Source organism: Haliotis rufescens, unplaced genomic scaffold, assembly GCF_023055435.1.
Source record: "Haliotis rufescens isolate VD_foot unplaced genomic scaffold, xgHalRufe1.0.p SCAF_7, whole genome shotgun sequence".
Taxonomy (NCBI): Eukaryota; Metazoa; Mollusca; class Gastropoda; order Lepetellida; family Haliotidae; genus Haliotis; species Haliotis rufescens.
Genome location: NW_025964361.1, coordinates 49067746 through 49496015, shown reverse-complemented (window position 1 = coordinate 49496015; position 428270 = coordinate 49067746). Strand labels below are relative to the sequence as shown.

Here is a 428270-nt window from a genome sequence, read left to right as displayed (position 1 = left end):
ATGAGTGCACAGCAATTTCTTTCATAAATATTCAAGACAGTCAGTATTTATGAAGTCATTCACACAAATGTACATTTCAGTTTCAGATCTATTTACAAGACCAGAAAAGAAATATATTTTATTACATATTCCAAATAATAATTTACAAAACATCCCTTTAAACTTTTCTTTATATGCATTAGGACTGTGTTGCCGAATCAGTAACAAAATGCCATGTTTTATACATGTTCAAATCACAAGATCGAGAACTGTTTTCAATAAACTTAATTCATGTATGACGTTACTGTATTGGTGCAAGATATTTATTTCCAGAGAATAAACAGGTAAATAGATTGTATTCATTCAGCAGGTAGTTTTGGGGTTGTTTTTTGTTGGGTTTTTTAACGCCGCACTCAGCAATATTCCAGCTATATGACGGCGGTCTGTAAATAATCAAGTCTGGACCAGTCCAGTGATTGATAACATGAGCCTTGATCGACGTAATTAGGATACAATGACAAGCATCAACCAAGTCAGCGAGCCTGACCACCCGATCCTGTTAGTCGCATCTTGATACGCATACACACAGACACACATACCTGCATGCATGCAGTATACGCATACACACACAGACACACATACCTGCATGCATGCAATACGCATACTCACACACACATACCTGCATGCATACAATACGCATACTCACACACACATACCTGCATGCATGCAATACGCATACTCACACACACATACCTGCATGCATGCAATACGCATACTCACACACACATACCTGCATGCATGCAATACGCATACTCACACACACATACCTGCATGCATGCAATACGCATACTCACACACACATACCTGCATGCATGCAATACGCATACTCACACACACATACCTGCATGCATACAATACGCATACTCACACACACATACCTGCATGCATGCAATACGCATACTCACACACATACCTGCATGCATGCAATACCCATACTCAGACACACATACCTGCATGCATGCAATACGCATACTCACACACACATACCTGCATGCATACAATACCCATACTCAGACACACATACCTGCATGCATGCAATATGCATACTCAGACACACATACCTGCATGCATGCAATACGCATACACAGACACACATACCTGCATGCATACAATACGCATACTCACACACACATACCTGCATGCATACAATACGCATACTCAGACACACATACCTGCATGCATGCAATACCCATACTCAGACACACATACCTGCATGCATACAATACGCATACTCAGACACACATACCTGCATGCATGCAATACCCATACTCAGACACACATACCTGCATGCATACAATACGCATACACAGACACACATACCTGCATGCATACAATACGCATACTCACACACACATACCTGCATGCATACAATACGCATACTCAGACACACATACCTGCATGCATGCAATACGCATACTCAGACACACATACCTGCATGCATGCAATACCCATACTCAGACACACATACCTGCATGCATGCAATATGCATACTCAGACACATACAAACCCACATACCTGCATGCATGCAATACCCATACTCAGACACACATACCTGCATGCATGCAATACACATGCAATACATACAATACACATACTTACACACACACATACAATACACATACTTACACACACATACAATACACATACTTACACTCACATACAATACACATACTTACACACACATACAATACACATACTTACAATACACATACTTACACACACATACAATACACATACTTACACACACATACAATACACATACTTACACACACATACAATACACATACACACACATACAATACACATACTTACACACACACACACAATACACATACTTACACACACACATACAATACACATACTTACACACACACACAATACACATACTTACACACACATACAATACACATACTTACACACACACATACAATACACATACTTACACACACATACAATACACATACTTACACTCACATACAATACACATACTTACGCACACATACAATACACATACTTACACACACATACAATACACATACTTACACACACATACAATACACATACTTACACACACATACAATACAGATACTTACACACACATACAATACACATACTTACACACACATACAATACACATACTCCCACACACACATACAATACACATACTTACACACACATACAATACACATACTTACACACACATACAATACACATACTTACACACACATACAATACACATACACACACATACAATACACATACTTACACACACACACAATACACATACTTACACACACACATACAATACACATACTTACACACACACACAATACACATACTTACACACACATACAATACACATACTTACACACACACATACAATACACATACTTACACACACATACAATACACATACTTACACACACATACAATACACATACTTACACACACACATACAATACACATACTTACACACACATACAATACACATACTTACACACACATACAATACACATACTTACACACACATACAATACACATACTTACACACACATACAATACACATACTTACACACACATACAATACACATACTTACACACACATACAATACACATACTCCCACACACACATACAATACACATACTTACACACACATACAATACACATACTTACACACACATACAATACACATACTTACACACACACACAATACACATACTTACACACACATACAATACACATACTTACACTCACATACAATACACATACTTACACACACATACAATACACATACTTACACACACACATACAATACACATACTTACACACACATACAATACACATACTTACACACACACATACAATACACATACACACACATACAATACACATACTTACACACACATACAATACACATACTTACACACACACATACAATACACATACTTACACACACATACAATACACATACTTACACACACACAATACACATACTAACACACACACATACAATACACATACTTACACACACATACAATACACATACTTACACACACACATACAATACACATACTTACACACACATACAATACACATACTTACACACACACACAATACACATACTTACACACACATACAATACACATACTTACACACACATACAATACACATACTTACACACACACATACAATACACATACTTACACACACATACAATACACATACTTACACACACATACAATACACATACTTACACACACACACAATACACATACACACACATACAATACACATACTTACACACACATACAATACACATACTTACACACACATACAATACACATACTTACACACACATACAATACACATACTTACACACACATACAATACACATACTTACACACACATACAATACACATACTTACACTCACATACAATACACATACTTACACACACATACAATACACATACTTACACACACATACAATACACATACTTACACACACATACAATACACATACTTACACACACACACAATACACATACTTACACACACATACTTACACACACACACAATACACATACTTACACACACATACAATACACATACTTACACACACATACAATACACATACTTACACACACACATACAATACACATACTTACACACACACACACAATACACATACTTACACACACATACAATACACATACTTACACACACATACAATACACATACTTACACACACATACAATACACATACTTACACACACATACAATACACATACTTACACACACATACAATACACATACTTACACACACACATACAATACACATACTTACACACACATACAATACACATACTTACACACACATACAATACACATACTTACACACACATACAATACACATACTTACACACACATACAATACACATACTTACACACACATACAATACACATACTTACACACACATACAATAAACATACACACACATACAATACACATACTTACACACACACACACAATACACATACTTACACACACATACAATACACATACTTACACACACATACAATACACATACTTACACACACATACAATACACATACTTACACACACATACAATACACATACTTACACACACATACAATACACATACTTACACACACACATACAATACACATACTTACACACACACATACAATACACATACTTACACACACATACAATACACATACTTACACACACATACAATACACATACTTACACACACACATACAATACACATACTTACACACACATACAATACACATACTTACACACACACATACAATACACATACTTACACACACATACAATACACATACTTACACACACATACAATACACATACTTACACATACACATACAATACACATACTTACACACACATACAATAGACATACTTACACTCACATACAATACACATACTTACACACACACATACAATACACATACTTACACACACATACAATACACATACTTACACACACACATACAATACACATACTTACACACACATACAATACACATACTTACACACACATACAATACACATACTTACACACAATACACATACTTACACACACATACAATACACATACTTACACACACATACAATACACATACTTACACACACATACAATACACATACTTACACACACATACAATACACATACTTACACACATACAATACACATACTTACACACACACATACAATACACATACTTACACACACATACAATACACATACTTACACACATACAATACACATACTTACACACACACACAATACACATACTTACACACACATACAATACACATACTCCCACACACACACATATAATACGGGAACTAGTCATACAAGTCATTTATTGATAAGATAAAGATTAATACAATAACGAATAGTTCGTCACTGTACAGTAATATGGGATATAAGTTACAAGTGATTTCCTGGCATTTGATTGGCTCCCAAGCACTGAGTTTGTTTGCGTTTCTATTTCCATGAGCTTAAAACAATTAGGGCATGTCCATTATAAGAATTGACTTCAATATTTTATTGCAGATAAAGTGTGTACTACATTTGAAAATACCCCCATAAAATAAATATTTTTGAATTCTAAGTCAGTTCTTAAATAATCTATGTTCCACTAAAATAATACAGAAAGCTATCACGTTAATGGAAAGTTGAGTGTTTGATGTTGTTGTGCTTGCTTGAGTGAGTGAGTGAGTTTGATTTTACGCCGCTTTTAGCAATATTCCAGCAATATCACGGCGGGGGACACCAGAAATGGGCTTCACACATTGTACCCATGTCGGGATTCGAACCCGGGTCTTTGGCGTGACGAGCGAACGCTTTAACCACTAGGCTACCCGACCGCCCTGTCCTTGCTTGAAAATGTAAAGAGGCAAATGTACCATACTACTATGGTTCAATGTTGTCCCACTTGTTTGTAATGCTTTTGCGAATAAAAGGTTATCTATTGATCTATTCTAAGGTATTATGTTTTTTATTAAATGCCTGCATGGCTAATACCTAAAACCACAAGTGACGCAGAATATCAAAGTAATGCTCTTGGGTTTAAAACTTGGATGCTTTTTCATGGAACTCGTCGAACTACATGCGTAGCTGATACATATGCCACAGAGACGGCATTTGGTCTTTTTCTTTGTGTCGTCAAGGTCAAAATACGCCCAAACATTTGAACGTTTGTCCGCTTTGTCGTCCATTTTGAAGTGACTTACGAGTTATCTCCCCTGAGCGGGTACTCGCGTCCTGAAAATTGGACTCGAGTCCTAGGCTACCCGACCCGTTATCAGGTACTCGAGTACCCGTCGAAACCCTATATTCTGAGATGTGTCGTAAATCACGCAGGGCGACAGAGTCGTAAGAAAGGTTAACGTAAATAAAGATACTGTCTGGTCCAGATTCGATTTTTCTCAGACCGCCATCATATAGCCGGAATGTTGCTAGTGCGGCCACAACAAACAAACAAACAAAATCATTTAATGAATATTCACATCTGACCGCACTTTGAAAAGAATGTCTCCGTCATACGGCTGTCACTCAGCTACAGTGTTGTATATAATTTCATTTAGAATCATTCTGGTGTCCACCGCCGTGATATTGCTGGAATATTGCTAAAAGCGGCGTAAAACCATACTCACTCACTCATTTAGAATCTGGTGCTTCTCACTGAATGAAATTTTCACGAGCTCAATCTGCGAAGCCCTGATGCCAAATAAGGTACAAACAAGTAAAACCAGAGACCATATAATAATCTATTATATGGTCTCTGGTAAAACTTAATTCTTTTGTCTGTGGCTAGTTAGGGGGTCCCTCATGGTTCATGGTCTTGGGTGTGGGCTCAGCACATGCGTGATGTTGGCCTGGTTCTTGTGAGCTACAAATGTTAATTCTTACTTAATCACAAAGTTATCATCAAAATTATCAGGTCCCTGCTTTTCAGCGGGAATCTGTTCAGCCCTTCTGCCTCTGCTTTTCAGGAGGATTTTGCTGCTGGCAACAAAGTTGCCCATTGCTGCTGCTGCCATTGCTTGCTGCTGCTGCTACTGCTTGCTAAGTCATTATAATAATAGCTTCTAAGGGCAGCCAAATGTTTGCGCAAGGAATACGTTTGACTATGTTTACTATATTTTTTCTCTAACATATTGATATAATGTACGTAAATATATATGCAGATAAATACATTTTGGAAATTTAATTTCCCAAAATGTATTTATCTGCATATATATTTATGTACATGCTATCAATATCTAAGAGAAAAATAATAATAGTAAAACATAGTCTAACGTATTTAAATTGTGAACGTTTTTTGGATGCACAAAACGAGAGGAAGTAGGTTGTGACGTTTCTCAGTAGAGTCAGTCCTGAAAGGTTGTACCGACTCTTATTAAAGAAATATACGACTCGTGGTCGTTGTTTATCGTACAATAAAACGCTGCAGCCCCTCGTGGTTTATTCTCCCTGCAGTGTTTTATTGCACGATAAACAACGACCGCGAGTCTTTTATTTCTTATATGAGGACCCGTGAACATCCGGGGTAGAATAGGTCTTCAGCGACCCAAGCTTGCCATAAAAGGCGACTATGCTTGTGGTAAGAGGCGACTAATGGGATAGGGTGGTCAGGCTCGCCGACTTGGTTGATGCATGTCATCGTATCCCAATTGTGTTGATCGATGCACATGATGTCAATCACTGGGTTGTCTGGTGCAGACTAGATTATTTACAGACCGCCGTCACATAGCTGGATTATTGCTGAGTGCGGCGTTAAACAACAAGCGTTAAATGTACAAATATAAAAAAAAATTACCCACAATTTAATAATGATGACTCCCTGAATAGAATTCTAACCTCGGAAATGTCGGACACGTCCATTTTACGAACAGATGGGTTACGTTTCGTATATTCCCCCTTGTTCTCACAATCCTCACGTCGATTACCTGTACCTTTTCTCCTAATCCCGAGTGTCATATATCGCCCACTTTTGAATTCGTTCGGCCACTGCGTTTATCTGCGTAGCCCAGCTTATCCTATGGGGAACAACTTACTAGAACAATGTTTTATTGTGAAATGAACTACGCTTCGTTCTTCATTGTCCTTTGTGATTTACCTCGTAGCTATCTTATAATAGGAAAAGAAAAGAAAAAAGAAGATGTTTTGGTATCTATTTTAAAGCCTTTCCTACGTGTCGTATAAAGCAGGTTCCATGGCTTGTTGGTTGGTTTGTTGTTTAACGCCGCACGCAGCAATATTCCAGCTATATAACGGCGGTCTGTAAATAATCGAGTCTGGACCAGACAATCCAGTGATTGATATCATGAGCATCAATCCACGCAATTGGGATCGATGACATGTATCAACCAAGTCGGCGAGCCTGACCACCCGATCCCGTTAGTCGCCTTTTACGACAAGCATCCATGGCTTGTACTGGATAGAGGTGTGTCTGTTATGTTTAGTACAGGGACTAGTTAGTGAGTTGTGTTAAAAGCTACTTTGAACAGTTACATCGCGGCATGTCAGCTTTATGTGTAGGGTAATGCACGACTCTGAGATTATGTTTGAGGGTGTAAGACCCGAGAGAAGAAGGGAAATGAAGTGTACGACCAAGGGAATTAAATCAATAAAAAATAAAATTAATTTTCATTTAAAACTCTCATATACCCCACGATATGAGATATGTTTTACAGTATCCACCATCTTAAGATGTGTTAATCGTCAGTAATCATGTATCCCATACCAGGTCAGGAGATAAAAAGTTGCATGTCATAGTCATCCAAAGTTTTGATTGAACTGAACCAGCACATCCACCCATGCTTCCGTATGTACAATCGCTGGCCTATTATTCCAATGGTTCTCAACATGTACCTGCTGTATGTACAGCCCGACAAGGAGGGCCATAAACGCTGGAAGCACAATGTCCCCCAGTACAAGCTGTGGACCCACCAAGTCTCGGGCCATCTTGCTGTCAGGTCAAAACTTGTGGTTCGGGTGGCAACAGATAAATGCAAGGTTGATCGACTTCAAACCTTCGGATCAATATGTGGGTCAGTTGGGACAAGTCAATGCTGGTGCATAATGACTAGAAAAGATTTCCTGACAATACTGTAGTCACAGAGGAGTATGCTGTACATTTTCTGGTCAGTGAGTAAGTGCATACATCGTGCTGCAGTCAGCACTATTCCTGCCATATCACAGTGACCATGTGTTGTACTGGCACACCAGTGCTTGAACACTGATCCACATGTCTTGGTTCTTGCAAGTATTGGGTGTTCCAGACCTCAACATCACAATACTGTACTAGTCCCTGACCTCAACATCACAATACTGTACTGGTCCCTAACCTTAACATCACAATACTGTACTAGTCCCTGACCTCACCATCACAATACTGTACTAGTCTCTGACCTCAACATCACAATACTGTACTAGTCCCTGACCTCAACGTCACAATATTGTACTAGTCCCTGACCTCAACATCACAATATTGTACTAGTCCCTGACCTCAACATCACAATACTGTACTAGTCCCTAACCTTAACATCACAATACTGTACTAGTCCCTGACCTCACCATCACAATACTGTACTAGTCCCAGACCTCAACATCACAATACTGTACTAGTCCCTGACCTCAACGTCACAATATTGTACTAGTCCCTGACCTCAACGTCACAATATTGTACTAGTCCCTGACCTCACCATCACAATACTGTACTAGTCTCTGACCTCAACATCACAATATTGTACTAGTCCCTGACCTCACCATCACAATACTGTACTAGTCCCTGACCTCAACGTCACAATACTGTACTAGTCTCTGACCTCACCATCATAATACTGTACTAGTCCCTGACCTCAACATCACGATACTGTACTAGTCCCTGACCTCAACATCACGATACTGTACTAGTCCCTGACCTCAACATCACAATACTTTACTAGTCCCTGACCTCAACATCACAATACTGTACTAGTCTCTGACCTTAACATCACAATATTGTACTCATCCCTGACCTTAACATCACAATACTGTACTCATCCCTGACCTCAACGTCACAATATTGTACTAGTCCCTGACCTTAAAATCAGAATACTGTACTCATCCCTGACCTCAACGTCACAATATTGTACTAGTCCCTGACCTCAACATCACAATACTGTACTAGTCCCTTACCTCAACATCACAGACTGCCCAGACTGCCTCCATGGTCTCATGGTAGAGTGTCTGCTTGGGCAGCGGGACAATGGGGATATACAATTGTGATTATCATCAAATAAATAATGACAATTAAGTGATTCAAGACATATACATGCCATGGCTGCAGGACAGTTAACCTTTGTTTATTCAGACAAAGGTTGGCCCAAATTAGTTGCTATGACACCATGAACAAATGACATAAGTATGTGTCATTTACATTTCTATTTATTATAAAATCATGTAAAATTAATTATTACACATTAAGACATATATCCTTTTGATACACTACCAACCAACCAACCAACCAACCAGTGCCTTTGCTTCACTGCTCCTTGGCCTGGATGAACACAGTTAATATTACCAGTAGTATATTACTCCCTGCAGAAACACAGGCTGGTATAACACATGCATACACAAGACCACTGACAGGCCTCCTTGTTATTTGCCACAATATAAAAACCCTGATTCAGACATATTTGTAAAAAATAGTCACCCAGTGTAAACTGCTTCTAAGCAAACTGGTTTGAAACAAACCAAAAGCGTAATTTCACTTCGTTTAGAAACTGTCCCAAAGTGCTAAATTAATTCTATGCTATCTAAAAATAAAATGTTTGTTCATGATATGTAGAGTGACATCCTGATAATGTGGACTCTCATGTTACAGAGATTAACAAATTACCAAACAAAGGAATAACTTGTACTGATAAAGTCTACTTAAGATTGGATAGGGATATTCTGTGAGTACAGAGGTAGAAAACGGACTTTGTTTGGAGATGTTAACGGTACAAATTGGGAATTGGACTCACGCATGTTAAGCTATATTTCAAGTACCGTATTTGACGTAATAAGCGCCCCGCTCTAATGCGCGCCCACGGCGATATTTGTTGATATATTGGCCAGTGAACAATCCCAATTAGCACCCCTTCCGATTGATCAATGTACACAAGACTGATTTATTTGTGTATAATACGCACTCGTGTGTTATATGCACCCTTAATTATGGGCAATTAAATTCGGGAAAAATATATCTGTCGTATATAAACATTTCAGGCTAAAAACATTACTATTCTAATAAGAGCCCCCTATTTCTAATTTTGAGAGCGCCCTGGGCGCTTATTACGTCGAATACGGTAATAATAAACAAAAGTAACTATGGGAACATGCGTGCCTAGGTTTAGAAGATTTCCGCAATATAGTAAACCGTATTGCATAGTATAAACAGCAGGTGTTTGTGTTCAGACCCTGAGAGAGTGAGTATGGTTTTACGCCGCTTTAAGCAATATCCCAGCAATATCACGGTTCGGACACAAGAAATGAGCTTCACAGAATGGTTGAGACACTGAATGGGAAGAAGTCAAAATTTGTGACATGCAGGCTTCACTTCTGTTCCCACACGATGACAAAATGAATCGTTCACTCACATGCGTGAGTCTGAACAATACTAATCTCCTGATGGTGATACTGTGCTAGCTCAAACTCTTACAAAAGTCAGGAGAAAACATCATATATAAGTGTTTACTTTTGTTTATTCTTAAAAAGTTCAGGTCAGCCCGAATCGCATCTTATTTGTAAGACATCAAAACAACCTCTCCAAACAACAGTCCCATTTATCTTCCGCCTGGACACGCAGAATATCCCTTTCCAATTTGTGTAGTATATTTCCAACAGTAATTGTCCAAAAGGGGGCATTCCAGACAAGCTCCATCTTACTGAGGCAAGATTGTCCCAAAGGGGGCATTCCAGACAGGCTCCATCTTACTGAGGCAAGATTGTCCCACAGGGGGCATTCCAGACAGGCTCCATCTTACTGAGGCAAGATTGTCCTAAAGAGAGCATTCCAGACAGGCTCCATCTTACCGAGGCAAGATTGTCCCAAAGGGGCATTCCAGACAGGCTCCATCATACCGAGGCAAGATTGTCCCAAGAGAGCATTCCAGACAGGCTCCATCTTACCGAGGCAAGATTGTCCCAAAGAGAGCATTCCAGACAGGCTCCATCTTACCGAGGCAAGATTGTCCCAAAGAAAGCATTCCAGACAGGCTCCATCTTACCGAGGCAAGATTGTCCCAAAGAGGGTCTGGATAAACAGCGTTTCACGGTCCATGATGGCGAGGCTGGTGTATACTGTGTTACCAGAGCTTTACATGAAGAACCCACTGATAGGATTTTTACAGAGAAACTATGTTAGTCAAGCCTCGTTAGTCTGGAAACCCTTGAACAATACTCTCAGAAATGTATACTTACAGTCATAGGACATTTCTCCAACACAATTGTTCTTTAATCCAGACATTTGTTAATCCGGACAATTTCACTGGTAACAAATGTATCCGGATTAACGAGGTTTCGCTATACATCCTATGTATCACTTCAGCATCAACAGTATAACTGACATAATCAACAAGTTATTAAAACATTAACAAATGAATGGATAAAACATATTTCTCAGAACACAGTCCAACAAACTGATGTCAAACATGCCTCTTCCCGAGACAAGGGCGTTAACCGACTATAAAAGTCCAGTTTCCATCCTTGCCGAACAAGGCTGGAATTACGGAGTCATATTTTGGCTGCACTAACGAGTCTATGCACAGTCAAATCAAAATCACGTAAGGAAATCGACATCGGGTTCGAAACTGCTGTGCAGATTTCAGTCGGTTGCAGGATTTGCAAAGCATGTGTACCGACAACTAAGCGTCAACAGATATTTTCAAAATCTTTTTATGTTTTTAATCAAGGTGCTCATGTGATTTGATGCACTTATAGATGTTATTATCGATCAGATCACCTTCACAGGGCGACGCCATAATAATTCAATCAAATGCAAGTGATATCAGAGGTGGAATCTAATTGGTCAATAGGAAGGATATAGAAGGGACATAACTCATAATAGCCACGCTACGATTGAGCCCAGAAAATCCAGCCTGGTTTGGCAAGAGTGGGAACTTGCCTTTTACAGTCAGTTAACTCCCTTACCTCAGGAAGATGAGAAACAGGTGACGAAATAATGTGGTACTTTGTGGTGTATCGAAGATGGGAGCTGGCCTCAAGGCACCGTTTTATCAGCTGTGCTTCTCTGCACAATGGAAACATGAAGATGCTAGTGAATACAAGCCAGTATGGAGTGCCATATCCCACTGTACAAACTTAAGCACGAGGAGTTCCTGATTGGTTGCATAGATCATGAGTAGCTTAGAAATATCCTGCAGGGAAATCTGCCCCAATGTAAAAAGAGTGAATTGGGTTTAACGCCGCTTTTAACAGTATTTCAGTTATATCACGGCATATCAGCTTAATGTGGGAGGAAAGCCTGATGTGATGCAGGTACCAGACATTTGCCACAAACCTAGAAACATAATTGGGGCAAAGCGGGATTCAAACCTACAATCATAGGTTTCTTGTGTGTCCAAGGGATGCAACTCTGCACAGCGAATTGCAGCGCCTTAGATGCCTGGGCCACCCGTGGCCCCCAAATGTAAAAAGAAGTAATATTGGGTCAGCATTGTAATGTAAATGTTGTATGACATGTTTGAAATCAACAAGACACAAATTAGCATGTTGATTTTTTTATCGGGGAGAATGTGCAGGCTTGTATGGTACTATCAGTTCCTGTAAGGATGCAGGAGCCAAACAATGCATTGCCTTGTTACCAGAGTCAGTAGTATAAATTGAACTCTTTGAAATGAGTGGTAGTCCACCCAAGTTCCATCCTTGAAGTAAAAGTGAGTGAGTGAGTGAGTGAGAGGGAGAGATTGGTTTCATGCCGCTTTTAGCAATATTCCAGCAATATCACGGCGGGGGACACCAGAAATGGGCTTCACACATTGTACCCATGTCGGAAATCGAACCAAGGTTTTCGGCGTGACGTGCGAACGTTTTAACCCCTAGGCTACCCGACCGCCCCCCTCGAAGTTAGAGTGTCCACTAGCCTATGTAAGGTCCAGTTGTGAAAACTAGACTTTGATATAGGCTAGATGCCCATCTTTATATCAAGAAAGCCTCTGTAGTCAGGTTTTAGGCAAGTCTACTTGCTGAAGACATGCAGGAAAACTATTTTGTTCTGAAACCACTGGTTTAAAAGAAGCGGTGGACCAGCTAGATATGATTAATGGTGTCTACCTGTCATATCACAATTGGTGTATGGTGACTATGTATTCAAATGTTTCCTGAATATGTTTGAGATGAAACAGAAATTAAAATGTAGTTTATCTAAAGTATAATAATAATATATATATATATTAATCTGTTAATCATTAGCTTGACATAAGGCTTAAAAAATTAAAGAATTGGTTCTCAGGCAATGACTTTTTAAAATATAGTGCGGGTGGGCGGTGTCTTTTTGTTGTTGCTTGTTCAAACAAGTATGTAACCAAATAAACAGTTGTGTACCATCAACCTGGGAAAGGGCCTCCCTACATAAACAAGCATACAAACTCCTATTGCCGCCATGACCATAACACGAGAAGTGCAGTAGAGCAGTGTGAATGTAAGGGGAAGTAACTGTGTTCTATATTGGTTCGCATTGTTTTTAAGTACTAGGAATTTTATATATTTTTTAAAACTTGAAATAAAAACAAAACATGTGGCAAACTTTATGATGATGCGGGCGGTGCCTGAGAACCAAGCCTATTGTTTTTTTAGCCTAACAATGAGCGCTGGTCTAGTTGATTGGCAACACCTTGCTGATGTAGGAGTGGATGATGCTGGCCAGGTCAATCCCAGTGTAGTGCCGGAGGCCAACCGTGATGAGTCCAGCCATACCAGTGACCAGCATAATCTGGAGACACTTCACACCGAGTAGGAACTCTGGGATTCTGGGAAAACAAACATGGAGTTCGACAAGGTATGAACCAGACTTCAACCAGTAAAGGCAAATTCAGTAAATTGTTGTCAATGTGAAATGTGAAGTTTGAATGAATACCTATGTTCAGATTTTAAGCTGTTTGATGGGTGAAACATATTTTGTTTGTTTGTTGTTTAACGCGGCACACAGCAATAGTCCAGCTATATGACTGCGGTCTGTTAACAATCAAGTCTGGACCAGACAATCCAGTGATTGACATCATGAGTATCGATCCATGTATTTGGGATACGATGACATGCATCAACCAAGTCAGCGAGTCTGACCACCCGATCCCCTTAGTCGCCTTCTACGATAAGCATAGTCGCCTTTTACGGCAAGCATGGGTTGCTGAAGACCTATTCTACCCCCGATCTTCACGGGTCGAAACATATCTAGTTGATCAGACAAAAAGAATAGTAAACGAGCATGTGTATGACACACAAGCGAGTGTAATGATTTCTATATTACGAATTATTTCTTAATCTTTTTGAGCTATGCAATACACTGTGCAATACACTGATCACGACTGCTGTCTTAGAAAACCACAATTGTAGAATGGCATCAACTATCTTCAGCCATGACGTTGTATCTAGTGTCACATCAAACAATACACTGGTGCACGTGAAGTGATAATTGCACTAGTGCACATACGATTTACTTCAATCCCTATGGTGAATAAAATCGATCATGTCAATTATCGTATTCGACGTAATAAGCGCCCACAGCGATATTTGCTAATATATTGGCTAGTGAACAATTCCAATTAGCACCCTTCCGATTGATCAATGTATACAGGATTTACTTATTCGTGTATAATACGCACTCGTGTGTTATATGAACCCTTAATTACGGGCAATTAAATTTTGGAAAAATATATCTGTCGTGTATAATACGCACATACTTTTCTTTTCAATCATTTCAGGCTGTCAGCATAAACCTAGAAATGTACGATCTCTCAACTCTTTCATCAAAATTATATTTCAATTTCTAATTTTGAGAGCGCCCTGGGCGCTTATTACGTCGAATACGGTAACCCTTTTTCTCAACCCCACCCCACCTGACATGCCTCTCCTGAACACTCTAACAGTAACCATTGAGGTTCTTCTGTCTTGAGTACATGTCATCTTCCCGAGGCAAGTTAGTTAACTAGCTATGAAAGTCCAGTTTCTACCCCTGCCAAACTAGGCTGCAATTAAGGAGTTATATTTTGGCTGGATAAACAAGTCTATGCATAGTCAAATCAAAATCACGTAACGACATCACGTTCGTAAACAACATGGATTTCAACGTACTGATTTCTGTCAATATGTACCGTAAACTGGCGTCATCAGATATTTTTCAAATCTTTTCATGTTTTTAATCAAGGTGCTCATGTGATTTGATGTTCTTTGCGAAGGAAGACCTGTTTCGATCAGATCGTCTTGACTGTTTGAATCAAATGCAAAAATGATATGAGTGGTGGATTCCAATTTGTTAATAAGAGGGGCATAGAAGGGACATAACTCATAATAGCCACTGGCAGCACAACAATCGAGGACAGAAATTCAAGCCTTGTTTAGCAAAGGTAGAAACTGGACTTTTAGAGTCAGTTATCTCCCTTGCCTCGGAAGGATGAGGTTATTGCACTTATATAGTGATGTGCATGTATGTGTGTGTGTTTGTGTGGCTGCTTGTACTAGTCCGGATTGATGCCGTTTATAGTGCTAGCTTACTCAGATACCATGCCGCAGTTTAACATGAATACCCCACTCAGACACAATATACTGACTGTGGATACAGGCTAGTGGATGCTCTTGCCTTGGGAAGATGACCACTGTCACGTAGCTGGAATATTGCTAAGTACATGCATACCACCCTACCTGACTTACCTCCCCTCAACACTCTGACAGTAGGCATTGAAGTACCTCCGTCTCAAGTACATGTATACCACCCCACCTGACTTACCTCCCCTCAACACTCTGACAGTAGGCATTGAAGTACCTCGGTCTCAAGTACAAGTATACCACCCCACCTGACTTACCTCCCCTCAACACCTTGACAGTAGGCATTGAAGTACCTCCGTCTCGAGTATATGTATACCACCCCACCTGACTTACCTCCCCTCAACACTCTGACAGTAGGCATTGAAGTACCTCCGTCTCGAGTACATGCATACCACCCCACCTGACTTACCTCCCCTCAACACTCTGACAGTAGGCGTTGAAGTACCTCTGTCTCGAGTACACGCATACCACCCCACCCGACTTACCTCCCCTCAACACTCTGACAGTAGGCGTTGAAGAACCTCCATCTCAAGTACATGTATACCACCCCACCTGACTTACCTCCCCTCAACACTCTGACAGTAGGCGTTGAAGTACCTCTGTCTCGAGTACACGCATACCACCCCACCCGACTTACCTCCCCTCAACACTCTGACAGTAGGCTTTGAAGAACCTCCATCTCAAGTACATGTATACCAACCCACCCGACTTACCTCCCCATAACACTCTGTCATTAGGCATTGAAGTACCTCCGTCTCGAGTATATGTATACCACCCCACCTGACTTACCTCCCCTCAACACACTGACAGTAGGCATTGAAGTACCTCCGTCTCAAGTACATGCATACCACCCCACCTGACTTACCTCCCCTCAACACTCTGACAGTAGGCATTGAAGTACCTCCGTCTCAAGTACATGCATACCACCCCCACCTGACTTACCTCCCCTCAACACTCTGACAGTAGGCATTGAAGTACCTCCGTCTCGAGTATATGTATACCCCCCACCTGACTTACCTCCCCTCAACACTCTGACAGTAGGCGTTGAAGTACCTCCGTCTTGAGTATATGTATACCAGCCCCACTCCTGCAGTGACACCTGGTGAGGAAAAATGGTTTCTGTTACTGGAATATACAGGAATGTAAGTCTTAAAACACACATTCATGGCCTGAGTAAGTGACGAGAAACTACATGATGGTCTAACCTTTACAGTTGATGCCGATGATTGAACATCCTGACCGTAGTTTCGGAAATTACATGATTCAGAAGTAGTGAGTGAGTTGGTTTTTAACGCCGCTTTTAAGAGTATTCCAGTTATATCGTGGTGTGTCAGCTTAATGTGGGAGGAAAGCCCGAAGTGATTCAGGTCTCAGACGTTTACCACTTTGGTGAAACCCAAGAGCACGGGTATGGTGCTGACAAACCTAGAAACATATTTGGGTCGAACCGGGATTCGAACCCACAATCATAGGTTCTTGGTGTGCCCAAGGGACGCAACTCTGCACAGCGAATCGCGGCGCCTTAGACGACTGGGCCACCCGTGCCCCCTGATTCAGAAGTAAGTAGTAGTGGGACGATACTCCGATGTATCCTGATATTATACTTCTCTAAACAAGTATCGATCACAATTGCACACTTAGTAAAAAGTATAGATTCTGACCTTAAATGTATTTTTTAATAAATGTTACACCAAACACTAATTACGAGTGAAAATGAGTCGTGAAAAAGAAAATATTTTCATACATTGCATCATACTTGGCCCTGCAAGCTGTGTGCCGGGTATTAGCCCATCTTGTCTGTGAGAAAGATGGCTTACACTCCACAGATAGGAGCACATTTAAGTAATGTGATACGTATCGGACTGTGTGCAAAGTATTGTGATACACATCGGATCACACTGTTGGTGTATCGTCCCAGCCCAAGAAATTAGACCAACCTTGCCCTCAAAATCACTCATTTCCACCATCCTTGATTGTGCAGGATAATGAATCTCTATCCTATCCTGTCATGAGAATCTCACGAGAGTTATCGTCGGATCATAGGTTTTCGGACATCATACGTTTTTGGACTTCATGTTTATCGCGTTTTCTTGTGCTATAACAAGGGGTGTGGCATCACACAGATATTGTAAATGTAGCGGCCATAAAATTTCCGAGTCCCGCAATGGGATTCGAACCACAGACCTTCTGACCGAGGTCGGACACCTTGTCTACATGACCAAAGAGGTTAACCCCATCAGCAGGCTGACAAGGTAAGTATGTCATCTGTAGGATGACTCCACGCCCTGCTACATACTCCCCCGTCAACAGAAGGCACGTCCCGGGCCGCATAGTAGGGTACTGAGGCTTATTTTGCTCAAATTTAATATGAACGTGCTCAACCCCACGTTGGGCGCCAATGTAGCGGCCATAAAATTTCCGAGTCTCGCAATGGGATTCGAACCACGGACCTTCTGACCGAGGTCGGACGCCTTGTCCACATGACCAAAGAGGTTAACACCATCAGCAGGCTGACAAGGTAAGGATGTCATCTGTAGGATGACTCCACACCCTGCTACATAAATACTCAGATGATTGCCCAATTTTGAGATAAAGTTTTCTTTTATACATGAGGGAGATGTTTTACAGAAAATTAGAAATCTTTCTTCAGCATCTGAAAACCCATGATCCCAGAATCATTGCATAGGTTAGTTATTTTAGTTTCTGACATACAATAGCAAATGGATCCAGGATATTTGTCATCATGGAACGCAGGTGAGGTGAGGTGAAATGGGGTTTAACGTCGCATCCAAGATTATTGCACTTACATAGCAACGTGCATGTATGTGTGTGTGTGTCTGTTTGTATTAGTCCAGACTGATGCCGATTTATAGTGCTAGCCCACTGAGATTTTATGTCTTTTGGTAGGACGAGCCTGGGGATGGAACCCTGAAGCTTCCTCTCTCTGGGCGAATGCTCTACCACTAGACCTCAGAGGCAGTTAGTGGAATGGAGATATAACACCTTGGATAATCATGGACTCCTATCCACAGAACTGTTACCTCTGCAGGACTTGCAGCAGCCACACTTTACTTCCTTTAGTCCATGTATCACAACACTTTGCTCTCTAAAAAGTCGGGGAAAAGAGTTGGACTTTCAGGATCGTCACCTGGTGAGTCTGAGCGAGTTCTGTATTTCAGTCATGGTGCAATCTCATTCAAATCAGATCTTAGAAGATCTGAGGACATTCCGTTACGAGTTACGTCAGAACAACTTATCATCCAACCAACCAGAGCGTCACTTACCAGATCAGGAAAGTGACGTTAGAATGTGTTTTCAAATCATGCAACCTCGAAAAGGTAAACATGTGGTATTCCAAACGACAGTTACAGCCTGTACAACTGATTCCACCAAAATCATCGACAATCTCTCGCTTACATGGGATAAACATTTGAACAGAAGAGACGAGATATTTTGTCGAGAACTTTGTCAACATATTTTTCAAGCGGAGTCTGGAATGGAAGTTGCCAGTTTGAAACTAGTGGTGTATAGCTTGAGACAGCTGCTTTCTACTTGACTAAAGTCGACTGCTGGTTTTTGTCATTTCTTTGGTCAATGAAAGTACGAGAAAGGTCATTCTGACGTAATCTGATATGGGATGTCCTTAGATCTTTGTTTAGTGAGTTTAACGCCGCTTTTAACAGTATTCCAGTCATATCACGGCATGTCAGCTTAATATGGGAGGAAATCTCCAAGTGATGCATGTTTTAGACGTTTACCACTTCGGTGAGACCCACGAGCACGGGTATGGTGCTGACAAACCTAGAAACATAAACGGGGCGAACCCACAATCATAGGTTTCTGACGTGCCCTAGGGACGCAACTCTGCACAGCGAATTGTGGCGCCTTAGACGACTGGGCCACCCATGCCCCACTTTGTTTAGTGGTAACGAGAACTAAGATATGATCTGAATGAATGTGACAGCTTGTGAGGAAAGCCTAAAGTGATGCAGGTTTAAGAGGTGTTTCTACTTTGGTGAAACCCTTGAGTACGGGTACTGTGCTGACAATCCGAGAATCACATTCAAGGGACGCAACTCTTGAAGGTGAATTGTGTTGCCTTTGACAGATGGGGTGCCAATTCCACCAGATGGGCAATCTAGTGACTGTACAGATACTGACCTGGATGGAAGAAGATGGAGGAGGTCCACAGACAGGCCATGAAGATAGGGTGGAACTCCAGTGTGTTCATTCTGGGGAGGAAATATTAGCATTATACACTAGCTGGGAAGTATTACAATCAGCATTATACACAAGCTGGGCAGTATTACAATCAGCATTATACACTAGCTGGGCAGTATTACAATCAGCATTATCCACTAGCTGGGTAGTATTACAATCAGCATTATACACTAGCTGGGCAGTATTACAATCAGCATTATACACTAGCTGGGTAGTATTTCAATCAGCATTATACACTAGTTAGGCAGTATTACAATCAGCACAATACACTAGCTGGGTAGTATTACAATCAGCATTATACACTAGCTGGGCAGTATTATAATCAGCATTATACACTAGTTAGGCAGTATTACAATCAGCACAATACACTAGCTGGGTAGTATTACAATCAGCATTATACACTAGCTGGGTAGTATTACAATCAGCATTATACACTATTTAGGCAGTATTACAATCAGCACAATACACTAGCTGGGTAGTATTACAATCAGCATTATACACTAGCTGGGTAGTATTACAATCAGCATTATACACTATTTAGGCAGTATTACAATCAGCACAATACACTAGCTGGGTAGTATTACAATCAGCATTATACACTAGCTGGGTAGTATTACAATCAGCATTATACACTATTTAGGCAGTATTACAATCAGCACAATACACTAGCTGGGTAGTATTACAATCAGCATTATACACTAGCTGGGTAGTATTACAATCAGCATTATACACTAGTTAGGCAGTATTACAATCAGCACAATACACTAGCTGGGTAGTATTACAATCAGCATTATACACTAGTTGGGCAGTATTGTAATCAGCATTATACACTAGTTAGGCAGTATTACAATCAGCACAATACACTAGCTGGGTAGTATTACAATCAGCATTATACACTAGCTGGGTAGTATTACAATCAGCATTATACACTATTTAGGCAGTATTACAATCAGCACAATACACTAGCTGGGTAGTATTACAATCAGCATTATACACTAGCTGGGTAGTATTACAATCAGCATTATACACTATTTAGGCAGTATTACAATCAGCACAATACACTAGCTGGGTAGTATTACAATCAGCATTATACACTAGCTGGGTAGTATTACAATCAGCATTATACACTAGTTAGGCAGTATTACAATCAGCACAATACACTAGCTGGGTAGTATTACAATCAGCATTATACACTAGTTGGGCAGTATTGTAATCAGCATTATACACTAGTTAGGCAGTATTACAATCAGCACAATACACTAGCTGGGTAGTATTACAATCAGCATTATACACTAGCTGGGCAGTATTATAATCAGCATTATACACTAGCTGGGAAGTGTTACCTTTAGCATTATACACTAGCTGGGTAGTATTACAATCAGCATTATACACTAGCTGGGTAGTATTACAATCAGCATTATACACTAGCTGGGCAGTATTACAATCAGCATTATACACTAGCTGGGCAGTATTACAGTCAGCATTATACACTAGCTGGGTAGTATTACAATCAGCATTATACACTAGCTGGGCAGTATTACAATCAGCATTATACACTAGCTGGGTAGTATTACAATCAGCATTATACACTAGCTGGGCAGTATTACAATCAGCATTATACACTAGCTGGGCAGTATTACAATCAGCATTATACACTAGCTGGGTAGTATTACAATCAGCATTATACACTAGCTGGGTAGTATTACAGTCAGCATTATACACTAGCTGGGTAGTATTACAATCAGCATTATACACTAGCTGGGCAGTATTACAGTCAGCATTATACACTAGCTGGGTAGTATTACCCTAGCTGGGTTGTATTACAATCAGCATTATACACTAGCTTGGTAGTATTACAATCAGCATTATACACTAGTTAGGCAGTATTACAATCAGCACAATACACTAGCTGGGTAGTATTTCAATCAGCATTATACACTAGCTGGGCAGTATTACAATCAGCATTATACACTAGCTGGGTAGTATTACAATCAGCATTAAACACTAGTTAGGCAGTATTACAATCAGCATTATACACTAGCTGGGCAGTATTACAATCAGCATTATACACTATTTAGGCAGTATTACAATCAGCACAATACACTAGCTGGGTAGTATTACAATCAGCATTATACACTAGCTGGGTAGTTTTACAATCAGCATTATACACTAGCTGGGTAGTATTACAATCAGCATTATACACTAGTTAGGCAGTATTACAATCAGCACAATATACTAGCTGGGTAGTATGACAATCAGCACAATATACTAGCTGGGTAGTATTACAATCAGCATTATACACTAGCTGGGCAGTATTACAATCAGCATTATTCACTAGCTGGGTAGTATTACAATCAGCACAATACACTAGCTGGGTAGTATTAAAATCAGCATTATACACTAGCTGGGCAGTATTACAATCAGCATTATACACTAGCTGGGTAGTATTACAATCAGCACAATACACTAGCTGGGTAGTATTAAAATCAGCATTATACCTTAGCTTGGCAGTATAACAATCAGCATTATACACTAGCTGGGTAGTATTACAGTCAGCATTATACACTAGCTGGGTAGTATTACCCTAGCTGGGTAGTATTACAATCAGCATTATACACTAGCTGGGCAGTATTACAGTCAGCATTATACACTAGCTGGGTAGTATTACCCTAGCTGGGTAGTATTACAATCAGCATTATACACTAGCTGGGTAGTATTACAATCAGCATTATACACTAGTTAGGCAGTATTACAATCAGCACAATACACTAGCTGGGTAGTATTTCAATCAGCATTATACACTAGCTGGGCAGTATTACAATCAGCATTATACACTAGCTGGGTAGTATTACAATCAGCATTATACACTAGTTAAGCAGTATTACAATCAGCACAATACACTAGCTGGGTAGTATTACAATCAGCATTATACACTAGCTGGGCAGTATTACAGTCAGCATTATACACTAGCTGGGTAGTATTACCCTAGCTGGGTAGTATAACATTCAGCATTATACACTAGCTGGGTAGTATTACAATCAGCATTATACACTAGTTAGGCAGTATTACAATCAGCACAATACACTAGCTGGGTAGTATTTCAATCAGCATTATACACTAGCTGGGCAGTATTACAATCAGCATTATACACTAGCTGGGTAGTATTACAATCAGCATTATACACTATTTAGGCAGTATTACAATCAGCACAATACACTAGCTGGGTAGTATTACAATCAGCATTATACACTAGCTGGGTAGTTTTACAATCAGCATTATACACTGGCTGGGTAGTATTACAATCAGCATTATACACTAGTTAGGCAGTATTACAATCAGCACAATATACTAGCTGGGCAGTATGACAATCAGCATTAAACACTAGTTAGGCAGTATTACATTCAGCATTATACACTAGCTGGGTAGTATTACAATCAGCATTAAACACAAGCTGGGCAGTATTACAATCAGCATTATACACTAGCTGGGTAGTATTACAATCAGCATTATACACTAGCTGGGCAGTATTACAATCAGCACAATACACTAGCTGGGTAGTATTACAATCAGCACAATACACTAGCTGGGTAGTATTACAATCAGCATTATACACTAGCTGGGTAGTATTACAATCAGCATTATACACTAGCTTGGTAGTATTACAATCAGCATTATTCACTAGCTGGGTAGTATTACAATCAGCACAATACACTAGCTGGGTAGTATTACAATCAGCATTATACACTAGCTGGGCAGTATTACAATCAGCATTATACACTAGCTGGGTAGTATTACAATCAGCATTATTCACTAGCTGGGTAGTATTACAATCAGCACAATACACTAGCTGGGTAGTATTAAAATCAGCGTTATACACTAGCTGGGCAGTATTACAATCAGCATTATACACTAGCTGGGTAGTATTACAATCAGCATTATACACTAGCTGTGTAGTATTAGAATCAGCATTATACACTATAGTCTGGAAGGTAATTTAAGGTACCGACGTTTACTACAATATCTGAAAAACTATTGGACCCACTCCAGTCAAAGTTTGAATGAGATTATTAAACAGTCATACATTAACATAACTGGATATTACCTTTAAAGACAATCGGTACATTAATAAAAAATCTGTCTATTTAGCTATCACTATATTTCATCAACAACCAGACCTATTCGTCACGAGTGGAACGAGCATTCATTGAAACAGCCATCTGCAGTTGAACAGTTGAACCAATAACCTCAACTTGAAAGGGTGCATGGGAATCATGCACGCACGAATACGGTATTAGCATTGGACGTCTCAACGTGCGTGATTCCCGTGACCCTTTGTATTATTGGTACACAATTTAAAAAAGAATGCTTTGGGTAATTATATAGTGTTGTGATATTATTGGGGGTTTAAATTTTTCATACATATTTGAATGCAAGAGAGTCAAAAGTAATTGGGTAATTGTGATATATTTTGTGTATTTTAAGTTGGTTGGTTGGTTGGTTTGTTGTTTAACGCCGCACTCAGCAATATTCCAGCTATATGACGGCGGTCTGTAAATAATCAAGCCTGGACCAGACAATCCAGTGATTAATATCATGAGCATCGATCCACGCAATTGGGATCAATGACATGCATCAACCAAGTCAGTGAGCCTGACCACCCAATCCCGTTAGTCGCATCTTCACGGGTCATGTATTTTAAGCAAATATGCAATACAGTATACTACGTTTATAAAGAACATGCTTATAACGAACTGACTGATATTACAAACTTATTTTTTAGTCCCAGCTATTTGTTGTATATATGATGTATATATGCTTATAACAAACTATGGTTATTACGAACTAAAATTAGAGGTCCCTTTGAGTTCGTTATAACCGTAGTTTACCGTGTATCTGGAACTCTGAATATCTATATGAAAGATCAGGACCTTTGTATCCCCATCCTCCATTATTCAATGGATCCTTTAGGGCTGGGAGGGGTAACTCAAGTTGGTCCTGAGTAGGACCCGGGTACCCACAGGACTACCCGGACCAGTGGTTAGTCATGTGATATATTGTTTAATGACAAAATTATCTAGGACTCTATGGTTACACTACAAGTCACTAATGTTTGCATTTCTTTCTCACTATGCACCCATTCCTTCTGATTTTTCATATTGTTAAATAAAGACATAACTTAATTCAACTTCAGTGTATGTATGCTTAGATAACTGTCATAGCAACTGATTTACGACTACCATTGTCTGAAGTACATTTGATCGCAAAGGCTAATTACCCTGTAGCCATGACAAGTATATGTCTCCATAACTTAATTGTCACTAATCCCCGTTGTTAATCCTCACCAACATTTCATTGTATTTTGACTGTCAGTCAGCCTGGACTACTATATCACTTCCCTTTAACTACTGCTTTTTCTAGTATGGCATTTATTGCCTTAATTGATCATCCCATGAACTGTGTTGGTTAATCACGCCCACATGTCCAATGTCCAAAGCAACGTCATTGTCTCTTTGTCTGTCCATTGTTGTTCATTACTTTATATGTGTTACCATTACACTTTTACTTGGGTGTTAGTCAGGCTTGGTATTCTGAGTGCTGGTGTAGGGACGACCTCGAGCAGGATGTGCCGCTCGTAGGAAACGCCCTGAGGTGAGCTGGAGCTCACCTCATATGCCTGAGCTGGAAGGTCCGCTCATCGCTGTGTTTGTGTTGTCAGAGCAGGTATTCCGCTCATTGTGCAATTGTTGTTTATTGTTGACATGTTGTGCATAAAGCGTTCGACAGTGATGTCGATTTTGTCCTTTATTCCCCCAGAGCTAATTCCCCGTCAAAATACGCGTTGACATAATACATGTATCTAAAACATGGCCAGGGCTATGCTAAAAATGTTCAATTAGACATTTTAAGACATCTACTGAGACCTACAGTGGGTACTTGGGTAGAGTCAAGTAATAGGGGGGTGGATACCCAGGTAGTAAATTTAAACTCGTCCCAGCCTTAGGATCCATGTCTCCATTCTGTTGTTATAAATTTCCTGGGCCCTGTCGCTACCACAGCTTCCTGACATCCCCACCTCCATCCCTGGCATCATGTTCTTAGTGCACACCATCTCTCGCTCATGACAGTAATCTGATGGGACAGCTACTTTCAGCATTGTGTTATTGAATTGTGGCAAATGGGTCCTGGGAACTTATCATAAAGAATGGAAATATAATACCCCTGATAATCAAGGATGATTCTTCCTTAAATCCACATGCGGATAGAAAAATGCCATCAACAATAATCATTATTTGTATACAACCTTCTGGTTATAGGATGTGTGTATTTACCACAGTGAGTGAGTGAGTGAGTGAGTGAGTGAGTGAGTGAGTGAGTGAGTTGGGCTTAAAGCTGCTTTTAACAGTATTCCAGTTATATCACGGCATGTCAGCTTGATCAAGGAGGAAAGCCCGAAGTGAGGCAGGCCTTAGACGTTTACCACTTCGGTGAAACCCACGAGCACGGGTATGGTGCTGACAAACCCAAACATCATCAGGGCGAACCGGGATTCGAACCCACAATCATAAGTTTCTGGTGTGGCCAAGGGACGCAACTATGCACAGCGAATTGCGGCACCTTAGACAACTGGGCTATCCATGCCCCTATTTACCACAGGAATGTAGAGAGTGTATGCCAAAAGTACACATGTGTTTTCTAAGGGTAAACAAATGGATGCATTTGATGTGACTCTGAAATTAAGAACTTTCTCAATGATCAAATGTTTAGAGGCAAAAATGTTGTACTCACTGCGCTCGAAATGCTCTTTCGAAGGCAGGCTCCCCTGATGTTGCAGGGTAGGGTACCTTGTGCTTCTTCCTCTGAACACCCACATTGACAGCAAATTTTGCTACATTTGTGAAGGAAAAAACATGTTACATACAAAGCCTGGGTGATTCTTACAAACTATTTGTTCTGTGACAATGATGTGTTCATGAATATCTTGTCCCCCATTGATAGTGAACAAAAGCTGTTTTTTAGCCAGTATCAGATATGTTTGAGATATGTCACCCCCACAAACTTTTGAATTGAGTGAGTTAAGATTTAACGTCACATCGACAGTATTTCAGCCATATCGTGATCAAACTTTTGAAGCATACTAAACATTTTTATCATCCCAAACTGGCTCCCACAGGAGATATGGCTTGGGTGAGATCAATGGGTATCTACATTGTAGATATTGCTGCATTAAAATAGTATCATATTGCTTTGCAGACAATTGTGACATCATTGGTTACCATGACGTCACAATCAAATTACATCACTAATGGCTCTGCTACTGAAGCTGTCAGTAGTACTTTTTACACTTAAGACACTGCTTATTACTGTCTACAAACTGAAAAACTGGAAGAATGTTGGATGATAAATAAAATCTCACCCTTGTGTCTTTTGATATCAAATATATCAACACTCGTTGATAAAAGTGGAAAAACTTTTATTATCTCGTGTTGATACATTTGATATCAAGAGACACAAAGGGGCGATTCTCTGTATACATTCGGACATGTCAGTAGATATATACAAAATACATATACACAAACTTGTAGGGCGATATATTTGCAACAAAATAACATGATAGATGAACGTGAATTACCAAATCACAAAATTCACCCTTCCTTTTCAAAAAAGCCATATCTGTAATCGACCTTGACCGTAGGTGCTTTCGTCTTGGCATGGTAAACCAGTGGTCGACTTCATGAGCAATGGTTCATGCCAATAGCTTGAACACACCTGAGTTTTGGATACTCTGCACATTTTCTGACTAGGCATTAATCATTTATTAAATATTTTATAAAGATTCACTCTCTAATTACAACTGTGGAACTTTAAATTAGTTCAGTTAATAATTACAATGAATTTATTGCATGTTAATGAGTGAGTGAGTGAGTTTGATTTTACGCCACTTTTAGCAATATTCCAGCAATATCACGGCGGGGGACACCAGAAATGGGCTTCACACATTGTACCCATGTTGGGAATCGAACTCGGGTTTTCAGCGTGACGAGCGAACGCTTTAACCACCAGGCTACCCAACCGCCCCTTATTGCATGTTAAAGTAAAGTTGGCTAAGTTTCGGCAAAGTGGCTGTTCCAGTTAACACACTACCTCTTCACAACCTTGTGGTAAGGTTGTAGATTGGTGACTTTGTGATATAACACTGTCACAATGTTATTATTATGTCTATGTGTAACATTAATAACGTAATAACAATGTTGCATATTGATGTGAAAACATTGTGTTTGTGATATCACACAACATTTAAGTAACAATGATTCTGGAGTGTTGTTGCGACCTCATGCAGTTTGGTTCGCGATAGTCATAGGAATAGGAGACTTTCATCAACATCAACTTTATTTTCTTAGAAAAACAGATCATTACGATCAAATATATTTGGCATTAGGATTTTCATCCCTTGAATATAATGAATAATATACCTGAACGCAATTGCCCCCCTCCATAACAACGTTTTACGTTACGGTGAAAAATATTAAACTTATTACATCTTATAATTTTAATTTGATATTTCAAATACAGTTTATTAACTGCCATTGCTTTTCTTCCATAGCATTACATCATAGCTGTTTGGTTGAATGGTTGGTTTGTTGTTTAACGCCGCACTCAGCAATATTCCAACTATATGACGGCGGTCTGTAAATAATCAAATCTGGACCAGACAATCCAGTGATTGATATCATGAGCATCAATCCACGCAATTGGGATACGATGACAAGCATCAACCTAGTCAGCGAGCCTGACCACCTGATTCCGTTAGTCGCCTCTTACGACAAGCATGTGTTGTTAAAGACCAAGTGTAAGCCGGATCTTCAAGGAGGTTGTACACCATGAGGCGAGTCTGACCACCCGATCCTGTTACGACAAGCATCGAAGCTGTTTACAGATAGTGACACCAGCAATTACAGCCAAACATTTTTGCAGGCGTGAGTAAGACTGTTACTGGTCGAAAGGGAATCTATTTTGTTTAGGTCATAATATAACTCGCATCACTCCTCACACGTCGCATGTGTGATGTACGACAGAGATTGATAGTTTCCAGAAACTAAACAACTCACACAAATTGCCCCAGGCATGGGTCTTCTATGTGTGTTCATGCGCACTGTGCTGTAAACGCAAGAGGGGCGGTCGGGTAGCCCAGTGGTTAAAGCGTTCGCTTGTCACACCAAAGACCCGGGTTCGATTCCCGACATGGTTACAGTGTGTGAAACCCATTTCTGGTGTCCCCCACCGTGATATTGCTGAAATATTGCTAAAAGCGGCGTTAAAGCATACTCACTTACTCGTAAACGTGAGAATTCCTGTATGTATGTGTGCTATCATATCCCGCCTCCATGGACAACTTGTAAACATGAACCACGAGTAACAATTAAGATGTAGGTACAATTAGAAGAGTCTTATTACATAGTAATTTGAAATTTTCATACCTTGAGTTCGCATTCAGGCAACATTGCTTGCTTAAAACAGTGACATGTCCCTTATTTAACTTATTCCTGCTTTTGGAACTGTTTCCATCGTCAAAACCCATATTGGGAATCTTAAAGCTTGCTTAGTATCTTCAGGAATATATCTTGTTACGGTGACCACAGCTGTTGAACCCTGATATTGACCCAGATGAATTGATGCCTTCAAGATTGTTCTAAAGTAGCATGTAATGTTACACACTGTGATTAATTTTCCTTAAATGTCTCTATTTCAGAAGAATGTTGTTTTCTAAATAAGCAATATTTTGAGAGAAGGTGTATATGCATTGTTTATAAAACAAATTTTGGCAGTAGAAATATAACAATACCGTATTATTGAATTATTCATTTCAGGCTTTGAGTCCAGCGAGTCAACACAATAAAGTACTAGTATCCGGTGATAGATATCTGGAGGAGCTTTCTGTTGACAGTAATACACTGGTTACAATGTGCGTCCTGTCAAAGGACGCGGAAGCCATAATCATTCAATCAACAAATGTGCTTCCTGTCACACTTCACTTAAATAGGACGAGGAAGTGAAAAGCCTTATTCACTCACAAAACAAAATGGCCAATATTTATCAGACACTAAAAAAGTACATTGTACCATTTGTTTACAAGCAAGAAAATTATTTTCTCCTGGAATTTAATTAGGTGCTTTTGACTGACAAAGACACCCGGTCCATGTTAAGTTTTGAAAACTTATATTGTGAGAAACCAAGACATGGAAATTTCGGTTTGTTTTTCTTTATTAAATATGAGAAATTCAGATTGTTCCATCAACATAACTTGTACCAATACATATGTTTTATCTTGGCTTGATTTCCAATTGAAGTTGATTCCTATTCATCTTTTGTTATTTTATCTGTAATCATATCTGATCTAGACATTTTCAAACTATTCAGGATAAATGTATTAGTAGCTTCCTTTTGATATACAATTACCTATCATCATACAGGATTAGGTCAGGATGTTCAAGAAGTTGGTGTTTGTATCAATTCTTATATTTCTTCAATTTCATGCATTATTTATATTTATCAATTTTAAGTTTCCTTTTAACTTATTTTAAACAGTTCACACATTATTACTTTTGTTGTGCACGGTGCAATCTCAATCGGTAATAATCGGTTAAATAAGTGATGTTTGAAGAACAAGTAAAGTATCATCTGTCATTGTACACACTGAATAGAGTTATCACCCCTTCTGAATATTTATTTTGACACACAAGTTATTTTGTGAACTAATTTCATTTACATCGTAATATGTTTAGATGAAAATCATAGCACAAAAAGTTTTTTTTGTCAACTGGACTCAAAACGACAGTGCGTTGTGCAGCAAACACCACTATGAAACGTGAAATAAACATGATCAACGACCTCGAGTTCGCCAAGCCATGCATTCACTGAGCAAATTTGCAACAGTACTCTGTTGTGTTTCATGATATGCGGTTCATTTACGATACAAAACTTCTGTCATTGAATGTACTGTCACATTGTACCTATATGCCGACGAGGTTATGATAAAACAATCTATTTCTGAAATAAGTATCTCGAAATGCACCTTTCAATTCACTTCCGGGATCCTGACAGCAAAATGCTAATTCCAGTGTATTACAGGCATATTTTAGTTGGACCTCAGGATTAAATGTGAAATATTTTCTGTATTAGATACAGAGGATACCATAGGTACGTCATATGCTTCTGGAAATGCACCATAAGAAGTGGTATTTCTCTAACCCTCGTCTTACGTTAATGTTATGTGAAAAATATATTATGATGAAGAAATATCAAGTGGGTCCATGGCATTTCATTGGTTAACTGAGCATATAACTTTTCACTTCTGTTTCCATCAACCGAAAAATAATAAGACCACGCCCGTTACTGGACTACTTGTGTTGCAAAAGTGCCGGACTGTACGTCACGGATTCAATCTCATTAAAATCAGACCTTAGTTCTTGCTACCGCTAAACAAAGATCTGAGGACATCCCATTAGGGGCCAGGTCAGAATGACCTTTCATCCCACCAATCAGAGCGTCGCTTAGCAGATCATGAAAGTGACAGCCGGAATGTGATTTCTAATGATGCAGCCTCGAAAACGTTAAAACGGGGTATTCTGAACGATAGTTACGGGCTTAACAACTGAATCTTTTCAATCTAGACCATGTATTAGCCATTCTAGAACGTTCTTTTGTTCAGGTTTCAAATTTTTAAGCGAGAATTTGTCAAAATATCTTTCGATGCGTAGTCGCCAATTTGAAATTAGTGCCGTAAAGCACGAGAAAGCTGCCTTCTGATTGGCTAATGTTGACTTCTTGTTAGTAATTCCATTGGTCGGTCAGAGTTTGCGAAAGGTCAATTTGACACGACCCGTAATGGGATGTCCTCAGATCTTTGTTTAGCGGCAGCGAGAACTAAGATCTGATTTTAATGAGATTGGTCACAGATTTCGTATTGCTGTCTCTAGATTTCTGTGTGTAATAGATAATCAGTGTGTGACGTCAATTGTTGACATTTATTTATAAGAATTGACTTAAATATGCTTTTTGCATTAACACAGGTTTTGCTGTTGTTTGTTGTTTAACGCCACACTCAGCAATATTCTAGCTATATGACGGCGGTCTGTAAAATGATCGAGTCTGGACCAGATCATGAGCATCGATCCACGCAATTGGGATCAATGACATGTATAAACCAAGTCAGCGAGCCTGACCACCCGATCCTGTTAGTCGCCCTTTACGACAAGCATAGTCGCCTTTTAAGTTTCAAGTACTGTACAAGTTTGGGAAATTCCCATGATTATGAATACAGTATATTTATGTGTAAGGTGAAATGTTATACTTGTCGTACAAGTAGACTGTTTACGTTATTTTATAGTGCAGAGATCATCTACAGGAACAAATAAAGACTCCAAAGACATTCAATATTCAATGAATTAAATTTATGAATTTTAATTCCTGTTTTATTTTCATTTGCCAGAAAACCCTATGTCAAACCTTATTTGTTTCAGAGGCAGATGCAGGAACATATCAGTTATCCATTTATTACAATTTAGGGGAATCAGGGTGGTGTAAAAGTGACTTACATACATGATTTGCACATTCTTTAGAAAACATCAAACGCATAATCAACCACACGAGTATTACCAAGAACACCTCTAATCGATCCAAACTACTTTAGCATCAAATGTGGTTGAAGTCACTCCAAGGAAATATGGTATGGGTGATGAATAATATCGTCTTGCCAGAATATATATATATTGCAACAACGTTCAGCCTTGGTTGTATTGTCGCCCATATGTATGCGAGAGAAACGTTGTCGCAACGTTTTGGATAAACGTTGTAACAACGTAAGAAACGGACGTTGTGACAACGTCTTGATTTGGTTGTATTTCGGGTTACGCACACCGTTGTAGCACCCAATCTGGGAGCCTACAGATTTACGTTGTGACAACGTACAGTCACAACGTTGTAGCAACGAAAACCCAACGTTTGCTGGGGTCCTACAAAGTTTGGTTCAAGCCATTCAACATATATTGTCTTGTAAGCTGACTCAATCTATTCAAGTATATCAATGAAGCAGTTAGTGATTACTGTAATTACACTATCATTTACAACTGGAACACGATTCTGGAGTATATTCTCCCTTATCGCATAGCATGGACTTGTGTCTGCCCGAGTGATATTTGAAACGTGCCAGCAACACGGTCGCATCCATTGATGTCCCGAGCAAAATCCAGCAGAAGACGAGTCGTGTACATCGATATAAGTAAAATTACATTGCGTGACAACTTACCCAGCTGCATTCCCGAGATAAGGGTGACCACTCCAGGCCATAACAGATTCTCGACACGAAGAAAAGACCCGGTAACCTCGCTCATCTTGACTCTTGCCTTCCTGTTCTGATATACCCTTTGCAAAATGTTCACCGAGGTCGGGGGGCAAAGTTCACATGTGCGCGTTGTCAGCTCAGATACAGTGATCTGTCCACACAAGCACGCACGCACGCACACACACACACACACACACACACACACACACACACACACATATATATTCTCATGAAATCAGAATGATGAAAATTATTTGTTTTAATTTTAGAGGAGAGAGTGGATGAGTTGGCATTCGTGACCAACTCGTGTTATTGCGGGACAAGCCAGGTTACGGAAAGGGGCGAGTGGTGACGAATGGATGAGTTGGGTTTAACGCCGCTTTTAACAGCATTCCAGTTATATCACAGCGTGTATGCTTAATGTAAGAGAAAAATGATGCAGGTCCCAGACGTTTACCAATTCGGTGAAACCCACGAGCAATGGTATGGAGCTGACAAACCTAGAAACATTATCGGGGCGAACCGGGATTCGAACCCACAATCATAGGTTTCTGGCATGTCCAAGGGAAGCAACTCTGCACAGCCAATCGCGGTGCCTTAGACGGCTGGGCCACCCGTGCCCCCTTTAGATGAGAGAAGTGTATTATGTAAGATTTCATAGGCTATATGTTAGTCAAATTAAGCCACTGCTTCTGTTTTTGCGGTTCAAAACACATTTGTGACGTCATTCTATTGTTTGAGCAATCCATTATTTTTCAGAGTACATACAGGTCGAGTTAAATTTGAAGTTAATGGTGCGCGGTAACTGAGACCTGAGAACTGAGAACAGATACCATAGATCGAGGATATTATAGAATTAGCTGGTTTATTTGTCAAATATGTAGCTCGTGTTCCATATTAAAGTGGGGGCACGGGTGCCCAGTCGTCTAAGGCGCCGCGACTCGCTGTGCAGAGTTGCGTCCCTTGGGCACGCCAGAAACCTATGATTGTGGGTTCGAATCCCGGTTCGCCCCAATTATGTTTCTAGGTTTGTCAGCACCATACCCGTGCTCGTTGGTTTCACCGAAGTGGTAAACGTCTGAGACCTGCATCACTTCGGGCTTTTCTCCCACATTAAGCTGACACGCCGCGATATAACTGGAATACTGTTAAAAGCGGCGTTAAACCCAACTCACTCACTCACAATATTAAAGTGAAAATGGATATACTTATTATAAAACGGCCCTTAAGATCTCATGCAAAGTGCGGTTCACTGTAACTTATAATACCCAATCTCATTAAAATCAGATCAACTAAGATCACTGTTGAATCCCGTCCAGGATTCGAACCCACACTGCCAGAGAGAGGCACCTAATCGCCAGCAGACGAAGTCAGCGATCTAACCCACTCAGCGACCAAGGCTTCCACAAAAAATGAAATTCCGACAACTGGTATCCTACATCACATATTTTGTGTACCCCTCTGACAAGTGCAAAATTGACACGGCTCCCATGGGCGAAAGCTATGAACATTTCCCATTTCTGGCGTCCCCCGCCGTGATATGGCTGGAATATTGCTAATAGTGGCGTAAAACCATCTCATCCACTCACTCACACACAGCCAGGCAAAAGTACTGTTATGTTCACGTCACACATCTGATAATCGTTTCGTAAAATAGGTCGGGCGCCCGCACATGTATGTACCTACATCATGTCCCAGATTCTCCACATATACAGTTATACTCTAGAATGATGAAATATTATGGAACAGATTATCATTAAAAACGAAAACTTAAGTCTCAACAACACGTTTATTCTTTAATGCAACACGCATCTGATGCAACACATGCTGTAGGATTGTAGATCTATCTGTGCAGCATACGTCATGGACTGACGCAGCAACCGCATATGGCTGTTTCTGTGGAAAACGTCTTCGACTGATGCCACACATGCAGTCGGACTAACCATGAAACGCTATGGACTAATACACTCAATCAAAGATGTCTGTAACCTAGGCAACACGCCATGGACTAATTCAGTCAGTGCTGATGTCTGTAACCTAGGCAACATGCAATGATCTAATGCAGTCAATGTAAAGTTGTCTGTAACTTAGGCAACGCACCATGGACTAATTCAGTCAATCCAAAATGTCTGTAATCAGGCAACACGTTATGGACTAATGCAGTCAATGCTAGATGTCTGTAACTTAGGCAACACGCCATTGACTAATGCAGTCAATACAAGATGTCCGTAACCTAGGCAACATGCAATGGACTAATGCAGTCAATGGAAGATGTCTGTAACCTAGGCAACACGTCACGGACAAATGCAGTCAATGCTAGATGTATGTAACCTAGGCAACACGTCTTGGACTAATGCCGGCAATGCTAGATGCCTGTACCCTAGGCAACACGTCTTGGAATAATGCCGTCAATCCAAGATGCCTGTACCCTAGGCAACACGTCTTGGACTAATGCCGTCAATGCTAGATGTCTATGACAAAGATGAGCATTTCAAGTTCCTGCGGAAATCATCATAAAGGCTCAATACTCGCGATGGGAGTAGTTTCACATTTAGTTCCTTCAGTAGCTGCTTAGCTTCCTCTAGGGATGGTTTTCTGGGCCACTGCATTAAGGTGAGGTACACAACCAATTCCCGCTGCTTGACCCGCCACATGGTCGTGTAGTTCCCGGCATACGCTGCCTGAACAACATCCTTGGTTACGCCATGGTCTCTTAGAAAACCTGTTACCGCCTTCACGGAAGGAACAGGGCCGTATGGCCTGAGAGGAAACTCCTCACAGAATTTTGCCCGAAGTCCAGTGATGGAAGGAACGGGCAACCCTTCACTTGTCTTGTCTTCAACCTGTCTGTTCCCTATCATCCGGCCCCGCTTTGGCGGTGGTGGGGACGGTTCTGACTCATCATCTCCATCACTGCTAACATCAATTTTAAGATTCAAGATAGCGCTGTCATTGCTGTAACCATCAACACAATCTGTACGAACAGAGTGTCCTGCATTTTCCTCAGCATCTTCTGAATTCGCCAGATCTGGACTAAACATCTCTGGAGAATCTCTGTGGTCTGGAGAAGATATTTTTCGAAAGCAATCCTTGCTTTCTATCGAGTCTGATGTCATTGGTTTCTCGTCATCTACTGAATCTTCGGGTCGACCGAACGGCCATGAAATATGATCCTCAGAATCTGTTAAATCTGTTGGCAAAGAAAATAGCTCAGGGATCTGCTCTTCAGGCCCAATGTATTTGATCAGTGGAGAAGATGCTTCTGTCTTTTCCTCCTCTCCACCCGGTGACATACACGGTGTAGATGTCTTTTGAAAGTAATGTTCATCAGAATCGGATGTATTTGTTGGTTGACCAGTCCCCGAAGTCTTGTCTGTCCGTAGAGGATGTGTATATAGATTTTGGCTTTCCTCCATGTCATCTGATGAGTCTGTTGATATAGTAAACAGTTCTGGATCCTTTTTCACAACACCGACATACTTGATCAATGGAGAAGACAGGTCTTGCGTCTCACCCTCGTCATCTGATAACAACATCGGCAAAAATGACTCCTGGAAATCTTCCTCCATGTTGGGTGATTTTTCAGGTTTGTCAGAATTTCCAAGAATCAGGTCTGACCTCAAGGGAGATGACAATGGGGTCTGTTCATCGCCTGATGAATCTGTTGGCTGGGCTGATTGCCGTGGAGATGTTGATGACTCGGAAATCTCTTTCTCCTCATCCACAGAGACAGTAGGCGTACACACCTTCCGCAGTAGACATGTCTTAAAGGGTAGAGAGACAGGTGCTGAGAATGAATAGAGGTTATTGCTTTTCTTCAGACTTGCTGCAGTGATCTGGTCAAGGATGAATCGGATTTTCAGGACGTCTTTCTCCGTTCCTAGGGACTTAAACTTCTCACAGTGGTCGATGTAGGTTGAAATCAGATTGAAATCAGGGTGTCTGTAGACCTCATTTGTCATAATAGATTTCAAAGCATTTCGTGCATTGACGGCGGTGTACCCTAGACGCTCACCATCTCTTGCCAGGCAACGGACAATGCCGAAGAAAGCCTGAAAACGACTGCATTCCTTCAAAGGATTCGCCAGTGGTTGCCCATTCGGCAATCTGAAGAATGATGACATCTGGGGGTTGCTGTCCTCTTGCAACGTCCCCCTGATATATTTTCGGTAATCTTTGAATAGGTTATACTCTTCGAGGTCTAAACACAGAATCGATGAGGTTTCATACACGACGATGATGTATCTGTCGCCAACATTTCTAGCTCCTTCGAAATCTGACAATTTCATAGCCACAGGTACACATGGCCGATGAAATAAGCCAAGCTGAATGATCCCACAAGCAATGTATCTCATGACCAGGCGTCGTTCAAGGATTGACAGACCCAAAGTGCTTTCACTCCAAATACTAAGGTCAACATCTTTTGCAGTTTGGATGATACGGTGAACTTCCTGCTTCACCTCAGAGGAAGTGTACCCTTGACGTACAACAGACAGATCCCCTTTGTCCTCCGTGGAATCAAGAACAGTCTTCCTGCGACCATTTCTTACATCTTGTATCACCTTATTTATGGACGCACGAAAATACCTCAGATCTCTTGCTACTTGCATGCCCTCAGATAAAGTTTCCAAAAAATCCATGAATAATTTTAAAGATCCTAAATACCTTCTAACTACATCTAAAGAAATACCCGCATCAAATAGCTCTTGTATGTAAGTTGCAGAGTCGTTCCTGTGCTTTAGCACCTTTAGCGTAAACTTACTTGGCCATACTTCGCCAAAAGCTTTCTTCTGCATATAGAAGAAGTATCGCGAAACACGAGCAACAACCCTGACTGCATGCCGTGCACTGTGTTTCTTAAACTGGCACAAGTAGGACTTAAATGACTGCATGACAGGTTCATTATATGGGAAAGCCTTATACAGGAAACTACGTTTCAGTTTCTTTCGAAGATTGATGTCAGCATCGTCATCTTCCGGCCCATTGATGACCAGGTCCTCTGCGTGAGACAATGGGGATTCCTCGTCCATTATGGTTTCACTTGGCGGATTATTTGAGCTTGGTCCTCTGTTTGAAGGACCTTGGTTAAAACATCTTGATGTTGTTGACTTCTCTGCTGAATGGTCTTCACATTGGTTGGAACTCCTCTTTGTTGCTCTTGTTCCTCCACGTTCTTCATCAGGCTTACTGCCTCTTGTTCTTGTTGACTGTTCTAAATGATGTTCTTCAGGAGGGATGGGACTTGTACTGTCTCGAGGAGTAACGTGATTTAGATTAGTGTCTGATGTAATTTGTTCTTCTTCTGATCGTGATTCTATGGCTTCAGGGGAACCTTTTGAGGTTGTGGTTACAGTTTCCTTTGAAATGTGGTGGCCAAAATGCTTCAGCAACGCAACAACTTTCGGCAACGCATCCAGTTCGAATCCAACTTCTGTAGCGGCCTCTACCACGGTGTTTTCTGTGATCATACGACAGTTTTTGAAATGAACGATTTCCTGTCTGGCAGACAAATGCATATTTGTTATATTCGCCTCCGATGAAGTCGGGTGGCAGAACTTGAGATGAGTCTTCATATGATATGGTTTGCTGCATTTTGGACACACAGGCCAATTCCAATCAGATTCAGGATTCATTTCTGAAACAAATTGAATTGATATAAAAACTTATGCGACCTACCAGGAGAAAAGGGACCTTATGGGTGCAAGAATAAAATTGTGCTATGGCGCCATAAAGACGTTTGACGTCAACTTCCTTTGAACTTTGATGATCGATATGTGCGATGTGATGTATTTCTGTATTAAGTATGAATTGAAGAGCTTTTAAATTGTATTTTGTGTTCCGAAAATGTTGTTATATTAAAATATAAAGAAAAGTCAAAATGTGATTTTCCACCCTTAGGGTCCCTTATCTCATGGCTGGTCACATATGTCTACAATCTAAATTGTATTATATTCTGTGAAACGGAATTGTCAACCAACGCCTGTCGTTCCGGGATAAGCCGAATCGTGTAGGTTTACTGAAGAGGGGGAAAGGTGACGAATGGGGAGCACGGGTGTACTGAGATGCGTGCCTAAGGAATGACAGGAACCTCTGGTCGTTGGTTCAAATCCCAGACTCGCTCTTATCATGTTTGTGGGTTCATCAGGAACCATGCGGTGCTTGTGGGTTTCACCAACGTGGGAACGTCACTTCCGGCTTTCCCCGAGCATCAAGATGACACGCCGTTATATAAATGAAATAGTGTTCAAATCGGCGTTAAACCCAAACTCACTGTTATATTTCAGAAATAGTGTCAATAGTGACAAACAATTGTCTGGGTTTCCCTTGACCCTGATCATGGGGGCGATCGGGTAGCCTAGTGGTTAAAGCGTTCGCTCGTCACGCCAAAGACCCGGGTTCGATTCCCGACATGGGTACATTGTGGTGTCCCCCGCTGTGATATTGCTGGAATATTGCTAAAAGCGGCGTAAACCCATACTCACTCACTCTCATGTTCATGATTTGGTTTGTTAGCACCATCTCCATGATGTAACATGTCTACGACGAGTACTGATGTTCACCTTTTTTCTAAAATGACCCTGTCACACTGTGGTATGACTCAAGTATTGTCACAGGCAACGCCAAACCTCCACCGGACCGGAAACTGAAGTCAATACTTGATACGTTAAAGGCCTCATCACCAAATAAGTCAAGTGCTGTCAACGAGTTCAGAGGTCGCGTGATAATGGGAATGGATGCCTAATAAGGCTGGAGATTACGAAAGCCTAATAGTGCCACTTTGGTACCATAATTTTTATTTTTAAATCGAAATTTCTCGTTATTTCAATTATTTTCTCGTTATTTCGAGTTTATTTCAAAATCCTGAAATTTCGAGTTTTTTCTCGTTATTTCAAATATTTTCTCGTTAATTCCATAAACTCGAAATTTCGATCTTTTTCTCGTTATTTCGATTATGATCTCTATTTTTCAATTATTTTCTCGAAATTTCGAGTTATTGAAACAAACGTGAACTGACAAGAAAACAGTCAAGTAAATATTGAAATAAAGGGTTAAAAAAAAATAATCGAGTTTTTAAAATAAATTTCGAGATAACGAGACAAAATTCGACATTTCAAGTTTTTGAAATAAACTCGCAGTAGCGAGGTCATAATTGAAAAAGAAAGAGAAATTTTCTATTTGAAAAAATAAAATTATGGTACCAAAATGGCATCATCAGGTTTTCGTAGGAGCTAGCCCAAGCAAGTACATGTATTAACAGATGTTGACTTGAATTTTGGAAATGGATATTTTAACAGACCAATATTATGCAGGACCTTTGGCAACTAATGACACTACAAACAGATAATTATTTTTTTATATATACAAGGCTTATGTTAACAAAGATCAAGTTTGATTATGAGCCAAATCAATCAATGATAACGAGTTATGAGGACATGTGAATATTATATCAATTGGTCCCACAAAGGTTCAATAGAATTAGGTGATGATATATTGAATAAGCTCAATCAAATTTTCTTTTTGACAGGTCAAGTTGATTCAAAGCCTACATTAAAAATGCAAGGTCAAATTGTAATGAACTGTGACATGTCTGAGTAAACATTTATTGAAATTCAACCATATTTTTTTCGAATCCCTCGAATTCCATAGCCAGTGAAATCGGTCACTATGTAACGTGGGTCACGTGACGGTGACTGACATTGGTCTCAAGTTGGCTGGCACCATCTAACTAGAAGGTGGGGTGAAATTGGGTTTAACTTGGCGTTCAAGATGATAGCACTTATATATATAGTGTGTGTAAGTGTGTGTGTGTGTGTGTGCGTGTGCGTGTGCGTGTGCGTGCGTGCGTGCGTGCGTTCGTGCGTGTATGTCGATTTTATAGTGCTAGCCCACTAAGATACAATGCCGCAGTTTAACATGAATACTGCACTCAGACACAGTATACTGACTCCTCTTAATGCCGAGCGCCAGGCAGGGTAACAACAAGTCTCGTCTTTTAACGTCTTTTTGTATGACGCGGCTGGTGGTCGAACCCCAGACCTTCTGCTCTCTGGGCAGACGCTCTACCACTAGACCACGGTAGCGATCTCAAATAAATTGAAGTGAAGACGGGATGTGTTTTTTAAGCAGGTTGACCAACTACACCTACAACCTAACCATGTTATTTACCCGATGTAGATGAAACAGCGAGGTTTCGGATCCCATATTCACCATGATTACGATCCTACGCCTGTAGGGGCGGTAGGGTAGCCTAGTGGTTAAAGCGTTCGCTCGTCACGCCGAAGACCCGGGTTCGATTCCCGACATGGGTACAATGTGTGAAGCCCATTTCTGGTGTCCCCCGCCGTGATATTGCTGGAATATTGCTAAAAGCGGCGTAAAACCATACTCACTCACTCCTAGGCCTGTAAACGCCGTATCCCTGCTCGGGGCTGCATAACAACGTGGTGAACGTCTTCGACACGACACGCACTGGTGCATGACACCGAAGAGTTATCCTGATGTTGTTGGAGAGCGAATGTTGTTTTTATCACTGCTTCAAGACATGCCAAAAGTGACGTAATAATCGGTATTTCTCTTCCAAATTACTGTTAATCTTCAACTGGTGATAAAATTAAACAGAAATGTGCCCTTAACTTATACTACTCAAAATAAGTTAATGAAGATCCGATTTTGTTATGAAGATGCTCCAAACTGTGCCAGGGCTGGGCGGTTCAACCAGTAACTATATACGCTTATCATACCTACATGTTAGAATGATGAGATCTGATTGGTCCACGTGATCTTGATAAACTACTGTGAAACCCGCCTTGGGGGGGTAATAAATTTATACCCCGCCACGAGCAATACAAGCTGCACGTTGATTACTGAGAGGCAGAATTAATCCCTTATACCCCGCTTCAAAGCAAAAAGCCGCACGCTTTTTCCGCGTCAGTGGAAGTCACGTGACACAGCACAAATTGAACAGCTGTTTTTCTATCAATTTTAAAGTTGTGTTGATACTTTTACAATGTCACATTAAAACATGTTGATGAGATAAATTCGTTGTAGCAGGATCAACTCCGGCTCGTGGTACAAAACCTTATCGGTCCATGACAGATTAACTATAGTTATATGAAATAGCATCGGGTGTTCTTTAACTTCTTTTTAGTAGTATATGTAACAAACCCAATACTAGCAGGCAAAATGTGAGTGAGTAAGTATGCTTTTGCCGCTTTTCACGCAATATCACGGCGGGGGACACCAGAAATGGCCTTTACACACTCTTAATGCCGAGCGCCAGGCAGGGTAACAACAAGTCTCGTCTTTTAACGTCTTTTGGTATGACCTTCTGCTCTCTGGGCAGACGCTCTACCACTAGACCACGGTAGCGGTCTCAAATAAATTGAAGTGAAGACGGGATGTGTTTTTTAAGCAGGCTGACCCACTACACCTACAACCTAACCATGTTATTTGCCCGATGTGGATGAATAAACAGCGAGGTTTCGAATCCCATATTCACCACGATTACGATCCTACGCCTGTAGGGGCGGTAGGGTAGCCTAGTGGTTAAAGCGTTCGCTCGTCACGCCGAAGACCCGGGTTCGATTCCCGACATGGGTACAACGTGTGAAGCCCATTTCTGGTGTCCCCCGCCGTGATATTGCTGGAATATTGCTAAAAGCGGCGTAAAACCATACTCACTCACTCCTAGTCCTGTAAACGCCATAGCCCTGCTCGGGGCTGCATAACAACGTGGTGAATGTCTTCGACACGACACGCACTGGTGCATGAGGCACCGAAGAGTTATACTGATTTTGTTGGAGAGTGAATGCTGTTTTTATCACTACTTCAAGACATGCCAAAAGTGACGTAATAATCGGAATTTCTCTTTCAAATTACTTTTAATCTTCAACTGGTGATAAATTTAAACAGGAATGTCCCCTTAACGTATACTACTCAAAATAAGTTAATGAAGATCCGATTTTGTTATGAAGATGCTCCAATCTGTGCTAGGGCTGGGCGGTTCAACCAGTAACTATACGCTTATCATACCTACATGTTAGAATGATGAGATCTGATTGGTCCACGTAATCTTGATAAAATACTGAGAAACTCGCCTTGGAGGGTAATAAATTTCTCAGCGGGGGAAGAAATCTCATACCCCGCCACGAGTAATACAGGCTGCACGTGGATTACTGAGAGGCAGAATAAATCCCTTATACCCCGCTTCAAAGCAAAAAGCCGCACGCTTTTTCTGAATCAACAGCTGTGTTCTATCAATTTTAAAGTTGTGTTAATACTTTTACTTTTATCTCACATTGAAACATGTTGATGAGATAAATTCGTTGTAGCAGGATCAACTCCGGCTCGTGGTATAAAACCTAATCGGTCCATGGCAGATTAACTATGATATAGCCCACATAAAGATTAGGCTTAAAATATTTTAAAAGGGATATTTGAGTTTAGAATTTTCCTTTGAATCTACAAAGCGTGTAACACAGTGTGCTGCATATGTTGAATATTCTAGGAGTTAGTGACCTCGGAAATATTTATATCCCAGACAGGAAACGAATCGGAATCAACTCAGATAATATTGTGAAGTGTTTCCGCAGCCACAACTTACAGGCATATACTGCTAGAGTTGTATTGGGCTCAAATTCACATACTCACTCCGAGTGTAGATTTAGAGCTTCCGGCCAGAGTATCGAAGGTTTATTTGTTTGCTTGTTTGTTGTTTAACGCCACACTCAGCAATATTCCAGCTATTTGACGGCGGTCTGTAAATTGCCATGTCTGGACCAGACAATCCAGTGATTGACATCATGGGCATCGATCCACGCAATTCGGATACGATGACATGCATTAACCAAGTCAGCGATCCTGACCACCCGATCCCATTAGTTGTCTCAAACGACAACTCAAGCGTAGTCGCACACAAGCATGGGTTGCTGAATACTTATTCTACCCCGGATCTTCACGGATATATAAAAAGCACCAGTTACCATTTGGTTGTTGCCAGGGGTACAGAACACGTTATGTGAATGATATTGATATGTTCGGGTTTCAACAACCGTGAAGATCCGGGGTAGAATAGGTCTTCAGCAACCATGCTTGCCCTAAAAGACGACTATGCTTGTCGTAAGAGGGATCGGGTGGTCAGGCTCGCTGACTTGGTTAATGCATGTCATCGTATCCCAATTGCGTGGGTTGCTGCTCATGATGTCTATCACTAAATTGTCTGGTCCAAACTCGATTATTTACAGACCGCCGTCTGGAATAGCTGGAATATTGATGGCTGGGGCGTTAAACAACAAACAAACAAATAACAGACGGACGAAGACCCATGACATAAGTGATTGAATGTAGTTTAACGCCGCAGTCAGGAATTTCCCAGCTATACCTGGGCAGTATAAATAACCATGCCTAGACTATTCAAATCAGTGGCTGATATCATGAGTAAAGATCCACGGCGCCTTGATGAGATGACACACAATCGTTCAGGTCACACTTTTCAACGACCCGAGTCTAACTATAGCGGCTGTTATGTAAGACAACTGGTCCGCATTCCCCGTGCTCCGCGTCGATGGCGGGTCATGTACAACAATGACAAAGCACTACCACCGATTGCAGGGGCGAGCGTCAGCCACACACAGAATACACGATCCGTGCCTACACTGCAAGTCGAAACAAAAATTGGAGAGACGAAACAAACGTTACCTTAAATACGTTATTTCCCAGAAAAGTTGCCAACAAACTGGGTGGGTGTAAATTAAGATCTCCCTTTACGGCAGCGGTTGGTCACGCGCTCTTCACCCGCGCGTCCTTAACACCCACTGCGTCACGTCGAACTCTGTGGAGTTGTTTTATTCACCTCAATCAGCGTCGCCAATCAACTTCGTTTGTCATTGAGCTTTGCGTTTCAACGTCCAACACTCACTACGCAATACATTAATATTTAGTGTGTTTTGTTTGATTTTCTTTCCAAAGGATGTGGGGAGGGGTTGTGGGGAGGGGAGGGGAGGGGTTGAGGGGTGGGGGTAGGTGTTTGAAGGATGTACCTGACAGAGCTATGTACCACGATCGCTGTTCGCTACATTGTTGCATAATGACAGCTCCGGTCAGCGTGGGAACTCTCGACACTATTTGACAAACAGCATGTCGTAATCACGTTTTTTCTGGGTTAGAATACTTTATATTTACAAAAAATTGAATGGAATTATTTGACTGATCGTGTTTAGTGAGCGCATGAGTAAGTTTAGCTTAGCGCCGCTTTTAACAATATTCCAGGTACATCAGGTCGTGTCAGCTCATTGTGGGCGGGGAGTGAGTGAGTGGGTTGGGTTTAGCGCCGCTTTTAACAGTATTCCAGTTATATCACGGCGTGTCAGCTCATTGTGGGCGGGGAGTGAGTGAGTGGGTTGGGTTTAGCGCCGCTTTTAACAGTATTCCAGTTATATCACGGCGTGTCAGCTCATTGTGGGCGGAAAGCCTGAAGTGATGCAGGTCAAAGACGTTTGCCACATTGGTGAAACCCACGAGCACGTTTATGGGGCTGACAGATCTAGAAACATAATTTTGGCAAGCGAGGATTCGAACCCACGATTACAGATTTCTGATGGCCTTTGGCGACTGTGCCCCCTCTGCCCCTCAAAGTTATAGGACCCGTGAAGATTCCGGGGTAGAATAGGTCTTCAGCAACCCAAAATGTATATGCTTGTTGTAAAAGGCGACCAACGGATCGGGTGGTCAGGCCCGCTGACTTGGCTGATGCATGCCTTCGATCCCAATTGCGTGGGTTGATGCTCATGATATTAATCACTGGATTGTCTGTTCCAGACTCGATTATTTACAGATATTTCCATATAGCTGGAATATTGCTGTGTGCGGCGTTAAACAACAAACCAGCCAACTCAAAGTTATAGAAATGATATCTCTCTGGTTACAGTTGTACCAGTTGTATGTGCTATTTTCATACCTGTTTGTTTTTTGTTGTGGATAAAGTTGTAAAATATGACGTTTCTTGAAAAAGTCTTTGTTTGACACTTGTGGCAACACACACCTTCTCTCGTGCTTAAATTTTTAATAATAAGATATTGAGAAACATTACCCGTCTGTATGCTGTGAAGAACGGTAGTGAATAGGTCTTCAGCAACTCGTGCTTGACGTAAAAGGCGACTATGTTTGTGGTAGGAGGCGACTAACGGGATCGGGTGGTCAGGCTCCCTGACTTTCTTGATGCTTGTCATCCTATCCCAAATGCATGGATCGATACTCATGATATTAATCATGGGACTGTCTGGTCCAGACGTATTTGCATACAGCCCTCATATTGCTGGTATATTGCGGAGTTCCGCGTCAAACAACAGACAAATAAAACATGACTCTAGTTGGTAATTTAACATGAAAGTTCTCAGCACTTTCGATCTCCTGACGTCACCAACAGTTTGAAAACATTCATGTGGGCTGTATTACCACTGCCTCTTGCTAGCTTGGAATGAACAGTCTGTCCTGAGGTAGTACTTTCTGTTTGTTGTTTAAGCAGCACTCGGCAATATTCCAGCTATATGACAATGGTATGTAAATAATCGAGTCTGGACCAGACAATCTAGTGATTGACATCATAAGCATCGATCCATGCAGTTGGGATATGATGACATGCATCAACCAAGTCAGCGAGCCTGAATTATATTTACACCAAACACTTGCTACATGAATACAGACCAAATGTGTATCACTTGGCCCAAGGACCTTCATTAGTATTTTGTTTGTTGTTTAACAGGGTACAGCAATATTCCAGCTATATGACAGCGGTATGTAAATAATGGAGTCTGGACCAGACAATCTAGTGATTGATATCATGAGCATCAATCCATGCAATTGGGATACGATGACATGCATCAACCAAGTCAGTGAGCCTGATCAGGGTTACAAGCATAGTCGCCTTTTACAGCAAGTATGGGTTGCTGAAGATCTATTGTAACTCAGATCTGCACAGGTCCCTTCATTGATAAGATAGGTGGGATTTGGAATCATGGGTTTAAATTCTGATTTTATTAACAGGGTGGTTGGGGGTGCTGTGAGATTCAGGGGGAGGTCATGAAAAGTTGACTCAGCAAGCAGGTGCTGGTGGGTTTCACCTCAGTGGTAACGTCAAAGACCAGCAACACTGGGCGCTCCTCCCACAAGTAGGTGACACACTGTGATATACATGTAACCAACCTGTGATATACATGTAACCAACCTGTGATATACATGTAACCAACCTGTGATATACATGTAACCAACCTGTGATATACATGTTACCAGCTCTTCACCAAGAAAGTCTGTGTGTATCAGTTGGGGCTCCAGTGTGGACCTGCACCTGTATACCAGTGTACACAAGCTCCTGGAGTGAGTGAGTGAGTGAGTGAGTGAGTGAGTGAGTTGGGTTTAACACCGCTTTTAACAATATTCCAGTTATATCACGGCGTGTCAGCTTGATGTGGGAGGAAAGCCCGAAGTGATGCAGGTCTCAGACGTTTACCACTTCGGTGAAACCCACGATCACGGGTATGGGGCTGACAAACCTAGAAACATAATCAGGGCGTACCGGGATTCGAACCCACAATCATAGGTTTCTGGCGTGCCCAGGGGACGCAACTCTGCACAGCGAATCGCGGCGCCTTACACGACTGGGCCACCCGTGCCCCCTCACAAGCTTCTTGAACCCACAGGACTCCAACTCAGACTGGTTAAAACCAACTTAACAGACTGCTGTGTATTCTGCCATTGACCACCTCGGCCTCTGCCGGCGGGACTGCTCAGGACAAGCAACACCAACTCAACGGACCCCTGCACCATGAAGATTTGGGGAAGAATAGGTCTTCAGCAACCCATGCTAGCCGTAAAAGGCGCCTAAGACAACTTACGGGATTCCATGGTAAGGCTCACTGACTTGGTTGTTGCTCATGATGTCAGTCACTGGATTGTCTGGTCCAGACTCGATTATTTACAGACCGCTGTCATATAGCTGAATATTGCTGAGTATGGCGTTAAACAAAAAACCCAAAACAACGGACCACTGTGTGTTCTGCCAGGGACCACCCCTGCCCCTATCGGTGAGGCTGCTCTAGCACCACCATCCCATTTTGCTTCCCGCTGATGTTTCTGTGAGGAGTCATACTGCCGACTCGTGCTACGGTGCGTCACTTCCGGTGCCACTGACAAATTTTTGTGGCAGCAATATTGGGCACACAAGCCTTCAAGGAGGTCTGAATCAAATCTCTCTTGAATATCTGTCCTAAAAATGTCTAATAATAATAATAATAATGACAATTAGAAAATATCATATCAAGTTTATTGACTCAAGAGTTTTCCCCATATCACAGATGTCGTCAACAACGTCAGAACATTAACAGTAGTGTGTCTACGAGTTTCACAGGGTGCAGTCACGACATCACCATTCACACTCATTCTCATATCACATCCTAATACTGTACTGATATATATTTTAAGTCTGTGCCATCAACCTCAATAAATTGTGCAGAAATCTGGCGAAAACACTGCTTCCTTTTTCCAAATTTATTAAAATCTTTAAGAAGATTTCTGATGATTTCCATGAGTTTTTTCAACAAATTGTCTCAGAAAGTAAAGTACCAATGTTCTAAAGGAACAGGGCGGTCGGGTAGCCCAGTGGTTAAAGCGTTCGCTCGTCACGCCGAAGACCCGGGTTCGATTCCCAACATGGGTACAATGTGTCGTGATATTGCTGAAATATTACTAACAGCAGCGTGAAATCAAACTCACTCACTCACTCACCCACTCACTCTAAAGGAAAAACAAAGAACCCCAGTGAACCCTCCTCGCTCATGGTTACTAATTCAGCAAACCAGCCTAGGACAGTAAGTTCACAATGAATACATGAACTCCAGGATAATGGGAGGAACAGAAAAAATTATATTAAAAAATGTGCTTACTGTCTAACCTTTCTCATCTCATTTTGGTCACACCCCACTCACTCACTCACAACATTCTTACAATCGTCAGTTCAAGGAAAACAATCTAAAAACAAAATTATAACTAACTGTGGCCTTATATATAATATATTCATCTATGGACAAAATGTTTTGTCTGAAATCAGGGGAGTCTACAGTAGCTAGGACTGAAATGAGTCCTCAGCAGATGACATATCCCCCGGTCTGGTGCAATTGAGACATAAAGTTGGCTACTTATACCCAACTTTTGGTTCACTGCTGTTGGATACCTTCAGTTCAGTGAGGAAAAATATAATTCTGTTCAGTATTTTTCAAAATCCCAAATCATCAAAAGACACCAGTTCATCACTAGACTGATCTGTATACCAAGTTTCTTCTTGAAATATTCAACAGTTTTAGAGTTCTGCTCCGGAAACGAGCACCACCCCCATTTCTAAGTCCAACTTGTCGTCATGCCAAAAAATTAGATAAAACAATGAATAAATCCCAAATCCTCAAAAGGCACCAGTTCCCCACTAGACTGATCTATATAGCAAGGTTCAACAAGAAATATTTAAAGGTTTTGGACTTCTCCTCCTTAAACAAGAAAACTGTTTTCATCATAAAAAAATCATGAAAACAAAACAAATGAAAAGAATAAATCCAAAATCATCAAAAGGCAGTAATTCCCCACAAGAATAATCAATATAGAAAGTTTCAACAAGAAATATTTTACGGTGTTCGAGTTCTGCTCCTGAAAGGGTAAATGGACGGTTGACGGACAAGCGGACATGATCGCTATATCCAGGGGGGGATAATCAGGGGAGTGTAGGACTGAAATACAAGCATGTGCAGGTTGCACTTTATTGCTGTTTCCCAGAGCATACATCAAGTACTCGTCATCGCAATCTCAATCACAACAAACAAACAGTAACACAACAAGGGACGGAATGTTTTCATATTCTGCTGCATATACACAATGATAAACTGCTGTTGTATACATGTCAATGTAGTGGCACTGCCACCATCTTCCCGAGGCAAGGGAGGTAACTGACTATAAAAGTCCAGTTTCCACCCTTGCCAAACATTTTGGCTGGACTAATGAGTCTATGCATAGTCCAATCAAAATTGAGTGACGAAATCAGTTTCGTAAACTGCCGTGCAGATTTCAGTTGATTGCAAGATTTGCAGAGCATGTGTACTGTCAATTGGGCGTTGACAGATATTTTGCAAATCATTTCATGTTTTTAATCACATTGCTCAAGTAATTCGAAGCACTTCGTGGGGTAAGACCTGTTTTATTAAAATATAACTCTTGATTATCGATCAGATCGTCTTGACTGGGCACCGCCATTTTGTATGAAGCAAATGCAAGTAGGGGTAGCCCAGTGGTTAAAGCGTTCGCTCGTCTCACTGAAGACCCAGGTTCAATTCCCCACATGGGCACAATGTGTAAAGCCCATTTCTGGTGTCCCCCACCATGATATTGCTGGACTATTGCTAAAAGCAGCATAATACCATACTCAATCACTTTAAATCTTGTATCACAGCCTAGTGACAAATCTATCATATTTTGACAAAGTATTATTACAGTCCTAAAAGCACTCAAAATACAAAAAACGCCGGCACAGATTTTGCGAAACAACTTGAGTTTGTAAGCCCAATATTAGTTAAATATTTGTTATTTTTGTTGAAAACATGTAACAAATGATTTAGTTGTTTTAAATATGTCAACATGATAAGTATACTCCAAATGAGAGAGTGCACCCACCCCATTCTGGATCCACATGCACAGTACAGATATTGCCTCACGATACAAGCATTGAATGCACTCGCACAATCCATCCAAGATGCTTATCTTCCAGGGTGCATTGTACAGAGCAATCTTAGCGCTAAGGTGATCGTAACTCATACTTTAATATAGACTTACGACAGTGGTAGTGCTAAGGTTGATTCGTACAACAGCACCCATGGCTGTAGATACCAGTACATAATGAACAAATAAATGATACAAAACTAGCGAAAATGCATATTGAGATTTTGGGCTTGATGATGAGAATCCCACAATGCCGAGAAGTCTGATCTGTCTTCCACTTCTAACATTTCTGAATCCAGTTTGTCTTCAGTGAGATGCCAGTCACATGTTCCTGCAGAGCTCATCAGGAATCAGGCAGAATTTTCAAAGAACTGCACGAGGCCTTCAAGGTCGTAAGTGTCAAGTACTTCCAGTAGGGCTGGGACCTTGCCCTTCACATTCTGACCTTTAAACTTAAACTTGTCAATGTACAAGTCTGTGATCATTCCTGGGAAATATACAAATGTATCGTCAGATCAAATATAACATAAGATCAAATATATCATCACCTCAAAAATACATCATCACCTCAAATATATCCCCACCTCAAATATATCATCACCTCAAATATATCCCCACCTCAAATATATATTGTCACCTCAAATATATCACCACCTCAAATATATATCATCACCTCAAATATATCACCACCTCAAATATATATCATCACCTCAAATATATCCCCACCTCAAATATATCCAAACCTCAAATATATCCAAACCTCAAATATATATTGTCACTTCAAATATATCACCACCTCAAATATATATCATCACCTCAAATATATCACCACCTCAAATATATATTGTCACCTCAAATATATATCATCACCTCAAATATATATCATCACCTCAAATATATCATCACTTCAAATATACACCACCTCAAATATATTTCATCACCTCATATATATATCATCACCTCAAATTTATATCATCACCTCAAATATACCATCACTTCAACTATATATCACCTCAAATATATATCACCACCTCAAATATATATCACCACCTCAAATATATCTCACCACCTCACATATATATCACCATCTCAAATATATCACCACCTCAAATATATATTGTCACTTCAAATATATCACCACCTCAAATATATATCATCACCTCAAATATATCACCACCTCAAATATATATTGTCACCTCAAATATATCACCACCTAAAATATATATCATCAACTCAAATATATATCACCACCTCAAATATATCTCACCACCTCAAATATATATCACCATCTCAAATATATCACCACCTCAAATATATATCATTACCTCAAATATATCACCACCTCAAATATATATTGTCACCTCAAATATATCACCACCTCCAATATATATCATTACCTCAAATATATCACCACCTCAAATATATATCATCACCTCAAATATATATCACCACCTCAAATATATCTCACCACCTCAAATATATATCACCATCTCAAATATATCACCACCTCAAATATATATCATCACCTCAAATATATCACCACCTCAAATATATATTGTCACCTCAAATATATCACCACCTCAAATATATATCATCACCTCAAATATATCACCACCTCAAATATATATCATCACCTCAAATATATCCCCACCTCAAATATATCCCCACCTCAAATATATATTGTCACCTCAAATATGTCACCTCAAATATATCACCACCTCAAATATATATCATTACCTCAAATATATCACCACCTCAAACACCATCACCAGAAATATAGCACCACAGCGTGAAACCTACCGTACAACCTCTCCAGGTGACAGGGCTGTTTCTTGTACTCTGTCTGCAACTGGTCTGCCTCCTTCAGTATCTGCTGATACTCGGCTGACAGGAAACTTGTGTCGCTCTCGTGGACAGCCAGTTCCTACAATGGTGAATACAGGACATTTATTCTTCCTGCCACTGGTTTGGGATCCACACATGGAATAAAAGGGGAGTTGAGAGTTGGGGGCAGTTGATAGTAGTGGTAGTTGATAGAGTTGCACACTACTGAGTCACGAAAACACCCCAAAAAGTGGGGGATCTCCCTTTGTACCCTGAATTACCTACCTTGAGTGCATCAACGAGTTGAACTTTCTTTGCCAGCAGGAGTTGATGTTCCAGTCTGGGATGTATGAGGGACAAGGTGTGGGGAATGGACTCATCACTCACGTCTGAAACACGAGATATACAGTGTACGCCTCTCTTGTCTGATTGACTACCTATGATGGGATATACACACCGTATGTAATGTCTAGCCTGATTGACTACCTATGATGGAATATACACACTGTATGTAATCTCTAGCCTAATTGGCTACCCATGCAGGGAGATACACACCGTATGTAATGTCTAGCCTGATTGACTACCTATGATGGGATATACACACCGTATGTAATCCCTAGCCTAATTGGCTACCTGTGCTGGGAGATATGCACTCTATATAATGTCTAGCCTGATTGAATACCCATGCAGGGAGATACACACCGTATGTAATGTCTAGCCTGATTGACTACCTATGATGGGATATACACACCGTATGTAATCTCTAGCCTAATTGGCTACCTGTGCTGGGAGATATGCACTCTATATAATGTCTAGCCTGATTGACTACCCATGCAGGGAGATACACACCGTATGTAATGTCTAGCCTGATTGACTACCCATGCAGGGAGATACACACCGTATGTAATGTCTAGCCTGATTGACTACCCATGCAGGGAGATACACACCGTATGTAATGTCTAGCCTGATTGACTACCTATGATGGAATATACACACTGTATGTAATCTCTAGCCTAATTGGCTACCCATGCAGGGAGATACACACCGTATGTAATGTCTAGCCTGATTGACTACCTATGATGGGATATACACACCGTATGTAATCTCTAGCCTAATTGGCTACCTGTGCTGGGAGATATGCACTCTATATAATGTCTAGCCTGATTGACTACCCATGCAGGGAGATACACACCGTATGTAATGTCTAGCCTGATTGACTACCTATGATGGGATATACACACCGTATGTAATCTCTAGCCTAATTGGCTACCTGTGCTGGGAGATATGCACTCTATATAATGTCTAGCCTGATTGAATACCTATGCTGTGAGGTACACACCGTATGTAATGTCTAGCCTGACTGACTACTATGCCAGGAGATACACACCATATGTAATGTCTAGCCTGACTGACTACCTATGCCAGGAGATACGCACCATATGTAATGTCTAGCCTGATTGACTACTATGCCAGGAGATACGCACCATATGTAATGTCTAGCCTGATTGACTACTATGCCAGGAGATACGCACCATATGTAATGTCTAGCCTGATCTTCTTCTTGGTGGCTTCTTTAGACAGCACATCCTTCAGTATGGAGATGGTGGAGATGTTGTCCGACCTGAATACGGCCTCCCCCTTCCTGCAGACATCAACACATTCAAAGTAGACACAATTTATTGATAACAACTTCTTTAATTACTGTAAAGGTGACGTTTCGGTTTAGATCCTTTTCCATAGTCAAGCATATAGTATACTAGCCACATAAAGAAACTGCACGGAGAAAAAATAGATATAAGGGCACACCGTCCATATATGAAATATAGGTTTGAACACAGCAATTATTGGAGACATTCAAACGCTCATGCACGTGCCATGCGATATGACGTCATTGATGGGGGCCTATGGACATGCAATGTGTTACTGCACGTGCATCCTGTGCAGCTGTACACAGCATGTGCAACTCAAAATTCGCTGTCACTTTGGAAAGCATGATCTGTGGTCATTCAAAAATTCAAAACTTCTCAGGCGCAGACACAAGCAAATCACAAGCAAATCATGCCAAAATTGACAGCTGCACAGCGTCATGAAGCCATTGGAATGATTCAAGCGGGAATGAGGCAACAACAGGTGGCAACACATTTCCAATGCCATTGTAACAGGATGTCAGCATTGGTGAGGCGTTATCAGAACACAAATGACGTTGCCGACCACCCACGTTCAGGACGTCCCCGAGTAACGACGCCAAGACAGGACAAATGGATTCGAGTTACACATCTCCGACACAGGTTCCAAACGGCAGTAACGACGTCCCAGACAATTCCTGGTTGCGCCGTATCCATCCCAACACTGTCAGGAATCGTTTACGTCAGTACAGGATTCGACCACGACGCCCTGCCATACGTCCCATCCTGACACACCGTCATCGAGTCAACCGTCTAAGATGGTGTCGAAATCATGTTCGCCAACCTCGAATATGGTGGAGAAATGTCTTTACAGATGAATCGAGGTTCAACATTTCCCACAGTGACGGGCGCCAACGTGTCTACCGGCGTTTGGGAGAACGTTATGCACGCAACTGTATTGTGGAGAGGAATCGTTTTGGAGGTGGCTCTGTGATGATTTGGGGTGGGATAACAGCACGGCACCGAACCCCTTTGGTGGTTGTTCAGGGCAATCTCACCGGTGTTGGCTACAGAGATCAGATTCTGAGGCCTGTGGTCATTCCTTTCCTGCAACGTCATGGCCCGGGATTGACATTTCAACAGGACAATGCTCGTCCTCACACGGCTAGGGTCGCAATGGATTTCCTTCACTATAACAATGTCATGTTACTGCCATGGCCTGCAATTTCTCCAGATCTCTCCCCAATAGAGCATGTGTGGGATGAAATGGAGCGCCGTCTGCGGCGTCTTCCACATCCTCCAGATAACGTCCGTGACTTGGCACAGGATTTGAGGAGGATATTGCAGGCCATTCCCCAGGCCTTCCATGCCCATTTAGTGGACTCCATGCATCGCCGATGCACTGCTGTGATTCACGCACAGGGTGGTCATACCCGTTATTGACTTTGTGACTTTGTCGTTTGACTCCCTACTCCATTTTGATCTTCTGACGTCATCGTAACAGATGTTGTTCAGGTCCCGTTGACATTTTCTTATGGTCCGATCATTCAGCTGCTACAGCGTCTGCATCATTTTGTACTTGCTGTGTTGTATTTCAATCCAGAATATATTTTCTCCGTGCACAGTTTCTTTATGTGGCTAGTATATAATATATGATAGCTACATGACAAAGAGCAATGAAGAATGAAGCATGGTTTATTTCATGATAAAACATTGTTCGCAATGTGATGACATAATATATTTGATGAGGGATGTGTCCAGTTAGTTGTTCCCCATAGATGTAGCTGGGGTACGCAGATAAACGCAGAGGTTGAACGATCGCATACGACAATCGATATTAGGAGAAAAGGGACAGATAATCGATGTGAGAATTGTGAGAATATGCAGGAAATACCAAACTTAACCTGCCTGTTCGTAAAATGAGCTTGTCCGACATTTCCAAGGTCAGATTCTATTCAGGGAGTCATCATTAATAAAATTTAGGCAACTTTTTTTAAAGCTTGCACACTTTATCAACATCCTTAAAGAGGCTGTACATAATGATGATATCTCAAATAAAAAACAAACGACTGCACCCCTCATGGTTTATTCTCCCTGCAGTGTTTTATTGTACGATTAACAACGACCACTTGTCATTTATTTCTTAAGTATACCAACCTGTACGAGCACTCCAGCTGGGTGCTGAGGAAGGTGGAGACGAAGTGGAAGGTGACGCTGTCGCCAGCAGGGGTGCGGTCGGGAAGTTCGGGCAGACAGAAGCACACCCAGGAGTGTATCTCGGCTAGACTGAACTGTCCCGTCAAGGTCAGGCTGTTGTGTGGCCTGTAACATAACACTGGCAATCACAATACTCCAGACAAACAATCTCACCCAGATGTATGCATCAGACATCAAAATATATTTGAGTGAGGGAGTGAGTTGGGTTATCCCCTAAAGTATGTTATATATCTTGTGATACTCCCCCATTAAGTCCCTATTTTCATGACCTTCTATGAAAGCAGTTCACATTGGAAAGAACACCTTTGCTGTTAATATACAGCCATAAAATAACCCCACTTTTCCCTGACATTTACAAATTGTACCGGTCCATGTTTTACACAGATGCCCCTCTGAACCTGTCATATCCTGAGATTACCTTCCTCCTGTTCTTACTTTGTACCTTAACTAGAGACACAGTTAGATAAAACAACATAGATACTTTAAGTATGTTCAGGTTTAGTGCAAGGAACAGTATTTCAGTTAGATCGTAGCCAGTTTTACATGGAAGGAGGACGTCTCAAATTGATGGAAGTCAGAAATGTTTACCACTTTAGTGTTTGTTTGTTTGTTGTTTACGCTGCACCCAGCAATATTCCAGCTGTATATACAGTCTGTATATAATTGACTCTGGGCCAGAAATCCAGTGAATGAAATCATGAGCATCGATCTACGAAATTGATACAATGACATGCATCAACCAAGTCAACGAGTCTGACCAGCTGATTCCATTAGTCACCTTTTCCACCACTTTAGTGTAACCAAAAATAATGGGACAGTTTCAAAAACTATCCTAGGTCTAATGTTGTTGAACTCAACATTTTCCTCATCACTGACTATTCATCAATAATTTGCCTTTCATTTCCTCCTCAATCTCTACCCTCAAGACAAAAAAAAAATACTCCCGGGAAGATCCTGGTAGAGAATAGATCTTCAGTAACCTATGCTTGTTGTAAGAGGCGAGTAACTGGATCAGGTGGTCAGGCTCGCTGACTTGGTTGATGCATGTCATCGTATCCCAATTGCATGGATCGATGCTCATGATATTAATCACTGGATTGCCTGGTCCAGACTCGATTATTTACAGACCGCCGTCACATAGCTGGAATATTGCTGAGAGCAGCATTAAACAACAAACAAACAAACAAACAAACAAGGTGTCTTCTGTACATCAACCATAGGTACACTCACCGACTGGTGTCAAACACGTGTGTTCGCTGATGCAGGGAGAGGGGTTTGATGGGATACTGCTTCACCTGGCACGTCTTGGGCTGGATGCGGGGTGTGATGTACGCCTGCAGTGTCCCATGCTGACCTTCAATTGACCTGACCTTCAACTCCAGACGGGTCGTGTTGGCTTGGCATCTGTACGTTGCCAACAGAAAGTTACCTTCCTGGAAGAAAAAAGGAAAAAGTTAACAGTGGAAGATCCAGTTTGAATTTTTTTATGGCTTGCTTTTTGCATACTATAAAAGAGAAATCATTATTATTGTCTGTAGATTAGACATTAACAATGGCGGCAGTTCCATGTTCTTTCTTACACGTTGCAAGGAAACTACGTCCAAATATCCATGTAGGTAAATTTCAAGAAACAGTTACCTGATAGTGTCATACAGTTGTGAACGAGTGAGGAAGCTATTTCGATCACGATTCATGTGCAGCATTACAGTGAGTGAGTATGGTTTTATGCCTCTTTTAGCAAAATTCCAGCAATATCACAGCGGGGAACACCAGCAATGGGCTTCACACATTGTACCCATGTCAGGAATCGAACCAGGGTCTTCGGCGTGATGAGCGAACGCTTTAACCACTAAGCTACTCGACCGCCCCTGCAGCATTAGAGGAGTAATGGTCTTTTCAAGTACATTATTAAAGTGAGTTCAATGCCACTTTCAACAGTATTCCAGGTACACATGCATCACACTGGACACCTTTCTGCCATGTTTGTATGATGATACTAACAACCATGCTTGCATTTGTATGGTTTAATGATTAAACCTTGAAATTTAGTATCAAAGCATAAGCGTCCATAATTGGACCTCAACATCAAAATAGTACTCAAAAATAGAAGTTCCATAATGGCCTGCGACAACCTCATCATCAACACCTGTCGGAGCCATATTTCTGCGAACATGTTATTTTTTGGATCTACTTTGGTAATTAAACATCTCATAGGGTCCTTGCACACCTAAGGGATGCAACTCTGCAAATCAACACGACAGTGTCCTCGATAACTGTGCTCCCTGTGCCCCTATAATCACAGGAAGCAGGGGGGGGGGGGAGAGTGCAGGGAACTGTGGGGGGACTGACCTCTGGATTACAGGCACTGTAGCTGACCACAGCAGAATTCTTCTCAACGTCCAGGAGGTCAATCGGTACATCACTCTGTCAACATTAACACACATTAGGCAAGGCCATTGTTTTTTCTTATAATACAGAGTGTGAGAAAAATTGTTATCATACAGTTGTTATATAACTAAACTTGAATAAATCAAGGCAATTAAAAAATAATGGTCTGGCTCATGGAGAAATAAAAAAAAATAAGAAAAGTGAAAGATTATACATTATACTTGACCCTTGATGTTAAGCAGAAGTTTGATGCCCTAATCATTGCTAACACTAAATGTACAAATATTCAAATAACTGTTGAATACATTTAATACTTGACATTTACGCTTAGGAACTTAATTTGACACTAGTACGGAAGTTGAAAACAACAATGATGTCTGCATGATGAGACATCCCAAAAACAATGAAGGCCCTCCACCTGCAGCAGCACGTTGTCGATGGGCATCTGTAGTTCCAAGCTGAGGGAGTAGCTAGCATCCTCGCAATTAAGGACAAACTTGTCGTTGATGCTGAAGATGGGGACAGCTGACACAGCATCCTTGGAGAAGGCCGTCTGCTGGTACTTCTCTCTCTCATCCAGAACCTTCTGCTGCAGGTTGTCCACCTCATTCCTGGATAAGAGACATCCAGCAGTGCAGGTGTGTGATACAAGATACAACAGTGCAGGTGTGTGATACAGAGCTACAACAGTGCAGGTGTGTGATACAGACATCCAGCAGTGCAGGTGTGTGATACAAGATACAACAGTGCAGGTGTGTGATACAAGATACAACAATGCAGGTGTGTGATACAGACATCCAACAGTGCAGGTGTGTGATACAGACATCCAGCAGCGCAGGTGTGTGATACGAGATACAACAATGCAGGTGTGTGATACAGACATCCAGCAGTGCAGGTGTGTGATACGAGATACAACAGTGCAGGTGTGTGATACAGAGATACAACAATGCAGGTGTGTGATACAGACATCCAACAGTGCAGGTGTGTGATACGAGATACAACAGTACAGGTGTGTGATACAGAGATACAACAGTACAGGTGTGTGATACAGAGATACAACAGTACAGGTGTGTGATACAGATACAACAGTGCAGGTGTGTGATACAGAGATACAACAGTGCAGGTGTGTGATACGAGATACAACAGTACAGGTGTGTGATACGAGATACAACAGTGCAGGTGTGTGATACGTGATACAACAGTGCAGGTGTGTGATACAGAGATACAACAGTGCAGGTGTGTGATACAGAGATACAACACTACCGTCGTGTGATACAGATATACAACAGTACAGGTGTGTGATACAGAGATACAACAGTGCAGGTGTGTGATACAGAGATACAACAGTACAGGTGTGTGATACGTGATACAACAGTACAGGTGTGTGATACAGAGATACAACAGTGCAGGTGTGTGATACAGAGATACAACAGTACAGGTGTGTGATACAGAGATACAACAGTGCAGGTGTGTGATACAGAGATACAACAGTACAGGTGTGTGATACAGAAATACAACAGTACAGGTGTGTGATACAGAGATACAACAGTACAGGTGTGTGATAACGTGATACAACAGTGCAGGTGTGTGATACAGAGATACAACAGTGCAGATGTGTGATACAGAGATACAACAGTGCAGGTGTGTGATACAGACATCCAACAGTGCAGGTGTGTGATACAGAGATACAATAGTGCAGGTGTGTGATATGAGATACAACAGTGCAGGTGTGTGATATGAGATACAACAGTGCAGGTGTGTGATACAGAGATACAATAGTGAAGGTGTGTGATACAGAGATACAACAGTACAGGTGTGTGATATGAGATACAACAGTGCAGGTGTGTGATACAGATATACAACAGTACAGGTGTGTAATACAGAGATACAACAGTACAGGTGTGTGATACAAAGATACAATAGTGCAGGTGTGTGATATGAGATACAACAATGCAGGTGTGTGATACAGATATACAACAGTACAGGTGTGTAATACAGAGATACAACAGTGCAGGTGTGTGATACAAAGATACAATAGTGCAGGTGTGTGATATGAGATACAACAGTGCAGATGTGTGATACAGAGATACAACAGTGCAGGTGTGTGATACAGACATCCAACAGTGCAGGTGTGTGATACAGAGATACAATAGTGCAGGTGTGTGATATGAGATACAACAGTGCAGGTGTGTGATATGAGATACAACAGTGCAGGTGTGTGATACAGAGATACAATAGTGAAGGTGTGTGATACAGAGATACAACAGTACAGGTGTGTGATATGAGATACAACAGTGCAGGTGTGTGATACAGATATACAACAGTACAGGTGTGTAATACAGAGATACAACAGTACAGGTGTGTGATACAAAGATACAATAGTGCAGGTGTGTGATATGAGATACAACAATGCAGGTGTGTGATACAGATATACAACAGTACAGGTGTGTAATACAGAGATACAACAGTGCAGGTGTGTGATACAAAGATACAATAGTGCAGGTGTGTGATATGAGATACAACAGTGCAGGTGTGTGATATGAGATACAACAGTGCAGGTGTGTGATACAAATATACAACAGTGCAGGTGTGTAATACAGATATACAACAGTGCAGGTGTTTGATATGAGATACAACAGTGCAGGTGTGTGATACAAATATACAACAGTACAGGTGTGTAATACACAGATACAACAGTGCAGGTGTGTGATACAAAGACATACAAAAGATATCACTCCTATAATGTGGTCATTCAGTTATTGAAGTTTTCTCACATCAAAAATTCATGCAAGCAACATCATGAAAATCTAGTGCTGATAAAAGTATTCTGTATTCAAATCATTTGATGTTCTGAAATCTTTGATTCTTTCAAATGAACTGCCATGAACAAATCTTAATTCTGCTGTATTGCTACACATCATATCAATGTTTCAGATACCCAATAGATAGTTCCTGACTGACTGACTGACTGACTGACTGACGATGGAGAATGTCATAAGCCTCTCTGGACCTTTGGTCCCGGGGAGCTAATAATACCATGAAATTAACAAGGAAATGGGCGTGTAAAGTGTGAGTGGGTCTATATCTGGTGCAAATTACAGGTCAAGCAACGCAAAACATGGTGCAAACATCATTCAGTACATAAAGTATTGGTGTGTAGGATGTAAGGGAAGGGTACACATCTGTCTCAGGGTTCATACAGACCTTTGGAGCACTTTTAAGCACTTTTCAAAGAAAAACAAGGACGCTTTTCTCGGGTAAAAACACCTAAATCCTAAAGATTTAATCCCAACAATGACTGACAGTTTTTCTGGTAATGACTGTTTTGTCTGTGTGACTTTAGTGCACTTTCCCCCATTGTACCAAAATTAGGTTCCTTCCTGCAGCAGTAACACAATGCCTTGTTTTTGTCGTTTGGTTCGCACTCCCATTGGGACTTTTAAACCCAAGCGCGATAAAAAAGCACACTTCCTCATGTTTTAACCACAATTTGACTGGTTCCCGGATCTTCCACTTGGTCTGTGGCAGGACAGGAACCAGTCTAGAATTTCAAGTGCCGCTCATAACATTAATTAAACAATATTCAGTAATACAATACGCAAAGGAATTAACCAATAATAGACAGAAGAGTCTTTCATTTTATGTTGCAAGTAATAGGAAATAAACAATGCAATAAAACTAAGACTGATTATAATTTTCAGTAGCAATTTTATTTTAGCTTGACCGCCTTTTTTATATTCCAGCATTTTTCAAGAACTGTAATGGTAAAAGGGCAGAATCAAACACTTTTATTGGACATGGTAAAATTCAAGCACTTTTCAAATCTGTGCGAACCCTTGTCTTTGTTACATTAGAAAAAGTTGAGTATGGAGACATGAAAATAAACTGTAAGAACACCTGAAACAGAAACACTAGCTCAAGAAACATGCTAGAGATTATTTAGAGGTGTTATTAAATGTAATATATTGTTAGAAACACACGGTTGTGACTGAGGGGAGTGTTTCTGCCCACGCTGGCAGTCAGCTGGTTAGATATAACAGCAAACAGAACCCTGACAGAAAGGCTGCTGAAGCAGAGAGATCAGTAAGCTGGGTTAGAAGATGCTACACACAGGTGGGTGAAGTTAGTCAGGGGAGACTACTCTAACGGCACTCTGTGCTCAAGGAGCGGACATACTTGAGGTGGGAGAGTTTGGTGACCGCGGCCTCCCCGATGACCACCTCTCGGGCACCCATCTCTCGTAGCAGGGGTTCAGAGGTCAAACCGAACACCCAACCTGCACATGCAATATGCTGGCGTTATAACTGTGGACAAGTGTATACACATAAGCGCACTGGAGTAATAAGCACCATTCCCATGCATGTAATGACTGTCAGACTGAAGTCTAGCAATGCAATTATCGCAACAAGTTTTATTCACAGAAATTCTGATACAAATATTTCTTTTTTCGTATGATTAGTGATTGTTTGAATAAAACAAATCAGAACAAAAAGAAAAGACTTTGTGGCAACAAAAAAACAAGACTAATCTTCAATCTGACAATCTGCCATTCAGACATGTAACCCATGTGACTTGTAAGTTTGGGTGGGGTAGTTACAAGTTACACAACTGATAATGGATGATACATACTGCTCGGGAGCTACTTGGTACATTGTCAACCGGGATATGTTGGTGTACGAGGCAGGCATCTAAAGGGTCCATTTTATTATATACAGTCAAGTCCCGTTAATCCGACATTGTGGGTTGCATATAATTATGTTGGGTTAACGAGTATGTCGGATAAACGAAATTAACGAATAGTAGTATCAACAATCGTGATCGAAAATCGGACACCTACACGATAGTTAACGATAAAAACATGGAATAAAAAAATAAAAATACAATATTCATATTGTTATGTTACATTGTTGGCGGAATATGTTTTCTAATCATGCAACCTCTAAAGCTCAACACAAAACAACTGTTATGGACTGTATGACTTATTCAAAATACTTTAAAAAGCATAGTCTCGAATGGAAGTCGCAAGTTTGAAACTGGTACCGCAAGTGTATTCCTTCGCTTCCAACAGTGGTAATGTAGCTTCCAAGAATTCTTTATTAAAGTGGATTTTGTATATAATCATATCCAAATGTATGTGACCTCAGATATTTCTTATTTTTTTGGTTTATATTTTTAAGATTTTGCAAACTCATAACTAACAAAGTTGCAATTACAAAGGGTGGTGAAACGTCCCTGTGTGTTAGGTAGGAGAATTACGTTTCAAGGTTTTACATGTGTAATTTTCTGGTAGACAACAACAACAAAAAGTATATAATAAATATGATATTCCATGTGTCTTGTGAAATATCTCCTTTCCCCCTCGTGATGGGGTAAAGAAGACATACATGATATTCACTCGACACATGAAATATCCTCTACATCTTCTAAAAGTGCACTTATACGATGAAGACAGTCGATACAAAATGAGCATCAGATTCTATGAGGACATAAGTGTGGTTAAGATTATGTATGAGCCACCAGTGAATGTCAGATAGTAAAGCAGTACACAGCTAGTTTCACAACTTATTTCTGGGACAGTGTTTCACAAAAACAGTGATTTTAATGAGCTAGGCATGAGCTACGGGTTTGTCATTAATATCCATTTGGGCCATTCGATCCACAGATCAGTCCCCACTTACTGACAAGCATGGAGCTGATACACTGTGGTACATGGTGAAGCACAGTGACTAGGGCGTATCCTCATTTGAGAAACACAATACACATTTATAACGAACACACTTTTAACGAATTGACAAACGTAACGAATTGACAGATATAATGAGCCGTTTTTGAGGTCCTGGGTATTTGCTGTATAGTCTATCATATAAAATTGATGGATTTAACGAACACTCTTATAACGAAATAACCGATATAGTGAACTCACAATGTGGTCCCGAGTGTACTCTGTTAGTCTGTCTCACAGACCCTGATACAAATGTATATCAAATCTAGCCCATGCAAGTCTATAATGTTTGGCAAGTCTAGATTACTGCAGTATCTGAACAACTGTTTTTTTCTGTACGATATGTTCATTTCAGAGACTAGATGTTAGTCTAGTACTCTGTCACGTTTATGTTTATAAGAAACTGTTAACCTCTGAGCTGAACAAACAAACTAAAATTAGTGGTCAATTTGAGTTCATTATAACCGTAGTTTACTGTACTTTTGATAACTCACATCATATCACAAATGAGGTTGGTCGCTTTCTGATCCACCCTGCGATTTTCAATGTCTTATTCCTGCATGTCACCTCATACCCGACACTGGGAGACTTCTCCACTAAACATCTCATGCCTATCTCTGTGTACATCATCTATTTTTCCAACAGTGTAAGTGGAACAAAAAAACAATATCCAAATGTTGAGGAAAATTGAAAAGTGACAAAACATTTTGAACCACATCTCATATCTGACATATTGGGACTCCATCAATACGCAAGCTGAACATCTGTTCATATTTCTAAAATCATGCAGTTCCCTTGGTGACAGAAATCATGCCATCAACAATTACCATAATGTCTGTAACGAAAGCATGCAGTTAGGACAGGTACATAAGCAACGAACATCCACGGCTCCAAGTTCATAACAGCGTTACCTCAGAGACACAATTTTGTCCCTTCCTTCCGAAGTAAATGTCATCATATCTTTTCCCGTTTCTTTGTGACATGGAGCCGATGTGAGGGAAAACAGCCAGCCTGTAACCATGGTAACGGTTTCTCTAGCGTTTATGAATTGAATAGGAACATAGTTTATTTCGCCTACCCCATGTACACAGTGACAATACATCATACATTTCAGCAAAACCACACTAGACAAACACTAATCATATGTCTGCGTGAAAGTAGTATTCCAGATATATATGTTATATGTTTGCCTCACAGCAGTATCTCATGGCCAAAAGTTGAAAAAAAATATAAACCAACAAAATAAAAATCATAGGGGAATAGATGGATACAGGATAACAGAAATAACAAAACATGAATCTTAAATCCAAAATAATGGGATTCTGCAGCATCCTGTGTTTGTATTGGATGAAGCACCAGTAAAATACTTGCCAGCATACGTGGAGCAGACAATCTCATCATATCCTGGTGTTGTCACCACACCCCCTTGTACCGACGTGACGCTCTCACTGCAAGTCTGAAATATTCCAACACATACTCCACAATCTTCTTGAGTTTTGGTAATGTTGAAATACTACACAATCTTCTAGAGGTTTGTTAATACTGAAATATGTCCCTGAAGATCCGGGTTAGAATATGTCTTCAGCAACCCATGCTTGTCGTAAGCGGGGACTAGCGGGATCGGGTGGTCACGCTCGCTGACGTGGTTGATGCATGTCATTGTATCCCAATTATGTGGATCGATGCTCATGATATCAATCACTGGATTGTCTGGTCCAGACCCGATTATTTGCAGACCGCCGTCATATAGCTGGAATATTGCTGTGTGCAGTGTTAAACAACAAGCAAACAAACAAACAAATAATACTGAAATATTTATGAAAACATAATAATACAACATTTGAGTGTAAAACTTTCATTGAAATGACATCTTAAAATGTTATTATCAAATTGTTCAAGTCAGTCCACTGGTTAATAGAACTGGACCTGTTGGTCAGGTAGTTGAACTTTCAATGAGAATAAAAGTGCAGCCTGCAGTTTAAGGTTCTTGACTGTGAGTCGGGCGAGGTGAGGTGATACCTCAAGATTATTGCACTTACATAGCAACATGCATGAGTGCGTGGCTGCTTGTACTGGTCTGGACTAACACCAGTTTTATAGTGCTGATCCACTGGGACACCATGCCACAGTTTAACATGAATATACGGCCAGGAATTGAACCACCATCCTTCGCTCTCTGGGCGGATGACTGACAACTACGAGATGCTGACAGTGAGACAGTGATGAACGTGACTGACAACTACAAGATGCTGACAGTGAGACAGTGATGAACGTGACTGACAACTACAAGATGCTGACAGTGAGACAGTGATGAACGTGACTGACAACTACAAGATGCTGACAGTGAGACAGTGATGAACGTGACTGACAACTACAAGATGCTGGCAGTGAGACAGTGATGAATGTGACTGACAACTACAAGATGCTGGCAGTGAGACAGTGATGAACGTGACTGACAACTACCAGATGCTGACAGTGAGACAGTGATGAATGTGACTGACAACTACAAGATGCTGACAGTGAGACAGTGATGAACATGACTGACAACTACAAGATGCTGGCAGTGAGACAGCGATGAACGTGACTGACAACTACCAGATGCTGACAGTGAGACAGTGATGAATGTGACTGACAACTACAAGATGCTGACAGTGAGACAGTGATGAACATGACTGACAACTACAAGATGCTGGCAGTGAGACAGCGATGAACGTGACTGACAACTACAAGATGCTGACAGTGAGACAGTGATGAACGTGACTGACAACTACAAGATGCTGACAGTGAGACAGTGATGAACGTGACTGACAACTACAAGATGCTGGCAGTGAGACAGTGATGAATGTGACTGACAACTACAAGATGCTGGCAGTGAGACAGTGATGAACGTGACTGACAACTACCAGATGCTGACAGTGAGACAGTGATGAATGTGACTGACAACTACCAGATGCTGCCAGTGAGACAGTGATGAATGTGACTGACAACTACAAGATGCTGACAGTGAGACAGTGATGAATGTGACTGACAACTACGAGATGCTGACAGTGAGACATTGATGAACGTGACTGACAACTACAAGATGCTGACAGTGAGACAGTGATGAACGTGACTGACAACTACAAGATGCTGGCAGTGAGACAGCGATGAACGTGACTGACAACTACAAGATGCTGACAGTGAGACAGTGATGAACGTGACTGACAACTACAAGATGCTGACAGTGAGACAGTGATGAACGTGACTGACAACTACAAGATGCTGGCAGTGAGACAGTGATGAACGTGACTGACAACTACAAGATGCTGGCAGTGAGACAGTGATGAACGTGACTGACAACTACAAGATGCTGACAGTGAGACATTGATGAATGTGACTGACAACTATAAGATGCTGGCAGTGAGACATTGATGAACGTGACTGACAACTACCAGATGCTGACAGTGAGACAGTGATGAATGTGACTGACAACTACAAGATGCTGACAGTGAGACAGTGATGAATGTGACTGACAACTACCAGATGCTGACAGTGAGACATTGATGAACGTGACTGACAACTACGAGATGCTGACAGTGAGACAGTGATGAACGTGACTGACAACTACAAGATGCTTGCAGTGAGACAGTGATGAACGTGACTGACAACTACAAGATGCTGACAGTGAGACAGTGATGAACGTGACTGACAACTACCAGATGCTGACAGTGAGACAGTGATGAACGTGACTGACAACTACGAGATGCTGACAGTGAGACAATGATGAATGTGACTGACAACTACGAGATGCTGACAGTGAGACAGTGATGAACGTGACTGACAACTACGAGATGCTGACAGTGAGACAGTGATGAACGTGACTGACAACTACAAGATGCTTGCAGTGAGACAGTGATGAATGTGACTGACAACTACCAGATGCTGACAGTGAGACAGTGATGAACGTGACTGACAACTACCAGATGCTGACAGTGAGACAGTGATGAACGTGACTGACAACTACGAGATGCTGACAGTGAGACAATGATGAATGTGACTGACAACTACGAGATGCTGACAGTGAGACAGTGATGAACGTGACTGACAACTACGAGATGCTGACAGTGAGACAGTGATGAACGTGACTGACAACTACGAGATGCTGGCAGTGAGACAATGACGAACGTGACTGACAACTACGAGATGTCTGTGGCTTACATGGCTGTATCTCCAGATGGGTTCCTCAGCCTCGTCGAAGCTGTACACCTCCACGAGACCGTCGTCCCTCCCCACCAGGAGGTCCAGCACGCCATCGGCTGTGATGTCATAGTTGGCCAGACTCAACACACCTGCAAATACAAACAGTAACTTACAACACATCATATCCAGGACACAACCTCAACATTGTGTCGACACAAAGCATCCACAACACAACACAAGTAGCAGTATCATCAGGACACTATGCAAAATTAATTCAAGTTTGAGTTCCACAACTGGCAGCCATACAACAACCAGCTGCATCAGGCAAACAAATAGTTCCTCAAAATGAGATGTCATGATGTCGGCTCAAATTTGCTATGCCATGTCTACAGTAAAATCTAGTTGGGTTTAACAAATAGACTTATATAATATCATCATTAGATGAGAAATATCTGGTATGAACTACCTCAGTAATGGCCGACATGATGGGAGGAGATTACTGAAGTTGTCAATGAAGCAGTGGCGATTAGGTGATAGTCATCATTGATAAACTGGTCCATCATTCAAATGTGGAATGTTCAACAATGTTGCTGACTGTCACTGTCAGCCAAGGTTTGGCGATCATATGACCAACCTCTCGTCCAACGGAAATGACATATATCATGTAAACTTCATGTTAAAAAAGATATGTTTTGTTAACACTCTGTGAAAGAGAACTGTTAATGTGGTGACCTACCTCCATTCTTCTTCTCATTGGGAAGCTCCCATCTGTGGGTTGGGGCCAGTCTGTAACAGGGGACACACTCAGATTACAACAACACACTAAGATTACAACACAACACTCAGATTACAACATGCTCAGATTACAACACAACACTCAGATTACAACATGCTCAGATTACAACACAACACTCAGATTACAACACAACACTTAGATTATTACACAGTTAGATTACAACAACACCCTCAGATTAAAACACAACACTTAAATTATTACACAGTTAGATTACAACAACACCCTCAGATTACAACAGCCTATTTAAGATTACAACACACAGAGTACAACACATTTAAATCACCATTACAAACAGATTACAACACAGTTAGATTTCAACCACAGCAGTTACAATATGACTCACTAAGATTACAACACACTTAGATCCCTCCCATCTCTCATACAAGACAAGGTAGAGGGATGCAGAAGACTACTCACGTGCCGATCTGTACGAGCCCCACTCTCCCATCTGACGTACCGAACAGGATCTCATTACCCTCATCACCTGGGACAAAATATCATTGAAGATCAGGAAACAAAAGAGGTGGGTGTATAGTATAATGCTATATTACCACAGTATCAGTAAATCTCGTATTCCATTGTCGACTGTTTACTTATGCAAATCTAAGCCAGATATTTCATTGCTTGATTGAATACAGGACTCATTGTATGTCACAGCGACTCGGAGGTATACACGTTAACTTTTTTATGATTTTTCATGAATGTTTTGAAGTGGAATTACCTCTACCTTAATTTGAACATAAGAAGAGAACCCTTTTGTTTTGACGAAGTCTCTTGACCTAACCTAGGTGGTATACATACTGATTATGCATAATCCCAAACAGGAAGTGATGTCAAGCACATATTCCACACGTATCGTACCACAAAATTAGCCATACGATAGAGTTGCCCGCCCTTGAGTCGTAATGACACATACCTTGTTGACCAAACTCAGTAAAAAAAATCAGCATATCTCAATCCTAATTGATTACCGTCAAAGTTGTTGCCATGGAAACTCAAAAAATATTTTTGTAAAAAATCACAAATTATCAAAAGGCAGCATTTTACCACTAGACTTATCTATGTGCCAAGTTTGGTGAAGAAATATGGTCGGTTTTTCAAGATCTGCTCCAGGAACAACATCTTGCATGGAAGGATGGACTGAACACATCGTGGGGATAACAATTGGTGTTTGAAAAACTGAACTGGCTGGGACTGGCAAATCGGCAGGCCATAGCCCCCCTTTAACCATTCATTGCTTTTAACCATTTGCTCTCCAGTTTTATATCTGTGGTCTGAACAACATATTTTTGATAATGACAATGGTCTGTCCTTGTAGTAAGGGACAGTGGGAGACGCTAGATTCCACCCACCGGCATCGTTCCCGTACAGCTCCAGCACGACCGGCGGACCTGGCACCTCCACCTCATACAGCAACTCCGAATGCTGCGGACAGACATCATTACACAGAGTGAGACATCATTCCTACTTTAGCTAAGACCATGTGTCATGTGAGATCATGCGACACCTGAGACTGTGACACCCGAGACTGTGACACCCGAGACTAACAGATGGGACATATGGCAGAATGCGACATAATATCTGTTTGTTTGTTTATTGTTTAACGCCGCACTCAGCAATGTTCCAGCTATGTGACGGCGGTCTGTAAATAATTGACTCTGGACCAGACAATCCAGTGTGTGACATCATGAGTATTGATATACGCAAATGGGATACGATGACATGGATCAACTAAGTCAGCGAGTCTGACCACCCAATCCTGTTAGTCGCCTTTTACGACAGGCATAGTCGCCTTTTATGGAAAACATGGGTTTCTGAAGGCATAACCCTGATCTTCACGGGTTCATTTCGACATGAAAGATGAGACGTCACTCAGGAAACTGAAACTAGGAGACCTTTAGACAGTCTCACTGTTGCGTCCATGTCACAATTCAGACTGAAACAGTAGATCGAACCATGTGTGACAGCTGAGTGAGTGATGTGACATCATACAGGTACCAGATAAATCATTGCTAAGACAGTATAGAAATACATGTACATCTAACTTGAGCTGAAAAAACCCAACTGTTTTCAAATTGATTTAATTCAATTTGGAGTTAAATAATGTAATAATAATGTGCATATTTATTATGCAACAAAACCATACACTACAGCTTGCTCAAAGTGCTTCAATATTACCCTGACCAAAGGATCAGTCAGTGAGTGAGTGAGTTGGGTTTAACACCGCTTTTAACAGTATTGCAGTTATATCAAAGCGTGTCAGCTTAATGTGGCAGGAAAGCCCGAAGTGAAGCAGGTTCCAGACGTTTACCACTTCGGTGAAATCCACGAGCACGGGCATGGTGCTGACAAACCTAGAAACATAATTGGGGCGAACCGGGATTCAAACCCACAATCATAGGTTTCTGGCGTGCCCAAGGCATGCAACTCTGCACAGTGAATCGCTGCGCCTCAGACGACTGGGCATCCCGTGCCTCCCCAAAGGGTCAGTGTGCATTCAATTTTCCTTCTCAGCTCCCTGGGAAGTACTGTAGTCTTGAAATTGCTGTTCGCATGAATGAAACTTCGCATTTATGTCTCCAAAATGTTTATCAACAATAAGACAGCCTCACTGCACACTTTAGATAGTGGAAATACCAACTTGAATATAAACACAAGTCGCATTGATACTGAGTTGCATTTTTGGCAAGGGGTCAGCAGTCGTAATAATTTGGAAACGCATTAATTTCAAGATTTACAGTATATAACCCAAGCTGTCTGTGAGGTGTTAGAAGGTTAACAGTCATCTCACCCTACTAGGTACCCATGTACTGCTGGGAGAACGGAGGCATATTTCAAACAAATTCACATGCCTAAGATGACACAGTGTGTGTGACATGTGCTAAGTGTGGTGCAGGACAGAAGCACAAGAAACTTCAGGAGTCAAGCTGCCTAACTCGGTCACCCATCCAGCCACTCTCGGCAAACAATGTTGCCTTGTGACCTGTGCACTGGACACAGGACCATGTCAAACTGCTGAATCCACCACTTGTTTGTTCCCCTACCTGCAGTGATCGAAGCACGCGGTCCTGACAGGCGAGGATGGGGATTACATCAGGTATCTTGTCCAAGGGCAGGTTGATGACATCATTGATCTTATCTCCGCACAGGAAGTGGTTGATGTCCTTACAGTCGCGGTAGTGGTTGTAGATGAAGTTTCCGCATGTGAACAGATCAGAGCCTTCAACATACCTACAATGCAACATGTCACATTGTTACCATGGTTACAGTATCTGCTGTGCTGCAGAAATCTACCAATACAAAAAAATAATGTTACAACACATTTTGCTAATAATCGGGTCTGGATGAGACAATCCAGTGACTGACATCATGAGCATCGATCCACGAAGTTGGGATACGATGACATGCGTCATCGAGCCTGACCACCCAATCCAGTAAGTCATCTCTTACAACAAGGATGGGTTGCTGAAGACCAAGCATAGTTGACTTTTGTGGCAAATGTTGCTGAAGACCTATTCTACCCCGGATCACGGTTTAACATGAATACACCTTGGACACAGGAAACTGATTCTGAGCCAGTCAGTCCTGGTTTTCGCCTCTTAATGCCAAGTGCCAGGCAGGGTAACAACAAATACATTCTTTTAAGGTCATTTGGTACACTGTGCAGTTGGGGATGAAACCACCAAAGCTTTATCCACTAGACCACAGAGGCAGTGGATTCTGCACCATTGAGTGAGTTGGGTTTTACATCACTTTTCGCAAAGTAGTTCAGCAATATCTCGGCGGGGGACACCAGCAATGGGCTTCACACATTGCGCCAATGTGGGGAATCGAACCCGGGTCATCAGCGTGACAAGCAAACACTTTAACCACTAGGCTACCCAACTGCCCCAGATCCTGCATTTATACATCTGTGAACATAATTGTCTTGCCAGTAGGGCTTGCGACACCACCTTCCATCAACGAAGGGTACTTTAGGGACATGATATTTGAAAACTGATGCTGACAGATTGTATTTTTTCAACTGTGTAAAAAGTTACTACCTGAAAGTAAAAAATAACATTGTTTTATTAGAAAGCAGAAAGATATGCTTCATGCAGGAGTGAGTGAGTGAGTTCGGTTTAATGCCGCTTTTAACAATATTTCAGTTATATCACGACGGGTCAGCTAATGTGGGAGGATAGCCTGAAGTGATGGAGGTCTGAGACGTGTACCACTTTGATAAAACCTACGAGGATGGGTATGGTGCTGACAAACCTAGAAACAAAATCGGGGTGAACTGGGATTCGAACCCACTATCATAGGTTTCTGGTGTGCCCAAGGGACACAACTCTGCACAGCGAATTGCTGCGCCTTAGACGACTGGGCCAACTGTGGCCCCGCTTCATGCAGGAAGCACCTGTACCTGGTTTCCGTCTGAGATATATACATTTAACAAAATACACTTAACAAGATTCAATGCTGAATGCCACAACAACAGAACATCTTACATGGACTGTATTGGTTCGGACATGTTTGTGTCAAAGGTCAGGAAGTTTTTGCCCTTCTTTGTGTAACCTCTGACCTCCGGCCCTGATGCCACAAATATCCTCTCCTTAGCCCCGCCCACTGGCCCTGCAACTTCCAGGCGGATGATCTTCGGTCCCGGCAGAGTGGCAAATACTTGCTGAAAAACAAAGAACCACACGTTCATCTTTGATGGAAAACACTGTCATTAACTCCCTGGTACATGTAGAAGGGAGAGAACAGTTTGATATTAATGTTGCTTTGAATGTGCTGAACAGGTAAGGTGAGGTGGCATGGGGATCAATGTCGCGGTCAAGACTACTGCACCTACATATTTCAACATGAAGGCATGTGTGTGTGGCGGCTTGTACTAGTCTAGACTATGCTACTTTTAAAGTGCCACAGTTTAACTCGAATGCCGGATAGAAACTCTTGCAGAATCTTTTTACTAATTTTTGACTGCACAAACACGTTCCACGTTAGCGATGTGGCATAGGGTGTCAGGTTACCGAGCCGCCATTTGAGTGACTATGGTGATGCGTGGGGTGTTTGGGCGAAATGGTTTTGGAAGCTGGAAACTTTGTTTTAGGATGTTTCCACATGAGGATCAAAAGAAGAAGGAAGAAATGCATAGAGTGAGATAGGATAATTTTAAAAACTTTCTGTTATATCCTGACCTACCAGCTGGACGTGGGGGAGAAGCTGCCGGTCAGAGATGTTCAACACAACAAACAACGGATGATCATTGGGACCGATCAGGGATTCAAACCCATGATCAGTAGGTTTGGGCACTTCTAAGGGACACAACTCTGCACAGCAAAATGCAGTACCATAAACCACAGGATCAGCAAAATCCCTCCATGGATTGGTAAAGTTTTCTGAGTTTCAAAATAGGAGTCTCTCTATCACTATAAGTAATGTCAAGACCATGTATACATGGATCCAGAAGGAGTGCATGGATGTGCGCCTACATAAAACCAAGTCATTTTTAATTAAATTTAACAAGACAAACTGCACTGCAGATAAGTTGCATTCATGTAGCACTTGTGATCACAAAATCGACCCTCCGATTATAAAATAGCCCTATCTGTGCTAGAGTGAGTGAGTATGGTTTTATGCCACTTTAAGAAATTTTCAAGCAATATCAGGGTGGCAGACACCCAGAAATGGGTTCCACATATGATACCCATGTGGGGAATAGAACCCGGGTCTTGGTCGTGACCAGCAAATGCTTATCGGTAACCACAAGGCTAACCCACTGCCCCTAATCGGTGCTAGATGACCCATAACTTTCATAAAATTACATCCATAATACATAATACATGTCATACAGCAGTTTTGTTGATTCATAACTATCAATACATTTGATGGATAGGTTTTCTTATTTCAGGCAATACAGAAAACAGAGAACTCACACAATATATCTTGAAATTGGAATTTAATTTAATTTAATTTAACTTTACGTTGTATAATTTGCTAGCTATCATCACTTACCTGAACTTCTCCCTTTTTCATACCGAAACACTGCAGGACCCCTTGATGGTCTGCCACAGCTATCTAAACACAGAACATGGCACACAATGAAGGATCAGGCAGAGACAGCAGGCCCCTGTTACCGCAAAGGGGTCTTAGTACTATGATCATTATAGCGCTAATATTGTTTTGAGAAATGGGGCCCTGAAATACTTTACATCAGAGATCTGGAGAAAAAAATTAACAAAAAACTTCCTAAAACAGAAAACTGAGGCAATTCTGAGATTGACCCCACAATTAGTGGATCCTGGATCAACAAAGGGACACAACTCAACACAACAAGTTGTCATACCTTAGGCCATCTGGGCCCCTCATCAAATATGTTTGTTTGTCGTTCAAAGCAATATTCCAGCTACACGGCGGCGGTCTGGAAATAATCGAATCAGGACCAAACAGTCCAGTGATTGACATTATGAGCATTAATATACGCAATTGGGATATGATGACAAGCATCAACCAATCCAGCGAGTCTGACCACCCGAATGAGTTAGTCACCTCTTACGCCAAGCATGGGTTGCTGACGACCAAGTCTGACTCAGATCTTCACAGGGGTCATCCCCTGTGATTTGCTTATCAAATATCATACCCTTTGTGTTTTTCCTGAAGCAGGGAGAAGCCTCATTGTCTTGGGAGACGTGATCCCCACCTGAAATAAGTACAAATACAGACCATATACATGATGCCTATTACATTGGAGACGGTTTAATGAGTACAATTTCATCAAAAACAGATTTGAGCAAATGTAAAGATTTCATTGAGGCAGGGACCATAACATAAATATGAAGGCCCTCTAGCCGATGCGTGAAACCATCAGTGCTACGGCTTGTACTGTGCGGCCTATCCAGAAGCGGGCAAATACACATTCACTGCAGTGATCATTGTCTCCTTATAATTCATGAAAAGGTTATATTTCAAAATACATATTTATGCTCATTTACTTCTTAACATTGTCCACATTACACCTGAGATTTATTAGTGTACTCAAGCATTCATTGTCATTGTATTCGATGACTGTAGTCACACTTAGTTTTTGTCCGAGTGAGCAAAATGGCGCACATCTAAAATGAGCAGAAGTGCAGATTGTGATTTTCAATAATAGAAATTAATTCTCAATGAAAGTCCTTGGTTACCAAGATGTATAAAAAGGAGACATGTTAAAAATTTGTTTCGTGCCATTAACAAATTCAGGGCGGTCGCATATATTTTTATTTTGACTAATAAAATGCAACTGAAATACTTACACGACACTTAATTTTTGTATTTTTATTCCTATTGTCAATCCTGAAATAATTATGTTTCCATTCATCACGATTTCACCTTTTGCTTGGAACCAAAATTATTTAGGTATGATCGGTATTCGTGTTCATATTATTTTGGGCGCAAACCCATATTTCATCATATATTTATAGTTAAATTACCATATAGTAGACGACATAACTATTGACTTTGTTTTAGTTAGGCCTCTATCACAGAGCGTGCTGAAGAAAACTGTACATATTTTCACGATGATTATATTTGTTACCTTCTGTAGATTTTTTCTTTATTAATGATGACTATCGTTTAAATTCTTTATTTCTTTATACTGTATATGTAATACTATAAGCATGATAAGTATTCTTCCTCAATATAAATTATGAGCTAAATGACATTGTATGTTTAGACACAGTGACATCATAATATAAAAATATAAATTTGTTACATGAAATAAAGTTTAAAGTTCGTATTTGATGAGGAATAACTAGAAAACCATGGCGAAACTGAGCTCAATTCAGACAAAAAACTACAAACGTTAATACAGGCTACGATATTTGTATCTGGTACCATGCATGTTGATGCTGAACTGTTCAAACTAACGGGTAATATTAAATAACAAATGTAAAATTACAATTGTCTTCTTTGCTTTAGAATTTAAGAGTAGCCGCCTTTTGAAAAAAAGAATGTCTCGCTCCGGCAAATGGCTTTATCACAACTAGCTCCAAAGTGGCATTAACTCATAACACTGGATCTCTGTCTCATCAAACATTTGTTTAACAACGCTCATAGTCTACTGTGAAATTTTAATTCATTGGCACAATTAGCATTATAAAAAACTAGCAAATTTACATGAAATAAAGACAAGATCTGTAGATTAATAGCGTCATTTTTCTTGCTGCCAGTAAACACAAGTACCCATGCATATTTGCAAGTAATCTAGTCTGAAATAATTGTATGATACGAAAATAATTTGGAGATATACTTTGTTCACATTGGGAATATGGTGAACTGTTACAACTGTCTTGATTGCGTCTGGATGAGTTTTATTTACACTTCCTGATTTCCTGTGCAATTAACTGGATCATATTTTTCTGTGGCGTTCACAGTGGATTTTGTTATTTGTATATTAATAATAGTTATGCAATTGCAACATAAAATAAGATATATTTACTGATTTAAAAAAAAAAAAAATTAATTATATGCTACTTTTTATATCGAATTGGTTGTGCATTTTCTTCACACGCCCGCCAAAACCTACATTCATAGACAGCCATCGCATTTTCTTTTCCTATCTTTTTCTTTGTTTGAAACTTTTGGGGAGATTTTACCGATGACATGGTAGCGGAAACATCACTATCATTTTTAGTCTATCATACAGTCCCTGAAACAAATGTATCCAAAACAGCCCCTGCAAGTCAATAATATTTGGCAAATCTATATTACTGCCCGTCTGAAAATGAAGAATGTCTATTGGCCCCTTTTTATTATATTTCTATGTTCATTTCAGAGACTAGATATTAGACTGTGTCATTCTCTTCAGACCAAGAGTCATCCAGAACCCACCCCTGGTCGTAGTCTGCGAATTCTCTCCAAGTAAAATATCGAGGCACAAAATGGAATCGTCTCAGTGAATGAAGTCGTTGAAGGATATGTAAATTTAAATAAATGTCCTGAGCTTATAAGTACATGTACATTTCAGAAGACATACATGTTCAGTGAATAATTCACAGCCAACTGACATCTGCTTATGAGAGATAAGACAAAGACCATTGTCATCTGCTAAGAACCATCCTTTTATTGGATTGTCACTTGTCATAGTCAGAGAAATCTTGGCTTAGGTAATTAACTCTAGCCCCGCATATTATGCAATATGATATTGTTTATGTGGTAACCAGAATGTCAGTTGAGAATGTCTGAGCATTTATTGCGCATCTGCAGCAGTACTGGGAGGTAACAGCAGGGTGTCGGAGTGTATAAGTTACATGCCAGACTGTAGTGCTGATGGTTAATGATAAACGGTAGGGGAGGGGCATCCCTTTTGTTATGGTCTCTGATTGAAGGTATATGATCAGATCTGCATTTTGCTTTTGCAAATATATATATATTTTAATGCTCTGGAAGTTAAATATTTCTTCTGAATACTCAAAACATTTACGATTTTTTAGTAAAACTACAGACAACCTTGAGCATATTTAGTAAGACACTAAACACATTGGGCCACACACATTGATGTTTTCATTGATTAAAAAAACCCATGTAAGCTTTTAAAATCTTTTAATGCATTATATGACAGCTCTCAAATATATATGTTTTATTTGTTTCCAGTCACCATAGCCAGTGACAATAATGAATGACCCCACCTAGAACAAGTTAACGACAAATACTGGTAAAGGCAGGCCTCTGTCGTGTACGTTTTGTGAACGAAAATAGGACACTTAGAAGGATATTGACATAAATCGCTTCACTTTAATATAAACGTGTTTGAAAATTTTCATATATAGTTACCTGCTGATAGTCTACACGTGTAAGATTTAATTCCATCATTTTGAATGTTCTCTTTGTGTAACAGACGTGAGATAACTTCAAGAAATCGTCACCGGTCTCACTTTGTTGATCTTCCCGACCGAAAATGTACGATAGCCCCGCACTGAAGAAATTATCCAAATTCATTAGACTGAATCCTTGCAACTTAAAATTATAATCCAAAATGTATTTAAAATTACTTATAATGACTGTTGACAAATATATGTATTTTTAGAAGAAAAAGGGATAGCATGCAGAATTTACACTATTTCGCAGATGTGCGGTCCTCTCTTGCGCCGTTGTGAGTGAGGGCAGCAAAATTTGTGCCTGTGCTTGCCGCGGGAAATACGAAGATTTCACAGTTCTGAGACAAGGGGTAATAATCATTCATAAAGGAACTTCGCTTTTTCGACATAATTTTTAATAACAAAAATTTTATATGTTCACAAATTAATATGTTTGCACCTTTGTCTAGTCAGTGAGTGAGTATAGTTTTATGCTGTTTTTAGTTATTCAAGCAATATCACGGCGGGGGGACACCTTAAATCGGCTTCACATATTGTACCCATGTTGGGAATCGAACCTGGATATTCAGCATGACGAGTGAACGCTTTAACCAGTAGGCTACACCACCGCCCCAATCATAATTTGTAAAATTTCACTGTAAAAAAACACAAGCACACTCTCAGCATTGGTAGCAACTTATTTGGTTTTCCTAAAATATCTGTTCACATGCAATAATGCAGAGGCATCACAAAGAGCCTGAATGTTTTCCTGTTATGCATTGTAGGGAACACAAATAATGACACACAACTGAAGGGACATATGGGCAACCATAATTCGTGGCTACACAAACACGATTAAGTTTTTGTAAAGATTGATGACATCATGAGCATCGGTCTAAGTGATTGAGATATAATGATGATGACTAACGAGTCTGAGAACTTATGACAAGCATAGGTTATTGGTGACCTATATTCTTACCCGGAATCCCGGCAGGTAGATTCTATTATCCAAAAAGAAAGAGTAAACCTCATAAGATACATGGCTATTAAATTGATATTTTGCCCATGTCACCTGTATCTCTGAAATGGACTAGTGTCTAACATGTTCCATGCATTGCAGCTATTATTTTTAAGAAATAATTACGGCATATTGGCAAAATATCTCTCCCGAAGCTACCTAGGCCATCCCAGTTCAACTCTGACATTGCAGACTAGATGACGTGGAGTTTAACATTTGTGACTGTCTGTTTGATTCCAAATTCCATTATTTCCTGCCAAATCTACAGGTAACATAAACACAGCATATTTATCTCTTCATTATGGTAATCCTTTTCCAATAATCTATGTAACGTTAACATTCATTTTAATTATTGTCTGAAGTGTAATAAAATCACTGCATGTTGCCCAAGTAACAGTTCAAATGGCATTATTTGCCAATCAGTGGTGGATTAGCTTTCCCTCAAGATAAAGATGTGGTTACTTTGCATGAACCATCTCTGATAGAACTAAACCTATTTACCTGCCCTGCCCTTGTGATTACTTTGCACGCTCACCCCACCCTTGTCATTGTGCCATAATCTCTCATATTTATGATGATACAGCATATATATATATATATATACCGGTATTATATATCTCTGATATCACACAACTAAAAGACATCAAACACCCATGATCTGTCATAGCTTTGGATGCTTTGGACGCCGAATGACTTTTCTTTAGTTTTTTAGATCTGCACTTTTCTATTAAAAAAAATATCTTATCTAAAAGAAAGGACTTTAATTGAGGAAAAGACAACATGTTTTCTTAAAATAATGAATAAAAAGGTAATGAACTTCAAATTCTGTTTTTAGTTAATTTCCATTGAAATATCTAGAACACTTTTTAGTGATTTTCAATCAAAGCTGACAAGAAACATGGAAGGTGAAACTGTAACTCATTATAAGTCCAGTTGAATAGTCTCACTCTGAAACACTGTTAGCTCACCTGGTTTAGGTCTGTATCAGCTCACCTGGTCTGGTATTGTTTTTCAGCATCTTCCTGATACTACTGTGATAATGAAACTGAGTCTGTATATACATGTTTCCAAAATGACGCCTAGTCACCTACATTGTTAAATGGACTCAAATCCAATTTCCAATATGGCTGCCACAGAAGCCATATTGGATAATCTATTTTTGATAATAAGATACTTGTGCAGATTGTCAGGTGAGTTACCTTGGTAGTATGGGTTCTCACTACTCAAAAGAAGTTAAAGAACACTCATTTTTTTCTTATGACTAAGGCGGTCGGGTAGCCTAGTGGTTAGAGCGTTCACTTGTCATGCCGAGAACCGGGTTCGATTCCCGACATGGGTACAATGTGTGAAGCCCATTTCTGGTTTCCCCCGCCATGATATTGCTGGAATATTGCTAAAAACGGTGCAAAACCAAACTTACTCTTATGACTACAGTTAATCTGTCATGGCACAATAGATTAACTATGGTAATATGAAAGAATTGGGTGTTCTTTAACTTCTATTGAGTAGCGGTAGTATATATAGGAACTAAGCTACAACATGAGATTAAATCTGGTAACTGATTTAGAATACCATTTTCAGCTATTTTGAAAATGTAGTATTGAGGTTTTTTTTCTGGTAGTATAAAGTTTCATAAGTATGCTGTCAGGGTTATTTTAGCCATAGGTTTGAATGTTCACGAAGATTGATATTTACTCTTTGACTATGCATTACTGTTTTAACATTTTTAAAAAGTCTTTTATGTATGTTATGTATTAACTATCTGGGTCATACTCATTCAAGGTGGGCACGGGTGGCCCAGTCGTCTAAGGCGCCGCGATTCGCTGTGCAGAGTTGCATCCCTTGGGCACGCCAGAAACCTATGATTGGGGGTTCGAATCCCGGTTCGCCCCGATTATGTTCTAGGTTTGTCAGCACCATACCCGTGCTTGTGGGTTTCACCGAAGTTATAAACATCTGAGACCTGCATCACTTTTGGCTTTCCTCCCACACTAAGCTGACACGCCGTGATATAACTGGAATACTGTTAAAAGTGGCGTTAAACCCAACTCACTCACTCACTCACTCATACTCATTCAAGCTGGATCATGAAGTGTTTGTGTTTGTCAACTAAAGCAATTTCTTTTGGTAATAAGACATTTACCTTGTTATATACAGTAAACTACATTTATAACAAACACACTTATAATAAACAGACAGATATAACAAACTATCTCTTGGTCCTGTCCATTTGTTGTATATATGTTGTACATATGAACAACGGTGATAACAAATTAAAGTTAGTGATCCCTTCAAGTTTGTTATAACCGTAGTTTACTGAACTTGCATTGTTAGACCCGTGAAGATCCGGGGTAGAATAGGTCTTCAGCAACGCATGCTTGTTGTAAGAAGCGACTAATGATCAGGTGGTCAGGCTCACAGACTTGGTTGATGCATGTCATCGTATCCCAATTGCGTGGATCAATGCTCATGATATCAATTCACCAGATTGTCTGGTCCAGACTCCATTATTTACAGACCACCGTCACATAGGAGGCATATTGCTGAGTGCGGAGTTAAACAAACAAACAAACAAACAACCTTCCATTGTTACCTTTGTTTTCAGGCCAGCCTGCATGTATAATGAACAATCTTTTTGTATCGATAAAACCTGAGGATTTTTTTTTTCAAGTTATTTCTGGAACAATTCTTTTGTACCAAAACTAATGTGGTCCCCTAAGTCATTATTGGTGGTATTTAGCATCAGTTGTGCATGTGTGGCTCAAGTCTTCATAATTTCACTGGACTGTGAACTGTCAGCATGCATGTGTCTGGAACTGAATGTGAATGTGTCAATGATATTATTTGTTTTCTGCCTAAATCTTTTGCGATTTGCTTGGTGACCTTCCTGACCCTTTGATTTGGACTAAAATGACGGATTTAACGAGAACGTATTAACAATACGAAATATATTCAGTTTCACTCCACATGGAATAAGAAACCTGCCATCAGATAAGACTAATTAGACCCTGCTTGGCTCGGAGTCAGTATGCCGTGTGTAAGTGGGGTGTGCATTAAGGCTGGGACGAGTCTAAAATTACTACCCGGGTACCCGACCCATATTACCCGTCCCTATCCGGGTACCTACTGTAGGTCTCAAGAGTTCGGAACAAAATGTCTGACTGGGAATTGTTTTACCGCAGCCCTGACAAAAACTATTTCGATACATATATGTAGTTGAAGTTGACAGAAGCTTTATCATTACTGAAACACATACAGTCAAAATGAATGCGTGCATCGTCAGAAAGAAATGCGACATTAGCTACTTGTAGTGTAACTACTGAGCTATAGTGAGTTTTGTCATTAAACAGTATATCACGTGACTAATCATGGGTCCAGGTAGTACTTTGGGTACCCGGGTCCTACTCAGGACCCACCCGACCCAAGTACCCAAAAGGGCATGCATAAACATATTAATGAGTGCCTGGGGTCCATTAGACAAAAATACATTTCCGTCACTGTAATGAAACAGGTGAGCTACATGCTCTAGCTTTGTCCTCTATTTGTCTTTTGCTGTTTGATCCTTTTTCTCCAGTGGCTACCATAGTAACATAGCAGCTCTAACATGCACAATATTCAGTATTGACATTATTGATAAAAATAAAATTCATGAAAGTAGTAACGTTGAGAAATCTACTGTCCACTTTCAGAACGCTACTTATCTATGCTACTCAAAAATCATTACTGTCATTAACTCTGGAAATTACATATTTGATGTCTCTCCGAACACGATAGACGTAATTTTCCATCACACTCCAGACACATTACCATTTCGTACTGAACAATACACAAACATATCATTGTCCTCGCCATCGGAGGTCTTAATGCTGCACTTCATAACGAGGCAAGACCTGCCGCTGCTTTGATCGCTGAAGACACCAATTAACTTTATAAGCTGTGACGAATAATGGCTGGCCACCTAGCTCCAGTAAAACCTTCACATTCTCCTAAAGAATGAATGGCCACTCAGTTAGCTATGAAGGGCTTTGGGTGAAGGGACGTCCAGTCATGGGCTGTAGGGTGCTCAAGTGTTAAATCACTGCTTCTTTTTATGAGTTGTCTGCTCTTGTGTACTCCCATATAGCTCTGTATATACAGGGTTTTACCGCTGGCAAAATATTGCATCCTGTAATCGGGAATGGACGCAAATAGTTTACACTGAGATCATGGGGATGCAAATAGTTTACACTGAGATCATGGGGATGCAAATAATTTACACTGAGGTCATGGGGATGCAAATAATTTACACTGAGGTCATGGGGGATGCAAAAAATTTACACTGAAATCATGGGGATGCAAACAGTATTGTTATTTGAATCATTAGAACTAATCAAAACTGAGGATTGAATACGATATGTAACTGACATTTCTATTTTGGTAAGAAATATTCAAAGTTCAAAGCATTAATGGTTGAATCTTTATTGTAACATTGAAATCGCCATCTATAATAGAAGCATGTGCATGTGCAAGGATAGACAGGTGTAAAATTCTTGGAAATTAAGAGACATATGTCACCAGCCCTGGACCCCCATGTTCATTCCTTGGACCTGCTACTCTGGACAAGACAGACAGACTACCGTATTCGACATAATAAGCGCCCAGGGCGCTATCAAAATTAGAAATAGGGGGCTCTTTTTGGAATATTATTGGTGAAAAACAACAGAGTTGAAAGATCGTAAATTTCGTGGTTTATGCTGACAGCCTGAAATGTTTATATACGACTGATATATTTTTCCAGAATTTAATTTCCCATAATTAAGAATGCATATAACACACGTATTATACAAGAATATATAAGTCTTGTGTACATCGCGTGATCAATCGAAAGGGGGGCTAATAGCGATTGTTCACTAGCCAATATATTAACAAATATCGCCGTGGGCGCTTATTAGAGCGGGGCGCTTATTACGTCGAATACGGTAAGTTAAGTGCCAGGCCCCAAGAATCAATATTTCACAAAATTTCATTCAATGTTGTTTACATTAGTTTCGGCTAAATTGTGTGTGAAATGATCTGCAGATCTGCAGATCGTCTAACTGATCACAATTTACAGCAACCACAATTTGATTACCGCTATTGATGACTTGAAACAAACTTTCCCCAATGCTTCTTGGAACAACACTTCAGTTATTGAGCAAGAAGGATCCAATGATCCTAGATTTATAACCCCAAATTGCTGCGATTATGATCCTTGGTTTGTCAACATGTCGGTGCCTGTTGGTTTCATCGGAGGAGTCTATGACCTAAAACCTACAACGCTTTCCAACCACATTAAGCTGTTTTTGCTTGGAACTGAAATAGGCTCAAAGCAGTGTAGCGGCCATAAAATTTCCGAGTCCTGTGATGGGATTCGAACCTCGGACCTTCTGAACCGAGGTCGGATGCCGTTGTCCACATGACCAAAGAGGTTAACCCCATCAGCAGGCTGACAAGGTAAGGATGTCAACTGTAGGATGACTCCATGCCCTGCTACACAGCATAAGACCTAGTCTGCAATACGGACCTTGAAACAAATATATACAATACAGCCATGCAAGTCTATAATATTTAGCAAGTCTAGATTACTACCGTATCAGGAAAATGTAGTTTCTTGGCTCCTTTTTATTATATTTCATTACTATCATTTAACAACTGTTTTTATCTGTAAAATTGGTGAGGTGAAATGGGGTTTAGCGTTGCGTCCAAGATTATTGCACTTATATAGCGATGTGCATGCACATGTGTTTGTGTGTGTGGCTGCTTGTACTAGTTCGGACTGATGCCGATTTATAGTGCTAGCTCACTGAGATACCATGCCACAGTTTAACATGAATACCCCACTCAGACACAGTATACTGACCAGTCCTTGCTTTAGCCCCTTTTAACATCTTTTGGTATGACATGGCCGGGGATCGAACCTCGGACCTTCCTCTCTCCGTGCGGACGCTCTACCACCAGACCATGGAGGCGGCCATCTGTAAAATATGTTCAATTAAGAGACTAGATGTTAGTCTACGTCAGACCAAACTCTTTCACAGAACTCAAGCCCCTTGTTGCTGCTCTTAAACATCTGGCATTGGATAGCCTTGTGTTAGTTGCCAGGTTAGCTAAAGAGCTGAGCTTGAGATCTGTATTTGTGTATTTCAGTATCATGCTAATAACAGAAATCACCTTTATCTAGAAATGAAAAATATATTTTCCATCTTTATTGTACATTACGAGAGAGACCCTATGTTTAATTCCGTTTACTTACTTTCATCGTCGAAAAGAACCAACAGAAAAATCTGTTTCCATGGTGATACATGTTAAATTGCCCTGGAGACATTTTAGAAATATGTGATGTATTACCACAATTTGCAGTTCTGATAAAGGCAAAAAGACCTAAAATTGTAGCCTTGTTAAAGCCGAATGCAGAGACAAAATTGATCAGCTCTCATTGCTGTCGTTATGTTTCAAATCTTCAGGGAAATGGTCAATTTCTGCCTTCCTTGCGGTTTTTAGGTATCATTTGTATTTTTTTTCATGGCAGCACAGGTTCCAATACACTGTTTCAAGGTTTTAGAGTAATTTGGATGAAAACCTAAGCTGTGACCAGAGAGAGCGTCACCATGTTGCCACTGTTTCAACATGAAGAGGATCATATTTTTTTCTGTCGATGGAAATGTTGAGTATGATGAAAGTGTGATTTGTTCCTCGGGGATGGACTACTACACTGCCATCAGAATGTTCCACCATGTAGAGTCGGGGCAGGGGGGACTATAAAAAACAAATGCGTTACTACTATTGTACGAAATATTTGAGACATTAAGAGCTGAAGGTATTGGAATTGTATGAAGAAAGAAACAGTTTGCTTGCCCCTGTGCGACCAGTCCATAAAAATACTATGCCCAAATAATTATATGACCCCCTAAATTCCAAATTTCTTTTCCCCTAAATTCCAAATTACTTTTTCACTGATGAGATTGAAATTTTGACGAGGGACATGAAATTTAACAACCGAAGTGTCTGACTTTAGGTTGGGTTTTTTTGAGTGAGTGAGTTAATATATAACGTCACATCGGCAATATTTCAGCCATATTGTGAAGATTCTTTTTTTTTTTACTAATAGATACATGTTTTTCAACAATTTCTCAATAGTGAACATGGCTGGCATTAGTGTATTGGATCATTTGTCTATGAAGAAAGGATGTAATTTACCTACCTACATAGTAACATAGTTCTGGGATATGATACAGTGATCTCAATAATCATAAGACTGTGTGAGTGAGTGAGTGATATTGCAGCTATTCAAGACTTGGAATCTTGTTTTATGGAGAGTGAAGGATTGAGGTTTTTGGGGTGAGTGAATGAGTATTGTTTTACGCTGCTTTTAGCAATATTCCAGCAATATCACGAAACACCAGAAATTGGCTTCACACATTGTACCCATGTGGGGAATCGAACCTGGGCCTTTGGCGCGACGACCGAACTCGTTAACCACTAGGCTACCCCACCGCCCCTAGTGGTATGATGAGACTTGTAATGGGGTGTAGAAGTACACAGTAGACAGCAGTTCTGTATGCAACACTTAGCCTTCATTTTGAACTAGTTTGAGAACAATGAGTGAGAAAGAGTGCCATCCAGGCAGCCATGCTGCTTTTGTTGTTCGTCCATTAATCAGCCATTTTTGTATGGCTCATTATGAAACTGTATATGCAGTAAATATCTGGTACATAGAATAACATGGTGTTTTTTTGCATATTTTGTGTCCGTCTTTCTACATGTTCTATGGTCTTTCATAATGAAATATTCTTGCTTTATTGTGTCCAAACTTTTGTTATTAATGTTTTCATATTCTCATTCTTCCAAATATTCCGGTGGGCTACAAAGCCTATGGACCTGGGCCCACTTGCACAAAGCGATCTTAGCACTAAGATGATTGTAACTCCTATACTTTAACATAGGCTTACAATAGTCGTAGCGCTAAGATCGCTTTGTGCAAGTGGGCCCAGGACTCATCCATCTGTCCGTCCATTACGTTTCATTTCCAGATCATTACTTATAAACTGTTTTAAAATTTCTTGGTAAAACTTTGTATATAAACTTTGTAAATGAAAACTGAAAGAACTTGTTTAAATTTCATCATGTCTATTTAACCATCACTCATTCCTGCAACAGTTTGTAAAAAGTAATCTGTAGCTGGGTAATTTTGTGTAAAAATAAATTGGTTCAGTAAAGATTTGAGTAAGAATTGAATTTGCAAGCACATGACGTCTATCATGTTTGAAACGTTGTAAATTTGTGCTGCCAAAAAAGCAAATTTATTGATTTTCAAAGATAAGATGTCTGCGATACCTATGAGCAGTTGTGTATTATGCGAATGATTTTTTTTTAATTTTTAAAAGTTTTAAATCAAATTATATATTAAAAATTAAAACTAAGAAGATGTATTCTTTCAGTGCTGTCTAAATGCCAATACAGGAATTTTTTTTGGATATGATATCACTAACCTTTTTTTTTGCTACCATGGCAACAAGTCAGATTTATGTTCAAATGAGTAATGTTAATGAAGGTCAGGTTCTTTTCTGGGGCATTACTCACAAACCATTCAATAATTCTTTGTGAACATTCCAGGCATGTGCTGAACTGGTGCCTTTTGATATTTAGCAAGTTTTGAATATGTTATTTTTTCATTTCCCTAGCAACAAGTTTAAATGAGGGTATGGTTTGTTTCTTGTGCTAAAGTCATAAACCTTTCAATATGTCTCTATGAAACCTTCCAGATTTATCAAGCCTGTTAGGCCTTAGATTCAAATGTAGGCAAGTTGTTGAAGCATGTGATTTCCCACTTAAACCAGTCTTGATGTCCCCTGCAGTGACCTCACCCACCCACCCACCCACCCACCCATAAACTTAACTCATAAACCTTTCAATGTGTCTCTATGAAACCTTCCAGATTTGTCAAGCCTGTTAGCCCTCAGATTCAAATGAGCATTAGGGTGGTGATGGAGGCTAGTTGTTAAAGCATGTTTCCAAAGTGTGATACATTGTATGAACATCATGCATCATAGGGGGGCACGGGTGGCAACGTGTTTCGCTGTGCAGAGTTGTGTCCCTTGGGCACGCCAGAAACCTATGATTGTGGGTTCAAATCCCGGTTCGCCCCGATTAGGTTTCTAGCTTTGTCAGCACCATACCCATGCTCGTGGGTTTCATTGAAGTGGTAAACGTCTGAGACCTGCATCACTATGGGCTTTCCTTCCACATTAAGCTGATATATTTGGAATACTCTTAAAAGTGGCGTTAAACCCAACTCTCTCTCTCTCTCTCTCTCTCTCTTTCTGTCTCTCTCTGTCTCTCACTCTCTCTCTCTCATGCATCATAAATAAAACATCACTTCAGGAATTGTTCACTTTTATTTTTAGTCATGGAATTTCCTAATTTAGATTTTCGAAAATATTATGCTAATTATGTGATATTACAATCAACGATTTCCAAATGGAAAGTTCTCTTTATTGAAACATTCCATTACTAGCATACTTGATTGGAGGGTATGGTAAGCATGTTGAGACCAGAGGGAATACTATGGTGTAGTGGAGTCATGGCCAGCAGATTCTGCCAGGTTTATCAAGTACCCGTGAAGATCCGGGGTAAAAAAGGCCTTTAGCAACCCATGCTTGCCGTAAAAGGCGAATATGCTTGTTCTAGGAGGCGACTAATGATCTAGGAGGGATCGGATGGTCAGACTCGCTGACTTGGTTGATGCATGTCATCGTATCCCAATTGCGTGGATCGATGCTCATGTTATCAATCACTGGATTGTCTGGTCCAGACTCGATCATTTACAGACCGCAGTCATATAGCTGGAAAATTGTTTAGTGTAGCGTTAAACAACCAACCAACCATTTCATGGTTACTAGTGACCCTCAAACTGTCAGTATGTGAGGGTGTGTGCTAATGCGTACATATGCCGGTTTTAAGAGCTAGCCCTGCTAGATACCATGCCTCAATTTAACATGAATAACCTATCACACACAGTTTACTGACGCCGAGCCAACCAGTCCTTGTTTTATCCTTTAATGCCAATCACCAGGCTAGGTAATAACTAGCACCATCGTTTATCTTCTTTTGGTGAATCCCAGTTTTGAATGGTGCCAACTTAAACATGTACATAAAGTTAGCTTTATTGTTTTATAGACACTTCAAAAGGGCTTATTCTTACGATGACGCCCTCACCCCAATGAACTCGGACCACTTCTTTCTTTTTTCCGGCCACAAGTCTGTAAAACATGAATCTTAATGAGTCTGGCCAATAATATTTCATTTGGAATGAATGAGAAGGTTTGGGGAACCTGTGGCGTTATTCAGTCTTGTACGAATATTCCTTCTGAAAACAGTATGTGCCCTACTCTTTCTGCTCTACCCATAAAGATTTGGGTTGGAATAGGTCTTCACCAACCCATGTTTGCCCTAAAAAGTGACTATATGCGACCAATGGGATCAGGTGGTCAGGCTTGTTGAATTGTTTGAGGCATGTCATCGTATCACAATTGCGTGGATTGATGCTCATGATAACGATCAGTCGATTATTTACAGACCGTGGACATGGAGCTGGAATATTGTTGAGTGAGGCGTTAAACAACAAACATAACACACAAAAACTTTCTGTTGTGGAGGGAAATCAAGCTTGTCTAATCTGCCTGGCAAACTCATTGTTAGGCTACCCCCAATTCATTTAATTACAAAAATGGTTTCAGCTCAATTTACCTACAAATGTTTACCACCTCTCCTCCTCAGCCAACTCGGAATGAGCCTCCCTCTGACCATGAATGAAACAGAAACGTTTTCATCTGATCGTGGCCTAATCTGCTCTGTTGTCTCTAAAGCAGCAGCAGCGCCCATCTTCATCCTGTCTGATACCATCGTGAAGTGTAATCCAGGCGGTGGCCGCATGTCTCGGAGCAGGTAAGTCAGTCCGGCTGCACCATTCATCACAGGTTTCATTATTCCCACCTGACAGCCTGATTTGGTGGCCGCGTGGATCAGCCATTGATTGCCTAACTCCCTGACTCTCTGCCATCCTTCCTGGGCGGAGTGTGGTCACCAGACTCGACCAGCCGATGCTCATCACAACTGATGCCTCTTTAGGCAGCTGACGGAAATGGAAACGAAAAAGATTTATACTTGACTAGTGTTTGTTCTGTGGCTAATGTTGCAGGTTTCAATTGGTTTAGATAAATTCTAATTTGTTTACAATGTCAACCAAACTAAATTGTGTTGTAATTCAAATGTTGTAGTATTGGATGACTTTTATCTGATTGCAGTGATCCATTGCCCAAGGCATTTGTGTTGTGTGTGTTTGAGACAGACTAGTTAAAGTATCTTGAAACAGATGGAAGCTATGATCTATAAACATTTGATGTGAGGTGAGGTGAGGTGAGGTGAGGTTAAATGGGGTTTAACATCATGTTCAAGATTGTTCCACTTATATAGCAATGTGCATGCACGTGTGTGTCTGTGTCTGTGTCTGTGTCTGTGTCTGTGTGTAAGACTAAAATTTAGTCCCAGAAATAAAGTCTATATTAATTACCTAAATCAAATCTTATTAAAGACTATATATCTACAAAATTTAAAATGCTTAATGTCAGGCTAGAGTAGAAGCAATCTAGACTTGCCCAGTAATTCTAGACTTTAGCATGTTTAGGTGGATTCCTATCTTAATTTGTTCACTGGGATCTCAGACTCGGTGTGTCTGTGTGCGTGTGCGTGTGTGTGTGTGTTTGTGCTTGTGTGTGTGCTTGTTCTAGTCCGGACTGATGCTGATTTTATAGTGCTAGCCCACTGAGATGCCATAGCGCAGTTTAACATGAATACCCCACTCAGACACAGTATCCTTACTCCCAGCCAACGACCCCTTATTTGTTCACCTTAATGCCAAGCACCAGGCATGGTACCAACAAGTACCATCTTTTAACATCTTTTGGTATGACACGCCCAGGGATTGAACCACCAACCTTCCACTCATATCCTTGGCCCATTTCTAAATACCCAATTCTCAACTCCACCCAAGGTCATCCTAAACTTGAGTTGTCTTAATATGTAGTATATTTATCATGTTTTTATCCAACGAAAGTATTGATTCAAACCTCTATCATGTGTCTATGGTATGTACTTGAGAAACAAACACATTGTAGAAAATGTCTAAAGCATTCTGACCAAGACCAATTTATGGTCAAGGTGTCAAAGTTGGTTATAATAATTTGTATCTTGGAACATCAACCAAGGGCAATAACTCTTCAGAAACTTCCTCCCCTAAACTTTTAGCTATCATTCATACAACTGATTAAGTTCCTGAATTCTGTGTATTACCTGATGGGTTGGGTCCCCTTACTTCAAAGACATTTTAGGGACTGACTATTTGGTTTTGGGGGTGGGAGAGAAACTTGGATTTTATCCCCCCCAAAATTTTTGTCCCACATTTTTATTATTCTTCAGAATTTTGTGAAAAAAGAAATTGTCTGCCACAAAAAAATACATTGTTGCAAAATGCTTTATTTTAATTTTTAAAATTTAAGCTCATAGTATTTATAAAAGAACTATCTAATTTTGTAGATGTACCAGAAAAAATATCTTGTCTCCATATAAAGTCCCTAGCCCCGTTCCTAGAATGTCAAATGGTCGGTCCCTTAGATGTGATTGTTCATCATGGTGTATTGATTACGGTGGAGTTTCCCTCTAAGTGGGAAGGATGGGCTGGGGCTGCTGGGACAGGCTGGACACACCTGGCAACAGGCCACTAATGGATGAGGAGGAACACTGAGACATAGGCCCTCATGTCAGATCAGTAAAACAGCAGGTGCTCACTGCTCATAAAGACAAAAAAGATTTCATTTTTTGTGTGTTTTAGAATCAAACAGGAAGCCCTTCTATTAAGAAGACAGATTTGGCAAAAAACACTACAGATTGTTTACACAGTTACTTTACAAACTAGAAAGAGAATATTTTCAAGAAGATAAATATTTGCGGCATAAAGAATTACATGTAAGGTTTTCAGTGAATATGGCTTATGGTTATTTTAGAAACCCCACAAGAAATGATAATACCATTTGTATTGAATATTCATGGCAGCTTTAGCTTTTTTCACCACTACTGGACTCAGCTGACATCTCAATGTACAATTCACACAAAATAGTATTTATGAACTAATTTTTTGCTGAAACATGAATATAGGACAATGTTCATGTGAATTTTGGCTTGATTTGAAACATTCTAACTGACACACATAGCTTTAACTGTTGTACATGTAGGATAAAACAATGTTTTTCATTTAGAGAGGCTCTTTTTTATTAAGATTGGTGCTTAATATATCATTTTGTATACCCAAACAGTTACATGCTTGTGGCAGGTGAGCTACAAGTATCAGTTTGGGTTGAAGAATTCAGTTCAAATTATGCCCAAAAGGATGGAAACAAATACGACTGTATCAATTTTGGTGTGTTTTATTATTATTAAACGATTTATTATTCTTCAACCATATATTATTTTTCAACAATTTATTATTATTATTCAACCTTTTATTATTATTCAACCATTTATTTTTTCTTCTCAGAGGAGGAACACTGAGACATAGGCCCTCATGTCAGATCAGTAAAACAGCAGGTGCTCACTGCTCATAAAGACAAAAAAGATTTCATTTTTTGTGTGTTTTAGAATCAAACAGGAAGCCCTTCTATTAAGAAGACAGATTTGGCAAAAAACACTACAGATTGTTTACACAGTTACTTTACAAACTAGAAAGAGAATATTTTCAAGAAGATAAATATTTGCGGCATAAAGAATTACATGTAAGGTTTTCAGTGAATATGGCTTATGGTTATTTTAGAAACCCCACAAGAAATGATAATACCATTTGTATTGAATATTCATGGCAGCTTTAGCTTTTTTCACCACTACTGGACTCAGCTGACATCTCAATGTACAATTCACACAAAATAGTATTTATGAACTAATTTTTTGCTGAAACATGAATATAGGACAATGTTCATGTGAATTTTGGCTTGATTTGAAACATTCTAACTGACACACATAGCTTTAACTGTTGTACATGTAGGATAAAACAATGTTTTTCATTTAGAGAGGCTCTTTTTTATTAAGATTGGTGCTTAATATATCATTTTGTATACCCAAACAGTTACATGCTTGTGGCAGGTGAGCTACAAGTATCAGTTTGGGTTGAAGAATTCAGTTCAAATTATGCCCAAAAGGATGGAAACAAATACGACTGTATCAATTTTGGTGTGTTTTATTATTATTAAACCATTTATTATTATTCAACCATATATTATTTTTCAACAATTTATTATTATTATTCAACCTTTTATTATTATTCAACCATTTATTTTTCTTCAACCATCTATTAAAGAATGTCTTCTGTCAAGTGCCAGTCTCTTTAGTTTCACATAAAAGAATTTTAAATTGTTTCTTAGCTGCGACACCATTGCCTGCCACAGCACTGACACTGACTCCAACACTGACAGGACCAAATGAAGATGTTAACTTTGTAGAAAGAGAAAACTTCAGTTGAAAGCTGCATCCTGCTGGCATCAATATCTGGCCCTTTGATACAGCAATGCATCACTTTCCACAGTGTAATGGTTACGACAGCAGCATCTCTTTCATGTTGGTCGTTGGCCATCATGTCCAGTTCCTGGGCCTTGTGATGAGGAGCCAGACTGAGGAGGTTCAAGATGGGCACCGTGTCCACTTACAGCCAAATGTTTGTATTGCAGGTTGGCAGCATTCCTTTCTTGTTCCACTAACCATTTCCTACTTTGTGTTGGGTCATCCCTGGGATTGGTGTTGATGGCTGGCTGACAAAGTGTAGTATTGTTATTGCATTGGTTACTAAAGTGTAGAAACATTATTGTGTTTGTCAGTTAAAATATATGATTTGTTTGTTGTTGTTTAATGCTGCATTCAGAAATATTCAAGCTATAGTATTGCGGTCTGTAAATAATCAAGTCTGGACCAGACAATCCAGTGACTGACATGTGCATCGACCCACACAATTGGGATATGATGACATGCATCAACCAAGTCAGTGAGCCTGACCGGCCGATCCCGTTAGTCACCTTTTACAGCAAGCATAGGTTGCTGAAGACCTATTCTACCCCGGATCTTCACAGGTCTAAAATATATGAAGTACAGACACAGGCTGTAGCTCACCTGGCTTGTGTAGAAGAAGAAATAATTTTATGGTGATTAAAACTTATTAGTTTGATAAAGACCCTTCTAATTATATATATCTCCAGAAACACACTTGATTTATCCATTCATTGTAGACCCCATTTAACAAAAGGCAAGACGTTTGCCAGGTGAGCTTTAATTCCAAGTAAGTGACCTGAAACCGCTATGTGCATTCAACTTTTCAAGAATATTCATTAACTTGCTGAAACTTTGAAACGATTTTTTTTCATCTGAGATCTCTAGAGAGATAAATTATGGATTTCCCAAATTAGTCATCTGAGCTGCTGTTATGTTTTTGTCTTAAAACTGTCAAAATTTGGAATTTTAATGCCTTCTTAAAAACAAATTCCTTGAACATGAAAGCAATAAATTGATTTTATTTTTATATCTGTGTTACTATCGATAGATGTATCAGGAGGTTGACAGCTGCTGTACATGATTGTAATTATGATTATAAGTTGTAAATCTGAAGTTTGATTGATGTTTGTTCAAAATCAGTGTATTGTGTTACCTCCTTTTAACTTGTATCAGAGGGTTTCATCCTTTGGGTGAGTGGGTGAATATGGTTTTATGCCACTTTTAGCAATATTCCAACAATATTACGGCAGGGGACACCAGCAATGAGCTTCACATATTTTACCCAATTGGGGAATCAAACACAGGCCTTCTGTGTGTCGAGCAAATGCTTTATCCACTAAACTACCCCACCGCCCTTTATCCTTTGACTGGCATACCAAAATAAGCACCCTCTCCTACTAACCACACCAAGTATACCCCTATTTGGGGTTAAGTGTCTTTTCAGATTTGAGTATTGAGTTAGATTTTGGGGGCATGAAATACTCAATTAAACGCACATATATTATTGATCAACTTTGTAAATTACAACAGTTATCAGGCATCTTCTGAAACAATGAATCTACATGAACTCTCTCAGTGATGAGGCAGACAAGACATGACTCTGGAATGTTATGACGTCACTCTGGAATGTTATGACATCACTCTGGAATTTCTATGATGTCACTCTGGAATTTCTATGATGTCACTCTGGAATTTCTATGACATCACTCTGGAATGTTATGACGTCACTCTGGAATGTTATGACGTCACTCTGGAATGTTATGACATCACTCTGGAATTTCTATGATGTCACTCTGGAATTTCTATGATGTCACTCTGGAATTTCTATGACATCACTCTGGAATGTTATGACGTCACTCTGGAATGTTATGACGTCACTCTGGAATGTTATGACATCACTCTGGAATTTCTATGATGTCACTCTGGAATTTCTATGACATCACTCTGGAATGTTATGACATCACTCTGGAATGTTATGACGTCACTCCTCTGGAATGTTATGACGTCACTCTGGAAATTCTATGATGTCACTCTGGAATGCTATAATGTCAGTCTGGAATGCTATAATGTCAATTTGGAATGCTATGACATCCTCTGGAATGTTATGATGTCACCCTAAAATGCTATGACATCACTCTGGAATGTTATAATGTCACTCTGGAATGATATGACATCACTCTCGGATGCTATAACGTCACCTGGAATGCTATGACGTCACTCTGGAATTCTATGACGTCACTCTTGGATGTTATGATGTCAAATGCTTCTGTGATAACAGAACTCACCTGGTTAGCAGAATGTGGTAAAAACCCATCTAAAACAAAGTTATTCTGATAAATATTGAACTAACTGAATCTTTTATTAACTTGGTATCCATTTTACAAAGCCGAATGACACGTTTTTCAAATTTAGGATTGATTGAGTTCCAACCTTTTTCCATGTATCCCTTGTTAACATGTCTTTCAACCAATCAACTTGCAGCACACACTCCTATTTGTTTGAAAATATCTATGATCAGCTGGGTCCAGCCCCTCACATGTTCCAGGAAAAAAGGTCAGAAAAAAGCCAGCTCCCAATGTTTATCGACCCTTAAAGATCCGGGGTAGAATAGGTCTTTAGTTAACCATGCTTGCCGTAAGAGGCGACTATGCTTGTTGTAAGAGGTGACTAACGGGATTGGGTGGTCAGGCTCACTGACTTGGTTGATGTCATCGATCCCAATTGCGTGGATCAATGCTCATGATGTCAATCACTGGATTTTCTGGTCCAGACTCGATTATTTATAGACCGCAGTCATATAGCTGGAATAATGCTGTGTGCAGCGTTAAACAACAAACAAACAACAAATCATATATACACAGTTATGTTTCTACACTTTAGTAACCAATGCAATAACGTGCGGCGTAAAAAAACCAACCAACCAACCAACCCAATGTTTATCATACAGACAAACTATAATAACAACTAGGTGGTTCATGATCCTGACAATGTCTACGCTGGCCCTTTGTGTGTCATCACACCCTGATGGCATGGATAGTTGCTCACAATATCGATCACAGGATTGTCTGATTCAGACACGATTATTTGAAGGCCACTGTCATATCGTTGGAATACTTATAAGTGTGGCGTTAAACAACAAACAAACAACAAATCATATATTTTAACTGACACAGTAATGTTTCTACACTTTAGTAACCAATGCAATAACGTGTGGCGTAAAACAACCAACCAACCAACCCAATGTTTATCATACAGACAAACTAAAATAACTACTAGGTGGTTCATGATCCTGGCAATGTCTACGCTGGCCCTTTGTGTGTCATCACAAACTGATGGCATGGATAGTTGCTCACAATATCGATCACAGGATTGTCTGATTCAGACACGATTATTTGAAGGCCACCGTTATATCGTTGGAATACTTATAAGTGTGGCGTTAAACAACAAACAAACAACATACCTGACATTAGAATCAGTGTGTTCATGTTATAAACCACTGGCTTGTCTTGCTGAGATTTGATCATTAGCAGGCTGTGGTTTACCTAGAATATTGCATATGTAAATATAGTTGGAATTGGACTATTTCTGAAGAATAGTGTAGTTATATCCAAGTACTATGTCCAAATGTATGTCCTAGGTCAAACACACGTGTGTGAAGCCAATTTCTGGGGTCCCCTGCCATGATATTGATTGAGTATTGCTAAAAGCAGCATAAAACTTCACCTTGGGTGGTCAGACTCGCTGACTTGGTTGATGCATGTCATCTTATCCCGATTGCGTAGATCAATGCTTATGATGTCAATCACTCCATAGTCTGGTCCAGACTCGATTATTTACAGACCACCATCATATAGCTGGAATATTACTGAGTGCAGGGTTAAACAAACAAACTCACTCACTCACTCACTCACTCACTCACTCACTCACTCACTCACTCACTCACTCACTCAGGGGATCCTGGATTCAAATCCTAGATTCAGTGATCATGCATCTGTTCCCACTGTGGGGCTAGGTAGCCTTGTCGTGACTGAAACAAAGCATCATTGAAACCCAACTCACAACTGGGAGTTAAGTGGAGCATTTCAGGAGCTGTTGGTGATACAAGACAGAGGTTAAAATGCCTAATATATAACTCAGACATGGGGGAAAAACCCTCGCTTGACATATAATTGAAATTAATTCCAGTAGTATTCTTTGTTCAGCATGAATATATGGAGAAGCTGCTCTCCACACATCAAGTAACTCCCTCCATGTACTGAAACTTGTGTCCAGCGGAATGGAAGCAAGGGCTTGCTATTGATTGAGGGCTCCCACTGGGAGAAAATATTTGTGAAAACTGCTTCCTCGGATTTATGTTAGGTGGTGACCATTTCAGTTGCCAGATCTTATTTCCAGTTGCAACTGATGTGGTTGCGGAAGTCTGTGAAACACCCCTCGTTGCGTTGCATCCTCGACAAACTTCGAAGCAACCAACTTGTTCGGCAAATGGGACGCAAACCAGTTTTTGAAATATTGTTGCAGTCTGGACCCATTCTCATTGAAATCCAATCTTAGTTCTTGCTACCGACCTTTCATCTGACCAATCAGGGCGTCACTTTCCAGATCAGGGCATAGATTTTTGAAACGATCTTAGCCCTGAAATTATCGTAAAGTAATCATTGGGAAATCATAGACTGTCGGAGCCTATTTTCAAAACTATTGTAAGATATTAAGAATGTCGTAAATCTAAGATAGCTCCATATCTATCGTAAGTTCATCTTATCTTCATCCAAGATGATGGCATACGTAAGATAGTTTCGAAAATGTATCTTATCTTAAACTTAAGATATCTTATCTTTGAACGTAAGTTGTTAAGATTAATCTTAGCTAAGATCGTTTCGAAAAACTAGAACCAGGAAAGTTACGGTCGAATGTGTCGGAATCATGCAACCTTGAAAAGTTTACGTACTGGATACATGTATTCGGAATCACAATTACGGGCTGTACGATTTAATCTGTCAAAAACATTGTCTATCTGTTGCTTCATGGGATAAACATTTGAAAGGAAGAGATTTTGCATTGCTCCTGACGTACTGCCATACAATCTAGGCCAACTGTTGATAGTCCAGTATGTTTTTTTTTTAAATTTTGAATCAACAACTTTGCCAAAATATTTTTCAAAGCATAGTCGCTAGTTTGAAACTAGTGCTATACAGCTTGGGAGAGCTGCTTTTTGATTGGCTAACTTCTTGTTTGTCATTTCATTGGTCGTTCAAAGTTCGAAGGTCATTGTGACGTGCCCCGTAATGGGATGTCCTCAATAGTTCACCCCCTAATGAACAATAATATATCAAGGCTTTCTTACAATTTGTAATTGATCAAGTTATAATCCTGCCATAGACAAAGCTTTCCACATCCACGTGTCAAGGATCTCAATCCTCGTTTTCTGTCATGAGTAAGTTTTAACCTTTACAAACGAAAATGTTCATCACAGGCAAGACAGTTCTCACTTGAGTTATGTTTAGTTTGTAGACAGACCCCACTCTTCAGTCCACAGTCTTATTTCCATTAACTGATTCTGTTTTTCCTCTTTTTCTCATCAATAAGTATTTTCTCCTCATTTGCCAAATGTCTGATCACAGTCGAGGATTGTTAACTTGGCCAGGTCCTGAACAATGCTGGCTAATCTGTATGCCTGTGGGTCTCCCCCCAATCTGGGCAGGGCAGCGGGGGTTGTCTGCTTCCAGGTCTCCAGGAGACAAGTAGAAGGGTGAAGACTCGTAGGTCAATCTAGTGGAAGGGGGATCCTGGGAATGTCTGGCCGGTCACAGTGGTACACTGGAACTTCTCAATAGCCTGTCAAGGATGATTTGCCATTCTGTGGAACCAATATTTTTAATGTGTATGGATTTAACTTTGTGTGATTCCGTGGCTGGGTTTGTGAATGTATGACAGCTTGTGTTATGATACAGCCTCGCTGGTCGGTATTTATGAGTTAGTTTTTTAGCCAGGGGATTACCATGTTATTTCCCTAGCACATTGCCACCAATATTCCATACAACTGGCTGTTGTTCCACCAGGACCTGGAATGGGCCATAAAAATATACTTTCATGACAACAGACAAAAAAATCGATAGAAATCAATTTCTCCCAGACATATAAGAGGAGAATACAAAGAGTCCATTTTAAATTCCCAGTTTTATGAAAGACATATTTACCGACTCCCATCGTCTTGTAATGAAATGTAGCAGTGGGTTGATGCTGGAAGCTGCTCCGGCAAACTCATCTGCCAGTGTCACCTAAACCTCTGCTGGTAAATGTCTATCATAAACATTTAATTTGAGATGAATCGGTTTTATCACAGATTATGAAACTTCCTTTGAAGGGTACAGATTCCTTTTAACATAGATTGGTGTTATGCTTTGGACAAAATCTATATTTCTTTGATATTGCACTGGCTGAAAAAAAACTGATAACATACCATATTTGTTCAATATTTCTCAGTGTGTGTGTGCAGTACCCAGTATCTGTTCCTTCAAACTAGGTTACCCTTTGAATACAGTCTGAAGTTTTCTCATTTCCCTTTACAAACTATTTTCCTGTGTTATAATTGCAATAACATCCCCCATTTCTCCACGTGAGATGTGTAGGATGTCAGACTCCTTCTATGCCCGCCTGTGACCATCCGTGCTGGACTAATGAATGACAGTGAAACAGAAAGTTGGTGTCCCTCTATGACCTGCACTATTGTCCTGGAGTATTGTCCCTCAGAGACCTGCACTATTGTCCTGGAGTATTGTCCCTCTGTGTCCTGCACTATTGTCCTGGAGTATTGTCCCTCTGTGGCCTGCACTAATGACCTGGAGTATTGTCCCTCTGTGGCCTGCACTATTGTCCTGGAGTATTGTCCTTCTATGACCTGCACTATTGTCCTGGAGTATTGTCCCTCTGTGGCCTGCACTATTGTCCTGGAGTATTGTCCCTCTGTGGCTTGCACTAATGTCCTTGAGTATTGTCCCTCTGTGGCCTGCACTATTGTCCTGGAGTATTGTCCCTCTGTGGCCTGCACTATTGTCCTGGAGTATTGTCCCTCTGTGGCCTGCACTATTGTCCTGGAGTATTGTCCCTCTGTGGCCTGCACTATTGTCCTGGAGTATTGTCCCTCTGTGGCCTGCACTAATGTCCTGGAGTATTGTCCCTCTGTGGCCTGCACTATTGTCCTGGAGTATTGTCACTCTGTGGCCTGTACTATTGTCCTGGAGTATTGTCCCTCTGTGGCCTGCACTATTGTCCTGGAGTATTGTCCCTCTGTGGCCTGCACTATTGTCCTAGAGTATTGTCCCTCTGTGGCCTGCACTAATGTCCTGGAGTATTGTCCCTCTGTGGCCTGCACTATTGTCCTGGAGTATTGTCACTCTGTGGCCTGCACTATTGTCCTGGAGTATTGTCCCTTTGTGGCCTGCACTATTGTCCTGGAGTATTGTCCCTCTTTGACCTGCACTTTTGTCCTGGAGTATTGTCCCTCTGTGGCCTGCACTATTGTCCTGGAGTATTGTCCCTCTGTGGCCTGCACTAATGTCCTTGAGTATTGTCCCTCTGGCCTGCACTGTTGTCCTGGAGTATTGTCCCTCTGTGGCCTGCACTATTGTCCTGGAGTATTGTCCCTCTATGACCTGCACTATTGTCCTGGAGTATCGTCCCTCTATGACCTGCACTATTGTCCTGGAGTATTGTCCCTCTATGACCTGCACTATTGTCCTGGAGTATTGTCCCTCTATGACCTGCACTATTGTCCTGGAGTATTGTACCTCTGTGGCCTGCACTATTGTCCTGGAGTATTGTACCTCTGTGGCCTGCACTATTGTCCTGGAGTATTGTCCCTCTATGACCTGCACTATTGTCCTGGAGTATTGTCCCTCTGTGGCCTGCACTATTGTCCTGGCGTATTGTCCCTCTGTGGCCTGCACTATTGTCCTGGAGTATTGTCCCTCTATGACCTGCACTATTGTCCTGGCCCCACTTGCACAAAGCGATCTTAGCGCTTAGATGATCTTAACTCCTATACTTTAACATAGACTTACAATAGTCTTAGCGCTAAGATCGTTTTGTGCAAGTGGGTCCTGGAGTATTGTCCCTCTATGACCTGAACTATTGTCCTGGAGTATTGTCCCTCTGTGGCCTGCACTATTGTCCTGGAGTATTGTCCCTCTGTGGCCTGCACTATTGTCCTGGAGTATTGTCCCTCTATGACCTGCACTATTGTCCTGGAGTATTGTCCCTCTGTGGCCTGCACTATTGTCCTGGAGTATTGTCCCTCTGTGGCCTGCACTATTGTCCTGGAGTATTGTCACTCTGTGGCCTGCACTATTGTCCTGGAGTATTGTCCCTTTGTGGCCTGCACTATTGTCCTGGAGTATTGTCCCTCTTTGACCTGCACTTTTGTCCTGGAGTATTGTCCCTCTATGGCCTGCACTATTGTCCTAGAGTATTGTCCCTCTGTGGCCTGCACTAATGTCCTGGAGTATTGTCCCTCTGTGGCCTGCACTATTGTCCTGGAGTATTGTCACTCTGTGGCCTGCACTATTGTCCTGGAGTATTGTCCCTTTGTGGCCTGCACTATTGTCCTGGAGTATTGTCCCTCTTTGACCTGCACTTTTGTCCTGGAGTATTGTCCCTCTGTGGCCTGCACTATTGTCCTGGAGTATTGTCCCTCTGTGGCCTGCACTAATGTCCTTGAGTATTGTCCCTCTGTGGCCTGCACTGTTGTCCTGGAGTATTGTCCCTCTGTGGCCTGCACTATTGTCCTGGAGTATTGTCCCTCTATGACCTGCACTATTGTCCTGGAGTATCGTCCCTCTATGACCTGCACTATTGTCCTGGAGTATTGTCCCTCTATGACCTGCACTATTGTCCTGGAGTATTGTCCCTCTATGACCTGCACTATTGTCCTGGAGTATTGTACCTCTGTGGCCTGCACTATTGTCCTGGAGTATTGTCCCTCTGTGGCCTGCACTATTGTCCTGGAGTATTGTCACTCTGTGGCCTGCACTATTGTCCTGGAGTATTGTCCCTTTGTGGCCTGCACTATTGTCCTGGAGTATTGTCCCTCTTTGACCTGCACTTTTGTCCTGGAGTATTGTCCCTCTATGGCCTGCACTATTGTCCTAGAGTATTGTCCCTCTGTGGCCTGCACTAATGTCCTGGAGTATTGTCCCTCTGTGGCCTGCACTATTGTCCTGGAGTATTGTCACTCTGTGGCCTGCACTATTGTCCTGGAGTATTGTCCCTCTGTGGCCTGCACTATTGTCCTGGAGTATTGTCCCTCTATGACCTGCACTATTGTCCTGGAGTATTGTCCCTCTGTGGCCTGCACTATTGTCCTGGCGTATTGTCCCTCTGTGGCCTGCACTATTGTCCTGGAGTATTGTCCCTCTATGACCTGCACTATTGTCCTGGCCCCACTTGCACAAAGCGATCTTAGCGCTTAGATGATCTTAACTCCTATACTTTAACATAGACTTACAATAGTCTTAGCGCTAAGATCGTTTTGTGCAAGTGGGTCCTGGAGTATTGTCCCTCTATGACCTGAACTATTGTCCTGGAGTATTGTCCCTCTGTGGCCTGCACTATTGTCCTGGAGTATTGTCCCTCTGTGGCCTGCACTATTGTCCTGGAGTATTGTCCCTCTATGACCTGCACTATTGTCCTGGAGTATTGTCCCTCTGTGGCCTGCACTATTGTCCTGGAGTATTGTCCCTCTGTGGCCTGCACTATTGTCCTGGAGTATTGTCACTCTGCGGCCTGCACTATTGTCCTGGAGTATTGTCCCTTTGTGGCCTGCACTATTGTCCTGGAGTATTGTCCCTCTTTGACCTGCACTTTTGTCCTGGAGTATTGTCCCTCTATGGCCTGCACTATTGTCCTAGAGTATTGTCCCTCTGTGGCCTGCACTAATGTCCTGGAGTATTGTCCCTCTGTGGCCTGCACTATTGTCCTGGAGTATTGTCACTCTGTGGCCTGCACTATTGTCCTGGAGTATTGTCCCTTTGTGGCCTGCACTATTGTCCTGGAGTATTGTCCCTCTTTGACCTGCACTTTTGTCCTGGAGTATTGTCCCTCTGTGGCCTGCACTATTGTCCTGGAGTATTGTCCCTCTGTGGCCTGCACTAATGTCCTTGAGTATTGTCCCTCTGGCCTGCACTGTTGTCCTGGAGTATTGTCCCTCTGTGGCCTGCACTATTGTCCTGGAGTATTGTCCCTCTATGACCTGCACTATTGTCCTGGAGTATCGTCCCTCTATGACCTGCACTATTGTCCTGGAGTATTGTCCCTCTATGACCTGCACTATTGTCCTGGAGTATTGTCCCTCTATGACCTGCACTATTGTCCTGGAGTATTGTACCTCTGTGGCCTGCACTATTGTCCTGGAGTATTGTCCCTCTGTGGCCTGCACTATTGTCCTGGAGTATTGTCACTCTGTGGCCTGCACTATTGTCCTGGAGTATTGTCCCTTTGTGGCCTGCACTATTGTCCTGGAGTATTGTCCCTCTTTGACCTGCACTTTTGTCCTGGAGTATTGTCCCTCTATGGCCTGCACTATTGTCCTAGAGTATTGTCCCTCTGTGGCCTGCACTAATGTCCTGGAGTATTGTCCCTCTGTGGCCTGCACTATTGTCCTGGAGTATTGTCACTCTGTGGCCTGCACTATTGTCCTGGAGTATTGTCCCTTTGTGGCCTGCACTATTGTCCTGGAGTATTGTCCCTCTTTGACCTGCACTTTTGTCCTGGAGTATTGTCCCTCTGTGGCCTGCACTATTGTCCTGGAGTATTGTCCCTCTGTGGCCTGCACTAATGTCCTTGAGTATTGTCCCTCTGGCCTGCACTGTTGTCCTGGAGTATTGTCCCTCTGTGGCCTGCACTATTGTCCTGGAGTATTGTCCCTCTATGACCTGCACTATTGTCCTGGAGTATCGTCCCTCTATGACCTGCACTATTGTCCTGGAGTATTGTCCCTCTATGACCTGCACTATTGTCCTGGAGTATTGTCCCTCTATGACCTGCACTATTGTCCTGGAGTATTGTACCTCTGTGACCTGCACTATTGTCCTGGAGTATTGTACCTCTGTGGCCTGCACTATTGTCCTGGAGTATTGTCCCTCTATGACCTGCACTATTGTCCTGGAGTATTGTCCCTCTGTGGCCTGCACTATTGTCCTGGCGTATTGTCCCTCTGTGGCCTGCACTATTGTCCTGGCCCCACTTGCACAAAGCGATCATAGCGCTTAGATGATCTTAACTCCTATACTTTAACATAGACTTACAATAGTCTTAGCGCTAAGATCGTTTTGTGCAAGTGGGTCCTGGAGTATTGTCCCTCTATGACCTGAACTATTGTCCTGGAGTATTGTCCCTCTATGGCCTGCACTATTGTCCTGGAGTATTGTCCCTCTGTGGCCTGCACTATTGTCCTGGAGTATTGTCCCTCTATGACCTGCACTATTGTCCTGGAGTATTGTCCCTCTGTGGCCTGCACTATTGTTCTGGAGTATTGTCCCTCTGTGGCCTGCACTATTGTCCTGGAGTATTGTCCCTCTGTGTCCTGCACTATTGTCCTGGAGTATTGTCCCTATGTGGCCTGCACTATTGTCCTGGAGTATTGTCCCTCTGTGACCTGCACTATTGTCCTGGAGTATTGTCCCTCTGTGGCCTGCACTATTGTCCTGGAGTATTGTCCCTCTGTGGCCTGCACTATTGTCCTGGAGTATTGTCCCTCTGTGGCCTGCACTATTGTCCTGGAATATTCTCCCTCTGTGGCCTGCACTATTGTCCTGGAGTATTGTCCCTCTGTGGCCTGCACTATTGTCCTGGAGTATTGTCCCTCTGTGGCCTGCACTATTGTCCTGGAGTATTGTCCCTCTGTGGCCTGCACTATTGTCCTGGAGTATTGTCCCTCTGTGGCCTGCACTATTGTCCTGGAGTATTGTCCCTCTGTGACCTGCACTATTGTCCTGGAGTATTGTCCCTCTGTGGCCTGCACTATTGTCCTGGAGTATTGTCCCTCTGTGACCTGCACTATTGTCCTGGAGTATTGTCCCTCTGTGGCCTGCACTATTGTTCTGGAGTATTGTCCCTCTGTGGCCTGCACTATTGTCCTGGAGTATTGTCCCTCTGTGGCCTGCACTATTGTCCTGGAGTATTGTCCCTCTGTGTCCTGCACTATTGTCCTGGAGTATTGTCCCTCTGTGGCCTGCACTATTGTCCTGGAGTATTGTCCCTCTGTGACCTGCACTATTGTCCTGGAGTATTGTCCCTCTGTGGCCTGCACTATTGTCCTGGAGTATTGTCCCTCTGTGGCCTGCACTATTGTCCTGGAGTATTGTCCCTCTGTGGCCTGCACTATTGTCCTGGAATATTCTCCCTCTGTGGCCTGCACTATTGTCCTGGAGTATTGTCCCTCTGTGGCCTGCACTATTGTCCTAGAGTATTGTCCCTCTGTGGCCTGCACTATTGTCCTGGAGTATTGTCCCTCTGTGGCCTGCACTATTGTCCTGGAGTATTGTCCCTCTGTGGCCTGCACTATTGTCCTGGAGTATTGTCCCTCTGTGACCTGCACTATTGTCCTGGAGTATTGTCCCTCTGTGGCCTGCACTATTGTTCTGGAGTATTGTCCCTCTGTGGCCTGCACTATTGTCCTGGAGTATTGTCCCTCTGTGGCCTGCACTATTGTCCTGGAGTATTGTCCCTCTGTGTCCTGCACTATTGTCCTGGAGTATTGTCCCTCTGTGGCCTGCACTATTGTCCTGGAGTATTGTCCCTCTGTGACCTGCACTATTGTCCTGGAGTATTGTCCCTCTGTGGCCTGCACTATTGTCCTGGAGTATTGTCCCTCTGTGGCCTGCACTATTGTCCTGGAGTATTGTCCCTCTGTGGCCTGCACTATTGTCCTGGAATATTCTCCCTCTGTGGCCTGCACTATTGTCCTGGAGTATTGTCCCTCTGTGGCCTGCACTATTGTCCTAGAGTATTGTCCCTCTGTGGCCTGCACTATTGTCCTGGAGTATTGTCCCTCTGTGGCCTGCACTATTGTCCTGGAGTATTGTCCCTCTGTGGCCTGCACTATTGTCCTGGCGTATTGTCCCTCTGTGGCCTGCACTATTGTCCTGGAGTATTGTCCCTCTATGACCTGCACTATTGTCCTGGCCCCACTTGCACAAAGCGATCTTAGCGCTTAGATGATCTTAACTCCTATACTTTAACATAGACTTACAATAGTCTTAGCGCTAAGATCGTTTTGTGCAAGTGGGTCCTGGAGTATTGTCCCTCTGTGGCCTATATTGAGATCCGTAAGGTCTTTGATAGGCATTTAGAAGTTGGAAGAACCTGAACACAGCATACTTCTTTTTATTGATAACAGATAAAAAAATTAATGTACTGATCATATTATCAATTACTTGTCTCTTTTTTTAAAATTTGCTGATACCTCTGGCTGTTTTTCTTTCCCTTGGTCTTGATATTACAATTAGATAGCTCTACCCTTTCAGATCTTCTAGACATAGAGGAACCATTGGATTAGTTATTCCTACTGGATATTGTCTTACATTTGTGTCAGACAGTTTGGCTAATCCTTTTTTTCACTGTACTTCAGAATCTTCAATTTCCTCAGATAACTGTCTTTTAAACCTGTCATGCCTAGTATCATGTTACTTGAAATGGCTCTTAGCTCCAGATACTGTGAAACCTGTTTAATCTGGACGGTATCTGGTTTTAACAGGTCTAACTGCAGTAAAGGTTGAAGCCGACATTTTACGCACAACAACAGAAATATTTTACATCAGAAACCTCTTATGTGCCTTAAACTTTATGCGCTGATACAAGTTTTATGTCAAGACATTAAAAATCAAAAGCAGCATTAATGACACTTGATGGATCTAAGGAAGGGAAGAAATTGTCACATTTATAGATTTGAGTTGCTGATAAAAAGTTTTGGTATGCTTAGGTTTGTTAGATGGTTAATCTGGAAAAACATCATGATAAAAAAACAAACAGGATATTTGTTTTCCAATTATGAAACCAACATATTTAGATAAGTACGACAAAAAGCCTGTATGAAAATACTCTGATGCTAATAACATGAACATATTGAGATATGTTTTTATCATGTTTTCAAAAGCAACTAAGATTGTTGGTAAAATTTGTTGGAGATACAAAATATTGTTTAATGCTAAATAGTAATGGTATGTCTGGGAATTATTCTTTCAAATACCAGACCAGGGTTGATGTGAGTGATTGGTCATGATATGGTGGGGTAGTGTAGTGGTTAAATCATTAGCTTGTCATGTCAAAGATCTGGGTTTCATCACAAACATGGTACAATGTGTAAAGCCCAACTGGTGTACCCTGCTTTAATATTGCTGGAATACATGTATTACTAAAAAAGGTGTAAAACCCAACTCACTCACTCACTCACAATGTGATTGCTAGCATCCACTGTCTTCATATTGCTAGAATATTTCTAAAAACAGTGAAAAACCCAACTCACTCATAATGTGGTTGTTAGAATCCACTGCCTTCATATTGCTGGAATATTTCTGAAAACAGTGGAAAACCAAGATCACTCACTCACTCACTCATGTGGTTGCTAGCATCCACTTCCCTTATATTGCTAGAATATTTCTGAAAAAAATAGTGAAAAACCCAGCTTGCTCACTCACTCACTCATAATGTGGTTGCTATAGCATCCTTCATATTGCTGGAATATTTCTGAAAAAATAGTGAAAAACCCCGCTCGCTCGCTCACTCACTCACGCTCACTCACTCACTCACACTCACTCACTCACTCACTCACTCACTCACTCACTCACTCACTCACTCACTCACTCACTCACACTCACTCACTCACTCACTCACTCACTCACTCACTCACTCACTCACACACTTAATGTGGTGCCTAATTATCTCACTTGGATGTCCGTAATGAATCATTGCAGTGATCTCTACAACAGCTGTATTAGTGTTTTGATCAATAAATATCAGGAATAAGTTGTCTGACAACAACGTGATGTATCAACAGCAAGCCACAGCCTCCCCACCATCTATCCATGTTCCATCAATGTCGTGTTCCCAACATTTGCCGCTGTTGGAAAGACTCGCACCAACTCGCAAGGTGGCAGCAAAAATGCTAAATTCCTGACTTAACGAGACGTGCATATTTACTGGAAGTGTGTTTCTTCACAGAGCAAGGCGACGGTGCTGAGCAGCACAATAGAGCATCATTACAGTACTCATCGTCTGTGTCGACTTGCGCTTCCACGCCGTTTGTTAGAAGACGGGTGCTCTCTTGTGACACGTTAGTTGATTCGACTTTATCTGATGATCAAACATTGCCGGCTTCTTCCATTACAGCAGCCTTCTTCAATGGAGATGAAATTGTCACAACAATACAACTGATGATGAGCATGCCTGAACAATGTGGTCGGTGAACTTTGTGACAATCATCTGGCCATCACAGGTAGGGAGGATATATTGACCTGGATCATTAAAAAGTGTAACAGATTTGGTTTTGAAGAGACCGGCTCTCTAAGCTGTGTTACTGTTTGGGCAGAATTTCTTTCATGTGGGTCAATTACACATTTGGATATTTTTCTGGTACTTTTCATCCTTTGTTTGTTACTTGACTTAATCTTTCTTAAACATCAAAAGGTAATCAGTATAATTGTTTTCTTGAGAACAAGGAACTGTTAACTTTTGTCAGTCTTCCTTCTAATTATTGAAGAAAGTAGTGAAGTATTTCTATCCTAATGTTAATTCTGTCTTACTAAAAGACCTAGTAAGAAGTCTTCTATTTCCTGCAAGGAGAGGCTGGTTTATAATAGATTGTATATCCTTCTGCCACCACAGCTGTATGGGTGATTGTGGAATAACATGAAAGGGTTCTGTAATCGTGAGCCCGCTGGTCAGACTGGCCAGGCAGTTAACTCTGCAGCTTGTAGGGCTTCCTGTCCACAGTCCTTGACGGGCTGCTTCAGAAGAAACCCAGTGCTGTAGCCAGCTTGGGGGGGGGGGGGGATTTTTTTAGAGAAAACATTTTTCCTTGTGAAAGTTAACTTGAATAAAAAGTGAATCATCTTATTTGCCCCCCCTGTCCAAAAAAATTAACTACGGCCTTGAAACCACTCTCATACTCAAGTTACTTCTGTAGAAAACAAGGCTCTACTGAAATTTTGTGGCAAAATATTTTGTTAACTTTTTCAGAAACCTGCATTTCCTTGTTTTTTATTTCTTGTGATTAACTTTGTGTTCCATGATTAAGATAGTTTTATCTCATGCGGCAGGTGCATTTGGTTCAGAAATTGTGATCAGTGCCATGAGTGAAATCATTTTTTTCTATTTGGTAAGGGCGTACAGTTGTCTCAGTCACAATGATCTGCAGAGTTGCATCACTTAGGCATGTCAGAATCCTATGATATTGGGTTTTAAGTCCCATATCCAGCCTTATTTCGACCTGTGAAGATCCGGGGTAGAATAGGTCTTCAGCAACCCATGCTTGCCGTAAAAGGTGACTATGCTTGTCGTAAGAGGCGACTAACGGGATCGGGTGGTCAGACTCGCTGACTTGTTTAATGCATGTTTTTGTATCTCAATTGAGTGGATCGATGTTCATGATGTCAATCACTGGATTGTCTGGTCCAGACTCGATTGTTTACAGATCGCCGTTCTATAGCTGGAATATTGCTGAGTGCGGCGTTAAACAACAAACAAACAAACAAATGATTCTGATTCATGGTTTGTGAGCACCATCTGCTTGTGGGTTTCACCAAAGTGGTAAATGTTTAATACTTGTACCATTTGGGGCTTTTATCCCAACATAACCCTGAAATTGTATAACTGAAATATTGTTCAAAACGGTGTTAAACCCAACTCCCTATCTTACTATTCAGTACAAAACACTGATGTGTATAATTGTACAAAAACTCTCAGTACAACAAGGTTGGACATAGTGAAAGACTGGATGAATAAAACCTAATTCTTATTACCAGCAAGATGTAATTAACATAATAATGTGCATTTGGGATATATCAGACTCAGAAGCCCCAGGTTTATCTAAGATTGACAGTCGTTCGTTGGAATCAGGCATCCATTGTCACATATAATTTCCATTTTTGTCACTTTAACAACCATTAAGTTCACAGCCTGCTTGTATTTGTTGTATTATTATATTCTAAATGAATACATAATATATGTTACACCATGATTCCTTCAATCAGGGACGGCCTCTGTGGTCTGGTGGAGGGTTCCATCCCTATCCACGTGTTACCAAGAGACGTTAAAAGATGGTACTTGTTGTTACCCTGCCTGGTGCTCAGCATTAAAAGGCTAAAGCAAGGACTGGCTGGCTCGGGGTCAGTATACTGTGTCTGAGCGGGGTATTCATGCAAAACTGTGGCATGGTATCTCAGTGGGCTATCACTATAAATTGGCATCATTCTGGACTAGTACAAGCAGCCCCCCCCCCTAACACACACACACTTGAATCACCTTACAACCGCCTCCTAGTGCTCAGCATTAAGGGGCTAATACAACAAGGAAGGACTGGTCAGCTCAGAGTCAGTATACTGTATCTGTGTGGGGTATTCATGTTAATCTGCGGCATGATGACTCAGTGTATCGTCCCACCACTAGCAAATAGTGGAGATTTCTTATAATTTTTTAAATGAGTTTTGTCACTTATATCATGTCAAGTATTGGATGTAGGTGGCTAAGCGATGGACATTGAGTAGTCCTGTACTGATACAACATCTCTTCAGGCCACACACGGAACAAAACCCAGATGGTTTCACTGTAGAATCTAGCATAAAGTGTTGACAACAAATTTAAACTGGGAACTTCCATGGTATGTGTACCCTGTACCCTTGCAGTCAGGATATCTATGGCATCGGTTTTGGGATGTGAGGTGACAGAAATGTTTTGGTCAGAAATGATAAAATGTCTGTCTGAAAGCATCTTCCCGAGGGTATTAACTGACTATAACAGTCCAGTTTCAAACCTTGCCGAAGTGTGGCTTGAATTTCCAGGCTCAATCATAGCGCCACTAGTTGCTATTATAAGTTATGTCCCTTTGAGTCCCTCCTACTGACCAATCAGATTCCTCCTCTCATATCACTTGCGATTGCTTCAAACAAAATGGCGGCCTCAAAGACGATGTGATTGATAATCAAGATCTATATTGTAATAAAGTGGGCCTTACCTCATGAAGTGCATCAAATAACTTGAGCACCTTGATTAAGAACATGAAAAGATTTGCAAAATATCTGTCATGGCCCAGTTGGCAGTATACATGCTTTGCAAATCCTTCAGTCGTCCGAAATCAGCATTTTGAAATCCATATGGTTGATGAACTGGATGTCTAGTTTGGTACACAATTTTGATTGGACTATGCATAAACTTGTCGGTAGAGCCAAAATATAACTCTGGAATTCCAGCCAAGTTTGGCAAGGGTGAGAACTGGACCTTTTTTAGCCAGTTAACGCCCTTGCCTTGGGAAGATGTCTGAAGGCTGTGACCATATTCATAACTTAAACCTTTCTGTTGATATTGTTACGTTTGGTGTAAAGACAAATATAACAACTGATGCTGTTTTTTATCTTTTTATTATTTTAGCAAAAACGAAATTCTAAATGCAAATTTAAAATGCTACATTGTATATACATGTTAGTTAAACAGAAATATCTTATTGAAAAGGAAATAAAGTTACTGAAACATTGTACAAATACATTTCAAATCATTTGAATATTATGTCATTGAAACATGCATAAATGCATGTGAGTAATAATAAAGTGGTATTATGTTTAGATAACAAGCTTTAAGCTGTATGGCTCACCTAAGAGTGAATGTGTATGGATATAAATGAACGTTGGTATGTTTCAAACTGCTTGATGAAAGCTGTGTAGTGTGAATAGACAGCAAATGGGGACTATTTTGGTATTAAAACATCCACTTGTCCCAATTCCTGTTCAGTGCTATATGGAAAGACCAATACCACAGGGATTTTTTTGGGACAAGATTTGTGTGATTTCCTCGGAAATTCACAGTTCTCTTCTTCAAGCATTTTCTATGAGAGGAAATGTTGCTGAAGTATTAATAACATACCTCAGGGTACATATACTAGCCATGAATGAAAGGTGCTGCTAACCACAATGGCAAACTACTATTTAGGAGCCACATGACTTGTATCACTGCCCATGCATATTTACTATGTCATCTCAATATATGAATATATCCCATTAGGTTTATGCAGAAACTTCTCCCACAGTCTTTATCAGTCAGATGTATGCCTGGTCTTTGCAGTGACTATGTATGAAGAAAATGTAAATGTAACTTGTGGAATATGAATGTTTAGTATAAAAAAAGTATATAAATCCACACACCCAACAATGTACACTCTCACCAACCCACACATCCAACAATCCACACACCCAACTATCCACACACCCAACTATCCACACATTCAACTATCCACACATTCAACAATTCACACACCCAACTATCCACACATTCAACAATCCACACATCCAACTATCCACACACCCAACTATCCACACATCGAACAATCCACACACCCAACTATCCACACATTCAACAATACACACACCCAACTATCCACACACCCAACTATCCACACATCGAACAATTCACACACCCAACTATCGACACATTCAACAATTCCAACACCCAACTATCCACACATTCAACAATTCCAACACCCAACTATCCACACATTCAACAATTCCCACACCCAACTATCCACACATTCAAAAATTCACAAACCCAACTATCCACACATTCAACAATTCCCACACCCAACTATCCACACATTCAACAACTCCCACACCCAACTATCCACACATTCAACAATCCACACACCCAACTACCACACATTCAACAATTCCCACACCCAACTATCCACGCATTCAACAATTCCCACACCCAACTATCCACACATTCAACAATCCACACACCCAACTATCCACACATTCAACAAGTCACACACCCAACTATCCACACATTCAACAATTCATGCACCCAACTATCCACACATTCAACAATTCACGCACCCAACTATCCACACATTCAACAATCCACACACCCAACTATCCACACATCCAACAATCCACACAATCAACAAGTCACACACCCAACTATCCACACTTTCAACAATTCCCACACCCAACTATCCACACATTCAACAATTAATACACCCAACTATCAACACATTCAACAATTCACGCACCCAACTATCCACATATTCAACAATCCACACACCCAACTATCCACATATTCAACAATCCACACACCCAACTATCCACACAATCAACAATTCACGGACTTCTTCGTGGTTAGTGGTAGAGCGTCCGCCCGGAGAACGGAAGGTCCGGCCGCGTCATACCAAAAGATGTTTAAAGATGGTACTTGTTGTTACCCTGTCTGGCGCTCGGCATTAAGGGGCTAAAACAAGGACTGGTCAGCTCGGAGTCAGTATACTGTGTCTGAGTGGGATATTCATGTTAAACAGGGGCATGGTATCTCAGTGAGCTAGCACTATAAATCAGTGTCAGTTCGGACTAGTACAAGCAGCCACACACACACACACACATACATGCACTTCGCTATATAAGTGCAATAATCTTGGACGTGACGTTAAACCCCATTTTACCTCACCTCACAATTCACAAACCCAACAATTAACACACCCAACAATTTAGGCACCCATCTATGCACACATTCAACTATCCACACATTCAACAATTCACGCATCCATCTGTCCATACATTCAACTATTCACGCACCCATCTATTCACACATTCAACAATTCACGCACCCATCTATCCACACACCCAACTATCCACACATTCAACTATCCACACATTACAAGTCACACGCAACTATCCACACATTACAAGTCACACACCCATCTATCCACACACCCAACAATCCACACACCCAATAATCCACACACCCAACTATCCACACATTCAACAATTCACACACTCAACTATCCACACATTCAACTATTCACAAACCCAACTATCTCCACATTCAACCATCCACACATTCAACAATTCACACACACAACTATCTACACATTCAACAAGTCACACAACCAACTATCCACACATTCAACAATTCACAAACCCAACAATTCATGCACCCAACTATCTACACATTCAACAATTCACACCCAACTATCCATACATTCAACAAGTCACACACCCAACTATCCACACATTCAACAAGTCATACAACCAACTGTCTACACGTTCATCAAGACTGTTCATACAAGCAAAACCTAATTGAGTATATGACCCTCCTTGAAGACTAATTAGTGTTCTACACCCTTACTCTCATTAATGTTGGGATCACAATTACCCTTTACCTTCAAAGAGGCCTATGAGGAGATGACGAGACGACCTAATATAGCTCATCTGGTTACTGAACACCTGAGCTGCCAATTGTCGTGCTCCGTGTCTGGGATCTCTTCTCTTGTCTTTGGTCTCGGAAACAACAGAAACAATAAAACTGACATTCAGTATGGTTCGTGCCACAAACATTCTCTTCCAGCTTAATTTTGATTTGAATGCCATCATGGCCGTCACTGCAGCCATTTTGAAAATCCCATTTGGGGCTGTAAGTCCACAGACCATAGAATGCATTTCCTGGCTCTGATTTTATTATACAAGCCTTCATGACAAAGCTGGAATATTGCTGACAAAAGCACACACAAAGAAATTCACAAAGGACACCAGTCCAGCACAATTCCTACAGGACATATGACTGAGTTAGTTCCACTTTGAAGGTGGCATGACCCAATGATCAGGAGCCATAATGGCAGATCAAGTTTCTCAGCTTTGATATAAATCAAGTTAACCCAAATGTCCAGCTCCCTTGTGTCATGTAATGGCCTGTGTAAGTCCAGGCTGCAGTGGTACGATGACAACCGGTGTGGACGTGTGATGCACAGATTTCCCTGTCCTGATCTCACCTCCATCGCATCCATCATGCTCTCTGCTCTGACATTGCAGTAATGGATTTTGCATTTTTGCGATCTATGAGATAGATTCTAGATAATACCACATGCATCATAATTTGAGAAGACGACAAGAAAATGTACCGGTAAAATGTCACCTGACCAGGTTTAGTTTATGTTGTGGCTGGTAATGTCTCTCTTACATGCAAACACAAGCAGACAATTCTTTCCTCCAACAGAACATAATATGTTTTTCTGAAACTGTTCTTGACATTTTTATAATTCCAAATATGTATGAAATATTAGATTGACAGATGCTTAAAACAAGTAATTACCCTTACTGAAAGCTGGTTTCTTACGTTATACCTGCTGTCAAAGTCTGATGAGTCGATTTATCAAACTTTGGTGAAAATAGGTCCCCCGTCCTCCATGCTGGTTGTAAGTACCGGGTCCTCCATGCTGGTCGTAAGTCCCCTGGCCCCCATGCTGGTCGTAAGTGCCCAGTACTCCATGCTGGCTGAGAGTCTCCAGTACTCCAACCTGGTCGTAAGTCCCCAGTACTTCATGATGGTCGTAAGTCCCCAGTAATCCATGCTGGTTGTAAGTCTCCCATCCTCCATGCTCGTGATAAGTCCCCCGTCCTCCATGCTGGTTGTAAGCCCCCAGTACTAAATGCTGGTCGTAAGTTCCCTTGCCCCCATGCTGGTCGTAAGTGCCTTGTACTCCATGCTGGCTGAAAGTCCCCCAGTCCTCCATGCTGGTCGTAAAACCCCCGTTCTCCATGCTAATCGTAAGTCCCCAGTACTTCATACTGGTCGTAAGTCCCCTGTACTCCATGCTTGTCGTAAGTCCCCTGTACTCCATGCTGGTTGTAAGTCACCCGTCCTCCATGTTGGTCGTAAACCCCCGTTCTCCATGCTGATCGTAAGTCCCCTGTACTCCATGCTGATTGTAAGTCCCCTGTACTCCATGCTGTTTGTAAGTCCCCCATCCTCCATGCTGGTCGTAAGCCCCCCGTCCTCTATGCTGGATGTAAGTCCCCAGTACTCCATGCTGGTCATAATCCCCTGTCCTCCATGCTGGTCGTAAGCCCCCGTCCTCTATGCTGGATGTAAGTCCCCAGTACTTCATGCTTGTCGTAAGTCCCCAGTAATCCATGCTGGTCGTAGGTCCCCAGTACTCCATGCTCTTCATAAGTCCCCAGTACTTCATGCTGGTCGTAAGTCCCCCGTCCTCCATGCTGGTCGTAAGTCCCCTGTCCTCCATGCTGGTCGTAAGCCCCTAGTTCTCTATGGTGGTTGTAATTAAAAATCCCCAGTTCTCCATGCTGGATGTAAGTCCCCAGTAATCCATGCTGGTCGTAGGTCCCCAGTACTCCATGCTCTTCATAAGTCCCCAGTACTTCATGCTGGTCGTAAGTCCCCTGTCCTCCATGCTGGTCGTAAGCCCCTAGTTCTCTATGCTGGTTGTAATTAAAAAACCCACAGTTCTCCATGCTGGTTGTAAGTCCCCCATCCTCCATGCTGGTCGTAAACCCCTGTTCTCCATGCTGGTCGTAAGTCCCCCGTTTTCCATGCTGGTTGTAAGTCCCCAGTCCTCCATGCTGGTCGTAAGTCATCCGTACTCCAACCTGGTCGTAAGTCCCTAGTTCTCCATGCTGCTTATAAGTCCCCAGAACTCAATGCTGGTGTTAAGTCCTGAGTCCTCCATACTGGTCGTAAGTCCCCCGTCCTCCATACTGGTCGTAATTCCCCAGTCCTCCATGCTGGTCGTAAGTCCCGAGTCCTCAATGATGGTCATAAATCCCCAGTCCTCCATGCTGGTCATAAATCCCCCATCCTCCATGCTGGTCGTAAGCCCCCAGTCCTCCATGCTGGTCATAAATCCCCCATCCTCCATGCTGGTCGTAAGTCCCCAGTCCTCCATGCTGGTCGTATGGAGCAAACACTTGTTACTTTATTATTTCTTTACATGTTTGTCTTGAGAACAAACTTACGAGTATTGAGTGGTGACTGTATGTGACCTGTCATCTTGTGTGTCCTTGTGCATTATTGGTAACATCACCTCTTATGTAGTCACCCACTGGGGAGCAAGGTACAGACTTGTCATCTGCAGAACATCCGGATATTGCTGTAAAAATTGCTGACAGACAGTCATGATATAGCTGGAAAATTGCTGACAGTCATGATATAGTTGGAATATTACTGACAGACCATCATGATATACCGGTAGATTGAATTTTACTGACAGACCATCGTGATATAGCTGGAATATTACAGACAGACCATCATGATATAGCTGGAATATCACTGACAGACCATCATGATATAGCTGGAATATCACTGACAGACCATCCTGATATAGCATCGTGATATAACTGGAATATATCTCACAGACCATCATGATATAGCTGGAATATTACAGACAGGCCATCGTGATATAGCTGGAATATCACTGACAGACCATCATGATATAGCTGGATTATTGCTGACAGACCATCATGATATAGCTGGATTATTGCTGACAGACCATCATGATATAACTGGAATATTAGTGACAGACCATCGTGATATAACTGGAATATTACTGACAGACCATTGTGATATAACTGGAATATTACTGACAGACCATCGTGATATAACTGGAATATTACTTACAGACCATTGTGATATAGATGGAACATTACTGACAGACCATGGTGATATAACTGGAATATTACTTACAGACCATTGTGATATAGATGGAACATTACTGACAGACCATCGTGATATAACTTGAATATTAACTGACTACAGGGTAATACAAGATTCACTCCCTCAATCACTTCAAGCTTGCCTTCAAGAGAGCCAGCACAAGCATTCACCATGTTCACAGACCTGTGCAGTGAAAATAATCACATGATGAGAAAGATATTAATCTGCAATTTTCAACACACTGGTAACTTTGGAGCAACAATGCATCTGGGTGGTTATGCCAGGTGCGCCGCCCCATGTGTTGTGTTTGTCAGTGTTGCAGCAGCCACACAACACCCAACCCTCACAAGCCAGCCCTCACCATATCTACCATGCAAGGCAAATATGTAGCTGGAAACAATGTCATCTTTGCCAGACCAGATATAAAAAACTAGATATGATGACTGTGCTTCTGATGAACCAATGCCTTCAATTTGCCTAAACACTGTGTTCTTGTATCACTGCATATTCTAAATCTCTCCTATCATTTTGTAATAAACAGCATTTTCTTCATAAATTGTCAGTTCTTAGGATGTTATTTTTAATTAACAATTCTTACGATTCCTCTACCTCTATTACATCATTGACAGAATCCTGTATTTTGGCAGCAATCACACAATAACTAAAATTTAAGATTTTCCACAGAAGTCCTCCGCACTGTCAACTACAAATGATTAGTTGTTCCTCTAATAGCACATACGTCTCTCCTGTGTGCAAAGCGGGAAAAACGACATTTCTTTCTCGTGTGTGCTAGAGGACACATCTATTAGGATTAGTCTCCAACTGCTTGCTCCGTCACTACTTGTTTCAGAATTTTCTCCTTTATAATATACTGTATTGGATATATATAGAAGTCATTTACTCTTAATTATTTCATCTGGTCATTTCGCATAAGTATTACTGATTGAGTGTGTGCATGCACGTCTCCCCTGGTGTCGACGGCCTCCCCCCACCCACCCGTCCTCTTTTATGTCATTTTATGTTTGACCCGTGAAGATCCGGTGGAGAATAGGTCTTCAGTGGCCAAAGCTCAAAGCTCACAGCTCTTCATTTCCGTCTAAGTGCCTATGTGATGCTCCTCAGGACGCTGGTTTCAACGAACCACCACGGAAGAAGCTTTGTCCCTTCGGGAAAGGATTCCTTTCAAACTAACAGATCCCAATGGCCAACGGATTCTTTTCGCCAACCAGAGTACAAACACCAAGGTTCTGGTAGAAGAGAATTCAAATCTGCCGGCCGTTGGGACGACAGATTGTGACTCTACCCCTTATCATTACCGCTACAAACCCTACAGATTACGATCCTCATCTCCCTTCCTTCAACATCAAGCCAACTCTGGATCCAGTTGGAGGACATTCATCGTTTTTCGCCAACAATTGGAAACTGATCATGTCCGACCACTGGATCCTGGACGTGGTTACTCACTTGTGCCAGCTGCATTTCCGACGTCATCCGGCTCTTGTATCCCGGCCTATAGGCTGCCAATTCCAGCGAGAAGATCCCAAATTAGACGCAGCCAACCTCGCCATCAAAACACAATTGGACAAGCATGCCATTCGGAGATTTCAAGATACTAATGACATCAGCATATTTTTTATCTCGGATGTCTCTATTTCGAAGCTTGACGTCACTCCACAACAGAGTGGTCTCAAGTTGCCAATTGGGGTCGCACAACTTGTTTACTAGTTTTTGCTTACATGATGTACAACCGAATTTAGGGCGTATTTATTGACTTGGTCACTAGTCACAGCCCAAACTATAATACTGCAATAGTTTTCCCTCCTCCTATGGATAAAGAGGTAGGGGAGAATCCAACACTGGCAGCATCAGAAGATAAGTAGACCTTTTGCTCATCTTTAACTATTCAGTGTAGGACAGACCAAGACCACATTTCATATCACATTGTACCTCAAGCTTGTTATCAAGATGTTCAAATAGGATTACTGTCAACTATACAGGGAATGTACTAGAGGCAGAACCCGCCTTTTCCCTCTGGTATATTCTTGCGATGATGTAAGAGTGGTAGAGGATTCATAAGAATTATCAAACAATAGTTATCATTGTTAATAAGTCTAAGAATACTAACCTCTTACCTCAGATCTACTCCCTCCCACCTTCCCAATGATCTGTCTCTAGTAGATTGATGTTTGGAAAAGAACTGACATTTTTCCTGCCTCGCACTCATGATAGCTGTATGTGCTCTTTGGGGAACAACTAATTATGTGTAGTTGACAGTGAAGAGAACATTTGTTGAAAATCTGAAATTTTGGTTATAGTGTGATTGCAGCCAATATACAGGATTTACGGCAATGATGTAATAGTGGTAGTACTATTATTTGATATCTACACAAATTGGCCTAAAAAGAAAAACGTAATACATTGGTTCTGGCTTGCTCTGGCGTGGATTATGATCAAAGAAATTCTCTTGTACTTTACCGGTACATGTGTAGATACATTTATTTGGCTGAACATTGATCTCCTAAAACGACAGCCTGTGCAAAAATGAAACCTGCTGACACAGCACGATCTCAAAGGTCATGTATCCATGGAAATGGTTTTATATATTTCTGTCGTCCTGGAAAGCTGAAGTGCTCCAGTGTGAGAGGTTATACAGATTCGATGGATGAGTTAATCATAATGAAAAACAGCTGCTGAATAAAATAAATCATTTTGTAGGAATTGTCTGGCTACAGGCTAGAGATATGATGCATGATATTTGTCCATTTTTCCATTTTCAATTTACGTGTGTTAATTTGCAAGGCCTCATACATAAATGTATGCCATAACTGTTGTGACTTCATGAGAAAAATATTGAATTGTTTGAAAGAGCAGGGAAACTGTGAGATATGTGATTCCTTTCTGTGAATATGTTGATCCTGCTGTGGAGCACCCTGCGAGGTTGTCGGTGGCCTGCCACAATCTGTATTCATATTGTATACTTTATTGACTCTATTCCATTGTTGTAAATATGAGATAAACCATCTGTGTTTTGAAATTTGATATCCCTTATTTTATTTGGAACCAAGTGCTTTAGCAATGGTATTTCCATCAGCAATGGTAATTTCAACAGCAGTAGTAATTTTAACAGCAATAGTAATTTCAACAGCAAGAGTAATTTCAACAGCAATGGTAATTTCAACAGCAATAGTAATTTCAACAGCAATAGTAATTTCAACAGCAATAGTAATTTCAACAGCAATAGTATGACATCAGCTCATTTTGACGTAACTCGAAAAGTGTACTTTATCGCAGGATAAGGTACAGCACCTTTGATCTTTTAGCGTACATCTTAGAATCAACTTTATGAACTCTATTCCGTTGTTTTAATTAACTTTATCTATCAACAAGATCAACTCTATTCTGTTGTTTTAGTTAACTTTATCAACTCTATTCCGTTGTTTTAATTAACTTTATCAACTCTATTCTGTTGTATTTATTAGCTTTATCAACTCTATTCTGTTGTATTTATTAGCTTTATCAACTCTATTCTGTTGTATTTATTAGCTTTATCAACTCTATTCCGTTGTTTTAATTAACTTTATCAACTCTATTCTGTTGTATTTATTAACTTTATCAACTCTATTCTGTTGTATTTATTAGCTATATCAACTCTATTCTGTTGTTTTAATTAGCTTTATCAACTCTACTCCGTTGCTTTAATTAACTTTATCAACTCTATTCCGTTATTTTAATCAACTTTATCAACTCTATTCCGTTGTTTTAATCAACTTTATCAACTCTATTCTGTTGTTTTAGTTAACTTTATCAACTCTACTCCGTTGCTTTAATTAGCTTTATCAACTCTATTCTGTTGTATTTATTAGCTTTATCAACTCTATTCTGTTGTTTTAATTAGCTTTATCAACTCTATTCCATAGTTTTTATTAGCTTTATCAACTCTACTCCGTTGCTTTAATTAACTTTATCAACTCTATTCTGTTGTATTTATTAGCTTTATCAACTCTATTCTGTTGTATTTATTAGCTTTATCAACTCTATTCTGTTGTATTTATTAGCTTTATTAACTCTATTCTGTTGTATTTATTAGCTTTATCAACTCTATTCTGTTGTATTTATTAGCTTTATCAACTCTACTCCCTTCCTTTAATTAACTTTATCAACTCTATTCCGTTGTTTTAATTAACTTTATCAACTCTATTCTGTTGTATTTATTAGCTTTATCAACTCTATTCTGTTGTATTTATTAGCTTTATCAACTCTATTCTGTTGTATTTATTAGCTTTATCAACTCTACTCCGTTGCTTTAATTAACTTTATCAACTCTATTCCGTTATTTTAATCAACTTTATCAAATCTATGTAGATTAATCTGTGTACGTCAAATTATGTGCAATAACATAATTTATTGTTCACCTATAATCCTTGACCTTAAATCTTGTTAAACTGCATTTTTGACATTTCAAAAACCACTGGATTTACAAAGTTGACTGTTTGAAGATAGCATCCCAACATTAATGTCCATGTGTGTGCACGTTGTTACAGCAGGTATCGGTCTGTTGTATCTTCCCGTGGCAAGGGAGTTCAATGACTATAAAAGTCAAGCTTCCACCCTTGCCAGACTAAGCTGGAATTATGGAGTTAGGTTTTGGCTTTACTAACGCGTCCATGCATAGTCCAATCAGAATTGCGGTACGAAATTGACATCCGGTTCATAAACTGCCATCCAAATTACAGTCGGTTGCAGGATTTGCAAAGCATGTGTACTGCCAAGTTGGCGCCAACAGATATTTTCCAAATCTTTTCATGTTTTTAATCAAGGTCCTCATGGAATTTGATGCACTTTGCAAAGTAAGACCCGTTTTATAACAGTATAGATCTTGATTATCGATCAGATCTTTTTGACTGTGCGCTGCCATTTAGTTTGAAGCAAATGCAAGTGATATGAAAGGTGGAATCTGATTGGTCAATAGGAGGGACATAACTCTTAATAGCCACTGGTGATGTTATGATCGAGCCCAGGAATTCCAGCCCAGTTTAGTGAGCTTCAGGGAACCAGACTCTTATCATGACTTATTACACGGCTGAACACGTCACTCATTGCAACTCAAATTTCAGCAAGAAATAAAAGAAACCAAAAGTTACAATGTTTGACTGAAAATATTGCCATCAATATTGAGTCAATGGATCAGTGTGCTCTTGATTTTTATCCTCAGCCTGATCGGGAGCATACATCCAATGCTGCCTTTGAGGTGAAAGAAGCTGGAACCGTAAGTGTTGTCAGGTTTAGTGTGTGGCACTAGGCCACAGCAAACCTGTCAACTCTCACGCATTTATCACCTATGTCACGCTCACACGAAAGGTTGAGAAATTCTCACGCATTCATATAAAATGTAGATAAAAATATTTTGAAACGCTTTTCTCTTTCGATTTATTGCGATTGCAACCAACATGGCGAGAAAAATCATTCAAAACCAGTTTTCACCCCCCTGCGCCCCCCACCAGGGCTTAGCCTTGGACCCAGCGGGGCTTGCAGCACCTGCACCCTGGCTTCTCACTCATTTAGACATCCAGGGGTTGACAGCTATGTAACTATCATCGGAATACCCCTGTTTTCGCCCCCCTGTGCCCCCCACCAGGGCTTAGCCCTGGACCCAGCGGGGCTTGCACCCCCTGCACCCTGGCTTCTCACTCATTTAGACATCCAGGGGTTGACAGCTATGCCACAGACACTTGGTTGTAGGAGCAGAACATGGTTACCCTTTTCACAAACACCTGGGCCCACTTGCACAAAACGAACTTAGCACTAAGATTATCGTAAGTCTATCTTAATGTTTGGGAGATAAGATCATCTTAGCGCTAAGATCGCTTTGTGCAAGTGGGCCCTGGTGTCATCACCGATCTTCAATGATTCGTTCATACAATTTTCACCACTATTTTGCCCTGTATGCCATGCACTGGAATCTGTTTCGGCAGATAATTGAGACTGATTATTCTCTCTCATTGACGTTTTTTATTTGAATAACTTTGATTATAAACTGTCATCTGGTATTTTCTTGACAATATTCTGGATACTTTGAACATGACCTTTTATCAGCCCTCATCATTTTGAAATATTAAACTGAGAAGCAAAAGAAACTAATGTTTTTATCAGATGTAGAATTTTCAATTGAAAATATCTTAAGTTGTCAATATTATGTCCATAAAATCAGTTGTACTGGCACTTTGTCATCTCTCAAAGAATACTTCTACATGGTTGTATTTAAAAAAATATAATTTGATATAAAATTTTCAAACATTCACATAATATACAACAGCTGATGGGTATCTTAGACATTTCATCTTTGAAAATCAATAAATGTGCTTCTTCGGCACAAATTTACAACATTTCAAACATAATTGGGGCCATGTTGTTGGTTATTATCGTCACAGATTACTTTTTACAAACTGTTGCAGAATGAGTTATAATTAAATAGACATCAAATTTAACAACAGTTTTAGTTTTCAATTACATGACACACAAACTTGGTATACTTTCTTTTGCCCTTCAGTTTAATTCAGTATTATTCTTATTCTTATTATTATATTAGTTTTCTTTATCAAACTATAAAGATCAGCTGCAAAGTCATCAAAATGATTCAGTATGCTATATTTGTTTCCTTCATTCTGCTCTTGATATATTGTTTGATAGGCATTACTTAGAAGTTGACAGATGACAAAAGTGGACACAATTTTATGGATTACAACTTCTTTAGTACTGTAAAAAGCGACGTTTCGGTATAGATCCTTATACCATTGTCAAGCAAGACTGAATGAGGGACTTAGTACAGAATATATATAGTAGGTGGAGGATTAACAGTAACAACAATTACATACTTGCGCGCGGTATACCGTTGTCAAGCAAGACTGAACTCCACCTACTTTATATATTCTGTACTAAGTCCCTCATTCAGTCTTGCTTGACAATGGTATAAGGATCTATACCGAAACGTCGCTTTTTACAGTACTAAAGAAGTTGTAATCCATAAAATTGTGCCCACCTTTGCTCTTGATATAGTCGGAATCGTACAATCAACCCTGCTTTATGAAGAGATTTCTATTGGATATGGAAATGGTTTTGTCGCTTTATTTACATGCGACAAATAAATTGTTACCCCAGTAACCTCTCAGAGAATTTGTTTCCAAAATGGCTGACATCTCTCTGATTGTCTGTGCGTTATCTTCAAGTTTCAAATTTGATTCTGGATTTCAGCCACTAAAAGGAAATTAGATAGTTTTCAGAAACCTCAATGGATATTTATTTGTAAAAGGAAATTCATTAAGACATTTTTTAAGGAAATCGTATAAATCATCTAGATCTATTTTTGTCTTATTTTTATTGTTAATCTTTGATCTAGTGTAAAGCACTAAAAATAACTTGAAATGATGTTATTTTGTCAAAGGAAATGACTTGACACAAGGTGCAACCAAGTGAATTAGCCAGGTTGCACCAACAAGGTATTGACTGCACCATTTATCATGAATTTAAATACTTTTTGTAGTTCTTTTGAATTTTAAATAAACAGTCTTTAAACTTTGTAAACAATGAGGTGCAGACTTTTGCAAGCTTTTGATGTAATGGTTATATTTCTAGTAATGTACTTTCAACAGTTTCATACAATGGTTATATTTCTAAAAATATTCTTTCAACAGTTTCATATAATGGTTACAATTGCTAGGTATGTACTAGCAACAGTTTCATATATTGGATATATTGCTAGGTGTGTACTTTCAACAGTTTCATATAACGGTTATATTTCTAGGTATGTACTAGCAACAGTTTCATATGACGGTTATATTTCTAGGAATGTACTTTCAACAGTTTCATATGACGGTTATATTTCTAGGTATGTCCTTGCAACAGTTTCATACAATGGCTATATTTCTAAAAATATTCTTTCAACAGTTTCATATAGTGGTTATTTTTTCTAGGTATCTACTTGCAACAGTTTCATATAAAGGTTATATTTCTGGGTATGTACTTGCAACAGTTTCATATAAAGGTTATATTTCTGGGTATGTACTTTCAACAGTTTCATATAACGGTTATATTTCTAGGCATGTACTTGCAACAGTTTTATATAACGGTTATATTTCTAGGTATGTACTTTCAACAGTTTTATATAACGGTTATATTTCTAGGTATGTACATGTACTTGCAACAGTTTTATATGACGGTTATATTTCTGGGTATGTACTTTCAACAGTTTTATATAACGGTTATATTTCTAAGTATGTACTTTCAACAGTTTTATATAACGGATATATTTCTGGGTATGTACTTTCAACAGTTTTATATAACGGTTATATTTCTGGGTATGTACTTTCAACAGTTTTATATGACGGTTATATTTCTGGGTATGTACTTTCAACAGTTTTATGTAATGGTTATATTTCTGGGTATGCACTTTCAACAGTTTCATATAACGGTTATACTTTCAACAGTTTTATATAACGGTTATATTTCTAAGTATGTACTTTCAACAGTTTCATATAAGGGTTATATGTCTAAGTATGTACTTTCAACAGTTTCATATAAAAGTTGTATTTGGTTTACTATATTTTAACCAGGCATTATGTGCTTTCATCAAACACAATCAAGACACTACCGGTAATCCAATAAATATTTTTGTTCAAATAAATGAAAACAGTTATAGTTAAATCAACTCTTGATTGACGCATCGATGGGTTAGGAAGGGTTAATGTCAACCTTATAATGAGGACATTTGCTATTTTCTTTGTTCCTTGTGTGGTTGTGCCCGACTCCCAAGGGTTAATTGGTCTGTGGAGAAAAATGATTCATCCGTTAACCAGAGGAGGGCTGCATGAGATGTGTTTTGTGTGATGTCATTGTGTTGGACATCAGGATCAATGATGTCCGAGGCCTCACTGGGATATACGGACATGGAATAACAAGGTGATATAACTGTCCATATGACACGATGATGGACGGAGGTGTCTTACAGTGTTTGTTTGCATTTGTGTCACGTTTAGCAAGTCATTGTATTGATCAGTGTTTGAACAGATTAATATTTTCATGAATGCGACTTTGAAACTGTAAATGTGTTATGATATTGGTAGGAGTTTTGAAACGGTAACTAAGAGACTGGGGTTATATGTATTTTATAACATCATACAGGCATTGGTTGCTGCCAACTGTATTAAGGTACTGTCTGATCTCTTCCTGTATCGGCCACATGTCACTGTGTGAGAGGAATGTGTGGTGCACCTGAATATTAACAAAGGCCTGCTTGACACTGCATGGCCAGGTGATAATCAGTTTTGTCCAGGTAAGAATGTTGCTGGTGGGCCAGGTGAGAGCCTAAGTTCTTTGTTCAGAGAGATTTAGTCGAGATTATATTCGTGTTGATGATGATACTTGGATTGAATGTAATTATATTGATTGCGATTATATTTATTTCGAGGAGTCTTTGCAGACATTTCTGTAGTTAGTCTCACTTGAGAGGGGGCGGTCGGGTAGCCTAGTGGTTGAAGCGAAGACCCGGGTTCGATTCCCGACATGGGCACAATGTGTGAAGCCCATTTCTGGTGTCCCCCGCCGTGATATTGCTGGAATGTTGCTAAAAGCTGCGTAAAACCATACTCACTCACTCACTTGAGAGATATTAATATAGACCAGAAAAAATATTATTATTTTGTTATGCATATTTTTAGAGAATTGGCTTAAAACATATGCTGTCTCACAACAACCTCAACATGTATTATATCTTCACCTTTTTAGCCAAAACCTGGTGTCATCATGCTGGAAAGTAATGCATAAATACATGGTCGTTATATAGATATTGTACAGTTAACTCTGAGATTTCCTTGACTATGGAAATGTATCATCACTGCTGGAAAGTAATGCATAATTACATGGTCGTTATATAGATATTGTACAGTTGACTCTGAGATTTCTTTGACTATGGAAATGTATCATCACTGCTGGAAAGTAATGCATAAATACATGGTCGTTATATAGATATTGTCCAGTTGACTCTGAGATTTCTTTGACTATGGAAATGTATCATCACTGCTGGAAAGTAATGCATCAATACATGGTCGTTATATAGATATTGTACAGTTGACTCTGAGATTTCTTTGACTATGGAAATGTATCATCACTGCTGGAAAGTAATGCATAAATACATGGTCGTTATATAGATATTGTACAGTTGACTCTGAGATTTCTTTGACTATGGAATGTATCATCACTGCTGGAAAGTAATGCATAAATACATGGTCGTTATATAGATATTGTACAGTTGACTCTGAGATTTCTTTGACTATGGAAATGTATCATCACTGCTGGAAAGTAATGCATAAATACATGGTCGTTATATAGATATTGTACAGTTGACTCTGAGATTTCTTTGACTATGGAATGTATCATCACTGCTGGAAAGTAATGCATCAATACATGGTCGTTATATAGATATTGTACAGTTGACTCTGAGATTTCTTTGACTATGGAAATGTATCATCACTGCTGGAAAGTAATGCATAAATACATGGTCGTTATATAGATATTGTCCAGTTGACTCTGAGATTTCTTTGACTATGGAATGTATCATCACTGCTGGAAAGTAATGCATAAATACATGGTCGTTATATAGATATTGTACAGTTGACTCTGAGATTTCTTTGACTATGGAAATGTATCATCACTGCTGGAAAGTAATGCATAAATACATGGTCGTTATATAGATATTGTCCAGTTGACTCTGAGATTTCTTTGACTATGGAATGTATCATCACTGCTGGAAAGTAATGCATAAATACATGGTCGTTATATAGATATTGTCCAGTTGACTCTGAGATTTCTTTGACTATGGAAATGGTTTTGTTTTCATGGTGCAAATGATCATTTCTTTTGCTAATTATCAATTAGACAGCATTTATATATGGGGACATGAAGTAAATTGACTTTTGGTTTACTGTGCCTCACCACAATGGGGTCAACATAAGACTGATGTATGGGAGAACTCTACTCTGTGCAAACCATCAACCATCGACAGAACAGGGCCCCGTTCCTCGAAGCGATTATAACGCTACGATTGTCGTAAGTCTGTGTTAAAGTGCGGGAGTTACAATCGTCTTAGCACTGCGGTCACTTTGTGGAGTGGGGCCCAGATTTGTTATGTTCCCCCACTAAACAGAATTCCATGCCTGCCAAAAATCAGAACTTATTCAGAACAATGATATATGTTTGATATATTGATGTAGCTACCCCTCTATCAGTAAGCCTTTGGAAATCACAACAAAATAGTTTTTGATAAAACTTTTGGTTCTCATTGACAGAATAGTTTGATAAAAAATTTTTTTAAATCAATGTTAGGTTTTTGTGTTCAGTTTGTATTAAATCATTTATGTTATTCATATTAATTTTGTGTGTGAAATTGAGTTAAGGTTAACGTATGTGGTATTAACGATATACTGGCATACACTGATTTGAAATGCTAATAAACATGTATCACGATACATTTGGAGTGAGTGAATGAGTATGGTTTTACGCCGCTTTTAGCATTATTCCAGCAATATCACGGCGGGGGACACCAGAAATGGACTTTACACATTGTACCCATGTCGGGAATCGAACCCGGGTCTTCGGCTAACGAGCAACCTCTTTAACCACTAGGCTACCCGACCGCCCCTATACATTTGGAAAGTACATGTACTGGTAAATTGTGTTTTTCAAAATCATGCAATTTTTATCTTGTTGGCAAAGTTTACATAAGTGACAAGTTGAAAGGAAATTATGAAATTCAGAAGTTAGCAACTTGATTCCTGTGTTTGAAAGAGCTAAAGTATTACAACCAGCTTCCTGTATATAAGGGAGGTAAGTGGTTAAAGCGTTAGCTCGTCTCACCGAAGACCTGGGTTTGATTCCTGATATGGGTACAATGTGTGAAGCCCATTTCTGGTGTTCCCCACCTTGATATTGATGTGATATTACTAAAAGCGGCATAAAACCATACTCACTCACTCACTTCTTTATATAATGTGTCTTTTGCGCATGAGTTGTAGCAACAACCTTAAAATTGGAAGACGAAGTTGTCACAAGTATCCAATGTATGGGTCCATACTTATTCATTACAAATTACAGATGATAGCACGCATGCCATATATTGTGGACGTATCGCAATACATGAATCAGAGTTACAAAAAATTGGAATACGAAAGTCAGGCCAATACCCAACACAAGTTAGGGTGAGTTTTGACCATCACAGAGTAAACCAAAGAAATGAAAAAGTACGACCTCCAGTGATGACCTCAACATAAGAAAAAAGACCTCTAGAGATTTACATCTTCAGGTTTAGACATATGAAAATGAGATGCAGTAGTTTATCATGTATTTCCATACCCCGTGCCAATACGTGTGCCAATTTTCTGTTCCCTGCGTCAATGAGCATGCCAATTTTCTGTACCCCACACCATTAAGCATGCCAATTTTCTGTACCCCACGCCAACGAGCATGCCAATTTTTGGTACCCTGCACTAATGAGCATGCCAATTTTCTGTACCCCACGCCACTGAACATGCCAATATTCTGCACCCCGCTCCAATAAGCATGCCAATATTCTGCAGCCCGCGCCAATAAGCATGCCAATTTTCTGCACCCCGCGCCAATAAGCATGCCAATTTTCTGTACCCCACACCAATAAGCATGCCAATTTTCTGTACCCCACGCCAATAAGCATGCCAATTTTCTGCACCCCACACCAATAAGCATGCCAATTTTCTGTACCCCACGCCAATAAGCATGCCAATTTTCTGCACCCCACGCCAATGAGCATGCCAATTTTCTTACCCCGCACCAATGGGCATGCCAGTTTTCTTACCCCACACCAATGGGCATGCCAATTTTCTGCATCCCGCCCTAATCATCATGCCAATTTTCTGCACCCAGCGCCAATAAACATGCCAATTTTCTTACCCCACACCAATGGGCATGCCAATTTTCTGCACCCCGCGCTAATAAGCACCACCTTACAAACTTCTAGACCAATCTGTATGTAAGCTTTATTAGCGCCAGGCTTTAATAACAAAAATGTCACATGAAAGTCTGTATGTTCTAACAGCTTTATGCATAAAATGCAGCAGTGTAGAAGTGGCATATAATTGCCTAGTTACTATTATAGAAAAAAACAGTTAGTTTCATTGACATTTAAGCTAAGTGTGTTCTCTTCCGCTCGATCTCTGACAACAAATTTAAGTTGTGGATGGTTGCATGGCATGAGTGCTGTGCGGCATCAGCCAATAACCAAATTCTAACTTTTTTCTGCAAATTGTGTAAATGGCAGGTGCTTCCGGATGGGGAGGACATACTTACCCTTATTTCTTTAGCACCAGGACCCACTTGCACAAAGTGATCTTAGTGCTAAGACTATTGTAATCCTATGTTAAAGTATGGGAGTTAAGATCATCTTAGCACTAAGATCCCTTTGTGCAAGTAGGCCCTGGTGTCATCACTGAATTCAGTGATCCATCCTTTTAAATCTTGCTGCCATTTTGTCTTTTACGCCCAATGGAATCTGTTTTAGGCAGATAATTGACACTGCCTTTTCTCTGGCGTTAGCATTTTATATTTAATATGCACAGATTATATGATGAATAGAGTACCAGTATGTCAAAATCATATACATTTTAAACTTCTGAATGAAACTAATCCCTACTTTATGGCGATATTTCATTCATATGTAATCCTTCCCTCTTTACTTACAAGACATTTTGACAGGAATCTTTCAGGTCAATACATGTAAAGAGGATCTACTATAGCGAAGTGTGGGAGATGTGCCTAGCGTAATCCCACCAACACATGCCAGCCACCTTATAGCCATAGGATGTGGCCTTTTACATGTATATAATATACATCTTATATCATCCCCAGGGAGGGTGTATTGCCTCGTATCAGCCATTAAACTGTAGGTTATATATCATGTAGGAGACATATAGCAAGGGAATAGACTTTGTATTCAAGGTAAACAAGTCATCACCTACTTACATACATTGTTTGGTAAGATGTGAAAAATATAGGTCAATTATATACCACACAATGTTTTAGTTTAAGCTGATCTGTAACATTAATGTTGCAATATTGCTGAAGTATTTGGTCTTAAAGCGTCATGTTGGCTTCTACTTTTCGTTATAGTCCAGTTCCTTATGTACTTTTGTTGAAAAAAATTGGAGATTAGCAAAACTATACATATTCTGAAAGCTTTCAATGTACAGATGAAGAAAACCAATGTTTCCAAATTTTCCCATCATTCATTTGGCGGCCATCTTGGATTTCAAGATGGCGGCCATTTTTGCCCATAGTTGTCAAGTCTAAGGCTTCTGAGGTGTTTATTTTGTCATTTAATTGTTTATATGTGATATTATTCCTACTCATATGTAATTTAGACATGCTTAAGGTAATGATTTCACATTCTTAACAAAAAAACTACCTCAACTTTTCTAATATCTTAGTTGGATTTTGCAATATTATTAGTAGTGTGGATAGAATCCTATACGTTACAACTGTCTATCACAAAGTAAAATTGTTAAAGAATATATTGTACCTTAATTATCATATGACCCCTTAAAAACTGTCATTTATCCAATAATTACCTATGGTTATAGGTTTCTCCAGCAACTCAGCAACATAAGAGCCATCTGTATCAATGCCTTGGCATTTAAATTTTCAAAATGTCACATAGAATTGTCATAGTCACATTAGACCAAAATAGGTCCCTTGAAGTCTTGAATAATAAAGTCACAATTCTTGATATGTGTCTTGATATCATATTCACAGAGAGTCATCAAACATGTCATTGCTGTCATCACCATCATTAGTTGACATATTTGTGTCATCGTCACACTGAGGTGCAGAGGCAGAGTTCTGTACATGACAAGTTGTTTGATCGACATGTATATCTTTGGGTCAAACAGTCTTTCCTACACTGACACCTCACCATCTCAATAATAGCCTTGGGGGCTGGGAGAACATCCATTGTTGTTGGTTGGATCCGGTTATCTTTATCCTTATGGAATCCATGTTGAAGTGGATCTAATTGGATCTGATGGGCGATATTGGCTTGACCCCACACATAAGCTTGAATATGAACCCTCAGAATGTGCTGCTTTAGAGCACCCAGTGTTGGTGGTAGCTTGTCACTCTCTGCCATATGTTTGCAGAAGAGATACCATCTGAGCTCTGGAATATCTGTCACAGAGAGGCCTTTTGGACAGTAAACACTGCATACAAATCTGGCCAATGTTGAAATTATTTGGTCACAGAGTTCATCACTTGTAGTCAGCACAAGGAAAGCATTAACAATATCATCATCCGTTTTCAAGTATTTCTGAAACCATGTTGCCTTTCCTACTCGGGAAAATCTGCCTGTATTGTCAGCTCCTGTGAAGGCATGGAAGGCTGGCAAAGCTGATGATTTCTTCACACCTAGGGCTGTCCAAAGAGGCTTTATTGGAAGAACATTTGAGGCCATTGAGAGTGTGGTGTTTTCCAGGAGACTGCTGTAATTTGCAATGGTCAAAACAAGGACATCAGTGTCAGGAGAGAAGATTGTCAACTGCGAGTTCCTTGGATTGCGCTGTGAAGCTGAAATAGCAAGATATATCTTGAGTGTGTCAGCTTCTTCATGATTGTTAGCTTCAAACTCCAAGTCTCTGTTGCTCCTGGTACAGCCGGATGCAGATGCAATAAAGGTTTGAGACGAATCAGCATTATACTCCAGTGTCTTTTCTTCCAGGTAGTCTGTCAGATCAGCTTTTGTTTGGTCATGAGACAGAAAACGATTTAACATGATGTGCTTGATTCTGGTGTCATCTCTAATTTGGTACTGAATGGGATCTCTTCCTTGGCGTCTCTTTTCTCTTGTTGCAGATTTGAGTGAATCTTGCTTGTATGTGTCAATAGCAAGTATGACCTCATCAAACCCTCTTGCCAGGTTCATCACTCTGTCATTGAAGCACTGACTGAGATCTTCAACTGTTTCCACTGTATTTGGTAACTTTGTCATCTTCTGAAGTACAACCATCCCATCTAATACAGCAATTTTTCTTGGGATGTTGTTGAAGGTTTGATTTTGTTCTGTGTCACTGTCATCAACTGTGTTCTCTGGCTGACTTGCTTCATAGTTCATTGCTTCTTCATTTACAAACTTTGTAAGACTGCTGATCAACTTGGACTTGTCAGTGCATGGTAACAGCAATCCACTTGGTGAAAACAGTGACCTTGGAGTCAGTGTGAACTCAAAGTTACCAATTGCCTGTTTCAAGTCAATGTCTCTACTTGATCTGGCAAGAACCATCAGCCTTCCATACAAATCTTTTGTTTCTCTGAGATCCACATTCTTATCTCGGAGACGAACTGTTTGCTTTTGGCATCCTGACATGTACATCTTGTTGTTTTCCCTCTTCACTGGTGCCCAAAGACTCACTGGCCCGTTGATTCGTTGAGACACGTACTCTTCATAGAGCTTCTTTCCTGTTTCATCAATGTGTAGGATCTGAGACACAAACTCTTCAGGGACATAGGCATGCGTCATTAAGTTAAAGATCTTGTCACCTTCAAAAGCAAATGGATTACCATGATCCAGAACAGCAGATTTGATCTTGTCAACTGCAGTGTGATCCCAACAAATGACTCCTGGTGAAAGGTCATGATGTTCTTCCATATCTTTTGCCTCTCAATGAAACTTTTGTACTCACTAGCAAGACGAGAGAGTTCTGGAGAGGCCAAAAAGAAACGCTGCCTGGCATTGGAATTGTTTGAGATACCAATCAAGTCTGAGTGTACTTTCATCAATCTGTTCAGATGTTCACATGCATGATCAGCTCCTATGGATGTAAATGGAATGTCATTCTTTGTAACTGATATGTTTCCAGCTTCAAACTCCTTCCAAGTCTCGGGGAAGTTGATCTTCAGGGCATGCATGTCAGCATATATCGGGGCCACAGTCGTTTGTACTTGAGTCGGTCCATAGCAAAGAATAATCCGCTCAGTTCTTCTCCAGCCTCAAGATGAAGCTTCAGATCTGCATTGCGAGAAGTTGCTATGAAGAACAGAATTGTCTCAACTCGTAGATAGTTCATCAGTGATTTGAACATAGCATTCTTTGATTTCTCAGTCTCCCATTTCAGAAATGATTCCATGACTTCTTCATTCTGAATTTGACCAATCAGATTAGAATGTTCATCTTTGACAATTTCAGTCTTTGATGATTTATCAGTCTTCCTGCATGCTCTTTCAATTTCAGCTGCTGTTTCCACACAAACTTCTTGAAGTTGAGGATATTCCTTGAAGAGCTCTTGCAATGCTAATTCATAGAGTGCCATGTAGGTATACATATGAGCCCGCAGACAACGTTTGTAATGCGTACATGTAAGAACCTGTCTTGTTGTTGTGGGGCCAAAGACATCAGCTTCCATCCATGCATCATCAATGCCAGAGTTTTCTATGGACGTGCCTAAAGCTCTCAGCGCAGCCATGACAACATGCAGTTCTCCCAGTCGTGGCACAATGTTTTCTTTCAGTTCAGGCTTAGCATCTAGGAGTTGGATTACCTTCTCATAAAGGGCCATGTCAAATGTGATGACTGTAGGATGTTCATTTCCAACTGCTAGTTCTTTCAACTTCTTAGCTTGCAATATGACAGTGAGCAGGGTAGACCATTCATGTGCTACTTCTGGTAGGAGTGGTAGGGCACCAACTCTAGTTGTTGATTGTCTCTCTGACAACAAAGACATGTAGCCAGCCCATCCAGGAATCATGCTAGCTTCTTTCTCATCATCTGTTCTGGCTATCATGGAAGCAACAACCCAGCCAAAGTGTGTCAAGTGATAGGACTTTCCAATACCTGCTTTGTTGGTTATAAATTCTTTGTCTTTTGAATGTGGATGGTTTCTTGGATTTGGTTTTTCACAGTGAAGCATATTGGTATGGTAGGGAGCCACAGAGAGACTGTTTGCTTCAGTGATCTCAAGGGGTGGTGATATTTGCTGTCCAGTTGCTCCAGTGCTCTGATATACAGCAGTAATAGTCCCATGTGTGGTGCCTTTGCCATCATGAGTGTCCTCATTAAAGTCTGTGTTGTCAACAGCAAAAAAGACAAAGGAACCTTTCCTCAGAAATGGTGGAACATATAACCCTTGGAACTGTCTGGTGTTCTTCACAACTGCATTGGCCAGAGCTGTTTCCAACATTAGAGAACGTCTGTATGGAATGCAATAGTTGTGTGCACTGAGTAGATCCATGATCGTCTTGTTTCTTGTGTCATAGTGGACTGTAAGGCCTAATCCTATTATTTGAGGATTTTCTCTTCCATTGTGAGATCTGAATGTTTCACATTCTCTTTTCTGTGTATATTTAACTTGTCTTCTTGACTTGAAACCGTACATTATGTTCTGGCATACAGTCAGTACTGTTCTGTCAACAACGCTGGCTTTTGCTTCATTCTGAAGGTTTTCAACAGTTCCCACCATCATCCAGCGTATCAGAGTGTACAGCTCGATTGGGACGTCATTAATGTTACTTGTAACAGATAGGGGATTGTTGATTTTGTCATCTCTGTCAAAGGCTTCTATACTCTTTCGTACAAGCTGTGCTGACTTGTATATAACCTTCATGTTGTCCATGCCCTGGTCGTTTTCAATTGCAGCATGCACCATCTCTTTCTCGCAGGCTTCAGGGGAGTAGAGAACAGCCGGTTTTCTTCGGTCTTTTTGCAGAACAGATCTGACGGATGGTAATTCTGTAAGTATCCTAACTTTCAGCCACTGCCTTGAATAAGTAGGTACATGGTCAGACAAGCAGTCTATACCTCCCAGCATGTTGATATATGTTACTTCAATATCTCCCATTGACAGATAGGCCTTGTTGTCTGTCTGTCTACATACCAGATTAATAAGTTCGGTTAAACAGGCACTTTGATGTCCAGATTCAGATCGCTTGTTTTCTTTGTGGGCTTCCTGGCGCAAAACATGAAATACATTTGTAGTCCAGCAGTTTTTGTGGTATCTTACATCAATGGAATGGGCATCACTTGGAGAGATTGATGAATAAAGTCTGGTCTTTAAGGCAGGATTGTTTGAAATTTCAACGGCATATCTTAAATCTTCCCCAGCATTTAAGGTCCTGACATTAAAAAGTGGCTGTCTGTCCTCTTCCTGGCAAAAGAAGCACAAGTCCTTGACCAATGGCATTGTAGACGACCGTGTAAATGGTGCGGATGTTTCCTCATGGAGATCTGTTCCTTTCCTTTTACGGCCTCTATTTTTTGAAGGTGTGGAATCATCAAGTATTCCTTTCTGTGTCCTGTCTCGTGCTCGCTGTATTTGATCGCTGTTGGTAGCATTGGAGTAGCAAGTCCGATGCCAGGCAGCACTGTGAGATGATAAAGTCTCTCTGTCACAGCCTTCAAGTCTTCGCCATATACCAGTATATTCACCATCATGGACATTCGCTCGTTCAAACAAAACATGGAGTAAGCGGTCGTAAGAATACAATCTTGGTTGCGATACTAGTATGGATGATCCATGATGGGCATTCTTTTGGCACAGAATACAAAGATTCCAATCTGTAGTGACTGATGTTGATATCTTCTGATTCACTTGCCAAAGCTGTGGTGATGATATCATCATTTAGGTTGAAATTTTCCTGAAACAAACAATACTGATCATAAAGTAAAAATAGAAGAAAATAGAAATAGTATTTTTTGTTTGTTTTTATAATCAAACATACTTTATTAAAAATATATGTCCAGAAATATTTTTAAAAAGTGTTTGTGCTCTTTAGTAAAAAAATTCATTTCAAGTCTTCATACTAGAATTTGCTATTATTCATAGTTGTTAGGAAAACATTACTAAAAATGTTTCATGTATGCTACAATATCTTATGGGTTTTATTTTGCAAGTGAAATTACCAAAATATTTAACGTATCATCTGAGGTCTGCAAGCAAAAGTATTGCGGTAATTAGTTGTCTGGACACAACAATATGTGACATGCACAGAGCATTGCAGTGGGGCCCTTTTAAGGATGTATTGAAAATTGTTTTTAATGCACGCATATAAAATTATTACATGTACGTTTAAAAGATAGGCATGCTACGTAAAAGTAAATAGATTATCTATGAAAAATTTAAGAAACAAGAATAATTGCAATATTTTACAAAAATAATTATACTGAATCCCTAAACGGGCCCCAAGGTATCAGACAGCATATAACTTTTATGTAGCATAACTTGAGCTAAATAGGATAATTTACACTAAAATTGAAATTTCCTGAAACTGAATATACGCTAGGAAGCATTTCTAGTTAAGTTTAACATGTAGCAAATGGTTGCAATATACTTTTAATGAAACAGATCAAGCCTATGTTGTCAGTCATGTTATTATGAAGAAATCATTGCCATTCAATTTCTCAATAATTATCAATGAACCAACATAGATAGCACGCGTCATAATATTCTAAAATATTCACTCACCTATTTAGATGAATTTCAGCGGGTCTTGGTTGATGATAAGCCTTCCTTGATGATGGAAAAACTCTTCTTGTCAGAGTGGTCGCAGCCATGTTGACTTGAAAGGTCAATGTCACAAGGGGAGATAACTCATTTTCATAATATTTACCCACAACTGGTCATTATTGCTGTCATTTACACTGGCCTCAAGTGGTCAAGTTTGAGCGTCATTTATTCGCAAACTATGGACCCCAAAAATTGGAAACATTGGTTTTTATGTTGAGTAGGCTCTATAGTATGTAAAAATATATACAGATGCAAATCTCCAAATTTTTTGAACGAAAAATTAAAAACGAACACAATACAATGGACTATTAGGCAGCCTCTCTAATAAGGGAATTTGTCACTCTGAACACTTATGTTTTAGGTCAAAGTTTTTTTCAAGGACATACCTTCTTGTATCTATTTATGTGTAGTGTACATTTGGTAAGTTTTGGAGTGACCTTCTTTTTGAGGTCAAGGTCACTGTGAAGGTTGTTCATAAAGTTGTCCATCTTTGAATATCTTGACTATTTTTAAGTCTGTTGCATGCCTTTTTGATACAAGATTTTACTGTAAGCTGCATGAAACTCTTTAGCTTGTTACTTAAAGTACCCTTATCCATGTCAAAGGTCAAGGTCACATTCAAGGCTATGATTACATAAATACAGCCAGTAAGACCAAATTTATTCAGGGTATTGAAGTTGGACAAGTAAAACATTTCCTTAAACACAGAGTCTGTATTTTAGGTGACTCTATAAAGGTTAAGTTGAACAGTGAACACAGTGAACACTGTGACTATATACAACATCCTTTTCATACATTTCTTCAGGGGCATACATTGGGTACTAGTGATGTCATGTGAAGTTTGGATTCATGAAAACAGGTATAAGCCTCTTTTCTAATCTTAAGCCTCTTCAATTGTGAAGGCCATGGGTGGTCTAAGTTGCAATGATTTGCTGCATGAGGTTGCATCCTTTAGCCTTGCCAGGATCCAATGAATGTGGGTTTGAAACAGATTAGGCCCAGTGCCCTCCATAAAGTGATCGTAGTGCTGCGGCTGTCGTAACTCCCATACTTTAACATGATAGTCATAATGCTAAGAGCATTTCATGAAACTGGGCTCCCGTTCTACAAAATGATGTTAGTCTTACGACTTACATAACACTCATACTTATGCATAAACTTATGATGGTTGTAGCACTAAGGCTGCACTGAGGAACAGGCCCCAGGCTGAGATGGAGCACTAATTAGTTCTTTTGTTGCAGGTGGACATTGTACACAAGTCTCCAGCCACAGAGTCACCTATCAGGTAGGACCAGTTGACTGTGTTGTATTATGTGATTGTATTCGTGAAACAAAAGTTATTATATGGCTGACATATTGCTGAAATGATGTAAAATAATAACTCATTCACTCATGCAACAAGGTTGCTAAACGTACATAAATGCTAATGATAAGTGTAAAGTTATAGCACACTCAACCTCAAAACATATTTTCATGAATTTACATGCATTTCTATATACCGTATTTGACGTAATAAGCACCCCAATCTAATAAGCGATATTGGCTTGTGAACAATCCCAATTAGCACGCACCCCTTCCGATTGATCAATGTACACAAGACTTATTTATTCATCTATAATACGCAGTCATGTGTTTATATCTGTCGTATATAAACATTTCAGGCTGTCAGCATAAACTACGAAATGTACAATCTTTCAACTCCGTTTTATTCACCAAAATAATATTCTAATAAGAGCCCCCTATTTCAAATTTTGAGAGCACCCTGGGCACTTATTACGTCAAATACGGTATCTGTATATCTGTAATAGCCAGGAAAATGGTTGACCCCAATAGTGACCTCCTACATAGCACAATATTTTAAAAGAAATTTAGTTTTACTTTTGCAAAGTATTTCATTCCTAGAACCACAGAGTTTGCGTGTGTGTTCTGTTTGACCCATGTGCTGGTTCACTTTCATTACGATCTCTACAATTAAGTATTAATGGGCAATTTAAATCAGCACTGTCTATATGGTGTCATCCCGATTGGTCGAGAAAATAGTAAAGAATAAGAAAATAGATGTCGACCGATCAGCACTGAATATTCCGACCCGTGAAGATTCCGGGGTAGAATAGGTCTTCAGCAACCCATGCTTGCCGTAAAAGGCGACTATGCTTGTCGTAAAAGGCGACAAATGGGATCGGGTGCTCAGGCTCGCTGACTTGGTTGATACATGTCATTGATCCCAATTGCGTGGATCGATGCTCATGATGTCAATCACTGGATTGTCTGGTCCAGTCTCGATTATTTTACAGTCCGCCGTCATATGGCTGGAATATTGCTGAGTGCGGCGTTAAACAACAAACAAACAAACAAACAAACAAACACTGAATATTCCAGCACATTTGATGGATCAGTACCCAGAGATTAACAATCTCAAAATAGAGCAGTTCACTATTTATCAAGAAGGGGTGTCGAGATCAAAGAGATTGTGTTTGGATGTCAGCACTGCTTTATTCACCATGGTTGCATTCCAACGTCGGATTACTCATATCCAGCAGAGATGTTCATCCTTCTTCTTGGTTACTGTGTGTTTAAAACCTCCATGGCTAGTATACCTGGCATGTCAGGAACATGGAAGAAACACAACTGCTACCTCCGCATTATCCATTGTGCATAATGCTGAAACAAAACCGCATTTTTATATACCCAGTAAATACAACAGCTTGGTACATAAAACTACTTGTCCATACGTCCCGTGAAGATTCCAGGTTAGAATTGGTCTTCAGCAACCCATGCTTGTCACAAGAGGCCACTAAAGGGATCAGGTGGTCAGGTTTGCTGACTTGGTTGATGCATGTCATTGTATACCAATTGCGTAGATCGATGCTCATGATGTCAATCACTGGATTGTCTGGTCCAGATTTGATTACTTACAGACCGCCATCATATACCTGAAATATTGCTTAGTTCCGTGTTAAACAACAAACAAAGTTGTCTATTCTCACTTGTTCTAATTAAATCATCAGATGTTCAATCTGCAGGAAACTGCTTCTCATGTTATATGAAAACAATTAATGACAGTACTCAACTTTAAAAACATACCTAAAAAAGATGTGAAGATGACCCAAGCTAATATGTTAACACTTCAGGAAATGGATTCTAAACATAAATGAAGACAATAATTGCCTTATTCCCCTTTAAAAACATACTTATACCCATGCTCACATAATCGAACAGGCAAGTTCGCCAATCTTCAATTTTATTAATGTCGCGTGCACAACTTAGGTTTTTTGCTGAAGGGGAATTCCTGACTTATTAATAAAAAGATATAAGAATATGAAGTGATATGTGTTAAAATAATTGTTGAAATTTTTTATTAATATATTTGGTGTACATAGCTGATGGTTTTTTTGTAGTAGAAGATATAGAGTGTACAAGAAAAGACATTATTAAAGACTTACAATAAACTATGTTTATAATAAACATGCTTACAACGAACTGTTTTTTTGGTCCCGGCCTTTTGTTGGATATTTTATCAATTAAAATTGATGGATTTTATGAACACGAAATGTTATAACGAAATAATGGATATAGCGAACTCACTTTGTGGTCCAGTGTGTACTCTGTCAGCGACAGTGTTCATGTTTATCTGTTTATCTCTGAGCTGCTCACTTGTCACTAATCAGCCTATCAAAACATTTGCGGCTACTTGCGGCTGTTCAAAGCGTCAATAAACAATTGAAGGCAAGTGATTAACTGGATAAAAGACTGACACTTGTCCACAATTTACACCCTCAATTAAAAATAGTAAAATAGTGATTTGGCTATAGCCTTTGAAGTGAATATATTCTGTCTATTAAATGTGATGACTTGAGAGAGGAAATGTAACTAGGTCCAAGATATCTGACAGACAAAATGCTTACAGCAAACTATGTTATGTCCCTTCTATGTCCTTCCTATTGACCAATCAGATTCCACCTCTCATATCACTTGCATTTGCTTCAAACAAAATGGCAGTGCCCAATGATCAAGATCTATGTTGTAATAAAACGGGTCTTACATCACGAAGTGCATCAAATCATGTGAGCACCTTGATTAAAAACATGAAAAGATTTGGAAACTGTCAGCGCCCAGTTGACAGTACACATCCTTTGCAAATCATGCAGTCGACCGAAAACTGCACGTTGAAATCCATGTTGTTTATGAACTGGATGTCAATTTCGTTATGCGATTTTGATTGGACTATGCATAGACTTGTTAGTCCAGCCAAAATATCACTCCATAATTCCAAGCCTAGTTGGGCAAGGGTTGTAAACTTTTACAGTCAGTTAACTCCCTTGCCTCAAGAAGATGTCTGTACATGTGCATTGGGTTCCCAATCACCACCCATTCACTGTTGTCTTACATCCCAACAAAATACATAAGTAGATCTCAAGAACGACCATGCCTTGCCAGCTAAACCGATTAGACTGATTAGGAAGGAAAGCTCAAGCATTTTTCAACCGATTAGATCAACTTTATTCTATGTATTCGACCGACCAGCATGAAACCTATATTGTAGTGTGTCAAACATCTTCACAGATTTACTATCACTCCCTGACCTTTCAGCTGCTCATGGTAGATAAATGTTTTGTGTTTCCAGATTTGCAGGTTTTATTGAATATTTAATGTAAAGAAATTTTAAATGTTACAGTGTTAAGATTTCCGGGCATTGAATACTAATACAAACCCTGCAAATTCGAAATCACGTAATATTTGTTGACTTTGTGAAATACGAATGTTATCAATCATTTTCTAGAATGCGGTGACGTCATGATAAAATGGCTGCCATCCTATGATTCCGTGATAACTTGACCCGTCTGATTAGCAGAATGTGGAAGAAGTCCACGAAATCCAAGTTGTTGTGATGAATATTGATCAAACTTTATATTTAATGAACATGGTAACCATTTTGCCAAACCAAATGGAAGGTTCTTCAAATTTGGGATTGAGAAAAAAGAGATACTTATCAAGAAAAGTATTCATGTGCCGTGAATAGTCCCAGAGATTTCGAGCTTCGATTCCCATTTAATCACATTTTTCCACCAATCAGATTGCAGCATACACTTCCATTCGTTTTCAATCCAGAATAAAGTATATATAAGTAGAGAGAGAGAGAGGAAAAACTTATGCACTTGGATGAACGCCGAAAAGTTACAAAAGTATGTTGCATCTAAAGAAACCACTTTAGGAGATTGATGTTGCTTTGGGATTTTTATCTAATGCATACGAAGCCTGCCAATATGGACCTCTCTTGAATATGTTCCAATATGCGGTGCCTCCTGTCTATTGAAAAGCATGTGAAGAACTTCCTACATCTGGCTTTTCTGAACTGATCACGACGACTCATAATAGTGTTGAAATATATTAGAATCATAAAAATGTTGATGCATAAAGTGTGCCATTTTTAAGTATGACAACTTGCAAAATACATGTCTTTATGTCCATGTTTTGTTTTCAAGCCTACAGTATCATACATTTTCTTGTCACATTTTTTTTCTGTTTGAAGGGCAAGATAAGCACCAATGTTCAAGTTTAGCTGGAATAACTGGTTCACTTTCCCAGATGCGTGACATTGATCTATCCCTGGTACACCGTGTCCATTGTCAGAAGTTATCTGAGAGGCTTACATAGCTGTCAGGCTAAAAGCATTGTGTTAGACTAATGGACATATTTCAAAATGTAATATTGTTTTTCAGCGATAAGCTATTTTATCACAAAGATGTCTCCTAGTGGAGAGGTAGACACAAATATTTGTTGACAGCTATAGGCATTGAAATTTCACAGTAACAGATAGTATTTTAGGGCACTGAAATTTCACAGTAACAGATAGTATTTCAGGGCACTGCCACAGTAACAGATAGTGTTGGGGGCACTGCCACAGTAACAGATAGTGTTGGGGGCACTGCCACAGTAACAGATAGTGTTGGGGCACTATTGCAGTAACAGATAGTGTTGGGGGCACATCACAGTAACAGATAGTGTTGGGGCACATCACAGTAACAGATAGTGTTGGGGCACTGCAACAGTAACAGATAGTGTTTGGGGCACTGTCACAGTAACAGATAGTGTTGGGTGCACTTCACAGTAACAGATAGTGTTGGGGGCACTGCCACAGTAACAGATAGTGGGGCACAGTAACAGATAGTGTTGGGGGCACATCACAGTAACAGATAGTATTTCAGGGCACTGCCACAGTAACAGATAGTGGGGCACAGTAACAGATAGTGGGGCACAGTAACAGATAGTGGGGCACAGTAACAGATAGTGTTGGGGGCACTGCCACAGTAACAGATAGTGGGGCACAGTAACAGATAGTGGGGCACAGTAACAGATAGTGTTGGGGGCACATCACAGTAACAGATAGTATTTCAGGGCACTGCCACAGTAACAGATAGTCGGGCACAGTAACAGATAGTGTTGGGGGCTCTGCCACAGTAACAGACAGTGAGGGTAGGAGATGGTGGGCAACACAGCTGTGACATTGTCGCTCAGCTTGTCAGCTTGTCTACCAGCTCCTGAAGGGGGGAGTCAGCACTCAGCATGGATGGCATCACTAAGGGATACTGGGTACTCTGTCACACACTCACTCCCTCACTCCATCACTCAGAGCTGTCCATGTTGATGTGACTTAGCACCAGACAGTGACAGTCTAGAAGGGCCCAGGCCCTGTCACTTCACTTGTCTGGCAGCTCTTCACAGTTAACAGCCCAGTCTGGTAACGAGGAACAGGTTTTGAGGAACCCATAGAAAATAGAACCATTACATTTATCTGTCAATTATCAAATGTCAGTGGTCTAGAAAGCAGTCCATTTCATATATACAGCAGGCTTTATTTCATTGAGTGAGTGGGTGTGTGAGGGGGAAGTGAGAGAGAGTTAGTGAGGGGGAAGTGAGAGAGTGGTTGAGCGGGGAGTGAGAGTGAGTGGATAGTGAGTGAGGGGAAGTGAGATTGAGATAGGGAAGTGGGTGAGTGGATAGTGAGTTAGGGGAAGTGAGAGAGTGGGTGAGGGGATAGTGAGTTAGGGGAAGTGAGAGAGTGAGTTAGGGGAAGTGAGAGAGTGGGTGAGGGGATAGTGAGTTAGGGGAAGTGAGAGGGTGGGTGAGGGGAAAGTGAGTTAGGGGAAGTGAGAGAGTGCATAGTGAGTGAGGGGAAGTGAGAGAGTGGGTGAGGGGAAGTGAGAGGATAGTGAGTTAGAGGAAGTGAGAGAGTGAGTGATGGGGGAGTGAGTGAGTGGGTAGTGAGTTAAGGGAAGTGAGTAAGGGGAAGTGAGAGAGTGAGTGAGTGGATAGTGATGAAGGGGAAGTGAGTGAGTGGATAGTGAGTGAGGGGAAGTGAGTGAGTGGATAGCGAGTTAAGGGAAGTGAGTGGATAGTGAGTGAGGGGAAGTGAGAGAGTGGGTGAGTGGATAGTGAGTTAAGGGAAGTGAGTTGATAGTGAGTAAGGGGAAGTGAGAGAGTGAGTAAGGGGAAGTGAGAGAGTGAGTGAGGGGTAGTGAGAGGATAGTGAGTTAGGGGAAGTGAGAGAGTGAGTGATGGGGAAGTGAGAGAGTGAGTGAGTGGATAGTCAGGGGAAGTGAGTGGATAGTGAGTGAGGGGATAGTGAGTGAGTGAGTGGATAGTGAGTGAGGGGAAGTGAGAGAGTGAGTGGATAGTGAGTGAGGGGAAGTGAGAGAGTGGGTGAGGAGGGAATGAGTGAGTGGATAGTGAGTTTGGGGAAGTGAGAGAGTGAGTGGATAGTGAGTGAGGGGAAGTGAGTTAGTGAGTGAGGGGGAAGTGAGATAGTGCGTGAGGGGAAAGTGAGTGAGTGGATAGTATGTGAGTAAATGGATAGTGAGTGAGTTAAGGGGAAGTGAGAGAACTTAATGTGGGAGTAAAGCCCGAAGTAATGCAGGCCTTAGACGTTTACCACTTCGGTGAAACCCTGAACATGGGTATGGTGCTGACAAACCTAGAAACATAATTGAGGAGAACCGGGTTTCGAACCCACAATCATAGGTTTCTGGCGTGCCGAGGGGACGTAATTCTGCACAGCGAATCATGACGCCTTAGTCGACTGGGCCACCCGTGCCCCAAAAGAGTTAATGAGTGAGGGGGAAGTGAGTGAAAGAATTAGTGAGTGAGTGAGGGGAAGTGAGTGGATAGTGAGTTAGGGGAGGTGAGAGAGTGAGTGAGGGGGAAGTGAGTGAAAGAATTAGTGAGTGAGTGAGGGGAAGTCATTGAGAGAGTTAGTGAGTGAACAAGTGTGGGGTCGAGTGAGTGAGTGAGTGACGTCTTATCTACCTGTCCAGATACCTATTGGAAAACCTATTGCCTACCTCCCACGACGTTTCCTGGAATATAATATGGAGCATGTGCCTCATTGAAGACATTCAACTGTGGCAAATTCTGGACATTCGTGCGTGCGCTGATCAGTATAAGAGGGCCTGTTATTTGTTCAACCTGTTGCTGGGTGTAATTGTAACCTCATCCTGTGCGAATTGTAACCTCATCCTGTGTGTTTCAATAGAATTTGTTAATTCTTCATTCACAAGTTAATTTTGTACGAACCGATTTCTGGGTTAACCTTTGTATTTCGACTTGTGAATCAACACATAACACTTTCAAAGAATTAATAAAAGTTCTGATAAAGTTTTCAAATGTCCAAATTATGTACATGCAGCTTTAGAAATTGGCACTAGTCCTGTAGTCGTTGCTAAACTGCCCAATAGCAAAAGGTATCATAAGGACTAGTAGAAATTTGCCATTTTTAGGCATTTCGCTATATGTTATCGTTATAAGGACTAGTAGACTTAAACTGTTAGTTTCTACCGTTGACATGCCATGCTTTACCGTGCGTCATAACCGAGTTAGCGCTATATTGAAGAGCGCAATACACTGCGGGAACACTGTAGCCATTAAACTGGTTTTAATTCGTTATAACACTCACAAATCCTCTCTGATGAAGTAATCGGGAGCGTGTAATCTTAAAAAACTTTGTTTTGCTGCAATTGTTTGGAAATGTGAAGCTACAGCATGCCTGCTTCTTGTTGGGTACAAATTAACAGTTTGGCACGTTGAGTCTGAAATGTGACATTTGCATGACTCAAACAATGTAAGCTGCAGGACTAAATCGTGTTGTTGAAGCCACAGAAAGACCCATACACTGGTGTTAACAGGAAAAAGTTGACTAAATCTTTGACATATTGAATGTTGGCATGCAATGTGTTCATTATCAAATTAGTCCGACTTCTCATGTTCCACGGCAGGAGGGAATGATTTATGGTTTTACAAAACAGTTTTCAAATCGTTCTGTCATGACTTGATACAATTTAAAAAACCATTAAAGCCTTTGGAGCATTCATTTGTATGTTGCCAAGAACAAGATTTTGAAAATCCAATGGAGGATGAAAACATTTTCAACTCATGCATGTCATAAGGTTAAATGAGCAGGTGTTTGCAAAAACAGCATTTCAAAACAATTTCTCTAAATTTGTCTATATCATTTGGAGTACATACAACTTGAGCAAACCAACAGGAAGTGAGTTTGTTGAGGCTGAGCAATTCTAAGTCCCTGACCTTGACATTGTCTCAGAACGCAGTTATCAACATTTTTGATTAAAAGAAAAAATTAACATTCGATTGTTAAATAGCACTTTGGAGTCTTTGGGAATTACCTTGTGTAATACTGGAGGCAGATGCTCCTGCCAGAATTGTGCTCCTGTAGCTGCTTGTGACAACATCATCACCCATTTGCATTTAGATTGGGGATGGAACATTTCTGACTCCTGTAATAGTTAGTCTAAATTTACCAATCCCTCTGTCAGCGGAGACGTAGGTTTCTGTGGTGTGTACCCTCCCCAACAGGCATTGTGTTTTGTGGCCGACGCTGCAGCCGGCAGCATCTCTGTGACCTTTAGACCTTGTCTGAAGCAGGGGATAATGTTGTGGTGTAACCTTGTCCATCAAATTACCCAGACGGAGGATGTCGTATGAAACTATTTCTTGAGCAACATAGGATATGTGCTTCGATCACATTACTTAGGTGCAAGGTTTACAGAGAAGAGTCCCCAGTGGGTTTACATAGAGGAATTTGTTCATGCAGTGAGTGACTGAGGTTGATGCTGCTTGTAGCGTTATTATAGCTTTTCAGTGAAAAGAACATCAAGATTACTCATGTGATAAAATGTGACACTTTCACAGTTTAATCACAATACCTCTCACTACTAGTGCAACAATATAGAAGGCCACGATACGATATGTATCTTGATACACTGGTCACCATACAATATGTGTCATGGTACGGCAGAATAACACAAAGGCCCAAAACTGGAATACTCATGTATCTCAAATGAGTGAAAAATGATGACAGACTGTTTCTTCCTTGTTAGCTGTTCCAAGTCCATCACCAAATGATTGCAAACAACTGATTTACAGAATCAGCCTTTCAAACTCACATTTGTTCAAATGAAGATGGGGTTAAGAAAATTAGAAATAAGGATTTTTGGGTCATCATGTATCCCGATACATGTCCATATGTATCGTGTATCACATTAAAGGCCATGTATCACGATGTGTCAGTGTATCATTTCACCTTTATCCAACGGCACTTTTCACAGATCTGTGTGCGCTTAACTGACAGCGTCAGACTTATGATGTTTTGTAGGAATTTAGTCATTCAGAAATTATCAAGCACAGGTACCTAGATACATCTGCTCAAATGTCTGTTGCATGCTGTCTGTGTCAGGATAGCCCAGATGTGTGGAGGGTGCACCCACCTGGTGCTACCAACTTCTACCTGTTGTTAGACACCTTTACCTGCAGCTAGAGCTGAAGAGGTCTTTGTTGTATGCGGAAATACATAAACCTACCCCAGGTAGATTTTTATATACAGAAATCTACCCGGTCCGAGTTCAGTCACCAGAAATATACCCTTCCCCTTGGTGCCAACACCGGGGGAAAATCCATTCCAATTAGTACCAAACCAGTTTGCCATTCCACATTTTCCCAGTTCGGGAATATCGATTCCTCCTGTTTTTAACAGCATTCCCGCTTTGATTGATAATATATTGGAAGTCTTCCTTGTCTACTGAATCAGGCTTTACTTACTTTTGGTTCATATGTCCTTGAACTCGGTGAAGCTGCCTCATATGACAAGGACCCTTCAGCACAATGAGATGATTGCAGAGTGCATCAACCATCAGGTCATGTTTATAGATGGTTATAGCATACAGGGATTGTGAGCACCAGTATACATTTGCACACAGTGTCATCTAACAGGTAGCTTCAGCCTCCGGTCCTTGGTGTAAAAACCTGGTGCCTGACCTAATGCCCCATTACAACAGATGGTGTGCAGGGATTCAAACCTCATCTCATCTGGAGGCAGATATTTCTACATGTTAAAACTTCAAAATGTCCATAGAGGAATATGTTGCTTGGGGGTCAGGAGGAATATGTTGCTTGGGAGTCAGGTGGAATATGTTGCTTGGGGGTCAGGAGGAATATGTTGCTTGGGAGTCAGGTGGAATATGTTGCTTTGGGTCAAGAGGAATATGTTGCTTGGGGGTCAGGAGGAATATGTTGCTTGGGGGTCAGGAGGAAGATGTTGCTTGGGAGTCAGGAAGAATATGTTGCTTGGGAGTCAGGAGGAATATGTTGCTTGGGGGTCAGGAGGAATATGTTGCTTGGGGGTCAGGAGGAAGATGTTGCTTGGGGGTCAGGAGGATTATGTTGCTTGGGGTCAGGAGGAATATGTTGCTTGGGAATCAGGAGGAATATGTTGCTTGGGAGTCAGGAGGAATATGTTGCTTGGGAATCAGGAGGAATATGTTGCTTGGAAGTCAGGAGGAATATGTTGCTAGGGGGTCAGGAGGAATTTTGTAGCTTGGGAGTCAGGAGGAATATGTTGCTTGGGGGGCAGGAGGAATATGTTGCTTGGGAGTCAGGAGGAATATGTTGCTTGGGGGTCAGGAGGTATATGCTGCTTGGGAGTCAGGAGGATTATGTTGCTTGGGGGTTAGGAGGAATATGTTGCTTGGGGGTTAGGAGGAATATGTTGCTTTGGGTCAGGAGGAATATGTTGCTTGGGAGTCAGGAGGAATATGTTGCTTGGGAGTCAGGAGGAATATGTTGCTAGAGGGTCAGGAGGAATATGTTGCTTGGGGGTCAGGAGGAATATGTTGCTTGGGAGTCAGGAGGAATATGTTGCTTGGGGGTCAGGAGGAATATGTTGCTTGGGGGTCAGGAGGAATATGTTGCTTGGGGGTCAGGAGGAATATGTTGCTTGGGGGTCAGGAGGAATATGTTGCTTGGGGGTCTGGAAGGATCGGTTGGCAGACAGTCAGGAAGAATCATCTGGTAGAGGTCAGGAAAAATCAGTTGGTAGAGGTGAGGAAGAATCGGTTGGTAGAGGTCAGGAATAATAAGTTGCTAGGGGGTCAGGAAGAAGAATCAGTTGGTAGAGTGTTTGGAAGAAGAAGCAGTTGGTAGAGGGTTGGGAAGAATCTGTTAGTAGAGTGTTGGGAAGAATAAGTTGGTAGAGGATCAAGAAGAATCAGTTGGTAGAGGTTGGGAAGAATCAGTTGGTAGTGGGTCAGGAAGAAGAATCAGTTGGTAGAGTGTTGGGAAGAAGAAGTTGTTAGAGGATCAAGAAGAATCAGTTCGTAGAGATTGGGAAGAAGCAGTTGGTAGAGGATCGAAAAGAATCAGTTGGTAGAGGTTGGGAAGAATCAACTGGTATAGTTCATGAAGAATCATTAATGCTTTAGTGGCGGTGGCGAGCTTTGTGGCTTATTGTACCTGATGCCATAGTTTGCTACGTGCGCTGTTTACACTAGTTTGCCTGGTCCAGACTGGATTATTTACAGGCTCCTGTGATTTAACTGTAGCACTGTAGCTCAGGAAGCAGACTCAGGACGTGATCCACACATTCTAGAGCCCCTGCACATGCATACTATACACTATTTAGATATAAGTATGTTTGGCATTATTCTTGCAGTTCGACTGTTTCTGGACCCTCACTTTTTACAAGAAATGTAAAAATCATTTGCCAGGATGAAAATCACACAAACATGCTCTTAATATATCAACCTATCCCTCCCTGAAATTGTGCCTTTTTTTTCACGACTGTCCCTATAAACCTGTCATTGTTCAAGCCATTCTCAATTATTCTAGCTGCCCCTCCTCCATGGCCCCTTGATAAATGGCAGGCACCTTAATGAGATTTCTTGCCGATGGTAAAATTACAGATGTGCCAATTCAGCCCTATTTATTTGCTGACAGAAGTCCTGCTGGAGTTGAAACTGCTTATACCACGATGAGACTGATCTGGAGGGAGGGAATATGGTGCTTAGTAAGGTCACAAGATGCAGATCTTGTTATGTTGTTAAAAACGCTTTTTGAAATTCAAATGGTCTAAATTTCCCAAATGGATACAAGCAGAAGCTGCTTCCCAGCACACGCCACAGAGGATCCATCGTACCAAAGTAACAGAGGAGCTACTGTTTGAGATTCAAACCAAACCTGATGTTGACGCTGACAAATGAATTTACTGCCGGTGATAAAAAGAACATGAAAAAAGACAAGTCCAATTCTCCCAGAATATTATGTGCATTTTATCACAGAAAATAATGTTCAGCCCGTGGAATATGATCAGTATGTCCAGGATATCAGTTTACATGTCAAGGATGAACAAAGAAAGCCATTATACAAACAACCACAATGAAAATTGAAATGTTAGCGTATAAAATGTTAGCGCAAGGGATCAGTTACTTGGACTCCTGATTTTCATTTTTGACAGGTTTGAATGAGATTGTTTGATGTGTAATCTCTCCAAGAACTCCTCGTCTCCCAAAAAACCACCATCTTGAATAATGCAATAATGAGGGAATAGCCGAACCTGTTGCGGACCTATAGCGAGGGGCTAGGTGTGTGATTACACTGTGTGTGCACTCGGCCTCCCAGTCGTTTACGATATTGACGAGAAATGATCGATTCTGTTTAAAGAAGAAGAGAGTTTGATTCTCTTTATTGGAATAAGAAACGCAGTTAATCTTACTTCCAGAAAAAACAACAACATTTGAACATTTAAAGTTGGGAAGAGTTTTAGGGAGCCTTGCTGTGTCAACTGCTGGCAACATCACACACCATGCTCATGTGGTGTTCTCATGACTATAAACTGGGGAACAACAGAAACTATATCTCTCAGTTGTTTTTATTGTATTGTTTTTTAATGTGGTGTTCTCATGACTAAAAACTAGGCAGCAATAGGAACTATATCTCTCAGTTGATTTTAACATGTGGTTTTATCACATGGTGTTTTCATGAATATAAACTGTGGAGCAATAGGAACTATATCTCTCAGTTGGTTTTATCATATGGTTTTATCATATGGTGTTCTCATGGATATAAACTGTGGAACAATAGAAACTATATCTCTCAGTTGGTTTTATCATATGGTTTTATCACATGGTGTTCTCATGGATATAAACTGTGGAACAATAGAAACTATATCTCTCAGCTGGTTTTATCATATGGTTTAATCACATGGTGTTCTCATGAATATAAACTGTGGAGCAATAGAAACTATATCTCTCAGTTGGTTTTATCATATGGTTTTAGCACATGGTGTTTTCATGGATATAAACTGTGGAGCAATAGGAACTATATCTCCCAGTTGGTTTTATCATATGGTTTTATCACATGGTGTTCTCATGAATATAAACTGGGCAGCAATAGAAACTATATCTCTCAGTTGGTTTTATCATATGGTTTTATCACATGGTGTTCTCATGAATATAAACTGTGGAGCAATAGGAACTATTTCTCTCAGTTGGTTTTATCATATGGTTTTATCACATGTTGTTTTCATGAATATTAACTGTGGAGCAATAGAAGCTATATCTCTCAGTTGGTTTTATCACATGGAGTTTTCATGAACATAAACTGTGGAGCAATAGGAACTATATCTCTCAGTTGGTTTTATCATATGGTTTTATCACATGGTGTTTTCATGGATATAAACTGTGGAGCAATAGGAACTATATCTCTCAGTTGGTTTTATCATATGGTTTTATCATGGTGTTTTCATGAATATAAACTGTGGAGCAATAGAAACTATTTCTCTCAGTTGGTTTTATCATATGGTTTTATCACATGTTGTTTTCATGAATATTAACTGGGGAGCAATAGAAGCTATATCTCTCAGTTGGTTTTATCATATGGTGTTTTCGTGAATATAAACTGTGGAGCAATAGGAACTATATCTCTCAGTTGGTTTTATCATATGGTTTTATTACATGGTGTTCTCATGAATATTCACTGGGCAGCAATAGGAACTATATCTCTCAGTTGGTTTTGATCATATGGTTTAATCACATGGTGTTCTCATGAATATAAACTGTGGAGCAATAGAAACTATATCTCTCAGTTGGTTTTGATCATATGGTTTTATCACATTGTGTTCTCATGAATATAAACTGTGGAGCAATAGGAACTATATCTCTCAGTTGATTTTAACATGTGGTTTTATCACATGGTGTTTTCATGAACATAAACTGTGGAGCAATAGGAACTATATCTCTCAGTTGGTTTTATCATATGGTTTTATCACATGGTGTTCTCATGAATATAAACTGGGCAGCAATAGGAACTATATCTCACAGTTGATTTTATCATATGGTTTTATCATATGGTGTTCTCATGAATATAAACTCTCTCAGTTGGTTTTATCATATGTTTGAATTCAATTGAAAATATCTAAAGATAGTCTTGATACTGTTTGAGAATGCCTTTTGATTTAAGGTTAGCTTAAAAAAACCTCTTGAATAAAACATTTTACATGTAGCTGTTTAAATACGCACCCATATGTCAGTTCATTTGTATTATGTTCATTGACTTTGTGAGTGAGTGAGTGAGTGAGTGAGTGAGAGTGAAGACAAAATATTAATGCCTATTGAAAAGCAGTGTGCACTGTAAATAAATTGCACATGAACACCGGGTTTTACATTTAATGATCCAGGTGCAAAAAACATATTGAAGTCAGTTCTTATAAATAAGTTAGGCAAGAAAAATAACTTCACAGACTGCTTATCTAATCATTTCTACAATAAAACTATGGACAACAATACGAAGCCAGGGATATCGATGAACACAATATACAACACAAGCCCCGCCCACTCTATGAGTAACCAAACAAGAAACACTCATCCGTGAGTGGGTGTGGCTTAATTATCCCTCTCCACGAAGTGGAAGGGGGATATAGGAATGGGTGCTGTCCGTCCGTCCGTCACATTTCGTTTCCGGAGCAGATCTTGAAAACCGTACCATATTTCTTCACCAAACTTGGCACATAGATAGATCTAGTGGTGAACTAGTGCCTTTTGATAGTTTGGGATTTGTAAAAAAAATATTTTTCAAGGTTCCATGGCAACGACTTTGATTTAGACTGAAAATGGTTGTAGTCCTCGTTTCCGGAGCAGATCTTGAAAAACGTACTATATTTCTTTACAAAAAGGCCCAGTGAACATAATGCACAGGAGCTTATGCATTGCACACACCCGGCATGTCATACTGGCGGGGGATGTGAGTATTTCATGCTTGTTTGTTTTAGGTTTATGAAAACAAATGCATAAAAAAAATTACTTGGGTAGCATTTCAAATGCCATGGAATCAATTTATATATTTGTATATTCATTTCAATATAACTCTAGCTACAACAACATAGCTGCTGTGCAAATCCAGTGAGCAAAGCTTGTATCCACAACGGAACACAGAATATTGTTTTACAATGAAGACAGCCTAACGAGATGGTGTGTTGTAGATTAAGACAAAAAGCATCATGCACTGATTGATTTCAACGTAGAGTATCAGTTCCTACAACTTTCATACGGCTGTTGTGAATCTCCACTGTTTCCACTGGTATTTCTACTGTACTAGTCGCGATATCAGTTTCGAATCATGTAGACAAAAAGATTGATATATATATATATATTCTATACGAATGCCTCTCCCCAGATCTAAAGAGATTATGCTGTCTGGACGTTTAAGACATTAGATCTATGTGTGTACGAAAGGTTAAATAAATTTATCACACAAGATGTCTGAGCTCTTAAAGAACCCTACCTTTGTTATATACACACTGGTGTCCCCAGACTTCCAAATAAAATCGGCGATGGTTCTATGACCGTATCTCGTCATGTGATGTCTGACTGAGAAAGAGCTGCCGGAGCCTCCTTGTGAATTTATGTCTGCTAGGTCAGGTATTTGTTATTCTGTTCGCAGATAACTTCCTTATCAATGGTTTCAAAGTTATCAGACGCCATTTTCATTTTTACTCAATTTCCATAGTTTGCGGGTTTGTCCCTCCGAGATGTTTCTTTGGATAATTCATAGGTTAATGCAACCACCTCCAGAAACAACATGGCCTTTAATGCTTTAATGCAACCACCTCCAGAAACAACAAGTCCTTTAATGCAACCACCTCCAGAAACAACATGGCCTTTAATGCAACCACCTCCAGAAACAACATGGCCTTTAATGCAACCACCTCCAGAAACAACATGGCCTTTAATGCAACCACCTCCAGAAACAACATGGCCTTTAATGCAACCACCTCCAGAAACAACATGGCCTTTAATGCAACCACCTCCAGAAACAACATGGCCTACACTTGATAGCAGGTTGCTATATATGTTCCAGACATAAGGATTTTACCAAGCTTTGGTCGAATACCACTTCACAGTGGCTACGTTATGACTTTTATATCAAAGAAAGTTATTGCCATCTATCTCTGACGGTTAATCTTACTTAATCAAACAGGTATGTGATAACTGTTATTTTGCTGCCAGGTACATGGAGGAACAATATTTACAGCGTTAGAAATTGGCACTAGTCCTATAGTCCATGCCAAACTGCCCAATAGTTAAGGTATCCCAAGGACTAGTAGAAATTGGCCATTATTTAGGGTTTTGCTATATGTTATCATCATAGGGACCAATGGACTAAAACAGTTAGTTTCTAACCCTGATTTATCAGTTGTGCTGATGTTAGCTTGCCCTGTGCTACAGCACTATGGCTGACAGGTGTGTGGTGTGCTGTAACGGTAATCACATTGTCGGCAGTGTGCTTGTTGTGGAGACCGGGGGCATCACCGTGCAGAATAGTGTCATTATCTTGTTTAAGATCCACATTTCATCGATCAACTTCTTTAGGTTCCCCCCTAATAGATGTAATCAGTGTTATTTGCGAACTTATGTCATTCAACTCTTTTCTCTTAATCAGCGGTATTATTATAGATAAGTGGCCGCCAGCTTGTTGGTGATGAAATCTTTGTCTTGTTTGACAGGTTTAATAAATCATGTCTCCTTGGTGAACCCATTGACAAGAATGTAGTTTAAGTCTTCATTATTTAGAACTGTTTTTAGCCAAATTAGCATGTCTCCTGTTAATTTCATCAGCAAATTCATATTACCTGTTTCCATAGTTACATGAAGCTGTGACAACTCCATGTGAGAATAAACCGTTGCGACCTTTACAGCTTTGGTGAAATTCTCGAGCATTGGGACCTGTGAAGATCTAGGGTAGAGTAAGTCTTCAGCAACCCTTGCTTGTCATAAGAGGCGACAATGCTTGTCGTAAGAGGCAACTAACGGGATCGGGTGGTCAGGCTCTCTGACTTGGATGATGCATGTCATCGTATCCCAATTGCATGGATCGATGCTCATGATGTCTGGTCCAGACTTGATTACTTACAGAAAGCCGTCAAATAGCTGGAATTTTGCTGAGTGCGGTGTTAAACAACAAAGAAACAAACTCGAGCATTGGATGACTTACCGAGGATCATAATCAGAATGAATGTTGTATTTTAATCCACAGTGAGCAGCTTCTGTGACCAGTGGGACATTCCAGAACAGTCAGAATGTTGACGTCTGCTCATTTCATGACTCATTGACTCAGGCTTCCATCTTTGAGCACAAACAGGCATAATAATAAAATGTTGATATAACTGGTTGGCTCGTCGCATTTCGCAGTACAGAGTTGCATCCCTTGGGCATGCAAGAAACCTTTTATTATGGGTTCGAATCCTGGTTCACCACAATTATGTCTCTAGGTTTGTCAGGACCATACCCGTGCTCATGGGTTTCACCGAGGTCCTGCAACACTTTCAGCTTTCATCCCACATTAAGCTGACATGCCATGATGTAACTAGAATATTGTTCAAGACAGTATTAAACCCAACTCACTCACTCACTCACTCACTCACTCTGAAAGTGCAGTTAACAAGGTCCCCAGAAATACCTGAGAAATTCAGAATTATTAGGATGTATTCCTAAACCAAAGTACGTACAAGTCATACACACAATCTGACTTAGTTGTTGCAGTTATCCTCTAATAGTGAGTGAGTGAGGTTTTAAGCCGCTTTAAGCAATATTCCAGCAATATCATGCCGCGGGACACTAGAAATGGGCTTCACACATTGCACCCATTTTGGAAATCGAACCCGGGTCTTCGGCGAGCAAACGCTTTAACCACGAGGCTACCCGACTGCACATTTGTCAAAAGGGGATGAGTTTACACAAGCATTGACACATGAGCCAGCAAGTTTGTTCATGGCAAAGGGAGGCAACCCTGAACAGCAAATTGCAACAGTTTCGACGACTGTACCCGGGGTAATGACTCAACCAGACTCAGACTCCTTGTGTCTTCCCAGGGGCGGTTGGGTAGCCTAGTGGTTTAAGCGTTTGCTCGTCACGCCGAAGACCCGGGTTCGATACCCGACATGGGTACAATGTGTGAAGCCCATTTCTGGTGTCCCCCGCCGTGATATTGCTGGAATATTGCTAAAAGCGGTGCTAAACCATACTCACTCATACTCACTTGTGTCTTCCCTGACAACATCATTGCATCTTTTTGCTAAACATTTCTGTACAACAACAACAACAACAAATTAAAATATATTTTTTAGGTAAGCAGTATACAATCATTTTAGTTTAGAACATGATACAGTCTTCAATCGTGTTTTTGTTCCTTACAAAGTAATATTAGTTCGGCCTTGGAATTTCCATTTTGGTTAAATCAATTTTAAACCCTGCCAATATTAAAAGATGTAGAAGGCAAATTGGAGTTACCCAGGTCAGGGGGCAAAGAACACCGAAAATAATAACTCTTAATGAAAGCAATAACACAAGAATTCAGGATATTGGATATAAAAGACCTGGTAATGAGGTTATACTCGCATAAAACAACAGCATGGAATCGAAGGTTCGTACAAAACTAATCTACCCCACAAATCTATGTATACGCCGACGTTGATGGTGGCTAAGATGAAACAAACAAGAAATAGAAATAGCGATGTATTTGATACGGGGATCATAGTTGTGTGGATCTTACATTGGCAGTGTTTTGGAGACTTACATTGGCAGTGTTTTGGAGACTTACATTGGTAGTGTTTTGGAGACTTACGTTGGCAGTGTTTTGGAGACTTACGTTGGCAGTGTTTTGGAGACTTACGTTGGCAGTGTTTTGGAGACTTACATTGGCAGTGTTTTGGAGACTTACGTTGGCAGTGTTTTGGAGACTTATGTTGGCAGTGTTTTGGAGACTTACGTTGGCAGTGTTTTGGAGACTTACCTTGGCAGTGTTTGGGATCTTACATTGGCAGTGTTTTGGAGACTTACGTTGGCAGTGTTTTGGAGACTTACGTTGGCAGTGTTTTGGAGACTGTTTCCAGCCTAGTAATGTTTTGATGACATTTTTATTGTTTTATAAAATCCAATGTTAAAGTGTATACAGTCTTTTGCCCAGCAGTTTAAGTCAAATGATGTGTTGAAAAAAGCACATTTCAGTTGAACATAGAGAGGGTTCAGTGGTAGAAACTGGCAAATTTCTACTACATGTACCTTAACTATTGGGAGGTTTGGCAAGGACTACAAGACTAGTGCCAATTTCTGGGTATTCTATACCTTAATATTAATAAATGTATTATGGGGCAGCTTTAATTGTAAAATTGGAAAATAAAATGCTATGTTAGTCTTATCCCAACTGCTCCCCCTCCCCCTGCAACAACCCCCCCACCCCCCCACCCCCCCCACCCCCCCCCCGTCACCCCCGCACATTATGAGGCTGTAATTGGCTCTATCACACAATAATATAACAGCGAGATGTTCGTGATAACAGCATATACATATAATTGCGATTGATCAGAGCTGAAATTCCCACAAATCTCCCATGGGGCTCTACAGCTATGCCATGACAATACTCACAATTTAATAAGCCTGGTCCTGGTGATTTAACAAAAGCAGACAGAATTACATTGCCAGATTATGTTCTAAATTGTCTGTCGTAGAATAAATGCCGAGGGTGTATCTAAACATAGCTGAGAGTCTTTGGTTTCGACATCGCTCATGTTTATGACAGACGCACGTTGAGGACCGCTCCTCAGGAGACACCTTATTTTCTACTCACTTATGGAAGTGAAATTACAAATGTCACATGTTTGTGACGTTCAAATAATATAATACTAGAAATAATTCCTATGAAATGTTAAGGGATTTGGGTTTTAGCAGATATTAAGATATTGCGGCATGTTGTAATGTAAGATGTCTGTTTATTCTTGTTTTCCTGTTCATATTGATTTTGTTTAATAAAATAGCATGTCTTGCACAACACTGATTGATTCTTTTAAAATTCAGGGCACGTGCTGTTGACCTAGACGTAAATATTGACGGGTTTAAAATACTTTAATGGCTGTGCTTTAGGTAAGGAGGACGCAGCGATACAAGGTTTACGATATTTTTATGGTCAATATTATTTTCTGTTTTGGAATTAAATGAATATGGTTTTATGCTGCTCTTTGGAATAATCCAGAGTTATCATTGGGAGCCACCAAGAATGGGCTTCACACTTTGACCTCCTTGGGGACTGAACCCTGGTGTTTCTTATACAAGCAAACACTTGTACCACTGGGCTTCCGTGCAACTTATTCTATTCTTCCTATTTTACCTACACCTTCTAGTTTTGAAAGAATTTTCTTTTTATGACTATGAAGTCTGTTTAGTTTAATGCAAACCTGCTTTTCAACCTCATTCATTTCCGAGCACCACTAATTGTGTACACAGATACCCAAGCCCCATCAGCATAAAAACATGACATCAGGAAAGCGTTTATAATTTTTTGCAGATATTATGATATTATTTAAGTATACAGTACTGAGAACTAAATATTCATGTATTACCACTTAGCTGTATTTTAGTATTACCGTATTCGACATAATAAGCACCCAGGGCACTCTCAAAATTAGAAATAGGGGCTCTTATTAGAATATTATTTTGGTGAAAAACAACAGAGTTGAAAGATCATAAATTTCGTGGTTTATGCTGACAGCCTGAAATGTTTATATACGCCAGATTTATTTTTCCAGAATTTAATTGCCCATAATTAAGGGTGCATATAACAAACGTATTATGCACAAATAAATAGTCTTGTGTACATTTATCAATCGGAAGGGGTGCTAATCGGGATTGTTCACTAGCCAGTATATTAGCCAATATCGCCATGGGCGCTTATTAGAGCGGGGCGCTTATTACGTCGAATACGGTAATCAGCACCATTCTTTGATGTGGTAGCGTCTGTGCTTCTGAGAAGTAGGTCTCGGCACTATCATGGCAGATCTGCCTGTGTGACATATAAAGCGTTAGAACCATAAATGCACTTTCCGCTCGCGTGTACTTTATTCATCACAAAATATGTTGTTATCTCTCACAAGGATGTAATTGCCTCAAATACAGTTAACAATATTAAATTCTGCCCGAACAAAACATAGCATGCTATTTTCTGTGGCTACCATGTAATTTTCAATCTGTTGGCAGATGATAGACAAATTACTATGTTGGCTGTTCTAGGATTATTCTGTAAAACTTTGCAAAGATTTTTCTCGGTAACCATGGCAACATAAAGGAATATATGTAAGTACTTCCCTAAAGCTGCAGTTTAGTGGCTCCTTGAGGGGGGGATTCTATGAAGATTGTTGTGATTTTCTGCAGTAACACCATGATTCGTAGTTTGTGAGATGCTGCCATTGTTTTTTGCCAAAAGCTAAAACAAGAAAATTGGCAATCGCTAACTTAAACTAAGCCCCTCAGCAGGATAACAACCTTCCGCGAGTAAAACTACAATGGAATTACAGCTAAAAAGTGGGGAGTTTGCGATAGGTTTTGTTTTTTGTGATTGTGTTCCCTGGCCATCCCTCACCACCAGTACAACAGCGGCCCCTAAAATAACACTGCATTGATTGGAAATAAAGAAGTGTAGTTTGTGTCGGGTTTGAAGCTAATTAAGAGGGTTGGGGAAAAAAGGCTGCAACATTTGACATGAGAGGAGACTGCCATCACAGGCAGCTTTGATCTCCAAGTTTCAATATCTCAGGAGAATCCTGCTCAGTACACATGGCAGGAGACATATTCTTTGAAATTAAATTGGTTTAGGTACTCAATAAGAGTCATTATAAAGTTTCCAAGTGCAGGCGTACCTTTGATAACAGTTAACAGTGACATGTGGCAAGTTCTGTTGGAGATTTATTGGTATATTTATTTGTCCACATTAAATGTTGTTTCAGATGTCATGAACTTGTGGCTAATATGGTTGATGTTGCTGGTAATATCTGTCTCAGATATTAGGGATTTATTGATCATATCATCATAGGATGCTAAATGTTGTACATAAGTGTCTCTCTCCCACTGTCCCTCCCACTCTCCCCCTCCCACACTGACCCGCACACACTGACACTCCCACTCTCTCTCTCCCACACTGTCCCTCCCACTCTCTCCCTCCCACACTGTCCCGCCCACACTGTCCCTCCCACTCTCTCCCTCCCACACTGTCCCACCAACACTGTCCCTCCCACTCTCTCTCTCCCACACTGTCCCTCCCACATTGTCCCGCCTACACTGTCCCTCCCACACTGTCCCTCCCACTCTCTCCCTCCCACACTTTCCCTCCCACACTGTCCGTCCCACACTGTCCCTGCCACACTGTCCCTCCCACACTGTCCCTCCCACACTGTCCTGCCCACACTGTCCCTCCCACACTGTCCCGCCCACACTGTCCCTGCCACACTGTTGCCACACTGTTGCCACACTGCCCCTCCCACACTGTTGCCACACTGTTGCCACGATGCCCCTCCCACACTCTCCCTCCCACACTGTCCCTCCCACACTCTCCCTCCCACACTGTCCCTTTCACACTGCCCCTCCCACACTGTCCCTCCCACACTGTCCTTCCCACACTGCCCCTCCCACTCTCTCCCTCCCACACTGTCCCTCCCACACTGTCCCTCCCACTCTCTCCCTCCCCCACTCTCCCTCCCACACTGTCCCTCCCACACTGTCCCTCCCACACTGTCCCTCCCACTCTCTCCCGCCCACACTGTCCCGCCCACACTATCCCTCCCACTCTCTCCCTCCCACACTGTCCCTGCCACACTGCCCCTCCCACACTGTCCCTCCCACACTGCCCCTCCCACACTGCCCCTCCCACACTGTTCCTCCCACACTGCCCCTCCCATACTGTCACAGTTCAAAGTCTTCGAGCCAGACACATTGATCCTGTCAGTTATGAACAGATAACAGTGAAGCCAGACACTTTGAGTCTGTCAGTTATGAACAGATTACAGTGAAGCCGGACACTTCGAGTCTGTCAGTTATGAACAGATAACAGTGAAGCCAGACACTTCGAGCCTGTCAGTTATGAACAGATTACAGTGAAGCCAGACACTTCGAGCCTGTCAGTTATGAACAGATTACAGTGAAGCCAGACACTTCGAGCCTGTCAGTTATGAAGAGATTACAGTGAAGCCAGACACTTCGAGTCTGTCAGTTATGAACAGATTACAGTGAAGCCAGACACTTTGAGTCTGTCAGTTATGAACAGATTGTATTGAAGCCAGACACTTAGAGTCTGTCAGTTATGAACAGATTACAGTGAAGCCAGACACTTCGAGCCTGTCAGTTATGAACAGATTGCAGTGAAGCCAGACACTTCGAGTCTGTCAGTTATGAACAGATTACAGTGAAGCCGGACACTTTGAGTCTGTCAGTTATGAACAGATTACAGTGAAGCCGGACACTTCGAGTCTGTCAGTTATGAACAGATTACAGTGAAGCCAGACACTTCGAGCCTGTCAGTTATGAACAGATTACAGTGAAGCCAGACACTTCGAGCCTGTCAGTTATGAACAGATTGCAGCGAAGCCAGACACTTCGAGCCTGTCAGTTATGAACAGATTACAGTGAAGCCAGACACTTTGAGTCTGTCAGTTATGAACAGATTACAGTGAAGCCAGAAACTTCGAGTCTGTCAGTTATGAACAGATTGTATTGAAGCCAGACACTTCGAGTCTGTCAGTTATGAACAGATTACACTGAAGCCAGACACTTCGAGTCTGTCAGTTATGAACAGATTGCAGTGAAGCCAGACACTTCGAGTCTGTCAGTTATGAACAGATTACAGTTAAGCCGGACACTTCGAGTCTGTCAGTTATGAACAGATTACAGTGAAGCCAGACACTTCGAGTCTGTCAGTTATGAACAGATAACAGTTAAGCCAGACACTTTGAGTCTGTCAGTTATGAACAGATTACAGTGAAGCCAGACACTTAGAGTCTGTCAGTTATGAACAGATTACAGTGAAGCCAGACACTTCGAGTCTGTCAGTTATGAACAGATTACAGTGAAGCCAGACACTTCGAGCCTGTCAGTTATGAACAGATTGTATTGAAGCCAGACACTTCGAGTCTGTCAGTTATGAACAGATTACAGCGAAGCCAGACACTTCGAGTCTGTCAGTTATGAACAGATTACAGTGAAGCCAGACACTTTGAGTCTGTCAGTTATGAACAGATTACAGTGAAGCCAGACACTTCGAGTCTGTCAGTTATGAACAGATTACAGTGAAGCCAGACACTTCGAGCCTGTCAGTTATGAACAGATTGTATTGAAGCCAGACACTTAGAGTCTGTCAGTTATGAACAGATTACAGTGAAGCCAGACACTTCGAGTCTGTCAGTTATGAACAGATTGTATTGAAGCCAGACACTTAGAGTCTGTCAGTTATGAACAGATTACAGTGAAGCCAGACACTTTGAGTCTGTCAGTTATGAACAGATTGTATTGAAGCCAGACACTTCGAGTATGTCAGTTATGAACAGATTACAGTGAAGCCAGACACTTCGAGTCTGTCAGTTATGAACAGATTACACTGAAGCCAGACACTTCGAGTCTGTCAGTTATACTGCAGACCTTAGTCTATCTCTGTGTCCTGAATTTCATTTATATCACTGTTGTTTTTGCCTTTAGATAATTCTGGGTCCTTTGAGTGAAAAGGTGAAAACATTCAAACAGAAGTATCAGTTGCCAAGTGTTGTAGTGTGTTGTAAGTGCGTAGATGTGCGATGAGGTCAGACATGGTATCGAGTGTGTGTGGTGTGTAATTAGATCTGTGTGCTGCTATCACATGTCCAGCTTGCCCTGGGGAATAGCAGACTCCTCCATCCCTGCCACAGGGAATTCTACACTCTCACGGTAAGTTGTTCTTGTACATTTAATTTCTACATGTATTTGGAAGAACTTAAGGCCTTTCTAAATAGTTACCTTGAAATATCCAAAGTGTTAGCGGTGATATGTAGGAGATGTATTGACTACAGAGAAAAGGACATGTCACCTGACTTGCAGAGAGATCCAGTTCATGGTTAGGTTGTATTTACAGTTTTGGATTGTCACCTCAGAGAGCCTTCCTGACTGGTCATCTTCACGGGTGAGTGAGTGAGTGAGGTTTTACGCCGCTTTTAGCAATATTCCAGCAATATCACGGCGGGGACACCAGAAATGGGCTTAACACATTGTACCTTTGTCGGAAATTGAACCCGGGTCTTCGGTGTGACGAGCTGACGCTTTAACCCGACCGCCCCATCTTCGAGGGACTGCTATGTTCCATGTCTGTGGTCCATCGAGTTACTCTTGTGTAACAAGCACTTACTGTAATACCCTAGCTCCAAGTGAAGCAAGTCTAGACTTGCCACAAATTCTCATCTCTCCTTTTCAAGTTAAATGTAGTTGCTTGTGTAGCAGGGCGTGGAGTCATCCCACAGATGACATCCTTACCTTGTCAGCTTGCTGACCGGGTTAACCTCTTTGGTCATGTGGACAAGGCGTCCGACCTCTGATCAGAAGGTCCGTGGTTCGCATCCCATCAAGGGACTCGGAAATTCTGTGGCTGCTACACTTGTTTCTATCAAAATTAAATATTTACACTAGTCTACATTTCTAGGAGAGGTTAGTGTTGCCTTATGGTCTTGTAAAGCTGAGCTGAGAGGACAGTACTGAATGTCTGGACAAGTGGGAAAAGTCGCAGACGTCCATTAAAAGAATTATATGTATTTATTATAATAATCGTAAGTGCATATATATTGTGCCGTATCCATCCCCTGAAGCATGCTTATAGTACTGACAATCGTTACCCTGTCAACAGACATTAGGCACTCAAATGACATTCTCCGCTCCCAGGGGAGTTAACAACGTAAGTCTGTTAGTCTCTAAATGGTTCTGAATTCACATTCAATCTCATCCAACAGGGTAAAGAGATACTGGATTGAAGTATTAAGTTGTTTCACTGCCTGTTTAGAATGATACTGTATAGAGTTTTGTCTGCAAATAGACATTTGATGATTGTGTTCATGACTTGAGTCTGGATGTATTCTGTGGAAGAAGGTTCGGTCAGAGAGGAAGGAAGCTAGGCACATAAAGACAAGGATTATCTTCCACAAACTTATTTCATTCGTGCAACTGTCACTTTACTTCGAAAATTTTACTTCCTTGATAACGGAGAATTGTGGGATAGACTGTTCAACGTGAAACAAGTGTACAAAGTGGGCTGATTGATTCTACCGGAAATTACGCAGAAATCAATTGGAATTTGTCTGAATGGGGCACTTCGGATTTCAAATTCACTTTCAAGTACACCCTTTAAAATTGTTTGTAGGTCCAAAGTCATTACTTGATCCTGCTCCGTCAAGCTTCAAGTCAAGCCATCCACATGTAGTTTCGTTTAGAAGATAAAAAAATAAAATTAGATTGAGCACAAAAAACCTTCTCCTAGATGTGTTCAATCCTCAAATGTGGTCTATGGTACCCGGTGAGATGTTTTTATCAAATAACCTTGGTCTTTTTTCTCAAGTGTACATGTCGGATTAGTTCAGCTGCAATTGATTCTTTGATATAACTACAAAAATACCATCTTCATCTCGACGCTTCTTTCATCCTCACGATTATGTGTTTTTCATAAAGGAATGTTTAAGTCATAATTATTTATAAATTGATTTAGAATTATTGGCCTCTGACATGTATTGCTCTGACAGCCTTCCTTTGAATTTGGCCAGCTCACAAGCACACCATAGAAATACAGTTCTCTTAATTTGCCACAGGTCGACCTTCTAACGTGATGAAACATATATTTGCCTCCAATATCACATGGCATTTCCCCATTCCATCATCAATTTGTGCAGTGCGTTTATTCTGCATTAGTTCAGTCTTCAAATAGAAAATTAGGAAGTTATAAATGATGAAGTATGTCTCAAGAATAAAAGTAGCATATTTCTGACTGAGTCTCCATCCCAATGTCTGGCGGGGGACGTTAATGTCAACAATATTACCCAAACAGAGTCCCGTCCCCAGACTTCAAAGCCAGATACAAATATGGAAAACTGCAAATCTTAATATTTCAAACTAGTCCTGGAACTGTGGGATCTTCTGCGTCATGGAAACGGTGCGACTTCAGCTTCGCTGCCTGAAGATACAGAGAAAGATCACCATGATGAAATTTGTCTGCTGCGCTAACTGACTAAAGCTAGTTGCACAAAATGGATTTTGGCTAGGATGATGACATTTTGGTGATAAACATTTTGGTTAATCTATTTTGTGAAATATATGAGTTAGCCGTCAGACGGGAGGAGAGTGGATTACTGGTGTCGTTGACAACGTGAAGTTCAGGATGTACCAGGCACAATTTCTGGTTGCCATGGAAACTGCTATTGTTGGATTCTGTAATCACTCACAGTTTGGAATTTACTAAGACTCATATGTGTGTCATATATGTAACCTTTCTGTGGTGTATTTTATGACCATATTTGGCAAGGTTAGCACAGGTGTTCCAGAACGTGTTCCGGCCAAGGCCCACAGTGAGTGTAGAAACACTGAATCAAGATGTCCCTTCACGAAGGAGGGAAGCACAGGTGTTCCAGAACGTGTTCCGGCCAAGGCCCACAGTGAGTGTAGGAACACTGAATCAAGATGTCCCTTCACGAAGGAGAGAAACACAGGTGTTCCAGAACATGTTCCAGCCAAGGCCCACAGTGAGTGTAGGAACAAAGAATCAAGATGTCCCTTCACGAAGGAGAGAAACACAGGTGTTCCAGAAAGTGTTCCGGCCAAGGCCCACAGTGAGTGTAGGAACAATGAATCAAGATGTCCCTTCACGAAGGAGAGAAACACAGGTGTTCCAGAACGTGTTCTGGCCAAGGCCCACAGTGAGTGTAGGAACAATGAATCAAGATGTCTCTTCACGAAGGAGAGAAACACAGTAACCTAATCATTAAGTATGATTAGGAAAACTGATCCCAAGGTTCTTGTCAAATATAATTACTAAAAATACCACAGCAACATCATGAAGCCAGTAATCTGATCATAAAGGATGATTAGGAAAACCGATCCTCAGGTTCTTGTCAAATATAATTACTAAAAATACCATAGCAACATCATGAAGTCAGTAATGTAATATTTATCATGCCCAAGCAAACTGGTGGTCGATAGTGGGAGCATGATTCCATCACACTTACACAGTCAGCCATGTTAAAGTTTTGTCATATCTATATCTGGGCAGTCTGCAATATATTTGAGTTTGGACCAGGCAAACCGACGGTTGATATTATGAACATGATTCTGTCACACTTACACAGTCAGCCATGTCATATCTATATCTGGGCAGTCTGCAATATATCTGAGTTTGGACCAGGCAAACCGATGGTTGATATTATGAGCATGATTCTGTCACACTTACACAGTCAGCCATGTCATATCTATGTCTGGGCAGTCTGCAGTATATTTGAGTTTGGACCAGGCAAACCGATGGTTGATATTATGAGCATGATTCTGTCACACTTACACAGTCAGCCATGTCATATCTATATCTGGGCAGTCTGCAATATATCTGAGTTTGGACCAGGCAAACCGGTGATTGATATTATGAGCATGATTTGATTCATCTATACGCAATAGATGCAGGGGAAGAGGGTGACATTTTTGTCAGTATCAGTAGGGACACCAATCAATATTCTGTCCCACTGAGCCAGCCCATGCTATTCAGTATCCCAGGCAAACGCTGACCCACTTAGCTACTGTCCCACATCTAAGAGAAAGTTTTCTTTAAACATCCATCAGACTTCTCTGTCTGTATCCATCAGACATTGTGTCCATCTGATCCCCTTTAGTGGCTTTGTCTAGCTTGAGAAAACTATCAGTCCATGCTCAGTTTAAGGTACTTTTATTTGATAAATGAGTTAATGAGTTTAATGTTTGTTTGTTGTTTAACCCCACGCTCAGCAATATTCCAGCTATATGACAGTTGTCCGTAAATAATCGAGCATGGACCAGACAATCCAGTGATTGACATCATGAGCATCGATCCACGCAATTGGCACACGAAGTCACTCATCAACCAAGTCAGCGACCCTGACCACCAAATCCTGTTAGTTGCCTCTTACAACAAGCATAGTAGCCTTTTATAGCAGGTATGGGTTGCTGAAGACCAATCGTCACCGGTGTAGTTTAATATGTTAGCATACTTGAAGGGTTAAGGTACAGTGATAATGGTCCTATGTATTGAGCATATGAGTCTTATCTCCTCTCATGATCTTTGTCTTTTTATTGGCATGAAGATGTGCCCCATAAGCTTTCAGAAGATTTCTTTTTCTATATAAAATTTAAAGAAATTAAAAATTTCAAAATTGAAAGCTCCTTTTGAATTTTATGTACAAATTATGTTGAAATGATTATTTTCATAGACACATAATGGTGAAATGGTTATTTCATAGATACAATGGTGAGATGGTTATTTCATAGATACAATGGTGAAATGGTTATTTCATAGACACACATAATGCTGAAATGGTTATTTTCATTCCCAATTGGAGATTACAGCAATTTGAAAGGGAATGTGTGACATTCTTTACATCCAAGTATGTGTTGAAACGGCCTTCAGTTATCCTGGGCAAGCTCATCGTTAAATTGTGCACACAAAGCTGACCAATCAGTCCTGGTCAAGGTGTCTGTTGTGCACACAAGGCTGACCAATCAGTCCTGGTCAAGGTTTGTCATGCACACAAGGCTGACCAATCAGTCCTGGTCAAGGTGTCTGTTGTGCACACAAAGCTGACCAATCAGTCCTGGTCAAGGTTTGTCGGTAACACAAGGCTGACCAATCAGTCCTGGTCAAGGTTTGTCGGTAACACAAGGCTTACCAATCAGTCCTCAGGTCAGGGTGTCTTGTGCACACAAGGCTGACCAATCAGTCCTGGTCAAGGTGTCTGTCGTGCACACAAGGCTGACCATTCAGCCCTGGTCAGGGTGTCTGTTGTGCACACAAGGCTGACCAATCAGTCCTGGTCAAGGTGTCTGTTGTGCACACAAGGCTGACCATTCAGTCCTGGTCAAGGTGTCTGTTGTGCACACAAGGCTGACCATTCAGTCCTGGTCAAGGTGTCTGTTGTGCACACAAGGCTGACCAATCAGTCCTTGTCAGGGTGTCTGTTGTGCACACACGGCTGACCAATCAGTCCTGGTCAGGGTGTCTTGTGTACACAAGGCTGACCATTCAGTCCTGGTCAGGGTGTCTGTCGTGTACACAAGGCTGACCATTCAGTCCTGGTCAGGGTGTCTGTTGTGCACACAAGGCTGACCATTCAGTCCTGGTCAGGGTGTCTGTCGTATACACAAGGCTGACCATTCAGTCCTGGTCAGGGTGTCTGTGGTGCACACAAGGCTGACCAATCAGTCCTTGTCAGGGTGTCTTGTGTACACAAGGCTGACCAATCAGTCCTTGTCAGGGTGTCTTGTGTACACAAGGCTGACCAATCAGCCCTGGTCAGGGTGTCTGTTGTGCACACAAGGCTGACCAATCAGTCCTGGTCAGGGTGTCTGTTGTGCACACAAAGCTGACCAATCAGTCCTGGTCAAGGTGTCTGTTGTGCACACAAGGCTGACCAATCAGTCCTGGGCCCACTTGCACAAAGCGATCTTAGCGCTAAGATGATCGTAACTCCCATACTTTAACATAGGCTTACAATAGTCTTAGCGCTAAGATCGTTTTGTGCAAGTGGGCCCTGGTCAGTGTGTCTGTTGTGCACACAAGGCTGACCAATCAGTCCTTGTCAGGGTGTCTTGTGCACACAAGTCTGACCAATCAGTCCTCAGGTCAGGGTGTCTGTCGTGCACACAAGGCTGACCAATCAGTCCTTGTCAGGGTGTCTTGTGTACACAAGGCTGACCAATCAGTCCTTGTCAGGGTGTCTTGTGTACACAAGGCTGACCAATCAGCCCTGGTCAGGGTGTCTGTTGTGCACACAAGGCTGACCAATCAGCCCTGGTCAGGGTGTCTGTCGTGCACACAAGGCTGACCAATCAGCCCTGGTCAAGGTGTCTGTTGTGCACACAAGGCTGACCAATCAGTCCTTGTCAGGGTGTCTTGTGTACACAAGGCTGACCAATCAGTCCTTGTCAGGGTGTCTTGTGTACACAAGGCTGACCAATCAGCCCTGGTCAGGGTGTCTGTTGTGCACACAAGGCTGACAAATCAGTCCTGGTCAGGGTGTCCAATCAGAAATATAATCAATACATTTCACAAATAAAAAAATCATCACAGTAACATTTGATTTTGAATATTATTGAAGTTTGTTTTATACCAAAGATAAAAATGAACAACCAACCTTTAAAATGTTCCAAATTGTTTCATTCTGTATAATGATAACGGCTACAAAATAATACATTTACGATGTAAGTAATTAATCTTTTGAACAAGACCAGGGAACAGAGAAACTGAAGAGAAATGCTACATTGCCTTTTTGCCTTTTTGATTAACCAGCAGTCAAACTAGTAGTTTTTGCTGCCTTCAACTCGGCATAGAAAATCTATTCAAACATTGAAAACATTCAGATCTTAATTGACTTTGTAGAAAGAAAAGACAATATTTTTGCAACATGTAATTAACATTAGAAAAAACTCCAATGCACTTGATATGTACTTAAAGAATTTCAGTTTAGCAAAATGGGATCATCATGTATGTCGAGTCAGTGTAGGTGTCTCCCAGCATGGCTACAAAGACATTCTGTCGTATCCTGGCAGTTTACTCTCTGATTTCATGTGTTTACTGTTGACCTGTCCCCCGCCCATCCGTCAAAGTCCACAAATATCGAGCATACCCTGGACTTTTGGCATTGTGGGTAGCAAGGCTGTGACCTTTACATAATGGAATCGGCATGCTGGGATCATCTGCAGTACACCTCGCATTGACGTCAACATTGAAATTGTGTTTCGCCTGTTAAAATAATGAATAAAAGCTTAAAAATATTTGAATTAGTTGTAGATTTTTATAAAAAAATATTTTGTTTGAATGCAAGGAAAAAGTATTTAGACAGATTTAAAAAAATGGTCTGTGTAATTGAATTAACAGAAAGCAGTGTATGTCATGGCTTTCCATGTAGATGTAAATAGGGTATTTACAGCAGCGTTTACAGGCTTTAAGTCTGTGCTGGGGTTAGTGGTGTGTGTGTGAGATATGTTTTGTTTGCAAGGCGATGAGTGTTTGCTGAGAGAGCATCATTTCTTTGACATACGAGTGGCGCACAGTCCCCCACTGTTCCCCATCAGTTCCCCATGACCTGTGTGTTTGGTGAGAATTTCGGACATAGTTACAAAAGCATCAGAGTGTCTAATTTTAAGATAACAGTTTGAACTATTTAAAACCTTCCAAACATGGCCGTAGCTTGTCGTGACTCGAACTGGTGTAGCTTGGTGATGGAGAACTGGCATGTTTGTACCTAGTTAAGCCCTCAGCATCTATCCATTATTCAGTCAAAGTGAGAATTTTAAGCAGCAGCCTCCATGCTTATCCTATTGTAGACTTCATGTTGGGGAGGTCTCGATGTGCAACATCAGCAAATAACTGAAAAGTACCGTTTAGTGTCAAGCCCGCTGCCAACGTCTGTCTGTGAACGACACGAGTTCGTGGACAAAGGATGATCAGTTTTGACTTGTAAAAAAATGAAGGATTTTCAGAAACTGTTTAAAGAAAGGCATTTTAAAATATAACTCAATGGTTGAGGCTTTGAATATTTTTAGAAAAGAGGTTCATGAAGTTAGGTTTACACAAAAAAATGACTTGCATGGAATAACCGCATTGATGAATCGTGGTTTAAGGGTGTGAGTGAGTTGGGTTTAACGCTGCTTTTAACAGTATTCCAGTCATATCACCGCGTGTGGGAGGAAAGCCCAAAGTGATGCAGGTCTCAGATGTTTACCACTTCGGTGAAACCCACGAGCACGGGTATGGTGCTGACCAACCTAGAAACATAATCGGGGCGAAACGGGATTCGAACCCACAATCATAGGTTTCTGGCGTGCCTAAGGGACGCAACTCTGCACAGCGAGTCACTGCGCCTTAGACAACTGGGCCACCCGTGCCCCCTTGTGGTTTTAGGGTGTTTGTGGGGTAGAATGTTGTATATGAGTGGGCATTTATGTATTTTAAGTGTTTGGTGTTGCAGATTAATGAATTGATCTTTGCATAAGAACTTTATGAAAAACAATGCCCTTGGAAAGGCGGAAATAGAGAATCTCACCCTTGTGTCTTTTCATATCAAATATATCAACACAAGTTGAAAAAGTGGAAAATCTCTGAGGTTTGCTGAGGCAATAACCATCTATATGATATTGAAAACTCTCAACACTACTGGGCTTATTCAATGACATTGCATGTAGAGATGATAGATCACTTCTTCCCAAGGCTAGGGTGTTAACTGACTATAAAAGCCCAGTTTCCATCCTTGCCAAACTAGGCTGGAATTATGGAGTTATAGTTTGGTTGGGCTAACGAGTCTCTGCATAGTCCAATTGAACTCGCGTAACAAAATCATGCCACCAACATAGAGTTAAAAGATATTTTTTCAAATCTTTTCATGTTTTTAATGAAGGTTCTCACGTGAAGTGATGCACTTTGCGGAGTAAGACCCATTTTATCACAATATGAATTTTGATTATTGATCGTCTTGACGGCACCACCATTTTGTTCGAAGCAAATGCAAGTGATATGAGAGGTGGAATCTAAATTGGTCAGTAGGAGTAAGTGAGTATGGTTTTAAGCCGCTTTTAGCAATATTCCAGCAATATCATGCCGGAAGACACCAGAAATGGTCAATAGGAGGGACATACTTACTCGTAATAGCCACTGATGGCGCTATGATCGAGCCAAGAAATTCTAGCCTGGTTTGGCAAGGATGGAAACTGGACTTTCACCGTCAGTTAAGTCCCTTGCTTCAGGAAGATGGATAGATCCCTGACAGGAGCTTATGCAGAGTCGATGACACCAGCAGCCCTGTTGCTAGGCTGACGTCATAGGGCATTGTTACATCAGTGTATCTTGCAACAAGAATTCACAAATTTCACCATTGGATATGTGACGTGTTTGTAAACTTTGTGGTGCTGAATTCTAAAGGTAGGCTGTTATTTAGTATTAAATTTATACTATTAATGTGTAGATGTCTGCCTATTTACACACGACAGTGAAATATTGTATTCAAACGCTTGACCTAGTTTATGATGGAAATTACCATAGTTCGATCAAATGAGGTTTAAGAGTTATAAACGGCAAGTAATAAATAAAAACTAAACTTGCTCACATTTAATACCAATTTTATGAAAGTTGTTAATGGGTTGAGTATCTGACAAGCGAAACCAGACACCATAACTTTTCACTTGTTGTATAAAATTGGTATTACACTGGAGCGTGTTTAGTGTGCTATATTTTCGGGATAAAATCGAGAAATGTGCCTGAAAGTGGAGATACCACACAAGACCTAGGAGTCCTCTTAAAGCAACTGACCGCCTCTGTGGTCTAGTGGTAGAGCGTCCGCCCGGAGAGCGGAAGGTCCAGGGTTCGATCCCCGGCCACATCATACAAAAAGATGTTAAAAGATTGTACTTGTTGTTACCCTTTCTGGCGCTCAGCATTAAGGGGCTAAAACAAGGACTGGTCGGCTCGGAGTCAGTATACTGTGTCTGAGTGGGGTATTCATGTTAAACTGCGGCATGGTATCTCAGTGAGCTAGCACTATAATGCGGCATCAGTCCGGACTAGTACAAGCAGCCACACATACATGCACGTCGCTATATAAGTGCAATAATCTTGGACGCGACGTTAAACCCAATTTCACCTCACCTCACCTCACATCCTAAAGCAACTGTGTGTTATGAGTTGACTGATGGGGAATAGCATCACCTGCTTCAGCTGACATGTGGTTATACCTCGGAGCCATCATCAGCTTCTAGGTGGAAATTAATCCTGAAGAACCAAATTTTATAAGCCAAGAGCTCTTCATGGCACTCTCGTCAGATTGTGTGAGGAGTGAAGGAATCAAGTATTTTCAATGGCAGTGCTTACAGTGTCCTGAACAAGTACCTCTGTCTTGTTGTTTGACCTTGTCACTGTGCAGGCAACTCTAACATGGATTCTCTATACACATGTATAGAGGGAGACTTTTGGCAATTGACTGACCCACTGTAATGAAGACTTGCTCAGATGTAGACTTCATATTGGTAATCTCTTATCAATAGTTGGCGGAATGTTTTGTCTGAAATTGTAAACTGAACAATATGACCTCCCAGGTATTGTAGACTGATCCTTCGTGTGGATTTCCACTTTTTGCATGTTTACTTCCTTGTTCTATCGACAGGAGGCAAGATATGTTTTTGTTTGTTTGTTATTTTAATGCTGCACTCAGCAATATTCCAGCTATATGACAGTGGTCTGTAAATAATAGAATCTCGACCAGACAATCCAGTGTTTGACATGAGCATCGATCCATGCCGTTTGGATACGGATGACATGCATCAACCAAGTCAGCAAGCTTGACCACCCAATCCTGTTATTCGCCTCTTACGGCAAGCATGGGTGATTGAAGACCAATTCTAACCCAAATCTTCACGAGTCAGCAAGATATATAAATGTAGTGATATTTAATTTAAAGTTAATATAGCTGAAAGAATCCCTTTGATAAAATTCTTTTACAAAATTTAAAAAAAGAAGATATAAGTTACAAACTTATTTCAGTCTAAGCGAGCGTTTTCATTTCTTCATTCTTTTACTGTTGAGGCTTTTCCATAAATCAAGAGCACTATTTTAATAGTTGAAGGATTTTGTTTTTTACAGCTTTATGAAAAAAACAGTATTTTCAACCCTCATTTACTCGCCTTCTCACTTACCTTGTTCCTAACCCCCATTTTCATCACCCGCCATGCCACTCTCTTCCCCCCTTCCTACACTCTTCTGGAAACCCTCCGTACCTCCTCACTACCCCACTTGTCACCCCCATCCCTCCCCCTTCACAACACCCTCCGTACCTCCTCACACTACCCAACTTTTCACCCCCATCCCTCCCCCTTCACAACACCCTCCGTACCTCCTCACACTACCCCACTTTTCACCTCCCATTCCACCCCTCCCACATCCCCTATTGTTATAACACCCTCTCTACCCTGTGACACTACCCCACTTTTCACCTCCCATCACCACCACCCCTCCCCCATCCCCTATTGTGAACACCCTCTCTACCCTGTGACACTACCCCACTTTTCACCTCCCATCATCACCACCCCTCCCCCATCCCCTATTGTGAACACCCTCTGTACCCTGTGACACTACCCCACTTTTCACCTCCCATCCCACCCCTCCCACATCCCCTATTGTTATAACACCCTCTCTACCCTGTGACACTACCCCACTTTTCACCTCCCATCCCACCCCACCCCTCTTCCTTCCCCCATCCCCTATTGTGAACACTCTCCGTACCTTCTCCCTACCCCACTTTTCACCTCACATGCCGACCATCCTTCCTACTCACCATAAATAACTGGTCTTGGTGTACTGGAATAAGGTCAAAGAGATGTAAAGATCTATGTAAAGATATTTAATGCCATAGCTATAATGATAACTAAGTACTTCAAGTTTCACAAATTCTATAAAATTACAATTGTATCTTAAGTTAAAGCCAGAGGCTCACTATATTTTCCTTTTAACAACAATCTGTTTTTCATCAAACCCGTCAAAGGCAGAATGCTATACTGACCTTTCTCCTGAAGCCATAAAATATTTGAATTGTAAAGAAAATATTTCACATTGTCTGACTATAAGAATTGTTTATATAACGATTGAAGCGACCCTTGAGAGACATGTCCATGCAAGGCAGTATTCCGTCCTGTGTTACAGAGCTGAGTGAGGCAAACGGTCGTACATGTAAATATGCATTGTGTAGTAGGAGGATTATTGATAAACTTGATGTTGGGATTACTTTAGATAATCCCAGGCTGGGATATAGAAGAAGTGAGGAGACAGACACAAACCCCCCTCCCCCAGCATTCACCCCCCACCCCCTGCCTGGGTGCCCACATCCCTGTGGTGACATAATTACTCTTAGTCGGTGATAACGTCTGTGATAAAGGGGACTTAGTTGATGTAAGTTTGCAAGCTGATGCTTGAGAGTGGAGGAATTAAGAGATACGTCTACGATCATATCAGCACATATCATCGGAATATCCCCAGGGACGGAGTTATCTGGTGAGTCCGCCAGCACTTTGTGCCTCGCGCTGTGTTGGCGATGTGTTTGCTGGAGGAGGAGGTGTAGTCACAGAAGTCTGTACTTCTCCATGTAACATTTGTGTGGTCCGACACAGCAGGATTTTCTCCTTATTGAAGATTCCTGAAGAAATCAGCTTAGTTTGGATATCCGTGGTTTGATTGAGTGAGGATGCTGAGCTTGTGGCAGAGTGAAGGTGAGACTCATCCCCATTGTTGTGTCATCGCTTTTATTAATCCTCCGTGTTACACAGAACATCAACTGTATTGTCCTTGGAGCGGCCCGAGTGATATTACTTAATGAAATGCTGCCAGGGCTTGGAGTTGGATAGAAATGTCCTTTTGTCGTTTTCCAATAAAACCTGTTTGGTTGCTGAGTAATCAAGTGTTTCTTTGGGATGTGGTAGTTTGATGAGGAATTCCTTAAAGTTTTTAAGTAGCGTGTTTTCAGTTACAATTTTTAAGGTTATTTCCAGTGTTTCCAAACAATAGAGGAAGTTATTGTTCCATCTCAGAAATGGTTACTACATCTTTATCATTAGGCCCATGTTAAAATAAGGATTTTTTAAAATGTTTTTCTTTTCTTATAGAGAAAATCTAGAAGACCTTAAAATGTAGAGTTTAAAAATAACTTCCTCAAACCTGATATGTTGGTGCCAACTGTCTTGTTGAGTCAAGAAGACAGTTGGCACCAAAATATCAGGTTTGAGGAAGTAATATTTTTGTTGATATTCTTGGGCAGTACGCTAAGATATAGCAGACAAGATGCAAAAGAGCCATGAGGTATGTTTGTTAAAAAATGTTCTTGCAGTAATGGTTATAGAAAAAGTATTCAACAAACATAAACTGTGGGGCAAACGAAAGTATTTACCCCTGTTTAATGTTGGCTGGAATGAAACAAACAGGAAACGGTTATTCAATGGTGATGTATTTGATACGGGTGTCTTTGTTGTGTTTTGGACCATTGCAGTGTTTTCATCCTAATGTTTTGATAAGGTTTGTAATTAATTGGTCACATCCAATTTTCAAATGTATGCTTTCTTTTGCCTGGCAATATATGTGAGTGAGTGAGTGAGTGAGTATGGTTTTACGCCGCTTTTAGCAATATTCCAGCAATATCACGGCGGGGGACACCAGAAATGGGCCAATATATGTGACCAACTATGAGATAAGGGACCTTATGTGTGACAAAAACACATTTTGACTTCTTATTTTATTTTAAAACTACAGGATCTTAGGACCACAAAAATATAACTGATAATCTTCAAGTCATATTTATAACAGAAACACATGGCACCAAACACTTGGATTCATTTTCTGCAAAATCCCATTTTCAGACTTATGACCGTTTATGTAATAATTGCGGATTTTAGATATAATGTCTGATTAATTGAAAGTAGACATGTATGCTGAAATGCTTTGAAATAATGATTTTATTACATTACTACATTACATAAGGGACATAGAGTGTGTTTTTCAAAATGTTGATATTTCACTTACTGTTATCGTAACCCTTTGCAAATTAACACAACTTGTCTTACAAATATGTCATAAATCATGTATAGAGAAGATATTGAATTGCTGAAAAGCGAAGCGAAAATGTCAAAAACTAAAATGAAAATGTCAAAAACAAAAACGAAAAGGTCAAATACTAAAATGAATATGTCAAAAACAAAAACGAAAATGTCAAAAACAAAAGCGAAAATGTCAAAAACGAAAATGAAAATACAGAAAACTATTTCCACCGCGGTGATAATATTCCCAAATTTTCTAAACAAATATACCAAGATGAATTGGACCACAATGTATTAACTATTAGATTATCATCCAAATTGTTGAACTGTGAGGCAGGTGTCTTGTTTTATATATTTTATCATAATGTTCCGTGAACATTAATCTGCTGTGATTCATATGAAGCTTGAATGGTTGATAAAACTGTATATAGTGTGTTTTCTTCCTGTAGTATTTGGGAACAAGACATAAATTTATAGAAGCTGGGGTGTTTGATAGCGAGGTGAGTGGGGATGAACGCCTAATAAATAATTTCTTATGGCATAATGAAGAATTCAAAACATGAGAAACTAGAATACAAGACGCATTAAAATTGGCAAATAAGGGATTTTTTTTAATTTTTTCAGTTTTGGAAAATTGCACATGTTTATAATCACTGGTTTGTCTGGTCCCGTCTGTTATTAACAGGCTGCTGTCATATTGCTTGTATATATCTGATTGCCGTGTTAAACAATCAGTCAGTCAGTGCATTTAAGCAGCTGTTAGCTTATTGGTTGTTTAGTTTCCTCCATAAAACAAGAAGAACAATTATCATCTGGCCTGAGCTGTAATTCTTACACCTACCAACCAACTCAAATCAAACCCTGAAAGCTATTTAAATGTAACCACAAGTTGTTTAGGCAATATAAGATGTGTTGAGGTTACCAAACCTTGAAAGTAAATTACACGAATGCCTGGAAGTTATTAAATTGTTGAATATCCATCTCAGAGTATTTCAGATTTTATGGCATATAAATATCAATAGACAAGTATTATTGATTTTGTCTGAATACAATTCATGTGCTGTATTGCCCAATGCGAACTGGTGATATTGAACCTATACAATCAAATACCAAATGTTAGAACTATTTGTACAGAACTGAAGTCTCAATTCATCAAAGTATTCATGTCATAGTAATATGGGTTTGGTAATGAATATTTGTATGACCAGCATGTATTAGGAACCGTATTCGACATAATAAGCGCCCAGGGCGCTCTCAAAATTAGAAATAGGGGACTCTTATTAGAATATTATTTGGTAAAAAAAAACAGTTGAAAGATTAATTTCGTGGTTTATGCTGACAGCCTGAAATGTTTATATACGAGAGATATATTTTTCCAGAATTTAATTGCCCATAATTAAGGGTGCATATAACACACGAGTGCATATTATACGCGAATAAATAAATATTGTGTACATTGATCAATCGGAAAGGGTGCTAATTGAGATTGTTCACGAGCCAATATATTAACGAATATCGCTGTGGGCGCTTATTAGAGCGGTGTGCTTATTATGTCGAGTACGGTATAAGATGACATATGACTGTGAAATTGAAATTCTGAGTACATTTGATAGGTCTGCAATGCTGCCTAATATGGATCTTCCTGATCTTGTCGAGCGTACGTGAAGTTCACGGCTTGTTACTTTTAACTGCGATAAATTAAGTTATAGCTAATTGTGACAGTTTCTTTCATGATCCTGGTGTCAATTGTATCATTAGGTCATGTTCTGATACAAAACAAATTATTGCCAATGCATGTATAAAAATACATGATATATTGTGGGAAAATGAATTGTAAAATGCTCTTTTCTGGCTCCATGTACAAGAATTCTGACACAATATGCTTTGGTTTACGCACTCATTATTCCCATTGTTGTCACAGGTGACATGTTTTCATGTGTCAAATTGTTTACATGACCTTTGACATTTGAAACATTACATAAAGAATAAACGACTGGTGGTTGTTATTTATTGTACAATAAAACCCTGCAGGGAGAAGAAACAAGGAATTAGTGGATGACGAACAACTACTACGAGTTGTTAATTCTTATATGAGACATCAACATTACTCACAGTCTCTTTTAGGATGTTAATAAACTTGACAAGCTTTAAAAATTATTTACCCATATTGAAATAATGATGACTCCTTGAACACAATCTGACTTCAATCCACAAAGTCAGAGAAGTCCATTTTATGAACAGGGGGGTTAAGTTTGGTATTTCCCTGCATATTCACACAATTCTCATGTTTATTATCTGTACCTTTTTGTATTTTGTACCGATTGTTATATCTCTCATATGGCCATAGCGTTTATCTACGTTGCCCAGATGCATCTATTGGGAACAACTCACTAGACATGTCCTTCTCGAAAATAACATCGTCGACTTTATGACATCTTAAAGTTGCAAGCGAAGGTTCGAGTTTCTAGAATGACGTCATGAGAGAACAAATTGTTTTAGCATGAAATAAACCACACTTTGTTCTTATTGTTCATTCCGATTTATCACATAGCTATGTTATATATGGTTTTATAAACTGTTCAGTAGATGCACTGAACATAAGTCCTCATTTCTTCTTCCGGTTTGAAGTTAGTAAAGTAGATGTAACATTGATTATTTAGCTTTACACTTTTTTACTGTCTAGGGCATCTAAAGAGAGTGGTTTTTTTTATGTTTTGGATAGATTTCTTTAGCAAAAGTAGGTAAATGCCGATAAGTATATTTTGAAGAGCAAATAATACCTTTGGTCTGGTGGAAGTCATGTATTCAGAAAGTCATAATAATGTCTACATGAGTGCCGCCTCTGCCCTCCTCTCCCTCGGGGCCGGAAGGGCTGTTGACTCAGACACTGTGACTAGCGGTCCCTTTGGTACAGCGTCCTCCCACAATGCTGAGGGACACTTATGGATGGATGAAGAGGGAATCCATGTGTTAGTTTCATTACCTCCTATTCCTTCTACCTTGTTCCCTCTTCACCTATAGATGTCTCAGTCATGTCTTACTAGGGAACACATCTAGACTACATGAATGAGTGAGTTGGGTTTTAACTCCGCTTTGAACAGTATTCCAGTTATATCACGTGTGTCAGCTTAATGTGGGAGGAAAGTGATAAGTTGAAACCCATTAGCATGGGTATGGTGCTGACAAACCTAGAATCATAATCCGGGTGAACCAGGATTTGAACTCACAATCATAGGTTTCTGGTGCCGCAAAGGGACACAACTCTGCAGAGTGAATTGCTATGCCTTAGATGCTCCCCAGTTTTAATACAGAAGTGCTGGGGTAGTCTAGTTGTCAAAGCGTTCATTTATCATTACCAAAGGTCCGGGTTCGACTTTCCACATGAGTACAATGTGTGAAGCCCATTCCTGGTGTTTAATCACAATTGCTGGTCTATGGCTAAAAGCAGTGGAAATTATTATTTTACTCACTCACTTATTATAGAAGTCTTGTACTGCAGGTGTTGTACTATAATCGCTATTTCCAACTTGTCGCACAATGTGTCCATATATATTAGCTACTTTCACACATGGCGTTCTATAGATTTATGAACAGACTCTTTCATGAGAATTAAATATTATTTTTTGGAATTTATTCGAACATTCGAACATTCAGCCTTTTTATCATCATAATATGTGGAGGCATGGGGGTAGCCTTCTACTTAAAGCATTCGCTTATCACGCTGAAGACCTTTGTTCAGTTCCCCACATGGGTACAATGTGTGAAGCCCATTTCTGGTGTGCCCTGCTGTGATATTGCCAAAAGCAGTGTAAAACCATACTTATTTACTCACTCATAATATGTGTCTTGCCATGTAATGCCATTTTCACGATAAATATTGTAATAATTACTAGAGATAATAATACTAAGTTCATTTCAAATGTAGCAATTTTTTGTAAACAATGTAAAATTTCATGTTCCAATGTGAATAAGAAATAAGGCTAAACCCTTCGACGCCCCAATGAACATGCTTATCTGAGGTTATCTCCCTTTTATCTCTTGTTTCTGATAAACTCCAAGTCTCCTTTGGCATCTTAATTGGCTGTGTATAACATTGTGTTACATCACAATGGGAACATGGAATGTCTCACTTATGGGGAGGGGGTTGGGGATACTAGCAGTTCCTAGTGACCATGTCATCCCAGCTTCCCCCCCACCCCACCCACATTCCCCACCCAACACACCCCCACCACCTGCGTTGGGCTTGAATGGGTTCAAGCTGTCTACATTAATGAGTAGACTGGCAGTGGCCACTTTCTTGCAGGCTGCCATTGGACGACAGCAAACATGACATCATTGGTCCTTGATATCCAATTAAAACAAATGGTAGAACATGGCGTTTGCGAGAGTAAATTTCATTGGGCAGCAATGCTTTTTATAATTTTAATGGACCAGTACAATCTTTCAATGTAGGCATGACCTGTTGTTCGTAATTTGGACTCAGGGCAAGCGTAAATATGACCAGATATGGTACAGATTTGCACCTCAATAGCACTGACTAAAAACGCAAAGCTTGCTGTGCGAACCAATGGTCTGTCTGGCCTGTCAGCTATAGTGTTACCATGCTGCAGTTTAACATGGATACCCCTCTCGGACACAGTATACTGACTGCCAGACCATGGAGGCGATACACTCTGCAATAATCAAACCAAGTAGTGACCCAGGCAAGGTTTAAAGGTATCTATGATGATGGGTGTATGTCATAAAGAACCTTAATTATTTTGTATGAAGGATTTAGAATGGGAGTAAAGGAGAAGACGAGGTGGGGTAGAGGTTGTTTCTTCATGGATGGTCTTGGTTCAAATCCCACAGGTAACATGTGTGACTCCCATTCTTGGTTTTCCTACCGTAATATGGCTGGTGGAATTATTTAAGTAGAGTAAAACCCAACTCACTTACTCACTCTTACCAATGAATTCAACATGGTCAGACGACCCGTGAAGGTCCAGGGTTGAATTGGTCTTCAGCAACCCATTCTTGCCGTAAAAGGGGCGGTCAGGGTAGCCTAGTGGTTAAAGAGTTCGCTCGTCACGCCGAAGACCCGGGTTCGATTCCCGACATGGGTACAATGTGTGAGGCCCATTTCTGGTGTCCCCCGCCGTGATATTGCTGGAATATTGCTAAAAGCGGCGTAAAATCAAACTCACTCGCTCGCTCACTCACTCTTGCCGTAAAAGGCGACTATGCTTGTGGTGCCTAACGCGATCGGGTGGTCAGGCTTGGTAACTTGATTGATGCATGTCATTGTATCCTAATTATGTGGATCGATGCTCACGATGTCAATGACTGGATTGTCTTGTCCAGACTTGATTATTTACAGAACGTTGTCATATAGCTGGAATATTGCTGAGTCAAGCTGACAGCTGGTTCCATACACCGCTCCTAGTGATGTGACCAGACATTGAATAACAAGCTGACAGCTGGTTCCATACACCGCTCCTAGTGATGTGACCAGACATTGAATAACAAGCTGACAGCTGGTTCCATACACCGCTCCTAGTGATGTGACCAGGCATTGAATAACAAGCTGACAGCTGGTTCCATACACCGCTCCTAGTGATGTGACCAGAGATTGAATAACAAGCTGACAGCTGGTTTCATACACCACTCCTAGTGATGTGACCAGACATTGAATAACAAGCTGACAGCTGGTTCCATACACCGCTCCTAGTGATGTGACCAGACATTGAATAACAAGCTGACAGCTGGTTCCATACATCGCTCCTAGTGATGTGACCAGACATTGAATAACAAGCTGACAGCTGGTTCCATACACCGCTCCTAGTGATGTGACCAGGCATTGAATAACAAGCTGACAGCTGGTTCCATACACCGTTCCTAGTGATGTGACCAGACATTGAATAACAAGCTGACAGCTGGTTCCATACACCGCTCCTAGTGATGTGACCAGAGATTGAATAACAAGCTGACAGCTGGTTTCATACACCACTCCTAGTGATGTGACCAGACATTGAATAACAAGCTGACAGCTGGTTCCATACACCGCTCCTAGTGATGTGACCAGACATTGAATAACAAGCTGACAGCTGGTTCCATACATCGCTCCTAGTGATGTGACCAGACATTGAATAACAAGCTGACAGCTGGTTCCATACACCGCTCCTAGTGATGTGACCAGACATTGAATAACAAGCTGACAGCTGGTTCCATACACCGTTCCTAGTGATGTGACCAGACATTGAATAACAAGCTGACAGCTGGTTCCATACACCGCTCCTAGTGATGTGACCAGGCATTGAATAACAAGCTGACAGCTGGTTTCATACACTGCTCCTAGTGATGTGACCAGACATTGAATAACAAGCTGACAGCTGGTTCCATACACCGGTCCTAGTGATGTGACCAGACATTGAATAACAAGCTGACAGCTGGTTCCATACACCGCTCCTAGTGATGTGACCAGACATTGAATAACAAGCTGACAGCTGGTTCCATACACCGCTCCTAGTGATGTGACCAGACATTAAATAACAAGCTGACAGCTGGTTCCATACACCGCTGCTAGTGATGTGACCAGACATTGAATAACAAGCTGACAGCTGGTTCTAAACACGGCTCCTAGTGATGTGACCAGGCATTGAATAACAAGCTGAGAGCTGGTTCCATACACCGCTCCTAGTGATGTGACCAGACATTGAATAACAAGCTGACAGCTGGTTCCATACACCGCTCCTAGTGATGTGACCAGACATTGAATAACAAGCTGAGAGCTGGTTCCATACACCGCTCCTAGTGATGTGACCAGACATTGAATAACAAGCTGACAGCTGGTTCCATACACCGCTCCTAGTAACGTGACCAGACATGAAATAACAGTCTGACCGCTGTGATATGACCAGACATGGAATAACAGGCTGACCGCTGAGCCTAGTGATGTGACCAGACAAAGACGTATATACGTCTTTGGACCAGACATGGCTCACAGCAGTGTCATAACGTCTTTAGCAACAGACCTACTCACACATCCTGATAAAGATTGTGTCTACTTTGTTTAACATAGGTTACAGTGTTAGCCAATTAGTAATTAAGATAAGCCATATCCCTAATGTTAGCCACATGTCTGGCGGTGTTCATGCATGCCTAGTTCTAGGGGAGGACAGCTTGCAGTGACTCTGGTATTATCTGTATCTCCCTTGGAGGGACAGCGATGTGGGTGTATCAGCCATGGAGAAGGACTGCCCCCTATCACCCCCTAATGTCTTGTATAGCCTGGAGCTGTCAACATACTCCTGGGAATTATCTAACACTGGAAACTAAGTGCCCATGTTATGTTATATGGATAAGAACATTTATTATACCCCCGACCTTTAAGGTCGTCCGTCCGTCCGGAAACTTTGTCCTATCGATTTCTCTTAAACTATTTAGTGGATTCATCTCAAACTTAGTACATATAAGCTGTGTCATATGGAGGGGTGCAGTCAAAAGAAAAAAAAAATGTTTTTATTAATTTTCCATTTTTTTATGAATTTTTCAAACTCTAACCTTATATTGTGGTACTCTTTTTTACAATAACAGGGTAAATGTATAAAAGTTTAACAATCAGGGGTATTTGTAGGCTCGATCTGGTTCCATTTTTACTCATTTATATTAGTACTGTGAAAATAGCTTGCATGACTAAAGCAGAGTTGACACTGAAAAGGTTGAAGTTGGGGGTATTAGTAAGCTCTGCTTACTTTTTCACTTTTTCAGTTATTTCACTGAAACTTGGTATTTCCAGGTGAGCTACAGGGCCACGCTTGGCACTATTTTTTAGCTATTTGATTTGAAACTACTGACACGCTAGGCGGGTCGGGGGTATAAGTGAGCCACGCTCACTTTTGCCCTTGTTTTCCCAAACTTGGGAATGGGGATTGACAGTGTTTACTCATATGACATTACAAGAACACTTGCATTCAGAGTGGTGTGTCTTACAGAGAAGTGAGTTCAGTGTCACATGACACGAAAGTTCAGAGTGACTAAGAACAACATGCACTACTTGACTCTGACAGTTTATACATACAACCAGAGACCATTTTCCAGTATATGGTCTCTGATACAACACAAGACCCCTGAAGATCCGGCTAGGAATAGATCTTCCGCAACCAATGCTTGCCTTAAAAAGCGACTGTGCTTGTCGTATGAGGCGACTAACGGGATCCATGTTCTATGTGTAAAGGGTTTCTATATCCTATGTGTTAAAGGTTTCTATATTCTATGTGTAAAGGGTTCCTATATTCTATGTGTAAAGGATTTCAATATTCTATATGTAAAGGATTTCAATATTCTATGTGTAAAGGGTTTCTATATTCTATGTGTAAAGGGTTTCTATATTCTATGTGCAAAGGGCTTCTATATTCTATGTGTAAAGGGTTTCTATATATTATGTGCAAAGGGTTTCTATATTCTATGTGTAAAGGGTTTCTATATTCTATGCGTAAAGGGTTTCAATATTCTATGTGTTAAAGGTTCCTATATTCTATATGTAAAGGGTTCCTATTTTACATGATATAAGGTATATATTCAGCACGCTGACCATGAGTAAAGGTGATTGTGGTGTGTGGGAACACTGATAGAGACTGAGGAGCTTTATCCCCATCTTCTTGTGCCTGTGACAAAGGCCATGCCCTACTACACATAGCCCACATACTTCCATGTGATAACAGCTAAGCTCCAAGGAAGGGGCGGTGGTGTATGGTGTGTTTACTTCTCCAAGACTTACATCTTGTGGGTCATGGCAGTAATTCTTTGATATACCATGCGACGCCATGCTACAAGACAATATATCAGCCAGGTAGGACATCTCTGTATTCCAAGCTATCAAAACTGATTGATGTTTCTTGTACAAGCCTTTTTGTTATGATGTAAATGTGTTTTTTGGTATACACTATTTGCATGTAAAATGATCATTCGCCTCAGGGCTTGGGAGGGGGATAAAAGAATGCTGGAATCTGTTGTTGGAGAATATGTATTGGTTTCGTTAATGAACCTTAATTGTGTCTAAAAGTGTCTAATCATTTGTTCTTCAGCTATTTCTAGGAGGTGAATTCTTGGATATCAATTATTTAGTATTGTTTGTTTGTTTGTTGTTTACCACCCGATCCCGTTAGTCGCCTCTTACGACAAGCATAGTTGCCTTTTTCAGCAAGCATGGGTTGCTGAAGACCTATTCTACTAGAAATTACTTCTTTCAGAACAAAAGATTTCATTGGATTTAATTTTTCAAATATTAATAATATTTGTCTTTGATGATTATCTTCGGCAATTTGCATCCTAGAGATCATGAAATATTGGACAAGAATATTAGCAGGGTCATACAAAAATAAGCCACAATTGTGGAGTGTCAACTTTTTGTAGCACCTAGAACTCTGCCCCCATCTGATACCACTTGACAGGTCATTAATATATATCTGTCTGATTATTTCACACAACACATTCTTCTTTTTTGTCACTGACAGTGTGGACTTTTGATGAGGGATATCTATATTTGGATGATTACTTTGCTGGTTAGATTATTAAAAATTGGCACATTTATGAGAGATCCTTCGATATAAGAAGCAGCTGTAACAATGTTTCATCATTAGCATTACATGTTACATTCAGACGGTGTGTATTGTGTTGAGATGTGGGATACGAGCAATATTACCCTGGGCTTCCATGATTGAGGAAACACTAGCGCCAAGGAGTTGCAGCTTTACGGAAGTGGGCAAACAAGCATTGGCACTTAAGTTGTTCAATACACTTAAGGTTGTAGAAAATAGCCCGTCTGAATGTAAGCCATGTAAATATGATCCCTGTAGTTATTTCAGTGGACTTAAGTGGACGTCTAGAAAAGATAGACTTATTATTGTTTTCGTCTGTGTATGATAAGTACAATTTGAAAGGTATTTCGGGAATATTTCCTGGAAATTTGGTTGCGATATGAGTTGTTTAGCAGCTTATGTCAATCTGTTGTGAAAATTTGTTTTGAATTTTGAATATATTACTGTAACAAGTCACACAGGCTGCTTTGGGAAAACATTGTAATGGTTTCTATTGGGTCACAGAGTTGATAAACTGTTAGATTTCCAGTTTCATTTGGAACTGTAGATATATGTTGAATCTGTGAGTAATCACTTTTATAAAATGTATCATTTTGCAATCGGATATGAATCCAGGATTTTGAAACAGGTTGGATACTAGCCAGGTCTCAAAGTTACCAAAAGCACATGATAGAGGTTGTCACTCAGATTGTCTGAAGAAAGAGTGGGTGAGGGGAGACAACCTTGTAGCCTCCCCCTCTGGATGCCCCAGTTGCATTGATTGAACAATATCTTATATTGATGTAGCTGCTATCAAATTTCCGAGTCTCATGATAGGATTTGAACCAGGGTCATTCTGATCCAAGGTCAGACACCTTTGCGAAAGAGGCCAAAGACCAAAGAGGTTAACCCCAGTAGCAAGCTGACAAGGAAAGAATTTCATCTGGTGGATTACTCCACGCCCTGCTACATTGATATGAAGATACATGTCCCTCATATTTTGTCAATCCATGAACCTAAATAAGTCCTGCATTAGAGATTGTAAACTAGAAACAGGACTTGCCTCCTTGCCAGTCTAAACTTGGCCACCAGGTTACTTTTGAGGATGTATGGTAAATGTAGATATGTATCACTGAACTGTTCAATCAATTCCATCCCAATGGTTAGATGATTATGATGATGGTGATATCATGATGGTGGTGATGATGTCATGACGGTGATGATGATGTCATGATAGTGATGATTATGATGATGTAATGATGGTGATGATGATATCATGATGGCGATGATTATGATGATGGTGATGAAGTGATGATTATGATGATGGCATAATGGTGATGATGTCAGGATGGTGATGAAGTGATGATTATATCATGATGGTGATGAAGTGATGATTATGATATCATGATGGTGATGATTATGGTGATGAAGTGACGATGTCATGATGGTGATGATTATTATGATTTGATGTTGATGAGGATTATGATGTCATGATGGTGATGATCATGATATCATGATGGTGATGATGTCATGGTGGTGATGATTATGGTTATGTCATGATGGTGATGATTATGATGGTGATTATTATGATGATTGTGATGAAGTGATGATGTCATGATGGTGATGATTATGATGTGATGAAGTGATGATGTCATGATGGTGATGAAGTGATAATTATGATGATGTCATCATGATGATGATGATGATAGTGATGATGACTCAAACCTTTTGGGCACATGCTGACTGATAACAAAGTTTAGATCTTGACCACTTCGAAGGCAGGGTTCATGAGTGACTTGTTCACAGACCCAAGTTCCGACTGAAACTGGCCTGGCTATCCTGCTGTGGGGGTGTGGGGATGTAAATGACGTAAATTATGCCGACATGCTCTCTCATGCAGGAGATCCATATTTCTGATCACATCCATTCAATCAGCAGCATGGGTCTCCCCATAGCAGGTATGTTCTTTCATCTCCTCAAAATACTGAATATTCATGCATGAAATATTACACTGCATAAATCTGAGGTTTTTTTTAAAGTGACAAAACTGTTCTTGAAGCAAAAATAATTGAATGGCATTGTGTGAGAGGCAATTTATTTAATAGCTGCTCATTCCAGCATACCTAGATCAATACAGTATTTTCTTAATGTACACCTTGTACATACAGAACAAGCTTATCATAACACCACCTTCAACAGGAGCACTGAAGTGAAGGACCTAATTCATTACCTTTTGAAGACACTTGATAAATGCTAGTTTCTTCCATCATTATGTTGACAGAAAAGATGTTTCAGTGATTCATTATAATCAGTTATTGAACAGAAAATAATTACCCATTGCCTTTTTCAGTAATTGATTATAACTGACCCAAATAAATTTTGAAGAAAATCTATTCAATATCAAATGGTTTTTTTTAGTGTTTAGTGTTTTTATTAGATCTGTTCAAGATCAGATGACAATTTCATCATTAATTTGAAGCCAATCTGGCATTTTTATTTAAGAAAAAAGATTGATAAATTTCAAATTATGATGAAAATTGGAACTTTGACTTGCAATTTCCAGAAACACAAAAAGTAGTTTTATGTGATTATGTGTGATGAGTGATTAAGACCAATGATTTATGATGAAATCTCAACCATTTTCCCACATCAATTAACATGCAGATTGCATAAATGGAGATATTTGTGACTCTTTATTATTGAATGAAAGTTTGAATAAAATTAATAAAATAGATAAGGTAGGTCACAAACAGTTCAGATATACAATTAAACACTTTTTATTACCGATGGTGTAACGACACGATTAACTTGTGTAATTCAACACAGACTTGTGGATAATTCCTGTGACAGATCATGACGAGTTTTAGGTGGGGTGCTATAGGTTACACACAACCAAATGTTTTCCCATAGACTTCTATAGTAACGTTATGATTTTTTTTAAAATAACTAAGCATTCAACAGCTATTACCTGTACGTGTGTGCACAGTTTGGCCTTAGAACAGCAATAAAAAAAATAAAAATGACTAGCTTAGCCAGCTCCTTTTCCGAGTACCGGAAGCTAAACACACCACCCCCAGTTTCGCACCAAATGTCACCTACTTGAAAATAGCTGTGGTCACATTCAGCATAAGTCATCATGTTGAAAAAGACAGTACTAAATATAGAAAAACATGGTCAGTTTTAATAACTGGATGGATGTACATTTGAAAGACATAAAAATCTTACAGAATATCCTCCAATCACAGCCTGCAGATATCTCTCGATCTGCACTGAAGGCTCCCTACGAAAACCGCACTCTCCAAACTGGTACTGATTTGGTGTAGTAGAACCTATAGTGAACGTAACAACTTGTAATGTGTGTGAAAAGTAGTACTAAAATACACTATTTGAAGGGGGCATAAATGGCCTATATGCAAATGTCCGATTGGGATTTTAAACTTTCCTGACCCCTGGTTGGGGGTCCTGCTTAACTACCGTACATAACATTTTGATACAGATTTCAAGGACTAAGTTAATACCTTCTCTTATCTAGGAGATTGACTTATCTACAGTCAGGTACAGTAGTACTGTGGGTGCTGGAATTGAGACCACTAAGATAATTCCTCAATAGGTAGGCGATAGGGCTGGGACAGTTAACTCGGGTACTCGGTCCCAGTGGGTACTGAGTAGGACTCGGGTACCCACAAGACTACCCAGACCCGTCGTGAGTCACGTGATATATTGTTCCATGACAAAAAATCACTATAACGACATGGTCACACAGGTCACTAATGTTCGCATTTCTTCATGACTATGAATGCATTCCTTCTGACTTATATATGTTTGAATAAAGACAAAACTTCAGTTGACTTAAGTGTATATGCATGACCAGATCGTTTTATACATGTATCTAAATACATTTTGCTCAAGCTACTGTCAAACTATTCCTGATCAGACATTTTGTACCTATCTTTTGAAAACAACAGCGGGTACCCAGGGGTGTTAGGGTCGGGTAATAGGGATGTGGGTACCCGGGTTCATAATCTTGACTTGTCCCAGCCCTAGCAGGCGATTTACTGTGGGTGTCATCTGATGACAGGGGTTGATGCTCGCGCTATCGACCACAGTGTTCCCTCTTCCAGGGTAGATTATGGTGGACAAACGTGTGGTATAGTTGTGCTTGGGTGTGAAACCTCATTTACTTCATCTCAAGGGCCTCTGAGAACATCTTCCCAATGGTGAGAGAGTAGACTTGCACAAGTCTCTTAGGCAATAATTATTAGTTTTAATCATAAGTTCTAGATTATGTAAATAATATAAGCAAGTTGTCCCTATAAGAGACTGGAGTCTCGACCGCATGTTTAGACTTGCCTATTAGGAGGATAGAATTTCTACACATCCATGGATTTTTCTTTCAGTACAGCCTTGGAGCAAGGCTAGTGAGAGAGTAACTAATGTCTGAAACATATGGCTGGGATATTGCTGCTGTTTTAATCTTAATTTTGATTTTCATTAATTTTAATCTGCTTTTGAGAGAGTGAGATTATCTGTGGTGGATTGCATCCTTTATCCACTTTCTACTTTACATCTAGACAAACAGATGTTCCAGGCAAGCGATGCTTTTATTGCTGTCACCTGCTAAGTCCGGATGCCCCCAGTTTCTACGTCCCGGTGACCCAGTTGCTCTGGTGTTGCTCATCCAAATGCCCACTGTGCCTCAGTGTCTTGTCTTTCTTGTAGGAATAATTGTTGGAGCCTCAAAGCTTAGATCATGTCTTAGCGGGCAAGTGAACTCAACATACATGTACCAACTTTGGGATGCTCAATCCTTAGATCATCGTAAGTCTAACTGTGGGATGCTCAATGCTTACCGTATATGACCGCGTATAAGCCGAATTTTGAGGACCAGAAAAGAGATTCTGTAGAAAGGGGTCGGCTTATCCACGGGATACACTTTCATGATAGTATTTTTCAGATCGTGATCTGTCAGAAACATCGGCTGAATGACGGTCCGATAGATTACAACTTCCCGAAAGTTTGGAAGTTGCCACGACTAGAGCCATTATTCTTATAAATTATCAATAAAGTTATTATTATACACCAATGTTGTCATTATTAAAAAAATGTTATGCATGTTACTCCTTCCGATAATAAGTTTTCAATTGAATGTTCAAAGTTTATCGTTCTTCGTAAACTCCACAATCTTTACATGTAACAATATATGTAATTCACAGCTATAATATATAATCCCCAGATAAAATCGCCAATAGCTATTACGTACGTTTTGCAAAGTTCATAAATTGATAGTGAACAAGTGTCTACCTTTATTGAAAGAGGCAAATAAACAACTGTATCGGCGAGTTATTCCGTTCGCCATTTGCAAAAACATGTGATCAGCTGTTACCTGTGACGTCACGAACGGTGACCACTGTGATTGCTTCCTGTTGTTTAAAGCAACACGGTACACAAGGAAATGAGCATTGATAATAACGGGCCGATTGGTATTGTCATGTTGTTTACACAAACATTTTCAAGTTGTGGGTGCTTAGCGATCGTGTTGGGAGTAGGGGCTTAATTCCTTTGTTTTCGAGAGATTAGTTTAATAAACTGGAGAAGCCTGTGAGTAAGTGATGGTCATTCAATGTGTTCGTAGTATGATAGTTTATTTAATTCAATTGGATTAACATACAATAGTGGTGTAAAGGGGGTTATAAAAGTTGGTATATTTTTGCAGACTGACATTTTTATCATGAGTTTTAAACAAAAACGCCATGCTTACGATGCTGAATTCAAACTGCGAGTCTTCGCTCCAGCTGATATATTTTCTCACTGGTTCATAATTCTATATACACCGATTCACAAAATGGCGCTTGGTTGTTGATGGCAACATAGAACGATCATTATGAGATTAAAAAAAACCACGAGAAACAGCTTCCCACATTATGAAAGTGGATGACTGGTTTGTTAAATCTTTTTTAGAAATAATAATGACTTTTTCAATATAATTACAACGTTTTTCATCTTATATTTTTGAATATTTGCGAGTACCGGCACATGTCTTGCAGTCCGACTTCGCAGCGTTTTTTGTCTTTCAATTCCTGATTCGGCTTATCTGCGGGTCATATCATTTTCTTTCGTATTTCAATGGTCAAATTAACACCTCGGCTTATCTATGGGGTCGGCTTATCCGCGGTCATATACGGTAGATCATCGTAAGTCTAACTGTGGGATGCTCAATGCTTAGATCATCGTAAGTCTAACTGTGGAATGCTCAATGCTTAGATCATCGTAAGTCTAACTGTGGAATGCTCAGAGCTCAGATCATCATAAATCTAACTGTGGGATGCTCAGCTTAGATCATCATAAGTCTAATTGTGGAATGCTCAGAGCTTAGATTATTGTAAGTCTTAACTGTGGGATGCTAAGGGCTTAGATCATCGTAAGTCTAACTGTGGGGTGCTCAGGGTTTAGATCATCGTAAGTCTAACTGTGGGGTGCTCAGGGTTTAGATCATTGTAAGTCTAACTGTAGGATGCTCAGGGCTAAGATCATTGTAAGTCTAACTGTGGAATGCTCAGGGTTTAGATCATCGTAAGTCTAACTGTAGGATGCTCAGGGTTTAGATCATCGTAAGTCACACTGTAGGATGCTCAGGGCTTAGATCATTGTAAGTCAAACTGTGGGAACCACCAACGGCCTTGTATTCATGAAACATAACCCGGCAAGCAAGTCTTCAGCCTGGTGTTGCTGATTGGCTGCTACAGAGTGTGACTTTTTCCCCATAAAGTGAGATTCCCAACATTTGAACAGTTTGTGCTGGCTCAGGCTGTCAGAGTTGTCACACTGCCTTCAACTTACTATGTGTGTTTAGTTTCTTGTACAACAAATAGAATAAAATAGACTTGTATTTCTTACAAGTACTGTCATTTTTTAAAAATATTTGTATAATGTAAAATATCTTCTCTATAAACGTGCACTTGAGACGACCAGTTTAAATCTATAGAGACGTTTGTGTGAATGATTTATTTTGAGAATATTCCTGAGACAAAACAAATGACACGGAAATGTTTGGATTTTCAATCTCTTCCAGGCTGTCCTTTCAATTATCTCCGGAGCAGCCATTGTGAGAAGCTGGAAATTAGTTTGTTGTGTCCATGCCTGTTTTTATGTCACCTGATCAGGCAAGCAGATTTTATGTCAAGGGAAAAAGTACAGGCTTTTGTCATCCCACGGTCTTCAGCATTTATTCGTCGCAAGCAGACATTTTTTCATCCTCTATGGCTTCTCTGGGACCAATAAATAGAAGCTGTACTGGATAAAACCACCAGTATTTGATTTCATTCCTGACGACTTTGACCTGACCTTCTGTATAAGGGACATTTTGCATATGCCTATGTTTTGCAAAGGACTCTTAAGTACCGGTACTGTATTCACCATATTAAAAACACCCCAACCAATTTCTAGACCAATCTGTAAGTAATCTTTATGAGCGATCTACAAAGACCAATTTACATGACCAATCTAATTTTTATTGTGTATATTACAGATTATTTTCAGAAAACAATCATAGAAAAGGCCCAGTAACCATTATCAAAAACTGCTCAATCTCTGAATATATGTTAAACTTGCTTATGGTTTTAAGTTTTATTTAAAAATATTAAATATACATATAGATTTGGACTTACCATGATATTTTTAATACACCACTTTAATTTTTATTTTCCATATTATACATGTGGAAATATACCGATACCATTCTATGTTTCGTGGTTTATTGTTGATTTTGTGACTATATACAGTCTAGGCCATGCAGGCCATAGGGTTAATGATGTTATTTGTCGTTTTATCAAAGAAATAGGTTTTTTTAGTTTGTAATTTCCCTTTCCTTACTTGCAGGGTAAATGTCTTTCATCTTATCATGTAATAGTGGACAGATTGGACTACAAAGTAGTTTTTATTAAAAGGAAACCAAAAAGGCTTTCAAATATCAAAGTTGAGTTTTATTCTTTATATAATTGGAAATACAAATTGGCGATATAAAATCATAAATAACTCTTTGGAAATATTCCAGATTTGAAACTTAAAAACAAATCATCTTTTTGACCAAGGATATCAATGCTTTGTGGAGGTTATATTAAAGGAGAGTGGCTAACAACATTAATATCGAGGTTATCACGCAAGTGTGTTTCAGGATGATACCCTATTAGGAATAAACATTGTATTTAGCAAACGTAAATGTCATTATTTAAACTCTGTCCTTGAAAAACCTATTTCCATCTCAAACGGTTCCTAAATATTGCACGTTTTCCTGCAATGTGTGCGTTAATATATATTCATCACAAAGTCAGTGATTTGTCTGTCGGACAATGACAGCAGTCAATATAGTTCAAACTGAAACCTGTTTCTTAGGCAGTGGCATAACTACAGGTAAGCAAAATAACAATTTCCGACACTTATTATCTCTGCTTGCCTTTCACAGCAATCCATTGGTCCGCCCACAAGAGTAATTGCCCTTTATCCAAGGGAAGCTACTCTAGTCTATGAAAAGTCATGTTTGTTTAGAATCGACCAGTCATAATGTTACGAAATGCAGAGTGGGATGTACAGACAGTGACAAAATGAAACAAGGTAACAATTCGGACATATAACAGCCAAACCCAGCTGTATTTAATTGAGGAAAAGGCCCCAAGCCACAGAGGTCTACAAGCACAGATATGTAGTGTAGTAACCACTAAGCTATAGTTAGTTTTTGTAATTAAACAATATATCACGTGACTAACCTGACCCGAGTACCTGAGTTACCCATCCCAGCCCTAGTAGAAAAAATGTTTTGGTTCTTTACTTGAGTGAGTGAGGTTTTACGCCGCTTTTAGCAATATTCCAGCAATATCACGGCGGGTGACACCAGAAATGGGCTTCACACATTGTACCAATGTAAGGAATCGAAACCCGGGTCTTCGGTGTGACGATCAAATGCTTTCACCACTAGGCTACCCAACCGCCCCTCTTTACTTGAGCTTCTAGAACACCAAGAGCATATTGTGTGGGGTAGACGATGGTCACTCTGATGACCTTGACGACCTTGATGACCTTGGCGACCTTGATGACCTGCGACATATGTCACACAAACATGTTTGGGACTTAAGTCAGACAGGCAGTCGAAGGATGAGTCAGGATCTCTTCAGGAACAGAAAATTAGATTGTCACCCTCATACCAACAGACTAACTGCTGGTGAAAATTGAGGATAAACACTGATAGATTGGCTTTCAAGTGATGCTCAACTGAAGCTATGAGATGAAGAAGATTGTCATTGGGTAATGATAGCACTGGTTGCCATGGTGTTAGATATCAGTGACTTGAGCCACCCTGTACAGAGTCCATCATAGACTTGGCATTTCCCTGTTGGTTGCTTTGGGCTAAATATTTAGATAAGGACTTTGTAAGGATATGTTGAGAGGGTTGTGTCCATCTGACAGACAGTCTCACTGTGTCAGCTTAACCTTTTCCATCAAGTCTGTATGTGTCCTGAATGGGAAGTAGAAACTAGTTTGATGAACTTGTTGGACTGTCCTGAGTTGATCTTCAGGAGCAATGAGTTGATCTTAAGGAGCGCTGGTTTGACATGCTTGTTCGACTGTCCTGCAGCAATATCGGATGCAGGGCTCTATCATCAGTGATGGATAAGATGAATAAACCTAACCTTAACATGGTCGCTATATAAGTTTACTATTAGATTTGATACTATTATTTTATCACTGTATTCATGTGCGGTTTCTTTAGTTACTTCAGTGAGTGAAAATATGTTGATTATTTTAAGAATGTCATTGTTTGATAAAGCGAGTGCTAACCTTGAGTGTTAAAAAATTCAGTATTTTAATTTTTATTACAAAAAAATAGCAAACTATTTTTTTAAACTTCTGTGTATGTAAAATGTTGAAGGATGTGATTCCTATGAAGTATGGGTGTCGAGGAAGAAGGGATTATTCCTAGAGATTTTTCTCGTCTGTATAGGTCTCCTCTTGGACAATATTACTGATGTGAAAACATAATACTTAATCTACTTTGGCTTTACATAGTATCATAGTACACAGACGTTATATTATCTATTTCTATCAAATGATTCATATTTGCACAAATAAATAAGAAATGAGCCTGTGTATAGAAAATATTATCTTGAAGTGGACAATAACGTGTAACCCCAGTGGAGGCGATGTCATTAGTGACCCAGTCTTAATGTGCAGCCATATATACGTTCATGTGGATATGACATTTACAAACCCTGATACTTGCTCATATAGGTAATAAATTAAGTTAACGCATGAGGCTAGGGCCACTTGCACAAAGGATCTAAGTGCTAAGATGATCCTAACTCCCATGCTTTAACATAGGGTTACAATAGTCGTAGTGCTAAGATCGCTTTGTGCAAGTGGGCCCTGGTTGAGGATAGTTTTGTCAGGTCATTTTGTCATCGAGCAGACTGTCTATTAGGCGATGAACCCTGGCAATATGCATCCATGGGGTTATGTCGAGGATGGTTGAAGTCAGCCAGGGTTCCAAGGATGTCTGGGGAGGGTGATTGAACTGTTATTGCCCTTATTCTGGGCCCATGCGGTTATCCCATGGTTTCATGGGTCCCAATGTTTTAGATGAGGTTAACAGGCCATCAAATAATCAATGGCCTCCGTGGGGCTAGGTTTTATGTTTGTGTTGTGTTATTATGCCATGTAGCTGGGTAGATAATCAGGATATCGCATGACTTCAGGGGGACCATGCATACCGGTAGGTGATATAATGGATTAATGCCGAACAGAAACAGTCATTTGTAGTAGTTGTATAGTTTAGGTGATTGGTCAGTCTGAGATGTGGATGATATCACATTGTACAAGCGGGGCCATGGTACATGTTTACAAGATTTTATCTTCAGTAGCCTGCCACCTGTTGTATCACATGGTACAAGTGGTGCCATGGTACATGTTGACAAAGTTGTATCTTCAGTAGCTTGCCACCTGTTGTATCACATGGTACAAGTGGTGCCAAGGTATATGTTGACAAGGTTGTATATTCAGTAGCCTGCCACCTGTTGTATCACATGGTACAAGTGGTGCCAAGGTATATGTTGACAAAGTTGTATCTTCAGTAGCCTGCCACCTGTTGTATCACATGGTACAAGTGGTGCCATGGTACATGTTGACAAGGTTGTATATTCAGTAGCCTGCCACCTGTTGTATCACATGGTACAAGTGGTGCCATGGTACATGTTGACAAGATTGTATCTTCAGTAGCCTGCCACCTGTTGTATCACATGGTACAAGTGGTGCCATGGTACATGTTGACAAGATTGTATATTCAGTAGCCTGCCACCTGTTGTATCACATGGTACAAGTGATGCCAAGGTATATGTTGACAAAGTTGTATCTTCAGTAGCCTGCCACCTGTTGTATCACATGGTACAAGTGGTGCCATGGTATATGTTTTATAACATAGTCTGAATGGAAGTCGCCTGTTTGAAACCAGTCCCTCTTTCTGGTTTGCTAATGTCGACTTTTTGTTAGTTTAGTTCACGTTGATGTGACCTTTAGTAGGATGTCCTCAGATCTTTGTGAGAATTCAGATCTGAGTGTAATAAGGTTGTTCTTACACTGGCTGTTTCCATGATGGAAGGTTGTTGTTCTGACACTGGCTGTTTCCATGTTGGAAGGTTGTTGTTCTTACACTGGCTGTTTCCATGTAGGAAGGTTGTTGTTCTGACACTGGCTGTTTCCATGTAGGAAGGTTGTTGTTCTGACACTGGCTGTTTCCATGTTGGAAGGTTGTTGTTCTGACACTGGCTGTTTCCATGTAGGAAGGTTGTTGTTCTGACACTGGCTGTTTCCATGTAGGAAGGTTGTTGTTCTGACACTGGCTGTTTCCATGTTGGAAGGTTGTTGTTCTTACACTGGCTGTTTCCATGTAGGAAGGTTGTTGTTCTGACACTGGCTGTTTCCATGTAGGAAGGTTGTTGTTCTGACACTGGCTGTTTCCATGTTGGAAGGTTGTTGTTCTGACACTGGCTGTTTCCATGTAGGAAGGTTGTTGTTCTGACACTGGCTGTTTCCATGTTGGAAGGTTGTTGTTCTTACACTGGCTGTTTCCATGTAGGAAGGTTGTTGTTCTGACACTGGCTGTTTCCATGATGGAAGGTTGTTGTTCTTACACTGGCTGTTTCCATGTTGGAAGGTTGTTGTTCTGACGCTGGCTGTTTCCATGTAGGAAGGTTGTTGTTCTGACACTGGCTGTTTCCATGTAGGAAGGTTGTTGTTCTGACACTGGCTGTTTCCATGTAGGAAGGTTGTTGTTCTGACACTGGCTGTTTCCATGTAGGAAGGTTGTTGTTCTGACACTGGCTGTTTCCATTTTGGAAGGTTGTTGTTCTGACACTGGCTGTTTCCATGTTGGAAGGTTGTTGTTCTTACACTGGCTGTTTCCATGTTGGAAGGTTGTTGTTCTGACACTGGCTGTTTCCATGTAGGAAGGTTGTTGTTCTTACACTGGCTGTTTCCATGTAGGAAGGTTGTTGTTCTGACACTGGCTGTTTCCATGTAGGAAGGTTGTTGTTCTGACACTGGCTGTTTCCATGTAGGAAGGTTGTTGTTCTGACACTGGCTGTTTCCATGTAGGAAGGTTGTTGTTCTTACGCTGGCTGTTTCCATGTAGGAAGGTTGTTGTTCTGACACTGGCTGTTTCCATGTTGGAAGGTTGTTGTTCTTACACTGGCTGTTTCCATGTCGGAAGGTTGTTGTTCTGACACTGGCTGTTTCCATGTTGGAAGGTTGTTGTTCTGACACTGGCTGTTTCCATGTCGGAAGGTTGTTGTTCTGACACTGGCTGTTTCCATGTTGGAAGGTTGTTGTTCTGACACTGGCTGTTTCCATGTCGGAAGGTTGTTGTTCTGACACTGGCTGTTTCCATGTTGGAAGGTTGTTGTTCTGACACTGGCTGTTTCCATGATGGAAGGTTGTTGTTCTGACACTGGCTGTTTCCATGATGGAAGGTTGTTGTTCTGACACTGGCTGTTTCCATGTAGGAAGGTTGTTGTTCTGACACTGGCTGTTTCCATGTAGGAAGGTTGTTGTTCTGACACTGGCTGTTTCCATGTAGGAAGGTTGTTGTTCTGACACTGGCTGTTTCCATGTAGGAAGGTTGTTGTTCTGACACTGGTTGTTTCCATGATGGAAGGTTGTTGTTCTGACACTGGCTGTTTCCATGTTGGAAGGTTGTTGTTCTTACGCTGGCTGTTTCCATGTAGGAAGGTTGTTGTTCTGACACTGGCTGTTTCCATGTTGGAAGGTTGTTGTTCTGACACTGGTGTTTCCATGTAGGAAGGTTGTTGTTCTGACACTGGCTGTTTCCATGTAGGAAGGTTGTTGTTCTGACACTGGCTGTTTCCATGTAGGAATGTTGTTGTTCTGACACTGGCTGTTTCCATGTAGGAAGGTTGTTGTTCTGACACTGGCTGTTTCCATGTTGGAAGGTTGTTGTTCTGACACTGGCTGTTTCCATGTAGGAAGGTTGTTGTTCTGACACTGGCTGTTTCCATGTTGGAAGGTTGTTGTTCTGACACTGGCTGTTTCCATGTAGGAAGGTTGTTGTTCTGACACTGGCTGTTTCCATGTTGGAAGGTTGTTGTTCTGACACTGGCTGTTTCCATGTAGGAAGGTTGTTGTTCTGACACTGGCTGTTTCCATGTAGGAAGGTTGTTGTTCTGACACTGGCTGTTTCCATGTAAGAGGTTGTTGTTCTGACACTGGCTGTTTCCATGTAGGAAGGTTGTTGTTCTTACTGAGGTGTTTCCATGTAGGAAGTTTGTTGTTCTGACACTGGCTGTTTCCATGTAGGAAGGTTGTTGTTCTTACCGAGGTGTTTCCATGTTGGAAGGTTGTTGTTCTGACACTGGCTGTTTCCATGTAGGAAGGTTGTTGTTCTTACCGAGGTGTTTCCATGTTGGAAGGTTGTTGTTCTGACACTGGCTGTTTCCATGTTGGAAGGTTGTTGTTCTTACCGAGGTGTTTCCATGTAGGAAGGTTGTTGTTCTGACACTTGGTGTTTCCATGTAGGTAGGTTGTTGTTCTGACACTGGCTGTTTCCATGTAGGAAGGTTGTTGTTCTTACCGAGGTGTTTCCATGTAGGAAGTTTGTTGTTCTGACACTGCATGGCTGTTTCCATGTAGGAAGGTTGTTGTTCTTATACTGGCCCATTTCCAAGCTTAAAGTCCTGCCAAAACACATTACACTTTTTCCGTATATCATCCCGAAAAAGATGAAAGTACAAGACTTGAATCCACAACTTCAATCATCGCACACTGAAGTTATCTGTGTATGTAAAAAGTAAGGATACCTTTCTGGCATGATTAATGGATGTCTGAAAAAGTCAGAATCCTCTTATTATCTAAGATACTTAAACATGTAGCCTTGTCTTCAAAGCTGTCTCATCCTTCAAGGTGGCACTTGACATTTGAAAACAGGGGGCTGTGACCTTGATGAAGGTTGACATGCAACCTTGCTGGTCACTGATTACTTCTTGTGGTACAAGCAGGATTACAAGCACCAAGTCAAACTGAGATGGGGAGATAGAGTTCCCAAACATGTTGTCATTCAATGTAATTTGTGCCAGACACCCAACATTTGTGCAGCTAACGGCTATACTCAGACACTCACCTTCTGGCAGTTTAATCACAACGAGAATGCTCCAACAAAAGAAATGCTTCGTTCAAGTAAAGCACTGCTCTGTGGGTAATGGCTCATCACCGCTTTATGGAGAGTTAAGGCTGGATGCTTGGTCTGTACTTAGCGAAAGGTCAATATGACAGTGCATGGCATCATGGGAGATGCTTGATAGAACTGCATCGACATTTGTCATAATTGCTGCTGCAGAAGAAAAGTTTAAAATCCATTCGGATTATGTCAAAAGATGATGTCACAAAAAAAGCAGGGGGTGTCCCCCAAATACTACTCTTTCAACAAGTTTTTAATGATCTGCCAAGAACAAGACATTATGTACTCAAAGGCAAAGTTTTTGTACCAAGAAACGGAGCGAATCTGCTGTGGATGGAATAATGTCACTTGGACAGAAGGATGTCTGAAGGTTAAGAGCATCAGTCCATGTGAACAGCACTCCAGACCTATGCTACTGATTGAGTCATGCCATGTAAGGGGTTCAGAGGCAAGTTCACACAGTCATTGATGCAGGCCTGACACCTTCACCTCATTCAGGTCGCTCAGCATTGAAGAAAGGCATTGAGAATGACATTCAATATCTGAGGAAAGATTATACCTGCCTTGTTTTGAGGGGATTTGGAGTGAGTGAGGGAGTATGGTTTTATGCCGCTTCTAGCAATGTCAGGGGACACCAGTAATGGGCTTCACACATTGTACCCATGTCGGGAATCGAACCCGGGTCTTCGGCATGAGGAGCGAACGCTTTAACCACTAGGCTACCCAGACGCTCCGAGGGTATTTGGAAGATATCATTATTGTCCTTCCATTTCATCCCAGACATGTTCGATTGGTGACAGATCTAGTGGTCTTGCAGACACATTGAAATTGGTCTTTGTCAGATACTGCTGCACAACTTCAGCGACATGCGGTCCACTGCAAGTATTGTCTGCACCACTGGAGAAGTCCTGACATCAGGCAGATGCATCGTGGGTAGCCAACTGGAACCTGTGTCGAAAGATGTCAGATGTTGAAGATGGTTTGAATCAATTGTCTTGGCGAGGGGTTGTCACAGATGGGTGGTCACTACGGGAACAATCTCCGATGTTGTTGTTCTGTTGATGACGTTGCCATTAGTGCCAGTGTTCCTGTGGATGTTGAGCTTGCTATCTGTCATTTTCTGAAATCACCAGCGATTTAGGATTGGATATCTGGCCTTTATGGAGAACTTTTGATGCAGTTTCTCCCAAATGTTTGTGATTATGCAATACAGGCGACTTTTGTTTGGCTGCTTATTCTTCAAGCTTTTCCCTAGTTAAAGTCCAAAACTTTAGGTTTGTTACAGAAAATAATCTGTGTCACAATAATCTTTTGGGGGGGTATATGTACCAGAATGCTGAAAGACTGATGGTTGTTCTGCACAAGTCATGATTCTACATTTGTTGGATGCCTCATTTGATGGATGTGTCTTTGAGTGAGTGAGTGAGTGAGTGAGTATGGTTTAACGCCACTTTTAGCAATATTCCAGCATTATCACAGCGGGGGACACCAGAAATGGGCTTTACACATTGTACCCATGTTGGGAATCGAACATGGGTCTTTGGCAAGACGAGCGAATGCTTTAACCACGAGGCTACCCGACCGCCCCAATGTGTCTTTGAAGTGGACAATGTGGCAGTTATCCCATGCAAACACTGCATGGCTAAAGTCATATCTGGATAACAGAAATATATTTCTTTGTTGATGTGAAATTCTGTAGACATGCTGTTACGAGTACATTATCCTAAAATCTGGGATTTTCACTGGCAACATTATTTTGTTGTTATTATTCAAATTCCTATCCTGTTAATAAAGAGAGCATTTTTAATTTTTAACAAAAGAACAAAATTTCATTTAAACTTGTGTACAAGTTAAAAAACACCTGAATTTTAGTGTCATGGCAACATATAAACTATAGACATGAAAAAATTAGTTGTTCTTTGACTTCTTTCATGTAGTATATAAATCACAAGCTAATGTATTTGTTTCATAATTATCAGTTCCGAAATCATATTAATCTGTTTATTCGGTACTTGGATGAATATATTTTTTTAATATGGGCTGCTCGTATCACACGTACCAGCTTCATCTGCCTCTGTTATATCAGAGTGGACACTTCGAACCCTGCAAGCCATGTGTTGGTTTACAAGTAGGTAATGTTATGCCCCCCACTGGACAAGCTATAGACTACAAGCAATCCGAGACACTTTACCAGAACAATGTTATGTTATTCTAAGAACAAAATGACCTTTGCATGGAGAGCTTGGGGATAGTGTCACCACAAGATAGAAGCCATCTTGTTGAGGTTCTCATCAGTTTAACATTGTGTGGTGCTAGACTGAATTACCACTGTGTTGATAGCACAATAGCTGTGTAATAACTAGCTTCCTCAGACAAATTGCTGGTCAATACAAGTCAATGGTCAGTAGATGGGATTGCCTCTGCCTTCCAGTGTAGAGAGGGGCACAGGTGGCCCAGTTGTCTTAGGCACCACACACCTAAGATTGTGGGTTCAAATCCCGGTTCTCCCCAGTTGTGTTTCTCTTTTTGTCTGCACCATAACCATGCTCGATGGTTTCACCAAAGTGGTGAACGTCTGAGACCTGCATCACTTCAGGATTTCCTTCCACATTAAGCTGACATGCTGTGATATGACTGGAATACTGTTCAAATTGACATTGAATCCAACTCTCTCACTCACTCCAATATGGAGTTGACCAATCAGAGAGAGTGATAGTCAGGATAGTGGAGTAGGTGATTGAATTGCGATTTACACTTCTTTCAGCAAAGTTGCAATCACATCACAGTCATGTCATAACCATATCACAGTAGCAACTGTATTCCAACATAAGTAGAGGTGATAAGCCAGCTGTATTCCAACATAAGCAGAGGTGATAAGCCAGCTGTATACCAACATAAGCAGAGGTGATAAGCCATCTGTTTGCCAACATAAGCAAAGGTGATAAGCCAGCTGTATACCAACATAAGCAGAGGTGATGAGCCAGCTGTTTGCCAACATAAGCAGATGTGATAAGCCATCTGTTTGCCAACATAAGCAAAGGTGATAAGCCAGCTGTATACCAACATAAGCAGAGGTGATGAGCCAGCTGTTTGCCAACATAAGCAGATGTGATAAGCCAGCTGTTTGCCAACATAAGTAGAGGTGATATGCTAACTGTATACCAACATAAGAAGAGGTGATAAGTGATAAGCCAACATAAGCCATTGTGATAAGCCAATAGCATGCCAACATAAGCCAAGGTGATATGCCAACTGTATACCAACATAAGCGGAGGTGATAAGCTAACATAAACAGAGGTGATAAGCCAGTAGTATGTCAGCATAAGCCAAGGTGATAATCCAGGTGTATACCAACATATGCAAAGGTGATAAGCCAGCTGTATGCCAACATAAGCAGAGGTAATAAGCCAGCTGTTCACCAACATAAGCAGAGGTGATAAGCCAGCTGTTCACCAACAGAAGCAGAGGCGATAAGCCAGCTGTTCACCAACATAAGCAGAGGTGATAAGCCGACTGTTTGCCAACATAAGCAGAGGTGATAAGCCAGCTATACCAAAATAAGCAGAGGTGATTACCAGCAGTCCTTGTGTTATTAGCTCTCTGTATCTAGCTAGAACTAAAGTGTTCCAAAGGGCCAACGACCCATGAAGATCCGGGGTAGAATAGGTCTTCACCAACCCTTACTTGCCATAAAAGGTGACTATGCTTGTTGTAAGAGGCGACTAAAAGGATTGGGTGATCAGGCTTGCTGACTTGGTTGATGCATGTCATTGATCCCAATTGCGTCAATTGATACTCATGATATCAATCACTGGATTGTCTGGTCCAGACTTGATTATTTACAGAATAATATAGCTGGAATATTGCTGAGTGCGCATTAAACAACAAACAAACAATCAATGGACCAACAGACAAGTTCCCACCTGCTGTCTGTGGTCAGCTGTCATAGACACAAGTAGGTGACAAGCGGGACAAATAAACACATTGTTGTTTACTCTGGGGGGAATTATGCCTGTTATTCCACAGTTTTTCTCACTGCCAACACCAGATTACTACCACAGTGGACATTGTAGAGGCTGCATTCTGGAGCTGAACTCGAGCTTTAGGTGAAACCGCTGAGTGACAGTAGAGCACACTCATGTGGGAAGAAAACCCTAATTGGGGCCAAACAAATACTGCCCTCCTTGTTGTACAGATCTGGGAGGAGGGCACACTGCCTGTAGGTTTAAGATTCCCTAATTGTAAAATTCACTGGTATTTGAGACATGCAGAAGTTGTCTTTCCTTCGAGGGCGGAGTCGGGTCACATGTTGAGGCGTACTCTGTTTATTAATTAAAGGGTTAATCTTCACCTCAAGGAGTGTAAAGGAGAAAGAAGTGAAAATGCTCACGTTAAAAATATCCTACCTCTTTAAAGAACACTGACGGAAAAAACATGCCATCATGGATAAAAAAGTTGTTATCCATAAAGTTGCGTGTCTTCCTGGTCTACATATTTTTTAGCTTCTTTTCCAACGTTGAACTATGACAAGGGACGTAGCTGGGAGATATAACTTTGTAAAAATGGCAAGGGAATTGGCCAATTGGGACAAAATCATTGTTTTGTCTAAATATTTGATTAATTAAACGTTTTCACTTTGTTGGTCCTGGTATTGTTGTAATGAATCCCTGATCATTTTCATACATATGTATATACTCATGGTAGGAAATATGGGAAAAGAGAAGCATTTTAAACATGACAACAAATACTTTGACAGTAGTTGGATAAACTTTCAAATAAATGAGTTTCATTTTGTTTTCCCTTTGGGCATTTCAGGGCAGAGTAGGTCCCTTGTTCCTTGTTTATTGTGAGAAACATCTCACGACAATCAGCTTGTCCTGCTGTGTGAGCTGTCTGATTGTCTGTCATCGAACTGTGATGCAATGGCAATGGATTGTTTACTCATGGGGTCAATGTCCTGATTGGTTTTCTTCTAGAACAGGTGAAAAGAATTGCTAACAGTGGCATGAAACAACACTCGCCCACTCGCTTACTCTTTCATTCACTCACTCACTCACTCACTCACTCACCCATCCAAACTCACTCACTCACTCACCCATCCAAACTCACTCATTTGTCTACCTATCTACCTAGACATCCACCCCCTCACTCACTCACTCACTCACCCACCCAAACTCACTCATTCACCTACCAACCTACCTACTCACTCACTCACTCACTCACCCATCCAAACTCACTCATACACCAACCTACCGACACTCACTCACTCAAGATGATAGAACTAGATCTAGAACATGTTGGACAAGTAAACAAAAGATGTGATTGCTGGTGTTCACTACTGGACACTTGGATGCAGCAAGATGTCAGACAACTGGAGTTTGCTGGGAATATTCAGTTGCTGCAAGAACCTGAGTGTTAGACACTTGTTAGTCAGAGGTCAAATGTCAGTGAACCATGGTCAAGGAGTGTGTTTGATGTCTTCATGCTCGACAGAAGTTTTGTGTCATCACACCTTGGACAACAAACAGAGCAGCGGGATGTTGTGTATCACAGCCTTGTGAAGCCCCTTACAAGTCAATATTGCTGTGTGATAATCAAGCATTTGTTCATGAAGATGGAAGATGAAAAGGGCTCTGTCCTTCCTGCATAAACATGTCTTAGACAGATAGTTATCTCCCTTGCTTGTGTCCTGTCAGGATTCCCAGCAGAGTAGATCTGCAATACCTCATTAGCCAACTAACAAAGATCCCTTGAGATCTTCTTAACTGAATGTCGCCCCGATGTCATGAACTCCTGCTCATGCTATCCATGAGTGAGTATAGTTTTACACCACTTACAGCACTATTCAGCAGGGGACACCAGAAATGGGCTTCACAGATTGTGCCCATGTGGAGAATCAAACCTGGACCTTTGGTTTGAAGAGTGAATGCTTTAACCACACAGCTACCCCACCGCCCTTAAACCATAGAAATAAATCAACTTTGACATTGCAGTGTAGCTACTTTAAACCTAATAAAATCAATGCTTTAATTAATTGGAATTGTTGAAAAATTGGTATGAAATATCAGCCCTTGTGATTGGGCATTAGTGCTTGTTTGTCTGTGGTGTGTTGCTACATCTGTCATTACAACCTGATCCCTTCAGTAACTAACACATTTGTGAACCTGTGGCATGAAGGGATGTCCTCACTGCACCCTGTATGATGGCTGTGAGGTGAGGTGAGGTGAAATTGGGTTTTACATCGCGTCCAAGATTATTGCACTTATATAGCGACGTGCATGCATGTGTGTGTTTGTGGCTGCTTGTACTAGTCCGGACTGATGCCGATTTATAGTGCTAGCCCACTGAGATACCATGCCGCAGATTAACATGAATACCCCACTCAGACACAGTATACTGGCCCCGAGCCTACCAGTCCTTGTTTTAGCCCCTTAATGTCGAGCGCCAGACAGGGTAACAAGTACCAACGTCTGTAGGTATGACGCGGCCGGGGATCGAACCCGGACCTTCCGCTCTCCGGGCGGATGCTCTACCACTAGACCACAGAGATGATGGCTGTGTATCAAGTGCATTGCATGGGTTAGTTACATGATCAGACACACTACCCGTGAAGATCCGGGGTCGAATAGGTCTTCAGCAACCCATGCTTGCCTTAAAAACAACTATGCTTGTCGTAAGCGGCGACTTACAGGATCTGGTGGGGTCAGACTCACTGACTTGGTTGATGCATGTCATTGTATCCCAATTGCGTTGATCGATGCTCATGACATCAATCACTAGATTGTCTGGTCCCGACTTGATAATTACAGACGGCTGTCATATAGCTGGAATATTGCTGAGTGTGGCATTAAACAACAAACAAACAAACAAATCTTATATGACACACACTTCTTCACTACAAACTGTCCATCCCATGGCCAAGTCTTGACAATCTTACTTCTAACTTGTTAAAAAAGGAACTTTGGAATGTTTGTGTAAATGGTAGTATATAACCAGGCCTTCAGCATCAGTTCCCAGTCCCTGTTGCCATGATTGAGCCATTTAGACTCCGTTCTGGTTTAAGACAGGCAGCCTCCACACTGGCACAACACCTTGTCTTTAGTCCAGGAATGTAATGCTATTTACGGATACATTGGAAGTGAGCAGGGTCACGATGGGTGGAGGTGAGGGGGCAATTGAACATCAGAATCCCTGCATCGGGCTAATCAATACATGTTGATGTACATGTACCAGCAGTATCTGACCACTGCCTGGCAGTCTTCCTACCCTCACTCCCCTCTCCTTTTCCTACTCCCCCTCCAATTGGTTTCTGAAAATGTCCCTGTATGACTACTTCATTATTGTTGTCAATGTGTAGGCCCTGTACCCGTGAAGATTCCGGGATAGAATAGGTCTTCAGCAACCCATGCTTGCCGTGAAAGGTGACTATGCTTGTCGTAAAAGGCGACTAACGGGATCGAGTGGTCTGGCTCGCTGTATTGGTTGATGCATGTCATCGATCCCAATTGCGTGGATCGATGATCATGATATTAATCACTGGATTGTCTGGTCCAGACTCGATTATTTACAGACCGCCGTCATATAGCTGGAATATTGCTGAGTGCGGTGTTAAACAAGAAACCAAACCAAAAAAACCCCAGCTTCAACCGTCAGTGCGCTGTAGACCCTATACCCAATGAGGTGAGGTGAGGTGAGGTGAAATGGGGTTTAACATCACGTCCAAGATTATTGCACTTATATAGCGACGTGCATGTACATGTGTGTGTTTGTGTGGCTGCTTGTACTAGTCCTGACTGATGCCGATTTATAGTGCTAGCTCACTGAGATACCATGCCGCAGTTTAACATGAATACCCCACTCAGACACAGTATACTGACTCCGAGCCGACCAGTCCTTGTTTTAGCCCCTTAATGCCGAGCGCCAGACAGGGTCACAACAAGTACCATCTTTTAACGTCTTTTGGTATGACGCGGCTGGGGTCCGAACCCCGGACCTTCCGCTCTCCGGGCGGACGCTCTACCACTAGACCACGGAGGCGGCCCTATACCCAATGACATCTGTAACGATCCTCCTTCCCCTTTTTCTGTACAGTTACCTGTCTCCCTCCCCTCCCCACTGACGTCAGTAACAGCCCTCCCCCCTTTCTGTTCAGCTACCTGTCTCCCTCCCCTCCCCACTGACGTCTGTAACAACCCTCCCCCCCCCTCTGTATAGTTACCTGTCTCCCTCCCCACTGACGTCTGTAACAACCCTCCCCCCTCTCTGTACAGCTACCTGTCTCCCTCCCCACTGACGTCTGTTACAACCCTCCCCCCTGTCTGTACAGCTACCTGTCTCCCTCCCCCCCCCAACTGACGTCTGTAACAGCCCTCCCCCCTGTCTGTACAGCTAACTGTCTCCCTCCCCACTGACGTCTGTAACAACTCTCCCCCTCTCTGTATAGCTACCTGTCTCCCTCCCCACTGACGTCTGTAACAGCCCTCCCCCCTGTCTGTACAGCTACCTGTCTCCCTCCCCACTGACGTCTGTAACAACCCTCCCCCCTCTCTGTAAAGTTACCTGTCTCCCTCCCCATTGACTTCTGTAACAGCCATCCCCCTCTCTGTAAAGTTACCTGTCTCCCTCCCCACTGACGTCTGTAACAGCCCTCCCCCTCTCTGTACAGCTACCTGTCTCCCTCCCCTCTCCCCACTGACGTCAGTTACAACCCTCTCCCCTCTCTGTAAAGTTACCTGTCTCCCTCCCCACTGACGTCTGTAACAGCCCTCCCCCCTCTCTGTAAAGTTACCTGTCTCCCTCCCCACTGACGTCTGTAACAGCCCTCCCCCCTCTCTGTAAAGTTACCTGTCTCCCTCCCCACTGACTTCTGTAACAGCCCTCCCCCTCTCTGTACAGCTACCTGTCTCCCTCCCCTCTCCCCACTGACGTCAGTTACAACCCTCTCCCCTCTCTGTACAGTTACCTGTCTCCCTCCCCACTGACTTCTGTAACAGCCCTCCCCCCTCTCTGTACAGTTACCTGTCTCCCTCCCCACTGACGTCTGTAACAGCCCTCCCCCCTCTCTGTAAAGTGACCTGTCTCCCTCCCCACTGACTTCTGTAACAGCCCTCCCCCTCTCTGTACAGCTACCTGTCTCCCTCCCCTCTCCCCACTGACGTCAGTTACAACCCTCTCCCCTCTCTGTAAAGTTACCTGTCTCCCTCCCCACTGACGTCTGTAACAGCCCTCCCCCCTCTCTGTACAGTTACCTGTCTTCATCACCTCCCCTCTGACGTCTGTAACAACCCTCCCCCCTTTCTGTACAGTTACCTGTCTCCCTCCCCTCCCCACTGACTTCTGTAACAGCCCTCCCCCTCTCTGTAAAGTTACCTGTCTCCCTCCCCACTGACTTCTGTAACAACCCTCCCCCTTCTCTGTACAGTTACCTGTCTTCATCACCTCCCCTCTGACGTCTGTAACAGCCCTCCCCCTCTCTGTAAAGTTACCTGTCTCCCTCCCCACTGACTTCTGTAACAGCCCTCCCCCCTCTCTGTACAGTTACCTGTCTCCCTCCCCACTGACGTCTGTAACAACCCTCCCCCCTCTCTGTAAAGTTACCTGTCTCCCTCCCCACTGACTTCTGTAACAGCCCTCCCCCTCTCTGTAAAGTTACCTGTCTCCCTCCCCACTGACGTCTGTAACAACCCTCCCCCCTCTCTGTACAGTTACCTGTCTCCCTCCCCACTGACTTCTGTAACAGCCCTCCCCCCTCTCTGTACAGTTACCTGTCTTCATCACCTCCCCACTGACTTCTGTAACAGCCCTCCCCCCTCTCTGTACAGTTACCTGTCTTCATCACCTCCCCACTGACTTCTGTAACAGCCCTCCCCCTCTCTGTAAAGTTACCTGTCTCCCTCCCCACTGACGTCTGTAACAACCCTCCCCCCTCTCTGTACAGTTACCTGTCTCCCTCCCCACTGACTTCTGTAACAGCCCTCCCCCCTCTCTGTACAGCTACCTGTCTCCCTCCCCACTGACGTCTGTAACAGCCCTCCCCCCTCTCTGTACAGTTACCTGTCTCCCTCCCCACTGACGTCTGTAACAGCCCTCCCCCCTCTCTGTACAGTTACCTGTCTCCCTCCCCACTGACGTCTGTAACAGCCCTCCCCCCTCTCTGTACAGTTACCTGTCTCCCTCCCCACTGACGTCTGTAACAGCCCTCCCCCCTCTCTGTACAGTTACCTGTCTTCATCACCTCCCCACTGACGTCTGTAACAGCCCTCCCCCCTCTCTGTAAAGTTACCTGTCTCCCTCCCCACTGACTTCTGTAACAGCCCTCCCCCTCTCTGTACAGCTACCTGTCTCCCTCCCCTCTCCCCACTGACGTCAGTTACAACCCTCTCCCCTCTCTGTAAAGTTACCTGTCTCCCTCCCCACTGACGTCTGTAACAGCCCTCCCCCCTCTCTGTAAAGTTACCTGTCTCCCTCCCCACTGACGTCTGTAACAGCCCTCCCCCCTCTCTGTAAAGTTACCTGTCTCCCTCCCCACTGACTTCTGTAACAGCCCTCCCCCTCTCTGTACAGCTACCTGTCTCCCTCCCCTCTCCCCACTGACGTCAGTTACAACCCTCTCCCCTCTCTGTACAGTTACCTGTCTCCCTCCCCACTGACTTCTGTAACAGCCCTCCCCCCTCTCTGTACAGTTACCTGTCTCCCTCCCCACTGACGTCTGTAACAGCCCTCCCCCCTCTCTGTAAAGTTACCTGTCTCCCTCCCCACTGACTTCTGTAACAGCCCTCCCCCTCTCTGTACAGCTACCTGTCTCCCTCCCCTCTCCCCACTGACGTCAGTTACAACCCTCTCCCCTCTCTGTAAAGTTACCTGTCTCCCTCCCCACTGACGTCTGTAACAGCCCTCCCCCCTCTCTGTACAGTTACCTGTCTTCATCACCTCCCCTCTGACGTCTGTAACAACCCTCCCCCCTTTCTGTACAGTTACCTGTCTCCCTCCCCTCCCCACTGACTTCTGTAACAGCCCTCCCCCTCTCTGTAAAGTTACCTGTCTCCCTCCCCACTGACTTCTGTAACAACCCTCCCCCCTCTCTGTACAGTTACCTGTCTTCATCACCTCCCCTCTGACGTCTGTAACAGCCCTCCCCCTCTCTGTAAAGTTACCTGTCTCCCTCCCCACTGACTTCTGTAACAGCCCTCCCCCCTCTCTGTACAGTTACCTGTCTCCCTCCCCACTGACGTCTGTAACAACCCTCCCCCCTCTCTGTAAAGTTACCTGTCTCCCTCCCCACTGACGTCTGTAACAACCCTCCCCCCTCTCTGTACAGTTACCTGTCTCCCTCCCCACTGACTTCTGTAACAGCCCTCCCCCCTCTCTGTACAGTTACCTGTCTTCATCACCTCCCCACTGACTTCTGTAACAGCCCTCCCCCCTCTCTGTACAGTTACCTGTCTTCATCACCTCCCCACTAACTTCTGTAACAGCCCTCCCCCTCTCTGTAAAGTTACCTGTCTCCCTCCCCACTGACTTCTGTAACAGCCCTCCCCCCTCTCTGTACAGTTACCTGTCTCCCTCCCCACTGACGTCTGTAACAGCCCTCCCCCTCTCTGTACAGTTACCTGTCTCCCTCCCCACTGACTTCTGTAACAACCCTCCCCCCTCTCTGTACAGTTACCTGTCTCCCTCCCCACTGACTTCTGTAACAACCCTCCCCCCTCTCTGTACAGTTACCTGTCTCCCTCCCCTCTGACTTCTGTAACAGCCCTCCCCCCTCTCTGTACAGTTACCTGTCTCCCTCCCCTCTGACGTCTGTAACAGCCCTCCCCCCTCTCTGTAAAGTTACCTGTCTCCCTCCCCACTGACGTCTGTAACAGCCCTCCCCCCTCTATGTACAGTTACCTGTCTCCCTCCCCACTGACTTCTGTAACAACCCTCCCCCCTCTCTGTACAGTTATCTCTCTTCATCACCACTTACGTCTGTAACAACCCTCTCCCCTTTCTGTACAGCTACCTAATCCCCCACCTCTCCCCACTGACGTCTGTAACGACTCTCCCTCCTTCCTTGTTCACCCCTGTGACTTTGTCCCACAGTATTGACGTTTGCCGTTCCACCATTGGTCTCTAACTATTTGTCGTCTGCTCTCACAGCATCCATAGAATCACGATGTTTGTTTTTCTCAGTCTTTAGCTACTTCTTTCGCAGGACTGCAAATAGCAGCTGAACAGTGTCAGAGAGCCAATATCTCAACTCTGTGGCCAGTGGATGTACCCACACTCCAACACTCAGTCTTCACGGGGTGGTCACAAACTGGTTTTTACACTTGGGCTGTGTTTTGCTTCCAGGTAATTAACTGTGGACGTGAACCTGACGGGGCCATCAGCAAAGGTTGAAGTTGCTCGGAACAGCGTGGTAGTAGAGGCGGGAAGGATACCGTGTGTGGATGTGAAGGAGGGTGCTGCCGCTGCCGCTGAGTGACAGTCGCGCTGCTACTGTAGGGGTCGTCAGGAACGTGGATAGCATCGCTGACAGACAGTTGTGGACAACAGTAGACCAATAGACAGGATTAGACATGGCGGTCCACACGGGAATTGTGTGTCTGTGGCTGTTGACAGGTAACCTTGGAATACTTGTTTCTTTACAACTAAACATTCACTTCATGATTTATTTTTTATATTTGTCTCCTTGTTTTAAGGATATTTTCATGAATATTTTCAATATTTCGTGTTAAATTTATATATTTAACTTTGAATTTTTTTTACATGTTCTGATGTATATTTTCTCTTGGAAACAAAATATATATTTTTCTTTTCTTGTATCAAATTTGTTTCTTCCTATTTCATGTTTCATTTGAACAATAATTTCACGCATGCTGCAAGACGTCCTGAAACAATTCTTTTGAAAGTATTGGTGATGAAAGTGAGAGTTAATCATTTGAATTACACATTAAAAAGACAACGGTGCTCTGATTTTAGATTGGGCGATGTATGTACATGTGACTTCTTTTTATTCAAATTCTATGTTCTGTTTACTTGTCCTTTACGCAAGTTCTAAATCACCGTCAGGACTCCGACAAATGGAAACATCTGTCTCTGCCTCCCAGCTTCATTGTTCATAACTAAACACAGAAAAATTATTTTTGGGGGAAAAAAGGTGGAAACTATTCGGTGTCTCTGACAACAAGCTATTTTAGGTTCAAGTGGTTTTTTCCTGCTTTGAGTTGTTTTGATATAACATAAAAGAAAGAAACACAATCTAAGATAATATTTACCACAAGAGGAATTACAAGCATTGTTAAACACTGGCTTGTATAGGAAATCACTGCTGATGTTTGCTACACCTCCATTTTGTCACCTTCTGTGACATTTACTCACAAACTCCGTGGTCATAATGGACCATTGTTGGGCGGAGGAGGTCCCCTATACAATCGAACATCGCTACAATTTCCTGTTTGACGACGTTATGCATACCTACAACGTTGTGCTTTCTTGACACGGACATTGTTAGTTTTATGTTGTAATAATTTGAAATGTGATACAGTGAATGTCAGGATTATGACTCCAAACATTGATCGTGTGTTGTAAATATTTCTCTGAAATTCTAGATTATTTTTTACAGATTTTCATCATTTTTTTAATGTACTCTAGGCAATAGAAATTTGAGGTATTTCAGTATGGATCATGTGAAATGTAGATTATTGTTTGAACAATTTTATACAACATTTTAATTATATGTTATTTTTAAACCTTATCCATGAGTACTGGATATTAGCTATTTAAAAATAACAGTAAAGTTATTGCTCTTGACAGATGGTAAAATTGCTCTAAATATCACGGGACCGTGGGGTAGGCTCATAGTAAAAGCATTCACTCAGATGGGTTCTATTCCCCAACATAGGTACATTCTGGTGTCTTGCAGTAATATTGCTGGAATATTGCTGAAAGCAATGTGAAAAAAAGGCTGGGCGAGTCTAAAATTTACTACCCGGGTACCTGACCCCCTATACTCTTACCTTAACTGGGAACCCGCTGTATGTCTTAAGATTTTGGTACAAATTGTCCTTTTGGAAACTGTTAACTGTTTTACCGATGAAGGAATAAGCATATCCTCCGAAACATTGTGTTCCTCATTAAAAAAAAGTTGACATCCTTAAATTTTCTTCCTTATGTGTATCACTTCTAAATGCCATTCAAAGACCTGTTTTACTGAAGCCCTGCAAAAAAACATTCAGTTAGATGTATAAAACGATCTCATCATGCATACACTGAAGTTGACTGAAGCTTTATCTTTACTCAAACATAAAAGTCAAAGGGAATGCATTCATAGTAAGAAAGAAATGCAAACATAAGTCACTCATAGTGTAGGGGCGGTTGAGTGGTTAGAGCGTTCGATCGTCACGCCGAAGACCCGGGTTCGATTGCCGACAGGGGTACAATGTGTGAAGCCCATCTCTGGTGTCCCCGGCCGTATTCCTGTGGGTCCCCGGGTCCTACTTATGACCCACCCTACCCGAGTTACCCGTCCCAGCCCATATGTAAAATCATACTACCTCCATCACAAGATTGAGTTTCCTGAAGGAAATCATTGTACATTTTCCTTCATTTTGTATTAAATAGGATAAGTACAAATATATATGTACATATGTTTTTGAAAACATACCCTGTTGTATGCAGTGGAGATGCATTTTTGTGTATTTAAGAAATAAACGACTCGTGGGAGTTGTTTATCATACAATAAAACACTGCAGGGAGAATAAACCATGAGGGGCCATGTCAATATTACGTACAGCCTCTTTGAGGATGTTAATAAAAAGTACAGCTTATAAAATATTTACCCATATATAAATAATGATGACTCCCGGAACAGAATCCGACCGCGGCAATGTCGGACAAGTCCATTTTATGCACAGGTGGGTATTTCCTGCATATTCTCACAATCCTCACGTCAATTACGTGTACCTTTTCTCCCAATACCGATTGTCATGTCTGCCCAGCTAAAATGTCAGACACGCATGTATGTACAGTGACAATGAGACACTATTACTGAGACATGACTGGTATTGCTAGTGATTATCTAATAATGAACATCACACGGAATGATACATGAGTAGTTGTCTGCTAGATAGTCTTGATATGTAAGTAGTTGTTGGCCAGATAGTCTTGATATGAGAGTAGTTTTTGGCCAGATAGCCTTGATATATAAGTAGTTGTTGGCCAAATGGTCTTGATATGTAAGTAGTTGTTAGTGAGATAGTCTTGATATGTAAGTAGTTGTTGGCAAGATAGTCTTTTTATGTAAGTAGTTGTCTGCAAGATAGTCTTGATATGCAAGTAGATTTTAGCCAGATAGTCTTGATATGTAAGTAGTTGTTGGCCAGATAGTCTTGATATGTAAGTAGTTGTTGGCCTGGTAGTCTTGATAGAGAGAATAAACCATGAGTGTCAAAGCCCTGAGTGGTTTATTCTCCTTGCAGTGTTTTATTGTACGATAAACAATGAACACAAGTCATTTATTTCTTATATGAGATATCAACATTATGTACAGCCTCTTTTAGGATGATGATAAAATACCGATTGTCATATCTCTCCTGCCTTTTGGATTTGATTGTTCGACCATCGCCTTTATCTGCGCTACCTAGCTACATCTATGGGGAAAAACTCACTAGACACTCCCGTCTTACATAGTTGAACCTTTGTGCAGGTTTCTCAAACATTTAGGTATTGGTGATCACCTTTTTAAGCTTATTGTAGGTCATGGTCAAGGATATGTCTTATTAAAAGTCTAAGTCCTCCAGTAATCTGTGCTTGTTAAAAGAGGCAACTTGATGGCTAAGGTGATCAGGCACGGCATCTTGGTTCATTGTGTGTCATTGTACCCCAACGGTGTGGAACGTTCATCGCAGTCACTGGTTTGTCTGGTCCAGACTTGATTATTTACAAGCCAGTGTCATATAGCTGGAATACTTTAAGCAATGGATCACTGGTTTATCTGGTCCAGACTTGATTATTTACAAGCCAGTGCCATATAGCTGGGATACTGTACACAATGGATCATTGCTGACAATGTCAATCACTGGTTTGTCTGGTCCAGACTTGATTATTTACAAGCCAGTGTCATATAGCTGGAATACTGTATGCAATGGATCATTGCTCACAATGTCAATCACTGGTTTGTCTGGTCCAGACTTGATTATTAACAGGCTGATGTAAAAACACTAGAATATTGCTGTGTAAGGGGTTTAGGAACAAACAAGTTCTACAATGTAATGGCCACCCACTGTCCTTGTGGACTGCTGGAGGTCTCTGTTACGTAAAAGAGGATGACAGATGCTTAGTCTGACATCTGCCAGACACTGTGGGCGTTTCCAGTGTTGACTGTAGTTTTACACAACAACAAGACCAGTTGATACAGACCAGACATCTGTATGTAGTTGGGTTTATGACTTTCTAGTGTGTTTGTGACAATGTCTGATATATGTTATATCAGAATACTCAGAGGATGATATGTGTCAGCCATGTTATATCAGAATACTCAGAGGATGATATGTGTCAACCATGTTATATCAGAATACTCAGAGGATGATATGTGTCAACCATGTTATATCAGAATACTCAGAGGATGATGTATGTCAGCCATGTTATATCAGAATACTCAGAGGATGATATGTGTCAACCATGTTATATCAGAATACTCAGAGGATGATATGTGTCAACCATGTTATATCAGAATACTCAGAGGATGATGTATGTCAGCCATGTTATATCAGAATACTCAGAGGATGATATGTGTCAACCATGTTATATCAGAATACTCAGAGGATGATATGTGTCAACCATGTTATATCAGAATACTCAGAGGATGATATGTGTCAACCATGTTATATCAGAATACTCAGAGGATGATGTATGTCAGCCATACGTTATATCAGAATACTCAGAGGATGATATGTGTCAACCATGTTATATCAGAATACTCAGAGGATGATATGTGTCAACCATGTTATATCAGAGTATTCAGAAGATGATGTATGTCAGCCATGTTATATCAGAATACTCAGAGGATGATGTATGTCAGCCATGTTATATCAGAATACTCAGAGGATGATATGTGTCAACCATGTTATATCAGAATACTCAGAAGATGATATATGTCAGCCATACGTTATATCAGAATACTCAGAGGATGATATGTGTCAACCATGTTATATCAGAATACTCAGAGGATGATATATGTCAGCCTTACGTTATATCAGAATACTCAGAGGATGATATATGTCAGCCTTACGTTATATCAGAATACTCAGAGGATGTTATATGTCAACCATGACAAATCCAACTCAAATCTAGAATGATTTGAAAAGTCTACATTGCCTCCAGAATCCAACATTGTTCTGGGCTCAATTTGGATTTTACTTTTTATTTAGTAGATATATATATTTTCAAATGAGAAAATGCTATTACTGGGATTAAATGTTAGTCTAAGAGAACTTGAACAAAGAACATTCTGCGTTGACTGAATTTGCAACATATTGGGAAACAGAATCAAGTATTTGAAATGTCTGTGTGATATAACCCCATTCCAAAGTACCGACACTCCAGCTTTTAAACTGGAAATTGTTTCCTTAAAGGGAATCTGTAAGATATATATTAGCACTATATTGAATACATCTCTATTTTGAGGAATATTAAAATAACTATGCCATAAATAAATAGATTCTTTACCAAACAAGTATAAGGATGTTGGATTGAAATTGAAACATCATTGGGAAGCAGTCATGCCACTTGTAACCATGCACACTACTAGAGTATGATTAAATAAAATTTCCGATATGACATGACACAGTCAGATTCTGGGTCAGACCCATTAAGATCTGGGGTAGAATTTGTCTTCAGCAACCTATGCTTACTGTAAAAGGCGACTATGCTTGTCGTTAGAGGTGACTAACAGGATCGGGTGGTCACGCTTGCTGATTTGGTTAATGCATGTCATCGTATCCCAATTGTGTAGTGCGATGCTCATGATATCAATCACTGGATTGTCTGGTCCAGACTCGATTATTTACAGACTGCTGTCATACAGCTAGAATATTGCTAAGTGCAATAACAAACAAACAACAAAACAAAAACCTTCCAGGTCAACAGTGATTCCTTAATATTTAATATGCAGTGACAGAATTTCCTTACTTAAATGTGTCCCCCAAACCAACTCTACCCAACACCACCCAACTTGGAGCTGTGACATACCAACACAGTGACATGGTGCCTACCTCTGTCTACCCAACACCACCCAACTTGGAGCTGTGACATGGTGCCTACCTCTGTCTACCCAACACCACCCAACTTGGAGCTGTGACATACCAACACAGTGACATGGTGCCTACCTCTGTCTACCCAACACCACCCAACTTGGAGCTGTGACATACCAACACGGTGACAAGGTGCCTACCTCTGTCTACCCAACACCACCCAACTTGGAGCTGTGACATACCAACACAGTGACAAGGTGCCTACCTCTGTCTACCCAACACCACCCAACTTGGAGCTGTGACATACCAACACAGTGACATGGTGCCTACCTCTGTCTACCCAACACCACCCAACTTGGAGCTGTGACATACCAACACAGTGACATGGTGCCTACCTCTGTCTACCCAACACCACCCAACTTGGAGCTGTGACATGGTGCCTACCTCTGTCTACCCAACACCACCCAACTTGGAGCTTTGACATACCAACACGGTGACATGGTGCCTACCTCTGTCTACCCAACACCACCCAACTTGGAGCTGTGACATACCAACACGGTGACATGGTGCCTACCTCTGTCTACCCAACACCACCCAACTTGGAGCTTTGACATACCAACACGGTGACATGGTGCCTACCTCTGTCTACCCAACACCACCCAACTTGGAGCTGTGACATACCAACACGGTGACATGGTGCCTACCTCTGTCTACCCAACACCACCCAACTTGGAGCTGTGACATGGTGCCTACCTCTGTCTACCCAACACCACCCAACTTGGAGCTGTGACATACCAACACAGTGACATGGTGCCTACCTCTGTCTACCCAACACCACCCAACTTGGAGCTGTGACATGGTGCCTACCTCTGTCTACCCAACACCACCCAACTTGGAGCTGTGACATACCAACACAGTGACATGGTGCCTACCTCTGTCCACCCAACACCACCCAACTTGGAGCTGTGACATACCAACACAGTGACATGGTGCCTACCTCTGTCTACCCAACACCACCCAACTTGGAACTGTGACATGGTGCCTACCTCTGTCTACCCAACACCACCCAACTTGGAGCTGTGACATACCAACACAGTGACAAGGTGCCTACCTCTGTCTACCCAACACCACCCAACTTGGAGCTGTGACATACCAACACAGTGACATGGTGCCTACCTCTGTCTACCCAACACCACCCAACTTGGAGCTGTGACATGGTGCCTACCTCTGTCTACCCAACACCACCCAACTTGGAGCTGTGACATACCAACACAGTGACATGGTGCCTACCTCTGTCTACCCAACACCACCCAACTTGGAGCTGTGACATGGTGCGTACCTCTGTCTACCCAACACCACCCAACTTGGAGCTGTGACATACCAACACGGTGACATGGTGCCTACCTCTGTCTACCCAACACCACCCAACTTGGAGCTGTGACATACCAACACGGTGACAAGGTGCCTACCTCTGTCTACCCAACACCACCCAACTTGGAGCTGTGACATACCAACACAGTGACATGGTGCCTACCTCTGTCTACCCAACACCACCCAACTTGGAGCTGTGACATACCAACACAATGACATGGTGCCTACCTCTGTCTACCCAACACCACCCAACTTGGAGCTGTGACATGGTGCCTACCTCTGTCTACCCAACACCACCCAACTTGGAGCTGTGACATGGTGCCTACCTCTGTCTACCCAACACCACCCAACTTGGAGCTGTGACATGGTGCCTACCTCTGTCTACCCAACACCACCCAACTTGAAGCTGTGACATACCAACACAGTGACATGGTGCCTACCTCTGTCTACCCAACACCACCCAACTTGAAGCTGTGACATACCAACACAGTGACATGGTGCCTACCTCTGTCTACCCAACACCACCCAACTTGGAGCTGTGACATGGTGCCTACCTCTGTCTACCCAACACCACCCAACTTGAAGCTGTGACATACCAACACAGTGACATGGTGCCTACCTCTGTCTACCCAACACCACCCAACTTGGAGCTGTGACATACCAACACGGTGACATGGTGCCTACCTCTGTCTACCCAACACCACCCAACTTGGAGCTGTGACATACCAACACAGTGACATGGTGCCTACCTCTATCTACCCAACACCACCCAACTTGGAGCTGTGAGAAACCAACACGTCGACATGGTGCCTACCTCTGTCTACCCAACACCACCCAACTTGGAGCTGTGACATACCAACACAGTGACATGGTGCCTACCTCTGTCTACCCAACACCACCCAACTTGGAGCTGTGACATACCAACACGGTGACATGGTGCCTACCTCTGTCTACCCAACACCACCCAACTTGGAGCTGTGACATACCAACACGATGACATGGTGCCTACCTCTGTCTACCCAACACCACCCAACTTGGAGCTGTGACATGGTGCCTACCTCTGTCTACCCAACACCACCCAACTTGGAGCTGTGACATACCAACACAGTGACATGGTGCCTACCTCTATCTACCCAACACCACCCAACTTGGAGCTGTGACATACCAACACGGTGACATGGTGCCTACCTCTGTCTACCCAACACCACCCAACTTGGAGCTGTGACATACCAACACAGTGACATGGTGCCTACCTCTGTCTACCCAACACCACCCAACTTGGAGCTGTGACATACCAACACAATGACATGGTGCCTACCTCTGTCTACCCAACACCACCCAACATGGAGCTGTGACATACCAACACAGTGACATGGTGCCTTCCTCTGTCTACCCAACACCACCCAACTTGGAGCTGTGACATACCAACACGGTGACATGGTGCCTACCTCTGTCTACCCAACACCACCCAACTTGGAGCTGTGACATACCAACACAGTGACATGGTGCCTACCTCTGTCTACCCAAAACCACCCAACTTGGAGCTGTGACATACCAACACAGTGACATGGTGCCTACCTCTGTCTACCCAACACCACCCAACTTGGAGCTGTGACATACCAACACAGTGACATGGTGCCTACCTCTGTCTACCCAACACCACCCAACTTGGAGCTGTGACATACCAACACAGTGACATGGTGCCTACCTCTGTCTACCCAACACCACCCATCTTGGAGCTGTGACATACCAACACAGTGACATGGTGCCTACCTCTGTCTATTGCATTGTTACTTTGTACCAGTTAAAGATGTTTGCTCGGGGGAGATTTGGATAGCATGGATATTGTTTGTGCCAACATGGCGCTATCCTTATGTTTGTATTGTCAGATTAGGGCAATATCTAGTGTGGACTTAATCAAAACTACAAACATCACAGACAGATAGTCTCTTCGCTTCGCCATAATGAATGACCAATCAATTACTTCAGTCTACTGCTCAGTGCAACTGAAAATTATTATTTTTCTTTGGCTTTAAAGAAAGATGAAACACTTAGAGATTTTGTAGAGTAATATATGGATTTTGATAATGGTAATTTGGATATCTTTATTCTTAATTGGACAAAGTTTCATCTGTGTCGTGCTGGTGCATGTTGCATACATAGTTAGGTGTATTGGTATCTGAGTGTTGAAACTGCTGATTGCTGGTATCAGTGCTTGGTTGGGTGTATTGGTTTCTGAGTGTTGAAACTGCTGATTGCTGGTATCAGTGCTTGGTTGGGTGTATTGGTTTCTGAGTGTTGAAACTGCTGATTGCTGGTATCAGTGCTTGGTTGGGTGTATTGGTTTCTGAGTGTTCAAACTGCTGATTGCTGGTATCAGTGCTTGGTTGGGTGTATTGGTTTCTGAGTGTTCAAACTGCTCCTACATAGGCATGTTAATCCTAATCTTTTAAAAGTCTTTCTATTTAAAAAAGGCGGACTCATTTGAATTAAACTGCCAGGCAAAAGAAAGTATACACCCATGTTTGATGGTGGCTAAATATTTGATGGTGATGTATTTGCAATGTTTGGGTGATTGTTTTCAGCCAAATATAATGTTTTGATAATGTTTGTAAACAAAATTCCAAATCAAATTTTCAAATGTATATACTTACTCTTGCCTGGCAGTTTATTATCTGCAGAATTTATGCAGTTTCTGTATTAATGTTTAATTAATAATATGAATAATTTGTCTTGCCAGATATATTTTGGCGGACTGCAGTCTGACCTCCATTTTGTTTTGTCTCTAGGTAGACATGTGTATTGGTCACCACCATAGACAAAACAGTGTTTAATGAAGTCGTAGGATGTGTTGGCTCTTACTAAACATAGGGGGGGGGCACGGGTGGCCCAGTCGTCTACTGCGCCGCAATTCGCTGTGCAGAGTTCCGTCCCTTAGGCACGCCAGAAACCTTTGATTGTGGGTTCGAATCCCGGTTCGCCCCGATTATGTTTCTAGGTTTGTCAGCACCATACCCATGCTCGTGGTTTTCACTGAAGTGGTAAACGTCTGAGACCTGCATCACTTCAGGCTTTCCTCCCACATTAAGCTGATACGCCGCGATATAACTGGAATACTGTTAAAAGCGGCGTTAAACCCAACTCACTCACTCACTCACTCACTCACTCACTCACTCACTCACTCACTCACTCACTCACTCACTCACTCACTCACTCACTCAACACAGGGAGGACCACAATAAACACAGTGTCTGATCTTAACCTGACCGGCGTATACAGGTGTGTTAAGCAATCAAGTGTTGATAAATTAAGGAATATAGAACTGTTTATTCCTATGTGTAACAATTTTCATGGAGTGTAAATAAAAGAATTGAGTTCTGAGTGGTTAGTAACATGAACAAAGGTTCTGACAGCTTATTACTGAAATTCAGAGATTGTCACTTTTTTATTGTTTCTGTTTTTAAAACAAATACTTCAAGAGTTTAAAAGGAATATTTTTAACACTATTAATGAGGTTCTACTACTACTACTACTACTTTTACTACTACTACCACTACTACTACTACTACTAGAAGATTGATAGTAAATATTAAGAAAAAAATTGAATTGTGTTGTGTTTACCGAGGATGTACTTTACATTTTTTAACAACAAATGAAATATACATTTCTTTCTGTTCATATTCCCACAATACAATTCCCTCTTGTAACATGGTTAAGCGAAATCAGAAATTGGACATTATTGTTTGTAAAATGACACATGTTGCTGGTGCATGTGATGAGAGGATACAAACACTGAACTGGCTACTGATGACGCTTGGGGAAGAGTGAGTGAGTATGGTTTTACACCGCTTTTAGCAATATTCCAGCAATATCACGGCGGGGACCAGAAATAGGCTTCACACATTGTACCCATGTCGGGAATCGAACCCAGGTCTTCGGCGTGACGAGCGAACGCTTTAACCACTAGGCTACCCGACCGCCCTGGGGAAGAGTAAGTTCTTGAGAAGTTTATTGCATGTTGTGTTGTTCCGTCAGCAGGTAGCATGTAATCTTCTATAAATAGTCTTTTATGAAAATCCCAATTTTACGATTAACACTTTTAAGATTATTCTCTATCAATTGTCAAAACTGAACATTATCCCCAGTTAGGGTCCTTGGCCTTTTCACATCTGCTTTGTGGGTTGACGCAAGTGTAACGGACACGCTGTGATATAACTGAAATGCTGTTCAAGGCAGTGTTAACCGTAAACTTACTCACTCAGGCAGGAAGATATTTCATCCGTTGCTTCCCGTGTGCTGGTCTGTCCTCAAGACCACAGCCCCAAAATACACTTATATATCTAAAAAGCATGGGTAGGTTCAAATACAAATACAAATAAATGTGTGTCACTCAATATGTATTGTTATTTAGCATAGAGTTGTCTTTGTTTGTCAGTGTACTGGAAAAGTATATAATTCTTGCGAATCCTCTACCTCTATTACATCTTTGCCATAAATCCTGTATTTTGGCTTCAGTCACTCTAACTAAAATTTTCAAATTTTCAACAGACGTCCCCTTCACTGTCAATCACACACAATTAGTTGTTCCCAATATAGCACTATAGCAATCCAAGCTATCTTGGTCAGTATACTGGAAAAATATATACTAATATTGTGTAAAGAGTGGGATATTTATTAGTTCATCTTTGTAGTACTACATATAATGCATTTGATCAAATCGTAGTCAGATAGTGTAGCATGTTAATAGTTTCTTTTGTTATAACTGATAAATTATTATTATGATTATTGTTGTTGGATCTTTATGTTATTCTTTCATCAAAGACGGAGTGGTCAGAAAAGTTAAACACATTTAAACTATTTTTAGTTTGTTTTCTTTTTGAGATTATGTCTTTTGGCTTGAGGTCAGGTGAATCTGTAGACCTAAACATGTTGCCAAAAGATGTTAACATACCTGACCCTTGAGCATGAGTGAGTGAGTGAGTGAGTGGGTGGGTGGGTGGGTTGAGTGAGTGATATTTGTTGATACCATGCCTGCCTTTCGGCCTCAAGGAGATTAAACAAAGACTGGTCGTCTATACTATGTCTGAGTGGGGTATCCCTGTTAAACTGTGGCTTGTTATCTTAGTGGGATAGCTCTAGAAAACTGGCTTTAGGCCCGACCATCCGATTTCATTAAGTCATGACAAGTTATAGAGTGCTGGGAATATTCTAACCCCGGTTTGATATGCTCATGATGTCAATCACTGGATTGTCTGGTCCAGACACAATTATTTACAGACCACCGTCACATAGCTGAAATATTGCTGAGTGCGGCATTAAACAACAAACAAACCTTGCCAAAGACTAAAATTGCCACAAAAAATTGCACAGAAAATGTAACCTCACACCAAAACACGCTATTAAAGAAAGTAGCACATTAGATCAGCAACAATATTGATAATTTAAAACAGTGCTAACATGAAGAAAGAATAATTAAGTCTAAGTAAATGAGGCTGTAAAGATCTTAAAAGTAATAAATAACGTTAAGGATTTCTTTGTCGTATTGATTTGCAAGTGTGGACAGTACGTGTTCACGGTGCCATGACATTTAGGAAGGCAGAACTTCTCCAAGACTGTGATGCCTCCTGGAATATGTTAATGCCCTTAGGAGATCTCTCTTTGATTGTGAATTTGAAAACACACTTTCAGAATTGTGTCTTCAAACAGTTTTAAACATTTATCAATATTACTTGTGACATCAATAGCATTTTTAAGAAGATAATGGATATCTCCCATTTCACATACTTCGTGCAGGGTGCTACTTGAACAAAACTTTTATTACATGCAAATGAATACAAGACTTTAGATGATGCCCGGAATTGGGTGTAATTATTCCAGTGCTTTTAGCTTTCATAAAAAAGACTTTCATGCTGGGAGCTGATATTCTAATTAAAACATTTTATTAGAGACTTTGGTTCCCAGAAAGTTTGTCATCAGATGTTAGTAGGGAAAATACGGAGTGAGTGTGACATTATCCTGTTTTGTTAGAGATTGTAGTGAGCTGTGATGTGATGTTTGTTTTTATAAAGTTGTGAGGAAGGTAGTTTATTGTGCAGCTTGCATGCGTCCAATCAATATGTGAGGGGAGACACTATATTAAGATGGCCGTTTTAGGAAGCGATTAATGAGCCTGTTCTGTTTTGATGTTTGCATCGATTGATAAATGTTGACAAATGAAATCAATATAACTGATATTTGACAGCTGGAAAAAGAACATTTATTTTGCATGAGGCAACATCTAGGAAAGCGGTTTGAATAAGGTGCAATGTATGGGTTGCTGGACCAATATGTTGGCGTAACAGCCATTACTGAACCTTCAAGATTTCAATATTTAATCTTTTCCTCGTACACCAGTTGATTTGATTGTAGCAGGATTTATATTGCAATTTGTGCCAAATTTGAAGGAATAAACATCTCATCTGTCACCTGGTAAAAAGTCATAGATTTAAAATTGATTACAACTGCTTTTACCGAGCTGTCATTGGATTCTTCTCAATTTCTATTCAATGAGCGCTTTCAGCGATTTTATGTCTCTACATCGCCTCCAAACACACGAGCGATGGTACTTGCTTCTCTCGTGGGTGACGAGAGTCAAGGGGGAAGCAAACACAATGGATGCTGCTGTGGGGTTTGAAGATTGAGGATCAATTGAATCACCTTCCCTGAAGCTGTGTGTATCCTCATTGTCACTCTTCCCCATCAGTTGTCACTCTTCCCCATCGTGCTGTGAGTTTCTCAGTTCAGAGACTTTAAGAAGGCTGCAGCCGAAGAAGTCGTCCAGTCAAACTGATACAGGATTAATTCAATTAAAATAAAGTGTAATGTATTGTGGGCCTTTAGGAGATGTTGAGCATGCTCAGTATATGTCAGCTGTCACTGAATTAAAGATGTCAAATTGAAGTGAAGCCGACATATTGTCTGGGCCTTGTGATATTGGACAAATTTGAAGACATAATTCTATTTCAAATTAGCCAGGGGACTGAATTCATCTTGTAAATATTGACACTTACAAAATAAGCTTCACAAATTATTCAGCTTGTGGTGAGTCTGGTCATCGTGAGAGTCTGGATGGAGAATACAGAACATATCTTTATTTGATGAAGTAGTTTAACCAGCTGTAGACACTGATCTTCCCAATTTGGGGGAGGCAACGGGGAAGACAGATCTGTGTTGGAAAGTTTATGGAAGAAGCAATCTCATTTAACACTCATTGGTTAGCTTAAGGCTATGTGGCATTTTCAACAACTGTTTAGTAAAACAGAATATAAGACTCACTGTAAGTAAGTACTTTTAATGTTATTCTTAGGGACTGGGTGGCGCTTTACAAAGTGATCTTAGCACTGAGGTGATCGTAACTCCCAAACCTTAACATAGACTTACGACAGTCGTAGCACTAAGGTTTCGTTTGTACAACAGCACCCTGGTCATTTAATATAGGGGTGGGGAGGTGGGGTTTGATTTATAGAGGTTGGGAGAGCTGGTCACAGCAAAATGTGTCAATCACAGCAAAATGTGTTGGTCACAACAAAATGTGTCAATCACAGCAAAATGTTGCTCTTCCAAATGAGGAGTCTTTCAACAATAGTCCATGCTGGGCATAGCTGGAATATTGCTGAGTGCGGCATTAAACAACAAACAAACCTTGCCAAAGACTAAAATTGCCACAAAAAATTGCACAGAAAATGTAACCTCTTTAGATAGAAACAACACCAAAAACGTTCTTAAAGAAAGTAGCACATAAGATCAGCAACAATATTGATAATTGAAAACACTGATGACATGCAGAAAGAATAATTGAGTCTAAGTAAATGAGGCTGTAAAGATCTTAAAAGTAATAAATAACGTTAAGGATTTCTTTGCCGTATTGATTTGCAAGTGTGGACAGTACGTGCCCCTTATGCCCCTTGCAATATGACGTCATTGGTGCCAATTGATAAACATTATGACGTCATCATGCTTTGTTAGAGCCGCTTCACGTGGTGTAGGTACAGGTGTGTGATTCTAGCGTCTCAGATGCCAGCCAGCATAGTGTTATGCTGAGTCACCACTGCGCCGGAGTGTGTCGTAGGCCATGTTGTTTTACCGAAAACTTGTACTTGATATCTTTTGCGTTCAGAATAGACAGGGACCCAGTTGAATTGGCACCAATTACGTCATAATCTAAGGGAGATAACTCAGGCCTGTTTAGCTCGAAAAACGAAGGCCTCATAACGGCATATCATTTTCACACTATTGTGAGCTTCCTACTTTCACTGTGAAAAAAATGAGTGTATATTTTCAAACACAGATACTAATTAATTCTAAAATTGCGTTTTGTTTAGAAAAAGAAAGAAAGTAATTTTTGCATGTACACTTCCCCTTTAAGGCTATGTGGCATTTTTCAACAACTGTTTAGTAAAACAGAAAATAAGACTCACTGTAAGTAAGTACTTTTTATGTTATTCTTAGGGACTGGGTGGCGCTTTACAAAGTGATCTTAGCACTGAGGTGATCGTAACTCCCAAACCTTAACATAGACTTACGACAGTCGTAGCACTAAGGTTTCGTTTGTACAACAGCACCCTGGTCATTTAATATAGGGGTGGGGAGGTGGGGTGGGATTTATAGAGGATGGGAGAGCTGGTCACAGCAAAATGTGTCAATCACAGAAAAATGTGTTGGTCACAACAGAATGTGTCAATCACAGCAAAATGTTGCTCTTCCAAATGAGGAGTCTTTCAACAATAGTCCATGCTGGGCACAGCTGGAATATTGCTGAGTGCGGCATTAAACAACAAACAAACCTTGCCAAAGACTAAAATTGCCACAAAAAAATTGCACAGAAAATGTAACCTCTTTAGGTTGTTTATTTTAATTTTAGATAGAAACAACACCAAAAACGTTCTTAAAGAAAGTAGCACATTAGATCAGCAACAATATTGATAATTGAAAACACTGATGACATGCAGAAAGAATAATTGAGTCTAAGTAAATGAGGCTGTAAAGATCTTAAAAGTAATAAATAACGTTAAGGATTTCTTTGCCGTATTGATTTGCTAGTGTGGACAGTACGTGTTCACGGTGCCATGACATTTAGGAAGGCAGAACTTCTCCAAGACTGTGATGCCTCGTGGAATATGTTAATGCCCTTAGGAGATCTCTCTTTGATTGTGAATTTGAAAACACACTTTCAGAATTGTGTCTTCAAACAGTTTTAAACATTTATCAATACTACTTGTGACATCAATAGCATTTTTAAGAAGATAATGGATATCTCCCATTTCATATACTTCGTGCAGGGTGCTACTTGAACAAAACTTTTATTACATGCAAATGAATACAAGACTTTAGATGATGCCCGGAATTGGGTGTAATTATTCCAGTGCTTTTAGCTTTCATAAAAAAGACTTTCATGCTGGGAGCTGATATTCTAATTAAAATGTTTTATTAGAGACTTTGGATCCCAGAAAGTTTGTCATCAGATGTTAGTAGGGAAAATGCGGAGTGAGTGTGTTATTATCCTGTTTTGTTAGAGATTGTAGTGAGCTGTGATGTGATGTTTGTTTTTATAAAGTTGTGAGGAAGGTAGTTTATTGTGCAGCTTGCATGCGTCCAATCAATACGTGAGGGGAGACACTATATTAAGATGGCCGTTTTAGGAAGCAATTAATGAGCCTGTTCTGGTTTGATGTCTGCATCGATTGATAAATGTTGACAAATGAAATCAATATTACTGATATTTGACAGCTGGAAAAAGAACATTTATTTTGCATGAGGCAACATCCAGGAAAGCGGTTTGAATAAGGTGCAATGTATGGGTTGCTGGACCAATATGTTGGCGTAACAGCCATTACTGAACCTTCAAGATTTCAATATTTAATCTTTTCCTCGTACACCAGTTGATTTGATTGTAGCAGGATTTATATTGCAATTTGTGCCAAATTTGAAGGAATAAACATCTCATCTGTCACCTGGTAAAAAGTCATAGATTTAAAATTGATTACAACTGCTTTTACCGAGCTGTCATTGGATTCTTCTCAATTTCTATATAATGAGCGATTTCAGCGATTCTATGTCTCCACATCGCCTCCAAACACACGAGCGATGGTACTTGCTTCTCTCGTGGGTGACGAGAGTCAAGGGGGAAGCAAACACAATGGATGCTGCTGTGGGGTTTGAATATTAAGGATCAATTGAATCACCTTCCCTGAAGCTGTGTGTATCCTCATTGTGTGGCGCTGTACAAAGTGATCTTAGCACTGAGGTGAGCGTAACTCCCAAACCTAGACTTACAACCGTCGTAGCGCTAAGGTTTTGTTTGTACAACAGCACCCTGGTCATTTATTATAGGGGCGGGGAGGTGGGGTGAGATTTATAGAGGATGGGAGAGCTGGTCACAGCAAAATGTGTCAATAACAGCAAACTGTGTTGGTCACAACAAGCTGTGTCAATCACAGCAAAATGTGTCAATCACAGCAAAACAAGTCAGTCACAGCAAATTGTTGGACACAGCAAAATGTGTCAATCACAGCAAAATGTGTCAATCACAGCAAAATGTGTCAATCACAGCAAAACATGTCAGTCACAGCAAATTGTTGGACACAGCAAAATGTGACAATCACAGCAAAATGTGTCAGTCACAGCAAATTGTGTCGATCACAGCAAAATGTGTCAATCACAGTAAAATGTTGGACACAGCAAAATGTGTTGGTCACAACAAAATGAGTCAATCACAGCAAAATGTGTCAATCACAGCAAAATGTGTCAATCACAGTAAAACATGTCAGTCACAGCAAATTGTGTCGATCACAGCAAAATGTGTCAATCACAGCAAAATGTTGGATACAGCAAAATGTGTCAATCACAGCAAAATGAGTCAATCACAGGAAAATGTGTCAATCACAGCAAAATGTGTTGGTCACAACAAAATGTTGGATGCAACGAAATGTGTCAATCACAGCAAAATGTTGGATACAGCAAAATGTGTCAATCACAGCAAAATGTGTCAATCACAGCAAAATATGTTGGTCACAGCAAAATGTTGCTCTTCCAAATGAGGAGTCTTTCAACAATAGTCCATGCTGGGCATACATTGTTTCCATCGAATCTGCCCATTCCTGGTGTTGTGAAATTGCTGGAATATTGCTAAAAGTGGTGTAAAATCATACTCACTCACTCACCCCATCGAAACCCACACTTCATATTTAGGTTACAGAGATTCTCACTCCGAAGGGCCAGTTCATATTAGTTACTCCTGTTGGGATTCCGGGTCAGATCATTTCCCCAGTAACCTATGCTGGTCATAGCAGGTGAGGTGAGGTGAGGTGAGGTGAAATGGAGTTTAACGTCGCGTCCAAGATTATTGCACTTATATAGTGGCGTGCATGTACGTGTGTGTGTTTGTGTGGCTGTTTGTACTAGTCCGGACTGATGCCAATTTATAGTGCTAGCTCACTGAGATACCATGCCGCAGTTTAACATAAATACCCCACTCAGACACAGTATACTGACTCCAAGCCGACCAGTCCTTGTTTTAGCCCCTTAATGCCGAGCGCCAGACAGGGTGACAACAAGTACCATCTTTTAACATCTTTTGGTATGATGCGGTCAGGGATCGAACCCCGGACCTTCCACTCTCCGGGCAGACGCTCTACCACTAGACCACGGAGGCGGTCAAGAGCAGGTGACAAAATGGATCGGGGGACAGACTCAGTGACTTGGTTGATGTCATATTACCCCAATGGCATGGACCGTTGATAAGAATATCAATCACTTGATTGTCTGGGCCAGACTCAATTATTAACAGGCTACTGTCTATAGCTGAGTGCACCGTTAAACAGCAAAGTTATTTCTTTATTTATTTTCTGCAAGCTCTAGCTGAAACGCTTTGAAGTACAAATCAATCCTATGGTGTAAAAACTCCTGTGGAAGTGTAGAGCTAACCCGGGCTGGTGATAACGTCTTGCTGTGCAGAGTAATGTGAGCAGAGGTTAAAAACTGATCATCCTAACCCTTTTTCACAATTGTTAAGTGTCTACTGGGACATGATTTCTGTAACTCTGTCAATACCTACAGCCCGCTGGTGACTCTAACACACACAAGGTGCAGCTATCCATTTATCCTCTGTTTGAGAGTGTGTTGGAGTGATTTGTTCATTTGTCTGTTTAGTGTTTTGTTTGACTCATCAGCAGCCGACAGGCCTTTTGTCATCCCCACACTTTAGTCAGGGGATTAGACTATAAATATAATCTTAAACATTGAGATTCATTGTACGTAAGATACATAATTTTTTTTAAAAAAATTCGTATTATTTGCTACACTCTTTCGTGTTTCAAGAAGGAAAATGAATTAAAAATCAACTCGGGCCGATACTACTCAACATTTGCTAAGGACCACACATTTGGCTTAAAGAACTATTTTGCTTCTTAGCAGATGTGTAGTATATATTGTTCCCATGTGATATACATTGGGTGTTATGGGAATCAAATTGTCACTTTCATCACCATGTTTCTTTTCAATGAGTTTGTAACAGCTTTTCCGAGAGACAAATACAAACGTCTCCAAAAGTCACATTTGTGTCAGCATGTTTCCCTTTTGAAAAAGCTTGGTAAAGAAAACAGTAAAGATCTTGCAAATACTGTTAACTGATTATGTTGTTTGCTTTCTGTGCGCAGTTTGCGGAGCCAATGAGCAAATACTGTCAGCATCGGTAAACGTTAACACCTCACGGACAACTCTGGAGAACACCAGCCTAACAAATCAAGCCAGCAGATCCTTTAATCCACAACTAGTAGCCAGCACATCAGCCCTGCCTGCGTCTCAAACATCCGGCCCTCCGGAGAGGAGCGCGCTCACCTCTTCTCTGACCCCACGGGATTATGGGATACCAGTATCAGACTCTGTGACCTCAGATTACACGTATACACAACAAAATATACTTCCTAGTCATGACTCATTATCAATATTTTCATCATCCGTGCAAAGGACGGAAATGTCACAGATGATCCAGGATTCAAGTCATGTGAGTGTTTTTCCAGTTACATCATTCGTTGATGGTGTTGCATCATCAACGCCACTGCTTCAGGATACATCAACAATTGTGTCACAGTCTTCTCCTTCCCATCATATCAGTGACAAGGTCACTCAGACCAGACCTTTCTCAACAGAAGAACATCTCGTGCTAAGTTCTTTCACTGAACAGATGGTAACCACTGTGCAGCCAGAACGTTTTAATCATGTTGTATCTAGCTCTCAGTTAATCTCTTCTTCAAATCCTCTGAATGTTACACCAAACATGACACCGTTAATAACGCCAATGTCGACCGAATCTGTGTTCCAGAGTTTACAATCCTCCTTCCAACCGAGTATGGTTGCAGTGATACCGTCTGCTACACCTGAGCAGACGACAGTTTTGTCTCAAATACAGCAAGCCGTACTCAGTACACAAGAACTGTCCACAGTGACTGGGGACATGTCGTCAGGCTGGGGTAGGTTTCTGGATCGTGAATCAGTCACCCAGATACAGGCTTCCAGTCAAACAGACACTGTCTCCAGTCAGCCCATCCCCTTGCTCTCTCCAACCAGTTCTGTGATACCAGCATCTAGTTCCGAGGTTGTGACACCACCTGTGTACCTATCCACCCAAACAGAGGTTCAGGGTCCGGATGCTTCTTCAAACATTGTGCGGGCTTCAGAGACAGAAGCAGGAAGTCAGATGCCGGTGATGACAACCGAGTCGTCTGCTGTTACTGGTGCTTCATCCAGAACACAGACGTCCCAGATTGTACAGGAATCGGCGTCTGTCTTTACTGATCCAACCACAGAGTCTGTGTCAGTGTCAGAGTCTGTGTCAACATCAGTGGCTGTGTCTGGAGTTTTGTCTGTTGAACCATCTGCTACAAGTCAACCAGGCCTGTTCACTTCAGTCACTTCACAGTCACAAGAATACACGAGTGACCTTCAAGTCTCTAGTAGTTCAAGCACAGTAGGGGAGACAACTGAGAGACCAACTGTCAGCACATCAGGGGAGATAAGTCCTGAATCTGTTGCTCCGTCTTCAACAACTGTACCCTGGTCTCAGCAAACAACATCAACATTTGTCATGCCTTCCCAAATTGTTTCCTCGACGTCTAGCGCACCGATGTACTCCAGTTCCATCATTCCCTCTGCGATGCCGGCCACTACCACCATAAAAACAACAACCCCAACTTCTAATCTCAAGGACTGCTACTTTGAACTGACATTTGATGTTGACTGCTTCTTAATCCTCAACAATTCCTTAGTGATGGCCGAGTTCGTGGGCTCCCTGGAGAACGTGCTTGTGATTAACCTCAATGTGACAAAGAAACAGATTAAACTGTATGATCCACAGTGTGGCTCAGTGATAATTCATGTGGGTCTCATGCAGGTGCCCCACCTGGCTCTCCGCAACAAGCTTTTCGCTCAGTTCCGACAACGCCAGTTTGAAGTTCCGATCATGATCAACAACCAATGGCTGAAATTACCAGGGTTGAAGGTCACTGAAATTGACCCCCCTGCCTCCACATTCAGCCCAATTGACCCGCCCGATACTGGTTTGGACAAGGTCGACCTCATCGTGATCATCGTGGCTTGTTGTATCTGTGGGATTCTCATCACTATCGGTGTCATCCTGTGTGGCAAGGAGTGCTGGAAAAGGAAGTACGCCCAATCCTTTGACCTTCTTGAGGTGCCCCATGTGAACCTAAAGCTCGAGGACTTCACCCTCACACGAATCCCACGCCCAAAGGCTGTATATAACGAAGAGGCGGTCACAATGCAGGGCTATGTTGATAACAGCTCGCAGAGGATTGTCAAAAACTGTGGACACCAAGTTACGAATGGCAATGGCGTCCATTCGAAAGATATTCATGTGAGGATGAAGCAGAACAGGGATGGTTTAGTTGTAGGTGTTACAGGCTACACTGCTCAGACAAACGGCGTGTCGGACAAAGCCGCCAAGCGGAACAGTTCTGTGTGCAATGAAGCCTCTCATCAAGGCGATCCAGCGACGGAGAACCTGTTGAAAAACACGGACCGAAATACCGCCATGGGCGCCACCAATCCCATATTTGTAGATGATGAGAATCTCACAGGAGACCAGACACAGAAAGAATAAATACAAACATATTTTTACTATCATTTTCAGAAATGATCTGAGATTTCAACCAGGGTTATAATCAGTGATTTGTGAACATATTGTGAACAAATATGCATGTAATTTGCTGGCAAATTTATTTTGTATGTCATTGTTTACATGATTATATATGTCTGTATGTGGCACTGTATGTAAGTGATTACAGTTGCTATAAATATGCTTCATTCCTTCTGGAGAGGCAAATATGACATTTGCTTCTCAACCACTATTATTATTATAATTATTATTATTATAAAGCACATGTACATATTTTTCACAATGAACATAAAATAACAGGGATATATCTTGCATTTCCAACTAAGCACCCAAGGCAGGCAGATTGAGGAGAAATGTTTAATAGTCCTTGTTTTCTAAATTCAGAAGTATTTTAACATTGAATTCAATGCAATAATCAAACGTAACCATGGCAACTAAATATTGAAATACTTTGCTGATTTTTTTATATATCAGTGAAATACATGGAGTCTTTTTGAAGTTCAACCATTTATCTTAACCTTGATTTGGAAATGTTAAATTCTAACATTTATTTTGCTTGGATCACTGGGGCTGACTATCCACCTCCGATACTGGCTAGATAAATCCCTGAACAGTTTTGAATAGCAACATGTGTATTGCGTGCAGTGTAATGTGTTCACTTCAGGAATATTTGAACATTGATGATCCTACTCATAGACATGTAGATATTGTTAGATAACTTTTCTCTACAACACGAGTCTGCTTGTTTACTTGTCAACTAGTCAAGGGCCGTTGAAAGGGCTAGTCGTTACTCCCACACTTAAGTAAGTTTACATGTATAAGTTACATACAGTCAAACACTGTTGTGTCAAACTTTGATGTGTCAAACTAACAGTTGTCTCGAAGTACAAGCTTGGTCCCTGCATATTCCATCTTTATTCATCATTTTCGGTTTTATTGAACCACAGATAACTCAAAGTATTTACATCGGTCCCTTCAACTTCGACACAACGGTGTTTGCCTGTAGATGGGGAGGATTGTGGACTGTTTTTAACTCATAATTTATACCCCTGCATCGTCAAACTGATTAAGGAATCTGTGAATGTTATGCTACTCTGGATTTTGTGTAATATTTTCCTTTCACATATGTTTATATCTATTATTCACAACAGGAAGGGAAGAAGCTATAAATTGTTACCATATTCGACGTAATAAGCACCCAGGGTGCTCTCAAAATTAGAAATAGGGGGCTCTTATTAGAATATTATTTTGGTGAAAAAGAAACATAGTTGAAAGATAAATTTCGTGGTTTATGCTGACAGCCTAAAATGTTTATGTACGACAGATATATTTTTCCAGAATTTAATGGCCCATAAATAAGGGTGCATATAACACACATGTGCGTATTATACCGAATAAATAAGTCTTGTGTACATTGATCAATCGGAAGGGATGCAAATTGGGCTTGTTCACGAGCCAATATATCAGCAAATATCGCCATTGGCGCTTATTAGAGCGGGGCGCTTATTATGTCGGATACGGTATTTACTTTTACTTATGAATATTTTACATCAGTTAAACTGTCAGGCAAAGAAAGTATTCACCTATGATTGATAGTGGCTAAAATGAAACAAACAAGAAATGGTTATTTGATGGTGATGTATTTGATACGGGTATCCTAGTTGTGTTCTAAACTTTGAGTTTTCCAGTGTCCCGGGGACTGTTTTGACTCGGTAATGTTTCTATAATGTTTTTAAGTTTTTGGTCAAATCCAGTTTTCACGGTCACTTTCTTTTGCCTGTTTAGTTTATGTGATGTTGAATTTAGCCACTACTGTAAATGCTTATGTGGAGGCCAGGCCTTCTTTGTTGTAACCTATACTTCCTGGCATCTGGCATTTCGTGTCATATCGGCTACATCAACAAACAGGAACATATCAGGGGTTTTTTTTGTTTCTTACCACCAGACCAATTAGAATAATTTATTAAAGGTTCTGTACAATATAATTTTCACCATAGATCCAAACAAAGATTAACCAGTACTGCAATATAATTTTCTTACTGTTATCAATATGTTGGTCTTCTTGTGCCTGAATCTTGAAGTCTTATTATTTTAAAGGATGCAGTCAGGTAAATTGCAAGTCAATTGTAAATCATGTATGATTGTTCAATTTTCTTATCGCAACAAGCAAACTCTGTGTGACAGACCTTTAACAGCATACCTCACACTGTCCTTTCTGGTTGTGTTCTTCTACATTCCACATCAGGGTCAGCACAGGACTTTATGTCGCCACACAATACAGACTGAAGGTCATAGGACCTATACTCACCACACAATACACTTTGGAGGTTACAAGTCAGCACAGGACCTATACTCACCACACAACACACATTGGAGGTCACAAGTGAGCACAGGACCTATACTCACCACACAATACACACTGGAGGTCACAAGTCAGAACAGGACCTATACTCACCATGCAATACACCTTGGAGGTCACAAGTCAGCACAGGACCTATACTCACCACACAGTGAACATTGGAGGTCACAAGTCAGCACAGGACCTATACTCACCATGCAATACACCTTGGAGGTCACAAGTCAGCACAGGACCTATACTCACCACACAATACACAATGGAGGTCACAAGTCAGCACAGGACCTATACTCACCACACAATGAACATTGGAGGTCACAAGTCAGCACAGGACCTATACTCACCACACAATGAACATTGGATGTCACAAGTCAGCACAGGACCTATACTCACCACACAATGAACATTGGAGGTCACAAGTCAGCAGAGGACCTATACTCACCACACAATGAACATTGGAGGTCACAAGTCAGCACAGGACCTATACTCACCATACAATGAACATTGGAGGTCACAAGTCAACACAGGACCCATACTCACCACACAGTACACATTGGAGGACCTACACTCAGCACACCCAGAGAGCGGAAGGTCCGGGGTTCGATCAATTGGCAACAGTCCGGACTAGGACACATACACACACACACTCACACTCACACTCACTCACTCACTCATGTTTATATGATTAATACACAGTTGCATACTCGCTAGGTACTTCTAAAAACCTACTAAGACTTCATAAATGTTGATTATTAGAAAGATTAAATATGATTAATTATGATGGTTAAAAAATTTGCCTTGGGAATAAGGTGGTGTGGTAAGTAACAGCTTACAAATAGAATGCACAGCAACTGCTTCCCTTTTTCAGTTGAATTAGATCATTAAGATTTTAAAAATACCTATCTTAGAAAAAATAATGATATTCTTGGTAAAGACCAGTATACATCCTTAAGTCTAGTGATGTTGATTGTGTCACAAGGTACACTTGCTGACCCCCATAATGCTTCAGCTGTACAACTAACAACTGACACTCAATTACCTCACACTCATCTCCAGATATAGTGATCTCCTGGACCACACACACACACATACATGTTTATCATACACGTTCATCATACACGTTCATCATACACGTAAACACTGACATGATTACCACTCCCGGGGATCAGAGTTGGGTTCATTAACAACTGATGCTTGATATATTGGACTTGGAGATGATATGATCATGGTTTCCAGGCTAGAATCTAGGTGTCTATGCTTGCCTCCAGGTTTCCAGGCTAGACTCCAGGTTTCCATGCTAGACTCCAGGTTTCCAGGCTAGACTCCAGGTTTCCAGGCTAGACTCCAGATTTCCAGGCTAGACTCCAGGTTTCTAGGGTAGACTCCAGGTTTCCAGGATAGTTTCCAGGTTTCAAGGCTAGATTCCAGGTTTCCAGGCTAGATTCCAGGTTTCCAGGATAGACTCCAGGTTTCCAGGCTAGACTCCAGGTTTCCAGGCTAGACTCCAGGTTTCCAGGCTAGACTCCAGGTTTCTATGCTAGACTCCAGGTTTCTAGGGTAGACTCCAGGTTTCCAGGATAGTTTCCAGGTTTCAAGGCTAGATTCCAGGTTTCCAGGCTAGATTCCAGGTTTCCAGGCTAGACTCCAGGTTTGTTATGCTAGACTCCAGGTTTGTTATGCTAGACTCCAGGTTTCCAGGCTAGACTCCAGGTTTCCAGGCTAGGCTCCAGATTTCCAGGCTAGACTCCAGATTTCCAGGCTAGACTCCAGGTTTCCAGGCTAGGCTCCAGGTTTCCAGGCTAGGCTCCAGGTTTCTAGGCTAGACTCCAGATTTCCAGGCTAGACTCCAGGTTTCCAGGCTAGACTCCAGATTTCCAGGCTAGACTCCAGGTTTCCAGGCTAGACTCCAGATTTCCAGGCTAGACTCCAGATTTCCAGGCTAGACTCCAGGTTTCCAGGCTAGACTCCAGGTTTCCAGGCTAGACTCCAGGTTTCCAGGCTAGACTCCAGGTTTCCAGGCTAGGCTCCAGGTTTCCAGGCTAGACTCCAGGTTTCCAGGCTAGGCTCCAGGTTTCCAGGCTAGACTCCAGGTTTCCAGGCTAGACTCCAGATTTCCAGGCTAGACTCCAGGTTTCCAGGCTAGACTCCAGATTTCCAGGCTAGACTCCAGGTTTCCAGGCTAGACTCCAGATTTCCAGGCTAGACTCCAGATTTCCAGGCTAGGCTCCAGGTTTCCAGGCTAGACTCCAGATTTCCAGGCTAGACTCCAGGTTTCCAGGCTAGACTCCAGGTTTCCAGGCTAGACTCCAGATTTCCAGGCTAGGCTCCAGGTTTCCAGGCTAGGCTCCAGATTTCCAGGCTAGACTCCAGATTTCCAGGCTAGACTCCAGGTTTCCAGGCTAGGCTCCAGATTTCCAGGCTAGACTCCAGATTTCCAGGCTAGACTCCAGATTTCCAGGCTAGACTCCAGGTTTCCAGGCTAGGCTCCAGATTTCCAGGCTAGACTCCAGGTTTCCAGGCTAGACTCCAGATTTCCAGGCTAGACTCCAGATTTCCAGGCTAGACTCCAGGTTTCCAGGCTAGGCTCCAGATTTCCAGGCTAGACCAGTGTTTTTATGCTAGGCTCCAGGTGTCCAGGCTCGGAGACTCTTAAAACAGTCAGGATTTCTTTGAGGATCAGAACTCATCATTTAAGGACTGTGATATCAAAGTGTTCGAAATGCTTTGTTCAAGAGCAGTGTGATGATGGTCCTGGCTGTAACTCATACATCAAAACTATCAATCCTGGATTTGTGACAACACAACAAAAACAAGATGACCAATCAGAAGTCTTGTAGCAAAGAAACTGGTTGAAGATTGACAGTCAAATTCTGACTGGTAAGATTGTGTCACAAGATTTCAAGATAATAGGTCATTTCATTCCAAATGGTTTGTGACAGAGCCAAGTTCGTTTGCGATATCAAGGGCCGTGACAGATAAGGAATGAATGTCTGGTGAACTCTGTATTTTTTAATTATGATATGCACTGTAATCTAGTCACTGCTGCCAGCAGATGTGTTATAATTGATATTCTATATATGTATGTGGTAGATAGTTATTAGTAGTCCTTATATTTTGTACATAATTATATTGTCACATTATTATTCCAATTTTGTCACAAACCATGAGTAGCTCTTTGTAGAGAAAAGTATACTACTCAAAAGAAGTTAAGGATCACCCGATTATTTCATATTACTGCAGGTATTCTCTCATTTCAGGGCAGATTAACAATAGTAATATGACAGAATCGATGATCCTTAACTTCTTTTGAGGAGTATACTAGACCTACTATTAATTAGGGCTGGGACAATACACCAACTGTGCGATCCGATACGTATCACAATACTTGCATGTGCTCTTATCTGTGGGGGGCACGGGTGGCCCAGTCGTCTAAGGCGCCGCGATTCGCTGTGCAGAGTTGCGTCCCCTGGACACGCCAGAAACCTATGATTGTGGGTTCGAATCCCGGTTCACCCCGATTATGTTTCTAGGTTTGTCAGCACCATACCCGTGCTCGTGGGTTTCACCGAAGTGGTAAACGTCCGAGACCTGCATCACTTCGGGCTTTCCTCCCACATTAAGCTGACATGCCGTGATATAACTGGAATAATGTTAAAAGCGGTGTTAAACCCAACTCACTCACTCACTCACTCTTATCTGTGGTGTGTAAGCCATCTTTTTCATAGACAGGATAGTCAAATACCTGACGATTTACAGCTGGCAGTGTCAAATATGATACCACGGATGAAAATAATTACTTTTTCACTACTAATTTGTGTTTGGTGTAACAGCCAGTAAAGTAAACATTTAAGGTACGAATCAATGCTTGTATCGGGAAGTAAAATATCGCGATCCACCGATGCATTGGTGTATTGTGCCACCACTACAATTAATATGATTATTTTAGTTTAGTTCACATCACATAAAAAAATATTCATTACAAAGACACACAACTCTACATATCATCAAATAATGCGAACATCCATTCAATGTGTCCCCTCGCTCAAGCCAGGTGCTCCGGTCTGTCATCACGGCTATTCCGGTAACTGTATGTTTTTCTACCTGAGACAAGGTATGGTTAGGTTCCAACCAACCAATTGTTCTACATTTATTAAATGAGGAAAACTTTTTTTAAAACAGTTATGTTATGTAAACACAAACATGTCAAAATGTTTGATTTCAGCACATTTGGGAAGTGTTTTTCTTATCAAAGTAGACACAATTTATGGATAACAACTACTTTAAATACTCGCTTGACAGTATAAGGATCTATACCGAAACGTCGCCATTACAGTTAAAGAAGTTGTTCTCCATAAATTGTGTCTGCATTGTCATCTGTCAAATTTGTATGTCATGCCTATCAAACAAGGTTTTTCCCATGATTTGGAACTAATTTGATTTCCAACTGATTTTCTCATCTCATTAGCTCAAGAGTCCCTTTATTCCAGGGGAGCTAATCAGGCTCTTATAGTACAATGACGATCATTGTGCAAATTTCATCTTGTCACAGATTTGCTAATAGTTTAAGGGTCAGAATTGGTTGATTTTGTTCCTAGTTGAAGTACAGTTCATTAATATGTGCTGTATCATCATCCACTTGTACAGTGTACTTGAAGCTACAGGAAACAGCAATAGCCCTACTACTGTGCAGTCAAGATGACAGATCCAAGCCTGGATTCTAATTATCCTTTAAATAGGTTTTATCCCCAGCTGAGATGGTTGCCAACGATGACTGCATATCACTGCTTGTCTTTCGTACAGCTGAGTGTCTCTCCGTCTCCCTCCTGTCTCTTGTCATATGACATAACAAGATTAGAGCCACTTAATAACATCACGACCAAAATACCAGGAACATTCTACCTCTCCAAGGAAAGTAATGAGTTCCACGTTTTGAAAAGACTGACTGCACAGTACTGCTTGTCTGAGATGTGAGGAACATAAAAATATGAAAATTAGTTTTAAATGGGAAGACATTATCTTAAAAACATCTTTTGAAATAGTTTGACATGGTTTTAACTCATTTCATTTCATAAATCTAACTAGGAAAAGGGTGGTATCATTTGTTGTTAGACTGTAAATAGTTTTTATTATGAGATAAACTGAGATCAAGAATGCCAGTATGGCACTGCTGGTATATACAATGGATGGTTTCCATGACAATATCGATGATAAAATAAAGTAATTTGTTACTTTTTTAGAATCTGTTTTGTTCAAACAAGGAACTAGAAATGTTCAGAAAAACATCAAAGAATAAAACTTTGATTGTTAGGTTTTATGATAAGGGCCATTTTGGCCTACTGGAGCTGCCTAACTTTTGAAATGTGGAAAACCTACAGAGGAAACTAACGGGATCGGGTGTTCAGGCTCGCTGACTTGGTTGATGCATGTCATCAATCCCAATTGCTTGGATCAATGCTTATGATATTAATCACTGGATTGTCTGGTCCAGACTCGTTTATTTACAGACCATAGCTGGAATATTGCTGAGTGTGGCGTTAAACAATAAACCAACTATCAGATGCACTCACATCAGTGTGAATCGACTTCGCTGCATCAGTAATTGCATGTTTGGGACTTCTAACTACAAGTGCCTAGGTAAGACTAAAAAATGTGTCAAAAATGCTGTTTTAGATATTTCAAGAACCATTTTTCTTCAGTTTCAAAGTTTTTTAGCTAAGGTGATTTTCTTAAGGAGATGTAGCTAACATTGTTACAAACGGGTCATTAAACATCCATCTTGGGTCACAGACTTGCTGTACTCTGATTGTCCTTTGAAGTTTGAAACTTCTGCCTTTTTCACTCATTGTAGCCACACTTTTGTGTTTGATCATATCGGAAGTTGGAAACCTGCAAGTGTAAGAAAGAATAAGAACTACTGGTAACTATCAGCATTTGAACTTGTCTGACAATTTTCAGCAAATTCAAAATTTGGCAAATCCGTTAAAAAACAAACCCTCTTCCTTCATCTTTCTGTAGATTTTTTCACAATGTACATATATATTTATTTTTATTTTTTTGGGGGGTGGTAGGAAATTGTCTCATCTGGTGTCTATGTAATCTTTACAAGAGGAAGTAGGTAGTGAACTGAAAATGTTTTGCAGCTCGAGTTTTATGTCAGTTGAGTGATTTATATTAAGAGAGATGGCCAGTAGACCTGGTGAGAGAGAGCACCTGCTGCATCTTGGGGATGGGCTGCATCTTTGGGTTGGGTTGAATTGAAGGAACAACCTGGTGATCATGTCCACAAAACTGACCATCAAATTCAAATCCCAAATTGTCATTCCTGTTACCTTCCAATTAACATGTGTTTTAGCAATTATATTATTCAAGATCGGCCAACATGAGTAAGCTCAATCATATCTCACAGGAAATGCATTGCTGAGTGTGCTATGTAAATTGTCAGGTCACAGCCTCATCAAGTTCTTAATAATAATAAGGCATTTCCAAAGCACAAAATTTCACATCATAAGGGACATGCTCAATGACAGGTAGTCATGTGTCAAAGTACAAATAATTCCTACTGCGATGGGGGCCACGGGTGACCTAGTTGTCTAAGGCGCTGCGATATAACTGGAATACTGTTAAAAGTGGCTTTAAACCCAACTCACTCACCTACTACGATGCTGTTTCTGATGCTTGCTTATAGTGTTTAATTTACAGCAGCATCTCTTTGGATTCCAGCCTGTGCCAAATGTCTCTTTGAGCCCAAACTTGTCTTTCATGATTACAAGAAGCAGATTCTATGGTCTATGTAACCATGGTGACTTGACCAACAGAACTGCATCAGGCGTCAAGCAGGTGGTTACAGGCATAGACTAAAAGGACACTTGAAATTTATGTTTTAACAAGGCCAAACAAAACAAAACAAAAGTATGTTTAAAAACATCCTAGAAAGAAGTAACTAACTAAACGTGTGTTTTCCAATCATGCTGTACAATGTACCAAACTTTACCTGTAGCATATGATGCTGAAGCTCGTACTTTCTTTACAGAAGGTTTTGTCTGATTCTTATCTCTCTTATCAACCAGTGGAAATATATTATATTTTTATGTGATATTTTATTCAGTCGGACTGTTAAAAAGTGATTGTAATCCATGGTACATGTGTATTGTTTTGTATTCATGATGTGTACTTAATACATTTGCACAATTTTGTCATTTGTATGTTTTGTGTTGCTGCTCCATACATTACCAGGATATATAAACAGGCCATTTTGTGATCAGGTGGAACCTTGATGTACACAACTGTACACTGTCTGGGTTGAACTGTACAGTGTTTTGCCTGAGGCACCACACAGGTGTGTGTGTAGAACCTTGATGTACACAACTGTACACTGTCTGGGTTGAACTGTACAGTGTTCTACCTGAGGCACCACACAGGTGTGTGTGTAGAACCTTGATGTACACAACTGTACACTGTCTGGGTTGAACTGTACAGTGTTCTACCCGAGGCACCATACAGGTGTGTGTGTAGAACCTTGATGTACACAACTGTACACTGTCTGGGTTGAACTGTACAGTGTTCTACCTGAGGCACCATACAGGTGTGTGTGTAGAACCTTGATGTACACAACTGTACACTGTCTGGGTTGAACTGTACAGTGTTCTACCTGAGGCACCACACAGGTGTGTGTGTAGTACATTGATACACATCCTGCTTGAGTGGTAGTTTCATGCCAAGCATTGTCATACTGTGCCATCCACCATCAGAAGCTCTGAATGGCCAGTTGAGGCTGTTGTTTGTTCATGTCTGAGATGCAAGCACCTGCGTTGACATTGATCCCGATGACCATGTTTGACTGATATTAAAAAAATTTACAGGCAGCCTTTTAGTAAAACAATGCATCATTTGAAATGTGATTCATCTGTAGTCGTTCTTTTTCTCCCAATCTCATTAAAATCAGATCTTAGTTCCCATACAATCTAGACCATCTAAAAGCTATTCCGGAATGTTCTTTTGTTCAGGTTTCAAATTTTAATCAAGAATTTGTCTAAATATGTTTCTAAGCGTAGTCGCCAATTTGAAATTAGTGCCGTAAAGCACAAGAAAGCTTCCTCCTGATTGGCTAATGTCGACTTTTTGTCAGTCATTCCATTGGTCAGTTAAGGTTTGCGCAAGGTTGGTCTGACATGACCCGTAATGGGATATCATCAGATCTTTGTTCAGCGGTAGTGAGAACTAAGATCTGATTGTAATGAGATTGTTTTTCTCCCATATGGTAATGGGTGTCTTTTTTTAATCCACCAGGTACCCATTTCTTCATCTCCCTGTGCAGGGTGGTCGGGAAGCCTAGTGGTTAAAGCGGTAGCTTGTCACGCCGAAGACCCGGGTTCGATTCCCGACATGGGTACAATGTGTGAAGCCCATTTCTGGTGTCCCCCGCCGTGATATTGCTGGAATATTGCTAAAAGCGGCGTAAAACCATACTCACTCACTCACTCATCTCCTTGTGCCCTTTTGTCATCATACATAAATGCATTGTACACCTGGTCACCATGTTGCACATTGCATGCTTGTATCATATACATTGGGGAATGAGTCGATCTAACTCGGAATGTTCAAATTGCAGTGCCATCCGGCGTTCTTTGTTTGTAATGTTGTCCTTTAGCGGATGGTGTCCTTGTGTGACACTGACGTTCTTTAGAACACATTGTTTTTAGTTTCATATGGCGTCTTTTCTCTGCGATCATTGTGACATGTCAGGGTTGTTTGTTGATGTTTATGTTGTTTATGTGTTTATATTAACCTTTAAGTAACATTTAATACTTTATTCAGAACATTCGACTTGCTGCATGCTGTTGACCTTTATTTCCTTTGATGTATTTTTGGACTGAATGGCCGCCAAAAAAAGTGTTATTATGGTAATGCTTCTTCTGAGAATTGTAACCCAACTGCTTCCATAGGTGTGCATAGGGTTAGGAATTGTAAGAATTTGTAAATGTTTTGTTAAAATATTTTGCATTTATGTCAGGTGTTGCTGTGGGATCACCATGGCGATGTGGTGGGTTTTGTACAGAGCATTCTATAAGTGAAACACTGCATTCCATATCTTGTGTTCAATCTCTACCTGATGTGGTAGATGCCCACATTGTTGTCATGGTAACACTCTACCTGAAATGGTAGAGAGAAGTCAATTCTGTTACATGTGAAAAGATCTGAATAAACATTATATTTGACCACTTTGTGTTGTATCATCTCACTTGTCTGTACACAGGGACTTAACGCATGCCCTTCATCTGTCAGACATTATTTCTCTCCCATATGGTACTGGGTGCCTTTTTCTTTATTGCACCAAATACCCATTGCCTCATCCTTCCAGGTATCCATTTCTTCATCCTACCAGGTACTTATTTCCTCATCCCACCAGGTATCCATTTCCTCATCCTACCAGGTACTTATTTCCTCATCCAACCAGGTACCCATTTCCTCATCCAACCAGGTATCCATTTCCTCATCCAACCAGGTACCCATTTCCTCATCCAACCAGGTACCCATTTCCTCATCCAACCAGGTATCCATTTCCTCATCCTACCAGGTACTTATTTCCTCATCCAACCAGGTACCCATTTCCTCATCCAACCAGGTACCCATTTCCTCATCCAACCAGGTTCCCATTTCCTCATCCAACCAGGTTCCCATTTCCTCATCCTACCGGGTACCCATTGCCTCATCCTACCAGGTACCCATTTCCTAATCCTACAAAATACCCATTTTCTCATCCTACCAGATACCCATTTCCTTATTCTACTGGGTACCCATTTCCTCATCCTACCAGGTACCCATTTCCTCATCCTACCAGGTACCCATTTCCTCATCCAACCAGGTACCCATTTCCTCATCCAACCAGGTACCCATTTCCTCATCCTACCAGGTACTTATTTCCTCATCCCACCAGGTACCCATTTCCTCATCCTTCCAGGTATCCATTTCCTCATCCAACCAGGTACCCATTTCCTCATCCTACCAGGTACCCATTTCCTCATCCTACCAGGTACTTATTTCCTCATCCCACCAGGTACCCATTTCCTAATCCTACAAAATACCCATTTTCTCATCCTACCAGATACCCATTTCCTTATTCTACTGGGTACCCATTTCCTCATCCTACCAGGTACCCATTTCCTCATCCTACCAGGTACCCATTTCCTTATTCTACCAGATACCCATTTCCTCATCCTACCAGGTACCCATTTCTCATCCAACCAGGTACCCATTTCCTCATCCTACCAGGTACTTATTTCCTCATCCAACCAGGTATCCATTTCCTCATCCAACCCGGTACCCATTTCCTCATCCTACCAGGTACCCATTTCCTCATCCAACCAGGTTCCCATTTCCTCATCCAACCAGGTACCCATTTCCTCATCCTACCAGGTACTTATTTCCTCATCCCACCAGGTACCCATTTCCTCATCCAACCAGGTATCCATTTCCTCATCCTTCCAGGTACCCATTTCCTCATCCTTCCAGGTATCCATTTCCTCATCCAACCAGGTACCCATTTCCTTATTCTACCAGGTACCCATTTCCTTATTCTACCAGGTACCCATTTCCTCATCCAACCAGGTATCCATTTCCTCATCCTTCCAGGTACCCATTTCCTCATCCTTCCAGGTACCCATTTCCTCATCCTACCAGGTACCCATTTCCTCATCCTTCCAGGTATCCATTTCCTCATCCTACCAGGTACCCATTTCCTCATCAGAGGTGACTAACGGGATCGGGTGGTCAGGCTCGCTGACTTGGTTGATGCATGTCATCGTATCCCAATTGCGTGGATCGATGCTCATGTCAATCACTGGATTGTCTGGTCCAGACTCGATTATTTACAGACCGCAGTCACGTAGCTGGATCAGTTCTGCAACACACCAGACAGTCCTAGTTAACACAGGGTCCCCAAAAGACTGTACACATGCACCAAAAGGCAACTCCCTCAGCTCACAGGAATAGTAGTAAATACAAATATTGAGGCCTCGTAGGATACGTGGGTCAAATTTTTTTTTTTTTTTTTTTTTTCAAAGCTACGTATGCCTGTGGTCTACTGTACCTACATCACATGTGCATCTGTCTGGCCTCGGTGGAATAAGTGCAATAACGTTGAACGCGGCGCAAACCCATTTCACCTCACTTGTCACGGGGGAACAACAGGCCTGTGTAGCGTCATGTTCCGATGCGTACCAAGGTTTCAAAAGACCACACGTCTCACACTGCTGTACATTTCTAACGGCTAAGGGGCGGTCGGGTAGTCTAGTTGTTAAAGCGTTAGCTCGTCACGCCGAAGACCCGGGTTCGATTCCCGACATGGGTACAATGTGTGAAGCCCATTTCTGGGTTCCCCGGCTGTCATATTGCTGGAATATTGCTAAAAGCGGCGTAAAACCATACTCACTCACTCACACACTTTAACGGCTAATGATTGTTTGTTGTTTTTTGTTTGTTGGTTGGTTGGTTAACGCCTCACTCAGCAATATTCCAGCTCTACGACAGCGGTCTGTAAGTAATCGAATCTGGACCAGACAATCCAGTGATTGACATGAGCATCAATCTTCGGGATATGGTGACATGCATCAAAACCATGTTGGCGAGCCTGCCTACCGATCTCGTTAGTCGCCTGTTACAAGCGTGTAAAGAACACACTAGGCAGAATTTTAATTTGAAATTGTGAATTCTTTTAAATTAAAATTATATCAAAAATATAAATGCCATTCAGCTGTTCAACTGAAATTGTAAAAATATGTTAAAGCACATAATTAGCCAATAGAAAACAATTGAAATCTACAAAGGAAAGGGAGTACGTTTGAGTCTATATATATATATGTATGTGTGTTTGTGTATTTTGTATGTGTGTGTGTGCATGTTTATGATATACAGGGGAGGGGAAATTAAAGGAACTTTGATTAAATTTGATCATGTCTATTTAACCATCACTCATTCCTGCAACAGTTTTTGTAAAACAGTCTGTTGTTGGGTAATTTTGTTTAAAAAATATATTGGCTCAACAAAGACTGGGTAAGGAATAAATTTGTTAGGACCATGTTTGATATGTAAATTTGCCTAAAAAGCAAATTTATTGATTTTTCAAATATAAGATGTATAAAATGCCCATCAGCAGTTGTAAATTTAAGAGATTATTATTTTATTTTATTTTTAAAAGTTTTTTTAAATCAAATCTTTGAGGGATTACTAAGTGCCATTATAGTTCTTTAAAAAAGAAATATATACGAGCGGCCAGGTAAAGAGAAAACAAGAAACCAACGAAGTGTCACCATCATATCACAATAATTAAAGCGCCAGAACCCTTTCCATATCCAATAGAAATATCTCTGCATAAAGCAGAGTCGATTGTACGATTCTGACTATATCGTGAGCATGTGTGTATGAATCACTATCAAATAGTGATGATACCAGGTCGGGCGGTTGGGTAACCGAGTGGTTAAAGCGTTCGCTCGTCATGCCGAAGACCCGGGTTCGATTCCCGACTTGGGTACAATGTGTGAACTCCATTTCCGATGTCCCCCGCCGTGATATTGCTCGGATATTGCTAAAAGCGGCGTAAAACCATACTCACTCACTGATACCAGGTGTTCGCGAAAAGGTGTGCGTATCCTGCCCTATCGGTGGCAACCGTCACACATGCAAAGGCAAGTCAGTTGTTCACCTGAAAACACGGGGAACATATGGAAAAAAGTTAAAATAGGGAATTGCAACGGACATCATTTTTGTTACTGATTCGTCAAATTTGGAAATGTCCTCCACATGTCAACCTTAAACCCCTGGATGCCAGAGGGACATATATGTCCCTCCTCTGCAACCCTCACTTTGAAGTCGAATAAAATACATCACCCACACAAATACACTTCACAGTTTTGAATAAGGTGGGAAATTCCCTGTTCTGTGATATCATCCACTTTTCCGATCTTAGGAAAATGTGCGGCAGAAAAACCCCTCGTCATCCAGAGGGTTAAAACATTTTGAAAGATTTACTGAGGCCTTGAATGTTGTAAAACATGATAAAACAACTTCCCGTGTGACGCTCTTTGAAATCTTGGCAGAGAATGCATGCTCGATTGTATCTCAAAAGTTGTGACATGTAAACACCAAAGGCTGGAGTTGCTGGACTATAGCTCGACACGAACGGACATTTGACTGTGGAAAGTCATGCCTTTTGTCATACACAGAATGTGGTATATTTTACGGACGCTTCTATAAGTCCATTAAGCACGTCTGTCTACAAATGTCCGCATCCATGGACGCGTAAATGTCTCTCTCTACACACACAGACGTTATTAGTTCCTTTAAAGGCAGTCTGACACCAACCCCCACCCCCACCCACACCCCCACCCACCCCCACCCCCAATCTACAGCAGTTGAAATGGGTATCATATTTTGGACCTTCTTCCCTTGATATTTGATTGTGATATGTGTATTTGGAGTTTTAGTCAGCCTAAAGGTGAGTGGCGCGTACATGTACAAAGTTATGGAATACTAGAAGGACATTGTCGCGTTGTCGCATTGTCGCCCTTACAAAAACAAGCAAAAAGTGTCAAAATTAAACAAAACGCGTCAAATCGATAACGCGACATTTTGGCGATTTGTCGCATTGTCGCGCTTTCAATAACGGGACATTTTTCAAGGTCAAGATATGTTGTGTTGTCGCATTTTCGCCATTTGGTCAAATAAAAAATCTTATTCAAAGTACGACAATGCGACACTCCGACAACGGTACACTCCGATAAATGGCCATAATGTCGCGTTGTCGCATTGTCGCCCTTTGATTAATTTTGACACTTTAGAGATGCGACAATGTCCCTTCTAGCATTCCATACAAAATAGATGCGATATCAGGGACTTTTCGACTGCCTGGGGCCCGTTCTGTAAAAGCCATTCTTAGCGCTACGACTGTCGTGAGACAAGGTAAAATATTGGAGATACGATGTCACAGCGGATGTGACAGAGAACATACACGGCACATTCGTTCACGTACTGCACGTTCTCATAACAATAATATGATGACGTCATCACCTTATTATGACGTCATCACCTTATTAAGACGTCATCAACACCTGTCGAATTCAAGTAATGGCCGATACAGATGAACGGCACACGAACACTTCATCACAGGATATGACCGACACCTAGGGTTGGAACTAGAACATGTTGGCCACAATCTTCATGTGAACAGATAATGCCACACTTTTTAATCATCCTATTGGGCTTCAGTTTGATCACAGCGCAAACACGTGAGTATCTTTCAGATAACTTCCATGACACCTGGAAAAGCCCAATGTTGTGCCAATCCACATATTTTTCTTTATAAACAATCATAGAAATAACACATCTTCCAAATATTTCTCATGCTCGATTCTTGAATCATATGCAACGATACTGTAAGAAGCAAAAATTCCACTCAACCAATATTTATAAGAATTTTGAAGAGGGTACCCGTCAGTGTATTTCTGTTTATGAGTTGTGAAGGCGGTACCCGTCAGTGTATATCTGTTTAAAAGGGTTATGAAGGGGGTACCCGTCATTGTATATCTGTCTGTGAGTTGAGGGTCGGCCCCAGTGTAGACGAGTTATGAAGGGGGTACCCGTCAGTGTATGTCTGTTTATAAGAGTTGGGAAGGCGGTACCCGTCATTGTATATCCTCTCTGTGATTTGAGGGGCGGACCCAGTCAGTGTAGACGAGTTATGAAGGGGGTACCCGTCAGTGTATGTCTGTTTATAAGAGTTGGGAAGGCGGTACCCGTCATTGTATATCTGTCTGTGATTTGAGGGGCGGCCCCAGTCAGTGTAGACGAGTTATGAAGGGGGTACCCGTCAGTGTATGTCTGTTTATAAGAGTTGGGAAGGCGGTACCCGTCTTTGTATATCCTCTCTGTGATTTGAGGGGCGGACCCAGTCAGTGTAGACGAGTTATGAAGGGGGTACCCGTCAGTTTATAAGCATGCGCTAATGATGACCTCACGTCTGACAGGAGGGTTGGTCCAGTGTTTTAACTGCACAACGACAGAAGACGTGGGATGTAAAGACCCCTTCGACACCGAGGGGCGGATGTCCTACACGTGTCGCCAGGGACAGGCGTGCTTCAAGGTTACCACAGGAGCTCAAGGTTAGATCAAAATATAAACAACTAACTAAATTGCAATATTGTTTTCTATGGCATCTGATTGGCTAACCAAGTAATTTCTTTTCACTATCCTACCCTACCATTTGTGACAGTAGAATGGTTAACGTTCATCGAGAAAATAACGTGGAAAATTATTTTCATTTGCGTAGTTATCCTTTGTTTACATTGGTTGTACGGGCTCCACGTGCTGTCATCGAAGCCCAACGTAGAGCAAGCGGTACGGTCAATTTGATGTATACAGATATATTGTTATGCACCTCACTGTCGCAGTTGCAGTTGCAGTTGCAGTTGCCTTAAAGCACACCGAAAGGCTTGCATATGACCAGTCTGTTCTAATCTCAGAATAAGCGTGTTTGTTTACAGCAAAAAAGAGAGAAAAGTCCGGTCACGTTATATGCAAATTAGCCTGTGTCAGTGTTGTTTGGGCCGAGACATCACTGCGTCGCAGTGTGATTTCTTTTGCGATCATGTTTCCAGAATATTAAGCCACGCCCACTACCGGACTACTGTTTTCTGATTGCCTGATATGAGCTGGGCTAGTGTTGCAATAGTGAGTGAGTGAGTGAGTATGGTTTTACGCCGCTTATGGCAATGTTCCAGCAATATCACGGCGGGGGACACCAGAAATGGGCTTCACACATTGTACCCATGTCGGGAATCGAACCCGGGTCTTCGGCGTGACGAGCGAACGCTTTAACCTCTAGGCTACCCGACCGCCCCTAGTGTTGCAATATTGCGCTGAATGGTTGAACGAACAGTTTGTCTAGTTATTAGTGCTAACTCATTTATTTATAACAATTTACTTCACTATTTTTGAAGTTTTTTGACGTAATGACCGATGCACACACTCAAATCCGCTACAGTCATTTCTAAACGGACTGCAATGTGAGACAGTGATTTGATCAATGATGAGACGTGGTGTCAGCATGATGTGACATTGGCCGGAGTCAATTACCACTTTGGTTAAAACGACGGCCGGACGCGTGGTGCTGACGTACTAAAGATCATTATCGGAGCGAATGTGGGATTCGAACACGCCATCAGCAGATCCCTGCGAGCCTAAGGGGACGCAATTTTGCTCAGATCATTGTGTCGCCTTTGAGAGAATGAGTCAAATTTAAATTTTCAAGGACCCGTGTCAATATTTAGTGAGTAAGTGAACGCAATTTTATTTGCATACCATGGCGTGTTAGATTAATGTGGAGGCTACACAGCTCACCTACATCCGTTTTCCCACGAGCACAGGTATGGTGCTGTCAAACCAAAAATCATTATCGTTGCGAATCTTGAATTCGAACCAACGACCACAGAATTCTGGCTTACCCAACCTACCATAGTGCTATAAGCGTATATTTCGGCGCATTTGATGACAGGGCCACCCACGTCCCTTGTAGGGTCAGTGAAGCAAATCATAGACTTACATTTCGTTTCGTTTCTTGTTGTTTGACGCCGCACTCAGCAATATTCCAGCTTTATGACGGCGGTCCATAAATAATCGAGTCGGGACCAGACAATCCAGTGATTGACATCATGAGCATCAATCTGTGCATTTGGGATACGATGACATGCATCAACCAAGTGCATCTAACCCGCATTCATCACGGGACCACCTTGATATCTTAAACTGAAATTCATTATATTTGTTGTTTTCGTGTAGTGACCAGAGGTTGCATGGCCCACTCCGTGGGGCGCAATCCCGCCAGGCAGCTGAGCGAGGAGGGGGCCACCTGCTACACCGACATCATCAGCCCTACATTCCAGGAGAGGACTATCTGCACGTGCGGTGACGACCTCTGCAACACCGCTGTAAACGTAGTCTTCCCTAACGCAGCTGCAGCTGTAGCCGTTGTAACTTCGCTGGTCGTCCCACTTGTCATCCTCTAACAGTTCATCTGCAGTGTGTACTGGGACGCAGTGACGGCAGTGTCTGACTGTGTGGGTGGCCATCTTCTACAACATCACCTACAGTGTGTCCTGGGGCAGCAGTGACGGCAGTAGTGATGGCAGTGTCTGACTGTGTGTGTGGCCATCTTCCACAACATCACCTACAGTGTGTCCTGGGGCAGCAGTGACGGCAGTGTCCGACTGTGTGTGTGGCCATCTTCTACAACATCACCTACAGTGTGTCCTGGGGAAGCAGTGACGGCAGTGTCTGTCTGTGTAGGTGGCCATCTTCTACAACATCACCTACAGTGTGTCCTGGGGCAGCAATGACGGCAGTGTCTGTCTGTGCGGGTGGCCATCTTCTACAACATCCCCTACAGTGTGTCCTGGGGCAGCAGTGACGGCAGTGTCTGACTGTTTGGGTGGCCATCTTCTACAACATCACCTACAGTGTGTCCTGGGGAAGCAGTGACGTCAGTGTCTGTCTGTGTAGGTGGCCATCTTCTACAACATCCTCTACAGTGAGTCCTGGGGCAGCAGTGACGGCAGTGTCTGACTGTGTGGGTGGCCATCTTCTACAACATCCCCTACAGTGTGTCCTGGGGCAGCAGTGACGGCAGTGTCTGACTGTTTGGGTGGCCATCTTCTACAACATCCCCTACAGTGTGTCCTGGGGAAGCAATGACGGCAGTGTCTGTCTGTGTAGGTGGCCATCTTCTACAACATCACCAACAGTGTGTCCTGGGGCAACAATGACGGCAGTGTGTCTGTGTAGGTGGCCATCTTCTACAACATCACCTACAGTGTGTCCTGGGGCAGCAATGACGGCAGTGTCTGACTGTTTGGGTGGCCATCTTCTACAACATCACCTACAGTGTGTCCTGGGGCAGCAATGACGACAGTGTCTGACTGTTTGGGTGGCCATCTTCTACAACATCCCCTACAGTGTGTCCTGGGGCAGCAATGACGACAGTGTCTGACTGTGTGGGTGGCCATCTTCTACAACATCACCTACAGTGTGACCTGGGGCAGCAGTGACGGCAGTGTCCGACTGTGTGGGTGGCCATCTTCTACAACATCCCCTACAGTGTGTCCTGGGGAAGAAGTGACGGCAGTGTCTGTCTGTGTAGGTGGCCATCTTCTACAACATCACCAACAGTGTGTCCTGGGGCAACAATGACGGCAGTGTGTCTGTGTAGGTGGCCATCTTCTACAACATCACCTACAGTGTGTCCTGGGGCAGCAATGACGGCAGTTTCTGACTGTTTGGGTGGCCATCTTCTACAACATCACCTACAGTGTGTCCTGGGGCAGCAATGACGACAGTGTCTGACTGTTTGGGTGGCCATCTTCTACAACATCCCCTACAGTGTGTCCTGGGGCAGCAATGACGACAGTGTCTGACTGTGTGGGTGGCCATCTTCTACAACATCACCTACAGTGTGACCTGGGGCAGCAGTGACGGCAGTGTCCGACTGTGTGGGTGGCCATCTTCTACAACATCCCCTACAGTGTGTCCTGGGGAAGAAGTGACGGCAGTGTCTGTCTGTGTAGGTGGCCATCTTCTACAACATCACCTACAGTGTGTCGTGGGGCAGCAGTGACGGCAGTGTCCGACTGTGTGTGTGGCCATCTTCTACAACATCCCCTACAGTGTGTCCTGGGGAAGCAGTGACGTCAGTGTCTGTCTGTGTAGGTGGCCATCTTCTACAACATCCTCTACAGTGAGTCCTGGGGCAGCAGTGACGGCAGTGTCTGACTGTGTGGGTGGCCATCTTCTACAACATCCCCTACAGTGTGTCCTGGGGAAGCAATGACGGCAGTGTCTGTCTGTGTAGGTGGCCATCTTCTACAACATCACCAACAGTGTGTCCTGGGGCAACAATGACGGCAGTGTGTCTGTGTAGGTGGCCATCTTCTACAACATCACCTACAGTGTGTCCTGGGGCAGCAATGACGGCAGTGTCTGACTGTTTGGGTGGCCATCTTCTACAACATCCCCTACAGTGTGTCCTGGGGCAGCAATGGCGACAGTGTCTGACTGTGTGGGTGGCCATCTTCTACATCATCTACAGTGTGTCCTGGGGCAGCAATGACGACAGTGTCTGACTGTGTGGGTGGCCATCTTCTACAACATCACCTACAGAGTGTCCTGGGGCAGCAGTGATGGCAGTGTCTGACTGTGTGGGTGGCCATCTTCTACAACATCACCTACAGTGTGTCCTGGGGCAGCAGTGATGGCAGTGTCTGACTGTGTGGGTGGCCATCTTCTACAACATCACCTACAGTGTGTCCTGGGGCAGCAGTGATGGCAGTGTATGACTGTGTGGGTGGCCATCTTCTACAACATCACCTACAGTGTGTCCTGGGGCAGCAGTGATGGCAGTGTCTGACTGTGTGTGTGGCCATCTTCTACAACATCGCCTACAGAGTGTCCTGGGGCAGCAATGACGACAGTGTCTGACTGTGTGGGTGGCCATCTTCTACAACATCACCTACAGAGTGTCCTGGGGCAGCAGTGATGGCAGTGTCTGACTGTGTGGGTGGCCATCTTCTACAACATCACCTACAATGTGTCGTGGGGCAGCAGTGACGGCAGTGTCTGTCTGTGTAGGTGGCCATCTTCTACAACATCCCCTACAGTGTGTCCTGGGGAAGCAGTGACGTCAGTGTCTGTCTGTGTAGGTGGCCATCTTCTACAACATCGCCTACAGAGTGTCCTGGGGCAGCAATGACGACAGTGTCTGACTGTGTGGGTGGCCATCTTCTACAACATCACCTACAGAGTGTCCTGGGGCAGCAGTGATGGCAGTGTCTGACTGTGTGGGTGTCCATCTTCTACAACATCACCTACAGTGTGTCCTGGGGCAGCAGTGATGGCAGTGTCTGACTGTGTGGGTGTCCATCTTCTACAACATCACCTACAGTGTGTCCTGGGGCAGCAATGACGGCAGTGTCTGACTGTGTGGGTGGCCATCTTCTACAACATCACCTACAGAGTGTCCTGGGGCAGCAGTGATGGCAGTGTCTGACTGTGTGGGTGGCCATCTTCTACAACATCACCTACAATGTGTCGTGGGGCAGCAGTGACGGCAGTGTCCGACTGTGTGTGTGGCCATCTTCTACAACATCCCCTACAGTGTGTCCTGGGGAAGCAGTGACGTCAGTGTCTGTCTGTGTAGGTGGCCATCTTCTACAACATCCTCTACAGTGAGTCCTGGGGCAGCAGTGACTGCAGTGTCTGACTGTGTGGGTGGCCATCTTCTACAACATCCCCTACAGTGTGTCCTGGGGCAGCAATGACGGCAGTGTCTGTCTGTGTAGGTGGCCATCTTCTACAACATCACCAACAGTGTGTCCTGGGGCAACAATGACGGCAGTGTCTGTTTGTGTAGGTGGCCATCTTCTACAACATCCCCTACAGTGTGTCCTGGGGCAGCAATGGCGACAGTGTCTGACTGTGTGGGTGGGCCATCTTCTACATCACCTACAGTGTGTCCTGGGGAAGCAGTGACGGCAGTGTCTGTCTGTGTAGGTGGCCATCTTCTACAACATCATCTACAGTGTGTCCTGGGGCAGCAATGACGACAGTTTCTGACTGTGTGGGTGGCCATCTTCTACAACATCACCTACAGAGTGTCCTGGGGCAGCAGTGATGGCAGTGTCTGACTGTGTGGGTGGCCATCTTCTACAACATCACCTACAGTGTGTCGTGGGGCAGCAGTGACGGCAGTGTCCGACTGTGTGGGTGGCCATCTTCTACAACATCCCCTACAGTGTGTCCTGGGGAAGCAGTGACGGCAGTGTCTGTCTGTGTAGGTGGCCATCTTCTACAACATCACCTACAGTGTGTCCTGGGGCAGCAGTGACGGCAGTGTCTGACTGTGTGGGTGGCCATCTTCTACATCACCTACAGTGTGTCCTGGGGCAGCAGTGACGGCAGTGTCTGATTGTGTGGGTGGCCATCTCATACAACATCTTTGTGTCCTGGTGCAGAAGTAACGGCAGTGTCTGACTGTGTAGGTGGCCGTCTTCTGACTGTGCAGGTGGCCGTCTTCTACAACATCACCTACAGTGTGTCCTGATGCAGCAGTGACGGCAGTGTCTGACTGTGTGGGTGGCTATTGTCTTCATGAGAGTTCTTGCAGTGAGGCAATGCTAGCTAATCATCTTGACTGAACAATTAACTGTGCATGACTTGTGTAACGTTACCTTGTCTTACCTTATGAGGTAACATTACTTAAATCTTTTTCTCCTCAATATTACCCTGTACATAGGTATCATATGTAATTTATATAACTGAAAATGTTTTTTAAACATTGTTTCTCATTTCTGTATTATTTTTATCCGAATGCCAACAGCCAGGTTTTGTGTCTGGCTGCATTTTGTATGCCCAAGTTCCTAGGACACCATTCATTCAGGAACAAGTCGTCTTGACAGAGTAGGAAATCACGTGAAGTCCAAGCGCCTTGAGGGTTTTTGACAAAATTTGTCAGTGTGTGAAGCCCCTATTAAAGTTTTTCATTACAAACAGTAGCACAGTGGCCTGGTCACCTTGGTTTCAATCTTAACCTGGAACTTTGAAGATTCACTTTGAAGATTCACGGGTAATGGAGTGCTATCTGGTACACAAATCATTGGTGCTCAGTGGGGCTGGAAGAGTAACTCGGGTACTCGGGTTTGGTGGGTACAGTAATACCCGGACCCGGACCCGGACCCTTGGTTAGCCATATGGGTTAACTCTATGGTTACAGTTCAAGTCACTAATGTTCACACTTCTTTCTGACTATGCACCCATTCCTTCTTTTATATTTTTGAAATAAAGATAAAACTTCAGTCAACTTCAGTGTATGCATGACCAGATCGTTTCATATGTGTTTCTAAATACATTTTGTCCAGGGCTATGGTAAATCTATGCCCAATCGGACACTTTGTACCTATCTCTTGAGATCTACAGCGGGCACCCAGGTTGGGTTGGGTAATAGGGAGGTGGGTACCTGGGTTGTAAATCTAGGGCTGACTCGTCTCAGTATACAAACAAAATACACTGAACAAAAACTCAATAAAAATCAATATATATTTAAAATAATATAAAATTGCATATTATAAGTGCTCAGTGATATTTCACCATATTTTGATATAAGAGAATTGCAATACATGTTATTCATGTACAGTTGGCAGAGATCTATCAACATACAACTTATGTTGGGAATTGAACCTTGGTTCATTGCAGGTCAGGTGGACGCACTAACCACTGGGCTAGCTGGAGTGTACATTTGAACAATTCTACAGAAAACAATGGTTTTGTTGGTAAACAATACATTTGTAAACAAACTGTCTATTTGTAACTGGTCCACTCATTACACAAACACACACTATAAAAAGTATCCTGCACAATATTATCAATGCAAAACATTATCTACATAACATTGAGACTCGTGAAGATGCGGGGTTAATAGGTCTTCTGCAAAGCATGCTTGCCATAAGAGGCGACTATGCTTGTGGTAAGAGGCGACTAACGGGATCGGGTGGTCAGGCTCACTGACTTGGTTGATGGATGTCATGATATCCCAATTGCGTGAATCGATGATCATGATGTCAATTACTGAATTGTCTGGTCCAGACTTGATTATTTACAGACCGCTGTCTTATAGCTTGAATATTGCTGAGTGAGGGGTTAAACAACAAACAAACAAACATAGCATTGGTAGAAGACAAACTGTGATTGTGTTCACAAGATCCATATAATACCAACACACCCTGTAAAACAGTTACTCTCACATCAGGTGTAGATAGGTTGTGAGACAAAGATTTTGGCAAATGTTTCACAAAACACATGGAATGAGTATCATTGGGGCAAATGTGTCACAAAACACATGGAATGAGTATCATTGGGGCAAATGTGTCACAAAACACATGGAATGAGTATCATTGAGGCAAATGTGTCACAAAACACATGGAATAAGTATCGTTGGGGCAAATGTTTCACAACACACATGGAATAAGTATCATTGGGGCAAATGTGTCACAAAACACATGGAATAAGTATCATTGGTGCAAATGTGTCACAAAACACATGGAATAAGTATCATTGGGGCAAATGTGTCACAAAACACATGGAATAAGTATCATTGGGGCAAATGTGTCACAAAACACATGAAATGAGTATCATTGGGGCAAATGTGTCACAATACACATGGAATAAGTTTCATTAGGGCTCTTTTCCAGCTACCTGCTATCCTTGCTCAATGTCCTTGAGATTCAAGGTCACATGGGAAAATTCAGATTATTGATATCTAACTGCATCCTGTCCTTGAGTGAAATGAATGTTGGCATTAGTTGGAAATCTGTACACATTGGTTTTCAACAGAGTGAGTGAGTGAGTTGGGTTTTACGCCGCTTTTAACAGTATTCCAGTTATATCACGGCGTGTCAGCTTAATGTGGGAGGAAAGCCCGAAGTGATGCAGGTCTCAGACCTTTACCACTTCGGTGAAACCCACGAGCACGGGTATGGTGCTCACAAACCTAGGAACATAATCGGGGCGAACCGGGATTCGAACCCACAATCATAGGTTTCTGGTGTGCCCAAGGGACACAACTCTGCACAGCAAATCGCGGCGCCTTAGACGACTGGGCCACCCGTGCCCCCGGTTTTCAACAGAGATACAACATAAGATTTTGTTTTATATCAATACCATACTCACCATTTGTTTCAAAATCATAGCAAGCCAAGACATTTAAAAAGTACTGAGCATGTTTCTGATGTGAGAGTGAAAAGGTCAGGGTTGCTTCTGCTGAATAAAGAAACGAAAATCCTCTTCACAGCGGTATCTAACCTGTATCACTTCAGGCTTTCCTCAAACATCAAGCCATGATATCACTAAAATACTGCTCACATTGGCATTAAACCAAATTCACCCACTCACTCACACAGATCCTCGGATGAGAAACCATCATTGAGCTAAACTCCACCCAATAATACCTTACAATGTCATTCATTCACTGTAACCTTGAAGATGTCAAACCAGTCTGCCCTGACCAGGTTGAACATCGACCTGTGTCTGAAGTACAGTTGCATATTGGCCGTCTGGTCATCGTCAACGATGTTTCTGGCCATCCACTCCCTCATCAACCTGGAGTGGAGAGCATGGTACTGGGACAACACCTTAATGCCACCTCCGAACACTCCACCCACCAGGATGTTAACATTCTTCTTATGAAGGTCCTTGACCTTGGCCCAGTTTTCAATGTCACCCCGGACTAAGAAAGACAGTTTGTTGGGAACCCGAGTCAGTCGGTCGGGCTTCCAGATGGCGTCTGGCGGAAAGATGCCCTCTCCACCATGTCCATACCCACCGTCCATCCAAAAAAAGTAAGTACTGTTGAAAGGGTTCAATCTGACGGCTTCATTTACAAGATGTATTTTGGACAGTTGCAAAATATCGTAATCAGGGTTGGTGGCCTCAACATGGTCTCCCTGGGCCAGCAGCTCATTTCCTTGTTGGTACTCCTCGCTGTCCATAATCTGCTGCATTTTGGACTTGTACTTGTAGTACGGGAACTGCGACAGTTGGATTGGGCGGATCTTGGTGAACCCTCCTCGTCCTCTTCTCATCCATTCTACAAATGGCCGCCCCTTCTCCTCGATGTAGACCACCATGTTGACATCCAGCCTCAGGACCTGGGACATGTATATCAGGTACTTGTTGTAACTGCGACTCTGCTTTGACCATGATCCTCTACCAATATCAAGCATCCCCGTTACCACGGTGAAGTTGTATGCTCCTACAAAATACAGAATGGTTGAGTGGGTGGATGTTTGTTTTTAGGCCACAGTCTTCAATATTCTAGATATATCACCATCATCAAGTCCTAAAGTCCTAAAGACCGTCTCAGTAGTCATGGTAGAGCGTCCGCCCGGAGAGCAGAAGGTCCGGGGTTCGATCCCCAGCCGCGTCATACCAAAAGACGTTAAAAGATGGTACTTGTTGTTAACCTGTCTGGCGCTTGGCATTAAGGGGCTAAAACAAGGACTGGTCGGCTCGGAGTCAGTATACTGTGTCTGAGTGGGGTATTCATGTTAAACTGCGGCATGGTATCTCAGTGTGCTAGCACTATAAATCGGCATCAGTCTGGACTAGTACAAGCAGCCACACACACACATACACTATATAACTATATCGCTATATAAGTGCAATAATCTTGGACGCGACGTTAAACCCCATTTCACCTCACCTCACCTAAAGTCATAAACCAAAATGGCTTGGGCAAATCAGTGCCTGAACGAAACTGTTCATAGTGTGAGAGTAAGAGAACACATGATCAGCCAAGTCTCACATTGCAACCATAAACATGATAAAACATGTCTTATTGTCTTTGAAAATTCAAAGAAAATGAATAGAAACGGACAGTCGCTCATGTCACTTCAAAAACGTTTCAAATAGAGGAAATAAATGCTTTCCAAAAAAGGGATGGGACAAAAGACATTCATTATATTATTATAAAATATCTTTTGCAAACATTGGTCTGCTTGCTGGCTGCAGGCTTCAACTAGATGCTTGGCCTTCAGTTACAAAGGGTTGGTGCATTGCTTTGCCTGGTCAGGAAAATAGTACTATCCCATGCTTTACTAGTACCAGAGGTGAGGTGAAATGGGGTTTAACGTCACGTCCAAGATTATTGCTGTTCTATAGCGATGTGCATGTACGTGTGTGTGTTTGTGTGTCTGCTTGTACTAGTCCGGACTGCTGCCGATTTATAGTGCTAGCTCACTGAGATACCATGCCGCAGTTTAACATGAATACCCCACTCAGACACAGTATACTTACTTCGAGTCGACCAGTCCTTGTTTTAGCCCCTTAATGCCAAGCACCAGACAGGGTAACAACAAGTACAATCTTTTGATGTCTTTTGGTAGGAGGCGATCGGGGATTGAACCCCGGACCTTCCGCTCTACCACAAGACAACGGAGGCGGTCCTAATAGTACCAGAAAACACATATCTTAACAATATATAAGTATTCACCAAATATTTCTGTAAAGAATTAATGGCACTGTCCCAAATATTTTACGACATCAAAGACGTGTCTGCAAAAACCTGAATCCCCAATACCATCTGATGTATCACTGTGAGGCTCACAGCTCACCCCTGAGTCCCCAATACCATCTAATGTTTCACTGTGAGGCTCACAGCTCCCCCCTGAGTCCCCAATACCATCTAATGTTTCACTGTGAGGCTCACAGCTCACCCCTGAATCCCCAATACCATCTAATGTTTCACTGTGAGGCTCACTGCTCACTCCTGAATCCCCAATACTACTTAACACAAATCTGTATTGAGAAAAGGGTGCAATATGAAGTTCAATTACTGACAAAAATATCGAAATATATATTATGCAAAGGACACCAGTATTTTGAGTTTACAGCTGAATCCCATATTATTTTTACCACACTGCTGAGTCCCGAATACACTTTAAACACTCTGCGGGGCGGTCAGGTAGCCTAGTGGTTACAGCGTTTGCTTGTCACGCCAAAGACCCAGGTTCGATTCCCAACATGGGTACAATGTGTGAGGCCCATTTCTGGTGTCCCCGCCGTGATATTGCTGGAATATTGCTTAAAAATGGCGTAAAAACAATACTCATTCACTCATTTAAACACTCTACACTTTCTGAATGGTTAGGTATTAACAGCAACTTTTAGGCACATTAACCATTGGTGGTCTGCAGTGGTCTGCATGTAGTGTTTGTGATTTTTGAGGTAGGCTTTGTGGGAAGGAACACTACCCCAACCCACCCACCCGCCTGCCCACCCGGCACTGAAATTACAAATGACCCCAGTGGAACCCCACCCCTCCCTGTCCCCAAGCCATCTTTTTAAATCCTTAAAGGGGGAAAATTGGTTTGGCCAAATCCGTCCTAATTAATAAACGATGACTCAATAATATGCTAAAGTACTCACGGAATTTGAAAAAACCCTGTTTTTCTCAATTTAAAAGTCGACACAAAGTGTCACGTTGCTGTAAATACGAAATAACAAAACAACTCAAAAAGTACTAGTCTGGATTTGCTAGTTTGATCTCAGTGAACAATACAAAATGTACTTTACAGGAGGCATTTACTATAGGCATTATGCACCTGTTCTCACCTGTCGTCAAGGTGTCATAGGTCATGGACATTCACCATGATCTACTTACACCTGGTTATGCCCTGTTTCACAATAGTCTGTTTTATTCACATTTTTACACACTTTTACTTGTAAAAAGGCATAAAAACCTTTGATACGATGTATTTGTGCCAAGGCCCAATTAGTACTAATTGAGTTGTTTGAATATTTACATATTTTGTATATTAACTGCATTTATTTAAGATCTGAGGTCGAAAAAACAGGTTTTTTTCATTTCCGTGAGTACTTTAGTCGGGTATGCGTACATATAAGTAGTTAAGTACATTACCTCTCTTTTCTCCAAATCCTTCCCAGTGGGTTATCGTGTAGCTGAGCCGGACGTCGTCAGGTGTCCATTTACGTGACACGACCAGGAGATAGAGACCCACAAGGCACACACTGCATATTGCCACAGCTATCACCAACATCCGCGGGTTGACAGTCGGGTGGATTATCCCTAATCGCTGCTTTATCCATCTCTGATATATCTATGGATACAAAAATATTGATAACACTGACATGTTTGGCATTTAGATCACAACAACAATCCATTTCACACCGTTGATTACAGGTGTACCGTTACCATGTAGCCTACCTGACGGATGAAGAGGGGTCATCATCAACATCAACCAGTATATTATAATATAGCGATCTGTGTGTATTCTTGTGATTCAACTCATTATTATCTCCCAAATTAATACACACACTGTACCTTTTGAAGATTCATATATCAATTTAATGTCTTTTTGCATAGATGATGACAGCACCGTTGTTTCTATGAGCAAGATCGTGCATCAATGAATGGGTACGAGGCCAGAACGGCCACCGTATGAAAATGGCAGGGTGTGTTTAAAAAACCGGCCAGGGCTAGGGAACGCTGCCATACGAGAAATGTAATAATCAAATTTATTATCCAAAATACTGTTATATTGATTGTGAATGAGTGAGTAAAATGTCGCTTTGAACAATATTTCAGTTAATCAGGTAGCCTTTAGGTAAAACGGGTGTCATGTGGTCTGAGGCGCCGCAATTACAGTCCGTTTGACTCCAAATGAGAACGATGAATTGCAAAATAACTCGAAATCCAGAAAAGTGTATGAAACATCAATACGGTACTTGAACATGAATACCCTGTACCCAACAAAATCTGAATTTTGTTTAATTTAAGACCCATGACGGATGAAGTTCTTTAAGAAACTGTTATGTAATTTTGTATAGAAATGTGTACATGACACGTAGGGGGACAAACCGTGGAAGGAACAGCGCAAGCACGGTCTGCACGTGCTACACAGTGACCGTGTTCATTCAATGACAAGATGCGCTACTCAGCAGATGTTAAACAGTTGATGTTGAATGTGTATGATTTCTTTAGAAGTGAAGCAGAAAGAGCAAAGGTTTTTTATGCAATTAATAAATTCTTGAAACGAGCTTCAAAAGCTCTTGGTATGTCCCCTCAGAAACTTAAAAATGTTGTTAGTCGACGAGATACAAATAGTCAGGCCAAGGAGGTAGGGAACATGTCAAAACATCGCAAGGTTGATAAATTATACAGTTTTCAGAGGGATCAAGTCAGACGTGCAATTGTTAAAATGCACTCAGAAAATAAGTACCTGTCCCTAAGTATTTTGAAGAAACACCTTGAAACTGACCATGATTTACGTGTTACAAAGTACAAACTATGCCAGCTGTTTCATACATTTGGTTACAAATACAAAAAGATAACTGGGGAAAATAGGGCTGTGTTGTGTGAAAGGGTCTGACATTGTTCGTCTCCGAAATCATTACCTTCGTACCATCAAGCAGAAACGTGAAGAAGGATATGAGTCCGTCTTCTTAGATGATACATGGGTAAATGCATCACACACAGCCAGCAGTCAGTGGGTACCCAGTGGTGACTGTAAGGAGTCTGGTAGAAAGTTACCAATGGGAAAGGGTGAAAGACTCATAGTTCTCCATGCTGGTTCTGCTAGTCAGGGTTTTCTCCCAGACTGTGACCTCGTCTTTAGAGCCAAGGCCAAAGACAACAGGGACTACCACACAGAAATGAACGGCAATGTATTTCTGGAGTAGGTGAAAGAAAATTAGTCCCTGCTTTGCCTACCAAGTCTCTCATTGTCATTGACAATGCACCGTATCATCGTGTGCAGGATCCATAAAGCAAGACTCCAACCTCTAATAACCGTAAAGTAGACATGGCTACTTGGCTGCAACGGAGGAACATTACCTTTCCTTCTCGAGCGACGAAACCACAGCTCTATGAAATCATCAAAACTATGAAACCTGACCCCGTGTATAAAGTTGACAGTTACATCAAGGGTCAGGGTCACGCTGTCTTACGACTGCCACCTTATCACTGCGACCTGAATCCAATCGAGTTGGTATGGGGCATCGTCAAGGGTGACGTTGGACGATCGAACACAACGTTCAAATTACGAGTTGCGTCCCTTAGGCGTACCACGATCCTATGATCGTAAGTTCGAATCCCAGATAAGTCCTGATCATTATCCTTGGTTCGCCAACACACCTGTCTGTGTAAAGGAGCTCACCAAAATGGTAAACGTCTAAGACCTGCAATACTTCGGGATTTCCTCCCATGCTAAACCTGATTGTGAGTGATATACTTGCTCAAGGAGGCTTAACAACTGACTCACTTTTGTCTGATTTCTGGTCCAGACTCGATTATTTACAGATTGCCGTCATATAACTGAATATTGCCGAGTGGGGCGTTAAACAACAAACACACGTATGTCCATAAACGCTCTCATCGTCGAGGCATGAAAAAATAAACTATTCTCATTGTAACTTACACTACCCAGTGGTCGAAGGCGCCGAAATTCGCTGTGCCAGGTTACGTCCCTTAGTCTTGTCAGGATCCGCTGGTCGTGGATTCGAATCCTAGAATGACTCCCATTTTGATCCTTGGTGTGACAACATCATACCCATCTCGTTGTTTTCACCAAGTGGTTAATGTCTACAGTCCGCATCACATTGGAGCTGTATTCATAAACCTTCTAAGAAAGATTTAAACATTTTCCAATTTAAGCATTCTTAGCTAATACAAGGTCCTAAAAATGAATTCATAAACGCAATAAAAGCAACTTTTATCTCACAAATAAGATTGATTGTGATACGACACTAAGACTGCCTTCTAACCGAACCCAGGAGTGTTCCTTATATTTTCAGTCTTACAGATTTAGAAGAATCAAATGAGGTAATAGTGAGTGAGTATAGTCTTATGCCAATTTTAGCGACATTCCAGAGGGGAAACAAGAAATGGGCTTCACACATTTTACCCATGTGGGAAATCGAACCCGGGTCTTCGGCGTGACGAGTGAACGCTTTAACTACGAGGCTACCCCTCCGCCCAATAAGGTAATACAATATTTATTATTACCAATAGGGTTAGAAATAAGTTCATAAAAATCGGATGTGCACAAGAGCAAATATCACTTGACGGGCACCAGTATATTGTTTACGTCATCCGGTCGGCATTGTTAACGTCATTCGAATTCATTGTGACGTAAGGTCGGATTGACGTCACACTAGAGAAGAAGTCATAACTAAAGATTGTTGACGTCATTCGACAATGTGAATTTTTTTAAGACGACGGTCTTGATCAGTGATTTTTTTAAAGCGGAGCTCAAAAGGATTAAGAAAAAATTGGTAATAAAGAAATTATTATATTATTTGTGTCATACTGATTTTACGAAACTCGTGTAAGAATTCATGTACAGCAAACTACGGTTATAACAAACTCGAAGGGACCACTAATTTTAGTTCGTAATAACCGTAGTTCGTTATAGGCATATATACAGCATTTATACAAGAAATGGTCGGGACTAAAAAATAAGTTCGTTATATCGGTCTGTTCGTTATAAGCGCGTTCGTTATAAACGTAGGTTACTGTATTACCCTCGCTATCGCTCGGGAAATACAAGAATTCTGACACTCGTATGACACAAATCGTATAATAACCTCTACGTGTTGCCTTATTCATAGATTTGGTTTGTCCCCTTCAACTAAAACTTTGCAGTCCCTTTCAACCTCTAACCCATACGGCTGTTTTTGTCAAATGCGCGCCGGCCGTTTTCTACCATTGCTGTTTTCTCCGCATACCAACGCTTGCCGCAGAGGCTGGTTCATCAATAAAAGAACACGATCAAAACATACTCAAGTCAGCTTGGATACGAGGGTACCTGTGGCGGCTTCTATTGATCCCCTATAAAATTAATCCCGTCTTTGAAAGGCATTTAGAAGTGATACACACGAGGAAGAGAATTTATGGAGGTCAACTTCTTTATTATATGTGGAACACAACGTTTCGGAGTTTACCCTTATATGCTTCTCCTTCATCAGGTGAATGAATGCTATGAGGCCGAGAGCATATATATGTACATGTAAGAACAACAAACGTAAGAACCTAAAAAAAGGTGGAAACTTAACAAGGGAAGCCAATAGACCATTGGCGCTGATAGGTGATTAATAATAGACAATGGAAGCCACACTTTACAGTAATTAGCGCTGATCGTTATGGACACCTGGGTAGTTACTCATCAAGCGCCAATTACAAAATAACCCTTGCAGAATTCCTGCCGATTCCAAATAAACCGCGGAATTATTCAACCTTTGCCTTCCGAATATGCTAACATGACGTGTAAGTAGTTTAAAATTACTACCTATCCCGCCTGTCACAGGCGTCCTATGAATATTCATGAGTCTAGTGTTATGCTAATAGACATGCATGACGTCACAATGAGAACGGAGTCATTATGCATGATTAGGAATGTGAAGAATGCGGCCTTTGTTGAAAGGTCTTAGCCTCCTAAGGAATGCCAGCTATTTGGAATGTAGTCGGGTAGATTCCTTCATATGTATACTGTTTGTTTGTTGTTTAACACCGCACTCAGCAATATTCCAGCTATATGACGGCGGTCTGTAAAGAATCGAGTCTGGACCAGACAACCCAGTGACTGACATCATGAGCATCGATCCACGCAATTGGGATACGTTGACATGCATCAACAAGGTCAGCGAGCCTGACCACGCGATCCCGTTAGTCGCCTTTTACGACAAGCATAGTCGCCTTTTACGGCAAGCATGGGTTGCTGAAGACCTATTCTACCCCGGATCTTCACGGGTCTTCAGATGTATACTAGGATGATCATCAGCAAATGAAATGTCATCGTTTCGTGAAGAAATGTGGAATTCTTTAGGAATGGCATTGAAGCTATTTGGAATGTAGTCGGGGTAGATAGATACCTTCAGACACACACTGAAGTCATCAGCAAATGGAATGTCACCCTTTCATGAAGAAATGTTGAATTCTTAGGAATGACACTGAAGCTATTGGAATGTAGACGGGGTAGATACCTACAGATACATAGAAGAAATATCGTCATCAAATGGAATGTCACCCTATCGTGAAAGAATGAAACAGTCCTCGATCTCTTGATCTTGGCAGTTGCCCCCCTGTAGAATACAGTTTTATTTGAATCATTAAAATACAAGTTGGGGACAAGTGATACTTGTACAAATATTTGCCCCCCAAAAAGTTAACTACGGCCTTGATAACACTAAGCTTATGAATATTCATAGGGGGGCTGTGGCTGGCGGGAGAGGTATTAAAATCCTACTACTCGTGTACAATAACATTGGAAGAAAATGTGAAAAAATTAGTTTTAAGCCAACCTGTCTTCATAGTAATTTACTATTCACATGTATATTTCCATCTCACGAGAACCATGTATTTATTAACTTCCTATTTGCTCTCGCGATTTTCAGCAATTTCATAGTGGGTCTTCTTATGTCATGTATATGGAGTGAGTGAGTGAGTTTGGTTTTACGCCGCTTTTAGCAATATTCCAGCAATATCACGGCGGGGGACACCAGAAATGAGCTTCACACATTGTACCCATGTCGGGAATCGAACCCGGGTCTTCAGCGTGACGAGCGAACGCTTTTACCACTAGGCTACCCGACCGCCCCTCATGTATATGGAAACATTTGCATGCATGGGTATTGTAGACACACATAAAGGAAGAGCAAATTGTATAAATACATGTTATTTTGGTCATGAGTGAGTGAGTGAGTGATTGAGTGACTTAGTGATTTGGGTTTAACGCCGCTTTTAACAGTATTCCCGTTATATCGCAGCGTGTCAGCTTAATGAGGGAGGAAAGCCCGAAGTGATGCAGGTCTCAGACGTTTAACACGATTTGTCCCCTGAGCTACAAACGTCTGTTTCCTCGTCCCCGAAGGGCTAGTAATATCTCCATGGAGATAGTAAAATATCAAATGAACTTTCAACACTGTTGCTACCCATGGTAATTACACTAACGCTTACCGATGCACATTTCCAGAGTATACATGTGGATACATATGTAATTTAGTGCCATATAAACAAATCTACCTTATTTCACCTCAAGAGAGACATCACATAGTTAAACATCCCCATTTTTATGTTTGTTTGTTGTTTAACGTCGCGCTCAGCAGTATTACAGCTATGTGACGGCGGTCCTTAAATAATCGAGTCTTGACCATGATTGACATCATGAACATCGATCCGCGCAAACGGGATATGATGACATTGCATCAACCTTGTCAGAGAGCCTGACCACCCGATACCGTTAGTCGCCTCTTACGACAAGCATCGTCGCCTTTTACGGCAAGCATGAAGACCTATTCTCTACCCAGAACTCCTCACATTTGCAACTGCACTATCGTCTCGTACATGGGCGGCTTTAAACAACAAACACACACAAATATACATTTACAGAGCTCTATTTCTCCACAGCAAGTTAGGAAAGCCCTGATTTTATCATTGGCCATTCAACAGTACGGGACAAAAAGGCTACACTTGGTGTCTGAAAAAGAAAATGTTTATGCATTACCGAAATAGATTGAGTTTGAAACACGGCCAAAACACCAACCGACCACGAATCGTGGTGTTTTGGAAGTCCCGAGTTTCATACAAATTATAATTTCTTGTTTATAACGTATAAGCCAATATACTCACGTTGGAAAAGGATACTCATTTATTTACTGGCTTCTAAAGCATTTAAGTGATGAGCGTTATAGTCAAACGTTTATGTGCAAACCCATTTGAGACAGCCATCTTTTCAACCGTCGACACTGTATTTATATTTTATGTATGCTTCATTCGATAGCTACGGGTCATTTCAACGCGTTCATCGACGAAAAGACACGCTTTTCACGTTTCGGGTGAGGTGAAATAAGGTTTAACCTGTGTCAAAGAGTATTGCACTTATATATCGAGGTGCATGCACGTTTGTGTGTGGCTGCTTGTACAAGTCCGGACTAGTTTGGTTGTTCCTTTAGGCCAGTCAGAATATTCCCGCTATAACACTTCGACCTGTAATGTTCGAATCTCGACCAGACACACCAGTGGCTGAAGACAATTTGCGTCATCCCACGCCATCGGGTACAATGACATAAATCAGTCAAGCTACCGAGATTGTAAATCCTCCATCCAATTTAGTTATTTCTTATGACTTGCAATCCATATGTTTAACACCACACTCGGCAATTTTCCAACCATTGGACTCCGGCCTGACGATCTGATCAGACAATGATCTTGCATAAGCATAGGTTGCTGGGGATCTACTCTCCAACTCAGAGATATTGCGCTAGGCCGTTCCTAAGCTGGTCGGAACTCTTCAGAGGATGATTGTTGAAGCGCTGATAAAATCCCAGTTAGGCAAACACCATAGAAAATCCTTGACAGGATAGGCATCCATCATTCATCTAGGCTTGTATTTAGCCAACAACATTTTCTGTATCATCTAACCCCACCAGCCATTCAGTGGATCAGGGCATGCACATGCAGTGGTTTGCCGGCTGGCTTATGTTTGATTACAACAGCCTTGATGTACCGGTGAGGTGAGGTGAAATCGGGTTTAACGTCACGTCCAAGAGTATTGCATTTATATAGCGACATGCATGCACGTGTGTGGCTGCTTGTACTAGTCCGGACTGATGCCGATTTATAGTGCTAGCCCATTGAGATATCATGCCACAGTTTAACATGAATACCCCACTCAGACACAGTATACTGACTAGTCCTTGTTTTAGCCCCTTCATGATGAGTGCCAGATAGGGTAAAAACAAGTACCATCTTTTAACGTCTTTTGGTATGACGCGGCCGGGGATTGAACCGCGGACCTTCTGCTCTCCGGGCAGACGATCTACCACAAGACCACGGAGGTGGCCTGATATACTGTTGAAATATTGTGGACTGATGCATGAAACAAGATTCAATAATCAATTCCCTGCCCAAAGCTTTGACCAGCTACTGGGTCAACAAATCTAGAATTATTCACTTCAGTGGTAGAATTAAAAAACAAAAATCATCATTTTTTATGCACATATTTATTTCATGTATCAAAATTAGACATAAAATCTTCTTCCCTCATCATATCCTGGAGGTCGACATCGGAGTCTGACTCGGCCGCCTCCATCAGCTCCTCCTCGCTCCCATCCTGATCATCCTTCACATGTTTCCGCTTGTTCCGCGACATCGCCACGATGAAGTCAAGGTGGTACTTGTTGTGATCACATCTGCAATTCAAATGTAAGGTGATAACATGCGTTCTCTAAATATGAGGCTTAATTATTATTAAACCTGTCCCTTTCTGAATGATGGGTATGGGTAGCACAGTAGTCTTTGTTGCTACAGTGTTGTACTGGGTGTGGGTTTGAACTCCAAATTTGTCCTGACGATGCAAAACTATATGCCTGTGTGAGTACGTGGGTGAGTGGGTGTGTGTGGCTGGTTGAGTGCATCTTCCCGAGGCAAGAGCGTTAACTGACTTTAAAAGTCCAGTTTCCACCCTTGCCGAACTAGGATGGAATTCCTGGGCTCGATCGTAGCGCCACCAGTGGCTATTACGAGTTATGTCCTTTCTATGCCTCTCCTTTTGACCAATCAGATTCAACCTCTCGTATCACTTGCATTTGCTTCAAACAAAACGGTGGCGCCCAGTCAAGACGATCTGATTGATAATCAAGATCTATATTGTGATAAAACGAGTCTTACATCGCGAAGTGCATCAAATCACATGAGCACCTTGATTAAAAGCATGAACAAATTTAGAAAATATCTGTTGACGAGTTAGCGGTGCACATGCTTTGCAAATCCTGCAGTCGACCGAAATCTGCATGACTCTTTACGAACCGGATTTCGATTTCAGTGCGCGATTTTGGTTGGACTATGCATAGACTCGTTAGTCCAGCCAAAATCTAACTCCATAATACCAGCCTAGTTCGGCAAGGGTGGAGACTGGACTTTTATAGTCAGTTAACTCTCTTGCCTTGGGAAGATGGGTTGAGTGTGAGTGAGTGAGTGAGTGAGTGTGTGAGTTAGTTGGGTTAAACGCCGCTTTTAACAGTATTCCAGTTATATCGCGGCGTGTCAGCTTAATGTGTGAGGAAAGCCCGAAGTGATGCAGGCCTCAGACGTTTACCACTTTGGTGAAACCTACGAGCACAGATATGGTGATGACAAACCTAGAAACATAACTGGGGCGAACTGGGATTCGAATCCACAATCATAGGTTTCTGGCAACTCTGCACAGCGGATCGTGGTGCCTAAGACGACTGGGCCACCCGTGCCCCCTTTTTGAGCGTGTGGGTGAGTGGGTGGTTATTGGGTGCATGAGTGGGCGGATGAGTGATTGAATGGGAAGAAGCATACAAGTCATCGATAACCCCCAAATGGTAAATACTTGGTGTGAATATGCCATCAAAACTCAAACATATTTTTGTTTTTAAAAATCCCAAACTATCAAAAAGCACAAGTTCACAACTAGACTTATCTTAGACTGATGGTGTACATTATAATACCTTCCCACAAAACACACTGTGGGCGATAAAGAGACTTTCACATGTACAGGGCTGACAATCCAAAGGTCTTAATCAGTAAGAATCTGGGACTAGAACCCATATCAATGTATCTTTGCATGACAAAGGAACCTAACTCTACAGCATCAACCTCTGTGCCTCAGACCCGTCACATATACTTTGCACCACACTGACAACTGTTCAGGCATTGCATCTAACTCCGCCTTACTAACTTGAAGCAAAAATACACAAACCGCAAAGGTAGCCAATCACTTCCAATCAGTGCTGACCAGTGCTTAAGAGAAAATAGATCTGCTATTGCCCATAGTAGGAGAATCTCACAGATTGTCCCTAATCCTTGAACAAAGATTTCCCCAACACCATGAGAACCATACCAAAGGTGTCACATGCGGCTAGCTTATTTCAGTCAGCTTTGAGCTGTAACATCTTTATGGTGGAATTCGGATGAATCTATTTTAAGCCGATACCTGTGCTGAGATGGCACTTTGTTTAATTTTCCATATCTTTCCACATGATGGTCATTAAGATATGTGACCCACCAGGGCATTAGGGACCTAATTGGTGCTAGGAAACAATTGTCCTCTGAAAGAGTGACGTTTGACGTCAACTTACTTCTGTAAAAAATGGCCAAGTGTGAGGACTGTACAAAAATATCTTATTTATCTCTCTTTAGTTTGTAATGTAGTAAAAACATTATTTCAAAACATTTCAGCAATTTTATCGGAACATTATATCTAAAAACTGCAATATCAAAACAGTTATAAGTCTGTAAATGGGACTTTGCAGAAAATGAGTCCAAATGTTTGATGCCATGTTTCTTTGTAATAAATAATAATTGAAGCTTGTGAATTGTATTTATGTGTTCCTAAGATACTGTACTTTTAACAAATAATGAGAAGTCAAAACGTAACTTTTCACCCATGAGGCAGCTGTTCTCCTGGTGGGGTCACATATGTCATTTTATGGATATACAGGGCGCAAATTAATATTTTTAAAATGCTTGTAAAAACTCTTCTTGCGTTTCAATACTTACAGTTTTCCAATATCCTCGTATTTCCGGGTGACATTTTTCTGAAGGGTTCTCAGAGTAGCCATGACCTTTTGTGACCTTTGCTTGACCTTTGGCCCATGTACAAAAAGCAGACGTTGTATCCAAGTGAGATAGAACTGGAGATGAGCAGATGTCTCTATCTGATTGGCCACATACCCGAGCAGACGGTCAACATATGTGTCTGGTAATGACTGGCAGATAACGTCAACTGCAACACAATGATTATATCTAACTTCAGACATCAATTATTAATGTTAGACTAATTGGTAAACATTTCTTTGAGAATATAAGCTATGGAAATAAACAAGAGTCATCAGGTATGACATATACCCAAGATCCACTGATGGTCATCCAAAATACTATTGAATAGCTTTGAGATAATGAAAATAATGAAAATAAAAACAAAACATGCAGCAGACTTTATGATGATGTAGGCAGCGCCTGACAACCAGGACTATTGATTTTTTTAGCCTAATTCTCATGTATACAACTGTAGGGACGTTAACAGAAATAAACTTAGAGTTCTGATGACTGAAGACATGTGACAATCATCCTTACTGTCATCGGGTGGAATAGATTCCAGGACTTCCTGAATCAGCTTCTGTTCATTCAGACGGAAACTGAGAAGAAGAGCTTTAGAGTGATCTCCCTTTGCCAAGGTCATTCTGACACTGGCCGGCGTGATGTCTGTGTCCAGTTCATAGGGATCAAACACCAGGTTGTGGTCGAGGGAGTAGATGAGGAGACCTTCTGTGGACGTGGCAGCCCACGCACGCCCTGAACATAAACAGTACATCAATCAAACTTTGGTGAATAGTTCTAAGTCAAGCTGTTAAAGAGGACTCATGCTATACCGTAAACTACGATTATAGCAAACTGACGGATTTAACAAACTATTTCTTGGTCTCGTCCATTTGCTGAATATATGTTATTAAAATTAAAATTAAAATCAAAATTAGTAGTCCCTTTGAGTTCGTTATAACCGTAGTTTACTGTATTTAAAAAAGAGTGGGATTGGGTAAGTCAGTGTTACTTTTTATGATCCTTGACACTGGGGTTGTTCACGGTGTGAGTGAGAGATTTGGTCACAACATGTTTCCTGACATAAAGAGGATGGTGCAGTGAGAGAGTGAGGAATAGAGTGAATGCATGTTGCTTGGCGCTGCACTCCAAAATATTCCAGCTATATCATGGTTCAATGTAAAGCAATCAACTCCCGGCACAATGGCACGCCATCAGCAAAGCCACCGACAACCAGATCCAATCAGCTCTCACAACAAGTACCAGAGTGCTGAGACCCACAGCAACCTACGTCCCCCTGGAGATCATCCCAGTTATCTCCCTTTCACACAGGTGTTACTTCTTGAACATGTCTGGATCCCAATACTTTGCCATACTTACCTGGTGTAGTCATAATGGTTTTACAAGCTGCTCTCAGAAAATACCAGACCCCCATAGCAGAGGACACTTTAACAACTGCATCGTAATGTGAAAGCATCACTTACCTGTTGGAGAGAACCTGACTGTGGAGATGAGGACCTCTGGTTTGAAGTGCCGGGAACTCATATCCCCTTTGCGGACCCCGGGGAGGGCGATCTGCTCCCCCTCCTCGCTATCCACCAGCGCCATGTTTCCCCACTCCGTCATCTTGCGCCGGTCCAGGAACTCCTACAGGACGAAGAAATATTGAAGGTCAAGTGAAGGTCATGATATCAGAAAGCAATATGATCGTCTTCTGCCTCAAAGCAAACATGATGTTAAGTGGAAGTGAGAGAGAGTAACTAATATCTTTACATAAGATTCAGACCCACAATCATAGGTTTCTGGCGTGCCCAAGGGACATAACTCTGCACAGCAAATTGCAGCACCTTAGCGACTGGACCATCTGTGTCCCCTCATCAAGAAGAAATGATCAGAGACTGAGAATGACATTGGGTCCTGCCTAGACCAAGTAGTAGGAATGACTCAGTAATAGGTCATGAATATTGATCGAAGGATCCATGTACCAGGCCATCCATGTCCCCATGTTCCCTACCTCCATTCCATCAAAGGACATGTTGCAGGAGATCTCGAACTTCTTCATCAGAAGGCGGTCCGGGACGGAATAGATGCAGACGAACTTTGACCTCCCTGCAGCCAGGAGACAATCGCCATCCGCACTGTAGCAGATCGTTGTGAAGGCCCTGAAATAATCAGTGGCGATGGCTATATTCGCTCTAAGGAACTGGTGAAAAAGATGCAATTATGTTTAATGTGTTAGCTCCACTCTTCCATCCTCCTCACCCGACCTGTGTAGTTGGACTTCAATGTGCCATAATTCACATTCCATAGGTCTAGCTGGTATCAATAACTGATTATCGATAATTATATATGACATCATAATGCCACAGAGGAAGGGGAGACAATTCTTATTCTTATGGGATTTCACAAGACAGTGACTGACTAACTCGGGAGTTTGATTTCACACCCTCATCACACCCAAAACTTGGTGTGGCATGGTGTGGCGTGGCGTGGCGTGGTGTGGCGTGGTGTGGTGTGGGTGATAGCGTCAATGAGAGAGTGAGTGAGTGAGTGACTCGTCTTACACTGGCATTACCCTAGTTTTAGCATTGTTAACATCACAGTGCAGGTCACCAAGAAAAGGTTGGCAATTATACCTGGATCTACAGCATGATGGGTTAACATCTTAATCACAAAACAAAGGTCTCTCTCCCCTGCAGCAACTCAGTAGCATCACAGAGGATCAGAGAAAGGTCATAGCAAACTGTACCAAGTCAGGAGAATCAAACCTACAGGTCCTGTACAACATAGGAGTGACAACGGACTCTGTTTGGCCACCTGACCCTCCCTCAACACACATATGTACATAGAACCACAGGAGTCCGTATCTAAAAATAGACGCCCTCATGCATATTCATGACCATCTCCACACGCGAGCCCGAAGGAGATGGTCATGAATATGCATGAGGGCGTCTATTTTTAGATACGGACTCCTGTGATAGCACACACAAACAGGTAGCAGGAAAATGTCACTATAAAACAGAAACTTTCTTTAACATAACACATATTTCTTCTTAAATGGTGTTCCAATTTCATTATGTAAAGATATTTAAATCGTTGAACAGAATTGTCAACAACAATAGGATTCTCAGTAAACTATTTTGGCTATACATAAGAAAAAGTGTAAGGATTCACATATAACATGTTTTGATATTATACAGAAACCTTTACCCAAACTCAACACTCTATCTTGTATTTTAGTTAACTGTGAAGAGCTTTGGCCACGGATAAATCTTGCTACAATCTTGAACCAGTTGCTAAACTCACTTTCCAGCTGCTGACTTTTTAGCTGTTATTTTGTCCGTCGCCTTCCTCGAGTACCCGACATCGTGCTTGCCCTCGATGGTGCCGACCTGGGTCCCTGTGTCCGGACTCCACAGAGTGATGGTGGCATCCAGGCTGGCAACAGCCAACTCACTGCCGTCAGGGCGGAACGCTACAGCCAGGGCTGGAGACAGAAGGACACGATGAGAACACAGGGATACTATGTGACAGCCAACTCACTGCCGTCGGGGCGGAATGCTACAGCCAGGGCTGGAGACAGAAGGACATGATGATAACACAGGGATACTATGTGACAGCCAACTCACTGCCGTCAGGGCGGAACGCTACAGCCAGGGCTGGAGACAGAAGGACATGATGATAACACAGGGATACTATGTGACAGCCAACTCACTGCCGTCAGGGCGGAACGCTACAGCCAGGGCTGGAGACAGAAGGACATGATGATAACACAGGGATACTATGTGACAGCCAACTCACTGCCGTCAGGGCGGAACGCTACAGCCAGGGCTGGAGACAGAAGGACACGATGAGCACGTAGGAACAGTCTGTGACATCACATTACTTGTAATACACCAGAAACTATTGTCATGCTACTATTCGGGGTAGTATATATGTTCCTGCATATACACGGAACGGTTCACAGCTGTGATGTATTTCTTGTAGTTCTCATAATGAACTATCTCCGTGTCTATAGCACAAAGACGATACGATCCTGGGTTTATTCTTCCATCATGGCGGCAGTACATCGTCGGCGCTGTCATCAGCTACGTCTTAGCGCGAGCTAGCTGGTACTATTTACAATAGCACTAATCACAATGTCTCATACAGACACACAGTGAAAATGCATAATGTTTTCAAGTATCAGACATCATGTGACTTTATGCTCAAGTCCATCTCAAAACACATCTGATATGATTCGAAACCCTATCGACGACATTGTTGTGTTTTATTACCTCATGCCTAAATACCCAGAACAACTTACTTTGATCTTTATGGCCATTTTGCCAAATACCAAAAAACTTTGATGATGTGTTTTCAAAGTGTTTGAGTACATACTTGACAACCTCACTTACCATCTGTGGGCAGTCCATAGGATTCCTTGGCGGACTTGTTCTCAAACACATCCCATACTTTGATAGTTTTGTCCCATGATGCACTGGCCAAGATGGCTCTTGCTGGACTGAAACTGAGGCTGCTGATTGGTCCTTCATGCCCTGTGAGTATCTGCAACACATCCATGTACCGGTAATATACTCCGTATATCCAACAGCACATCATAGTCTGGCAATGGAACACTGGAAACATGTCTATACCTGTCCATTTTTACCAGAAATGAAAGCTGTTAAACCAAAGAAAATGTGCCCAATTTGTTGGGACGACATACACTACTGAAAAGAAGTTAAAGATTTTTTCATCTGACTAAAGTCTATTCATAATGGCTATTACAACACACAGAACCAATTGTGGTGGGGTAGCTTTGTGGTTAAAGACCCGGGTTTAATTCTCCTCTTGGGTACAATCATTGTACTACAATGTGTGAAACCCATTTCTGTTTTCCCTGTTATTTTGCTGGAATATTGCTAAAAGTGGCATAAAACCATACTCACTCACTCACACACTCCAATTGTGAGTGTTCTTTAACTTGTTTTGAGTAGTGTATTTGAATCAGATCATTCAAGCAATGTTTCAGCCAACTAATATTCCTAATTATCAACATCTATCAATTACTAACATCCCAAAATAAAAGCGGACCCTTACTTTTATTCCATGCATGACACTAAGCAGAGACTAGATGTTAGCTCTATGCATCCCTGTTTCATGTCAAACTGGGGCCTTTCCAGGAGCAAGTTTTCAGGATCTTTTTCCATGAGGGAGAAAGGCCCAAGGAATCACACTGGTCCATATTATCCAGCAATAGTCAGGGATCAATCGATTCGTGCCTTTATTTTCAAATTAATGAGCATCCATGCTCATAGCTGCATACAGGCTGTCAGTTTACACATGGAGGTAAGATAAATGTTTCGACACAGCAGACATGGACATATGAAGGATGCATTAACATCTTACTGCGGCAAGGGAGTTAACAGACTGTAAAAGTCCTGTCTCAACTCTTGCCGAACTACGCTGGAAATTCCAGGCTCGATGGTAGTGCCACCAGAGGCTATTACAACTAACGTCCCTTCTATGACCCTCCTATTGACCAATCAGATTTCACCTCTCATATCACTTGCATTTGCCCCAAACAGCGCCCAGTGAAGACGATCTGACCGATATATAAGATCTTTCTCATAATAAAATAGTGGTTTGCATCGCTTAACAAAAAAGACAGGGTTGATATGAGTCATTTGATCCCCCTTGCCCTCGCATCAGATGTCTAGCTCAATAGGGTAACAAACCTCCAGCAATCTGCCAGTCTGCATGGACCACACAAATATCTCGAACACGTCGACTCCGCCGGCACACACCACTTCCCCACTGTTGTCGGTCGCTAGACAAGAGAACTGCACAGGACGTGGTGATGTGAATGTCTTGAAGTTGCGATATCTAAATATAGACAAATGACAATGATGACATACACTTCATCATAAAAAAACCTGTCACATGGGATACGGGTGAAGATGGAGAATACGATATGACGGAGTCAGCCTTGGACCACACGTCTGTCACATCCAGGGGAGATTGATTGATTGACTGACATATGCAACTGCATTTAATTTTGACTTCTTGAAAGTACTCGTGACCCACCTGGCGAGGTCGAAGGCTCGGACGGTGCCGTCGAGGGATGCTGACAAGACCACCTTGCCGTTCTGGTTGAATGTGACCCCGGTGATTCCCCCGAGGTGCTCGTTGAAGGTCACAAAACAGAAGCCACTGCCGGTGTTCCAAACCTTCACCTTAACAATCAGGAACAGTCAATGTCACACAGGGTTCATGTGTACACTACATAGTAACTATATTTGCTTAACATGACGTCACAATCAAAACACATTACTAATCTCTCTGCCCCTCTAACTCTCTGCCCCTCTAACTCTACTCGGGGCGGTTTGGTAGCCTAGTGGTTAAAGCGTTAGCTCGTCACGCTGAAGACCCGGTTCGATTCCTGACATGGGTACTATGTGTGAAGCCCATTTCTGGTGTCCCCCGCCATGATATTGCTGGAATATTGCTAAAAGCGGCGTAAAACCATACACTCACTCACTCTAACTCTACATTTACACACAGGGTAGTAGTGTTTGCTGTTTCTAAGTTGAAAATCTGGAAGAATGATTTTGTATGATAAATAGAATCTCACCCTCTCGTCTTTTGATACAAAAAATATCCACTCGTGTTGATATATTTGATATTAAAGAGCCTTTGGCGAGATTCTCCATAATGCCTTAGTCAATGAACATGTCTCAAGACAGCAACAGCTTGTAGTTACAAAGCAGACAAAATTTAGGGATAACACTTCTTTATTTACTGTAAAGGCAACATTTCAGAAAAGATCTTTATACCGTGTTCAAGGAAGGTATGATTGACAACGGTATAAGGATCAGTACCGAAACGTCACCTTTAAAGAAAGAAGTAAATTGTGTCTACTTTGTCATCCATCAACTTCTAAGTCATGCCTTTTAAACAATTCAGCTTGTAGCTAAATGAGTTTTGTGTGCGTCTGCATGTGCATGTGCATGTACAGATGCTATACCTTCGCATCATCCCCTCCTGTTGCGATGTGTTGTCCATCGGGGGAGTATGCGAGACACTCCATGTTGTTGAAGTGACCCTGTTGTTTCAGGACGTATGTCTCACTCTGCCACTCCCACACCAGCAACTGCCCCAAACCAGAACACGCCAGCGCAATCCAGTCACCACTGGAGTTTATTGATATGGAGGCAATACTTTGGTCAGAAATACTGGAACAAAAAGCAAAATATGACAGCATAGTAACCAATGACTATCATTAATAGCAAAAGCAAATATCAACCTGTGCATATTGAAGGAATTGTTTTTATCCAACAGGAGTGACAGGAAGCTTATATGGTATCAATTAACCTACCAAGAAGCCCAGCTTTCATCTGACAATTCAATAATTTCATTCTGAAATCAAGCAAAATCTTTCTTTTCCTTGTTTTTTTCTGGGCCAAGAGGGTCTTAAAATTCCAGTTCCTTCCCCAGAAAATACAACTGCGTGTTCCAGTGTGGTTTAACGACACTTCTAGCAGTACAGCCATATAGCAATGGGAGACACCAAGAAAAGGATTCACACATTGTACCCATGTGGGAATCAAACCTGGGACGTTGATGTGATGAGCCAGTACCTCAACCACTCGGCTACCCTGTCTCTCCCAACCTCAGACAAGCATGGAGTACTGTATACATATTAAGTTGCACAATACCTGTAAGGTGTGGATGAAACGCCTCACTCAGCAATATTCCGGCTATATGACGATGGTCTGTAAATAATCAAGTCTGGACCAGACAATCCAGTGACTGACATCATGAGCATCGGCCCATAACATTGAGAACGATGACATGCATCAACCAAGTCTGACCTCCCGATCCCATTAGCCGCCTCTTACAAGAAGTATAGTCGCCTTTTACGGCAAGCATGGGTTGCTAAAGACCTATTCTACTCCGTATGTTCACGGGTAAGAAGGGATCTAGTGTGACGTACTTGAGAGAGTGAATCATGCTGAACTCTGGCATTTCGTGGAGGAAGAATGATCCGTCTTGGAAACCAGTGACCAGGACGCCAGTATCTGGGTGAAACGCAGCAGACGTCAGTTTCGTCATGGAGCCGTCACTCTTCTGCTGGTCCTTGATGATGTGTCTGTATACAGGGTGAGAAATTGGGTTGAATTCATAGACTTGGTCACAGCATAATTTAAATAGGTCATGGTATAGTATGGTTTTACGCTGCTATTAGCAATATTCCAGCAATATCAGGGGACACCAGATATGGGCTTCCCACATTGTACCCATGTGGGGAATAGAACCCGGGTCTTCGTGATGAGCAAATGCTTTAACCACTAGGCTATCCCACTGCCCCCATGGTATGGTGAGTGTTGTTTAACACCATCGTCAGCAATATTTCAGCCACTGCCTTGGCCAAGCAAACGTGCAGGAGTCTATTTCAGTAGGCAATATGAGGTCAAGGAACCTATTCAGACCAATTGGGTTGTCGTAGTGCTAAACATGAAGGACTAGAATTTGACATGTGTAATGTAAGTTATCGGTGTTCCAAGCTGAATGGTATTATACTCCTGGCGACAAGAATTAGCGGAATGTACACTAACAGCTCATCAAATCCCATACACCCCAGAATAGAATAATATCTTACAGATGGCCATAAAGATGTGGAGAGGTAGGTGAAAGATGATAGATGGTGAGGTGAGGTGAGGTGAGGTGAGGTGAGGTGAGGTGAGGTGAGGTGAGGTGAGGCGAGGCGAGGCGATGAGAGGCGATGCGATGCGAGGCGTGGCGAGGTGAGGTGAAATGGAATTTAACGTCGCATTCAAGATAATTGCACTTGCATAGTGACATGCATGCACCTGTGTATGTGTGTGGCTGCTTATACTAGTCCGGAATAATGCCAATTTTATAGTCCTAGTCCAATGAGATACCATGCCGCAGTTATGAATACCCTACTCAGTATACTGACTCCAAGCTGACCAGTCCTTGTTTTAGCCCCTTAATGCCGAGCACCAGGCAAGGTAACAACAAGTATCATCTTTTAACGTCTTTTATTATGATGCGGCTGGTGGTCCTTCCACTCTCCGGGCAGACACTACTTTATGTTGAAAATAAAGGAGCGAGTGAGTGAGTGAGTCTTTTATGCCGCTTTTTGCAATATTCCATCAATATCATGGCGCGGGGACACCAGAAATGGGCTTCACACATTGTACTAAGGTGGGAAATCAAACCCAGGTCTCGACATTACAAGTGAACGCTTCAACCAATAGGCTACCCCATTGAAAATGAAAATGCAGGTGAAGGTGTAGAAGAAGGTGAAGGTGAATCTACATGACCTTCATTACTCCAAAAAACCTATCGATATCAAAACATACTTTGCAAGATGTCGGTAGTGGATTTTCTTCTTTACTCGAGCTTCTGCTTTCTCTTGTAGTCTCTTGTATTCTGTAAACATTCCATGCATATTCTGACAACATGTTAGGCTTAAAAAATCAAATAAATTTGTTCTCAAGCAATGACTTTTGAAAATATAGTGCGGGCGGGCAGTGGCTTTTTGTGTTCTTGGCTTGTTCAAACTAGTATGTAACCAAATTAACAGTTGTGTATCATCAACCTGGGAAAGGGCCTCCCTACATAAACAAGCATACAATCTGCTATTGCCACCATGACCATAACACAAGATGCGCAGTAAAGCAGTAAAGCAATGCGCATGTACAAGGAAGTAACTGCATGCTATATTTGATCGCATGTTTTTAAGTATTAGGATGTTTTAATGTTTTTTGAAAATGGAAATAAAAACAAAACTGTGACGGACTTCATGATGACGTGGGCAGTGCTTGATAACCAGGACTATTATTTTTTTTATGCCTTAACAATCACAATGCAATCACAACTCTAGTTGTTTGACATAATCCTGACAGTAGGTGTATTACAGCTATGAAAGTTTCAGCTAAGTTTTTGTGACTTTCAATGTCAACCAATCATATGCCAGAGTAAATAGGAGGTATATCAAGTTTAACATCTGTCATGAGTACATGGTTGCGAGATCCAATTGTGGCAGTGGAAGCTGTCAAATTTGAGCAAACACATTAATCATTATCCTAAACAAAACAGATACCAGTACCTGCAATGTATGAGGCATGGCACCGGGTCAATGAATTGAGACTTTTCCAAACCCTTCATATAAGAAAACTTGGCCAATATCAGTTTGTTTGTTTGTTGTTTAACACCGCACTCAGCAATATTCCAGCTATATGACGGCAGTCTGTAAAATAATCGAGTCTGGACCAGACAATCCAGTGATTGACAACATGAGCATTGATCCACGCAATTGGGATCAATGACATGCATCAACCAAGTCAGTGAGCCTGACCACCCAATCCCGTTAGTCGCCTCTTATGACAAGCATAGTCGCCTTTTACGGCAAGCATGGGTTGCTGAAGACCTATTCTACCCCGGATCTTCACAGGCCTAATATCAGTTTGAGGTAGGGTTGTAAAGACATACAAATAGAAAACATTGCTCAAGTTGATATCGCGAGGCCTGTGATCACATTCAGAATAATATACAAGTGAAACTGGAGATGATCCTACTTAGCAGCTGCTCCTTCCCACCATCTCCTGGTTCTTCTTCAGGTTCATCTAGTTCATCTCCAGAGTGCTCTGTGTCCATCACTTCTGGCACGTACGGCTCGAGGCCATCCGGTTCTGTGTCACACTTCCACACAACTAGGAGGCCATTTTGACCCAGTGAGTACAACTGGGAGAGTTCAGGAAAGAAACAGTAGAAGCAAAACATTTCATAGGTGTACGAAAAATACCTAGCTAACTGCGCAGTCGGCGCTTTGGTGAAACCTATGTGCTCGGGTATGGTGCTGACAAACCTAGAAGTATTATCGTGGCGAACAGGGATTTGAACCAACAATCATGGGATTCTGGCATGCCCAAGGGATGCAACTCTGCACAGTGAATTGCGGTGCCTTATACAGATGGGCCACCCTACCCAGAGGTCATATCAAATAACATAGCTAACACTAATTTAATCAGTGGCACTGACCAATGCTGTCAGGGTACAAAATGTCCTACAGTTAGCAAACCCAATCACCATTTTTGTTTGTTTGTTTGTTGTTTAACGCCGTACTCAGAAATATGGCAGCTGTATGTCAGCGGTCTGTGAACAATCGAGTCTGGACCAGACAATCCAGTGATTGATATCATGAACATTGATCCATGCAATTGGGATACGATGACTTGCAGCAACCAAGGTAATGGGTGTCTTTTTTTAATCCACCAGGTACCCATTTCTTCATCTCCCTGTGCGGGGTGGTTGGGAAGCCTAGTGGTTAAAGCGGTAGCTCGTCACGCCGAAAACCTGGGTTCGATTCCCGACATGGGTACAATGTGTGAAGCCCATTTCTGGTGTCCCCCGCCGGGATATTGCTGGAATATTGCTAAAAGCGGCGTAAAACCATACTCACTCACTCACCAGCCAAGGCCGGCAGGCAGGCAATTATTTTGGACGCTGACCTGTTGAACTTAGAATTCGGCCAAAGTTTTACTACAATGTACAACATTGCAACTTTCACTGTATGACATAGGATACGTCCAGTGAGTTTTTCCCAAAGAAGGCGTTGACAATGATGTCCGTATGTCCGCCCATGGAATACATGACCAGGTTGGAGAATCTCTCCACTCCGAAGACCCGTGTGTTCATGTCCTTACATCCCGCACACAGCACTCTGGAACACAAGGCACCATAACATGTTATCTTACGTCACATGCAAAATACACGAATTTCATTGGATGACATTTTGATCAAATTCCATATATCCTGCTAAAACTGGAGGGAGATAGCCTGTAGTCATGGCAACAGACATTTTACCAATCTCTGCAATTTAAGATCCACAGATCTTCAGGGGTCAGCTCTGAAGTATGGGGTACTGAAGCGGATTTAATCTGAATCCCATCAGGACCAGAAATTCAAATTAGTATGTAAAATACAAACGATTAACAAAATAATTACATAAGCAAAACACAAACACACTAAATGTAATCTTTTAAAATGTTGGAATGTACCATGATATTTGCTTACAATTTTGTTATCAGCAATAACCATATACTATATTTCATCATGGCACACAATAACGTCTGCTGGCCTACCGCGAGTCTGAGCTCCAGGCGATACAGACATTGTCATCATATGCACCGAAGAATGTTCTGTAGAAGACGAAGGGGTTGAACTCCCGTGTCTTCCCGGGGGCGTGGAACACCAAGATGACGCTGTCCTTCGTCACAGCAAACTTCCTGGAAGCAGGAGGAATGTCAATAGTTGGCTGTAACCCTCCACGTTGCACAAAGACAAAAACACATCAAAATAACTGATTGTATTTATTTGTTTCTTGTTCAACGCCACACTCAGCAATATTCCAGCTATATGCAAATGATCAAGTCTGGACAAGACAATCCAGTGACTGACGTCATGAGTATCAATCTACGCAACCGGCATGCATCAACCAAGTCAGAAAGGTCGTCCACCTGAACCTGTTAGTCGCCTGTTACGAGAAGCATTGGTTGCAATCAGCAATATTACAGCCACAGCCAATCCTGGACCAGACTACCAGTGGTTGATAGCATGAGCAAGGATCCACATGTTCTGGAAACATCTCAGTGACATGTCAGCCAGCTCACATGTCATGACAACACAATCCACAGTTCTAGAGACCAAATTATCCTGCACTCGGATTCTAACGGGGACATGTAGGGATAAGACAGGGTAATCACATGACATTAGTGTTCCACAATCTTGGAATACATCACGGTAAACACAAATGTTAAACTAGTATCTAAAATAAGTAAAACAAAACATAACTTGAATATGAAAACAGCGTTATCACTATCCCAGCGATGGGGCACATTAGAATTATGTTTGTTCATATAGTAATGAATATAAACTATAAAAAAAGAATCCTGTAAGGCCTTAAGAAGAGACTCGCACTTGGGCCGCTTTATCACATCAGAAAAAATGAACAAGTGAAATTTATACACACAATAGGCCCCTTATCAATACTCTTGATCAGTATCTTTTAGATAAGCTAACTTCAGTAGTTTCTGAAAAAAATTGTCCCCATTGCAGACTCTATGCACTTTGTAGAGTACCATGGGCTGTAACTGTGTGTGCTCAACACCTATAGACATGTAGCAAGGGAAGTAACTCTAGGAAAATAAATGTACTTAATTTTCTTGACAAGTATCTCATAGCTAAGCATGCAAAGTTTCATTCATGTAACATTGGTACTTTCTGAGAAAACTTGCCCCCATTGCAGACACTATGCATTTATAAAGCATGGCACAAAGACAATAACTCTGTAAATAAAATAATTTACGGGATCAAATTTTTATACTGTCTTGACAAGTATCTCTTAAATAATCACACAAACGTTCATTCATGTAATTTCAGTAGTTATTGAGAAAACTTGTCCCTATTTCATGCACTCTGCACTAAGTTGAAAAGCACAGAGCAAGGGTCCTAACTCTGCAGACAATAAATTTAAGACACCAATGTTCGAACTCATTTAGAATCATGACCAGTAATATCAGTGTGTAAAATTTCAAACACTTGAGAAAATTTGTCCTCTTTGAGAAGTGGACAGACGGACGGATGTATGGATGGACAGACGGACTCCGTTCAATAACTCTGTAAATAAAATAATTTACGGGACCAATTTTTGTACTGTCTTGACAAGTATCTCTTAAATAATCACACAAACTTTCATTCATGTAATTTCAGTAGTTATTGAGAAAATTTGTCCCTATTTCATGCACTCTGCACTAAGTTGAAAAGCACAGAGCAAGGATCCTAACTCTGCAGACAATAAATTTAAGACACCAATGTTCGAACTCATTTAGAATCATGACCAGTAATATCAGTGTGTAAAATTTCAAACACTTGAGAAAATTTGTCCTCTTTGAGAAGTGGACAGACGGACGGATGTATGGATGGACAGACGGACTCCGTTCCTATATCCCCGCCCCACTTCATGGTAGTGCTGTGAACTACATGTATTCACAACTCCAGACGTGCTTACTTTCCATCAGGGCTGAAGCTCACATCATACACGTGCTTATGGAAGTGAAACGTGGCAAGCACTGAACGGCTGACTAGACTGCACAGGCTTGCCTCCCCTTCTGCAAAACAGAATTAAAATTTCTCAGGGGTAAGGAATGCATCTGCATCAAATTAACTGACATATCGCATGCAGTCAGTGATGCTTTATGAAGTTAGCATCAAGCATGTTACAAAACACCAGTATATCAAGTCATATGTTGAATACTTCTAACACATGCTGACTAAAGAGAAAAACATTCATTAGTTTCTTTACACTGACATCTGCTGATCTTATAGTGCTAGCCTACTGAGATACCATGCTGCAGTTTAACATGAATACCCCACTCAGACAGAGTATACTGACTCCGAGCCGACCAGTCCTTGTATTAGTCCCTTAACGCAGAGCGCCTGGCAGGGTAAGAACAAATGCTATCTTTTAACGTCTTTTGGTATGACACGGCCTGGATCAAAGCTTCTCAGGCGAAGGCTCTACCACTAGACCATGGAGGCATTATATAAAGAACAAAGACTTTTACACAGTTGGTGCCTTTCATATATACTCGCCAAACAATTTAGGGAACACTGATATTTTGTAGCACTGTTCATTCGATTCCTTTTAAATTTGGTAAATGGCCTCCTGATCGGCGGCTAACATACTGATATTGAAGACTACCCTTACTCAAGTGACTTCATGACCAGAACAAAGAATTTTGTAGAATTTTCCTATTCGGAATATTCTATAAGTAATACGTTACCACTGTTATACCGAGGCTGTTGTCTCCCACAACTGCTGCTATAGCGAAATCTACCACAGAGATCTCAATTACCTCATGCAGCACGTGCGTAGCCACCTAGCTGCCATGTGACACCCTTCACTCTTGTCTCCTGCGAGAGCAAGTGCTCGGGGGACGGACGGGCGGGCAGCAGCCCAGTGGTAACGTATTACTTATAGAATATTCCGAATAGGAAAATTCTACAAATTACATTAAGTAATACGTTACCACTGTTATACCGAGGCTGACTACCACAGTAGGCGGTGGGGAGCACCTACAACCCGAATCCTGACTGCTAGCGTTCCTTCCGACCAGCGGAAGTAAACACCAAGGCGGAAGCACTCGATGCGCATGCACCTAGCTAGGCGTTACCCTATAGGAATACCAAAGCACTGTCAAGCGCATACCGTAAGGCTCAATCGTCAATGCCAAAACGATTGGTGACTCCAAACGGCCCCACTGGATAGGTATTTCATCGCCGCAGCGGATGAGAACACTGTATCCGCGTGAGCTAAATCTTAGATCAGGTTAAACAGTCGAAAAGAGGGAAATTAATTTCCTTCAGACCGTATATCCCAGAGCAAGCCTACTTAAAGTATGCATTAGGCGCGTGACCTAATTCCAGTATTCGTAAGCATGTATCGCAAGGTTGGAATACACGACAGACAATTAAATGCATAATTGTCAAAATACAAATAAGGACAAAACACACAAAAAGCCGCCTCACCTGTGGTGTGAGTGCGCTGGTTTGCAGGACCCCCACTCCTGTACCCACGGCGTGGGAACATTGGAGACGACCCAGATTGACCACCGTGCAAGGACTGACGACTGCGGAGTTTGGAATTGCGCTGGACACACCCCCTAGATGACCGCTTGTGCCGCGATCAGCGGCCCAAGACGGTGCACCCCCTCCACGTCTTCATCAGAAACCTTTCTGAGGTAATGATTGGCAAAAACCGAGTCAGAACGCCAGTAACAACCTCGTAATATTCTGTGAACAGAGATATTCGAGTGTAGGGCAAATGTTGCCGCTAGCGCCCTGATCTCGTGCGGGTTTGACCCCGCTACCGGTAACCCCCGAGACCGGTACGCCAGATTGATGACAGAACGAAGCCACAACGCAATCGAGTTGCGAGTTATGTCAACCGTGCGATTAGGGTTACACGATATGAACAGACGGTCACGCCCTTGTCTACGTTCATTCGAAGCCTTAAGATAATACTTAAGGGCCCTAACCGGACACAGCGCTCTGTCCTCAGTATCAGCAGGATGTAAGATTTCTTTGAGGGATCTTACAGTGAATTCTCTCTCCGTTTGCCCGACTCTCTGATTCTTGGCGACGAAGCCCATGAGCAGGCCCAGGCGGACCGCTCCTTCGTCACCCCTATCGAATCGTACCTTGGCGACATCGAGTGCATGAATTTCGGATACACGTGCCGCCGTGGCAAAGGAGAGGAGAAATGCTGTTTTCCAAGTCACATGCCGGAACGAAGCACTATGCAAGGGTTCATACGGAGCTTCCGTGAGTGATTGCAACACTAGGGAAAGATCCCAGGCCGGTGCCCGAAGGCGGCCCTTCTTAAGATCGTGCTGTTTGAAACCCTTGATAATACCCCGTATCACCGGCTCTTTGGAGAGACTGGTACCCATAGCAACGTCCCGTACCGTAGCAACGGACGAGACATAGTTGGCAATGGAACCCCCGGAGAGTTTCCGGGTCTCTCGCAAGTGAGACATGAAACGAGCAATATCCTGCACAGATACCTTATCTGGCGAATGAATGTGATGTTTACAACACCACTTCGTGAAAATAACCCAACGTGCATTATACACCTTCTGGGTAGAATCACGATGCATACTAACGTATGCCCGAGACGCCCGGCGAGAAAAACCTTTACTCCTCAGACGCTCGGTGACAACATCCACGCGTGCAGATTGAACTGCCCTGCGTTTGGATGAAGCTGACGGGTGTGAGGGTGGATCAAGAGATCCGGTCTCACAGGCAGTGGGAGTGGCGACTGCGTGACCTGGGTCAGCAAGTCGGGGTACCACGATCTGTTCGGCCACATGGGCGCGATCAGTAACATTCGACAGCGAACTCCTCGAAGCCGGCTTAGAATGTGTGGTATCAACGCTGTCGGCGGGTAAGCATAAGCGTCCAAGCCCGTCCAGTCTAACGCGAGAGCATCGTGATCGATGGCCCTCGGGTCCGGGACTGGTGATACAAACAACGGGAGTTGATTGTTGAACCGTGTTGCGAACAGGTCGACCATCGGACGACCCAAACGTTCGCACAGCCACTGAAACACCACTGGGTTCAGCATCCACTCTGTGGGGCTCGGATCCTGAGGCCTCGATAGAGCATCGGCCAGTACGTTCCGCACACCTGGGATGTGACGGGCGCGTATCTGGCACGGGACACTGTCCACCAGAGCGTAAAACTCGAACGTGAGATCGAGTAGCGAGTGACTGTGGGTTCCCCCCAGTTTGTTCACATAGGACACTACCGTCGTGTTGTCGGTCGCCAGCATGAGCCGGGCGTCGACGAGACGATGCTTCCAGTGATTGACTGCGTTGATCACTGCCTTGAACTCGAGACAATTGATGTGAAGACCTAGTTCGTCTACGCACCACAGCCCCGAGCTCACCTCCCCCTCTAGATGGGCGCCCCAGCCCACTAGAGAGGCGTCTGTATACAGGTTCAACGTGGCCCGGTAGGGCCGCATAGAGACTCCTGATAAGACATTGTAAGGGAGCGTCCACCACTCCAGATGCGGTCGGAGCCGATCCGGGAGGGCGACGGTCGCACTGTTCACCTCCGTTGCTAACAACTGGATTAAAAACCGTTGCAGCGGGCGGAGTTGGAGACGACCCCGTTCGGTGCAGTCCTGGGCTGATACAAGTAGCCCTAACAGCTGTTCCCAAAAGTGAACAGTCTGTTGCACCGCTAAGACTTTGGCAATCATCGCCTGAATTTTGTGCCACCGGTCTGGGGGGACAAATAGGCGATGGGACACCGTGTTGAACCGACCTCCGATGAACTGCAAGTTCTGAGAAGGGGTTAACTCGCTCTTGGGGAGATTGACAATCCACCCCAATTGCTCCAAGAGCCGACGTGCGAAAACGAGATGGCGTGACAGGGTGTCCGACATTCGATTTGCTACTAGCGAGTCGTCCAGGTACGCGAAGTACCGGACACCCCTCCGGTGGAGGAACCCCACTATGGGGGTGGTTAACCGGGTGAACAGCCAGGGAGCGGATGAAAGACCGAATGGGAGTACAACCCACTCGTAGTGCCTGCCTTGAAAGACAAACCTGAGATACTTCTGATGATCCGAGTGAATCGGAACATGCAGATAAGCATCCTTCAGGTCGATCGAAGCTAGCCAGTCGGCCGGCATGATCAGTGCTTTCAGGTCCGTCAAGCTCAACATTCTGAACTTGGGCGGTTTGCGCAGGTAGAACTCGTTGAACGATTTCAAGTTGTGAATCATTCTGAGTTCGGCACTGTCCTTCTTGGGAACGAGAAATATCCTGGAGTAAAACCCCGGTGTTATTTCTGGTAGAGCTAACTCCCGAACTGCCCTCTTCTCCACCAACCTGCCGATGGCATCGGCGAGGAAGGGAAGATCGGTTTCCGAATAGAAACCTGCCGACGGGGCAACGGTGAGCGGCGGATTCGCTATGAGATCGAGCCGATAGCCGTACCGAATCGTGTTGACCACCCACGGGTCGTCGAACACTTGTTCCCAATTCTCCCAGTAAGTCTGGAGTCTGGCTCCCACTGGGGAAAGAGAGGGGGGCCGGACGGGCTGCGGCAGGCGCAACTGTCCAGGGCCAAGTGACTCGGGTTCGCCTACGGGCCAACCGAAGTTGGCGCTGTCGGCATACGAACCCCTCCAATGAGAGTCACCTGGAGGGGCCCTTGCCGTCCTTAGACGACTTGGGCTTCCCCCAGTTCCCCTTCTTCCCGCGAAAGGGCTGCTGAGAACCCTTACCGGAGCCCTCAGAGCGGGGCTTCTTCCCGGAGGAAGAAGGACCCGACCCCTTAGGCCTGCCGGACGCAGCATCCTGGGGCGCGCTCCGCTTCGGAGCGGCACCCAGGCGCCTATGCAAGGACCCCACAAGATCCAGTGTGTGCCGAGAGGCCTCGGCAGACACAGCGGCCTGTTGTTCCTTCAGAACCCCAGGGATCTTGTTATTAAACAGGGTCCGAGCAGACCAAGGCTGCGAAAGGAGCACCTCCTGATTAGCAGCGTCCAACCCTGAAGCAACCAGATACGACTGGCGCCGAAGAAAATGGCACGTGCCGGAAACAAAGGCCGAAGCCCCGGCAACGTACTCCAGGGAAGCATTCAAACCGAGCAAGCAGTTGTAAATGCGCTGGTCTCGGTCCGTGGGAGAACCTTCGACCAGACTGGCCGCTGCAGCCAGGTATGTGTCTCCGTGAGACATTGCCAGCATGGAGTGTCGAGCGAGGGTGTCCAGCTGTTGCAAGGTACCTTGTGGTACCGTGGCAACCGGTGGGGCACGGACCCCCAAACGCTCCACATGGGCTTCCGCAGAAGGACCAGCCTCGGGAAAGGCAAGGTCATGTACTGGGAAAGACCCTTTTCTCCACGACGGGGGAGGTAACGGGAGACCCCGACCGGAGGCAGCCGTGAAGGCCTTCTCCAAAGAAGGCTTAATCCCGCGCAGCAAGGTTGATGCCGGGAAAGCCTTGTCGGACGTCTCGTCGTATACCTCGGAGGAACCCACGGAACCGTGGATTCCCCGCGGTATCGGCAGGGGCTTTGGCATGTCCTCGAAGAGGTCATACACCATGGCAACGCGGTCCTTAACCGATAGCGGAAGCAACGGTTCGGGGGAAGGACCGGTAACCACGGCAGCCGCCGCCGTACCGGTGGACCCCGCGTCCGAACCCGCGGCCACCGAAGAGGCCGGGGACGGAACAGCCAGCGGCCTATCTTGCGATAAGGCCGCCAGCTTGGAGTCCACAAGTTTCGACAATAATGCGGCGACGGAAGCCCCAGACAGCCCGAGGGCCGCAAGGGGATCCGCCGCAGCCGAGGAGGTGGTACCCGCACGGGGACCCCGACCGGACGAACCGGCCACCACAGGGGTGGAGACGGACTGTACGTACAGCCGGTACCGCTCAAACTCCGCAGGCCCCAGACCTTCGCACAGGGTACACCGGGTGTCCCCGCAAGGAACCCTGCACCGCGGGCAACGATCGTGGGGATCCCGGGATGACAAAAACTTTCTGCACACCCCACAACTCCGAGGAGCAGGGGTAGAGGGGGTGGATACTGGGGACATATCCATGTCAGACATTGTTTGCTATAAACAAAGAACAAAACATGGTTACAACGCACGCACCACAACGATTCACAAACGAGCATTTTCACAAGAAAATAAACGAGCAATGTGAACATATAACATACACATATAACTTTTATTAAAGAAATAAGTTATGTTAACCCCCAAAACATACAAGAACAGGGGAAACGTAAAACACAACGTGCATACGCGAACCCCGCAAGTATAGAGAAAAAAGGGCGGGAAAAATTTTCCGTTTGGCGGGAAAATTATAACCAAGCGTAGCTACCGCAACGCCCCATAAAAGCACAGTTTATTAGAGAATAAACTATAATAAATATCACCAAATCTTCCAGGAACGCTTCAGCAGGAGAAAACACGTCTTGCTAAGCAGACGAAGGAGACAAGAGTGAAGGGTGTCACATGGCAGCTAGGTGGCTACGCACGTGCTGCATGAGGTAATTGAGATCTCTGTGGTAGATTTCGCTATAGCAGCAGTTGTGGGAGACAACAGCCTCGGTATAACAGTGGTAACGTATTACTTAATGTAATTGAATCATACTGGACTCATCAACGTTCATTTTGACCAGCACTCATTTTCATGGAAATTTTTGTTGTAATCTCCTCCTCACAGCTGCCGTAAAAATGGAGATCGTGCATTTTCTCACTTATTCTCATGAAGCACGAGCCACAAGGAATTTTTGTGCGAAATTTGGGTTGATAAAGGCAGGTCTCTATGAAACTGCATCACTGTGTTCAACATGCCACAATGTCGACACCTCACGATTGAAGAACGAGCCAGAGCTATTGGGTGGCTAAATGAGAATGTTTCACAGCGGGAAGCTGCTCGAAAGTTAAATGTTAGTCCATCCATCATTTGCAGATTACGTCAGCAATTCCAACAAACACAGACAGTACGTAATAGACCAAGGTCAGGACACCTCGTGTGACAACAGGAAGAGAAGACCGGTACGTCGTTGTTGAAGCGTTCAGGAGGAGAACAGTCACAGCAAACCATCTTCGAAGGCAACTGAGGGCTGCTACAGGAACAAATGTCAGTGACCAAACCATAAGAAACCGTATGAGGGAAAGAAACATCAGACCCCAACATCAAGCCATTAGACCGCTTCTTCTTCCGCATCACAGAGCAGCCAGAGACGAATGGGCACGGCAACACCGACAGTGGACAAGACAACAGTGGTCAGCAGTTCTTTTTTCTGACGAATCTCGGTTCACACTGCAGCATAATGACGGTCGTGTTCTTGTCTACAGACAGTGTGGGGAACGTTTTGCTGACGTCAACGTCCTTGAGCACAATCGTTTTGGTTGTGGTAGTGTCATGGTGTGGGCCGTCTTCTCATTTCATCACAGAACCAATCTGTACGTCATCAACGGGAATTTGAATGCTGTTCACTACAGGGATGAGATTCTGAGACCAATGGTGATTCCTTGTCTTCATCGAATAGGCCCACAGGCGGTTTTCCAGGATGACAATGCTAGACCTCATCGTGCATGCATAGTCACTGACTTTCTGGGACAAAACAATGTTACTCACATGGAATGGCCAGCATATTCTCCTGATATGGCACCCATTGAACACGTATGGGATCTGTTGACGAGACGTGTTCGGGAGAACCACCCTCCACCTCAAGATCTGTGCCAGCTTGCTCAATGGCTGAGTTTGGAGTGGCATGCTATCCCACAGAACACACTACAGACATTAGTGACATCCATGAGGCGTCGCTGTGTTGCATGTGTGGCTGCTGGGGGCAGACACACTTGTTACTGACTTTTCTCTCATGGCCTGGATTTCCAATTCTCACCCGTGACATTATTGACATCAACACTTGTTCATGTTATGAAATGTAGTGGATTGTTCAAGATTCTTTCTTACTGTATACTCGGTCATTATTGAATTTACTACACATGTCTTCATCTTCTGTTCCTTTTTGATATTAAGTGCAAACATATCAGTGTTCCCTAACTTCTTTTGAAGTATATACATGATGAACTTTTGTAACACAAATTGTCCAAACTTACTGCGGATCTTGGTGAGGAGCAGCCTGTATCTAGCACTCAATTACAATGTTTATTGTGAGCTTTGTTATATATATCATGTCCTTCTTTCCGCCCATGTGCAATGAACCGAAAATGACGTTATACTCCAATACATGTCCTTATAATAAATGCAAGAAGGGGCATACAAATTTTTCGAATTCATTTCCTGACTTCCAGAAGTTGATGAGAGATGGTGACATTACCTTCGTCTACCAGGATCATGGTGAAGCCATCTGGGGAGAGAGCGACACACTGGATGTTCAGTCGACATTCTATAGGCAAGGTTTCTGACTTGTTGCTGGAAAAGATTTCAATATCAAGTGTTGAACTGTAATCTGTAACACACAGCTTGAGTTAAAACACATTTTGTTGTCTCCAACCCAATCTTCACCTCAAACTAAAAGTTTATTATAACCCGTGAAGATCCGCTTGCCATAAAAGGTGACTATGCTTGTCCTAAGAGGTGACTATGCTTGTCGTAAGAGGCGACTGCGCTTGTCATAAGAGGCGACTAACGGGATTGGTTGGTCATGCTCACTGACTTGGTTGATGCATGTCATCGTATCACTATTGCTTGGAGTGAGTGAGTGAATACGGTTTGACGTTTCACTTCCTCAGGTCGAACACAGTGACCCTGTTCCCTACATTTACTTAACATCGGAACATGATCATACTTCCTCAGGTCATACACAGTGACCCTGTTCCCTAAATTTACTTAACATCGGAACATGATCATACTTCCTCAGGTCATACACAGTGACCCTGTTCCCCACATTTACTTAACATCGGAACATGATCATACTTCCTCAGGTTGAACATAGTGACCCTGTTCCCCACATTTATTTTACATCGAACATGATCATACTTCCTCAGGTTGAACATAGTGACCCTGTTCCCCACATTTACTTAACATTGAACATGATCATACTTCCTCAGGTCCAACACACTGACACTGTTCCCCACATTACATAACATCGAACATGATCATACTTCCTCAGGTTGAACATAGTGACCCTGTTCCCCACATTTACTTAACATTGAACATGATCATACTTCCTCAGGTTGAACATAGTGACCCTGTTCCCCACATTTACTTAACATCAAATATGATCTTACTTCCTCAGGTCATACACAGTGACCCTGTTCCCCACCGGGCTGACGACGCTGTTCCCATCAGGTGTGAAGGACAAGTTCCCTTTCCGGTACACAGAACCGAGCAAGTTAGAAAACTGAAATACATACAGTAAATAGAATGTGAAATGTACATACTGAATAGAAACTTTAAGACATACACATGTTGAACAGAAACTTTAAGAAAATGTACTTCCTACATATACCTATACTAGTATATGGACAGATCTGACAACATGATCAAACTACTTTATAGTGTTGATGTTATCTTTGTCATATTTGGAGAGTTGTACGGAAATGATGAAATCCTAGAGGCAGTGCTGCCTGACTTTAAAAGAAGTCAAGCACACAGACTATATTATTGTCTTGGAAATTAAGTTTGTATTTCAAGTTTTGCAATTACATTTCTTTTGGCTTGGGTAAGCTTTACATAAACATCCATTAAGATCTCAATAGTTATTAATTTAAGATGGATATCATGAATACAAATTTAATTACAGCATTTACAAGTTAAAGATTGATATATTGACTTAATGCATGATGTACGTTTGTCCAAGTGTTGTTAACTCGAATACACATGTACTCATCACTATGTCAATCAACCAGTAAGTCCAATCAAGCACAGTGCAATCACAATTAAGAAAGGTTACGTAACATGTGACACGTTGATGTAAATATACAGTTTGTTTATTCAATTCACTAGGAACCGAGATATTCGAGTCAGCGAGTGACGGTGCCCTAGAGTGTGTCAATTAAAAATGCTTCCTTCTTTACATACTCCCATTTATCAATATCCCCGGAACATATTTTTGACTGATCAACCACTTATACCTACCCTGTAGGCAAATTTCATTGTTTTATAAGCAGATTACCACAGGCATATGACAAGCCAGTAAACCCTTACACATCCCCATGTGCTTTTCACAAGTTTCGTGCGCATAACATGTACGGAACGTTATCCCGATTTTCATTGGTGCGGTGTAATATTATAAGCCAATGGAATTGTTTATAAGAAGGGGGCACCTGACGATGTCACATGATCATATGACATATACATCATTCGCCATCTTGAACCATACCGAAAGGGAGTGAAAGTATTTGCTTGGCTTGTTTGTCCTTTTCTGTCTGCAATAACACATTTTATACTCAACGAAATGGCCGACGAATACAGCGCCGACGCTCCCCCATATGCCTCATTCTTTGGAGTAATGGGAGTGACATCCGCGATGGCATTCTGTGGTAAGATTGTGCCTTTCGTCTTCAGAAACTTATCGATCACATTGAATATGTAATGTGCGGACCTGGTTAACGCCGGTTTTCTAACATAAGGTTCACTCATATGGCGATTTAATATACTTATTTGATTCTTAAAGTGTTTCTAGATGTCCATATACTAGAAATATGCAATTTTATACTCATAGAGTCGCGTTCATAGAAAATTTGACGTGGTGGGCTGGAGTTTCGTGCCTTTTGACCACTCCGAAATAAATTATTTCATTATTCAGTGTGAAACGAATATCTTTCTTCCGTATATGTTGGTAGATGTGGGGATATTGGTGGGAATGGATTAATTCAGTGCTCTGTATTTATCTAGTTTTATCACCTGTGGAAACCATAGCATGATCGTGCAGAAACAACTGACATATTTCTTGATCACGTTTTTGTGGCGGTGTCATGTGACTCAATGACGGTATTAAACCCATCACAGAATTTGAAACTTAGGAGTGTTTTGTACTGTTTTGATTGTAATATCGATTATGTTCGTGCTTATTTTATTTGGCTCTCTTATTGGTTGTCAAATCTTTTTCGTTTTTATTAACATGTTATGTAAACTCAATTTTAGAACGTTTCCAACTTATATAACACAAGTACAAGTGGGATGTTTGTAATATTGAGACATGAAAAGGTGAGGGTTGGGGCATATATGATACACTACTGTTTACTGTATATAAATTAACAACAATTATCTTCAAAAGGTTAACATGAATTAAGATGTATCATATTCTAAGTAGATTCTAATTGCTAGTGAAGTGTAATGTGAGAATTTAGATTAAACCTGCTATTTGGATAACTTTTAAATTGATCTGAAGAAATAACCATAGGGATAAGATTAAGGTTCATCCTTGTTCAAAGTAGATGTATCAGTCCTGTGATAAGCCTTTGTGTAGGTTGGTCAGAGTTATTGAGAGAGTAAACAGGTATCTGTTGAAACTTGATTTGTTCACATTTTGACATTTCTACACTTGTGGTTAGATAAGAAAGTGCAATGTCTTTAAGACTATAATATCATCTGTACTAGGCAACCAGGTATATCAGGGCACTTGTGATGGAGTGACCTGTGAACTTAAACTCGGGGACAAGCCCAAGGTTACCTTCAATAAGCAAAGGACAAAATTTTAATCTGATATTTGAGTTTTGTCATAGTAAGGGAAATTAATATTTGTGGAAGTTTTACCAAGACAAAAGAAATAGAAAAAATAGTTTTGTATTCTGACTTAACATAAGTATCGAATACACAATGATATTTCTTAATCGTCTTGTTGCAAAATTTATAAATCATCTGTTTAATCAGACATCTGGCCAGTGGTCACATAACAAGAAAACACATTAAATTTGATGTATAAATTCAGGTTCACATGATTGCTTTTTACTCTCGTACATACACTGCAAAATGTATTAGAATTCTTTGCTGTAGCCATGTTCACATTGATGAATAATTCAATTTGTCCATGCTTATTGTATATCTGAATGTAGGCAGATGTCACATGTGTAGATAGAAGTTTCAGGATATCCTGAACACTGAATAGGAAATTGAACTAACACAGTGTTAAGGATGTAAGTAAAGGTCACCTCAACAGTGAGAGTAAGTGAGTTGGGATTAACGCTGCTTTGAACAGTATTCCAGGTTCATCACAGCGTGTCCGCGTAATGTGAGAGGAAAGCCTGAACTGATGCAGGTCTTAGATGTTTACCTCAACAGTACTGACTGAACTTTATTCTTGTCCTTGTGAAGACTGATATGATAATTATGAAATATAATATTACATGTTGCTGTTTGGGAAATGGAATGAACATCTGTGACTAGCCAATTCAATGAAAAGTGAAGTAACAAGTATTATCATGGCATCAGTAGCTATTAAACACTGTTAACTGTTTCAATATTTGTTAAACATGTTAAAGTTGGAGTTGACTATTGGGAATGACTATGCTTATCATGTGCCTGTATTCTAATTCTGAGACAGAAAATGTGCCAATAATTACCCCATGCTTCTTGTTAGAACTGACCAATGATATTATGACCTGGTCGATACTAGGGGTGAAACAATACAGCAAGGTCATGATACGGTGCATATAACAATACACATATTTATGTCAAATCACATTGAACCTTTTGGATATAGATATTTAAGAGCAGGTTCCAAAGGAAAGCTCTCTTTAAACACCATTTCGTATTGGCAGTTTTTAGTAGTGAACTTGAAAAGATAATTACAACACATATTGCTGTCTTTGAGTCTGACTGTCAAAGTAATTGTCTTGTATAGATACAGAAACTGTACCATGTATCGCATTGTCGAATGAAAACTCACGGTGTACCGATGTATCGGTTTGCCCCTAGCCGCTAGTGTATGTCATGACAGCATGGCTGGTTATCATGCTATTAACCCCTGGTTCATCCATCCAAGACATGATTATTTTCAGGGTGTCATGATATTACTTGAATATTGCTACGGCAAATCCTGTTTTCTGTATTCAAGCATCCAATTGTTAACAAAAATACTTCTGAATATTAAAGGTATGATGAAGAAACCCAAACTTGTGTAGTATATGAAAGAGTGAGTGAGTGAGTATGGTTTTACGCCGCTTTTAGCAATATTCCAGCAATATCATGACGGGGGACACCAGAAATGGGCTTCACACATTGTACCCGTGTCAGGAATCGAACCCGGGTCTTTGGTGTTACGAGCGAACGCTTTAACCACTAGGCTACCCGACCGCCCTAGTATATGCCAGAGTTTTCCAAAATAATCGAAATGTTTAAGTCATAAAAGTTATTCTGCTGAATTTGAAAGGTGAAACGAAAAAAGAAGTGATTGTTGATACATCAAATCATATGTCAATTTCTTTTGAACTATGTTTTTTACATTGTCTTTAGGATTATTGTTTGCTTTGGTTACCCTGATTACTGATGTAGTATTCTTGAATCTTCAGCTCTTGGTGCAGCATACGGAACAGCCAAGTCCGGTACAGGTATCTCAGCAATGGCTGTGATGCGTCCGGAACTCATCATGAAATCTGTCATCCCTGTTGTCATGGCTGGTATCATCGCTATCTACGGTTTGGTGGTAGCTGTAGTGATAACACAGAATATGACTGCAACAGGCTACACCCTTTTTAAGTAAGTACAGTCAAATACTATGGATAAGATACACTGCATTGAGCTCGTACAATCAAACATGAAAATTAAGGGGTCCCTGTTGTAACCCCTAATGATATTAAATTTTATACTGACATGTCAATATGCTAAAACAAGGACCCTCGCCCCCGACCTCTTCGGCGGTCAGACTACCTGGGGGATCGGGTCCCTGTTTTCGCATGTTGACATTGTCAAGAGTAATTCTTTCTTCTGAAAGAGAAGTTAAACACATTACCAATTGTAATATGAAAGAACCAGCTGGTCCTTAATTTTTGTTGGTAGCGTGTATCATTTCCAGTTTCACAATTAAGGGTGGGGGTATCTTGGGTCCTTGATTATTTCCTGCAATTTGTATTTTACCTACATGCCCCTCAGCTCTTAATCTGTTAGAATCAAAATTAAAATGATGCCGAGGACCAAATCCCATTTATCCTTAGTTTTGATGAGTTTCCAAGTAAAGACACCTGTAAATGGCCTGATAGTGATAGCTTAAAGAGACAATAGTCAAAAAGTTTGTGTTATTCACAACAAATTGCTGGTGAATCGGTAATATATACTGTGACCTAAACATGCCATGCAGAACATTAGCAGTTAACTGACTATAAAATTACAGTTTCCACCCTTGCCCAACTTGGCTGGATTAACGAGTCTATGCATAGTCAAGTCAAATGTCAGTGTTCAAATCTACATCCGGTTCATAAATAACATTGCAACTGCCATGGCGATTTTGTTCAATTGCAGTTTTTGCAGAGCATGTGTACTGTCTACTGGGCTTCGACAGATGTTTTTCTAAACTTTTCATGTTCTTAATCAACATTCCCAAATGATTTTATGCACTTTGCGAGGTAAAACTGTTTTTATGACAATAAAGATTTGTTTTATCGATTAGATTATCTTAACTTCTCACTTTTATTTTGTTTGAAAGGACGTAACTCGTTATAGCCACTGGTGGCGCTATGAAATTCCAGTCTAGTTCTGCAAGGGTGGAAACTGGACTTTTAGAGTCAGTTAACTCGCGTGCCTTGGGAGGATTTGATAACTTAAACTAACATTTGTTGTTGGTCATCATGTTTATTTTCTGTTTTGTTTTGCAGGAGCTTCCTCCATCTTGGTGCTGGCTTAAGTGTAGGTCTCAGTGGATTAGCTGCTGGCTTTGCTATCGGCATCGTCGGTGACGCCGGTGTACGAGGAACAGCACAACAGCCACGGTTGTTTGTAGGAATGATTCTCATCCTTATCTTCGCTGAGGTTTTGGGTCTGTATGGTTTGATCGTGGCTCTCATCCTCTCCGTCAAACAATCCTAAATCAAGCGAGGACCAGTGATGGCAGCGAAGTACCATTCCCGGCAGAGAAAAGAGAACAGTTGTAACCACGGAAGCATCCCTTCTTTTTCTTCTGCCGCGTTGCTCACTGACTTGTAAGCTCCAGTTGTGCAACTGAGGCAGACAAAGTTGTTCCAATTTGGGGGGAATGAACAAATCATGCTGTAGATGGTTCCATTTTACTGCACATCTGGAAACAAGAGATCATGTGTACAACCTGTATGTATATAGTGCAATGGCCGATGGTCCTAGTTGGTCTACAGTCAGTCAGTCTGCGTGAAGTGACTGTGTATGTGTAAATGGTGAACTAGTGTGCATAAATCATGAGCACTGCTGGCTAGTCTGCATCCCTGCATCTAGCTTGCGTTCTACCGGAGTTGAGTAATTTTTTGTTGATACAGACAGGCCAGCCTGCCATGGGATCTGCTGCGGCTGACGGACTCAGTACTAGCGATAGTCAAAAGCTTCATATTTGCTGTTTAATATCCAGAAATCCCTTTATAACCATTTCCTCCTAGTACTGGGCCTGTCTCAATTCATGCACATAAAGGTGTTAATTTGCTGCCACAATGAAGCCTGTATTTGATACCATCGTCTGTACATTTTGCTTATTTTCAACCAACAACTGTGATCTTAGTTTGATTCCCGATGTGTTTGTTTATTCATTACTGCGTATGATAACCACTAGCTTTGTATTATTGGCTAACATACACATCAAGAAAATATAAGGCATGGCTTCTTACATCTTTCAAACATGGGTATTAGGTTTTTCAAAAGCTAGGGAAAGGAACAAACTGTTACATTTTGAAGTTTAATTACATCCACATTGCCAAATTCATCAACTTCCGTATTTAAAGTAATAAGTGATTGCTGGGGTTCATAAGAACATGGCCATGAATGCAAAACTAGTTCATGGTGAATCGTATATATTGTGTGTACTTGATTTTTAGTCCTGTGGATTTAGAGTGATATTACTATGTGCAGAGTTACTTCAAATATTGCTTAACAAGTCTCCATCTTCCGTTTCTTGCTGTTAATACCATGCTACATTCCAGCTGTTGTGAGTACTAGGTAACCATAGCAACACTGTAACCGTAGCAAGCTGTTCTTTACTAACTGTACCTTTTCCTCCCTTTTTATCATTTTATCAAAATTGTGTAGATATTTGTAAGTTATAGACTGACAGGTGTTGTTGTACTTTCTCTTTAGAAACTTGTATTATATCAGGAACTGTTGGCATGTGTAGAAGCACAGTGGCAAGTCGGTACAGCAGAGAATTTATTAATTGATTTCATTGGCTGCTCAAAGTAGAATTTTCACCAATCAAAGTGGAATGTTGCTGTTCTGTGCAGAGGTTATCAGATCTTGTAGATTCCATACTGTATGTGTAAACACATGTAAGTTGTTTCATTGTCATATTATGTATGAATAAAGCATATTACTGTCATCACCACTTGTGTAATGTCTTACTGTGCAGGGAGAGTCAGCATGTGGATTGGATATAGTTCAGCTGGGCCCACTTGCACAAAACGATCTTAGCGCTAAGACTATCGTAAGCCTATGTTAAAGTATGAGAGTTAAGATCATCTTAGTGCTAAGATCGCTTTGCGCAAGTGGGCCCTGGAGGTGAACATTTTGATGACTATTATTGGCCAACAAATCTGGGCCTTTTCCAGATCTTGTTAAACATTTCCTAAGGGTTGCATTAGATGTTAAAACAACAGTTCAATGATCGGAAATGTATATTACTCAAGAGAAGTTAAGGAACCACATTTTTTTTGTCTTATGGCTATAGTTAATGTCATGCCATGACAGATTAATTAGTTATATGAAAGAATTGGGTGTGCATTAAATTCCTGCATTAACTTTTGTAAGATGTGTTAAAATCTTTGCAGTGACATTGCTTTTTGTTGGGGCTGGATACCATTGCCAAATAGTACTAACTAGTTCCTTGGAATAACAGTGCACTTGTGAATAGATACCGCGACATTCTTGACGAGGCTCATCTGTGACTATAGTATACATGTGTTGAAGAGAACATTGCAAGTAAACGTCCGTTTGTGTTGTGATTGGACATAAAACCTGTTTGCAGTGCAGCGTTGTCACTGTGTGCACACTGTCATGTTGCACTCTTTTTCTGCAGCTATGGGTGTGACCATCTTCAGTGTCACATGACTTGTGTATTGTGCACACAGTGAATAAGGATGGCAGTATGTGCGAGTCTTGTGATTTCCTACGTTTGAATGAAGTAGCAATCATGTCTTACTGGGGGCAATTGTTGATAAACGTCTACTTGACCTTGGCTGCATCTGAAAACATTCCAGGGTCATCGTGTCATGTGTGTGCTTGCCAAGCAAGACTTATAAACATTACTGCCTTTGTTACAGATTAGATCAACCTTTGTTGACTTCATCCACTGAGTCGATGCTGTGGTGCACATCTTTGAGTTGAATAATTAATATGAATTAGATATAACATGTAATTGTAAGACCAGATTTAGATGCACTTTTCAGCTGTTGCTGAAAATAATAATTTTTGAAAATAGAGTTGAAACAAACATGAAATAATGCAATGATATTCAAGTTTTGAAACATGAAAATAGTTTATGAAGGTCACCACATTAGAAGCACCAGGCTCTCCTGGTTTGATGTTTGTTAGGGCTAACCAAGCTGGATAAGTTGAATGAGACCGGACTAGACTAACATCTAGTCTCTTAAATGAACATATCGTACAGAAAAAAAATTAGCTTTAAAAAAATTAATAAAAAGGAGCCCAGAGACTCTCCTCATTTTCAGACCCTGATACTGCAGAAATCTAGACTTGCCAAACATTATAGACTTGCATGGGCTGTATTTGATATATTTGTATCAGGGTCTGTAAGACATACTATGAGACGGGCTGTGATAAGTGTTATATATGCAGTGCATTATCAATGATTACTTTATGGCAAAACAAAACAAGGACAACTTGAAATACTTGTCATGCAGAATTGATTGATTTCACTATGACCACTCCATCTGTGATGAGTTAGAAATTAAGAAGATACAGTTTAAAAACTTAACAAAAGGTAATTGTTGACACATGAAATAACTTACTGTATTGTGCATGTTCTGTGGTGAATACAAACGTAATAACCAGACAATGTTTTCTCTGATGTGTGGATCCATGCTCATGGTACAGTTAAAATATTTAACATTTTGCTTTTTAAACAGGAGCATTTGTTACCCTACATGGTACTGTAATCTAATGCCAAATGTAAAAGTAATTGAGCTAAGTGATTTTTGTTTGTTATTTGGTGCTACCCAAGCTTTTAAGTTAACAAAACATCTCAATCTCATTAAAATCAGATCTTGGGGCTCACTACCACTGCACATATTGCTGGTGACAACTCTAAGATCTGATTTGAATGAGATTGCAAGAAATCTGTAAACCATAAAGTTGGAAGTGTGCAAAGGCTTCTGTGATGGTAGCGACCTTCCTTTTTCACATGCACTTTAATCCTGTTAGCATCCTCAGGCAAGTTGGCTAATGATCTCATTAAAGGTAAGGTATTACTGTCTTGTGTTATCACATGTCATTAGACGGTTATTTATGTGATATTGACACTGATTGTTGCTAATTGATTTATGACAGTCATGCGACCGGGAAGTGCAGGCAGAGACCGGTATTTCCCTGGGGGAAGGGCCGACACAGGTGGTTATATTATGCAACTCGCTGTGTGATTGCACCTGATGACTTAACGAGGTATTACCTGCATCATTACCCTCTGACCGGGAAGATGGTTCCCCACTTCATTGTTTTATTCACCCTTATAATCCATTGAAATGGGTCACTTCTAAACCTGCTTTGGTCGGTCGGGTAGCCTGGTGGTTAAAGCGTTCGCTCGTCACGCCGAAGACCCGGGTTCGATTCCCGACATGGGTACAATGTGTGAAGCCCATTTCTGGTGTCCCCCGCCGTGATATTGCTGGAATATTGCTAAAAGTGGCTTAAAACCATACTCACTCACTCACTCTAAACCTGCTTTAAGGTTTCACAATATATTATTGACGTTTCATAAACTCGCCTCAGTATATGAACACAATATTCATTTTTGATTGGTGAGAAAGTCACAAATTGTTTTACGTGAAAATGCCATGACATGAATCGAACCTCTCATATCATGTCCAGTTCTGTAACCCACCAGGGCAGTGATGAAAACTTGTTCAATTTTACATGTTATGACTTCAACTGGTCCATGCTGCACATGGTTTTCATCTTGCACACTTTGATCAAATTCCTTTTATATAGCGACATGCTGTGTTGTTTCACTATAAGGTATCTTGATGTTTTCTTATTTTTCTGGTATTTCTTGCATTTAGACGGTTTGTAAGTTGGATAAAACACACCTCAAAAGTTCCGGTTGAAAATGTAAAACCTTGAGCCCGGGAAAAATCGGGAGAGTCCCATGGCAATCCAGACAGACCCTGCCAGCCAGCAGTCTGCTCATTATGAAAAGAGTGGATTATTCTGTTTGGATTTGTATGCTGGTAGCTGTATACAATGGATACATTTTTTTGGAAGTTTTGTATCTGTCAGGGTGAAACGCTAATAATAGAATAATAATATAAAAGACAGTGTGTCTAAGTTGCTTCCTGTTGGCTCTCTCTCTCTCTCATCCGGGGTGGAATAGGGCTTTAGCAGTTAGGCGGTTAGGTCTACTATCGCCTACAGTGCACAATTTTATGCACCAGTGGCTGTCACTAATGAGCTCCCTTCATACCTTCAGTATGAATGGACTCTCCCACTATGAGAGTTTGAGTCCTTAATCCCCATTACTCACTGTAGCTAAACTCCAGTTTGAGTCCTTAATCCCTATTACTCACTGTAGCTAAACTCCAGTTTGAGTCCTTAATCCCCATTACTCACTGTAGCTAAACTCCAGTTTGAGTCCTTAATCCCCATTACTCACTGCAGCTTAACTCCAGTTTGAGTCCTCAATCCCTATTACTCACTGTAGCTTAACTCCAGTTTGAGTCCTTAATCCCTATTACTCACTGTAGCTAAACTCCAGTTTGAGTCCTTAATCCCCATTACTCACTGTAGCTAAACTCCAGTTTGAGTCCTTAATCCCCATTACTCACTGCAGCTTAACTCCAGTTTGAGTCCTTAATCCCTATTACTCACTGTAGCTAAACTCCAGTTTGAGTCCTTAATCCCCATTACTCACTGCAGCTTAACTCCAGTTTGAGTCCTTAATCCCTATTACTCACTGTAGCTTAACTCCAGTTTGAGTCCTTAATCTCTATTACTCACTGTAGCTAAACTCCAGTTTGAGTCCTTAATCCCCATTACTCACTGTAGCAAAACTCCAGTTTGAGTCCTTAATCCCCATTACTCACTGTAGCTAAACTCCAGTTTGAGTCCTTAATCCCCATTACTCACTGTAGCTAAACTCCAGTTTGAGTCCTTAATCCCCATTACTCACTGTAGCGAAACTCCAGTTTGAGTCCTTATCCCCATTACTCACTGCAGCTGCATGTTTGGACTAACCAGTATCATCTTGTATGGCTGAGCCTTCATACTTGATTAAGTGTTGTTACTGAATTTATACTTTGTTGTTAATTATATGCTGGCTTCTCTCTTCTTTCTTCTCATGTGAGATACTCAGGTAAATACATTGTAACAACATAACAAGATCAGAGAGTTACAAGTTTTATCTTGATATGTTGTTACAGTATCTTTGTTTGAATTTTTTAACCTGTAACGAGATAGTGAGTGGACTAATCCATTTGTCAGTTAGGGATGTATTATTATTAGTGCAGGCAAACTACCACACCATGCTACAATTTCTGTAGGCGAAGTGACTGTAGGCAAAGTGCACTGAAGGCGACAGTAGAAACCACTTATTCAGCAACTCTTGCTTGTCGTAAAATGCAACAATACTTGTTGTAAGAGGCGACTAACGAGATCGGGTGGTCAGGCTTGGTTGATGCATGTCATGTCCCAATTGCGTAGATTGATGCTCATAATGTCAATCACTGGATTGTCTGGTCCAGACGCAATTATTTACAGACCACCGTCATATAGCTGGACTATTGCTGAGTGTGGCGTTAAACAACAAACAAACAAGCCCATGAGGACTAGGGTGTTTTCCTCTTTCCAAGATTTAGAAGTTGGGTCCTAAAATCAAATGGTGGTCAATAGTTGTAATTTGCTACAAGTCCCAACCAGCAGGTGCTCCCAGTGGGGACCTGGAACCCGTTCCACAAAGCGATCTTAGTGCTAAGTTGGTCGTAACTCCCATACTTCAGCATAGGCTTACGATCAACGTAGTACTGAGATCGCTTTGTGGAATTGGGCCCCAGGTGCCTTTCCACAAAGCTGTAGTGCTCTACAACTGTTGTAAGTCTATGCTCAAAGTATGGAGTTACGATCATCTTAGTGCTACGATCGCTTTGTGGAACGGGCCCCAGGTGCCATTCCACAAAGCTGTAGTGCTCTACAACTGTTGTAAGTCTATGCTCAAAGTATGGAGTTACGATCATCTTAGCGCTACGATCGCTTTGTGGAACAGGGCCCTGGGTCAGGATATAAGCTTGATACAAGCCAGGCCTTAGGATACATTAAATTGACAAAAAGTAGCCAGAGACGCGTTGTAGGAACGAACGCTTGAGACAAATATTCATGGACATGAACCAAATTTGTAAACATGCCAAGTTAATCTGTTACCTGTCCAGGTGTGGCGTTCCAACTGACTGACCTGAACAAACAATGGCTCAAAACATATAGATGAGATCAAATTTACTTAGGTCGGCCATACCAACATACATGGTATCACAAGGTATCTAAACCAGTCATCTGTGAGAGACCAACCATTTGATCTTCTTGAGGATGGGATTTTATTGAAAAAAATGTCCCAGAAAGGCCCTGGAAAAAATTCTTATGCTTCAGATTGTTGTAAAAAAAGAAATCGTCCGCCACAAAAATAGATTCTTGCAAGATGTTTTTTTATTAAAAAAATATTTAGGGTCATAGTTTTAATTAAACTGGTTTTGCAGCTGTAGTTGAAAACATATCTTAAACGTATCCAAGCCTCCCAAAGTATATCAAATAGGCGGTTCCGAATCAAGGTCTGAAGGTGATGGCATACAATTTATAGAGCACAAAGTATCTATTATTTACATTATTGCGACTATGCTTGTCGTAAGAGGCCACTTATCGGGTGGTCAGGCTCGCTGACTTGGTTGATGCATGTCATCATATCTCAATTGTGTGGATCGATGCTCATGATGTCAATCACTGGATTGTCTGGACCAGACTCGATTATTTACATATAGCTGGAATATTGCTGAGTGTGGCGTTAAACAACGAAAAAAAAAAAAAAAAATTATTGTGGCACAGTCTCTAAGGCTTGTAGATTTCCCTGTATGTTCAAGACTACCAATGGCTACATTATACAGGATGTTATACAGGATGTCACTGTGCATCCTGAACGACCGACGACTTCATCATTCCTGGTCTGCATATCCTCAACATCTTGTGTGACCTTCAAGTGTGCAGTGACCTTGACACTACACACAGCAGCTGTGCACGGTTTCCACACTCGGCATAATCATGCGATGTATTGTTTTATGAGACATAACTCATGAATACAAAATAATTGGGTCTGGTAAATTCCACAACTGTTGTTGAGTGATGGATCGGTGGATGTTCCGGTTTCAACAACTATAAACTGTGCTACAGCATATTTTCAATTTAAATTGGAGGGTATATTTGGAATTTTCGTACTTTAATTATGTATCATGTTGCTTTCTCTATATTCCAACAACATAATTTGTTTGTTTGTTTGTTTGTTGCTTAACGCAGCACTCAGCAATATTCCAGCTATATGACGGCGGTCTGTAAGCACTGATCTACGCAACCAAGTCAGCGTGCCTGACAAACCGTTCTTGTTAGTCGCCTCTTAGGACAAGCATAGTTGCCTTTTACGATAAGCATGGGTTGCTGAAGACCTATACTAACAACATAAAGGTGTGAATTCACACTGCCATTTAGAAAGTGGTCAAGTGTAACAAATGGTATATTTAGGATAACACTTTCTTAGTAAAGTACAGATTCGAACCCACACTGCCAGAGTGAGGCATCTAATCGCCAGCACACAAAGTCAGCGATCTAAACCCACTCAGCCACTGAGGCTTCCACAAAAATGAAAGCCCGACAACTGGTAGTCTAGGTCACATACTTTGTGTACCCCTCTGACAACTGTAAATTGGCAGGGTTCCCATGGCCGAAAGCTATGAATTCACAATGCCTGGACAGAACTCAACCCCCAAAAAGTATGAGAATCTGTACTTTACTGAGAAAGTGTTATCCCAAATATAACATTTGTTACATTTGTAACACAAAGGTGGTCGACACTAATAACGGGAATTACAAATTACTTGTGAGGTTTGAACACAAGACTTTTATGTGATGAGCAAACACTGTAACAATGATGCTTCTTTGTCATCCAGTTAAAGAGCTAGTGATCTTCTGAAACGGAGTAGGCTTGTCAAGTATCCCTTGATCTGATCCTCCTGTCAGAGGCTTCCATTTTGTGAGTTTGGTTTAACACCATTCTGAGCTGAGGTGAAATGGGGTTTCACATCACATCCAAGATTATAGAGACGGGCATGCACGTGTGTGTACCTGCTTGGACAACCCCGGACTGATGCCGTTTTTCTAGTGCTGAGATACCATGCCGCAGTTTAACATGAATACCCCTCTCAGACACAGTATACTGACTGGGTCGACCAGTCCTTGTTTTAGCCCCTTATGCCCAGCACCCGGCAGGATAACAAGATCCATCCTTTGACATTTTTGGTATGACGTGGCTGGGGATCAAATAACGGACATTCCGCTCTCCGGGCAGACGATCTATCCACTGACACCATTTTGAACGGTATTTCAGTTCCATGTGGGAAAGAGTCATGACATGTACACCCCCAATACACATAGACATGGTGCTGACAGTCCAGGGATGATAAATCCTGGCACAACTAAGGGAGGTAACTCTACACAGTGAGTTGCAGAGCACTGCCATGCTCCCTTCCATCAATAGTCCATATCACAGATGATCTCCAGTCTTGTGCTTCTGAAATGCATTGGGCACTAGAGACCAATCTACTTCATCCTATTGGATCAGGTAAAACAAGACCTCAGATATTTGATTCTGTTTATTTCAAGAATATTCAATATACATTGACTCCTCCAGACAGGTAAACAGAAAACTGAAGACAATGATTGCCACATGTTCCTCCAGTGCAGCCACTCCTCTAGTGATGGAGGCAAGATCAGTTTACAAACACAGTGAAAAACGTATCAAATACGGTGATCTGCAACAACCACAGTGTGAAATGCAGTGTGATATTTTCGTTGAACAAAATGAAACAAGGGCTATATGTCAAAGAAGACTTCAGTCTAAGACAGATTTGCTAATTCCCTGGTTGGTAAACAGAAGCACATTTACCGACGGCTGTAGATGCCTGCAGACTTCCGGAGTACAAGAACCTCTTCTGACATATCCCCTGGACTGGAGGAAGGTACATATATAACTCAAAAGAATTTTAAGAACACCTGAATTTTTCACATGACTATAGTTAATCCTTCCTGTTAATACAGTCACAAATTGGGTGTTTGTTAAACTCCTTTTGAGTAGGATACATAATTCTGTCAAGCAATGGCCATCTTCCTGAGGCAAGAGAGTTAACTGACTATAAAAGTCCAGTTCCCACCCTTGCCGAACTAGGCTGGTATTGTGGAGTTACATTTTGGCTGGACTAACGAGTCTATGCATAGTCCAATGAAAATCATGAAACGAAATCGAAATCTGGTTCGTAAACTGTCTCGCAGGTTTTGGTCGATTGCAGGATTTGCAAAGCATGTGCACCGCCAACTCGTTGTCAACAGATATTTTCCAAACCTTTTCATCTTTTTAATCATGGAGCTTGACTGGGCACCGCCATTTTGTTTGAAACAAATGCAAATGACGGAATCTGATTGGTCCATAGGAGAGACTTAGAAGGGACATAACCCGTAATAACCACTGGTGGCGCTATGATCGAGCCCAGGAATTCCAGCTTAGTTCGGCAAGGGTGGAAACTAGACCTTTAATGTCAGTTAACTCTCTTGCCTCGGGAAGATTAGCAATTGCAAAAGATAACCAACCTGACAAGATAATAATTTTGATGAATGAAGAGATGCATCTGAATAACCCCAGATTGTTTTCATTCAATGAACAGTACACAAAAGCATAAAATTCTTCCAAGCTCTATTCCTTTGCATAAACTTATACATTGATTGAAAAATACTTTCACACAAATCAAAATCTTTTGTTAGCCATTCATTTTCAACAGACTTCCCAAATCAGAAGCAAATGTCCCCTTTACCAACAGATCAAAAGCAGTTTGTATTTTAAAATGTCTTAGCTGATATGCAAATTATTATTATTATCTTTTCTTGAATGAACACAGCTATCTTGGCACCAGACCTCAGCAGCGAATTGTACTGTTTCAGGTCTACGTATGTACACACTCTCCTAAAGTTCACTCATACAATAAAACTATATTCCCTACAATATACACTCACACACAACAGTACTATATTCCTACCATATACAATCACACTAAATAGTACTATATTCCCTACAACTTACATTCACACAAAAAAGTATTTCCACAATTCCTTGAGAATACTCATATGAAGAAAAGCCTACCCAGATGAAATTCAACACTGGCAATCAGAAGTGGATAGTTATATGGAAAATATGACATTTGCATAAATGTCAATATCAACAAATGTGTAGACATTTGATAAATTCTAAACCTAAATTTAGACTTTATTGAACAGTGACATTAAAATGACATTTAACTTGTTGATGAAGATTTGCCACAACTCATTTTCCAAAGATGAAAAACCTGGAGATGAAAATGAGATGAAAGTCAATTTAATTTATTTTGCCAACATCATTGCTTTTCTTCGTCTGAAGTGATGAATATTCGATGTGGTCACAAATAAGATAACAGAAACCTACAAACAAGGGCCAAACTTCCGTGAATAACACATCAAGGAATAGTGTACACTTGTATTGTTCATTGCTTCATCCTCAGTACAGACTTCACAGCGCCCCCTACTTCCTGTCACTGCCACCTGGTGGTGGTGCTTCACTTGTCTTGCAGTGCCCTCTCCAGCAGCTGGTTTAGTCGACCCACCATCGTCCTGGGATCATCGATCAGTCCAGCGTTTATCATTGCGTTTTCATATAACTGAAAAATCAAAATCAAAATCAAAATCAAAATCAAATCGTTAAGTTCATGATTAATAGCATGAATACTCATGGAATTTTGTGAGACATTATTGTAGCAAGAATGAGTGAATGTGGCTCAAAGATGCTTTAAACAGTAACTCAATCTCATTAAAATCAGATCTCAGTTCTCGCTACTGTAAACAAAGATCTGAGGACATCCTATTACGAGTCACGTCAGACCGACCTTGCGCGAACTTTGACCGACCAATGGAATGACAAATCAGAAGGCTTTACTGCACTAATTTCAAATTGGCGACTACGCTTTGAAACATACTTTGACAAATCCTTGATTACAAATTTGAAACCTAAACAAAAGAACATTCTGGAATGGCTTATTGATAGTCTAGATTGTATGGATTCTGTCGTTAAACCCGTAACTATCGTTCAGAGTTATAGTTTTTCGAGGTTGCATGACAAGAAACCACATTCCGACTGTCTCTTTCATAATCTGGTAAGCGATGCTCTGATTGGTCGGATGAAAGGTCGTTCTGACGTGACCCCTAATGGGATGTCCTCAGATCTTTGTTTAGCGGTAGCGAGAACTGAGGTCTGGTTTTAATGAGATTGAACAGTAACTGCACCAATGATCATGACAGGCAACTTGAAGAGAGGGACATCAAGCACAGACCTCCAGTGTGAGGAGCAAATTGTTGCTAATGATTCTGAGTTGTGATTCAAGAGACCAGTGTCCTGTTCCACAAAGTAATCGTAGCGCTACAACTGTCGTAAGTGATGGGAGTCAAAATCTGGCAGTTACAGTGGTCTTTACACTACGATAGCCTTGTGGAATGGGGCCCTAATCAACACACACTCCTACCCACCATCTGACCCCACCCCTACCCACCATCTGACCCCATCCCTACCCTACCTACCCACCATCTGATGCCTCCCCCCTACAAATCGTCTTATCCCACCCTTACCCACCATCTGGCCCCACCCCTACCCACCATCAGACCCCACCCCTACCAACCATCTTACCCCATCCCTACCTACCATCTGACCCCACCCCTACCCATCATCTGATCACACCCCTACCCACCATCTGGCCTCATCCCTACCCACCATCTGACCCCACTGATCACCATCTGACACCACCGATCACCATCTGACCCCACCCCTACCTGCCATCTGACCCCACCCCTATCCATCATCTTGCCTCCTACATCTGACCCTATCTCTACCAACCATCTGACCCACACTGATCCACCATCTGACTCCAGCCACATCTGACCCCACTCCTACCAACCATCTGACCCCACCCCTACAAACCATCTGACCCTACCCCTACCCACCATCTGACCCCACTCCTAACAAACATCTGACTCCACCCCTACAAACCATCTGACCCTACCCCTACCCACCATCTCACCCCATCCCTCACCACCATAACCAACCAGCCTTGCTACTATCCCATTAGTCACCTCTTACGACAAGTGTGGGTTTCAGGTGAAAATGAATTGGTCTTCCAATGCTTGTCAGAAGAAGCAACTAACGAGACTTAGCTGATGTATGTCATAGAATTTCAGTTAAGTGGATCGATCCTCATGTCAATCACTGGATTGTATGGTCCAAACAAAAGTATTTAAAAACCGCCGTCATGTAGCTGGAATATTGCTGAGTGCAGCCTATAAACAACAAACATATAAACAGGCTAACAAACTATCCCACAGGCTCACTACACCAACCCACCATCTGACCCCACACCAACCCACCATCTGACCCCACACCAACCCACCATTTGACCCCACCCCTACCCATCTGACCCCACACCAACCCACCATCTGATCCCACACCAACCCACCATCTGACCCCACCCCTACCCACCATCTGACCCAAGCCCTTCCCATCATCTGACCCCACACCCACCCACCATCTGACCCCACACCAACTCACCATCTGACCCCACCCCTACCCACCATCTGACCCCAGCCCTTCCCACCTTCTGACCCCACACCAACCCACCATCTGACCCCACCCCTACCCACCATCTGACCCAAGCCCTTCCCACCTTCTGACCCCACACCAACCCACCATCCAGCCCCAATATTGTATGAAAGTACATAGATCTATCGATGTTCATCTTTGATTTGATCAAGGCAGGAAACAAACCTTATGACAAGAAAACAGGGCTCATATGAATGAATAAAAGATGTCAATCTCCGCAATAAACACAAAACTTCCATGATTTAATAGCACAAGTATGTGACTACGCCTAGACAGTGTGTACAGTACGAGAGGTAGAGGGCACGGGTATAGACAGTGACAGGCTGGTGGACAGTGTAGATTCCATGCCAACTGCCTGGTATCCCAGCAGATAGCTGTGACCAGAGTGGACCAGGGTTTCACCACTAATGTCTGTGATTCGCAAATCTCAACAATCTGTCTTCCACCCATCCCCGACCTCTACGTGTTTCCATATTGTTTCTATTCACCACAGATAAATATATTTCAGTTCCATGAAATGTGTTTAACATCAAATCAATACTGAATATAGTGTACATCATATATAAGCAGCAACAGTTGAGTAGTTTGGGCCAAATGCCAAATCTGTCATATGAGATGATGTTCATAATAATGGCAAGGGCTGTTACTGTCAATGACTGGTCACATTCAGAGCTGTATGTCTTAATTACTTCACATTTCTGTTAAATCAACTGGAGATGGATGTTTCATGCTAGTGTCTATGTATGTTGAACTAGGGACAGAGGGACAGAGTGACTAGCACACTGATATGTGTGGCTGTTCACACGTGGGGTCCATGGAGTCGTTGGTGTATATACAGTGTTATTTCATCAGTTTCACAGTGGCTTGTAGAGACTGACAGGTGGATGTGATGCTAATATTGGTATTCACATGAGTTAGTGGTGTTAATGTTGGTATTCACATGGGTTAGTGGTGTTAATGATGGTATTCACATGGGTTTGTGGTGTTAATGTTGGTATTCACATTGATTGGTGGTGTTAATGTTAGTTTTCACATGGGATGGTGGCATTAATGTTGGTATTCACATGGTTGGTGGTGTTAATGTTAGTTTTCACATGGGATGGTGGCATTATTGTTGGTATTCACATGGGTTGATGATGTTGTAAATGATGTGGGTTGTGGGGAAAGTTTACTGGTGAGGATGTTAGTAGTGGTGTTGGTGATGGTGGGGTTTGAGTCGATGTTGCTGGTGTGATTACACTGATTAAGTCGCACAGCCTGTTCAGTCAACCAACTTACGGTATGAGACGCCAGGCCCTAGGCATCACCTGGGGAGGGAGGGGCAGCAGGAGACACAAGCGGGGTGCCAGGTTCATGTTTGTGAAACATACTTGAATTGTCATAACAATTTGGCATTCATATAAAACTCAATGCCAGTGTGCATCAAGTGAGTTCTACTCTGATGACCATCTGATGTGTTGTAAGTGTTGGTATTCTGAAGTGTCTGAATGGTTTCCTTAGCACACGGTTCAAGGAGATGCATCGTGTAGCGTGAACATTCCAGTGTGGGATGTTTTATCCCAGCACATACCTGACTGAATAATCTGACCTGTTATCTGCCTGAGGTCTCTCGGAGACTGTCATAGCTGGCCTCTACACACCGCCTATTGGCAGGCCTCGGAGACTGTCATAGCCGGCCTATTGGCAGGCCTCGGAGACTGTCATAGCCGGCCTCTACATACCGCCTATTGGCAGGCCTCGGAGACTTCATAGCCGGCCTATTGGTAGGCCTCGGAGACTGTCATAGCCGGCCTCTACATACCGCCTATTGGCAGGCCTCGGAGACTTCATAGCCGGCCTATTGGTAGGCCTCGGAGACTGTCATAACTGGCCTCATAGCCTATTGGTAGGTCTCGGAGACTTCATAGCCGGAAAATGACTTCATGGTTGGAAAGAGGTGGAAGTCAGATGGTGCAAGGTCAGGAGAGTCAGGAGGATGTGGAAGGATTTCATAGCCACAGGACCGCGCTTCTGTCTGGGCAACATGAGAGTTGTGTACTGGATCATTGTCTTGCAGGAGACGGACACCCTTGCCTTCTTTGGGGGTGGTGACTCCACATGCTTCCATTGCATCGACTGAACTTTAGTCTCAGGATCATAGTGATGGACCCATGTTTCATCCTGTGTGATAAGTCTGTCAAAAAAATTGGCTGATTTTTTTGGCACATGTCCAAAAGATCCTTTGAGCAATTGACTCATTCCTGCTTTTGGAAAGGTGTGAGCAACCTTGGAATCCATCGTGCAGACACCTTATGCATGTTCAAATTGTCATGGATGATTTTTTCCACAGACCCTACACTGATCCAGATATCTGTTCCATTTCCATATCTAGGTATTATTACCTTTCCCAGAGCTTTATACTTTTTTCAGAACTCCACACCATTTTTAGAACTCAGTACACTTCTCAAAAGTATATCATAACTGTATCAGATGTTGGTACCATTTTCAGATCTTGGAATCCATTACCTGGCACCATTATTTGATTCAGGTACCATCTTATCTACCAGCAGCAGTTCCTGTATTTGAAACCATTCTTTGGTTTTGGTAAACTTGTCAATTATGTGCAACTTGTTAGCTTTTAGTTACAATTTTAATTGTTATTTGGATTTTCTTTGAAATAATATGAAAACAATATTTATTTATTTAGGTTTTACAATGGGCTGCCAATAACAGGTTGAAATAACGCCCTATCATCACAATGGACTCATGTCACTACTTAATCATTGAGCAACCCTTTCTACAAGGTGACCTTGAACCTTGTTGACACAACCAATCTAGTATGAATAGCAATTACCAGCACGGGTTGCCTTTACTGACAATACCTCACACGCTTGTGTATGTGCGGGGAAGCCATGTTTAATACGTCATTAATTCCACCAATGTAAACAGTTTTCTCATTTTATTGTAAATGTAAACATTAAAACTCTTTTATGGGAAGAATCATGCTCCAGTAACGTCGTTTAAGTCATAAAGAGAAGATATAGTACACATTGAGAGACACTTCTGAGACTTCTGGTCACTGGTGATTGTGAAAGGAGTCAGTTGGGTTTAACGCCGCTTTTAACAGTATTCCAGTTATATCACGGCGTGTCAGCTTGATGTGGGAGAAAAGCCCGAAGTGATGCAGGTCTTAGACATTCACCACTTTTGTGAAACCCACGAGCACGGGTATGGGGCTGACAAACCTGGAACCCATGATGATAGGATTCTGGCATGCCCAAGGGATGCAACTCTGCACAGCAAATTGCCTAACACAACTGGGCCAACAGTGCCCTTGATTGTGAAAGGAATGGCTATGAGATAGTGAGTGAGTTTACACCACTTTGAATATCACACCATCCATATCTCTCTAGCCCACCTCATAGACATACCTCACTACACTGAATTGTGTACTTACTGTATGGACTGTATGAATATTGTACATCAGAAAAAATAATTATGCAAATATTTCAGTCATTATAAATTATACCATTTGTATTGTTGTACTTATACTGCCTGTATTTGTAGCCTGTGTTTAATACTTGATACATCCATGTAGGCTGCCAATGTGGAAGTGTTCCTGACGTATATAACAGTCATATTTCCCGGGAATACGAGTAGGGATGCTGCAAACTGACAGGTTGAGTATGTTGTATTATCTGCTTGTAGCATGTGACGATGCTCGAGACGGCAGCAGATTCAGATATGTTAGTTATATAGGTCATACCAAGCTGGTCTCTCACTAATCAGTGGCAGTTCATTGGGATAATTAGAGCAGCTCAGGGTTAGAAACTAACAGTCTTCTTTTTAGTCCTTCTAATGATAACATACAGCAAAACCCTTAAAAAGGGCAAATTTCTACTAGTCCTTATGATACCTTTACCATTGGGCAGTTTGGCAAGGACTATAGGACTAGTGCCAATTTTTTAACGCTGCAGCTGGTGAAACATATGCTTGTACAGTACGCTGCCAGGCAGATACACGCCACTATAGGCACTGTGTGCTTTCAAACAGGAAACCACAATTCAATATTTCCGCAACTTTGCTGGTACAATCTATGCCAGACCATTTTTGTTTTCGTGCATTAACTTGTCTTTGGCCCAAATTGGCTGGATGAGGTGGGACAATACAAAAAAGGGCCTACACAAAGTAAAAATGTTTTTATTTTCTTCTGTATAGCGCACACTTGTGTACAATGCACACCCGACTACCCCTCCCCCTACAGTCTAACGGCGATTTAGTTACAAAATACCCAATATCATAACTGAAACAAATTTTTATTCATGCAGAAGAAATAGCATCTGAAACTATTATTTGACCAGGAAATATTTTTTCTAATATCGTGTTATTTTGGATGCAGCTTTTATTAAACATAATAAAAATAAAAATAAAAATAAAAATACGCATATTGCCATATATGTCTGTATATAATATGCACATCCCACTACTCACAGATGTATTACTTGGAAAGAACAATACACAAGAAAATATGATGGGAAGAAATTGATAAAAAAAGGAAATCATTTTTCATAGATATGTGGGGCACTGGTGGCCCAGTCGTTTAAGCGCCACGACATGTGTGGCCCAGTTGTCTAAGGTGCTGCAATCTGCAGAGCAGAGTTGCGTCCCTTGGGGACGCCAGAAACCTATGATTGTGGGTTCGAATCCCGGTTCGCCCCGATTATGTTTCGAGGTTTGTAAGCACCATACCTGTGCTCCTTGGTTTCACCGAAGTGGTAAACGTCTAAGACCTGCATCACTTCGGGCTTTCCTCCCACATTAAGCTGACACGGGGTGATATAACTGGAATACTGTTAAAAGCGGGGTTAAAACCAAACACACTCACTCATAGATATGTTATTGGAAACCAGGGAAAAATCACTTTGGTAGATCTGTAAAACAGACAAAATATTGGGCCTGGCCTTATTGAAAGAATTTATAACAATTTACAAACATAGTTGCTTCAGGGAAAAAACTAATTTATATTACATAAATTGAAGTCTTCACCTTGTACAGAAATATTTTGTCACAGTATTCATAAAATTTATGGAATAGTGCCATGTTTAATCTGGCAAATATGTCACACAGTCCGATGTCCTACTTGTCATCATAAACAATGGTGATGACTGCAGCAATGACATAGTTGGTAAATTAATCAGCTTACTGCCCCCACGTGTAACATCCAGTTACATTTTTTGCCAAAGGGTAGGACCCGCTTCCGCTACACGCCCGAACATGTCGCTGAGCTGGTAATCCTCTTGATCTTCACAACAAGCTGTTAACCCTTGGGGACCTGCACCACTTCCTGGTTTAACCCTACTGGAGCTGAGTCTGTAAACTGCTATACAGATTCACATCACACATCTCAATCTCATCTTCAATCATAGATCATCATGTAGAAACATATTGAGGTAAATATTTAAATTACACATTGACAGGTCGCTGCAGCCCTCACCTCTTGAAAAATATATACACACCTGTCCATGAATGTTCCACCTCTAAAATATGTGTGAGTATTATGTTGTGACAATATTCCGACCATGTCACTGTGGAGACATTCAGAGTGGGCGTGGCACATTGCAACCTTATAGAGGGGGGGAGAAAGGAAATGTCTTCAGGGTCTACTGTTGCAGGAGCTGCACCTACCCCCCAAGTGATGTGGTCCTCTAACAACCCCCCATACCTTCACTGCCAGCGATCTACTCTACCTCTCCTTCCCTCCCCCAAGTGATGTGGTCCTCTAACAACCCCCATACCTTTACTGCCAGCGATCTACTCTACCTCTCCCTCCCTCCCTCCCCCAAGTGATGTGGTCCTCTAACAACCCCCATACCTTCACTGCCAGCGATCTACTCTATCCCTCCCTCCCTCCCCCAAGTGATGTGGTCCTCTAACAACCCCCATACCTTTACTGCCAGCGATCTACTCTACCTCTCCTTCCCTCCCCCAAGTGATGTGGTCCTCTAACAACCCCCATACCTTTACTGCCAGCAATCTACTCTACCTCTCCCTCCCTCCCCCAAGTGATATGGTCCTCTAACAACCCCCATACCTTCACTGCCAGCGATCTACTCTACCTCTCCCTCCCTCCCCCAAGTGATGTGGTCCTCTAACAACCCCCACACCTTCACTGCCAGTGATCTACTCTACCTGTCTCTCCCTCCCTCCCCCAAGTGATGTGGTCCTCTAACAACCCCCCATACCTTCACTGCCAGCGATCTACTCTACCTCTCCCTTCCTCCCCCAAGTGATGTGGTCCTCTAACAATCCCCATACCTTCACTGCCAGCGATCTACTCTACCTGTCTCTCCCTTCCTCCCCCAAGTGATGTGGTCCTCTAACAATCCCGCTACCTTCACTGCCAGCGATTTACTCTACCTGTCTCTCCCTCCCCCAAGTGATGTGGTCCTCTAACAACCCCCATACCTTCACTGCCAGCGATCTACTCTACCTGTCTCTCCCTCCCTCCCTCCCCCAAGTGATGCAGTCCTCTAACAACCCCCATACCTTCACTGCCAGAGATCTACTCTACCTGTCTCTCCCTCCCCCAAGTGATGCAGTCCTCTAACAACCCCCATACCTTCACTGCCAGCGATCTACTCTACCTGTCTCTCCCTCCCCCAAGTGATGCAGTCCTCTAACAACCCCCATACCTTCACTGCCAGCGATCTACTCTACCTCTCCCTCCCTCCCCCAAGTGATTCTGTCTTCTAACAACCCCAACACCTTCACTGCCAGCGATCTACTCTACCTCTCCCTCCCTCCCCCAAGTGATTCTGTCTTCTAACAACCCCAACACCTTTACTACCAGCCATCTATTCTGTGATGGAGAATACCTGTCTACCTCTCTCCGCGACTTTCAGTCTCTCCCAGAAATCAATGCGAACCTGGTGTTGACAGGAGGTGGTCGGACTGAAAGCCGCCGGAATGCCGCCACTTAACTCTGAATGGGAATTAAAGGAGGTCCACATACAGTCAATTACTCTGGGCTTGCTAATAGACAGAACGTGGTTCCGGTGTGGAGCAGGACTGAACCAGGCTAGAGGGACAGATGCACCATCACTGACACAGAGGATGGCAATATCCCGGCTGACAGATGTGTGTGGTCTGTTCAAGAAGTACGGAACTTATGGAGTTTGTGGTATACTGGTCTATCTATGTACCGCAACATGAACTACTCATGAATATAAATCACAATATGCTGGAAAATATCTGTATTTTGAGTTCAAATCATGCATTTTTCATGTTGTTGGCAAGTTCATAAGTGACAAGTCAAATTGAAATTATGAAATTCCGAAATTAGCAACTGATTCCTGTAATTGTTAAAGCAAAACTATTCTCGACTTTGTGTCGATTGCATATAATATTATGCATGTGTTGTGACCATAGCAACATCCAACAAAATGGCGGATGACTAGAAGTTGTCAAAAATATGTGATGGAATTTTTTCAGGTTCATAACAAATTACAGATTAAAGAAAGCATGCAACATATTGTGGTATGTATCACAATACATGACACATTATTGCAATATATTGCAATAGGAAAATCAGGCCAATGCCCATCTTCGTCACACAAGGAACTTAAGGTGCAGAAAGTAAGTCAATACAATAATACATCAAATTTTACAAATAACAGAGATGATAAAGAGTGATAGGAAATATCAAAACATATCACCCAGCTGAGGATCCCGATAACCAATCCTTTGATCAGAGGTTTCAATAAGTCTGCTTCATGATGTCAGTATACAACGGTGATGCCAAAATGGCATAAAAGAACATCTTTCCATCATTTGTTTGTTTCTTTGTTGTTTAATGCCGCACTCGGTAACATTCCAGTTGTATGACGGCGGTCTGTAAATAATTGAGTTTGGACCAGACAATCCAGTGATTGACATCATGAGCATCAATCTACGCAATTGGGATACCATGACATGCATCAACCAAGTCAGCGAGCCAGACCACTCGATCCCGTTTATGTTGCTTCTTACAACAAGCATAGTCGCCTTTCCATCATTACAGTATCTACACCGACAGCTAACAGCAAGCACCGATACAGCCGTTTGGAAAAGGGGGGTGCATGTTGAGACCACAAGTTCAGATACATGTGTCATATGAATGCATAACAATTTGTGTATGGAAGTCGTGTAATTGTTGTTGGAAATATGTCACAAAGTGAGTTAAGTATCATGATGGAATGGTAATAACAGTCCATGTATATAGTGCTGTACACCATGCATACAACTGCTCTAAGCACACCATTGCTACCCCGATCAAAGGAGCAGTCTGCACTTGATCCCTGGGAGTGCTCTTTCTCAAGATCTAGAGAGAGAGATCGGGAGAGAGTGAGAGAGAGTGAGAGAGAGAGAGAAAGAGAGAGCGAGGGAGGGAGGGGGAGGGAGGGAGGGAGAGAAAGAGAGGGAGGGAGAGAGCGAGGGAGGGAGGGAGAGAAAGAGAGAAAGAGAGAGAGAGAGAGAGAGAGAGAGAGATCAGTATATGCTTATATGCTTCAAAGACAGCAGCTGTTTATCCCTGCACCCACATTTGTATTGGAATATGAAAAGCGATTTATCATTCCATTTACCATTTCAGAAAGAAGATGTTATAATATTCCAGCATGAAACCCCAGCAAGCAGGCTACATGACATCAGTCCTACCTACAGGCCTCCACCCACACAGCTGATGTCTCTTGTGTCACCTCCATTATTTAATAACATTCCTGTCTGTATTTTACCTTATTTGCACATTAGGGTGAACTATGATGCAAGTATTGTATTGTGAAGTAATGTCTAAAAGACTATGCTACAAGTAGACATAGAGGATGAGATGCAACATGAAGAAATTGAACAACACTGTACTATTTCTTAGGTCTTCCTAGAGTACTTCAGCCACTGATACCCTTATGGTATTCCGGCCATATTGGGGCCTCACTACTGTCATATGTATCATACCCTGACAAATGTACAGCCATAACTTGAAACGGTTAGGAAACAATTTTTGTCAGTCATACTAAACCCTGTCAATAAATGCAGTTTTGAATCAACCACTCTGTCACAAATCAGTCGGTACACTCGCACAAGTGTCCAGCGAGGTTGACCATCGTCCATCTGTGTGTAAAGTGACAGTATCTCACATCAACAGGGTAACCAGTTATTGCTGGACTGAACCGGATTGTCAAACTTAAGATAATTTAGTCTTGTGTGATGACTGCATAGATTCTAAAGTTCCAGCCTATCAAGATGTTGAAACTAAACATTTTTTTTCTCTTCCTCTGCCTTTTAAAACCGATAATACAAGTTCCATTTTAAAGAAATTAATTCTCCTACAGCGGTCCCAGGCCCAGTGTAAATACATGTGTAGGCATCGTAGTTCCATTCTTAGTGTTCTTAATCTCAGCAAGACGACGACAATTAGGAAAGTGCCTCCATTCATTGCCGGGTTGGAGGAACCCTACGTCTGTAGCCACCACCATTACACTACCACTCTCTACCACACTGCTCTGAGACAGACGACCGGCAGCAGCCATTAGAGATAAACGTGTGGGTGTTCATGGCAACCAGGCTCCATGGAGATGCCGATATTATACTGCATTACGATGCTCCTGCATCACAAGACCTATTCCAGCTTTTCTCCCACTTTTTACAAAAACATGAGTATCCTTCATGCTATTTTGTTCAAGACATGTTTGACCCTTCAATTCTGCTGTGTCAGCAACCTTGCTCAGCAGTAACCTTGATAAAGGTCAAAGTGTATGGTGGCCGGTTTGCTTGACCATCGTTCTTTTTTGAGACCAGACTGTTCCCACAGTAAGCCCTACAAGTAGTACATGCTCTCAGACACTGACTGAAACTAAGGAGTTGTCGTTGTCAATGTCCTTCCACTAAACACCATCCACCAATCACAGCTCACTGGCTGACTTTATCGCATATCGTATACTACACACCATTCACAACCAGGATTCATATTGATTTCTTTTCCCACCATGCATTGCAGTTCTAACAATATCCATCTTTACGTGGGAGATTGTGGGCTGACGACCAGACGGGCTCGGTTGCCTATTATCCACGGTACAACCGACTGAGCTAACAATAGATGAACACTACCATTCCGTAATGCTCCATCAAACACAGGGCTGAGCGACTTGCGTACGGCAATGCTGATTAATGCTGGCACACAAGCCACAATATGCACCAACTAGCTGCTTTAATTAACAGTGATGTTTTGTCATACAGAATCAGTGATCGATTGTAATGGTCCATAATCTGTTAACCAACAGTCAAACGCTGCCTTGGCAGATGATAGGATCATATCTTATGAGGAACTAACTGTCTGTCTCATCTGAATAATGCATACAATTTAATGGGGTTATATTCAAGAACACTTTCAACCATAGCATTGTGAATCTATCTGGGTCGCACTAACAGTAGTCGTATCATATGTCACAAGTCAGCAAAAATTGATTCTCGCCCACATTATTTTACCATTTTCTATTTTTGTCAGAAACATACTATTCTTGTCAAAGTCATATGACCTTGAAAATGCTTGACCTTGAAGATCTCTGCTTCTCCTTCAAGTGTCAAAAGAACCGGAGAACTATTATTCTATCACATTTTACTTTCATAGCAAAAACATGAGACAAATGGATTGAGAGCAGACTGTCTTTTTATGATCCTGTCAGTGATGTAATTTCACCACAGAGATATCTAACTGATGCACCATACACATGGGGTTACACTGATATATGTAATTTACTTGAACCATCCAGCCAACAATTCTGTCAAACTGGGATTGATTGAGTATGGTTTTACGCCGCTTAAAGCAATATTCAATCAATATCACGGCGGGGGACACCAGAAATGGGCTTCACACATTGTACCCATGTCAGGAATCGAACCCGGGTTGACGAGCGAACGCTTTAACCTCTAGGCTACCCAACTGCCCCTGTCAAACTGGGAACATAAATTGATATGACTCAGGAATCGAAGGGACCAGTCACTTATGACAGAGGTGGGTGGGTCAGAGCTTTTTGATGCATTAATGTCCTGAAAATTATGACCCTCCTCACATGCTTGTCATATTTTTGGATGACCCTCCCCATGTCCATTTTTTTAATGACCCTCCCTGAAAAGACTAAATGCAAAAACACTTTCTATTTTATCATAAAATGTCCATTTGTCATGCCCCTTCCCAAATATGTGTATTATTTCTTTTGAGTGAGTGAGTGAGTTGGTTGGTTGGTTTGTTGTTTTATGCCGCACTCAGCAATATTCCAGCTATATGACGACGGTCTGTAAATAATCGAGTCTGGACCAGAAAATCCAGTGATTGATATCATGAGCATCGATCCACGCAATTGGGATGTGAGTGAGTGAGTGAGTGAGTGAGTGAGTGAGTGAGTGAGTGAGTGAGTATGGTTTTACACTGCTTTTAGCAATAATCCAGCAATATCAAGGTGGGGGACACCAGAAATGGGCTTCACACATTGTACCTATGTGGGGAATCAAACCCGAATTGATCACATTAACAAGGCTACCCCACCTCCCTATTTCTTTTGACCTTCCCCAGATTCCCTCTGACCCCACCCCACCCCACACACAATAATAAAAGACCGGTCCCAAATATTTTCCTTTTTGCCATACACAACTCTGTATACCACTTTTGTAGAAGCAGATGGTGGTGACTGCAAACTATGACAAACACTATTATAAGGATGACACTATTTTTCAGGGCATTATCATTTGCAGAAGCCCGAGGTTTTCCATTAACTGCCCGACGAAGGAGCGCAGTTGAAAAGACCGTGGGCTTCTGCATATGATAATGCCCTGAAAAATAGCGTTATCGTTATTATAGCTAAAATGGATGGAATTTGTTATTAAATAAAACGAAACAACAACATCGGTTTTGAAACATTTACTGCAATCAACACGAATGTCACTGACCCCATTTTACAAACATGGAAACGTCATGGAACAAACCAGATGACGTCACTATAATACGTGACGTCACTTTCTCTACCCTATGATGTCACCTCACAACGGGCGTGATAATGGCCTGTCGTCAAGCAATATGAGGGCATTATCAAGTTACAGTGGCCCACTCATTTCTGATAACGTGTGGGCGGTTTAATGATAATTCTATCCATTTTAGCTATAATATCAGATGTCCTCACACTAAACAGACACTGGGAGTAAGTTTAGTAGAGAAGCTGCAACTAATGTCAGTTGCAGGGAAGTAGGTTTTTGTTATCTCGTAACGAGCACATGGCCATCATCCATCATGGTCAGGAGTGACGCAGACTTCACGTGATAACTGTCTTGCGGCACTACTAAGTGTAGCATAGGTGTGGAGGTTTTTCTCACCCGAATGTGCAACTGAGCTACCATGATGACACTTCCACCCGTGGCTATCACAGGATCAGATGTTAGTCCCTTCACCCTATGACCTTCATCGCCTTTTTCTAACTATACCACACGCTGCTGATGAGGATGAAACTACTCACGAGTACTTCTTTCTATACTATTTGTTGTTTGTTGTATGCTATTTTTTATGCTTGTTTGTTGTTTAACGCCACACTTAGGATTGAAAATACTCATAAGTACTTCTTTTGATACTATTTGTTGTTTGTTGATTGTTATTTTGTTTGTTTGTTGTTTAACACCATATTCTAGCATATGATGGGGGTCGGTAAATAATCGAGTCTGGGCCAGACAATCCAGTATTTGATAATGTGAGCATCGATCCATGCAATTGGGACACGATGATATGCATCAACCAAGTCAGTGAGCCTAACCACATGATCCTGTTAGTCGCCTCTTATCACAAACATGGATTGCTTAAGACCTATTCTAACCCGGATCTTCACAGGGGTCTTTCTATACAAAACACTTCAAGTCAGTATACACATTGTAGGTTATGTAAGTACTGATCTGAAACTCCCACTCTAAATTCACCAGGTTAGTTCCGTGACCAGATAGGTAACTGCATAGCTAGGTTTAGTTCTCACATCAACATACATACCTGTTATTTTAAAGTATTTTAATACAATAGCTTTAAGACAAAATGATCTTGATACATATCACCATTTGAAAAATCCTACCCAACACAAATTACTGACACAAATTAAGTCTCTCCTCACGGCCTAGACAGGCTCACTGGTGTGATCGACCTACAGCAAAGCGTCCAGTCATTATTGACCCAAGTTACCTGCACACATGACAGAGGACATGTGACAGTCTCATTCCTCCGCATCCTGGTACACAGGGGAACCGGTGGACAGAAGGAGCATCACTCACTCACCCCACCCCCCACACTAGTAACCCACATGCTGGAAAGTTACCCCTTACTATAGCTGCTCCACTTGGGTGGGGGGGGGGGGGGGGGGGGGGCTAAGTTCAGCTAAATCCACTACATTCATTTTGACATGTTGTTCTGGTTTGGCAATCAGATTTGATTGATGTGGATATTGGTGGGTCATTAACACACTGCTTGTGATAGTGATGGGCCAGGTTTAAAGTATGGCTCCGTCCTACATTGTTTGTTTCAAGGGTGAATGACCCCGGCTCGTCTCAATCCTGATCTTCATCTAGGATTCAAAACCATGTGCCTTTGCCGAGCAAATTGGGAAAAAATAAAAAGATAAACAATAAAAATATTTAAAAAAAAAAAAAAAAAAATAATTGCTATTTTGTTCAAAGTTGGGATTTCTCTAAATCATCTTCCTCTGTGTTGGTCCTGTTGTCAGTGAAATACAAGTCACCTTACAAAGAAATAACATTAGTTATAACTACAACAGCATGAATTGGGAACATTTTAATTCCAATTTTGGAATGATTACTGACACTTGCTGCAGACTTGGGGCTGGATATTGGCCTCTAAGCAATTCTACATAACTCCCTGAAATTTTACACAATGTCACACTGATAAAAATTGTTAAAGTCAGAAATCACACCTAATAGTGTGGCCAACATCAGTTTCTGCGATTACCATAAAAATACTATACATCTTGCTGTACTTATCATCCATAAATAAAGTTCAGTATATATGCAACATGTATTCAAATTCACCTGGGACAGAATGTGTTTCCTAAGATTAAATGAATGATTCTTAAACTGTCTCTTATTAATAAGACTAAATAACCTCTCTCAAGTTTAACCCTCTTATTTCACATGAACTGTCCGCATGTCCTGTAAACCTTCCCCAGCATAAGTGTCTATATAAATACACGTTATCTCAAAATGACCTTAACAGTGATGCAGTATTTGATCGGTACACTGACTATCTGATAAAATGGGCCACAAAAACCTCCCCTCAAACAGATATGGTATGAACAAATAAGCTATAATATATACATAGTTGAAATGTCCGTCCATCCGTGAACACCAAGAGCGATTTGATGTGCGCCTGCATTGTTGCATTTACCTTTGACCCTCTTGACCTCTGATACAGTGAAAGGTCATAAACACAATCACATAGAGGTTACTATTGAACCATTAGGACGGGATGTATCTGGTAACATGGCAGTGAAGCTGTGTGATACAGCATGCTGGAGTCCCCATAAGTAGTGAGGTTAACACCATCCCACATGCTGTGTCAAAACTTGGTCTATAACCAGATCAATACTATAACAATTCACTACATCTCACGTCTCGATTTGTATGTTATCATTATTATTCTAATTATAATTAAAAACATACTTTCAAATTCAGGTTCTAACTAAATTATTCTTATTCTTAGAATGATTCTTATTAAAACAATGAACAAAATTTTACTACTTCTACTAAAATAAAATAAATAGATCGATAAATAAATAAATAAATAAATAAATAATAATAAAAAATATAAAACAAAAATTATAAAAATAAAAATAATAGTAATAATAATTTTGACAAAGATAATAAAGAGAATTCTGAAGTTATTTATGATATCTACTTTAGTATTTCCCTGACAAACAAGCACTCGTGTGACAATCTGACAACACAGTCTATCCTGACGTCAGCCCTGTTTACGACTAATATTGAAGAGAGGTTGACAAGTACGCAGGTCATGTGACCAGATCAAGTGACGCCTTGAGACATGAGCCTACCGTCGAATCCAGCTACCGTGGACGGCCTTCAGACACATGCTGCTGTGGTACAACTTGTCTCGTATAATCTGGATACCAAGGAAATATTTAACTGAGCAAATATGAAGAATGTCTTTTGGATCAAATGTAGTATTTATTAATTATGATTCCCACTATTTTGCTGTCTATTTATTTTGGGGGATAACTGGGACAATTTATTTCCCAGAATATCTGTTCCTCAAATATGTACTTGTGGTTTAAACACACATCAGCGAGGAGTGGTTCAAAGATAGGTGGTTGACGGAGAATGCAGTTTTCTGGTAGAAGATATAATATATTTAGCCATGATGAGGGATTTCTACCCATTGAAGCTGCTGTGGTTTGTATGCAGTGCTTGACAAAACAATGAATGATATGAAATTAACTACTCAATTCAAGCCTCAAGCTGAGACTCCAGTTTCATTCATTATTTCCCCTGTGAGCCCCTGCAGCAGGATCTGTCAGGGGAGACAGTGTTTAAACATCCGTGCCTGTGGCGGAATCATGACGGAACAACATAGCCTTGCTGACAGTCCCCACAAACATACACTTGCTGACAGTCCATACAAACATGGATTTGCTCACAGTCCCCACAAACAGGCTTGATGACAGTCCCAACAGATATAGACTTGCTCACAGTCCCCATAAACAGACATGACAGTCCCAACAGATATAGACTTGATCACAGTCCCCACAAACATACACTTGCTGACAGTCCCCACAAACATGGACTTGCTCACAGTGCCACAAACAGGCTTGATGACAGTCCCAACAGATATAGACTTGATCACAGTCCCCACAAACAGACATGATGACAGTCTGAAAAGACATAGACTTGGTCACAGCCCCCTCAAACAGATCTGCTGACAGTCCCAACAGATATAGACTTGATCACAGTCCCCACAAACAGATATGATGACAGTCTCAAAAGACATAGACTTGGTCACAGTCCCCACAGATACATAGATTTCCCCACCAACATGGACTTGCCCACAGTCGAAACATCTCAATAATCACCTGGGGTTAATGATAATATATATTTTGATACATCAAATTTATAAATGTCTGATAGTTGATATCACATCTTTTGATAAGATCTGCCATTATAGAAGTTAATCTCTTCAAACAAATTGTTTTTTAATATTGCTGTTATCGTTAATTTATAAATGTACTTCCATATGATCACTGCTTACCAGTGTGCGAGCTCAGCCTATCTTACCGCTTATGGATGAAAACCAAGCCTCGCTTTCACACAGGTTATAAATAGATTCAATGCTAAAGGCCCAATAGTGACGTCACAGCCCCTGTCACAGGAAGTGAAAAATCCTGGGCTCTACACCTACCTCATATAAACCTTTTATTACAAATCCTATATGTACATGTAATGTTTTCATATATTTCCCATTTCCACATATGTCAATTTACCAAAATAATACCTAAATATAACCCATCCATGCATTGTAGAGGCTGTGAGAACATGTTTATTGAAGTCACGTGACCTCAAAATATTCTCTCACAGGGTAGAAGTCATTCACAAAAATATGGGTTCCATCTATCTTAAAGGGAGGAGGGGCCTATTCCTATGTTTCCTGCAATCACTGATCACTAAGCTTACTATATCCAACTTAAAACAGGAGGAGCTACAAATGTAAACATGTTTTTAATTGGATAAAAGACAGTCCCCAGTTTCCCCCTCGAAGTGACCAAGAAGTCCCACACAGAGCGGCCAGAAACATAAATAAATCTGGCATCTTACTGATTGCATCACATTCTAGTTACAGATATGTTACTTTAGGGCAATTTAACACCGTTTGTTTAAATTTGAGTTGACTGATATGTCATTGAGGGACTAATTTGTGTGTCAGGGGTCTAAACTGATGGTTTACAGGTTGTGGTGTTTGACATTTGGTTCTTTCTGTCTGGACATAGTTTGTCAGTGTTATCACACTGAACAGACATTTGCACTTAAATAAATCAGACCTTAAATCTCAAATATGTATTGGTTTGTTAGTTTTAATTAGGGAAAGTAACCCTTCACACCACCGGAAGTAGTCAAGATTTTAGTCACGTGACCTCTATCAGTAAAATGATTGGCTCAAACCTATCGTCTGCTGTAGCAGTATACTACTTTTACTGTTGTGGTGGACGATTACTTTTGGATTATACCTTGGCTATTGCATTTTTATGCTCGGTCATGGCTAAATTGTGTGTTTCAACTGTTATTTTCTTGGAACTCACTTGGAATACCAGTCTCTTACTAACTATTTATCATGATGCGACTTCCAAGTGACACCACTGGAGATTTGTCAAGAAAGGTATGAATATATTGGAATTCTGGCACCTCTATAACTAATGAATTTTCAAGTGGAAAATATCAAGAGTACATTTATACCAATAAGGCTTGTGTATGCATTAATATTATATAGAAGTTTAAACGCTAGTAGAATTTTGCATCTTGAGAATATATGCATTTATGCCATCCAACAAGTCAGAAAAAATAGAAACAAAAGAAAAAATAATGGCATTCCTCCTGAGAAAAATGTAAGACATCGTATCATAATGGTAGCCAATGTCGTCCTTGTCAGGTATGCATACAGTTGGGACAATTTAAAAAAAGATGATCCTCATCATGAAATGAATAAACCTTATTATCCAGGTGAAAAGCATTAATATCCAGTGAATATATTTTGTAACATGGAAAGCTAATAAAAGTACAAAAAAGTTGTTTCAGTTGAAACCTCTGTTTAAAAACTCCAGTTGACAGAGACTATAGAGTGAATATGTCATCTGCTAGCAAATTGTATTTACTGTTTGTAGGTCGCACTTGAGAACGAGGCTTGGTTTTTCCGGGAAAAGATATCAATTACAAAATTGAGGCTAAGCTCGCACACTGTACAAACTGCCACTGTGTTGTTCACTCACTCAGTTTCAACTCAGTCAAATTCTAATATTTTCCTTAGGCCACACATTTTTTATTTTTCATTTCATGGGCCCGCTGTCCCTACTGTAGCTGGAAAAGAAAGAAATAAAACATAAAAATATTATTTCTATTTATGTCTCCTGCTAGTAACATAGACCTTCAATAAAAAGATGTTACGTATAAAATTCCATGTCTACATCACTATCACTCCATCGCAGAGTGATTTCAAATAATTAAATAAATGAATAAATAAATAAATAAATAAATAAATAAATGATTTACAGAGCTATTTTTATTTACCGTATTCGACGTAATAAGCGCCCAGGGCGCTCTCAAAATTAGAAATAGGGGGCTCTTATTAGAATATAATTTTGGTGAAAGAGTTGAAAGATTGTAAATTTCGTGGTTTATGCTGACAGCCTGAAATGATACGAAAGAAAAGTCTGTGCATATTATACACGAAAGATATTTTTTCCAGAATTTAATTGCCCGTAATTAAGGGTGCATATAACACAAGAGTGCGTATTATACATGAATAAATAAGTCTAGTGTACATTGATCAATCGGAGGGGTGCTAATTGGGATTGTTCACTAGCCAATATATTAACAAATATCGCCTCAGGCGCTTATTAGAGCGGGGCGCTTATTACGTCGAATACAGTATTGATATTTTGACCGATCTTGTGTGGAAAAGCTGGAACAAGTCCGTGAAACATAAGATTTAATAGATGTGGCCTTACTTCCAAGCCACACATTTCCCAACACTAGGCAGGAACAAACATGATCTAAACAATGTTGTTTCTATGAGTTGTAAACATAGCTTGCTTGGATAGCCAATGTAGCAGCCGTGTCACTTAGTACGCAGTGAGATCGACTGACAGTAACCCAACAACATGAGGACAGCGAGGGGGATGTCCTGGTTGTACAATCACACTACCACAACCAGGGAGCCACACTATAAACGGGGGGCGGGAGGGAAGACAAGGAGAGCCACAGGATACACACACTCTACCGGAACTAGTGGAGGGTTAGTGAGTATGAGGCTGATGCCTGTATTAAATAGATCTAGTCAACTAAACCAATGGTTGATAGCATGAACAACAATCCACACCACTGGATTGCCAATATTTAAAACTTGTATAACATTTGAATCAGGGTACCCCTAAATCCTTAACATTTTCACAAGGACCCTTTCATTTTCATGCTTAATTTCGACTACTGGTTACCATGACAACATATCAGCCATGTCTACAGTGTATCCACCTCCTACTCACAGTCACATCTCACAACCAGAATGGGGTTCCAGGGATTTATTCAGTCACCGGGAGGAGGTTGCTGGACGAGTAGGTAGAATACATTACATAACAAGCAAATGAAGAGACAAGGATGTTTGCACACCTAGTACATCAAATAACATGTTCACAATCCACACACATCCTGGAGTCTACCAGTCCTCAAACAACACTGTAGCCAAACGAAATATTTACAATCCAACGAAAAAATCAGTATTATCAATTAATCTCCACGTCAATATGTCACTGAATTCACAACAGGTCTGCACTGTGGTATATGGGCCTCAAATTGTGTAACTAAGACCCACAAAGCTGGAAGTCAACACAGGTCCGTTGTTCGTCAACCGAATGCCTCTTCCACACAAACCCTCAGCGTTGACATAAAATAGTTATGACATCCATATAATTGTGGTATTTCAGCATGCAGATAGACTATCTCCAAGGCCCTTACTGGGTATTTATCCTGATGCAAATATCACATCCTACATGCATAAAAATTGTGAATGGATGGAAATAATTTACATTGTGAGTCCTTGGAGATGCTAAGAACGTACCACTGTTTGAATCATTAAAACTAATCAAAATTGTAGATTGCCGAGCTATTACATTTAACAACATTTCTCCTCTCATACGAAATACACTCAAAGTTAAGGCTCTCAATGTTGATGTTTTATCTCTTTATTCTCAGTATACTGTATTTGACGTAATAAGCGCCCCGCTCTAATAAGCGCCCACGGCGAGATTTGCTGATATATTGGCTAGTGAACAATCCCACATTAGCACCCCTTCCGACCCCTATTCGCATATAATACGCACCGCTTCCTTCCCCTCTTCGTGTATAATACGCACTCGTGTGTTATATGCACCCTTTATTATTGGTAATTAAATTCTGGAAACATATATCTGTCGTACATAAACAGTTCAGGCTGTCAGCATAAACCACGAAATTTATGTTTCAACTCTGGTTTTTTTTCACCAAAATGATATTCCAATAAGAGCGCCCTATTTCTAATTTTGAGAGCGCCCTGGGCGCTTATTACGTGGAATACGGTATATGTATTTATATGACATCACTGCATCAGCAAAATGTTTGAAAATCCGACATGTGTGGCCCAGTTGTCTAAGGTGCTGCAATCTGCAGAGCAGAGTTGCGTCCCTTGGGCATGCCAGAATCCTATGATTGTTGGTTCGAATCGTGGTTTTCCCAGAGTATGTTTCTAGGTTTGTCAGTACCATAAGTGGAAAAAGTCGGAGACCTGCATCACTTCGGGCTTTCTTCCAACAGTAAGCTGACACGCTGTGATATAACTGAAATACTGTTAAAAGCAGCGTTAAATAACTCACTCACTCTTGAAAATCAACTGAAGTGTGCCACCTGTCGCCAACCAGGGACCCCAATTTGATGCCTCAGACCCCCAATATTACCACAGAGAGTCCCCTGACGTGAAACTAGCCAGACCCAGGTGACACTTGCCTTACACACACCACCTCTCCCAGGGACCACACACTGCTTACAGACATGACTCAAGCCCAGTAATCAGCAAGGCTATCTCATCTGTCATAGCAAGGAAGTTCTAACACCATAATATCACACCTATCAGCTAAATGTTCATGTTCATGATAAATTCAAACAAAAAGAAGCAAACTTGAGCACACTTGGACTCGTTTAATGCCGAACTGTGTTAAATAATATATTTAAATTATAAAATTCTCTTTTTAACGCTTATACACATTTACAAATTTCCACATGGTGTGATTTGTGGGTAAACCCTCTCCATGTTTGACTGCATTGGTTTGTGTTGTGGTTAATTGCAGCACTACAAGCACCTGCTGCAGCTTTTATAGATGCAGATATGAATTATTCATGGTGATAGCGAGGGAACTCATTCTTCCCTGTACGAGAAATCCACCCAACGCCATGCACATCACCAACCTCCTAGAAACCAGCTGCTGATGCTGACTGTGAACCACAACACACTGTCACATTCACACTAATGATTGTTTTAAAGAAGTGTCCCACCTTATTTGAATCATGGGTTTACGAGTCTTGTCATTGAAGTAATCTTTAAATTAATAATTTTGTGAGCAGAAGGTTGGTTGTTCAATCCCCAGTTGCGTCATGCCAAGATATGTTAAAAGGCAGTTGTTGTTACCCTGCCTGGCGCTCGGCATGAAGGGGCTAAACAAGGACTGGTCGTCTCAAGGTATAATGTGTCTGAGTGGGGTATTCATGATAAGGTGAGGCATGGTATCCCAGTAGGCTATCTGTACCGGTATTCAAACTGACACACCCACACCCACACCCACTCCCACTCCCACACCCACACCCACTCCCACACCCACACCCACTCCCACTCCCACACCCACTCCCACACCTGCTCCCACACCCGCTCCCACACCCACTCCCACACCCACACCCACACACCCACTCCCACACCCACATCCACTCCCACACCCGCTCCCACATCCACTCCCACACCCACTCCCACACCCACACCCACACACCCACTCCCACGTCCACTCCCACACCCGCTCCCACATCCACTCCCACACCCCCTCCCGCTCCCACACCCACTCCCACATCCACTCCCACACCCGCTCCCACATCCACTCCCACACCCACTCCCACACCCACACCCACACACCCACTCCCACATCCACTCCCACACCCACACCCACTCCCACACCCACACCCACATCCCCACTCCCACATCCACTCCCACACACCTGCTCCCACACCCACACCCTCTCCCACTCCCACATCCACTCCCACACCCCCTCCCGCTCCCACACCCGCACCCACACCCACTCCCACACCCACTCCCACACCCACATCCACTCCCACATCCACATCCACTCCCACACACCCGCTCCCACACCCACTCCTATACACCCACTCCCACACCCACTCCCATACACCCCCACACCAACACCCACTCCCACACCCACTCCCACACCCACACCCACTCCCACTCCTACACCCACTCCCACACCCACTCCCACACCCACTCCCACACCCACATCCACATCCACTCCCACACCCACACCCACTCCCACACCCACACCCACACCCACTCCCACACCCACTCCCATACACCCACTCCAACACCCACTCCCACACCAACACCCAGACCCACACCCACACCCACACCCATACACCAACACCCACACCCACACCCACTCCCACACCCACTCCCACACCCACACCCACAAGCACACCCACTCCCACACCCACACCCACACCCACTCCCACACCGACTCCCACACCCACACCCACACCCACTCCCACACCCACTCCCACACCCACTCCCACTCCCACACCCACAGCCACACCCACTCCCACACCCACACCCACACCCACTCCCACACCCACTCCCACACCCACACCCACACCCACTCCCACACCCACTCCCACACCCACACCCACACCCACACCCACTCCCACACCCACACCCACACCCACACCCACTCCCACACCCACTCCCACACCCACACCCACTCCCACACCCACTCCCACACCCACACCCACACCCACACCCACACCCACACCCACTCCCACACCAACACCCACTCCCACACCCACTCCCACACCCACTCCCACACCAACACCCACACCCACACCCACTCCCACACCAACACCCACATCCACTCCCACACCCACACCCACACCCACACACCCACATCCGCTCCCACACCCGCTCCCACATCCACTCCCACACCCACTCCCACACCCACACCCACACACCCACTCCCACATCCACTCCCACACCCGCTCCCACATCCACTCCCACACCCACTCCCACACCCACACCCACACCCACACACCCACTCCCACATCCACTCCCACACCCACACCCACTCCCACACCCACACCCACATCCCCACTCCCACATCCACTCCCACACACCTGCTCCCACACCCACACCCTCTCCCACTCCCACATCCACTCCCACACCCCCTCCCGCTCCCACACCCGCTCCCACACCCACTCCCACACCCACATCCACTCCCACATCCACATCCACTCCCACACACCCGCTCCCACACCCACTCCTATACACCCACTCCCACACCCACTCCCACTCCCATACACCCCCACACCAACACCCACTCCCACACCCACTCCCACACCCACTCCCACACCCACTCCCACACCAACACCCACACCCACACCCACTCCCACACCAACACCCACATCCACTCCCACACCCACACCCACACCCACACCCACACACCCACATCCGCTCCCACACCCGCTCCCACATCCACTCCCACACCCACTCCCACACCCACACCCACACACCCACTCCCACATCCACTCCCACACCCGCTCCCACATCCACTCCCACACCCACTCCCACACCCACACACCCACTCCCACATCCACTCCCACACCCACACCCACTCCCACACCCACACCCACATCCCCACTCCCACATCCACTCCCACACACCTGCTCCCACACCCACACCCTCTCCCACTCCCACATCCACTCCCACACCCCCTCCCGCTCCCACACCCGCTCCCACACCCACTCCCACACCCACATCCACTCCCACATCCACATCCACTCCCACACACCCGCTCCCACACCCACTCCTATACACCCACTCCCACACCCACTCCCACTCCCATACACCCCCACACCAACACCCACTCCCACACCCACTCCCACACCCACATCCACTCCCACTCCCACACCCACTCCCACACCCACTCCCACACCCACTCCCACACCCACATCCACATCCACTCCCACTCCCACACCCACACCCACTCCCACACCCACACCCACTCCCACACCCACTCCCATACACCCACTCCAACACCCACTCCCACACCAACACCCACACCCACACCCATACACCAACACCCACACCCACTCCCACACCCACTCCCACACCCACACCCACAAGCACACCCACTCCCACACCCACACCCACACCCACTCCCACTCCCACACCCACACCCACACCCACTCCCACACCCACACCCACACCCACTCCCACTCCCACACCCACACCCACACCCACTCCCACACCCACACCCACTCCCACACCCACACCCACACCTACTCCCACACCCACACCCACTCCCACACCCACTCCCACATCCACACCCACTCCCACACCCACACCCACTCCCACACCCACACCCACACCCACTCCCACACCCACTCCCACACCCACACCCACTCCCACACCCACACCCACACCCACACCCACTCCCACACCAACACCCACTCCCACACCCACTCCCACACCCACTCCCACACCCACTCCCACACCAACACCCACACCCACACCCACTCCCACACCCACACCCACACCCACACCCACTCCCACTCCCACACCCACTCCCACACCCACACCCACACCCACTCCCACACCCACTCCCACTCCCACACCCACTCCCACACCAACACCAACACCCACTCCCACACCCACTCCCACACCCACTCCCACACCCACTCCCACACCCACTCCCACACCAACACCCACTCCCACACCCACACCCACACCCACTCCCACACCCACACCCACACCCACTCCCACACCCACACCCACACCCACACCCACACCAACACCCACTCCCACACCCACTCCCACACCCACACCCACTCCCACACCCACACCCACACCCACACCCACTCCCACACCCACACCCACACCCACTCCCACACCCACACCCACTCCCACACCCACACCCAGACCCACTCCCACACCCACTCCCACACCCACACCCACACCCACACCCACACCCACTCCCACACCCACACCCAGACCCAGACCCACACCCACACCCACTCCCACACCCAGACCCAGACCCAGACCCAGACCCACACCCACACCCACACCCAGACCCACTCCCACACCCACTCCCACACCCAGACCCACTCCCACACCCACACCCACACCCACACCCACACCCACTCCCACACCCACACCCACACCCACTCCCACTCCCAAGTACATACATCTATATAAAGTGCTATAATCTTGCCACGCTAAACCCCATGTCTCCTCACCTCAGAACTGTGTGGTATATTTGTATTCCAGGAAATAGTGACAAGAGTTGAGTACAGTCAGCAGTACAGTCAGCAGTACATGACAGTAGTATCTGTATTATTGACACCCTGGATCAGCTGTGAAGAAGTAGATGTTTCTATATTGGAAAACTGTGTTGAGAAGTTTCAACAGTGACAGGTCACCAAGCACTAGTATTGTGATATCACCACAGTGTCAACAATCATGTCTGCATTATGTCAACAATACTGTAGGACAGAAGACATGTTTACTGCACATACTGCATATGGATTTATGATAACTCCCTTATCTTGAACCATGGGAAGACAGGAAACTTTATTGATATCAACTTCTTTATTATTTGTAATGTTTCCGGGCTACTTCTTGCCACACCACACACCTGATGAAGTAGACCTGAAACATCCCATCATCTTGTCCTTCTATCTTCTAACTATCTGCTAGTTAAATGTGGTATAATGTTTATATCCCCACTGCTAGTTAAATATATTGGACGTTTATATCCTCCAATGCTAGTTAAATATGTGGTATAATGTTTATATACCCCCCACTGCTAGTTAAATATGTGGTATAATGTTTATATTCTCCACTGCTAGTTAAATATATTGGACGTTTATATCCTCCAATGCTAGTTAAATATGTAATATATTGTTTATATACTCCCCTGCTAGTTATATATGTGGTATAATGTTTATATTCTCCACTGCTAGTAAAATATGTGGCATAACGTTTCTGTCCGCACTGCTAGTTAAATATATGGGACGTTCATATCCTCCAATGCTAGTAAAATATGTAATATATTGTTTATGTCCTCCACTGCTAGTTACTAGTATATATGTGTTATAATGTATATATCCTCACTGCTAGTTAAATATGTGGTATAATGTTTATATCCTCCACTGCTAGTTACTAGTATATATGTGTTATAATGTATATATCCTCACTGCTAGTTAAATATGTGGTATAATGTTTATATCCTCCACTGCAAGTTAAATATGTGTTATAATGTATATATCCCCACTGCTAGTTAAATATGTGGTATAATGTTTATATCCTCCACTGCTAGTTAAATATGTGGTATAATGTTTATATCCTCCACTGCTAGTTATATATGTGGTATAATGTTCATATCTTCCACTGCTAGTTACATATGTGGTATAATGTTTATATCCTCCACTGCTAGTTATATATGTGGTATAATGTTCATATCTTCCACTGCTAGTTAAATATGTGGTATAATGTTTATATCCTCCACTGCTAGTTATATATGTGGTATAATGTTTATATCCTCCACTGCTAGTTAACCAGTGAGACGGCGGTTTAGGGAGGACCTGCTGACCCCATGGTGTGTCTCTCCATGTGTCTCTCCACGTGTCTCTCCGTGTGTCTATCGCTGTGTTTATCTGTAGGTCGTCTGCGTACAGTAGTTTTGTTCCTGTCATAACACCAGACATACCAAATCTGCCCATGTCAGCATGAGATCAACATTGCTGTAATAAATCTCATCAATGACACGGATATTTTGAATATCACTAAATGTTTAGCACATCTCTACACTAATCTGAACAAATATTCAAGTCTACAAATGATAAAGGAATAATATCCTGCTTGCAAAGGCCAGGAGGGAGGAGGGACAGGCATTAGTATTGTTTATCCAACAAATATGTAATTTCATATCCCCACTATGGGACGTTTATATCCTCCACTGCTAGTTAAATATGTGGTATCATGTTTATATCCTCCACTGCTAGTTAAATATGTAATATATTGTTTATATCCTCCACTGCTAGTTATATATGTGGTATCATGTTTATATCCTCCACTGCAAGTTAAATATGTGGTATTATTATATCACAGGGCTGTCAATGTCAGTCTCTCACGGCTTGGTTTCCCTACTTCACACAAACTGGATGTTGTGTTGAGGGAGTGAGTGAGTGAATATTGCTCAACGCCACTGTCTGTAAATAAATGAGTCTGGACCAAACAAACTCCAACTCCTAGGCACCATGCAATCACATCACCAAGCCTGACCACCTAGTCCTTTCTACCCATGTGGGGTGGTCGGGTAGCCTAGTGGCTAAAGCGTTCGCTCGTCAGACCGAAGACCCTGGTTTGATTCCCGACATGGGTACAATGTGTGAAGCCCATTTCTGGTGTCCCCTGCTATGATATTGCTAAAAGCAGCGTAAAACCATACTCACTCACTCACTCTCTACCCACCACATGACATTAATGAAAAACAGGACCTTATTTCCCAGACGTGCTCAGATGAAGTTATCAACAGAAACAAGCATGAAATACTCATCTCCTCTGTCAATATGACATGTCCGGTTGTGTGGAGTACAAAACCACTTCATCAAAGTCGTTTCCATAGAAACTATAAAAACAATTTTTTTAAATCCCAAACTATCAAAAGGTACCAGTTTACAACTAGACATATCTATGTGCCTTGTTTAGTTAAGACATCTTTCATGGCTTTTGAGTTCTGCTCCGGAAACAAAACGCGACGGACTGACAGCATCAATTCCTTTGAACCCCTTCAGCTTTGTGGCGGGGGATAAAAAAAAACCAAAACACAATGTCTGCAATTTGGAAACACACAAAGAAACTGACAGAATTTCTGCAAAGTATGTACTATATATACATGTAGCTGCAAATAACTGCTACAAGGACACTCTGTTCAGTTCCCCTGCTGCCACACACACCTCCCACAACATGGCAGTGCTGTGTACCATGTGTAGCAATTCATCTCTGTGGAAGCAATATTACATAAACATATAGTTTGTTTGGGGAAAATTACAGATAAACACATACAAAATTAAATGTAGACAAGGATGAATAGAGTCCTGCTATGAATATCATTTCTATTTCAAAAGGTTGTATTGCATTGATAGTAAAATTACATTTCATCTTCCAACTCATATTAAAGTTTAAAAGAACAAGCATTAGTATGTCCTGTTGAACATAAAAACTAGACTGGATACTTTGCTTAAATCCGCAATGTGGATTTATGCAGTTTGCACACAGGTATTTACGTTTATACACATAAACACAAAAAATATTGAAGTCCATTCTTAAAGGGGCACTGATCTAACGCAATTCCCCGGACTGGTTGTTGCCTTTGTTATTGTTTTTTCCCCGTGAGTACCCGGATGATACGCAACGCAACTGAGCGTGACCAGAGACTGGGCTACCGTCTGCAAGGACAGCTAAATAAACTTGGAGGCTGGAGGCAATATTTGTTTTACGCATTTTTGAACACTGATTAGTTTAACCGTGATCTATAAAGATTTCGACAAAAGGCGCATGTTAATTAATTTCTTCAGCCTAAACAAAAGACAAAAAGAACGGCGGAGCTCATCGTATGTCGTCATTTGGAAATACCCCAGATGGTTATAGTTTAATAATAATAAAAAAAGTGAATGCAGTGAAAGCATTTTCGGATTTCGGATTGCGTCGATAATATACGATTACTACTCACTTGTTGTCATCCACGTTTTCTCGTATAACCCTACACTTGTGTATTTGTCGTCATTCACTTGATGCTCAGTTAATGAATTTATTACAGGTACAATTAGTGGTAGCACCACTTAGATTACCTGACAAAGGTTCCCATTTGGCATTTATTGTGTCTGGGGTAATTATTCAATCTAAATCCAGGTTTGAAGTGAGGTGAAATGTGTGTTATGTAATATGCACGTGGCAGCCCAGCAAGAGGTGAATGATCAGTTCATTTACTTTTTTTGTAAATCAACAGATCATTCCTAGTCATCAAAGGATTAACACAAAACATGTTGATTGATTGATTAATCACTGTTATCTCGCACAGTGGATATGTCAAAAGTGAGTGTTTACATGTCCATGTTTACTAAAACAAAGGGAATACACTCATATCATGGCGTGAAGTGCCGATGTAAAAACAACATACTTTGTTCAAAGGGGTAACTAATAATACGTTGATTGATTGCTCATTGTTATCCAACTCAATGGATTTTTTAGGAACCGTGGACGTTATGAAAATAGTTGTCACGTGGGCTTTCTCAGCCGACCCTTGAGACTTGACACCTATGTGAAACACCTGAAACAATCTAAGTGATCAGTTGAGAAAGGAACACGGGTTATAATATCCCGAAACGATATATATCTTTAAAAATATTTGACTGTTACAGAGACACGTGACATCGAATAAGTTTCTTTGTACAGCTGCAGACGAGTGGGATATTGTTCCTTTGTGTGGATATTCACGGATACATTCCTCGAACAAGGAAGCTGCCCAAAATTTATACACATAAATTTGGTAGGTTGTAATTATGGTATTTGCATTTTGTTTTCCTTCATTCGCTGTAGCATTGAACCGATTCGTTCTTGTTCCTCTACGTCTTGGTTGGGAAATTCTTCAGATTGACTAAAATTGATTAAGACGATCAAAAGGGCCTAACAACATCACAACAGATTATTATGTTGGATTAGAAGCCAAACAACATAGAAATGTACTTTTCAACGTAACATTTTCAGTCTCTTGGTGATGACATTAAACATCAAAATGTTTGGAATTCGTTATCATAATAATACAGATGGAAATGTTTTTCAGTCACTTTGTAAAATAACTGAATATTTAGGCGTTTAATAAATTTGAAAATGTTACACATTTTGACAGTAAAAAAATATACACACTATAAAAAAAAGCAATGCTCAGGTGAAATATTTACTTTGTGTTGCAAGTCAAAATAGTGTAAACGAAAATCGCAAAATTACCAAGCAAGTGACTTATCAAAATTTCGTCATCATTACCGATGCTACCCGCAAAGATAGCTACATTTCCTTATTATCTCGAAACTGTATTTCAGTTTGTTGATCAATGTGACCATACTCCCTTATTACTACCCATAAAAGTGACTAATGCGCTTACGAATGGCGCAGCAGAGGTCGCGAACTAGTCTAGATTTCTGCTATACATCCGGGAACCCACTGGGAAAAAACAACAACAAAGGCAACAACCAGTCCCGGGGAATTGCGTTAGATCAGTGCCCCTTTAAATATATGCTTGAGCATAGAATTGATTTTCAAATGAAATGTGTTTTGACGGCTGTTTGCCATTTAGCAATATTCCAGCCATGGGGAGACACAAATTGGGCAACCCACATCGTACCCATGTTGGGAATTGAACACAGGCCTTCAATGTCACAACAAGAGCTGCAACCATTAGGCTACCCCACCATTCCCTTAATATCAATAAACTCAGAACTTAGCGTTGGTAGAGCCACTTTTGTCAGCATGACCTTGAATCTTTATCAATGACTTACAACCAAATCACTTCTAAATCAACACCTACACAAATCACTGCACATTTGTGTTGTGCGTATAACACCACATCATGTCAATATATACTCTGCTGGGCTATAAATCCAATAAAACACGCCAGCATCACTGCTTACAGTGAAGCCATATTGACCACACAATGCCTCATATGTACAACAGTGTACAACACTATTTGAGACAAACTAGGCAGTATATAAGTTATTGCCACAACCTAGGGAGTATATAAGTTATTGCCACAACCTAGGCAGTATATAAGTTATTGCCACAATATAGGCAGTATATAAATTATTGCCACAACCTAGGCAGTATATAAGTTATTGCCACAACATAGGCAGTATATAAATTATTGCCACAACCTAGGCAGTATATAAGTTATTGCCATAACATAGGCAGTATATAAATTATTGCCACAACCTAGGCAGTATATAAAGTATTGCCACAACCTAGGCAGTATATAAATTATTGCCACAACCTAGGCAGTATATAAGTTATTGCCACAACCTAGGCAGTATATAAGTTATTGCCACAACATAGGCAGTATATAAATTATTGCCACAACCTAGGCAGTATATAAGTTATTGCCACAACATAGGCAGTATATAAATTATTGCCACAACCTAGGCAGTATATAAGTTATTGCCATAACATAGGCAGTATATAAATTATTGCCACAACCTAGGCAGTATATAAAGTATTGCCACAACCTAGGCAGTATATAAATTATTGCCACAACCTAGGCAGTATAAATTATTGCCCCATGGGACAAGATGTGAGTAGTCAATAGTACAGCCTGCAGGTGAGGTGTGGCAACCTTGCCGATGTCACTCCCGCTGTGATCAATCATGGAGTGTCTTATACACAAATCTCAACAAATAATCAATACGCTAATTGATCCTGCTACGTACAGCTTGGCGAGATGCAGCCAGAGGGGACGACTCCAGTGGGATGTGGAGGCAGAGAGATGGAATGCATCAATGATCATACTATAAAAATAGATATTTGGACATCTGGGTGCTTGGTGATGGGAAAAAATAGTTCAAAATACTGAATAGTTAAATAGGCATCAAAAGCACATCATGCTGAACATGCTGAATGGGACTGTGTACATTAAGGTTTCTTATAAATGCTGTGCAGCCTAGATCATTGGTGAGTGAATCTGGTGTGTGGCGTGGGTGTATGGATGGGGTGGCGTGGGGGGGTTGCTTGAGTCTGGTGAGGTGAGCTGAAATTGGGTTTAACGTCGCATCCAAGATTATTGCACTTATATAGCGACGTGGACCTCTAGACCATGGAGGAGGTTTGCTTGAGTCTGGGGTGTGGCATGGGTGTACTGGTCAGGTGGCATGGGTGTATGGGGTGAGGTGTGGGTGTGAATTTAAATAGGTAGGGCCTGTGAAGGCACCCAAATACCCACTTGTAATTAATGAATTTTTACACCAAGCTTGGGGCATAATTGTCAGCATTTTAATATTAATTAATATATTAACTTCAATAAACCTGAGGCGATGATCCTCAAACTTGAGTTCACGCTATTTTCTTGGGTGAATTTGAAACTATAAAGTTGGAGTACTAGAGTGCTAGGCTTACAGTTGTTCATCACACATTAGTAACTTAGGATTATTTTATTACAAGCCATAGATGGTGAGCAAATTCAATATAATAATCATAAAGCACAGCATTTAATCATGATTTCACATGCCCTTCATAATTTGTAATGAGATATGAGTGAGTGAGGCAATGTATGCCACGCTCTGCAATATTCCCGCTACCGTATTTTCTTGAGTATAGTGCACACCAAGTTATATCATTGGGTAAGTTTTAACCGAATCACCGGTAGATTCCAAGAAATGGTGTGTACAGCTGATTGCTGTTTCTGGCTTAGTTTACGAGAAAATACACAAGGTAATCTTAATCCATAGATGTAAAACAATGCCTAGGAGAACAAAAAATACAATTTAAACAGTAAATCAACAAGTCTGGTAATTTTTTATCTTAAATTTCAAATTTGTACTGACCAAGTTTCTTATCACCCGTTCCTTTACCGGAATTCGCTGAAGAATAATATAATATTTGAAATAACATTTTTCCAAAACACTGAATCCGCTAGAGGGGGGTTCGCATTATTCTTGGGTGAGCACTAAACTCAAGAAAATACAGTATATCAAGGGGACCTGTAAGTAGTCAAGTCTTGGCCAGACAATCCAGTGATACATGCATGATGAGTGCATTCAACCAAGTCACCGTGCCAGGCCACCTGATCCATCTTGTCGCTTCTTCTGACAAGTAATAGAGTGCTGGGGGCTCTGTTCCAACCCGGGTCCCTGCGGGGCTCATATGAATGAGGTCATAGTTGATGGGTGGGTGGGTGGGGGGGAGGTGATGGGGTTTAACATTTATTTCAATTTTTGAGATTATTTCACTTACATAGCGATTTGCATGCACTTGTACTCCTCTGGACTTATGCCAGTTTTATACTGATTGTCCAATGAAATACCATGCTGCAGTTTAACATGGATACCCTACTCAGACACAATATACTGACTCCGATGGCTGACCAGTCCTCGTTTTATCCTATAATGGCAAGCTCCTGGCAGTGTAGTGACTTTTGGTGTGACAGGCCAGGGGATCGAACAACCCACCTTCCTCCCTCTTGGCAGTGTAGTGACTATTGGTGTGACAGGCCAGGGGATCGAACAACCCACCTTCCTCCCTCTTGGCAGTGTAGTGACTATTGGTGTGACAGGCCAGGGGATCGAACAACCCACCTTCCTCTCTCTTGGCAGATGCTCCTAGTTGATGCTGTCACAAACTGTCAGGCACTGTCTTCTCCAACTATATACTACTCAAAAGAAGTTAAGGACCACCTGATTCTTTCATATTACTATAGTGGCATGTCAGATTACCTGTAGTAATATGAAAGAATCAAGCGGTCCTTAACTTCTTTTGAGAGTAGTATAGAAGACACTTCTTACATGGAGGATATTAAATGAGTGTTCATGTCATGCTATGTTTCTGACACGAGTGTCTAAATTCCGGTATTTATACTGGAATTTACAGAAGAAGATGTCTACACACAGAGACGAATCTTAGTGTTTACCTATAAGGACAGCAAGTCGCAACAGTAGCGGTTTCACAATTTGTCAACGACGTCAATAATCTTCAGCTATGACGTCGTTTCTAGACCTCACGTCACAATAAGATTCGAATGATGTCAACAATACTGTCTGGACGACGGAAACAATACACTGTTGTCTCGTGATTTGACATGACCCTAGGGAACATATGATTTTTATGAACCCGATATGTTTGCCCTCGTGGGTAATGATTCCCAGTACTTCTTCACTACAGCCAGTTAACAAGTACAGACAATATAGAAAAGATTTGTACAAAATGCAGTTTCACAGATCATTTACTTCCCTTGCTCAAGCTATGGAAATACAAATTCTCAAACACAGGTTTGTGAACTTGTAGCATCATGAGAGAAATATGTTCACAACATGAAACAACACAAATGGCATGTTTTCACCTCTGCTTTGATGTCAACACAATCAATATAGCATGACAATGTCCACTGAAACACAACTGTTTTCTTAAGAAGTGTGGGAGAGGGATACTTTTACAATGAAATAAACAATGATATGGAAAGACTTCAGAACAGATAAAACACTGTAACGACCTCATACATGCCTGGCATAGGGAACAGTCTTTATTAGACCTATCACAAACCAGAAATCAGGGACCTATCTCGGACTCCAAACAAAGTGCCCTTGGCAGGCAAATTTGGAACAAATTGTGATATTGTTCAAAATTGGATTTTTTTTCATATTTTTGTAACTTGGAGGAATTGAGAAACTTAAACACAAATTGGGAATTTTTACTGTCAACTACTGTTGCAACAACACTTTGAAACAGGTGATATTTGGCCCCAAGTCTGCAACAAATGACAGTAAAAATTCCCAATTTGTGTTTAGGTTTCTCAATTCCTCCGAGTTACAAAAATATGATAATAAAAAAATCCAATTTTGGAATATCGGCTGTTTCAAAGTGTAGTTGCCACAGAGTGAGTGAGTGAGTTGGGTTTATCACCGCTTTTAACAGTATTCAAGTTATATCACGGTGTGTCAGCTTTATGTGGGAGGAAAGCCCCAAGTGATGCAGGTCTCAGATGTTTACCACTTCGGTGAAACCCACGAGCACGGGTATGGTGCTGACAAACCTAGAATCATTATCGGGGCAAACCGGGATTCGAACCCACAATCATAGGTTTCTGGCGTGCCCAAGGGACGCAACTCGGCACAGCGAATCGTGGCGCCTTAGATGACTGGGCCACCCATGCCCCTAGTTGCCACAGAATTATCACAAAAATATTCTGGTGGATAAGAAAACAGTCACCAAATTTTCTTTTTGTTTACTTGATATATTCGGTCTGAGTGAAAGAGTGAGCTTTGAATAACATTTCAGTCATATCTAAGCTTGCAGGTTTAATCTGGGAGTAAAGCCCAAAGTGATGCAGGTCTTAGACCCTTATATCTTTGGGGAAAAACAAGTACAATGCTCTACAATGGCGATGGTAAAGATAAATGCTGGATTTGAACCTATCACCAGCAGATCCTGTCTCTTCTAAGGGAGGTTACTTCCAACGGAAATGGGTGATTACAAAGTGTGTCTAAACTTAAATTGTGCCATCTTGGTCCAAGGGTATAGGTTGTTGCCCATATGGACTTCTGGTTTGTCCAGTCCAGCCAGATGAGACGTCCTCCCGTATTAGTTAGAGCTACTGTACCCTGCATAGGTATGTGAGCATGTTCACACATCAGGCTGTGGGTGACTCACCACTGCCGACACATAACCTTGACATCAAGTTACCACCGCTTACTACATGAATAGACATTGAATAAATTACTGATTCCTAGCCTGTATGAGGCTGTATCAGACTTTCCTGTATACTTGCCCAGATACATCCTGATACTGACTCTGGGATGAAAAACTCAGTACCTGGGTTGAGTGGATCTGGAGAAGAACCTGTGGTTGTCACATGATGTATTGTATAACGGTTGTAACAATTAAAAACAAGACAAAAAGTGAGAAGGGCTCACTAATACCCCCGACTTCGACTCCAACATATTTCAATTTCTAAGTTCAAAACATGAAAAAAGCAATATCTCTCCTGGTATAGAAACTGAAGCCCTAATTGAAAAGAATCCATGAAGTAGTTTTTAAGGTATAGGTCGCTCAAATGTTGAAGTAAAGAAATATTTTAAAACTTTGCAATACTCCTCTTCTATTAGGATGAAAACTGTTCCCTAAATGTGAAAATAATCCATGACGTAGTTTTCTAGTTATAGGTCACACAAACGTTTCAGTAAAAAAACATTCTAACTAAAAAAAATGAAAAATAGCTGTATTTTTTTCAGAAAATCCAGATATTGAAATCCCACTTCGCACTGCACCTCTCCTATAGGTATAAAAGTGTTTTGAAAAGAATCTATGAAGTAGTTTTCAAGTTAAAGGTCACACAAAAAATGTCCTCGGCAGGACAGATGGAATTCCTTGGTATATCTATAACTAAACTATAACTAAACTATAACTAATTTATAACTAATCTATAACTAAACTATAACTAAACTATAACTAATCTATAACTAATCTATAACTAAACTATAACTAAACTATAACTAATCTATAACTAATCTATAACTAAACTATAACTAAACTATAACTAATCTATAACTAAACTATAACTAATCTATAACTAAACTATAACTAAACTATAACTAATCTATAACTAAACTATAACTAAACTATAACTAATCTATAACTAAACTATAACTAATCTATAACTAATCTATAACTAAACTATAACTAATCTATAACTAATCTATAACTGAACTATAACTAATCTATAACTAATCTATAACTAAACTATAACTAATCTATAACTAAACTATAACTAATCTATAACTAAACTATAACTAATCTATAACTAATCTATAACTAAACTATAACTAAACTATAACTAATCTATAACTAAACTATGACTGAACGATAACTACAAACTGTACATGGTTCCACTACAAGTCGCTAGATAAGTTCGCATACAGTCATTTCTTTTTGCCTATGCACACATTCCTTCTGACTTTTGAATGTTTGATTCTGACATGCCTCGCTAAAAGATCAAAGGGATTAACAGCACCTCATCCTGGGATAAAGACCACTTTTTCAGTTACTTAAGAATAGACTTTCACTTTGTGTGCGTTTATTGGAGTATGAACCTTCATAGCGTGAGGGCCAAACTGTATGAACGTCGTAGTTTGCTAAATGCTGAGTCCAAGATTAAAGGGTCTAAATGATCAGAAAGAACCCTTCTGTATGTATTCATGCTAGGGAATTCCCAGGGGTTTCCCCAGGAATGTGGAAGTAGTCAGTCAGTTTTTACGTCATTTCAAGAACATGGTCTCGTGAAAAACGTATGAACATCAAATTGTGTCGTTCATACATTTATTCACGTCAATTTCGCGGTCATGTGACCGACCTCTCGTCCAGTGGAAAAGCCGTATATCGTGTAAACGTTAAATTAAAAAATTATATCATGATGACTCAATTCACCTCCCGTGATCTAACACATGGATGGTAACATTGTTCTATCAGTCATGTCCATGAAGATGGTGCATCTACATTGATTATTGATCAGTGGAATAGTTTCTTTCTGGTCTTTACCCCACCTGAAGCTGACACACCGGGACATAACACTGTGCAGGCACACCCAACATCCCGACAGGGGAGTTTATCAATGAACATAGCAATCTGTGCTTTCAAATAATGAATGAAAGTGAGCAAGTGAGTTGGGTTTAATGCACCACTGAACCCTTAATCAGTGGATCCTGGCATAAGTAAGGGGGGCAACTCTGTGTGACACCTGTGGGTATTGTGTTGACAAACCTAGGATTATCATCACATTGAAGCAATAATCAGTAGATCCTGGCACGAGTAAGGGGCACAACTCTGTGTGACAGCCATGGGTATTGTGTTGACAAGCCTAGGATCATCATTACACTGGACCCATAATCAGTAGATCCTGGCACAAGTAAGGGACACAACTACAAACTGCAGTGTTTTAGACCACAAAAAGTGGTCACAATTAAGTCTCATCTTGTGACATCATAGCACACAAAATAAAAATGTCTTTGTACATCACCATACGACCTCCAGACACACATCCTGATTGACCCTCAAGTTTATTCTGAATGAATGAATTTCTTTGTGAAGCTACAACCTGCTAATTATTCATGTATTACATTGTTCAGAAAAACATATATTTCCTGTTTTAATGATGTAATTGTATATATTATCTGAAGAAAACAAAGGCTTAACTATACAATTAATTCAAATTATATACCCTCAAACTCATTTTGGCTATCAGCCAGTATAAGATCACAGGTACGAGATAATGATTAACCTAACACTCATATACTGATCCCTACCATGACAGTGGATACCGGTCAATATGAGCAATATCTAACCATGATTAACCACCCACGGCCATCTGTGACACAGTGTATCCAGGTCACTCAGTGTCACCTGTCAACGTCCTCACAGCTGGCACATCAGGGGAGGTAATCATTACAGTGTTAAGCTGCATATCATCACAGGTGGACTCGACACTGGAATCTACAGCTGGTCTCAGCATGGTGAAAACATATCAAACAGCAAACCTACTGACTTTTGCAACATGGAGAATAAAATGGAAAATGTTCATTTGTTACACAGAGAACGATAAGAAAACAAAATAAAACCATAATATGAAAAAGTAGGAAACCCAGGGCCCAAGATCATCTTCAATAAAAACAGAAAATAAAATGCTGTCATAATTCCACAAGGTCTGACATTATACCATGAAGACATGCTGTCTTACTTCAGAGACATGTTGGCAATATATATTAAGTATAATGATAACCTTTTTCAGATAAACTTGCAAGTTTGTTTTTTAAAATGTTGTAATTTGTCCCAAATTCCTTTTTTTCCCCTTTTGTTCTCAACTGTAATTGTACTTTAGTGAGAGCACTGTTACCAGATAGACACCGTTATACGACCAAGCTAAACGAGTTCGTGAACCATTCTGAGTAGATAACCAAAAAGTAATTTTGTAACAATATATAAATGAATATCAAATATTGAGTCAAATATGAATGGGTTCATCTAAACTACTTGTTTCTTGAGTGAGTTGGGTTTAACGCCGCTTTTAACAGTATTCCAGTTATATCGCGGCATGTCAGCTTAATGTGGGAGGAAAACCCGAAGTGATGCAGGTCTCAGACGTTTACCATTGTGGTGTAAACCACGAGCACGGGTATGGAGCTGACAAACCTCGAAACATAATCACGGCGAACCGTAATTCGAACCCACAATCATAGGTTTCTGGCAAGCCCAAGGGACGCAACTCTGCACAGCAAAAGGCGACACCTTAGACGACTGGGCCACCCGTGCCCCGTTTCTTGAGCACAATGTCTGATTTCATAACAACCATGCTGACAGTATCCATGCTCCTATTTATCCTACTGTAGATGTTTACAAGCACCAAGTCAAAACTCCCTTTTCACTTCGAAGATTTAGACTGTACTTCTTATAAATGGTCTGAAAACAAACCCCATATGCTTTATAAAGATTTGAATTGTTTGAAACTTTTAACAAAATCAAAATGTAAAATTTGAATTCAGCCAAGAAAGTAATCGTGAAATGTCAGGCTATATTTATTCCTATTTATTCCTAATTGAAAAGACCCTTGAAGATTCCGGGGTAGAATAGGTCTTCAGCAACCCATGCTTGCCGTAAAAAGGTGACTATGCTTGTTGTAAAAGGCTACTAACGGGATCGGGTGGTCAGGCTCGCCGACTTGGTTGATGCATGTCATTGATCCCAATTGCTTGGATCGATGCTCATGAAATTAATCACTGGATTGTCTGGTCCAGACTCGATTATTTACAGACCGCCGTCACATAGCTAGAATAGTGCTGAGTGCGGAGTTAAACAACCAACCAACCAACCAACCTAATTGAAAAAAATTTGCAGTGTGACTTTCAATGCTATAAACTGCATCCAACCATCATGGTCTGTGTTGACAGGTGGTTTGTTGTGCACACAGTTACAAGACTGATCACTCTGTAAATCAATATCGTCCATCATCACTAGCAATCTCATTAAAATCAGATCTAAGTTCTCGCTGTCGCTAATCAAAGATCTGAGGACATCTCATTATGGGTCACGTCAGAACGACCTTTCGCAAACTTTGACCAACCACTGAAATGACAAACATCAGCCAATTAGGAAGCAGCTTTCTCTAGCTTTATGGTACTTGTTTCAACCTGGCGACTTCCATTTCAGAATACAAGTGAAAAATATGTTGGCACAGTTCTTGATTAAAATTTTGAAAACTGAACAAACGAACATTCCGGAATGTCTAATAAATGGTTGAGATTGTATGGCAGTGCTTCCCATGGACTGTGCAATGCCTCCGCCGTTCAAATGGAACGGAAGCTAGAGAGAGACGATAATTTTGACGGAATCAGTTGTTGGGTCCGTAACTGTCGTTCGGAATACCCCGTCTTAACGTTTTCGAAGTTGCATGATGAGAAAACACATTCTGACTGTCACTTTCATGATCTGGTAAGCGACGCTTTGATTGGTTGGATGAAAGGTCGTTCAGACGTGACCCGTAATGGGATGTCATCAGATCTTTGTTTAGCGATAGCGAGAACTAAGATCTGATTTGAATGAGATTGTCATCACTAGTTGTATTTGTTTATTTAGATACATAAGAATGTAACTACTTCTGGTTCATTGCATACTGTGATGTTTTGATAAAGATTTTTAATCCATCACTCCAGCTTGATAACAGTGTAAGAATCTACACTGAAGTGTCGTTAAATACAATAAACCAGTTCTTATCTATAAAGTTGTATGTTTTCTTTTGTACTCACCAACTTCTAGAAAGCCAATCAAACAGTTAGACATACAGTTACCAATTACTGTACATGACTAGTTACTTTTGTGTTTGAGTACATAAAGTACCGTATACAACTTATTGAATATATATAAACAGTGTACAACTTATTGAGTATATAAATAGTGTACAACTAATTGAGTATAGAAATAGTGTACAACTATTAAGTATATAAATAGTGTACAAGCTATTGAGTATATACGCAGTGTTCAACTAATTGAGTACCTAAATTGTAATACGTATTGAGTATATAAATAGTGTACAACATACTGAGTATACACACAGTGTACAACTATTAAGTATATAAATAGTGTAAAACGTACTAAGTATATACACAGTGTACAACATATGGAGTATAAAAAAAGTGTACAATTTATTGAGCATACACAGTGTACAACATATGGAGTATAAAAAAAGTGTACAATTTATTGAGTATACACATAGTGTACAACATATTGAGTATATAAATAGTGTACAACATATTGAGTATACACACAGTGTACAACATATTGAGTATACACACAGTGTACAACATATTGAGTATACAAACAGTGTATAACTAATTGAGTATACAAACAGTGTACAACTTATTGAGTATACAAACAGTGTACAACTTATTGAGTATACAAACAGTGTACAACTTATTGAGTATATAAACAGTGTACAACTTATTAGACATGTATATCTCAAAACTAACATTGCCTTTGTCCATTGGAGAGAGAACAGGTAAATGTGTAATGTTGTGAACTGCTGTGTCAGCAACTCTAACGACTGTTGCACCTGTCTCAACATATACTGCTAATCATTGAAATCATATCTCACTGGAAATGAGAACATATACTTTTATATATCATGTCATGGAGACTCACATCATCGAGATAATAACACATCTGTTTGGATGCTATCAGATAACTTACAGATGGTCAGATCACATAAACTGTTTGTGGAAACCCTTTCCAATTTCTGCCCCTATATCAACATCTCTGTGCCTGCCACCCCAACTCAATCTACCCATGGCGCTGTGTTACAACAGGAAACTTATACTGGCTTTCACAAATGTTGACTGAATGTTTTTGTCCCGTCTTAATAAAGATGTCAATAACAAATCAGTAGAAAACTTGTATGAAATGAGGAAATCCTGTAATCTTTATAAAGTACTTCCAGCACACCTGCCACACTCCAACATGTCAGCCATCAGACGAATTACTGATTTTTGTGACATGAATACCAACGATAGAAATTAGGAGGGGCGAGTTGGGGGTCCTTCATGTTTCCTACAATAGTATTTTAATCTGGAGACAACCAAACCTTTATACTTTGACATATGAATATGACCTGTTGACTTTCATCCTTCATTTTGAACAGGTGACTTCAGGGATACAGGTGCCAACTTCTTTGATTTAATCAATTTTCCAACGCAAAAATATATATATAGTTGGAAGAATTATTTCAAACTTCCTTGGTCGACTCTTGTATGCGATTCTTCCCAAATTAATGCTTTCTGCATACATCTCGACATGTCAAACACCAAGGAACAGAAAGTTATGCAGCTGGGTTTTGGATGTAAGGTATCGTATGACACCGATATATGCATTAGTGAGTCTGCATACTCAGATATTGACTGACGGCACATGATGACAACAGCAGATGTAGACCAACAGCTGGCACAAGACAGGGGAGACAACCCACTCAGCCCGTGTATGGATGTCTCTCATCTTGTAAAACAATTATGGCAAACATCAGGGATGTAATCCATGAAGGCACAAATCAATATCTTTAACTATTCATGAACATGGGCCATCACTGTGGGATGGCAGTATGGACAAAGGGAGGTAATTTGAATGACATACGATCCACAGAGTTACTTCCCTTACACCCACACCTGTGGATCTAAATTTATGGGCATGTTATGGTGGTCATAATAAAAGGAAAATGTGTAAGGAACCTGTCACTTATTATAGGGGTTGATGGGTCAGAGGGAATCAGGGGAGCGTCACCAAAACACATGACAGTCTCAAGGGTCTCATAATACACATATTTGGGAAGGCTCATGATAAAATAGATATTTTATAGTAATTTTAACATACAGGACTTCTGCATCTTGTCTTGTCAGACAGGGACATGAAAAAAAATACAAGGACATGGGGAGGGATATCCAAAAAGAGGCAAGGATTAGGGGGGGTGTAATTCTTTTCGGTACATTAGTATGTAAAAAAACTCTAGCCCACCCACCTCTGTAGTCAATGATTGGCCCCTAACTTGAGGATAGTGATTTTTTTTAAATTTGTGAATGATGCTTATCAAATCTTAATACTGTTGAAGCCTGTTATCATGAAGAATATTTGTTCATCCTCCTAATAAACCTGACAATGGTTTGTAATGTTGAATGCTGGGAACTTGTAATCAGTGCCCAATGTGCAAGCGTCACGTTCAAACAGTCGAGACAATCACCAAAATTAAAACAAACATCAGGCTCGCAACCAAACTACAGCCAGGTCACATGACATCAGTAAAAGCGCTGAGACGGTCATCAACATATGCAACGTTAAATATCCGTATTGAGCCAAACTTCCTAGGGAACCTAGCTTCTAGCTGACTATGTACAGTGTTGAATGAGAAATATAGGCAAATACTGGCTATCAGAGTCTGAAAGAGAAGACGCCTCCTTTTTGTGCCTTGGATTCTCCAAAGCTTGGCCAAATACCTGGTAATATACAGTAGGACAAACACAAAGGCATTACCTGTTCGGCGAGCAGCGTGGCGAGCGTGGGGTCGGAGGAGGACAGGGCGTACAGCTTCTTGATCAGGGTGTGGCTGTAATGGATCGAGGATGCAGATATGAGCAGACGCCAAATCCAACAGTGTGTGTGTGAGTGTGTGCGTGCGTCAGTGCGTCAGTGCGTGCGTGCATGTACGTGTTTCAACACCACACTCAGCAATATTCCACAATAACCTGTAAAAATCGAGTCTGGACCAGACAATCCAGTGATTGATATTGTGCTCAAAGATCCCAATCTCATTAAAATCAGATCTTAGTTCTTGCTGCTGAGAACGACCTTTCATCGGACCAATCAAAGCGTCGCTTACCAGATCATGAAAGTGACAGTCGGAATGTGTTTTCTAATCATGCAACCTCGAAAACGTTAACACGGGGTATTCCGAACGACAGTTTCGGCCCCTACGACTGATTCTGTCAAAATCATCGTCTATCTCTTGCTTCCATGGGATAAACATTTGAACGGAAGAGGCGTTGCACGGTACATGGGAAGCACTGCCATACAATCTCAACATATATAAGACATTCCGGAATTTTTGTTTGTTCACTTTTCAAAGTTTTAATTGAGAACTGTGTCAACATATTTTTCAAGCTTAGTCTGAAATGGAAGTCGCCAGGTTGAAACAAGGTGCTTTCTAATTGGCTGATGTCCACTTCTTGGGGTCATTCCAGTGGTCGGTCTAAGTTAGTGAAAGGTCGTTCTGACGTGACCTGTAATGGGATGACCTCAGATCTTTGTTTAGCGGCAGCGAGAACTTAGATCTGATTTTAATGAGATCTGACAGTGATCTTTTGTCTCTTAGGGATCACCAAGCCTTCAATGTTTTTAAACAAAGAAAGACTATACAGAATTATAGATTATCGGTATGTGTATGTTAGGAAGTAATGTTGACAGTCACTCGCACTGCATCATGTATTCACTGGACAGGAATCAGTACACCCCCATGACTCGGACCTCATTACGTATAGAACTCAGTGTAGTGGGGTCATGTGAGGAACAGGACAGAAATGTGTGGCATCACCTTGGGTTGATCTCCAGTGTTGGTTGTAGGAGACGGAATCTCTCATCCTGGCTCTTGTCTGCCAGGGACGTCCGCAGGAAGTGACGCGCTGACCCCATCTCCAGGACAGTCACAATACAGGGATGGGTCTCCAGCCTCTTGGTCACCTACAACACACAACAGCGAATAACAAGAAGAACAAACAAGAACAAGAACAACAAAAAGAACAACAACAACAAACAAGAACAAGAACACACATGAAATACTCATTTCCCCTACCAATATGACATGTCCGGTTGTGTGGAGAAGTAATCCCATTTTCAGTCTAATTCAAAATCGTTGCCATGGAAACTCGGTAATATTTTTTTTTTAAAATCCCAAACAATCAAAAAGCACCAGTTCACCACTAGACCTATCTACCTGTATGTGCCAAGTATGGATAAGATATCTCTCATTGTTCTTGAGTTCTGCTCTGGAAATGAAACGTGACGGACGGACGGACGGACGAATGGAAGGACGGACGGACAGCACCCATTCCTATATTCCCCTTCCACTTTCTATTCACAAAGCTCATGCTCATTGTGCTACATACTGTAGGAGGTTATACTATAACAGGGAAATATATCAGGCTCATCACAGCGATAGCCCGTTTGCGGAGCTCTCTAGAGACTATCGCTGCCACCAGTCAAAACTCCCCACTGTTTTAGGTGGCCCCAACCATGCTTGGAGTTGAACTCGCAACTGAATGACTGTTATGTTTACAAACAAGTGACGACTGTCGTGACGCTGAATACAATTACCCCTGCTAAATCACTGTTCTTTGCTTGTCAAATTTAATTTCTATTTCATTAAAACTATCATGTAATTAATTTTGTAAGAATGTAAGGGAGACCTTGGTTGATTTTCCGTTCCTCTGCAATCTCGAACCAATCTGATTATACAAACAACAAAGTAAATTCATCTGGAAAAAATGGTCAGTCGTAAACTTTTTCAAAATGAAATATGATGGCATTCCCAAAGTCATAAACGAAAGTATAAACGTTACTAAATTTGGGGTTAGAGGGCAAATTTCAAGATTCTTGTAATGGCCGTGCCCACACTGGTGGCAGAGATGTTACCGAGAGTGTAACGAAGGTGTTATGCTCTATGAAGGAGCTTGGGAAATATATGAGCGTGGAGGGGGTCGGGGGGTTGATCTAGACAGGAAAGTACTTTTTGAAAATGTAGGTCTTTAATATGCCTTGAATGATGGGAGTGATGGTGAGAATTTAAGTTCTGTTGGTCGATTGTTCCAAAGGGTTGAAGCACAGTATTGGAAAGATCTATAGCTGAAAGTCTTCAAGAGGTTTTTTTTAACTTGTAGGCGTTTCATAACAGAGAGATCTGGATGGTTTATATTCAGGCAAAAGTTCCATCAGATACAGTGGGGCTGATTGATTGAAGCAGTTGTGGGCTCATGTTAATAGTTTGAATTCAATTCTGGCTTTGAGAGGCAACCAATGCAGCAGCATCAGAGCAGGAGTTACGGGCATCCATTTAGAAGTTCTCATTACAACATGTGCATGTGTTGTGTATGGGCTGAAGCCTCTTGAGTTGCCTAAGGGGCTGATCCCTGAAACAAGGCATTAAAGGGACTCTATCCCGCCTCTCTTTAACTGCCGCAAGGCCAAGCCACATACCTTCACCTGCTGGACCTTGTTGGTGAGAACTGTCTTCAGCCAGTCCATCAGTGTTGTCGCCTCATCCTGCTTCAGGCTGCTCTCATCTGGGACAAGAGTGAGTGAGTATGGTTTTACGCTGCTTTTAGCAATATTCCAGCAATATCACGGCAGGGGAACCAGAAATGGGGCCCACGCATTGTACCCATGTTGGGAATCGAACCCAGGTCTTCGGTGTGATGAGTGAACGCTTAACCACTAGGCTACCTGACCGCCCCATCAGGGACAAGAGTTACCATGGTTACTGATTATATTCTTGAACATAACACTTGTGAAGTTGGTTGTGTAAAGAAGTGGATTTTTTACAAAGATCTTTTGAGAAATCAATTTTATAGGTTCTGTTTTGATATGTCCAAGTCGTGATTCTCCTGACCTTGCTCATCCACCTTGTTGGCGTCATCCTTGTCAGCGGAGATCTCGTTCTCAATGGACTTCAGGTTCTTGCGGTCGTACTGTCCCAGGTTCATGAGGACCAGCTCATCGTAGGGCTCGTACAGGAACAGGACCTCCGTGTCCTGCTTCTTCATGGCCTCGAAGTACGGGGAGGACTCCGCCAGCTCCCGACTGCAGGAACAAGCAGATCATGGGGATGTTAGTTCGGTTCTTGGTTAATGCCGCACTAACCAATATTCCAGCTACATGATGGTGGCCTGTGAAAACTTCACAATCTAGTGATCGGAGTTGTGAGCAATGATTCACGCCATAGGGATATGGTGACAATCAACCAAGCAACCAAGCCTGACCACCATTCCATTTGGCCAGCAACCTGTGCTGGCTGTAAGAGGTGACCCAAGGGATGTGACTTGGTCGATTGCATGTCATTGTACCTCAACAGAAAATAAAATGAATCACTAGTTTTGTCTGGTTTGATTATTTACAGGATGACGTCAGCTGGAGTATTGCTAAGTGTGGTGCTAAACAACAATGACGGAATAGAAATGTTTGGTCCGCCACGTACCTGGGAGCGGACAGGAAATAGATGTCCCGCGCCCCGGCCTTCATGCGAGAGGAGTAGTCCTGTAGGCTGACCTTCTCTCCTGGCGGACACTTGGATGACTCAAACCTCATCAGCTTCGATATCTCCTCCTACAAGGTAACCATGGCAACAGGGGAATAATTAATTAAGATGAGGCAGAAGTAGAAGGAAGTTTTTTTTAAAGCAATATATACCCGAGAACCTATTTTTGGCATAATGGACCAGAGACTGAAAGGATAGTTGTTTGAACCCGACTACAAGCCCCCACTACAGCATGGCCACTGAGTACAGGCCCCCACTAGAGCATGCCCCCTGACTACAGGCCCCCACTACAGCATGGACACTGAGTACAGGGCCCCACTACAGTGTGCACCCTAACTACAGGTCCCCATAAGAGCATGCCCCCTGATAACAGGCCCCCACTACAGCATGGACACTGACTTCAGCTGCCCCCTGACTACAGCGTGCCCCCTGACTACAGGCCCCAACAACAGTGTGACACCTGACTACAGGCCCCAACGGCAGTGTGACCCCTGACTACAGTGTGCCCCCTGATTACAGGCCCCAACGGCAGTGTGACCCCTGACTACAGGCCCCAACGGCAGTGTGACCCCTGACTACAGTGTGCCCCCTGACTACAGGCCCCAACGGCAGTGTGACCCCTGACTACAGTGTGCCCCCTGATTACAGGCCCCAACGGCAGTGTGCCCCCTGACTACAGGCCCCAACTACAGTGTGACCCCTGACTGCAGGCCCCAACTACAGTGTGACCCCTGACTACAGTGTGCCCCCTGACTACAGGCCCCAACAGCAGTGTGCCCCCTGACTACAGCCCCCAACTACAGTGTGACCCCTGACTACAGGCCCCAACTACAGTGTGACCCCTGACTACAGTGTGCCCCCTGACTACAGGCCCCAACAGCAGTGTGCCCCCTGACTACAGGCCCCAACAACAGTGTGCCCCCTGACTACAGTGTGCCCCCTGACTACAGGCCCCAACTACAGTGTGCCCCCCAACTACAGTGTGCCTCCTGACTACAGTGTGACCCCTGACTACAGGCCCCAACTACAGTGTGACCCCTTACTACAGGCCCCAACTACAGTGTGACCCCTGACTACAGCCCCCAACTACAGTGTGCCCCCTGACTACAGTGTGCCTCCCGACTACAGTGTGCCCCCCAACTACAGTGTGCCCCCTGACTACAGTGTGCCTCCTGACTACAGTGTGCCCCCCAACTACAGTGTGCCCCCCAACTACAGTGTGCTTCCTGACTACAGTGTGCCCCCCAACTACAGTGTGCTTCCTGACTACAGGCCCCAACTACAGTGTGACCCCTGACTACAGGCCCCAACTACAGTGTGCCCCCTGACTACAGGCCCCAACTACAGTGTGACCCCTGACTACAGGCCCCAACTACAGTGTGCCCCCTGACTACAGGCCCCAACTACAGTGTGACCCCTGACTACAGGCCCCAACTACAGTGTGCCCCCCAACTACAGTGTGCCCCCTGACTACAGTGTGCCTCCTGACTACAGTGTGCCCCCCAACTACAGTGTGCCCCCTGACTACAGGCCCCAACTACAGTGTGCCCCCTGACTACAGGCCCCAACTACAGTGTGCCCCCCAACTACAGTGTGCCCCCTGACTACAGTGTGCCTCCTGACTACAGTGTGCCCCCCAACTACAGTGTGCCTCCTGACTACAGTGTGCCCCAAACTACAGTGTGCCCCCCAACTACAGTGTGCCCCCCAACTACAGTGTGCCTCCTGACTACAGTGTGCCCCCTGACTACAGGCCCCAACTACAGTGTGCCCCCTGACTACAGGCCCCAACTACAGTGTGCTTCCTGACTACAGGCCCCAACTACAGTGTGCTTCCTGACTACAGGCCCCAACAACAGTGTGCCCCCTGACTACAAGCCCCCACTACAGTGCGCCCCCTGACTACAAGCCCCCACTACAGCCCGCCTCCTGACTACAGCGCGCCCCTGACTACAAGCCCACACTACAGCGCGCCTCCTGACTACAGCGCGCCCCTGACTACAAGCCCACACTACAGCGCGCCCCCTGACTACAGCGTGCCCCCTGACTGCAAGCCCCTACGACAGCCCGCCCCCTGACTACAAGCCCCCACTACAGCGTACCCCCTGACTACAGACCCCCACTAGAGTGTGCCCCCTGACTACAGTGTGCCCCCTGACTACAGCGCGCCCCCTGACTACAGATCCCCACTACAGCGCCCCCCCCTGACTACAGACCCCCTCTACAGAGCGCCCCCCTGACTACAGACCCCCACTACAGCGTGCCCCTCACCCGCTGGTCCTGCTCCATGGTGGTGATGATTCCCTCCCGGAAGAACATGCCGTAATCCTCGTAGAACTTGAGGTACTTGTCCTCATCCTTGCGTGCCTGCTCCAGTAAGAATTTTAGGACACGTGCTGTCAACACCTGACGCAGTTTCCTGTAAACATACCACATGAATTAATGGGATACTTTCAGACATTAAAAGGTATCCACTGCAGCTTTAATAGCAGATCACCATTACTCTTCAGACCAGGTAAGGCTTGTTATACTTAAAGGAAGACGAGAAGAGGGGCCTATTTGTAAAAGTGTGAAGATTGCTTTGTGGACAATTAATATCCACAGGGAGCCAAGCAGGTGATATTTTACCTGGAGTACCCACTGGGAGACAAGCAGGAGCTATTTAACCTGGAGTAACCACAGGGAGACAAGCAGGTGCTATTTAACCTGGAGTACCCACAGGGAGACAAGCAGGTGCTATTTAATCTGAACCCTAGGGTCACTCACCTGATGAGGTTGCTGTCTTGTAGCAGTTCTCGACTGAGGTTGAGGGGGATGTCCTCGCTGTCCACCACACCTGCAACATGACGCTGACATCACACCACACATCTAACACACACCTGCAACATGACACCAACATCACACCACACATCTAACACACACCTGCAACATGACGCTGACATCACACCACACATCTAACACACACCTGCAACATGACGCCGACATCACACCACACATCTAACACACACCTGCAACATGACACTGACATCACACCACACATCTAACACACACCTGCAACATGACACTGACATCACACCACACATCTAACACACACCTGCAACATGACACCAGCATCACACCACACATCTAACACACACCTGCAACATGACACTGACATCACACCACACATCTAACACACACCTGCAACATGACACTGACATCACACCACACATCTAACACACACCTGCAACATGACACTGACATCACACCACACATCTAACACACACCTGCAACATGACGCTGACATCACACCACACATCTAACACACACCTGCAACATGACACCGACATCACACCACACATCTAACACACAACTGCAACATGACACCGACATCACACCACACATCTAACACACACCTGCAACATGACGCTGACATAACACCACACATCTAACACACACCTGCAACATGACGCTGACATCACACCACACATCTAACACACACCTGCAACATGACGCCGACATCACACCACACATCTAACACACACCTGCAACATGACACCGACATCACACCACACATCTAACACACACCTGCAACATGACACTGACATCACACCACACATCTAACACACACCTGCAACATGACACCAGCATCACACCACACATCTAACACACACCTGCAACATGACACTGACATCACACCACACATCTAACACACACCTGCAACATGACACTGACATCACACCACACATCTAACACACACCTGCAACATGACACCGACATCACACCACACATCTAACACACACCTGCAACATGACGCTGACATCACACCACACATCTAACACACACCTGCAACATGACACCGACATCACACCACACATCTAACACACACCTGCAACATGACACCGACATCACACCACACATCTAACACACACCTGCAACATGACACCGACATCACACCACACATCTAACACACACTTGCAACATGACACTGACATCACACCACACATCTAACACACACCTGCAACATGACGCTGACATCACACCACACATCTAACACACACCTGCAACATGACACCGACATCACACCACACATCTAACACACACCTGCAACATGACACCGACATCACACCACACATCTAACACACACCTGCAACATGACACCGACATCACACCACACATCTAACACACACTTGCAACATGACACTGACATCACACCACACATCTAACACACAACTGCAACATGACACCAGCATCACACCAGCAATTCAAGCCTGTCCTGACTGAATGGGAAAGCAGAGCTCCAGATGAGCAGCGTATTTGCATAAAATACTCCCCAAAACTATTCAAAACCCAATTACTTTCAATTAACTTGCATACAGAAACGCTTGCATTAACTGAAAAACTAAATTGTTTAAAAACAGCACACGTTAATACCCAATGAAGCTTTTTCAGCAAGCGTACAACAGAGCTAATTTTCGAAAAACAGTTACGATCAAATTTACATTCCGAGTCAAGCCTATATTTAGAACTGTTACATACATATAAAACATTACTTCATTTTTTTTTAAATCTCAAAATGCTTACTAAAAAATAGAGTGATGAATAGATGAGTGAAAAAATATTGGTTACTCAATGAAAAATGTAATAACCCATTTAAAATAGAAACCTACGAGTAAAAACTCAATTTCTCAAAAAGTTATCTGGAGCTCTGGTGAAAGATAAAATCATTACGATGATCAGTGATAATTTAAGAAGTATGTCGGAATGGTAAAAATATGTGAACACAATAAAATATAATATCTTGTTTAAGTCTCAAGATATTCAAAATATATTCTAGCTGTTAATCTGGTTACTCAATCCTGTCTGTCTTACCTCTGACAAAGCGGAGCCATTTGGGCAGAATGCTGTTCGCCTTCTGGAGGATCATGACCTTCCTGCTGTACAGTGTGACACTCACGTCCGTCTCCCGACTCATGTCAAACATGGCTGCAAGGTGAAGGTCAGGAAGGAATCAATTTTAGTGTCACAGCAATACACAGCACGAAACATAATAAACAACTGTCTTTACTCTGTGTTAAAGAAAAGGCTTGTATTCATGGCTTTACCTGATGCTACTCCCCTACTCACATGATGCTACTCCCCTACCCACTAGGCTTGTATTCAAGGTTGAACCTGATGCTACTCCCCTACCCACTAGGTTTGTATTCAAGGTTGTACCCGATGCTACTCCCCTATCCACTAGGTTTGCATTCAAGGATGTACACAATGCTACTCCCCTACCCACTAGGTTTGTATTCAAGGATATACCCGATGCTTCTCTCCTACTCACTGGGCTTGTATTCTGGAATGTAGAACAAAGCGCGGATGTTGAGTGGAGCATCTGTCTTATACTGGAAGTGATACCGAGGCTTGTCATAGGCATTTGCGATGAAGCGAAAGAACGATTCATGCATGTCCTCTGTGATTTCCTTGGGGTCCATCATCCATAGGGCCTGCGTGATGAGTTACCATGGTTACATTGCATACTTGTTCAAACTATTCCGAAACGGACCATGCATACAAATGTACGAGTTCAAACAAAAATTTTTGCAATGAAAACATCTGCAATCATAGCTCATGATCTCTAAATAATATTCCGCAAACTAGGGCTGGGACGGATAACTCGGGTAATCGGGTCAAATGGGTCTGGAGTAGGGCCCGGGTACCCACAGTACAACCCGGACCCATGGTTAGTCACGTGATATAATATTTAATGACAAAAACTCACTATAGCTCAGTGGTTACACTACAAGTTGCTAAAGTTTGCACTTCTTTCTGACGATGAACACATTAATTTGTCTCGTATATGTTTGAGTAAAGATAAAGCTTTAGCCAACTTCAGTGAATGCATGATCTGATTGTTTGATACATGTATCTAAATAGTTTTGGCCAGAGCTGCAGAAAAACAATTGCCAATCAAACATTTTGCACCTATCTTTTGAGACCTACAGCAGGTACCCGGGTAGGGTCGGGTAATAGGGTGGTACCCGGGTAGTAAATTTGGACTCGTCCCAGCCCTACCGCAAACTGTTGCTCCAATCAGTATTTCCTATGTTTTAAAATGTCTCACAACTTACCTGGATGATGTTTGCCCTCTTGCCGTTGAGGAAGATGGGGACACCCACGAAGTTGCTGTACTTTCTGATAACATCTGCAGAGGAGACACAAACTCTACATGAACACCTTAAAATGTGGTATTTGTTTTCTACTATTCAGCAGTGAATGGGTACCTGGCAGGATGAGATGGTAATGTGACCTTCTAATGCTAAAACAGGCAGCTTGGCTTGAATACTCCCCGGGGAGCTGAGAATGAAAGCAGTATGCCATGTCTTACCATTGATGATCTCCTCCTTGGCATAGTCATAGCAGTCTCCCTTCAGATGGATGACGATCTTCGTGCCGCGCTGCACGCCCTCCGCCTCCGATATCTCATAGGATCCAGAACTACACCAGAAGAAACAGTGTGCAAGATGATGTGAGGTGAAATGGGGTTTAACGTCGCGTCCAAGATTATTGCACTTATATAGCGGCATGCATGCACGTGTATGTGTGTGTGTGTGGCTGCTTGTACTAGTCCGGACTGATGCCGATTTATAGTGCTAGCACACTGAGATACCATGCCGCAGTTTAACATTAATACCCCACTCAGACACAGTATACTGACTCAGAGCTGACCAGTCCTTGTTTTAGCCCCTTAATGCTGAGCGCCAGACAGGGTAACAACAAGTACCATCTTTAACGTGTGCAAGATGAGTGAGTTTGATTTAGTAATATTCCTGCAATATCATGATGGGGAACACCAGAAATGCACAGGCTTCACACATTGTACCCGTGTGGGGAATCAAACCGTTTTCAGAGTGATGAGTGAACGCTCTATCCACTAGGCTACCCCCTCGCCCCATTGTGGAAGATGAAATCATCAGTGCATCATACGGTCAATGTTCATATATTGTGACAGAAGTGCTGTCTGTGGAAGTGATCATGCAGTTCTATCCTGCGTACCAGTGCCTGTCTGCACCTCAAACATATATAGTCAGTAACTGAGTGAGTGAGAGTGGTTGGTTGGTTGGTTTGTTGTTTTACGCCGCACTCAGCAATATTCCAGCTATATGAAGGCAGTCTGTAAATAATCGAGTCTGGACCAGACAATCCAGTGATTGATATCATGAGCATCGATCCACGCAATTGGGATCGATGACATGCTTCAACCAAGTCAGCGAGTCTGACCACCCGATCCCGTTAGTCACCTGAACGAGAGTGAGGTTAACGCCACTCTGAACAATATTCCAGTTATACCATGGCGTAGCAGTTTGATATTGGAGGCAAGTCTGAACTCATACAGGTCTTAGACGTTTACCATTTTGGTGAAACCTATGAGCATGGGTATGGTGCTAACAAACCAAGAATGATAGTCAGGGTGAATCTGGGTTTTGAAGCATGAACATCTGATCCTGGCACCCTTAAGGGACATAACTCTGTTCAGTGAGGTGCAGTGTCTGATACCACTTGGCCACATGTGTCCCGAACACAAACTAGACTTCATGACATTACATCGGGAAACTGGCGATATGGTTGTCCAGTGTCACTGTTTATAGATTTATCCAATCAGCTCCTTCTTACCCGTCAGAAGACCACTTGAGGGGTGGCGAGTCTGGATTGTGTGACTGGGTGTACACATCCACTCGGTCTCCCACCATGAACGTGGAGTAGAACCCAACACCAAACTGACCAATCAGATTGGTCGATGCATCAGCCTTGTCCTTGAGCTGCTCGATGAATGCCTGGTGACAACAATAGGAAGAGAACATTCATGCTATGTACACTATATAAAACCGAGTGAGTGAGTGAGTGAGTGGGTGAGTGAGTGAATGGGTGAGTGATTTGGTGGGTGAGTGAGTGGGTGAGTAAGTGAGTGAGTGAGTGAGTGTGATTTGGGTGAGTGAGTGAGTGAGTGGGTTTTGGGTGAGTCAGTGATTACGGTTTTATGCTGTTTTTATCAATATTCCAGCAATATCACAGCGGGGGATACCAAACATAGGCTTCACACATTATATCCATGTGGGGAATTGAACCCGGGTCTTCAGCGTGACGAGTGAAAGCTTTAACCACTAGGCTGTCCACCGCCCACTATATACTGTGAGTGATTGAGTAGTATTTAAATCCTGATAAGGAATACTAAAGTTGCCACAATAAGATAGGTCACATCCATAAACAGTAAATGTCTGCATCATCCACTGACCAGATAATCATTGAATCATTCTGTAACCTACAATTTTACATATAATTAAAAAAATGCCTACCAACAATGACTGAGAGAGAAGTACTTTTCTAGAAAAACTAACTTTCACTGTGATACGGCCATCAAATCGTCTGTTTCAATCGGAGGTAGTTATTGTGATTTCATACCTCTAATTGACCAATCAGACTTGACTAATTTCCATATTATGTCAGAATCATTCATGAACCTTTGATTTAATGGATTTGGTAGCTGGCAAACTTTATTCACAAATGAACAAAATGAAATTGCCTGAAATCCATTAGTTTAGTTTGTTGAGTATTCAATAAGTTTTCTATGTTAACATCCTGACAACAAAATGGTGAACAAAGCAGCAGAATTTGGTGGTTCTTCTGATCTCTGGAGGGTTGGTTGTTTAACGCCGCACTCAGCAATATTCCAGCTATATGACGGCGGTCTGTAAATAATCGAGTCTGGACCAGACAATCCAGTGATTAATATCATGAGCATCAATCCACGCAATTGGGATTGATGACGGGCATCAACCAAGTCAGCGAGCCTGACCACCAGATCCCGTTAGTCGCCTTTTACGACAAGCATAGTCGCCTTTTATGGCAAGCATGGGTTGCTGAAGACCTATTCTACCCCGGATCTTCACGGGTCCTGGAGGGTGGGCCACTGGAAGTACACAGCAAAACCATGAACCAAGTCTTCAGCAAGACAAGCACATGCTTTAACAACACCCCTGACATCATAACAGGTGAGGTGAAATGGGGTTTAACGTCCCGTCCAAGATTATTGCACTTACATAGCGATGTGCAAGCATGTGAGTGTGTGGCTGCTTGTACTAGTCCGGACTGATGCCGATTTAAAGTGCTAGCTTACTGAGATATCATGCCGCAGTTTAACATGACTTCCCCACTCAGACACAGTATACTGACTCCGAGCCGACCAGTCCTTGTTTTAGCCCCTTAATGCCGAGCGCCAGACAGGATAACAATAAGTACCATCTCTTAACGTCGTTTGGTATGATGTAGCCGGAAATCGAACCCTGGACCTTCTGCTGGAGGCGGTCTGAGATCATAACAACGGCTGGAGGAAGAACAATACATACCTTAGACCCAGACTTGGCAATGGTTCCCAGGTTGTCAATCAACTCCTCCTTGGTCAGACCAATGCCCGTGTCCTGAAAATTAGAACCATATCTGAAAAAACTGAAACATTTTAAACACAAAAACGTGATCAGGGTTTCAAGGTCACCATTCTCCGATAGCTGCACACTTGTCCGACAACCATGGTCAGGACAAGTTACCCGTGAATTTGCTGAAGGACATAAAATGGAATGTATATTCCATTCAGATCATACAATTTTTTTTATAAAATGCACAGTGTTTCAGTGACCTTCTGTGACTCTTGCCAACAACTTTTCTCTCGGCAAAGTCTCTTCCACTGTTTCACACCTTAGGCCCTACCTAAGGCACTGAGCCTGACAACCTATTCATTTGGTGGTTGTTTATTACTAGCATTGGCTACTGGAGAACATTCTATCCTGGAGCCCACATTCTATCCTGGAACCCACATTCTATCCTGGAACCCACATTCTGTCATGGAACTCACATTCTGTACTGGAACCCACATTCTATCCTGGAACCCACATTCTGTCATGGAACTCACATTCTGTACTGGAACCCACATTCTATCCTGGAACCCACATTCTGTCCTGGAACCCACATTCTGTACTGGAACCCACATTCTGTACTGGAACCCACATTCTATCCTGGAACCCACATTCTGTCCTGGAACCCACATTCTATCCTGGAACCCACATTCTATCCTGGGCCAGGCTGACAACCCACAATTTCAGCATAGTGCATGACAGAAACATTTTTCCCTAAGCATCAGTGACTCCATGTGCTTTTGAGCAGCTATGGATGGACATAAGTGCCAAATTCATGTATAATTTGATTTTGATTTGATATGAAATTCCAGCCATATCTTGAGGGCTGTAATGGAGTCTGGGCCACACAAACAAGTGATTGAAATCATGAGCAACCATCCAGGCTGTGGATACAGTGACACACAATCTGCCAAGTCACAGCCTAACTCACCAATCCCAGTCTTAGTCAGATTTATTCGCCTCTTACAAGCAATAGCATGGAGGAGGCCAATATGGACTAGGAATCCAGGGGGTATTGGGCAGCTGAAGTCCATGTACACTTGATTCATGACACAAACACTGAATCAATACTCAGTTGATATACAGCATCAAGCACCTCTGACTATTTGGCAAGCATGTAATAGTGATTCACCCATACTCGGAAGAGATCACAGGACCAACAAAAGAACACATTAACCACTGACAGTGATGTTTTGTTTGTTTGTTGTTTAATGCCACACTATATTCCATCTATAGGATGGCGATCTGTAAATAATCGAGTGTGGCCCAGACAATCCAGTGATTGACATCATGAGAATTGATCTACGCAATTGGGATACAATGAAAAGCATTAGGATTCTTTTACGATTTTATCAAATTTTAATTTGACATTCTTCTACCAAATCTGGAAAAAATTATTGGATATTGTTTGATAATCAAGTCAATGGCCGAAAAAATGAACCGATCTAAAAGCCTGACGAGGCTACATCACTGGGCCCCGTTCCACAAAGCAATCTTAGCGCTAAGATGATTGTAACTCCCATACTTTAACACAAGCCTATGACAGTCATAACACTAAGAGCGCTTTGAGGAACGATGCCCAGATCATGAAGTTCTCACCTGAATAGTGAAAGTTTTCTTGGACTCGTCAGTTGCAATGTGAATCTCCAGGGGCGTGCCTGCTCCGCTGACCTCTGACCCACTCAGCTGCACGTAGCGCAGTTTCTCCAGGGCATCGCTGGCGTTGGAGATGAGCTCACGGATGAACACCTACAGTTGGAAACAAGATGAAGCTCACTGGGTGGTGTCATGAAGCACCACAGGAATAGAACCACAAGTAGTGACTTAATGTCGGACCACCCACCCCATTCTCTGAGTTCAGTGACTTAATGTCAGACCATCCACCCCATTCTCCGAGTTCAGTGACTTAATGTCGGACCACCCACCCCATTCTCTGAGTTCAGTGACTTAATGTCGGACCACCCACCCCATTCTCTGAGTACAGTGACTTAATGTCGGACCACCCACCCCATTCTCTGAGTACAGTGACTTAATGTCGGACCACCCACCCCATTCCCTGAGTACAGTGACTTAATGTCAGACCATCCACCCCATTCTCTGAGTACAGTGACTTAATGTCGGACCACCCACCTCATTCTCTGAGTACAGTGACTTAATGTCGGACCACCCACCCCATTCCCTGAGTACAGTGACTTAATGTCGGACCACCCACCTCATTCTCCGAGTACAGTGACTTAATGTCGGACCACCCACCCCATTCTCCGAGTATAGTGACTTAATGCTGGACCACCCACCCCATTCCCTGAGTACAGTGACTTAATGCTGGACCACCCACCCCATTCCCTGAGTACAGTGACTTAATGTCGGACCACCCACCCCATTCTCTGAGTACAGTGACTTAATGTCGGACCACCCACCTCCTTCTCCGAGTACAGTGACTTAATGTCAGAGCACCCTACTCCTTCTCTGAGTACAGTGACTTAATGTCAAAGCACCCTACTCCTTCTCTGAGTACAGTGACTTAATGTCGGACCACCCACCTCCTTCTCTGAGTACAGTGACATAATGTCAGAGCACCCTACTCCTTCTCCGAGTACAGTGACTTAATGTCGGACCACCCACCCCCTTTTCAGAGTACAGTGACTTAATGTCGGACCACCCACCCCCTTTTCAGAGTACAGTGACTTAATGTCGGACCACCCACCTCCTCTGAGTACAGTGACTTAATGTCAGACCACCCACCCCCTTTTCAGAGTACAGTGACTTAATGTCGGACCACCCACCCCCTTTTCAGAGTACAGTGACTTAATGTCGGACCACCCACCTCCTTCTCCGAGTACAGTGACTTGGCCACAATGTCCAGCAGTTGACGAGTCTCAGCCTGGAATTCATGCTTGTCAGATGGACCTGGCAACAAAAGGTCAGTATTCTGTTATCACATGTCATCTTTCCTTACAGTATACACTTACATTACATGGTTTGTAGAGGCCAGAATCAATCCTGGTCATAAATGAAGGAACACCACAGTCAGGAGCTCAGTGTTGCTCTATCATTACTTCAATTACTTAAATGTAGAAGGAATGCCCAAAGTATCACAGGTTAAAGACGTAATTCTAGTGTGAGTCAATGAAATAAGGGGCGACTATGTTTGTCGTAACAGGCGACTAATGCATGTCATCGTATCCCAATTACGTAGATCATTGCTCATGTCAATCAGTGGATTGTGTGGTCCAGACTTGATTATTTACAGACTGCTGTCATATAGCTGGAATATTGCTAAATCATCAAAATATTAGCCATATAGGTATGAGAAAAACCCAAAGGACATCCTAATAATATGATAAGAATTCATAAACTATCAAAGTAAATTACACAGTATCAAAACACATGCTAAATTACATGTTATAATTTAATCATAAAACATATCATTTTTCTTCAGTCTTGTTGATGTTCAATATATCAAGGACTGAACTGTAGTGTAAAAAGATTAAAAGATCCTCAAAGGCACACACTCATTTTCTCCTGCCGGGTTTGAACCAGGAACTAAAAATTTCTGACCAAAATTACAGTACTGACAACCCTTACCAAGAGTTACCTCCCTTTCATCAACATTTCTCTATCATATCCTAAGAGGAGAATTGTCCCTATCAACTACCAACAGATGCTATCTATCATGGTGAAAGGCAATATCTGACAATAGTCCTTCACATCATGTCAATCACCATTATCATGATTATAATCTTTTTACACACAGGACTGTAAGGTTGACGTGTGTACACTGGCGACAGAACGAACCACGACAGTTATTGTTTCAGTGGTGAGCGAATGCTGTTCAACACTGAAGCCAATCAAATCACAGCTGCATAACGGCTGCCTGTAACTGAGTGACCAGACGAGGCAAACAAGTGGTTGACAGCATGAGCACCGATCCACCAGTCTGGTACAATGTACAATGACAGAATCAGGCGGGGAACTAGGGCTGGGACGGGTAACTCGGGTACCCGGGTTGGGTGGGTTCTGAGTAGGACCCGGGTACCCACAGGACTACCCGGACCAGTTGTTAGTCATGTGATATACTGTTTAATGACAATAACAATAAAAGTCGCTTATGTTTGCATTTCTTTCAGACTATGCACACAGTGTTTCTGACTTTTATACGTTTGAGTAAAGAAATAGTGAGTGAGTATGGTTTTACGCCGCTTTTAGCAATATTCCAACAATATCACGGCGGGGGACACCAGAAATGGGCTTCACACATTGTACCCATGTCGGGAATTGAACCCGGGTTTTCGGCGTGACGAGCGAACACTTTAACCACTAGGCTACCCGACCGCCCTGAGTAAAGAAATAACTTCAGTTGACTTCAATGTATGCATGATCTGATCGTTCTATACGTGCATGTAAATAGCATTTGCCAGGGCTCCAGTAAAACAATTCCCAATTGGACATTATGTACCCAACTCTTGAGACCTACAGTGGGTACCCGGGTAGGGTCGGGTAATAGTGGGGTGGGTACCCGGGTAGGGTCGGGTAATAGGGGTTGAGTACCCAGGTCATACATCAGGACTCATCCCAGCCCTACAGGAAACACACTGACGACATGCAATGTCATCATCTCCACACGCATGAGGCACTGGAGGAGTACTCCGGCATGGAATCCTGTCAGCTCAGTGTATGTGATTAACCAGGAGTAAAAGCCCCTGTCACGTAGCTGGAATATTGCTGAGTGCTTCGTTCAAGAAGAAACATAAGTTGTCCACTGTTCTTGATGCGAGGTTGTGGACAACAAATTCATCTTATCACACACCTACCGTATTCGACGTAATAAGCGCCCAGGGCGCACTCAAAATTAGAAATAGGGGGCTCTTCTTAGAATATTATTTTGGTGAAGAAAAAAACAGAGTTGAAAGATCGTAAATTTCGTGGTTTATGCTGACGGCCTGACTGTTTATATACGACAGATATAATTTTCCAGAATTTAATTGCCAATAATTAAGGGTGCATATAATACACGAGTGCGTATTATACACGAATAAATAAGTCTTGCGTACATTGATCAATTGGAAGGGGTGCAAAGGGGATTGTTCACTAGTGGGCGCTTATTACGTCGAATGCGGTAATTATATTGCATGTACGGGGCTACAGATAAAGGCTGTATCGGTGTATGTATGGATGAAAACATGCACGATACTATGGGGGATGATTTAGAAAACATTGCAGACACGCATCACAGCAGACATGTACGGTTAAACAAACATTTAAGACGTATTTCCCAAAAATTATACTCTGATTTTAAGCAGCATATCATCTTGAGTATAGTGTGAACTTTTTTTTCCAAAAAAGACAGCTGCGTAGATGAGGTGCGCATTATACATGCCATAATGAGTTTTGACATTTACCGTGAGCACGTAACTCCGGAAATACCATGTCAACAAATCCGTGCTGAAGTACACAAACTAATCATGTAATTACACTGTCTGGTCACAAATAGTGTTCATTGTATATCTGGAATTCAGTCTGTAAACTATTTTATTAATTTCATTAAAAGATTACATTTAATATTGTTTACATTAATTTTGGCCAAATCGGGTGTGAAGTGATTAGTAGATCGCACAGCTAATGCCATACTTTGACTCGTTAACAGTCATATTTGTTGTAGGTTGACTGTTATATGTCAACATAGAGATTTCCCAAGAGCTTCGACGGTGACTGGTTATATTGTTCCATATGTAAAAAATATCAGGCTAAAGTGATCTCAGCTGTACCAAAGTGCTACGCTTATGGTTTATGATTATTTTATTTACACATAGTAAAGCTGCAACTAAACTAACACATTATTGTAATATATTATGCCTGATAAAATAATAGTTTTAGGTACAATTTTTCCGATCTTTGCACCAAAATTCTTTAAAGTTATATCATTCGGTAATTAACCAAATCACCAGTAGATTGTAAGAAAATGTGTGTACAGCTGATTGCTGTTTTCGGCTTAGTTTACGTAAAAATACACAGAGTAATCTTAATCTCTGCATATAAAACAATGCCTAGTAGAACTGGAAATACAATTAAAACAGTAAATCATCATGTCTTGTGATGTTTTATTTCAATTTTTTATTGACCAAGTCTGTTATCACCTGTTCGTGTACCTGACTGCTGAAGGGATTAGAGGTAAATTTTTTCTGCTTTTTTCTCAAAAATACTGGACACCCTAGAGTAGGGTGCGCATTATACAATATACATACATGTACAACAAAGAAAAAATTACTACCGTATTCGACATAATAAGCGCCCAGGCGCTCTCAAAATTAGAAATAGGGGGCTCTTATTAGAATATAATTTTGGTGAGATTAAAAAAGAGTTTGAAAGATTGTAAATTTGGTGGTTTATGCTGATAGCCTGAAAGGATATAAAAGAAGAATCTGTGTGTATTATACACGATAGATATATTTTCGAGAATTTAATTGCCCATAATTAAGGGTGCATATAACAAACGAGTGTGTATTATACACGAATAAATAAGTCTTGTGTACATTGATCAATCAGAAAGGGTGTTAACTGGGATTGTTCACTAGCCAATATATTAGCAAATACTGCCTTGGACGGTATATATTTACTGACCTGTTTATACGAGAGTTGCAATGCTGTGGTGCATATCTAAAATAATAGCCAAGATGAATTCATTCAATTCCATTCAGTAGTAAAAGTGCACTCTTTAGTGTTGCCTGTACTCCTATATTAAAATAACAAAGAGTACCTACTGCTGATGCTGAAAAATGACCTGGAGCCCTGTATCTATGTCTAATGCATGCATGCTTTGGTCCTAATCGCGAAGAATATCACATTTCAGCATTTATCCACTTTGTTCATTTTTCACATTCATAGCACAATAGCGGATGATGGAAAAAGACCGAAGACTTATTTCCCCCAGATCTATTTAATTCGGAAAATATTGGAAATATCCAGAGAATGGAAGTTTCTTTTTCTTAAATTATGAGGGTAAAGAAAAACAAATCAGTCATATCTCAAACTTTACTTTTTATTTGTTGTTATGGTTATCACATTCAAAGGAAACTACAGATCCAAGGTTTAATTCAACTCTAAAATCCATCTAAAATAATACACTAAAAACTATCGATATTTATCGCAATAGTTTCTTTCAATATCAATAGTTATTGCAATAGTTTCTTTCAATATCAATAGTTATCGCAATAGTGATTTCCAGACCAATAGTCACCCCTAAAATATACAGATGTATTCAGTGGCCTTGCAATATGTACCACACCTATTACCACCAAGAACCTCAGCAAGTTTCTGTGTAATTTCAAATGTTACTGCCATAATGATTAAAATATATAAAATATATAAAAAATAGAAACATTATTAATTATTGTAAGGAGTAAATTATGTGCTGACTTATCAAAACAAGAGAAAAAATACGCAAAAAACATAACGTGATATTTATGTAATTATTTACAGGGATGGGAAAAAACAGAAGTATTGATAAACATCCACTAATACTTTGCTTCTGTTCAAAGCCATTTCATCCCAGTTACTCTTGTGCTAAAAGAAGGACCTAAATATATTCTATTTTGAAAAATGTGAAGCATCTTCATATAAATTATGAGAAAACAATACCAATGTGAATATAATCCTTGCCATAAGACCCCCAAAATGAATAATTTGCTCTTTGGGTATTTTTTACAAAATGAAGAAATGAAGGTAGATTTATTTTTGCTGGTGAAATGTCAAAAAATAGATTTGAATGTCTTCTAATTATTTTAAATGACTTCAATGACAGATCAAACATACATTGTTGATTTGGGGCCACGTGTTCTCTCTTCGCTTATTTCCGGATGATCAGGGATAAAAAAAATACTGCTAAGAAATATTTTTTTAAGGAAAAAAGGAGACAGTGATTGTGATGGACAAATAATGAATGTGTCGCTGCCTAACCAGGTTGATAAAACTATCTTTCAAACAAGTACCTGATTTCCCCTTCCCTCATCTGTCATCCGTCATAAATATGTTTTTGTGCAGCACTTTTAGCTGTATTCCAGCAATAATGGCTTGGGATACCCAAAATGGGTTTCACACATTGTACCCATGTGAGGAATCAAACCCAGGGCTTGAGCGTGATGAGCAAACGCTTTAACCACTCAGCTGCCCCACCACCCCTATGTAATAGTGAACATATTCAAAATCTTTACCAACACAAAATCTACATTCACATTTCCAATGTCTTCCCATCCCATTCAAATTTATTACTCTACCTTCCATTTTTATCTTGCACTAAGACAACAATGACACAGACATGTTTATAAAAAAGCAGATGTAAACTTTGCAGGACTTCCATTGTTGACGTGTTTCTCAGCTTCCATCACTCACCCCCTGGCCGAATCAACAACTGTCACAGGTTTTGTTTTGACGAAGGTAACAGCATCCAAGCAATAACAGGAAATATCAGACCAAATTCTCCTAATGGCATAATTCAAGAAATCCAGGAATCACAGGAGTCTGATAGAATTCTTATTTCCATTTTCGTTGATTTTCTGAATTGTTTGCTCTGGGCAGAAATTCGGATGATCAGAGAAGGGGAAAATGAGAAAAAGCCGAGGAAACCACGCTTAACACGTTTATTGCAGCATTATTGAAGTGCGGCTAACAAACTGATTTAATAGCTTCTTTCTCTTCCTCTTAAGTATCTGTTTTGAGTCTTTGAAGATCAAAAGCAATTTAAATATTTATCAGCCTCTCTCTCAAAACATCTCATAAAACACAAAACTGACCGAATATTTACATCTGCATTATGATGTCCCATTACTCCTGTGAACGAAATGACTGTAGAACCGATCAGGAAGATTCAAATCCTGATCTTTAACAGTGTCAAAATATCTTATATGCATGTCGATATTATACCCCTCCTCGCTTATCACATGTAATCTCTATACTATGCCCTTGTGACGTTCGTGCTAAAACGTAACATACAGTTGTGATCAAATAACGCCATAAATTACAAGCACTCATGATGGGCTGAAGGATAAAACAATATCCGAATGAGATATTTTGATTTTATGCATTATGTTCTTCTGGCTAAATTATAGTCGAAAGCCGTGGGTTTCGAGCAAGTATCATCTTTGCGAGTGCGCGATTATGAATAGGGCATGGGTTAGGTGCACATCCATTGAGATTGCTTTCAATATCTCGTAGCCGGACGCAGCCAACTTGGTTATAGCATCCTTGGCAGAATTACATTTCCGTGTGAGTATAGATACCCATCGGATTGCGATTATAACAGCTAGCGGTCCCGTAGGACGCCACAATCAAATGATTGCTAGAGGCGGAGGTGAATTAAGGGAAAAACGTACAATATTACTCAGGATTGAGACCCTTAATCAAATTCTGGGAGAAAACTTAATCATAATTTCTCATTATTGAAGAACCCTCTGATGGTTTGTAAGAGGGGAACACAAGCTATTGTGTGTGGACGAAAGTCTTCTTATCATCATCGGGCTGGGCAGGAGACAGGAAGAATTAGATACATTTCTCAAATCCATCAGCATGCTTCGAAATCCAATAAGTTATTGGTCGCAGAATGGCGGCCCTTCTCCTGTGCTATCCCTCTGGACCTGTGATGGACTGCACAATGAGTGCTACGTCTTCTCACAACGACAGGTCCGCGCTCACCTCAGGCGGGAAGAAATAACATCGGAAATAATCCAGTTTACTTGCTCAGTGACGGTTCGAGATGCTAAATTGCCATCATGCAAAATATAAATCGTCAAATGTTTCCCCGTCAAATGAGGCTCAATATTCAATTACATATGGAGATTTTATCGACAATCTTCTTTATCTTCATCTCAAGAGAGGCTCAGAGAACACTTCAGTAAAATAAATTAGCAATTTAGGGATCTGTGAATGAGTAACGAAATAAGCATCTTATTAGACAGAAAGCTTAAACCTTTTCCAACAACAAATTCCACTAATTGTGAAAGTTGTCCTTTATTTGGGTTCAAGATCCCTACTTAGAAAATCAGCTCTGAGAATTAAATCATACATATTGCACATGTGTATATTAATCCATAGAGGAATAATCCAGTAATGAATTCTTGTTGTTAAGACGGAAGACAAACTCTCTCTGCTATCCCAACAGTTTTCTCTAGCTACCAATAGCTGTGACATTGCTGATACGCATTAAGCAATACCGTATTTGACGTAATAAGCGCCCCGCTCTAATAAGCGCAGACGGCGATATTTGCTGATATATTGGCCAGTGAACAATCCCAATTAGCACCCCTTCCGATTGATCAATGTACAAAAGACTTATTTATTCGTGTATAATACGCAGTCGTGTGTCATATGCACCCTTAATTATGGGCAATTAAATTCTGGAAAAATATATGTCTTATATAAACATTTCAGGCTGTCTGCATAAACCACGAAATTTATCTTTCAACTCTCTTTTTTTCACCAAAATAATATTCTAATAAGAGCCCCTATTTCTAATTTTGAGAGCGCCCTGGGCGCTTATTACGTCGAATACGGTATTCACTCACTCACGCCATTACTTTTCTACCCTAAGCTGTAACATGTTATGATGTAATAAAAGAGATTGTCTGGTCCAGACTCTATTATTTACAGACCGCCGTCATACAGCTGGAATATTGCTGAGTGCGGTGTTAAACAACAAACAACAATCAATGTAATAAAAGACTGGTATCTACCAGCTGACTAGCCAAAACACAGGGATATTGGTCTTGGGCATCTGATAATTCACGTATAAAGCTGAGCCTGCACAATATGGCAGTTGATACGTTGAACACTATTAGGATGAAAACAAAGCTGCAGAATATCTAATCTCAATTCTAAAAAGTTCAAAATCACTTAAAATGTCTTAACATTAAAATTAAAAATAAACTTGGAAGTCTTGGATACTTGGAAGTCTTCAAGGTTGAAGTCATGTTTATTCAAGAATTCTTTTGTTATTTCCGAGAAGCAAATGGCATGTGCCTGTTCAAAACACCACATTCAGCTTAAAACAATAATTGATTTTCAACAATTTTGTCATTTATCTAATTCGTTCTCTAAATCATTTAGCTCTCCTCAGTTCATTAACAAATGCATTGAATTTTTTGCCCGATTTACTACTTAATAAAATGTGAAATGAATCTAAAACAAACCTTTACATTATCATTAAAATAACTGATATTAATGTTTTCTTAACAATCTTTACTTCATTTTCCCTAAAAAACAGTTATCACATTACTAGCAAAATAAATGACCTCTTTAATATACTGAGAGTAGTTGCATTTCCATCAATTTAAAAATACACATCAACGTCAAAATCGCATAACTTCATGCGGAAGAGCTCTTTTCATGAATGAAGGGATTTTTTAAAATTCACAATAAAAATATATCATAAAAAAGCAACTTCAATTTGCCTCAAAATCAGGTTCATACGAAGGGGTATCTAGTAATGCAATGTTTGTAATGGCTGCCAATATTCTGATAAAACCACCAAAAAAAAGAAAGCTTAAAATGACAATCAAAGCAAGGAGGAAATGTTTTGAGCAAATCCCGATCCGAATAAAACCACTTGCAAAATGTGATTATCTCCTCTGATCCAATTACTCGAGAAAATTATATTCCCAGTCCAAAAAAGATTCCATCACCAAGATTTGATTGCATAAACAATTACATTGTATGTCATTAGAGCCTTGTGCAAAAATTGGACATGTATTTTGCTTTTCGTGTCGGACATTTACGAAATGAAATTGGCTACGATTTGTGGTCGTAGAACAAGAGAAAGAGAAATCAGTAATTGGTGCAACGTTTTCACAGCAGTCGCAGTAATCAGGGTAATTGCAAATGGTGGCCATGGAAGTGGGAAATTTAATCCAATCTTGGATTCATAAGGATTGATTCCTGTCTCGCAAAGTGAGATAGTCTATTTATCTGCTAAATTAGTATCCCTCGCTTGTTCCCCATTGTGGAGTGTTTGGGGAACGATCAGAAGAATTAGCTCATTATTATTGGCTGCGTTTAGTTTGAGGGGTGCGGGACAACTGGAGTGTGCCGAGAAGATCAACAACTTCAGCTGTGGTACCCATTTGTTGCCTTACTGTGGAATAACACTGAAGTAGGAAGACAGACACGATTGATAACGAGCTCCTCCATGGAGATGACTGCTGGTGTACGATGCAGTCTGTAATATTATAACGAGTGAGTGAGTGAGTGAGTGAGTGAGTGAGTGATCAAATACAACCCCCCCCCCCCCCACCAATATCAAATGGTCAGTTCTCTTACTACTTTATTGAAAGCCACAAGCAGGGTGCGGACAAACTAAGGACAATAACTAAAGTAATTCTGACATTTTAATTTACAATCAGTAGATCCTCACACAGCCAAGGGAGACAACTCTGTACAGCATATATGCAGTATGTCATACACATGCTGGTTTATGTAGGGTATTTTATCTCCAGGGTTTTAAATCTCCATTTTAACAATAGATGTACACTGTCCTTTCATGAAGTGGAAGCAAGCAGTACCTCTAGTAGTTGACTTGTCGCCCGCCGTCACAAATACAACTGGCAACATCTAGTAGAATGACATCTTCCCTCTCCATGTCATAATACTCACGAAAACATCTTAACGCTAGTGAGTGAGTGAGTATGGTTTTACGCCCCTTTTACCAGTATTCCAGCAATATCACGGCAGGGGACACCAGAAATGGGCTTAACACATTGTACCCATGTCGGGAATCGAACCCGGGTCTTCAGGGCGATGAGCGAACGCTTTAACCACTAGGCTACCCGACCGCCCCCATCTTAACGCTAAAAGTCATACACATCGTCATAGTAAACTCTTTTACTGTGATTATACCGAGGGCTCTCACATACAAGACACCATTTGAATGTCGCTCTATGCTGATCACTTCAATTGAGTCATTGTGATCGGTTGTTGATTTCAAGCTCATAAGTGAGAAAAGTTTGTTAGTTTGTTTGTTTGTTTGTTTGTTTGTTTGTTTGTTTGTTTGTTGTTTAATGTTGCATTCAAGCCATATGACAGTCTGTAAATAATCAAGTCTGGACCAGACAATCCATTTGTGATTTGAACACGGACCTTGTAAGGGTCAAGGTCTTAAGCCACAAGGTACTACTCATGTCTTTTTGGCAGTAGGTTTTGTTTGTTTGTTCGTTTGTTGTTCAACGCAGCACTCAGCAATATTACAGCTATATGACAACGGTCTGTAAATAAATGAGTCTGGATCCGACAATCCAGTGAATGACATCATGAGCATCGATCCACGCTTTGAGATACAGTTACACGCATCAACCAAGTCTGCCTGCTGCACCACTCGATCCCATTAGTCTCCTCTTACAAGTTAGTGATAAATTAGATGGATGTCCGACCATCTCAATAAACTGGAGATATATAATACCCTGGATCGCTGAGGATGTCTCCACCAGTAAGTAAATGTTTATTACATCCAGTGTGTAGTTGGAGATGATTAAAAGGTCTGAAAACAGCATTGCTAATTAGCATGGGTCACGTTACAAAGGATTCTGTACAAAAATGGCAGCAATCCTCTGAACATTTTCAACAGTCCTTTATGGAATCAAACAGATTACCAATTACTTTCTAATCAACTCAAACATGTGTCCTTTGAAATATAGCACCTTCTCATAGCTGATCTATATAGCTGAAAAGTCAGGCAAGCTTGTGACATTTACTGTAGAACTAGAAATTAAACAATTCTGGTCTTCATTCAAGGTAGTTTCACCTTCCTCTCAGCCCTGTTTCTGCATACATATCGCCAAATGGCCCTGTTTCAGTATACACATCATCAAAAGGCCCAGTTTCATTGTACACATTGCTAAAGGCCTTGTTTCAGCCTACACATCATCAAAAGGCCCAGTTTCAGTGTATACATTGCCAAATGGCCCTGTTTCAGTATACACATCATCAAAAGGCCTAGTTTCAGTGTATACATTGCCAAATGGCCCTGTTTCAGTATACACATCATCAAAAGGCCCAGTTTCAGTGTATACATTGCTAAAAGGCCTTGTTCCAGCATACAGATCATCAAAAGGCCCAGTTTCAGTGTATACATTGCTAAAAGGCCTTGTTTCAGCATACACATCATCAAAAGGCATAGCTTCAGTGTAGACATCGCTAAAGGCCTTGTTGCAGCATACACATTGCTAAAAGGCCCTGTTTCAGCATACACATGTTGAAAGGCCTTGTTTGAACATACAAATCTTTAAAAGGCCCAGTTGTAGTGTACACATGGCTAAAAGGCCAAATTCAGCATACACATTGCTAAAAGGCCCTGTTTCAGCATACATATTGTTAAAAAGCCCTCTTCCAGCAGATATACAGATATTTTCACAACATTAGCTCACTAAACTGTGATAATTTGTTACATGTTAAAGGTCCCCTTTGGGAAAATAAAAATTCACATTTTCCTGTATATGTGCTTTATCATTATCTTTATGTTCTCAAAGCCGTATTTGTTAAAGAATGCCCGTTGTAGCAGTCTGGCACCATGGTTCCTGGAATACCAGACAGTTTGATTGGGTCGCTCTCAGACTGCCTCCTTGTAATTGATTGGCTACCAACACTGTAGTCCACGATACACACACACCAGCCTAGAGGCTCCACACCAATTGTGTGGTTCGGACTTTCTAGCCCTCCCTAATATGTCTGTACAGACCCAGGAATTGTAATGAGCCTTTGATTCAAGAACTATTTGTTTGCCATGATGCCTCTGTATGTCAGTGGTAGGAGGTAAGGACCCTGTGGCTCCCAAACAGTATCTGCCGGTTTAGGCCAGTCCAGTACTGCCTTGCCTTAATGAAGAATATATCCTCAATTTTTTTTAAGTATTTTGTTCTGCTAAACATGTTAAATGTATGATTCTCTTAACTTTTATTGAACATTTTCGAAAGCCTTTGGAGACAAATAAAAAAAAGAGGAGCTTATAGATACCAAGTGTTTAAATAAGGTACCAGGTATGCATAAATATCGAGGTACTAAATGAAGCAAATGTTTTCTTCAAAATTGACCACTAAAGAGGCAGAAGGATTGTAACACTATAGAGGAAGACGGATTGTAACACTATAGAGGAAGAAGGATTGTAACACTATAGAGGAAGAAGGATTGCAACACTATAGAGGAAGAAGGATTGTAACACTATAGAGGCAGGAGGATAGTAACACTATGGAGGCAGAAGGATTGTAACATTATAGAGGCAGAAGGATTGTAAGACTATAGAGGCAGAAGGATTGTAAGACTATAGAGGCAGAAGGATTGTAACATTATGGAGGCAGAAGGATTGTAACATAGAGGCAGAAGGATTGTAACACTATCAAGGCAGAAGGATTGTAACACTATAGAGGCAGAAGGATTGTAACATTATCAAGGCAGAAGGATTGTAACACTATAGAGGCAGAAGGATTTTATATTCTAGAGATAGGAGGGTCTAACTAAAACAAGTATGAAAAGTTTTGTTCCTGAACTGAAATAATCATGGACATTTTGCCAGATATCTCAGGCTTTGTCCCCAATTGTATATTTAGACCAATACAATACATATACGCTTGGTATTTCCTACACACTGGTACTGAGACAAAGTTACACATCATACAATGCAAAAAGGCAATATTAATCCCCCCTAAACAAATTCCAGCGACAGTTAAAGATCCTCTAGATGTTATCACAAGTCTCGAGTATCAGGAATGTACGCTCCCCGATAAGACAAACACAAATTATACACTACGGCAAGTGTATCACTGTCTTCTGATTGGGCCAAGCTCTGGCAATATCCTCTATGTAACTATTTTCGCGTGATAGACTCTTCTTTGAAATGCGTGGTTCACAAACACTTTAACACCTGGCACACTTCTAAGTTACACAGAATTAAGATATACTAGATGCTTGCAAGGGGACATAACTCAGGCTGCGGTGACATCGTGTAAAGACAGACGGGTGGTTAGAGCACGGTGTGCTTGATAGATGGAGGAGAGAATTAATGCTGGCCATGAGACTGTGATCAGCTGCTTAACTCCGACCCTCGGCCACGATGAAGCACTGATAAGATCTTTAACTTATCTTGTCTGGGTATCAAAATGTGAAGTCACGCTTAACATCCGCACAATGGGCAGCATTGTTCTGGGCGGTGGCTGAGACCAATCACATGGCGTAAGAAATCACTGGCGTTGCGTCTAGCGGAACTGATAGGCCTTTTGTATGACAAATTGTCTGTAAATTGTCGCACACACAATCACACGTACTGAGAGAACAGGGCTGATGTTATCGGTGAGCTGAGGTTCTCTGTTGCATTTCAGCAGGTCGGGTGGACTGTCATTCCAGTTTTTTCATCCACTGTAACAATGATCTGCGACAATGTTCTGGAGAGAAGCTCAGGCATGGGTGCAGAAGAGCTACTCCCCACCCCTCGAACACTCATTAATGTCTGTCTTCTGACACAGCCTACATTTAACTTCATTAACTAGCCAATATACTATGACCTTGAGAACATTACTTTTATATCTCTTTCATGAACAATATATTTATTTGGGCTCAAAAACTGTTTTAGTACCTCTTTAAGCTATCACAAACAAACTACACCCACCTATTTGGGTTCTCCGTACTTGGATGTTCTTTTCAATAAAGAATAAACTAATCCATAAAACTATTCCTTCATCCACATGAAACTATTACTTCAATCCATAGGAAACTATTCCTTCATCAACATGAAACTATTACTTCAATCCATAGGAAACTATTCCTTCATCCACAAGAAACTATTACTTCAATCCATAGGAAACTATTTCTTCAATCCACAAGAAACTATTACTTCAATCCACAAGAAGCCATTACTTCAAATCACAAAAAATCATTACTTCAATCCAAAAGAAATAACACTCCATAAGAAACAATTAACCCAACTATTACCAATGTTCACACAGGACACAAAACAGTCAAGACACAACTCCAATAACATACCTACCATCAACAAGATTGGAACCAACTTCTATGAACCAATCCACAAGAAACTATTACTTCAATCTACAAGAAACTAGAAACTATTCCTTCAATCCATAAGAAACCATTCCTTCAATCCATAAGAAACTATTCCTCCAATCCACGAGAAACTAGAAACTATTCCTTCAATCCACAAGAAACTAGAAACTATTACTTCAATCCATAGGAAACTATTTCTTCAATCCACAAGAAACTATTTATTCAATTCACAAGAAACCATTACTTCAATCCACAAGAAACTATTTCTTCAATCTAAAAGAAACTATTACTTCAATCCACAAGAAGCCATTACTTCAAATCACAAAAGCCATTACTTCAATCCAAAAGAAACTATTCCTTCAATCCACGAGAAACTAGAAACTATTCCTTCAATCCACAAGAAACTAGAAACTATTTCTTCAATCCATCAGAAACTATTCCTTCAATCCATAAGAAACCATTCCTTCAATCCATATGAAACTATTCCTCCAATCCACGAGAAACTAGAAACTATTCCTTCAATCCACAAGAAACTAGAAACTATTCCTTCAATCCACGAGAAACTAGAAACTATTTCTTCAATCCATAAGAAACAAGAAACTATTTCTTCAATCCATAAGAAACTATTTCTTCATCCACTTCAATCCACAAGAAACTATTACTTCAATCCACGAGAAACAAGAAACTATTCCTTCAATCCACAAGAAACTAGTAACTATTTCTTCAATCCATAAGAAACTATTCCTTCAATCCATAAGAAACTATTCCTTCAATCCATAAGAAACTATTCCTTCATCCACTTCAATCCACAAGAAACTATTACTTCAATCCACTAGAAACTATTCCTTCAATCCACAAGAAACTAGAAACTATTTCTTCAATCCATAAGAAACAAGAAACTATTTCTTCAATCCATAAGAAACTATTTCTTCATCCACTTCAATCCACAAGAAACTATTACTTCAATCCACGAGAAACTAGAAACTATTCCTTCAATCCACAAGAAACTAGAAACTATTTCTTCAATCCATAAGAAACTATTCCTTCAATCCATAAGAAACTATTCCTTCAATCCACAAGAAACTATTCCTTCAATCCACAAGAAACTATGTTTTCAATCCATAAGAAACTATTCCTTCATTCCACAAGAAACTATTACTTTTCATTCTAATTCCTTTTTCCCCATGTTAAATATAGGGTATGGTTATCCATCAACAGTGTGAAATACCCACACTGGAATCTCTGTGATATATGCCTTACATTCACCACAGCAGTTCAGTCGACAAGCAACTACAGTGATTACCCTTTGATTCACAGAAAGCTTCATATTTATTACCCACAGGCTTAGAAATAACCGAGGTCATAAATATCGCATGAGCACTATGGCAAATATCACTTCATGCACGTGCACCAGTGTATTGCTTATATCATCCGGATGGCATTGTTGGCGTTAGTAATGGAACGATACACCGATGCATCGCTGGATCATGATTTTTCACTTATCGCTAAAAGTATGGATCACACTCATACACTCAGTTAAAAATATCGATTCTTACCTTAAATGTTATACTGAAATACTGTAATATACTAACTGTTACACCAAGTATTAATTAGCAGTGAAAATTAGTAATGAAAACATTAAATATTTTCATTCATTGCACCATACTTGACACTGCCAACTGTAAATCGTTAGTGTGTCAGGTATTTGGCCATCTCGTAGATAGAAAGATGGTTTACACACCACAGATAAGATAACTTTTAGCAACTGAGTTTTTACTCTAGGGTTTCTATTTTAATTGGGTTATTACATTTTTCATTGGGTAACCAATATTTTTTTACTCATGTATTCATCAATCTATTGGTTTTTCCCCAAATTAGTCAACATTTTAAGATTTAAAAAGAAATGAAATAATGTTTTAGATGTGTATAGTTCTAAATAAATAGGCTTGACCCGAAAAGTAAAGTAGCTCGTAATTGTGTTTTGGAAATTAGCTCCACTTTCACATGCTGAACTGAAAAAGCTTCATTGGGAATTTACACAAACTGTTTTTATTCATTTGAGTTTTTCATTTAATGCATGCGTTTTTGTATACAAGTTTATTGTAAGTAATTGGGTTTTGAAATTTTTGGGGGGTATTTTAAGCAAATACCGTGCTTATCTAAAAAAGATCCATCAAAAAAAGGTTTTACAATTTTCTTAAAGCCCTTTCATCCTGACATTATAGAATCCTTCAGCTGCACGCTGTATCAGATCTCACACAATATCAAATTCAGACTCTCACTCTGACATGGTCTGCGTCAAATGATATTGACATTTATTGAATCTACCCCGTGGTTAGAACTGGCCCCCTGCAACCTTAGCCGGTCATAAGAGGCGACTTAATGGACCTGGGAGTTAGGCTCAGTGACTTGGGTGATTGCGTGTCATTGTAACCCAACACAGTGGATAAAGCCTCATAATATCAATCACTAGATTGACAGGCAGCTGTCATATAGCCGGAATATTGCTGCGTACAGCGAAAAGCAAACCAAATTAAAAAAAGAAACCCTCTAAATTGTAAGAAGCATTTTATCAAAATGACTTAAAATACACATGTCCCAAGACGGCTTCGTTTCCTTAATATCCGCACTCGCTGACTTTCTGATAGTGTGTCTCACCTGACTGAGGTAGGTTAACGAGATTTACCTGGTGGCTCTACCACACACCTACTTGTAACCAAATGCCTCGGAATTTCAGCCAGGTTCCATTCAGCTGCATTACGATCCACACAAAGTCAGGACATAATCTAATTAATCTTGCCATGGCACTAAAGAGTGATGGCATCCAGAAGAGGGAATAACACACACCTCCTGTGTTACCTGACCAGGCCCATGAGAACTAATCACTACTTACCTGTGCAAACACATCGGACAGCCCTAGGGCACCAGCAATCAAAATATTGGCATATCATATTAACATGATTTGTGGGTACAGGTTCCAATCCAATTACCACGAGATAGACACTGAGCTGTGGAGATACATCAGGTCTTATTGCCTCATTGCAGAACAATGGCTGGTTCACTTGTTAGCTATTATTTAGTTTCAACTGATACAGAATACAAAGTAGACACATCTGATGGATAACAACTTCTTTATTTTAGTGTAATAGTGATGATTGGTATAGATCCTTATACTGTTGTCAATCAAGGCTGGACAATGAATATTTAGCTATATTCCATCAATATCATGGCGGGGACACCAAAAACGGGCTTCACACATTGTACCCATGTCGGGAATCGAACCTGTGTCTTCAGTGTGACGAGCAAACACTTTAACCACTAGGCTACCCAACCACCCTGGTGAGTGAGTGAGTGAGTGAGTGAGTGAGTGAGTGAGTGAGTGAGTGAGTGAGTGAGTGAGAGTGAGTGAGTATTGTTTTACGCCACTTTTAACAATATTCAAGCAATATCACGACGGGGGACACCAGAAATGGGCTTCACACATTGTACCCATGTAGGGAATCAAACCTGTGTCTTCAGCGTGACAAGCAAACACTTTAACCACTAGGCTACCCCACCACCCTGCTGAATAATGAACATGGTACAGAATATATATGGTAGGTGGAGAATTAACAGTAACAATTGCATACATGAGAGAGATTAACATGAGAAGATTAAATAATAACAACAGAAGGATAAAACTCTAATACCATGATGGACACAGAACACAGGATGAGGAAGACAAGAGACAAGAAGCAATAAAACAGGACTAAGCATACATAGGTAGGTGATACCACGTTCATTATTCAGCCTTGCTTGACAACAGTATAAGGATCTATACCGAAACATCGCCATTACAGTAAAATAAAGAAAATGTTATCCATAAATTGTGTCTACTTCGTCATATGTCAACTACTAAGTATACCTATTAAACAATTGATAGCGACTACATGGAGATCTAATCCATGTGTCTTTTCACATTGGGTATCTACTCCCTTGTTTTCAATCTAATTGGGTGTTTGTATTTTTCACTCCCTTAAATTTGATCAGTTTGGTATTTTTTAATCAACATTTTGTTTCAAAGCTAAAACTTCAGTACCAAGAACTATATTATACTGCAAACAGCATCACGAGTCATTATTAAAACAGTAAGTTACAGATTTTCCCCCTGCGACATGAATTTGAGCACTCAATCATTATTTCAACTAAATAGGATATAACGTGACAAGGCTAGAACTCCTAACACTGATCTAGATCTAATGACCAGCAAGCAAGAGGTTTTGGTTTGTTTGTTTGTTGTTTAACGTCGCACTCAACAATATTCCAGCTATATGACAGCGGCCTGTAAATAATTGAGTCTGGACTAGACATATGACATCATGAGCATCAATCTACGCCATTGGGAAATGATGACAAGCATCAACCAAGTGACCTGACCACCTGATCCCGTTAGTCGCCTCTTATGACAAGCAAGAAAGAGGTAGCGCTTCAATGTACTAGACACTGCAGTAGAGTACACTATTTCTGATTATTTTAGATTTGATCAGGAAATGCAACTAGTCGGAAAACACATGGAAAATAGAAATAGTCGGTACACACGTTGAAAATACAAATAGTTGGTACACACGTTGAAAATACTAATAGTCAGACACACGTTGAAAATACAAATAGTCAGTACACACGTTGAAAATAGAAATAGTCGGTACACATGTTGAAAATAGAAATAGTCGGTACACACGTTGAAAATACTAATAGTCGGTACACACGTTGAAAATACAAATAGTCAGTATACACGTTGAAAATACAAATAGTCGGTACACACGTTGAAAATACAAATAGTCGGTACACACGTTGAAAATACAAATAGTCGGTACACACGTTGAAAATACAAATAGTGCCCCATGAGCTACTCGCGAGACACCCTTCCCTACTCCACGAAGTACACCCCTATTCCCTCCCCCCCCCCCCCCCCCCCACCATGACATCCCCATCCCCACAAAAACTCCTACTCTACACACCTTTACCTCCAAACAATTTCTTTACATATGGAGAACAACCTCATCACGAAAGGACACACTTTAAATACCGCAACAAATAGTTGGATTCTCCAGTCTTGATGGATGAGGCATTAAAAAATGCAACTGAATATTTCTTGCAGGGATTAAAAAAGATCTGACAAACTGTGCTTCACTTTTACCAGTTTTTGTCATCTGCATGCAATCAGGATACGATGACATGCATCAACCTCGTCAGCGAGCCTGACCACCAGACTCCCTTAGTCGCCTCTTACAACAAGCATAGTCGCCTTATACGGCAAACATGGGCTGCTGAAGACCTATTCTACCCCGAATCTTTACGGGTCCAAAATATTTAATTTTCCAATTAATCAATACACTGATATATCGTGATACTTCTGTGTCAATATATCAATATCTAAAATTTTTAATATGTAATGAGTCAGCTATAACTTCTCCAAAACCGACGGCTCATAAACGGTGCTACCCATGGCTCAATGTAGCCTGGTACAGTGGTCTTGCACCATGTACACAGAAAGATATGTAATAACAAACTATGATCATGTGACATTTGCAGCCATTCACAATTATTACGTCAAAATCTATCTCACTTGAACTTACAGGATGTGGCATGAAAAAATGAAACTGAATATTTCTTGTAGGGATTAATCTGACAAACCAGTTTTTTTCATGTGTACTTATCAGCATTTGAAACAAAACCCTACATAAAGTGTGATACAGAGCTTCAGCATGTTCAGACAATTTTTTGAACAATTAAGTTTTTACTCTAGGATTTCAATTTTTATTTGGTTACTACATTTTTCATTAGGTAACCAATATTTTTCACTCATCTATTTATCAATCTATTGGGTTGTTCCCAAATTTAGTGAACATTTTAAGACTTAAAAAAAAATGAAATAATGTTTTAGATGTATATAAATGTTCTAAATATACAGGCTTGACTAGGAAAGTAAATTAGCTCTTAATTGTGTTCCAGAATTAGCTCCTTTGTATGTATGCTGGAAAAGCTTCATTGGGTATTTACGCATGCTGTTTTTATACATTTGAGTTTTTCATTTATTGCATGCGTTTCTGTACACAAGTTAATTGGAAGTAATTGGGTTTTGAATATTTTTTGGCGGTATTTTATGCAAATACACTGCTTATCTGTAGCTCTGGTAATACCTCAAACATGTGTAAGAAGATGAGATGGGTAAAAAACACAAACATATTCATGTGTGGCTTTGTCTTGAAGTTCAAAGTAGTAAATAAGTTGCAATATATTCTCTTTCAACTCAGAGACCACGTCGTCTAACAGTGACCAAAGTAGTCGAAAATTGATAATCCACTTTCTCAAGAAGCCACCCTGTCTAAGATGCTTCAATTCCTGATATCAATCACTGGATTGTCTAGTCCAGACTCGATTATTTAAAGACCACCGTCATATAGCTGGAATATTGCTGAGTATGCGTTAAATAACAAACAAACAAATAAACAAACAATTGACTGAGCTGAGTTGTGTCCCTAATGACAACCCTGCTATATAAGTACACAGTAGATATGTGGGTTATACAACAGTGAGACAACACACTGGTCAGCCACCACCTGATACATATCTCAATACTGACCCCTGTTACATCGGTTCACAGCAGATATGTGTTATTGTTTGTTTGTTGTTATATTCCAGCTATATGACGTCAGTCTGTAAATAATCTAGTCTGGACCATACAATGGGATACGATGACACGCATCAATCAAGTCAGCAGGCCTAGCCACCCAATCTGTTTAGTCGCCTCTTACGACAAGCATAATCGCCTTTTACGGCAAGCATGTGTTTCTGAAGACCTATTCTACCCGGATCTTCATGGGGTTATCTGTGTTATACAACAGTGAGACGAAACACTGGTCAGCCACTGGTCAGCCACCATCTGACATCCCCACGCAGGCGGTATACACGTCAATACAGGCTAGTTCTACATTTAAGACAAAAGCTGGCACGCCAGACAGGGGCCGATAAAATTCCATCAAACTGATTGATTCTGTAAGCATATGCACTTTCCAACTCTCATAAAGCTGTCCTGATATTCCCATTGCTGCTGCCAAAACTACGGGGAAATCATGGTGAGTTCTGCCTACACTGATAAATTGGCACCATCAACTTCTGAATAATGGGACGAGGCTTAATACACAAATAAGCGAGGAACTGTTGGCCGAAGACATTTAAATTCAAATCACAAATAAAATAGTTCCATTTGCTGTCGAATTTCCTCGTAATGTAGATGTGGGAATGTGGGTGATTTCAGTTGAAGTCTACAGGGAACTTGTTAAAAAATTGAAATATTTTTTTCTGTTTAGTCTGGAGCATGTAGTGAGTATGTACGAAAGACGAGTCTGGTTCTATGGACCAGCCCATGCAGAGCACAATCCCTAAAACCAGCAAGTGATGGAAAAAGTCGCGTGCAATCACATTTAAACCTCCAGGGCAGAAGAGGTATTGATTGCATTTATTTTCGACTCGTACAATTTGTCGATAGAGGTTTTTAGTTACATCCAAGTCTCACCCTCCATTTTTGCGACCATAATTTTTTCCTATCAAGAATCGGAGACTGAATAAGCACTTAAAAATCAGCAAATAAAGCCCAATACACGCACCGTAAAAAACACACTCATAATTCTAATTGTCCCAAACATTAGCCGTACAAATTCAAACACTGAAAAACAGTTATTACCCAGCATGCAGTATGTATCAAGTTAGACACATCTGCAAATATTCTAAATTTGATTTAGCGATGGAGATGATGTTCGACTGTATCGTGCATCCTCGAGGCTGCGGCTAATTGTCTTCAATTACTTGGCTGGATGCACAGCAAACAATACGTTGTGTTTCAAAAGAGCAATTCCTCGGGGGGATATTATATTTTATCTCTTTCTGTCGCCCTCAGACGTTTTTATCCACTTCTTTTAAATTCAAAAGCCTGTGAATACTGGGTAATTATTACACAGCTGTTCTGTTAAAGTCAAAGGGCAAGTGATCGCCAAAAATAACGACACATAATAGATTTTCATGACGAGGATAATTGTGTATCGGGTTCTCTTCTCTTCTGAATCTTCCTGGATCTTAAATCAATTAAATATGTGAAATATGATACCAAACTTGAGACTTTGGAGATTGATGGCTGTCAAACTGGTGACACCAAAAAACGTGTCACAAAGTAAATTTATGTCTGGTTAATGATAGATAATTAGTAAAATTAGATCATATTTTAGGAAGTGTTAAAATATGATAATTAATGATGATTTTTTAAAATAGATTGTTCTCTTGTTAATTATTTTAGAGTTAGAATTTCAACATTGGGAAGTGGACACTGACTGGGCTTGTTAATTATTTCACAGATTAAATTTCAGTATTTGGGAAAATCTCTTGGCATATTTTGTTGCATAGAAACAAAGGATTCCGACTCATTAGGTGGGTGATGTCACTGCATATTGATATTGATGTATCGCTCATTTTTTTATCTGTATTGATACATATTTCCAAATATCAATACTGTAAAACGTGAAATTAATGTGTCTCCAAAAGAATGCGACCGCTGGCTCCTAGCCTAAAATGCGACTCAATATGAATGAGACACCCCCTCCTCTCAAGCATCAATGGATTTATATCTAAACAAAATGTCCTCTGTCAGGTTTACAGGAGAATCCTCACCTTAATCCAACCTTACATTAATCCAATCACACACCAAATAGCACTGCTAATTAGCGCTGAGTAGAGTACTTCGCTAAAACAATACATGCGTCCTGGCTCATGTAGGCCTTTGACGCAGTCGCAAAGAACAAAGACACTGTGTTGGGTGGGTGGCGTCTGTCTGGACTTGCAGGTGTGATCAGTGATGACATAAGTGAGTAGAACTCTTGTCTGGGCCCCAGCACTGACAATTCGCAGGCTGTAATTAGTGCTTGAATGACATTATTTATATACTTGTTAAAAGTGCTGCTCAATAAACAGTGATGTGGAATACATAGTTGTTTGTTTTTAGTGTATGTCTGAGTTGATATTTCTGCTAACCAAAATGTCTTATTGTTGATATAAATGTGATGTTTATTAATGCGAGCATAGACCCCTCGCATTTTTCGCATTGAATTCACGCTCGCGTTAATTCACGATTTACAGTATTCAATTAATAATTCACTGCCACAGAAACAGTTACTTATAATAAGACTACCATGGTTATGATGGGCCAAGAGAAGGCAGAAAATTCAATTCTTAACATGTAATGGATCAGCCAAGATCATATTTAGTATTTAATTGCAAATCTAAAGAGGTCATACACATACATAATATTAAATTTTGTTTGTTTGTTTGTTTGTTTAACACCGCACTCAGCAATATTGCAGCTATATGGCGGCGGTCTGTAAATAATCAAGTCTGGACCAGATAATTCAGTGACTTAAATGATGATCACGCAATTGGGATATGATGACATGCATCGCAAGACTGAATACCCAATCCCTTTAGTCGCAACCTACGACAGGCATAGTTGCCTTTTACGGCAAGCATGGGTTGCTGAAGACCTGTTCTACCCTGGATCTTCACGGGACCAAAATATTCTATCTTCCTATTAATCGATACATTGATATATCGTGATACTTCTCTGTCAATATATCAATATGTAAAATTTTCAATATGTAATCAGTCAGCTATAACTGAGCTTATATCTTCTAAATATATTTAATAACAAACAATGATCATGTGACGTTTGCAGCTATACACAATTACAACAACATCAAAATCTATTCAACTTGAGTGAGTGAGTGAGTTGGGTTTACCGCCGCTTTTAACAGTATTCCAGTTATATCATGGCGTGTCAGCTTTATGTGGGAGGAAGCCGGAAGTGATGCAGGTCTTAGACGTTTACCACTTCGGTGAAACCCATGAGCACCGGTATGGTGCTGACAAACCTAGAAACATAATCGGGGCGAACTGGGATTTGAACCCATTACCATAGGTATCTGGCGTGCCCAAGGGACGCAACTCTGCACAGCGAATTGCAGTGCCTTTGATGACTGGATCACCCGAGCCCCCTATCGCACTTGAACTTACAGCCCTATCCCCCTTTTTTAGTAGCAATATTTTCGATTATTTTTTGTTAAACACTGCAGTTGTCTATATTCCTGTTATATCATGGCAGTCGGTCTGGACCAGACAATCCCGCGATTATAAGCAATGATCCATGCTGTCGGAATACGATGACACACACGATCAACAAAGTCAGACCACCTGATCCAGTAAGTCGCCTCTTACATCCAGCATTATTTCTCGGAGGCAATTCTACCTGGAATCACCATGTAATAATGTCGCAATCATTGAAACAAAGCTAGATATTAACAGATGATATTAGCCACTCCAAAACTCTACCCTTACATCAAGTCTCCTTCAATACCTAACAATGTTTCTCAAAATATCAACAAATCTTTCCTCAGCATGTTAATGTGATTGAACAGTATCATGTGTCACAGTAACAAATTCAATTAACAATGTAATCCCAAATCCTAGTTCCACAACCTTCCCAAATTACTGTTCTCAAGAGTCAGATGCTCGCACACAATTGAGCTTTCTTCGTCCATCAGATCAGTTTGTGAAGGATACCGAGTGATTCCCATGTCATATAAAGGTTATGTCTATTGAGATTAATGAAAAATAATAATAATAAAAAGGTGGGTACTTATATTGCACTAGTCTCCATACAGACGGTGAATGCTCAAAGCGCCAGCCTCTATATAACTTGGTGCATGCTCAAAGAGCAAACATTATTACACCGGTCATTGGATAAGTGTGCACTCGACTTTCATTCTCAGCTCCTTGGGGAAAATACAACCCAAGCTGCCTTGTCAGGCGTTATGAGGTTAACAGTCACATTTCCATCTCATCCCACCGGGTACCCGTCTACAGCATGGTGAACAGAGGCACATTTTGGGGCTCCCTGGGGAAAATACAACCCATGCTGCCTTGTCAGGTGTTATGAGGTTAAGAGCTACATGTGCTTCAGTGTGGGGCAGGACCGAAGCCCTAGAAACTCTCAGGAGTCCCACTGCCTAAATGCGGTCACCCATCCAACAACTATCCGAGACTGACATCACTTAACTTTACCTGATCTGTGACCTGTGCGCTGTGCACCGCTGTGCACAGGACCATGTGACAACACCTCATACCTGTACTGAACTTCAGTTTGTTATCCTTCTTATTATCACTGATTATTTCTAAATAATTATCAAACAATTATGATATGTTTATTCGTCCACAAAATGAGGGAAAAGTAGGCAGGACAAAATGGATGACTTTGCTACCTTTTCACTTGGGACAAATCTGATAAGAAATGGGAAACCTGTCTACAATCTTATACATGTATCTGCCTTAAGAGACCCTAAAGAAGCTTGTAACCATGTTGTTCTTCACTGGCAGCATCATGTAACATGAAGTTACATTCATACAATGAGTCATCATATGATTTTGCGCTATCAGCTAACGCCCCATGCCAATCCTGATTGTATGACAGTCTCAATCTTTGAAAGAATTCTGACAAAAAACGTGATATATATATATATACATTGTTCTATCAAGACGTCATTTCTGGAGATTCTAACATGCGCTCGAAACTTGATGATGTCACATATTGGATGACGTTATTTTTGAGAGGGGAGTGTCTTGTGAGTTGTTCCCAAAAGATGTAGCTCGGCAACACAGATAAACGTGATGGCCGAACGATCGCATCCAAAAGCGGGAGAGATGACAATCGTCATTGGGAGAAAAGGTACAGGTAATTGACGTGAGGATTGCGAGAATATGCGGGAAATACCCACTTGTGCATAAAAAGACCTGTCCAACATGGAAGAGGTCGGATTCTATTCAGGGAGTCATATTATTAAAATACAGGGAAAAAAGGTTGAACCCCTTATGGTTTATTCTCCCTGCAGTGTTTTATTGTACGATAAACAACCCCCACTCGTCCGATATTTCTTATAGTATCTCATATTTATGTCTATATATATTTTTAATACAAACATAGGTTTCTGGGGGTTATATGCTCCAGAATCCCGACAGGGATGCCAAGGACAGGATTGGGGATGACCATGACGCTGACCGGCAGATTCCTCCTCACTCACCTCGACCCCTCTCTGTGTCCTTGATGATGCTGTGGTAGTCTTCCTCCGACTCCTTGCTGGCCTCCTCTGCACTGGACAGACAGCTCGAGGTTGCTATTGGTCGCCATGACAACCAGTTTGGAGTTTTCTTCAAGAGAGAGTTGTTCACTGGAAAAAGAACATTGAAATGACATTACCGGCATATGTCCAGAAAGTAACGAAACATGAGCTCTAGGGATGAAACAATACAGGCTGGTCATGATAGGATACGTATCACAATCAATGGGTCACGATACGATACGTATATATATGTCACATTGCGTGGGAACTTCTTGATTATAACTATTTCAGAGTGGGCTGAAAAGGAAAAGTTAGCTGTAAATGTGGAGTAAATATACTCCTATAGATCATCTGTACTGGTGAATTTGATATATAAGGAATTTGTTCCCCAATATATTGTTCCACAGGAACAAAACTCCTTGTATATCGCTTCCACTAGAACAAAAGTTCAATGGGAACATATTTACCCTCACATCGACACAATCATAGTGGCTATTTTTAGTAGTAATCTTGAAACACAAATTACAACACACTTTGCAATATTTGAATGAAAAAACATTGGGGGATCATTAAACGAGTAGTATGTAATTTATTTTAGCAAGTGTATTGTCTTGTATCGACACGGTAAATAATGTTTCGTATATCACATCATTGTATGAAAAGTTACGATGCATCGTTTGATCCCTAATGAGATCTATAACTTGTGCAACTGCGAGTACAGTCAGAAAACTTTGACGCAGACAAACCTGAACAACACAATGGTGGCACATGGTCCTGTGTACAGGTTACAGAATAGGCGACGTTACGAGGAGAGTACTAGAATGGGTGACCGTGTTTGGCAATTGATGCCTGAGAGTTTCTACGGCTTGGGTCCAACCCCACACTGAAGCACATGTAGTACATGTGATGTCTCCGTAGGCAGTTAACTGTTCACCCATCAGTGAATGAGTTTCCGGTAGGACAAGATGGTAAAGTGATTGTTCACCTTCTAGTGCCTCAAAGGGTTGGGTTGTATACTTGCCAGGGAGCTGAGAAAGATCGAGTGCACAGTGATCCATTGACTGGTGTAATAAAGGTGTCAGTGCATTGTGCATGCTTCAACGGACGGACTATAGTGCATCTATTTATTGTTATTATTATTTTCATTATTTAATGGCTCCATGTCCATAACTTTGGTCACATCATCGGTCATCAATACATCCAGTCACAAACGTAATATGTACTGAATCCCGATACGTACACGTTGTACCTAAAACCTACACGATGTCCTCTAAACTCACATCTATTAGAACCTGTTAACATTAATTTCCACAAGTTTCCACAAGTGAGTAAGTATTATGGGTTTAATGCTGCTTTGAACAGTATTCCAGTTATATGACAGCCTGTCAGCTTAATGTGGGAGGAAAGCCCGAAGTGATGCAGGCCTCAGACGTTTACCACTTTGGTGAAACCCACGAGCTGACAAACCTAGAAAGAAAATCGGGTCGAACCGGGATTCGAACCCACGATCAAAGGTTTCTGGTGTGCCCAAGGGACGCAACTCTGCAGTGAATGAAACCCATGAGCATGACAAGCCAAGACACATAATCAGGGCGAACAGGGATTCAAACCCACGATCATAGGTGTCTCTGCACAGCGAATAAACAACCCTTAAGAGGACGGTAAAGATTACTCTGTTCCATCCTCCTGGGGATCCAAGGGTAGAATTGGTTCCCAGTAACCAATGCTTGTTGAAAGTTTTGACATGGATCTGGTGGTCAGGCTCTTTGACTTGGCTGATTGCAGACATAAATGGCATGGTGTTTTCAGTCCTCGGTGTACCTGGGCCCCGTTTCACAAAGCGATCTTAGGGCTAAGTTGATTGTAACTCACAAAGTATGCGATCTTAAATTTTTGTTACGATCGGCCGCCCGTTCCACAAAGCAATCTTAACTAAGAGAGTTGTAAGTTAAGATCAAAATGCTAAGTTGCTATGGACCAACTTAGGATTGCTAAAATCGATCTTAAATATAGTACCATAACAAAAAAGATGGCGACTTTTATTATGGTGTGCAAGGAAATGCGTCGTCTGCTAAACATGACCAAGGGAGGCCACTCTAAGGGAAACTTTTGTATCTTCATGGCTGATGATTCCGATCTTTGTTAAGATCGGCTACTTAAGAACTTGTAAAGTTACAATCACCCTAAGATCGCTTAATGGAACGCTTGTAAACTTTAGCTAAGACAATTTTAAAATCGACGTAAGTCTCTAAGATTGATTGTAGTTACGATTGCTTTGTCTAGACTTGATTTTTTACAGGCCATCAATGAGTCGGCTGTGATATAGCTGGAATATTACTGACTGCGACATTAAAGAGCATATTCGCTCACTCACACCATGCCATGAACATGGACCACACACACACAGGAGCATGTAACTAATAATATTTTATACCAACAAACTCACAGACTAGGCCTTCACCTGTGAGCATATGGTATAGAATATTAGTTACATGGTCCTGAGCAATACACAATATATGTACACACAGAACATGCGTTAAATATCATAAAAATAGTTGTGACGTATACTACAGTATATTTTTACTGGATACACAAGAGTTCTGAAGCCGATGTTAGTCTGCACTATTCCAAGTTTTACCTAATATGATAGTCCTGCACCATGACCGTGGAATATATTTATTTTATGAAAAAATAACAATCTAGAAATGCATACAAAAGCAAGTCTAGCCAGCTCAAGCTAGCTCTATTCCACAGCAATAGGGAATTTTTTTATTTTTAGAGTCAAGAAGGATATTGTGTAATATAAGATTTCAGAGACTAAATGTTAGTCTACTAATATGATTACATGTGGTCTTGTCACATTGTTGGTCCTCTAAAGAAGCTGGTGATACTGAAGTGATATTCGGCTGCTTCGTTAACAAGTATACACTATGCAATCTGCGATCTAGGTCTGCACTACACCATACCATCCAAGGACAAGATGAAAAGCAAAATATACTGATTTGAATGTGTTTCATCATGTTTTGGTCGATACACAGTAAATTTGATGACATTTTAACGGTTGAAACTGTCATACCTGTGCAGATATGTTTTGTTCGTGTTGTTTGCCTTAACTGCTGACCAAACAGCCTCACGGTGCTGTGGCGACAGTGTTTTAACGCCAAGATCGACCGAGTTTGCCGACACACACATGATCTTATGGAGGCTGCCATGTTGGAAAGGTCAAATGCTTCCAGCCAATCACCGACAGCGACACAACTCCGCTAGTCCAAGCAGCTGTGGTTATTTTAGCTCCAAACGTTTGCTTCACGTGATTTACCATACTTGCTCTTTTACAGTGGAAGTTATGACTAAACCAAACATGTATTTATCTTATTGTTTTGTCCTAAATTTAGTCTTTGGGTTATTATTGGAAATATGCAGTTACATGCATTTTTTATTTATCCAGAAACCCACTTTGCTAAGAAACGAGTTATACATAAAGAGGGTAGTTGGGGTATCTTTTTAAATACTGTTACGTCATCGAGTGACCTGACTAAATCGATAAATTCATGAGTGTCGCAGCCACGGGCGAAATGTAATTTTTTCAGGTCATGTGAACATTTCAGGAATTATACGTTATCCCTCTTGATAACCAAAAGAAAATTTCACCTGAGTTTTAAATGTTTATTTCAAGTCTTTGAAAGGCATTTAGAAGTGATACACATAAGGAAGATAATTCATGGATGTCAACTTCTTTAATTATTATGAGGAACATAATGTTTCGGAATAAATGCCTACTACTCCTTCATCAGGGGACCCGTGAAGATCCGGGGTAGAATAGGTCTTCAGCAACCCATGCTTGCCATAAAAGGCGACTATGCCTGTCGTAAGATGCGACTAACGGGATCGGGTGGTCAGGCTCGCTGACTTGGCTGATGCATGTCATCGATCCCAATTGCGTGGATCGATGCTCATGATGTCAATCACTGGATTGTCTGGTCCAGACTCAGTTATTTACAGGCCGCCGTCATATAGGTGTAATATTGCCGAGTGCGGCGTTAAACAACCAACCAAACAAACAAAAAACAAATCCTTCATCAGGTGAATAAATGCTATGAGGCCGATAGCATAAATATGTACATGTAAGAACAATAAAAGAATTAGATAACAAAAGGTGGTAACTTAACAAGTGAGACCATAAGATAATTGGCGCTGATAGGTGATTAGCAATAGACAATGGAAGCCAACACTTTACAGTAATTAGCGCGAGTAGTTATGGACAACTGGAAGCCAGGATTTACATTCCATTCGCTATTGCCATGGTATTGTCACAGGTGCAAATATCGGAAAGTTATCACAGTCGATCTTTTTTGTAGATAACAATAATCCATACGAAAACACACGTCTGATACTGAAATTAATTATATGTTTTAGCATAGAACTGCATGTATTCTAATTGATGTTATTGAGGATAATGAGCGAATTCGAAGCGGCGCGATTTGGGTGCATTCTTTTGATTTTGTCAACATGAATTAAGGATTCACTGATAATAGGGTTAACAACTATGTCGATGCTAAGAATCGAACCTTGTCTTTACATTATATACTTCACATGGATATTGAGGCATATTGAAAGTGTGTGTGTGTGTGTGTGTGTGTGTGTGTGTGTGTGTGTGTGTGTGTGTGTGGCTGCTTGTACTAGTCCGGACTGATGCCGATTTATAGTGCTAGCTCACTGATATACCATGCCGCAGTTTAACATGAATACCCCACTCAGACACAGTATACTGACTCCGAGCCGACCAGTCCTTGTTTTAGCCCCTTAATGCCGAGCGCCAGACAGGGTAACAACAAGTACCATCTTTTAACGTCTTTTGGTATGACGCGGCCGGGGATCGAACTCCGGACCTTCCGCTCTCCGGGCGGACGCTCTACCACTAGACCACTATTGTGAGACAGAAAATATGACGTCGGAGATAGCGACGCGCCAGATTTCAAGCTCTCTGTTGTCCCTAAAACATTCTCATAGTCGATAACTGTGGTATTTTCTACCCAAAATGCATTGCCCCACATACTTCGAATATGGTTGTAAGTTACAATTGTACATATAACTATACCCACTAACAATTGTTGAGAAAGAAGCTACTGTGACTGGACACCTCTGTTTGAGAATCAGAATCGAGTATTTTCCAATCTCATGGTAGGATAACGATTTACACGCTCACCTGCATAGTTTACGTTTTGCGGACACTGCTGTTGCCGTAATACCGAGACAATTGTTGACGTAATACAGAGATCATTGTCGATTTATTAATACAAACGTCATTGTTGCCGTAATTAAGAGATCATTGTTGACGTAATACTGACGTCATTGCCGCTTAACAGGGCGACAATATTGACGTAATACAGACCTCATTGTTGCTGTAAACAACAGAGATCATTGTTGCCATAATGCAGAAAACATTGTTGACGTAATACAGACATCATTGTTGACGTAATACTGACGTCGCTGCTGTCTTAACAGGTCGATAATGTTGACGTAATACAGACCTAATTGTTGCTGTAAAAAAACAGAGATCATTGTTGCCATAATGCTGAAAACATTGTGGACGTAATAGAGAGATCTTTGTTGCCGTAATATCGAGATCATTGTTGCCGTAATATAGAGATCATTGTTGTCCTAATACAAAGATCATTGTTGACGTAATACAGACATCGTTGTTGCTGTAGAATACAGAGATCATTCTTGTCGTAATGCAGAGATCATAATCGATTTAGTACAGACTTCATTGTTGCCGTAAAACGGAGATCAGTGTTGTGACACAGACGACATTGTTGACGCAATACAGAGATCGTCGATTAAAACAGAAATCAATACTGCCGTAAAATTGACGTTATTGTTGCCGTAATATAGACGTCGTTGTTGACGTAATGCAGAGATCATTGTCGATTTAATACAGACGTCATTGTTGCCGCAATACATAGAGGATATTTCATGTGTCGAATGAAATATCATGTTTCTCTCATCGAGTAACGGGGAAAAAGGAGATATCACCTTTCCCCTCGTCACGAGATGAGAGAAACATGATATTTCACGAGACACATGGAACATCCTATTTATTATATACTTTTTGTGCAATTGTCTACCGGAAAATTAAACTAGTTCATTACAAATGTAAAACCTTGAAACGTTAATTCTCCCTACCTGACACAGGGACGGTTCACCACCCCTTGTATTTGCTACTTAAAAAGTAGTTTCGTATTTGAAAAATCTTAAAAAATATAAACAAAAGTATAAAAAACACATTTAGAGTCACGATAATTCTTTATCATACAGTTCGATATAATTATATTAAAAATCAACTTCAACAAAAAATATTCTTGAATACTAGGAGACCGCTGAGAGAAGCGAAAGAGTACAGGCTGGTGAAGTAAAAAAATGGCGCTTTGCGAAACGAAGAGTCTCGATTGACGAGTTAAATAAGAGATTTACAGTTTATAACGAAACATTTTCGAGAGAAGAATAAACGGTTTGAAGTGATATTAACTTCATAAATGACCATCCGTCATTATTTCGCCTTGTCAACGTGGAACTAACGTAAAAAGAACGTCAACAATTGTGTACGGGCTAGTCACTTACGACAAAGGGAAAGAATTAAAGAGGAAGGAACTCTTGTATGACAATAGTTCCGTCAAAGTGTTATGTTCACTGCAGTGAAATATCAAGTGTAATATGTTAAACATCACTTTTATCAACTTCAGAAAACTCAGTCTTTCACGCTGAAGTATATAATAAAAACGTCATTGTTGCCGTAATGCAGAGATCATTGTCAACTTTACACTGAGATCATTGTTGCCGTAAAACAGACGCCTTTGTTGCCGTAATGCAGAGATCATTGTTGTCGTAATACAGACGTCATAGTTGACGTAATACAGAGATCATTGTTGATGTCATATAGGCACCATTGTGGACGAAAAACAAAAACAACTTTGTTGACGAAATATACAGGCCAAATTGTTGACGAAATATACAGGCATCATTGTGGACGTACTGCAGGCATCATTGTAGACGTACTGCAGGCATCATTGTGGACGTAATGCAGGCAACATTGTGGACGTAATGCAGGCATTATTGTGGACGTAATGCAGGCATCATTGTTGACGTAATGCAGGCATCATTGTTGACGTAATGCAGGCATCATTGTGGACGTAATGCGGGCATCATTGTTGACGTAATACGGAAAACATTGTTGACGTAATATACAGACATCATTGTGGACGTAATGCAGGCATCATTGTGGACGTAATATACAGGCATCATTGTGGACGTAATGCAGGCATCATTGTGGACGTAATGCGGGCATCATTGTTGACGTAATACGGAAAACATTGTTTACGTAATATACAGACATCATTGTTGACGGAATGCAGGCATCATTGTGGACGTAATATACAGGCATAATTGTGGACGTAATGCAGGCATCATTGTGGACGTAAGGCAGGCATCATTGTGGACGTAATACGGAAAACATTGTGGACGTAATGCAGGCATCATTGTGGACGTAATGCAGGCATCATTGTGGACGTAATGCAGGCATCATTGTGGACGTAATGCAGGCATCATTGTGGACGTAATGCAGGAATCATTGTGGACGTACTGCAGGCATCATTGTGGACGTACTGCAGGCATCATTGTGGACGTAATGCAGGCATCATTGTGGACGTAATGCAGGCATCATTGTGGACGTAATGCAGGCAACATTGTTGACGTAATGCAGGCATCATTGTGGACGTAATGCGGGCATCATTGTGGACGTAATGCAGGCATCATTGTGGACGTAATGCAGGCATCATTGTGGACGTAATGCAGGCATCGTTGTTGACGTAATACAGACATTATTGTAGACATCAATGTTGACGTTGACGGGTCACCGAAACACAACTTCTGCACTGCAGAAAAGTTAAAATAGAACAAAAATCTTACGCTCGTTTCGTTAAATCAACACAACACACGTGGACTTACAGGATATTTGACTGATCCTGTCAAATAAGGTTAGATGTTGGTGTTACCGAGTGACCTGACAAAGTTGATATTTTCAAGAATGGCGCCGGACGAATTAAATGTCAACTCTGTCAGGACACGACCTGCGACAAGAAAGTTTTTCTGACAAGAAAAGCAAAATGTTCTATAATTTATGTTCTTACTTATCTTAAGCTGAAACCACACTATTAATGAAGCAGACTTACATTTATATAATTTAGTAGTGATATTTAATTCAAGGTTACACCGAGACTGGGTTTTCAATGAGTGAGTGAGTGAGTGAATTTAATTTTACTCAGAATTAAGCAATATTTCAGCCATATCTCAAGGGATTCACCGAAGATCATTCCACTAAGCGCAATCCATACTAATCAGGCATTGTGGCCACCCGATCCCCATTTAATTCATCATCTCCTTCAGATATTACATACCACATTCAATCTATTGTGCAGGTTTTTGCAGATAATCAAACCATATCTGCCACGTATAACAGTCTAACAGGCACTGCAATAAACGGGAGTAAAGGGAAATGGGGTTTAACGTCGCACGTATGTGAGATTATTGCACGTATATAGTGGCGTTCATGTGTGTGCGTACGCGTGTCTGCTTGTACTAATCGAGAATAATGCTGGCTTTATAGCGCTAACCTACCGATATACCATGCCGTAGTTTGAACATGGATACCCCTCACAGTATACTGACTCCGACCGCCCAGCCTTGTTTTATCCTCTATGTGCCGAGCGCCAGGCAGGGTAACAACAAGTACCATCTTTTAACGCCTTTTGGTATACTATGACGCGGCCGGGGATCGAATCGCCGACCTTTCGCTCACCGAGCAGACGCTCTATCCACTGGACCACGTAGGCGGTCTCCTGCAATAAATACATATGGAATGAAATAATATTTATCAGATATACGTGTCACACATTAAACGATTATAAAGTGATTCGCTGTTTTGTTTATTGAGCAATGCCCCTTTAATTTGCGAGTTGTCAGCTGTAATAAGGTGGCATGCTGGAGTTGCGAGACAGCAAACCCTTATGGGAGAAATGGCGACTAAGGGGGACGGGAGTTTCACAGTACACACAATATGCTCGGACAGATCTAGATCCAGACTGTCTGATTAGAGATCTGTATGAGGTTGGGAACCATTGATGGCGGTAACCAGTTATTGCTAGATTAAAATAGATTGTCCAACTTGAATTACATGCAATAAACCGTGTCTTCAGAAAAGTCGACCAGACGGTGCAAGCCTGATGGGTGTAGATTGTTCCATACGGTACGTTACGAGATGGGGAGTCTGGCTCATCACCTTCACACATGTCAAGTTAATTCGTATTATTCTTGTATGGTACCATGCCGTGGTCACGCTCTTGATATCGTTCGTTTGTGTTGTTATAAACACAGCTTTCTCGTTATCGGATTTTATGAGTCTTTCTCAGTAACCCTGTTGGTTTGGGAAGAGACAACATATTGCTTGATCTTCGTGTGGTGTCTGGAGGTACGCAATTCGCTGTGCAGAGTTGCGTCCCTTGGATACGCCATCAACCTATGATTGTGTGTTCGAGTCCCGGTTCGCCCAAATGCTGTCAGCACCATACCCGTGGTCGTGGGTTTCAATAAAGTGGTATTTCTGGTGTCCCCCGCCGTGATATTGCTGGAATATTGCTAAAAGCGGCGTAAAATCAAACTCATTCACTCACTCACCCAATAAAGTGGTAAAGGTCTGAGACCTGTATCACTTCGGGCTTTCCTCCGACATAAAGCTGACACGCCGTGATATAACTGGGAGACTGTTCAAAGCGGCGTTCAAACACACTCACTCACACGCTGAATTTTTTGGGTTTTGATTTCGAGATGTTGTAAGTCGACTTCAGGGAACACCTGGTGTTGCCTTATCCCAGGGGCAGAGGAGGGTGATTAGGAAATAACGCGCCTCATAGCGATGTAGCAACAGTCAAATCAATCAAGAACTGGTCATTGAAACAATTAAACCCAAGTCTGATTGATGCTTCAAGAGCGAGTACATGAACTTCTGGTACCGACTTGGATGAACAGTGAGTGAGTATTGTTCAACGCCGCTTTAAAAAGATGGGATGAACGTTGGATGAACAGAGTCAGAGAAAAAAAATGTTATCGTTACTCGATAAAGAATCTAGCGATCTGATTGGCCTGTCGCTGTCCTGTACAAACACATACAACGTTGGCTGGCAGGACTATACGCGGATCATGATGTCATCAAGTTTGATGTGACGTCACATCCGGGTCCGGTTGTAGTCAGTACCAGATCCAGATGAAACACAAACCGTTCACCGAAACAAGCTTCGTAACTTATGAACAAATTCATCACGAGCAACGTCAAAGGGATTTTACAAGCTGAATGTTTGTATACCCCCCATCTCGGCCTCATGGTGTACAACCTCCTTGAAGATCCGGCTTACACTTGGTCTTTAACAACACATGCTTGTCGTAAGAGGCGACTAACGGGATCGGGTGGTCAGGCTCGCTGACTAGGTTGATGCTTGTCATCGTATCCCAATTGCGTGGATTGATGCTCATGATGTCAATCACTGGATTGTCTGGTCCAGATACGATTATTTACAGATCGCCATCATATAGCTGGAATATTGCTGAGTACGGCGTTAAACAACAAACAAACAAATCATTGCGCTGATCGAACCTTCTGCAGTGGCAGAACTCACTGGCATTTTGACCAGGGTTTAGCTATCTTTTTTTAAATAAAAATGTGCTTTTGAGGTGTAAAAACAAATTTTATTTTTTTTCTTAGGTGTTAAGCAAAATTAATGCTTTTCTGCTACAATTGTAGTTTCGCCCCTGGTTGATGCATGACATCGAATCCCAAGTGTGTAGATATATGGTCATGATAGCAATGACTGGGTTGTCTGGTCCGGTTTCAATTATTAACAGACCACCGTCATATAGCTGGAATATAGCTGAGTGCGGCGTTACCACCACCACCACCACCACCACCACCACCACACCCCCCACCCTCACCAAAAAAACCCCCAAACCCCAAAAACAAAACAAAATAAAGCAAACAAAACAAAACAAAACAACAAAAACCAAACTTCTATGGTGTACGAGCCCGTTCAGCTCGAATACCCTCAAGTGACACGTTCGCGACGTTTAGTTATCACCTCGTTGAAACTCATGACCGTATTAATGCCGACGTTAAAGCTAGTGCCAGCCCACTGAGATACCATGCCGCAGTTTAACGCTGATATGCCGAGCACGAGGCAGGAAACAACAAGTACCTTCCTTTAAAGTCTCTTGGGATAACGCGGCTGGCAATCGTACCACTAGAACACGGAGGCGGCACTATTTACTTGATGGTGCTGTTTATGTAAATAGCGAATAATGATTACAGAAAATTTTCGGAAGATCCCATAATGTTTGATTGTTGACAAGTGTGTGACTGAGTATGGTTTAACACCGCTTTTAGCAGTATTCCAGTAATATCAGGCGGTGTTGACAGGTAATTGGGATTACGTCGTAATACACCAAACATCTACTTATTGATCACTGCTATTCCTGGACAAAGACACTCATTCCACATCACTATATCCTGGACTTAAAGGACCTGCCCGTTCAACACCACGATCCTTGGACATAATGACCGTTCAACACCACGATGCTTGAACAAAAAGTCCCATTCTAGACCACGATCCTTGGACAAAATGCCCGTTCAACACCACGATCCTTGGACAAAATGCCCCTTCAACACCACGATCCTTGGACAAAATGACCGTTCAACACCACGATCCTTGGACAAAATGACCCGTTTAACCCCACGATCCTTGGACAAAATGACCGTTCAACACCACGATCCTTGGACAAAATGACCGTTCAACACCATGATCCCTTGACAAAATGATCGTTCAACACCACGATCCTTGGACAAAATGACCCGTTCAACCCCATGATCCTTGGACAAAATGACCGTTCAACACCACGATCCTTGGACAAAAGTCCCATTCGAGACCACGATCCTTGGACAAAAGAACCCGTTCAACACCACGATCCTTGGACAAAATGACCGTTCAACACCACGATCCTTGGACAAAATGACCATTCAACACCATGTTCCTTGAACAAAAGGTACCATCGAGAGCACGATCCTTGGACAAAAGAACCCGTTCGACACCACAATCCTTGAACAAAATGACAAGTTCAACCCCACGATCCTTGGACAAAAGTCCCTTTCGAGACCACGATCCTTGAACAAAATGACCCGTGCGACACCACGATCCTTGGACAAAATGACCGTTCAACACAACGATCCTTGAACGAAATGACCCGTTCGTCACCACGATCCTTGAACAAAAGGTCCCATTCGAGACCACGATACTTGAACAAAATGATCCGTTCGACACCACCATCCTTGAACAAAAAGGTTCCATTCGAGACCACGATCCTTGGACAAAAGGTCCTCTTCCATGACATACGGCGTTCCCTGGTCCAAGAGACCCACCCGTTCCAAACGGAAATGCCAGAAACCGCTCGTTCATCGCCACGAACCTTTGAAGAAGGGACCCGTCCGACCACGATCCTTGGACAAAAGGACCCATTCCATGCATACGCGATTCCTCGACCAAGAGACCCAGCCAGTCCACACGACGTTCCCTGGGCACAAGGTACCCTACACAAAGTCGTCGTAGTCAGTACCCTATCCTATAACACCCGAGCTTAAACCTTGACTTACGACAGCCGTAGCACTATAGTTGTGGGGTATGCAAGCCCGAGACCCGAACAGAGCACACGTCTTACCAGGAGCCAAACATCCAAGACAACATTCAACGGCATTTTAATATAACCACGTTCAGCTAATCTTTAACGTTTTTATCGGAAAACTATGTTCGTAACGCTAGTCAACGCTATGATCTCAAGGAGCAGTGGACATATTAATTTTATTATAGCGTATAAAGTAAGAAACCAACATTTGCTGGAGGGCAATCAGGATATTTTCAAATTAGATGCTAGGAATCTGACATAATGTAGCACCGCTCCTCACGTCGGCTGACACCTGTTTTCTGGCTTTCGGATATTGGAAACGACAAAACCCACCTGTGCCTATGTATTTCCACTCAAGAAGGCTTCTGGTCTGTCCTGCTCGATTTATCAGATGACTGGATGAAGAGACTTTAAGGCGACATTTGCAAATTGGCCTATCAGATCTTCCCACCTTGTGAAACTCCGTTTCCGTATCTTTTGTGCTCCAGGGTTTCTCTTTTCTAATTACCCGCAATGCTGTATACGGTAGTATTCGTCGTCAGATGTGTAGAAATTGCCGTTGAGACGACGTGAGTCGAACACAAGATGATATGTGACACTTCTTTTAATCTTCACATCTAATTTTCAACAGATAGGGATTCGATGTAGAAAAAGTTAGATAATTGAATCTACGGAAGAAATGAAGCAACTTGTCGCCAGGTGGCGCCAGTACACACACGAAACCTAGGAAACTCTTAGTAGCAATCTTGTTTAAACTTTGATTCTTACTGTTAAATTTTTAAACTAACAAGTTTTATTATGTGAACGGAGTTTTGAAACGGAAGGGATCTCTCCATGCGCGCCATTAGCAACTACAACCCGTAGACTATTGTAAGTCATCGATCAAGAGACCTGTGGTTTAACCAGTGATACTTCCAGGATTGAAACAGGATTGATAAAGGGGAATATGATATGTCTTCAGGCGTTTTTATCGTAGTGCCGCGCCGTGACATTTAGACATTTTTTTTCAATTATTCCTTGTGGGGACATCATCTTTATTTTACATTGTCATTTGAATTAACGTTACCTTTAGCCTTTCGTCTAACTGAGCATCGTCTCCTTCTTCGTTTATCATTTCATTGTTATGCGACCCCGTCAATACCATTGAACAGTGAATTAAATTCTTTAAAAGTTCGATAGTAACTGCAATGTTTATTTATGATCACTGTGTGGTGTGATTTATTATTAATGGGGATATTTTTATCTTAAATATAGAGTTTAACATATTCATATTAGCTTCAGATTTGAAAATCAGCCTTTCTTTCCTGTGATGAACTGTCCGAGGCGGCGGTAACCGAACTGAATCATTCACTCACCCGCGCACTCACTCACCCGCGCACTCACTCACCCGCGCACTCACTCACCTATACAGCCACACACTCACACACTCACCCGCGCACTCACTCACCTATACAGCCACACACTCACTCACTCACCCGCGCACTCACTCACCTATACATCCACACACTCACTCACTCACCCGCGCACTCACTCACCTATACAGCCACACACTCATTCACTCACCCGCACACTCACTCACCTATACATCCACACACTAATTCACTCACCCGCGCACTCACTCACCTATACATCCACACACTCACTTACCTACACATCCACACACTCACTCACAAACCCGCACACTCACTCACCTATACATCCACACACTCACTCACCTATACATCCACACACTCACTCACATACACATCCACACACTCACTCACAAACCCGCGCCCTCACTTACCTATACATCCACACACTCACTCACCTACACATCCACACACTCACTCACAAACCCGCACACTCACTCACCTATACATCCACACACTCACTCACCTACACATCCACACAGTCACTCACAAACCCGCACACTCACTCACCTATACATCCACACACTCACTTACCTACACATCCAAACACTCACTCACAAACCCGCACACTCACTCACCTATACATCCACACACTCACTCACCTACACATCCACACAGTCACTCACAAACCCGCACACTCACTCACCTATACATCCACACACTCACTTACCTACATATCCACACACTCACTCACCTATACATCCACACACTCACTCACCTATACATTCACACACTCACTCACCTATACATCCACACACTCACTCACTCACCTACATTAGTCGCTATATAAGTGCAATTATCTTGGACGCGACGTTAAACCCAATTTCACCTCACCTCACCTCACCTACATTGTATACATCCACACACTCACTTACCTACACATCCACACACTCACTCACAAACCCGCACACTCACTCACCTATACATCCACACACTCACTTACAAACCCGCACACTCACTCACCTATACATCCACACACTCACTTACCTACACATCCACACACTCACTCACAAACCCGCGCCCTCACTTACCTATACATCCACACACTCACTCACCTACACATCCACACACTCACTCACAAACCCGCACACTCACTCACCTATACATCCACACACTCACTTACCTACACATCCACACACTCACTCACCTATACATCCACACACTCACTCACCTATACATCCACACACTCACTCACCTATACATCCACACACTCACTCACTCACCCGCGCACTCACTCACCTACATTGTATACATCCACACACTCACTTACCTACACATCCACACACTCACTCACAAACCCGCACACTCACTCACCTATACATCCACACACTCACTTACAAACTTACACACTCACTCATCTACCTACAATCTACACACTCACTCACTTACCATAGGCTCTTCATGATTTTGATATACGGAATAACACAACACAAATATGGTTACACAATTCCTGGTGATCTCGAAAAGGAAGTAACCATGCTGCCATTACGTATACGAGTGAGTTGTGTTTTGTGCCGCATTTAACAGTCGGGTATTTCAAGGCGTGTCAGCCTAGTTTAGGAGGAACGCCTGATGATGACGATCTTAGACTTTCGTAACCACAACAAACAAAGAGTGAGTGAGTGAGTGAGTGAGTGAGTGAGTATGGTTTTACGCCGCTTTTAGCAATATTCCAGCAATATCACGGCGGGGGACACCGGAAATGGGCTTCAAACATTGTACCCATGTCGGGAATCGAACCCGGGTCTTCGGCGTGACGAGCGAACGCTTTAACCGCTAGGCTACCCGACCGCCCCTCAACAAACAAAGAATCATAATCACGACGGGATTCGAAAGCACGATCTGGTTTCTTGCAGGCCCAAGGGAAACAACTCTGTGCAGGCCCAACTGCGCTACCCATAAGACATGCAAAACATGTGTTCCTTTAAGAAAATCCTAAACAGGTTTAGAGTATAATGTGTGGAGCATTAATACCTAAATCGATTTTTACAGTGTACGTCAAATAAATTGTAATGTTACATGTATAACTTCTTGTTCCCAAATGAAACCTCTGCCCGAGACTGTCATCGCTAATGGACTCTCAAAAGATTGCAGCTATGCATGCACTGGTTCCTGGCACTGGCACACCAATACCACCTACTCGATGTCCCCGACCAAATATTTGACTGATTCTATGAGAGTTATACACCACATGCATGTACATGTCATCAGACACGTGAACATCCGGGTTACAATTGGTCTTCAGCAACCCATGCTTGTCCTCAGAGGCGAGTAACGGGACGGGTGATCAGACTCGCTGACTTGGTTTGATGCATGTCATCGTATCCCAATTGCGCAGATCGTTGCTAATGATGTTAATGACTGGATTGCCTGGTCCAGAATCGATTATTCACAGACCTACGTCATACAGCTGGCATTATGATGAGTGTGACAAACCAACAAAGCAATCATCAACACCATGCGCCGGGTTTACCCCTGGAACGAAGTTGGGGATACGTTCGCTTCTGCTAGAGATGAAACTTGACACGATTTTTACTGGTCATGAATAATAACAGCACGCTTTTATAAAGTGATACTATAATAAATATTCATTTATTCACAAAAAATAAACGTGGTTACAACTCTTCAGTTTTGTACCGATCGAAAATGGGAGTAACGCCATCCACGTTGTCCGCCCTGATTTCAATGTCCTCTGGACAACCATGGAAACATATTGATCCACAACATGTCAAGTGGATTAGACAAAAGATCCTGGAACTTACAAGGTCTATATGACCAAATGTCATTTAGAAAAGGGGCTTGTAAGTATTTATATACTTATCTATACACGGTGATAAAATCGTATTCGACACGGGACATAATATCTATTAATGAAGGACTAAATTTAGGCGCATTATTGTAGGGCAAGTTTGATTTTAATAGTTGATTGCGAACTCCAACTGTATTATGTATATCTATCTCTAAATAACTACTTACAGAGACAATAACAACTACATCAACGCTACAACGACGTCCAGGCCCAGAGTGAGTGAGTGTGTTGGGTTTACGCCGCTTTTAGCACCATTCCAGAAGTATCACGGCCTTGGACATCCGCAATAGGCTTCACACGTGTGGTAGTCGAACCCGGATCTACAGCATCACGCGCGGACGCTGCAACCCCTTAGCTACCCCAGCATTCCTCTAGACCTAGGCTGTAGCATTGGGCATGATAGTTCTTCCAAACAGAAACAATATGTTTACCCAGCAGCTTCAGTGGTCAAGCTTCCGAGATGGCCTAGGCAGGGAATACGGGGTGATAAGTGGTCTTCACACGAAAGCTGGTCTTGACGAAAGGTGTAAGATTATGTATGAGAGATACAAGGGGCATGCTCTTGTCCCCTTATATACAGTTTAACTAGCTTCAGGAAATTTCCACACAGTGCCATCACACCACAGAATATTCCACATGTTTCTATAAAGTTTACTCATCACAGTAGCATCTGAACATAGTAACTTCCTCACAACTCCTTACATTAAATAGTACTACATTCCTGACAACTAATCAGTGTCCAAATACAAAACAGAAAAAATGTAATACATCCACAATCATTGTGCAACTGCCGTATAAAAATGTCACTAGTGCTATAACGCAGCTGCTGACTCTAAATCTGGTCCATATATATGTTTACAGGGAGTATTTAAAGAATAGTTTTATGTCTATAATGATACTGCGAGTTCCGGGTTACCTCCTGCTCTAGAAATGTCTTGAAATAGTTGCAGTCGATATTGGTCATATTACTGGCATTCAAGAAAATACTGAAGTTCCTTCTCACACTGCGAGCTGCCGTCACACGCTCGGCTGTCAGTAATGTTTACTGGAAATAAATCTCCCTTCAGAAATCTGCTCCAACGACGAGGGTCGAGGGTATATACTTCCCGGCGACCCATTCAAGACGCGGTGCTTCTGTGATCTTCCGTTATATATATATGGTTCTACGTGGTCCGTTGTAAATGTGGTAATTTAAGGTTAGGTATGTAGTCTTATGGGGTCCTTTAGGTATGTGATGTTTTAAGGTCCGTTATATATATATTGTCTTATATGGTTATATAAACAGACGGGCACTTCAAAATTGGATTTGAACAAAAAAACTATGAAAACGTTATTCAAACGTTACTCGGCTTAAAACACCATCAGACATGGGTGTATACTTTCTTTTGCCCGCCGTTTTATATCTGGTCTAATTTGGTCCGTTATACGTATTGTCTCATGCAATCTGTTATAAATGTGACCGCCTCCGTGGTCTAGTGGTAGAGCGTCCGCCCGGAGTGTCGGAGTGTCCGGGATTCGATCCCCGGCCGCGTCATACCAAAAGACGTTGAAATGTGGTACTTTCTGGCGCTCGGCATTAAGGTGCTTAAAGGTGAGGTGAGGTGAAATTGGGTTTAACGTCGCGTCCAAGATTATTGCACTTATATAGCGACGTGCATGCACGTGTATGTGTGTGTGTGGCTGCTTGTACTAGTCCGGACTGATGCCGATTTATAGTGCTAGCTCACTGAGATACCATGCCGCAGTTTAACATGAATACCCCACTCAGACACAGTATACTGACTCCGAGCCGACCAGTCCTTGTTTTAGCCCCTTAATGCCGAGCGCCAGA

At 41.6% G+C, this 428270-nt stretch overlaps 11 protein-coding genes and 2 long non-coding RNA genes across 21 annotated transcripts; 5 read left to right on the top strand and 8 right to left on the bottom strand.

Annotated features, from left to right (window-relative positions):
• Positions 1–10913: 10913 nt before the first annotated feature.
• LOC124110474 (microsomal glutathione S-transferase 2-like) lies at positions 10914–34090 on the bottom strand. Its single transcript, XM_046469854.2, has 5 exons — positions 33933–34090; positions 27416–27515; positions 20570–20640; positions 17426–17507; positions 10914–14616 (listed from the first exon to the last, which is right to left on the bottom strand). Exons 1-5 carry the CDS (start codon positions 34015–34017, stop codon positions 14463–14465), a joined length of 492 nt encoding a protein of 163 aa, XP_046325810.1. The 5' UTR covers positions 34018–34090; the 3' UTR covers positions 10914–14462.
• Positions 34091–35786: 1696 nt separating this feature from the next.
• LOC124110472 lies at positions 35787–45783 on the bottom strand. Its single transcript, XM_046469849.2, has 2 exons — positions 45666–45783; positions 35787–39603 (listed from the first exon to the last, which is right to left on the bottom strand). The coding sequence occupies exon 2, from the start codon at positions 39599–39601 to the stop codon at positions 36440–36442; it is 3162 nt and encodes a 1053-aa protein (XP_046325805.2). The 5' UTR covers positions 39602–39603; positions 45666–45783; the 3' UTR covers positions 35787–36439.
• Positions 45784–51322: 5539 nt separating this feature from the next.
• Positions 51323–80395, bottom strand: LOC124110473 (Bardet-Biedl syndrome 7 protein homolog). 2 transcript variants are annotated; one of them, XM_046469850.2, is made up of 19 exons: positions 80266–80395; positions 77093–77152; positions 76468–76530; positions 74958–75133; positions 73512–73698; positions 71820–71892; positions 70885–70951; positions 70408–70457; positions 69690–69820; positions 66864–66948; positions 66404–66503; positions 60189–60381; positions 59732–59806; positions 58613–58815; positions 57323–57487; positions 55073–55182; positions 53826–53929; positions 53517–53640; positions 51323–52203 (listed from the first exon to the last, which is right to left on the bottom strand). In XM_046469850.2, exons 1-19 carry the CDS (start codon positions 80302–80304, stop codon positions 52067–52069), a joined length of 2142 nt encoding a protein of 713 aa, XP_046325806.1. In that variant the 5' UTR covers positions 80305–80395; the 3' UTR covers positions 51323–52066. The 2 variants fall into 2 exon arrangements, with proteins under 2 accessions (XP_046325806.1, XP_046325809.1); XM_046469853.2 differs by lacking the exon at positions 66404–66503 and adding an exon at positions 63947–64046.
• Positions 80396–118964: 38569 nt separating this feature from the next.
• On the bottom strand, positions 118965–119525 carry LOC125376228 (cold shock protein CS66-like). The gene has a single exon (XM_048388195.1). The coding sequence runs from the start codon at positions 119523–119525 to the stop codon at positions 118965–118967; it is 561 nt and encodes a 186-aa protein (XP_048244152.1).
• Positions 119526–142402: 22877 nt separating this feature from the next.
• LOC124110471 (mucin-5AC-like) lies at positions 142403–240748 on the top strand. 4 transcript variants are annotated; one of them, XM_048388051.1, is made up of 3 exons: positions 142403–142449; positions 218243–218512; positions 238206–240748. In XM_048388051.1, exons 2-3 carry the CDS (start codon positions 218470–218472, stop codon positions 240665–240667), a joined length of 2505 nt encoding a protein of 834 aa, XP_048244008.1. In that variant the 5' UTR covers positions 142403–142449; positions 218243–218469; the 3' UTR covers positions 240668–240748. The 4 variants fall into 4 exon arrangements, with proteins under 4 accessions (XP_048244008.1, XP_048244007.1, XP_048244010.1 ...); XM_048388050.1 differs by lacking the exon at positions 142403–142449 and adding an exon at positions 180109–180304; XM_048388053.1 differs by lacking the exon at positions 142403–142449 and adding an exon at positions 190269–190451.
• On the bottom strand, positions 164866–165723 carry LOC125376227 (loricrin-like). Its single transcript, XM_048388194.1, has one exon. It carries the CDS (start codon positions 165721–165723, stop codon positions 164866–164868), a length of 858 nt encoding a protein of 285 aa, XP_048244151.1.
• A 16291-nt stretch (positions 240749–257039) lies between the features above and the next one.
• Positions 257040–261275, top strand: LOC124110467. Of its 2 annotated transcripts, XR_007219046.1 has the most exons (4): positions 257040–257317; positions 258056–258190; positions 259866–260798; positions 260868–261275. XR_007219046.1 is itself a non-coding variant. In XM_046469847.2 (3 exons), the coding sequence occupies exons 1-3, from the start codon at positions 257263–257265 to the stop codon at positions 260090–260092; spliced, it is 417 nt and encodes a 138-aa protein (XP_046325803.2). In that variant the 5' UTR covers positions 257040–257262; the 3' UTR covers positions 260093–261275. The 2 variants fall into 2 exon arrangements, 1 of the variants encoding a protein (XP_046325803.2); XM_046469847.2 differs by having other exon boundaries at positions 259866–261275.
• A 353-nt stretch (positions 261276–261628) lies between these two features.
• Positions 261629–264928, top strand: LOC125376125. Of its 2 annotated transcripts, none has more exons than XR_007219048.1 (2): positions 261629–261646; positions 262000–264928. It is a non-coding gene; the product is annotated as an uncharacterized LOC125376125 (long non-coding RNA). The 2 variants fall into 2 exon arrangements; XR_007219047.1 differs by lacking the exon at positions 261629–261646 and adding an exon at positions 261843–261859.
• A 1703-nt stretch (positions 264929–266631) lies between these two features.
• LOC124110466 lies at positions 266632–271063 on the bottom strand. Of its 2 annotated transcripts, none has more exons than XM_046469845.2 (3): positions 270970–271063; positions 270547–270745; positions 266632–267879 (listed from the first exon to the last, which is right to left on the bottom strand). In XM_046469845.2, exons 1-3 carry the CDS (start codon positions 270982–270984, stop codon positions 267086–267088), a joined length of 1008 nt encoding a protein of 335 aa, XP_046325801.2. In that variant the 5' UTR covers positions 270985–271063; the 3' UTR covers positions 266632–267085. The 2 variants fall into 2 exon arrangements, with proteins under 2 accessions (XP_046325801.2, XP_046325802.2); XM_046469846.2 differs by having other exon boundaries at positions 270853–270985.
• Positions 267731–271225, top strand: LOC124110468. Its single transcript, XR_006857271.2, has 2 exons — positions 267731–267793; positions 271012–271225. It is a non-coding gene; the product is annotated as an uncharacterized LOC124110468 (long non-coding RNA).
• A 7403-nt stretch (positions 271226–278628) lies between these two features.
• Positions 278629–305550, bottom strand: LOC124110465 (periodic tryptophan protein 2 homolog). Of its 2 annotated transcripts, XM_046469844.2 has the most exons (19): positions 305425–305550; positions 304575–304687; positions 303662–303756; positions 295289–295388; positions 293364–293507; positions 292807–292942; positions 291798–291963; positions 290580–290649; positions 289187–289342; positions 288218–288425; positions 287278–287426; positions 286929–287076; positions 285606–285756; positions 284515–284695; positions 283223–283370; positions 282693–282855; positions 281746–281964; positions 281170–281395; positions 278629–278834 (listed from the first exon to the last, which is right to left on the bottom strand). In XM_046469844.2, exons 1-19 carry the CDS (start codon positions 305440–305442, stop codon positions 278651–278653), a joined length of 2775 nt encoding a protein of 924 aa, XP_046325800.2. In that variant the 5' UTR covers positions 305443–305550; the 3' UTR covers positions 278629–278650. The 2 variants fall into 2 exon arrangements, with proteins under 2 accessions (XP_046325800.2, XP_048243354.1); XM_048387397.1 differs by lacking the exons at positions 304575–304687; positions 305425–305550 and adding an exon at positions 304133–304176.
• Positions 305551–305634: 84 nt separating this feature from the next.
• On the top strand, positions 305635–311776 carry LOC124110464 (V-type proton ATPase 16 kDa proteolipid subunit c-like). The gene is made up of 3 exons (XM_046469843.2): positions 305635–305828; positions 308799–308985; positions 310098–311776. The coding sequence occupies exons 1-3, from the start codon at positions 305744–305746 to the stop codon at positions 310306–310308; spliced, it is 483 nt and encodes a 160-aa protein (XP_046325799.1). The 5' UTR covers positions 305635–305743; the 3' UTR covers positions 310309–311776.
• A 9029-nt stretch (positions 311777–320805) lies between these two features.
• Positions 320806–412674, bottom strand: LOC124110463 (heat shock protein 75 kDa, mitochondrial-like). Its single transcript, XM_046469842.2, has 18 exons — positions 412524–412674; positions 409409–409555; positions 383053–383135; positions 381828–381977; positions 380166–380237; positions 378436–378596; positions 377150–377259; positions 376893–376966; positions 376106–376268; positions 375649–375762; positions 373564–373633; positions 373069–373216; positions 370738–370865; positions 370153–370343; positions 369741–369826; positions 368083–368228; positions 367026–367098; positions 320806–321611 (listed from the first exon to the last, which is right to left on the bottom strand). The coding sequence occupies exons 1-18, from the start codon at positions 412657–412659 to the stop codon at positions 321510–321512; spliced, it is 2154 nt and encodes a 717-aa protein (XP_046325798.2). The 5' UTR covers positions 412660–412674; the 3' UTR covers positions 320806–321509.
• Positions 412675–428270: the final 15596 nt, after the last annotated feature.

Excerpts from the sequence above, each read along its gene's own strand:
- LOC124110474 (XM_046469854.2), bottom strand. The coding sequence starts at position 34,017 with ATGAGCGAGGTTACCGGGTCTTTTCTTCGTGTCGAGAATCTGTTATGG. Across the intron at positions 20,641-27,415 it reads GAAAGAGCATTTCGAGCGCA|AATGAACACACTGGAGTTCC; the intron begins GTGAGTACAACA and ends TTTCCTCCCCAG. Across the intron at positions 17,508-20,569 it reads CTCCATCTTCTTCCATCCAG|GTGTCACTGCAGGAGTGGGG; the intron begins GTCAGTATCTGT and ends TTTCCTCACCAG.
- LOC124110472 (XM_046469849.2), bottom strand. The coding sequence starts at position 39,601 with ATGAATCCTGAATCTGATTGGAATTGGCCTGTGTGTCCAAAATGCAGC.
- LOC124110473 (XM_046469850.2), bottom strand. The coding sequence starts at position 80,304 with ATGATGGAATTAAATCTTACACGTGTAGACTATCAGCAG. Across the intron at positions 70,458-70,884 it reads GGGCTCGTACAGATCGGCAC|ACTGGCCCCAACCCACAGAT; the intron begins GTGAGTAGTCTT and ends CCCCTGTTACAG. Across the intron at positions 59,807-60,188 it reads TCGACAACGTGCTGCTGCAG|AGTGATGTACCGATTGACCT; the intron begins GTGGAGGGCCTT and ends TAATGTTGACAG.
- LOC125376228 (XM_048388195.1), bottom strand. The coding sequence starts at position 119,525 with ATGACTTACGACCAGCATGGAGGACTGGGGACTTACAACCAGCATGGA.
- LOC125376227 (XM_048388194.1), bottom strand. The coding sequence starts at position 165,723 with ATGGGAGGGGCAGTGTGGGAGGAACAGTGTGGGAGGGGCAGTGTGGGA.
- LOC124110471 (XM_048388051.1), top strand. The coding sequence starts at position 218,470 with ATGGCGGTCCACACGGGAATTGTGTGTCTGTGGCTGTTGACAG. Across the intron at positions 218,513-238,205 it reads GTGTCTGTGGCTGTTGACAG|TTTGCGGAGCCAATGAGCAA; the intron begins GTAACCTTGGAA and ends TTCTGTGCGCAG.
- LOC124110467 (XM_046469847.2), top strand. The coding sequence starts at position 257,263 with ATGCCACACTTTTTAATCATCCTATTGGGCTTCAGTTTGATCACAGCG. Across the intron at positions 257,318-258,055 it reads TTTGATCACAGCGCAAACAC|GAGGGTTGGTCCAGTGTTTT; the intron begins GTGAGTATCTTT and ends CACGTCTGACAG. Across the intron at positions 258,191-259,865 it reads GGTTACCACAGGAGCTCAAG|TGACCAGAGGTTGCATGGCC; the intron begins GTTAGATCAAAA and ends GTTTTCGTGTAG.
- LOC124110466 (XM_046469845.2), bottom strand. Across the intron at positions 267,880-270,546 it reads AGGATTTGGAGAAAAGAGAG|GAGCATACAACTTCACCGTG; the intron begins GTAATGTACTTA and ends TGTATTTTGTAG.
- LOC124110465 (XM_046469844.2), bottom strand. Across the intron at positions 295,389-303,661 it reads CATGATCCTGGTAGACGAAG|AAGGGGAGGCAAGCCTGTGC; the intron begins GTAATGTCACCA and ends TCTGTTTTGCAG. Across the intron at positions 291,964-292,806 it reads TTGGGAAAAACTCACTGGAC|TTGTACTCACTGGGTCAAAA; the intron begins GTATCCTATGTC and ends GAACTCTCCCAG.
- LOC124110464 (XM_046469843.2), top strand. The coding sequence starts at position 305,744 with ATGGCCGACGAATACAGCGCCGACGCTCCCCCATATGCCTCATTCTTT. Across the intron at positions 305,829-308,798 it reads ATCCGCGATGGCATTCTGTG|CTCTTGGTGCAGCATACGGA; the intron begins GTAAGATTGTGC and ends TTGAATCTTCAG. Across the intron at positions 308,986-310,097 it reads ACAGGCTACACCCTTTTTAA|GAGCTTCCTCCATCTTGGTG; the intron begins GTAAGTACAGTC and ends TTTGTTTTGCAG.
- LOC124110463 (XM_046469842.2), bottom strand. The coding sequence starts at position 412,659 with ATGGCAGCCTCCATAAGATCATGTGTGTGTCGGCAAACTCGGTCGATC. Across the intron at positions 383,136-409,408 it reads GGACACAGAGAGGGGTCGAG|GTCCATCTGACAAGCATGAA; the intron begins GTGAGTGAGGAG and ends TTTTGTTGCCAG. Across the intron at positions 373,217-373,563 it reads CAAGACAGCAACCTCATCAG|GAAACTGCGTCAGGTGTTGA; the intron begins GTGAGTGACCCT and ends GTATGTTTACAG.